The sequence below is a fragment of the Littorina saxatilis genome, linkage group LG12, assembly GCF_037325665.1.
Source record: "Littorina saxatilis isolate snail1 linkage group LG12, US_GU_Lsax_2.0, whole genome shotgun sequence".
NCBI classification, from domain to species: Eukaryota; Metazoa; Mollusca; class Gastropoda; order Littorinimorpha; family Littorinidae; genus Littorina; species Littorina saxatilis.
This window is the reverse complement of record NC_090256.1, coordinates 41,722,433-42,239,932: the sequence shown is the minus strand read 5'-3', so window position 1 is coordinate 42,239,932 and position 517,500 is coordinate 41,722,433. Positions and strand designations below refer to the sequence as shown.

The 517,500-nt window shown below is 44.2% G+C and overlaps 8 protein-coding genes and 2 non-coding genes across 27 annotated transcripts in view; 6 read left to right on the top strand and 4 right to left on the bottom strand.

The window, feature by feature from the left end:
• Nucleotides 1-73,292, bottom strand: part of LOC138981985 (uncharacterized) — an 83,871-nt gene extending 10,579 nt beyond the window's left edge. Inside the window, exons 1-2 of one of the 6 annotated variants that reach the window (XM_070355186.1) lie at nt 72,868-73,292; nt 12,734-12,898 (exon numbers count right to left, since the gene is read on the bottom strand). The gene's annotated coding sequence lies outside the window, so the exon portion shown is untranslated. Of the gene's footprint in view, nt 1-12,603; nt 12,899-51,657; nt 52,254-60,842; nt 60,943-72,867 lie in introns of those variants that run through there. The other 5 variants (XM_070355187.1, XM_070355183.1, XM_070355185.1 and 2 more) reach the window with 5 other exon arrangements.
• A 32,418-nt stretch (nt 73,293-105,710) lies between these two features.
• On the top strand, nt 105,711-381,455 carry LOC138981980 (uncharacterized). Of its 2 annotated transcripts, XM_070355180.1 has the most exons (184): nt 105,711-106,332; nt 127,935-128,048; nt 129,429-129,667; nt 130,773-130,911; nt 132,484-132,713; nt 133,199-133,291; nt 133,716-134,099; nt 140,112-140,188; nt 140,753-140,816; nt 141,101-141,295; nt 142,036-142,138; nt 142,778-142,880; nt 143,195-143,361; nt 144,407-144,516; nt 145,329-145,487; nt 150,843-151,014; nt 151,570-151,757; nt 152,183-152,398; nt 153,066-153,180; nt 153,848-154,114; nt 154,596-154,853; nt 155,756-155,997; nt 161,244-161,336; nt 162,815-162,949; nt 163,287-163,553; nt 164,030-164,106; nt 164,643-164,706; nt 164,928-165,140; nt 165,598-165,709; nt 168,078-168,186; nt 168,707-168,867; nt 172,323-172,441; nt 173,903-174,061; nt 175,396-175,582; nt 176,210-176,400; nt 177,712-177,939; nt 178,413-178,527; nt 179,273-179,536; nt 184,971-185,231; nt 185,956-186,230; nt 186,693-186,785; nt 187,051-187,455; nt 188,037-188,113; nt 188,435-188,498; nt 189,282-189,491; nt 189,621-189,720; nt 190,206-190,314; nt 191,158-191,327; nt 192,076-192,179; nt 193,105-193,260; nt 193,601-193,781; nt 194,330-194,520; nt 195,548-195,763; nt 197,836-197,950; nt 198,653-198,876; nt 199,441-199,533; nt 199,767-200,153; nt 200,572-200,712; nt 202,092-202,295; nt 203,377-203,476; nt 203,830-203,908; nt 204,514-204,686; nt 205,011-205,105; nt 206,146-206,301; nt 207,052-207,235; nt 207,704-207,891; nt 208,372-208,587; nt 209,446-209,560; nt 210,022-210,254; nt 210,816-210,911; nt 211,530-211,703; nt 212,260-212,469; nt 213,313-213,389; nt 219,583-219,646; nt 220,626-220,829; nt 221,873-221,972; nt 222,380-222,473; nt 223,906-224,066; nt 224,442-224,530; nt 224,868-225,026; nt 228,388-228,568; nt 230,450-230,640; nt 231,453-231,668; nt 232,819-232,933; nt 233,196-233,419; nt 240,492-240,590; nt 241,296-241,691; nt 242,149-242,225; nt 242,717-242,780; nt 244,643-244,852; nt 245,336-245,444; nt 245,891-245,999; nt 246,582-246,748; nt 247,451-247,557; nt 248,032-248,175; nt 249,999-250,179; nt 251,601-251,794; nt 253,242-253,448; nt 253,986-254,100; nt 254,696-255,346; nt 257,767-257,993; nt 258,858-258,947; nt 260,134-260,325; nt 260,620-260,820; nt 261,333-261,409; nt 262,376-262,439; nt 262,715-262,927; nt 263,299-263,413; nt 264,002-264,077; nt 264,408-264,586; nt 265,578-265,687; nt 266,123-266,284; nt 266,869-267,046; nt 268,993-269,183; nt 270,142-270,375; nt 270,755-270,869; nt 271,510-272,163; nt 272,685-272,920; nt 273,549-273,641; nt 274,497-274,975; nt 275,258-275,321; nt 276,048-276,257; nt 276,658-276,769; nt 277,160-277,256; nt 277,537-277,691; nt 279,456-279,559; nt 280,050-280,208; nt 281,858-282,038; nt 289,915-290,096; nt 290,944-291,138; nt 292,042-292,156; nt 306,506-306,737; nt 307,677-308,074; nt 308,273-308,487; nt 308,879-308,971; nt 309,201-309,593; nt 309,897-309,973; nt 310,227-310,290; nt 310,882-311,091; nt 311,567-311,681; nt 318,105-318,213; nt 318,823-319,142; nt 319,429-319,538; nt 319,801-319,944; nt 320,481-320,661; nt 328,445-328,635; nt 329,106-329,318; nt 329,748-329,859; nt 330,927-331,171; nt 332,191-332,581; nt 332,835-333,052; nt 333,747-333,839; nt 334,249-334,641; nt 335,273-335,349; nt 335,611-335,674; nt 335,857-336,078; nt 336,861-337,045; nt 337,429-337,598; nt 338,180-338,295; nt 339,006-339,164; nt 346,457-346,652; nt 348,784-348,971; nt 349,415-349,633; nt 350,081-350,189; nt 350,559-351,389; nt 351,726-351,875; nt 355,237-355,281; nt 355,923-356,164; nt 358,012-358,104; nt 359,881-360,276; nt 360,675-360,754; nt 361,385-361,448; nt 361,842-362,027; nt 362,424-362,547; nt 362,935-363,046; nt 363,486-363,631; nt 364,266-364,423; nt 365,086-365,241; nt 367,676-367,868; nt 368,331-368,524; nt 377,389-377,613; nt 378,546-378,657; nt 379,218-379,380; nt 380,356-381,455. In XM_070355180.1, the coding sequence occupies exons 1-184, from the start codon at nt 106,257-106,259 to the stop codon at nt 380,513-380,515; spliced, it is 32,217 nt and encodes a 10,738-aa protein (XP_070211281.1). In that variant the 5' UTR covers nt 105,711-106,256; the 3' UTR covers nt 380,516-381,455. The 2 variants fall into 2 exon arrangements, with proteins under 2 accessions (XP_070211281.1, XP_070211280.1); XM_070355179.1 differs by having other exon boundaries at nt 350,559-351,875.
• Nucleotides 369,933-370,051, top strand: LOC138983421 (5S ribosomal RNA). Its single transcript, XR_011461156.1, has one exon. It is a non-coding gene; the product is annotated as a 5S ribosomal RNA (ribosomal RNA).
• Nucleotides 381,456-391,557: 10,102 nt separating the features above from the next.
• Nucleotides 391,558-408,342, bottom strand: LOC138981976 (transmembrane protein 19-like). Of its 3 annotated transcripts, none has more exons than XM_070355174.1 (6): nt 408,267-408,342; nt 405,987-406,097; nt 404,840-404,977; nt 403,375-403,629; nt 401,867-402,082; nt 391,558-392,509 (listed from the first exon to the last, which is right to left on the bottom strand). In XM_070355174.1, exons 1-6 carry the CDS (start codon nt 408,316-408,318, stop codon nt 392,340-392,342), a joined length of 942 nt encoding a protein of 313 aa, XP_070211275.1. In that variant the 5' UTR covers nt 408,319-408,342; the 3' UTR covers nt 391,558-392,339. The 3 variants fall into 3 exon arrangements, with proteins under 3 accessions (XP_070211275.1, XP_070211274.1, XP_070211276.1); XM_070355173.1 differs by lacking the exon at nt 408,267-408,342 and adding an exon at nt 407,388-407,671; XM_070355175.1 differs by lacking the exon at nt 408,267-408,342 and adding an exon at nt 407,553-407,653.
• Nucleotides 408,071-452,475, top strand: LOC138981974 (progranulin-like). Of its 9 annotated transcripts, none has more exons than XM_070355163.1 (17): nt 408,071-408,221; nt 416,719-416,904; nt 419,174-419,281; nt 420,795-421,046; nt 421,896-422,042; nt 425,751-425,776; nt 426,440-426,545; nt 429,551-429,681; nt 430,460-430,568; nt 431,213-431,337; nt 434,124-434,229; nt 437,026-437,162; nt 438,496-438,601; nt 448,108-448,244; nt 448,823-448,925; nt 449,460-449,578; nt 449,903-452,475. In XM_070355163.1, the coding sequence occupies exons 1-17, from the start codon at nt 408,219-408,221 to the stop codon at nt 449,910-449,912; spliced, it is 1,911 nt and encodes a 636-aa protein (XP_070211264.1). In that variant the 5' UTR covers nt 408,071-408,218; the 3' UTR covers nt 449,913-452,475. The 9 variants fall into 9 exon arrangements, with proteins under 9 accessions (XP_070211264.1, XP_070211268.1, XP_070211269.1 ...); XM_070355164.1 differs by having other exon boundaries at nt 408,118-408,337; XM_070355165.1 differs by lacking the exon at nt 408,071-408,221 and adding an exon at nt 408,452-408,577.
• Nucleotides 439,755-439,873, top strand: LOC138983406 (5S ribosomal RNA). Its single transcript, XR_011461142.1, has one exon. It is a non-coding gene; the product is annotated as a 5S ribosomal RNA (ribosomal RNA).
• Nucleotides 452,476-453,581: 1,106 nt separating the features above from the next.
• On the bottom strand, nt 453,582-455,468 carry LOC138981978 (uncharacterized). The gene is made up of 3 exons (XM_070355178.1): nt 455,359-455,468; nt 454,561-454,879; nt 453,582-454,105 (listed from the first exon to the last, which is right to left on the bottom strand). Exons 2-3 carry the CDS (start codon nt 454,844-454,846, stop codon nt 453,789-453,791), a joined length of 603 nt encoding a protein of 200 aa, XP_070211279.1. The 5' UTR covers nt 454,847-454,879; nt 455,359-455,468; the 3' UTR covers nt 453,582-453,788.
• Nucleotides 455,430-462,692, top strand: LOC138981977 (uncharacterized). Of its 2 annotated transcripts, none has more exons than XM_070355176.1 (3): nt 455,430-455,499; nt 456,649-456,896; nt 461,907-462,692. In XM_070355176.1, exons 1-3 carry the CDS (start codon nt 455,483-455,485, stop codon nt 462,275-462,277), a joined length of 636 nt encoding a protein of 211 aa, XP_070211277.1. In that variant the 5' UTR covers nt 455,430-455,482; the 3' UTR covers nt 462,278-462,692. The 2 variants fall into 2 exon arrangements, with proteins under 2 accessions (XP_070211277.1, XP_070211278.1); XM_070355177.1 differs by lacking the exon at nt 461,907-462,692 and adding an exon at nt 457,441-460,644 and having other exon boundaries at nt 455,433-455,499.
• An 874-nt stretch (nt 462,693-463,566) lies between these two features.
• On the bottom strand, nt 463,567-494,430 carry LOC138981973 (MMS19 nucleotide excision repair protein homolog). The gene is made up of 26 exons (XM_070355162.1): nt 494,300-494,430; nt 491,639-491,687; nt 490,918-491,021; nt 490,403-490,488; nt 489,530-489,677; nt 488,864-488,989; nt 488,456-488,517; nt 487,610-487,771; nt 487,083-487,160; nt 486,582-486,659; nt 486,103-486,145; nt 485,590-485,744; nt 484,979-485,057; nt 482,519-482,732; nt 481,051-481,145; nt 480,074-480,214; nt 478,561-478,783; nt 478,093-478,183; nt 477,639-477,710; nt 477,112-477,235; nt 476,540-476,712; nt 475,407-475,593; nt 467,691-467,773; nt 466,685-466,852; nt 464,890-465,050; nt 463,567-464,494 (listed from the first exon to the last, which is right to left on the bottom strand). The coding sequence occupies exons 1-26, from the start codon at nt 494,376-494,378 to the stop codon at nt 464,482-464,484; spliced, it is 2,994 nt and encodes a 997-aa protein (XP_070211263.1). The 5' UTR covers nt 494,379-494,430; the 3' UTR covers nt 463,567-464,481.
• Nucleotides 494,431-496,166: 1,736 nt separating this feature from the next.
• LOC138981972 (secernin-2-like) lies at nt 496,167-512,683 on the top strand. Its single transcript, XM_070355161.1, has 6 exons — nt 496,167-496,667; nt 497,139-497,326; nt 506,445-506,650; nt 507,045-507,266; nt 508,356-508,648; nt 509,027-512,683. Exons 1-6 carry the CDS (start codon nt 496,491-496,493, stop codon nt 509,249-509,251), a joined length of 1,311 nt encoding a protein of 436 aa, XP_070211262.1. The 5' UTR covers nt 496,167-496,490; the 3' UTR covers nt 509,252-512,683.
• The last annotated feature ends 4,817 nt before the right edge of the window (nt 512,684-517,500 follow it).

The window sequence follows — 517,500 nt, the reverse complement described above, 5'->3', positions numbered from 1 at the left end:
GTAAAATTGAAATGAAGAATGCTGCAGTAAAACGGTGATGTTGTTTTACTGCAGAAAAACTGTTTACACTTTTTCTTCAGCATTTTGGCATTATTCAGTTATTCTGCAGAAAAACAGAAGTGCTGGAGAAAAACTGTCTTTTCTGCAGCATTTCTGCATAATTTCATCTTTCGCCGAAGCAACGGGTTTTTCTGGAGCAAAACATTTTACTGCAGTAAAATTGAAATCAAGAATGCTGCAGTAAAACGGTGCTGTTGTTTTACTGCAGAAAACCTGTTTACACTTTTTCTGCAGAATTTTGTACTGGCTCATTATAATGTTGGAGCACGCGAGCCCCCCTCTGTCGAGAGATGGACTCATCCAGAATTACCAATAGTTACAAACTATTATACTATCCCAGGGGGCGACGAATACAAACACTACTTTACAAGGTCGTTCGTTTTTCTCCAGAAAAAACTGTGACAGACTATTCTGCAGTAAAACAACATCACCGTTTTACTGCAGCATTCTTGATTTCAATTTTACTGCAGTAAAACTGTTTTACTGCAGAAAAAAAACGTTGCTCTCGCGAAAGATGACATTATGCAGAAATGCTGCAGAAAAGACAGTTTTTCTCCAGCATTTCGGTTTTTCTCTAGAATAACTGAATAATGTCATAATCCGCCAAGAGCCAGTACAAAATGCTGCAGAAAAAGTGTAAACAGGTTTTCTGCAGTAAAACAACAGCACCGTTTTACTGCAGCATTCTTGATTTCAATTTTACTGCAGTAAAATGTTTTGCTCCAGAAAAACCCGTTGCTTCGGCGAAAGATGACATTATGCAGAAATGCTGCAGAAAAGACAGTTTTTCTCCAGCATTTCTGTTTTTCTGCAGAATAACTGAATAATGCCAAAATGCTGAAGAAAAAGTGTAAACAGTTTTTCTCCAGTAAAACAACATCTCCGTTTTACTGCAGCATTCTTGATTTCAATTTTACTGCAGTAAAACTGTTTTACTGCAGAAAAAAAACCGTTGCTCTCGCGAAAGATGACATTATGCAGAAATGCTGCAGAAAAGAACGGTTTTTCTCCAGCATTTCTGTTTTTCTGCAGAATAACTGAATAATGTCATCATCCGCCAAGGATAGGTTTGCCGTTAAGTCGAGGTTCTTGTGATCATCCTGTTTCGTCCTGAATTAAACGTTCAAACAAATGTAACCTTTCTTGGTCTTTAATTGTCAATTTGGAACTTTAGGCAGTCTATCTGATTAGGATTTCCACAGCATGGGACACGGCGACATTCACAGCAACAGGACAAAACACATCTAGCGGACGACGAAGAGAAAACAAAAAACAAACGTAAGCTTCCAAGGCACCAGATGGAACATCCCATGATGGCGGGACTTACTCCACCTATTCTCTCTACACTCCCACCACCACACCCTGTTTCTGTCTCCATCCCAACCCAACTACTCCCCTTCCCCCTCCTACCCCCGCCTCTCCCATAACATCCGTCAAGCCAGCACGAGCTGCCTTCTATGCATACAGAAGCGCTTTTTATGGAAATGGTCTAATCACAGAGCGGCGTGGGAGGGGGGACAGATCAAATTGCAGCTCTGCGCGGACTTTGTGACGGCTTGTCTTAGGAACCTTGTCTTGGGTTCAAGTGCTAGTCTTTCGGATGAGACGAAAAACCGAGGTCCCTTCGTGTACACTACATTGGGGTGTGCACGTTAAAGATCCCACGATTGACAAAAGGGTCTTTCCTGGCAAAATTGTATAGACATAGATACAAAAAAATGTCCACCAAAATACCCGTGTGACTTGGAATAATAGGCCGTGAAAAGTAGGATATGCGCCGAAATGGCTGCGATCTGCTGGTCGATGTGAATCTCACACGGCATAAATAGATCCCTGCGCCTTGAGTCCGAGTCTGGAGATACGCGCGCAATATAAGACTTCATATAACATAACCCTCTTCCATCTCCTGTGGGCACGCAAGACAACGAGAACCCTTTCTCCCCCCCCCCCCCCCCTCTCCCTCCCGAGTGCGTAACCGCTTCTTCCTCCCATTGCGCAACCTGCGTGATGGCAACTCGCAGTGGAAGTGCCCCAGATCCGGCGTTTCCGTTTCGGCGTTCTTCTTCAATCTCCCATTCCCTATACACCCCCCAATGCCCCCCCCCCCTCCCTCTCACTCTTCTCTTCACCCTATTTTCTCCGACAGCTTTTTTTCTTCTGTGTCGTGTCCCATACGTTACCGGAACCGCTGTTTCGCCCCAAACTATTTTGAGATTGTTGTTGGCCCCATCCGTTGGTGTCTGCTCCATGCCTTCAGAATTGGTGTCTGCTCCACCCCCCACCTTCCCCTATCTTTGCCACAAGCATGAGCACAACTTTTGTCTTACCCCGACTGTGACCCCCTTATCCCTTGTCCTTCTTCTCCCTCCCCCACCCTCCTCCCCTCGTTTACCTCTTGTCCCTGCTCTCGCCGTCTCCGGCTTCTTACAAGACAAAATTACCAAGAGCCATTGTTTATGGCCTGCGGAAACTACCACTTCCTGGCCCTGTGCGCAATAATGGAGGCATTAGAGGGTTTCTGTCTCCCTGGCTGCAGGCTGATTCCAGGCATATTAGGCTAATTTAGGGCTTACAGACGAACCGGAGACGGGGAGACGGGACAAGAAGGAAAAAGAACGATGCAATGTCAGGACATTCTGCGCACAAGTCGTGTTGCTCATTCACTCCGGTGTAAAGATCGCATTTTGCGCCTGGGCATAACTTTTGCACTCGGTCTTGTTGATCCTTGTTGATCCCGTAAAAACTCCACGCCGAATCCCCCCCCCCCCCCCCCCCTCCCCACCTTCCTTCCAAAGTACTGATGGTCGAACTTTACCCTCATGAGGTCAAACTCGTTTTAAAAAAACCAGTATATTAACTTAGAAACTTACTTCAACGCAAAATCCTTCCCTTCTGAATTAAAGGGACGTAAACACTCAGTGCCCGTCTTCGAAGGAATCAACATTTGGGGTAAAGTATATCGGAGTTTTACCACGACTTTCCTTCACTTGCAAGAACTGACATGCTCTTCTCCCTGAAATGATCGAGTGTACCTCTTTAATTTGACGGGGAAACAACATTACAGTCTGGGGTACGTATATACCGAATGCGAAAGATAGGCCAAGGCGAAACATGAGATCGTTAACCGGCCACCACGCTGTCCATAAAAGCCTTTCTACGCGGATGGCGTCACTATTTCCTGCGTCTGTGTCGTCAGTTTGCTTTAATAACGATTAAATAGCGATTTAATAAACAAAGGGAAGTAAGCGCTCTAAATGCATACGACATGTGCAATAGAGTAAGTGAGAGTTATTCGGAACCAGTCTCCTGGCACCTGAGAGAATTACAAGCATTGGAATGAACAAGCGACTTTCATCCTCAAAATTTGACGGGGGAAGAAACATATCAGTCTAGGGTATACTTGATATATCGTGGGTTATATTTGATTAAATAGCGTTGACGTTTTTGCAACAGCATGACCCCTCTACCAGGAATCTGAGCCGACTCTGGGGAGTCGTCAGAAATACGTCTTCGCCATTTGACTTCCTCGATAGTACGGCACAGTATGTCTCGCGCATTGAAGACTCTGGAATTCTCACACGCAGACATAGTTCTGCTGGCAAAAGTAGCATACACAGACTAGTGTTCACTAGTTTTCAAATGAACACTTGTGAACACTATGTGTTTATTATGTGTGCCTCTTTTTGCTGGAACAGTTATGTACTATGTCACAGCAGTCTTCGAAACTTTGTACAGAAATGTGTTCAAAAGTTGAACACTTCTGTTTAGAGTGATTGTACAGCACGCGGCGCGTCTCGCGCATGGAGGACTCTGGAACGCCACACGTAATAATATGTCTTCCATGGAGAGCGCTCTGAGTACCAGCGAGACTGACATGAGGGACTCTACGCCAAGACGCCCAAGATGGACAGGAGCCGGTTTCCCACTGACAGTCAGACCGTTGATTCGTCACCCGACTGCGCACGACCGAACGCGGGGCTGGCAGAGGGCACACACACACACACACAAACACACACACACACACACACACGCGCGCGCACGCAAAGTCCCAAAAAAGTTGCAGCATCCCCCCATTAGTTTTAACACGCCTACGGAGATATGTGCGGAAAAAGTGCTGACTCAGCTGATGAGAGTGATCAATGGATTTAGATCGCTCGCGTTCAAGCACGTGTAATAACTGTAAAAAAAAAAAAAAAAGTGTGGCATGTAAAGACACATGAGGAAGAGGCATTTCGCTGCACTCTGTGTTAAAATAAATTGCTGGATGGTTGGTTTGTTTTTGTTTGTTAGCGTCCCTTCAACCAAAATATTGCTATCCGCGACCGATGCAAGTTAGTTTCCGTTCTTAGTTCACATGGCAAGCACCATGCATGCTTAAAACTATCTACATACATTCAGGTCTATCTCTGTTAAAAAAAATATATAATAATTAAAATAATTAAAAGAGGTTTCTAAAAAAGCTCATGCCTTTTCACATTTGTTGCTTCAAATTTTGACCTCCTTAAGAAAGTTAAAACGTGTCCGTGGAGACGCCCCGAATACAACCTTAAGAGTATCTGCACTGTAATGTTCGTCGCGAATCTCTTGGTTGGCCACAAAAGTGCTGGAAAAGGTCAATGAGAACCAAACAACTCAAGAGACTGCATGGGACGCAGTGACACAGCCCGATGTGAGTGTGGCCCAGAGGAACAAACACCTGATCACATTCTACAGACCTGCCCACACCTGGAGACAGCACACCAGCACTACTGGCCAGAAGACACCAGCCTGGGCACCAAGCTCTGGGGACCCGCTGCCGAACTGCAGAGGAATGCGGACTTCATGGCAGCCACCGACCTAAGGATATGGCGGCCAGGGATATCGAACGCTGAAGAAGTCAATGAACTACCAGACAAAACACAGACGGATCTGTCCCGAGGGTGTTGTGCAAGAGAAGCGGTACAGCCACGATGTTTCCCCATGAGTTCTTTCATGCCCACAGCTATATCTTTCAGAGTCAATCTCATAAATGTTACCAGAAACAACTTGATCCTTTCTAGTCATCCAACGCCATTTTCATCCTTTCATCCACAGCCGTTGTCGGTGAACTTCTCAGAATTAAAACATTACTGGAATGTTCAATTTATGACTAAAAAAACGCGTTACGTTCAAACATGTTCGACCCAGCGGTCTTTTAATTACACAGACAGACAAACACTTGCAATTTGTCTGACAACTTGTCTAGAAACTAGCTCAGCAGACACAAGCGAGACCATTTATTCTAAGATTATTGAAATTCTCAGTAAGGCATACTCAGGGTTAATGCCGGACATCTGTCATTAGTCAAAGACGTATTTATAGAATTTGAAATGACGTAGTGAGCCAGGAATATTGCCTAAAACTCTCTGTCTCTGTCTCTGTCTCTGTCTCTCTCTCTCTCTCTCTCTCTCTCTCTCTCTCTCTCTCTCTCTCTCTCCCCTTCCTCTCTCTGTCTCTGTTTCTCCCTCTGTTTCTGTCTCTCTCTCTCTCTCTCTCTCTCTCTCTCTCTCTCTCTCTCTCTCTCTCTCTCTCTCTCTCTCTCTCTCACACGTTCTGCTTCTCTCTCTCTCATGAATATTAGTAACTATATATGCACGAGCCTATGACTCGTATGTTTGCCGTATACGACACTTTGAAGCCTTTGGTGTGGAGTGTGTTTCGATAAGGCTTAAGCTGAAGAGAATTTCAACAATTCTTATTCATTTTACAACGCAAAATCCAGCCGAAAACGTTTCATGGAATGACAAATAAATGGTGATGATGGATGCATCTCGTTTCGAACATAAAGAACTCTTATCCAGGGTGGTTTTCAAGATTGATTTAATGGGAGAAATCCAGTAGGAAACGCTTCATGGAATGACAAATTGTTAGCGATGATGGATGCAGCTGGTTTCGAACATAAAGAAGAAATATCCAGGGTGATTTTAACATTGATTTTATAAAAGCCAATACAAAATGCAAAACATTACACTTGTGAAGTATGCTGGTGTCGGGAAGCACGTTATTCTCTTCTCCTGCTGTGGACTGATGTCCTGGCAGAATTATCATGAACCTATTGGTATGATTATCTCCTGCTGTGAACTGATGCCCTAGCAGAATTATAATGAACCTATTGGTATGATTATCTCCTGCTGTGAACTGATGCCCTAGCAGAATTATCATGAACCTATTGGTATGATTATCTCCTGCTGTGAACTGATGCCCTAGCAGAATTATAATGAACCTATTGGTATGATTATCTCCTGCTGTGGACTGATGCCCTGGCAGAATTATCATGAACCTATTGGTATGATTATCTCCTGCTGTGAACTGATGCCCTAGCAGAATTATAATGAACCTATTGGTATGATTATCTCCTGCTGTGGACTGATGCCCTGGCAGAATTATCATGAACCTATTGGTATGATTATCTCCTGCTGTGAACTGATGCCCTAGCAGAATTATCATGAACCTATTGGTATGATTATCCCCTGCTGTGGACTGATACCCTGGCAGAATTATCATGAACCTATTGGCACGATTATCTCTTGCTGCTGGACTGATGCCCTGGCATAATTATCATGAGTCTATTGGTATGATTGTCTTCTCTGTAATGATTCCTGTTTGTCCATCCCCAAAGACTGCCAGCACTGATTGGCAATCAGGGACAGGTTCGTGACTCCGTCATTATCATTATTTGCGCTCATCGACGCCGAACAGGCAGGGACTGATGAACTGATTGGGGCGTAATCTCTGTGTTTTGTCAGCACAGAGATTGGTGAGTGGGTGGCTTGGGTTCGTTGCGAGCACTGACAATAACTGTAGTTGTGTCTATACAACTAGATGTTTAGTCTATACTGAGGGAGTTAATTGCTGTGCGGTCGCTGAACGCGAACCAACTATGCATATGTATCCCTTGATCATTAATTAACAGAAGGTGCGCCTTTTGCCGTGAGCTCACAGACCAACAATTTGAAAATGATTTTGCCCGACAGAGTTGTCTATAGTTAGAGCGCTAAGATCTCTTTGTTTCTAAGATTTTGCCCGACGAAATAAAGCTTCACGTTGAGCATTCATTTTGTGTGTTCTTGACTTTACGAGTCAACGCATTTTGGTGGTGCTTTTCCGACCCCAAAAAAAGCTTAACAAAGGCAGTAGTAAACACATGTGTGTGTGTGTGTGTGTGTGTGTGTGTGTGTGTGGTGTGTGTGTGTGTGGTGTGTGTGTGTGTGTGTGGTGTGTGTGTGTGTGTGTGCGCGCGTCCGTCCGTCCGTCCGTGCGTGCGGCGTGCGTGCGTGCGTGTGTGCGTGTGTGCGTGTGTGTGTGTGTGTGTGTGTGTGTGTGCACGGTGTTTTTGTAAAGTGCAGTATATTATGTTACAGGCATAAAGTGAAACCAGCCATTACGCGTAATGCCTGAAATGTTCAGGCATTACGCGTAATGCCTATGACCACAAGGCATTACACGTAATGTCTAAAAATACCAGGCATTACACGTAATTGCACTATTGCACCGAACAGTTATCCATTACCTCTTGGATGACGGTGAGAACATTTTTTAAGTACAAAGTGTTGACAAAATGTCATGGTGTGAATATAGTAATGAGTGATGGTTCGCAATGCAAAATAATGTATTTTTGACATAGTGTTCACCACAGTTTGAATATCACGTAAGTGTGAGTGCATGTCACAATGCAAAGCCGAGGTCCAATATTTCCAGTCGAGTTTTCACCTGTTGCTTATTCGTCACCATTGAGGATAATGAAAAAAGGACAATTGTTTACTCGACGTTTGTTTGAACATTATGAAAAGGACGGCAGAAAGTTGCTCCCGAAAGCTGTGTACTTGAGAACAATCGAAGAAGTAAATGCTGCCTTCCAGAAAACGACAATGTCACGTCATGAGTATCATTCTCTTGGGAAAGTAAGTGATGTGTGGTGTTTGTCAAAAACAGATTTGAGTGTTGGTATTCAGCTCTACGTCTATTGTGAAACAATACTGAAACCGGGTTATCTCCAATGCTGTCTCTGATAGAGTAATTGACCTATAATTATAATGTCAAAGGGAGGTAACAAAAAAGGCTTAGTACACTGACTGTATCGTTCTTGCTGGAATAAAAACAGCTAATAAGAAAATTACGTTGTGTTATCTCACATACCGGACATACCGGGGCTGTTGAAAGCTACGATATCAAATTATTATTTATGTTCGCTTGAGAAACACTGTGTAAACGGTGTTTTTTTTTCTCATAAGGAAGATTTGTTATTATTATTCGACGTAAGTTGTTCACGATCTTTAATAGTTTGAATGTAGCGCTCGGGTACATTGACATCCGACATTATATCCGACTCGCTGCCGAGAGTTATGGTACATTGTTTATAACCTTGATAAACATGTCCTGTTATTGCCATTAAATAGATGTCATTTACTTTAATGTTCAGATTCGAGGTATTAAGATGCGGTGACATCGAAAGGCTTGTACAGAAAAGAACTGACACAGCTGAGGAATCCATTCTCTACTATACTACCCTTGAAGAAACATACGATATCGTCAAGAGTTGCACTAGAAATACGACAACATACCACGCCACGCGATAGAACTCTACAAATCTGTGTGCGCAGAGTGTCAGAAGAAGAAGAAACGAGCAAGAGTCAAAGGTGTTGTTGTTCGACCGATTCTATCAAACGATATTCTATCCCGGGCTCAGATCGATCTTATTGACATGCAGTCGCTGGCTGGCCGAGGTCATAAAATTAATGGATTTGTGTGTACCAAGACCATGTCAGCAAACTCTGCATTCTAAGACCAATGAGTACCAAAAGAGTTTCGGAAGTTGAATCTATTCTTCAGAGCGACAACGGAGCTGAATTCACAGCCAGTAAATTACCGAGGTCGCACAATTATGGCCCGATCTAAAAAAATAATGCATGGAAAACCGAGATATCCCCAGAGTCAAGGCTCTGTTGAAAGAGCAAATTCAGACATAAAGGATATGCTGGTAGCACGGATGAGCGAGAACAAGACTACGAACTGGACTGCTGGCATCAAATGTGTCCAGTTTAGAAAGAACACGAGTCACCACGCCGGTATAGGCAGATCGCCATTTAAAGCAATGTTTGGCACAGAAGCCAAGATCGGTCTGAGATCAACAACGTTGCCCGATGGGATCATAGACTTGATCGAAACGGAGGAAGAATTACAGAATTAGGCGGTCACAGGCATTACACGTAATGCCTGGTTTCACTTAATGCCTGTAACAGGTTTCAGGCATTACGTGTAATGCCTGACAATGATTTTCAGGCATTACAGGTAATGCCTGGTATTTTTAGGCATTACATGTAATGTCTAGTGGTCAAAGGCATTACGCGTAATGCCTGAACATTTCAGGCATTACGCGTAATGCCTGGTTTCACTTAATGCCTGTAACATATATAGTGATTTACCGTACATTATCAGTTTGCTAATATTCAACGCCCGTACCGTGTCGAATGTGAGTTAACAGTAGTCTTTTTTCTTCTTCTGCCGGCGTTCATGGGCTAAAACTCTCACGTACACTGGTGCTTTTTTCCGCACGAGTGGATTTCTACGTGTTTGACCGTTTTTACCACGCCATTTAGGCAGCTATACGCCGCCTTCGGGGGAAAATTTAGCTGTATATCTCGAGATATTCGTGTGGGCGGTCAGCTTTCAGACACACCGAGGGAGGTCCCATTGCTCATTGTTCCACAGAGTGATAGGGAACCCGGATGTCGCGTCTTCTCAGACAGCGCAGCTTTCACACCGTCTGGCTCCAACAAATTGTGCGAATTATTAAACAAAAAATCAATTTTAAAAACAAAATTATGCTAATGTTGGAAAATGTTTGTGTGCTTGAGAGAGAGAGAGTGAGCCTGGGTGGAGGCAGAGAGGATGGGAGAGAAACAGAGAGAGAACTCGAACTCGAACTCGAAAACTTTATTACCGAGGGATGATAGCATTAGGTCCATATGGTCCTTTCTTACAGCTAGTCCCTACTATAATACACACATGAAACGAAGAACAAGTATGAAGAATAAAAAAAGAAATCAAATAAAACACAATCATGTAGGGAAAAGTATAACAAACATTAGTGTGCTTGTGGAACCATATTATACATTTTATCTTTTACGCACCCTCACACACACTCGCACATATTGTACACCGACTTAGTCGTTAGAGAGGTGCTTTCGGAGCTGTCTTTTAAAAGAAGATAATGACAGACATGACCTAATATTTACAGGTAGTGAATTCCAAAGGAACGCACCAGAATAAGAACAAGAGGCGAAGCCATCAAGGCTCACGTAATAAATCGACAAACAGTAACACAAACTCAATCACACACACACACACACACACACACACACACACACACACACACACACACACACACACACACACACAGTAAGCATAGGTGAAACTGTGCAAGAAAGCGAGACCCTGGATCTGCCAACTAGTCTCGGCCCGCTCACAATAACAATGACCGAGACTTTCAGTAATTCCTTTGCGTGACGTCTAACCCTCTTACGTCATAATGTGACGTCTTCACTGAATAGTTTCTATCACACACGTCAAACACTTTTGACCGAGACGTAATCTTCTTATGCGAGCTTTATCCATAGACTCGGAAATGTTAGAGTTTCTACCACAGACATACACACACACGCACGCACGCACGCACGCACGCACGCACAGACAGACAAAGTTACGATCGCATAGGCTACACTTACGTGAGCCAAAAACTAGTTTTAAACAAATCGATGCGGGGCCTTGACAAGGCAAGGTTATTTCGAGTGTTTGAATAATATGACGGAGATGATTTGAAGAGTTGTATAAGATATGTTGGCGCGTCCTTATAGACGACTTTATACATAAATGAACATTTATTATACAAAAGCTGCTTCTTTAAGCTTAACATCCCAATACTTTTCATCTTTTCCTTTGTAGAAAGAGATGGACTGGGCAGAACTAGTTTAGCAGCTCTACGCTGGAGCGATTTCAGCTTCTTCAAGTGAACTTCACTACACCCGTCCCATACTATGGAAGCATAATCAATATGGGGTTTTATGGGGGCATTGTAAAATAGTTTTCTTGTGTCTAGATTAATAATGCTTTGTAACTTTGACAAAAGAAACAGGTTTTTAGCAATTTGTTTGCAGATTCCATTGATGTGAGTCTGCCATTTGAGATTATTATCAACAGTAAGTCCCAGTAAACGGTGCTCAGATACTTGCTCAATGGAGTGCTCATTTAGGGACAGACTCAGAGTCATTTCTGAAAGTTGATGTTTTTGGCGAGTGCTGATTATCATAGACTTTGTTTTATCTGGATTAATAAGCATACGATTTGCAGAACACCACTCCGAAACATCGTTTAGGCTCTGTTGCAATTTGTCTTGAATTTGTGCAGGGCTTTTCCCTGTTGCATGTAAGGTTTGTTTGTTTGTTTATTTGTTGCTTAACGTCCAGCCGACTACGCAGAGCCATATCAGGACGAGGAAGGGGGGGGGGATGAAGGGGGCCACTTGTCAAGCGATTCCTGTTTACAAATGCACTAACCCATTACTTGTGTCCCAGCAGGCTTTAGTAAAACTAAATTAATACCTACTGGAAGATTACCAGTTTCCAGTATGTTAAAATAGGCTTAACCTATCTACTGCTGGACTTACATCAGAACACTAACAGATTAAACTATACATGAATCGTTGCATGTAAGGTAGTATCATCTGCTAACATATGACACTCAACAGATTCAGACTGTAGGTACAGGGGCAAATCATTTATATACATGCAAAATAATACAGGTCCCAAAACAGACCCCTGTGGCACTCCACATTTCACAGTGCCCTGAGAAGAGTACGTATCGTGTACGTATACAGATTGTACCCTCTCTCTAAGATAAGAGTAAAAAAAAAAAAGCGACAGTGCTAGAATTTTTCAAATAACATTTTAATTTCTTTAGAAGAATCTCATGATCCACGAGGTCAAAAGCTTTTTTTAGGTCCAAGAAAATATCCCCAGAAATGTCTAACCTATTAATGGATGAGTACCATGAATCAGTTAATCTGGCAAGGGCAGTATTACATGAATGTTGAGAGCGAAAACCAGACTGAAGTTGATGCAAAAGGTTGTGGTCCTCCAAATAAGTAACCAGATGTTTTTGAACATGCCTTTCAAGAGGCTTAGATAATACAGACAACAAAGATATAGGTCTAAAATCATTGAAGTCTTGAGAACCTTTTTTCTTTGGTAAAGGTATAACTTTCGCTTTTTTAAATTCTTTTGGAAAAAAATGTTGTTGAATACATAAATTGTACAAAACTTGACTAAATGTAAAAAGGGAGAGAAAGGGGGGGGGGAGACGAAGACAGACAGACAGACTCTGAGAGAGAGAGAAAGATTGTCAGCTGGGCAGAAAAAGTCAGACAGAGAGAGAAAGAGAGATACAGAGAGAGAAAGAGAGATACAGACAAAGAGCAAAACAGACAGACAGAGAAACATTGCAGAGTCAGCGACGAAGACAGATTTCAACCTGTATGATGATAGAAGCCGATGGAGACGGAAGCGTATTTTGCGCTTGGCGGCTTGTTGACAACACGCGCGCCGCCATCTTTATTGAATCATGGCCCAGCTTAATCGCCTGGGCTTTGTCTTGCGCTGACCTTTTTCTTATCCCCCATAGCCGCTGTTAGGCCTCATTGTTTGATTGCATTCTGGCGGCCTGTCTTAGATTGCGCCCGCCATCTTGAAAGGTCTGGATGGTCGATAGCTGGTTTGATGTCATTGCGGGCCTGCCGTCTTCTGTTCAGGCCACGTGCGATGGTCTTCTGTGAAAAAAGTGGGCATTTCTGAGGATAAAAGCCGGTTGTCCATTTCAATGCTTGTTATTTTCTCCGATGCTAAGAGATTGGTTCCAAATAAGTCTCACTTACTCTTGTTGCACTGGCCGTATATTTTTAGAGCGCTTACGTCCCTTTTACGCCCCTCTCAGGCGCAGATCCATGGCCCCACGTGACCGACGGATGCCGACGACGTCCCTATTAGTTTTCCGGCACAGATGCGCAAAAAGCGTCCAGGCTGAAACTAGTTTAACCACGGGGTCGATCTGTCTTATTGTGCAGCCCAACATCATATTCTGACTTACATTTCACGATTTAGAGGTCTCATCTCATTGACTTGCAGGACTTGATGAAAGTAAGAGGTCTCTTTTCATTTCGCCAGCGTCCACATACGATGGTGGTGGTATTGGCTTATCTAATTCAATCTTGGTTTTCTAAGTTGTTTTGTACGCTATCGAGTTCTGAATATCTGACTTGATTATTGCGGGCACTTCGTCTATGTTCACAATGCTGCGGGTGTCGACCACGGTTGTCGTCGAAGGTGGCAAAACAGTACGATTGAATACCGCGTAATAGATAGCTGGCATGTTTGCTATGTGTGCATTTTAGGGGGTAAAATGATCGAATACTGAATACTAACTAACTGGCCCGATTACTGTGTATGCATCAAAAGTCAAATTAGTACGATTGAATACCGAGTTATAAATATCTGACGTGATTACTGTGTATGCATCAAAGGTCAAATTAGTACGATTGAACACCGAGTTCTAAATATCTGCCATGGCTACTATATGTATAGATCAAAGGTCAAAATATATATATATAAATACGGAGTTCAAAATAGTTGGCCTGATTACTGTGCATATATATCGAAGGTAAAAGTAGTACGATTGAATACAGAGTTCAAAATATCGGACATGGTAACTATGTATACATCAAAGGTCAAACTATATGATTGAATACAGAGCTCTAAATATCTGGCATGATTATTATATATGCATCAAAGGGGAACACATATTGAATACCGAGTTCTAAATATCTGGCATGAGTACTGTGTTTGCATCAAAGAATGTGTGTGTGTGTGTGTGTGTGTGTGTGTGTGTGTGTGTGTGTGTGTGTGTGTGTGTGTGTGTGTGTGTGTGTGTGTGTGTGTGTGTGTGTGTGTGTGTGTGTGCGCGCTCACGTGCGTGCGTGCGTGAGGGCGTGTGTGCGTGTGTTGGTGTGTGTGCGCAATGCAATGGCTCTTCCCGTTTATTTATTTTAAGCATCGAAGGTCAACATTGTAAGATATAATGTTTGTGCTTTTGTGCCTTACTTCTGTATAACCCTCCAAGCTCTGAATTACTTGACCTGCATCAGACGTCTTGTTCTAAATCACAAGGATCTGATGTTAAAAATAAAAATAAAAAAAATTTAAAAAAAAATTTTTTATTTGCTAGATTATCAAAATAAAAGTCGGTTGACCATTTCAAATGTTTGTTAGTCTTTCGGGTGCCAGAAAATTGCTTCCGCAGAATATACACTCTCGCTCTCTCTTGATGAAAAAGTCGTACGCATTCAGAGCGCTGACGTCCCTTTGTTTCTCATGTCTTTTGCTGAATAAGTTTTGCAACAGATAACTTAATTAGTCAATATTCGACATTTATCATTACACCCCCGGTATAGGGGTGTGTATAGGATTCGGTCGATGTGTTTGTTTGTTTGTGTGTTTGTGTTCGCATATAGATCTCAAGAATGAACGGACCGATCGTCACCAAACTTGGTGAACAGGTTCTATACATTCCTGAGACGGTCCTTACAAAAATTGGGACCAGTCAAACACACGGTTAGGGAGTTATTGGTGGATTAAGATTCTACAAGGACTTATAGAGGGACATATTAATGGTCAAAGGGAAATAACCTTCTCAGTTGGTGGCAGTGAGAATGGTAAGGACGGGGGTGTTTTTCCTACCTCGGAGGAATTTCTTGTTTTTATCAGTTTTAACGGGATGGAGTGTGCCTTAAAATACTGGCACCCAGACTGTTATCCGGCGAGCCCGCGTGCTTGACTGGCTTATCACACTTGATCGCCTTTATGCAAGCGACGAGCCAATACAATATAAATTTCACACACAAAAAGCGCATATTACAATATTACTTGAACATGCTCGCAACAGCAAAGAGCTAAAAGGTCGCTTGCTCCCCCCCCCCCCCCCCCCACCCCCACCCCCACCCCTGTTTTTTTTATTTTTTTTTATTGGAAGTGTGGGTTTCACGAAGCGAGAGAGATTTGTATTTGTATTTTTAAGCGAGGCCATTAGCTGATTGGGTGAAATGTCGTGGGTTGAAAGTCGTGTTTGACACCATCCAGTAAGGTGTCCGCTACATACTCCAGTAACACAGTTGGGGCCACAGGTGCAGGGTAGATGGGGGGTAGATGGGGGATGGGTGGGGGTGGAGTGGTAGCAGGGCTCTCCTCCGACCTTTTACTGATTTTGATGTAGTATAAAGCAGGATGCGATCTCCACTACTCTCCCCCCCCCCCCCCACCCCCGCCCGCCAATGTCATGTGCTTGTGTTAAGAGCACGTACAACCACGCTGCTAGCGAGCATCATCAATACACTTTACAGGGAGATTTGGGCAGTTTTTCTTCTTAATTAGACGAGTAGACTTGTACATTATACAACGGCACCAATGGTGGCACTGTTAAATATTTGTGTCTGCTATGTGATAAACACTGCCAGAAGTAGATCTAGGGAAGGGGGGGGGATGGTACACCGGGTCCTGGGTTCCGGAATCCCCCCCCCCTTTTTTTTTCTCAAAGAGAGACCCAAAATACATGTTCTAATGCTAAATGTCAACAGCATGTAATCCGGGGGGGGGGAGGGGGGCAAGGTACTCTAGACCACCGGCCTAGCCAGCCCCTGTACTCCTGACTCATGTTGGAAGCCCCTCCCTCTCACACACTAGGTCCAGCCCTGTATGCTCGTATCTTCTGATACTTTCCTTGTTACACACAAATTCCGCACTATTACATACTCAAGCTATCTGATGTTAAACTCATTCCAATATTGCACGTCCGAAGTACAGAGCTCAAGTCACAGCCTTTTGACAAGAAACACTTCATATTTGAAGCGGGAGCCAAGCCTCAACAACCATTCCACCCTTTACAAACAGTTCCTATGTTTGTACGCCAGATTTGATTAAATATATATATACCTTGGCTCTCATGTACAGGGTGACCCCAAAATGTGCAACCCACAGAAATACTAATAACTTCTTTATCTCTTGAACGAATCACTTCATATTTGGTGTACATTGAATTCAAATGATGCATGACCAGTCCACAAATTGCAAAGTTTATAGATTAAAAACCCGCACAGAACTCAATGTGCCCAAATAAAGCTTGAGCTTGTAAAATATTCCAACTACTAAACTTGCGTGCAAACAAGCCAACAACAACAAAATAGAAGAAAAAGGACAACAAGAAACAAACGAACAAACAAGTAAACAACCAAGCACAAAAACATCAATATCAACCAAAACAACGACAACATCATTGAATAGGAAAATAAGACAAAAGTGCAAGTGACACATGACCCAAAAAGAAAAAAGTGTACAAAGCTAGAAGCCGTTGAAAAATGTTTCAGAAATTCGCTTTGCAACCTTACAAACGCCATCAGAGCATGAAATTAGCAGAATACATTGCCCTTGACGTGTAGAAATAATGCGCGTGATATGAAAACATCATAAAAAATTCATTGCTCGGAAGAAAATCAGGGTGTCAGATTCTTTTTTTGTTTTGCACTTTTCAGGTTTCAACATGAAATTTCAGATATATATAGAAGAGGAGGGGGAGGGAGACAGAGGGGAAGGGGGGAGGGGAGGAGATAAGATGCATTATTGTTTCCGAGGGATATGGCATTAGCATATAATTATATTTGATTTGTTCATGCAGAACTCGCCGTGACTATTCGAAATACAATGAATGCATAAACGGCGAACGGGTGAGAGAGAGAGAGAGAGAGAGAGAGAGAGAGAGAGAGAGAGAGAGAGAGAGAGACGGACAGACGGACAGACCGACAGACAGACGACAGACGGACAGATAGACAGACAGACAGACAGACAGGGACAGACCAACAGACATTGAGAGAAAGATAGAAATAGAGAGAGAGAGAGAAACAGACAGGGGCAGACCAACAATGAGATAGAGACAGACAGACGACAGACAGACGACCAGACAGAGACCGACTTACAAACAGACAGGGGCAGACCAACAATGAGAGAGAGAGACAGACAGACAGACAAACAGAGAGTGCGAGAGAGAAAAAGAGAAAGAGAGAGAGAGACAAACAGACAGACAGACAGACCTGACATACCATTAGAGACAGACAGAGAAAGAGAGACAGCAACAGAGCAAGCCACACACACACACACACACGCGCACACGCACGCACGCACACGCACACACGCACACACACACACACATACACACACACACACAAACAAACAAACAAACAAACACGCAAATAAAAAGACATGCAAAAGCAGAAACAGAGACAGGGCCAGACATGCAGGCGGAGAGAGAGACAGAACACAGGGGCTCAATCGATTGTGTGCAGGTGCACAAGCAGTACGCCAAGACGTATATCAATCTAGAGAACCGACCAGCAGCAACCACGGCCAACAGCCACAAAGCTAAAATCAGCCCCAAACCATTCGTTTTCGTCTTTCTCTGTAGAGACGTTTTTTCCATCAAGAACAAGCTTACTTACGATTCAAACACTGGCGTAAAAAAGCCCAAACCGTTCTTCTTCGTCCTCTGTAAAGACGCTTTACCTCCAAGCACATACTTAGATGACGATTCAAACACAAAATGAGAAAACAGAAGGCGCGCACAACAAAAATAAAAGAAAAACTCGCCAATTCCGTTCGGCCTGACACTCCAGACAGAGCATGTTCACCGTTGGTTGAGATGTTACTACCAAGAGGTGTTACTTTAACACAGTTCAGCCCATATATAGAAGAGCCCGAAAGAGATAGCCTAGAAGAAGACAGAAATACACAGATCGAATCACGCCCCCTGAAGGCAACAATGGCCTTGTCTGATACACCCCAAGTGGCAGGTGTGTGTGTGTGTGTGTGTGTGCGTGTGTGTGTGTGTGTATGTGCGTGCTTGCTTGCATACTTGCTTGTTACCCCAAGTGGCACGTGTGTGTGTGTGTGTGTGTGTGTGTGAGTGCGTGTACATGTGTGTGTGTGTGTGTGTGTGTGTGTGTGTGTGTGTGTGTGTGTGTGCGTGTGTGTGCGTGTGTGTGTGTGTAAGTGCGTGCGTGCGTGCGTGCGTGCGTGCTTGCTTGCATACTTGCGATTTGCGTGTTACCCGAAGTGGCCCGTGTGTGTATGTGTGTGAGTGCGTGTACATGTGTGTATGTGTGTGTGTGTGTGTGTGTGTGCGTGTTTGTGCGTGCGTGCGTGTGTTTGTGTATGTGTGTGTGCTGTGTGTGCGTGCGTGCGTGCGTACGTGCTTGCTTGCGTTCGTGTGTGTGTGTGTGTGTCTGTGTCCGTGTGTCTGTGTTTGAGCGTGTGTCTGTGTGTTTCAAGCAGGGAATGAATCGGGGGCACCTGTTCTCCCCCAGGAATGAGCGTGAGAAAAGTATGTTGAGATCCTGTAGGAACAGTCACGGGGCCTCTCAAACAAACACAGAAACGTGAACACACACACTGACAGACAGACAACCCTAATTAGCCACATTTTGAGGTTGTGTACAACGCAGCAATTTCCACCTGGTTTGACCCTTTCATCTTCCCCTGAACAAATATACTTGAATTTATAGGTTTTGTTTTTTCATTGTCTGTTAGTTTTTCGCGAGCGGTCGTCTTTGCTGTTCGTTTCTTCTCTTGTACGATTTTGTTCAAGCTGTCAAACCTTCAATACAAGACATTACGCTAAAGAAAGGTAATGCAAGGAAACAAGAGGACGCCTCAGGGAGAGAAAAGTCCAGACATTACGGCGACCTAAATACCCACGAGAAGAATCTGACTCTTGTTCACTGGTTGAGTGCAGGATTGTCCTGACAAGTTTTAACCAAGTTTTTAAAAGATAAGAAGAAAAAATATATATTTGTCAATGACCTAGTGTTGATGCATTACGATAGAGAGACTAACAAAACTTGTAACCAATGTTCCTTTCTGCTTCTTGGCAGCGCAAATCCTTCACCATTTTTCAGAAATATTGTCACTTTGTATATTCTTAGCGATGGTGGAAGAGATAATACATTTTAAGAAGAAGAAGAAGAATGATTTCAGGACAGAAAATCAGCGCCTTCGGTAAGGCAAGGCAAGGCAAATTGTATTTTTTTTAAACCTGGCCTAGAGTTACATGAAATAAGTAAATTTCCACATCAAACAAAACATGACAATAATAACAAAACACAGCTGCTCACAGTTATCAAACATGAATAACGTAAATGATGTCACTCCCCTTAGCCAAAGCCTTTGGCTGTGGAGTGTTAAGTCCCTGCGTCTCTCAGTCATGGAATAATTCTAGTCACTGTTCCATGCTCAAAGATGTATACATTATCTTGAAGACAGAAGTCCCTTGTTCATTTGATGCTTGTTATTCTCTCCGGTGCCAGGACATTGGTTCTGCGTAACTCTCACCTGTAGTTTGTTACACAGTCATGTTGTATACAACGTACGTTCTTTTTTCACTAACTGGTTTCCCATTAGCTTCAACTTCAAATCGGCAGTGCTGCTGTTATTTCTAATGGATGTGAAATTGTTACTGAGTGCTTAAAAAACATGGTTCCTAATGGCTAAGACAGTTGTTTCGATTATTTCAATATGGCAGTACATTTTGCTACCCAAGCGAGTTTTAGCGTTGTTTTCTTCAGCAAAAACAAAACACAACATACACATTTTCTAGTGTCGGCTTTCATTGATATTTGAAATATACCTAAAGTCCCGATTGACACCGTCAAGCATGCGTCTTCAGCAAACAGTTTTGAAACGGGTGCGCTCAAAATCCATCGGGACAAACACCCAACAACTGCTGTAGAATTGTATTAATAGGAGTGCCCACGTCACCCCGAAGAATAAAAGAAAGGTGTTTTTTTGTGTGTTTTTTACGATGAAAAGCGTTTTGGAAGACGTCACAGGAAAGCCCACGGGACCGAGGCTCAGATCGCCAAACTGTCAAAGGGTGAAACATGGCCGACATTGTGGAGGAGTCAATTGAATCTCAGCCTGAGAGCAATGAAGAGAATGCCGTCCGCATTAAATAATACAACATACACAAATGTGGGGCAGGGTGGGTGAAAAGCAATAATAAAAGAAGAGGTTAAATAGGGGTGGGTGGGTGGAGCTGGACAAAGGATGCATATAAGGCGAAGACATTTAGGACTGGTTTGGAAGTTCGTGATTTGGCCGGTCGATCAGGATCGTCTCGCGAGATTTGGAGCTCCCTGCTAATCAATATGGCGGTCCTGATAATAGAATCAAGTCGCCGGCACACTCACGTAAGCGGCTCTTGGCCGTCCGAAGCGTGCATTGACCAACCCTATCTGATTGATTGGACACATATCGGTCATATTCGGCCAGCTGTATCACACATAGGCACGCGTAAAGGGTTATCTTAAACGGCACGCGTAAAGGGTTATCTTAAACGGCACGCGTAAAGGGTTATCTTAAACGGCACGCGTAAAGGGTTGTCTTAAACGGCACGCGTAAAGGGTTATCTTAAACGGCACGCGTAAAGGGTTATCTTAAACGGCACGCGTAAAGGGTTATCTTAAACGGCACGCGTAAAGGGTTATCTTAAACGGCACGCGTAAAGGGTTATCTTAAACGGCACGCGTAAAGGGTTATCTTAAACGGCACGCGTAAAGGGTTATCTTAAACGGCACGCGTAAAGGGTTATCTTAAACGGCACGCGTAAAGGGTTATCTTAAACGGCACGCGTAAAGGGTTATCTTAAACGGCACGCGTCAAGGGTTATCTTAAACGGCACGCGTAAAGGGTTATCTTAAACGGCACGCGTAAAGGGTTATCTTAAACGGCACGCGTCAAGGGTTATCTTAAACGGCACGCGTAAAGGGTTATCTTAAACGGCACGCGTCAAGGGTTTTCTTAAACGACGAACTCCGGAAATAACTATGTCGGGTTTGTACGGGTTGTGAACGAGTGAATAATCTCGCTTTAAGTGAGGCAAGCTTTGCACACGTGCTCCCAGTGACTGGCCTATAATGTCACGTGAAAGTTTGACACACCGTAAAAGCACGAGTATGCACCCGACAAAGTTATTTACGTACATTGTCTATTTAAAGCGATCGGTCCATTCACAGAGGAGGAGGCGACAAAAAGGTGTAATTGCCCAAAGCGCTCGTCGGCTCGAATCTGATCTTCTACTCGTGTAAATGAGCAAGAGGTTTGTTTGTTTGTTTGCTTGCTTAACGCCCAGCCGACCACGAAGGGCCATATCAGGGCGGGAGCAAGAGGTTGACTGATTGAAAAACAAATATACCTGAGTTAAACTTGTCGTTACGTGCGCATTCAATCAAATTATTCATGGGTGTGTGGCAGTGTCCTCCAACAAACACCCGGCGTACATGAGTCGGTCATCGGTTGATTCACATACATGTATTCACATTTTAAATGACGGATCGTCTAACTTGACAAACGTGCAGGTGGCCCGGCCCGCCTTGATATGCTTTGCAAAGGCATTTAAATAGCCCGACCAATTAATTATCACGATTTGATCCACTATTACGAATTGGTCATCCCGTTCGCCTTTGAATCTTGCCATTTTGAGATGGAAGAGACAACACTTAACTGAGCTAAGTTCTTTTTCTGTCATTAATGGATCATTATTTGAGAATGTTTTGTGTCCTTCTAAGACCCCAAGGTCGATGTCCCAGTGAATGTTTCGATACGTCCACGATTAAACGTTTCATTAACACTTAACTTTCTTGTTGTCGCTTTTTAATCACAAATGATCAAAAAGTAATAGGATACCTATTTTGCACCAAATTTGGCCCAAAGGCCTTTCCTGAATTGAGACCAAAATCGGCTTCGCGAAGGCTTTTTATCAAAAACTCAGTGCCAAGGCTTTTAGCAGCGAGCTTCGAGAAAGAGACATCGCGAAGTCGACTTCGCCCGATTAATATCAACAAACGTGCCGTTTGTGATCGAAACCTCTCCACATTGTGTGTGGGACAGGCGTAAGTCGCTGTGCACGAGACAGCTCAATGGCTCCACCAATTCTAGGTCCATGGTCGATCAGGGATGAATGTTGGCCGTGCCTATGGAACTGCCGTCACTCGCCGATTTGCTGCGCATGAAAAAACCTCTCTCTGTCTCTGTCTCTGTCTCTGTTTCTCTCTGTCTGTCTCTGTCTCTCTCTCTCTCTCTGATTGTCCAGTGTGTGTGTGTGTGTGTATGTGTGTGTGTGTGTGTGTGTGTGTGTGTGTGTGTGTGTGTGTGTGTGTGTGTGCGAGTTTTCCGGACCACTGTTGCTATAGTTCTCGTTGTCGTTGTTCTTGTTTTCATTTGTTTAAATATCGTGCATTTACAATATTGTCCGCCACATTACTCGTTTGTTTCTAAGAGCACATTTATAAGTTCATCTTGTTGTGCTCCCTTATTATAACATTCAATTTCGGCTTTGTATTTATGCAACTGAATAAAAAAAACTGTTTAAACCAAAACCCGAGTTCGATTAGTCCAGAAACTGAATGGGAATCATGTCGACTCAATCTTACCGAGCGGGGTCGTGTTTCCGCGATGCCTGACCTTTTTGCGTCCATTGTCGCTTTAAAGGTTAATTACATTAGAGTCTACTGATTGCTCTTCTGATAGCAACGTGCAGCATTTTTATTCTGTGGTCGTGCGATGTGTTTTGTTAACCGGTATCATTTTTAATCAGTACAAAAAGCTAACAGTAAAAACAAATTTTAAAAATGACAAACAGTTTTTAGTCACCCAGTACTTTATTTTTGTATTTTAAATCCTGTCGTAATCACTACCGATAGGACTGATATGTCCACTCTTTTCTGTCAAGTTGCTTGTTTGTTTGTTTGTTTGTTCGTTTGTTTAGTTTTTGTCAACTATTCTTTATAACATGTTTGTTTGCTGGTGACAAATGCAACGTGTCCAACTAACGCAGATTCTTTTACAAACTCTGTGTTTCGCTGAAGTGTTATAGCACAGTTATAATGCTTTTACTTCATCATACTGATATGGAACACAATGAGATGATATAGATGATGACACAAACAAGAAAACAAAGACGCCTGAGTGAACACACACACACACGCACCCACGCACGCACGCAAGCACACACACGTACACACACACATACACACACACATAAACACACACACAAACACACACACACACATACACACACACACACACACACACACACACACACGCACAGTATATCAAGCTCTGACATGCATTTGACCGGTGCGGAAAGAATTCTATTGATCTTGGCAAAGACAACCATTCGAGTTCGGAGGAACGGGATTGCAGTTTATATGAAAGGCAAACCAATGTCGCGAATTGCAGATTTGCTGCGTGAAAAAGAGTTTAAAGAAGACATTGGCCATCAATTTGTCTTTCATTGAAGGGAATTCAGGGGTAAAAATCCCGTTTCATTTCATCCTTTGGCCGAGGAGGTCCGTAATACCAGAAAAAAGAGTGAGGATGTCTTACGGGGTTATTCCGCTCTGTCTCTGTCTCTCTGTCTCTGTCTCTGTCTCTCTCTCTCTCTCTCTCTCTCTCTCTCTCTCTCTCTCTCTCTCTCTCTCTCTCTCTCTCTCTCTTTGATGAAAAAATTTACACAAAACGAAACTGATCCGATCAAATAACGGTTGGAATGCTGTTTCGCTCTTGCCTGCCTGGGTAACGGTCGGAAATAAACTGATTCTTGTTACACCCCCGGTATAGGGGTGTGTATAGTTACACCCCCGGTATAGGGGTGTGTATAGGATTCGGTCGATGTGTTTGTTTGTTTGTTTGTTTGTGTTCGCATATAGATCTCAAGAATGAACGGACCGATCGTCACCAAACTTGGTGAACAGGTTCTATACATTCCTGAGACGGTCCTTACAAAAATTGGGACCAGTCAAACACACGGTTAGGGAGTTATTGGTGGATTAAGATTCTACAAGGACTTATAGAGGGACATATTAATGGTCAAAGGGAAACAACCTTCTCAGTTGGTGGCAGTGAGAATGGTTATTTCCCTTTGAGCAACTGGGGTGTTTTTCCTACCTCGGAGGAATTTCTTGTTTTTTATCAGTGCCTGACCTGTATGCGAACACACACACACACACACACACACACACACACACACACACACACACACACACACACACACACACACACACACACACACGCACACAGGAAGTTGCGCAATCATATAGAAAATACAGGTCACAAACAGGGACTGGCGAAGTCAAGAATCGTGTAATCAATACAATACAGTGTCAAATGGCTCTGTTAATAGTAAAGAAACTAGCATTCTGTTTCTTGTATCAATCAAGTGGATGATATCGGATCGCACAGAGAAAAATAATGAAAAAGAAAAGAAACATTCAAAACAAGCCAGCCCATCATATTTGACGTGAAGACTTAAAAGCGACACACAAATAGAAGTCGTAATTGGCCATGTTCGGAAATAACTTGTGTCGTGAGTCTACTTTTATCAGGAAGAACTGCATTTCTGCAAGGTGAGGCAAGCTATATATATATATATCCTATGAGCTGCTTCTTTGTCTCTGTAATACCACTATGGGTATATATGTTGTATTTTTTCGGCTTCAATAAATACATAATGGGCTCAAAAAAATACATCATAGTACCGATTCCGGTTTGGCCGAGGAACTATAGTTCTGCCGACCCTTGACCCTGCACCGAACATGTTTCTATGGATTGAAGAGCATTGCTCACATGGCTGAACAACAGAAAACACAACATTCACAGAAGACAAAACCATGATACGTATCTGAGGTATGCGATTCAATAAACAAAGCGTTTATCTTTACACTTTGGGTGCAGGTCGAGTCAAAAAAGAACAAAAGCGAAGAATCAACTGATAGTGATAGTGACAGCAAACGAACCTCGCTGTTCTGATTGGAGGTAAAGCTAGAGTAACCTCCCTTCCACGAACACTGCACCACTGATCTAAAAATGCACACTGATCTAAAAATAATTAAAAAAATAAATGGCACGTTGCACTGACACAAGGTGAATCAATGAAACACTATGCAAGACTGAAAATGAAGTGGAAACAACTCTTAACTGCACAGCGGGTCGAGTTCTCCAAGCACAGTTTCATCTAACCTTACGAAACACAAAGTTCAGTTTGAACTGAAGCACGGTGATCGACAGACAAAACTATAACAATTACAAGATAAATTAGCTTTTCTTGTGTAGCGAGCAGCGTCTGCAGCTAAAACGCACTCACACAAATGTCAACAGCACTGATTCTAAATCTACATTGCAACCTTAGGTAAATTCAGCGACAATGATTGTACCATGTAAACAAACAACATGGTGCAAACATTCAGTCACAATTCACCCATCAATAGCAACAGCCTCAGTGCAGAACTCAAGAAGTCTGCAGCAAGCACTTCCATTCCTTTTTTCTTTAAAAGGCCCAATATCCAACTACAGCATCAACATCAATATCTTGCACGGGCATTGACATTGTCGGTGTTACCCAAAGGCAAAGGGGAAGAACCCTAGTAGTTTCGCCTTATTTGTCATGGGTTTGAGCAAAAACCTTTTAAATAGACTTTCAAAAAACGCACACACACATGTTTGACAACGTATGTAAATGATCGCCAAATTTACACACGAACAAAAAGACTGCAGTGGGTCGAAAAAGGAGCACTTGAGCTGACACCTAGTTTCAACACTCTAAAGGCGGTCCTTCATTGACCTCAAAGTCGACTTCGCGAAGTCTTTTTACCGAAAACTCAGTACTAAAGCTCCGTGCGGCCAACTTCGCGAAGTATACTTCGCGTAGTCGACTTAATTCGTCCAGTTAATTTAAGGCTTTACGAATATGATAATTTGTTACCCTTGTTGCTGTTTGTTGTTGTTGTTGTTGTTGTTGTTGGTGTTGTTGCCTATTATTTTTCTCCCCCCCCCCCTCCCCAACTCCACACCCTCTCCATCAGTAAGTCCGTTTCTTAATGGAACGAAAAGGAAGAAACCGTATCGCGTCGAGCGTCCAGTCCACAGGAGAAGCACCTTACAAACACGCGAATCCTACAAGTGCTTTCAACACTCGAATGGCCGACAGTTCTCTGCCTTTGGTAAGAGAAAAAAAATATAAAGACACTCAAACTTTGTTTTTAAAAAAAAGGAAGATGTGTGTATGACGAAGGAAGGAAAGACGCTCAGTTGCAAATGTAGTGGGCTTGATGTTATGCAACAAAGATATTTCCTTTTTGGCTCACGTAAGTGTAGCCTATGCGATGCTAACTTTTGTCTGTCTGTGCGTGCGTATGTATGTATGTGGTAGAAACTCTAACATTTGAAGACGTCACATTACATTGACGTCACATTATGACGTAAGAGGGTTTGACGTCACGCGAAGGAATTACTGAAAGTCTCGGTCATTGTTTTTTTGAGCGGGCCGAGACTAGTTGGCAGTCGTGTCCCTGTAAGTAGGCTACATGCAGACAGACAGATCTAGATCTAGTGTCTCGCTTTCTTGCACAGTTTCACCTATGCTCTTTCTGTGTGTGTGTGTGTGTGTGTGTGTGTGTGTGTGTGTGTGTGTGTGTGTGTGTGTGTGTGTGCAGGGGCGGACCTAGTTATGAATAAGGGGGGGGTTCCAAATTGGAGCTGGGGTCCAGGGGCCGCTTAGGCCCCGGTGGGGTCCAGGGGCAAAGCCCTGGTGGGGGGTCTGGGGGGTGAAGCCCCCCAGATGCTGAAGGAATTTTATTTTTTTAGGTCAATCGGAGGCCTCTCCTGGAAGATAACAAGGTATCTATTCAGTAAATATGCGTGTACAAATATGTGCACCTTTGACTTTGAGAAGGCAATGTGCTATTTTATATGAACTACTATTTCAATATAACTAATCATTTCAAAAATAATTCGGAGGGGGGTTAGCCTTTCAGTTTCTCGTCAGTTTCAAGCATGTTGCATTTGGAAGGAAGGAAAGCACAAGCGCTTTAACTTTAAAAAAAAAAAAAAAAACGGATGGGGGGGGGGGTTCCGGGCACCCAGGAACCCCCCCCCCCTAGGTCCGCCCCTGGTGTGTGTGTGTGTGTCAGTGTGTGTGTGTGTGTGTGTTTGTGTGTGTGTGTGTGTGTGTGTGTGTGTGTGTGTGTGTGTGTCATGTGTTTGTGTGTGTGACGGAGTGATTGAGTTTGTGTTACTGTTTGTCGATTTCTTACGTGAGCCTTGAAGGCTTCGCCTCTTGTTCTTTCTTTATCGGATAGGAGGGCAAACAGTCATTATAGATATGCATCTCTAGACAAAAACAGAATTCCCACAAGACGGTTTCTCTAAGCCAGGAAAAAAAACAAGCAACAAACAATGATACACTTTACAAAAGAACAAGAACAAGAACAAGGAGAAGAAGAAGAAGAAGAAGAAGAAGAAGAAGAAACAGACAAAGAAGATGAAAAAGAACAACAAGAACAAGAACTAGAAGAACAAGAACTAAAAGAACAAGAAGAAATACAAGAAGAACAAGAACTAGAAGAAGAGCAAGAAGAACAAGAACAAGAAGACAAAGCAGAACTAGAAGAACAAGAACAAGAAGGGATGGCGGAGTGACAGCAGCTCAGAAGGAAAAGTGAGAGAAGGAGAAAAGAGACAGACAGCCATGAAGGATATACATCCGTACACCAAACACGATTTCAACAATACAAACTCGACACGTCCAGAAAGTAGCAAATTAGCAACAAATAAATACATACAATAAAATAAACCAAAACAAATATATTGAAATAACGGCAAGGGAGCAGTGAGAAAACACAGTGACCAGCATGCTTGGCACTAAATCACGTTCTTTCTATACACACACAAATCAAGCTGTCGAGGTCTGGGACGCTTTCTCGTCTTAGCGGAAATGTCACAGAAAATATCGCTTACAAACACTTTGCGACAGATTAAACCCCTATGTTGCCACCGAACACCGTTGGGCGCCATTTTGGCCTAGAACAAGTTCAGTTTTTCCTTTGCGTTTTTTTACCGAGCTCTTGTTGAGAATTTTTGTCGGGGAGACGAAAACGCGACACCCTTCGTCGCAGCTACGCAAACGGATCAAAACTTGATTATCGACAGGCTTTGGCCTGATTCGTTAACGTCAAGGGGAGCTGCTGAACCGGATTATAGCCAAATGTAAGCACAGACTTAAACTGTATTACCCTGTATTTTGTACGAAGTGGTGGAAGCTGGGTGCGAAATCCAGCGTAATCAGGTGCACTGTTACGCCGTCAATCAGGGGCGGTCTAAGAGAGGGGGGTCCAGGGGTTCCGTCTGGGAGACTTCGCCCCCTGACAGGCAGCCCCTGGAACCTCGGCCATAATTTAGTTTCGTATATTTCCAACCACTCGAACGTATGCTATATATATGTATGAACAAAAATTTTAAATGTTCAATTCGGACCGGCCATTGTTTGTTTGTTTTTCTTTAACAAATTAAGTTAAATAACAAAATTTAAATCGCTCACAAGCAGAACGTACACATGCATAAGAATCACGTTCTAAGTTCTGGTTCAGAAAGCACAGTAAATTTAATTTTAAGAACGATCTTCTGGAATATACAGTGTTTCATATTCCTGTTGTGTCGGCCATACCATAAAATCAGCTTATGATAATTACAAAATCTGAGAAATTAATTATAATTATAAAATGTACAAAAGCTTTTCCTGTACAACGTGACCAAAAAAACATATAAAAATACAATGGTATATATCCATAATAATGCAGGTACTTTGCCCGCTTCTCTGTCGCCACCCGCACAGATTAAGAGTAATATTACTCATTACAGTATAAGATAAAAATTAAATCAAAAATAGTAACCCAAACTAATAATGAGTGATAGAAGTCTTATAAGGCCAACATCGGCGCGCGGCAGATGCAGCTCAAGTTTTTCGTGCTGACAACGCTGAATTTAGCTCTGTGGCCTTTCTATTTTAACTAGGCTTGGTCTCATGAAGACGGATGTTCGGCTTTAAACCCGAAAAGTACCACCGGTTGAGAACTGTAGCGGTTTGAAACGTGAAACAAAGTTGACACATGAGAGCCAGTCAAGCTGCGAATTGACAGTGCACGCGTATCACAAAGGAACAAGCAAGTTCTGAAACGAAAAGTCATTAAATTTATTAATGTACAAAGTTGTTGTTTTTATTACAAAGTTACAAGTTCTCTATTCTAGGCATTTTCCCAGAGCGATTTTGTTTCTGAGTTTCCCCGCACATGCGTCGCTGTGGGAAATGAATTAGAAAGGTCCAGAAAAGGCTTTTTACAGAACGTGTAACAGGGGCGGACGAGGAGGGGGGGCACAGGGGGCACGTGCCCCCCCCCCCCCGAAAAAAAAATTTGGAAAGCTGATTCTATGACCATTTCTAAGTTCAAATGGCACCAGATGGCACCATTTTGCTTCTTTGGGCCAAACATTTTTCCGGGGGGGGGGGGGCATGCCCCCGGACCCCTTAGCAAATTCGGGCGCTTCGCGCCCATCACATTCACTTTCGATTCAAAGTGCCCCCCCCCTTATAAAGCAACTGATCCGCCCCTGTGTAAGGTAACGTGTACGTGTAACGTCATCAAACCTAGCATTTACGTCACACGTTTGTCGAGTTATATACCTTGTGTTAGTCAACACGACGTGTACAATAGATTCCAGAGAGCGATTATACTAAAGACGAATGCGTTCGTTTGTAAATGTTCTCCTTCTGCACAATGTCAGCATAGTTAACTATCATGCAAAGGCGTTGGGTAAAAGCAATAACGGAAATGTATGTGCTTTTTCCAGAAAATAAAAGTGAGCGTGGGTGGATTTATTCGCAGCAAAGAGAGAAGTGATTTCTGCACACGTTTTAGTCAGATACAATTGTGCAATTTCACAAATAATAGTATTTCTAAGACAGTTTCCGACACATAATTTATGTGTTGAGTATACACAAAACACAGCAACAGGAAGTATTAGATGAAAGTTTTGACGTGGTTTCTTTCATTAAAAAGGACTGTCTGCCATTGGATCGTCTGCTATGCGTTGCAGTTCCCGGCGTGGTGAATCGAGACCAAGTTTCCAGTAAGACTGTAAGACTGATGTCATAGCTACATGTACAGATACACGTCTTGGTTTGTATAGACCTCTACTATTGCATTCATAACGTCGGAGCGTTCAGACAAGAAATGCGTATTTCATATAGACCTCTACTATTGCAATCATAACGTCGGAGCGTTCAGACAAGAAATGCGTATTTCATATAGACCTCTACTATTGCATTCATAATGTCGGAGCGTTCAGACAAGAAATGCGTATTTCATATAGACCTCTACTATTGCAATCATAACGTCGGAGCGTTCAGACAAGAAATGCGTATTTCATATAGACCTCTACTATTGCAATCATAACGTCGGAGCGTTCAGACAAGAAATGCGTATTTCATATAGACCTCTACTATTGCATTCATAACGTCGGAGCGTTCAGACAAGAAATGCGTATTTCATATAGACCTCTACTATTGCAATCATAACGTCGGAGCGTTCAGACAAGAAATGCGTATTTCATATAGACCTCTACTATTGCATTCATAACGTCGGAGCGTTCAGACAAGAAATGCGTATTTCATATAGACCTCTACTATTGCAATCATAACGTCGGAGCGTTCAGACAAGAAATGCGTATTTCATATAGACCTCTACTATTGCAATCATAACGTCGGAGCGTTCAGACAAGAAATGCGTATTTCATATAGACCTCTACTATTGCAATCATAACGTCGGAGCGTTCAGACAAGAAATGCGTATTTCATATAGACCTCTACTATTGCATTCATAACGTCGGAGCGTTCAGACAAGAAATGCGTATTTCATATAGACCTCTACTATTGCAATCATAACGTCGGAGCGTTCAGACAAGAAATGCGTATTTCATATAGACCTCTACTATTGCAATCATAACGTCGGAGCGTTCAGACAAGAAATGCGTATTTCATACACAGGAGACGCCAGATTTAGGTCGGGTTGCACCTGCCAGACATTAGAGAGATCTAGTTTCACGACGTGTAAGCAAGACGTGTACCGCGTACGTATAGCTATGACTTCACCTGTACACTGGACACGTGGTCTAGATTCTCCACACCTTGAACCGCACAACGCCTTTTGATGATAGTTTACGATGCTGAAAATGCGCAGATGGAGAAGGAAAAAAAACCACCAGATAACAAACAAAACACATTCGTCTTCAGCACGATCGCTCTCCAAAATCCATTTTACACGTCGAGTCGGTTGGTGCGACGTGTAGACGCGTGACATAAAATCTAGATTTGGTGACGTTACACGTATATGTTGGCGCTAAAAATCGCTAATCTACATAAAAACTGTCTTTTAAAGGCACAGTAAGCCTCCCGTAAACCATTAAAGATACTGTCAGGCTTTTACACCCAGTACAAACACCCTTTCATTTAAACACTCACCGATTGAGAACATCCTAGGTGCCCTCCGTAAAGAGCGAACAATTGTCAAAGAATTTATTTTTGCGTGGTTTATCTTACCCCTGAGCCATCGTGAACCCGTATGATCCAGTTTCCCTTTTTCACAATGTAGTCGTCAGTTAGTCATTTGAATGCGACTCGATGTGAGCTTATTTACAATAGCACGTTTTTATGCACGAAACAAACGGCTGTGGTTCACAAAACTTTAGCGATGGCTTTTGACTGTTGAGAGGAACGGCGATATGCATGAACCGTCGTCTGCTACGACCCTTGCGTGACCCTGCTTCCGGGATTTTCTTTTTTCAAACTTTCACAACTTCGAATTTTACTGATCTTGACTTGATGAAAAAAGAATTCTTTTATGATTAAAGAATGTTTGTGTAACAAGCTGTCAATTTATTATTTAGATTTTAAAAGTTAGGTCTAGCGCAAAAACGCACCACGGTCCAAAAACATTTTGATAATCATCGATCCACGGCTATCGCCAGTTTACATCGATAGAATGAGACCCGAAGGGAAGTAACTCATGTTTGACCTGAGTTCATTCTTTCTTTCTTTATTTGGTGTTTAACGTCGTTTTCAACCACGAAGGTTATATCGCGACGGACCTGAGTTCAGGATGGGTCCAAAAAGTGTTGGAGACAATCTGCAAAATTAATTCTTTAAAAATTGCTTGCTATTTACGTAGGGCACCTACGATGTTCCCGTTTGGTGAGCGTTCAAATGGAAGGGTGTTTGTACTGTGTGTAAAAGCCTGACAGTATCTGTGATGGTTTACGGGAGGCTTACTGTCCGGGCGTGATTTCCGGTATTGAATATTCATAACAGCCGTCCAGCACCAAAACGAGGCGCCATTGTTGTAGAGGAGCAAGTCCACGAAAATAAATTCTTTGAAAATTTCTCACGCTCGACAGAAAGCAGCCAGGATGTTCCCGTTCGGTGAGCGCTCAAATGGAAGTATGCTTGTACTGTATGTAGACGCTTGGGGAGCTCTGTGATGGTTTACGGGAGGCTTACTGTGCCTTTAAGGCACACAGACCTCTGAAAATATGCAGTGGTTATTCAGTGATCAGTGATTATTTAGTTGATCTGCGTCATCACGACATAAAGCGATCTGTTAACAAAGACCGTGTCGAAAAACGTCAGAAGTTTCTAGTCATTTGATTAATATGCTGTCATCTGATCTTTCAAGCTTGGGTCTGTATTCATTAAAGTGACAGGCACTGTTGTTATAAACAACAAGACCAAGACCAAGACAAGTCATTGACGTCAGAGAGTTCATTTCTAAGAGTTTTGATATTTTGATGGTATGTTGTGCTACTGAAAGCCTGACGATAAACATGACAGCATGTGTATTAGATCCTATATTTCTAAGTTTATTTTCTTCCTTAGAAGTAACTTCCTTGGTATAATACGGATAATGTAGCGGCCATATGCTTGGGTGTGTGTGGGGGGGGGTGAGAGAGGAACTCGAACTCGAACTCGGAAACGTTATTACATAAGGATTATAGCGTTAGGTCCATATGGTCCTTTCTTACAACTTGTCCTAACATTAGAGAGGGAGGGAGAGAGAGAAAGACGTTAATAGGCATTTTATTGAGCAAAACACAAGGTTTATTTCTTCTTCTTCTTTTTCTTCTGCGTTCCCAGGGTTCAATGGAATTGAGGGCTGGGGTGTTAGGGGGAGGGGATGATGATAATCAATAGAAACAGAAAGAGAGAGAGAGAGAGAGAGAGAGAGAGAGAGAGAGTTAGAGAGAGAGAGAGAGAGAGAGAGAGAGACGCTTTGACGCTTTGAGAATTTATTGTCCTCAGCTTTAAAAGCCCATTAGACAAGGGGATAGCGCCCTAGAATAAACATAACCATCTCTGCAAACACATCAACACACACACACAAACTCTCTCTCTCTCTCTCTCTCTCTCTCTCTCTCTCTCTCTCTCTCTCTCTCTCTCTCTCTCTCTCTCTCTCTCTCTCTCTCTCTCTCTCTCTCTCTCTCTCTCTCTCTCTCTCTCTCTCTCTCTCTCTCTCTCTCTCTCTCTCTCTCTCTCTCTCTCTCTCTCTCTCTCTCTCTCTCTCTCTCTCTCTCTGCCACACACACATGTAAACGTACGCTCGAGCTCACACACGAATTCTTCTTCCCAGTTGCATAATCATCATACAATAATGCATTAAAATTCGTTAAAAAGTCTAAAAGCATCAAACACATCATTAAAACTTAAATCAGTAAGAATGTTATGGGCACCCATCTGTTGTTTACTTAATACTCTACAATGTACATTCTGAGAGAGAGAGAGATGATGATGATGGAACTTTATTTTTCAAGGATAGAGGTTTAAGGCGACGCCTTTTCTTACAACCGGTCCTTATTTCTAATACAAATATCTAATAAATGATAAACAAGTAAAGCAACATGACAAATAAACAAAGTAAACGAACGAACCAGCAAACAATCGACAAGTAAGCAAACAAGCAAATAAACATAAACAATAAAATGGCAAAGTAAGCAACATACAAATCGAAAGCGAAACATGCAACATGTTAACAATTGTAAAGTGATCGACGGTAAAATTCAGAAAGAGAGAAAGACAGAGAGACAGAGAGAGAGACAGAGAGAGAGAGAGAGAGAGAGACACAGAGAGAGAGAGAGAGAGAGAGAGAGAGGGAGAGAGAGAGAGCCCATGTGTGGTTGTATGTGTTCGCAAGGGTGGTCACACCCTATTGGTGTATCACAAGAAAGAAACAACGGACAGGGAGTAGTGTTCTCGTGTATCTTGGAAGGCTCAAAAGCTCAAATCTTCAGTACTGCGTTTCTGAACTACATTTTTAACGCTACCTGCAAGTTCACAAAAGGCAAACAAATGTTTTAAATTCCTACTCTTACAGTATGCACTGTCTACATCACTATTCTTTCTTTTTTTCAATCAATAGAAACGGAACGCCTGTTAACCGCCTAAATAGGTTTTCTTGTTGTTGTTTTTTCTTCAACGGTCTTTTGCAACGACGCCAGTGTCATTATTGTTGGAAACGGAACTACCGCTATGCCATTAAAGTTTGTTGTTGTTGTTGTTGGTGTTGGTGTTGGTGTTGTTGTTGCTGTTGCTGCTGCTGTTGTTGTTGTTTTGTTTTTTTTGCTCGGTTGCTAAATAACCAGTTTAATCCGTTCCATTGCTAAAGTAATCCTTCGATTCGCCTTTCGACACAAAGGTCAACCGATGGCAAAAAAGAAGGCGTCCTTGGACAAGATGTACAGAGACGTGCGACTGAATGTCACGTGACAACGTGACAACCGGAAGTTGGTGTCGACAGGCTGTAATCTTGCGCACGCTCTCTTTGTCTCTTTGTCTCCGCGGAGGGACTAAGAAGGTGGTGATCCCTGGGCTTGGAGCCGAAAGATCCAGCGCACACTGCTGCCTGTCTGTGTCTGCCGGAAAAAGCCGATCAGCTGGCGGGTTGGCTGTGTATTACTGAGGCGTTAGTCCCCCAGGCCAGGAAAGTGGACAAGGGGATCCCCGCCTTGATCGGACGCGGCAGCTGGCACGTCTGGCTGCCAGACACAGAGGACATGACTGTGACCAACGTTCTGCGAGATGCTTCAGTCTGTCCTTAACTGGGCCAAGTCAACTACGTGAAATTTAAATGTGTGTGTGGTTGTTTTTTTTTAAACCCTATCTTTAAGCTGTTGATTTAAAAATGTAAGAAAAAAGAAAAAAGAAAGAGGGAGAAGGGAAAAACAAAAGAAAAAAAAGGAAACTGAGCTGAACATTAGGAATAAATTTATGTTATGATTATTTTTATTTATTTATTTATTTAAACATATTAGTTTACTGATAAAGTTTGTTGATTTAAAAATGTACACATTTGACAGAGAAAAGAAAAGACCTATGAAGATCTAGAAGGTTTGCTCCAAGCCACACACCGAAAAAAAAAAAAAAAAAAAAAAGGCAAAAAATAATTGTAGTAGCAAACCTGCATGCAACTGAGGTTAAAAAAAAAATTAAAAAAATAAAAAAATACGTGAAGTATACTTCGCGAAGCTGCCAGTACGAAGCTTTATCGGCACTGAGTTTTTGATACAAATGACTTCGCGAAGTCTTTGCGAAGTCGACTGCGGGCTCAATTGAGGACCCGCTTTACGCTTTGGCCAAAGCCCCGCATGAGCAGGAGGGGCTTCCAAAATGAGGCAGGGGTACAGGGGCTAGCTAAATAGGGTGTTCTTTTAAGGAAATAATGCTTTATTTAGCTAAATAATGCATAATTTTGTTTAGTAACACATTGTAACTGAATTACTTTAAAAACGGATTGCCATACATAGGGCCTATGGGTATTTTGGGTGTCTCCTTGATAGAAAAGGTAAATTGCCCGGGAAAGGGGGGGGACCCAAGACACTCCCCCCCTTCCCCCGCCCCCCATCTATCGTAAGAGGTAGTGACAAAGAAAGGCTGGCCAGTGTCGGGCAGGGAGAAAGGGAGGTGGGGTGGGGAGCCGATCATGTCTAGCTTATGATTATTCAAAGTCAGAGCCAATAAAAAAAAAAACTGCCTGGCATCGTTTTGGATTTAGAAGTCAAATGAGACTATAGAAAGAATAGGGCAGGGGGGAAAAACTGATCGATTCCTTGTGGGTGGTGATTATTCAAAGCAAAAAAACCCCAAAGTTATGCTGGCTGAATACCGTGTTGGAAACCGGACCGACTGCGAAGGACCGGAAACGTCTTTATTAGTTCAGGCTATAATGGGTCGAACTTTTTTAACGTCATGATTATTCCCCAAAAAATGCATTTGTGTGAATGAAGGCTGAGAGAGAGAGAGAGAGAGAGAGAGAGAGAGAGAGAGAGAGAGAGACAGAGACAGGGAGACACAGAGACAGAGAGAGACAGAGACAGAGAGACAGAGAGAGAGAGACAGAGAGAGAGAGAGGCAGACAGACAGACTGACACACACACACACACACACAAGCACAGGGACACAAAGAAAAAAAACAGACAACGCGAGAGTTGGACATACAGACACACACACACACACACACACACACACACACACACACACTGACATATAGACAGAACAACAGAGACAAAAAGAGAGAGAGAGAGAGTCGGATTGCAATCAACTGTGTAACGAGCGGATGTCACGTGAGACTCCATAGGGACATCAGCTTTAGATGTCGCAGCGTGAGAGCTTCTCGCACGTGACGCACAGCTCTTGTCAGAGTCAGCTCTTTGCTCGGAAGCCATGAAGATGGCGAGTACAGAGTGCCGCCACCACACTACACACACACACACACACACAAACACACACACACAAACGCGCGCTCCAATGTTCACACACACACTCACACTCACACACACACACATGCACACAAACACACACACACACATACACACACATAAACGCGCGCTCCCCCCCCCACACACACACACTTACACACACACTGTCTCCTGCGGCCAGACAATTAATTCTGTCTGTATTGCTCAGCGTATCGTCTTTCTGTGTCCGCAATCATCGCTAAAAGCTACATGTTTTGTCCTGTAAGGCTTCTTTGTCTGCGGGTCACTTGGGGAACTGCTTTCTGTCGTTACCAGCCCTGGAACTATAAGCTTTTAGTGGAGTTTATATTAAAGGGATACTTTTGATCTGACCGTTTGGGAAGAGTTTCTGGCGAATTTGACGAATCTGGGCGCACACGGCACGATTTGCTTGAAAATGCACCACAGGTAGCCTATGGTAATTCATCAAATCAAAGTGAGTGAATGCGCATCAGGGCGCTGCTTCTCTCCGGTGTTGGAAACAACAGGTAGTCCAGAAGCAATGGCCTGGCGACAATATGGCCCACCATCTATGACGCGGCAGCCTAGTATAACCGCTTTACGTGCACAAACAAGGGCAGTAGCTCAGTGTAAGTAACCCAAATAAAGAGTGCTCTTTTCTTGACTGTTTTACGATGTTTAATTAACTTTTAAGATACTTGCTTTTGCAAAGTGAAGGCAGTCCTCCTGCGCAGTCTCTCTCTCTCACTCACACTCTCTCTCTCTCTCTCTCTCTCTCTCTCTCTCTCTCTCTATCTCTCTCTCACACACTCTTTCTCTCTCTCTCGCACACACACACACACACACACACACACACACACACACACACACACACACACACACACACACGCGCGCGCGCGCGCGCAAATATCCCAGAGTCTTTGGAAACCCCACTTGGAACTAATGACGTCATTGCGGGACAAAACTCAATCGATTAAATTCATTTAGTTGTCGCAGAGCATTCGCAGAAGGCTGTTTGCTCGAGGGGCAGATCGAGGGAGAGGGGGGGGGGGGGTTGGTAGCGGGGGATTGTCGTTAAAGGCAAACCAGGTATAGCGTCGGAACACCAAGTCACCCCCATCACCACCCAAACTTGACACATACAGAAATCACACTCGATTTACAATAAATAAATATTTAAATAAGAAAAATAAATCTTCTTCTTCTTCTGCGTTCGTGGGCTGAAACTCCCACGTACACTCGTGTTTTTTGCACGAGTGGAATTTTACGTGTAGGACCGTTTTTTACCCCGCCATTTAGGCAGCCATACGCCGTTTTTGGAGGAAGCATGCTGGGTATTTTCGTGTTTCTATAACCCACCGAACTCTGACATGGATTACAGGATCTTTTTCGTGCGCACTTGGTCTTGTGCTTGCGTGTACACACGGGGGTGTTCGGACACCGAGGAGAGTCTGCACACAAAGTTGACTCTGAGAAATAAATCTCTCGCCGAAAAATAAATGAGGACAAATAGCATTTTTCCAGGTGGAGCAATGTTTAAATTAATTCCGCAAACAAACAAAACGTCTCTCACTCTGCAAGACCTACAGTGAGTTAGCCTGTTGATTTCTGGTATGTGTCCGAGTGAAATGATGCTTTTATCCAATGTAAAAGCCTGTCACAGATATGGATTGTTGTAGGTGTGAAAAAAAGTTGCCACTTTGCACACACTTTTTTTTAAATTATTATTTTTTTTTTTTTAAGATATCGTCCTCCCCGCGTGAACTATCGTGTACGGGCTTTTACATTTGATAAAGCATCCTTCCACTCGAACGCATACCAGAAATCAACAACCTAACTGGGTGGATTTATTCGTGGTTTTTTTCGGTTTTTTTTTTCTTTTAGAAATTAATGTCCTATCGTTGAGACGTTGAAGACGGCATCTTTCAAGGAAAAAGGCGATTTAAAGGCACACTCCTTCTCGTGTAAAGAGTTCGGTTCGCTGGCAGATCTGTCCTGACTTCAACATGGGATAAGATCATCCCTCCACTTGGACACGCACCGGAATAAAATCTGACTGCTTGCTATGGTCAATTGGAACTTTTTTTAAAAATTTTTTTTCTCAGAAAGCCAAATTATCACTGCGCACAGAGAGCACTTGGCTGTTCATTTTTGGTATGTGACCAAGTGGAGGGATGGTTCTACCCCATGTGAAAGCCTGGCCACATCTGAGACGGTCAGCCCAACACAAGAGTTTTCACGGGGAGGGGTGTACCTTTAATCGGGACGGACGGACAGACGGTCGGTCAAACAAGCAACGGGACAAGGATGCAAGCAGGCACTAGGGAGATTTAAAAGACAGCACGTTTCGTTTTGCAGCTCGTTTCGTTTGGTGAATGAGTCACCCCGCGAAAAGGGAACGTGAAACGAGACGGCATAGGCCGCAGACAAGATTTAGATGTATTCACGTTTCGTTTCGGAATGAAGGAAGGGCGATAAATCATCAACATAAAAAGGAGGGTCAGAAAACGGCGGGCATACGCAAATAAAAGGCGAGTCATGCGCAAATGAAAGGCCGGGCATGGCAGGATATGATCCGCTGACTGGGCATGGCATAATTTCAACTCCACGAGTCAATAAAGGATTGACATACTCGCATTGCACACACAAGAGCTTCACATTTTTCAATTCATGCACCTGCTCATCATCAATTGTATTTCACAAAAATTAGATCATTCATGTTGAATTCCAAGATTTACTCATTCGAACTCATTATTTTTTTATCCATTTCACGCATCTCAATTTTTACAACTGGTAACAGCCTATGGCAAAGAGCTCTACCGAACCATGTAGGCAATTATACCCTGAGTATTCCCCATTCTCAGAAAACGGCCCTGTGCACACGCCTGTGCCGATTTAGAAGCCTTTCCCCAACTAGGGGTTGTTTTGTACTTGTCACGTCTGTCCTCGATCAGAATGGAAAAAAAAACCCTAGGAGGTGGTCCAGAATCGGGCATACTTTGATTATTTTCAGTCCAAATAAATCACACAGACTTTGTTTATACAAAATCACATACGAAGCCAGAATAAAAATTCGATGCGATGACCAACTTCTGCTTCGCCATTTGTTTTCTCAGAAAGGCTTGATGAATCTAGCAATGCATAAAATAGCCAACAAATAAAACTGTTAGTGTGCAAAAATACTCACAAAAGTTGACGAAATATTGTTCGTTTTTTGGGGGTGGAAAACGTGACTGCGTTTTGACGTTCCACGTTCCGTTTCAGTTGACCTTCACCTTTCCAGCGAGAGACCCCCGAAATGATGACGTTTACCACAACTTCAAAACGAAACGTCCCGACGTTTCGTTTTTTAAATCTCCCTATTGAGGGGGATGAGGGGGGGGGAGGCAGGGGGCAACGGGACAAAGAAGGTGAGACGATCACAAGCGCAGACAGGTGTGTGAAAAGCGTGGCCTGTGTACCCCCAGCAAACAGGGCGAAAAAAAAAGACTGGCCGAAGAATGGCTGAGAAGATCGTGACAGGAAAATAAACACGGAACTGACGTAATAGCCCTCGTACAACCGTCGCAACAAACTCTCGTCATTTGTTCATTCGAGAGAAACAGACCGAATTTCTCGGCTCGGGCCAAGATCCTGTTTGCTGGGTTTAAAGGCACACTCTTTCTCGTGAAAACTGTTAGTTTAAACAAGGGTTTTTTCGGAAGATATAGGGTGGCATATTATAGCAGGCCTACAGTAGAAACACTTTGGACCACACAACACGCCAAGCTTCTACTAAGTGTGGTTACACATTTACATCCAGATAGGAATTCCTTTTTAATGTGCTGTCAAGGTCAAAAGATTGCTTATACCCTTGTTTGGATCACCGTCTCAGATCTGGCCAAGGTTCGACATGGGATTAGACAATCCATCCCATTGGTCACACATAAAAAAAAAAATTTAAATAACAACCTGGGTGCTCTCTGTACACAGTTAACGTTTTTGGCCAAATTCTTCTTCTTCTTCGTCGTTCGCCAAATTAATTGTGTAAATGCAGCCAGTGTATTTTTAAGGAAACAATTAATTAAAAAACAAACAATTAAAAATACAAAGCCTATCGTGAGATGGTGAGACGAACTGTTAACATGGGAAGGAGCACGTCTTTAAGCGTGTAGGGGTTAGGGCGAACTAGGTCAAGTGTTGTTATGCCGCGTGCATGATTTGACTGCGCACACGTTCACACGCACTTGCTAAGAAAGGCGGGTTCAAACACTCGGGTTTCTATCGCCTTCCCACCGATACCTCCCATTCCTTAAACACACACCTCAAACACACACACACACACACACACACACACACACACACACACACACACATATAATACACACACACACTCTCTCTCTCTCTCTCTCTCTCTCTCTCTCTCTCACACACACACACACACACACACATACACACACACACACACATTGTAGGTATTCATTGCTCAACTATTGGCTCACTAATTGCACAGGTCTACCTCGATGTTCCATGCACACAGCGTTATTCTCTTTTTGTCGTCAACCATCATTGTAGAAGCTTACCTTAGCTCACCATTGTCAAACACCGTTATTCCCCTTCTTTCGCCGTATTGAGCTTCAATATTACATTCTTTGCGCTGGCAAGGTTGAAACAAGCAAAAGAAACTTCCCCTCGCCCCCACCCCTGGCCGCCGTTTCTCCAAACATTTTTTTGCAACAAGTGTTGAACACTTTCTGAAATAATACATAGTTCTACTAGCAAAAGAGGCATACGTAATAAACACATCGTGTTCACAAGTGTTCATTTCAACAATAGTGAGCACTATGTGTGCTACTTTTGACAGTAGAACGATGTACTATGTCACACAGTGTTCACAACTTAATGCAGAACAGTGTTCTAAAGTGAAACCCTTTGGGAAATAGTACATGATAGTTCTACTGGCAAAGGTGGCACACAAGACAAACACATAGTTTTCGCAAGTGTTTATTTGAACACTTTAGTGAACACTATGTGTGCTACTTTTGTCAGTAGAACTCTGTACTATGACACGAAGTGTTCAAAACTTGATAAGATACGATAAGATAAGTTAAGAATACTTTAATGTCCATTTTCATTGTACATAAACATGAACATTTGTCTGTTGGCACCACATCGCATCACTCATAACACAAAGACAACACAAAGACAACACAAAGACAACAATCAAAGGCCTAATCGTACATAAATACACTTATAAGATCAACTTTTACATCAGAATTTAAATCATGAGCAACATGTATATATCACAGTAAGGCCTGGCGCTCACCTATGTAACTTTGCAGGACAGACGACGCACTGCAGATTGTCCCAGCCCGCTACACGTTGCGTGAAAGGAAAACAGGCCAAGTACTCGTCATAATCCCTATCGCAGCATCAATAATATGCAGTGTGTCGTCTGTGCCGCTGAAACTGCGCAGGTATAGTATATTCTGCCCTTAACTGACGCTTGTTGCAGAAATGTGTTCAAAACTAGACCACTAATGCCCGTTGCTCCATTTTCAGCGGACCCCGTGAGGCGGTTTGCACAAGCCGCGCGCCCTAAAGGCTGTTTGTCAGGGCACAGGGTGTGGAATCCGCGCGGCTTTTCGTCAGCCAATAAACCATCAAGGGAGGCAGGCAACTTGCTAAGCTGTCTCGCAAAGTGATGTGTTTAAAGCGGCTTTCAAACACAATTTGCTGTTGAGTTGGGCCAACAGAGGCTTCTGAAGGCAATGCAACTTGCTAAGCCTCCACTGCAATCTGTTATGGTTTGAAACTGTTGTCAAACACGATTTGCAGTTAAGTTCCAGACCGCAAACAGCCCTGAAGGCTATGCAACTTGTTAAGCCTTAGGAGGACAAGTTGGATGTTTGATGCCACTCTCGCTCGCAAGGTCATCGTGACTCAATCTTCCAACGACGTGACTTCAGCCTGGGTTTTGAAGCAGATATTGTTTTCTGTGCGTGTCAAAACTTGTTGTCACTGATCAAGCCACTTTAGTCAAACAACGCCATGATGTGAACGCCGTGCCTTGGCACACATCTTCTCTTGAGAGACAGAATTTAGAACTGATGCGATGAAGGAAATTTTCTTGTGAGACATAACTCCCGATGAGGGACATTTTCTTGTGATACAGAAATCAGAACGGATCCCATGAGATACATTTTCAAGTCAGAACAACAGAAGGTCGCCGCCAGGCTATATGCATGTATCGATGTCGGATCTCATTATAAGTAAGGTTCGTAAAACACAAGACAAAAAGAAAAAAATACACAAATCACAATATCACTGAACAAACCCTCGCACCAAATTCTTATAACCGAAACTTTTTTGTGGTGCTTTTTTCCATCAAAGTATAATTAAAATAAAAGTAACGAACAAACTAACAGCAGATAAACAACAGACAGCTCTGTTAAACGACTTGCAGCAATGATATTGGTGCAATTTCTTCAGTCTCAGCAGTTGTTGATGTCGTTTCTCGTTTCTGGAGACTAGCGCTAAGAATATGAAAATCAGCAATATTATCATTATAAGGGTGAAGGGTCTCCGATGCAAAGGGTAATAGACCGTGATTAAAATTATTGTTCGTCTCTCTGCCACTGTATCTACTCCAGGTCATACAAATATTAAATGTATGTCTTCTTTTCTTTTAAAATCTGGTTGTAACTTCTCAGGATCACAAGTTAAAAACATATACTGGGGTTACGGTTTTTCTTAAAATAATCATAATCTTTTCGTTAAAATAATAATAATAATCTTTATTCACAAGCTCTTCATAAGACATATGATTAACATGTACAAAAAACAAGTCGCGTAAGGCGAAAATACAATATTTAGTCAAGTAGCTGTCGAACTCACAGAATGAAACTGAACGCAACGCAACGCAGCAAGACCGTATACTCGTAGCATCGTCACTCCACCGCCCGTGGCAAAGGCAGTGCCCGTGGAATTGACAAGAAGAGCGGGGTATTCGTTGCGCTGAGAAGGATAGCACGCTTTTCTGTACCTCTCTTCGTTTTAACTTTCTGAGCGTGTTTTTAATCCAAACATATCATATCTATATATTTTTGGAATCAGGAACCGACAAGGAATAAGATGAAAGTGTTTTTAAATTGATTTCGAAAAAAAAATTTGATAATAATTTTTATATATTTAATTTTCAGAGCTTGTTTTTAATCCGAATATAACATATTTATATGTTTTTGGAATCAGCAAATGATGGAGAATAAGATAAACGTAAATTTGGATCGTTTTATAAATTTTTATTTTTTTTTACAATTTTCAGATTTTTAATGACCAAAGTCATTAATTAATTTTTAAGCCACCAAGCTGAAATGCAATACCGAACCCCGGGCTTTGTCGAAGATTACTTGACCAAAATTTCAACCAATTTGGTTGAAAAATGAGGGCGTGACAGTGCCGCCTAAACTTTCACGAAAAGCCGGATATGACGTCATCAAAGACATTTATCAAAAAAATGAAAAAAACGTTCGGGGATTTCATACCCAGGAACTCTCATGTCAAATTTCATAAAGATCGGTCCAGTAGTTTAGTCTGAATCGCTCTACACACACACACACACGCACGCACACACACACGCACGCACACACGCACATACACCACGACCCTCGTTTCGATTCCCCCTCGATGTTAAAATATTTAGTCAAAACTTGACTAAATATAAAAACAGACTTAAACAGACTTCAGATCAGGCCTGTACGTGTATACTACATCAGTCTCTCCTCTGCGAGTACCATTCATATGCAATATTGATTCTGTGCACAGTGTAGGCTATTTCTTGAGGGCACGCTACCGTTCAAAATAGAAACCCTCACCTTCGACACTTGGGAACTAGCACCCACTGCTTCCCCCCTTCACAAGCCTTCAGATATAATGAGAACGCGGTGGTATCACTTTGTTTGTCAAACTACTTGTCAGTGTGTTGGGGGGGGCGTGTGTGTGTGTGTGTGTGTGTGTGTGCGTGTGTGTGTGTGTATGTGTATGTCAGTGTGTGTGTGTGAGCGTGCAAGCGTGCGTGCGTGTGTGTGTGTGTGCGTGCAGGCGTGTGTGTATGTGTGTGTGTGCGTGTGTGTGTGTGTGTGTTTGGCTGGCTGGCTGGCTGTTTTGTGTGTGTGCTTGCGTCTGAGTTACTGTCCATCTGACTGTCAGTCCGACCGTCTGCCCATCTGCTTGTCTGCCTTTTACCCGCCTGTCCCACTGCGTTTCCTTGTGAGTTTTTTTTATACATGCGTATCTGAGTTTGTCTGTGCATGAGTCAGAAACCCTGGCCATAGAAACAGCCCTAATACGACAAATCGAGCATAACAATCACCGTGTTATCAATAAATCCTTCAGCGCCGCACGTGCGCTGGCTTTCTTTTTATCACGATCACTGCCAATAACCTTCAGGGCCGGTATGCAGGAGTCGAGCTTAGAGACTTTAGTCCGGAATAAACTGCCTTGAGAGTACAGTTTATCCCGGACTAGAGTCTCTAACATCGACTCTTGCATGTACCGACCCAGGATACAAACCACGAGTTCTGGTCGTGGATATGGCATTCTTGGGTTTGATCGCTGTTATGATGTTCCCATTTTGACACAATGTGACATACAGCGAGTCTGAATTCTTTAAGTCTGCCTGTCCTTTCGTATGTGCTTTATATCCAATGATACGTCTTTGCATTATTGCGGAGTGCTTGTTTCATGAATGTTAACGGCACAATCTTTCCCGTGAAAACAGTTTGGCTCGCCGTCTCAGATCTGGCCATGCGTTTACATGGGATGAGACCATCCCCTCCACTCGGTCACAAACCAAAAATAAACGCCCTGGCTTCTTGCTGGTGTGAGTTCGAATTGGTTTATAAATTAATTTCCTAAAAGGCCTCTACCCTGGCTTTTACAAAATAGTGTCATTAAACAAAATTCCAATGTGCACAGAGAGCACCCCGGCTGTTGATTTTTGGTATGTGACCAAGTGGAGGGGTGGCCTTATCCCCTGTAAGAGCCTGGCCTCATCTGAGATGGTGAGCCCAACGCTTTCCCGGGAAGAACTGTGCCTTTAACTGAAGGGACAAAGACAGTTGACATCCAGGCCTGCGCGTCATCCTGTTCTTGCTCCGCTTTCGGCCCGTTTTCGTCCTTTGCGTACGACTCTGGTCTTGACAGCAGTTTGGTAGAGAGGACATGAATATTAACTGGCATATGCAGGGCTGGATGAAGGTGGGGGGGGGAGTCCTTGGCTGCGGTGCACGAAGCGAAAGTGGGTGCCACCAATTAGGGTGGTATGCAGTCGCGCGATCGGATCGGTTGAAGTTGAGATTTGTTGTTATTTCAACCCATCGGACCCCGCGCGCTGTTTGTCCCCATCCAGTTGGGTGGCACCCACGTTTGCTTCGTGCACCTCAGCCCAGGGTACCGTTACCCGGCAAGTGTACCTGTTTGTTTGTTTATTTGTTGCTTAACGTCCAGCCGACTACACAGAGCCATATCAGGACGAGGAAGGGGGGGATGAAGGGGGCCACTTGTCAAGCGATTCCTGTTTACAAATGCACTAACCCATTACTTGTGTCCCAGCAGGCTTTAGTAAAACTAAATTAATACCTACTGGAAGATTACCAGTTTCCAGTATGTTAAAATAGGCTTAACCTATCTACTGCTGGACTTACATCAGAACACTAACAGATTAAACTATACATGAATCGCGAGACAAGCGGCAAGAGAAGAGATTTTTGGAAAAAATACAGGTGAATGAGCAAGAAGGCAGAAAAAAGAAAAGAATTCATGAAGAAAAAGAGAGCATGACAGGAAAGAGGAACCAAAAATCTACCTAACAGCAAACTAGAAAGCTCCTGCGGTTCCAAAAACAGGAGGGGCTTTTAATTTCATAACCGCAGTGCCCCACTGCGGGAGGCAAGTGTACCTTTTTAGCTCAAAGCGAGACCCAGAATACAATTTTTAAAGGCTGAATTTCAACAACATCTGGGGGCAAGGCTCCCTAGATCCCCCCCCTCCCCCCCCCCCCCCCCGGCCGGAGAGCCCCTGTACCCTTGCCTCATCTTGGAAGCCCCTCACTCTCCCACACTAGGTCCATGCCTGATATGTACCTGGCACTGACGGCAGTGGTAGAGGACATGAATATTAATAGGCACATTTCCAACCCTTTCTTCGGGCAGAAAGCCTAATTCTAGATCTGCCAACCGACCCCAAGTTGCCAAGTAAGACGATACAGATTTGATGTGGGGTTGAGAGTGCCAACATGTGTGGACCTACAATCAATACATTGTCAGCTGGACCAAGCAGATGACAACACAATGTTCGACGGGATTCCCACACTTTTAGAACCACCGCTGCCGAACTGCAGAAGACTGCGCACTTGATGGCAGCCACCGACCTGAAGATATGACGGCCATGCATATCGAACGCAGAAGAAGAAGAAGAAGAAAAAGAAACAAGTCGCGTAAGGCGATATTACTACATTTTGTCAAGCTGTGGAACTCACAGAATGAAACTGAACGCACTGCATTTTTTCACAATGACCGTAATCCGCCGCTCGTGCAAAAGGCAGTGAAATTAACGAGCCTGTTTAGCGCGGGGCTTTTCTGAACCTCTCTTCGTTTTAACTTTCTGAGCGTGTACGGTGTTTGTAATCCAAACATATCATATCTATATGTTTTTGGAATCAGGAACCGACAAGGAATACGATGAAATTGTTTTTAAATCGATTTCGGAAATTTTATTTTAATCATAATTTTTATATTTTTAATTTTCAGAGCTTGTTTTTAATCTGAATATAACATATGTATATGTTTTTGGAATCAGAAAAGGATAGAGAATAAGATGAACGTAATTTTGGATCGTTTTATAAAAACATAATTTTAATTACAATTTTCAGATTTGTAATGACCAAAGTCATTAATTAATTTTTAAGCCTCCAAGCTGAAATGCAATACCAAAGTCCGGCCTTTGTCGAAGATTGCTTGGCCAAAATTTCAATCAATTTTATTGAAAAATGAGGGTGTGACAGTGCCGCCTCAACTTTTACAAAAAGCCGGATATGACGTCATCAAAGACATTTATCCAAAAAATGAAAAAAACATCTGGGGATATCATACCCAGGAACTCTCATGTCAAATTTCATAAAGATCGGTCGAGTAGTTTACTCGGAATCGCTCTACAGATAGACAGACAGACAGACAGACAGACAGACAGACAGACACACACACACACACACACACACACACACACACACACACACACACACACACACACACACACACACACACACACACCACGACCCCCGTCTCGATTCCCCCTCTATGTTAAAACATTTAGTCAAAACTTGACTAAATGTAAAAACAAGTCGCGTAAGGCGAAAATACAACATTTAGTCAAGCTCAGTCGAACTCACAGAATGAAACTGAACGCATTGCATTTTTTTCGCAAGACCGTACACTCGTAGCATCGTCTGTCCACCGCTCGTGGCAAAGGCAGTGAAATTAACAATCCAGAAAAGCGCGGTAGCGGTTGCGCTGAGGAGGATAGCACGCTTTTCTATATCTCTATTCTTTTTAACTCTCTGAACGTGTTTTTAATCCAAACATATCATATCTATATGTTTTTGGAATCAGGAACGGACAAGGAATAAGATGAAATTGTTTTTAAATCGATTTCGGAAATTTAATTTTAATCATAATTGTTATATCTTTTAATTTTAAGAGCTTGTTTTTAATCCAAATATAACATATTTATATGTTGTTTTGATCAGAAAATTATGAAGAATACGATAAACGTAATTGTGGATCGTTTTATATAATTACAATTTTCAGATTTTTAATGACCAACGTCATCAATTAATTTTTAAGCCTCCAAGCTGAAATGCAATACCAAAGTCCGGCCTTCGTCGAAGATTGCTTGGCCAAAATTTCGATCAATTTGATTGAAAAATGAGGGTGTGACAGTGCCGCCTCAACTTTTACAAAATGCCGGATATGACGTCATCAAAGACATTCATCGAAAAAATGAAATAAGAGTCTGGGGATATCATACCCAGGAACTCTCATAAAAAATGTCATAAAGATCGGTCCAGTAGTTTACTCTGAATCGCTCTACACACACACACACACACACACACACACACACACAGAGACACACACACATATACATATACACACACACAAACACACACACACACACACACAAACACACACACACACACACATACACCACGACCCTCGTCTCGATTCCCCCCTCTATGTTAAAACATTTAGCCTCCAATCATAACCTGCTTGCAATGTAATTTGGTTAGCGAGTAAGCTTGTCGGGTTAGAATGTAGGCAGGAACATTGCGAAGAGCCGGACATGAACCCCCAGCAATCCTCTTCGTCAGAGAGTGAAGTAAAGAAACACTTGGTTATTTCGGGTCTAAGCACTTTACCGTCTTCACCTGCCGCCGACAAGTCGTGTCATCTCGACTATCATCCTGGTTCACAAGTACGCCTACTTTGTCTTCGCGTGATACACACCAACGAAAAGACTATTTACGAAAAGACTATTAAATTTTAAGAAAAGCACGAATTCAGGAAGTAACTCGGGTTGCCGACGTGTGGAGACACACTACTTGCTATAATTGCTAGTGATTGGCCTACAATGTCACGTGGGTGTGTTTGTCATAGTACATTTCCAAGGGTCAACTTGAGCAGCTCTGTCAAAACAAAATGGTGCACGTGCACCCAGTGTCCCCTCCCCCTCTCGACCACACCTGACGTGTGTAGTGGGCGCAGCTTAAAGATCATGGTAATTACACCAATGATGACTATTTTAAACCTAAACAACATATTTGCAGGGTGATAAGGCTTCCAAACCTACAGGACAGAGAAACAAATATGAATGAAATGAAGGTCATCAGCAGGTTTTTTTTGTGTGGCTTTTATTCGTTTATTTTCTTCTTTGAATATGTATGTGATGTTGAAATATGTGTGTTTCTGATACATACAGGAGTGAAGCGATACAATCAACTACATAATGAATTTATATCAAATATGCAGCAGCTGCGTTTTTTCTTTCCTACAAGCACGCAAGCTGCCAATAAGAGAATACGAAAAACTATCCCTCGCTGCAGAAAACTCTATTGGGACTCTGGGACCTTGCTCGGGAAGACTATAGCCATTTGTCTGAGTAGTCCCTCCAGGGGACGTAGCACAAAGGTAATTATTTGGGGGTCGATTTTTCTGATACCTAATACTTAGACATGCATTCATGTTCCTATATATAACCTCGACGTAGGCTTCTTGTCACGGGACTCGTAACAATGTAAAAAATACCTTTGCTACACAGATCATAAGGTATACCAAGCTCGTCTATTACGGCCGACCAAAGGACTGACGAAAAGAGGGCACTAAATCAGGTGGTCGCCATGGAAAGGTGAATCATATAGGGGAAAGACTCTTCCGGGATCCTTTGGGTTGGTCGTTGCAGGCAGGTGGTCGTAGTCGAGAGGTGGTCGCCAGGGCAGGTTCGACTATATCACTCACATACAGCGGTACACAGGGGTACATCAAAAGCTGGACATAAACTCTCTCTCACACACACACAAGTGTTACACACACAGGGGAACACCAAACACGAAGAACTGGAAATACCATAGACACCCGCGGTGGTACACATAGGTGTTCATCAAAAGCTTTGAACTGGAAATACACACACACACACACACACACACTGACGCTCGCACGCACACATACACATGCACACACACGCACTGACGCTCGCACACATACACACACACACACACACAAACACTGACGCTCGCACGCACACATACACAAGCACACATACGCACTGACGCTCGCACGCATACACACACATACACACACATACACACACACACACACACACACACACACACTGACGCTCGCACGCACACATACACAAGCACACACACGCACTGACGCTCGCACGCATACACGGTGGACTGGGTGGCCGAGTGGTAACGCACTTGCGCTCGGAAGCCGCGAGAGGTTGCGAGTTCGACCCTGGGTCAGGGCGTTAGCAATTTTCACCCCCTTTTCCTGGGTTCAAGTGCTAGTCTTTCGGATGAGACGAAAAACCGAGGTCCCTTCGTGTACACTACATTGGGGTGTGCACGTTAAAGATCCCACGATTGACAAAAGGGTCTTTCCTGGCAAAATTGTATAGGCTTCGATAAAAATGTCCACCTAAATACCCGTGTGACTTAGAATAATAGGCCGTGAAAAGTAGGATATGCGCCGAAATGGCTGCGATCTGCTGGCCGATGTGAATACGTGATGTATTGTGTAAAAAAAAAATCCATCTCACATGGCATAAATAAATCCCTGCGCCTTGAATATGTGCGCGATATTAATTGCATAAAATACAAATTAAAAAAATAAATTAAATAAATAAATAAATCCCTGCGCTTAGAACTGTATCCCCGGACAACGCGCGATATAAGCCTCATATTGATTGATTGATACACACACACACACACACACACACACACACACACACACACACACACACACACACACACACACACAAGCGTTACACACACAAGTGTTACCCATGGATACAAGGGAACACCAAACACGAACAACTGGAAATACCATAGATACACACAGTGCTACACATAGGGGTACACCAGAATGTCTCCTGAATCAAATTATGTTTAAACCAAAAGCGGAGGCAGAACTAGAAATACCACTCACATACACCGTGGTGCTCATACGTTTACATCAAAGGCGTAAAAGTGAAAATAAACACTCACGCTTACACTTTTGTGAGAAGCGAAGTAAAGGACGATAATTGAATCAGAAGGGTGACCAGCACACGGGCTGAAAAGAACACATGCACCGTAGATTCGTACAAAATCAACATTGCACAAGTTTGTTCTTTCAAATACTTGCGTACTCGATCTCCGCTTAGAATTGCAGCCTGGGGCCGAGGTGACTCAGTGATTACCCTTGACGACGCTTACTCGTTACAATAAAGGCACAGTCCTTCCCGTCAAAACAGTTATGCTCACTATATCATATCTACCCACGCTTTTTACGTGGAATAAGAATTTCGCTTGGACAAATACAAAAAATCAACATCCTGAGTGCTTACTTTACAGAGTTGACATTTTTAGATGAATTTACTTCACAAGTTGACACTGGTGGTTTTTGAGAAATCAATTCATAAACAATGTCCAACTCGGCAAAGAAAGCCAGGGTTTCGAGTTTTGGTATCAGTCTAAGTGGAGGGATGTTCTTATCCCATGTCAAAGCCTAGCAAGATCTGAGATGGTGAGCCACACTTTTTCACGAAAAGGAGTCATTCTGATAATCCTCGCTCCACGGCTATCGCCAGTTGTCTCTCTGACCGAACCAAAGACTTTAAAATTGGCAATCTAGTGGCTGCTCCGCCTGGCGTCTGGCATTATGGGGTTAGCGCTAGGACTGGTTGGTCCGGTGTCAGAATAATGTGACTGGGTGAGACATGAAGCCTGTGCTGCGACTTCTGTCTTGTGTGTGGCGCACGTTATATGTCAAAGCAGCACCGCCCTGATATGGCCCTTCGTGGTCGGCTGGGCGTTAAGCAAACAAACAAACAAACTCTCTGACCGAACGCGAAAGTCCTACGCGAATCTATCAAAAGAAGAATACAGAGTGATCTCCCATATGTTGTTCACGAGCAGTGTTCGCGAGACGAAAATGATTGCAGATTGGCCGACTTCGACAGTGATCTCCGTTCTGTTCTTCACAGTTATGATAAAAACATCGTTCTAAGGTCAAAATAAGTCAAAATTTTGGGACTGCTGCCGGAAGGAGACCGTAATATATGGTTGCATCACTGTAAAAAAAAATCGTCTGCTCCAGCGATGGCCGAAACCAAACGGTTGTGATTATCACGTGACACTTATGCCATATTTAGAGTTGTTAGCACAGTAAATACATCCGCGAAAAATAGCTCGCTTGAAACTGTCTAAAATAAAAATTCCTCTGTAATTTAAAAATTACAAAACACCATGAAAAATCATTATCGACGATCGCGAATCTGCTTGCATCCATAACACATCACAAAAAAGCTCTAATTAATATGTACAAAAATCGGTTTCCTTGCCAGACAAGGAAACTCAAGGCATCCTGTCAGGGAGAGAATGAGCCGAACTCATTTTGACCTGAGGTCAGGATGGAGAAGGAGTGTGCCTTTAACCGTGGCTGTGTCAAGGTGGCGGGTTGAAAGAGGTGTGAATCAACTAAAGCAACACATGATCATCAATTCGCCCTGTGCTCGCCGATTGCAGCCCCAGCCCCAAGCTAACCAAGCCGCACAGCAAAGGCAAACAGCTTTCAAGAGATGTCGACGGCTTGTTCAAGACTCTAAAACCCACTATAAATTGGGCGACGTCGACTTCGGGAAGCCTACTTTACGAAGCTCGGGCGCTTCACGAAGTTTTGCTACTGATTTTCGGTTAAAAAAAATCTCTGCGCGGTCTTCGCGAATTCATCTTCGGCTCAATTTTAAGGACACCCTTGAACGACTACCCTTCCCGCCCCCCCCCCCCCCCCCCCAACCCCGCTTCCTTTCCAACAATACGTCCTTCTTTGGGTCATATTTTCTTTCCCTCCATGTGTGTGTATATGCGTGCGTGCGTGCGTGTGTGTGTGTGTGCGTCTGTGTGTGTGCGTCAGTACGTGCGTGTGTGCGTGTGTTTCTGTCTGTATGTCTGAATGTCTGTACGCGCGCGATCCTGCCTGTCTGGCCCTCTGCCTGCCAGTCTGTGTGGTCAAGCACACAGGAACTTTTATCAAACGCCGTTCGATCATTATTTACTCCTTCATCCTTACTGTTGGCGCTTTGATAAAAGTTCCTGTGGTCATGCACGTGAGTCTTTGCCTTGCCCGTGTGGCTGGACCTCAATCAGACCTCACTGACCACCACTGACTGCCCGGAGGCACCTTCATCCTACCGCAGAGTTCGTCCATTCAATACTCGCTTCACACCCTGGGGGTCCACGGTGGCTCAGAGGAAATACAGTAATTATACGCGGCTAGTAAGTATAGTGCCTATTATATCTCTCCCACTTTATTATTATCATTGTTCTTATCTTATTTATATGTATTGCGTACATAAAAATTCCGTTGGTTTCGTTAACTTGCCGCTTTTTGTGTGTGTTTTTAGTTCTTATTTTAGATAGTGTATTAGAATTATATAAATACTGCCACGTCCAGACAGCCACTGCTCACACTTGCGCGAGCAGTAGTATTTAAGCATCAACGCACACAGACGGACACAGTTTCCAGGAGTAAACTGATATGGAAGTCGTTATTGATGGTCGGTCGGTATTCGGAAAACGGTGGGTATCGCTATTCGGAAGCTAGTTACAGTACAAACAAGAAAATTGGTTGATTAAAATCAACATGGCCGAAGCAATGTTTTCATAAAAGAAGCGGTATTGTACGGGCACATGTTGAATTTGGGTTACATGTGTTGCAGAGTATTTGAAAATCCGTAGGCATAAAAACATGCAAAGAAGAGTGATAGGTCCCTGTTGTGAATATAGTCAAGTGGATAAATTGATTACTTATGTTTCACACTAGTTTTGCTGTTACAGCAGTCCCTCTCATGAACAGACACCCTTGGGCCAGTGCAAACCTGTCCGTACATTGCAGGTGGCCGGTCACGGGAGAGACCCCTCCCCCCCCCCTCCCCCAATCACACACACTTATGCACACTGACAGACTGAGTGAGTCTTTGCTACTGGTGAACGAGCTCTACTTGTCCTAAAACAATAATGTCAAACTGCTACAACTTATAACTGAAAGGAAAAAAACTGTCCTGTAAAAATGACGTTAAATCAACGGTGTCAGAAAAAGAGAGATATAAAGAAATCCTCAAATTCCTGAGGATACAGGCACCCCATGAAAGCAGCCACGAACACTGTACTCACAGAGGCACACATGCTTGTACAGATACTTTGCAAAAATATGAATTGAAAACCTGCATATGTGGTAATTTTTTATGTTTTTGTGTGTGGCTTTATTGAATACTTCTGGCAGTGACTTTTCCCTGTCCAGTTTTCTCTTTCGTCTCTCTTACCCCTCGCTTACCCACCCCCTTACCCTCCACTCCCTTCCCCGACAGCACAAATTTGCAATCTGCAAGGCAGAGTTCACATTTTCTAAAAGGAGACTACTCCTCTTCAATTATATCCAGAGATCTTCCAGCTGTCTCCACCATAAGCTAGTGGTCGAGTCTTATACCCCCTTTCCACACAACCGTTTTAAGTCCCGTTCCCGTACCGACCAAGGAACGGTGCGGGCACGGGAGGGATCGGGACAGAACCGCAATGAACGTAACTGATCGTTAACGGAACTGCTTTGAACGGTAGGGTCGGTAGGGACGAATGAGTTTATACCCCCATTCCACTGAGCCGTTCTCGCTTACGTTCCCGTTACGATCAAGGAACGGCCGGGAAACGGTAAGGATCGGGAGGGATCGGAAAGAACGTAAGTGGAGCGCTAAGGAACGTTAATGGAACGCAAGGAACGGTAAGAACGGGTGAGTTTTTGAAACATGTTTCAAATTTTCGCCGTTTCCCTCCCGATCAAAATGAGCGGTAACGGAACCTAAACACATCGGTAACGGAACTTTCAGATCGTTAATGGAACGTAAAGGAGCGGTAACACAACGTTATCGCATCGCAAGTGACGTCACTAGCGTTCTCAGTGCGTCATCGTAGCGTTCTAGAACCGTTCGTACCGCTCCATACAGTTCCTATACCGATCCCGAAACGACCTGAGCTGATCCTAACGTTGTTGTTGCATTCCATTTACGTTCTAATACCGTGCAAACCATTCCATTAGAGCTCCTCCACCGATCTCCAGACGACGCGGGTAGGTCTGTATATAATAAGTCGTTGCATAATCCATATCACAGTCGGTGTGCCTCTCAATCAAGAAACAACCAAAGAAAGAAGAAACATGCCACCCAAAGGGAAGAAGAAGAAGATTACGCAGGTGGAATCTGCAGATAGCCCAACTGTTCAAGAGACCATTGCCACCAAAAAGCCGCGTTTTCGACCGAACCTCACAGAAGATGAAGAGGACTTGATGTTGGAGTTCCTCAGAGAAAACCAGTTTCTATATGACAAAAAGAAAAAACTTTATCACAACAAACACTTGAGAGAAAAAGCATGGAACGAGCAGGCAGCCAGGATGGACCGTGACAAGGCCGACTTAGAAGTCTGGTACGACTCCCTTCGTACCAGGTACGGAAAACTGCTGAAGGGCTCAAGAAAATCTGGATCGGGCGCCAGGGTAACCTCAGCGACCGTGACCGATGGATTAGCTCACAGATGAGCTTCCTGAAGCCCTTTATCGCCGACCGTCGCACAGCAAAACCCATGGTCTCGTTCAAACAGAAAACCTGCTCGCCCTCGGACATTCCCCCAGGTGAAGAAGAGCCAAGCACCAGCAAGGAATCTGTAACCCCGCCCTGTGATGTCAACTCTGAAGCTGGATCGTCGGTATGCAGCAAAAAAAAGAAAACCTGGAGGACAAGCTTCGCCAGACGGAAGCAGACCAAAACCAGCTGCTGCTCCTTACTAAGGAGTTCGTCCAGCGGAACCAAGGTGACCCGGTGAGGCGCAGCGAATGCGACTACTTTGCATCGGTGATATACACGCTGCCCCACGACGTCTACCGAAAGGTATCGTGTGAAATTCACGCGACTCTCAGGGCAGCCATCGACGAAACTGACCGCCGTAATGGGCAGCAGCACAACGTCCACCCGCAAAACGTCCAGCAGCAGGTTCCCCAGCATCATGTCACTCATCAGTACCAGCCTCAGGTATGCATTACTTATACTCGTGCATGTATCATGTTTGTGTGTGAGTGTATGTGGAGAGAGAGAGAGAGAGAGAGAGAGAGAGAGAGAGAGAGAGAGAGAGAGAGAGAGAGAGGAGAGAGAGAGAGAGAGAGAGAGAGATTTGTGTCATTTTTGCCGGTTTTAAGTAATTGTAGATTGTTGCTAAAGAATTGAAATATATTGCTTTCCAGTACCAGCAGTACACTACCCCCCAGCCTTTCCAGAGCTCTGAGCAGTACGTTTGCGCAGCGTTCCATTGTTGTGGCAGCATTCCTTGGTTGGTACGGGAACGGGACAAAGAACGGTTGTGTGGAATGGGGGAATAACTTTTGACACCGACAAACTGAAGAATGAACAGATCTATGAGGTAACCGTCTCAATGGTCCAGGCTCAGGAAACAAAGAGTATATATGGCCTGGGGCGATTTTAGCTTCCCTTCTTCGTGTCCGACAGACAAGGACAATAAATAGTAGAGAATAGTGCAATTTCATGTTGGCATCTTCTCCACTGAAAGCTATAACCCAAAGACTGAAGACCAAAGTGCTTTACCCCACTTCTGACCCGAATCACCCCCCTCCTGCTAGGTACACGTGCACTTAAGTTAACCTCTGCTTTGACCTGTGTGCCAGGAGTCGGATGAGAGAGAGAGAGAAAGCGAGAGCGAGAGAGAGACACACACACACATAGACAGAGACAGACATAGAAAGACAGAAGCGGAGAGACTCAGAGGGAGACACAAACAAAGACATACATACAGAGAGAGAGAGAGAGAGAGAGAGAGAGAGAGAGAGAGAGAGAGAGAGAGAGAGAGAGAGAGAGAGAGAGAGAGAGAGAGAGAAAACTGTAACTGATCTCGTGAAAACGGTAACAAAACGAGACATGTCACCTCTCCGAATGAATTCCAATAGATGACTGCTCCTGCGGCCATCAAAAACATCCGTGCCAAGACAATCTGTCGGAAAAACGGGATGGGGGCTGCCCGGGGGGGGGGGGGGGGGGGGGGGGGTGGCGTTCTTCAGAGGCATCGTAATGGAAGTTTTTACCGTGGTAATACCAACGGCCATTTTCAGTCCCGGCTAACTGGACACGACATTCGTCATCCCTGAGGGTGTCAGTGTCACTGCCTGTCTCTCGTGAATAATAAATAGATAACACATACATCTTCTCGGGGTCGATAGCCTTACGGATAACTGCCCGTAAGCGCCGCTGAGACCAAAGCAGATGACTGCTGACACTCTGCTGGCGAGCGGATATTGTCTTGCGCACTGGACATAAATTTGACGTAGCGCAGAGTTGGGTTTTATTACTCCCCTTTGTGTTGGCATACACTGGAACCTTTCTTATAAGGCCTCAAAAACATCGGAGAAAATCGGTAAAAAAAAAAAGGCGGGAGTCTTAAAATCAAGGTAAATTTGCAGAGGATATGAACAGAAAGACAGGGTCTAAAAAGGAAGGGAGACTTAAACTGGGTGCCTTAAAAAGGGGGTTCCACTGTATTTCGATTACATGGCTAAAAGAATTACATCCTTAAAGGCAATTTAGAAACGGTACGTTTAGGTGTAGTCAATTTTGAATGACTCAAAGGCGTCAATCTCGTTTCTGAGACCAACCGTTTGTTTCACTTTTGTGTATCTTTGTGTTTTTTGTGTGTATTTTTTTGTTGTTGCTATTTTGCTTGTTTGTTTTAAATCGTCCAACGTGTATCAACAGGTGTAGAATTAGTGTTTGACAAGCAGTACCAAATGCGAGAGTCTTCGCTTGAACTTCTAACACCAACCGAGTTGGGTTGCTTCTTCTACCAAGCAAAGTGTGGAGATAGACAGACAGACGTTATTACCGCCAGATCACGTGCTGTCAACAGCAAAAAACTGCCGCTACGTTCATAAGATCTTGTCGTGTTTCATTGTGAGTCGTTCGATACGAAAGCTGCAAGTACACCGTCGACCGAGAACTCCAAATCAAAGGAAAACATTGACTGAAGTGCTGTATCACACTGGTTTGACGAACGAGAAGAAAAATAAGAAGTACTACTAACAATTTTGTAGGCTATGAAAAGACCACATGAGCTTGTATCAAAGCGCAGTCGATCGACGTGTCGGAGGATATACTCTTTTTATGCTTTCTGTATTACATACCCTTTAACAACAAAAGTTAAGGACCGGTTAAAAATAAAAAAAAAGGTATGAGTTTCCACCTTGGAGGTATTTTGCTTCAGTGCATTATTTTGTCAGTGTGCATGTCAGCTTTGAAACACAATCTGGTGAGCACAGTTCGCGGCCAGGGCCCTGTTGTGGCACATGCATCACAAGTTTGTGCCTTGGCATATTTTGCACCGATTTCATGGGACTTTGAAAACCACCCTTTTCCCAACAAAATGCAGAATCTTTCCATCAGTTTAGCATGGCGCAGTAAAACTATCTGCCGAAGCTGTTCCTAGAGCAACAATCACAGTCTTGTTTTAACTCTGAAAAAGGCCATTTTCATTATTTAAATAATTGAACCACCAATTTTTCGCAACATTTTGAAGATAGCATTCATTTCCTTGACCGGTTCTGAACTTTTTTCGAAGAGTATACTACAGTAAGGATACATTAGTAGATTACTTCGTCGATCAACGTCGTACACAAGCAAAGTACAATACGAAATATTAAATTTACCCTGGAGTAAACGACGAAAATACAGTTTAACGACCTCTCTGCTTAGAGCAATTTGGGTCAAAGATATCAGAGCCGAAGCTCTACGATGTGTGCCTGGGTGAAGATGAGCAACAACAACAAAAACAAAAAAAAACAAAAAAACAAAAAAAACTTTTACTTTCCTTTCTCTTTCCGTAATGGAAATGCTGGAAGAACACCCTGGAGTAAAACATCTCGTTACGATATTTGTACTCGGCGTACAATTTTGTGGAGTAAAAATGTCGTTCCTTGAAGAATTCTTTGCTTGTACGACAGGTGCTCTCGGAGAAAAAAAAACGTTACGATAATTTTACTCCGGAGCAAGTCTTTCCTGGGGTACTTTGTTTTGTATTACACCGGCTATTTTCTACACGCTCCGGTACAAGAGACGTGTGGAACTTAGTGGGAGGGACGAGGTGTTTGTGTGTGTGTGAGAGTGTGTGGCGACTCTGGGTGGCGATCTAATCACGTCGCGTGTGAATGACAAGGCTCAATTAGGTTTGCGACCTGGACTGTGGTGAAACAGTATCGATAGTAATTTGCAAGCGTGCGTGTGTGTGTGTGTGTGTGTGTGTTTGTGTATGTGTGTGTACGTGTGTGTGTGTGTGTGTGTGTGTGTGTGTGTGTGTGCGTGTACGTACGTACGTGTGTATGTGTGTGTGTGTGTGTGTGCGTGTGTGTGTGTGTGTACGTGTGTACGTGTTTACGTGTGTGTGTGTACGTGTTTACGTGTGTACGTGTGTACGTGTTTACGTGTGTGTGTGTACGTGTTTACGTGTGTGTGTGTGTGTGTGCGTGCGTGCGTGCGTGCGTGCGTGCGTGTGTGTGTGTGTGTGTGTGTGTGTGTGTGTGTGTGTGTGTGTGTGTGCGTGTGTGCGTGTGACGAGAAAGGTGAACTTAGTTGTCTTCCAAAAATTAGTAACAATAGTTACTAACTATAGTACTACATAACGGTAAAATGCCACTCAGGAGTCACTGTTTTTCGCATGAGCAGCAAGAATGTCCGCCATCTTACTGGTACCAGTTTAACGTGGAATGATCCTCTCACTATCAGCCACAGACCCCTTACTCTCAGTAATTATACGTAAACAGAGATGTCACGTTTTCCACGAAGAACACACAACGAATACAGAGAATCATACTTGTGGTATTAAACAGTTGTTGATTTCATTTACCCGTTTTGTTCCATGTTACATCCGGTATCTATCTTTGCAAACTTGAAACTTAAACGTAACAACAGTAAGAATACAGCCGTGAACTCCGACTGGGCGAACGATTATGCGGTGTCGTCGTTTCTTCTTCGTTGAAAACGTAACTTGCCTAATATCATTCCGTTCTCAACCGCACGGTGGGTATACATTCGTGAAAAGCGAACGTCGTATATAGAAGAAAACACAAACAAACAAAGAGAATACTCGTGCTCACTTACCTCTAGTGTAATAGGTAGCAACGCGGACTATCCCTCAAAGAGAGTCCAACAATGTCAAAACGATAAGCTTTGCTGTACTGAATGGCTAAAAGGAAGTAAACATTAATACACACATAAAAACCAGGATATGTATAACCCGGGTAATGACTCAGCCCGCGCATTCATTCGTGAAGACAAAACAAAAATTGTTTTACGATAGCGTTACATAATGGGCTTTCCCAACGAACAAACTATTCAACTCGCTCCGAAGTGTTTGTAATTTTGCTGATCGGTTTGAAAATAGTATCGAAGCAGTATAGTTTTAAGACGATCAATGGCTTTGCCGTAGCCGCTAGGATCGGTGTAAATTACACCTCTTCGTATCAGTCTGCCTTGTAGGTGAGGACAGATGTCCAGAACAGCGCGGTGCAGTTTCCTTGAATGAGGGTGAAGTGTTCGGTTATCATAGAACTGAGGCGCACTGTAAACATTCCCCCCCTCCCTTCACCTCTCTCTCCTGCTAGCGAAAAAATCAATGACAGTCCCTAATAGGCATCGTACCTATGGGACAGGAACCATCATCAGACCTCTCTCGCCACCACCCGCCCTACCCTTGGTCTCATAACTAAGTAGGAAAACCCTGACTTTGTAGGCGTGGGTGTTCGGAACATATTCACAACAGTGAATGCATTGCAGTAGGCGAATAAAGACCCGAAATGCTGAAGGCTATGCTACAATGGTGCTCTGATTTAAAGGCCCACTCAGCCTCGTGAAAAAAAATTCGCCTCACCGTCTCACATCTGGTCAGGCTTTTACGTAGGATAAGACCATTCCTCCACTTGGTCACATACCCAAATTCAACACCCTGACAGCTTGCTGTGGTTAGTTGTGCCTTTTACATAATTAATCCCTCCCCCACCCCTACAAAATAAAACACACACTAGTGTGCACAGAGAGCACCCAAGCTGTTGATGTTTGGTAGGTGACCAAGTGGAGGGGTGGTCTTATCCAACGTTCAAGCCTGGCCACATCTGAGATGGTGAGGTGAATTGTTTTTCTCGAGGCGGAGTGGGCCTTGAAAGTAAGTGCCATAAATTATATATATATGCTTAGGCCTAAAAAAATAAATAGGTGTGGTTACGGTAACCCGACCTACCCTAATTTTAGGGGCCGACCCTATAACTTTTTATTACATTTGTAAAAAAAACAACCACAAAAACCAAGAAAACGAGTGCAGAAAACGCAATGAAAGCGAAAGCGCCCGAGTCGCACACTTATTTCCCTATCAAGTAGGTTTCATTTGTACACATTAGAAAAAAAAGTTTAAAAAAAAAGTGATTGCCTACCTTCCTACCCTATTTTTTGTTTTTACTATGTTACCGTAACCACACCTATTTTTTTTTTCCTTATTGAGCGCGTTTAAAGATACCGTCCTTCTTACTTACTTACTATTAGGGTTTAACGCCCTCTAAGACCATTTTGGCCTATATTGGGACAGGTATGGTATTCCGCTTAAGATATGGTGTGATACTTTGACTCGATCCAGCCCGCTGTGGCTGTCTCCTTTGACACACCAGCATTGGGTTTGTCTCGGCACAGTATCGAAATAGCTGTTTTCCAAGTCCTGGGACTTTCGCTGTGATTTTGGGATCTTTTTCGTGCGCGTGAGGGCACACGGGGGTGTTCGGACACCAAAGAGAGTCTGCACAAAGCTGACTCCGAGAAATAAATTTCTCACCGAACGTGGGGATCGAACCCACGATGATAGCGACCAACTGGCTACATTGCCAGCGAGCTACCAACTGAGCTACGTCCCCGCCACCTGTCCTTCTTACCGCCCTTCGTGGAGGACTGGGCGTTAAGCAAACGAACAAACAAACAAACCTGTCCTTCTTGCCGCCCTGATATCACCCTTCGTGGAGGACTGGGCGTTAAGCAAACGAACAAACAAACAAACCTGTCCTTCTTGCCGCCCTGATATCACCCTTCGTGGAGGACTGGGCGTTATGCAAACGAACAAACAAACAAACCTGTCCTTCTTGCCGCCCTGATATCACCCTTCGTGGAGGACTGGGCGTTAAGCAAACGAACAAACAAACAAACCTGTCCTTCTTACCGCCCTGATATCACCCTTCGTGGAGGACTGGGCGTTAAGCAAACGAACAAACAAACAAACCTGTCCTTCTTGCCGACGCCATCGTGTTCGCTGGCACAGATCTGAGAAACAAAGGAAGTAAGCGCTCTTCATGCATAATTGTGCAACTAGAGTAAGTGAGAGTTATGCGGAAACGATCTCCTGGCACCTGAGAGAACAACAAGCATTAAATAAACAAGCGACTTTCATCCTCTGGCATAGCAATGTGCAGGCCTTCACAGGGAATACAACTATCCTTTTCCTGGGGCACGACACGTCATATCACAAAAATCAACAACGAGAATGTTTAATGTGTTGATCTTTTACTTCTTTTTATTTCTTTTATTTGTGTGTGTGTGTGTGTGTGTGTGTGTGTGTGTGTGTGTGTGTGTGTGTGTGTGTGTGTGTGTGTGTGTGTGTGTGTGTGTGGTTTGTTTGTTTGTTTGTTTGTTTGTTTGTTTGTTTGTTTGTTTGTTTGTTGTTGTTGTTTGTTTGTTTTGCTTTTTGGGGCTGAATTAATTAAATTGAGCATATTGCCGTTGAAGCCAGTGACGAAATCAATCCAACAACAACAATTCACACTTAGCACAAGAAGCAGCCAGGATGCTGACATTTGACAAATGTTTTATCAGCTGAAAGACGCTCTCAAACCATGGGAAAGCTTGAGTACATCTGAAGCCATGAACAGGATCGTATACACAAGAAGAAGAAATATATCTGTCATTTACCTGTAATTGAACCCACAATACTATCTTATATTCCCCCCAAGACTTCAAAGGGCAGAGAGTGGTCCATAAACTGTGGACACATAAATCTAAAGGTCGTGTGTCCATGGATCGCCCGGAGAGCTGTTTTCTGCCGTTTTCAGCTTTGACCTTTAAAAAGAGTAGAAGCGGTATCTATCGTATACCCTACTTGTGACATATTCGCCTTAACTCTAACAGACACCGTCTCACAACTATTGGAATTAGTTTAACTCTGCTTCAAGATCTGACTGTGGTAAAGATAAATTGAAGGCACGCTCCTTCTTGTGGAAAAAGTTGGCTCACCGTCTCACAACTATTGGAATTAGTTTAAAGGCACAGTAAGCCTCCCGTAAACCATCACAGAGCTCCCCGAGCGTCCACATACAGTACAAGCATACTTCCATTTGAACGCTCACCGAACGGGAACATCCTGGCTGCTTTCTGTCGAGCGTGAGAAATTTTCAACGAATTTATTTTCGTGGACTCGGTCTTCTACAACAATGGCGCCTCGTTTTGGTGCTGGACGGCTGTTATGATACCGGAAATGACGCCCGGACAGTAAGCCTCCCGTAAACCATCACAGATACTGTCAGGCTTTTACACACAGTAAAAACACACTTCCATTTGAACACTCACCGAACGGGAACATCCTTGGTGCCCTACGTAAAGAGCGAGCAATTTTTAAAGAAATTGTTTTTCGGATTGTCTCCATCTCAATCGGACCCATCCTGAACTCAGGTCAAAAATGAGTTACTTCCCTTCAACTGGCGATAGCCGTGGAGCGATGATTATCAGAATGATTCGGACCGTGGTGCGTTTTGGCGCTAGACCTAACTTTTAAAATCTAAATAATAAATTCTCAGCTTGTTACACAAACATTCTTAAATCATAAAAGAATTATTTTTTCATCAAGACAAGATCAGTACAATTCGAAGTTTTGAAAGCTTGAAAAGCCCGAAAGCAGGGTCACGCAAGGTCGTGATTTTCGTAGCAGACGGCGGTTTATAGGCAGTCAAAAGCCATCGCTAGAGTTCTTATGAATCACATTCGTTTGTTTCGTGAAAAGTCAGAGGTACATAACGTGCTATTGCAGATAAGCTCACAGCGAGCCCCATTCAAATTACAAACTGACGACTGCATTGTGAAAAAGGGAAACTGGATCACACGGGTTCACGATGGCTCAGGGGTAAGATAAACCACGCAAAAATAAATTCTTTGAAAATTGCTCGCTCTTTACGTAGGGCACCTAGGATGTTTCCGTTTGGTGAGCGTTCAAATGGAAGGGTGTTTGTACTGTGTGTAAAAGCCTGACAGTATCTGTGGTGGTTTACGGGAGGCTTACTGTGCCTTTAACTCTGCTTCAAGATCTGACTGTGGTAAAGATAAATTGAAGGCACGCTCCTTCTCGTGGAAAAAGTTGGCTCACCGTCTCAGATCTGGCCAGGCTTGTACATGGAATAAGACCATCCTCAGGGCTCCCCACGGACGCCCCTCCTACAGGGCCCCGAGACCCCCACTTTCAATTTTTAGAGGGTCCATGAACCCCCACTGCAGAATTGTAGAGGGTTCCAAGGCTCCAAAAACCAAAAAGTCCCGGTGTACTTATAAAACATTGCGGTCTCGCATAGTGTGCTTTGCACAATAGCTTACGATTGCAGCCTGAAAAAAGTAATTACGGTACGCACGATAAAAGAAATTTAGAGCGTCCCAGGACCCGCTCTTTTCAAGTTTAGTGCGTCCCGGGACCCCCTCCATACATTTTCAGTACGTGTTTTCGGCTTCTAGTGCGTATAGGACGCAGGGACGCGCACTGTGGGGAGCCCTGATCCTTCCAGTCATATACCCAACCTAAACACCCTGACCTCTTGCTGTGGAGAGTTGGACTTTGTTGATGAATTAATTTCTTGAAGAGACACCAGTGGCTTTTACGAATTGAATTCATTAAAAAAAATCCCACAATGCACAGAGAGCACCCAGGCTGTTCAATTTTGGAATGTGTCCAAATGGAGGGATGTTCTTATCATATGTAAAAGCCTGGCAAGATCTGTGACAGCGAGCAGAACTGTTTTCACGAGAATGAGTGTGACTTTAAGTTAGTATACACAAAGACCGCTGAAAGACGTCTAGTCTCAGACCATGTCATGTATGCCTGCAGTAGAATAATGCAGTTATTTGTCGATATTCCGCCTGCTAACAGCACAGTAACTCTCACGTTCTATGCAAAAACCTTATTATCCAAACTCAATCACGAGGTAAGCAGTCAGTGCCAAAACACTGGAACCCAGAACGTCCTTCTCCTCCACGGCAAAACCAGTCTCCACAAAATAAGGACCGTAACTCAGTTCCTAGAAGTACAGAATGTTCCCGTTTATTCCTCACACACCCTTCACTACCTGTGAATTCTCTTAAAAAAAATGCTAAGAAGTTTCATTGCATCCAGGGCCTCGGACAAACTGTGAAATCAGAGCTCAAAGCTATCCCCAAAGAAGTCTATCTTAAGGCTATTTTTGATTGGCTCAGGAACTTGCGACGATGTAGGAGGAGAGTAGTTCTAATGGCTGTTGTCATCTGGATCAGATACGCCAAGCAGTCTTCGCAAAAATCACATTTGATCATTTTGTTGGGATCCTGCCTCGTAAACGGTACACTTATTCTGGATCATAAGCCGCCTTCAATTGCTCATCCAGCGATACAAAACATATTACTACTGAGCTACACCCCTCACACAAGAACAGCTGCACACGAAGTATGGAGAGAAAAGATACCGGCGATCGCGAGACTCGCTTTACAGCCAGACCTTCAGTTTCATCTTGACATTTGTTGGAGATCTATATTTTTGGCATCTTAAAATAACTTCTGGTGTCAACGCCAGTATGTCCTTTGACTTTTCTGTGGTAGTTTGGCCATGTTACGCTATGCATCACGGCCGTGTATAAATGTGTATAAATAAGTATCTTAAAAGGGGTACATGTAGTGTGTATACTTGCATACACTAAATGTGTCACAACACAATGTTTGGGACAGCCCTGGCTCGTGTCTGCTAGTTCCGCAAGGCTCAAGTACCATGTTTCAAGCGACCCCCCCCCCTCCCCCCCCTCCCCCCCACCCCACCCCACCCCACCCCTACCTTTAACTCCTACTGTTACTCAGCTTCTGACCTTGCCGCGTACCGAATCACCCCGAAATTGATTCAAAAAAATGTTCCCATCGTTATTCTGCTCCTTTAAGCGGCATTCTCTTTCCATCTTTACTCCACAGTCAGCACAGTTAGACAGACGCACTAACAAACTCTTTTTCGACGTTTGATGATACGCACATGACGGGGTTTACAACGAATCGAATCGAAACCGTACTGCGACTGAGACACATTGGTGACTAGAGTCACATATGCCCTGAAGTTACAGTGCGAAAACCACAGACTGCAGTGTTGTTATCCTAATTTAATCAATCAATCAATCAATGACGCTTATATCGCGCATATTCCGTGGGTACAGTTCTAGGCGCTCTGCAGTGATGCCGTGTGAGATGAAATTTTATACGGCCAGTAGATTGCAGCCATTTCGGCGCATATTTACCTTTCACGGCCTATTATTCCAAGTCACACGGGTATAGGTAGACAATTATTAACTGTGCCTAAGCAATTTTGCCAGGAAAGACCCTTTTGTCAATCGTGGGATCTTTAACGTGCACACCCAATGTAGAATACACGGGGGGAGGGTTCGGACACCGAAGAGAGTCTGCACACAAAGTTGACTCTGAAATAAATTTCCGCCGAACCTGGGATCGAACTCACGCTGACAGCGGCCAACTGAATACAAATCCAGCGCGCTACCAACTGAGCTATATCCCCGCCCCGAAGCTGACTTCGCAAAGACTTCGCGAAGTCTTTTTCATAAAAATTCAGTGCAAGAGCTTCGTGCAGCGAGCTTATAGTGAAGTCGACTTCGCCCAATTATTATCAGACTTTGAGTGAACATTTTCAATATTTTACCGGTTTTATATATATATATATATATATGAAAATCCCGAAAGTAACAAAATGGTGAACGGGTCAGTCCTGCAGATTTTGTTTGCATTTGATCCAAAAAAAATTTAAACAAACTATTGCAGTGTCTTCACGACTTAGTTTGAGAGGTTTTTGAGAGCAAGTTACCGGTATTTTTACGTCGTATTTTCTTGACCTTTGCTTTAAATATCGCATTACAAAACGCCTCGTGCGATCAGTTTCTCACAGACTGACTTTGCTCTCCAACCGAACACGACGCGTTCTCGTTTAGAGTAGCGTAACCATGACGATTTCAACATAATGTTTGTGTAATATCTTCTAGTCGTGACAAGGAAGACATTTAATCGAATTCATATTAATGGCCATACGAGGAAATAGTGCGCTCTGCGCTGAAAGAAGCAATAAAGTGGGTTTTTTTTCTCGACACATTAACGCGACTGAATAAGGAAGTTATGAGAATGAGAACCAGAAAAACTCTCACCCCGGTGACATTTAACGGCAAAAGACGAGAATGAAACCAGAGATAACAGCTTGGAAGCAACGCTCCTGATGTTGAATTGCTGTGACAACAAGACCATGCTGTGCGTAGCAGAAACAAGACGGTATAGAAACACATTATATATATAACAGACCCTGTTGTGTTTTGCACACACACACACAAAGGTCTGCGACTCGCGAATAAATCAACAGGTAAAAAGACCTTTTTTCGGCTTCTAAGCGCAGGTAGTTGACAAAAATCGATAAGATCCGTCGTACAATTTTAGTGAGAGACTGAGACGAAAAGACAGGCAGGCAGACAGAAAGATATACACACCAAGCGGACAGACTGACATGCAGACAGACAAACAGAAATTCAAACATACCAGGCAGATAGACACACAGACATTAATAAAGTCAAACGCACCAGACAGACAGACAGACAGACAACCCAACACCCCAGGCAGACAGACAGACAATCCAACACACCAGGCAGACAGACAGACAGGCAGAAAGTCAAACGCAACAGACAGGCAGACAGACAGACAGGCAGGCAGACAGACAGACAGGCAGGCAGGTAGACGGACAGACAGAAGTCAAACACACCAGGCAGACAGACAGAGAGACAGACATAAAGTCAAACACATCAGGCAGGCAGACAGACTGAGACAGATAGTCAGGCAGGTAGACGGACTGTGACAGACAGACAGTCAGGCAGGCAGACAGACTGAGACAGATAGTCAGGCAGGTAGACGGACAGACAGAAGTCAAACACACTAGGCAGGCAGACAGTCAGGCAGGCAGACAGACAGACAGACAGACAGTCAGGCAGGTAGACGGACAGACAGAAGTCAAACACACTAGACAGACAGACAGACAGAAAGTTAAACACAACAGACAGACAGACAGAAAGTTAAACACAACAGACAGACAGACAGAAAGTCTAACACCCCAGACAGACAGACAGACAGAAAGTCAAACACAACAGGCAGGCAGACAGACAGAAATTCAAACACAACAGGCAGGCAGACAGACAGAAATTCAAACACAACAGACAGACAGACAGACAGAAAGTCAAACACAACAGGCAGGCAGACAGACAGAAAGTCAAACACAACAGACAGGCAGACAGACAGAAATTCAAACACAACAGACAGACAGACAGACAGAAAGTCAAACACAACAGGCAGACAGACAGACAGAAAGTCAAACACAACAGGCAGACAGACAGACAGAAAGTCAAACACAACAGACAGGCAGACAGACAGAAATTCAAACACAACAGACAGACAGACAGACAGAAAGTCAAACACAACAGGCAGACAGACAGACAGAAAGTCAAACACAACAGGCAGACAGACAGACAGAAAGTCAAACACAACAGACAGGCAGACAGACAGAAAGTCAAACACAACAGACAGGCAGACAGACAGAAAGTCAAACACAACAGGCAGACAGACAGAAAGTCAAACACAACAGACAGACAGACAGACAAAAAGTCAAACACAACAGACAGACAGACAGACAGACAGAAAGTCAAACACAACAGACAGACAGACAGAAAGTCAAACACAACAGACAGGCAGACAGACAGAAAGTCAAACACAACAGACAGGCAGACAGAAAGTCAAACACAACAGACAGACAGACAGAAAGTCAAACACAACAGACAGGCAGACAGACAGAAAGTCAAACACAACAGACAGGCAGACAGACAGAAAGTCAAACACATCAGACAGACAGACAGAAAGTCAAACACAACAGACAGACAGACAGACAGAAAGTCAAACACAACAGACAGGCAGACAGACAGAAAGTCAAACACAACAGACAGACAGACAGACAGAAAGTCAAACACAACAGGCAGACAGACAGACAGAAAGTCAAACACAACAGACAGGCAGACAGACAGAAAGTCAAACACAACAGACAGACAGACAGAAAGTCAAACACCCCAGACAGACAGACAGACAGAAAGTCAAACACAACAGACAGACAGACAGAAAGTCAAACACCCCAGACAGACAGACAGACAGAAAGTCAAACACAACAGACAGACAGACAGACAGAAAGTCAAACACAACAGACAGACAGACAGAAAGTCAAACACATCAGACAGACAGACAGAAAGTCAAACACATCAGACAGACAGACAGAAAGTCAAACACATCAGACAGACAGACAGAAAGTCAAACACAACAGACAGACAGACAGAAAGTCAAACACAACAGACAGACAGACAGAAAGTCAAACACCCCAGACAGACAGACAGAAAGTCAAACACCCCAGACAGACAGACAGACAGAAAGTTAAACACATCAGACAGACAGACAGAAATTCAAACACAACAGACAGACAGACAGACAGAAAGTCAAACACAACAGACAGGCAGACAGACAGAAAGTCAAACACATCAGACAGACAGACAGAAAGTCAAACACAACAGACAGGCAGACAGACAGAAAGTCAAACACATCAGACAGACAGACAGAAATTCAAACACAACAGACAGGCAGACAGACAGAAAGTCAAACACAACAGACAGGCAGACAGACAGAAAGTCAAACACAACAGACAGACAGACAGACAGAAAGTCAAACACATCAGACAGACAGACAGAAAGTCAAACACAACAGACAGGCAGACAGACAGAAAGTCAAACACAACAGACAGGCAGACAGACAGAAAGTCAAACACAACAGACAGACAGACAGAAAGTCAAACACAACAGGCAGACAGACAGACAGAAAGTCAAACACAACAGACAGACAGAAAGTCAAACACAACAGACAGACAGACAGAAAGTCAAACACAACAGACAGACAGAAAGTCAAACACAACAGACAGACAGACAGAAAGTCAAACACAACAGACAGACAGACAGACAGAAAGTCAAACACAACAGACAGACAGACAGAAAGTCAAACACAACAGACAGGCAGACAGAAAGTCAAACACAACAGACAGGCAGACAGACAGAAAGTCAAACACCCCAGACAGACAGACAGACAGAAAGTTAAACACAACAGACAGACAGACAGAAAGTTAAACACAACAGACAGACAGACAGAAAGTTAAACACAACAGACAGACAGACAGAAAGTTAAACACAACAGACAGACAGACAGAAAGTCAAACACCCCAGACAGACAGACAGACAGAAAGTCAAACACAACAGACAGACAGACAGAAAGTCTAACACCCCAGACAGACAGACAGACAGAAAGTCAAACACAACAGACAGACAGACAGAAAGTCAAACACCCCAGACAGACAGACAGACAGAAAGTCAAACACAACAGACAGACAGACAGACAGAAAGTCTAACACAACAGACAGACAGGCAGACAGAAAGTCAAACACAACAGACAGACAGACAGAAAGTCAAACACAACAGACAGGCAGACAGACAGAAAGTCAAACACAACAGACAGACAGACAGAAAGTCAAACACCCCAGACAGACAGACAGAAAGTCAAACACAACAGACAGGCAGACAGACAGAAAGTCTAACACAACAGACAGGCAGACAGACAGAAAGTCAAACACCCCAGACAGACAGACAGACAGAAAGTCAAACACACTAGGCAGACAGACAGACAGAAAGTCAAACACAACAGGCAGACAGACAGACAGAAAGTCAAACACAACAGGCAGACAGACAGAAAGTCAAACACAACAGGCAGACAGACAGAAAGTCAAACACAACAGGCAGACAGACAGACAGAAAGTCAAACACACTAGGCAGACAGACAGACAGAAAGTCAAACACAACAGGCAGACAGACAGACAGAAAGTCAAACACACTAGGCAGACAGACAGACAGAAAGTCAAACACAACAGGCAGACAGACAGACAGAAAGTCAAACACAACAGGCAGACAGACAGACAGAAAGTCAAACACAACAGACAGGCAGACAGACAGAAATTCAAACACAACAGACAGACAGACAGACAGAAAGTCAAACACACTAGGCAGACAGACAGACAGAAAGTCAAACACAACAGGCAGACAGACAGACAGACAGAAAGTCAAACACACTAGGCAGACAGACAGACAGAAAGTCAAACACAACAGGCAGACAGACAGACAGACAGAAAGTCAAACACAACAGGCAGACACAGACAGACAGAAAGTCAAACACAACAGGCAGACAGACAGACAGACAGACAGAAAGTCTAACACCCCAGACAGACAGACAGAAAGTCTAACACCCCAGACAGACAGACAGACAGAAAGTCTAACACCCCAGACAGACAGACAGACAGAAAGTCTAACACCCCAGACAGACAGACAGACAGAAAGTCAAAAACAACAGCCAGACACATAGAGACTTAAAACGAAACAAAAACACAGACCTGTACGAAAAAAAGGACGGACAGACAGATAGACGGATGGTCACTGAGACAGACGGACGGAGCGAGCGAGAGAGAGAGAGAGAGAGAGAGAGAGAGAGAGAGAGACTGAGAGACTGAGAGAGAGAAAGGCGAGGAAAGTCGTAAGCTTACTGTACATACAAGCAAAACTATAAAAAGCTCCTCGGACAGGAATAAAAAAGGCTTTGTACAAAAACTGCACCCCAGGGCACAAAAGCAGTTTGATCAAGACACAAAACACAGCGACAGAACGAGATGTTCTGAGTCATTAGTCCCTTCATTAACGGACAATTACCGACGACTCACCTTTAAGAACGCCCACTGATTGACCCGAGGCAGTCGGAAAGCCCCGATTCCAGAGGATAACTTGTCGATAGCTGTTCGATCCGCACTGGCGCTCACCGCGCTATCGGTAGTGTGAATACCCTCCAACACGAACTGAGAACCGATACGTCTCACGCCGAGGACTGAGAAAGATAGTCACAGGGAGAGAGAAAGAGAGAGCACCTCACATACACTTTTTCCACTCGAACGGTGTGTCACTGTGTGCCTTCTTTTTGTCACTGCTAGCTTGGCTTTACGAATTTGACAGGCAGAGAAGAGGAAAAGTTTAGTGAAAGGGTTACACTAATAGCGTGTGCAGCGTGGATCAAGAAAAGGGCGCACACGGTTGTGGGAATGACTGAGACAGTGCAGTCCTAGCCCTAGCCCTCGCCCTATCCAGTCCGAGTCGTGAGGCCGACAGAAAGACAGGGAGACGGACACAGAGGGAGAGAGGTAGCTCGCTGCAGGCCAACGTGTGGCTTCCTTACACGGCTGTGGGGACGGATCGATAAGTTCCCCACGCCTCCACTCAATCTCTGCTGCCTGCCTTTCTGTTTGCCTGCCTGTCTGCCTGCCTGCCTGTTTGCTTGTCTGTTTGTCTGTCTGCCTACCGGCCTGTTTTCCTGCCTGCCAACCTGCCTGCCTGTTTGCCTGCTTGCCGGCCTGTTTTCCTGTCTGTCTGTGTGTCTGTTTGCCTCTCTGTCTGTCTGCCTGTCTGTCTGCCTGTTTGTCTGTTTGCCTGTTTGTCTGTTTGCCTGCCTGCCTGCCTGTCTGTCTGTCAGCCTGCCTGCCTGTCTGTCTGTCAGCCTGTCTGTCCATGTCTGTCTGTCTGCCTGGCTGCCTGTCTGTCTGTCCGTCTGTCTGTCTGTCTGTCTGTCCGTCTGCCTGTCTGTCTGTCTGTCTGTCAGCCTGCCTGTCTGTCTGCCTGCTAGTCTGTCTGTCAGCCTGCCTGCCTGTCTGTCTGTCTCAGTGTCAGCCTGTCTGTCTGTCTGCCTGCCTGTCTGTCTGTCAGCCTGCCTGCCTGTCTGCCTGCCTGTCTGTCTGTCAGCCTGTCTGTCTGCCTGTCTGTCTGTCAACCTGTCTGTCTGTCTGTCTGTCTGTCTGTCTGTCTCCCTAGCTGTCTGTCTGCCTGCCTGTCTGTCTGTCAGCCTGCCTGCCTGTCTGTCTGTCTGTTTGCCTGCCTGCCAATGTTCGCCCCCTGGCTCCCTGTACAGTGAAACCCCCTTATTAAGATTGCAAAAATCTGAGAAAATCTGGTCCTAAAATGAAGGAATCTTTAAACTCGACGTGCATTGTTAAAAAACAAAGGATTACTGTACTCAGCGACACAAAGACGACACAAGACGATAACGAATTTTTGCTTCTGGAAGCTTCATCAGGAAAAACAAGAACACAAAAGACAACAAGTCGCGCAAGGCAAAAATACAACATTTAGTCAAGCTGTCGAACTCACAGAATGAAACTGAACGCAATGCAATTTTTCAGCAAGACCGTATTCTCGTAGCATCGTCAGTCCATCGCTCGTGGCAAAGGCAGTGAAATTGACAAGAAGAGCGGGGTAGTAGTTGCGCTGAGAAGGATAGCACGCTTTTCTGTACCTCTCTTCGTTTTAACTTTCTGAGCGTGTTTGTAATCCAAACATATCATATCTATATGTTTTTGGAATCAGGAACCGACAAGGAATAAGATGAAAGTGTTTTTAAGTTGAGTTGGAAAATTTAATTTTGATCATAATTTTTATATTTTTAATTTTCAGAGCTTGTTTTTAATCCAATTATAACATATTTATATGTTTTTGGAATCAGAAAATGATCAAGAAGAAGATGAACGTAAATTTGGATCGTTTTTTAAAAAAAAATTTGTTTTTACAATTTTCAGATGACGGAATGTGAATGTAGAATGAACGAGAGAGATGATACATGACTGTTTAGGAAGAGGAGATGGTTTAAGAGAATGTTGTATTAAGACTTGGGTTAATTCTTTTGGAGTTTCCATGAGGAGTTTCCATGAGGAGTTTCCATGGAGTGTACGAGGGGCGGACCTCACACGGGAGAACGCAGAACGATGGTGGCGAAAGAGACCACATCGGCGCAGATGGCTAGACGGAGGAGTCTCCATCGTTACGGGTCGTAGAGACGACAGTTCTTTTCGCTAATGGCGAAAGTGTTTCTCGGGGAGAAACGTGAAAGGTGCATGTTGGCATCTATAAGGAGAGTTTCTGGGAAATCATCATCTACGTGGATTCAGCGGCACAAGGATGTGTAAATGACGCCATGCAGTGAGCCGTGATACGAACTCGTGAGTGTCTGTCAACACCTTACCTTGTTTTAACTAATCATAAAAAACACCTGTACCTTGATAAGTGTTTGTGACTCGAGAGAGAATCAATGGTTTGGGACAGAATTTAGATTTCTTGCAACATTACTGTTTATTGACTCAAAGCGACTATTCTGCAGAACATTCTGAATTAATACAAAAGAATAATTAAAGAAAGGCATAAATAAATAAATCAAATGAAATAGAAACACCTGTACTCTGATGAGCGATCGCTAGGGGGGGAGTCGATCGTTTGAAACCGCCATTAGATTTCACATAACTGCCGGGCGTTTATTCAAAGCGACGCTTAACAGGCGCGGCTCATCCGCGTGAAGTTGTTATCGATCAAAACAAGTGCAATAGCAACAAGTGGGTATTTTAAATTAATTTCGGTCGTTTGCCCGAAGCTTATTGATCGCTGTTTTGTTCGCACAGCCTAACCGCATGCTATTCCATCGCCTGCCGTATGTGCCGCAAGTATAAACCGCATTTTCTTTGTTTAATTTTTGTATTTTTTGCAGTTCAGTCAGCCAGATTGAAGACGCTTGTTTTGGAACCTCGATCTCTTCTGAGGCATCGTGCAATCTATTACGTCAAAGCAAATTAAAGGCACAGTAAGCCTCCCGTAAACCATCACAGATACTGTCAGGCTTTTACACACAGTACAAACACCCTTTCATTTAAACACTCACCGCTTGAGAACATTCTAGGTGCCTTCCGTAAAGAGCGAGCAATTTTCAAAGAATGTATTTTTGCGTGGTTTATCTTACCCCCTGAGCCAACGTGAACCCGTGTGATCCAGTTTCCTTTTTTTCACAATGTAGTCGTCAGTTTGTGATTTCCAATGCGACTCGCTGTAAGCTTATCTGCAATAGCACGTTATTATGTACCTCTGAATCTAAACGCACCAAACGGCTGTGATTCACACGAACTCTAGCGATGGCTTTTGACTGTTCAGAGGAACTGGCGATAGACATTACCGTCGTCTGCTACGAGAACCCCGACCTTGCGTGACCCTGCTTCCGGGCTTTTCTTTTTTCAAACTTTCGAAACTTCTAATTGTACTGATCTTGTCTTGATGAAAAAATAATTCTTTTATGATTTAAGAATGTTTGTGTAACAAGCTGTCAATTTATTATTTAGATTTTAAAACTTAGGTCTAGCGCCAAAACGCACCGTCCGATTTTGTTATCAGACAATCCGCAAAATTAATCCTTTGAAATATGCTCGCTCTTTACGTAGGGCACCTAGGATGTTTAAAAGCCATGAGTGTATAAATGAAAGGGTGTTTGTACTGCGTGTAAAAGCCTGACAATATCTGTGATGGTTTACGGGAGGCGTACTGTGCCTGTAAGAAACGTCACTCTGGAAAGTGTGACTCGACGTGTTAGTTCTAAACATTCCTGGAGGGGAATTAGCGAGCGCAAGTTTTGTTTCTTTAATGACGTTTGTCTCAGTGACCTTGGCATCATAAGCAGTAGAAAAACAGGTTCCTCACATATTTGCTTGACATGACCTCATTTACATGATGTACACACGTGTGATCTGAACGATTATTATCTCATGAGTATCTCTCTTACGTATGCAGGATAACGAAATGGGTTTGCATGTTGACCTCCACAGCCAGCATGCCACAGGAAGCTACCACCTTGTATGCTGGCCACTTGAGACCACAGATTTCTTTGACTTTCTCCTCTTTCCGATGATTGTAAGCGGAATTATTCAGACGTAGGGTTGTTCTTCTTGCTTTATATTTGTTTCTTTTTATTTTGCTGGGAAGACTGGTGAAAATAGGTAATGGGGGTGATGGGTTGGGGCCGGTGGGGGAGGGTCGGGACTACGATAAATGGCTTTTGGAGGTGGAAACTAAAATTGTAACTGAAGGGATGCTGGAAGGTGTGAGCGTGTGCGTGTGTGTGTGTGTATGTGTGTGTGTGTGTGTATGTACATGCGTGCGTGCGTGTGTGAATGTGTTATTGTGCGTGCGCACATGTGTGTGTGTGTGGGTGTGTGTGTGTGTGTTCCGGCCTTTTCGATTCAAAAGTCTTCAATTTGTTTGAAGGTGTCAAGGGAAGTAGCTCTGTAAAGCTTGGATACTCGCTAAGGAAACGTTATTACCTCCCTTTGTTTAGTTTTTTTTTTAGAGACCGTGATTTCGGAGTCGCAGACCTCTACTGTTGGCTTTGTATTTGATTGTTTGGTTTTGTTTGGTTTGGCTTTATGATTTCGAAAGATTGTCTTCGTTGTTTAAAAGCTTTAACTTGTAATACCTCGGTTTAAATGTCGAACACATTAAACAAAGTTTTATGCTGCGCGCCTGAAAGACATTACTTGCGTGTCCTGTCATCTGCAATTTAATGTCTTCAAGACCTACATTTGTTTTTTCAGCTCGATCTCTAATTTCAGCAAAACGACTATTCTAAGAAAAAAAATTTTCGTCGTCAACTATGTGGTATACCCTAAAAATAAACTAACTGACTGCACACAAAACACTTAAATTCCTGTGCACTGACCAGGCAACGAAGAGCTGAAAATAAAGCCCTTCAAGACGTGATGTTAATGACAAGGGTACATTCCATAACTTACACAGAAGTTGCAGTGAAGCATACTTTCAATCCTCACGAAAGTGCATGGTATAGTTTTTTAGTGACCCAAAAACAAGACAGATTGCTCAGGGCTCGATCCCCACGGACGCCCCTCCTAGTGCATCCCGGGACCCCCACTTTTAAATTGTAGAGGGTTCCAAGGGTCCAAAAGCCGAAAAGTCCCAGTGTACTTATAGAACATTGTGGCCACGTATAGTGTACTGCGAAGTGTCGATTGCATTCTGAAAATGGTATCTACGGTACGCACAATAAAGGAAATTTAGTGCGTATTAGGACACGCTCTTTTAAAATCTAGTGCGTCCAGGGACACCCTCCATATATTTCTACTACGTTTTTTCGGCTTCTAGTGCGTATAGGACGCAGGGGCGCGCGCTATGGGGAGCCCTGTTGCTAACGGTCCACAATCCAGAATAAAAACAAGAAATGTATGTTATTGGAACGTTTAATTTATGACAAAACAAAACATTGACAAGTACAGAGACCCTGTGGTCAAAGAAAATGTTGTAATATATGTACAATCACACTTACACACACGCACAACGCAAACAAACACACAAACACACAGACAAACACACACACACACACACATACACACACACACACGCACACACACACACACACACACACACACAATACAAAACAAACACACACACACACAATACAAAACAAACACACACACACACACATACACACACACATAGAACACAACCCCTCAAGACCCCTGAACCCACACCGTCTCCAAAACAGCACAACACACGCGCAAACATTAATCCAACAATCACTTGCTGATTTATTTCTTCAACAATACGTGAGAGACCACAGCAACAGGTCAGTCTCAGAATGACTGGACTGTCAAGAGAGTGCTATGTTTGGAGAAGAAACGATTCCTTGCTTTCAACTCGATGCTTGCTCACTCCCTCGCCAAATATTGATTCAATTGAGTCGTTGGCTACGGGTCTATCAGAACTGATTGGTAAGGGGGGAGGGGGGGGGGGCGGTGGCGATAAAGGCGTTTGACCTTGACTTCAGGGCTATATAATAAGTCACGGTTCGCTCTGCTGCCAGACTAATGCAGGACTGGAGCAATCTGTTGCATATTTTTTGCGTCACCATTTTTGACCTCCGTGAAACCAGAGGAGTAAAACTTTTCACGCACTGACTTATTTTCCGAGTCTTGCTCTTTACTGGTAAAAAAACCCAAAAAACAAGAAATGTTCATATTTGGATCGTTTAATCAGGACAAAACAAATTCAACGGAATCTTTTTAAGTTTTTTTCTTCTTTTTACATTTAGTCAAGTTTTGACTAAATGTTTTAACATAGAGGGGGAATCGAGACGAGGGTCGTGGTGTATGTGTGTGTGTGTGTGTGTGTGTGTGTGTGTGTGTGTGTGTGTGTGTCTGTGTGTGTGTAGAGCGATTCAGAGTAAACTACTGGACCGATCTTTATGAAATTTTACATGAGAGTTCCTGCATATGATATCCTCAGATGCTTTTTTTATTTTTTTGATAAACGTCTTTGATGACGTCAAATCCGGCTTTTTGTAAAAGTTGAGGCGGCACTGTCACACCCTCATTTCTCAATAATTGCAATCTTCAAATTGCAATCTTTGACGAAGGCCGGACTATGGTATTGCATTTCAGCTTGGAGGCTTAAAAATTAATTAATGGCTTTGGTCATTAAAAATCTGAAAATTGTAATTAAAATTATTTTTTTAAAGAATGATCCAAAATTACGTTCATCTTATTCTTCATCATTTTCTGATTCCAAAAACATATAAATATGTTATATTCGGATTAAAAACAAGCTCTGAAAATTAAAAATATAAAAATTATGACTAAACTAAAATTTCCGAAATCGATTTAAAAACAATTTCATCTTATTTCTTTTCGGTTCCTGATTCCAAAAACAGATAGATATATATATGTTTGAATTAAAAACACGCTCAGAAAATTAAAACGAAGAGGGGTACAGAAAAGCGTACTATGCAGCACAGCGCAACCACTACCGCGCTAATCAGGCTCGTTAATTTCACTGCCTTTTGCACGAGCGGCAGGCTAAGGTCATTGTGAAAAAATGCAATGCGTTCAGTTTCATTCTGTGAGTTCCACAGCTTGACTTAAATGTAGTAATTTCGCCTTACGCGACTTGTTTTTCTTTTCTGCTCAGGTGTTAAAGAAGACTGCCTAACAAGCATACACGAACTTTTGCAGCCATTTTTTCTTATCAATAACATATACCTTTTAATATACCGGTCCTTTTGAGAACGCATCTGTGTACACAGCCGTAACATGGTGTTTTGTAACGAAGTGGCATTTACCGACAAAAAATATCTGTACTCCATGTTAACCAGTTCAAATAATTTCTGTCGACAGTTCATGAATAAATAGTGAGAGAAGTAACGAACAGGTAATTTCCCCTTGCTCCAATACATTTACGACAAAAGAAGGCGTCTGTCAATTTACAAACGTATCTTACTCAACTATCTTACTCGAAAAGCGCTTAGAACTGTACCCACGGAATACGCGCTATATAAGCTTCCTATATTGATTGATTGATTTTAAACTTTAACTCTGCTGTACATATGCTTTGACTACTTTGTAACAGAGAGAGACAAAAAAAAAGAATTAAAAAACTATTCAATAGTCTGCCAACACACGTTCTGGACTGCAAAACACTCTTGTTTGGAAATACTGATTTAACTATATCTTTGAACACGAAAATATTCTCTGTTGTACAAGACTATGTTATGTTAACTAATCGCTTCGGCTGATATTATATTAACTGTGCAATTGATGTAGCCAGGCATTCTCTCCCTCCCTCTCTCTCCCTCTCCCTCTCTCTCTCTCTCTCTCTCTCTCTCTCTCTCTCTCTCTCTCTCTCTCTCGCTCTCTCTCTCTCTCTCTTTACCCTATTTGTATAAAATATAATTAAAGATTATCAAGATAAGTGTTGAAGCTATCACTTGTTCGCCATGTTTTGCTATCTGAATGTGTATTGATTATAAGTTCAAGAACGTGTCCATAAGCAATCTGCTTGTTAACGTTCTCAATGTTGTTATTGTTTGAAACGTGTGTATGAGAATTTGAATAAACACGCTTAAACCAAAAAAAAAAGAATGGGAGCGCTGGGAGAAAAAAAAAGGTCAGAAAGACAGACTTAAGCAACTGTCTCAACGCTTACAGCTTTTAAATTATTGCCCCTGAGACTTTTCGCTCTAATCCTTCCACATGGTAGGTTAGGGCCCTTGAACGCGTCGCTTTTTATTCTGCCCTCCCTTAACAAGCTGAGAGCTTCGACTTTTAAAAAACTAATCTTTAAGTCCCCCGTTGTAGTCGCAGAGCGGGCCACTGAGTGGCTTTGGTTGACCGAGGCCTTGACAATGGCAGGCAGGACCAGGGTAGCCGAGATTGGAACTGTTTGCCCATGGGGCGAGGCTGGGGCTGACTTGAACGATCACATTCACCTGGCTGCCCGTTAGCTAGCTTAAAGTGATTTTGTTCGCAGGGTTGTTTTTCACCATATAGACTGGAGGAATGGTCTTCACCTGATTGTCCGTACAGAGACGCTGGACGCGTGGTGCTAGTGAGTTATCATATCCAAACAAACCCCATCCCCGCTTCCCTTTTTTTTTTTTTTTTCTTTTTTTTTTTGAGGGGGGAGGCAAACGTTTAGGCAAAAGAAAAAATATATGTCTTAAAATACGAAGTCAAAAAACAGACTCTGACAGCAATCCATTGCCAGGGATCGGACCCAAAACATATTCAGAAAAGTTTCTGTCATTTATTTCATGTCTCATAATTATTTAATTGTCTGTTCAGTTTACAGACCATTGGGTCGATGAACTTGTGTTGTCTTTAATTGACCGTTCTTAATACTTACCTTTCTTGTGTCAGTATTTTGTTCAATCTGGATTTTCGAACTATAGCAGTCTATATCTATTTTCGGATTTTAAAAAAAATATGGATAATTTTAGGACGTTGTCAAAAAATCATTTGGGAAAATGTTATCTTTAAAAATAAAGAACAACAAGTTTATTGATCGTTTTATAATAGACAAAACGAAACCTTCACAACAAATTTCGACTTGTCGATCTTTAAAATGAACAAAGAAGACATCGTGTAACGGTAAAATGGTACTGTGACATTTACTGAAGTGACAACAACCCAGTTTAAAGGCACAATAAAGCATCACAGACACTGTCAGGCTTTTTATACACAGTACAAACATCCTTTCGTTTGAACACACCGCTTGAGAACATCCCAGGTGCCCTACGTAAAGAGCGAGCAATTTTCAAAGAATTTTGTTTTTGCGTGGCCGGCCGGATTGTCTGATCAGACGCTAGACCTAACTTTTAAAATCTAAATAATAAATTGACAGCTTGTTACCCAAACATTCTTAAATCATAAAAGAATTCTTTTTTTCATCAAGACAAGATCAGTACAACTCGAAGTTTTGAAAGTTTAAATAATAATAGCCCGGAAGTGTGTCCCGCAAAACGTGGTTCTCGTAGCAGACGAATGTTCTGCATGTCGCCAGATTTCTTTCAACGGCAACCGCCACCGCTCAGTTCGTGTGACTCGCAGCCGTTTGTTGCGTTTTAGATTCAGAGGTACACAATAACGTGCTATTGCATACAGCGAGTCGCATTGAAATCACAAACTGACTACTAAATTGTGAGAGAAGAAAAGAAAAGTGGATCACACGGGTTCACGATGGCTCAGGGGTTAGATAAACCACGAAAACAGGTGTGTTTGTTTACGCGAGCTAAATAGCCATTCAAACGAACTGTGTCATTAAATGCTATTAAATGCTATTGCAAGTGTCTTCGATAAGGTTAGAACTGCTTTTTTCATGAGATTTAAATCGTTCTGTAAACCATTTTAGACATACTGGGGCTATAAAGACCGATTAGTATAATTTGTGAATGTGTCGTTTTGTGTATAATTGAACGTTCCATAAACTCAACCTTTCTTGTTACTGATTCTTGATTTGTTAACGTTAGCAGTCAATATGTTTCAGATTTATAATCTTAATACGCAGAAGGTCTTCAGGTGTGGGTCCCGTTGTTCCATATACTGCGTGAATCGGAACTCGCCAGCATAAAAGAGTGCCATCAGAGATAGAGACTTGACATAGTACGGCAAATCCATGAGACGATATCAAAGCACTCTTATCTGAATTACCGCCGTGATCGATAGCGTCTTGTAATGTGATCGATGGCGAGGTTTACGTGTTTGAAGGGAGATGGATTGTGTCTGTTAGTATCACATGTGCTTGTGGAACATCTGCAACTGATTACAGTATTTTCAGCCTGTGTCGTGTGTTTCTTTGTTTATTTGTCTGTTTGTTTGCTGGTTGGTTGGTTGATTGTTTGGTTGGTTGCTTGCTTACTTGCTTGCTCGGTCGGTTGGTTGGTTGGTTGGTTGATTGGTTGGTCTTTTTCCAATGCTTCTCTGTCTCTCTCTCTCTATCGGTCTGTGAGTATTATTATTCTCTTCGGTTGTGAACGTATGAATTTATCTGCACGTGCAAACCAACATTTTAGAAAAAGCAAGCGTTGTCTCCAGGCAGCATCGGACAACCTCCGCCTTCCCGTCCAGTGTTGCGTGAACAGTCGTAATGATGTTAATGATGTAATTAACTAACGAAGGTCATTGCTACTCGTGGCAGATAGAAACTGCTTGCTTTTCAGATTCATGTACTTTATTTCAACAAAAAGAGAACACAACAGTCACCAGGTTTGGTACATTGTTAATCAATATTTCGACAGCTTGTCGCTGCCTTCTTCAGGATGGTAAAAAGTCAGGAATGACGGCGCGTCATCATGTAAGCCTACTTTTATTACTTTTTTCATGACTTAGCGCTACTTTTACGCAGCAACGGCCAGCTCAAGTGCACCCAATATTTCACCGTTCTAAGATAACACAGATATTATTGCAGGAGCTTCAACACAGACACACACGACAAACACAAAACTAAAGCGCAGAAAAGACTGTCTTGGAAGACGGACGAGTTGTGTTTGACATTAGCCAATATCTGTTCAAATAAGTCCTCACTTTCAAAGTGTACACACACTTGAAGACCTGTCAAGTCCTACCTATGTGTGTGGGCGTGACCCACCGTTTTGGACTCGAGTAGATTCAAGTATATCTGCGATTTTTCGGCCGCTAGAGACAGCTAGGTGTAGAGAGGTTTAAGCAGGTTTTAATGAGATACGATACCGATACATACACAGACCGGGGGTGACTTTACCTGTGTTTTTCCTCTTATAATATCACGAAGTCACCGAGATAAAAAAAAAAATTAAAAAAATTAAAAAAATAGAAACTAAATTTTTCTCATTTCGTCTGGAGACATACACAGGAGAAAAGACAACACTTTTACCTGACGAAATTATGACGTATTCTCGAACTTTGCTTTGCTTTTGACACAATGATTTTTCATTAGACGGGTGGATCAAAAAGAGAGGTCATGTTTTTTTTCAATCACTGTCATATCTCATAAAATTGATCAAGGACGCAAAGAGACGAAACCCACGAAGGTTCGCTTCAAATTGTACAAAGAGACCTCAAAAACACGCCTGTGAACTTCCAACATAATACGGTTCTCCGGCTTTTCTGTCCGAATGATATCACACAACACGAGAATATTGGTTTTGTAGATCTTGGTGTTTACTTAAAATAAAATATTTGCAATATTGGAGTGTTTTTTGGTGTGTTCGACCTCTCGTTTGTTGTGTTGAAAAAGTAAGAGTTGTCTAGAGTTTTTACAAGGCAACCTGAAATCCACGGGTACTCTGATCTTTCTTTCTTTATTTGGTGTTTAACGTCGTTTTCAACCACGAAGGTCATATCGCGACGAGGGAAAGGGGGGAGATGGGATAGGGGAAAGGGGGGGAGATGGGATAGAGCCACTTGTTAAGTGTTTCTTGTTCAAAAAAGCACTAATCAAAAAATTGCTCCAGGGGCTTGCAACGTAGTACAATATATGACCTTACTGGGAGAATGCAAGTTTCCAGTACAAAGGACTAAACATTTCTTACATACTGCTTGACTAAAATCTTTACAAACATTGACTATATTCTATACAAGAACCACTTAACAAGGGTAAAAGGAGAAACAGAATCCGTTAGTCGCCTCATACGACATGCGGGGTGCAGAGAAATAAGGATGTGGAAAAGAAGACTTTTGGTAAGTGAAATAAAGGTGATGGATCCAGTCAGGGGTACTCTGATGAAAACATTGACGGGTTTTGTGTTTGTTTGTTTGTTTGTTGTTTGTTGTTTTTGTACAAGGCACACTCCTTCCCGTGAAAACAGATTTAACGTCTCAGATCTGGCCTGGCTTCTGCATGGAATAAGACCGTCCCTTCATTTGAACACATACAAACAATCAAAACCCCAACTGCTTGCTGTTGTGAGTTGGATTTTTTGTGTTTGTGGTTGAATTAATTTTTAAAAAGGCAGAAATGCATTCACCAACCAATTTCACACGGTGCATAGAGAGCACCCAGGCTGTTCATTCATGGTATGTGACCAAGTGGAGGGATGGTCTTATCCCATGTAAAAGCCTGACCACATCTGACAGTGAGCCAAACTGTTTTCACGGGAAGGTGTGTGCATTTAATGTCCCTCGTATGCTATGATGCAAGGACAGAATTATCACTAGTTAGCTTATGAAGCCGCTCGTTTTGATATTTGTGATTATATTGACGACGACGACGAAGACAACTGTGGTAAACACATACAAAACAAAGAGACGTTATGTTCAAATACTCAATTTTGCTCGATCGCAGTTGATGGTAGTATTGCTACAATGGGTTATTCTTCAGAGGTGTGTACCCTTATGTGACATGAGTTTTCAGTCCTTTAAATGATTATAAAGTGTATTGAATGGCAGCTATAGTGTTATATTTACTTTTTTCAGTAATTCTCCAGTTAGATAATAATAATACAGACGTGGAAACAAATCCTTGCTTATATTTTTGTCTTCTTTTCTTAAAATAATTGTATAGTATTCAAATCCATGTCACAACCTTTGGTTTCCATGTTACGAAGTTGACGTACTTTGAGACCCTTGTCATTTACTGAACGTAGACGAACAAAAATGTGCTGGTATTTTTAATTCTTTATCTGCAGGCCAATAATACAATAGGAACCTTTTTTTTTCGATTTTTTTTTATTAGTGCTTTGTGAACAAGAAACAATTGACAAGTGGCTCTATCCCATATATACAATAGGAACCAGTTCTTATTAATAAAATCAATGTGTATGGTAAACATGTCTTAGGTAAGTAAAGAAATGTCAACTTCGCAACATGGTTTCCACTTGTAAACAGCTCTGAGGAATAACCTGTATGTAATAAACTAGGCGTGATATCACAGTCTTACATTGCCAAGGTCGTAATAACCAACTTCTAAATAATACCGAGGATTCTTTTAATGGCAAAAATCTGTGTCATTATTTCTTATGAAACCAGCTTCATAAAAGGCTTTCGTCGGCACCCGCCCTTGCGGTGCAAAATTTAATGACTGCGGCGCAGGAACGCATTAGATCGTCAATTCACACTTTCCACTCAACTGGAAAGAGTCGCAAATCATTTTCCGTATACTTCTTTTATTTTCCCATATAAATTCTAAGATGTCCCCGCATACTCCCTTTTCCGTATAGTCCTTTTTATGTTCATATATAGACTTCTTTAAGATTCTTCCCCTGACACGATGATGATAGACGCGACGCAATAGACAGTAAACAGACAAAGAACTCTGCGCCACTTGTGTACACGCGAATAGTGGGCGTGAGTGTAAAGAAAGAATGGAACCTGACATCAAAACGCAATATACTACACCAGTTGTGCAATATTGAATAAAACAGGACCGTACAAAAGCACGATCTTAAGAGATATAGATATTTCATAATGTATATATTGCTATTGTGAGTGGAGTCAATTTCGTGTTGATGTGCGCTACCGTTATTAAACACGGCAAATCAACAAGCATGGTATCGTACAAGGTGTGTAATATATTTAATAATGCATAGAACCAAGACGTTTTAAAATCACAGGCATGCATTAGTCGGATCGAAATGTTTCTAATGTATGTCCGCAAAATAAGACAATAGCGCTCACATCTAAGTTTACAGTTTGTTATTCAAACTCTTTTAGCCTGAGTGTCCAACATATGAGAGTGTTCTCATAAACTCTTGCACCAAAACAATGAAACCTCATTTCTTTTTCTCTGTTCCAACGTCTTACTCCAGTTCCACACCATGCATCCCTCTTCCATCTTTCTTTTATTTTCTTTATTTTTTCTTTCTTTCTTTCTGATTTGTTTTCTTTCTTTCTTTCTTTCTTTCTTTCTTTCTTCTTGTCAATCAATCAATCAATAGGAAGCTTATATGATAGCGCGTATTCCGTGGGTACAGTTCTAAGCGCTTGTCGAAGAGTTGTCAACACAGGACTAACAAAGAAACTAACATCTACAGACGGACACGAACCCTATCACACACTAGCAAACCCTGATAAACATACAACAAACAACTATTCAACAACGATGTACACATCAATAGCTAGGTCCAAACAAAATAATATTAAGCACAAAGAAAACACCTCTCACAGAGCACAGCACAAGAATGTCTTTTGGGGCACAACACATCACGTCGAACATGAAAGTCGCAGCCAGCTACGGGAAGAACTGAGTCTTCAACCTACTCTTGAACGCGTCAAGAGAGGGGCTCAGGCGGAGCTAAAGCGGCAGGGAGTTCCAGACGAAGGGGCCCGCGGAGGGAAATGCACGCTGACCAGCAGATGCGAGTTTCGAGCGAGGGATGTGAAGGCGGAGTGGGTCAGCAGCAGAACGAAGGGGACGGTCGGGGGGCTGGGAGGATTGAAGGTACTCGGGAGCAGAATCGTTGAGACACTTGTAGACCAGAGTGGACAGTTTGTAGGAGATTCGGGTGTTGACAGGGAGCCAGTGCAAGGAGCGAAGTAGGGGGGTGATGTGGTCTCGCTTCGTCTTCCTCAACGTCAGCCTGGCAGCAGCGTTCTGGACTCGTTATAGGCCATGAATGGATGAGGCGGGGAGGCCAGCCAGAAGGGAGTTGCAGTAGTCCAGACGACTGAAGATGCGTCGTAGGTGGGAAAAGCAGGTCTTGATGATGGAGATGTGTGTCTGAATGGAGAGAGTGGAGTCGAGAAAGACGCCAAGGCGTAAAGGGAATTACCAGGCAATGGTCGGGTAGCTGAGTTCAGAAAAGTGCAACATGCTAAACGTTGAGGGTTACAAGCATCCACCTGGTCTCAATGGAGAGTCTGGACGTGGAGTAGTGTAGTCTAGGTAGGTGGACATTCTGAATTTGGTTTGTTTGGCCGCCATGACACTTTTCAAAATGGCCGCCTGAAAATCTTATGCGGGCCATATCTCACGTGTTATATGGACTAAAGTGACAAACTAAAGGGCTATATATATGTATTTTGACATGAAGAATTCAAATATGCAAGAATAAACATGATCTAAGTTGGTGGACATTCTGATTTTGGTTTGTTTGGCCGCCATGACACTTTTCAAAATGGCCGCCTGAAAATCTCATGCGGGCCTTATCTCACGTGTTATATGGACTAAAGTGACACACTAAAGGGCTATATATATGTATTTTGACATGCAGAATTCAAATATGAAAGTATAAACATGATCTAAGTAGTGCATTGTATGATTACTTCAAAAAATATGTCAGATCGCAGATGATCAAGCAATGGAACACGTCAACAAAACTGGAAAAGTCGCTGGAGGACTTGTTGGCATTACAAAAACAGACACAGCCAGGGACAGGTGGTCTCTGACACTCAGCGCAAGGTCTCAGCTGGCTAAGGACACTCGCAGGCCATGTTTGGCCTGTCTAGTGCTGCTGATGAAGATGACGAGCACGACTGTGCACACAAGGACTTCGGGAAAAAGAGGTTGAAACAGGATCAAGATGATCTACAGAAACTCATCAACTTGTTTCAGACATTCAACCCCTTTGCTCACCCATCACCAGACCTGATTTCACTCACAACTTGTGACGTTGCCAGTGATGTTGTGAAACATGACTTGCTAACAGCAGAGGAAACAGGAAAGGAAGTCATCTCAGAGTTTGTGCAGAAAAGATTTGTCCTGAAAGAGACTCTTTTCCATGACAGAATCAAAACCAAGACACTCTGCACCTTGGAGAGCATGTACACACTTGAAGTCAACACTGGAAAGGAGAAAACTGTTGCCCTCAAATCGTCGCGATATAACCTTCGTGGTTGAAAACGACGTTAAACACCAAATAAAGTAAAGTAAAGTAAAGTTGGCCTCAAAGCCGACAGGGACTTGTTCAGACGTGTGATAACAGCTATGGAAGCAGGACGGGATGTTGACATCAACAAGATGTTGGAACAAGAGCTTTGTGGAGTGCCTCTCTCGCTAGCAACTGCTGACTGCAGATTGCGACTGCCAAGAAACAAAGCTGATCTGGCCAAAATACTTCAGCAAAATTTGCCACAGAATGCTGCTCCAGCTCCAAGCACAACCTGCACCATAGTTGATGGGATGGCGATGATACAAGTCTTGGGGAATCGGATGGGACCAAAGACTTTAGGAGAGTGGAGTGACAATGTTGCAGAACACGTTGACAAGTACTTCTCACACTCCTGCACCAGAGTTGACTTGGTCTTTGACAGGTACATCAAACAAACAATCAAATCGACGACTCGAGGCAAGAGAACGGACGGCAAGAAAGGGATAAGAAGGAATGTACTGTCACGCACTAGGCAAATGGGACAGATTCATACTACTGGAGGAGAACAAGGCCAGCTTGGCCAACTTCCTTTGCGAAGAGCTGGCAAAAAATTTCAGGAATGAGCCTGGAAAAGAGCTGGTGCTGAGCGGTGGCTTTTCTGATGCCGAAAAGGTCTGGTCGTCATCTGACAGAGATGTCACACATCTGTCATCTGCTGAGCATGAAGAGGCAGATACCAGAATGCTTCTTCATGCCAAAGAAGCAAGAGAACAAGGATATCCACAAGTAGTCATCGTCAGCCGTGACACTGATGTTCTTGTTCTACTTGTCGCTCACCAACCACAGCTCAGTATCTTTGTGTGGATGCAAACAGGAACACCCCGGAAGAAGCACTTTGTGCCTGTGCATCAAATTAACATCACTGACCAACAAAGAGAATCATTGCTGGCATTCTATGCAATCACAGGTTCTGACAGCACCAGCCAGTTTGCCGGCATTGGGAAGAAATCTGCATGGAATGTTTTCCTCGACAATCCCCATCTTCTCCAAAGACTTGGCATGGAAGACTTTCCTGATGAGGAAGTGCTCATGGATGCAGAATCATTTGTCTGCAAACTCTACAACCCGAACACCCAGCACACGTCCACACAGCCGCTGCGATGCGACGTTTTCCACAGCGTGAAGAAAACGCTTGAGAACTTCCCCCCCACACAAGATGCTTTGAACCTACACATCAAGAGATCTCACTACCAGGCACTTGTGTGGCGGCGGGATCTGGAAACTAAGCCACACCTACCGGCTGTTGTCAACAGTGGATGGAAGCTGGTCACGAAGGAGACTGGCGACGTGATTGAGCCCATCCTGCTGAGTCGTGCACCCACAACTGACACAAGACAACGTTTTCTCGAGCTCATAGATTGTGGCTGCACATCTTGTGCTACAAGACGCTGCAGATGTTGGTCCAGTGGACAGGGATGCACAAGAGCATGCCGATGCAAAGACTGCAGAAACCCACACACTTTGGCAGGGCTACGCAACTAAGCCTTGAAATACCACTTTGTGGCTGAGAAACTATTGTTCTGTTTCCATGGAGGCATGTAGCCTGTCATACTCAGTGATCCAGAAGCGACAAATCGTTTCTTATAATGTTACATACCCATTATTGTGCCATCATTACATGTTCATTGCTAAAAAGGGAAGACCTAACGAGTGAAATGCATAAACGTTTGTGCATCATGTTGTACTATGGTATTTGACATTGTTCTTGTGTATTGAAGAGTCAGAGTTGTTGTGTACTGAAAGTGCATAATTAGCATGATAATTATACATCAGAGCCACACCAGATTATCTCCAAATTTTGGGGTTTTGGTTTTTTTGCTTATTTTGTGTTTTTTCATGGTCTTACCAAGAATTCCAAACCTGGTGATGTAATGTTGCATAATTGCAGAGATACAGCCCAAAAACTGCCCTGGCATAAAACAAAATTACCTCCAGCTTGGGAGCCACATCTGAACAAATGGTTTTAACCACCTATGCCTCTCAGCAGGACAGAAGTCAAAAGAATGGGAGAGTTCAGAGCACTGCTGTACTCCTAGCTGATACTCTCCCCTCCCAAAAAAGAAGGGGACAGGAGGAAGGCAACAATTCCTGCCTTCCACCTAACACTGACCTCCTGGTCACCCCTGCCCTGTAGGAGGGAAGGAACTGGGATGGGCTGTGCTGTGTAAAAACCTAACACTGACCTCCTGGTCACCCCTGCCCTGTAGGAGGGAAGGAACTGGGATGGGCTGTACTGTGTGAAGACTGGGTCAGCTCTCTTTTGCACATTGGTGCCGGAAATGAAATGTATACAAAAGGCCACCTTGAGTGTAGTCAACAGAACATCTCTAGTCACTGTAGCAGAGTAAACTGCACCCTTGGCAGAATCTGACACTTGGTCTTTTCCCTCAAGACATTTGAGCAGTACACATCTTGCTGACTTTGGAGTTTCTCTGCCACTTCAGTTGTTTACCTTGGTGAGTTTTTAACATGTTATTGATTCACTATTATATATATATATATATATTATATTGACAGTCATATTATAATTATTTCCAATGTGCATACAGCATTGTGTTTTTTGTTATTTTTTGTTTTGTTCTTCGATTGATATATATATACAGTTTTATTAGTATTCTGCAGAATGTAACATGGTGATGATGATGATGATGTTTTGATTTGCATTGCTTGTGTATGAAACAAACAAACCAAAAAACACCCAACAGCAGAAACAAGACAAAAACACCTGAATATGTATGACTTTTTTTGCTACAAAATAGGATGATGGGTTCTTGTTCCACATAATGTATGCTTCCATGTTTATTTCAGAAACAATATGGCTGACAGTGATGCTCAGTGGTCTGACTGGGAGGAAGAGGAAATAAACGAGTTGCTACAGCGACTAGAGTCTGAAACAGACAATGGAAAATCTGCCGGTGAGATTTTTTCCCCTGGCATTTGTATCTTGATTTATCCATAATCTTACCATAATCAATTGAAATTTTGAGAAATTCAGAGCTTGTTGTTAAAATGGTGTCTTTCCTTTAATTCCATGTCTAAGAATTTCAACATAATCTTGAACATTGTAAATATTTATTTACAAAATTCATGAACATTAATGTGTGTGCTGGGCTTTTGTTTTATTTTGTTTCATTTTGTTTTGTCTGTCACTGAACATGTTGTCGAGTTCCCTTTTCATTCAGCAAGGTTTTAATACTTTACACAAACAAAAGTTTTACAGTTCTCGTTGATTATGTGTTTGTGTCTCTCTCTCTGTTTCAGAAAAGAGAGACAGTGAGCTGTCACAAGTGATGAGGAGGAGCAGCGAGACCGCAAACCTGCGCCAGCTCTCACTGAAAATCAACAACAAGCGCCTTGATTCAAGACTGCACGCCAACAGCATGGAGAGGGTGGAGGTACCTGCAGACGGGAATTGTTTTTTTCACGCTGCCTCACTGCACCTAGAGGAGGATGCTGAAGAACTGAGGAAGAACCTCTGCCATTTTATGACAGAGAATCTGGATGACTATATCCAGTTCTTCAGCATGGATCCCAGTCTCAGCTCAGAGGAGAGACTACATTTTGCCCGGGCCAAGATTGACAAGATCCGGCAACCTGGCCAGTTTAACACTGAGGCAAATGACATCATGCCTTTGGTCCTGGCCGAGTATTCTAAAAGAAGGGTGAAAATCTTCACTAGCAAGAGCAGGCATTCAGTAATCAATGTGAAACCCAGAGCACAGCACATGTCCAGCGTCTTTCAACCCATTTATCTCGCACACCTTGCTCCGCCGTTACAGGTTGGAATTGCAGAGCATTATGATGGGGCCATTGCTGTCAAACAGCACATTTACTCAATGTTCAATCCAGGATGGCCTTCGCCAGCAACACCCCAAACGCCCTCTCCACCACAACCATCAGCTCAGCCGCAAAAAGACCAGACGCTTCCACCACAGGCTGGGTCTCCATCACTGCGACCATCTCCACGACAACAAGAAATGTCACCACCACCCCAGCCACTATCTCCACGACAACAAGAAATGTCAACACCACCCCAGCCACCATCTACACGACAAAAAGAAATGTCACCATCACCCCAGCCACCATCTCCACGACAACAAGAAATGTCACCACCACCCCAGCCACCATCTCCACGACAACAAGAAATGTCACCACAACCCCAGCCACCATCTCCACGACAACAAGAAATGTCACCACCACCCCAGCCACCATCTCCACGACAACAAGAAATGTCACCACCACCCCAGCCACCACCTCATTTGGAATCACCGTGCCTTCAGTCTGCATCTGCTTCACCATCACTAGCAGAACAGCAGCCCCTTCCAGTATCCTCCCCGCCATCATCTTCAATGCCTCCACCACCCCCCTTACCTCAAACGCCCACACGGCATCAGTCTTTGACGTCTGCAGATCGAAGCACATTGTCCACAACAGCAAATACATCTCTCTACACAACACCACCAAAAAAGACACCTCCCAGGAAACGAAAAGCAGATCCAACAAAATGGAAAAGAAACGTCAGAAAACAGCTAAAATTAGAAGGCAAAGATTATGTTACAAGCAGAGGAAAACCAGTACAAGCCAAAGGGGTGCGGCAAGGAAACTGCAACTGTAAGCTCAAGTGCAATTCAAAGGTAACTGACACACAGCGCCAAGAATTATTTGACATGTTCTACAATTTGGGTTCTCCCGAAAGACAGAGAGATTTTGTGTGTAGGCATGTAGAACAAAAAGAGACTGTCACATACCTTGACCACAACAAAGATCTCGTCACAAAAACAAGGCAAGTCACCAGAAAGTTTTTTCTTTCTGTCCATGGAGACAAACTTCAAGTTTGTAAACGCTTTTTCCAAGGCACCCTTGACATTGGCCACGGATACATTGACACTACCATGAAAAACACAGAAAATGGCATGTACACAGGAAAAGAAAAGAGAGGCAAACATGTGCCTTCAAACAAGACATCAGAGGAGTCCAGAGATAGAGTAAGAAGACATATTGAAAGTTTCCCTGCTGTGGACTCACATTACTGTAGGCAGAGGAGTAAAAGAAAGTTTCTTGATTGCACTCTTAATGTTAACATAATGTATGGTTTCTACTGTGATTCTTGTAAAGCTGACGGAGTCAAACCAGTTTCCAGCAGTTTATATCGTGAGATTTTTAACACGGAATATAATCTTGATTTTCATAAGCCCAAAAAAGACTTATGTGTCATGTGCGCCACATACATGGAAGAAAAACGCACTGGAGAACTTACAGCACAGAAAGAAATGGAGTATCAAGAACACATCAAAAGAAAAATTGAAGCTAGAGAAGAAAAAGCCAAAGATAAGGAACTTTCAAAACAGAGTGATGATGTCCATTGTGTAACATTTGATTTGGAAGCTGTTTTAGCAACACCTTGTTCAAATGTTAGCCAGGTGCACTATAAGCGAAAGCTAGCTGTCTATAATCTCACAGTCTACTCTCTCGGTGACAAGGAGGCAACATGTTATATTTGGGATGAGACAGAAGGACGGAAAGGATCATGTGAGATTGGAACATGTCTCATCAGATACATTAAATCATTACCCCAAGATGTCAGACATCTCATTCTATATTCAGACACCTGTGGTGGTCAGAACCGTAACAAATTTGTGGCAGCAGCTTTGCATTATGTGGTTAGGCATTTTGACAACATAGAAGTCATTGATCAGAAATTTCTCGTAAGCGGACATTCCCATATGGAATGTGACTCTGTCCATTCTGCCATAGAAAAAGCCAAGAAAAAATTACAGATTTTCATCCCGGAAATGTGGTACCCTGTGATTCAAGGAGCAAGATCGTCATCAAATCCCTACACACTTGATGTTTTAGAGCATGGCGATTTTTATGACTTGAAGCAGGTGGCATTCTCAACCCTGAGAAATACAAAAGTAGATACAGAGGGAAAGCAGGTTAGCTGGCTCAAAATTGTGTGGATCAGGTATGTGAAATCTGAAGATGACACAATATTTTTCAAGTATAAAATGTCAGAAGATTTCAAACAGTTAAAAATAAAAGGAAATAGCAGACGAAAGAAATCAAGTGCTGAATTTCAAGAGTTACCAAAGTGCTATGAAGCCCGCCAAGCAATCTCAGAAGCAAAGAAGCGTGACCTGCTAGACTTATGTCACATGGGCATTGTGCCTAAGAAACATCATCACTATTACCAGACTATCCGATGCAGCAGCTCAGTTTCCGACAGACTGCCTGAACCAGATAGAACAGAAACCACGGATACTGATGATGAGTAACTTGTCTTTTTCTTCATGACACAGGGATCATAATCTTTCATCTGATTATAACACTTTTTTCTGATTCTCATGACCGAAGACATGTTTCATTTGTCAGTACAAAACCCTACATTTTTAATGAGACAGGAACGCCATTATGTGTGTTATTGTTTTGGTAGTTAACACACTGCCATGTGTTGTTTTTTCTTCTTTTTTTTTCTTTTTTTGAATGACACTGTGAGTACAAATATTATCTCATATTGAGGCAGTGGAATACATCGACAGTTTATTCATTCTAAACTGTGTTATAAACCATTGACTGTGTGAACAATACACTGTGTTAAAAACAACAAAGTGCTGTTCAGTCCTGAAATGACTGCTTAACTGCTAATCGTCTGGACTTTAAACAATAACCAAACAAAGTGCTGTACTTTAATGTGAATTATGAACAGGCCATTTCTGTGTAAAGTGATGATTGAGATGTGTGATTATACATGAAAGTGAGGATAGTGAACACTTCTGTGTTTCTGGATCAAAGTTTTTGGAAAATACAACGACTGTGAAAGGTGAGATGATGTCTTGTTTTCTGCATGTTTCGTTCCGTTTTCTTCAGAATTAATGTGTAACTCAGCAGGCTTCCTTCCTTTTCCAAGTTTTCTTCACAAAAGAAGAAACAGAAGAAAACTCACATCAACCAGATACCATTTGCTGCATTTGGTTATGCACACATCGCTACAGCAGACCAGGTTAAAAGAAACATGTTCAGTTGCACCCCAAGCCTTGATGCAGGAAGTTTCATGCCACAGTGGGTGTAGGGAGCGGTGGTCAGGCTGTGCCTCTAACGGGCTTAGCCAGAGATGGTGTAAACTGTGTGCCACAGCTGTTGGAAGGAAAGAAGGTCTGTCCTGGCTCTCACTGCTAAGCAGGAAGGTCAGATAAAGTGCATGCTATTGCAGGCTTCCTATAGAAAGACTGGTTTGCTCCAAAATATGAAGAGACTTAACAGGACAGTTTTCAAGCTAGGAATGAATACCTTTATAAAAAGCATGATTTTGTCTTTTCTGTGAGACGCGTTTTGATGCCGCTGATAGCACATGTACACTACTACCGAAACTTGATCTGCCATGAGTTTTGGCACTATAATTGCACTCCTGTGATTTCTACCCTCAGTTAAAAACTTCAAGTGAGCATTTCCCAAATCCGACATTTTGGAGATAAACTGGTGTGGCTCTAATGTAGCGAATATAGTATCATTGGTGTTTCAGAAGTATTACAATTTTCAGTTTATATCATCACCCAATGTTTGTATTTTCTTGTCATCATTGATTTCAATTTGTTGTTCTCCAAAGCAATATGGAGTAAACTCTTTGGACGCTGATATCCGTCGCGATATAACCTTGAACGGTTGAAAACGACGTTAAACACCAAATAAATAAAGAAAGAAAGAAAGACGCTGATATGGCATTGTCTAAGATAGCAAATTCAGAAAGATAATACTTACTAAATTCGTACATCGCACAGAGCTATTTTGTCAAATATTTAATTTTTGTAAGGAAATGTGAATGTTAGGGTTATTTTTTGTGCCACCATTGACTTTGTCATCATGCAAAACATAGGAATTGACTCCATGTTTTTGAGTTTATCCCAAATATAAGCTGAGATATGAAGAAAAATGTAGATTGTGGCGGCCATTTTGAAAAGTGTCATGGCGGCCATAATATCCAAATTCAGAATGTCCACCTACTTAGATCATGTTTATTCTTGCATATTTGAATTCTTCATGTCAAAATACATATATGTAGCCCTTTAGTTTGTCACGTTAGTCCATATAACACGTGAGATATGGCCCGCATAAGATTTTCAGGCGGCCATTTTGAAAAGTGTCATGGCGGCCAAACAAACCAAATTCAGAATGTCCACCTACCTAGACTACACTACTCCACGTCCAGACTCTCCATTGAGACCAGGTGGATGCTTGTAACCCTCAACGTTTAGCGTCCCATTTTTTTTGGCAAGCTACAGATTTCAGCTACCCGACTACAACACCCGTATTGCTCTTGCTTTCTTTCTGTCTTTCTTTTTACTTTAGTCAAGTTTTGACTAAATGTTTTACCATACATGTAGACGGGGAATCGAGACGAGGGTCGTGGTGTATGTGTGTGTGTAAGTTGTGTGTGTGTGTGTGTATGTATGTGCGTGTAGAGCGATTCAGAGAAAACTACTTGACCGATCTCCATGAAACTTAACATGAGAGTTCCTGGGTGTGATATCCTCAGATGGGTTTTTTTTCGATAAATATCTTCGATGACGTCATATTCGGCGTTTAATGAAAGTTGAGGCCGCACTGTCACGCCCTCATTTTTTAACCAAATGTATTGAAAATTTGGTCAAGCAATCTTCGACGACGTCCAGGCTATGGGATTGTATTTCAGCTTGGAAGCTTAAAAATTAGTTGATCAGTTTGCTTATTAAAGTTGTCATTAAAATCGAATTTGCAGAAACAGATTAAAAAACAAGTTGCGTAAGGCGCAATTACTACATTTAGTCAAGTTGTGAAACTCACAGAATGAAACTGAACGCACTGCATTTTTTCACAATGACCGTAGTCCGCCGCTCGTGCAAAAGGCAGTGAAATCGTCGAGCCTGTTTAGCGCGGTAGTGGTTGCGCGGTGCTGCATAGCACGCTTTTCTGTACCTCTCTTCGTTTTAACTTTCTGAGCGTGTTTTTAATCCAAACATATCATATCTATATGTTTTTGGAATCAGGAACCGACAAGGAATAAGATGAAATTGTTTTTAAATCGATTTCAGAAATTTAATTTTAATCATAATTTTTATATTTTTAATTTTCAGAGCTTATGATGGCGGCAGTTTGTGTGTGTGTGTGTGTGTGTGTGTGTGTGTGTGTGTGTGTGTGTGTGTGTGTGTGTGTGTGTGTGACGGTGTGTGACGGTGTGTGTGTGTGTGTGTGTGTGTGTGTGTATCAGCGCTGTACCAGTCTGTCTGCCGTCTGGTTGGCTGGCTGGCTGACTGCCTGTCTGTCTGTCTGTCTGTATAATATGCATGTGTCTGCAATGAGTTTGCTATTTGATAAATCCGGTTACGTGTATCAAATCTATGCATATGACCTTTTGGCCAATTATGCTTATGACGAACACAGTATATAATACATGTATACATGTATACAGTTTCATGTATACAATTTAGATCAGTGTGTATTGTGTACCCTAGCACCTAACTTCAGATGTACACTTCACATTGTGTGCGAGGGAATACTAGCCATGTTTGCCAAGTTTACAAAACGAAACGAGTCAAGTGTGTGCCGTTGCAGAAGAAACTCAGGTGGTGTATTTTGTGCTGGCCTCTCGGAAGAGGACTGCGTTTTTGGAACGTGCGACAGGAGTGGATCCTGTCAGAAGAAGCGGAGGAGCAGAAGAAGTCGTTGCACACACATAGCATAATAGCATATCAAGAATACTATCACTCCCCTATCCCCTCTTACCCTTCCCCCCCCCCCCCCCCAATGAAAATTGCAGAACTTTTAGCATGTAGCACATCGAGTATGCAATCACTTAATCACTTACCTATTCCGTCTTACCCCCCCCAACCCTCAAAAATGGCACCTGTTTGTTTGAAAGTACTTATAGCATAAAGCACATCTACTATGCAACCACTCCCCTATCCCCTCTTAACCCCCCCCCCCTAACCCCCCCTAACCCCCCCCCCCCCAAAATGCACCTGTTTGTTTGAAAGTACTTATAGCATAAAGCACATCTACAATGTAACCACTCCCCTTTTCCCCCTAACCCCCCCCCCAAAAAAAATGCACCTGTTTGTTTGAAGAAACCATTGTCCACTACAGCCACACCCTACTGTTGAAAAGGGTAGGGCTTTAGAGAAGAAGCCTTAAATCCCCAAGGCTGTCCTGTCCCCGTAGAGAGGGAGATTCTTATCGCACGACGGCACTGCAAGGCTCTTCTGTTTGCTCAGGTCATTGGAATCCTTTTTGTGGCGTCATGCTCCCCATCAGAATGTACTCGTATCATATTTAATCAATGTCAACAAGCCGTTTAACAAAACCAGATCCCACGTAACGGAGTGCACTTGATCTTTCAAGGCGATCACGTTCCTCCGACTTTCGATCCTTGATGGCATGGAGGCTTGGTAGATTACTAAAAGCAGACATTCATAGACATAAATATTCTACGTATTTATTCATAGAAGACTTTATTATCTCATTTGAGAAATTTGGTTGTGGTGTGTATGAAAATTGGAGTCTTGTGTCTTTGAGTCTTGAGTCTTGGACCGGGAACGCAGAAGAAGAAGAAGAAGAGTCTTGGGTGACACACAGGCTACACTTTGACATGGAACAACATAAAACAATAAAAACAGTATGCATGAACATAAGAATAGTTTCACTAAAAATGATTGTAAACTCTTGGCGCGACTCACACCCAAATTAACTCACAATTCATAATAATCATAACTTTCTGAAACATTCTCTTTCTCTTTTTAAGTATGAATATTCGCTGTTGCCTACGACAACACAGCCATCTTTGTATGTCTTACGTGCTGCTGTTTAAAGGTAGTGTAGTACAGAACCAGCTTGGAAAAGGTTTTTTGGCGATTCAACCTTTGGGAAGCACAAGGAACATTCCATGTGCTATAAATTCAGACACACGTTTAACTTTAAACTCGAAAATACTACGCAACTATGCACATTCATTCAAATAATGCAAATATGACAACTTTTTATGCAAGTTCGTCTGCGTTTGAATCCCGATCCTGTTCATCTGGTTCCCTGAAAGCGGCGTATGGCTGCCTGAATGGCAGGGTGAAAACGGGCATACATGTCAAAACCCACTCGTGCAAAAACATGAGTGAACGTGGGAGTTTCAGCCCATAAAGGAAGAAGAAGAAGAAGTTCATCGACTATTTTTTTCAGGGCTGGCAATCACCCGCAAGACTAGCAGACAATACCCGTGCGAATTAGATGTTCAATTCTTATCTAGAAAATGCGTACACGATTTACCACGAACAAAATAGGACAGAAACGAAAAATAAGACATTGCGTGAAATAAGAAATTACAGTCTGTAAAGATAACCTTAACACAGCGTTTAACGTGTAAATTATTGAACACTCATGTTGAGGTATTTCTGGTGTGTTATAAGGACAAAGGCCTAATAACAAACCCTTAACCGAGCTGTATAGCTTATGGGGCGATTAGAACCCGTCTTCCACCAGGAGTGTCCCTTAAACCGAACAGCGAGTTTTCTTGCTTTTAAACATGTTTCAGTTCATTTTCAACACTTAGCTACTTTCTTTTAACAATAATCCTCTTCTCGATACCTTAAAGAAATCTCCACCAAAAACGAGGCCAGGGGGGGGGGGGGCGGAAACATATAATGGGGGGAGGGGGGACACCACACCTGTGCGGACGTACCTTAAAGGTACTTACAAAAGAAAACGTTCTGGTAGTTTTTGGTGTCAAAATACTTTCTTTTTTTCTTGGGTGTGAAAACATTTGATGTCAGTTTCGGGGTGCTTCCTTAACACATCTTTTGGGGAGGAATAGCTACCATATACCAGACAATGTGATTTACCCGGCGGGCCATAGGTGCATAGTATGGCCAAAGACTGGTGTGGTAATTCATGGGGCAGATAATACAGCCGATAGGAGGACAATAGCGGGTCAGACGTGCGCCTGATACGCACAGAAGGTCTTGTCACCGCGGTGATGCAGGAATGCAGGGGACCCGCAACTCAGCCTGAAACTATGCCTCGTCTGTTGCACCACACTTTGAAGTAATCCCACACTTTGAAGAAAATTACTTCAAAGTGTGGGGATGTGCCGCCCCACACTTTTGAAGTAAACCCATTTTTTACTTCAAAGTGTGGGGGGATCTTCCCACACTTTGAAGTAAACTCAGTTTTTACTTCAAAGTGTGGGGGGATCTTGTTTTTGGTGGACTTTTGCATCGCCTGTTTGAGCCTCATGATTTTGTCCAAAAAAATGGCAAAGTCTTTTGGATGAGTGAACAGAAAAAGTGAGCGAGCCAAGAAACACAGTGATGTTTATTATCAACCCAAAGCAATGACCTATTGTTGAGTGTGACAAAAACACATGGTGACGATTTTAGAACATGTGGGGTCACGCGGAGACTATCTGAGAACACTCGGGCTCATTCGGCACGATTTTACAAGCATGGGCTTCCAGGAACATGTCCCCACTACGACAACTCCCCCACCAAATGTCCCCACTGTCGCAATTTCCCGCCAAATGTCTGCATCTGCTATAATTCTTCTCCAAATATACCAACTGCGATAATTCCCCGCCGAATATCCCAACTGCGACAATTCCCCGCGAAATGTTGCCACTCGCCCTGGAAAATGTCCCCACCACGACAGTTCCCCGCCAAATGCCCCCACTACGACAACTACCCGCTAAATGTCCCCCAATGCGACAATTCCCCACCAAGTGTCTCCCACTGTGACATTTCCCCGCCAAAATGTCCCCACTACGACAATTTCACACCAAGTGTCTCCCACTGCAACATTTCCCCGCCAAATGTTCCCACTACGACAATTCCCCGCCAAATGGCCTCCACTGCGACAATTCCCCGCCCAACGTCCCCACTACGACAATTCGTCTTCAAATGTTCCCAGTACGACAATTCCCCGCCAAATGTCCCCGCTACGACAATTCCCCGCAAAATATCCCCACTGCAACAACTCCCCACCAAGTGTCCTCCGCTGCGACAATTACCCGCCAAATGTCCCCACTACGACAGTTCGTCGCCAAACGGCCCCACTACGACCCCCCAATTTACTTCAAAGTGTGGGATTACTTCAAAGTGTGGTGCAACACTCGTCCTTTGCTGGACTTACGAAACCTTCTTCACTGAATCACGGCGTCCTGGCGAGAAGACATAGAGAGTGGCTGAAGGGTCTGAAAGAATGCACACGCACTCACACATGTATGCAAGCATGCACGTACGCTCGCCCACAAACATACACACACAACCAGCACATACACACTCACGCGCACACACCCACACGCACGCACGTAAGCACACACACACATACACACACACGCACGCACACACACACACACACACACACACACGGGCGCACCTGCACACACACACATACACACACACACACACAGACATACACACACACATACACACACACAAACACACTCTCACGCGCACTCACACACACTCACACGCACACTGACTCACACACACACTGACTCACTCACACACACACACGCGCACGCGCGCGCACACACACACACGCACACGTACACACATACACACACTCACACAATCATCATAAGCTTTCATAGTTAAGATTTCAATGGCCGAAGTCTTCATTAATAGCGCTATTGAAGGCAACAGAGTAGTTCAGTTTACACCGACCAGTCATTGACTCTTGCTCCTCACACGACCGGAGATGCCATTTCTTCAGTTATGTTTTCTATTGCTCCGCACTCCTTGCATTAGGCCTATAAGGATTTCAGTGACCGAAAGACTTGACAAAAGCTCAAGTGAATGCACCAGGGTAGGTTCATTCAAACTAACCACTAAACCAGTCACAATAACTTTCGTTCGTAAAGCTAGCGGAGGTACCACTTGTTCGGCTCTCTTTTCAGTCCTCCCGCACTCAGGTAGCGTCCCGCTGGTTTCGTCAATGCTTCTGCCAACAGTTATTCGGAGCGATTCTCAATGGTGTGTAGGTAAAAGCGCTTTTTGCGCTGTATGCAGCGAAGAGATGGGGTAAGCGAAACAAGCCGCGTAAAAGGAAATTAATACGTTTAGTCAATCTGTGATCTTTAACGGAAGAAATTGAACCCAGTAAAACAATTTTCTCCCCAAGACTAGTAAATCATAAAGTGGCCGAAACTGTGCGGCTGAGATAGCGCTGACACATTGTATTGGTAACACAAGCCATATATAAACCAAATTTGCGTGAAATACAACAACAAAAGATGTATAGGTTATTGGAACGTTTTCTTATTGACAAAACAAAACGTTAAATTTACAGTACGTCGACCCAGTGTTCTTTTAACTGTACCGACAGGCAAACACTTATGGTACAAACAACGAACTTATCTCAAAATCAAGTCGATGGATCTAGCTTATTTGACTAAATGTTAAAGTGGAGAATAGTCAGCTGATGTCCTGTATGTTAATTACATACGATACCGACACATGCACAGCCTGGCGGTGACCTTACGAGCAGTTTGTTTCTGCTGATATGACGAAGTTACCGAGTAGAACTACGTTCTTGAAATTCTGTATCAGTTCCAAGGTAGACATGCAGAAGTGACAGAATGTGAAAGTGACGTCACTATTCGCGCTATGACGTCTCCTCGAACTTTGTTTCGCTTTTGATGTCAGAAGTTTTCCTTCGGTTAAGAGTGTCAAGAAGAGACGTATTGGTTTGTTTTAAGTCGCTGTCGTTTCTCATTAAGCTGAAAAGCTCGCAAATTTGATTGCTTTTCAGCTTATTGAAAAACAATATCGACTTAAAAGAAACCAATACGTCTCTTCTTGAAACTCTTATCTCAAAGAAAAATTATGAGAAAAAGACGGAGAAAGATGGTTGTCCCAAAAAATAATCACTTCATACAATTTTTCAATCCATTGTTGTTTTTGTGCCTCTTACCATCAACTGGAAACTCGATCATGTGTGTCTATTCTAATTAGACTTTACCTTGCATGTTTAACCTTACTCATTGATCCTAAATTCCAGCGTAAAAGATCACATGATCAGTGAAGCAAGAAATTAAAAAGTGGTCCCGTACCTTTAAGATAAAACGCAGCAACACAAAAAAGATCATCGGGTTTCGCTTGTCACCATAGATTGTAAGAGTTTACATACATTATATATACAGTACATACGTTGGTGCTGGTGAGGGTTGACATTTACACGAATTGGCAGCGCTGGGTTCGGGTTTGTGGTTTCTTTGTGTACTTTATTTTGTATCGTCTTGCCCATCAGACCGTGGAATAAACAACTACTACAGACGTTTCACGCGCCACTGTGTCGATGAAATCATGCCTTCAAAGATTAACACTGGAGTTGCATAAAGTCCGGTCTTCTTCTTCTTCTTCTGCGTTCGTGGGCTGAAACTCCCACGTACACTCGTGGGTTTTTTTTTTTTGCACGAGTGGATTTTACGTGTATGACCGTTTTTTACCCCACCATTTAGGCAGCCATACGCTGTGTGTGTGTGCGTGTGTGTGTGTGTGTGTGTCTGTCTGTGCGTCGGATTGTCTGTGTGTCTGTGTGCGTGTTTGTGTGTGTTGTGTGTGTGTGTGTGTGTGTGTGTGTGTGTGTGTGTGTGTCTGTGTCTGTGTCTGCGTGTGTGTCTGTGTGTGTGCGTGTGTGTTTATGTGTGTGTGTGTGTTTGTGTGTGTGTGTGTCTCTGTCTCTGTCTCTGTGTGTCTGTGTCTATGTGTGTGTCTATGTCTGTGTCTGTGTCTATGTCTGTGTCTGTCTGTGTCTATGTGTGTGTCTGTGTCTGTCTGTGTCTGTGTCTGTGTGTGTGTGTGTGTGTGTGTGTTTGTGTGTGTGTGTGTGTGTGGTTGCGTTTGGAGGGGGGTGATACGAGAGGGGGTCTTGAATCTAGAGGGTCTCAAAGGGGGGGGGGGGGGGGGGTCCACTGTATATAACTAGGGTTTTGGGTCCCCCTGTGACTGGGGAGTACACAAGCCGGACGCACGCCCCCTTACAGCATACCGGTTTGTCTGACGCTTGCTACCCGGAACGACAGTTAACTCGGTACTCCTTCTCCTCGCTCCCTATGCCCTGTCTTTCTACACCCCCACCCCACCCCCCCTCCCACCCACCCACCCCACTCTTCTATACCCTTGTACTGCCTGTCGATTCGCTCCCCATACCTCTCTCTCTCTCTCTCTCTCTCTCTCTCTCTCTCTCTCTCTCTCTCTCTCTCTCTCTCTCTCTCTCTCTTTCTGTCAACCCCACCCCCCATCCGACCCCACTACCCTCGTTGATAGAAGGGAAAGCCGGGTGCCTTGCTTCCTATACCTGTCTCTCTTTCTGTCACCCCCCACCCCCCTACCCGACCTCTCTACACTTGTTGAAAGAAGGGAATGCTGGGTTCCTTGCTCCCTATGTCTCTCTCTTTCTGTCACCCCCCCCCCCCCCACCCGACCCCTGTACCCGTGTTGATAGAAAGGTAAAGCCGGTGTCCCGATGGGGCCAGACTCATGTGTGGGTGTGGGCCGTGGTTTATAAGGGTGGATTCCGATTTCAAGATCGCTTGCTTCAAGGGACTCCTGTCAAGCCCTCGGGAACTGCTGCAGCAGTGTTGCACACGCCCCACCCTGCGTGTACGTCAGTCTGATCTGAGCAGCTCTGTACTGCTATTTCAGGGGACAGCACCAGATTCCCGTCACTTTCTTCAGTCCTCGAGGGTCATCCCTAGTGTGCTGTTTTTAACAGGGGAGGACTGTGTCTCTATTGCAAGCAACAGAAACCACAAAATTGTGGAGTTTGGAAACATGGGGACTTGAGTAGATGCACACCTCAAAAAAACGTGTTACATAATTTCGGAGAAACAAAAAATTGTGACATGATTTCGTAACCATAGTATCACATTTTGTGCGGATTTTTTTCCGTTGTTCTTCAAGGGCTCCTGTTTTTGTGTGTGCAATTTCATCGTGAATGATTACGAAAAGTTAGAAAAACCGATCTGTGTTACTGTCTGAAAGTCTCGAGCAGGTGGATTTTTGTACCAAGATTTGTCAAGCCCCTTTTTGTGGACTGAAGCCAACCGAGACTAGAACAAGGAGGTGGTAGTCTCAGACTCAAAGAAGCTGTGTGCTGGAGGAGGGGCACGACATGATGATCGTGTGTGTCTGGGTCCTAGCCCTCGTGCTGGGAACCTCACTGCCTGCTGCTGATGGCCAAGGTCAAGGTAAGGGCTGATACAATGGAACCCCACTTTTAAGACCCTCCAATTAAACACACACACAAACACACAAACACACACACACACATATACACACTCACAAACATACAGAGTGACACACACACACACACACACACACACACACACACACACACACACACACACACACACACACATATACACATACACACACATACACACACACAAACATACAGAGTGACACACACCCACACACACACACACATACATCCATACACACACATACACACACACATACATACACACCCACACATACACACACACACACACAAACACACACATACACACACATACATGCACACATACACACACATACATACATAAATACACACACACACATAAACACACACACACATACACACAAACACACACACACACACACACAAACACACACACACTCACACACTCACACACTCTCTCTCTCTCTCTCCTCCTCTCTCACTTCGGTGTGTCTGGCTCCTGTGTTGGACTGAATGGTTAATCACGCTTCAGCGTTCTTGGTGGGTTTTTTTTTTCTTTCTCTCGTAATGTCAAGCTGAGATTGTTTATCGGAGTTATAATCAAAAACTGTTTCATGCTTGGCTGATTTTAGATAGAAACTCTCACAACCTTCTACATGTACCAGCGTTTTTGTAAAGAGAAATGTCAGTAACAATGTTAACTACCGCTGTTCAGGTCTTCTATCAAACAATATGAGCCACAAGCTTATCATAATGTTCTTGTGTACAAGTGTATTTACTGTTTGCTGCACCGCATTTTATGCGTGACACATAATGTACATGTCACATACGTATATTGCCTGCGGGAAAAAACCCACATGGCTAAAAACATTGTAGTTCTTAATGTTTCAACTAAAACATTCATACCCATACCATTTTATTCAAAATGACTATTCCCTAAAAGGCACTTGTTTTGAATGGTTGACACACTTAAAGAAAAATCATAAACAATATATCATACTCCGTGTCATTTTATTCAAACTTTCTGTGCCCTGAAAGGCACTTGTTTTGGACGGTTGACACACTTTTCAAAAACACAAATAGAAATCATAGCCTTTCAAGCATACAGATTCATAATTGCTGCAGGTTATGTTTAAATGTCATTTGGATACTATAAAATTTAAAAAAAAACGTTCATGTCCTGGTCACACAAACGGGAACGACAAATTATTGATGATTGCCCCGCCAGGGATGCCTAAGTCATGTGTGACAGCTGTCATCGTCGCTGTCGCGTGCCATCAATGTAACATTACACATTTGTATTTTGTTTTACCATGACTACCAAATTGTGATTTTACTCCAAAAAAACTTTATATGTTACTTGCAACAATTACATTTCTGTCTACAAGCAAAGTTCTGAACGTGTTGCACTAGATGCAATTCGACACTCTAATGATTCTTTTTATGAATTATGTGCGGAATGGTGCATAACTTCTGAACGAATGTTCAAATTACAATAATGTTGCTTGAAGTACCTCTAGTACATGTAAATGAACCCATGATATCCTGAATTTTTGCTTTGAAAGCTAAGCTTCGTTTTTGCATAGCGCCGGCGCTTTTTGTCGCGGAACCCCTCAAAACTGTCTCGGTTGGAATGGCGTAAAATGGAAAGCACACAAGAAGTTTTTCTTCTTGAACGCAAAAATTGCTGAATTTTGTCGCTTCTGATTTAAAAAAAAATTTGACTTTGGTATTTGTCTGGACAACTGTGAAGTACCGGCCCTCATGTATGGCCCCTGTATAAGAAAATACTCAATCTAAAAAGTATGTCAAACAGTAAAGACAAGCAGGGCATGGACAGTTTATTGTTTTTTCCTTCTTCTTCTTCTTCTTCTTCTTTTTTTAAGGGGAAATGGAATCAAGTTATGCTTTAAACCGCAGAATGTTTACAACGTTTTCTTCTACCCAAAAGGTCAGGATCGAGCCTTCTCGTTGTTTGCTCTGTGTCGCTGTGTATCTCTACCATATTTGAATGTACTTGTAAATCATGTCGCTCATCAAAACCCATGACCTACAAACTCAACGCTCCTTTCGAGTTGTGTAACCTTACAAAATAGAAGATAAGTTCAATAAAACGTGTCTTTGTCATAACTTTGAAGTGATTAGTTCTCTTTAGGTAGCAGTTACGCGTAGGAGTATACGAAAGAGGGGGGGGGGGATACTTCACAAGAGGATGCTTATCTCAAACAATTCGCTCATGAAAAACATGAGCTGCAATATCAACACTTGTCTCGATTGTGTGTGGCCTAACTAGAGAGAAGATAAGTCCAACGAAACTGTTGTTTATCATGAATCTGAAGTGATTAATTTCTTCACTTCAGGTAGCGGGTAGGAGTATAAGAAAGAGGCCGCTTATCTCAAACAATTCGCTCCAATGTCAACACTTCTTTCGATTTTTGTGGCCTCACAAAAGAGAAGACGAGTCTAACGAAACGTTTCTTTATCATAAGTTTGAGGTGATAATGGTATGCGTATGGGGGAGAAAATACTTTACAAGAGGATGTCTGTCTCAAAGGCGTAAAAACAACACAGGAGTGCTCGCACATACGCTGTCGCAATGCAGAGGACTTAAAATCGAGCCATTTATCATGTCAGGCAGTCCATAAAGTTGATGCCTGCTGCGGGCATATCCCCGACATCGTTATTCAATCAAGACCGCAATCACAGGCGTTGCATCCGACAGTGCATATTTAACAGCCATTACTCTGCCTGTCGTGAATTTCTACTTAGTGTATTGCAAACAGAAATAGAGTAGACCTACTGGGTAGTACATGTACTTGGAGCATGAATGGCTGGTTACGATCAATTTCACAGACGGTAAACTTCTCTTAATGGCCCGTGAAGGTGAAAAACTCGAGAGCTATGTAGCCTATAGGAGTGTCCAAAACGACTGTTTGGTTTGAGCATGTTTTATTCCTTTTTGGTTATGGACAATCGTTTCACAAAAATAAAATATAGAATCATAACACGAATTGTGCTTATAAACACGTTCTACAATAATCAACATACACAATTACGATTACAACAATGCAAGCATAGCAATACAATCAGCGGTTAACGTACATAAAACGTATTTTCATTTTTAACAAGAGGAGGGGGGGGAGATAGAGGAAGAGACAGAGAGAGAGAGACAAACAGACAGAAATAGACAGAGACACAGAGAGACAGACAGAGACAGACAGAGACAGAGAGAGAGTCAATTATGTGCATTCTTCCCGGGACGCTTTTCTCTATTTGTAGACACATTTGATGACGTCATATCTGGCTTTAAAAAAAATAGAGGCGGCATGGTGGCGGCCGCATTTTGCTATCAAATTGATTTAAATTTTGGTCAAACATTCTTTCTGTCATTTGAGCGTTTGAGGTGACAAGCAACTAACACGCTACGGGCGCATCTCACAACCATTAGTTGGGCAAACATTCTTGCACCCTGTCCGAACTATGGGATTGCTCTTCAGCTTGGAAGCTTCAAAAGTAAATAACTAATTTTTCAATTAAAATGTTGTTTTAAGTTTAAATTGCAAAAAGACACTCAACAATGATTGCATTGTACTCTTGATTATTTTCTGAATTCAATAATATATACATAATCTATTAGGTCCCCCGTGTACATTCGGCGCCATCTCAGTTAGCCGGCCATCTTGTTCAATTCAGTGTTGTTGTTTAGGCCGACAAGTTGACTATTTTTTTCATATCGCATTGCGCGACTTGTTTTTCTTTCGAAAGTACGAAAGGTCCGTTGGTTTATACGATCGATGTACTTTATAATTATATCTCTTGTCTGGGGCCAATGACTCCGCCAGCAATAGAGTCTGTGCTTGCTGATCCATTGAAGGTATTCTCAGACAGCCAGAACGTTCCGTGGCGTTTATTGATGGCCGCAGGAGCGGTCATCTATTGCAATGCATTCGGAGAGGTGACATATGTCTCGTTTTGTTACCGTTCTCACGAGATCAGTTACAGTTTTCTCTCTCTCTCTCTCTCTCTCTCTCTCTCTCTCTCTCTCTCTCTCTCTCTCTCTCTCTCTCTCTCTCTTTCTCTCTCTCTCTCTGTATGTATGTCTTTGTCTGTGTCTCCCTCTGAGTCTCCCCGCTTCTGTCTTTCTATGTCTGTTTCTGTCTATGTGTGTGTGTGTGTCTCGCTCTCGATCGCTCTCTCTCTCTCTCTCTCTCTCTCTCTCTCTCTCTCTCTCTCTCTCTCTCTCTCTCCCATCCGACTCCTGGCACACAGGTCAAAGCAGAGGTTAACTTGAGTGCACGTGTACCTAGCAGGAGGGGGGTGATTCGGGTCAGAAGTGGGGTAAAGCACTTTGGTCTTCAGTCTTTGGGTTATAGCTTTCAGTGGAAAAGATGCCAACATGAAATTGCACTATGTACTCTACTATTTATTGAGGGGTCGTGCTCAACCCCTCTTTCTTCAATTAGTTGAGGGCGGTGAACATGTGTCGTTGTTTGCCGTTCTCATGAGATCAGTTACTTTTGTTTTGTTTCGTTTTTTTTCCTCCTAATTTGTGCATTTTCACAACAGGCTCTTTCTGTTTCATCTATATATATATATATATATATACGACTTGTGTCTGTGTGTGTGTCTGTTCGCGATGCGCGGCCAAGGTTCTCGATGGATCTGTTTCAAATTTGGTGGCCATATCCAGGTACACCCGGGACACAACCTGGTCGATGAGATATTTCAACACGTGATCTCAGCGCGCAGCGCTGAACCGATTTTGTGTTTTTTGTCTGGATCCACTACCAGTAACTCTTCCTTATCTTCTCCACTGTTTTCAGCGTTTACCTCCCTTCCTTCGTATGGCGCGCGGATATTCCCATTCCGTTACTATTTTTAGAAGGTCACTGCACGTTACTATTTTTAGAAGGTCTCCAGTGTTTTGCGCGTTTATTTCCTTTCCTTCGTGCGCCGGCGAAGCCGGCGTACACCCGGCAAAGCCGGGTCCCAGGCGCAGCCTGGTATTTGGCTCTACTTCTTCCCGGCGAAACCGGTACCCGGCGAAGCGGGTAATCATCTAGTCTGTCATACATGGTGTCAATTGGAAAAAAACGGAACAAAACAGAAGTAACTTATTTGGTGAGAATGGTAGTGCACTAGGTTTGGAAAAAACACGACAGTAGCTTATCTCTTTCAACCCGTATGGGGCCCTTCAACATGTGACAGACAGACTGACAAATCCACCGAACCCATTTTGTTCTTCGAGAGAAGTTTTAACAATCTCAAACCGTAACAGCACAGCATATCGTCCATACCGGCAACCAATTATTACCAAGTCCCAAATAGCATTGTATCTCGTTGGTTAAGCACATCACAATCTTACAACCACCACAACGAAGACCAAACATCAAAAATAAAATTTACATTGTATTTGTAACACCCTCTTCATGACGCTTTCATCAAAAACGATCACAAGAACATGCACCATGCGCCTTGCTCTTAAAGTTGCATAACCTACAACCCATGACCGCCAAACCGTCTCCTCTCTGTAACAGCAAAACTAGTGTGAAACATAAGTAATCAATTTATCCACTTGACTATATTCTCAACAGGGACCTATCACTCTTCTTTTCATGTTTTTATGCCTACGGATTTTCAACTACTCTGCAACACATGTAACCCAAATTCAACATGTGCCCGTACAATACCGCTTCTTTTACGAAAACATTGCTTCGGCCATGTTGATTTTAATCAACCAATTTTCTTGGTGTATATTGTCATTAGTCTGAAAGCTGATACCTTTTTGCTTACTGTGTAAGGGCTTGACTGTCTGCCATGTTCTTCTTGTAAATGTGTTTGAAGACACCACCATAAGCCGTAGGCTGGTTGTTGTTTTCACCTTATGTCGATGTACATTTCCTGAACATGTAAAATATGAATAAACATTGTTTAAACCAAAGCTGATACCCATACCTCCTGCTTTACCTTTTACCTCGTACTCTCCTTACGTTTTTTTTGGTTTTTTTTTGCTTAACGCCCAGCCGACCAAAAAGGGCCATATCAGGGCGGTGCTGCTTTGACATATAACGTGCGCCACACACAAGACAGAAGTCGCAGCACAGGCTTCATGTCTCACCCAGTCACATTATTCTGACACCGGACCAACCAGTCCTAGCACTAACCCCATAATGCCAGACGCCAGGCGGAGCAGCCACTAGATTACCAATTTTAAAGTCTTAGGTATGACCCGGCCGGGGTTCGAACCCACGACCTCCCGATCACGGGGCGGACGCCTTACCACTAGGCCAACCGTGCCGGTCTCTCCTTACGTCTGGACGTGCAGTTTCTGCGTTGCGGGAAAAATGTCTGGTGACAGTATTTTTGTCCTTTGGGGGATATGCGATAGGGCCTGGAGTTACAGATTTTCGTTAACTGAGTCCGGAGTTGACTTCGCGAAGACTTCGCGAAGTCTTTTTACCAAAAATGCAGTACCAAAGCTTCGTGCAGTGAGCTCCGTGAAGTACACTTCGCCAAGTCTCCTTCGCCCAATGAATAAAAGTGAGGGTTGGGAAGTAGCTAAAGAGGGGTGTGTTGGTGGTCACGAAGATAAGATAGAAGGATATATAAGACCCACGACAAAGAAGGAAAAGTAAGCGATAGTCGAATGTAGGCCCTAAGCTGCGACAAAAAGGTCCTTGGGTTGGCACACGTATTGTGTGATAGACTCTATTATCCGGCGTGATATATGATATGCAAGGTATGTACCGGTCACGAGTTTATGTGGTTGGAGCGTTGGTGAGGGGACTGATAGTATGACAACGTCCCGTCTTGTTAGGTTTGGTGTGTTTGCTCACTTTTTCCATTTCTTTTCTTTTCACAATTCTCCTCCAGCGCATAACTGTACGGTCTTAAAACAGTGGGCGTTTTACGGTAACAAAATGTTCTCAAGATCTGATTTCTTGTCGCTCATATGCGCTTAGTTTTGTGAATGCATGCATTCCTCTATATTCAGTGGAATCACCATAAAGATCACTTCTGATTGCCTCCCTCTGAAATCTCACGCCTACTTTTGCCATTCTTGAAATCAGAGCACCATTTTGAAAGGGGTGTTTCTTTCAATTTAGACATGCGCAACGACGCTAACTGGCCATATCAGTTAACACAATTCCCTGTCAAGAACGCACGCGCACACGCATGCATGCACATAATCACTCACGCACGCCAGTACGCATGTACTCACGCACGTAACCGCCCTCCCCCTCCCTCTCCTAAAATAAAATTCAAAAAAAATTGTTCATTTAGTCAAACAAATTTTGATGAGTCGAATGACATGGTTTCCCACGCTTTCTGCTGACTTGAACGTCTTGACCTGTTAATTTCAACAAAACAGCAGATGTTGAAAAATATCGTGTTTCCAGTATACATATATAGGCCCCTACATATATCCACCCTTCGCTTTGTATTGTACGTGGCTTTTTGTGCGAGCGCAGCCAAGTGATGCCAACCTACACAACGAGAAGAATCAAAGGCAGCAGAGTTTGTGACGTCGCTTTTGCTTACATGGTCTATCCGAGTCAGTGGGGTGAGATGACAAGGGCTTGTGTTACATAGTTGATTATCTCGTTAGCACTCGACGGGGGAGCTATCCGGCGTTTAAAGAATTCGTCAGTACTTTCACGAAACGGAGCAAGTGCAAAGCTATCATCGACGTTGAGTGTTCTCCGCACAACTATGTTGATTAATAAGATGAGCAAGGAACTAACTTTGTTTCGTTGCCACTGATTTCGGTTAAGATACGCCACACTTTTTGAGTACGCGTCACTTCCGATTTTCAACAAACATGATTCTAACAAACTTGACACTTTTCCGCGTATTACATTCAAATTGGCGAAACATGATAATGCCTACTTTGTGTGTTTGCTATGTACTCTTTACGCGTCGTTTGTTCCTCAAATTGTGAGGTAAATTGGTGGACTGACATTCTGGAGCCAATTATGAGGTCGGATGAATGCTATCAGACAGGATTAAACTGGAAGAAAAACAGGATTGGCTCAGACTAAGATCGCTGGAAATCATGAAGTCTCCGTCTCCCTATTAATTGCGTTATTTAACCGGTTGATTCCAGCGTTGACTTGTTAGCTTTCGTCGTCTCGCTGTGGTGAATTAATGTTATTAGGGGTTTGTTTTGCTGCCTTCCTGCTTGTTAGCTTGGGGTGGGGAGGGGGATGGAGGGGTGGGGAGGGGGTGGGGGAAGGGCGGGGAAGTAGCTCAGTTGGTAGCTCGCTGATTTTGTATCCAGTTGGTCGCTATCAGCGTGAGTTCGAACCCCACGTTCGGCGAGAGATTTATTTCTCGGAGTCAACTTTCTGCAGACTCTTTTCGGTGTCCGAACACCCCCCGTATGCACACATGCGCACGAAAAAGATCCCAAGTTCACAGCGAAAGTCTCAGGGCTTGGAAAACACGAAGACACGCATGGTGGTGGTGATTCGGTTTCCTTTGAGTTCTGTTTGTCTGTCCGGCCACTTCCGTAGCCGCCTCATTTGTAGCGGCCAATGTATTCTTACGTTTGCTGGGGTAACTGACTAGTCAACTTTGACACCCAGGTCTAAATGGGCGGTGGTCAAGAGAAGTTAGAACACAGGTGCGTATTTCTCTTTTTACGCCGCCTTTATGTAATAAAGCGGCGTATAGGTTTCAATCTGTCCATAGACCAAACTGAGCCTGGACAGGATAACAAATCCAGCGCGCTACCGACTGAGCTACATCCCCGCCCGGTCAGCGCTCTTAATTTGCATGCACGTTCAGTTGAGGGTCACTTCCAATTCACTAACCCGGTGTTACTCTCTTATGTACACTTTCACAAGCTGTCAGTCGCCTGGGCACTTTTCTAGCCCACTTCAATCCTCCGCTAAAGTCATCTAAGTGAGTGTTGTTTTGCGGCCCTCCCTGGCCGCTCCCTGCACCGCTTGTTTGCACAGCAAAGCGTGACCGAAAAGCAGGGGTAGGGGACTTTTGAAAGAACCTTGACCGGTGGACTGGGTATGGGCCTGAATGGAGGGATTTGACCGGGGGGTTAACCGCAGGGGAATGCCGTTAGAGCTGTTCATTTGATCTTGTACTACTCAGGACTCCCCACAGACGCCCCTCCAAGAGGGTCCGGGGACCACCACTTTCAGTTTCTAGAGGGTCCATGGACCCCCATTGCAGAATTGTTGAGGGTTCCAAAAGTCCAAAAGCCGAAAAGTCCCGTTGTACTCATAAAACATTGTGGTCACGCATCGTTTACTGTGAAGTGTCTTTATCATTGACATATTCTAGGTGGACATGGCACACACACACACACACACACACACACACACACACACACACACACACACACACACACACACATATACTGTTGCATCGGTTTCAACCTCCTTTCCGATTTCCCTCGCGTGAAATTGACATCGGTGCTTGCAAAATCTGAAAGCTGTACCTCAAGTACGTAATAGCTGACGATTGCAGTCTGCAATAGTATCTACAGTACGCACGATAAAGGGAATTAAGGGCTTCCCAGGACCCCCTCATTGAAATTTTAGTGCGTCCTGGGACCCCCTCTACACATTTCTAGTACGTGTTTTCGGCTTCTAGTGCGTTTAGGACGCAGGGACGCGCTTAATGGGCCCTGCTACTGCTTGGCACCACCCTTTCATGCTTTTATAAAACACTGCCTCTATGAATAGAAACAAATACTTAGCTTCACCTTTCCTTTTTGTGTTTCCATAACCATACCCAGACATTCTTGCTTCCCCCTCCCTTTTCTGTTACAATAAATTCTCATATTCGAAAAAAGCCTGCATTTCCCATGACAGCAGACATTCAAAACGCCTTTGCATATGCCAGTTAATGAGTTTTCTCTACAAAATGATATTTTCTTGATACCGCGTCTCGAGTCCAAACCATTTCAATGTGAGATATTGTCTGTTGCATTCTTTCTGTCGACATTCACACCAGTCATGCGAAACGTCACTTGAAAAGAAAACATTTCAGTGAATAGAAGATTCTGACAGGTGCTTCAATAATGCTTTATCAATGTATGACCTTTTCATTCTTGTATGACTTTTTCTAATGGCTGTTATGCTATATGGCGAAATAAATTCTGGTTCTGGTTCTTGTTCTTGTACGCTAAGCCACCATTTTATTTATCACTCCTAGGCGATGATTTGTTCAATGGAGAAAATATGTGTCTGGAAAACACACACACACACACACGCACGCACGCACACACACACACACACACACACACACACCCCCACACACACACACACACACACACACACACACACACACACAAAAGCTAAGACATACATTCACTGGAGAGAGAGAAATGTGTGCCTCCTTTTTATTTGAACGTAGAGCCAGAACCTTTTTGCACACCATTGCATTGTAAACTGTACACACATCGCTTGTCTTACTTTTCTCTTACCAAACACTTACCATAGCACCGGTACGGGAGGGGGGAAGTAAAGCCGGGGGGCAGGGGGTTAGGGTGTCAAAATATGTGTTCCCGAAAGACAATTATAGACAACTGTATCAATAAAGAGAACCGGTTTTGATTAAAGAATCTCGATATTAACTTTCATGCTGTACTGTTATCGCGAGTTAGAGATTTGGGGGATATCCGTGCGGCAAATTTGAGTAACCCGTGGAGACTGTTGGTCAGTCAGGTCTTGAACTAACCAGCGGTGTTGAGCCAGCTGATTAAAGGTGTTGATCCGTTCTGAAGAATGGTATGCTATCACGCCTCCCCAGTCAAGGTCACGTTTCATAACTCGGGCTGTGCGCTAGGTGGTTTTTTTTGTGCTATGACAACGGCTTCTTTGACATTAGCGAAGAAATAGAACGATAAGAATTTGAAATGCTGCTCTGTCATCTGTGAATCAGTTTCCTAAAAGTGGGAAGAAGGGTAATTTGTGGAAAGTTTCACTCTTTTTTCCCAAGCATAAGCATAAGCCGTTACATATACTATTGAAGGTAAGACCCCCCCCCCCTTTCCCAACCAATTCTGTTCACACACACACACACACACACACACACACACACACACACACACACACACACACACGCACACACACACACACACACACACACACATATATCTATATAAACGCACACACACACACACACACACTCACACACACACGCACACACACACACACATCGACCACACAGCGTTCACGACGAATACTCTTTCACATGTTAAAGATCTATTAAGGGAAATACGCCCTTTTTAGGTCACAAACCCTTGATATACAGTAGAACCAGCACGACCCCCACCAACCCCCACCACCCTTAAGACCCTCCCCCCCCCCCCCCAAAATGTAAGACTTGATACCTTGATTGTTCACATCTTCTGTTTATAGCCTCTATCAATTTAACCTCTATTTTAAAACTAGCGGATTAAGAAACCCAATTTTCTCAGATATTTGGGAGGCTAAAAAGAAGGGTTCCATTGTATTATGTCAATATCTTGCACCTTTATTGTGCGCGTATCTAATATCTAAACCGCAAACGCCTCAATATATGAAAGCGTGACAATGGTGGGCAAAGTAAGGCTTCTCGTCTACCTTGCTCACGCCCACGGCTGCAATTATGATGTGCGGAGTGCCCCCACCCCCCACCCCACCTTTAAAGGCGCACTCCTTGCCATGTAAACGATGCGATTTACCACCCCAGATCTGTCCAGGCTTTTACATTCAATTAGACCACCCCTCAACTTGGACGCATACCAACAATCAACTGCCCAGCTTCTTTTTGTGCAAGGTGGGAGATGTGTTTTTGCATGAACTACTTATGTAAATCCTGTTTGAGGGGCCGGGGGAGGACGTTTTTTTTTATTATTTAAAAAATTCAAAACAGCTATAATATAGTGCGTAAGAAGAAGCTTTTTTCGGGACGATTAGTACGCTATTACCTTGTGTCTAAAAAGGTTAAATGCTACTCTACCCTTGTAAATTAAATCACGCGCAGAGGCATCCAGCTGGGAAAGCTGGACACAAGTCATTTTAACAAAAGATAGTACTAATCGTCCAGAAAAAAAGTTTCTTCCGAAGCACTGCTAAAACGTTGCTTTGATATTTTTTTAAAGCCAAAAACAAAGAGACTGCCAACGTTCCAAAATTCAGAATAAAAAACAAGAAAGGTAGGTTGTTGGAACGTTTGTTATTGACAACATAATGTTGTCAATAACAAACGTTCCAACAACCTACCTTTCTTGTTTTTTGATTTTGATATTTTTTAATTAATAAAAGAACTTGAAAAAACGTCCACCACCTGCCCCTCAGCCAGACTATAACTGACAATATTGTCAATCAGCGAAATGTATTCATCCAAAATTGTCCACTCCTCATTAGAAACAGTCAAGTTGTTGAACTCTGTTATGGGTTCAAGTGGAGGGATGTTCCTATCCCAGGAAAAAGCCTGGACAGTTCGACCCGAATCAGGCAAGGCAAGACAAAGATAAGGCAAGGCAAGACGACTTTTTTTTCTTTCTTTTTGTTTTTAAACATTTAAGGTTACATGAATTAGGTCAACAGCAACAACAAACCAAAAACCAACAAAACAATAACCAGACACAACTCTTTATTATCAAATATCATTAAGTTGATAAAGAATTGATATAAAAAATACTATCCACAAATGGGTAAAGAAGACAGACTTTTAGACATGGGAAAATAATCACAATTCTTTCTTAATGTGCTAGCAAAATACACTTAATTCAAGAACACTCGCGTATTTTGTTGATTCAAATAAAATGTTCAATTCCATTTCTTTTTCACGCGGAAAGGACAGTGTCTTTCAACAATGGTACCCGTTTCTGCCCGCTTTGCGTGGGCAGGGCGTGTCAATGCTCTCTATGTGCCAAAGTCTGGCGGCTGTACCTGTAAAGTAGACAGGTTGTAAAGAGACAGGTGATAAACTGTGTGGCAGGAGTGAAGTTGTGAAAGAGACCCTGATACTGATACCTACCTGTTTCATTCAAGTGATAATCCAGCAGTATTAATTGTGGTTTGCTTGCTATTTAGCCTTTGTCTGGCTCAAGACTTTAGCTCAGTCTCGGCCTCGGCGTGCACCTGAACGCGCACGTGTGTTTGTGTTTGTCAGTCTGTCCTTGCGAGTGTTTTATGCGTCATGTGTCTGGGATGGTATATGGCCAACATACTTAAAGGTGCATGCTGACACACACACATGGTCGCACGCACACACAACTGAACACACACAAACACACAGAAGCACGCACATCATACGCATTCACATACAAATACAAGCACGCACGCACACACGCACGCACGTACGCACGTACGCACGTACGCACGCACGCGCGCACACACAAACACACACACACACACACACTCACGCGCGAACACACACACACACACACACACATGAACACACACACAAACACACTCACACACACACGTGCGCGCGCGGACGCACACACACACACACACATGCACACACGCACTCACGCACGCACGCACACACACACACACACACACACACACACACACACACACACACACTCATACTATCACGGTCACGCACATTTCTGTTACACACTTGCAACTGCAATATCTGTGCATAAATTCAAGTTTTAAAGCATATAAATAATGTAATACATTTGATTTATGCGCTCCACCCAAGATGTAAAAAGATTTCAAGCATTAAATTCGCTGTGAAGACGACGTATTATCGCTTTCAAAATATATGCGCGCTATTTTTGTATCATCATAATGCTTTAAAAACAAAATCACTTTTATTGTGATAGGCGTTGATGAATTATCAAATTCGTAAAATAATCCAAATCCAAATTCAGATAGACTTCTAATGTTCTAAAATTCAGTATCAAAACACAAGAATGGTAGCCAGACAATCTTGAGATAAGTTCTTTATCTGTTTCATAAGTGTTTGTCTGTCTACTTCAAAGACGTTGGGTCGACGTACTAGTATGGCTGCTCCGCCTGGCGTCTGGCATTATGGGGTTAGTGCTAGGACTGGTTGGTCCGGTGTCAGAATAATGTGACTGGGTGAGACACGAAGCCTGTGCTGCGACTTCTGTCTTGTGTGTGGCGCACGTTAAATGTCAAAGCAGCACCGCCCTGATATGGCTCTTCGTGGTCGACTGGGCGTTAAGCAAACAAACAAAGACGTACTAGTAAATGTAACGTTTTGTTTTGTCAGTAATAAACGTTCTAATGACCTACCTTTCCTATGTGTTTTGATTTATCACTTTAGAAATCGCAGCAAAATTTGCTTATTTTGTTCAAAACCAAGACTTCTTGTATTCAAAAGTCAACCAGACTAATCTTCCATGGAGAAACGTTCAGAATGGGAGTTGTTCTCCCGAAATCAACCGCATGCAAAGATTTTCCGTCCCAGGAATAATCGTCCGCAGAACCAGCACCGTGTTTATTCGACGTGCCTCAGGATCCGCTTGAACTAAATATGTACACACATTATTGCAACAACTTCTGTACCCCCAACTGAAAGTACATTATGGATTCCCGTGTCATTTCATGCAAACTTTCTGTGCACTTAAAGGCACTTTACTTGGTTATCTGGCACACTTTTCGGATCAAAGATTTCTTTCACTGGGGTCACGTGACCGCCCCTCAAACAAGGGTACCCCCAAAATCGTCGTGCCAAAAACTTAAGATACCTATTCACTGAAAAAATCATTAATGGCATAGAAAGTTAGAATAAAATGACACGGGAGGGAATGTTTTAGTTGGGGTACGAAATGTGTGGCAATAATATTTTTGCTTCGTTTAAATACAATAAGAATAACCATTGATGCATCGATAAAGATCCAGTTTGAATTTTTTTTAAATAGATAGGTTGCCGTCGTAGGTCTTTAAAAAGGTTCGTACATACGACCTCAGAGCTGTCTTATGAAAAATGTTTATGAACATTTCTTTTATCCTGCCTGACCCAAGTTTCCAGGTGACTAATGATAGACATTAACAATAAAGTTTGAACTTAAATGTCCGCTGACAATAAGGTACTTGTCTGTGTCTCTACCCGGGTCATGGAACAATATACGACTGTTCGTATCTCTGTTATGAATCAGTAACGCTCTATCTTAAACAAACAGTGGGGTGAACAAAGTCTTGGGCACGCCTTAAAAAGTTTACTTTTTATCTTCTGATGTTATTTGATGTGCACCTTTTCTGCTGAACACCATTTGTCTTCGGTGACAAGGTTAACAGTTTGAAGTGCATGTTTCACTGCACAGATATAAATCTTCTTTCAGAGCAAATAAAATCCTCCCAAAATGTGGAGCCCAGTGTAACAATTCCATCGTAACTGAACACTGACAGATAACACCCACGCCATTTCGTTATTTACCGCCAATAAACTTCTGCACACACCTTATGTACGTCAATGAAGGAGATTGTTTGATGTAATTTTTTGTTGTCGAAAAGCAAATCTTGGGGAAAGCTTTTTTTAATTGTTACCGGCTCAACGTAATCGACCTCAAGATTTACAGATCAGCTAGATCGAAACAGCAATGGCTTTTTTGTCCTTCTCTTCAATGAGATATTAAATCAGCAAATGAACTCGAGGTATATGTGGGCCACTCCTTTGACCGTAACTAAACATGAATGTTTGATTCATTCCTCAGATGTACTTTCATCATTCCCAACGTTGAGTGTCGGGAAAAGGTGGGGTGGGTATTGGGGTGGGGAGATATTATTCGGTCGTGGATAGGCGAAAGCATTATAAGCCTCTAAGAAAAGTGCACAATAGTCTATAAATCAGAACACTTACCCTGGTTGTCTGAAATACGCGGAAGATCATATCTCTCCGAAGACACAACTCTGCAGAGGCTGAAGAGAAGTCCAAGTTCAAGATACATTTTGCCATTCTGCTTTACCTTGTCCTTGAACGTGCTTTTTTTTCGATCCAAAAGTCAGATTCTGTCATTTTCTTCCAGCAATTAAGAAGACTCTGGTGATGTAGCCTGGAGTTGTATAAGTGTCTTTAGGGGAGAGGTTGTTGTGAGCAGGGCCGGACTAGGCTAAGAGGAGGTGTTTTTTTTGCCAGTGGTGGTCCAGGGGGATGTTCCCCCTGGCGGGATCAAGGGGCAGATCGAGCCCCTTGTGGGGGTCAGGGGGCGAAGCCCCCTGAAGCTGATGGGTAGGTCATATTCTGAGATAGGAAAATGGTCGCTCCTTGCATGAAACGGCATAAAATAAACAATGATAAAAAATGTTTTAAATAAGTGAGGTACATGTTTAGGCTAGGGGGGGGTGCGCAACCCCCATAACCCCCATAACCCCCCCCCACCCCCCGGTAGTCCGGCCCTGGTGAGGGTGGTGGAAGAGGACAGTGCATTTGCGTGTGTATGTGTGTGTGTGTGTGTGTGTGTGTGTCTGGCTGGCTGCCTGGCTTGCTGGCAGGCCGGCTGGCTGTCTGGCTGTCTGGCTGGCTGTCTGCCTGTCTGTCTCTCCGTCTGTGTATATATATGCATGCTTGTTTGTGTGGGCGCTCGCGCACGCCAGTGTGTGTACGTGCACAATGAACCTCCCACAAACACAATGTTCGTTGCGGGCAATTCATTATCTGCACTAATGTCCATGCATTATATATATCCGACTTGTGTCTGTCTGTCTGTCTGTCTGTGTGTGTGTGTGTCCGCGATGCCAAGCCAAAGTTCTCGATCGATCTTTTTTCAAATTTGGAGGCCGTATTCAGCTACATCCCGGACACAACCTCATCGATGAGATATTTCAACACGTGCTCTCAGCGCGCAGCGCTGAACCGATTTTTAGGTTTTTCTCTGGATCCATTTCCAGTAACTCTTCCTTATCTTCTCCAGTGTTTTCAGCGTTTACCTCCCTTCCTTCGTGTGGCGTCAATCCATATTCCCGTTACTACGTTACTATTTTTAGAATGTCACTGCACTGTCCAGAACGCTTTCCTTGCACCCGTAAGTTGTCCTTAGTGTAAAAGTGAAAAGGTCGAATCAATTTATAGCCACGCGAAAAATACACTGTCATCTATCCCTATATATTTATAGATATAGATAAACATATATATATACGGCTTCTGTGTGTGTGTGTGTGTGTGTTTGTGAGTGTGTGTGGGCAACACCTGTGGGTTGTAGAGTTCTGTTTGTGATGTGGTCTGGCGGCTTTGGTGTTAATCTCATCCGGCACATCCGTATCATTTCTCTGGGTCCCCTCTCACGTAGGGGTCCGGGGAAATGAACTGGCGGATGTCGCTGCCAAAGAAGCGGCAGAATCTAGCCCAGCTAACACTAACATCGGCTACTCAGTAACCGAGTTCTACAGTAAAATCCGTAAACTCATTCGAAGTCAGTACGTAACATCTCTGTCCTATCAACCCATTGATATGAACGATCTACACCCCGATCTCCCAACAAACCTCCTCACTATCTTCAGACGCCTCCGTGCCGGCGGCTGCCGCTTCCATATCTTTAACAAGTCCTGCCATTGTGGAGAACCCTATTCATTTCAACACATTTTCGCTCCATGCGCTACAAATAGAATTACCTTTAAAACCTTATATGACCATATGCAGCTCCATGGTCTGAGTCCCCAGGATTATCTGCGCAGTAGCAGTTCTCTAGGCTGGTCACACAGCTTGCTGCTGTGCCGACTGGTCAGGGACTCGGACATGGGGCTGTGGGTATAACTAAGCCCAGATTATCACATCAGCGTGTTTCAGTTTGAGGTCGAGTGGCTCCCGCCATCCCTCCTGATTCCAGCGACTACCTTCTAGACAACATATCCTCACCCAAGGCCCACTAGTCGCCAAACTGTACATATTGTTTTTATTACCACGGCCTTCGTGGCTTACATCTTAATCCTTTTATTTGTAAAAAGTTTTGAGATTTATTGTTCGTGTTCCTCTTACTTGCTCATCTATTTGGTTTTATTGGTGATCCTGAAAGGTTCCACTTTTTAACTCGATTTGAAATTAAAAAAAATCATTTTACAAACCCGTTATTCAAGATATAGAATACAGACTTATAATTCTTACCAAGAAACATCTTAACTACTTTTCATTTTAACAAATTCCACAGAGCATTATCAACTCAACCCCACCCCCTGCCCTCCTCTCCTTATTTTTTGTTTCTTTCTTTCCTCTTTTTGAAAGCGGACAAACACTCAAGTCCTTAATGGCTCAAAACCGTAGGACTTTTAATATTAATTTTAACGTGTCTGTATGTTCAGGCCTTCCTTCGAAAAGCCATAACATTTATTCTCAATCCCGTTTGAGTGGACTTTGCCTTCAAAGGTGATTGTGGTGTTTCGGCACTCGGTTACATTTGGTGTCGTCGACTGCGATGGGACTCGACATGAAATGTTCAGGCCACTGAATCATTTTCGTGCTGTTCCCATTCCACCTGGGAGGGACCTAAGCTTGGCGGGTCCATAGTTTGGAACTTTGGGGACAAAGTTCATTCAAAGGGGGTCGAGTGTGACAGGGAGACTACCGTCGCCCTTCACAGCAGACTCTGCAGAGTTGTTCGCCTTAGAAGTTGCGGTCTTTCCTTGCATGTACCCGTAAGTTGTCCTCACTGTAAAAGTGCAAAGGTCGAATCTATTTATCGAAAAATCCACTGTCATCTATCTCTATATATTTATATATATATATAGATAGATAAGATATATACGGCTTCTGTGTGTGTGTGTCTGTGTGTGTGTGTGTGTGTGTGTGTGTGTGTGTGTGTGTGTATGTGTGGAGGCAACACCTGTGGATTGTAGAGTTCTGTTTGTGATGGGGTCTGGCGGCTTTTGTCTGTCTGTATGTTCTGGCATTTGAGAAGCCATAACAGATAATATAGGGCTTAGAAATAAGCTCTAAAAATTCTCAATCCCGTTTGAGAGGACTTCGCCTTCAAAGGTGATTGTGGTGAACCGCCACGCTGTCTGTCTCTGTCTCGCGATTCACCCCGGCGAAGCCGGGTATTCCTCCAGTACAAGTATATATAATCATGTTTTGCGATCTCGTCTAATGTCAATGTGAGTTAAAGGGGAGAGTGGGGCGAAGCGCATGCAGTTTGAGCAAACTAGATACATCTTTACTTCTGTTATTGTTTACTTTATCTAATTTTTTTATATCAGCCTTTTTCGTAATGTAAGAAGACTAGGACTACTCACTGCGCATTGAAACGCCACGGCGAGCAGTAAACAAGCATCGGAAATCCGAAACCGCAGATTAAAATGACTGACGAAAAGAGATTCAGCTCATAAAAAAAATAGATAGACTGATAAACGAAGACATGTCTGGATGTAAGGTAACGAAGTCGAGTATTCTGCGTGGGGGTTGGTGTCCGGGTAGAATGACACCTCAGGTGGTCGGGGGTGTGGCGCATCTAAACGGGTTCATGTATTTTACAAGCATGCAGCGCAGCCATGGTGTACACATCTTATGAACTTAAAGGCACAATCCGTCTGAGATCTGGCCCTCCCTTCTCTCCCCCTCCCCACTCTTCCTCTTCCTTTTTTTTTATTTTTTTTTTTTTTTTTTTTTTTTTTTTTTTGTATACATGCCGACTGCTTCTTGATTAGAGTTGGCTTTAAAAAAAATCTATTTTTATAATTGAAATAAACGCCATGTTTGCACAGAAAGCATCCAGGCCGTGTCGAGTTGTGGCATGTGTTTAAGTGAAAGGGTGGCCTTGTCTGATGTGAAAGCCTGCGCACGTCTCAATGAATGACCCGAACTGTTTTCACGAGGAACACTGTCTCTTTAACGTGTGTACGTTTCGATAAACGCGCAGAGAAAAAAACCTGCAGACCACACCTTTAATCGTGAGTGGAAAAAAATAGTTTGTGAACAGAAGCTTACCTGACCGTTAACCTTTGGTATTCGGCGAGGCGTGATTGAGAAAAACATGCCCATCCTAGTAGGGGACATGAGTGGTCTGTTTAACCGGCCTTGTTGACAACTCGCCCCCCCATCCACCCCACCCCCACCCCCTCACACATACACACACACACACACACAAATCTCACCTACATCGCGATACAGATGAACCCCTTTTTACGACCTCAATAAATCTGAGAAATCGGGTCTTAACAAAGGAGGGAAAACTACACTGGCTGTAAATTTGCAGAGGGTATGAACCAAAATTCTGAAGGAAAAAAAAGGTCTTGAAAGAGAGGAAGTCTTGAAGCGGAGGTACATTTACAGAGGTCATGAACGGAAATCTGCAAAAAGGTCTTAAAGGGAAGGAGTCTTAAACTGGGGGGGGGGGGGGGGGGTTCCACTGTAAATACTTTGAGCTATTACTGGCCGTGACGCTCTTCGTACCCCAAACTTCCGATGAATCTTTTCATTGCAATTTAATCTTTATAGTCACTTAGGCTAAGCAGGCATTCAGATGCGGACTTACATGCCTCGCTTGGTTATAGGGCATAGTACGTGTACATCGTTGTAGAAGCGAGCCTACGAACATAATATGACACGAAAACACTGTGTTTCTCTCTCTCTCTCTGTTTCTGTCTGAGTGCGTTTCTCTCTCTCTATGTTATTTCTATGTACCCTTTTTACAACTTTTTACTTTTTCTGATTTTTTTCTCTCTATTTTGTTTTCTTTTCTCTCATCTAAATACCTTTCCATTTGATTTCCTATGTCTTGTTTGTTGTCTGTTTCTTTGCTTGTTAGTCGTGTGTGCGGTTTTTTTGTGGTTTTTATTTTTCATTACCTCTCTTCTTTGTTGTGGTCTCTTTAACTTTCTCCGCATTAATTTTTGCTTTCATTTTATATTGGTTGCATTTAGCATTTTTCATCTATCAATTCGTTCCATTGGTCTGGTTCTTTAGTGGATATAATATGTTTAGTATTTGTTTAAGGACAGGTTGTTTGACGCGGCAATGTGCCTTAAACCTTTATCCTTGTAAAAACAAAGTTCGTTCGTTCGTTCTTTCGTTCGTTCGTTCGATCTTTCGTTCGCTCGTTCGTTCATTGGCTCTCTCTCTCTCTCTCACTCTCTCTCTCTCTCTCTCTCTCTCTCTCTCTCTCTCTCTCTCTCTCTCTCTCTCTCTCTCTCTCTCTTTGTCTCTCTCTCTCTCGTTTTCTCTCTTTCTCTCTCTCTCTCTTTCTCTCTCTCTCTCTCTCTCTCTCTCTCTCTCTCTCTCTCTCTCTCTCTCTCTCTCTCTCTTTGTCTGTCTCTTGTTTTTCCCTTTCCCAAACAGCGCGGCCCCACCCCTGTAAATACTAACCTTTTTGTATATATAAGAAGTATCATATACGCATTCAAATTGCTTTCAACTCTCTTTCAAAAGTAGCATGAATGACTTTGCATAGTTGCGGCGGCGGAAGAATTGCGCATGATTACATTATAATTAACGACACGAAGACTAATCTCTCGTGTCATGTACGTGATAAACAGGAAGAAAAGAGTTTTTTCATAACAGTGATTCATATGTAATAAACTGAAAACCGTTTTTGATTCAGCGCTCGGTGGGGATTTCTTGCTGACTTTTTCACGGGCGTACGTGAATAGCGAGACGAAAGGAGTTTAATAATAACAGTAATTTAGATGTAATAAACTTAAATCGTTTTTAATTCAGCGCTTAGTGGTAATGTTTTGCTGCCGTTTTCAGACTGCAGCTCACCTTTGGGCGTGGCCAATGGAACTGTCAGCTTGCAGCAATTGCAGGCATCGTCTACCGCCCAAGAACTGCAGCTTTCGTTCGCACGGTTCAACTGTTGCACGGGTGCGTATTACTGTTGTCGTTCTGTCTGTCTGTTCGTCTTTCTGTCTAGCTGACTGTCTATCTGTCCATCCATCCGTCCGTCCGCAAACCTGTCTGTTTATCTTCACATGCATTTCTCTCTGTTTGTATGTGTGTAAGTCTGTGTGTTTGTCAGTTCGTATTTCCCCTTCTTCTTTTTGAACCAATCCTCCCAGCCTCACTCACCTCCCTCATCCCCCTCACCCCCAACCCGCCCTCGCCCCTTAAGCCCGTCTTTGTTTTCTTGTATGTGATGTGTGTGTGTGTGTGTGTGTGTGTGTGCGTGTGTGTGTGTGTGTGTGTGTGTGTGTGTGTGTGTGTGGTCTGTCTGTCTGTCTGTCTGTCTGTCTGTCTGTCTGTCTGTGTCTGGGATAATTTGCTGAATACACTGTTCAGGAAACCTGATACTCGGGCGGGTATGTTTTCTCATTTCTGAGTGGGTGTTGCATGAAGAAAAAAAAGGTGTAACCTTGTTTTTAATCACAGCAGGAGGGCGTGATTTAAATTCCTTTTACTGCAAGCGATTAAGTTGCATATTCACAAGTACCGCTTACAATTCCGGGTGATTCTTTCACTGCATTTCTGTAGATGATGGCGTGAATGGAAGACTTAACCATGTCTGTACAAAAAGTAAATATCAAAAGAAACTGTATCTCCCTGTCTCTCGCAACCCATAACCTCCCCGACCCACCGAACTCTGTCCCAAACCCACCCCAATTCCTTTTTTAATACCCCCTGTCTTAAAACTTCTCGCTTAAAAGACCATGTTTTCTCATATTTTTCTTTCCTTTCATAACCTCTGTAAATTTACCTCCACTTTTGTAAGACTCCCTCCTTTTTCAGACCATATTATCTCAGATTTGTGGAGGCCTTAAAACACATGAGTACCGGTGTATGCATGTGTTTTCAGAAAAAATTTTCACAGATTTGTGGAGGCCATAAAAAAAAACAAGAGAATTAATATATACAAGTGTTTTCAGACCAGATTTCTTCAGATTTGTTGGAGACCTTAAAACACAGGATTACTAATATATGCATTATGTTTTAAGACCAGAGTTTTTATGATTTGTGGAGGCCATGTGTCTTGAGACCAGATTTTCTGAGACCTTAAAGATATACGATACCGATATATGCACAGCCTGACGGTGACCTTACGGTTACGTTTCTACTACTGATATGTTGAAGTCACCGAGACAAGTATCGTTCTCGATGTGTTCGGTTGTTGTTGTTTTTATTGATGTCGTTTGTCTTTAAAACACAAGAGTAGTCCTCACCGTATGCATGTGTTTTTAGACCAGATAACCTCGGCTTTGGTTGGAGGCCTTAAAACACATAGTTACCATTATATACATGTGTTTTCAGACCAGCTGATCGGTGCATGGTGCCCGGCAGTGGCCGCAGCGGGGGAATGGCTGGAGGTGCGACTGCCCCGTCCATCCAACGTCACCGCCCTGCTGTTGCAAGTGCCAGTGGTTCAGGACGGCGTGCTGGCTGACGGAGAAGACTCGCCCACCCTGGACACCTTCTCCGTCTTCCTGGAGCTCGCTGACTCCCCGCCTGGCCTTCTCACTCCCTACCGCGGCCCGGCCAACGATACAGATGTGAGTGTCACGACTGAAAAAATCATCGCATGTTTCTTTCATAATATGGTCGCTATTTTAGGGGCCTGGTACGTTGTAGCTCTCACTCAGTACCGCGGCCCAGCCAACGATACAGATGTGAATTTCACGACGGAAAACATTCAGTGCCTGCAAGCATGTACTCCTATCTTTCATATATGGTCATTTTTAGGATGGGGGGGTGAGGGGGGGGGCTGGTAGCTCTCACTCCGTAGCGGGGCCCTGCCAACGATACGGATGTGAGTTTCACGACAGAAAACACTCACTGACTCAGTGCCTGCAAGCATGTACTCGTATCTTTTATATATATGGTCGCTATTTTAGGGGCCTGGTAGCTCTCACTCAGTACCGCGGCCTGGCCAACGATACACATGTGAGTTTCACGATGAATAACACTCAGTACCTGCAAGCATGTATACACATTCTTGCTGATTATAGTCAGTTATAAGGAGCAAAGAACATGCAACTCAATATCAACAGTTTGAAAGCCTGAGGCGAGTAAAATCTTTATTTTATATTATTTTTGTATTTGAGCAATCCAAACATACTGCTCTTTATCAACGTCATCCGATAGGAATACTTACGGCACCACCCTGTATCTTTCATATAATTATGGTCATTGTTGAGGGGGGCTGGTGGCTTAGTTTGAAGAGAGCTGGACTTGTAACCCTCGGGTCCTTGCGTCGGTCATTCTGTCAGAAGTGTAGATGGCGGATTCCATCGTCGTTTTCTTCACAGTTTGGATGGTTGGACAGTTCAGTAAAAATTCAAGTTAGGTCTTTTAATGTTGTTCCTTTCACGTGTAAAGAATGTGATCATCCAAATGTAAAAATTCTTCCTGTAGCCATATGTGTAAATGAACAGTGAAGAACATGGAAAAAGCGAAGAAGTGAAAAAAGGAGGAAGGGCTAGGGCTGGGGTGGGGTGTTGCCGTTAGTAGCAACAGATACGGTGTTATAATGAACATCCCTTGAAAGAATTGTTTTAAACGTATTTGTCGGCCTACAAGGCGGTACAGCGCATTAGGCGCACCACCCGTATTTAGAGGAAAAAATTAAACTGTAACTTGCCGCTACCCTGTGTGCAGGAGTTCACGGCCAACTACACTGCGGGTGTCTACCAGCTGGACCTGGGTCAGGAGCTCACGGTGCGCAGGGTTCGAGTCCAAGTGGGCAACTTCACCACCAGGCCCTGCTTTCGCTTGGAACTTCTCGGCTGTAGCGCGCGTGAGTACAGCTATCAAGAATAAATGAATTAATTAAATAGTTTATACCAAAAAAATATCTAAACAACGAAGTGACTGTGGTAAGATGAACAAAGTTAAAAAACAACAAAGGAATACTGTACTCACCAATACAAGAACGAGACAAGACGAATTTTCGCTTATGGAAGCTTCATCAGGAAAAACAAGAACACAAAAGACAACAAAAAGCAGATTTAGTAATTCAATGTTTTACTTCCCCCAAACAGAATATTGCTGCCTAAATAGCGGGGGGTGTTGGAAGGGGGGGGGGGGGAACGGTACACGTAAAACTCCGCTTGTATAGAACGCGAGTGTACATGGGAATTACAGCTTATCTTCGCAGAAAAAGAAGACACGTTTTGTGACAAACAAACAACAAGTCGCGTAAGGCGAAAATACAATATTTAGTCAAGTAGCTGTCGAACTCACAGAATGAAACTGAACGCAATGCCATTTTTCAGCAAGACCGTATACTCGTAGCATCGTCAGTCCACCGCTCATGGCAAAGGCAGTGAAATTGACAAGAAGAGCGGGGTAGTAGTTGCGCTAAGAAGGATAGCACGCTTTTCTGTACCTCTCTTTGTTTTAACTTTCTGAGCGTGTTTTTAATCCAAACATATCATATCTATATGTTTTTGGAATCAGGAACCGACAAGGAATAAGGTGAAAGTGTTTTTAAATTGATTTGGACAATTTAATTTTGATAATAATTTTTATATATTTAATTTTCAGAGCTTGTTTTTAATCCGAATATAACATATTTATATGTTTTTGGAATCAGCAAATGATGGAGAATAAGATAAAAGTAAATTTGGATCGTTTTATAAATTTTTATTTTTTTTTACAATTTTCAGATTTTTAATAACCAAAGTCATTAATTAATTTTTAAGCCACCACGCTGAAATGCAATACCGAAGTCCGGGCTTTGTCGAAAATTACTTGACCAAAATTTCAACCAATTTGGTTGAAAAATGAGGGCGTGACAGTGCCGCCTCAACTTTCACGAAAAGCCGGATATGACGTCATCAAAGACATTTATCAAAAAAATGAAAAAAACGTATGGGGATTTCATACCCAGGAACTCTCATGTCAAATTTCATAAAGATCGGTCCAGTAGTTTAGTCTGAATCGCTCTACACACACACACAGACACACACACACACACGCACACACACACGCACGCACATACACCACGACCCTCGTTTCGATTCCCCCTCGATGTTAAAATATTTAGTCAAAACTTGACTAAATATAAAAAAGAAGATATTTAGGTCGACTGAATGATTTAATAGATGACACGTTTTTGGTTTACAACGTGTTTAGAACCAGCCATGAAGGGCCTTTCGTTTACATTCAGAGAAGGCTGACTTTGGACAATTTATCTTAACCTTTCGTAAATGTCACCTGTAGCTTGGCTCAGTGTTTCTACGGAAAAGCAAGAAAAAACAAGGGATAGCAAGTCTTCCACATCCCATAAAAACCCGACAGAGTTATTTCCGAAAATTATCGGATACTTCTGCTATCTATACACGTCTGAGAATTTGTTGAATTTCAGCTGAAGGCCTGGTGCCCGCAGCTATCGAACCCCCGTCCGTGAGTCTGACCTACAGATCTCTGGAGGACATGCAGCTGGTCTGTTCCCTAGGCAACGACCTGGCTTTCGGCATCCAGTACGAGGTCACGTGGTACATGGACGATGATAACGTGTCGGTCGTCCTGCTGTCCGACAGGGAGAACTCTGCTGTGTACCCTGTGACGTCAGACAGTTTCAGCAAAATGCAAACAGTAAGGTTGTTGGTCCATACTGACGCTCTGACAATGGCATGAGTTTTTGGTACAGTCGAACCAGTGTCTGTAGCGACCACCCAAGTGATTGACCAAATTTGTCCTCATAAACAAGTGGTCGCTATAAAAAGGTGCATTGTATTCAAAACAACTCGTTGGGGATCCTTTGATTGATCCATAGGGGCAGATGGTCATTTTCGAAAATGCTGGTTCGACTGTACTTGAGAAGTTTTGTTTTGGAGCAATCTGAGAAAACGAAGCATTTTGATGATCGTGAAATGACCATTTATTGTATTCTGGGTTTTGGTCGCGCTGGTACATGTACGTTAGTTTTGCAAAGATTGTGCGTTGTACGGAGATGGTAAAGTGGCTGTTTCTTAATCATTAGAGTTAACTAACCAGTGCATAAGATTATTTGAGCTTTTGTTTGATAAATGATCAACTGTTTTGGGCAGTGTGTTTTATTGTGTTCTGTGTTGCTGCAGTACCGCTGTGCGATCGCTGCCTGCTATCAACCTGACTGTGAAAACCATCTTGCTGAAGCGTTAAGCAGCAACGTCTACCGTCCAGAAATTTTGGTAAGTGAAAACAGCGTTCTGAAGAAACCATCTCATATTTTTCGGACAGCACGAGTGTCCTGTCATTTTTCTCACTGTCACATCCATGTAAATTCTGTACTCTGTTTGATTTGCATTGTTATCTTTGTTGTGAGAATAGGTTAACAAAATCAAAACAATCGGGCCTCAGCGATATCTCGTATTGGTGGTGGTGTTGTCGATGGTGGTGGTAGTGGTAATGACGACGATCGTGATGATGATGATGATGATGATGATGATGATGATGATGATGATGATGATGATGATGATGATGATGATGATGATGATGATGATGATGATGATGATGATGATGATGATGATGATGATGATGATGATGATGATGACGACGATGATAACGATAACGATAACGATGATGATAATCACATTTCTTACTTTCCTTCTCCAGCTCGAGAACTCAGGTCCAGTCAATCTGGAGGAAGGAGGAGCGAGCGCTCTCATCAACTTCACCAGCACCGCTCCCCCCTCCCTGTTCTGTGTGGCCGGCGGTCAAACTCCGGACTGTACGGTCACTGTCGTGGCCTTCGCTCAAGATGACCTACCCTTCAAGTGTGTCAATGCCAGGATTCTACCCCAGCTTTTGTTCCCCGACGGTGATCAGTCAAAACTGTGCTCCGTGTCATTGACCAATCAAAACTGGAGGAGTACCAGAAGTGTGACGGTGTCGGCCAATCAGGACGTCTGGTGGGACGGTACGACCAACAGCACGGTCACTCTGACCGTTAGTCTCGGGAACCAGAACTTCTACTCCGTTTCGGATAAGTCTTTGAGGGTAAGTGTTCTTTGGTTTAAATCATGTTTCATATCTGTTAAGATATTTGTAAATTTGACATTTTTAACTATGAACGCAACAAGCCTACGACTTATGTCGTCGGTTGTTTTCAAAGTACATGTATTCTTTTATGTTCTTTGATTATCTGCTATGGCTACGATGCACTCAGGGTACCCGGATTGTAATGGAACTGTCTTTGTGCAAAACATCCTCTGACAATAAATTGTTTCCGTATAATTAACTATTATTGAGAACTAATTTCAGGCAGCATTTGTTGCTCATGTTAATTGTCGGTGTCTGCTTGCAGTTGAACATCAAAAGGTCAGCAATAGTTTCGTATTATATAGCCAGTGTGCGTATATATATACCCTTGTATGCAACGTTCTTAAAGCTCAAAAATATGTGCATCCCTGCGTACATACGCTAATGACCTCAGACAGAAAGATATTCAAGGAGAGAGACAGAGATAGATAGAGAAGGACAAAAAAAGACAGAGAGTGGGAGGGGCAAACTTATTTACTTCCAACTGATATTTTGCAGTCAAACGTCCCTCCTACACATTCACTTATGCCCACTGTAATAGCACTTAGCCTTATTGCCACAGGTGAATCCGGGTTCATCGGGTACAAGCTGCGTGCTTCCGCATACATATTGCTTCTCCCAAATTCATTGATGATGTGTTCATTGCAAATAAAAATGTCATTCATTGAAGAAATATTCAACTGATTTTATGCCTCTCTTTCTTTCTCTCTCTTTCTTTCTGTCTGTCTTTCTGTTGTTTCGTCTGTCTGTCTGTCTGTTTGTCTGTATGTCTGTCTTTCTGTCTCTGTTGCTGTCTCTGTCTGTCTGTCTCTCTCTCCCGCTCTCGCTTTCTCTGCCTGTCTGCCTATCTAATGTCTGTCTGTCTGTCTGCCTGTCTGTCTGTCTGCCTGTCTGCCTGTCTGTCTGTCTGTCTGTCTGCCTGTCTGTCTGCCTGTCTCTCTCTCTCTCTCTCTCTCTCTCTCTCTCTCTCTCTCTCTCTGTAAATAAAGAATTTGTCATTGTCATTGTCATTGTCAATGTTGTCATTGTCTGTTCCACTATCAGTGAAGTATCGTGATTCAGGTTGATAAGAGCTGTGAATGTATGAAGTGAAACTGTCCATACACGGATGATGGGGCGATTAAGAGCATGATGCATGAAATGTTAATGCATGTTTTGTTGCTCTAACACCTTCTCCAGACACTCCCCTTCCTACTGTCGATGTTGGTTTACACACACAGTTTTATTTTGGAAGCTTTTCCTTTTTTTTCCCCTCGGTCCTTCATAACATAAATTAGGAAAACCGTTTTTGTCTTGTAAAGGGATATTTGCATAATTTATGGGTCAGAACTGACGTTTTTTTCTCGATTTGTGGGGGTAAAACATATAGTTTTGGGGAAACAATCATTTTCAAGAAGAAGATATGTGAAGTATGCTTTACTTCTCTTCAATTAGACTCCACAAGCAAAATAGAGCATTTTTCAATATCAATGAACAGATTTTGTTCTCGGGGTTGATATCATGGGCACATAGTACATTTCGGAAATTGGGCAAGTAATTGTACCCATTCCTCGGTTGTTCATGAAAAGTCTTTCTGTTATTGGATAGGGACATAATTCTGGGCATAACACAAGAAAAAGCAAGAAGATTGAACAATTAGTCTGGAAGATGAGTATTTCCCAATTACGGCACTGGTGTTCAATTAACGAATCTAATAAAACAGCGTCACGTCAAAAGTTTTCAAAATGATGTCAAATGTTAACTTATCGCTTTGATAATGATCACTTTATTTCAAGGAAAAGGATGACGGGGAAAAACATTAAAACGCACAATGATTCTGCGGTGCTCAAAGTACCTAAACATACTGAGAGAAAAATCACGTTTTGGGACAACATTTCCTGACACACCAATCACCACTGTGGAGAGAATTGATCGTTAGCTGAATAAAGTGTGGTGATAATTCGCCCAGACGCGGGTGTAACAACCCATCCTTATTGTCAAGGAGGCGACGGTACTGCTTCCACGATGACGCCATTGTATTGGCACCACATATTGCTGTAACCAAGGATAGTAATCCCACTACTTGCTGGTGTAGCTGAGGGCCTATTGGCCCTCTCAACTAGGCAATTATCACATAATGGTGTATCTAAGGGCCTAGTGGCCCTCTCAACCCTGTTACACATATTAATATCATGACGTACTGGTGTATCTAAGGGCCTAGAAGCCCTCTCAACCCTGTTAATATGATATACTGGTGTATCTAAGGGCATAGCACTCCGTCATAGCAGCCCTCTCAACTCTATTATAATATTGTACTGGTGTATCCAAGGGCAGATACGCGCTCTCAACCGTGTACCAATCACTGGTGTATCTGAGGGCTTAGTTACTGGCCCTCTCAACCAATTAACACAACTGTGTCTCATTCAGTCATTGTCTGTAACAGTCATCAATAAAACAAAGCATTTAAACACATATACCATGGCACATTCAGCGCTCTCAACCGTGTACTAATCACTGGTGTATCTAAGGGCTTAGTTACTGGCCCTCTCAACCAATTAACACAACTGTGTCTCATTCAGTCATTGTCTGTAACAGTCATCAATAAAACAAAGCATTTAGACACATATACCAAGGGACATTCAGCATCAACCTCCCACTACAACTGCCGTGCATTGCCAGTTCATCTGCACGTCCCTGAGGATTCGGTTTTCACATATAAATCATTCTGCACTCAGAGCTGCAACAGCTCGAATGACAACAGATCGGAAAACTTTGTACATTTTGTAGTAGCCCTCATCAGTCAAGTGCACGCCATCCCTGTAGTACTTGGACAGTGTAGCAAAACGCATTAGGTTTTCATGTTCAAAACGTGCAAAATCAAACTGTACAAAATGCATATAATCTATGTCTTTGATCAGGGTTTTCATCTCTGCATTGGCGAGAAAAGCCTTCCTGTCATACAATACCCATGATCGGTCGTTCGTACATCTAGGTAATAATAGTTGTGTCACACAAACTCGGGGAACGCCCAGCGCACGGTGGAAATAGGAGGCCGACGAACAGCTCTTCCACATCGCATGAATGCACACGATCGTTGTCGCCAATCATGACAACAAGAGTGTCTGGCTTCACCCGGCGCACTTTCCTAACAAAGGCGGGGCTTGTCAAATCCTTGACTCGTGCCCCACCCACGCCGTGGAAATGCACCGAGGCTCGCTCAACATTGAAACTCTCGCAGACACGCCTTCCGTTCCCCCCCACCACCACGCTGAACGAATTCCCCAAGCCTTCGTGCATGCGAGTGTCCGACAAACAAAACTGTAGCACGTTCAACCCTCTTGACAGAAGGAACCAATACCCACGCTTCCAAAGTAGGTCAGACCTGTTGCACTTGCTGAGTAGTACACGAAGCCTTTGCACACTATAACTACCACTCTCACGAAGTTTGTTTACTTCAATTGAAATCCCATGCGGTACGATATCAACACAGATCGAAAAGCTTAAAAAACAATGATACTCGCCGGGATTATTGTCGCTTTTCTCTCCTCAAAAGCTCAGCAAATATTTCGGCTGTCACTGTTTACAGTCAGGATGGTTGTGGGCTATATTTAGAATATACCCATCATCCTGTTTTACCCCACCCCGTGTCATCCGGGTTGCTCCAAAACAAAATCGTCTGCTTCAGGAGCAGACGGCAGAGAAATAGTGTACATCACGTACGGTCATGATCTGTTGCATAAATTCCCTTGATTTCAGTAACTCTACATTCACTTGAACTAATTTTACGGGAACCCTAACAAGATTCGTGCAAACCTATCCTTAGCGGATTATGACTTTATTTATGGAGAAAACCCGTTCTTTTCTGCAGCATTTCTGCATAATGACATCTTTCGCCGAAGCAGCGTTTTTTTCTGCAGCAAAACATTTTACTGCGCAGTAAAATTGAAATCAAGAATGCTGCAGTAAAACGGTGCTGTTGTTTTACTGCAGAAAACCTGTTTACATTTTTTTCTGCAGCATTTTGTACTGGCTCTTGGCGGATTATGACATTATTCAGTTATTCTGGAGAAAAACCGAAATGCTGGAGAAAAACTGTCTTTTCTGCAGCATTTCTGCATAATGTCATCTTTCGCCGAAGCAACGTTTTTTTCTGAAGCATAATGTTTACTTGGTTTTCTGCAGCATTATTGCGATTAACTTTTTCTTCAGAATAGTCTGTGACAGTTTTTCTGGAGAAAAACGAACGACCTTGTAAAGTAGCGTTTGTATTCGTCGCCCCCTGGGATAGTATAATAGTTTGTTCCGCAGTGTACCAATCAGAAGGCGTGTAGCATAAGGGCATTATATTCAACTTCACAATGGCGGCCGAACGTGAACAATTTCTGAAGCAAATCGAACACGAAGTGGACTACTGCGTTCGTCTGGGAAAATGTGACAATGTTGCTGACAGGTGCCATTGTTTAATTTGAAACTTTGAACTTCCGGCGGAAAGGAAGTCAGACAGACAAAATACATTCGTGTCACGCACAACTATTGGTAATTCTGGATGAGTCCATCTCTCGACAGAGGGGGGCTCGCGTGCTCCAACATTATAATGAGCCAGTACAAAATGCTGCAGAAAAAGTGTAAACAGGTTTTCTGCAGTAAAACAACAGCACCGTTTTACTGCAGCATTCTTGATTTCAATTTTACTGCAGTAAAATGTTTTGCTCCAGAAAAACCCGTTGCTTCGGCGAAAGATGACATTATGCAGAAATGCTGCAGAAAAGACAGTTTTTCTCCAGCATTTCTGTTTTTCTGCAGAATAACTGAATAATGCCAAAATGCTGAAGAAAAAGTGTAAACAGTTTTTCTCCAGTAAAACATCACCGTTTTACTGCAGCATTCTTGATTTCAATTTTACTGCAGTAAAACTGTTTTACTGCAGAAAAAAACGTTGCTCTCGCGAAAGATGACATTATGCAGAAATGCTGCAGAAACAAACAGTTTTTCTCCAGCATTTCTGTTTTTTCTGCAGAATAACTGAATAAAGTCATAATCCGCTGAGGATGCAAACCCTTCGATCAATTGTTTTGTTCAAAGTTGTCTCTTCCACTTCTGTTGGGGTAATCAAATCCTTCGTTGTGGGAACAGACGTGGCCAGCCACCACACCTGCTAGTGTCTTATCCCCCTTCGTGTGTACACACAAGCACAAGACCAAGTGCGCGCGGAAAAGATCCTGTAGGCCTAATCCATGTCCGAGTTCGGTGGGTTATAGAAAGAAGAAAATACCAAGCATGCATCCCCCGAAAGCGGCGTATGGCTGCCTCAATGTAAATACGGTCTTACACGCAAAAACCGTGGGAGTTTCAGCCCATGAACAAAGAAGGAAAGTCTCATTTAAGGATGGCATAAAGACTACTGCTTCCAATCCCTGATTCTGAATGTGTTTTGTTTGTGTAAATGACACCTCTTTGTAGCACTCCGCTACGTTAGTGAGGGCAAAGACGGGCGCTGTGGCGTGGTGGTAAGACGTCGGCCTCCAAAGCGGAAGGTCGAGGGTTCGAATCCCGGCCGCGGCCGCCTGGTGGGTTAAGTGTGGAGATTTTTCCGATCTCCCAGGTCAACTTATGTGCAGACCTGCTAGTGGCTTATCCCCCTTCGTGTGTACACGCAAGCACAAGACCAAGTGCGCACGAAAAAGATCCTGTAATCCATGTCAGAGTTCGGTGGGTTATAGAAACACAAAAATACCCAGCATGCTTCCTCCGAAAGCGGCGTATGACTGCCTAAATGGCGGGGTAAAAACGGTCATACACGTAAAATTCCACTCGTGCAAAAACACGAGTGTACGTGGGAGTTTCAGCCCACGAACGCAGAAGAAGAAGAAGAGTGAGGGCAAAAACCGGTTAGATATCTCAGAATAGTGCCATACATTTTACTTAGGAATGACGATGCAATGTTTACGGGAAAATTCATGTTGAGAAAAAGATTGGCGTTCTGTGTTGCAGGTTGAGGTCTCAGACAAAGATAGGAAAGGTTTCTGTTCGTCTCTCAGTGGAGCCCACCTTATCACTTTCGACGGAACGTAAGTGTAAGCGTAAAGCAATTAGTCTAGTGGAACTAGTTGTGTTGTTCTTAAAGTTGATCTTATTTTTTCATCTATTTCTTTGATCATTCGTGTGTTTATTCATGTGTTTTATTTACTTTTATAAAAAAAAAAAACACAATATGAATGTATTTTTTACGGCTTTATTTGTGAAACAGCGAACGTGTGTAAACGTTCAGCGAATACGAATACTTACTAAACATTTCAGGAATACATCTGGTACGTAAGGAGATAGTGATAGGACTGGTCCGGCTTTCTGAGGGAAAGGGTTTGTATCTGAATGGAATAAGAATAAAAGAGTAGGCTTAGGAGAGTGTACAACCTACACTGAACGTCAGACTAAAAAATAAACAACAAAAACAACAATACAACATTTTTAAAACATTTACACCGAGGTGAACAGATGATTAAAGGCTGTCAATAATGTCATTATGCACAGAGAACGGTAAGACGGACTGTGAACAATGACTGTGAAAAAAAAACTATTTGAAAGAAAAATAATCCTTTGTTTAAAGTGTTTATTTGTGTGTGTTGCCAACACAGGGCTTACAGCAACTTCAACAGCGGAGAATTTGTACTGTACCGTCACACAACTCTACCGTACGAGGTACGTGGTTTAAGTTATTATGTTCAGTATATTACAAGAAATATTTAGTGTGTGTGTGTGTGTGTGTGTGTGTGTGTGTGTGTGTGTGTGAGTGTGTGTGTGTGTGTGTGTGTGTGTATGTGAGTGCGTGCGTGCGTGCGTCTGTGCGTGCATGTGTGCGTGCGTGCGTGCCAGTGCGTGTGTGTGTCTGTGTCTGTATTTACGTTCTTGTTGAATGTGACCATAAAGCTTGAACTAATTCAAAATCTTGGTCTAACAAGTCATTTCTATGTCTTCACACACAGGTGCGAGTGTTCTACAAGCAGTGTGCTGGAGGTTCTCTGCGCTGTACCTGCGGCGCTGCGCTGCGTTCAGACGATGACGTCATCCTGTTCACAGCCTGCAGACCCGGGGAGGGCATCCGTGTACAGATGTTCACTAACGACGCTGTGCAGCAAGGGCTTGCCGTGCGAAGATACGACGACGGAGATGCCTACGAGGTCAGATACTTTTACAGTGCTGTTGAAATATACCTGTATTAGACATCAGAAAAGTCAGTGTTCGCGTTCAAAATGAACATAATTTATCGACAATGCTGGACGCCGACAGTGACACAAGGAAACCAAAAACCTAAAATGTTAATGGACATATTTGAAAGGCACTTTACTCAACTCTTCAGATACCATTTCAGGTAGTTGTGTTATTTATAATTAGTTCGCTATTCTTTGAGGGAAAGAGCCTGAAACAGAATAAGCATAATTCTGGACAATGAAGTTGGCTACCATGTGTCTATGGATGTGCCCAAACAGTTGTTGAAACGGTAAGCAATCGATGGAGTCGCGCTTCTGAAAGATAAATATTGCATCCACGGCGGTGAAGATAAAGAAAAGTTTTTTGTCAAGCGCGTTAAAAGAAAATAACTACGGACTATACGTGTTGCAAACATACTTTCTGAAAAAGCTTTGGCATCACTACTCCGTGTTACGGAGAATCTCTTAGAGTGTTTGCATTCAGCGAGGTGTTTGGTCAATACAAATCGTTTAAGTTAGTACACGTATGTTAATGTTAATGATGTTGTACTGTTTCGTTTGTCTTCGTGTTCATGCGCCATCTCTGTAATTTCTCAGGCTTGAGATAATAAAGTGAATTTGATTTGACCCCAGTAAAGATATGGTGTCTATGCAGCCATTTTGTCACCCTCAGGTTTGGTGTTCAATGGCGTCTTGCACAATGTCCACAGGTGACGCTACCGACTGGTGCTATATTAGTCGTGAAGGCATCCGGTGACAACCACCTCAATGTCATCCTCTACCCCTCTCCTCTGGATGCACGCAGCACTCTCGGTGAGATATATTAATTGTTGTTGTTGTTGTTGTTGTTGTTGTTCTTGATGTTGTGGTTGTTGTTGTTGTTGTTGTTGTTGTTGTTGTTGTTGTTGTTGTTGTTGTTGTTGTTGTTGTTGTTGCTCTTGTTTTGTTTTGTTTTTCTTGTAATTGTTGTTCTTGTTCTTTTTCTTGTTCTTGAACTTGTTCTTCTTGTTTTTCTCGTTCTTCTAGTTCACTTTACCGCTGAAGCGGCAACAAGTTAATGCTCTTCGCCAAGTGGCTTGCATAATAGCCCGACAACAGTGTAGAGAAACGAACTTTGTTGCGGAAAGGCGGGGGGGGGGGGGGGGGGGGGGGATGGGGGGAGGGGGTGCATCTTGATTCCTAAATGTTTTTGGCCCATCTAAGATTGTGTCTTTTCAATGTTTGTTTGTCTTCACTGTGGTGTGCCCTGGTTTTAGGAGTGAGTACAAATAGTAAACAGCGTTATATTGCGCATTATAAAAATATATGATTTGTAATTAAAGATCAAAGCTCTTCTAACGTTATTAGAATGAACAGGCTATGTGGTACACACTTAAAGTTCTTGTACACTGTGCTACACACAAGTCTTGCGGAAGATTTATTTATTGTACAATGTTTTGTGTTTCTTGACAGGTCTTTGCGGCTCATTCGATGGGAACAGCACCAATGACTTCCATGACAACCAAGGCGACATCTTGCAAACCAACGAGAAGAATGCTTTCCTGCAGGCTTGGAAGTACGTGTAAATCCGCAAAATACACTTCATTGTATGCACAAAGATCTTAATTACCAAGTATGAGCACCAGAACGGGTCAGGTCCTGCAACCCCCCCACAACCCCCCACCACCCCCCACCACCCATCCCCGCTCCACCTCCACCCACGTGTCTACAAGTGCGTGTTCGAGTCGCAGCCCACGAATACAACAAAGATGAAGAATGTCAGTCCCTTTTTCCAAAACAATTTAATGTGTCAAAAATTGGTCATTAACATGAGCTATACAGATATGTATGCTTCATTTTACTGCACATAACCGTTGGCCTTGTACGCAGGGTAAACGCTGCCTCCAGTTTATACAACGGCCTGTGTCCGGCGGATGCTACGTCACAAGAGGAGCCGATGACGCAAGAATATTCGCGATGCTTGTCACGTGACAACGCTGGCACCATCCCAGTTTCTAACCCTCTGCCCTGCCGGCTGGTGCCTGGATATGACACAGGTGAGTTTGACTCAACGTTTCAAATGTTATTTAACACATAAAAGTACGTTGACAATCTCTAGAATTAGACCCGCGTGGTGTTCGTCCTCCCCGTGCGTGAACAGTACAATGATTGTTCCTTCTTCTTTGAGGGTAAGATTTCACCTTATAACTGGAGAAAGCCAGCACCTTTAACATAGCTGCTTAGACTGTCAGCGACGTACTGAAGGTCTGCAATGCGGATGGCTCTTTTAACAGTACCGCAGATTCATACTGCTCGAATTGGTTTTTATTTCCGATTCTGTACGTTGTTTAGCTCATGTGAGAGAGAGAGAGAGACAGAGAGAGAGAGAGAGAGAGAGAGAGAGAGAGAGAGAGAGAGAGAGAGAGAGAGAGAGAGAGAGAGAGATTCAGATTCAGATTCAGATTCAAAACTTTAATACAAAGGGATAAAGGTTTTAGGCGATGCCTAATCTTCCAACCTGTCCCTTTTAGACATACATGACATTATACATTACAATTATATATTTATATAACATGTTTTAAACAGCCAAACGAATAACTAATTAACTAAGAATTTGTAATCAGGTTAAAACTAACAAAAACACTAGCTATAATAACGTGGTTCATGGATTAATATAATGATGAGAGAGAGAGAGAGAGAGAGAGAGAGAGAGAGAGACAGACAGACAGACAGACAGACAGACAGACAGAGAGTAAGACAGAGACCAAGAGACAGAGACAGACAGAGACAGAGAGTAAGACAGAGACCAAGAGACAGACAGACATAGACCGAGACAGAGAGAAAGACAGAGACCAAGAGAAAGGCAGAGACCAAAAGACCGAGACAGAGACAGACAGACAGACAGACAGACAGAAACAGAGGGAGAGGGAGAGAGAGAGAGAGAAAGAGCACACACGAATATTTATTATCGATACATAGAAACCCACCACGACACACACACAAAACGAATTTCATTTCATTTCTTACTTTGTTGAAAATGATTATTTTAGAACTACGTAGTATTAGAGCAGCAGTGATATCAGGCATTGCCCTTTTCTTCAGATTTTGACATCACGACCTTGCTGACAGAGCTATCAACCAGACCTGCCAACTGCCTGTCAGGCATTGAAGACATCAACCCTTTTGTCTTCAACAACACCCCCGTGCAACAGGTTATTCATAATAACAGACCAACACATATGAAACTTGATTTGTCTTTTGACCAAAGTATGACATTTGTATGTGTTAACGATTGAACACACACTCCCCCGAAATCGGGGCATGCTACCTGTATGGCGGTAAAAACGGTCATACACGTAAAAACCCACTCATGCAAAAACATGAGTGAACGTGGGAGTTTCAGCCCATGGACGAAGAAGAAGAAGAAGAAGAAGAAGAAGAACACACACAAACATGCACTCTTTTAAAGTCTCGGCCAGTTAAAGAAGGGAAATACAAAGTCCAATCGATATATTCCCTTGAGAATCAAAACTTTAACAAGAAAACTCAGGCTGTCTAATGTATCAACCAGTCCTGTTTGTAGTTGTTCGTTTAAATCTTATTAATTCTAATCAAGCGTTTTAACTCAGACATAGGGAGCTGAACCAAAAACAAGCACACCAAGAAACAAGAAGAAAAATTGGAGCGAGAAATTCCTCCGAAAACGGCGTATGGCTGCCTAAATGGCGGGGTAAAAAACGGTCATACACGTAAAATTCCACTCGTGCAAAAAACACGAGTGTACGTGGGAGTTTCAGCCCACGAACGCAGAAGAAGAAGAAGAATTGGAGCGAGAAAAAAAATTGCAAGCAAGAATCTTGTCTTACAAGAGCAAGGCTATTCGACATTGTTTAATACATGTTTGTATTCAACGTTTTTGTCAAATAACAACAGTTTTTGTTCTAGTAAGATAAAATTATCAAAAACATGAAAAACTGTCCTGAAATCAACCCTTTACCTCCTAACAAAAATAATTTCCACTCAGGATGACGGAAGCTGGCCCGCCGGATGGAACGAGACGTACGCACGACAGATCTGCAACGACACTGTGACGTCATCGTACGTCGCTGCTGCCTGCATGCAAGTCGTCACAGTGAATGACCTCATCCCCTTTGTCTTGGACAGCTGTGTGGAGAACATTCGGGTAAACACCATTTTTGCCTGGAAGTAGGTCAAGAGGATGATTACAATAGACGATGTTCGGAAATAATTCTGTCGGGTTTGTATTTGCTGTGAGAGAGTGGATACCCTTGCTTTTGTTGAGGCAACCAAGCCAGAGGCCAGTCACTAGCGAGAGGTGTGTCTGAAATAGGTGGACAAGGAGCACGTGTAGAAAGTTTGCCTCACTAAACGTAAAAGTATGCAACACACATTTCCGGAATTCGTCTATAGAGTATGAATATCACCGACTGAAATGGTGTCTAATCGTCTTCCTCTTTTAGTCGGGTAGCTGAAATCTGTAGCTTGCCAAAAAAATGGGACGCTAAACGTTGAGGGTTACAAGCATCCACCTGGTCTCAATGGAGAGTCTGGACGTGGAGTAGTGTAGTCTAGGTAGGTGGACATTCTGAATTTGGTTTGTTTGGCCGCCATGACACTTTTCAAAATGGCCGCCTGAAAATCTTATGCGGGCCATATCTTACGTGTTATATGGACTAAAGTGACAAACTAAAGGGCTACATATATGTATTTTGACATGAAGAATTCAAATATGCAAGAATAAACATGATCTAAGTAGGTGGACATTCTGAATTTGGATATTATGGCCGCCATGACACTTTTCAAAATGGCCGCCACAATCTACATTTTTCTTCATATCTCAGCTTATATTTGGGATAAACTCAAAAACATGGAGTCAATTCCTATGTTTTGCATGATGACAAAGTCAATGGTGGCACAAAAAATAACCCTAACATTCACATTTCCTTACAAAAATTAAATATTTGACAAAATAGCTCTGTGCGATGTACGAATTTAGTAAGTATTATCTTTCTGAATTTGCTATCTTAGACAATGCCATATCAGCGTCCAAAGAGTTTACTCCATATTGCTTTGGAGAACAACAAATTGAAATCAATGATGACAAGAAAATACAAACATTGGGTGATGATATAAACTGAAAATTGTAATACTTCTGAAACACCAATGATACTATATAGCATAATTATCATGCTAATTATGCACTTTCAGTACACAACAACTCTGACTCTTCAATACACAAGAACAATGTCAAATACCATAGTACAACATGATGCACAAACGTTTATGCATTACATTTACACTCGTTAGGTCTTCCTTTTTCAGCAATGAACATGTAATGATAGCACAATAATGGGTATGTAACATTATAAGAAACGATTTGTCGCTTCTGGATCACTGAGTATGACAGGCTACATGCCTCCATGGAAACAGAACAATAGTTTATCAGGCACAAAGTGGTATTTTAAGGCTTAGTTACGTAGCCCTGCCAAAGTGTGTGGGTTTCTGCAGTCTTTGCATCGGCATGCTCTTGTGCATCCTTGTCCACTGGACCAACATCTGCAGCGTCTTGTAGCACAAGATGTGCAGCCACAATCTATGAGCTCGAGAAAACGTTGTCTTGTGTCAGTTGTGGGTGCACGACTCAGCAGGATGGGCTCAATCACGTCGCCAGTCTCCTTCGTGACCAGCTTCCATCCACTGTTGACAACAGCCGGTAGGTGTGGCTTAGTTTCCAGAGCCCGCCTCCACACAAGTGCCTGGTAGTGAGATCTCTTGATGTGTAGGTTCAAAGCATCTTGTGTGTGGGGGAAGTTCTCAAGCGTTTTCTTCACGCTGTGAAAAACGTCGCATCGCAGCGGCTGTGTGGACGTCTGCTGGGTGTTCGGGTTGTAGAGTTTGCAGACAAATGATTCTGCATCCATGAGCACTTCCTCATCAGGAAAGTCTTCCATGCCAAGTCTTTGGAGAAGATGGGGATTGTCGAGGAAAACATTCCATGCAGATTCCTTCCCAATGCCAGCAAACTGGCTGGTGCTGTCAGAACCTGTGATTGCATGGAATGCCAGCAATGATTCTCTTTGTTGGTCAGTGATGTTAATTTGATGCACAGGCACAAAGTGCTTCTTCCATCCACACAAAGATTCTGAGCTGTGGTTGGTGAGCGACAAGTAGAACAAGAACATCAGTGTCACGGCTGACGATGACTACTTGTGGATATCCTTGTTCTCTTGCTTCTTTGGCATGAAGAAGCATTCTGGTATCTGCCTCTTCTTGCTCAGCAGATGACAGATGTGTGACATCTCTGTCAGATGACGACCAGACCTTTTCGGCATCAGAAAAGCCACCGCTCAGCACCAGCTCTTTTCCAGGCTCATTCCTGAAATTCTTTGCCAGCTCTTCGCAAAGGAAGTTGGCCAAGCTGGACTTGTTCTCCTCCAATAGTATGAATCTGTCCCATTTGTCTAGTGCTTGAGTGCGTGACAGTACATTCCTTCTTATCCCTTTCTTGCCGTCCGTTCTCTTGCCTCGAGTCGTCGATTTGATTGTTTGTTTGATGTACCTGTCAAAGACCAAGTCAACTCTGGTGCAGGAGTGTGAGAAGTACTTGTTAACGTGTTCTGCAACATTGTCACTCCACTCTCCTAAAGTCTGTGCTCCCATCCGATTTCCCAAGACTTGTATCATCGCCATCCCATCAACTATGGTGCAGGTTGTGCTTGGAGCTGGAGCAGCATTCTGTGGCAAATTTTGCTGAAGTATTTTGGCCAGATCAGCTTTGTTTCTTGGCAGTCGCAATCTGCAGTCAGCAGTTGCTAGCGAGAGAGGCACTCCACAAAGCTCTTGTTCCAACATCTTGTTGATGTCAGCATCCCGTCCTGCTTCCATAGCTGTTATCACACGTCTGAACAAGTCCCTGTCGGCTTTGAGGGCAACAGTTTTCTCCTTTCCAGTGTTGACTTCAAGTGTGTACATGCTCTCCAAGGTGCAGAGTTTCTTGGTTTTGATTCTGTCATGGAAAAGAGTCTCTTTCAGGACAAATCTTTTCTGCACAAACTCTGAGATGACTTTCTTTCCTGTTTCCTATGCTGTTAGCAAGTCATGTTTCACAACATCACTGGCAACGTCACAAGTTGTGAGTGAAATCAGGTCTGGTGATGGGTGAGCAAAGGGGTTGAATGTCTGAAACAAGTTGATGAGTTTCTGTAGATCATCTTGATCCTGTTTCAACCTCTTTTTCCCGAAGTCCTTGTGTGCACAGTCGTGCTCGTCATCTTCATCAGCAGCACTAGACAGGCCAAACATGGCCTGAGTGTCCTTTGCCAGCTGAGACCTTGCGCTGAGTGTCAGAGACCACCTGTCCCTGGCTGTGTCTGTTTTTGTAATGCCAACAAGTCCTCCAGCGACTTTTCCAGTTTTGTTGACGTGTTCCATCGCTTGATCATCTGCGATCTGGTTGAAAAGTTGTTTCGTTTCTTTGGTGACGAAATCGCCGGCCAAGAAACCCAGGTGCACCTCAGGCGCTGTCGTCGGAAGCATATTCATGTCCGCCAAAAAGACTGTCCTCCAACGGGTGTAATGATAGTGATCAAACGCTCCGAACCATGGGAGCATCTCAGCAAAAGATGATAGACATATCCCAGTCGCCATCACGGAGAGAGCGAGTAAATCTCAACAGAATGGAGACTAGCTTCATGTAGGTCCTCCAGTACTGGTAGGTTGCATTCTCCGAAGGGGAGTATTCGAACTCATCGAACAAGACTTTGACTTCCTCAATGGAGGACAACAGATCCTCCAGGGATGACTGGGTGTTATTGTCATCTTTGATGGCAAAGCCTTGAGCGACTCTTTTTGCTGAATTCTGGAGGTTTTCACTGACCGTCTTCTCGTTCTCTGTGGCCCATTCTTTGAAGCGCTCCCAAAGAATGGACCACAGAGCTTCGACTGTGAGTTTGTGCATGCGGATAGCTCTATTCCAACCTTTTCCGTCCATGATGTTCTCAGCTGTCCCCTCACCGAGGACGCCACTCTCTACCCAGATGTTTGCTATGCCTGATGAATTCATGTACTTGCCCACAACTTTGCAGAAGTTCATCGATGTGTGGAACCCTCCCCGCATGAGGACGATATCCTTACAGCTGTCCAGTTGGTCCCACTGTAACATCTTTGCTTTTGAGTACAACTGCTCGTCAAAAGTGATCACAGTGTATTTCTCCCCAAGCTTCTCAGTCATTGATTTGCAGTTCTGCATGACGGTCCATATTGTAGGGAATTCATGAGCTGGTGAGTTCAGGATTGGCATTGGACCAACTTCTGTCGGTGGCGGATCACAAGTGCTCACCTTCTGGTTGAAACCAATAAGCCGATTAATGCTCCGGTCAGATTGTCATTAAATGTTTGACTGAATCACCCTGAAAGAAACCCCATTGATTTAAATTGGCATTATATTGCTTCTATTAAAATGCAATCATGTACTGCTGGTAATTTGGCTGTTATTTTGAGCATGTACATGATTAGACACAACAATGACTGAAAAACGCGAGAATTTCACGCAGAATTGACATATTTTATCATACCATGCACTACTTAGATCATGTTTATTCTTGCATATTTGAATTCTTCATGTCAAAATACATATATATAGCCCTTTAGTTTGTCACTTTAGTCCATAAAACACGTGAGATAAGGCCCGCATAAGATTTTCAGGCGGCCATTTTGACAGGTGTCATGGCGGCCAAACAAACCAAATTCAGAATGTCCACCTACTTAGATCATGTTTATTCTTGCATATTTGAATTCTTCATGTCAAAATACATATATATAGCCCTTTAGTTTGACACTTTAGTCCATATAACACGTGATATATGACCCGCATAAGATTTCCAGGCGGCCATTTTGAAAAGTGTCATGGCGGCTAAACAAACCAAATTCAGAATGTCCACCTACCTAGACTACACTACTCCACGTCCAGACTCTCCATTGAGACCAGGTGGATGCTTGTAACCCTCAACGTTTAGCATGTTGCACTGTTCTGAACTCAGCTACCCGACTATTTGTCTCTCTGCCTGTCTCTCATTATGTCTGTCTGTCTGTCTGTATAATAAATCTCTCTCTCTCTCTCTCTTTCTCTCTCTCTCTCTTTCTCTCTCTCTCTCTCTCTCTACCTCTCTCTCTCTCTTTTTCTCTCTCTCTCTTTCTCTCTCTCTCTCTCTCTCACGCTTTACTTTTGTGTAACCAGCCCCCTTCCGAAAGGGGCTAAGGCCTTAAAGGAATAAAATCTTGTTCTTGTTGTTGTTGTTGTTCTCTCTCTCTCTCTCTCTCTCTCTCTCTCTCTCTCTCTCTCTCTCTCTCTCTCTCTCTCTCTCTCGCTCTCGCTCTCCCTCCGTATGCATGTGTAATCATTGATTATGCTATTTCCCCCTAGTTTTTTAAAGACCAATCGCTAAATGTTGGTTAGTGAAACTAAACACTTCTGTTTGCTTTGACTCTTCCGAAAGTGTAACTGTTCAATCTTTGACAGCTGAGCGGCAGTGCTTCCCTGGTGGCTGACGCAGTGCACGTGCTAGAAGAAGAGTGTCGGCACCAGGTGGAGGCCAACCAGATCCGTTGGCTGCCAGAGGGTCCCCCTGTCTCGGTGCTCAATACGCTCGGCTGTGGAGACAACTGCTCCATGCATGGACTGTGTCAGCAAGGTCTGTTGGGCATACTCCCGGCGGTTGACCGTTTCTCGTTTCTCCGTATCTCGTTTCTCCGTATCTCGTTTCTTCGTTTCCTATTATCGTATTCATTGACTGAAACGTACTAGTTGTGCCGTTTGAACGTGTAGAGTACACGCTCAGAGTCGTCATCGAAATCGTGGTCTGTTTTGCCTTCTTCACCTAATGTTGATGTAATATGGAACGACAGAATTAAAAAAAAAAAGAATTGTAGGTTATTGGAACGTTTAATTATTGACAAAACAAAACGTTACATTTGCTCCATGTATGGACTGTGTCAGCAAGGTCTGTTTTGCCTTCTCCTAATGTTGATGTTTTATGGGACGACAGAATCAAAAGACAAGAATTGTGTGTGTGTGTGTGTATGTGTGTGTGTGTGTGTATGTGTGTGTGTGTGTGTGTGTGTGTGTGTGTATGTGTGTGTGTGTGTGTGTATGAGTGCGTGAGTGCGTGCGTGTGTGAGTGCGTGCGTGCGTGCTTATGATTGTGTTTGTTTGATTGATTATTTCATAGTTATCATCTTGTTCTCAGGTGCTTGCGTATGTGACTCTGGCTGGGCGGGAGTAGACTGCAGTGTCAATGCCACTGTACCACCCACACTAACCGGTTTGACCAATAGTCTGTGTAACTCTTTGGTGCACGACTGCACATCTGTTGGAGTTTATGGTCTCACCTTCATCAACACCGAACGGCTGAAATGCCTAGCCAAGCCAGTAACGGTAAGTCTAGCTATTTTTATTTTATTTTATTACTTATTGATTATTTCACTTGGAGTTTTTCGTGCTGATGCATAGAAGTATTTTCAAGGTGCAGGTGGATGAAGTCAGTATTTTCTGAGCGCATTTTCAACCAAAGCAAAAAATGTATTGAGGAATAAGGTGTGGCGATGAAAACAAAACACAAAATCCGTATATATTCCCATATTGTTGATTAATTTTGCAACATTTTTGTATTTTTGACAACGTCATTCTTAGAAGCGGGGCTTAAATATCAATACAAGAAAGTCAACTTTGTCCGTGGTGAGAATAAACTCATGGTTCCAAAGTCGGTCTGTATATATCCAGGTGTGTGATAATGCAGAAAAACGGGGAAGAAGATTTTGTGTTGAAACATGCATTCAAACTTTGTATTGGACTCATCTCAGGTGAATGCAAGTGGTTACACGGAGACTGGCGAATGGAGTGGAATCACAGCTACCTACGTCAGCAACACCCGCGTGCAGTGTGCTCTGACGTCAGCAGGCAACTACGTCATCAGCGTGTCCAACCAAGACGGGTCACAAAGTAACGCCTTGCTCTACCTGACGTACAACCCTGCTTGTTTCAGCTGCGACGTTACCCAGGGCAACTGCTCGCAGAAGGTACGATGGATGTTATGGGCAGAATATACCTGCGCAGTTTCAGCGGCACAGACGACGTGCGCACGGCCTATTATTTATGCCGCGATAGGGATTATGACGAGTACTTGGCCTGTTTTTCTTTCATGCAACGTGTAGCGGGCTGGAATAATCTGCAGTGCGTCGTCGGTCCTGCTGAAGTGACATATGTGAGCGGAGCCCCTTACAATGTCGTTATAATCTGCATGCATGTTTATATTGTGATTTGTCCGAGGTTGACAAAAAGACGTGGTTGACTGAACAGCGGTTAGCTAAGCAATAAAACCACGCATGCACGTCTCTTCGCGGCACATACAAACGAACACACAAACACACATACACATGCAAACACACGCGCGCGCGCACTCAATTCAAGCACGCGTACATTATTCGCACGCACGCATATGGACATTATTGTCGTCGTCGTCGTCGTCGTCGTCATCATCATCATCATCGTCGTCGTCGTCGTCGTCATCATCATCATCATCATCATCATCATCATCTAAACATATAGATACGTGAACGTCCTCCTCCTCATCATCATCATCTAGACATATAGGTACGTGAACGTCCACCCCAAAGTCCCAAATCAAGGATTTGCGGGCATTTCTGTGTGTGCCCACATTTGACCTCCTTTGCTCTTGTCCCCCAGGCTGACACCTGTGTGATAGACAGCGAGTGTTACGCAGACGGCACGTACAACCCGGACAACCACACCCAGGTGTGTAACTCCACCCTGGACTCCGGCTCCTGGAGCCCCAGTAGCTGTGAGTACAGTGACTCATCACGTTCAGTGCCTTTTCCACGCTCATATCTAACCTCTACCCAATATCTTCTTTCTTTTCACCTCTCTCTCTATCAAAACCAACAAAAGCAAAACTCCACCAGCGCCACTACAAACAACAATAACAGCACCGCCAACACCACCACCACAACCACCTACAACAACGCGTCACGTCCAGTGGCTGGTCCACACTCATATCCAACCTCTACCCAGCCTCTTCTTTCTTTCCACCTCTCTCTCTATCAAAAACAACAAAAACTCCTCCACCACCACCAACAACAACAACACTAACAGCACAACCACAACCACCTACAACAACAACAACAACGCATCACGTCCAGTGGTTTTTCCACACTCATATCCAACCTCTACACCCAACCTCTTCTTTCTTTTCACCTCTCTCTTTATAAATTCTGCCGCTACTACCTTCACCACCACCACCACCACCACCTCCACCACCACCAACAACAACAACAACAACAACAACAAAACCACCAGCACCACAACCACCTAAAACAACAACAACACCAACAAAACCAACAAAAACACCGCCACCACAACCACATACAACAACAACTAACACCGCCACCACAACAACCACCAACAACAACACAAACAACGATCTACTCCCAGTAATGTTTGCTCCCCAGCCCCGTGCCGGGCTGGCGCCGTGAAGTGGACAGAGACCCTCGGCAAAGGTCTTGCCCTGCACAACCACCTCACACTGACCAACGTCACCAGCCTTGACCAGTGCAAGGCCGCCTGTCTCCAGGATCCCGACTTCCTGTGTCGCTCTGTGGACTACGACAGCGTCAAGAGTCTGTGTATGCTGTCCAAGTACCGCCTGTCCGACGCTCCGGACTACACCCTCTCCTTCGAGGGAAGCGTCTCGCACTACGACTGGACTTGCACTGATGGTAAGCTAGTACACATATACATACCGTCGAACCTTCCCTTGCGACCTGATCTCTCGATAACGACCGCATCTTGATAACGACCACCTATCTGAAACGACCGCCCGAAAGTATCCTGACGAGGTTTATCTGTAACATTCAGGCCTACCTTAGTGACCACTTGTCGATAAAGACCACTTTTGCTCAGTCCTTTGGATGGATGGTTGTTATAGACAGGTTGGACTGTAACTATTGATGTGTCTATTTAAGTACTACTGTATTCCGATACTCCGGACAGCAATCACCCGCCTTCGAAGGAAGCGTCTCTCTTTACGGCTGGTATCAATAGATGTCAAATTTCAAAAGTTTAAACAAAAAGTTAATGCTTGTACCTGTACTGATAAAGTGACGCGTTGATGCGTTGTTTTGTCATATTTGTTCTCGAAAGTTGTATCTGTCGATAACCTGGAAACTAACATTTTCAAATTAATGTACTATTTTGCAGACCGCTGTAACGATTCCTACGTGGAGTGGCGCAACTTCCAAAACTCGGCAACTGTAGGAAGCAATGACATCATACTGAATGACGTGTGGACTCAAGGACAGTGTGAAAGAAGCTGTCTCGCAAAGAGCACGTGCAATGCAATCAAACACAACCCTTCCCGTGGTCAGTGCATTCTGACGTCATCAACCAGAGACGACGTCAACGTGACTTTCGAACGAACACCGCAGTGGAACTATGCCCAGTTCACCTGCGTGACGAGTGAGTAGAGATTGGATTGAAATATGGTCCCTTGGTGTGAACATCTTACTTTTTTAATCGTTGACCTTCTTTGACCTTCCTTTGGTAGGTAGGCCTAGTATCCCATTCCTTTGGTCTAGATTAACTTCCTTCATTGTTGACATTCTTAAGTTGACTTCACTTTTCAGGTAGTAGGCCTATCACATTCCTCACAGGTGAAGCTAGAGATTGCTTACGACCTACTATAATGTTTGACTGATTTGGGTGAAACAGACACACATAAGCACACACATAAGCACACACGCACGCAAACGTACACACGCGCGCGCACACACACACACACACACACACACACACACACACACACGTACGTACACACACTGACACGCACGCACGCATACACACACACACACACACACACACACCAACACCCCCACCAACTTCCCGGCACCGGCCCACCCCATTCCAGGGCCGGACCAAATGAGTTGTAAGGGGGGGGTTCCTCCTTTTTTGGGGGGGCAAATCAGCAAAGTGGCGAAGCCACAAGCGCGCGCCTGCAAAGCAGGCGCGCGAATTAGGGGGGTCCGGGAGCATGCTCCCCCGGAAAATTTTTGAAAAACGGTTAAAATCTGTGCAATCTGGTGCATTCTGGGCCTTGTTTTGAGGGTTAAGAGCAGCATTGTGGGGGGGGGGGGGGGGGGTACCTTTTTCTCATCGGATTTCACATTGAATAAAATTTGTTAGAGACACACACAAAATTTATTTTTAAAAAAAACAAAAACAAAAAACACTCAAAGCAAGGTACATGCTTTTTCCAGGGGTGGGGTTCCGGAACCCCTGGAATCCCCCCATGGGTCCGGCCCTGCATTCACACTCACAAAATCACAGTAACAGTGGAACAACTATTTTCTGTCTCATCTAAGAATCGACCAGCAGTCGCTCAACACTGAGAGTAGAGCAGGTTAGCATCCAGGCGAGCTTCGCTGGTCCTGGCAACAACGACACTTTTCAGTGTGTCTTCCCGACACCCGCCGGCGATGATCTGCTGCTTACCGTTCTCTGGAACGTGGACGGCGCCTGGATAGACGAGAACGTTGCCCAGGACAACCAGCAGCTGCAGGAATTCCTGCCCCAGGAGAGAGCCTACATCAAAGATGGATCTTCGGTGAGTCTGCGTTGACCGTATGGCCCGTGTTGTTGTTGTTGTTGTTGTTGTTGTTGTTGTTGTCAGTTGTTGTTGTTGTTGTTTTTGTTTTGTTCTGTTCTTTTCTAGCGATAACTTGATGTTTGTCACCATCCCCAGTGTCTTTCCGTATCTCTTAGTCAGGCACCTCTCACTGATTCCTAATCATTTCCAATCAATGGCTGCAACTGACTAAAACTCTAAATCAAATCGTGAGGCAGAGCGCTACTTTTCAAGATCTGTGAAACAAAGGCCCGGAACGTATCTGTGAACTTGCGGCTGGTTCTTGTGTATGACTGTGTTATGTAAGTGCTAGCAGGGCCGGACTACCGGGGGGGTTATGGGGGTTGCGCAACCCCCCCCCCTAGCCTAAACATGTACCTTACTTATTTAATTTTTTTTTATTATTGCTTATTTTATGCCGTTTCATGCAAGGAGCGACCATTTTCCTATCTCAGAATATGACCTACCCGTCAGCTTCAGGGGGCTTCGCCCCCTGACCCCCACAACGAGGGGGGGGGGGTGGGGGTGGGTTCTAGGGTTTCCGGACCCCCCCCAGCCAAAAAATAAAAATATTGAATGAGGTATGCATTTCTTTATTTTACATTGAGTTTCAATTTTTGGGGTATTAATCAGTGACAAAATCTGCTGCCTGACACTGGTAATGATCATCCTCAGAATGCACCAGATTGCACCATTTTGCATCCTTTTTTTCAAAATTTTCCGGGGGGGCATGCCCCCGGACCCCCCTAGCAAGCTAGGCGCTTCGCGCCGTCGGCTCGGCGCTTTGCGCCTTCACACCCATATCTTCACAATATACTTTTGAAAAAAACCAGTCATAAAATGAACTGATCAGCCCCTGCCGCCAGGGGGGACATCCCCCTGGGCCACCACTGGCAACCCCCCCCCCTCCTCTTCGCCTAGTCCGGCCCTGGCTAGTTAGAGGAACATATAAGCTAGCGGCAGTCATTCTTTTTTGAGGTGCCGGGAGATTGGTTCCCATTGACTCTCACTTCAAGTACTGCATGACTCTTAAAGTTGGTTGCACATTTTTATAAGTTCTGTAACCTAGTAAAATCAGTCTCCACCGGAGTATGATCAGTTTGATGCGGCATCAGTGAAAGGGAAAGGGAACAGGCCCAATACATGTACCAGAAGTGTCACTGTCAGTGCATACTTTATTGCGGTGCGTCCAGCTAGCGCTACGTGTCATTTGTGCTACGTATCGTTTGCGCTATTTTCTGTAGTGCTATCGAAACAAATTGCCAAAAACAGTAGTGCTATCGGCACGTAGTGCTTTTGCCACACTTCACGCATGTCATTATCACTACGTCTCAATAGAACTACGTGTCGATATCACTATTTTTGAAAAACCAATGTACTGTAGCGCTACGTGTCGATAACGCTACGTGTCGATAGCACTATACTACATGTTCAAACGGCAGACACTTCCCTTTGTGTGTGCGTGTGAGTGTGTATATGTTACAGTAAATTCTCCAAACTAGGAAATTTGCGAAATCCCTGAACATTTCAGTGAATTTGTGAATTTCCTGTTTCACTCAGGGATTTCACAAATTTCCTAAAAATTCTAGGAAATTTGCGAATTTCCTGAAATGAGCATGCCATTTTTTCACAAATTTACTGAACAGTGAAAAACGTTTCGGTAAATGTGTAAAATTATTAAAAAAAAAAAAAAGAAAAAAGTCCGTTTTCTTTATTTTACATTTGTGATTTTGATAGATTTGCTGTTAGAAGAAAAGAAAAACAAAAGTTGATTTAAACCGAACATTTTCAATTTTTGGGTCCGACACACTACCAACCCGCCACGCCAGCCACATGAATGGAAAGTGAAAAGAAATCATAAGAAGTTTTTGGTGTTGGGATCACGAAAACTCATGTAAAAACAGATCACACCTGAACTACCAAGTCTGACAGACCATAAGCCTTTGCAGTTCAGTCCGCGTTTGGTTCATTTTGCTGATAGGCAGCCCAACAGGATGGCAGGCAATGCAGATGTTGAACTGAAGTTCACCACAGAACTGTTCAGACAACGTGAGGAAAATAAAACAGTGTGGTCATGTTGAAAAGCTCATTAAGAAGAGGAATTGTTCTGGAAAAAAACCTGTCTACTATGTCACCATCGAGGAAACTTTCGACGTCATCAAGCGCGCTCATAACCGAAGAAGATGTCTCTCTTGACAAGGCTGTGTCGTTGCGGTCAGCCGTGATAGAACAGTCAGCATCAGGCGGGCAAGGTTTTGTGAAATGCAGCTGTGCAGGGTCGAAACAATTTAAAACAAATCGATGCAAGTGCTACAAAGCACAAGTAATGTGAGTTCAAGATGTCACAGCAGCCATCCTGCACCAATAAATAAGACGCACCATGAAGACATTTTTAAGCGTCTTTTCATTGCCATATGTCCTGGTTTAAACACGGTTTTATTCAATTAAACATGAGACAATAATAAAACGAGAAATAATAGGGACACGAACTCAAGCGAATGCTTATATTACGTGCGTACATGCCCTGTGTGTTTTGTTTTTATCCTGTGTCATAATGGTATGTTAATATTTTCAAGCAAAAATGACAGAATAAGAGACATACAGAGAATGTACTCCTTTAGATTTTATGTTAACAATTCTATGAAACATGACAGTATAGCAGAGACATATGAGTGTCACAATGTACCTTTTAATGTACTCGTTCAGATTTTATGTTAAACATTTTAGGAAACATGACAGTATAAGAGAGAGAGAGAAGAGAGAGAGAGAAATATGAGTGTTTAACTTGCATTAATATAAGGAAACCAGAATCATTAAATGGTTCACAAGCAACCAACAAAGCACTTGTTTCCCTTCAAATGTGTTTCAGTAAATTTGCGAATTTCCTGCCCCTTGAAATCAGGAAATTCGCAAATTTCCTAGAATTTTTAGGAAATTTGTGAAATCCCTGAGTGAAACAGGAAATTCACAAATTTACTGAAATGTTCAGGGATTTCGCAAATTTCCTGGTTTTGAGAATTTACTGTAACATATATATAGGCCTATTGTCTGCATGGCTGGCTGTCGGATCTGTATGTCTGTCTGTCTCTGTCTCTCCCTCTGTGTCTTTGTCTCTCTCTCTCTCTGTCTCTGTCTCTGTCTCTCTCTGTGTCTTTGTCTCTCTCTCTCTGTCTCTTTCTGTCTGTCTGTCTGTCTCTCTCTCTCTCTCTCTCTCTCTCTCTCTCTCTCTCTCTCTTTTCACCACGTATTTATTTCAAGGTTGTTGTTGGTGTTTTTTACATTTAGTCAAGTTTTGACTAAATGTTTTAACGTAGAGGGGGGAATCGAGACGAGGGTCGTGGTGTATGTGCGTGTGTGTGTGTGTGTCTGTCTGTGTGTGTGTGTGTGTGTGTGTAGAGCGATTCAGACTAAACTACTGGACCGATCTTTATGAAATTTGACATGAGAGTTCCTGGGTATGAAATCCCCGAACGTTTTTTTCATTTTTTTGATAAATGTCTTTGATGACGTCATATCCGGCTTTTCGTGAAAGTTGAGGCGGCACTGTCACGCCCTCATTTTTCAACCAAATTGGTTGAAATTTTGGTCGGGTAATGTTCGACGAAGCCCGGACTTCGGTATTGCATTTCAGCGTGGTGGCTTAAAAATTAATTAATGACTTTGGTCATTAAAAATCTGAAAATTGTAAAAAAAAAAATGTTTTTTATAAAACGATCCAAATTTACGTTTATCTTATTCTCCATCATTTGCTGATTCCAAAAACATATAAATATGTTATATTCGGATTAAAAACAAGCTCTGAAAATTAAATATATAAAAATTATTATCAAAATTAAATTGTCGAAATCAATTTAAAAACACTTTCATCTTATTCCTTGTCGGTTCCTGATTCCAAAAACATATAGATATGATATGTTTGGATTAAAAACACGCTCAGAAAGTTAAAACGAAGAGAGGTACAGAAAAGCGTGCTATCCTTCCCAGCGCAACTACTACCCCGCTCTTCTTGTCAATTTCACTGCCTATGCCGTGAGCGGTGGACTGACGATGCTACGAGTATACGGTCTTGCTGCGTTGCATTGCGTTCAGTTTCATTCTGTGAGTTCGACAGCTACTTGACTAAATGTTGTATTTTTGCCTTACGCGACTTGTTTTACTTTGTTCTTCCCTCATCCCCCGTGGTTTTTATATGTACAGTATAATAAACCATTCTGAGTTATCTCTCTCTCTCTCTCTCTCTCTCTCTCTCTCTCTCTCTCTCTCTCTCTCTCTCTCTCTCTCTCTCTCTCTCTCTCTCTCTATCTGCACCTCTCAATCGCTCTCTCCTTGTCTCTCCCGATCCCCTCCCCCTCTCTCTCCCCATCTGTCTTTCTGTTTTCGATCGCTCTTTCTTTCTCGCTCGCTCTTTCCCCCTCCCCACTCTCTCCCCCCCCCCCCCCTCTCTCTCTCTCGAGTCTCTCTCTCTCTCTCGCATGATACCGTATATACATACACGCGGATGTTTTTCTGTGTGTGAGTTTGTGTGTACGATACCGTGTGTACGTATGCGTTTGTGCGTGTGTGTGTGTGTGTGTGTGTGTGAGTAATGAAGAGAGAGAGAGAGAGAGAGAGAGAGAGAGAGAGAGAGAGAGAGTGTTTTTTCGCAGCTCAACCTTGATCAGTAAATGCCATTAGTGTGTTCAGACTGATACGGCCCGTGGTGCACACACATGATGACCCTCACTGAATTACTGCATCAAATTAAACTACACTGGCTCCATGCCGTCCCCAATTATTCCTTGTGTCATTAAGAAAGCAAATATTCATTCCCAACCCCCCCTCCGCTCCCCTTCAACACTGACGGCCAGTATATTCGCACTCGCACCCCCGGCTTTGTTCAGTCCTTCTGATGCTGAAAAATGTATGAGACGGACGAAATGTTTACTTTTTCAGGGAGAGAAACCATTAACGTTTTCAATGGAAAATTTAGGGGAAAATGTAAAAAGGCTAAAATACAATACTGGCGGAGTGCGCAAATTTATTACTAAAACGTAGCCGATCAAAAAGAGTGGTGTCCCTTAGGTACTACCGGTTAATGGCGGCAGAAATGAACACTTTTAATAAGAACAATTCTTCGGAAAAGCTTACCATTGTTTTACTGCTGATAGTCTCACTTTTTCATCTTCAGCGTGTCTTCTCAACTTAAGAGAAGTATATTTGATGTGTGCACACTTTTGCTTGTGCAGATAACATGTGCTGTCAGTGTATGCCGGAATGGTACCTGCGAAGATACTCGAGGACCTTTGACAGTATCAGACACATTTACAGCACAGATTAAGGTTTGGTGATCTGGATTTGTTTTTGTTGAATTAGATGTCTATGCACATTTAAGTTAAAGCTCAATAGTTTACATTTGATCGAGAGATTTGGATGATGTACGTTGCAATGAAATTGAAAGGATCGAACTACATTGTATAACTATGAAGTATGATAATCGATATATAATTTATATATTTCTATTCATTAGATTTTGAACATTCATGTGTGCATGTCAAGTCACTTAATTGGGGGGTGTTGATGAGAATTATATGCCTCTGTATGTTGTGTTTCTTGTGGTTTTTGTCATTGACTGGTTTTGTTGTATTAACGTAATCGCAGTGGCTACACTTACGCCGCCCGTAACTTTTCCCTTCTTTGCTTTGATTACGCCACAAAGCATTTCCCCGCCAGGGCCGCGCTCTACTTCCGGTTTGATCCGGTTTGGGCGGCCATTTTAAAGCGTGGGTCGAGTGAGGACAGACGCGTTCAACAGTTCATTAGTGGTGGTTGTGCGTTTCCACCCGTATGCAGGCCGGTTTACTTTAGTCATGGATAGGCGGACTTCACAGCGAAGCAGTTTTGAGAGTAGGAAGTACGTTCAAGTCCGGCTTCGACAGGTTGCAAAAAGTTATCTCGGACTTTGAAACAAACGCGTTCGTCCAGCTATACGTTCGGTCGTCGCGAACCCTGCAGACGCTCTCCCACCTCCCTCTCACTCTTTCTCTCTTCCTTTATGGTGATCCATCCATCTCTCTCTCTCCCACCCCCCACCCCCCCCCCACCCAAGTGTTCAAAGGATGCATTATTGCACAAATCGTTATACAAATGATAACGTGGCATACCCTTCAAAACGGTCACGGGTTACAGTAGGCCTGCAGGCTACGACAGTAAAATGGCGTCATGCCGTAACTGCCGCATGTCCCTGTGGAGTGTAATGTGGGATCTCACCGCGCCGTAATCAAAGTCTGGCCGAGTGACTCTACGACTCGTGAAAAAGGTGTAACCAAAGCCTGCAGTGAGCGGGTTACGACAATAAAATGACGTCATGCTGTAACTATAGAATTTCTGAGTCGAATTACGACTTGAAAAAAGGCGTAACAGTAGCCTCTACCTAACGTAATAGTCTAATACTAATATATTTAATTAGAATGGCTTCCTAAGTTCCACTGTTCCAGTCTTCTTGGATTAAGGGCTTTTGCTATTTTTTTGTATTTTATAACAATTATTTACAGCAATGTTTATTGCACTTGCTGAAGTCAAGTTTCACCTATTATTCATATACTTTTGGTCATACATCAAATTACAGGTACAGTACACATGTATTTCTTTCTAAATTTATCAGTATTGCTTTATGTTATTGTTATACATGTACTTATAAGTTCATACTTGTAGGTGGTGCTGGAAAGAACTGAATGTGACCTCCTTCCTGTCTGAATGATTAGCAACCTGAAAAGTAACACTGTTAATGTTAGTCAAAATTGCTGTTAAATGTTTCCAGGTTGTAGGAGAGACCAGTCTGACACTGAAGGAAGGAAGAGATGGAGGAAGCTTCATGCTGCAGGCTTCAGCGCCACCCTACGTCCTGTGCAGAGACAAAATTTCTGCTTCGGATGAGTGTGAAATTCAACTACAGGTAAGAGCTAGTACACAAGTACAGTAAATCTTTGATCATTATTGCATTTATTGTAAGTAAAATTACAAGCTGTAATTTCCTAATCTAATGCAATGATTTTTTGATATTTTTGGACAGGGGTGCGGTTTTAACCCCTTCCCTGCATTCTTTGCAAATATTTCTGGCAGCCAAAAATATGGTGCAAATTTATTGTGACCTCAAATTTGAAGTTTAGTGGGCAAAACAATGTTAGGCCTTGTTTTTGTTTTTCTTGTGAAATGTTGGACACTAATAATGACAGACAATTGTGTGGTTATTAATTAATAAAATGATCGTGCTCTCTGTGTGTGTCCACTAGGTGGTGGTTAGCGATGTCAGAAGTGCAGTGGTCTGCCCCTCAGGGCTCCCCCTCAACCAGGTGGCAGTGCTGGTCACCAAGGGGCAGGAAAATGTGGCTGCCTGCGATATTCGCTTGACCAACGAGGCCTGGAATGACGAGGTCAGCATCACGGTCAAAGCCACCACTGACCAGCTGTACGATGGCGGCAACTCGGCCAATCTGACCATCCAGAGTCAGTACAAAACACAGAACGACACAGCAACGCAACAGCTGATTGCCAGCATGGTGCGTTTGATACTGAAAGTGTATTCAGGCAGTCTTTTGTGTATCTAAGGCAAACAGGAATGATATGTTACGATTGTTCGTTTCCAATGACAAGACCAACAAAATTAGGCTTGTTCTGTCAAATCAAATTTTGATATCTTTAATAAGATATATTTTTTGAAGGTTCAAGAAATTTTCTTGGATAGTGAGGGGAAAAAAGGGTCGGTCGAGTAATCAGAAACATTGCACTTTTTTTTTGTTGAGGGGGGATGTGTAAGAAATACACTTTGAGAAGGGTTCCTATGCTATTGGTGTGCACTCAACTTGTAGACTGATTGTACTCTGCTTTTGTTACTTTTTCATGACTTTTCATTCTTGCATTAGGAATATTTTGGTATAAATGCTATCAGTGATTGTTTTATTTGCATCAGGGCCGTACTACTAATGTGTGTTTAAAAGAGCAGCATGATCTCTAAGTTTCATTTGGTATGTTTCAGCTCACAATTGAAGATGGAGATACCAATGCCCTCTGTGTTTCAATCAATGATCCTCATGTGACAACTTTTGATGGACGGTATGCTTCCTCTGACCTTCTTATCTCTCTATCTGTCTCACTTCTTGACTCCTTCCTCCCCCCCTCTCTCTCTCTCTCTGAGTGTCTCTCTCTCTCTCTCTCTCTTTCTCTCTCTTTCTCTCTCTGAGTCTCTCTCTCTCTCTCTGAGTCTCTCTCTCTCTCTCTGAGTCTCTCTTTCTCTCTCTCTCTCTCTCTCTGAGTGTCTCTCTCTCTCTCTCTCTCTTTCTCTCTCTTTCTCTCTCTTTCTCTGTCAAAGATTAAGAAAGATGTACCTGTCCCATGTACAGACTGAGATCCATATTCGTAACTTTCAGTTTGAGTTGGTTGTGGCCGATGATTTCCGCCTCAGTCTGAATGTATGCGGGATTATTGTCTCTGACATTGTCTGTTTAGCATTTTTCTTCTTCTTCTTCTTCTTCTTCTTCTTCTTCTTCTTCTTCTTGTCGATTACACTTAATTGTCTTCCATTGTAATTTGATTGTGAAACTTTGTGTGTGTGTGTGTGTGTGTGTGTGTGTGTGTGTGTGTGTGTGCAGATACTACCACAACTACCTGGAAGGAGAGTTCATCATGTACCGCAATCCAACACTGAACCAAGAAGTGAGTGAAATTCTCTATCAAGGCTTCCTGTCTCTCCAATGTGTATGTGTGGTATGTGTGAGTGTGCGTCTGTGTGTGCGTGTCTGTCTGTGTGTGTTGTGTGTGCGTGTACGATTATGTTTGTCTGCAAGACTGTGTGCATTCGGCAACTTACAGTTAGATTCAACTGGAAACGTGACATATTGCTAACGAATCTTCCATGCCCTGCGTTCCATTTTCAGGTACGAGTGTTCTACCGCAAGTGTGGAAGCAGCGCTTCTTGTAACTGCGCTGTGGCTGCCAGAGCCGGAGACGATGTGTTCGTGGTGGACAAGTGCGGTCCGAATGCTGACAATGGGCTGGGATTCTACCCTCTCACTGTGCGCCTCTTCCGCAATGGTGTGCTCACCCCTGGCTTCAAGATCCTCAGCCAGTTCGAAGGCAGAGAGTACAAGGTACTTAGACAATCTGTGTTCAGTGTTGTCACATGGTTACATACAGCATTTTATTGTTATTCACCATTGCTGTTGATTTCTTTTTTAACCGGTAATTTATTTCGTTTGAGTAATATTTTGATTCTCGTGAGAGTATATAGGTTCAGTATTGTATTAACTTAGTGCCTTGAAGTGTGTGTGTTTTGCTAGTGAACATCGCTGTGAACTCCAGCGAGAAGGGGTGATTCATAAGTATGGATTATTATTCACTGTAAGTTTTGTGTGCATATTTGCTGCAATAGTGTTGGCGCTTTGGTTTGTGTGAGCAGTAAAGTAAAGGTCATTGATAATGAAAATAGTAGCAACTAAACTTTGGTCTTTTGTCATTTGCCGGATGAAATGATTGAAATAGAAAGTGGGATACATGTAGTTTTGTTCTTGGGGAACAAATTGTGAACATCTTGTGTTCTTCCACCAGATCATGTTCCCATCTGGAGCTCTGCTGTTTGTGCGACGTAGCGTCATCAAGGGATACAACTACCTCAACTTATGGATCAAACCAACTGCTGCAGACCTAAACCGAACAGAAGGTACCTTACCCTTCCATTTTTTCTTTAAGCATGGAATATATATATATATATATATATAATTATGCAAACATCATGTTTTTTGGTGTGTGTGTTTTTTTTAGCCCTGCATTGCGTGTGCAGTTTGGTAACATTCTGAATATAAAACTTTACGTAACTGAGCGTATTGTGCTGAGATTTTAAGCAAACTCTTCACTCTTTACTTCTTGATTTCTGTCTCGTTATTTTAATGATTCTACAATGGAACCCCACTTTCGAGACCCCCAGATTTCATACTTCCCCATTTAAAGAGCCTGCTTTTCTAGATTTTCTGTCCATAACATCTGTAAATTGACCCGGGCCATGTCAGGCTCACTCGTTAGACCTGATTTTCTGTCCATAACATCTGTAAATTGACCCGGGCCATGTCAGGCTCACTCGTTAGACCTGATTTTCTGTCCATAACATCTGTAAATTGACCCGGGCCATGTCAGGCTCACTCGTTAGACCTGATTTTCTGTCCATAACATCTGTAAATTGACCCGGGCCATGTCAGGCCCACTCGTTAGACCTGATTTTCTGTCCGTAACATCTGTAAATTGACCCGGGCCATGTCAGGCTCACTCGTTAGACCTGATTTTCTGTCCATAACATCTGTAAATTGACCCGGGCCATGTCAGGCTCACTCGTTAGACCTGATTTTCTGTCCATAACATCTGTAAATTGACCCGGGCCATGTCAGGCTCACTCGTTAGACCTGATTTTCTGTCCATAACATCTGTAAATTGACCCGGGCCATGTCAGGCTCACTCGTTAGACCTGATTTTCTGTCCATAACATCTGTAAATTGACCCGGGCCATGTCAGGCTCACTCGTTAGACCTGATTTTCTGTCCATAACATCTGTAAATTGACCCGGGCCATGTCAGGCTCACTGGTTAGACCTGATTTTCTGTCCATAACATCTGTAAATTGACCCGGGCCATGTCAGGCTCACTCGTTAGACCTGATTTTCTGTCCATAACATCTGTAAATTGACCCGGGCCATGTCAGGCTCACTCGTTAGACCTGATTTTCTGTCCATAACATCTGTAAATTGACCCGGGCCATGTCAGGCTCACTCGTTAGACCTGATTTTCTGTCCATAACATCTGTAAATTGACCCGGGCCATGTCAGGCTCACTCGTTAGACCTGATTTTCTCAGAACAAGATAACAGTGAAAATGAACTCACCAGAAACATGGACAATAAAAACACGTTTTTTTATTGTCCATATATCTGGTGAGTACATTTTCATTGTTATCTTGTTCATGCTTTTCTCACCTGCAGTCTCTTGTTCCTTTTCTGATTTTCTCAGGTTGATGGAGGTCTTAAAAGGTGTAGGGGAAGGGGGATGTTCACTGTATTCCTTCTTTTTACATTTAGTCAAGTTTTGACTAAATGTTTTAACATAGAGGGGGAATCGAGACGAGGGTCATGGTGTGTGTGTGTGTGTGCGTGTGTGTGTGTGTAGAGCGATTCAGAGTAAACTACTGGACCGATCTTTATGAAATTTGACATGAGAGTTCCTGGGTATGATATCCCCGGACGTTTTTTTCATTTTTTCGATAAATGTCTTTGATGACGTCATATCCGGCTTTTTGTAAAAGTTGAGGCGGCACTGTCACACCCTCATTTTTCAATCAAATTGATTGAAATTTTGGCCAAGCAATCTTCGACGAAGGCCGGACTTCGGTATTGCATTTCAGCTTGGTGGCTTAAAAATTAATTAATGACTTTGGTCATTAAAAATCTGAAAATTGTAATAAAAAAATTTGTTTATAAAACGCTCCAAATGTATGTTCATCTTATTCTTCATCATTTTCTGATTCCAAAAACATATAAATATGTTATATTTGGATTAAAAACAAGCTCTGAAAATTAAAAAAATTAAAAATTATGATCAAAATTAAATTTTCGAAATCAATTTAAAAACACTTTCATCTTATTCCTTATCGGTTCCTGATTCCAAAAACATATAGATATGATATGTTTGGATTAAAAACACGCTCAGAAAGTTAAAACGAAGAGAGGTACAGTAAAGCGTGCTATGAAGCACAGCGCAACCGCTACCGCGCCAAACAGGCTCGTCACTTTCACTGCCTTTTGCACTAGCGGCGGACTACGTTCAATTTCATTCTGTGAGTTCCACAGCTTGACTAAATGTAGTAATTTCGCCTTACGCGACTTGTTCTCATTTACTTTTCTCTAGATTTACCCCAATGGCAATGTCAGGCTCACTCGTTTGACCTGATTTTCTCAGGTTTATGGAGGTCTTGAACAGTGTAGGGGCGGGGGCACTGTATTCCTGCTTTTCTCTCTCTCTAACATGCATGTTTGTATTGTGTACCTAGGTCTGTGTGGAACATACGATGGGAATTCAACCAACGACCTGTTGTTGGCCAACGGAACACTCAGCATGGATCAGTCTGATCGCCCAGACACCTTCTCTTTGGCATGGAGGTGTGTTTAACAAAGAGAGTGACAAATCTAAGCATATTTAGACACACATGCCTTCGTGTGAGGGTACAGTGTGTCACACACATACACACACACTCATATGCCCGAGCATATATGCACACAAACACACACACACACTGGTGCAGACACACACAAAAGCGCATAGGCACACACACACACACAAAACTTGAAAAGTGCACGCACACACACACTCAAGTGCCTGAGCATACACGCACAGAAAAACACACACACAGATGCAGACACAAAAGCGCATATATGTGCACACACACAAAAGTGCGCATGCTCACTCACTTCACAAAAGAGTGCGCATATATGCACATGCAATGATGTATATTTTCACACTCACAAGCACATGCATAGTCTCTCGCACACACACATAATATGCATACACTAACTCATATGCACACGCAAACACACACACAAGTTCAACTGAACAACTGTAAAACCACATCTTTGTATGGATCTTTTCTGTCTATCATTGCTAACTTGTCATGTTGCCCAGGGTTGCTGTGGAGGACACATTATACACAGGGACGTGCAGTGACGGTTCGGACGAGACCCCAGCGACAACTCTCCCTCCATTCTGTGCCTGTCAGAGCTCAGCCTCCGGCCCTCAGTGCCTGGAGGGTGGCGACATTGCCATGTGCCCGTTCTTCACAAAACGTCAGTGGACATTCTATTTGGATACTGTTATTTATTTTATTTTTATTGCAGTTTTATTCACTGAATGATAATAATAATTATAATGAGGATACTTTTATATATATGGCGCAAATCTTAAAATAGTTCTAAGTGCCTCACAAAAACATTCATAAATAAATTATTCTGTACGCAGTTCCAAATCAAATTGTATAGGCAGATAGGGATGGAGTGGACACTGACCTCATAAAGTTTGCCCATGAGTACTTGAGATCTTAAACATCACGACACTCCCCTACAACCAAAATTGGTCATGGGGCTAGCTTAACCTTTATTTACCTTTAGTTTTCTTCGTGTTATTGTGGTTTTCTTCATAGTTATTCTTTACTCAAACCGGAGTTGAAGAATTTTACGGATGCAAAAAGTAAATCAAATGTATGATAAATATTCTTTGTCAGTTACTGAGTTAGGTATTGCCGAAAAAGACATTGGTAAACAATATATGTGTAAACTATATATCAATGTCGAATTTTGGCGTAACTCATTTTAAAGGCACACACAGCCTCCAGTAAACCATCCCTTTCTGATCACTGAGCTCCCCGAGTCTCTACATACAGTACAAACATACTTCCATTTGAACGCTCACTGAACGGGAACATCCTGGCTGCTTTCCGCCGAGAGTGAGACATTTTCAAAGAATTTATTTAGTGCAGTCAGAACGGACTGTCTGATACCGCAATCGGACGCCTTGTTTTGGGGCCAGAACTAACTTTTAAAATCTAAATAATAAATTGATAGCTTGTAACACAAACATTCTTAAATCATAAAAGATTTCTTTTTTTTATCAAGACAAGAACAGTACAACTCGAAGTTTTAAAAGTTTTAAAAAAGGGAGCCCGGTGCAGGTCACGCAACGTCGTGTTTCTCAAGCAGACAAACTTTCTGCATGTCGCTTCTTTCTTTGAAGTCTACCGAGGCCGATAAGTGCGTGTGACTCGCAGTCGTTTGTTACATTTTAGATTCAGAGGTACACAGTATTCAGTATTGTGCTATTGCAGATACAGCGAGTCCCATTCAAATCTCAAACTGACGACGAAATTGTGAAAAAAAGGAAAGTGTGTGACACGGGTTCACGATGGCTCATGGGTAAAATAAACAATGAAATCTGATGTGTGGTTTACGCAAGCTAAATAGCCATTCAAACGAACTGTGTCATTTAATGCTGTTAAATCAAATGCTATTGCAAGTGTGTGCCATAAGGTTAGAACTGCTTTTTTCGTGAATAGATTTAAATCGTTCTGTAAACCATTTGAGGCATACTGGGCCTTTAAACAGCTTCTCAGCAGAAGGCCAAAACTGATCACTGTTTATTATGAAACAGTGTTTATATTTGTACCTGGTATGGATAAAAAGATAAAAAAGAATGTTAAATCATGTATTGTCTATTGTATTTTAGCAAATATTTCTCATGGAGAATGATTTACTTAGTCTAAAGCACAAAAACAACAAAATCGCCAAGAATTGAGTTACGCCAAAATTCCAGGACGACGACGATGTTTGAGGTTGTAATGTTTGTGCGGGTGTTATAATGCAATATGTAGCCGTATGAGGGTTCCAGTGTGTGAGTTGTACATGGCCGGGTGCTAGAGTGCTGCATGAATGAGTAAGTGCATGTGGAGCTATATGGCTGGGTGAATTGTGGGTTGCGTACGTCCGAGGGGCACATGTAGCCTGTGTGTCTGAAGTAGTGGGTATGTTGCGTAAGGGTGTGCTGATATTGAACTTCAGTTGTGTTTTGTAAATGTCTATGTATCAGTGTATTATGTCTTGCCACACACATGCCAAATGTCCTTGTATTGATGAGGACAATAAAACTTCTTGTATCTTGTATATGTAAACAATATATTTTTTACAATACAGTGGAACCCCTCTCTAGCGACCTTGAAAATGTTGACAAAAATCGGTCCTTATGGAGGGGGGTCCTTACAGAGGGAGGGGGCAGGGCCACAAAGAAAGTCACCTCAGATTTTCTTAAAAAAAAGAAAACAGAGAAGTTTGAGTTGCTGACGACCGTTTCCTCAAGCAAACTGCTTCGATTTCATGTTTGACATTGTCGATGGTGTCCACCAGTTCTGGTGCATGTTTCAATGCAAAAAGAGTTAGTTTCTGAGCAAGCATTTCTTTACAGCAGTCCCTGCAATGATGAAGGCCCTCCGAGAAAGAGAGTGAAAAATCGGCCACCGTTCTCAGCATCGCGTATCTGTGTGTAACCTCTTTCATTGACAAGATACTCTTGTTTCCCTGCAGCCTTGACCAGTGAGTCGGTTACCTAATCTGTGAACCCTTCAGTTGTGTTGCTTTGTCAAAAGTTAGACACAGTCAACTAGTTTTGCTCTGAGTGAACAGTGCAGCTGGCCTCAATTAGCCGGTGACACCTCTCAGGCCACAGCACCAAACAGTACATGGCTGGGGGGAGAGAGAGAGAGGGGGGGGGGTAGCTGGCTAAACTCAGTGGGGTGTCCGGTGTCACTGAAGTCAGCAGGAAGAGCATTGGAGAGAAATAGAGAGGTGTACTCTTCCAAACAATTTCCAAGGATCAGTTGTCAGGGCTTAGGGTAGTCAGTGAGGGAGAGTGAGAGCGGTTTGTGTACAGTCCGACTGAAGAGTGAAAAGTCACTGCCACAAGATCGGCATGCAGTCAATAAAGCCAGACAAGAAGAATGATTATGACATGCGGCTCTATCTGCTGTTTTTTTTAATTCAAACTGGTTTTCAACGCTTATTCTCACAAAGCATCTGCACACCTGCCTCTGCCTCTGTGCTGTGTTTGTGTGGCTGCTTTCGTATGATGTCAGTGCATGGTGAGTGCGTTCACTGCCTTGTCACCACTTCCCCACCTTTTTCAGAATGTTTTCTTGGAGTTGGATAATTCTTTGAATTTGCGATTTTCCAACATCAAGACTTTTTGCAATCGCGATGGCAGTTTCTCCCTTTTTGTGTCTGTTCACAACATTCACTCGATTTTCGAGAGTTAAATATTTTCTTTTCTTTGTAGACGCCATGTCGATCTCCACTGCTCTTCTGTCCAAAGACTGTCTATTCTGACTGAATTGAACGGTGTGTGTTGGTCACGTGAGTTTGTTTTCTCGATGATTGGTTTGTGATGTTTACTCAGCCCACCCAACCATCACACCTCTCAGCGGTTAATTAGTGCCTTTGCTTACGCAAGACGGTTATAACTGGTTATAACCGGTTTGTCAGTGATGCGTTACGCTGACTGAGTCTTGGCTTTGTCTGACAAAGTCGTTACACAAGCTGTTAGGTCGGTCCTTAGACGTTAGAGCGGGGTGGTCGCTACACTGGTGACAACTATATAAGGAAACACATCGGTTAAAAAAAAAAGGGTCGTTGTGGCGGGGTAGTCCTTAGAGAGGGGGGTCGTTGTGAGGGGTTCCACTGTATTGACTTTTGAATTCCAGAGGATACCGACGTAACAGACACCGTGCTGCAAGACTCGCTGTACCCAGTCAAATGTAGCGTCCGTCAGACGGGATTTACCTATCCACTGTTTGAATACGACGCCCAGTACAACCCTGCGGTGAGTTTTGTGACAAACTCATCACATTAACTACTTTCACTGATTTTCTTGTTTTGTATGCAATTTTTTACTGTTGCAGGTCTGTGCAAACATTCTTTATACATTGATTGATTGATAGAGAGAATATGACAGTTTGTAGTTTGGTGTCTTCTTGTGTGGGCATGTAAATGAATGTCTCCAAAAAATATTGTGCAAGCATTGCTTATAAAGCAGAACCTCTCTTTTCAAAGTCTTTCAAAACTCTGAGTAAATCGGGTTTTAAATGGGGAGGAGTCTTCAAATAGAAGTAATGGACAAAAAAATCTGTGAAAGCAAGGTTTTTAAAGGAGGGGGGGGGGGGGGATCTTAAAAGGGGGTTCCACGGTATGTTGGTTAATTGATAGAGAGTATGATAGACTGTGGTGTGTCTCTTTGTATGTTGGGGGATTGATAGAGAGTATGATAGACTGTGGTGTGTCTCTTTGTATGTTGGGTGATTGATAGAGAGTATGATAGACTGTGGTGTGTCTCTTTGTATGTTGGTTAATTGATAGAGAGTATGATAGACTGTGGTGTGTCTCTTTGTATGTTGGTTGATTGATAGAGAGTATGATAGACTGAGGTGTGTCTCTTTGTATGTTGGTTGATTGATAGAGAGTATGATAGACTGTGGTGTGTCTCTTTGTATGTTGGTTGATTGATAGAGAGTATGATAGACTGAGGTGTGTCTCTTTGTATGTTGGTTGATTGATAGAGAGTATGATAGACTGTGGTGTGTCTCTTTGTATGTTGGTTGATTGATAGAGAGTATGATAGACTGAGGTGTGTCTCTTTGTATGTTGGTTGATTGATAGAGAGTATGATAGACTGAGGTGTGTCTCTTTGTATGTTGGTTGATTGATAGAGAGTATGATAGACTGTGGTGTGTCTCTTTGTATGTTGGTTGATTGATAGAGAGTATGATAGACTGAGGTGTGTCTCTTTGTATGTTGGTTGATTGATAGAGAGTATGATAGACTGTGGTGTGTCTCTTTGTATGTTGGTTGATTGATAGAGAGTATGATAGACTGTGGTGTGTCTCTTTGTATGTTGGTTGATTGATAGAGAGTTGGAATAATAGGCCGACTTGGAATAATAGGCCGTGAAAAGTAGGATATGCGCCGAAATGGCTGCGATCTGCTGGCCGATGTGAATGCGTGATGTATTGTGTAAAAAAATTCCATCTCACACAGCATTAATAAATCCCTGCGCCTTGAATATGTGCGCGATATAAATTGCATAAAATAAAAATTAAAATAAATAAATCCCTGCGCTTAGAACTGTACCCACGGAATACGCGCGATATAATTATAAGCCTCATATTGATTGATTGAGTATGATAGACTGTGGGCGCTTATGTGTGTGGGTGACTTAGTAAAATAATTTGTGTGTTGTTTGCTTGACCCAGTGCGACTTTATGACAAGAATTCACCATGTTCACAGGAGGTGGACTTGACGCGGCCAACTGACACAGGCTTCAGTCCCGATGAGGTGAGAAGCCTGTGCCAAGTGTTTGTGCTCAAGGATGCCGCTAAAGACTGCGCTAAGCTGGATGGTGTGGATGACGACAACAGCCTGGAGTCCTGCTTCCAGGATGTCATGGTAAGACAGCAGAGAACGGTTTGAATACTGTACTGTGGAGGTCTGCATTTTCATTACTCTATTATCTCATTGCTGGATAAATAGGGTCCACGGCTGTTCCTGGCTTGCATTTTAGTGCGAGTTAAAAATAGCCAAGGCAGAGGGAATCATCAGCTGCAGCCAGCACACTCTTAACCCTTACACTGGTGCAATTCTGTAACACATGTTACATAGCCACTGGTGAATTAGCAGAGAGAAAAATAAAGAAAAACGGTCATATAGGTTTTCGCATCCATGGGAGATAATCGGAACCGACCAAACCGACTGAGCCAGTAGTGCGACATATGTCATGACAACCAGGTGACAGTATACGTAAAGTAGCGCGACATATGTCGTGACAACCAGCCTGAGGGCTAACACTTTCTACCCCACCTATGTTGACCAAGGTTTTTTTAGCCGAGACCAGGTGTGCTGCAGCAGGTCACTCAGAATTGTAGTAACTGTGTAGTTACTGTGTATCAACACGCTGGAATGCAGGCGTTAGATGGACATTACAGGAAGCGACTGAAGCTAACAGTCTGAGCTGATATATCCGTACCTGGTCAAATAGAGCCATATGAGTGGCTTCGGATATATCCGAACCTGGGAGACAATGAGTTAAGCTCGCTTGCTTGTTATACCTAAATGCTTCTGCGCTACACTGAGTGAGACAGCACTGGGAGCAGCTGCTGTGGGGGAAAGGATGAGTGCTAAAAATAGCTCAGCCTGCCTGCAGCTTTGGAGGCAGAAATGAAGCCCTGGAACAGCCGTGGGTCGCTTCCTCTCAGTGGAACGCTAGCAGCAACAAGAGTCTCGCTACTCAGGTGTGTGCGTGGTTTTAGGTGTAATCAGCCACCCGCATTTCTGGCAGAATAACCAAGGTCATTTCCGTGCCACCAAGGGTGGGACTGTGATACTTTCTCTGAGTTATCACATGATAAAGTTGACCCGTGTCTGTCCCGGCCAGGTTCAAACCTGTTATCCGAAGATCACATGTCCTATGCTCTACCCACTGAGCTACTAGACCACCCTCAGCAACAGCTAAGGAGCACATAATAAAACACAAGAGAGTATGTCAACACAAAAAGATGAAAAATAACCCAGGAATAGCTCCTGATGGTATTGTGACAATAATCCTGTTACTGAAAGTTGTGTTGTATGATTCCAACTGGTCAAATTTAACTTTTTTCTTTCTGTTTTTAAGCTGAGGAGGAAGGAGAGTCTTTTTTGTCATTGAGCTGTTACTGAAAGTTAATTGTGTTGGTGGTTTTAAACTTGTTAAATCTAACCTTTTCTCCTTTTTTATCTCTTCACAGTTGACCGGTGACTTTGCGTGGACCAAGCCGGCCAAGGACAGTGTGCTGACCCAGTGTGAGATGCAGCTGAACCGTCAAGTGTCCGGCTGGGTGGTCAACCCCAACGCCACTTCACCCGGCCCTGACCAAACCTACACTGACCGCTTCTGCATCGCTGAGTGCGGTGGAGCAGGAACATGCGTTCAAGGTATCAGCCAGTTTTTCTGAAGGAGAATTTATATTCTTTAGTAGTGGTAGGATTGCTTAAGAAAGGGTGGGAAGTCCTGAGCGAAGTCTGTTGGTCAGGAAGAAACCGTTGAACTACACTCTTGGATACACAGGCACACACACACACACACGCACGCACGCACACACACACACACACACACACACACACACACACACACACACACACACACACACACACACACATATGCATAACAAACATACAAACACATAAAGCGCATATGCACACACACAGATACACATGCACACATACTTTCATTCACAAACACACACACACACACACACAACCACTCTATTGCACTCTCTCTCTCTCTTTCTCTCTCTCTCGTTCTCTCTCTCTCTTTCTCTCTCTCTCTTTCTCTCTTTCTCCCTTTCTCTCTCTCTCTCTTTTTTTCTCTCTCTCTATCTCTCTCTCTCTATCTATCTCTTTCTCTCTCTCTCTCTCTCTCTCTCTCTCTCTCTCTCTCTCTCTCTCTCTCTCTATCTCTCTCTCTCTCTCTATCTCCATTACAGAATTCATATCAAGAATGACCAAAATTATTGCCAAGAGCACGACTCTTCAGTCTTACCACAACATGATTTATTGCAGGAACTTGTGACTGCAACAAAGGGTTTGGGGGTCCCGACTGCTTCATGGATACGACCCTACCACCCAACCTGTTTTTCCTGGCGAACGAGGGTCTATGCGACACCAGCCGCGACCTGTGCAACACCATCACCGTCTACAACAACAACACTCTCAACGACCCCACTCTCTCCTGCTACTTCGAGCCCGTCATGGTAAGAGCATGGGCCCCTGACTGTCGCTCTTAATTAACTATTTTTGACTCACATGCGAAGCAAAAGTGAGTCTATGTACTCACCCGAGTCGTCCGTCCGTCCGTCCCGGCGTCCGTCCGTCCGTCCGGAAAACTTTAACGTTGGATATTTCTTGGACACTATTCAGTCTATCAGTACCAAATTTGGCAAGATGGTGTATGATGACAAGGCCCCAAAAAACATACATAGCATCTTGACCTTGCTTCAAGGTCAAGGTCGCAGGGGCCATAAATGTTGTCTAAAAAACAGCTATTTTTCACATTTTTCACATTTTCTCTGAAGTTTTTGAGATTTAATACCTCACCTATATATGATATATAGGGCAAAGTAAGCCCCATCTTTTGATACCAGTTTGGTTTACCTTGCTTCAAGGTCACAGGAGCTCTTCAAAGTTGGATTGTATACATATTTTGAAGTGACCTTGACCCTGAACTATGGAAGATAACTGTTTCAAACTTAAAAATTATGTGGGGCACATGTTATGCTTTCATCATGAGACACATTTGGTCACATATGATCAAGGTCAAGGTCACTTTGACCCTTATGAAATGTGACCAAAAGAACCACTAAAAGTGACCATATCTCATGGTAGAAAGAGCCAATAAGCACCATTGTACTTCCTATGTCTTGAATTAACAGCTTTGTGTTGCATGACCTTGGATGACCTTGACCTTGGGTCAAGGTCACATGTATTTTGGTAGGAAAAATGTGTAAAGCAGTTCTTAGTGTATGATGTCATTGCTAGGTTTAGCTGAAGGTCAAGGTCATGTAAAGGTCAAGGTCAAGCATGTGAGTCGTATGGGCTTTGCCCTTCTTGTTAAAACTTGAACTGTTTTTAAAACTTGAACTGTTTTTAAAACCTGAACTGTTCTTAAAACCTGAACTGTTCTTAAAACCTGCAAGTGTGGTGGCTAGGTTTCAATCTAAGGTTTTATTCTCGTTTTTGTGTGTGTGTTTTATCTGTTCACTGGCCTTATTCCATCCATTCTGCCCTGCATGTTATGTTGTGTTCATTTCTCATTTAGAGATAATAAAGTATTATTGTATTGTATTGTATTGTATTGTATTGTATTGTATTGTATTTTATGTCATTGAGAATTTGCAATTCTTTTCAGAGAAAACAGAAGTAATGTTTTTTGCTGCTGTATTTTATCTTTGGGAGGGGAAGAGAAACACTGTGTAGTCGTAACTGAACAATAGTTAGTGTATTTTTTATAACTGAATTTCTTTTTACTTCTCTATTATATATTTAATATTTCGTTACTGTTTCAGACCAATGAGACCGGGACCTTCAGGATGGATGAACCTGAAAAACGAACGTCGGCCGTTTTTCAAAGTGTGAACGAACTGGTGTGTCCCCTGCCTGAGGGTCAGAGTACCGGTAGCTACCTGATCAGGATCACCAACGACAACATCTTCTACAGCTCCGTGGCAACGCTCATCGTCTACGACTCTCGCTGCTTCAACTGCTCCGCTTCCAGTAGCGCTTGCACACTCAAGGTTGGTACAGGGGAACCCACTGTAAGACCTCAACAAATCTGAGAAAATCAGGTCATAAAAAGGAGGGAGTCTTAAAATGGGGGTAAATTTACAGGTGTTATGAACACAAAATCTGAAACATCTAGCTCTTAAAAAGGGAGAAATCTTAAATCAGGGGTAATTTGTTAAATAGAAAAATTAATAGAAAATCTAAACAACGAAGTGACTGTGGTAAGATGAACAAAGTTAAAAAAACAAAGGATTACTGTACTCACCAATACAAAGACGACTTTGTATTGTTGAGTACAGTAATCCTTTGTTTTTTAACTTTTTTTAATAGAAAATGTTTAAAAAGGAGAACAAAATAGAAAGAAAGAAATAAGAGTTTACTCAAAGAAAAAATACAAAGAAAGAAATTAGAGTTTACTCAAAGAAAAAATACAAAGAAAGAAATTTTAGTTCACTTGAGTGATCAGAATGTTTTTGGTTTGCAGTCGACAGGGTGCTTGATTGGTGGCGATTGCTATGAGGAAGGGGAGTTCAACCCTAGCAACACACGTCAGTTCTGCCACCCTGCCCTCAACACCACTGACTGGCAGCAGGCAAACGGTGAGAACGAACTGTGTGAATCGTCTTACATAGCGCAGTGTCTAACAGTGTTCCAGTCTGGGAAAGTTGGTTTATTTTACTGTATAAATTGGATTTTGTCATGTGTGTGTGTGAGTGTAGGTGTGTGTGTGTTTGTGTGTCCCTTTTGCTATTGTACATGGCCGTGAGCTCTGGTGAGAAGGGGTGATGAATAAGTGTTCATTATTTTTATAATTATTATTATTATTATTATTATTATTATTAACATACTGTGTGTGAATTGTCTTACATAGCGCAGCGTCTCATCTCTCACCTGCACTAAAAATACTCCTTCCAGGTTAAAGTCAGGTAAAACTGTATACTAACTTCTTTAGCTGAAGACCATATGACAACAACTCAAATCTGTTCTAATCTTCACTGTTGTGACTGAAGCATGTGGATCAAATTCTGACGTGATAAGATCAGTTATAGACTGAAGTCATAGTTATATAATTGTTGTTTTTGTTGGTTTTGCTGAGTTTTACACGCAGATGCATTTGAATGAAGGCAGAGGAGGTCAAGCAACTTAGACAGGCTTGCACAGATTGAACAGAGAGACAAAAATTCAATGTCAGTATGAGGAGACCCAAGAAATCCAAAACAGATAGACTGCCCAACTTTCAGTGTTTGATTCTGAGGAGAACCGAGTTCAACATGCACAACTGCAACAAAGAAATGTAGATTTACCATCCTCACATGTATTGACTTGAACTGTTTTCTCCCCCAGACTCGTGTCAAACTCTGGACCTAGTGTGGCTGCAGCAGCCCGGAGGCTTGTCGGCGATGAACGAAACCCAGCGTCTCACAAACAGCAACGTGTCGGGATGCCAGTCCACCTGCCTCAACTCCACCTCGCCCTCTGAGTGTTCAGCTTTTGTGTACTCTGAGGGCAGCGGGGAATGCAGTCTGTACGATCAGGACAGGAGACAGTCTCCGCTCAGCTTCTCGTCCGAAGAGTCGACCACGTATTACGAGTGGCAGTGCCAAAACAGTGAGTACAACAGTTAATGTATCGATGTAACTTTGGATTTTTGTTCTTTGAGTGATGTGATGTCACAGACAGACTAAAACTCATATTTTGGTCAAAAATATAAATAACGTATAGTATTTGATTGGTAAGGTTACTACATGTCAAAGTCTATTCAGCATCTTCTTGTAAGGGAAGGGAAATTGACTGCTCATTTTTTTGTAATGTACAAGGTGAAAGGTACAATTGTGGTTTATCTTTCAGAGATTTTTATTTTTATTCAGAAATGATCAGATGAGAATAGAATTTTGTGAAAACTGTGCAAATGTGATTTATGACTTTCTGGAAGAATGCGGCTTTTTGTTTTTAGGCGATACCTTTCATGAATTCAGTCAACATTATGAGTTGAGATGACCTAGTGCTTTTCAATTTTGGTAACTAAGTTTGCATGACTCTTCTCTGTAACAAACAACTATGTATCGATTGAACATTGGGATTGTACACAGATCTCAACAGTAATTGTTCACCTCAACAGCAAGCGCGTTTTCTCTGAGGCCTGTCTTACACTGTGCCGAATATCCTTGCGAATATGAACATGTTGTATTCGGCAAAAAAAGAGGCGAATGGACAGGAAAAAATATTGAAAATTCGAAGCCTTACCGATCATTGCGAATGCATACAAATCCATATACGAATGTCTTGCGGGTGTATTACGAACGTTGCGAGTGGCCTTGCGAGTGTTGCGAGTGCTTGCAAACATTTTACGAATAAAACAATTATGCAATTCGCATTGTTCGTAATACTGCTCTTACACTGTGCCGAATTTCCCTTGCGAATAGAATTCACCAATAATTCGTAATGATCGGGACATGGTCGCAAGACATTTGTAAATGTTCTTAACCATTCGCCACCATTCGTCTCTTGTTGCGAATATTAGCAACATGCTCCTAATATTCGCAAGGAATGCATATTCTTCAGTATTCGCAAGCCAATCGTAATCATCGTAAAGGTATTCGTAGCGCTCGCAAGGCATTTGCAATGATCGGTACGCATTCGCAAGCACTCGCAACTATTCGTAAGACATTCGCAAGAAATGTGTATATGAACATGTTGTATTTGGCAAAAAAAAGAGACTAATGGACAGGAAAAATATTGACCATTCGAAGCCTTACGAATCCTTGCGAATGTCTTACGAATGGTTGCGAGTGCTTGCGAATGTCTACTGATCATTGCGAATGCATACGAATCTATATTCGCAAGGATATTCGGCACAGTGTAAGACAGGCATAACGAATGTTTGCGAATGCCTTGCGAGCCTGACGAATACATTGCGATGATTGTGCTTTTGTGAACAAGAAACAATTGACAAGTGGCTCTATCCCATCTTCCCCCTTTCCCCGTCGCGATATAACCTTCGTGGTTGAAAACGACGTTAAACACCAAATAAAGTAAAGAAAGATTGCGATGATTACGAATGTTCGCAAGGATATTCAGCACAGTTTGAGACAGGCATAACGAATGGTTGCGAATGCCTTGCGAGCGTTACGAATACATTGCGATGATTACGAATGTCTTGCGAAATCTTACAAGAACGTTGCAAAAAAGTTAAGAATATGACTTCTTTGCGAATATTAAGAACATGTTGCTATGTTCAAAACAAGAGACGAATGGTGGCGAATGGTTAAGAACATTTACGAATGTCTTGCGACCATGTCCCGATCATTGTGAATTATTGGAAAATTCTATTCGCAAGGACAATTCGGCACAGTGTAAGAGTAGCATGAGGAACACTGACTGTCTTGATCTGTGCAAAATCTCAATTTTGGTCAAAAATACAAATAACATATAATCTTATAATATCTGAGACCCCTTTGACAAACAATGATCTCCTTTTATCAGACCCCTTTGACAACCAATTATCTCCTACTGTCTCAGACCCCTTTGACAAACAATTATCTCCTATTATCAGACCCCTTTGGCAAACAATTATCTCCTATTATCTCAGACCCCTTTGACAAACAATTATCTCCTATTATCTCAGGCCCCTTTGACAAACAATTATCTCCTACTGTCTCAGACCCCTTTGACAAACAATTATCTCCTATTATCTCAGACCCCTTTGACAAACAATTATCTCCTACTATCTCAGACCCCTTTGACAAACAATTATCTCCTTTTATCAGACCCCTTTAATAACCAATTATCTCCTACTGTCTCAGACCCCTTTGACAAACAATGATCTCCTATTATCAGACCCCTTTGACAACCAATTATCTCCTACTGTCTCAGACCCCTTTGACAAACAATTATCTGCTTTTATCAGATCCCTTTGACAACCAATTATCTCCTACTGTCTCAGACCCCTTTGACAAACAATTTAATCACATATTCTTACTCCAATTCTTATGAATGCATTGACTTTAGTCCCACATGCTAGATGTCGAAAAACCTCTCAAATTACCTGCCCTTAGTAGGGTGGTAACAGGGGTGATGTGATCGGGAGAGCCTCATTGGGGGGAGGGCTTTCGAGCCCCACCCCTCCCCTTCCCGAACGAGGGTTTCTTAGGATAAGGAGCACCCTTAGCTGGTGCGCCCTTATCTCCCTGTTCCTTAGGACGAGAGGCGTTGGGCGGCTTCTTGCTCCAGAAAGGCCTAGAAGAAGACTGAGATTTCTTTGGGATTTTAAACGAAATCCCAACGAGATGTCTGTCTTTAGCCTCCTGAACTTCCCGCTGCCTTGCATCCAGGGCTACTCTACCCAGGAGAGAGCCCTCAACAAAAGGCGAGGAACGAAGCGAGTCCACAGTGGACTGCTGGGAAAAACCTGCTTGAGAAAGCAGCAAATCACGCCGTGAAAAGACAGCATGAGCATACAGCCTCGCTGAAATGCTCATCCTCTCAGAATTCACCATCCCCAAAGCAGCAAGAAGTATGGAGATGTCACTGGCTGAGGCGTCTTCCCTGAGTCTAAATGGCTCCAAAGAGCCAGCAACAGCTCGAGTAAGAGCTCGGAGCAAAGACTCTGCCATAGAAGCCAATTCAAGATCAAGACGCCCAATCTCCTCCAGAGAGGAGAGAGAAGCGTCCGAGAACGAGACCCCTTCCTTAGCAGAAGGTTGCTTTGGCAACAAGGCAAGCAACTCCGGCGGAATTGGCAAAGTTGCCCTCGGCAAGGCAAAAGTCTGAACAAAGTTCCTTGACTTCACGTTCCAGTCCAGCTTTTTCTGCACTAACGGCGAAAAAGCAGTGGCCTGCGCGTTAGACGCTAGCCATGGATCGGCTGAAGCAGGCGCTGCATCATGAGCATGCAACAAAGGGAAAGGAGTTGGCGACAGACCGCTGCCCTGAGGGGCCGGTCGAGCCAAAAGTTGCGACATGTGATAAGCCACGGCAGGCGATTCCACAAAACGAAACGATTGTGAACTCTCCTGCGAAGGCCGAAAATCATTCGCCGCGGATGGTGGAAAAGAGACATCCTGTCCTGAATCCACCACCCCCTCCGGAAAGTAACGAGCTGCCACACAAGCCGCTCTTCTCATGGCTTGCCTAAAGCCAAAAGGCAAGGCTACAAACTCCTCATCTTCCACAGAAGAATCCGAATCCCCAGCCTCTACAGTATCACTGTACACAGGAGGGGACACAGGAGCAACAAAAGCGTGACCCGATCCCGCTTGCCACCCACCATCCCCCCCTTGCCCCACTGGGGTAGAAGGGTAGACAGTAGGCACAGAGGCCCGCCAAGAAGGCGGGGGGAGGGGGCCACCCGACAAAGCCGCGCCAGGCCCATTGTTGGTAGACCGATGACCGGGCGCTTGGCCCCAACAGTCAAAACCGGTCTGGCCAGTCTGAGCTACCCCGCCCGCTGCATGCGGTGGGAGTTGGCTCGTAGCTGCAGCAAGCGAACCCTGCGAGGGGTAAGACTGAGTGAGAGGCGAGACCGTGAAAGGCCGCCCCCACCCGTCAACCTGCTGTAGTCCCGTTGCCCCACCACCCCACCACCCCTGCTGGGGAGAGGGGCGGCTGCTAGCAGTGGACAATAGCGGCACTGACTGAGACGCCAGTCCAACAGCGGACACCCGATCATGCCCGGCGGGCGAGAAAGGGTGAGCCGCTACACCAGCCCCCACCCAGTCCCGCCCAGTGGGTGGGAAAGAGTGAGAAGCTGACACAGCCCCCTGCCCCCAGTGGGACAAGGTGGGACCAAACCCAGGCTGTGACTTACCATGCCCCCTCTCTCCCTCTCCCGCAAGGGGAGAGAGCTGACTTCCCACTGCAGTGTTGCTAAAAGCAAGCTGAGCGGGAAGAGAAAGAGAGGAAGCAGACCCCCTCTCCTTACGGAGAGAGTGTTCGAGCGCAACCGCAGCACTACCAGAGGCAGAGAGGGAAGGCCCGAACTGGTCAGGAGCACCAAGCAAGTGCGCAGAAGACATGGCCGCCCGGCCACCCCCCCCATCCGCAGGAGTCGCCATAGTCGACGACGACGACGACCCCAGCCGAGCCAGGGAGGAAGGATCCCCTACCGCCGGAGGCAGAGGAGGGACCCCAGAGCGAGACGCAAACTGTTGAGAAATAAAATCAAACAATTCGGACTTCAACGAGCCCAGGGCTGAAGGCCCCGGCTCCTCACCCCCATCAGGGGACGCGAGCTGTGAGCGAACGGAACCCGTCCCCGGAGGGATAGGAACATCAAACGAAGTGCTATTTGCCGGATCTTCTACCCGCATAATAGGCAAATCAACGCTCTTGGCTTTACCCTTAGCTTTAGCTTTCTTAACTGGGCTAAGAGCCTTGTCGCCTTCCAGTCTCGCACTCAGTTTAGCTTTGTTGTCGGCCATTTTAAGACCGGCGAAAACAGTCACCCAGAACAAAAATTATCTGCGTGCGTGTTCAGAACAAAGCTATCAACATTTACATTCCAAACGTAAAAAGGAAAGATCTCACCCAAAAGGTAGACGGACAGGTAGACCCCCAAGAACCGGCTAGTCTCACGGACGAGCAGGCATGTGAAGGCCAAAAGTGAGAGCGAAAATCGGACACGTCCACCGTGTGTTGTCGAAAGTCGAGAATGAACATTACGGATGCTGGCGCTCACGTGGTGCGCAGGGTGTTATGGGTAACCGAGCAAGGTCAGGCCATAGCAACGGCTATGGCGTCGCTTTTAGCTTGGTTACCACCCTACTAAGGGCAGGTAATTTGAGAGGTTTTTCGACATCTAGCATGTGGGACTAAAGTCAATGCATTCATAAGAATTGGGTAAGTATATTATATTAAATCAAAATTTAATTAAACATTTTTGATTATCTCCTATTATCAGACCCCTTTGGCAAACAATTATCTCCTATTATCTCAGACCCCTTTGACAAACAATTATCTCCTACTATCTCAGACCCCTTTGGCAAACAATTATCTCCTACTATCTCAGACCCCTTTGGCAAACAATTATCTCCTATTTTTTCAGACCCTTGTGGGAAGCGTGGCATCGTGTGGAGCACGCGGCCTGGCTTTTCCATCCTAGGGGCGGAGGAACGCACAGAGAGCGTGTCTACACGCACAGCCTGTCGAGACCTGTGTCTGCGAGAGACCGGCTTCCTGTGCCGCTCCTTTGCCTTCCTGACCGAGGCAGGTATGTGCTACCTGTACCCCACCTCCAGCGACAAGGCCGGCGCCAACTACGTCCGGCTGCCTGGATACGTCTTTGAGGAATGGACATGCACCACAGGTAAAGATTTTTGTTGTTGTTGCTGTTGTGCATTTCATTTACAGTTGAACCCTTCTTTTACGGTCTTCAAAAATTGGAAAAAATGGGAGGGAGTCTTAAAGTGTAGGTACATTTACAGAGGTTATGAACACAACATCTGAGAAAGGAGGAAATGCAGGAAGTCTTAAATTGGGGGGGGGAGGGGGGTGTGAAAAGGGGGTTCTACTGTATTATCCCATTGCTGTGAAATTCGGGTCGCTTCCCCCCCAGTGGAAAGCTAGCAGCAACAAGAGTGGTACTACCCAGGTGTGCGCATGTTTAGGTGTAATCAGCCACTCGCACTTATGGCAGAATGACCGAGGTCTTTTACATACAGTGGAATTTTGAAACCTAACAAAATCTGAACAAATCGGGTCTTCAAAAGGAGGGAGTCTTCAAATGGGGGCAAATTTACAGAGGTTATGAACAGGATATCTGAAAAAACAAGGTCTTGAAATGGAGGGAGTCTTAAATTTGGGGGGGGGGGTCTTAAAAGGGGGTTTCTACTGTACTACAGTTATTTAAAGTTCTTATCAGGTGCCATGCACAAGATGGTTGCTGTTTTGAATCCACTATGTGGCTTGGAAACATGATACACACATGCAGGAAAAAGACAGAAAGAAGTGGGTTGCGCCATACTGTATTAGTGCATGGCAGCTCACTTTCCCCGATGAGAAACCAGTACCAATACTATTTTCACCCACAGGCAATGACCTCCCTTTGCTGAGAGCGAACCCTGTGGTGAGCATAGCAGTGGACACAAGCGGGCGTGCCAAACGAGACACCAGCGCGGAACAAGACTTCACCCTCAAGTGTAGCTGGGACGCTGTGGAGAGCAATGACACCCTGGACTACACTGTGGAGTGGCTGGTGGACAGCCGGGTGGTGCTGATGGAGGTGGTGCCAGAACAGCTGGGTCAGAGCACCGTGGAGGTCTTCATGAACCGCTCCCTTCTCACCGCCTTGCCCTATGGCACCAAGGTCAGTACTGTTGTTGGTGTTGGTGTTGGTGTTGTTGGTGGTGGTGGTAGTGGTGGTGGTGGTGGTGGTGGTGTCAGAGCACCGTGCAGGTCTTCATGAACCGCTCCCTTCTCACCGCATTGCCCTATGTCACCAACTGTTACACTGTGGTTGTTGGTGTTGTTGGTGGTGCTGCTGCTGCTGCGGCTGCTTCTGCTGTTGTTCTTGTCGTCAGATCATATCTCATTTAATACTTGACAGAGTTATTTCTGGTGTTTGTCTATCGGGATGGCAAGAACTTAATTTTGTTGGTCCAAAGTTATCTCATTCGGTTCAAAGTTTGCTGTTGTTGCTGTTGTTTTATTTTCATCCAGGAAATCTGGGTAACCTTGAGTTTTGAAGATTGCTTGCATGTATCTTTTTTACAAATTTCTGAGTGTTTTATTTATACATGTGTATACAAATGTTTCTGTCCAATTTCAGTTGTCATGTGGAGTTAGTGTGTGTGATGTAAACACATGCAACGAAACCAGAGGAGCATTGCGCCAAAGTGTTCCCATACCCCTGGTTGTTGAGGTATGTTTTGCTTACTCTATTTGTAAGTTGGTGTGTGTGTGTGTTTGTGTCTGTATGCGTGTTTCTGTCTGTGTGTGTGTGTGTTTCTGTCTGTGTGTCTGTGTAATTCTCTGTATTTCTGTCTGTGTTAGCGTGTCTGTCTTAATATGTCTGTCTGTCTGTGTATGTGCATGCATCCATGTTTGTCTGTGTCAGTGTTAAATCTTGAATCAGATATTATGAAAAAATAGCAAATAGTTTCAAGTGTTTCTTTTCCCTTCTTCAGGTACTCAACTCCACCACACTGACTCTGGAGGAAGGAGACGGTCCACTGAACATCCAGCTCAAATCCAACATGCCTCCAAGCTTTTTGTGCGACTCGACTGCCACACCCGCAGACTGCTCCTTCGTCATCAACGCCCACATCCAGTCTGCCTCGGACGACTTGACTTGCGTGGGAGGAGGGGAGATCACTCAGGTGGTGCTGGGTTCTCTGGCTTCCTCCGCCACTGCGTTCTGTGGCCTGACCGTGACAGTGACCAACTGGCAGATGGTGCACGTCTTACCTGTGCAGGCCAAGAGGGACGGAGTGGTGGACGGTGACAAGGTGCGTCAGCTGGACATATCGGTCAACGTCACATCCGTCACTGGTCAGCTCACTGCAGCGTCTGCCAACATCGCTTCTCTTCAGGTGAGGTGTTCAAGTGTAGCTTTGGTTTCAACAAGATTTGATTCAAAGCAGGTATCATGAAATGATAAAAATGATAATAAACAAACAATGAATTTATCAAGTCAAAAAATGGTAAGGTATTGGAACGTTTCAAATTAAAAAAAAAAGATATTCGCAAGTACATCAATCCATGTACTTTATAGTGGACAAATGAATGAATGAAGTGGAAACTTTCAGCTTTCTGCTTTCATCAGCAACTACATTGATGTCTGTTACGGTACATTGAACATAAACAAGTCAGGAGGGTTATATCACAGACCTGCTGATCCTTCATGTTTTATGTCAGGTATACATGGAATTCATAGGCAAACATGTCGGTGAAGTGGATGTGGAGGTAAATCTCTCAAGAAAGTATTGTTGAATTTAATAGCATTTTACCCATTAGAAGGTTATGGTCATTTTACCCCTTAGAAGGTTATGGTCATTTTTGTGTGGAATGATTGGTCCAGTTTTATGTTCCTTCTTTAAGTAGCAATAAGGTTCTGTTGTCATTTCAACGTGCATTATATTTTATGTTCATTTGTTGAACTTGCATCTTTCAGCTGCAAGTCAAGGACAAAGATCGAACGGCTCGCTGCCTGTCTGTGAACGACCCTCACATCACAACTTTTGATGGAAGGTACAATGCATGTTGTTGAGTGTGTGTATGTGTGTGTGTGTGTGTGTGTTGTGTGTGTGTATAAATATGAGTAAGAGAGTATAATTGATTGTCTTCAATTAATTGTATTCAGCTAGTATTTGTGCATTTTTCTTCAACTCTATTTTGTGAAACCCTATTTGATTTGATCGTTATGAGTTTTGGTTGAGACAGAACACACACACTAATTATCATCAATCGTTTTTGTTAAAATTATGAATGTGCTGTTGACATCCCAGGTTTCTTGATATGGTGTCATGGCAATTTGTGGGAAACGTTAACTTTGTGTTGCTTTGTTTACAGATATTACAACAACTTCTACGAAGGGGAGTTTATCCTGTACAAGCATGACACAATGGCTACTGAGGTGAGGCATTTGATACAGTCAAACCTGTCTATAACCACCGATCAAAATTGGTTGTTAAAGGCAGGTGGTCGCTATGGAAAGGGGAATTATATGGAAGAAAAACCTTGATCTTTAGAATGGTGGTTGTGGGCAGGTGGTCGCTTTCAAGAGGTGGTCACTAGGGCAGGTTCTACAGTACAGTAATTGGCTTCATTCATTGTCAATAAAGTGGTATTTGTTGTTTTTTGGTTGTTTTTTTGTAAAGATGAACTTTTCTGATATGTATATTTGTATGTACAGCAGTACCTGCGATGTGTGGACTCTCCCATGAGAGGACACCTCCTTTAAAAGGACACCTTCTCTTGTCCTTTTTATATTATCTCTACCAAAGTATACCTGTCATGAAAGGCCACCTGCAATGTAGGGACACTTGGCTGGTCCCAAGGGTGTCCTTTCATGGCAGGTACCACTGTACTCAATCACATATTTTTTCCATGTCTGCATTCATTGCTGTACATGTACTAGAAAACATCTTTAAAATGTCTCAGATGATTTCAGCGTTAATAAATGCTTTGGCTAGATTGTCTTGTCATTGCTACGACCATCTTGGGAACATTCTGAGATGAGTCACAGAATCATTTATTTATTTTTGTCGGTTGTGTCTCATGTCTTTCCACTTTAAAGGCTGTTAGGTCGAGGTTCTTGTGAATGTAATTTGTTGTCCTGAATGAAATGTTGCAAAAATGTAACCTTTCTTTGGGTTTTTTCTCATTCTTTGGCTAATGTGTTGGAATTTTTTTTCAGATCCGAGCATTGTACAGAAAGTGCAATGGTGGTGTGGCATCGTGCAACACAGCGGTTCTGGTACGTGTCGACAATGACGTCCTGGTGATCGACAGGGGTGGTGCAAAGGCCGACACTCCGGATTCCACGCTCAGTCTCCGTCTATACAAGTCGGGTCAGGTGTCACCTGGTTTTGCCATCAGGCGTGTTGCTGGAGGACTTAAGTATGAGGTAGGTTCCTTGCCAGTCTGTCTCGCTTCATTGCTTCTTTTTGATTTGTTTGAAAATTAGTTTTTATGTATGTTATTGCAATCCACTTTTTTTGACCAAAGAAATAATACTGAAGTTCTTTCTGTTCAGGTGACGCTTCTAACAGGCACAGTGATGAAAGTGAGAGTGAAGAGAAAGTTCCTCAACGTCATGATAGTGCCGTCAGCTGCTGATTTCAATCACACAAAAGGTAAGCGGTTTTATCATCTCTTGTAACATTTTTTTTCTGATGTGTTATATCCTCTGCAGTATACACACCAGTTACATCCTTTAGTTTAGCTGGCTCGTGTATGTATAAGTATTAAATCATCATTATCCCTTGTACAGAAAGGCCCAAGCCCAACGCCGCCTGCTCAAGCTCACAAATACAGCCCTGCAACACCTGCCATACACAATGATACCTGTGACACATATCTGTTTTCATCTTTACTGGCTTCCTGCAATGTTTGAGTATTGATAACTTCTGAAAACTTGCAGTAGTTATTTTGCTGAAATCTCTTTTCAAGTTTGAAATTGACGGAGGGTGGGGGGGGGGGGGGGGGGGGTAAATGGGATATTTGTATTATTACTTTTGTATGCTGTTGATGTGACCACACCTGTGTGTTTGAATGCCTTCTCAGGCTGAGTATCAAACAAGAAAATATGCGCTGTATACATCTGTTTCTTTGTGTCAAGGGTTGTGTGGAACCTATGACGAGAACAGAGACAACGACCTCCTGCAGCAAGACGGGGAAGTGTACCAAGGCAGTGGCCTCCGACCAGACCCCTTCTCCCTCACCTGGAGGTAGGACTGGCTGAGATAAATACAAAGAAAGAGAGAATGCTTACTATCCTTCAGGCTAAATATTTCGCCTCTTAAGGACTAGATATGGGTTTTATGATAATTCGAGTTTTTACGGCCTCACAGCTTTTGATGAGATACACAAGTGTATGCGTGTTTAGGTGGTATCAGCCATCTGCACTTATGGCCGAATGACCGAGGTCTTTTACGTGCCATTGTGGTGACACGGGGGAGGGACATGGCTTCGTCTCTGGGTCTGCACATGAAGGTGACCCGTGTCCATCCCGGCCCTAAATAAATACATGTAAATCAAAGAACTTATATATGCTCCAGTTCTTTTATTGTGTGACAGGTTGTCGCAGTAGTCTCCCTTTCACAGCAGCTGCTCTGCACTGACAGAGTTGTCTGCTGGCCTTGAGCGTGAGCTTTTTATGGGTGCAGTGCATAAAGATTAGGGAAGGAACATAGACATGTTGTGGTTAATATTCACCAACACGCAAGCTAGAATGTTAAAGGGCATGTGATAAAGGCACACTCCTTCCTGTGAAAACATGTTCGGCTCACCATCTCAGATCTGGTCAGGTTTAAACATGGCCTCGCTAAACTTGGTTATATACCAAAAATGAACAGCTTTCTGTGAGCAGTGGGAATTTTTGTAATAATATTAATTCATACGAACATTCTGACTCAAAACAGCCAGCAGTCAACTTGTTGGTTTTTGGTATGTGACTAAGGCGAGGGATGACCTTATCCCATACCAAAACCTGGCAAGATCTGACATGGTGAGCCGAACTGTTTTGTCACGTGAAGGAGTGTGCTTTTAAATATTTGTATGTATGTTTCCAGAGTGGCAAAGAACGAGAGCCTTTACAACGGAGTGTGTGGAACTGGCGTGGATGCGATGACTGAGGTGGTCATTTTCTGCGACTGTCCAGCCACAGAGGGCAGCACCTGTGGTCAGAGGTTGGACCTCGTTCCTTGCTCTCTCTCCGACAGCAAGCGCAGCTTCTGGCAAGGTACATACGAAATCTACGATTCTGTTTTTCTTTTTGACGTACTTTATCTGGTTGTATAGACATAAAACTTGAGTTTTGTACCGTATCTGGGACGCCGGCTTCCAACGCGAAAGGTCGTGGGTTCGAATCCCGGCCGCGCCCTGGTGTGTTAAGTTGGAGATTTTTCCGATCTCCCAGGTCTACTTATGTGCAGACCTGCTTGTGCCTTATTCACCTTCGTGTGTACACGCAAGCACAAGACCAAGTGCGCACGGAAAAGATCCTGTAATCCATGTCAGAGTCCGGTGGGTTATAGAAACACGAAAATACCCAGCATGCTTCCTCCGAAAGTGGCCTATGGCTGCCTAAATGGCGGGGTAAAAACGGTCATACACGTAAAAATCCACTCGTGCAAAAACACGAGTGTACGTGGGAGTTTCAGCCCACGAACGCAGAAGAAGAAGAAGTACCTTATCTGGTTCACATTTTATAACAGTTGGAAAACGACTAAAAAAAATAAAATTTGCAATATTGGTCGCAACTGTGGCACATTTCTTTTTCCTCCTTTTGTAATATATTTGAACCCCCCTTTTACGACCTGCCATCCGTTACCTTTTGTTTTTATTTTTATTCTTTTACTTAAATGTTGACACAGTTGGAAACTCTTGCTGTCATTTAGTGAGATTTTGTCACCAATTAAATAACAATGCCCGAGGCTGAGGTACATTCCTTACTTTTCTTACACGAATACCTGTCTTTTTGTGTTCAGGTGAAGACATCACATCTGCCATGCTGAGCAGAGCGGAGACGGCACCTGCTTGCACCCCGGCCACTGCTCCAGCTTTCAGCTATGACGAAAACTATGTGTCTCAGGTGTGTTTATAGTTTAAGTCACTGCTCTGTTTAGTTAATGTCTCTGCAACATGTAAACCAGGGCTGATGTACACGAAGCGAAACTTGATGCCAACCAACTGTGTGGGAACAAGCCACAGGGTCTGATTGCTTGAAATCACAAAATATCTCAACTTCATCAATAGGAAGGTTTCCGCCAGTTATCTCTCTGAGGTTTTTTGTGCTTAGAGAGTACCGTGCCCCTTGCGGGGGCATAAAACATTGAGGTCACAAGCAGGGTCAAGGGGAAGGTCGGCTGGGCGGACAGGAGTATGACGGCTTACTAGTGCCAAAACCTGGTGTTACCCATTATCACGTGATAATTACTAATTAACGCTGTCAGTTACTGTTTTCATCTGTTAGTTACTAATTTTCACGGGAAAATTACTAATTTTTAGTTTTGGCACTAGCAATCCGTCAGGAAGTGAGCCAAAACTAAAAATTAGTAATTAACAGGTGAAAGTTATTAATTTTCCCGGGAAAATTAGTACTTAACACGTGAAAATGGTAATTATGAAGGGAAAATTACTAATTTTCCCTTGATAATTACAATTATGAGGTTTTGGCACTAGTAAGCCGTCATACAGGAGACTACAATAGGAAGGTTTCCGCCAGTTATCTCTCTTTGAGGTTTTGGGTGCTTAGAGAGTACCGTGCCCCTAGCGGGAGCATAAAACATCGAGGTCACAAGCAGGGTCAAGGGGAAGGTCGCTGGGCGGACAGGAGACTATTCAACCCCATGGCTGCATATACCGCCTATTTCGGTGGCACCCAGTATCGCTTTGTGCACCTCAGCCGAGGACTGTTGCATTGAGGAATGAAGAATGCTCATAGCTTGACTTTGATGTTTGTGCATGACTTGGTGATTTTATGAGTCAGATGTTTGCCTTCCTTATTTTCATGACAGGAGTTTGAATGGCCTACTGCCAGTGGTTTGAACGAAACAACAGCCACAGAGTACTGCACAAACTTCCTGCTGAGTGACCCCAGTACTGCCTATTGCCGCAATGTCACTGGAGATGCCTTTGACAATGTCGTTCGCTCCTGCGTGCTAGATATCCAGGTGAGCAAATAAAGTTTCAATAGTTTTAAAGTTTTTGCTTGTTAGGAAGAGTATCCTCAGTAGGTGTGTGGTTCTGATGCAGGTAGTATTTGTGGTATGTCATTCTCTGTGTGCGTGTGTGTCAGTGTGTGTGTGTGTGCTCGCGTGATTATTTGCATGGTTATTTGTGTATTTATGTGTGAGTGACAGCATTTGTCTGTGTGCACTCATGTGCCTGTATGTGTGTACATGTGTAATTCCATGTGTATAAGTGGGTCTGTGTGTTCATACAAGCTAATTACAAATAACTCGAAAAGTTTGCAATGAGAAGTGGTTTCACCGCCTGTGTTTCCCTGACCAGATGACAGACGACAGGGACTGGGCGGAGACGGCACTGAGCAGCCTGAAGGACCAGTGTGTGGAGGTCATTCTCAGAGACACCGCCCTCTTTGACAACTCCACCGGCATGCTCACCCCCAGCGTCACCCTGCTGCAACAGTTCTGCTTCACTGACTGCTCTGGACACGGCGCTTGTGTAAACGGTGAGACTTTCAATAATAATAATCATTCAGTTGAATCTGTCCATAACAACCACCTTAGGGACCGGCAGAAAGTGGTAGTTATAGACAGGTGTTCGTGATGGAAAGGTGAATTATATAGAAGAAAACCTGTATGGGATCCTAAAGATGGTCGTTGTAGGCAGGTGGTTGATTTGGAGAGGTGTTCACAATAGCAGGTTTGACTGTAATAATAATATGGATAATAATGATATTTCTATGGTACAAATCCTACTGCTGTTAAGTGCCCTACAATACGGAAAATAAAGTACGAAAGACATACACAAATAAACAATTCTGTACTGTCAAACTTTTGTGAAATTCCTGTGAAACGTTTGTTTGAATAATTGCTATAGTGGAAAAGAACTCCCAGAACAAGCAGTATGTGAATTTTCAAACGTATGTTGATCTTTTCCCTTTTTAAACTGATGTTAACAGTGTGAGAAGAAAGATGCATATTTTGAAGTTAAGCATATACATGGATATATTTATATGCCTACTAATGCAAAGTTTTGTATTCATCCTGTTTGCAGGTGAGTGTGAGTGTGAAGCAGACTACGGAGCTGCAGACTGCTCCATCCACCTGTCCCAGTCACCTGTGCTGTACCACCTGGACAACGCCGGTCTCTGTGATCTCGCAACATCTTCATGCAACGCTGTCGCTGTCGTCGGCGCCGTTTTTGCCGATTCCGACAGTCTCACCTGTCACCTTCAGGCTGTTCAGGTAAGTTTAGATGACATTGAAATCTTTCCTTCTTCTTCAGTTTAATAGACGAATTCCAGAAATAACTCTGTTGGGGTTTTATGTGCTGTGAAAGAGTGGATACTCTTGGGACGGGCGCAGTGGCGTGGTGGTAAGACGTCGGCCTCCTAATCGGGAGGTCGTGAGTTCGAATCCCGGTCGCTGCCGCCTGGTGGGTTAAGAGTGGAGATTTTTCCAATCTCCCAGGTCAACTTATGTGCAGACCTGCTAGTGACTTAACCCCCTTCGTGTGTACACGCAAGCACAAGACCAAGTGCGCACGGAAAAGATCCTGTAATCCATGTCAGAGTTCGGTGGGTTATGGAAACACGAAAATACTCAGCATGCCTACTCAACGAAAGCGGAGTGAGCTGACTATGCTCTCAGAGTATAGTGTGGGGAACCCAAATGGGCAAACAAGCTCACACGTAACCAGAAAATTCTGGAACGCTGAAGAAGAAGAAGAAGGATACTCTTGGGAAATGTGAGGCTGGCTTTTCCACGTGACATTATAGACCAGTCACTATCAAGGGAAGACCTTTCCTTGTCCATGTGTGGAGACCCACCCCTCACTAGTGATTGGCCTTTGATGTCGCATGGGAAAGCATTCCTCATATTTTTCAAGAGTATTCACTCTTTCACAACCTGTACAAACCTGACAGAGTTATATCCGAACATTGTCTACCGAGATTTGCCACAAAAATTGCAAACTCAAGTTACTTTAATCTTAGCTTTTTATTTTTGCAATCATGTTGATCCTTGTTTGTCATTAGTCTTAGATCTTAAGACTTTGAAATGCTCTCGACGGAAAGGTCGGTGGATTTTTTTGTATTTTGTTTATACTGCAGCTAGTTTTCAGAAGAGGAAAAACCCCATTGTAAATTGCGTAAATAAAAGCTTTTGAGTGAAATTCTTGGCTTAATTCTGGATGCTTCAGGCCAGCTGATACTCATCAGATGTCTCTTTTCTTGACGGGTTGTTATAGAATTTGTGTATATTTTGTGGACAGATTGGGGAAAACGACAATTACACAGCGATGGGTGAGGCAGTGACAGTGACAGGGGAATACTTTTCCTTCAATGAAGTGACCTGTCGACCTCCGGCAGTGGGCAGCTACCTGGTGTCCATTTCCAACAACGCGGTCAACACCAGCCAGCCCCTTGTCTTCACAGTCTACAGTTCTGTGTGCCAGGCCTGCTCTCAGACTGGTGTATGCACATTCCAGGTAACTGCCGTTCAGCAAACAACAGGGCTCCCCAAGCTGTTCGTCTCTATGTCCTATACGCACTAGAAGCCGAAAAAAAACCGTACTAGAAATTCTTGGAAGGGGTCCCGAGATGTACTTAACTTGAAAAGACCGGGTTCCAAGAACGAGACACACTAAATTGGCGTTATCATACATATCATCGGTACTGATATAATCGTCTGCTAGTTTCCATACAAAAGGAATAAGTTTGTACTATTGGCTGTATTTCTAAGATTTACACTGATGCAAATTTAACTGATATGACAAATAACACTTTGGTGGAGGTCTCACAGAACTTCCTGGGACCCCCTAAGAATTATTCCAGGACCGTCAAGGTAGAGTATCTGTGGGAAGCCCTGAAACGATTTTATTTTTGAACACATTTTGATTTTGCACGGATTTTGATGGGTGTTTGACTACATTGGCTTTCATGGTGTTTTTAGCAACTGAGTGATGTGATGACACAAAAAATCAAATGACGAAAAAAAAATTGCATTCCAACAATTCTTCTTCTTCTTTTCGATCGCCGATCACACTTGGAGTCCAGATCTTGAGATATAATTAGTGGTCCTCTGCAGCGCAGCCACTGGCCCGTACAGCTTGTTGTGCAGGGACTCCGGCATTGGCCAGATTTCCTCTCTCAGCACCTGGTGGTTCCTGCAGTCTCGTAGGATGTGGGCCGTGTCCTGCTCTGCTTCCCCACAAGAACACATGGGGGAGGGCACAACATGCAGCTTCTTGTGGAGATGCTGGTTAAGTCTGTTGTGTCCCGTTCTCAGGCGGAAGATGACCACCTGCTGTGGTCTGGATAGCAGGTGGTAGCTGTCCTGTGGCTGGGGCGTCCTGTGCAGAGACTTAATGATGGTCTTCATCTCTGTCAGGCTCACAGGGTTGTTCTCTTGCTCATCTTCTGCACCCAGCTTTGCCATCCTGTCCGCCTCTTCGTTTCCTTGTACACCACAGTGGGAGGGGATCCATTGCAGTACTGTCCTCAGGCTATTGATGTTGTGTAGAGCGTGTTCCAGCTGAGGCAGTTTGCTACTGGTCATTGCTTGTAGTACTGACAGAGCGTCAGTCAGGAAGACCACCTGGTTGTCATGGTTGACTCTGTCGTTGATGGTGTATGCTGCGTGGATCAGTGCCTGTACCTCAGCTCTGTAGTTTGTACAGTGGAGGCCTGTTGGTATAGCCTCTGCTTGCCTCTCTCCACTGGGGTACTGGACATACACCCCCGCTCCTCCATTTTTGACGGCCTCTGTGGCTGACCCATCAGTATACACCCGTATCCATGCTTCTTGGGGGTACCTTTCTTCAAGCATGGCAAGAGTCAGGGCTTTTTTCGTCACATTGCTCTGCTCGTCCTTTGTTGTGAGGTAGGGGACACTGGTCTGTATGTCCAGGTTTCCTTGTCTGTCTTCCCAGGGTGGGGCGTCAAGGGAGAAAGATGGTGGCTCCACTAGCTCTGGCATCTCTGTCTGATGTTTCTTCTGCAAAGCCCTTGCCTCAAGAGCGAAGCTTGATCTTTTCAGCCTGCCCGAGGACATCTTCTTGAGTCTGTCACTCATTGGATGGTCATGAGTGCACTGGTACTTGGTGGCTTGTACCATTGTTTTGCAGTCTCGCCTTTTGCTCAGTGGAGGAATGCCAGTCACCTGTTCCATCTTCTGTATGGGTGTTGATTTCATTGCGCCCGTGATGATTCTCAGCGCTTGGTTCTGTACTTTGTCTAGGGCCTGCTGGTGTGTCTTGGCTGCTGTTGCCCAAGAGCTTGATCCGTACTCAAGGTGCGGTCGTACAGTCCCCTGGTAGACTGATTTCAAGATCTTCTCGTTTGCGCATTCCAACAATGAAGGAAAGATGTAAAGAGAAAGCGAAGAGACAGGTTTTGTACTGCGTTCTGGCAGAGTTTCTGCTGTTAGAAGCACATACTGTCAACTTTCAATTTCTTATATTGTCATTATGAAGAAAAAGCTGTGTTTAATTCAGCTAAGCAATAACTATGGTTTGTGTTTTTGTTTGTTCATTTTTGATTTTTTTGCCTCCTCTGAAAGTCGGACACTTGCTTCATCAACAACACCTGCTACAGCTACGGGGATCTGAACCCGAGCAACGAGACTCTGGTGTGTGACGCCTTCGAGAACTACTACCAGTGGAGCATACTGAAAGGTGAGAAGACAAGGGTTACAATAACTTCGACAACAAAACACAAAATGAATCACAAGTATCAAGTCAAAAAATACTTACTCCGTTGGACACAGATAATGTGCATTTATCTATTTCTTCATAATCATGGTTATATTTTGTAAATGTTAGTGAGCATATGCTAGGTATGGATTCTTCCTCAGTCAACAAATTATCGTCATCTCAGTGTATAAGATAAAGAAAAAAATCGCGTTCTACTGAATTAGTCCAATGGAAGTGAGGTCACCTACTAAAAGAATAGCAAACATGGGATTCAGTCAGTGTGACAGTGAACCTCCCGCATTGGAATTTTGCAAAAGAAAAAAACAACAGTCGGCTTTATTCCATTATTAATATTGTAAAGCGCATTGAGCATATATATGATTATGCGCTATAGCAAATGTCCATTATTATTATTATTATTATTATTTGCATGGAAAATAATTCCGTCAATTTCAAACTTTTTAAAATTCATAGCAAAGTAAGTACTGCGAGTTTTCTGAAATTATAAATGCTCAAACATCACAGGAAGCCAGTAGAAATGTAAACAGATATGCGTCATAGGTAGCATTATGTACAGTGGGTATTTCAGGGATCTGCATGTGGGAGCTGGATCGGGCAATATTGGGCTCTCTGGGGGGAAAGGGTTGTTTCAGCTTGTAACACTGTCACTGCTTGTCTTTTCAGAGTACCCCTACGTCCAGGGAGAACCAGAGTTGTCCACTCGCTACAACGACAGCAGCATGGAGTTTTTCTTCACCTGTAATCACAGCACCGTTGCCCGGGACGACGTTACCTTCTTCATCACCTGGCTGCACGGTAACCAGTCTGTGGGCAGCATCAACGTCACTGGGTCTGGCATCGAGGAGCTCAACATTGAAGTCATCACAGACTTTGCCTACGCTTCAAAGGTATAACTGCTTTTCTGCATGCATTTTTACAGAGAAACCTCCCTTTTAATACCTAAAAAGATCTGAGAAAATCAGGTGTTAAAAAGGTGGTCTTAAAATGAGGGTAGTTTTACAGAGGCTATGAACAAAATCTGAAAAAGCAAGGTCTTAAATGGGAAAAGTCTTAAAGGAGGGCTGGGGGGGGGGGGTCTAATGTACAAAGACATACATGCAGAAAAGAATACATGCGTTCCAATGGGTCCAGCTGCATTGCAAATAATTAGAGGGATGTAAGTGTAGGGTATGGTTGCTGCTTGTCATCATGAGCAGTGGAAAGTTAGGTCCCTGCCAGATTGTAGTTTGACACGACCTCATTTACGTGATATACACACGTGTGAGTATAGGGTTAAGTTATGACATGGGTGGTCTGTCTCACGTATGTATGATAAACTGGAAGTTGGAGTGAGAGGGACAAAAGCTTGAGGTCAGTCATGCATAGCTGGTAAGCCTGATTGTATCATGATGTGAATTATGTACTGGGAATGTCAAACTCCCGGTGTAATGAAAAGACTGTGTTTGTATCAGGTGTCGTGTGCTCTGAGTGCCTGCTTCGCCACCAATTGCTCCAGTACCTCCAGCCCGCTGAAACCAAGCAACGTCTTTGTTGCTGAAGCAAAGGTAGGTTTGCATGTGTATTTATGCTTACGTCTTCTTTTTGTTATTCTGCATTCACTTGTGTTTATTTGCACAAGTGGGTTTTGACATCTTTTGCCGTTTTTTTTGCTGAAGAAGACATTAGTCCAAAACCGGTCCTTATTTTCCCATTTTCATGATTTTATCTGGTCAGTACATTTTCATTGTTATCTTGTTGATGTTTACCTATACAAACTCCTGTGACTGTTGGTTTTCAGGTGGAGACAAGCAGGATAGTAACAGAGGAAGGCGGTGAGCCAGGCTACCTGCAGGTGACTCTCACTGCCCCATCCAACTACATGTGCAGCATGGACGACCCCAGCTGTCTGGTCATGGTCTCCGTGGCAATCCCGCCAACTGACGACGATGTCATCTGCCCCTCGAGCGGTCAGCGACTGCCCCAGGTGGCTGTGGCACCCAGAATGGCGGAGGAGGAGTGCGGTGTGACCTTTGACTCGCTGGTGTGGCCGAGAGGAGTGATGGTGCCCCTGGGGGCGGTGGTGGACTCGCTTGTGGACGGTGATGTGACGCGTGACGTGCAGGTGTCGGTCACAGTGTCATGGAACACAACTGTGGAGTACACTGCTGTCATAGGAACCAGTCAGGTGAGTGAGACAGTTATGCTCTCACCTGTTGAGTTTATGTACTTTTAAGGTTCCTCCTTTCGCGTATATGCTATCATGTGTTGGTTGAGCACTGGATTTCCCTTCTTTGAGCCATGTGATGTCAGAGGCAGAATAAACTTCATAGTTAGGCGGCTGGCCTAGACTACAAAACAGTGCATCTTTGTGTGCTTTCAGGTGTAAACAAAAATGCACGAAATGATCCTGTTATCCATGTAAGATTTCGGTAGGTTATAGAAACATGAAAATATCCAGCATGCAGAAGAATAATGGAAAAGAGGATTGAGGCAGCCAAACAGCAGCCAAACAGCAGCCAGCCAAACAGCAGCCAAACGGTTGGAATAAAACATTAGTAAAGAGTTTATAAACAAGTTGTTGATGAGCCATGTTTGTTCAACAGGTAACAGCGGTGGACCATGACAGCACCGCCCTGTGTGGCTCTGTCAACGACCCCCACATGACCACGTTTGACGGGAGAAAATACAACAACTTCTACGAAGGAGAATTTGTACTGTACCAGTCTCACACATTCTCCACCCAGGTATGCAGTGTTTACTGGTTCAAAACGTTACAAATATGAGCAGCTTCCCTGTGATTTTGTAGAGTATAGTAAACACCATTTTTGTTAAAACCTATTATGACCTCCACAAATCTGAGAAAATCAGGTCTTAAAAAGAAGGGAGTCTTGAAATGCGGGTTAATTTACAGAGATTATGAATAGGAAGTCTGAAAAGTCAAGGTTTTAAAAAAGGAGAAGTCTATAATGGGGGGTGGGGGGGGGGGGGGGGGGGCGGAAAAGGGAGGTTCCACAGTTCAACAATCTCACTCAAACAGGCAACATCCACCCTCCATACTGTCAGTCATCATTACACATAGAAGCATGTACAGGGAAGTGATGGGGCATGATGTGACTGCTGGGACAGCAACGTGGAACAATAAAAAAAATAAAAATAAACAGATTACGCTTTTTTTTTTATTGACTCACATGCGAAGCAAAAGTGAGTCTATGTACTCACCCGAGTCGTCCGTCCGTCCGTCCGTCCGTCCGTCCGTCCGAAAAACTTTAACGTTGGATATTTCTTGGACACTATTCAGTCTATCAGTACCAAATTTGGCAAGATGGTGTATGATGACAAGGCCCCAAAAAACATACATAGCATCTTGACCTTGCTTCAAGGTCGCAGGGGCCATAAATGTTGTCTAAAAAACAGCTATTTTTCCCATTTTTCCCATTTTCTCTGAAGTTTTTGAGATTGAATACCTCACCTATATATGATATATAGGGCAAAGTAAGCCCCATCTTTTGATACCAGTTTGGTTTACCTTGCTTCAAGGTCAAGGTCACAGGAGCTCTTCAAAGTTGGATTGTATACATATTTTGAAGTGACCTTGACCCTGAACTATGGAAGATAACTGTTTCAAACTTAAAAATTATGTGGGGCACATGTTATGCTTTCATCATGAGACACATTTGGTCACATATGATCAAGGTCAAGGTCACTTTGACCCTTATGAAATGTGACCAAAATAAGGTAGTGAACCACTAAAAGTGACCATATCTCATGGTATAAAGAGCCAATAAGCACCATTGTACTTCCTATGTCTTGAATTAACAGCTTTGTGTTGCATGACCTTGGATGACCTTGACCTTGGGTCAAGGTCACATGTATTTTGGTAGGAAAAATGTGTAAAGCAGTTCTTAGTGTATGATGTCATTGCTAGGTTTAGTTATTTGACCTTGACCCTGAAGGTCAAGGTCATGTAAAGGTCAAGGTCAAGCATGTGAGTCGTATGGGCTTTGCCCTTCTTGTTGTTCTGTGTTGCTGTTTGGTTCTGATGAGTACATTTTCATCGTTATCTTGTCATGTTACAGATTTTTGTTCTGTCAGCTAAATCTGTATGTATATTGGGGGTGTCCAGGTTAACACATTCTACCGCAAGTGTAACCGCCATGCGTCCTGCAACTGTGCTGTGGCGGTCAAGTCTGGTGATGATGTCATCCTGATTGACCGCTGCGGACCCAAAGAGGGCAGGAGAACGCCGGTTGATGTGTCGGTGTTTGTCAACGGCGACCTAACCCCAGGAACTCACATCTACCGCTTCCTCGAGGGAAAGCGCTATGAGGTTTGACGCTTTCAATTATATCAACATTCAAAAGTGCGTTAAGCCTGATATCAATTGCGCAAAGTCAATTTTGTGAAGTCTTCTTCACATAGCTCACTGCACAAAGCTTTGGCACTGATTTTTCAGTAAAAAGTCTTTGCGAAATCAACTTTGGGCTCAATTAAGAGGTTGCTCTAATAACTTGGGCGACTATATTGTTTGGTATGTGTGGGGAAGTGGTTAAGAATCAATGAATCTGAAAGAAGAATTGGAGTGAGGGTGGGGCGAGAGTTATGCTTTGGTATTCTGATCTATATATGGATGGAGGAGCAATGCCAAGTTTTTGTTTTTGGGACACTGGTTGGAATACCACCTTGAGATTTTTTCTTGTGAGAAGATATTATATTTTGTAGGATGGCAAATTTGTAAGCATGGTTGCGGTGAGTCTGTGACTGACTTTTCTGCCGAGATTTAGATAATCAGGATAAGTTCATTGAAGTGGAATCATAAGTCTACGTAACTGATGTGCAAAGTGTTGTATAATTTCTGTATCATTCACCATGACCCAAAAAAGATGCAGTTAAAGTTTTCATGAAGTAAGCCGACAAGATAAGACTGAATGTTGAAACTAAAGGCTCACTCTGCCTCGTGAAAACTGTTCTCACTGTATTAGATCTGGCCAGGCGTCTACATAGGATAAGACCGTCCTTCCACTTGGTCACGAACCTAAAATGAACTTCCTCAGTGCTCTCTGTGCACACTGGTATTTTTTGCAAAATGTGACCCTCCACCACGAAATGAGTCGCATGTCACCTTTGCATGATTTTCATATTTTTACATTTTCCTAAAGAGTTTTTTATGCTCTATCCAGTGGTGAAAACCGTTTTTAGAAAAGAGCGAAAACTTTTCGAGTTATAAGCCCGTGACTAGGGTGACCCTCACACTGTTACCAGACACCCGCCGGACTAAAAAAAAAGCCTAGCGCAGAACCGCGCGAGGTGACATGCGATTCATTCCGTGGTGGAGGGTCACAAATGTATATGTGTGCTGAGGTATGCGTGCTCATTCAGCTGTGTAACTGGATTGTTGCCCTTTGTCTCAGGTCCACCTACCCCAAGGCACAGTGGTTAAAGTGTTGGTCACCAGGAAATTCCTCAACGTCTGGGTGCAAGCCTCAACTGCAGACTTCAACAACACACAAGGTAAAATACGACCCAGATTCTTACAGCAATTGCTGAATATGTCTTTGAATGTTGATTTCGTCAATTCTGGATTTTTGTTACTCAAGTATGCGGAAGCATTCCTTTCAGAAATTCTTGAATAAATCCTCCAATTCAATAGTGATTTGATTAGATTTGGGATTTGTGCTGGGTTTGTACAGTAGGTTTATGGTAGAATTATGTTTTTGCTCTTTTTTTTTGCTGTTTTTATGTGTGTTTTTTTGGGGGGGGAGGGGAGTAACAGTTGAATAAGTATGCATTTTGTTTGAAAATGAAAACTTGTACAATGCTATGTTATGAGTGACTTTCATGAAAGTTCATTTGTTTCTCCCCAGGTTTGTGCGGCAGCTGGGACGGCCAGTCGAGTAACGACCTGATGGGACAGGCGAAGAAAGACTTCTCTCTCATGTGGAGGTAGGCTCTTTTCTTTATCTGTTTGCCTACAGTTAGTGAGCGGTCATGAACATGAGGAACTTCTGTTTGCTTCTTGTCGATCTAACAAAGAAAGGGATGTAAACGCTCTAAATGCATACACTATGTGCAATAGAGTAAGTGAGAGTTATTCGGAACCAGTCTCCTGGCACCTGAGAGAAAAACAAGCATTGAAATGAACAAGCGACTTTCATCCTCTTGTTGATTTTGTACTGTGAAACTTTGGTGTGTAGCTATCAATGTGCAGTGGCTTTTGTTGATTGATAATTTCTGAAACCAGTTTTAAATAGCTTGTTTTGTCAGTGATATTGTCATTGCATTATGTATGGCTTCGACACTGGATTTCCTTTCTTTTATCCATGCGATGTCAGAGGCTGACAAAAACTCATATTTAGATGGCTTGCCAAGACTACAAAAGTGCATTGTTTGTGTGCATTGAGTCGTAAAAATTGAAAGGAGTTCTAAGTGAAATGTATCGACACATAAATGTTGTTTGCATTTTTGACCAAACTATGACATTTGACACAGATCTTGTGAGTCACTCTTGGCTGTATACACATAACGTATAATAATTGATGTGTTTGCAGGGTTTCTGTCAGTGAGACACTGTACCGTGGAGTGTGTCAGACAAACGCACCGGACGCTGTACAGCCGTCAGTGCTGTGCATGTGTGAATCCACCAACCAGACTACTTGCGGAGAGCGGGCTGCCATTGCTTCTTGCCCGCCCACCAGTTCCAACAAGGGCAGATACACAAGTGGTGGGTGGATTTTTTGTGGAGAAATATTTTGTACACATTGTTTTCTTTCTTGTATGTTTTGATCACCCACAAAGTTTGATTGTATCGCTCTTGTTCTCTTTTTTCTTTGCAAGTCTTTTTTTACTATGCTTGTGAAGACAAGAATGGTTAGTTTAAAGAACGTTTAATAATTGGAAAAAGTTATGTTTGCATTGAAGTTCTGTTTCACAAAAGTGATTTGTATGAGAAGACAAAAACATATTTCACAGTTGTTATCTTACCGTTTTCATGAAAGAGTACACCAAGTTCTTCATCCTCGTGCGACATTGTCTTTTGGTAATGCAGGTGAGGACTGGACTACATACTACATGACCAAGGCTCAGATTCCTACTTGCGTCCAACAAGAGATCTTTGAATACAACATCTCCTACGTCCCTCAGGTAACTCGATCTATTTTTTATGCACAGACCTTGAACATGAAATGCAATACAATAATACTTCGTGGGCGGGGATGTAGCTCAGTCGGTAGCGCGCTGGATTTGTATCCAGTTGGCCGCTGTCAGCGTGAGTTCGTCCCCACGTTTGGCGAGAGATTTATTTCTCAGAGTCAACTTTGTGTGCGGACTCTCCTCGGTGTCCGAACACCCTTCGTGTGTACACGCGCAAGCACAAGACCAAGTGCGCAACGAAAAAAATCCTGTAATCCATGTCAGAGTTCGGTGGGTTATGGAAACACGAAAATACCCAGCATGCTTCCTCCGAAAACGGCGTATGGCTGCCTAAATGGCGGGGTAAAAAACGGTCCTACACGTAAAATTCCACTCGTGCAAAAAACACGAGTGTACGTGGGAGTTTCAGCCCACGAACGCAGAAGAAGAAGAAGAAGAAGAATACTTCGTGGCGAATGAGGAAGAAGAATAGAAATCCACAAACAAATAGACTGCCAACATTTCAGAATTCAGAATCAAAATAAAAAAAGGTATGTTATTGGAATGTTTAATGACGGGCGCTGTGGCGGGGTGGTAAGACGTCGGCCTCTTAATCGGAAGGTCGAGGGTTCCTGGTGGGTTAAGTGTGGAGATGTTTCGATCTCCCAGGTCAACTTATGTGCAGACCTGCTTAGTGGCTTATCCCCCTTCGTGTGTACACGCAAGCACAAGACCAAGTGCACACGGAAAAGATCCTGTAATCCATGTCAGAGTTCGGTGGGTTATAGAAACACAAAAATACCCAGCATGCTTCCTCCGAAAGCGGCGTATGGCTGCCTTAATGGCGGGGTAAAAACGGTCATACACTTAAAATTCCACTCGTGCAAAAACACGAGTGTACGTGGGAGTTTCAGCCCACAAACGCAGAAGAAGAAGAAAAAGGAATGTTTAATTTGTGACAAAACAATGTTTTTTGGGGGGTCTAGAATTTGACGTTCCAATAACATACCTTTCTTGTTTTTGATTTTGTGTGTATTGTAATGTGTGAACAGGAATACAGCTGGCCGACCCCCTCAGGGTGGACAGAGCTCAACGCCACAGAATACTGCAGCAGCTACATCCTGGACACGGTGATCGGAGCGCAGTGCAGAGATCTACTGTTGCTGCAGTTCCAGTCGGTCGTCTTCTCCTGTGCTGAGGACATACAGGTCAGCTATTTTGTTTCTTCACATTGATTATTGTCATTATTTTCACCACTTTTTGTTGATATCAAGCTGGGTAACAAAAAACTATGTGACATATGTGACAATTCCAAGTAGTGGATGGGTTTGAGCATCAGGTGAAACGTGGATAAAAACCCTGGTCTAATAACAACCCACCAAACATCCTATAATTTCATCCATATTGATATACTCATGAATCATTGAATGGCAAGGTCTCTTCTATAGTTCCACTGAAATAAAATGAAAATATGGTCAAAGTAGAATTTGAAAACAAAATGAAAACTAATTTTCTTCTTCTACATACCCTGTATGCTCGTGTTTGAATTGAGATTTTATTCTCTGGGTCCGTATCTCTTTATCTGTCTCCCTATGTCTCTGTCTTTCTATTATTGTTTGTATCTGTCTGCCTGTCTTTCTGCCTGTCTCTCTGCCTTTCTCTTTATGAAACTGTTTAAATAAACCAGCATAGTTTTGCTGTAAATCAGAAGGGCACGGGTAAACAGGGGTTATATTTTAGCCATCAAATATTCTCCAAAATTGGCTAATTGATGCCTAAATGGCCTGGTAAAAAGTGTCGTAGATGTCAAAATCCACTCGTGCAAAAAACACAAGTGTATGTGGGAGTCTCAAGCCATGAATGCAAAAGAAGAAGAAGCCTTCATGTTGTATATACTTGGGAACTCGGAAGAAGAAGAAGAAGTATTTCACTTACACAATGTGTCTTCCAATGTGCAGATCACAGACGGCACAGAGTTTGCGGCCCAGGCATTGTCCAGCTTTGTAGAGCAATGTGTGAGCGTGTTGTTAGGCAACATGACTCTGTGGACAGCGGCGGACAATGGCACTCTGACCCCACCTTTCTCCTCCCTGGACACCCTCTGCCATGACCAGTGCAACCAGCAAGGCGCCTGTGAAAAGGGTATGCACAATGGACGTTTTTCCAAAATTACTCTGCCAGTTGTTTTTTTAACAATAACAATAATAACAATAACAACATTTTATTGAATACATTCAAATGGACATTTTTCTTAGACACACCCAACCTGCCTGTTAACGATTATAACCCACACATTAGTACATTCAGTAAGACAAAGACACATAGAATACATAGGTTCTCATATAAGTATATGCTGTGCAAGAGTTGTGTGTGGCTGGGTGCATGTGTGACTGTCACATGCGCGTTTCACATTAAATTGTCACTGTGGGTTTTTTTCATCGGTGACCTCAGAGGAACAGTTCTTTGTCGAATGTAACGTCTTACCCACACCATAGTGATTTCTGGGCCAGCCATCATACACACATCATACTGCCAACACACACACACACACACACACACTCACTTTCTAGCCGTTTCCACATACCTTTACTCTTTTTTGTTCCTTTCCAGGTGTGTGCAAGTGCAACGCTGGCTATGGAGGAGTTGACTGCTCAGTGGACCTGAACGTGCAGCCTGAATTGGAGGTGACGCCTGGCCTGACGTGTGACATGGACTCTTCACCTTGCGACACTATCATGATTGTTGGGGGACCCTTTGCCGACACAGACGACCTTGTCTGCATCTTCGAAGAAGCTGAGGTAAGTGAACTTACCTTTGAAATGCTTTTAGGCCCCCCCAAATAAAATATTTGTTCCTGATGACAAGGCCCACAAATTAAGGGTGCGTAGGTCAGTTATTCTTCCTTTTTTTGGGGAGGGGGTGTGTTAATGTATTGAAGTTTGTTTTTGATTTACACAGGCGCAAGTGTTGTTTTATTGGCCAGAAATCGTGCGAGCTGTGTCCTCTGGATGTCAGAGAAGACTAACTTTCCTTTTACTTTCAATTCCAGTGAATAATGTGGCAGAATCACTTCTTTTTTTATTCCAAGCTTGAAGAAATAACTGATATTTCAATTTTATTGAAGAATAGATGATGTCCCCAGCTCGGTCTCTAATTGAATCTTAATTATCTGATCCCCCCCCCTCTAGGCAAAAATGTCCGGAGCCATCGTAAAAGCTATTGGTGAACCACAAACTGTATTTGTTGCAACAACAACAACAAAAATGTATTTGTTGCAGTACCTGGGTGGAGTGACGTTCAACAGAACGGGTTCCACTGTGACGGTGGAAGCAGTGTTTGTGTCGTACGAACGCATCACGTGTCAGCTGCCAGGGCGAGGATCGTTCTACGTGTCGGTGACCAACAACCAGCAGTTTGCAGTCACCATATCCATCCTAGTGCAGGTGTACTCGGCCACCTGCTTCACCTGTACGCTGGACAGCTGCGCTCTCAAGGTACTGTGCCGTGGGTTTCAAATGGACATGGGTTTCTTTCTTAAGGGGTGATAGCTCAGTTGGTAGCAGCGCTGGCTTGAAACCAGTTGTGGGTTCGACCCCAACGTTCGTTGAGGGATTTATTTCCCAGAGTCAACTTTGGTGTCATATCACGCCCTTGTGCACGCATCCGCACGGTTAAGATCCCAAGTTCACAGTGAAAGACTCAGGGCTTGGAAGCATGAATACGTGCATACAGGAAAATGAGAACAAAATGGGTAGTGCTGTATTGTATGGCAGCTTGCTTTTCCCAGTGTGAAAGCAGCCCGAATCTCTATGAGGGTAACCCCACAGGACGATTTTACATCAATACCAATACCAATGTACTGCTGTTTTATATGTAAGCAAGGGTACGAAATAATTCAATAACGCTTGGAAGTATAGCCAGAGAATTAGGGGGGAGTTGGGGTTAAACTAATAGACTGTACAGGTGTTGAATTTGTGTACAATGTATTCCGAAATTGAAATTTGGGCGTAATGCTGGCACCCTGTTCAATCCATTTGTGACAGGGAAACTACTGCTTCATCCTTCACAGCAGACTCTGCAGTTGGCTGTTGATTTTATAGCTCAACGTATCTTGTACGTCGCTGACACTTGTGAATTGTAGAGTTGTGTTTGTGATAGGGTCTGGCTGCTGCTGTCTCCTTGTATGTTCTTGGGAACCTTTGAGTACCCATTACTGTTTTTATAGGGCTGTTAGCTCTAAAATTCACAACCCTGTTTGTCTGGCTTTGCCTCCAAAGGTAATTGATGTGCTTTTGGCACTCAGTTACACATACATGCTAGCGCCCTGTTCAATCCATGCATTGTGTGTGCAGGACGGGTTCTGCTACATCAACAACATGTGCTACAGCTTTGCTGAGAACAAGCCTGATGACCTGGACTTTGTGTGCGACCCAGCCAAGAACCTCACCACCTGGACAGACAGGAATGGTAACTTTCTCCTTCCTTCTTTTTTTGTTTGTTTGTGTCTTGATTGCTTGCTTGGTGGACATTTGGTTCAAGATTCATACTTTTCCTACATATTTTTGAAGCAGAGTATCTTACTTTAAATGAGATTTACTTTAAATGTTCCATTATTATTATTATTTTATTATTATTTGCTGAAAGAGAGGAGACAACAAGGACAAGAAAAAATACTTTATTGTCTGTCTTTAAAAAAAACACCTGAAATTAGCCTTTAGACAACACCTTTTGGACACAAAAATGAAACAAAAATAAGGAGATGACGAGAGGCAAAAATTTAGTATACAATACATGAAATTGTGAACAGCATAATTTTGTATGTTGAGAATATTTTAATTATGCTGGTTTTTTTTCTGCATCATTCTGGCATTCTGCCCAGTCTAAATTTAAAGTATTTTACTACATGTTGTAAAATGTTTCCCTTGCAGCATTCCCTCGCATTGAAGCGGAGCCAAAGTTGTCCACACGATACGATGTCAACAACACAGCGTTCTACCTCACATGTGACTGGTCTCCCTTTGAGGATCTGGACACCACACTCACGATCTTTGCGCAGTACTTCAAAGACGGAGAACTGTTTGCGGAACAACCCATGCCTCGCAACGTCACTGCTGATGAAACTCTGCTGTCCTCTGAGCTTGGAGTGACGTACGGATCAGAGGTACGTTAACTGGGTTACATGTACTTTCATTGTGCTTCCTGATGGGGAAGGTAGAATAATGCAGTCAACGACGATGTTCGGAAATAACTCTGTCGGGTTTGTATGGGTTGTAAAAGAGTTAATACTCTTGCTTTTAGTGAGTCAAGTATTCTACACGTGCTCCTTGTCCACGTGTTGCAGACACATCCCTTGCTAGTGACTGGCTTATAATGTCGCATGGGAAAGTTTGACTCACTAAAAGCAAGAGTATTCACTCTTTCATAACCCATACAAATCCGACAGAGTTATTTCGGAACATTGTCTGTTGTTTACTCTTCTTTAGTCATACGCAAGTTGCTACCGGACAATAGGGTGCAGGGGTCAAAGTTGAGGAAGAAAGTTGCACCTTTTAGTTCTGAAAATGTGGTGTTTGTTTTTTAATTTCTTAAGTGGAGTGCAAGTCCACTGTTATGCTTGATGAAGCTAACCAGCTTGCTTTGCATTACGTAAAGTGATCATAATTGTCAGTTTGTTTCCCATAGAAGATCTGTTTTAGGCTGACTGGTTTTCTTTCTGTTTCAGTTCTTCTGTGGTGTGGTTGCTTGTGTCACCAACAACTGCAACAACACTCGCAGCCCCATTACTGCCAGCAAGGAGAAATTCAAACTTCTGATAACTGTACGTTCCAAATTGGTGTGTGTGTGTGTTTCTGTGTGTGTTTCTGTGTGTGTGTGTGTTTCTGTGTGTGGTCTGTGTGTGTGTGTGTGTGTGAGTGTGTGTGTGTGTGAGTGTGTGTGTGTGTTTCTGTGTGTGTGTGTTTGTGTGTGTGTGTGTTTCTGTGTGTGTGTGTGTTTGTGTGTGTGTGTGTGTGTGTGTGTGTGTGTGTGTGTGTGTGTGTGTGTGTGTGTGTGTGTGTGTGTGTGTGCATTTGAATCTTTCTTGATCTTCTGTAACCTTTTACCTTGCTTTTTTCTCTTTCTTTCTTTCTTTCTGTCTTTTATGACTATTTTAGTTGTTGCAATTTTTAATTAAAATTTATCTTTTTATTTCTTTCTTTTTATATTAAATGAAACCTTTTTGGGAAATTACAAAACTGTTGACTACCTTTTGTTTTTCTGCATGTAATGATAATATTATTAATAATAAACACTTATATAGCGTGAATCACAGAATAATTCTGTGCTCTCCATGCTTTACAATATTAAGCTATGAATTACAATACACCATATCAACACATAAAACATTTACCTTGGTGACATGTTTTGGATCTACTTACACCTGCACACCTGTCCTCAGGTGGTTGGATTGACCTCGCTGACCCTGAAAGAAGGCGACCTGGGGCAAGTGGTGCGCATCAAGGCCAACTTCCCACCGGTCGCCATCTGCCCCAACAGCACCAACCCTGACCTCTGCTCTCTGAGCGTCACAGCGATCATCCCCCAGGTGGATTCCGACCTGTTCTGCCCTCAGGTATGAACACTTCCTCTTTTGAGAGGAAATTCCTCTCTTTTTTTCTTTCTTTTTTTTTACATTTCCTCTTTAAAAACTTGAAAGAAAATCTAAAAACCATTTTACTTTTTTGGATTTGAATGCTATATTTACAATTTTTTCTCATGTCGGGGACCCTCATAAAAGCTCACATGTACAACAGTACATTCAGGTTTCCGGTTAAGGTTGTTAAATCTAGAAATGCTCCATCCCTTTAGGCTACAGAGTGGGCTTTGTACCCTGTCTCCCTGCTAGAGACATTGCCCCTTGACCATACCTTGCCTCCTGCCTGTGTACCCCTCGCCCCCCCCCCTTTCCCCCCCCCCCCTCCCTCCCCTGTGCACTTCTCCTCTTTTGTGGTATTCATCTTGTCTTCTTTTTCTGCGTTAATGGGCTGGAACGCCCTCGTACACATGTTTTTTGCACAAGTGTTTTTTTTACGTCTTTGACCATTTTTACCCCGCCATTTAGGCAGCCATATGCTGCTTTTGGGGGATGGTATTCAATAATTCATCTGTGTTGACCCCTGTGTCCACAGCAGGGAGCGGTCATTCCCCAGGCCGTGCTGCAGTGGCTGACCGGTGAGCAGGGGTGCGGGCTGACACTGACCGGCAGCAACTGGCAGGTGGTGCACACTCTGCTGGTCAGGGCCACAGTGGACAGCAAGAAGGACGGTGACCAGCGGCGGGAGGTCTCTCTGTCTGTGGAGGTGTCATTCAACGTCACCTACATCATCAACACTGTGCAGGTGGGGTCATTACCAGTCACTTTGCTATTGCTTGTTATCATTGAAGAAACAGTGGGAAGTAAGCGCACTTATACATAACATGTGCAATAGACTATGGAGTAAGTGAGAGCTGTGCGGAACCAATCTCCTGACACCTGCGAGAGAATAACAAGCATTGAAATGAAAAAGCGACATTCATCTTTATTATCTTCAAAGCGGAATGTCTGCATGCTTGCTTCCATACAGAGGTACAACCCTTTTACAACTTCCCAACATCTTGAAAAATCAGGTCTAAAAGGGAGTGAGTCTTGACAAAAGGGTAAATTTACAGAGGTTATGAACAGCCAATCCGGGAAAACAGGGTCTTAAAAGGGAGGGGGTCTTCAATCGGGGGGGAGGGGGGGGGGTCTTATAAGGGGGGTTCCACTGTATGCACCTTTGAAGACAAATGTCTGTATGCTTGTTTGCATACAGTGACCCCCCCCCCCTCCTTTTACAATCCAAACACCTTTGAAAATCTGGTCTTACATCCAGAGACTGACACAGCGGACATCATGCATGGTCTCAGGAGATTTCACTCTGTCAATGAATGGTGTGTGTGTGGGTGCGTGAGTTTGTGTGCCTGTGTCTATTTATGTGTGAAGTGTGGGTGGGGGGGGTTGTGTGCCTGTATCTATTTATGCGTGAGTGTGTGTGTGTGGATGGGTGTGTGTGTGCCAGTATCTATTTATGCGTGTGTGTGTGTGTGAATCTTTGATGGTAATGATTGTACCCTTACTTAGTAAGTTACTAATAACAGTAATAATATTTGTTGTGAAACTGTGAATGACACCTGATGTATACACCACTGTATGTCATTTTCAGCTAACCATAGTTGACCGTGACCAAGTGGCAATCTGTCAGTCCATCAATGACCCTCACATGACAACCTTTGACAGAAAGTAAGTCCTCCCTGCATTTTTTGCCTGCATCAATGTCTGCCAATTGTAATACAATCGAACCTGCCTAAAACGACCACCCAAGGTACCAACCGAAAGAGGTCGTTGTAGAGAGGTGGTTGCTATGGAAAAGTGAATTAAATTACATCCTTTACCCAACTCACAAATAGCAATTAACTCTAGTTCAGTGCTGGTAACGCTGTACGCGTCCCCTTGGTAACAAGGAAGGCGCCTCTAAAAAAAGAGTGACAGAGACCCGTAAGGGTGTCAAAGCCAGCCCGGAAACGAGGCCCCTTCCGTATGCGTGCGCATAAGCCGCCAACTTATCATTCTCAACTCAGCGCCCAACAGGACTGGTCGCTTTACTGTACGCTCCGACTGTTTTCAGTCTTGTTGCTTGGTCTTCTGACTTTGGCTTCTACCCCTTGGTCTGCCGCCTAGCTGGGTCTGCATCCTTGCCGTTATTGGGTGAGAGATTTCTTGTTTTTGTAACTTTGGCGACATTTTGTCGCATGTTTGTGAACTTATGAAATTTTCTTGAAGAAATATTTTTTCGTGAGTTTGCTTTACCATGGCGGATAGCGTCAAGCCTAAGACTAGTTCGAGACAGGCTTCGGCTACTACTTCTCCTACTGCTAGTTTAGCTTCGTCTAAGTCTTCTTCTAGAAGGGAGAGTGCTGGAAAGGCCGCTTCTTCTTCTGGGTCGGGGATGGATAAATGTCCGAAAGTTGTTGACAAAACTTCGTCCGCCATTTTGTCCGTTGAAAAGGACAAGGTCACGCCTTGTGACAAAAATGTTTCGAATGTGGATAAACATGCTTTGTTGTCGGGGGCCCCTGGCGATTCAGGGTTTTTGCCCTCCGATATTGCGTCTTTGCTTCTGACTATTAGTTCACAGGTTTCGACTTTGGCCGCAGATTTGACGGCGACGAAAGCAGAGTTACGTTCTTCCGTTTCAGCTTCCTCTCTCGCAGGTGCAGCTGTGGCTGCTACTTCGGTGGTCCGGGCTGAGGTTCATGCGTCGCAGCAGGGCGATGGACGTCTTGTGCCCTCGTTGTCTGAGCATGGGCTCTTTGAAGGTATGTCCTCACCACATGGTGCCGGGTTCTCCGGTGCCAGTGGTGTGCGAAAACAGGAGCGAGTAGACCGTGTTCGCGGCGAAAGCACCGAAACCCCCGCCGTTAATCCGCATCGAGCGCTTTCGGTAGAGGCTAGGAGCCCTGTTGTTCGTAGGGATTTGTCATACCACTCTCACTCAGAGTCGGGTCGATCATTTCCCCTTCCGCCCTGGGGGCAGGAAGATGATGGTGTCTCCGGAGCTGACCAGGAGAGTCTCTCTGGGGTTCACCTGCCTGACTGCGATGGCGAGCAGGCTGAAGAGATGGATGAGGGTGCTTCCACGGCTGTGGATGACACCCAACTTAATGTGCCGTTTAAGCTGTCGAGCGCAGTGTCGTCGGCAGCTGAGACGGCTTTTAAGTACTTTCCGGAAGGGGTGGTGCGAAGCAAGCAGAGACTTCCACCACCGCTGTCCGCCTTTGACGATTTTCGGTCCTCCAAGAGTCCGAAGGATCAGTTCCGGTTTCGGGAGTCGTCATCGGTTGCTTATGTCTTGGCACATGTGTTCAAGGGAAGGAATACTCCTGCGGTGCCGTTGTTGGCTCAACACGGAGAGGCACCAGAGGATGTGTTGCCTTGGTTGGCTAAAGCGGGGGAGAGGGCTGTGTCTGGGATTCAGAAACTTAGGCTCACCCCTCGTCCTATCAGTTTGGTCGAGACGTTTGCTTTGCCCGCTACTGTGCTTCCGGTTTCTCCGGAATTGGCTTCTTTGAGGGAGGATGGCTACGGCAACAACAGGGTTGTCCCGTATTCCGAAGCCTCTCTTTTGGCTTTGGAGGAAGCAGGGAGAGCTCAGCTTGAGCTGGCCTCAGTGTCAGAATCGTTGCAGCGGGCCCTTTCTAGGTCTATTGCTTCGTCGTTGGACCCGTTTGAATTTCGTTTTGAAGCGTCTGCACTTGATGTGAGTACTCTTTTTGCCACGCTGGCGAAGGTCACTAGAGAACAGATGGTGATCTCCGCTAACCTTTATGCGCATGCCGTGCATTCAAGAAGGACAGCGTTCTTGACAGGTTCTAGGATTACCAACAAATCCACGATCGAGAGTTTAAAGGTTTCTCCTTTCTCGGAAGGGTCCCTGTTGGGTCAGGCATCTCTTGATGCGCTACAGAGGGAGACCCAGGACGCTAGGGACCTAGCTATAGCCCGTCTCGCTTCTCACGGGTTTTCGAAGCCCCAGAACAAACCACACACGCAATCACAGTCCTCTGCCAAGCCTCAGACTGCTTCGTCTGGTGGTGGCAAGACTCACAAACAATCCTTTGCTTCTTCGAGTAGGGGTCGCGGTGCTCCGTACCCGAAGAGGGGCCAATCTTTTGGTGCCTCTAGGGGGTCGGGGCGTAAGCCTCACCCCCAATGAAGCTCCCCCGAGCAGGCTATCCCGGTAGCCCCCGCACTGGTTGTAGCGGGCGGCCCGTCCAGGGCCCTCACTTCCTGGCTGCAGCTGGTGGACAGCAAGTGGGTTACTGGGATAGTTCGTTCGGGGTTCCGACTTCTCTGGTCAGGAGAAAAAGCACCTCTGACCAGGATAATCCCGCCATGCAAACCTCCAAGAGATCCAGAGGCGAGAGCCGCAGTTCAAGGAGAGGTTTCAGCTCTGCTCTTGAAAGGGGCGATAGAGGAGGTATTGGACCTTCGGTCCCCGGGGTTTTACGGCAGACTTTTCGTTGTGCCAAAAGCCTCGGGGGCTTGGAGACCGGTGCTGGATCTATCTACTCTGAACAAGTATCTCCGAACTGTGAAGTTCACTATGGAGACGCCGACCTCTGTGCGAGAGGCACTTCGCCCAGGCGATTGGGCGACCTCAGTGGACCTCACAGATGCATACTTTCATGTCTTGATGCATGTAACAGACAGAAAGTGGTTGCGCTTCCGCTGGGGCGAAAAGGCATATCAGTTCAGGGCTCTCCCGTTTGGCCTTTCTCTCGCACCATGGATCTTCACCATCGTGGTGCGACAACTTTGCTCTCTGCTGAGAAAGGAGGGCATTCGTCTGCGAGCCTACTTGGACGACTGGCTGATCCTCAATCAGGACAGGGATCTGTGCCATGTTCATACTTGCAAGGTCCTCAGGCAGGCCGCTCAGCTCGGATTCTCCGTAAACCTGGGCAAGTCGGAACTGATTCCATCACAGAATTTCACTTACTTAGGGATGGAGTTCGACACTCTCAGTTGGACTGTCCGCCCGTCTCAGAAGAGGGTGTCCAAGCTTCAAGACTTGCTTCGTGCGCTTCACGGAGAGAATCTGGCCAGTGTACGGGTTTTGACATCGGTACTTGGCCAGATGGAGTCTATGGCTACTCTTATCCCACTGGGCAGGGTGCACAAAAGGCCTTTTCAGGCTGCCCTTCAGTCTCGGTGGGATCAGTCTACCCAGGGTTGGGACACTCAGGTTTCGCTGGAGACCTGGTTTTTCGAGACCACGCAGGTCTGGCTCCTCCCCTGGGTTTTACAGGGAGTTCCGATAGTTTGCCCGTCTCCAGAGAACGAGCTCTTCACCGATGCTTCTCTGATGGGGTGGGGGGCTCACCTGGGGGAGCATGTGGCGTCGGGGGTGTGGGACTTGTCTCAACCTTCACGTCACATCAACGCGCTGGAGTTGGAGGCTGTTTCGTTGGCGCTCCAAGCTTTTCTGCCTTTCGTTCAGAACAGTCATGTCAGACTGCACACCGACAACATGACAGTTGCGGCTTATGTGAACAGGCAGGGCGGAACGAGATCCCGCAGTCTCTCAGACAGGGCGTGCCTCATCCTAAAGTGGTGCGTTTCGCATCACATTCTGCTGTCAGCCATCTTTCTGAAGGGAAGCTTGAACGTCCTGGCGGACGCACTGAGCAGGGGGGACAAGGTGGTCCATTCAGAGTGGACCCTGTCTCATCAGTCCCTGCACCGACTTTGGGTACAGATACAGAAGCCGCAAATCGACTTGTTTGCGACTCGTTATTCAGCGAGGCTTCCTCTGTTTGTTTCCCCCTTCCCGGATCCTCTGGCGTGGGGCGTGAACGCTCTGGAAATGGACTGGTCCAATCTGACAGCTTACGCCTTCCCTCCGTTTTGTCTGTTGGGCAAAGTTCTCAGGAAGGTCGACTTGGAGAGACCAGCGCTGGTTCTGGTTGCCCCATTTTGGCCAAGCCAGCACTGGTTCCCGGACTTGCTGCGACTGGCGGTTCGACCGCCTATCCCCATCGCAGTAAGAAAGGGAGAACTCTTGCAACCCAGGTCAGGCATTCATCACGAGAACCCTCAGGCGTTAAACCTTCACGGTTGGATACTGTCAGAAGCTCTTTGCTTAAGGCAGGGGCCTCTTCGGCCACGGTAGACTTTGTGAATCATGCTCATAGGAAATCGACCAGTTCGGTCTACTCGTCTCACTGGGCCTCCTGGGTTAAATGGTGTGAGCTGAACAGAGTTAAGCCCTTGGCACCTAGGTCTATGCAGGTAGCCAATCATTTGGCTTGGCTAGCAGGGCAGGGGGGGTCAGCATCTTCCCTTCGTGTGCGAAGGTCCGCTATTTCTTCAACGTTACGACAACTGGGTCATAAGATTTCTCTTGATGGGGTCATCTCCAGCGTTATTAAGGGTGCCTCTCTTAAGGCCGCGCGCGAGAAATCTCCTCTCCCTGCCTGGGATTTGTTACTTGTTTTGCGTTACTTGGCTTCTAACGAGTTCGAACCTATTCATTCAGCCAGTTTGGTTAATCTGACGCGCAAGGCAGTTTTTCTTACTTTGCTTGCTACATCTCGTAGAGGTAGTGAAGTTCATGCCTTTTCCGGCTTAGCTAAGGATATCTCAACCGAAAAAGATGGTTCTATTTCGCTCAAATTCAGGCCGGAGTTTTTAGCTAAAAATCAGAAACCGGGCCATATTTCGCCTGTCATTAACATTCCTGCCTTGAGCAACATTCTTGCTCCTGGAGACCCAGACATCGTTAACTGTCCGGTTAGAACGCTTAGCAGTTACCTGTCTCGAACTCAGTCCATTCGTTCTGAAAGTCAAAAATTGCTTTTCATTTCGCTTAATACGGCAAGGAGTAAAGACATCGCGAAAGTGACTTTAACCAAGTGGGTCTCCACTTTGATCAGGCATGCTTACGCCTGGTGGCATATTCAGTCTGGCGAAGTTAGGGCTGTTCTTCCCATGACTTCAGCAAGGACTCATGAGGCTAGGGCGTGGGCCTCCTCGGTGGCTGTGCTCCGTTCAGGCCGCTTGGCCGAAGTTTTGGAGGCAGCCTATTGGAGATCTGAGGATGTTTTCGTGAACTATTACCTCAGGGACATCTCCTCTCTGCGTCAGGATGGCAGTTTTGCGCTACCTGCCATGGTAGCCGCAGGGCAAGTCATTCTTCATTGAATTTTGGTAAGTCCCGCCACCTATAGTAGCAATCTGCTATTTGTGAGTTGGGTAAAGGATGTAATTTAATTTCAAATTTTAGAAATAAATTTTCATTTAATTAATACTTACCCAACTCACAACGTTTATTCCCTCCCACCTCCCCGCTGTGGTTGGTACTGGGGTCTAAAAAAGAGTGAGTTGGGCTTCGTTTCGAATGATAAGTTGGCGGCTTATGCGCACGCATACGGAAGGGGCCTCGTTTCCGGGCTGGCTTTGACACCCTTACGGGTCTCTGTCACTCTTTTTTTAGAGGCGCCTTCCTTGTTACCAAGGGGACGCGTACAGCGTTACCAGCACTGAACTAGAGTTAATTGCTATTTGTGAGTTGGGTAAGTATTAATTAAATGAAAATTTATTTCTAAAATTTGAAATTATATTGGACAAAAATCTCATTGGGGAGCATTTCAGTTGGTTGTAATGGGCAGTTGGTCATTACTGATATGTGGTTGCAATGGAAGGGTCAACTGTACCACGAATTCTTTCTGCATTTTATTTTCATGTTTTCTTTCACGAGTTTCAGGGTCGTCGTGAAGTCATGAAAAATAAAGAAAATGTGCTAGAAGTACCTGGTGACATCTTCTGTTGGGATAGAAAGACGATTCGAACTGATTATAATTACCATTAGTAGGCTTCTTATTGAAGATGAATAGCTTTGATTTCCTTTTTAAATCATTGAACCTTGTTTCAGGTACTACAACAATTTCAACGTTGGAGAGTTTGTGCTGTACCGCCACACCACCCTTCCCTATGAGGTGAGCTGCTCTCTATTTCTGTTGTGTGATGTTACTTCCTTTGATAAAAGCTATATTCAGTTTTGAGCAGGCCAGTGCAACGATAAGATATTTGTATATTAAAAATAAAGCGCACGAAGGTATACTATATTTGTATATTAAAAATAAAGCGCACTAAGGTATTTCTATATTAAAAATAAAGCGCACTAAGGTATTTCTATATTAAAAAGAAAGCGCACTAAGGTATTTCTATATTCAAAATAAAGCGCACTAAGGTATTTCTATATTAAAAATAAAGCGCACTAAGGTATTTCTATATTAAAAATAAAGCGCACTAAGGTATTTCTATATTAAAAATAAAGCGCATTAAGGTATTTCTATATCAAAATTAAAGTGCACTAAGGTATTTCTATATTCAAAATAAAGGGCATTAAGGTATTTCTATATTCAAAGTAAAGGGCACCAAGGCATATACATTTATAATTAGGCCTAAAAAAAAAAATAGGTGTGGTTACGGTAACCCGACCTACCCTAGATTTAGGGGCCAATCCTATAACTTTTTATTACATTTGTCAAAAAAAAAAAAAAAAAACGAGTGCAAAAAACGCAATGAAAGCGAAAGCGCCCGAGTCGCACACTTATTTCCCTGTCAAGTAGGTTTAATTTGTACACATTAGAAAAAAAAGTTAAAAAAAAAAGTGATTGCCTACCTACCTACCCTATTTTTTTTGGCTATGTTACCGTAACCACACCTATTTTTTTTTTTGGCCTTAAGGGCACTTTTTTTATTACTTTGATTTACGTTGCATTCTTCTTCTTCTTCTTCTGCGTTCCCGGTACGTTGCATTCAATTTGGAAGTAGTAACGCTAAAGTATTTCTATATAAAAGATAAAGAGTACTGCAATAATAAGGAATTTCTATGTTAAAATTAAAGCGCACTGCTTCAAATATTTGACGCATTGATGCTACTCTTAACACTTCATGCTTGTCTGCTTCCAGGTGCGAGCGTATTACCGCAAGTGTAACAACAGGGCCTCCTGCAACTGTGCAGCGGCTGTGCGTGTCGGGGATGATGTCATCGTGATTGACAAGTGCGGCCCGCAGAGAGAGAAAACCTCACCCCTCAAGCTGCAACTCTTCCTCAATGGAGAGCTTGAGGCCGGTACCCAGGTCGTGCAATACAACCGCGGCAAGAAGTATGAGGTAATGCTCGCTGTTGTTCTCACACTTGTGTGTGACGGACACAATGGCCTAGTGGTTAAGACACCGGCCTCCCAAACGGAAGGTTGTGGTTTCGAATCCCTGCCGCTCCTGAAGGGTTAATGGTGGAGATTTTTTGTACTGTTCTTCAGTGTTGTTCTCAGGCCTCGGTCCTCGGTCATTGTCGCAGTACAACCGGGGCAAGAAGTACGAGGTAATGCACGTTGTAGTTCTCACACTTGTGTGTGACGGGCACAATGGCCTAGTGGTTTAGACACCGGCCTCCCAAGCAGAAGGTTGTGGGTTCGAACCTAGGTTGTGCAGTACAACCGCGGCAAGAAGTATGAGGTAATGGTTGCCGTTGTTCTGACACTTGTGTGTCTGGTTGTCTTCATCTTCATTGTGCTGATGTTGACTGTCTGCGGTGATGATCCAGGAATGATGCTGAATGTCCGTGGTATGCGTTATCTCACACATCAGAATGTGCTCTTTGGTAGCATTTTATGTTGACATTTAAAGCTAGTGAAAATGAATAAATGAATAAAATGGTTAGGGTGTGTCTTTTGTTATGAGCATGAGCACACCTACAAACGTTTGTGTATAGAATAAAAACAAATGATGTCATATTTGAAATTGTTTAACAAATACATGCAGAAATTGTCTTGAAGACCTTGTAAGTTCTGCCATCATTCCAGTTAAACTACTTTTTACCATCATCCCTCATAAAGTCATAAGAGAGAAAAAAATCGTTTAAAAAAAACCACACTTTTCTTTAGAGGTGTTTTCAGTCTTTGGTCGTTGTCGCATACTTTTTTTGATTTGGCGCATTGTTCTCATCCCAGGCCGGTGGAATGTTTGATAGTTTTTACACAACAAATATTTCATGGCCAGGACATTTTGACCAATATAATTATATTTTAAATCCAGTTCCAAGCGACGTATTGTCCTCTGTGTCTAGGAACAACACTGGTTCTCAGTAAAATGTTAAATGTCATCAATTAAAGCTAATTAACTAACTTGATTAACAAAGTGTATTTGTTGTGCAGATCATCTTGCCGACTGGGGCCAAGGTTGTCATCAAACTGCAAGGCAAATTCCTCAACATCCTCATGCATGCTGCTGCTGCAGACTTTGGCAGCACTGAAGGTAATTGTGTTTAACAGTGCGTGTTGAAATTTGTTGTGGGATAATGATTTTCACAGGCCAGGTTTGGTCTGGAGGCAGGGAGATGCCAGACAAAAAAATGAGGAAGGGAGGTAATTGCTGCAAGGACGGAATGACTATGCATAGGGACAAATGTGAGGGAAGAAGCAGAGAGAGAGGAGGGAGGGAGTCAGGGAGTGAGAGGGGGAGGGAATGAGAGAGAGAGAGAGAGAAAGGTGGGGAGAGAGAGAGAGTGAGCTGAACAAGATTGGACATGCAAATGCTACATTTTTCGGGGGGAAAACAGAGTTGACAAAGTGATGAAATGAGATGAATTGCAGAGCTATTCCAAAGAGAAAGCTGAAGATTGATTAAGAGAGAAACATCCCGGAGTTTGCTTTATGTTTCAGGTCTGTGTGGATCATTTGACGGAGACAAGGTTAACGATTTGCAAGTTGACGGCACAGTTCCGAAAGACAAGGACTTGTTTTCTCTCTCCTGGAGGTCAGTTGACTACCTGTGAAGTACCTGTTCTCCTCTTTTTACATTTAGTCAAGTTTTGACTAAATGTTTTAACATAGAAGGGGGAATCGAGACGAGGGTCGTGGTCATTAAAAATCTGAAAATTGTAATTAAAATTATTTTTTTATAAAACGATCCAAAATTACGTTTATTGTATTCTTCATCATTTTCTGATTCCAAAAACATATACATCTATATATATATACGACTTGTGTCTGTGTGTGTGTGTGTGTGTGTGTGTGTCCGCGATGCACGGCCAAAGTTCTCGATGGATCTCTTTCAAATTTGGTGGCCATATTCAGGTACACCCCGGACACAACCTGGTCGATGAGATATTTCAACACGTGCTCTCAGTGCGCAGCGCTGAACCGATTTTGGTTTTTCTCTGGATCCATTCCCAGTAACTCTTCCTTATCTTCTCCAGTGTTTTCAGCGTTTATCTCCCTTCCTTCGTGTGGCGTCAATCCATATTCCTGTTTCTATTTTTAGAAGGTCACTGTCGACAACGCTCAATCCATATTCCCGTTATACTATTTTTAGAAAGTCACTGTCCTGGCAAAGCCGGGTATTACTCTTCTCCAGTGTTTTGCGCGTTTATCTCCCTTCCTTCGTGCGGTGCGCCGGCAAAGCCGGCGTACACCCGGCAAAGCCGGGTCCCCGGCACAGCCGGGTATTTGGCTCAACTTCTTCCCGGCGAAGCCGTACCCGGCGAAGCGGGTATTCATCTAGTATGTTATATTCGGATTAAAAACAAGCTCTAAAAATTAAAATATAAAAATTATGATTAAAATTAAATTTTTGAAATCGATTTAAAAACAATTTCATCTTATTCCTTGTCCATTCCTGATTCCAAAAACATATAGATATGATATGTTTGGATTAAAAACACGTTCAGAGAGTTAAAAAGAATAGAGATATAGAAAAGCGTGCTATCCTCCTCTGCGCAACTGCTCCCGCGCTTTTCTGGATTGTTAATTTCACTGCCTTTGCCACGAGTGTTCAGTTTCATTCTGTGAGTTCGACTGAGCTTGACTAAATGTTGTATTTTCGCCTTACGCGACTTGTTTTTATTTACGTTTGATCAAGTTTTGACTAAATTTATTCCAGTAGACTGGGAATCAAGATGAGGGTGATGGTGTGTGTGTTTGTTTTTGCGTAGCAGGTAATTCCAAGAAAACTACTGGACAGAATTTCATCAGGAAACTTTTTATGTAAATTCTTCCAGTTGGTATCCCAACAGTTTTGCATTACTATGCATATCTTTCATGAGGATGAAGATCGTTTATACATTTCAATGTTTCTTATTCGCTCAGGTGTCGGAGGAGAGGTTCCGCATAACTCTGTTGCTGTCTATGCTTAGAGTGCTTACTTCCCTTTGTTTCTTCCGTCCATTGATGTCTCACTGTTTGTGCAGAGTGGAGATGTCTCAGTCGCTGTATGGAGGATTCTGCGGCCAGGTGGAGGAACAGACAGAAACTGTGGGAATGTTCTGTAGCTGTGGCAGCTCTAACGGGTCGTGCAGCACCACCCAGTATCTGTCTACCTGCCAGGCAGCACTCACCAAACTGCGTCGTGGTAAGCAACACCCCTTGTAGATGTGTACATGAATTAGTTTTTAGATTCCCTGCCAATTGCTTGTTGTGGTCGCTGAAGCATGTGATTTTTCTAAAATGACTTAACCTAAGAAAGAAAAGGGTGTCATATTAATCGCACCCAGCATACTTATCAGACTTAGGTGTTCATTGCAAAGGCAGGTAAAAGCCAACCAACTGAGCCAGCACTTCCGCCTCGATCGCTGTCTGGGGCGCTATCTCTACCACACCGCTTGAAATCCTGACAGAGTTATTTCCGATAAGCATCTATTAATGGATTTGAGTAAGATCTTTTCATGTTGGAAATGAAAAAAAATTAGCATTTGTCAGGCACTGTACACCGTACTTTGTTTTGCAGGAGTTGACATCACCCAGAGACTGATCACTGACAGCGTGGCGCCATCTTGTGGTGGAGGATATGACTACGACTTGGATTATGTCCCACAGGTATTGCCTCTTTCTGTTTTCCCTGCACGGTATCTAAAAACATAATAAGGATAAGGTATCACGTAGTCTGTGAGGTTACCCTCATGGAAATTCAGGCAGTGTTTTCCCTGGGGGGAAAGTGAGCTGCCGTAAGAAAGCTGTAAGATCCCAGACAAAGGGACAGCTTAAATTGTCCTCCATTGGGAGATGTCCTTTCATCAGAGGGGCCTTACATGGCAGGTTTGACTGCACGAATGAATGGGAAAATGTGTATGTTTGTTGAACAGGTGCAATGGCCTAGTGGACAGGTTTCACTGTACTAATGAATGTGAAATGTGTGTGTGTGTTGTACCTACAGGTGTACACCTGGCCGACCCCGTCAGGCTGGACCCTGGTGAACGCCACAGAGTTCTGCCGCACCTACCTCCTGGCCAGTGGCTCCGGCGCAGCTTGCTTCAACCAGGTGGCAGAACTCAACATTGACGCCACCCTGCAAGGCTGTGTGGAAGACATTCAGGTCTGCTTTCTCTACTCTTTCCAACCTGACTTTTTTTGGTCAAATTACAATTTTCCTCAAATTTAGAAGACAACTGAAGGGTTTCAGGGCTTTTATTGCTGAAAATCAGCAATAAAAGGAAGATATTAACCACATCTTTGCTCAGTTATTAGTTTCGGTAATAATTGAGATTTCAGAATCCCCTGTTTGTCTTTATTCAGACAAAGATGCTGTCCATAGAAATAAAATTGCTGTGTTGATTCTATAGGAGATCAAGAAGATTTTGAAACAATGATGTTGCCTTTTTACCTTGTCATGGTACACAGACATCTTTTTACATTTAGTCAAGTTTTGACTAAATGTTTTAACATAAAGGGGGAATCGAGACGAGGGTCGTGGTGTATGTGTGTGTGTGTGTGTTTCTGTGTGTGTGTGTAGAGCGATTCAGACTAAACTACTGGGCCGATCTTTATGAAATTTGACATGAGAGTTCCTGGGTATGATATCCTCGGACGTTTTTTTCATTTTTTCGATAAATACCTTTGATGACGTCATATCCAGCTTTTTGTAAAAGTTGAGGCGGAACTGTCACACCCTCATTTTTCAATTGAATTGATTGAAATTTTGGCAAAGCAATCTTCGACGAAGGCCGGGGTTTGGTATTGCATTTCAGCTTGGTGGCTTAAAAACTAATGAGTGAGTTTGGTCATTGAAAATCGGAAACTTTTTTATTAAACGATCCAAAAACAATCTTATTCTTCATCATTTTCTGATTCCAAAAACATATACATATTTTATATTTGGATTAAAAACAATCTCTGAAAATTAAAAATATAAAAATTATGATCAAAATTAAATTTCCGAAATCGATTTAAAAACTATTTCATCTTATTCCTTGTCGGTTCCTGATTCCAAAAACATATAGATATGATATGTTTGGATTAAAAACACGCTCAGAAAGTTAAAACGAAGAGAGGTACAGTAAAGTGTGCTATGAAGCACAGCGCAACCGCTGCCGCGCCAAACAGGCTCGTCACTTTCACTGCCTTTTGCACTAGCGGCGGACTACGTTCAGTTTCATTCTGTGAGTTCCACAGCTTGACTAAATGTAGTAATTTCGCCTTACGCGACTTGTTTTTGAGTCACTTGAGAAAAAGTGACTCTATGTAATCGGTCAGTGTTAGTCTGTCCGGCCGGCCAGCCGGCCGTCCGGCCGGCCGTCCGGCCGGCCGGCCGTCCGTAGACACCACCTTAACGTTGGACTTTTCTCAGAAACTATCAAAGCGATCCGGCTCATATTTTGTTTAGTCGTGACCTCCAATGACCTCTACACTTTAACGATGGTTTCGTTGACCTTTGACCTTTTTCAAGGTCACAGGTCAGCGTCAAAGGAAAAATTAGACATTTTATATCTTTGACAAAGTTCATCGGATGTGATTGAAACTTTGTAGGATTATTCTTTACATCAAAGTATTTACATCTGTAGCCTTTTACGAACGTTATCAGAAAAACAAGGGAGATAACTAGCCTTTTCTGTTCGGCAACACACAACTTAACGTTGGGCTTTTCTCGGAAACTATAAAAGTGACCGGGCTCAAATTTTATGTGAACGTGACTCCCAGTGACCTCTACACTTTGACGTCTGCTTTGGTGACCTTTGACCTTTTTCAAGGTCACAGGTATGTCTTGAAGGAAAAAAATTGAAATATCATATCTCTGAAACTATTCATCGGATTTGATTCAAACTTTATAGGATTATTCTTTACATCAAATTGTTTACATCTGTATTGTGTTGTGAATAGCAATTTCTTCCTGTCCATCTGATGCCTCATATAATATTCAGAACTGCGAAAGTGACTCGATCGAGCGTTTGCTCTTCTTGTTTATTGGAAAGGTTTGTTCAGGTCTGCCTACCGTTACGGAATTTCCGTATTTGTCCCGGAAATCAATAAATTTTATCAAGTGTTCCGGAAAATACGGATGTTCGAAATGCGTCCCGGAAACTCAAAAAAATTCCAAACACGCTCACAACAGTGTGAGCGAGAGAGATTGCCTGGTGAATGACTTCCGGAAATTGCCGAAGTCACAGCTGAGAAATGACGTAGGCGGGTTCCGACTATTGCCGAGCAGCTTTTTGTAGCTAATACGCATGCGCGTCAACTTCTTGCAAGAAGAAAAGGTCGAAGAAAAGATGGCTTTAAAAAAGGAAAGAAAATCTCGCTGTGTGTGAAACCGATAATGACCCTGCGAAAAAAATGAAGCGTCCGCAGAAATACATCGAGAAATATTCGGAGACATACCCGTGTATCAAGCCAGGAAGTGTCGAAACGAAGGTTTTGAGCACGATTTGTGTTAGTGAATTCGGCTGTAAATCTGGCGGCATTGATGACATTCGACGACATGTGGAAGGCCCGAATCACATCAAGAATAAAGAAACACGCGAAAAGGCAAACACCAATACTAGTAAAAATCACTGCGAGAGGATTTTCTCGGTGGTCCGCAAGAACAAGACAGATTTTAGAGGCAGCATGGCAAAAGACACTCTCGAAGCACTTGTTGTCGCCAAGTCGAGACCCGGTGAAGCTCTGGATAGAGTTTACACCAACAAGGAACTCAAAGACATGAAGAGTGCCTATTACAGGTCCCTTCAGGCCAGCTCCAAATGAATGCAGTGACACCACCAAACCTTGTACAAAATGTAAATATTGTAAGTTTGAATTTCATTTTTTCAGTGACATTTACAGTGACAATGTTCAAGTTTGGCAAGATGATTTGAAGGCAATGTTAGGGTAAAATGACACCAGATTGCACCAATTGTGTCCTTTTGGCCAAAAATTTTTTTCGGGGGGGCATGCCCCCGGACCCCCCCTAGCCGGCAAAATCGACTTATTTTAATCTTCAACAGAACTTTGTCCCTGAAGCTTCACTTGGAGGGTAGGCAGACCTGTTTGTTGTGATACACATGTCTATATTTTAAATATGTTTTTTAATGTGATGTTTTTATGGGCTTTATTGAATGTGAGAGGGTCTGTGGTAAGTTCAACGTCATCTTTGTGGATGTATGAAAGAGCCGTTCTAGCAAAGTTCTTTTCATTCCATTTTAAGACTCCCTCCTTTTTAAGACCTGATTTTTTCAGGTCTTAAAAGGGAGGTTCCACTGTAACAGCATTGCATCTTTGTAGTTCACTTATGTTGTTTTCTTTTCTGTTATTCCAGTGTAATATGGTGTCAGAGTGCCTAATGATACGGAATTTCCTCATTTCATTTCATTTACTCTATTATCCCAATGCTCTGAAATATGTGTTGCTTCCTTCCCGTGGAAAGCTGATGGTTTTCTTTTGCCTAAAGTTTTTATAAGTCTTGTGACATTTTGACTTTTCAGATCTTTGATGGGCCGGTGTTTGCAGCAGCATCGCTGGACAACTTGGTTCTGCGCTGTAGCATTCACCTGGAAGTGAACATCACCTTCTGGATACAGGTAGACGGTCAGACCGTCATCCAGCCAGACATCGTGGACCTCATCTGCCCTGATGATTGCAATGGGCAAGGAAATTGTAGAAAAGGTAAGGCTGAACTTTTTTTCAGATTTGCAAAGGCCAAATAAATAGACGATTTTCAGATATTACTCCATCAGGTTTGTATTGGTTGTGGAAGAGTGACTTTTTCTTGGAAAACCTTGTACAAATATTAAAGGGGCCAATCACTAGAGAGGGGTGTCTTCTGCGTTCGTGGGCTGAAACTCCCACGTACACTCGTGTTTTTTTGCACGTGTATGACCGTTTTTTTACCCCGCCATTTAGGCAGCCATACGCCGTTTTCGGGGGAAGCATGCTGGGTATTTTTGTGTTTCTATAACCAACCGAACTCTGACAGGGATTACAGGATCTTTTTTGTGCGCACTTGGTCTTGTGCTTGCGTGTACACACGGGGGGTGTTCGGACACCGAGGAGAGTCTGCACACAAAGTTGACTCTGAGAAATAAATCTCTCGCCGAACGTGGGGACGAACTCACGCTGACAGCGGCCAACTGGATACAAATCCAGCGCGCTACCGACTGAGCTACATCCCCGCCCAGAGAGGGGTGTGAAAGAAACATGTGTGTGTTTCCATGTGATTCTGACAGACCCCTTGCTAGTGATTGCCCCCTCCAATATTTATACAAGATTTTGCAAGGAAAGGTCACTCTCCCACAACCCATACAAACCCGACGGAGTTATTTTCTATTGTAGCATAAGACTAAACTCTGCTGGTTGCATTTTTGACTCACATGCGAAGCAAAAGTGAGTCTATGTACTCACCCGAGTCGTCCGTCCGTCCGTCCCCCCCGTCCGTCCGGACATCCGTCCGTCCGGACGTCCGTCCAGAAAACTTTAACGTTGGATATTTCTTGGACACTATTCAGTCTATCAGTACCAAATTTGGCAAGATGGTGTATGATGACAAGGCCCCAAAAAACATACATAGCATCTTGACCTTGCTTCAAGGTCAAGGTCGCAGGGGCCATAAATGTTGTCTAAAAAACAGCTATTTTTCACATTTTTTCCATTTTCTCTGAAGTTTTTGAGATTGAATACCTCACCTATATATGATATATAGGGCAAAGTAAGCCCCATCTTTTGATACCAGTTTGGTTTACTTTGCTTCAAGGTCAAGGTCACAGGAGCTCTTCAAAGTTGGATTGTATACATATTTTGAAGTGACCTTGACCCTGAACTATGGAAGATAACTGTTTCAAACTTAAAAATTATGTGGGGCACATGTTATGCTTTCATCATGAGACACATTTGGTCACATATGATCAAGGTCAAGGTCACTTTGACCCTTATGAAATGTGACCAAAATAAGGTAGTGAACCACTAAAAGTGACCATATCTCATGGTAGAAAGAGCCAATAAGCACCATTGTACTTCCTATGTCTTGAATTAACAGCTTTATGTTGCATGACCTTGGATGACCTAGACCTTGGGTCAAGGTCACATGTATTTTGGTAGAAAAAATGTGTAAAGCAGTTCTTAGTGTATGATGTCATTGCTAGGTTTAGTTATTTGACCTTGACCCTGAAGGTCAAGGTCATGTCAAGGTCAAGCATGTGAGTCGTATGGGCTTTGCCCTTCTTGTTTTTTTTCAAATTTGGCAAGGGAATTGGAGCCAAAGTATGAATAAACTTTGCTGTCTTATTTCCTTTCTGATTTCATAGGTTTCAAAATGTGTTTTCTAGGTTTGCATTTATTTATGGGTTTTATATTTAATCAGACATTGTTAACTTTGAGAAGAAGTGTGTGTGAGTAAGTTAAGTAAGTTAATTTGATCAGATATTGCTGACTTTGAGAAGAAATGTGTGTGTGATCAAGTTAATTTGATAAGATATTGTTCATTTTGATAAAAAATGTGTGTGTGATTAAATTGATTAAATTGATGGACAGTTGAATGTTGTTGGTCTGCAGGTGTGTGTCAGTGCAACGATGGATTCGCTGGCGAGGATTGTTCCGTGGAGTTGAGGCGGCCGCCTGAAATCATTGAACGTCCCGACAGAGGCTTGTGCGACAGTAAAGACAACAACTGCCTGCTCGTTTACATCTTTGGTGCTAACTTTGTGGAAACTGGGGACCTCACATGCGTCTTCCAAAGCATCCAGGTATTGCATCTAATTCTCAAGAATTGTAATGATAATCAGGGGTCGTGGTTATTGCGGAATTTCATATACATTTTTTCACTTGCCTTACAAATGTTAGTCATATATCGCTGTGCAAAAAAATCTTGATTTACATCAACCTAGTCAAGTCACTCAAAGTCAGTGCAAACCGGTCTAATCTTTTATCTGAGAGAGACTACCATCAGTTATTGATATTGACATGTTTCGTTATAGCCAGCTTCTTTGCCGAAGATATACAGTGGAAAGCCCCTTTTAAGACCCTCCGATTGAAAATTCTCAGATTTTCTGCTCATAACCTCTGTACATTTACCTCCATTTTAAGACTCCCTCCTTTTTAAGACATGATTTTCTCAGGTCGGGAGGTTCCACTGTAACAGCATTGCATCTTGGTATTTCACTTATGTTGTTTTCTTTTCTGTTATTCCAGTGTAATATGTTGTCAGAGTGCCTAATGATACGGCATTTCCTCATTTCATTTCATTTACTCTATTATCCCAATGCTCGGAAATTCGTGTTGCTTCCTTCCAGTGGAAAGCTAGCAGCAACAAAGTCGCACTACCTAGGTGTGCGCGTGTTAAGGTGTAATCAGCCACCTGCACTTATGGCAGAATGACCGAGGTCTTTTACGTGCCACTGTTGTGACACAGGGATGGGACATGGATACCTTCTTCACTTAAAGGTTACCCAAGTCCTTCCCTGCCTGGATTTGAACCTGGGACCTTAGGATCACAAGTCTAGTGCTCTACCAACTGTGCTACAGGTGTGTCATCCATCTTGTTTCTTGTATTCTACAGATTACGACAGAAACACTGGAGGTAACCGAGACGACCATCTGGGGGACAGCCACCTTCGTCAACTACCAGACCATTCTGTGCACGGCTCCGATTCAAGGCAGCTACCGCATCGCAGTGTCCAACAACGGGGGCGTCAACACCAGCATGACCTTTGACTTCTTGAACTTTGACTCCACCTGTGTCTCCTGCACTGCTCCGGACCGTTGCACCATTCTGGTAGGTTCTTTTTATATTTAGTCAAGTTTTGACTAAATATTTTAACATCGAGGGGGAATCGAAACGAGGGTCGTGGTGTATGTGCGTGTGTGTGTCTGTCTGTCTGTCTGTGTGTGTGTGTAGAGCGATTCAGACTAAACTACTGGACCGATCTTTATGAAATTTGACATGAGAGTTCCTGGGTATGAAATCCCCGAACGTTTTTTTCCTTTTTTTGATAAATGTCTTTGATGACGTCATATCCGGCTTTTCGTGAAAGTTGAGGCGGCACTGTCACGCCCTCATTTTTCAACCAAATTGGTTGAAATTTTGGTCAAGTAATCTTCGACGAAGCCCGGACTTCGGTATTGCATTTCAGCTTGGTGGCTAAAAAATTGATTAATGACTTTGGTCATTAAAAATCTGAAAATTGTAAAAAAAAATAAAAATTTATAAAACGATCCAAATTTACGTTTATCTTATTCTCCATCATTTGCTGATTCCAAAAACATATAAATATGTTATATTCGGATTAAAAACAAGCTCTGAAAATTAAATATAAATTATTATCAAAATTAAATTGTCCAAATCAATTTAAAAACACTTTCATCTTATTCCTTGTCGGTTCCTGATTCCAAAAACATAGATATGATATGTTTGGATTAAAAACACGCTCAGAAAGTTAAAACAAAGAGAGGTACAGAAAAGCGTGCTATCCTTCTTAGCGCAACTACTACCCCGCTCTTCTTGTCAATTTCACTGCCTTTGCCATGAGCGGTGGACTGACGATGCTACGAGTATACGGTCTTGCTGAAAAATGGCAGCTACTTGACTAAATATTGTATTTTCGCCTTACGCGACTTGTTTGTTTTGATTTCAGTTGCATGCAGGCTACTTTCAACCCTTTCGTTTTGCATTTGTGATGTTTTTTCTTCTGTTTTTTTTATTTATTTATTTTTTTTAGGATGCAGAAACATAAGATCTGTTTACTTTGAAACAGTTTTCAACGGTAACATCCCTTTCAGCCAAGATATAGTCATGCTGTTAAAAAAAAGCGGACAAAAAAGAAGAAATGGGAGAAAGAGGTGGGATGAAAAAGGAAGGGGGTAGGGGAGTTAAGAGTGAACGTAGGATCAGTTTCCTTTCAAGGAGTTTTCACCTTTCCTTTCAGCCGGACACCTGTTTCATCGACTCCATGTGCTACGTGTTTGACCAGACGGATCCTAACAACAGCACTCAGGCCTGCCAGCCCGCACTCAGCCAGACTCAGTGGACTCCAAAATCAGGTCAGCAAGCACAATCTGTTTTTGGTGGTGTACAAATACTCGTAACCTGAGTTTTCTTTCTTCAGTCTTTAATTTTCAGTCAGCAGCTCAACAATCTGCCCAGACAAAGTGGCACTTGTTCTTTTTTGACGTTATACAGAAGTGTGCAAAGCATACTGGGTTGATGAATGCAACAGTGCGTCAGTCAAAGATAATAGTGCCAGTGGTTTTCAAAGGAATTGCTCAGTAATCTGAAATTAATGAAACTCTTTATGTCCTTCAGTGAACCCGACAGTGCGACAGCCAGAGATAACCACAGAGAGCATGGACGATGAACCGTACTTCACTGTGGTGTGCACTGCTGTGGAAATGGAGCTGGCCACAACACGCTACTTTGTCAGATGGCAGCTGGGTAACATGACCATGGACGTGGCTGAGCCGCTGGGTCAAGACGGCCGCACCACTCTCACCGTACAGGATGTCGTTGGACTGCAGATGGGTGACAAGGTATGCAGTCTTCTGTGTTCCACGCTGGGCAATTTTCCTCATCCAGACTGACTGACTGACTAATTGGTATTTTTGTCCCCAGTTTTAGTGACTATTTGGGACATGAGGTGTTGATTGGCTGAGAAAGGATAGGGATGGGAGGGGGACTGTAAATGTTAAAAGTTACGGTGATAAAACTTGTAAAAAGTTCATGGTCTCATACCATATTGCCTGTATTCCTCTGTGTTATAATTGGGGATGGGTTTGTAAAAAGTTCATGGTCTCATACCATATTGCCTGTATTCCTCTGTGTTATAATTGGGGATGGGTTTGCAGACCTGGGAACCCATACGATTTCGCCGTATTCTGTACACATGATTGTCGAGAATACGATCAGTACGGTCAGTGGGAAAAAAATACGACGAGAAAAATTCCTAGACTACTTTTATTCACAAGCCCATCTTGAAGCCGATCCAGTATTTTGACACATGATTACAGTTTTTGTCAGTAAAAATAGAAAAAAGGATTTGTTTTAAATGTACATGTACAGGTAAACTTAATTAACGATGTGGCGGACGCGTGTGAAGCATGTTTGAATCATGGATGTTCAAATGCTGTGGGGAGTACGCTCATTTTTCTGAAAATACACCAAGTTTGTTTGAGAATACTCTAAGTGCAAAACAGGGGTTCCCAGGTCTGGGTTTGTAAAAAGTTGCAAGGTTTTAATCATACAATCGTTTAAGAAAATTAGAAAATTAGAGCCACTTTTTATAAAAAAATATTCAAATGCATAAGCATCTGCACTGCCGCAGTAGATTAAAAGCAATTATTTACACTATGTACATGAAGTCGCTTAAGGTTGGCTTGCAATAATATAAAATCAATATGAATGTACTGGACAAGACATACAACACAGTTCATGCATTCCTTTCACACGTGTGACATTTAATCACATATTCTTACTCCAATTCTTATGAATGCATTGACTTTAGTCCCACATGCTAGATGTCGAAAAACCTCTCAAATTACCTGCCCTTAGTAGGGTGGTAACCAAGCTAAAAGCGACGCCATAGCCGTTGCTATGGCCTGACCTTGCTCGGTTACCCATAACACCCTGCGCACCACGTGAGCGCCAGCATCCGTAATAATCATTCTCGACTTTCGACAACACACGGTGGACGTGTCGATTTTTGTCACTCACTTTTGGCCTTGGCATGCCGGCTCGTCCGTGAGACTATAGCTGGTTCTTGTGGGTCTACCTGTCCATTTACCTTTTGGTGAGATCTTTCCTTTTTTCTTTGATGGTAGCTTTGTTTTGAACAGGCACGCAGAGGTTTTTCGTTCTGGGTGACTGTTTCGCCGGTCTTAAAATGGCCGACAACAAAGCTAAACTTGGCGCGAGACTGGAAGGTGACAAGACTCTTAGCCCGGTTAAGAAAACTAAACCTAAGAGTAAGCCTAAGAACGTTGATTTGCCTATTATGCGGGTCGTAGATCCGTCAAACAGCACGTCTTTTGATGTTCCTATCCCTCCGAGGGCGGGTTCAGTTCTTTCACAGCTCGCTTCCCCCGTTGGGGGGTAATCAGCCGGGGCCTTCGGCCTTTAGGCTCCTTATAGACTGAATTGTTGTGTAAGGGGAATCAGTCATTGTCCTCCTTTTGAGGGGGACGTAACGATGTTTTGTGTCTTTATTCTCAGCTGTTTCAGGCGTGATCGGCGGTTCCCGCCCTCTCGTTTTTCAGCTTCGCACTGTGGTCTAGTGCAAATGGCCGGTTTGGTTCAGCCTGTTTTTGCCTCTGGTGGCTATGGGCTGTTCACGAGCACCCTCTCCTTTTAGGAGGGGGGGCCTGCTCCCAGCCTGCGACTAACCACTCTGTTTACCGTCGGTACTTCTCAGTGTGTTACGCAGCCCCCCGCCAATGGGGGGGGATAGGGGGGGGCGCTCCTGCTTCGCACCGTGGTCTGGTGCAAATGGCCAGTTCGGTTCAGTCCTTTCTGCCTCTGGTAGACTGGGTTGTTCGCGAGCACTCTCTCCGTAGGGAGAGGGGGCCTGCTCCCCGCCTGCTTTGGCCGCTCGGCTTGCTTTCAGCACAGCTGGGTCGGTCATGCAGCCCCCTTACCGTGAGGAAGGGGGAGTGGGGGGGCACGGTAAGTCACGGCTTGGGCTTGTTCCCACTCTGCCTCTTTGCGGGCAGGGAGCTGTGTTAGCTTCCCACCCTTTCCCGCCCTCCGGGCGCGTTCGGGTGGAGGTGGTATCAGTGACTCACCCTTTCCCGCCCACCGGGCAGTATCGGGTGGGGGGGCTGGTGCAGCGTTCCACCCTTTCCCTCCCTCTGGGTTGGATTGGGTGGGCGCTGTTGGACTGTCTTCACAGTCTGTGCCTCTATTGTCCTGGCCCGACAATCGTTCTCCTCCCCTATCGGGGTGGGTGGGCGGTGGGCTATAGGACTACGGCAGGTGGACGGGTGGGGGTCGGCCGTTTTTTCGGTTCGTCTCTCTCCGTCTCCCTTACTGCTGTGACGAGCCACCCCTCTCCCCATCTGGGGCATGGCGTGGCTCAGGCCTTTCTACACAGTGGGGGGCTATGTACGGCCTTTCCAGGCTATGTTACATACTCCTTCTCTGCTCCATTTGGGGCAGGTGGCTGTGTTAGCTGCCCGCGCTTGTCGCGCGTAGCGGTCGGGGAACAATGAGCTTGACTCTCTTTTGTTCTCGGCAGGGTGTCTCGCACAGCGGTCGGGGAACAATGAGCTTTGCTCCGCTTTGTTCTCTGCACGGGCTGTGCCGGCTGTCTACCCCTCTATCCCCTTGGGGATGTGAGCGGTTGCTCTGGCAGGCGGAGACAGAACATACTCTTTCTCTCCAGTCTCCCATTCTTTGTGTTCACAATGGTTTGCGGGGACTCGGACTACAGTATCGCCTGGCCAGTGGTCATTGTCCTTAGCCAGCATAGGTCACCCCCCCCCCCCCCCCCCCCCCTCCTAGGGGTGGGTGAGTGATAGGGCTACTTGACTTCGGCAGGTGGACGAGTGAGGATCGGCCGTTTACGGCCGTTTCTCTATTTCAGTCTTTCCCCCCTCTAGGGGTTACGGCTTTGCTGGACCACCCCCCTCCCCGCTTGGGGTGAGTTGTGGTTCAAACCAGGTAGTCTTGTTCTTAGCACTGGGATGCTTCTCTCGCACAGCGGGTGGGGTAAGGCGCGCCGGGCTCGGCTTTGTCTTGTTCCCCCACTCTCTCTCCTTCTCGGCAGGGAGCTGTGCCAGTTATCAACCCCTCTTCCCCCCACCTCTTGTTCAGGTGGGCGGTTGGGGTTGGCAGTCAGAGACTGATCACGCTTTTCATTCTCACTCTTGGCGGTGTTATCGGCAGGAGTGTTTAGTGCGCGACCTCCCCTGTCTCCCCTCCTTTTGTGTTTTTACACAACTGCTGGGTGGGGATTCGGACTCCTTGTTTGAGGAGGGGGAGTGTGTAGGGTGGCCTTCTGGTTGTAGGCTTCCCATACAAAAAGCGGCTGCTGTTGCAGCTTACTTTTTCCCGGATAGGTTGGGGGTGTCTCTCTTCCTTCCTCTTCCGGGATGGCTTTGGGTTTACACAGGCTTTCTCGCAATTGTTTCGTTTGCGAGTCTCCGGTGATTGCCTACCACATGCCACAGTTTTTTGCTTGATCCGCACCTTAGGGTAGTGGTCTTCAGCCTACACCTTTCCCGCTGCTTCACACGCAGGGTACTGCTGGCTTCGGGGTTTCAGGCTGCTTCGTCCTCACTTTTAGTGCGGAAGAAGATAGCAGGGAATTTTCAGGCTCAGGGTCTGATCCGGACTTTTTTATTGCCAGGGGCTAGTTTCCTGGCTTCGCTTTCAGACCACAGGGAACGTGGGGTTTCATGATGTTACTCCTCCCTCTCCTCTCTGGAGGAGCTAGGATGGCATGGTTTAGAGTTTTCTGCTTTGGCTGAGACTCTCTTCTGTGCTCTCTTATAGGCAAACTTATCCTCCCTGAACGCTCTTTTGGGTTAGGGAGGATGCCTTGGATAAGGCCTTAGCCAGGCTGCTGGCAGCTTGGGCTAGGGTCGTCACCGGGCGGAGGAGTTTTTCGGTGACGTTTTAGGCCCACACTGTTTTTTACTTGGTGTGATCTCCTTCTTTTACAAGGGGTTTGATTTCACGCCGGTTACAGGAAGCAAGGGTCAGGCTTTTTCTGGGGTTGTTAAAACCTACTTAATAGCTGGAATCTTTCCCTTCCTTATTGGACCACTGGCAGCGCGTTTATGCGCTCCCGGTTACAAAGGGGTGTTTTGGTTCAGTGTCTCCTCCCTCTCCGGGGGAGGTGGGTCGGCATGGGCTAGAGCTTTCAGCTTTGGCTGAGATTTTCCTCGGTGCTCTCACATGAGCTTTCCTTTTGCGTTTCTGCACACAGGAAAGGGCTCGGTTTCTGGAGGGTGTTGGTCTCTGGACTATCTCGGGGGCTGGTTGAGCTTTTTCAAGGTCAATCAGCTTGTCAGCTGTACTTTCTTTTGGTGTTGAACCAGGCTTTTTGCCTGGTGCTCTCAGTAACCAGGCAAAATTCCGAGCTGTCCTTATCCCAGGTTTTTACCTGGGCATGCTGTTCGACTTTGTCTCTTGGAAGGTTTGTCCTTCACACAAGAGAGAATAGGGAGGCTTTAAGCTCTTTTCACTGCCAGACTGGCACGAGAGCAGGCCTCTGCGAGGTCTTTAGACCCGATCTTCGGTCGGACGGTATCGATAGCTATGCTGGCCCTCTAGTCTTTCCTCAAGTTTTTTGGGGGGCTCGGCCTCACAGGTCTGGGACATGAGGGTCCTCCTCCAGAGTGGGTTCCTCCACGCGGGAAGGTGGCTGGAATCCTTTTGGATCGCTCAGGGCGTTTTTCCCTAGCTTTGTTTCCCCCCGGACTTAGACCGCTTTAAAGATGCGTTTTCGTCTGGATGGGGCCTGCATTGACAATTGCAGTCTTGTGGCTGTTATGTAGACGCAACTCCTTGGGCTTCTCTTTTGCCAGGGGTTAAGAGGAGTAGCTCTCAGTCTACTAGCCTTTCTTTTTGGCTATTTACAGGCATGTCCTGTTGCATTCGGGCAATTCTTCTGTTGCTTCTTAGGTGAACTAGCTGGGAGGAGCAAGTTCTCACTCCCTGTCAAACAGAGTTTAAGGGATTCTGATTGGGTTTTCACACTAAATCATTTTCTCAGGGGAATATCTCCCCGGCCGGCTCTGCTATCTGGCCGACTCGCTCAACAGGTCCTCTCAGGGCTTGCACAGGGGTTGGGCCATCTGTTTACGGGTCTGGAGGTGTGCTGTTTGTGTTTTAGATCATGGGTTTTGACTCTGGTCTTTGGGCATGAAGCATATAGTTCCTCCACTTTATCTGTGTATGCTCCTTTTTGGCCTCTTTGGCCAATTGGGGGTATAGAGCGGGGGTGCAACTCCTTAGCGCCCCTCTCTCAAGCCATGTGGTTTTTCACCTCTGTTTCATTTTTCGGCTTTGGGCAGCTTGGCCTCTTCTTTGAGGTTCCGGCGTCTCGGCTTTCTCAGCTGTTTTGAAACAAATAGGCCTCTCTTCTGTTGTTCATGGCGCTCTTGTGGGCATGATCAAAGGACCTTGTTTTACGAGGTTTAGAGGCTCCCCCTTGTTTAGCGCGTTGGGCTTTGTTCTACTTACTCTGGGCCTCAGCCCTGTAGGGCAGTGAGGCGCATGCGTTTTGGGGGTTTGCCAGAGGATGTAGCCTTAGGGCTTTTGGTTCCGTTTGTTTACGGTTTTTGGCCAGGTTTTGGGGTTTCAGAAACCTGGTCAATCTCCTCTGGTGTTTGATTCCCTCCTCTCGGGAGGATTCTCGCTCCGCGAGATTCGGATTTTCTAACTGTCTGGTTAGACTTTTTAAATTCATTTTTGACTTTACAGTCATTTGGAACCACGAGCTTTAGCTCAGGTTCTTGTTTCTTTACACTGTGGGTGAAAGAGACATCTTTTATTTGTCTCTCTCTAGAGGCTCTGCTACTTTCATAGGACAGTCCTATGAGTGGTGCGTTTTGAACAGGGTGGGGGGGGCGTTCAGTCCTCCCTCTATTCCTTTTCAGGCGTTAGGGAGTCCAGAGTCTGGTGTTCTTCTCTGGCTGGTGGTGTTCCTCTCGCCTATGCGAAGTTTGCCAACAGCTCAGGAACAGACTTTGGGCTTCCTTTATTGCCGTGTTGCGTTCTGGTCGCCTAGGCGAAGTTTTGCAAACGGCTTACTGGAGATCAGACGATGTGTTCATCAGTTTCTATCTTCGGGATATCTCCTGCACGCGGCTAGTCGGCTCCAGTGCATTGCCGGCTTTAGTTGCTGCAGGGCAGGTCCTTACAAGGACATAAGTAGGTTCCCTCCACCTTTAGGAGGAATCTGCATTCATAAGAATTGGAGTAAGAATATGTAATTTAATGGAAAATTTTTAAGTAAATTTTCATTTGATTAATATACTTACCCAATTCTTATAGTTAATACCCTCCCATCCATCCCCGCTGTCTTATTATCCTTGGGGTGTCTTAATAGTCTCGAATGATTATTACGGATGCTGGCGCTCACGTGGTGCGCAGGGTGTTATGGGTAACTGAGCAAGGTCAGGCCATAGCAACGGCTATGGCGTCGCTTTTAGCTTGGTTACCACCCTACTAAGGGCAGGTAATTTGAGTGGTTTTTTCGACATCTAGCATGTGAGACTGAAGTCAATGCATTCATAAGAATTGGGTAAGTATATTATATTAAATCAAAATTTAATTAAAAATTTTCGATTTAATTACGACAATTTATAGGTAAGATAGAACGCGAAGCACACCAGCGCGTTAGAAAGTTTGATTGGTTTTCAGAGGAAGAAAAATATTCGTTGAGAACAAAAAATCTGATCAAATAAGGTTGAGGTCTAGGATTAATTACGTTTGCAGGCTGAGAGATGTTGAGTACTTGAGTTAAAGAACTTTTGTTCACAAGTGTTTGAAGGTTTTTGACAGTTTTGAATGTTACATTAGTTCTTATCAATGTTTTTTATCAGCTTTTTTTTCCCCAGATAAAACGCTAATTAAGGTTGTTGTTGGTCTTATTCTCAGGTTTCATGCTTTGTGCGAGCCTGCTACATTTCCAAGTGCGACCAAAACGACAGCTTCTCAGTGTGGAGAGAGAGCAAAGTTCTGGAAACCAGCATTCAGGTAAGCGGGCATGTCAGTATGGATTTTAATTACACCTGGGTTTTTGTTGCAGGTAAATGAGACGTTACATAGTATTGGATTTATCAGTGCATGTACTCCTCTGAGTGAGCAAAAGATTCTTTTTGAGCTTGAAAAGTGTCTACTCAAAAGAAGTAAATGGTCTGTTATCATTTTTGTGAGGTATTTATCTAAACTTTCACATTCAATTTTAAAACCCTTAATAACTATTTGACAAGTTATTGCATGGGATATATTTGTAATCTGTTCAGATTCAACTTCCAGAAGAGTCTGTTCTCTTGGCTCGACTTTGCGAGCGAACATCTATGAAGGTTTTTCTCATCTGGCGCAAGTACGCTAATTTTGGCTGTTAAGACCTGTGCAGGATTGGCAGGATCTGCCTCAATCTCTACAGGTCTTGGAAGGAGTTGATGGTGTTGTAGTGTTGCCATTTTTGTGGTTCTCTCTCGTTGTAGTGTTGCGATTTTTGTGGTGCTCTCTCGTTGTAGTGTTGCGATTTTTGTGGTTCTCTCTCATTGTAGTGTTGCGATTTTTGTGGTTCTCTCTCATTGTAGTGTTGCGATTTTTGTGGTGCTCTCTCTTTTCTTTCACGTTGGCTCTGCAGCTATACTCAAAGAGTGAGGTGGCTTTGGTGATTCCCTGAAATTCCAGAAGAGTAAAATGTATGAAATCAACATTCTGTTTCAGGTGAGAGAGACGGAGGTGAGGGTGGTGGAGGGGGAAGAGTTGAGCAACGTCCACCTGAGCTGCCCCTTCCCTCCCGGCTTCTTCACGTCCAACTACAGCCTGTGGTCCATTCCCTACGTCACAGTCGCCACTCACCTGGCCTTCGACAAGCAGCCCGCCTGTCAGGACCGGCCCCTGGCCCAGGCCTTGCTCAGCTACGGCTCCACCGCAGACAATGCAAGCACCTGTGGTGTCACCTTCACCAGCCTCAACTACAGGGAGGTGCAGCGTATCACTGTGCGCGCTGTGGTCGACTCGCCCTTGAAGGACGGGGATCAGACCGGAGAGCTCAAGCTGAACTCCACTTTTGTGCAGTCTGTCAATGACTCATACACTGTCCTGCTTCCCACTGTGCAGGTCAGCGGAATTTGTGTGATTTATGGTAAAAGATTCTGTAATAATGTGGAATTGGTTTATATGTTTTCAGGGCCTTGAATTTTCATTGTTGCCTGTTCACATTGATGGTTATGTTTACTTGCCTTTTGCTTTCAATTCAATTTAATTCATTACAACTTTGTTATCTGAATGTTGGACAAACAGAATTTTTCTATTACAAATGATTACCTCCGCCCCCCCTCCCCACTCTTTTGTAAGACGACAAACAAAAAGTCAGGGCAAAAAACGTGGCAAATTTACAGATGTAATGGGCAGAAAATGTGAACTACTTGGGTCTCAAAAGGGAGGAGGTCTTTGTAACAGGAGGGTTTTGTTTTGTTTAGACCTGCATGTTTTCGCTTCAGTTCCTGGTGCAAGTAACTGTGCCAATTGTGGTTGTTGTAGAGACATGAAGTTAATCCTTTGTTCCTCGTTACAGGTGCAAGTGATTGATGCTGACAAGGGAGGTCTGTGTCAGTCCATCAACGATCCTCACATCACCACCTTCGATGGCCGGTGAGTGAATGATGGTTACTACAGTTTCTGTGCTTCTTCTTGTCGATCGCCTTTTACATTCCGATTTCAGCTCTGGAGATAAAGCTGGTGGTCTCCTGTAGAGTCTCCACGGTTCAGCTTGTCTTGCAGGGGCGTCGACCTGGGCCAAGTCTCACTCCTTAGGGGCTGGAGGGTCCTGCAATCCTGTGGGATGTAGGATTTTCTGTGCTGATTGTATTATAATTGGATCTGTTCTTCAGTGCAATTGATATGTTATAAAATCATATTCATTGTCAATAACCATTCTTGATTTTGATGCATTATCTGTCTATTTGTTTCTGATTTCATTGTAATTGTCATTAGAAGATGAAGTCATTTGTCACATATGTTGGTTATAATGTAAGCTAATTTTATTGGCATGGCTTCCGATTTGGTATTAGTTTCTTTAAAGGCCGTGCGATTGTGTTCATCTTGAAGTGATTAAAGGAAATTTACTTTATTCTTTGTTACAGACGCTATGACAACTTCCTGCAAGGAGAATTCATTTTGTTCCGGCACACTACCCTCCCATATGAGGTAAGCTGAACAAGAATCTCTCTCTTTAATAGATTGTACATGTAATCTGGTTGTTTGTTTGAAAAAAAGTAAAGAAATGGTGCTGTAACTTACCTTAGAATGTCCCCAAGATGGTCGTAGTAATGACGGAAAGAGAGTTATGAAGAGTGATGTTTTTTATGGTTGACTTTGTGTGATTTATAGCAAAAAGGTTCTGTAATAATAATAATTTGGAAAGAAAGTTGTGAAGAGTTGTGTTTTCTATTGTTGGCTTTGTGTCCCTACAGGTGCCAGCTCTGTACAAGGAGTGTGTCAAGAGAGGAAAGTTATGAAGAGTGATGTTTTCTATGGTTGGCTTTGTGTCCCTACAGGTACACGCTCTGTACAAGGAGTGTGTCAAGAGAGGAAAGTTATGAAGAGTGATGTTTTCTATGGTTGGCTTTGTGTCCCTACAGGTACACGCTCTGTACAAGGAGTGTGTCAAGAGAGGAAAGTTATGAAGAGTGATGTTTTCTATGGTTGGCTTTGTGTCCCTACAGGTACACGCTCTGTACAAGGAGTGTGTCAAGAGAGGAAAGTTATGAAGAGTGATGTTTTCTATGGTTGGCTTTGTGTCCCTACAGGTACACGCTCTGTACAAGGAGTGTGTCAAGAGAGGAAAGTTATGAAGAGTGATGTTTTCTATGGTTGGCTTTGTGTCCCTACAGGTACACGCTCTGTACAAGGAGTGTGTCAAGAGAGGAAAGTTATGAAGAGTGATGTTTTCTATGGTTGGCTTTGTGTCCCTACAGGTACACGCTCTGTACAAGGAGTGTGTCAAGAGAGGAAAGTTATGAAGAGTGATGTTTTCTATGGTTGGCTTTGTGTCCCTACAGGTACACGCTCTGTACAAGGAGTGTGTCAAGAGAGGAAAGTTATGAAGAGTGATGTTTTCTATGGTTGGCTTTGTGTCCCTACAGGTACACGCTCTGTACAAGGAGTGTGTCAAGAGAGGAAAGTTATGAAGAGTGATGTTTTCTATGGTTGGCTTTGTGTCCCTACAGGTACACGCTCTGTACAAGGAGTGTGTCAAGAGAGGAAAGTTATGAAGAGTGATGTTTTCTATGGTTGGCTTTGTGTCCCTACAGGTACACGCTCTGTACAAGGAGTGTGTCAAGAGAGGAAAGTTATGAAGAGTGATGTTTTCTATGGTTGGCTTTGTGTCCCTACAGGTACACGCTCTGTACAAGGAGTGTGTCAAGAGAGGAAAGTTATGAAGAGTGATGTTTTCTATGGTTGGCTTTGTGTCCCTACAGGTACACGCTCTGTACAAGGAGTGTGTCAAGAGAGGAAAGTTATGAAGAGTGATGTTTTCTATGGTTGGCTTTGTGTCCCTACAGGTACACGCTCTGTACAAGGAGTGTGTCAAGAGAGGAAAGTTATGAAGAGTGATGTTTTCTATGGTTGGCTTTGTGTCCCTACAGGTACACGCTCTGTACAAGGAGTGTGTCAAGAGAGGAAAGTTATGAAGAGTGATGTTTTCTATGGTTGGCTTTGTGTCCCTACAGGTACACGCTCTGTACAAGGAGTGTGTCAAGAGAGGAAAGTTATGAAGAGTGATGTTTTCTATGGTTGGCTTTGTGTCCCTACAGGTACACGCTCTGTACAAGGAGTGTGTCAAGAGAGGAAAGTTATGAAGAGTGATGTTTTCTATGGTTGGCTTTGTGTCCCTACAGGTACACGCTCTGTACAAGGAGTGTGTCAAGAGAGGAAAGTTATGAAGAGTGATGTTTTCTATGGTTGGCTTTGTGTCCCTACAGGTACACGCTCTGTACAAGGAGTGTGGTAAGAGAGGAAAGTTATGAAGAGTGATGTTTTCTATGGTTGGCTTTGTGTCCCTACAGGTGCACGCTCTGTACAAGGAGTGTGGTAAGAGAGGAGCGTCGTGCAACTGTGCAGTGATGGTTCGTTCTGGGGATGACGTGGTGGTTGTTGACCGCTGCTCTGCCGCTGGTAGCAAAGACGGCCCCCCTCTGGACGTGCGCCTGTACCTCAACGGTCAGCTCACCCCTGGTACCACCATTCAGCGATTCGTGGATGGCAAGAAGTACAGGGTAGGTACCATTCATCATCACCTTGACCTTTACATGAATTCCTGAAATTGAAATAGAAAAATATTTTATTGTACTGTTGAATCTTCCCTTGCGACCACTTCTGGAAAGCAACCTCCTGCCCACAACGACCATCCCAACGATTCCAGATACATGTTTCTTCGATATAATTCACCTTTCCATAGCGAAAACCTGGCTATAACTACCACTTTTTGTCGGTCCCTTTCGTGGCCCTTGTAGACAGGTTTGACTGTATTGTATTTTATTGTATTGTATTGTATTGTATTGTACTACCCGTTCTAACTCCGAGAACGTGTAAAACAAAGAATGTGTTTTGAATCGTGTAAATAATGTGCTTGAAATCATGACTGGTTTTGTTCTTCTCAGAAAGCATACTCAGACTTGTATTATCATTGAAATTGCTTCACCTTTACATACATTTTACTTATCATTATTATCATCATTATTATCTATTTATCATTGCAGGTATACCTGCCGACTGGAATGTACGTGGATGCCAGCATAGGTTCCAAATCCTCTCCATTCCTCAACATCCGTATCCAGGCTTCAGTGACCGACATCGAAAAAACTGAAGGTATTGTTCTCTGTACGCTCTACTGTGTCACCATTTGTGTCTTTTCACAATATCATGTTGCAAGCTGTTGGTGTTGAAATATGGGAATTTTTCAAACGCCTTTTCTTTAAAATCTAAAAAAAATATTAAACAAAGGGAATTAAACACTCTGTTTAAACAACAACAGTAAATGAGAGTTATGTGAACACTCAAAGATAAGTCACAAAATTGATTAATCACTGTGTGTCTGTTGTGTATCTTGTTTGTCCATTTTAAATACAGTGGAACCCCCTTTTTAAGACCTTGAGTTTTCAGATGTTCTGTTTATATAACCTCTGTAAATTTACCTCCATTTTAAGATTACCTCCTTCATAAGACCTGATTTTCTCAGATTTCTGGAGGTCTTAAAAGGGGGGTTCCACTGTACCAAATATAACTTATGTCACTGTCCCTGGTAAACATTTCAGGATTGTGCGGTACACTTGATGACGATGAGAGCAACGAGCTGTTGACAAGCACCGGAGAAATATCAACAGAAAAAGGAAAGCGGCCAAATGCCTTCTCCAAGTCATGGAGGTTTGTCTCGCATTACTCTTGTCCTAATCTAACCATAAGCGATCATATTTTCTATGTTTCTATTGTTTTTGCTTTGTGTATGAGTCTCGACTTACTACTGTCAGAGTGACTGGCTTATACTGATATAAATGTATTGCTCCACATCGGGAACATACTTCACCTTTTGATAAAATATTTGGTTGACTCTGTTTTGTGGTTTTTGTTTTTTTGTGATAGATACTCACATGGTAAATGATATTGATAATTTATGCCTTAATAAAAACACTGGGAGCTGAAGAAAGAAAAAAAGGGATGTAAGCGCTCTCTGGATATAGACAACTGCAGTGAGTGGCAGTTAAATAAAAATAAATGAATGGAATAAAAACTAAAAGCTGGTTATCCCCCCAAATCAGTGTATTGCTGCCTATATGGCGTAGTTAAAAGAGATGGTCATCACGGAAAAAAAGACAGTTGTGAAAAGAAAAAAACACAAGCGTAGTTGGCAGTTTCAGCTCAAGAATGCAGAAGACGAAGAAAGCTGGTTATCTATGATGTTGCGATGATGTCACATGAGCAGAACGGCACCGTTTCTCTTTCTTTCAGGACGGAGGAGTCGTACCTGAACGGCTACTGCATGCAGAGTGGCGCAGCGCAGGAGACAGAGACGGAGCACGTGCAATACTGCAGCTGCAGGGAGGGGGCTGACCCAACCTGTTCCCATAACTACCGTGCTGCACCCTGCGGGGCACCTGGCAGCAGTCTCACTGACGGTAGAGTCTTTTTCATTATCCCCTTTTTTTAATTTTTTTTTTATTGAAATATGTTGATTATCCCCTTTGCTAATTGTTTGATTGAAATATGTTGATTATTTTCACTGCTAATGGTTGGATTTAAATATGTTGATTATCCCCTTTGCTAATTGTTCGATTGAAATATGTAGATTATTCCCATTGCTAATAGAGGATGTAAGGAAATAACTCTGTCAGGCTTGTATGGGCTGTGAAAGAGTGAATACCCTTGTTTTATTCAGTGAAACTTTCCTTGGTGACATTAATTATAGGCCAGTCACTAGCGAGGGGTGTGTCTAAAACATGTGGACAAAGATTACAAGTAGGAAGCTTGTATCACTAAAAGCAAGGGTATTCACTCTATCACAACCCATACAAACCCGGCTGAATTATTTCCCGAGTTCAACTATTGTTTGATTAAATTACTTTTGGGAAGTATTATTAACATTTGCGTGCCTTTTTGCAGTTGTGCTCTTTTTATACAAGTCGTGGAACAAGTCTGTGAAATTATATGCTTAGGCATTTGATGAATCATGCATGCATTTCTTTTTAGCCAATCTTTCAACCATTCAAATTACAGGCAGATTAAGTCACATATGATTTGCAGAGCTGAGTCTCATGAGTACTCTAGCTAACTAAAAAAAGAATAGTTCACATATCCATACTTTTCTGTTTATGTATCAGGAGAGGATGTGACACAGCTGTACCTGACCCTGGCCCAGCAGCCTGAGGGATGTGGTCACACTGCCGCACAGTTCGTCTACACCTTCAACATCTCCCACGTTCCTGGGGTGAGTCATGCCACCAGTCTAAGCTTCTCTGCATCACCCTTTTCCCCCAAAGAGAGCCCAATATCGCCCACTCCAGCTCCCATATGCAGATCCCTGAAACACCCGATGTACACAATGCTACCTATGACACATATCTGTTTACATTTCTACTGGCTTCCTGTGAAGGAGGGAGCCTTTAGATAGAGATAAATGTACATATGTTATCAACTGAAAATCTGACAAAGTAAGGCCTTTAAAGGGGGATAATTGATAGGTCTTAAAAGCAGGGTGGTGGGGATGGGGGGGGGGGGGGGGGGGGGGGGGGGGGGTCGTTGTCACAGTATTTGCAACTTTAACTATGAGTACATTCTTTCAAATTTAGGGGGTCTGCTTCTTCATTCAGGAATTTCTACTATTGCCATACCCTGCCTTTTAGTATTTAGACTCTGTGTCATTTCAAGCCATGTAAACTGAAATGTCTTACCTGTGTCACAGCCCCCCATGTTCAACGTGAGTGACGCAGAAGAGACGTGCAGAACAGCCCTGGTCTCCAGCCAGGTGTACGCTGAGTGCAGTGCGTCTCTGGGACTGGTGCTGGACATCGAAGCCAAAGTGGAGGCTTGTGTCACCGACCTGCAGGTACTCTTCTCTACTCTTTCTATGTGTCACGTTTCAATATATCACTTAAGGTGATTATGAAACGGTTAGTTACTACTAACCAACTAACCACACCACGATCCACTCTCGCAGTCATACAATTTAATAGAGACAACAAAAGTATAAGTTTCAGACGCCTGTTTATGTAAAAACTCGCCACCTCCCTCGAGACTTCACTCAAAATATGTTCTTTTACGTTCACAAAACGTAAAAACCAATGGTCACTGACAAAATGCCAGTTAGAATATAGAAAATTATAGTAACACGCTGATCCCGTGTAAAGATAAGAAAATACGACTGTTCTGCTCCAAAAGTGCTAGTTCATGCAGGTGTCACACACCCCACGTTGTCACTACTCGAAAATAATCACAGATAACATAAAAGACAACGGTGGTCAACGGGGTGCATAAGACATGGTGCACTTAGCTTTCTTTCGCCACTGGGTGGACGTCCTGTAATTAGTCTTTTAGCCTCCACAACTGCTCCGTCGAATGAAGTGCTGGTTAGCGTGGTGACGAAGCAGGGAACTGTGGAGGCATCAGGCGCCGCACCCAGTCGCTGGTTAGCTGGTTAGCCGGTTCGCTGGTTAGCTGGTTAGCCGGTTCGCTGGTTAGCCGGTGTGCTGGTTAGCGTGGTCCCCCAAAAGGCAGCCGAACAGAAGTTAGGAAAACGAAGGCTGCAAACAGAAAGCATCGGTGCACTAAACATGTCAGCTACCCCTCACCCTCCACCTTTAAACATGTCATCTTTACATATCTCATCGAGCACGTGGGCCTGCACAAAATTAATGGACTTTTCACAACAACAAAACAGCCGTCTTTTCGTCTTTCTCTCCCTATCTGCAAAAACCATATACAGATTAGTATTTTAGCGTCACAGAGAGCAAATTATGCGCTAACCTGGAGAGAACAACAGAGAGTATTTCATTCCACAAACACAGACTCGTCAACAGCGTTAAATACTGATTTATTACCTCAAACAGCCTATGAATGTAGCACTCTCATGGAAGCAAAACCCGCTTCCTCCCTGGAATGGCCTCTGTTCGTCAACAGTGACAACAACATCCAATAAACCCTTGCCGAATACTTATGCGAAGACCGTCGCACGGCGAAGGAAAGATTTGACGACTCGTCCTCAGCAAAACATGTGGCAGTGAGAAGGTGATAACTCGCTGAAGTTCCCCTAGAGTGCCGAATATTCTATTCGGTGAAATCCATCATACTCTAGAAACCGTCGTATTCGATCCTTCTTCTTCTGCCGCTGAGTGTCAAGTGCGCCGTCCTTGTGTCTCTCACAGACCACCTAGACAATAACACGTGACTGACCTTGTCACATAACAAGTTCAGCTATCGACAATTCTGCCTCGCCAAGCAAAATTATCCCCGAAAAAACCGTGCGGCACAAACCATCCGTGGTCGCGCTGTCAGCAAAACTCTGCTGCATAGCCCCGACTCACGCACAGGCGCTTTCAGTCGCAACTGACCAAGAGAAGGCACCCTACTGAGTGACACTTTCTTGGTCTATGTCACCAGATCGTGACACTATGCTATATGGAACTAATGCTAATATCCTTCTGTAATATAGTTTGAGTTCTCTATGCATGTATAGTTGTCAATAGACGTTAATCAGAAATAACACTGTCAGGATTTTCAAGCATTGTGGAAAAGATTCACCCCAGAATGTGACTCACAATAACAAGTGGTCAACTAGCAATCGCAACGAATAACTGACTCTGACGTGTATGTTATGCGGGTTGCTGGGTTGATAAAAAAAACAATAACCAACCAACCGCCCATGTTGTACAGGTGTCAGGTGAGAAGCATTGGACACTGACAGCAATTGACAGCCTGCAGTTCACCTGCCTGTATCACCTGATGACCAACGTCACCCTGTGGGTGGAGCTCAACGGTCAGCTGCGGCCAGACTTTGATCTGATCGCCACCCTCTGTCCGGCCAACTGCTCAGGCCAGGGCCAGTGTCAACAAGGTAATCCCCTCATCTGTCTCAATCCCCTCACCTGTTTCAATCCCCTCACCTGTCTGAACCCCCTCACCTGTCTCAACCCCCTCACCTGTCACAATCCCCTCACCTGTCTCAATCCCCTCACCTGTCTCAACCACCTCACCTGTCTCAACCCCCTCACCTGTCTCACCCCCTCACCTGTCTCAACCCCCTCACCTGTCTCAACCCCCTCACCTGTCACAATCCCCTCACCTGTCTCAATCCCCTCACCTGTCTCAATCCCCTCACCTGTCTCAATCCCCTCACCTGTCCCAATCCCCTCACCTGTCTCAATCCCCTCACCTGTCTCAACCCCCTCACCTGTCTCAATGCCCTCACCTGTCTCAATCCCCTCACCTGTCTCAATCCCCTCACCTGTCTCAACCCCCTCACCTGTCTCAATCCCCTCACCTGTCTCAATCCCCTCACCTGTCTCAATCCCCCCACCTGTCTCAATCCCCTCACCTGTCTCAATCCCCTCACCTGTCTCAATCCCCTCACCTGTCTCAATCCCCTCACCTGTCTCAATCCCTTCACCTGTCGCAATCCCTTCACCTGTCTCAATCCCCTCACCTGTCTCAATCCCCTCGCCTGTCTTAACCCCCTCACCTGTCTCAATCCCCTCACCTGTTTCAATCCCTTTACCTGTCTCATTCCCCTCATCTGTCTCATTCCCCTCACCTGTCTCAATCCCCTCGCCTGTCTTAACCCCCTCACCTGTCTCATTCCCCTCACCTGTCTCAATCCCCTCACCTGTCTCAATCCCTGTCTCAATCCCCTCACCTGTCTGAACCCCCTCACCTGTCTCAATCCCCTCACCTGTCTCAATCCCTGTCTCAATCCCCTCACCTGTCTGAACCCCCTCACCTGTCTCAATCCCCTCACCTGTCTCAATCCCTTCACCTGTCTCAATCCCTTCACCTGTCTCAATTCCCTCACCTGTCTCAATCCCCTCACCTGTCTCAATCCCCTCACCAGTTTCAACCTCCTCACCTGTCTCAACCCACTCACCTGTCTCAATGCCCTCACCTGTCTCAATGCCCTCATCTGTCTCAATCCCCTCATCAGTCTCATATCTAAGGCTAGCATCCCAACAGTATGGATGAGATTATCATCATTTAAATGTGGACAGTCTCTATGTATCGTCAAGACAGACACATATGCAAATCCTCCCCTCCCCCTCGCCCTCGCCCTCCCCTCTCTGTTTGTTTGTTTGTTTGCACTTAGATCTCTGGTGGTTTTTTTGGGTTGATTGAGCAGAAATTAGGAGTGAAGCTTGGAAGTGGGGGACACACCGTCTTAGCAAAAAATTAGGTTCCTACCTTTAACCGAAGAGGAGATATACCTAAACTAGACACGTTCTAGTTTATGTACATTTCCTCCATGATTGTATTGTAATTTGACAGGTACATGCCAGTGCGATGCGGGATTCACTGGAGCGGATTGTTCGGTCAGTCTGACCACGTCCCCAGTGCTGACCTACATCGTGGGTGACCCCATTTGTGACCTTCGCCAGGGGCCATGCCCCGACACTCTCGTCCTGGTGGGCACCGGTTTTGCCAACACCGCCAACCTTTCGTGCCACTTTACTCCTGTGCAGGTCAGTCTTAGCTATCATCTTAATCAAATGAAGCAGAGCGCTATTTTAAGATCTGAGAAACAATGGGACGTAAGTGTTTTAAATGCGTACAACATGTGCAATAAAAGTAAGTGTGTAACAATGTAGCGTAACAGGCAGCAAATGCGGTTGCTGGTGGAAGCAGAAAGCTACAATTTGGGCCTTGATTTCATGCCCTCATTGTTTGTTCACTACTGTATGTAAATGCTCTAGATGCATGCTACATGTGCAACAAGAGTAAGTGAGAGTTATGCGGAAACGATGTCCTGGCACCTGAGAGAATAACAAGCATATTAATGAACAAGCGACTTTCATCCTCTTAACAATGATGTCAAGCGTGTGGCTGGTTGTGTGTATTTATTTGGTGCATGACCCCAGTTGACCTTGTGTAGTTTGTCATGCTGTCATAGCTACTCTATCCTTGCACAGGTGAAGAAAGAAAGCAGATAAACCCAAGCATTAATGTATTTGCAATGGTGTACACTGCAATCTTGACAACCTTATTTAAAAATAGCCAAGAGATGTGTATTTTCACAATACAGTGGAGTCCAGCTATAACGAACCTGGGTATAACGAAATCCCGCTTTTAACGAACTGCCATTGATTTCCCGGCAGACAGCCTTCTATTTCTTACTTGTTACTTTCCGGCAACAACGAACCTTTTGAACTCATTTGCATAACGAACCCCTCTTATAACAAACAAGTTTTCATCGCCCCAGAGCCGTTTTGTCTCTGAAAGTCACAAGGCTACAACGAACTGATGTCAATAATTCTCTCCAAAGACAAAAATACACAAAAATATACAAACACAAGTAAAAGTATACCGGTAACAAACGGTCGAAGAATGAAAATGTGTGTGCGGCGAGATCAAAGGCAGGTCCATTGTGATGCCTTGACACTGACCTTCTTCCCAGGGGTCAATGACCCAGTTTTAGCTATGAGAGGTGGTTCCCCTATCATATCTGAGAGAGGAAACACTTCCTGCACCGGGGTCAGTGACCGAGTTTAACCTATGGGGCGGTCTCTTTGATGTCTTGAGAGGAAACATGACCAGGGTAGTACCTTGTAGCTGAAACATGCATTATCACAAGTTGTTTGACTGGTACTCAGGCGGTCTCTTTGTTTTTTTTCGTATTTTGATACACTCGAGGAGGACAGTAAAGTGAACATTTGAACTATGCCTCTCTATGGATTAAATTATGAAGCTGTTGAAAACGTGCAGAGATTGTACTCTCCAAGGAAAGATCGATGGGACGATCATTTGAAGGTGAGTGGGAAAACTTGTCTTGAGGCCATTTAGGGTTGAAAACTCTACAGCGAATTACTGATATAACGAACTAAAATGTATACCTTGAGATTCGTTGTACCCGGACTCCACTGTAACTGTGAGTGTAAAAAACCTTCATTTCACCGACTCTTGCTGTTGTAGGTCAATGCCGGCACCGATGTCCAGTCACAGAGCGTCATTGTGCCGGCCACGTTCCTGGGCTACAGCTCTGTGGCCTGCAGCCTGTCGGTCAACTACAGCGTGAACGTCAGCGTCAGTCTGAACGGCCTTGACACTGGAGCGGCCTTACAATACATCGTGCACGACAGTGGATGTGAGAGCTGCACAGACGTCACGTGCACCCCACGGGTCAGTACACAATGCTGAGAAATGCTGGTTGCTTTCAGTGTGATGTACAGTGTATCCCCCCTTTTAAGACCTCTAGAAAATCAGGTCTTAACACTAGACCTCAAGAAAGGAGACCTAGTGCAGCCCAGGACAGGCATTCCACACGACAACCCAGAGTCCCTCCGCCTACACGATTAAAAAGGAGTTTTTTTTTTTTTAATGGGGTAAATTCACAGAGGTTCTGAACAGAAAGTCTGGGAAAACAAGGTCTTAAAAGGGAGGGAGTCTTAAATGTGGGGTTCCACTGTATGTGTCTTTGTTTATTTATTTATTTATTTGTTTCTTTATTTGTTTCTTTGTTTGTTTGGACATTGCAGTGCTATAAACTGACCTTCATTGCTGAGGTGTGTAACAGAAAATGAAGCTTGCTTTTGAGACACAGAATTGTAATCACTTAAAAGTACCTCTCATGGAAGGACACTGACTTTTATATGGTCTTTTTTATGGCACCTTCTATTTTACACGTACCAATTACATCTGGTTGTGTGTGTTTGACAGGACAACCTGTGCAGAGTGAACGGTCAGTGCTACATGTGTCAGACGGTGTTTGCTGATGACCCGCGCTACTACTGCTCTCCGGACAACTCCACCACGCAGTGGTCACTCACTGAAGGTACGCTATTCTGTGGTTGATGGTACAAGACGTCTTCTTCTTATTTTGTAATAATGGGTTTCAACTCCCATGTACATTGGTGTTTTAGCCTAAGTGAGTGTTTATGTATGTGTATGGGCATTTTTTCCCACCATTTAGGCAGCCACACTCCATTTCTGGGGGATGCATGCTTGGTATTTGTGTGTTTCTATAACCTATAGACATGTACATTATGGTATTTTGCTTATTTAAGTTTGTATTAAACATTCTTCGGGTTACTTATGTGTATATATAGAACAGCACTGTAAAATAAGGGGAAATAACTTTTCGTCTCATAAACTACTATATTGGGAATGGAAGATGAATGACTACAGGAATACATGTATCATATTGACAAGGGTTTCTCTGTCCTTAATAAGTCATAGTTGTTTTCAGAACTGCACTTTGATATTAATAACACTACTTCAACATGCAATTTGTGGATAATGCTCACACAAATTACACTATTTCTGCAAAATACAAATTGTGGATAATGATCACATGAATTACACCATCTCTTCAAAACACACTTTGTGGACAAAGATCATAGCTATCTTCTTTCCTGGCATTGTTTCAGATGTGCTAGCCCTGCAGAGGCGCTTCCTGTTTGAGTCAATCAGCAAAGGACAAGTGGTGACCAACCTTGGCAACCAAGCCAGCCTGGTCGTGTCAGAAGGTGTAGGACTGGTCAACGGCAAGGGCGGGGCCAAGTTCGTGGGACTGGACGGAATCAACCAGACAGCCTCGCTGGACACGCAGAGCGGAAACACTGTTCTGCCCAACCCCGGTGACTGCAGCCTGGGTTTCACCTTGACCTTCACCGCCAAGGTGCAGTCGCTGTGCGAGGACATGTACATCGTGACCTCCGGCGGCGACCTTGAGGACCACAGCGGTGTGGCGGTCTACTACTACCGCGGCTGGACCTTCGTCTCGGTCAGCACCGCAGAACATCAGTGGACCGTACAGTTGGACAAGCCTGTGCTGGAACAGTTTGCTGATTATGAAATCAGCTGGGGACAGGACCTCGGCTTGCAGGTGTCTGTAGGAGAGAAGACGGTCCGCAGCCAGAGGTACACTCTTCGCAAGACGCTGGCCACTAAAACCACCAACCTGTACATCGGCGGCCCGGTACCGGGAACTCTAGGTTGTTACGCTCAGCTGCTCTTTGGAGCACTGCAGATCTTCACTGCACCCAAACCAGTGCTGAAAATCATCGGAGTCATCACAGGTCAGTGAGAAAACTTCGTTCATGATGGTTCTGATGAATGGTACAGACTTCTTTAAATTATGATACTGTGGCAGATTTGATTAAGACCGGGGAGAGTGTGCAGAATGTTTCTCTGTCTCTTTGATGTTGTTAGTGGCCTCGCGTTGTGTTTTGTATGTATGTGAGAATATTTTCTGTTTCCCCCCCTTTTCCCCGATGCAATCAGTGTCTTCCTTTCAAATAATGTGGCCCACACCGTGGCTGAACATTTCACAGAATCTTTATTTCATTAACAGCGTTCCGGTCGTTCTCACGCAATCATCACACCCCTTATGGTTACTGCTTCTCTTCCTTTCTGTCGCTCTCTTTCATCGTACGTCTTCGTCGGTCCTAGTCATCACTGTCCGCTACCTATCATTTCCCCTGGTTACTCATGGACACCGGTCAAACAGGTCGTCTGAATCTTTACTGGTAACTAACCCCACATTCTTGGACACCGATTAAACAGGTTGTCCGACACACTAATGAGTGAAAGGAAAAATAGCTTACGTTGAGAAAATGTAGGATTAACTACACTCCCGGTTGACAAGGAGTGATTAAAGTAAGATTCCCGATTAACAAGGAATCCTTGAGCGCGCGAATTTCGAAACGTTATATAGACCCCAAATCTTTGGACTATTTTGCATGCTCATGCGCTACGGTGAACTCTGACCCTGAATCACTAACTTCCGGCAAATAATCCGATTCTTTCTTGAATTACATAACCCTAACATAATTCCGCTAACCGTCGTTAAACAACTAAGTCCGTAAGTGACTATTGACATGAAGAGACTTATCATTTTATCAAACAACTCCCGCGCATCGATATTAACAAGTTAGCGACTGGTCGTCTGCGATCAAGTCACGTCTGCTCGAAGCGTCGGTTCTACGCCGTCATACTGACTAGCATCGTGCTTCATAAATTACGTCACATCAAAATCGTGTCAAGCTACGAAAGTGCACGCGTACCAATGATCGGTAGCGAAGTCACTCCAGCACACGCATGCATTCAAAACATTGTTACGTGGAGTCCAGCTATAACGAACCTGGGTATAACGAAATCCAGCTTTTAACGAACTGCCATTGATTTCCCGGCAGACAGCCTTCTATTTCTTACTTGTTACTTTCCGGCTACATCGAACCTTTTGAACTCATTTGCATAACGAACTCCTCTTATAACAAACACGTTTTCATCGCCCCAGAACCGTTTTGTCTCTAAAAGTCACAAGGCTACAACGAACTGATGTCAATAATTCTCTCCAAAGACAAAAATACACAAACACAAGTAAAAGTATACCGGTAACAAACGGTCGAAGAATGAAAATAAGCCGCACATCAAAGGAAGAATACAGAGTGGAAATATGTGTGCTCTGTGTGTGCGGCGAGATCAAAGGCAGGTCAATTGTGATGCCTTGACACTGACCTTCTTCCCAGGGGTCAATGGCCAGTTTTAGCTATGAGAGGTGGTTCCCCTGTCATATAGTCTGAGAGAGGAAACACTTCCTGCACCGGGGTCAGTGACCGAGTTTAACCTATGGGGCGGTCTCTTTGATGTCTTGAGAGGAAACATGGCCAGGGTAGTACCTAGTAGCTGAAACATGCATTATCACAAGTTGTTTGACTGGTACTCAGGCGGTCTCTTTGATTTTTTTCGTATTTTGATACACTCGAGGAGGAAAAAAGTCGCGCCTTATGACCCGGAAAATACGGTACATGCTTTTACACGACTTTTTAAATTTTACTTCTAAAATTACAGTAAAGTGAACATTTGAACTATGCCTCTCTATGGATTATATTATGAAGCTGTTGAAAACATGCAGAGATTGTACTCTCCAAGGAAAGATCGATGGGACGATCATTTGAAGGTGAGTGGGAAAACTTGTCTTGAGGCCATTTAGGGTTGAAAACTCTACAGCGAATTACTGATATAACGAACTAAAATGTATCTCCCTTGAGATTCGTTGTACCCGGACTCCACTGTACCTGAATTCCCTGATTTAACTATGTTTGCATAATGAATCTTAAGTTTCTGTCTGTCTCTCTCTCTCCCTCTCTTACATACACACACACTGATACACAGATACACACACACATACACACACACACACACACACACACATACACACACACACACACACACACGCACACACACACAAATTCACATGCACATACACCATCCACTCTCTCTCTCTCTGTCTCTGTCTCTGTCTCTCTCTCTCTCTCTCTCTCTCTCTCTCTCTCTCTCTCTCTCTCTCTCTCTCTCTCTCTCTCTCTCTCTCTCTCTCTCTCTCTCTCTCTCTAAGAAAAGGCATAGCCTTAAATCTTAAATCTTAATCCTTGTTAAATAAAGTTCAATAAAGTTCAATTCTCTCTCTCTCAACCTTTACTGTATCTGTGACCAGAGCTCCCAGCACTGACCAAGGAACCAGAAGTGGAAGCGCAAGTGAATGCCAACACCAGCCTGCCTTACTTCGAGTGCACCTGGGAGCGACTGCCGCGCGGCGACGTCCATTACACCGCGGCCTGGGCGGTGGATGGTGTCAGCGTACAGGGACCCACAGTTCTCGGCCTCACAGAGAGTGACACCCTGCCCTTCGAACTGTTGGAGAATGTTACGTACAACTCTGAGGTGAGACAGCTTGCAAAAGGAATTGTTTTAAAAGCTTAATTACTTGTCCTAGAATAGGCAAAAAAACAGCACTCTTTGTGATTGTTGGGTTACTTCCACTGAGTTACTTACCTTGTTTGTGTATGTGACGAAAGTTATGACGAAGGCATCATAGACGTTATGCCTGGTGGCGCTCCTTGACTACCTGTTGTTTCCATGACTCCAGAGAGGCAGCACCCTGATGTGTTTTGCCTCACTTTGATTTAACTACCGTAAACTACCTTGTATACGCCCACTCGCCACCCATGCACCAATTTTGCCCAAACGTTGGGGGTGGGTGTTTACTACGTACTATACCCTTTGCTAGAATAACGATATTTTGGTCACTTGGCATTGAAGAGTTCAAAGGATGCGTTCTTGCACAAAACTGACGTTCCTCTCTCTCATCTCATTCTCTCTCTCACACACACGCACACACACACACACACACACACACACACACACACACACACACACACACACACACACACACACACACACACACACACACACACACATGCACACATTTATAAAAAAAAAGATATCCGTTACTGTAATGATCGAAAATGGGGTGTGGGCGTTTATTAGGTACTGTATCCTGTGTGCAGAATTTGACCAAAAGTAGGGGGTGGGCGTTTACTCGATACTGGGCGTATACAAGGTAGTTTATGGTAATTACTATTCTTGTTGTGTGTTTTTGTGCCATGTGTGTCTAGACTAAGGTACAGTGGAATTTTCAGTCTTCAGATTTGTCAAATTTGCCAGAAATTCCCACAAACTGTCAGATCAATTGAATCCCTTTTATAACCCTAACCCAAGCTCAACAGTTGTTTGCTTGTGTTCCAGGTTTCCTGCTCAGTGACTGCATGCTATGTGTATGACTGCAATTCACTGAAGGGCCCCACCTTTACAACAACTCTCGTGATCACCATACAGGTTAGTATCACTTTATCATATGTTGCATGACCATTTTAGCAAATTGTCAAATACAAAATGATGGAATTGAAGTACATTTTGTTTGAAGATAACTGTGTTTCTTCAATAGATGATGTTTGGAAATAACTCTGTCGGGTTTGTATGGGTGGTGAAAGAGTAAATACCCTTGCTTTTGGTGAGACAAGCAAACCACACATGTTTCATAAACACCCCTTGGTAGTGACATGCCTGTGAATTCTTTGTCTCACTAAAAGCAAGAGGGCGGGGATGTAGCTCAGTCGGTAGCGTGCTGGATTTGTATCCAGTTGGCCGCTGTCAGCGTGAGTTCGTCCCCACGTTCGGCGAGAGATTTATTTCTCAGAGTCAACTTTGTGTGCAGACTCTCCTCGGTGTCCGAACACCCCCCCGTGTGTACACGCAAGCACAAGACCAAGTGCACACGAAAAAGATCCTGTAATCCATGTCAGAGTTCGGTGGGTTATAGAAACACGAAAATACCCAGCATGCTTCCTCCGAAAGCGGCGTATGGCTGCCTAAATGGCGGGGTAAAAAACGGTCATACACGTAAAAGCCGTGGGAGTTTCAGCCCATGAACGAACAAACAAACAAACAAACTAAAAGCAAGGATAATCACTCTTTCATAACCCATACAAACCTGACAGAGATATTTTCTGAATTTGTCTATTGTCAACAGTGTTGTAGCTTTAGAGAGTAGAACAAGTTGATAACAACTTTTCTACAGTGGTATCTGTAATGAAAAGACACTTTTGGGACGACCAAACAGTGTCCATGCTTTGCGGTTGGTCTTTTATGGCAGGTATATTTGGGTCAAGATAACAGTTGAGGTGACATACAGAAAGTGTTCTCTTTTAGGAGGTGTCCTCTCAGCAGAGGTACCACACATGGCAGGTACCTGTGTACTTTCATTGTTAATGTTAGGAATGTGTTTGCCAACAGCTTTCAAACAGTATCGCTGGTACATTGAAACCTGCCCTGGTGATCACCTCTCAACAATGACTCCCTGTCCAAAATGACCAGCGCAAAGAATCCCCAATGAGTTTTTTTCTTCTCTATAATTGACCTTTCCATAATGGTCCACCTGTCTATAACAACCACGTTTGGTGGAAGCTTTAGACAGGTACAACTGTACTTTCATTGTTAATGTTGTGAATGTGTTTGCCATTAGCTTTCCAGCAGCCAGATCACACTGACGGAGGGAGAAGGCAGCAACTCTGACCTGGTTGTACGTGCCAACGTCCCCCCCTACCTGCTGTGTCCCATCACTGCCAGGGACCTGAACGCCACGGTCACCACCTCCGCCTTGCTCGGGGGCTTCAGCGGCCCACAGATCTGTCCCAAAGGCAACGCACTGGTGCAGGTTGGTATTGCTTCCATGTTCTCTTCTATTTCTGTTGAATACATGAGTAGATACTTGATCTTAAGGCCTTTCTTTATTGAGCCAAAAGTTGACTTCATGAAGACTTTGCGAAGTCTTTTTACTGAAAGTGTAGTGCTAAAGCTTTGTGCAGTGAGCTTTGTGAAGTAGACTTTGCTTAGTCGACTTCACCCTTTTAATATTAGACTTTAGAACCGACATTATATGTAAGAACACAGCTGGCAGCATCTTTGCCAGAGAAGATGACTAACACTGACCGATGGTCTTGGTTTTCAGGCAGTGGTAGAGAGCTTGGACAAGGATGACCGGTGCGGAACACACGTGACCGGTGCTACCTGGGACATGCCGATGCCGGTCTTGCTGAGAGCGACAGTGGACAGCACTCAGGATGGAGACTCAACGGGAACGGTCAACATCACGGCCACCATTTCCTGTCAGGGCACGGTCACCAACTCCTGGAGTCTTGGCGTCGTAGATGTGAGTCGATTTGATGAACTCCAGTGAAGGAGCTTTTATCACAGCATATCATACCAAAGTTTACTGTTTTACAGTGGAACCCCCTTTTAAGACCTCCCAAAATCTAAGAAAATCAGGTCTTAAAAAAGGAGGGAGTTTTAAATTGGGGGGTCTAAATGAAAGTGGAGTTGCACTGTATCATATGATTCAGCTGTGAAGTAAGCCTTGTGCTGTCAAAGTGCACAGCCAACGTAGGTAATGACAACGGATGCTTAATTTCATGTATTTGTCTTTTATTTCTTGGTCAACAATGTGTAATGCACTGTTGATTGTGCTGAAATCAAATCAAATGTCAAGTTCATAACGCGTTCAGTAAAACAGAACGTCAATTTGATTTGCAAGTTTTCTAGCAAGATGCAGATGAAAAGATTGATGTTTGAACAGTGAGAAATGGAATTTTTTATTTGTTTGAAAGAAAGTGTTGGATGAATTACCATATTTTAAATGACAAATGCCTCGTCTTGCTGTTGCAGGTAACTGTGGTTGACAAGGACAAAGGCAAACAGTGTGTGTCGGTCAATGACCCTCACATCAAAACTTTCGATGGAAGGTTTGTTCACTATTTTACTTTTTCACACACAAAAATAGAAGTTTTTCTCCCATTTCTTGTCACCAGATGATGAAAATATACTAATGAACACTTATTAATAGCCCCTTCTTGTAAGATCTGATAAGCAAAGGGAAGTAAGCGCTCTAATAATAATCTATTAATACATGTAGCCCCGTCTTGTACGAGCTCATGGCAATATATATACAAAAATACAGGAATGTACAATTCTACAAATAGTGACAATTTCAGAAAGAACAAAAGTATATGTTATGTGAGAACTTGAACAGTTGCCTTTGTATCCTGTTACCTACCTGTCCCCCTTTCATCTCTTGTAGTTGCAGGGGCGGATCACATCATTTTTAGGGGGGGGTTTCCAATTATTTTGTTTTGGGTCAATTCGACGACGCGAAGCGATTAGTTGAGGGCGTGAAGCGTTCGAACTTCCTTGGGAGCTCCGGGGGCATGCCCCCCCCCCCCCCCCGAACATATTTGATACAAACAAGGAAAATGGAGCAAACTGGTGCAATCCGAGCCAAGAAATTTCCCCCAATACACCTTCCAAACATTAAATTCAAGAAGACAAATTTAGATCAAAACAAGGACAATTGACCGATCTAGCTGGTGTAACCTGAGCCAACAAATTACCCAACTACTTTCTGAAATCGCCACTTAGAAAAGAAAGGCCGGCTCCTAGGGAAGTACGGGGGCATGCCCCCCCGGAAAAAAATTGATAAAAATCAAGGAAAATGGAGCAATCTGGTGCAATCTGAGCTACAAGTTTTTCTTTATTTTTAACAAAAAAATCTTTTTTTTTCTTCTTTTTTTAACATTTTTTTTAGGGTAGGGGGGGTTTCAGGAAACCCCCCTGGATCCGCCCCTGAGTTGTATATTTGTTAAGCGCGTGACTGATTTGTGTCATTGACAACATTCTATGGTGGTATTTACGCCTGCCTTTCTACTTTTCAGCTACTATGACAACTTCTTGGAAGGAGAATTCATCTTGTACAGACACACAACGCTGAGCTATGAGGTAAGTTTATCCACTATACACTATATACATATCTAGTTTTAGAAACACGTGGTAGCTTTACATGTTTAGTCCAAATGATGGTTCTGTTACTACAGTTCTGTTCACTTTCAACAAGTTGCGTTTATTTTGTATTTCATCTGTGATGATGAGTATTGTTTGACGCCCTCACGGTAAAACCATTAGGGGCATGTTCCCGGGTTTGACCCCGACTTTCGATGGTAGTGTACTAAAGTGTGTGTGAGTCATGAGTTTTTATTTACCCCCTTTTTTTCCAGGTGCATACATTCTTACGAAAGTGTAACAAGAACGTTGCTTCTTGCAACTGTGCTGTGGCGGTGAAGGCCGATGATGATGTCATTCTCTTTGACCGCTGTGGAGCTTCAGCCGGTGGCGGTTTCAACAAGCCCATGACCATTCAGATTTTCAAGAACGGAGACTTACACCCAGGTCTCAGGATTCATCGATACCACAGTGGAACAAAGTACAAGGTCAGTGGTGGACGTTTTCGCTTTTGTTCCCCTTATGACTACAGTAGAATGCAGCCCTTTTATGACATCGATAAATCTCAGAAAAACTGGTCTTAAAAAGCAGGGAGTCTGTTTGTGTGTGTGTGTGTTCTTGCGTGTGTGTGTGTGTGTGTGTGTGTGTGTGTGTGCATGCGTGTGTGTGTGTGTTTGTGCATGCGTGGAAGCATACATGTGTGTGCGCGCGCCTGTGTGTGTGTGCGCACCTGTGTGTGTGTGTGTGTGCATGTGTGTGCCTGCACCTGTGCTTTTGTCTTTGTTTCTGATCATTGCAGATTTATTTTTATTTAGTAAATGTACATGTATAATCTTGACATGCTCATTCTTGTTCACAGGTGATTCTGCCAACAGGCACAGTGGTGACCGTTCAGTTTGAAAAGCGCAGACGCTTCCCTGAGTTTCTCAACGTGTGGGTGGCCGCTTCATCCTCTGACTTTGGACACACAGAAGGTACACTAGCATCATTTCTTGTCCTGCTTAGGACACATTTTGTACTGGTTTCTAAAAGCATGTGCTTGTGTGTGAAGGTGTTTGTTGCTAACAGACGATGTGGAGAAATAACTGTCATATCGAGTGTACACTGCATGATATCCACATCAGAGTTTGTCGTTCAACGCGATGGTGGGTCGCTTGCCTCACTGTGTGGGGTGCAGCTCTGACACAGCACTTTAAAATCCTGACAGAGTTATTTCAAAACATTTTCTGTTGTCAGTGGCGATTGTTAGGCTCACTGTTTCGTGGGGCACAGCTTTTCCACAGCAATACTTCTTCTTCTTCTTCTTTGTTCATGTGCTGAAACTCCCATGTTCACTCATGTTTTTGCATGAGTGGGTTTTTACGTGTATGACCGTTTTTACCCCGCACTTGGTCTAATTGTGCTTGCATGTACACACAAAGGGAGATAAAGCACAAGCAGGTCTGCACATTAGTTGACCTGGGAGATCGGAAAAATCTCCACCCTTAACCCACAGCAATACAAAACTAAGAGAATGATTTCTGCAATTTGTCTATTCTCATGCTCTTTCTGCTTGTCCTCAGGTCTGTGTGGCTCCTATGATGACACGGCCGACAACGATCTGGTCGGTGGGACCAAAACCTTCTCCAGAAGTTGGAGGTGAGGGCACACATAGAGACCACTTGAATGTTTACTGTCTGAATCATTATGAAATTCACTCTAAGGTAACCTGACTAAACACTGTGATCTGGTGAAGATGAAATTATTTGTGTGTGTGTGTGTGTGTGTGTGTGTGTGTGTGTGTGTGTGGTGTGTGTGTGTGTGTGTGTGTGTGTGTGTGTGTGTGTGTGTGTGTGTGTGTGGGGAAAAGCAAATAAAATAAGCACAACCCATAACAACCCAACAGAGTTACTGTATTTCCAAACATCATCTATTGACGAGGAAACGAAAATACAGAAAATCCTGACACAAGTATGATGTTTTTCACAGGGTGTCACAAAACGCATCCTTGTACAACGGCTACTGCCCGGAGGAAGACGCAGGACTAGCAGAGGCTGTGCAGTACTGCCCATGCAGCGAGGGAACTGACCTCACCTGCAGCTCTGATGCCTACATCCTTGACTGCTCCATCCCCAGCTCCAACGTACCTGGTGCAGCCATCAAGCGATGTAAGCAGTTTTGTCACTGGTTCAAAGTGAAGTAAGCTATAAATTAATTTAGACCACAAGAGTAAAGCCTGATTTAAGTTTGGCGAAGTTCAGACTTCGCAAAGTGGCATAGTAGTTCCTTTTTGAGTGTGTGTGTGTGTGTGTGTGTGTGTGTGTGTGTGTGTGTGTGTGTGTGTGTGTGTGTGTGTGTGTGTGTGTGTGTGTGAGTGTGTGTTCAAGGACAAATTGTAAGAAAATGCCATGCCTTAAATCTTTATCCTTGTTAAATTGTTAAATAACGTTCAGTTTCAGTTCAGTTCTGTCACAGTAGGTGTTCTGCAGAGTTGTATATCTTGAGCACTGAGCTATAAATATGGTTCAAGGGCAGAGATACACCTGTGTTTTAGACAGTTTTTTTTAGATGAGGTTGACATTTTGTAGGCTACTGTTGTCTTCTGATATGCTCTTGCCAACCTTTGTGCTTAGCAAAGTCTCTGCCTCCCGCGGGTTAGGGGGAGTCCCATATTGGTTGGGACGAGAAAGAATTTACCCGATGCTCCCCAGCATGTCGTAAGAGGCGACTAACGGATTCTGTTTCTCCTTTTACCCTTGTTAAGTGTTTCTTGTATAGAATATAGTCAATGTTTGTAAAGATTTTAGTCAAGCAGTATGTAAGAAATGTTAAGTCCTTTGTACTGGAAACTTGCATTCTCCCAGTAAGGTAATATAGTGTACTACGTTGCAAGCCCCTGGAGCAAATTTTTGATTAGTGCTTTTGTGAACAAGAAACAATTGACAAGTGGCTCTATCCCATCACCCCCCTTCCCTCCGTCGCGATATAACCTTGAACGGTTGAAAACGACGTTAAACACCAAATAAAGTAAAGCAAAGTCTCTAACCTCGACTCTTGCATACGGGCCCTGGCTATTGACTTTAGGCACAAACTTGACTGGCTTTGTCTCCAAGCATAATTTGAGAGTTTCAGTTGTGCATATGGTTACACGTGTTTCAGACGAGGATGTGACTGACCACTTCAATCAGCAGGCCGTGGAACCAGAGCAGTGCTTGGACAGCCTGGTCACTACCATCCAATTTGAGTTTGACATCGACTATGTTTCTCCTGTACGTATCTGCCCTGCATGTTGGTGTCCTATATTTCATTGATAGAAACACTCAAACAGATTGTATTTGAGTCTCAAGTTACAGTTTAACTGCTTGTGTGCCTGCTATTTTTTACTCTCCGGCATTCTCGTGTGCCAGGGAAAAATTGAGATCAACTTTATACATATATATTTGCCGTGAATTTTGGTGTCTCAATTTAAGGAATAGATACACTCAAACGGATTATATTACCTAAATGTCTGAAGTTATGTTTTTAAGCTTCTGAAATAGTGTTAACGATACAGATATTTTGTTCTTGATTAGATTGAAATCTGCAATCTGAGTCTGCATCTATAAGAATGAGAGTTTTTCAAATTTCTAAATGTGATCTATTGGGAAGTTGTCTTTCTTACGGAAAATGTTTTTTATGGTACTTTTTCTGTTCTTTCTTTTCAGACGCCGAGATGGCCGACTCCAAATGGTCTGACGGAGATTGAGGTCAGGAAGATCTGTCAAGCAGCTATTAACGCCTCGGCTTCCATCCAGTCTTGTATTGGCGAAGTGTCGGCTGCTCTCAGCATAACGCAAGACGTAAATTCTTGCGTAACAGACATCCAGGTAACTGCTAACAAACAACTTGTGTTGTAACTTCTTACTACCTGTAAGCTTTCTCAGGTTACCTAGCTCTGTCTTCTTACCGTTCCTCTTTGCTCTTCTTATTTATGCAACTGTATTGTTTTGCTTCTGTTGTTTGTTGGTGTTTTTTTGTTGTTGTTGAATGTGTAACCAACTTGGCTTCCAGTCATAGGTTTAAATTTGAGATGGGAACAGCATGATGGTGATCAGTGTCTGTGTTTGCCAGTCCTAGCCTGACACAAAGTCAAGTCTCATCCATGTTGGTTCGTGCCAAGCGTAATTAAAGTGTTTGCTCTACTTGCTTACTTATATATTCAGGTAGATGATTGATAGTTTTTGTTTAATAAAGGGAAATGACGGCACTTTTGGCGTGCAGTTTGTGCTGTGTGTGTGGGACCATACTCATTCCGTTACACTTCAAGAACAAGAACAAATACTTAAATGTCTGTCTTTAAAAAACAAAAACTTGCCTTTAGCCCTGCCTCACAGTTACCAAAACGATATTGCACAAAGACATATAATGATTAAACATCAAGCTAAACATCATGTATCATGGTTGTTTGCAGCTGACGGATGACACGTCATGGGCGACAACTCTCATCAACAACATCCAGGAGCAGTGTGTGACGCACGTGTCCTCGCAGATCACTCTGTGGTTCTCCATTAATGGAACGTACAAACAGCCTGAGGTCATCAACAACGCCTGCCCCGGAGACTGCAATGACCATGGAACTTGCATTGGTGGTAAATACTTTTCTTCTCTTTGAAATTCTGCCCACACGTGTTTTCTAGCTGGTCTGCGTGTGTTTTTATGTGTAGGTGGGGTTCTACCACCAGATGAGTGCAATCAAGCAACTGAAAGCATGTGGACAGTTATCGTGGTTTATTTCTATGTGTACTTACTACTTGTTCACATTAGCTTGGACATGTTTTTAAGTACAGTGGAACCCTTCTTTTTACGACCTTAAACAATCTGAGAAAATCAGGTCTTAAAAGAGAGGGTGTCTTAAAATGGAGGTAAATTTACAGAGGCTATCATCATGTAACCGAGTGCCGTAACACTACGATCACCTCGGGAGGCGAAGTGCAATCAAACAGGATTGAAAATGTTAGGGCTAATTTCTTAGCCTTATAAAAACTGTTATGCAAACCCGAAGGTTTCCATGAACATACAGACAATCGGAAACCACCAGACCCTATCACAAACAGAATTCCACAATCCACCGGTGTTGACTTAAAGGCCAACAACTCGGGTGCAGAGTCTCCTGTGAAAGGAGCGGTAGCCTCCCCTGTCACAATCAGAACATCTGAGAAAGGAGGGTCTTAAAAGAGAGGGAGTCTTAAAATGGAGGTAAATTTACAGAGGCTATCATCAGAACATCTGAGAAAGGAGGGTCTTATAAAAGGAGAATATCTGAAATGGGAGGGGGGGGAGAAAGGGGGGGGGGGGGGGGAGGGGGGGTTTCACGTTGTACATGCATTTGGCTGTTGTCATCTATATATATATACGACTTGTGTCTGTGTGTCTGTGTGTGTGTCTGTGTGTGAGTTCGCGATGCACGGCCAAAGTTCTCATGGATCTGCTTCAAATTTGGTGGGCATATTCAGGTAGACCCGGGACAGGACACAACCTGGTCGATATTTCAACACGTGCTCTCAGTGCGCAGCGCTGAACTGATTTTGTGCGCGCTGAACCGACTTTGGTTCCACCTCAGCTACCCGGGCCCCCATACCGACACACCGAAGCCAAAGTTCTTGGTGGATCTTTTTCAAATTTGGACACCGTATTCAGCTACACCCCGGACACAATATCATCGATGAGATATTTCAACACGTGCTCTCAGCGCGCAGCGCTGAACCGATTTTGGTTTTTGTGTTCATTTCACCATTATAAGTAACTCTTCCTTATCTTCTCCAGGTTTTCAGCGTTTACCTCCCTTCCTTCGTATGGTGTGGGGCATCTTCGGATATTCCCGGCGTTCTGTTACTATTTTTAGAAGGTCACCGCAGTGTCCAGAACGTAAATTGGACCCGTAAATTATCCTCACTGTAAAAGTGCAAAGGTCGAATCAATTTATAGCCACGCGAAAAATACACTGCCATCTATCTCTCTATATATACGGCTTCTCTGTGTTTGTGTGTGTGTGTGTGTGTGAGTGTCTCTCTCTCTATGTGGGCAACACCTGTGGTTTGTTCAGTTCTGTTTGTGATGTGGTCTGGCGGCTTTTGTGTATTTGTATGTACTGGCCTTCCTTTTAGAAGCCAGAACAGATCAAAAGGGCTTAGAGATAAGCTCTAAATTGCTCAATCCTGTTTGAGTGGACTTCGCCTCCAAAGGTGATTAACACGGTTACATTCGTCGACAAGGATGGGACTCGATATGGTCAGGAATGGCATTATGGCCACTGAATCATTTTCGTGCTGTTCCCATTCCACGAATCTGGGAGGGACCTAAGCTTGGCGGGTCCATTGTTCGGACCCGGCAAAGCCGGCGTACGGCTCTAAGTATTTCATCCCGGCGAAGCCGGCTACCCGGCGAAGCGGGTATTCCTCTAGTTTGTTATATAAAGCAAGAACGGAATATATGAGAAAAGAGGAGGGGAATCTTAAATTGAAAATTGAGTTCCAGTGTATACATACATCTGACTGTTGTGATTTGTCATGACATCAAGCAAGCAATGTTTCCCCAGGGTACTGCCTTTGCATGGGTGACTTCGGTGGAGACGACTGCTCCATTGACAAAACTCAGCCTCTCCTGATATACAGTCTGGCTGGCGGCAGTGTGTGTGACCGGCGTCTGGGAGACTGCTGTAACATCGTCGTCTTTGGCCGCGACTTCATCAGCAGCAACAATCTGACTTGTCACGTCCAGCGCATGGAGGTGAGCATGAGAATAGACGAACTAAGGAAATAACTCTGTTAGGGTTTGTATTGATTGTGAAAGAGTGACTACTCTTGCTTTTACTGAGGCAAACTTTCCACACATGCTTCTTGTCCACATGTTACAGACACACCCCTCCCCAGTGACTGTAATGCCACCTGGGAAAGTTTGCCTCAATAAAAACAAGTGGTAATTCACTCTTTCACAACCCATACAAACTCAACAATTATTTGTGAACAGCGTCTAATTGCATGGTTGTTCGAGAAGAAACTCTGTGGATTTTGTGCTTTGTTATTCTGCTGGGTTTGGCCAAATAACCAAGCTCTGCTTTTGGCTGCAGCAGAATTAGCTTTTCCTTTCAACTACAGTCAAGCCTGTCTAAAGAGACCGCCCAAGGGACTGAGCAAAAGTGGTCTCTTTATACAAGTGGTCTTTATGGACAGGTGATTTACATAGTTGTAAAAACCGTCGGGGATCCTTGAGGGTGGTCTTAATGGGCAGGTGGTCTATGGACAGGGGCAAGTTCGACTGTACAGGGATCTAAATTATACATGCACAAGTCAGATTGTAATCAGGCATGGGAATTGTCCGCCGAAAGGCAAATTTCCGCCGAATTTTTTTTTTGTTCCGCCGAAAAAGCAAAAGTGTCCGCCGAAAAAATAAATGGGGGAGGCAAAAATGGTTCTAAAAACTGAATTTAATGGCAAACTTGGAGCTTAGATGACACCAAATTGCACCATTTGGGTTCTTTGGAGAAAAAAAATTCCGGGGGGGCATACCCCCGAACCCCCCTAGCGAGGCTAGGCGCTTCGCGCCGTCGACTTTGCCATTACTTACAAATGTTGAGCCTTTTTTACTTTTTTCAATTCTCATGCCTGTGTAATATATCATAGATTTTGAACTTTTCGTTTCAGGTGTAGGTCAGTTTTTTTCATTCACAGAACTTTGATGATTGCAGGTGACAGAGGTTGGCTTCACTCCCAGTAGTGAGGAGGAGGTGAGATTGCAGGCCACTTTCATCAGCATCGAGTCAGTGGTTTGCCTGCTTCCTCAAGCCATGTGTGGCAGCAACGCTGTGGATGCTGTCAAGATCACCGTCACCAACAACCAGACCGCACAAGAGACGCGACTGCTGTCTGTCAACTTTGACTCCAACTGCTACGACTGCTCTGTTGCTGGGTGCACTCAGCGGGTGAGGGTCTTTTGTTGCTGCATTTTTAAAAATCTTAATTTGGCTATTAGTGAATTTTCTGTTCTTGTTGCAAAATTGCTGTGAGAGTCGTATGTTGCACAGCAGGATTTTTGTTATTGTTGGTTAATGTGAAGCACTATCTTGGTAAACATATACATTGTAGATCGTATTTGATCAGTGTGTGAAATGTGTCAGAAATACTATGCATACAAAAAATAAAAGAAACTCAAAATGAAAAGTTTCTTTCCATCAGCATTTGTGAAAACTAGCACAATGCTAGTGGTGTATGCCAACTTCATTATTGTTTCAATGTTTCCTTACCGGGCAGAGTAAGGAAGTCTTTACGTGAGTCTACATGAATTCATCCACTCTTTTTCAGAATGACGTGTGTGTGATTGGCAACAAGTGTTACGAGGCTGGTGCCACTAACCCAGCCAATGGCGGTGAGATCTGCCACCCTGACACTGACAAGGACAATTGGGTCACAGTGGCAGGTAAGACAATTTCATTTCATTTCAATTAATATACTTTATTATTCCATTGCTGTGAAATTCGGGTCACTTCCTCCCAGTAAAAAGCTAACAATTTCTAAGTGAAATGGATTAATACATAAATGTTGTTTGTATTTTTGACGAAAATATGACATTTGACACAGATTTTGACAGTCAGTGTTCACCTGGACCACAGGTGGGGCCTGGGAGAACAAAGACTGTCTCGATCTGTGTCAAATGTCATATTTTCAACAATAATACAAATAACATTATTTTATGTATCGATCCATTTCACTTAGAATTCCTTTTACTTTTTAGGAATGAAGACGCTCAATAATAACAAAACAGTAATAATAATAATGAGAGCTTATATAGCGCGAACCACAAAGAATCGTGCTCTCCGTTTTACAAATTAACAATTAATAAAATGCACAAGTTTAACATTGGATGCATGTAAACAATAACATAACTTATAGAACACAACACTTTCGACTTCTTCTTCAGCGTTCGATGATGGTTGTGTCTAAATTCGTTGGCCCGTGATGTTGACAAAGTAACACTTACGACAACACAACATGAACTTTGTAACAATATCGTCTACGCATATACTAACACAATAACATAATATTGTTTGTGGTTTCAGTGAAGACGGTGTATGAGGTGGTGTACCGCCTGCTGTTCCTGCTGATCCAGGGCGACACCGTCATCACCCAGACCTTCAACCTCACCGTCTTCGGAACTCCGACACTCATGCCCGGACCTCTGGGCGGCTTTGCCATCCTGCTCAACGGTCTCAACCAGTACTTCCAGCTGCCCAACACAGGCTCCTGTCTCCTCAACCCCGCCAACTGCAGCTTCGGCCTCAACTTCAAGTTCAACCTGAAGATCGTGGACTTCGAGAGAGACACATACATTGTGTCGTGCGGGGCTGAGGAGAAGGATGTGACGGGCGTGGCTATGTGGTGGCGCAGCGACAAACTCAACGTCCGTCTGCGCACGCCCGACAAGGAATGGAAGGTCAAGGCCAGGTACCCCAAAAGGGACGCTCGCTTCAAGGACTTTGTCAGCGTGGAGTTCTCGTGGAACGTGGAAGCCGGGCTTGACCTCTACATAGACGGTCAGCTGGCGGACTCGGACACCAAGTTCAAGAAGAAGAAGAAGGAGAATGCTCGGGTGCCCAGTTCCTGCCTGGTTGGCAAGCGGCGTGATCGAGATGCATTCTTCAACATCGTCATTGCTGATCTCTACATTGTCTATGCCCCGAGGAACCTGATCACTGACTTGCAGATTGAGACAGGTTGGTATTATCCCTTTGCTTTTTATAAGAAGGATATAAGTGGATCAGAGGCATGAAGGATTATCAGATTTTTAAGATGATGACCCACGCCATCCGAATTGGGATAAACACAGTCAAATGCCTTCTTTAATTCCATATGGGTCTCATCCACGACCCACAACATCCGGACTGTTCAAATGACTTCAATGTTTATGTGTTAGTTTACAAAGATAATCCTGTAAAAATTGGTCTAAATGAAGGTTCTATGGTGTTTCAGGATTACATGAAGTCTCGATCAAAAATTCCCAATAGTTTTAGAGATACAGACACTTTTGTAAGTCTCGGGGTCGTCCACGACCCAGGAAGCATGGTAAAGGCTGGAGGAGGCAAATCATCTTGCTGGAATTCAAAGGGAAAAATAAAGCCGTTGTTTGACCTTGTCGGAGTAGTAATATTTTGATTTTATTAGGTACGTATTTGATACATATTGTGGAAGTGAAGGGGTTAAAGCAGCAGTAAGTTTCAGGTGTATGTATTTGCAGAACTGCCGACCTTTGAAAAAGCGCCAGAGCTGGTGGTGAGCGTGGACAACGCCAGCAGTCAGGTGTCACTCACCTGTGTCAGTGAGGGTCTGCAACGCCAAAACCTGACCTACTTTGTGCACTGGTACTGGGGCGCTGCCAGTCTGATGGAACAGCCGGTCACTCTGCAGCAAGACGGACGATACGTCAGTGTGCTGTCCGAGCAAAACATCACCAGGCTGGCCTTTGAACAAGAGGTGAGGAGTTATGTTTCGTCAGTTTCATCATCATCATCATCATTATGGCTTTGCTTTGCAAACGAAGATCTATGAAAGGGTAGTTCCACGCCAATGTGGGACCGGCAGGCCCGGCCAATGCGGCCGCAGATGAAGGTCCTGGTCTTGGATTGACGCAGATCTTCACAGTCATTGTTCACCTCAACCGCTAGTGGGGTCCAGGTGAACAATGACTGCCTCGATCTGTGTCAAATTTCATATTTTCAACAAAAATACAAATGACATTCATGTATAAATCCATTGCACTTAAATTCCTTTTACTTTTTACAAATGAAGGCACACAATCACAAAAAAACAATAACATATTATAACATTGTTTGTGATTTCAGTGGACTGTCTCGATCTGTGGAAAATGTCATATTTTCAACAACAAACAACAATAACATATAACAGATGAAAGTCTGGTCTTGGTTTGACGCTGAGGCTTTGCAATTCTTCCTGCTTTCTTTTATCCTTGAGTAGAATTTCATTGAGAATTACTCTAACACTTCTTAGGTGAGGTGGAATATTGTGCGAAGAAAAATATCTTAAAATTTTTGTGGTGGTGGCAAGGGCAGGTTTGATCAATGAAATGTTTGTGTGTGGACAGGTGTACTGCGCAATCTCTGCCTGCGTGGAGACAAGCTGTGACACTTCACGAGGCCCGGCCAGACAGAGTCCACACATCACTGCAGGACTACAGGTGAGAAAATACCGCCTTTTCATATGGCAGGGGTGTATCTTAACTTTTGTAGACAATGGCCCAGTGGGGAAAAGTTCTGTGGCCGACCAATTTTGAGGTAACCAGCAGCAGGGTGGGTGAATTGGGAATTTGAATTCACCCGACATGATTTCAACCCACCTGGATGGGCGGATGGGTGGGTGTTAAGGTACACCCCTGTATGTTTTAGTTGTTGTATTCACAGTGATTGCCTTGAACTGAGGTGGTCATTCTTACTCATTCTCACTAAATCAATTAATGATACTACTGTAACACTGACAGGGTTGAGGTGCACAAAGCGAATCTGGGTGCCATCCAAACGGGTGGTACGCAGTCGCCTGGTTTGATTTGTTGAAATTGTGGTTTGTTGTGATTTCAACCAATCAGTCCCCCTGGCTTCTTCCAACACAGTTGCGTGGCACCCAGTTTCACTTGGTGCACCTCAGCCCTGGTACTCACATTTGTGACCCTCCACCACGGAATGAGTCGCATGTCACCTTTGCATGATTTTCATTTTTTTACAGTTTCCTAAAGGTTTTTTTTATGCGCTATCCAGTGGTGAAAACCGTTTTAGAAAAGAGCAAAAACTCTTTGAGTTATAAGCCTGTGACTAAGGTGACCCTCACACTGTTACCAGACACTTCCCGGACTTACATTAAGCCTAGCGCAGAACCGCACGAGGTGACATGCGACTCATTTCGTGGTGGAGGGTCACATTTTATTGGAGAACAGTTATAGCATGAGTGAAATCTTTCCAAGAACATCAGTTCCATCTGGAAAAGGAATATTCAAGCAGTGTAAATTGTAACAGACATGAAACATGTTTATTTGTGACAGCTGCTGACAAGCAAGCTAACGGTGTACGAGGGAGGCAGCAGAGCGTTCATCGAAGTCTCCTCCTTCCTGCCGCCACGTCTGTACTGTGAAGCTGTGGACCGTGACCGTGACTGCCACGTGTCCGTCACGCCCCACTTGCAGCGTGTCAGCAAAGAAGTTCAGTGTCCCGGAGACAACAGCGCCATCCCACAGCTGGCTTTCTACACCGACTCTGACCTCAGCGACGACACTCCCTGTGCTTACTCCCTGACCATGAGCAACTGGCAGACCGCTTTCCGCATCCCGCTGTCCGGCACCGTGGACGGCTTGAAGGACCGCAACCAGAAGCGTGTGGTGAGGGTGAAGGCCACCATCTTCGCCTCGGGTCTGGCCTTTGAGACCTTGAGCTTGGGACAAGTGGATGTGGAGGTCAAGGACAGAGACAAGCGAGCCCTCTGCTCCGCTGTGGGCGACCCCCACATGACCACCTTTGACGGAAAGTGAGTTGATGCACACACTTCTTTTCTTATCTTTTTTTTTTTATATCAGAACAAATCTTGACCAGTAGTAAGTCTTTCCTTTTTTCTCAGTGTTGTCTTTTTGGCAGGCAGGCCTTGGACCCTTGAGAGGGATGCCTCTGCTTCGCTTTGCTGTTTTGAATGTTGATAGTACTGCATATGCCAAGATGTTCTCCTTTTTCATTTTATTCCATTGTTCCTTGGTTACATTTTGTTTTGCCAAAAGTAGTTGGGATTTCTAAGACATTGTTTATTTCTGTGCAGGTACTACAACCACTTCAAAGAGGGAGAGTATGTGCTGTATCGCCACACAACTCTGCCATACGAGGTACGCAGTGCTGCTTGTGTTGCTTGTGTCATGAACAGGCCTATAGCATTGTCTCAAAACGAAAGTGATAAGAGTTGTCCTTCCCTACCATAGCCCGCAGCGCTGTCGGCGGGTAGTTCCGGTTGTTTTGTTTACGTCCAAAATGGCTGAACGAGAGAAGAAAATAAGTGGTGGAAGGAAACGTTACTGTGTCTGCTGTTCAAACTACGCGAGTAAAGAAGTTGAAGGGCGGATTGTCATGCGGTTCCATTTTGCAAACACAAACCGGAACTACCTGCCGTTCCAGGGGCGGAACTCTGTCCGACTATCGCTTTAGTTTCAAGACAGTGCTTTATTGTCACTCGCGTTATGGGGGCTAGTTATACAGACTGTGGATACAATTTACAAATTCTAAGAAGGTACAGTGGAACCCCCCTTTTAAGACCTAAAAAAATCTGAGAAAATCAGGTCTTAAAAGGAAGGGAGTCTTAAAATGGGTGTAAATTTACAGAGGTTATGAAAAAAAACCACGTACCGGGAACAGTAGTAGGGTGTTAAACAATTTGTATCATTTCTTGTACTTTTTGGGGGGGGGGTGAGTATATTTTCACTGTGATCTTGTTCTAGTTATTCTCACCTGCAGTCTCTTGGTCCTTATCTTAAACATGGCGCCTGAAACTGAACCTACAATATTATTGGAACTTCCTTTGAAGTTTCATTCACCACAAATCTTTTGCTGCCTTTCAGATCCGGTTGTTCACACGTAGCTGCAATGGAAAGGCAGCGTGCAACTGTGCAGTGGCGGTGAAATCCGGCGATGACGTCATCCTTGTCGACCGCTGCGGAGCCAAGCAAGCTCGGGCAGATGGACGACCCATCCAGCTGAGCATGATGGTCAACGGAGAACTGACCGCTGGCACTCGTGTTGTTCGTATGAATGGCGGAAAGGGATACCAGGTAGGTTTTAGCACAATAGGTCAGTTTGGAACTTTGCAGCGACGTTATTGTGTGGAAGTGTAGGGTGTTCAGATTTTGTTAATTGTTGGGATGAAGTTGACTTGATAGGCCTTCCCCATGCTGTCGGCTAGGCAGGATGGGAATGAACATTCTCTGATCTAAAAACAAAGCAAAAAAACTTTAAATAATAAAAAATATTTTTTAAAAATTAAAAATTGTTTATTGACATTTGTCTCAGTTGCTATACAGTGACTATGTTTATTCAGTTTTGAAAAGTGGTAAACTTGGAAAGGCAAGGGTTCTTTTCCTAATTCTGCCATATGACAAAATGATTTCTTTGAAGTTTGCTTGAATCGGCAGGGTTTTCCAGGGTTGAAGATGTGTATGTGTGTTTCATCAGATCCATCTGCCCACTGGTGGAGTGGTGACAGTGACAAATGGCCGCAGGGCTTCTAGAAAGTTCCTGCAAGTCTACTTCAAGGCTTCTGCTACTGACTTCATGCAGACAGAAGGTATGGTTAATCTTTAGTTTGTTTGGCTCTTGTTTCATTCCTGTACTGAAATGTGTAACACACTTTGGTTCTCTGTTTTAGTGTTAGTTTTGTTTTCATAAAGGTAGATTTTCCACAGCTGATAAACAGCTTTGAGCACAGCTGCAGTGTTATTCCCAGACACAGAGGATAGGACAATAGGTCAAGTTGGACCTGGATTCAAAATATACATTGGTCAAACTGTCCTAGCCAGAAAATATTGTTGTGGCAAAAGGGACAAAACTATCGGACATTTGATCAGCCTTGGGTCGGAAGAATGCCTAAGATAAAAAAAAAGTATACATAAATGATGGAAGACCGAGGCCTTGGAACAGCTTCTCAATGCATGTTATTTCTCTCTTTTCTAAACAGGTCTGTGTGGCAACTACGATGATGACAAGAGCAACGATTTCCTGACAGCTACAGGACAATTGGTCAGGAAGGAAAATGAGTTCATTCTCAGCTGGCGGTAAATGGATTCTATTTTTTATTTGGCTGATTCTGCTATACACTCTTGCATGGATGAGGAGTACTAGCTAGTTGCTGGAACGATTTCATTTCTTTGCACTGAAATGCGCAAGCTGGTTTACTATCAAACGAGTCTAACTCAATGTTTCTGTAACAAAGAACGACTAAACTATTCATTCATAATTGACGCATACTCCCACCTGTATTGTTGTGTGGATCTATGTAAAAGCTGAATTTGTCAAAGAAATTTCACTGAAAGAATTTGATTGTTCCAATTTCAGAGTGACACAGACAGAAAGTTTGTACAACGGCATTTGCCCAGAGGTTGAGCAGACAACCTTGACCTCTGTGTTGTCATGTGACTGCATGGAAGGTCACACTGCCATCTGCTCTGCCACTGCTGACCTTGTCAACTGCAATGCTGGTGATCGTGAAGGTGAGCGTAGAAAGGAGCCTCCTCCCCCACACTACAGTGGTACCTGTCATGCGAGGCCCCTCCCATCATACAACACATTCCTCCTTCTGTTGTTCTGTTGTCTAGTGTCTCTACAGTGGAACCCCCCTTTTAAGACCTGCACAAATCTGAGAAAACCAGGTCTTAGAAAGGAGGGAGTCTTAAAATGGGGGTACATTTTTGAGTTATGAACAAAAAGTCTAAAAAAACAAGGTCTTAAAAGGGAGGAAGTCTTAAATTGGGTGGTCTTAAAAGGGGGGTTCAACTGTACCAAAATGTACCTGTCATGACAGGCCACCTGCAATGTATAGGGACACTTTTGGCTAGTCCCAAGTAGGAGTGGCCTCTCAATGCAGGTACCACTGTTGTCTCAACGCAGCAGAATAATCGACAAGACGATTGTGGCCGCCAAACAGATGAGAATGAAATAAAAAATTGTTTGGAGGACCTATATATATGAACTGTATTTCTGTGTGAACAAAATGTTCTTTCTGTGTCTCACTTTTTTCTGGCTAAAGAAATAAATAAGTCGCGTAACGCGAAATTACTACATTAAGTCAAGCTGTCAAACTCACAGAATGAATCTGAACGCACTGCATTTCTTTTATTAAGAGAATACAGCTTTGTCAATCCCCGCGAGAAGGAAATCGCTCACTTTTCACGTGCAAAACGACGTGAAATTGACAAGCCAGAATAGCGCGATAGTGTATTGCTCTAAGCAGGAAAGTGCGCTTTTCTGTATTCTTTTTAACTTTCAGAGCTTGTTTTGAATACAGTGGAACCCCCCTTTTAAGACTCCCTCCATTTTAAGACCTTGTTTTCTCAGACTTTCTGTTCATAACCACTGTAAATTTACCTCCATTTTAAGACCCCCTCCTTTTTAAGACCTGATTTTCTCAGATTTCTGGAGGTCTTAAAAGGGGGGTTCCACTGTACAACATATCATATCTACATGGTTTTGAACTCAGGAAATGATAAAGAATAAGATGAAATCATTTTTGAATCGATTTCTTAAATTTTAATCGTAGTACTAATTAACCTATTTTCGTTAATTGTGATCACATTTTAAGAGTAAACATGACATATGTATATATATGTTTAGAATTTGATGAAAAATACTATGCAATCAATTTTAAATCTGTTAGTTAAAAATTGATTTTAATGACAACTTTAATGAGCAAACTAATTAATTAATTTTTAATCTGCAGAGCTCAAATTCAATCCCCTAGTCTGGACTTCGTCGAAGAATGCTTGACCAAAATTTCAACCAATTTGATTGAAAAATGAGGGCGTGACAGTGCGGCCTGAACTTTCACAAAAAGCCGGATATGACGTCATCAAAGACATTTATTGAAAAAATGACAAAATTGTCTAGGGATATCATACCCACGCACTCTCATGTGAAATTTCATGAAGATCGGTCCAGTACTTTTCTCTGAATCGCTCTACACACACACACACACACACACACACACACACACACACACACACACACACACACACACACACACACACACACACACACACACATACACATACACACACACACACACCCACACACACACCCACACACACACACACATACACACACACACACACACATACACCACGACCCTCGTCTCGATTCCCCGTCTATGTTAAAACATTTAGTCAAAACTAAATGTAAAAAAACAAGCTTCTAAAGTCAAGAAATAACGCTTAGCAAAAGATGCAGGATGTTGAAAGTTGATGTTGTTTACTGAACAGATGACATCACCTCTTTCCTGTTGACTTCTGCCACAAGACTGGAACCATGTGTCTTGGTACAGAACCCTGTCATCTGGGAATTCAATGCCACCTACGAGTTTCCAGTGAGTATAAAGAAGGCATTTTGTTATTTGTGAACTTGTATGTAGGCTGACTTGTTTTTTGCTGCCAAAATGAATACATGTACACAATACCTCTGTCGAGTGTTTGCACAGAATTGTTCTGAAAGAACCACTGATACGAGTAATGGACCCTTCCAATCTGATTATGTGAGTCATTCAAAGGCCAAATGTGACCCACCTGCAACCACACTCACCTCACTCACACTGTGGATATCAACATTTGAAATGTTTTCACAAACATTCACATAATATAGACATGCATTTCCACTATTTTACATTTTGTTCGCCTGGAGAGAATGGCAGATTCAGAATCAATGTTAAACAGAGAGAAAATGATGTAATAGCACATGTGACATAAAATAAGTGAAGAATCTTCGCTTGATTCTTCATTACTTTGACTGACGCAATTTGTTTAGCTTGGCATGCTGAAAGAGTGGATGGTGTCTAAGCAGAGCTGTCTATTTTACCTCAGGTCCCCAGCTGGCCGACACAAGGAGGCATAACACGCGAGAATGCAGAGCAGAGATGCAAGGCGGTGTTACAGCTGAGTGCCGCGTTCTCTGCCTGCTCTGCTCTGGTTGGTACCCTCACCCTGGACATGTCGCTCGAGTCCTGTCTCCTGGACATACAGGTCAGTTTACTTGTTTAATTTGTAACACAATGTGCAGGTTTAAATCTAAATCTAAAGCAGAACAATGGTGACTGCGTGAGAGAGTGAGAAATAAATCAATATTTAAATCTTATAAGTAAAGAAATGAATCATTTGTACACTTACACGAAACAGAACATGTAGGCCGGGTCAGTTGCAAAACTAGGGAACTGTTGAAGACCTGCACCGAACTTGCCAATTCATAAGGGGGGCCGTAGCTCAGGTGGTAGAGCACTGGACTTGGTTTCACTGTGAGGGCGTAATACAACAGGTATTGCCATTTCATAACCATGTCTGGCCTCAGGCTATGAGCAACACAACCGTCAAACGCTTAAGAAGAAGAAGATCTAAAGCCTGTCTTACACTGTGCCGAATATCCTTCCGAATATGAAAATGTTGTATTCGGCCAAAAAAGAGACGAATGGACAGGATAAAACAGAAGAAATATCAAAGGCTTACGAATCCTTGCGAATGTCATACGCATGGTTGCGACTGCTTGCGAATGTCTACCGATCATTCCGATTGTATACGAATCCATATACGGATCTATTACGAACGTTACGAGTGGCCTTGCGAGTGTTGCGAGTGCTTGCAAACATTTTACGAATAAAACGAGTATGAAATTCGCATTGTTCGTAATGTTGCTCTTACACTCTGGCGAATTGCCCTTGCGAAAAGAATTCGCCAATAACTCGTAATGATCGGGACATGGTCGCAAGACATTCGTAAATGTTCTTAACCATTCGCCACCATTCGTCTCCTGCTGCGAATATTAGCAACATGCTTCTAATATTCGCAAGGAAGTCATATTCGCAAGCCATTCGTAATCATCGTAAAGGTATTCGTAGCGCTCGCAAGGCATTCGCAATGATCGGTTCACATTCGCAAGCACTCCCAACCATTCGTAAGACATTCGCAAGAAATGTGTATATGAACATGTTGTATTCGTCAAAAAAGAGACGAATGGACAGGAAAAATATTGACCATTCGAAGTCTTGCGAAGCCTAGCGAATGTCTTACGAATGGTTGCGAGTGCTTGCGAATGTCTACCGATCATTGCGAATGCATACGAATCCATATTTGCAAGGATATTCGGCACAGTGTAAGACAGGCATAACGAATGGTTGCGAATGCCTTGCGAGCGTTACGAATACATTGCGATGATTACGAATGTTCTTGCGAATACTTACGAGTACGTTGCAAAAAAGGTAAAAATATGACATCCTTGTGTATATTAGGAGCATGTTGCTATGTTCAAAACAAGAGACGAATGGTGGCGAATGGTTAAGAACATTTACGAATGTCTTGCGACCATGTCCCGATCATTGTGAATTATTGGAAAATGCTATTCGCAAGGGCAATTCGGCACAGTGTAAGAGTAGCATAAACGACACATGTTAGCAGCTTCATTAGATGGGTATCTGCTCTGACTGGCTCAAGTTTGATAGTTTTTCTGATTGCACTCATTGAGATGAGACTCACTGATAGATCTATTACATTTGTTGTTGTTAGATGCCATTTTTGTCATATCAAAATTGCTATCATGGTGACAAGACCCAGTGGGAGAGTTTTGACACATGTTACTAGATGCCCATTTCAACAACATTATTTTAGTGGCATTTTTGTTCCAGATTATGGACGACTTAGAGTGGGCGGACAACATTGCGGAGGACATGGTGGTGACGTGTCGACAGGAAGTGACCATCAACGTAGAGCTGTGGGTCATCATCAACGGTCTGCCTGCACTGCCCACCGACGTCATCAACATGCTGTGTCCTGACCAGTGCAACAACCATGGCATTTGTGACACTGGTCAGTCTTCTCACCCTGTCATTAAATTACATATTCTTACCGCAATTCTCATAAATGCATTGACTTCAATCTCACATGCTAGATGTCGAAACACTACTCAAATCACCTGCCCTTGAAAGGGTGGTAACCAAGCTAAAAAAACAGACGCCATAGCCGTTGCTATGTCCTGAACCCACTTGGTTACCCATAACCCCCCGCGCACCACGTGAGTGCCGGCATCCGGAATAATCATTCTCGACTTTCGACGACACACGTCAGACATGCGGAATTCGACTGCTCACTTGGCTTTCCCTAGCCCTCGTCTTTGTGACGATACGGGCTTGGGGGGGCCTTTACCTGTTCGCCTTTCTTTTGGTGAGACCTGTCCTTTTTATTGAATTGAATTGTTGTTTGTTAGCTGCTTGTTTACAGCTGCTTCAGAAATTTACTTTTCTGGTGGACTACGATTTTCGGCCATTTACAAGATGGCCGATAGCAAGCAGTAACTTAGTGCGGGGCAGGAAGTGAATAAGGCTGCTAGCCCTATTTAGAAACCTCTGTGCGGGTCGTCGACCCTTCGAGTAGTACTTCTTTTGTAGTAGCTATTCGTGCGGATAAGGTTTCGTTTTTTCTTCCCAGCCCGCCTCTCCTCTTAAGGAGAACCAGTCAGTGTCTTCCACTTTCGGGGGACTTAACGATGAAATATGTGTTTATTTCTCAGCTGTTTCAGGCACGATTGGCCCGCCCACTGTGGCGGCGTCCTCCTTGGCAGCTTCACATCGTGGTCTGGTGCAAATGGCCAGTTCGGTTCAGCCCTTTTTTGCCTCTGGTGGCTCTGGGTTGTTCGCGTGCACCCTCTCCTTTCAGGAGGGGGGGGCCTGCTCCCTACCTGCCTCTGACCACTCTGATTACCTCCGGTATTTCTCAGTGCGTTGGGGGATGGGGGGGGGGGGGTGTTCCTGCTTCGCACCGTGGTCTTGTGCAAATGGCCAGTTCGGTTCAGCCCTTTCTGCCTCTGGTAGTACTGGGTTGTTCATGAGCACTCTCTCCGTAGGGAGAGGGGGCCTGCTCCCCGCCTGTCTCTGCCCGCTCTCCTTGCCTTTAGCACAGCTGAGTCAGGCAAGCAGCCCCCTTACCGTTTGGAAGGGGGAGTGGGGGGGCACGGTAAGTCACAGCCTGGGCTGGTTCCCACTCTGCCTCAATGGGGGCAGGGGGCTGTGTCAGTGGCCCATCCTTTCCCGCCCTCCGGGCAGGATCTGGTGGGGGCTGTGGCGGTGGCCCACCCTTTCCTGCCCTCTGGGCAGGATCGGGTGGGCGCTGTTGGACTGTCTTCTCAGTCTATGCCTCTATTGTCCACGCCCGGCAACCGCCCCCTCCCTCCTCGGGGGGGGGGGGGGGGGGGGGAGGGGGGGTAGTGGGCAGTGGGGTTACAGGACTCCAGCAGGTGGACGGGTGGGGGCGGCCGTGTTTGGTCTCGTCTCTCACTCCGTCTTACCCCTCTCGGAGGTCGTTTTTCTGCTGTGACGGGCCACCTCCCTCCCCACGGGGGTGGCAGGGTGGCTCAAACTAGTCAGACTGGTTTTGTTGACTGGGGCCAGCCTCCCGCACAGCGGTTGGGGGACAATGGGCCTGTCTCGGCTTTGTTTAGTGCCCCCGTCCACCCTCCTTCTCGGCAGGGTGCTGTGCCGGCTGTCTACTCCTCTTCCCCTTTGGGGCTGGGGAGTGGTGGTGGTTGGCAAGTGGGGCGGAGCACGCTTTTCATTCCCCAGTCTCCCCTCCTTTGTGCGGTGACACAATGGATGGTGGGGAGTGGTGGTGGTTGGCAAGTGGGGCGGAGCACGCTTTTCATTCCCCAGTCTCCCCTCCTTTGTGCGGTGACACAATGGATGGTGGGGAGTGGTGGTGGTTGGCAAGTGGGGCGGAGCACGCTTTTCATTCCCCAGTCTCCCCTCCTTTGTGCGGTGACACAATGGATGGTGGGGAGTGGTGGTGGTTGGCAAGTGGGGCGGAGCACGCTTTTCATTCCCCAGTCTCCCCTCCTTTGTGCGGTGACACAATGGATGGTGGGGACTCGGATTCTTCTGAGAAAGACGGGAAGAGTGTGTAGCTTTGCCTAATGAGTTTAGGCAGGCTATGAGGAAAGCGGCTTCTGTGGCAGCGGTTTATTTTCCGGAGGGGGTGGTGGATTCAGACCAAGGTGTCTCTTTCCCCCCTTCTGCTGCGGATGACTTTCGGCCTTAGCGGGTGGACTCACAATCTTTTCGATGTGTAGAGTCTCCCGCCGTGGCTTACCACATGTCACAACTTTTGGCTAGGCATGCTCCTCAGGGGAGCGGTCTTTCGCCTACTCCTTGCCGCTGTTGCAGCGCCTCCTTCTGCTAGCCCGTGGCTGGCTTCAAGTGCACAGACCACTTCTTTTTCTCCATTGGCGCAGAAGAAGGTGGACTGGAGCGTCAAGTCTAGGATTTTTATTCAGACTTTTGCTTTGCCAAGGGCAACGTTCCCGATTCTGTCGGAGTTTGTTGCCTTGTTGCCCAAACAACCCTCAGCAAAAGAGGGAGGTCGACTCTGATTCTTCTCTCCCGTCTCTGGAGGAGATGGGTAGGCTTGATCTGTCAGACCTCTTCTTTGCACTCGGACGCTTCTCTAACTAAAGGGAAAGCTCACAGTGGGCGGGCTTGGCTGTCCGCTCTCGGCTTTGTCTGGTATAACAAAGAAAAGCTCACAGCGGGCGGGCTTGACTGACCGGTCTCGGTTTTGTCTTGTATCCCCGTTCGCCCTCCTTCTCAGCAGGGCGCTGTACCAAATACCCACCCATCTCCCCCCTCGTGGCAGGTTAGCGGTGTGGTTTGTTGGGCAGACAAAGCTCGCTCACTCGCACTCTTGGCATGTATATCAATTGGAGTTTTAGTGCGCTGCCTCCCCCGTCTCCCCGCCTTGGTGTTTAGACGCAGCGGCGGGTGGGGATTAGGACTCCGTTGTGCAGGAGGAAGAGTGGTAGCGCTGCCTACTGCTGGTAGGCTCGCTATCCAAAAGCAGCTGTTGGGGCAGCTTAATATTTCCCGGAAGGGGTGGAGGATTCAGAGCATGGTGTCTCTCTTCCCCCCTCTGCCGCGGATGACCACATGTCACAACGCGGGCTGACTCGCAATCATTTTGATTTGTTGGGTCTCCTGTGATTGCCTACCTCATGTCGCAGCTTTTGGCTTGACCCGCACCTCAGGGTAGTGGTCTCCAGCCTATACCTTTCCCGCTGCTTCATGCGCATGGTCCCGCTCCTACTTCTGCTAGCCAGTGGCTGGTTTGTAGGTTTGGGATACTTCGTTCAAACTGTTAGTGCAGAAGAAGATAGTTGGAATGTCAAGTCTCGGAATCTAATCCAGACTTTTTCGTTGCCACGGGCTAGCTTTCTTGTTCCAGCGGAGCTAGTCTTGTTGCTTCACAAACAGACAACAGAGAGAGTAGGTGTTTGTCTTCACCTGGTGTGATCTTCTTTTGCAAGGGTTCGTTGTCACACCTGCTACAGGAAGGAAGGGACAGGCATTTTTCGGGTTTTTTGTTATACCCTACTCGGAAGCCTCAGTCTTACCCTTCTTTCAAGGTCAAGTAGCAGCGCATTAATGCTCTCCCGGTCACAAAGTGTGGTTTCGATTCAGTGACTCCTCCCTCTTCTCTCTGGAGGAGGTGGGACGGCATGGTTTGGAGTTTTCAGCTTTTGCTGAGATTTTCCTCTGTGCTCTCACTTGAGCCTTGCCTTATGCGTCCTGCAGACAGGAAGTGGCTCCGTTTCTGCTGGAGGCACCAGGTGTTTTCAGTTCAGGGCTCGGCCCTTCAGACTGTTGCTGTCTCCATGGATTTTTATCATGGTGGGCAGTCAGTTGGGTGTTCTGATCAGACAGAGAGGTATTATTCGTCTCTTGGCGTACCTTGGTGGCTGGTTGATCTTGTATCAGAGTCATCAGCTTGCCAGCTGCACATTCAGATCGTGTTGAACCAGGCTCTTTTCCTGGGGTTCTCAGTAAACCAGGCAAAATCCGAGCTGTCCCCATCCCAGAGTTTTTCTACCTGGGCATGTCGTTCGACACTTTCTCTTGGAAGGTTCGTCCTTCACAGGAGAGAATAGAGCGTCTTTAGGCTCTTATCACTGCCAGGCTGGCATGACAGCAGACCTCTGCGAGGCCTTAGCCTCGATCCTCTGGCAGATGGAATCGGTGGCCATGCTGTTCCCTCTAGGGCGTTACCCTAGCTTTGCCCCCTCCGGACTCAGACCACTTCATGGATGCATCTCTGTCCGGATGGGGAGCCTACATTGGCAATCACAGTCTTGGGGCTGTGGACGTAGACTCAACTCCTTTGGCATCTCAATTGCCTGGAGTTAGGAGCAGTAGCTCTCAGTCTACTAGCCTTTCTCTTTGGCTATATGCAGGCATGTCCGGTTGCATACGGACAATACTTCTGTTGCTGTCTATGTGGACAAGCGGGGAGGAGCAAGTTCTCGCTCCCTGTCAGACAGAGTTTATGGGATTCTGATTTGGTGCCTTTCACACCAAATCAATATCTCAGGGAAATATCTCCCCAGCCGTCTCTATAATCGGGCCGACTCGCTCAGCAGGTCCTCTCAGGGCTTGCACACGGGTTGGGCCTTCTGCATACAGGGCTGGAGTTTGTGCTGTTTGTGTTACAGATCGTGGGTTATGACTCTGGTCTGGGTGCTTGAAGCACATAGGTCCTCCACTTTCTCTGTGTATGCCCCTCATTGGCCTTCTTGGCCAATTGGTGTATAGAGCGGGGGTGCAACTCCTTAGCGCCCCGCTCTCAATCCAGGTGGTTCATCGCCTCTGTTTCTTATCGGCTCGGGACATCTTGGCCTCTTCTCTGAGGTTCAGGCGTCTCGGCTATCTCAGCTAATTTGAAACAAATAGGCCCCTCTATCAATGTTCATGGCGCTTTTGCGGGCATGATCAAAGGACCTTGTTTTAAGAGGTTTAGAGGCGTACCCCTGTTCCTTTTTGGGATTTGTTTCTAGTTTTGGAATGGTTGCGTTCTTTGGCATTTTGAGCCCTTACTCTCAGCTCTTTTGCTAGACTTAACGCGAAGGACTTTGTTCCTCTTACTCTGGCCTTCAGCCCCGAAGGGCAGTGAGACCCATGCGCTATTGGGGTTACCGGAGGATGTAGCCTTGGAACATAATAATTCCGTTTTTCACGGCTTTTCGGCCAGATTTCCTTGAATCAGAAACCTGGTCAATCTCCTCTCGGTAGGATTCTCGCTCCTGGCGATTTGGATTTTCTAACTGTCTGGTTAGAGCTTTAAAATCCTTTCTAACTTGTGCTAAGTCAATTGGAACTAAGAGCCATAAAGCTCATGTTCTTATCTCTTTACACTATAGGTGGACAGTCCTATGAGTGGTGTCCTGTCGAACACAGGGTGGGGGGGGGGGGGGGGGGGGGCGTTCAGTCCTCTCTCTGTCCTTTACAAGGGTTCAGGAGTCCAGAGCTGGGGGGCTTCTTCTCTCTGTGTGTGGCATTCCAGTCGCTTAGGCAAAGTTTTGCCATCTTCTCTTTGGAGGTCTGATGATGTGTTCATTAATTTTTACCTCCTGGACATCTCCTGCTCTTGACTTGACGAGGCCTTTTCTTTGCCCTCGTTAGTTTCTGCAGGACAGGTTCTTTCAGGGACATAATTAAGTCCCTCCTCCTTTAGGAGCAATCTGCATTTATGAGAATTGCGGTAAGAATATGTAATTTAATCGAAAATTTCAATAATAAATTTTCATTTGATTAATATATTTACCTAATTCTCATAGTTAATACCCTCCCATCCATCCCCGCTACTTAATTTCCTACGGGTTTTTGAGAAATCTCGAATGATTATTCCGGATGCCGGCGCTCACGTGGTGCGCTGGGGGTTATGGGTAACCAAGTGGGTTCAGGGCATAGCAACGGCTATGGCATCTGTTTTTTTAGCTTGGTTACCACCCTTTCAAGGGCAGGTAATTTGAGTAGTGTTTCGACATCTAGCATGTGAGATTGAAGTCAATGCATTTATGAGAATTGGGTAAGTATATTAATCAAATGAAAATTTATTATTGAAATTTTTGATTAGCATGCTCTGGTGTATTTTTGATGGCCCTGTTGAATGTTCCCCATGAACAACTGTGGGTTACTTATCTATTAAATGCTGGTGATGGTTGTGTCAGCCATCAAACAATATGTGAAAATAGGATAGACAGTAAAAGGGGGGATTAGTAATGCTTGGCGTTTGAGTAAATGTAAGAAGAGGATGGAAAGTATAAGTTGTAATTTTTACCGTTTAGGTAAATGTGAAAAGAGGATAGAAATTAAAAGTGGTAATAGTTCTTTCTTTCTTTCTTTATTTGGTGTTTAACGTCGTTTTCAACCACGAAGGTTATATCGCGACGGGGGAAGGGGGGAAGGGGGGAGATGGGATAGAGCCACTTGTCAATTGTTTCTTGTTAACAAAAGCACTAATCAAAAATTTGCTCCAGGGGCTTGCAACGTACTAGTACAATACAGTGGAGTCCAGCTATAACGAACCTGGGTATAACGAAATCCCGCTTTTAACGAACTGCCATTGATTTCCCGGCAGACAGCCTTCTATTTCTTACTTGTTACTTTCCGGCTACAACGAACCTTTTGAACTCATTTGCATAACAAACCCCTCTTATAACAAACACGTTTTCATCGCCCCAGAGCCATTTTGTCTCTAAAAGTCACAAGGCTACAACGAACTGATGTCAATAATTGTCTCCAAAGACAAAAATACACAAACACAAATGCACATCGCGTGATGAGCGAACTCTGAACAAACAGCGGGAGGTGTGGAATAAGCTGCTAAGCTATGACTGTGCTCTAAAAAGTCACAAGGCTACAACGATCTGCGTGTGAGGCGAGATCAAAGACAGGCCCATTGTGATAGCTGGGTGGCCTTCTTTATAGACACTGACCTTCTTCCCAGGGGTCATTGACCCAGTTTTAGCTATGAGAGGTGGTTCCCCTTTCATATGAGAGAGGAAACACTTCCTGCACCGGGTCGCACCCGGGTCAGTGACCGAGTTTAACCTATGGGGCGGTCTCTTTGATGTCTTGAGAGGAAACTTAGCCAGGGTAGTACATGCACCAGAACTGGTGGACACCATGAAATCGGAGATTGATCAGAATGTACATGTACATGCTTTTACACGGATTTTTAGATTTTATTTCTAAAATTGTGACAGTAAAGTGAACATTTGAACTATGCCTCTATGGATTATATTATGAAGCTGTTGAAAACATGCAGAGATTGTACTCTCCAAGGAAAGATCGATGGGACGATCATTTGAAGGTGAGTGGGAAAACTTGTCTTAAGGCCATTTAGGGTTGAAAACTGTACAGCGAATTACTGATATAACGAACTAAAATGTATCTCCCTTGAGATTCGTTGTACCCGGACTCCACTGTATATTACCTTACTGGGAGAATGCAAGTTTCCAATACAAAGAACTTAACATTTCTTACATACTGCTTGACTAAAATCTTTACAAAAATTGACTATATTCTATACAAGAAACACTTAACAAGGGTAAAAGGAGAAACAGAAATCGTTAGTCGCCTCTTACGACATGCTCGGGAGCATCGGGTAAATTCTTTCTTGTCCCAACCAATATGGGACTCCCCCTAACCCGCGGGGGGGTAGTGGTAATAGTAATTTTTACCATTTGGGTAAATGTGAAAAAAAGGGGTGATAGTAATGCTCAGCATTTGGGTAAATGTAAGAAGCAGGGTTGATATTTTTGGCTTTTACTGTTAGATTACTGTTTCTGTTAACTTCAGAATTTCTGTCCAGGTTTCATCTGGAAGTGTGATGTAAATAGTGTCTCATCACCGTACTGTTTCAGGTGTGTGCCGGTGTGAGCAGGGCTGGCTGGGTTTCTCCTGCGCGATACCAGAGCAGCAGCCTCCAACGCTGGTCTCCATCTCCCAACCGCTGTGTGACCGACGCCAGGTCGACTGCACCTCTCTCACTGTCTACGGTCAGGAGTTTGCCAACACCAACCTGCTGACCTGCCACTTCACACAGGTCAGTGCTGGTGATCAACACTGGACATTTCTTGTGGTGTTGTTGCTTTTGTTGGTTGCGTGAGGCAGTCTTTGTTAAGTGTTTCTCAAATTCCATGACGTTTTCCTCATTTTTTGTAGAATAACAAACAAGTTTTTAAAAATCACTTTCCATTCAAAATTTAAAGTCCACAATCTCAATCACTTGTTTTCAGTTATTTTGCATGCAAAAGTGAAACAGACAGCAAAACATTTCAAACAGAGAATTTGTACAAGCAACTCCTTTTGGATGCCGTGCAATATTCTAACCTTATTTTGACTTTTTGGCTCACGTAAGTGTAGCCTATGCGATGCTAACTTTTGTCTGTCTGTGCGTGCGTGCGTATGTATGTGTGTATGTCTGTGGTAGAAACTTTAACATTTGAAGACGTCATATTACATTGACGTCACATTATGACGTACGAGGGTTAGACGTCACGCGATGGAATTACTGAAAGTGTCGGTGATTGTTATTTTGAGCGGGCCGAGACTATTTGGCAGTCGTGTCCACGTAAGTAGGCTACATGCAGACAGACAGATCTAGATCTAGTGTCTCGCTTTCTTGCACAGTTTCACCTATGCTCTTTCTGTGTGTGTGTGTGTGTGTGTGTGTGTGTGTGTGTGTGTGTGTGTGTGTGTGTGTGTGTGTGTGTGTGTGTACTATGTGTACTGTGTGTGTGTATGTGTGACGGAGTGATTGAGTTTGTGTTACTGTTTGTCGATTTCTTACGTGAGCCTTGAAGGCTTCGCCTCTTGTTTCTTCTTCACAACATGACAACTCACTGAAACTTAACGAAGCAATTGATTTTTTGGTTGATTTTTTTTCTCAGGCAAACGGCACAGTGATGACCAGCAGGGCGGTGTTCGTTCTGTCGGAAGAAGTGCGATGTCCCGTGCCACACTGCAGCGGGGAAGTGGTGCAGGTTGCCATTAGCAACAATGGTGTCAACATGTCAACCCCCCTGCCTTACCTGTGCTTTGACTCTGTGTGTGACAATTGTACCATGGAGGGATGTACTGCCAGGGTAAGACATCGACGTTTACTGTCTGCATCAAAATACAATATTATTTGGACTACAAATTGCCATGCTAGACTAGGCACAAGTACCAGTTTTAACTTTACTTGCGGAAGAATTTTTTATTTTTTATTTTTTATTAAAAAAACACCTAACATACAAGCTATGAAAAGTAGGGGAGCTAGAGTACTGTCCTCTTGCCGCAATCGAAACTACCACACAATGTCCAGAGAGCAGCAAGTCAACCTCATCAGGCTGCGTACTGGCCACAACAGGCTCAATGCTCACATGAACCGAAATTTCAAGCTGGCGCCATATCACCAACCTGTGCCTGCGATCAAGAAGACCAAACAGCGGAACACATCTTACAGCGATGTCCCTTACTAGATGAGGAACGAAAAGAAGTGTGGCCGTCACCAACTCCCTTGCAGACCAAAACTATATGGCAGTCGACAGGAGTTGGAGAAAACGACAACATTTATCACCAGTGCTGGACTGATCGTGTAACCTCTGCGAACGCCAAGAAGAAGAAGAAGCTGCAATCGAAAGGGCAATGTACTGTACAGCAGTTCTATCCCTTGTCAGTGATTTGATTGTTTTATGATTCTAAAGTAACTTACCTGGTACGTTTTGTGGTAATGAAGGGGTTAAGAATGAGAAAATTCCACAGATTAGGCGCTTCCGGTGTACGAATTAGGCGCAACCAAAGAAAGGTACACATTAAAAATATATTTGTTCCCGGAACTGGGTCCCATCCCTGCTCTTATCAATCTCATGTGCTGTAGCAGTGTGCCCTTCATTGTCATTGGTGATAGTTCGTCAGTTGACAAAGATGTAGTTATTCTGCTTTGTTTAATGTGTGTTCAAGTCAATTTAGTGTGTTTACTCAGCTATGCTTTTTGTCCTTACCAGGCTGGCGTATGTCGCATTGGAGGAGTGTGCTATGCCGATGGCTTTGTCAATCAGAACAACCCTGAGGAAGCTTGTCGTCCACTGATATCAACCACTGCCTGGACTCTCATCAGAGGTAAGGTTGAGAGCACGTACTGTTAGATACCTTCAACATGTTTTCCTAGGACAAACCATATTTTAGAAGAGGGTTCTTGTGCGTTTTCACACAAAACTACGGTTTCAGAGGCTGCAAGGGGTTTAGATGATGTTGACATACATATATTCCTAAACATTTTCTCCCCCCCCCCTTCTTTTTACCTTTTTTTTTTATATATATACAAGGCCGTCTGACATGCGCCTAATGGTTTTGCTGTGAGGGCGTAAAGCTTAACATTTTCTTCATCTCTTTATCCTACATACGTGAGAGAGACACCCGTGAGATAATAATCGTTCAAATCACACGTGTGTATATCATGTAAATGAGGTCATGTCAAGCAAGTCTGGCAGGGACCTGTTTTTCCACTGCTTATGATGCCAAAGTCACCGAGACAAACGTCATTATAGAAACAAAAATTGCGCTCGCTAATTACCCTCGATGAATCTTTAGAACTAACACGTCACGCCACACTTTCAGAGTGATGTTTCTTTGCTTTGACGTAATAGATTGCACGAGGCTTTAGAAGAGATCGAGGTTCCAAAACAAGCGTCTTCAATTTAGCTGCCTCGTCTGCAAGACATTTTCAGTAAAATACAGGTAAGTACAGTATGTAGGATAAACAGAATACTACATGGCTTGCTGTGTCGTACCAGATTAAATTACATATCTTATCCCAACTCACATACAGCAATTTACTCCAGTTTAGTGCTAGGACGCTGAATAGCATCGCCTTGGTAACAAGGGGAGGTCACCCTAAAAAAGAGCTACCTTGACCCCTTAACATGACAAAGTCACGCGTGACTTCCTGACCTTGCCGCCATCTTTGAATCATTCACTCTCCAGCGATCTGTGTCTACAGACGTGTTTTGATTTTGCTCCGGCTTTCAGCCGGTTTGTCTGACTTCTGCCTTTGTCAGACCCTGCCTTGGTACTTGCACACGGTCCCTCTGCTCCTACTGTGTGTTTGGGTGAGCTTTTTTGTCGTTTGTTATCGTTTTGTGACTTAGGTTTGGTCGAATACTTAGCTTTGTTTACATTTTTTCCGTTCGCCATGTCGGATAAGGAAAGAATAAAAATGCTAAGTCGGTGGCCGAGCCTTCTTCCACAAAGAAGCCTTCTCGTAAGTCGTAGAGTTCGGCATGTTAACTCTCTTCATGCCACCGGCGGTAGCGTCCGCCAGCCTTTGTGTCTATACCACTGCACCACCGTCGGTAGCTACCGCCGAGAAAAATGTATGTCGTCAACTGTCGTAAACGGGCTCATTTGCATACCGACCTCTAGTACAACGCATGCGTACTGAATAAGAACGTTTTAACTTCCGCCATCTTCCTTCAAATTGCGGGAGCGTGCTTGTTTTCGATGTGAAAACTACAAAAGAAGATTCGTTTGTGGCGATTTGTGGTGTAGAGATGTAATGGGCGCTTTTTGGGCAGAGTTGTTAGGCAATAATGACAGCGACGACGATGCTTTTGAAGGATTTTCTTTGGAAGAGGTCGCCGAATCGATGAGGAAACTGCACATGCGATCCGAGTGTTGCAAGCACCAGAGCCAGAGTCTGATTCCGATGAAGAATACGACGAAGTGATCGGAGATTCGAAAATCAGTGTTTACGATTGTGACAGGTTACGAGTTCTGTGAGTTTCAACCTTTTTATTTTCGCTGTGTGACCGTGTCGTCTTCTGCTACCCAAGTTTGAGCATCAATGTCTTGTACATTCATTTTGTCATTCTCACAAAAAATTTCAGGGCAATGCAATGAAAACTTTTTTTTTAATGATTTTTTTAATTCGGTAGGTGGTTAAATTACCAATTTCCCCCAAAATGCTTGGTTTACAGGTATAGGAAGAGTGTAAAATTACATGGCGTGAGAAGAGTTAAGCTTTGATTAAAGTCACAGATCCTTGACTAAATCCTCGTTTGATGTGCGATAGACTTACCTAATTCTCCGGCTATGCCTAGTTTGCCTTCAGCTGCTTCACCGGTCTTGTCCGGTTCAGGCCCTGTTAGCGAGAATTTATTTATTTACTGCCTTTCACGCCTGGTGGCGTGTAGGGCAGCTGTTAGCGAGAAGCAGGATGTTTATGCTATTTTGCACTCCTTGAGTGCTTAGATATCCTCTCTTTCAGCCGAGTTTTCGTCTACCAAGGCTGAGATGTGTCTTTGCCTTCCGGTGTGGGAGGTGTGCGTTCCCTTGCCAGGGTGTGTGTTCCGCCTTCCTCCACTTTTACGTCCGCCGACGTTCACGCCTCGTTTGAGGGCAGCCGTGGTGTTTCCCTGCTGCGTTCCCAGGCCTCTTGGACTGACGACGATCAAGGTATTTATACTTCGCCAGTAACCGGGTTCTCCGGCCAAAACGAAGTGCGTGTTTGGAGAGAGTAGCCACACCGGTTCGTGTGCGCGAAAGCTTAGGCCCTAGGTCTACGTCGTTCCGATTGAGTGAACGTCTAGATCGAGGGAAAAGCCCAGACACGCGTTCGGTCTCTGACCGAACAGGGGAAGTGCGTCCTCCGACACTCCCTAGAGGAGCGGTTGGTGCGGCAGCACAGCTTTCACAGCTTTCCCCGCTTCCGCCTTTCAGGCAGGAAGCAGTCCCTAGGGACGTACCGCTTGGGTATAAAATCCCTCGTGGGCGTCTCTTCCGGGCGACACTTCGTCGGACTATGGTAGTCACGGCGGAAGTGTCTTGCCTGACTTCACGGAAGTGAGGGACTACGAGTCGGATTTTGGCACTTCCGTCCAGGGTGACGAAGATGTCAACTTCCGCATACCGACTAAGCTTCCGCAAGCTCTGGCTTTAGCGGAGGAAGTGGCTTCACGGTATTTTGAGGAGGGGGTGACATTCCCCGCTTCCGCCCTCTGGGCAGGAAAGCAGTCCCTAGGGACACACTGCTTGGGTATCGCATCCCTCGTGTGTCGTCTCTTCTGGGTGACGCTTCGCCTGACTATTGTAGTCAGGGCGGAAGGTCGTTGCCTTGTTGCACGGATGTGCGGGATTTTGAGTCGGATTTTGGTGCTTCTGTTCAGGTTGACAAAGATGCCAACTTCCGTGTACTGGTTGAACTTCCGCTAGCACTGGCTTTGGCGGCGGAAGTTACTTCAAGGTAGTTCGAGGAGGGTGCGGCAACACTTGTAGGCTTGTTGCCCAACCTCCTTCCGCTTTGGGGGATTCCCGTTCTGCGAAGGACTGGAAACAGCAGTTCCGCTTTCGGAAATTCCCGTTTTTGGAAATTCCCGTTGGTAGCGTTTGAGCTGTCTATGCTACTGACTACTGGGCAGTATGGCGATGCGTTTCACGCTGTGCCGTAGTTAACAGCTCATGGTCTGGCTCCTGATTCAGCGCAGACTTACCGTGCTTCTTTGTTTTTAGCCTCAGCTTTGCCTGCTGGTTTGGCTAAGAGGTTTACACTGCTGCATAATTCAGTCAATTTGATTGGCTCGTTTGCCTTGCCTCGTTCCACTTTTCCGGAACTTGCAGTCCTTAGGCAAGATGATACAGCAGAGACAGAGTAGTCCCGTTTTCGGAGAATTCTCTTTTGTCTTTGGAGTAACTGGCTTACGCTTGCTTGAGTTATCGTCTCTCTCTGAGACTTTGCAGAGATCTCTGTCGAGATTGATCGCGTCGTCATTAGACCCATTCAGGTTTCGTGACGATGCGGTAGAGAAAGTTGTCACTATTCTGGTAGGGAGGACGGCTACAGTAGAACAGTATGTTATACTGAGTCGTCTTTCTTATCTCCGGGGGAATAAGCACATGATCTTTTCAAGTTATCCTCTGTTTAGGAAACTTTGCAAGATTTTTTTATAGAGCTCTATCTTCTCTGCTCTTGTTAACTTCGAGTTTCGTCGTGACGCACGGGAGAAGGATGTCATGTCGCTTCTAGCTGCTTTGGCTAAAGTCTTTTGAACAGCGGAGCCTCCCAGCGCTTTTCTTGGCACATCGCTTGGCTCAGGTTGCAAACAAGAGGCGGATCTACTCCGCTCTTTGCTTTTTGTGGTTCATCTTCTGGGAGAAGCTGTGATCTGTGTCAGCTGGCCACGTTTGGCCTTTATTTAGGCAAGATACGGGGCTAAGCAAACACACATTGGGTTAAACCCTCTGCCTTAGGCAGCTTCGCGGTATGTACGCCCATCTTTGGTGCGGCATACCTCTTATTTTTCACCTTCTAGGGTGAAGTTGCTAAGGCCTCAATTTTTGTTTTTGCCTCTGTGGTGAAAAACAAGGCAAGCTGTTAAAACTTTCTCGGCTTACGGAATTGCGCTTTCTCATCAGGGTCATAAGCTTTGGTTTCTGACAAGTCGCCAGAACATGTCCAAATTATGGGCTCACATTCTGACTAAATTTTTAGGCTCACTGAGCCATTGCACGTAACCTCTCAGTCGGAACTTTTCCGGCTAAGCCTACCTCTTGAGGCAGTGGCTTCTGTCAGCGACTTTCGCTGCGCAGCACAAAGGACTCGCAGGAGGTCCTTAGTTTCAGCTTTTCTTTCTAGGAGGTTACGGAAAGAACTAAACACCATCATGTGGCTAAGCCTAGGTTTGGCACAGACGTTTTTAGTATGGGGGTTGTTTTTCTTCCACACGCAAAGACATACACCGTCGATTGGCGGGTACGCCCTTCACAGAGAGGGGTGGACAGGTTGCAAAGTCTGTTTTGTACTCTGTCCTTGATAAGGAGAGCGGCTGTACGTGTTCTGACCTCTCTTCTTGGCCAAATGGAATCGATGGCCACTCTTGTGCCCTTAGGCAGAGTCCACAAGCGGCCATTTCAGGCTGCCCTGAGTTCGCTGTGGAAGCCTTCTCTTCAGGGCTGGGAGACAGTAGTCTCTCTTGAAAGCTGGTTTCGGCACACAACGAGGCAGTGGCTGCTCCCTGGGTTTTCACAGGGAGTGCCAATCTCGTTTGCCCCCCCCCCGGACGAGTTTCTGTTCACAGACGCGTCTATGGAGGGCTGGGGTGCCCATCTTTCTGTTCACACTGCGTCAGGTCTGTGGAACGAGACGCAGAGTGGGGGGCACATTAATGCCCTAGAGTTAGAGGCTGTTTTCCTGGGACTCCAATCGTTTCTGTCTATGGTCAGGAACGAACAAATTGGGGTTCGCACAGACAACACGACCATGGCGGCCTATTTCAACAAACAGGGAGGCACTTTGTCTCTCGCTCTTTCTGTCAGGTCAGGTCAGATTCTTGCCTGGGGCAGCCAGCACCTTATTCTGTTGTCAGCGAAGTACGTCCCAGGCATACTCAACGTTCTTGCGGACTACTTCAGTCGCCCGTAGTGTACGATGCACACGGAGTAGACTCTGACTCATCAGGTCCTACAACGTCTGGGTGGCATTTCAGCAAGCCTACAGTCGATCTGTTTGTGACAAGATTCTCCTGCAGGCTTCAGGTCTTTATCTCCCCCTTTCCAGACCCAGAGGGGAGGGAAACAGACGCCCTCGAAGTAAACTGGTCGCGTCTGAGCCTATGCTTTCCCCCTGTTTCATCTCTTGGGAAAGGTTCTCAGGAAGGCGGAGCGGGGACAGCCTTGCTTGGTGTTGGTGGCCCCTTGGTGGCCCAGCCAACATTGGTTCCCCGTCCTCCTTCGCCTCGCAGACGGCCCTCCATTCTTTCTAGGTCGCTGCGCCGTTCTGGCTCCTCAGACGCTACTTTAGGCTTTGTCCAATAGGCCCACAGGGAATCGACCAGCACTGTTTATGCGTCACACTGGTCAGCTTGGACAAAGTGGTGCTCGGGGAATGGAGTTACTGCTACTTCACCTCGCTCTATGCATGTAGCAAATCATCTCTCGTGTTTGGCTGCTCAGGGCTTGGCTCCTTCTTTTTTGAGAGTCAGGCGCTCAGCCATTTCTTCTACTCTGAAGCAATTAGGGCATAGCATTAACCTGGGCGGTGTAATTGCTAGTGCTTTTAAGGGGGCAGCGATTGGTTTTACGAAGGCTAAGTCCCCTCTTCCCGCGGGGACTTATATTTTGGTACTCAAGTTTCTAGCCTCTTCGGATTTCGAACCTTTATCTTCAGCGAGCTTAGCTAACTTGACTCGTAAAGCCTTGTTCCTCGTTTTGTTAGCCTCTGCCCGTGGAGGCGGTGAGGTGCACGCTCTTTCAGGCCTGGCTAAGCATTTTTCTTTTGAGAGCTATGGCTCTTTTGTTTTAAGATTTCGGCCGGAGTTCCTTGCCAAAACCAAAAACAAGGTCTGTCCTCCTCTGTTATTCGCATTCCTCCTTTAAGTAGGATTCTTGCGTCTGGTGACCCTGCTATGGTCAATTGTCCTGTTCGTACTCTTACCAGCTACTTATCCCGTACCACGCCCATTAGGTCTAGGGACCAAAAACTGTTCTTCATCTCAGTTGACACTGAAAGGAGCAAGGACTTGTCGCGGGTCACTTTGGTAAGATGGGTCTCTACGCTTATTAAACAAGCGTATGCGTGGTGGCACAGACAAGTTGGGATTGGGCATTCTGTCCTTCCTGTGAAGTTGTCAAGAACTCATGAAGCCAGAGCCTGGGCTACTTCTCTGGCAGTCCTCCGCTCAGGCGTGCTGGCAGAGGTCTTAGACGCTGCCTACTGGAAATCGCAGGGCGTTTTCATCAACTTTTACCTGCGAGATGTGGCCAGCACTCGTCATGGTGGCAGTAGCTCCCTACCAGCCATTGTCGCGGCTGGACAAGTGGAATTTTGTTTTCCCACCTCCTTCATTAGCATTCTGCTGTATGTGAGTTGGGATAAGATATGTAATTTAATTGAAAATTTTTATCTAAATTTTAATTTGATTATATACTTACCCAACTCACATAGTGGATACCCGCCCTCCTGCCCCGCTTTTGGGGTTTTATGGGGTTTTTTTGTACCTAAAAAAGAGGGAAATTTTTCTATGTTCGCTTTCGATTGAATGATTCAAAGATGGCGGCAAGGTCAGGAAGTCACGCGTGACTTTGTCATGTTAAGGGGTCAAGGTAGCTCTTTTTTAGGGTGACCTCCCCTTGTTACCAAGGCGATGCTATTCAGCGTCCTAGCACTAAACTGGAGTAAATTGCTGTATGTGAGTTGGGTAAGTATATAATCAAATTAAAATTTAGATAAAAATTTTCAATTTACACTCGTTGCTTTTTGGCTCACGAAGTGTAGCCTATGCGATCGTAACTTTGTCTGTCTGTGCGTTTGTGCGTGTGTGTGTGTGCGTGTGTGTGTGTGTTTGTGCGTGTGTATGTCTGTGGTAGAAACTTTAACATTTCCGAGTCTATGTGTGAGTGGTTATCCAAGACTATGGATAAAGCTCGCATAAGATTATGTCACGGTCAAAAGTGTTTGACGTCAATTAAATTACATATTATTACCCAACTCACATATAGCAATTAACTCTAGTTCAGTGCTGGTAACGCTGTACGCGTTCCCCTTGGTAACAAGGGAGACCACCCTAAAAAAGAGTGATCCATCCCATAATATCAGACCGATGTCCGGTCCAACATCCGTATGCGTGCGCATACGCCGCCATTTGTATCTTTCTCTCTCAGCGGTTCAACTGGGAAGGACGCTCCTGATGTACGCTCCTGCTGTCTTCAGCATTTTGTCATAGTCTTTGGCTTTGGCATCTCCCCTTGGTCGTCGCCTAACTGTTCACCTTTACCTACGCTGTGTGGTGAGATCTTTCCGTTTTGTTATAACTTTAGCGACTTGTGAAATTTTTCTGAAATTGTTTTTCTTTGAAATTTTTCGTGAGTTCTTTCGCTATGGCGGAGGCTGCGCTTGTTGATAGCGTGAATAGGAAGCCTAGTTCGAGGCAGGTGCCTGACGATTCGCCTCCTAAACGTAGCTCGAGGAGAGAGAAGGGCGCAGGAAAATCCGCGTCTGTTTCTTCTGATTCAACTTCTGTTAAATCTCCCGTGTTAGCAGACGTCAGTTTAACTTCCGGTCAGGCTTGTTTACGTTCTGGCAAGAGTGGTGGTTCGCGCAAAAGAACTTCTTCTTCTGCTTCTGCTTCTGCTTCAACTTCAGATGGCTGCCCTGGGTTAGCGCCAGCTGAAGTTGCGTCTTTATTGTTGACTTTGAGCGCTCAAGTTTCGACACTTGCGTCGGAATTATCTTCCACTAGGGAGGAATTACGTGCGCTTCCGTCGGGTGTTTCTGATGTTCTCTCTTTAGCACAGTTACGGCAGTCTCCTGCAGTTCCGGCTTCGACTTCCGCTCAGCCTTCGGCGACTGTGACTCGGGCGGATGTCCATGCTTCGCAGGATGGGAGTACCAAGTTGGTGTCTCTTCTGAATGTGACACCAGTACAAGGTATGTCTACACCGCTTGCCGGTGTGCGAGCTCAGGGGGCTCTCTCTGGCGATGGATGTCGTGAGAGTTCTTATGAGCAGCGAAAGGACGAGCGCCTCCGTACGTCTCTTTATGAGAATATCGGGGACCGTTTTAGTCCTCTTCCGCCCAGGGGGCAGGAAGTGGTCGGTTCTGCCGACGATAAACAGTCTGATGTTCTGCCTCCTGGCTCCGAGCTTGATCTTGAGTCGGAGTGTAGGGCGGAAGACGGGGATGCCTCAGTGGTAGAGGATTCCCAACTGAATTTGCCCGCGAAGCTGTCAGCCGCAGTGGCGCTGGCGGCGGAAACGGCGTTCAGATACTTTCCGGAAGGGGTGGTGAAGGACAAGGCTCAGCTTCACCCACCTCGCTCTGCTTTTGACGATTTCCGGAGTGCACAGGAGCAACGGCCTCGCTTCCGCTTCCGGGAATCGTCAACTATTGCCTATGAGATGGCTAACGTCTTGTGTGGTAAACGCAAACCGGCGGTGCCGTTGTTGGTTCAGCACGGCGAGGCCCCGGAAGACGTCGTCTCTTGGCTGGCTCAGCCTGGGGCTCGGGCTGCTTCCGGTGTTCCGAAGTTCAAGCTTACCCCTTATCCTTTGGATCTGATGGACTCTTTTGCTCTGCCGTCAGGGGCACTTCCGGTGACGCCGGAACTTGCTGCTTTGAGAGAAGACGGGTACAGTAGGGATAGAGTTGTCCCATGTACTGACGGTTCTCTCGCGGCTGTGGAGGAAGTTGGAAGGTCTTTGCTGGAACTCACGTCAGTGTCGGAGTCTCTGCAAAGGTCTTTGTCCAGATCGATTGCCACATCTCTTGATCCTTTTGAATTTCGGTTCGATGCGTCGCCGACAGATGTTTCCACACTGCTGGCTACTCTGGGCAAGGTGACTAGAGAACAGGTTGCTTTGTCTGCCCGGCTGTATACTCACGCAGTTCTGTCAAGGAGGTCAGCCTTCTTGTCGGGGTCCAGATTTCGGGACACCGCGACTGTGGAGCGGCTGAAGGTCTCCCCTTTTGCTGAGGGGTCTCTCCTAGGGCAGGCGTCTTTCGATGCACTCCAGAAAGAGACGCAGGACGCGCGGGATGTAGCGATCGCGCGTTTGGCTTCACAGGGCTTCCAGAAGCCTCAGGGCAAGTCTCAGACTCAGGCGTTTTCTTCCGCTAAGCCTCAGACGTCTTCGTCAGGTGGTGGGAAGGCCCAGAAGCAGTCATTCTCCTCCAGGGGTAGGGGGCGTGGAGCTCCATACCCTAAGAGGGGTCAGTCTTTCGGGGGTTCCAGGGGGTTGGGGCGTAAGCCTCACCCCCAATGAAACTTCCCCTAACAACACATCCCGGTGGCCCCCGCGCTAGTTGTAGCGGGCGGCCCGTCCAGGGCCCTTTCTTCCTGGCTGCAACTGGTGGCCAGCAAGTGGGTCACGGGGATAGTGTGTTCGGGGTTCCGGCTTCTCTGGTCAGGGCAGAAGGCTCCCCTGGTCAGGATAATCCCGCCCTGCAGGGCGCCAAAGGATTTGGTGGCACGGAACGCAGTCCAGGAGGAGGTCTCGGCTCTGCTGCTCAAGGGAGCTATAGAGGAGGTCTTGGACGCGCGGTCCCCGGGGTTTTACGGCAGACTTTTCGTAGTGCCAAAAGCCTCGGGGGCGTGGAGGCCGGTGTTAGATCTTTCTCCTTTGAACAAGTTTCTGAGAGTAATCAAGTTTACCATGGAAACTCCAACCTCGGTTCGGGAGGCCTTACGGCCGGGAGATTGGGCAACGTCGATCGATCTTACAGACGCTTACTTTCACGTCCTCATACATGTCGCGGACAGGAAGTGGCTTCGCTTCCCTTGGGGCGGCAAAGCTTACCAGTTCAGGGCTCTGCCGTTCGGCCTGTCTTTAGCTCCGTGGATTTTCACGATTGTGGTCAGGCAGCTTTGCGCTCTTGTGAGACAGGAAGGCATCCGTCTCAGAGCATACCTGGACGATTGGTTAATCCTTCACCAGAACAGGGGGCTTTGCGAGGCTCATACGCACAGGGTGCTGAGTCGGGCGGCACAGCTGGGTTTCTCTGTCAACCTGACAAAATCCGAGTTGGAACCATCCCAGACGTTTACTTACCTGGGCATGGAATTCGACACACTTCGGTGGTCTGTCCGTCCGTCTCAAAGGCGGATCGACAAACTTCAGGGTCTGATTCGGTCTCTCTACGGAGAGAATCACGCCAGTGCAAGGGTTCTGACTTCGGTTCTGGGTCAGATGGAATCCATGGCTTCCCTCATTCCGTTGGGCAGGGTTCACAAGAGGCCTTTTCAGGCCTCCCTGCAGTCAAGGTGGGATCAGACATCCCAGGACTGGAGTGTTCCGATCGCACTGGGAACTTGGTTTCAGCAGACCACAGGCGTTTGGCTTCTTCCGGATTTGTTCCGGGGTGTTCCCATTGTTCGTCCACCGCCGGAGAGAGAGCTGTTTACGGACGCATCTCTGACGGGGTGGGGTGCTCATCTGGACGAGCACATGGTTTCGGGAGTTTGGGATTGCTCTCAGGCCTCCCTACATATCAATGTACTGGAGTTGGAGGCCGTTTCCCTGGCGCTTCTAGCGTTCAAGCCTTTCCTGGAGGGCAGTCATGTACGTCTTCACACCGACAACATGTCTGTGGCGTCGTATGTGAACAAGCAGGGGGGGACTCGGTCTCACAGTCTTTCCGACATTGCATGTCGCATTCTCAAGTGGTGTCACGCCCAGCACATTCTGTTGTCAGCAGTGTACTTGAAGGGCAGTCTGAACGTCCTTGCAGACACTTTGAGCAGAGGGGACAGGATTGTTCATTCAGAGTGGACTCTCACACACCAGTCTTTGCAGCGGCTTTGGTCGCAGATCGACAAGCCCAAGATAGATCTCTTTGCGACGAGGTTTTCGACGAGACTGCCTCTCTTTGTGTCCCCCTTCCCGGATCCTCTGGCCTGGAAGGTGAATGCTCTGGAAGTGGATTGGTCAGATCTTCCGGCGTATGCCTTCCCTCCGTTCTGCCTCTTAGGCAAAGTCCTCAGGAAAGTGGACTTGGAGAAACCAGCGCTGGTTCTGGTCGCTCCTCTGTGGCCAAGCCAGCACTGGTTTCCCGACCTACTGCGTCTAGCAGTTCGGCCCCCAATCCCTCTCGCCCTGAAAAGAGGAGATCTCGTGCAGCCTCGGTCAGGCGTTCAGCACGAGAACCCACAGATCCTGGCCCTTCACGCGTGGATTCTGTCCGAAGCGCTTTGCGTAGGGCAGGAGCCTCTTCCCCTACTCTGAGATTCGTTGGACATGCGCATAGAAAATCGACTTCTTCGGTTTACTCATCGCACTGGGCCTCTTGGTCTAGGTGGTGCGCGCTTAACGGGGTTAAACCTCTTTCTCCTAGGTCTATTCATGTAGCCAACCATCTGTCTTGGTTGGCTGATCAGGGGGCTTCTCCCTCTTCTATTAGGGTCCGGAGGTCGGCGATCTCTTCAACCCTCGCGCAATTAGGCCACAAAATTTCGCTCGGAGGGGTTATCGCTAGTGTTATTAAGGGGGCTGCCCTTTTAGCAGCTCGTTCAAAATCGCTTCTCCCTGCATGGGATTTGTTCCTGGTCTTACGTTTCTTAGCCTCGGATGAGTTCGAGCCTCTTTTGTCAGCCACTTTGGCCGATTTGACGCGTAAGACTGTGTTTTTAACGCTTCTCTCTACTTCTAGGAGAGGTAGTGAGGTGCATTCTTTGTCGGGTTTAGACAAGGATATTGCGTTCGAGAAGGATGGTTCCATTTCTCTCAAATTTGTTCCCGGCTTTCTCGCGAAAAACCAGAAACCTGGCCAGCTTTCTCCAATCTTGCGCATTCCACCCTTGAGCAAGATTTTGGCTCCTGGAGATCCCGATATTGCAAATTGTCCTGTGAGAGCTCTCCGATGTTACCTGTCTCGAACTCGGCCTGTTAGGTCAGAAAGTCAAAAGCTTCTTTTCATATCTTTAAACACGGCTAGGTGTAAGGATATAGCGAAGGTGACTCTGGCCAAATGGATCTCCACTCTGATCAAACGAGCATATGCGTGGTGGCTAGTGCAGTCGGGTGATGCTAGGGCAGTGTTGCCTCTCACCGCGGCTAGAACCCATGAGGCGAGAGCCTGGGCATCCTCAGTGGCAGTTCTTCGGTCCGGCAAGCTAGCCGAGGTACTGGAAGCTGCGTATTGGCGCTCTGAGGACGTTTTCGTCAACTTTTACCTCAGAGACGTCGCTTCTGTCAGACAGGATGGAAGCTCCGCGCTGCCTGCCATGGTAGCGGCGGGACAGGTCCTGCGTGCCTAGTTTTGGTAAGTACCCACCACCTATAGTAGCAATCTGCTATATGTGAGTTGGGTAATAATATGTAATTTAATCCAAAATTTTAATAATAAATTTTCATTTAATTAATATACTTACCCAACTCACATCGTTTAAACCCTCCCGCCTCCCCGCTGTGGTGGTATTGGGTTCTAAAAAAGTAGTGAGTTGGGCTTCGTTCGAATGATACAAATGGCGGCGTATGCGCACGCATACGGATGTTGGACCGGACATCGGTCTGATATTATGGGATGGATCACTCTTTTTTAGGGTGGTCTCCCTTGTTACCAAGGGGAACGCGTACAGCGTTACCAGCACTGAACTAGAGTTAATTGCTATGTGAGTTGGGTAAGTATATTAATTAAATGAAAATTTATTATTAAAATTTTGGATTAATGCATCATGACGGCATGCCTCCCTGTAGTCTTTCTCTCTCGCGTGGTGTGTGTGGTCTCGGTCATTGTTATTTTTAGCGGGCCGAGACTATTTGGCAGTCGTGTCCCTGTAAGTGGGCTACATGCAGACAGACAGATCTAGATCTAATGTCTTGCTTTCTTGCACAGTTTCACCTATGCTTACTGTGTGTGTGTGTGTGTGTATGTGTGACGGAGTGATTGAATTTGTGTTACTGTTTGTCGATTTCTTACGTGAGCCTTGAAGGCTTCGCCTCTTGTTCAAATAGTGAACAGCTCGCTTTCGCTCGCAGTTCAATATTTTAAAAAACAACTCGTGTAAATCTGGTATGACACAGCAAGCCATGTAGTATTCTCTATTTCTCCTTATTGTTTGCCTTTTTGACTCACATGCGAAGCAAAAGTGAGTCTATGTACTCACCCGAGTCGTCCGTCCGTCCGTCCGTCCGGACATCCGTCCGGACGTCCGGACGTCCGGAAAACTTTAACGTTGGATATTTCTTGGACACTATTCAGTCTATCAGTACCAAATTTGGCAAGATGGTGTATGATGACAAGGCCCCAAAAAACATACATAGCATCTTGACCTTGCTTCAAGGTCAAGGTCGCAGGGGCCATAAATGTTGTCTAAAAACAGCTATTTTTCACATTTTCCCCATTTTTTCTGAAGTTTGTGAGATTGAATACCTCACCTATATATGATATATAGGGCAAAGTAAGCCCCATCTTTTGATACCAGTTTGGTTTACCTTGCTTCAAGGTCAAGGTCACAGGAGCTCTTCAAAGTTGGATTGTATACATATTTTGAAGTGACCTTGACCCTGAACTATGGAAGATAACTGTTTCAAACTTAAAAATTATGTGGGGCACATGTTATGCTTTCATCATGAGACACATTTGGTCACATATGATCAAGGTCACTTTGACCCTTATGAAATGTGACCAAAATAAGGTAGTGAACCACTAAAAGTGACCATATCTCATGGTAGAAAGAGCCAGTAAGCACCATTGTACTTCCTATGTCTTGAATTAACAGCTTTGTGTTGCATGACCTTGGATGACCTTGACCTTGGGTCAAGGTCACATGTATTTTGGTAGGAAAAATGTGTAAAGCAGTTCTTAGTGTATGATGTCATTGCTAGGTTTAGTTATTTGACCTTGACCCTGAAGGTCAAGGTCATGTCAAGGTCAAGCATGTGAGTCGTATGGGCTTTGCCCTTCTTGTTTACTTTTTCAGATTCACTTTTCTGATAGTTACTGATCAAAAAGAAAGTGTACCGTTCATTGTTGTTTTACAGTGGACAAAGTGGAGGAAACTCGCCTGACATTCGTCAAAATCGTGGGCAACATCCTGATCACCATCAGCGGCAATCTGACCTTCACCGGTGACCTTCAGCTGACCACTGTGCGCGACCGCTTGGTTCTGACCTTTGACGGGAAGGGCACCTTGAGCCTGGGAGCGCTTACCTCCCCTTGTCTGCAGAACCCTGACCTCTGTCTCTTTGGCTTCACCATCACATTCAGCATCAGGTATGACGGTGGTTTCAAATCTAAGATAGGAACCTCTGTCTCTTTGGCTTCACCATCACATTCAGCATCAGGTATGGCGGTGGTTTCAAATCTAAGATAGGAACCTCTGTCTCTTTGGCTTCACCATCACATTCAGCATCAGGTATGGCGGTGGTTTCAAATCTAAGATAGGAACCTCTGTCTCTTTGGCTTCACCATCACATTCAGCATCAGGTATGGCGGTGGTTTCAAATCTAAGATAGGAACCTCTGTCTCTTTGGCTTCACCATCACATTCAGCATCAGGTATGGCGGTGGTTTCAAATCTAAGATAGGAACCTCTGTCTCTTTGGCTTCACCATCACATTCAGCATCAGGTATGGCGATGGTTTCAAATCTAAGATAGGAACCTCTGTCTCTTTGGCTTCACCATCACATTCGGCGTCAGGTATCCGTTGCTTTCGTCCTTTTGATACACTGGAACCCTCCTTTTAAGACCTACACAAATCTGAAAAAATGTCTGAAAATGGGGGTACATTTTCAGACGTTATGAACAGAAGATCTGAAAAAATGTAGTCTTGAAATGGGGGTACATTTTCAGACGTTGATTTGAAAAAATCTAGGTCTTATAAGGGGGAAGACTTACATTTTGGGGGTTGGGGTCATTAAGTTTCAACCCATACTATGTCACAGCTCATGCCTTGGTGACCTTAGCATTGAAAGGAAAATGGCTGCCATGGCAGATCTTGGTTTGATGATGTCTTGTGAAAACAACCTATTGGCTTGTGGGGATGACCATAGACTTAGCGTTAAAAAAACAATGACTAAAAATGAAGTTTTGAATGAGGAACCGATTAATAATGATTGTTTGGCAGTGACAAAATGTTTACTTTTGATTGTGGAAAAAAATGTAATGGATGGTAATACATGTACTGATAATCTGACCTCCATTGTGTTTCAGGTTCAACTCCCTTGCAGAGAACAGCCAGATCTTCACAAGTTGCGGCGATAAGACAGACGGCACAGGGGTGGCTGTGTACTACAGTCGCCAGCGTCTGTACGCCGTGGTGACCACACTGACCCAACGCTGGACGGTCTACACACGCAGAGTGGTCACCGACGAGTTTGTGACGTACTCAGTGTCCTTCAGCCAACAAGGCGGTCTGACCATGTACATCAACGGCGACCGAGACGGCAGGCAGGAGAAACCTGAGGCCAGAACACAGGCGTTGACTGACGCCTCGACATGTGAGCTGGTCGTCGGCCAGACAGGAGGAACGTTCTCTGTGTTTGTGTTGGAGCTGCTACAGATTGTCTACTTGCAGAAAGAAACCATCGACAAGATCGGTATCACAACAGGTCAGTCTTCTTTGTGTGTGTTGGTGTGTGTGTGTGTGTGTGTGTGTAGGCGCACATGATGGTGTTGGCGTTAATTTTTGTAATTTTGTTAAATTGCAAGTTGCTTTTTATCAGGTGCCTAACTTAAGTTTGACGCCTGAGACTTGTCACCATTTCTGAAAGTCTGTTATTTCTGTGACTTTGCTGTGTGTCTTGTAGGTTTCCCAGAAGTGCGTGAACCCAAGTTGAAGGTGAGCCTGGAGAAGGATGAGGTGTTGTTCCGCTGTGAGTTTGATCGCCTGGCAGACTTTGAGGTGCAGTATTCTGTCAGTTACCATGGTGACGACCAGGTGCTGTCAGTATACCAGCAAGTTGGAGCAGACGTGTCACCCTTGACAGAGATGGAGATGGAGGATGTGCAGTATGGAAGCAAGGTAATGCTCAGGTTCTCTGTCTGAAACAAATCCTGCTTGTCTCTGGTGTCAATGGGTATTAACTGTGTGTTGTTCGAAATGGAACTATTACCTGAAAGTTAAATGTGTAGAGTACCCCGGAGATGGAGTATGACTGACTGAATGGTGTGGGAAAAAACAGGCAATGCACGTAAAAGCCCACTCGTGCTTACAAGTAAACATGGGAGTCACAGCCCACGATTTCAGAAGAAGAAAAAAAAGAGAACTTGATTATTTTGTAATAGCTTTCCTCAGAATTTACATTTATTTTGAATGGCAGGGAAATCATTCACTGTGGTTTTGTAAGAACTAACAACTTTGTACTGGAAGTATTGGTGTTTGAGACCTGTGTCTGTTGCGTTTTGTTTTTCAGGTGTACTGCCAGGTAACTGCTTGCTACAGCAACAACTGTCCAGCAACAACTGGTGAACCTGTCCGCAGCAACGTCATTCACATTAAATTGGAAGTAAGGTTCAATTGGTTGTCTCTCTTCACTACTTAGACATTGTTAAGTTTTTCAGTGACCTAGACATATGGGCCATCTTTGTAAAGCGAAGAACTGCAGGATGTTCACTGAATTTCTTTTTTTTTTCCAAATAGTATTTAGTTGAGCAGATGCATGTAAAATATTGGAAAACTTCTTGAGCAGGCTGACAAGACAATTTTGAACACTTTGTGTTTATGCTTCATTTCAGTTGTTGACAGAAGTCCTGCTAGTTTTTGAAGGGGGATTACCAGGGCTGATCAACATCCAGAGTTTCGTGCCCCCATCACTGTTCTGTCCGTTCGACGAGCGTGACGGCTGCGAGGTGCGGCTGTATGCCAGCGTACGTGCGGCACGTGAAAACAAATGTCCTGACCAGCGCGTGATCACACAGGCTGTGGTGGAGTGGAGAGGAGAGGGGGGAGAAGCCTTCTGCGGCATCAGTCTGGACGCTCTGCGCTGGGATTCGACCCACATGATCGTGGTGAAGGGCGTGGTGGACGCACTGAAGGACGGAGACCAGCAGAGGACGGTGGAGGTGTGGGCCCAGGTCACCTCTGAGCGCATCACCACACAGATCACACACAGCCTTGGCAAGGTCAAGGTGAGAGTTGTACAACATTTCTCTTCGTTTGTTTATCAGGCTTGCAGTTTGTTTGTTTGTCAGGCTTGCCGTTTGTTTGTTTGTCAGGCTTGCCGTTTGTTTGTTTGTCAGACTTGCCGTTTGTTTGTTTGTCAGGCTTGCGGCTTGTTTTTTATTTGTTTGTCAGGCTTGCAGCTTGTTTTTTATTTGTCAATTAAACTCCAAACAGTAAATGAGTCCACAAGTTGATGTTGAAATAAACATGAACTCTTCGATTGAGATGAGGTGTCTTTGAACATGATGCAAACTGTGTTTTGTCATCAGCTGACGGTCAAGGACCGTGACGAAGCGGCCAAGTGTGTGTCAGTCAACGATCCTCACATCGAGACCTTTGATGGAACGTGAGTACAGGTCAACATCTATGTTGTTGGAGAATGCCGTCTGGTCTTGCTTGAGTACTGGCTGCCTTGATTTGATTGAAACCAGTCACAGCTAGTTGAATGAACATTGAATGTAAACTTTGTAGGACGTATTTGCTGAAAAATAGATAGTTTCTTGTTTTAGCTTTCTTTTTTGTGTGTCTGTGGCTTCAAGCGTTGCTTTGCTATTTTTCTTTCTCCAAAACTTCCAATGATGCCTTTATTCAACTTTCAGGACCTACGACAACTTCTACGAAGGAGAGTTTGTTCTGTATCGCCATCGTTCACTAAACTACCAGGTAGGATCATGTTTCAGAAATGTTTATTTTGATGTGTTTTTTGCGTTAAAAGTGTTTGTTCTACTGTGTCCTTTTCATTCATCTTTTGCCATCTATTGTGTAGTATTATTTCTATTTCTTTTGAGCGAAACATTACACCTTTGAATGAGCATGTCAGTAGCTGGTTCCTTTTTCTATGATCATATTTTTTAATGGAGATTTTTTCCTCTTCAGTAAACAATATCTGCTATCCATGCATTATTTTACTTATGCAGGGCTAACACCTTTCCGGTTCTTGCCGGTAATCTGGTTTTTGACAAAATTTAAAACCGGAAAGTCCGGTTTCTTGCAGAAAACCTTTTTTTAAACAAAATTGTTAGTTTGGATGGTTATAATTTATTAACATACATGTTCGTACCAGGAAAGGCTGTTCTTTGCCTCTACAAGAAAAGGAAAAAAACAAACAGTGGACTCTGGCCTTTCAGGTTTTTCCCTTTTTTTGTGTGTTAGCCCTGCTTATGTTTTATTCATTGTTTGTTAAAGGGACTTTGAATAGTGTGTGTGCTTTCTCATAATCATGACTGAGTCTTTATGTATTCTGGTTGTCAACAGGTGAACACGTTCTACCGGTCGTGCCGCGGGCGAGCGTCGTGTAACTGCGCGGTGGCGGTGCGTGTGGACGACGACGTGGTGGTGATCAACAAGTGTCCCCCCCAGCAGTCCGCTGACCAGCAATCCTTCCCCGTCTCCGTCACGCTGCTCAGGAACGGAGCTCTGGCCCCGGGATTCAGGGTCAACAAATACAATGAGGATAAATACGCTGTGAGTCGGGCGCTCCGATGGGGCGGGCATTCTTTGGCTTTGCTTGTTTTCTTCTCTGTCTCTCGCTTTCCCTCACTCACTCACTCACTCACTCTCTCTCTCTCTCTCTCTCTCTCTCTCTCTCTCTCTCTCTCTCTCTCTCTCTCTCTCTCTCTCTCTCTCTCTTAAAGTGTCTCTTAAAACCTCTAAAATCAATCATTCAACAATCTCTTTTTCTTTCTTTCTCTTTCTCTCAATCTCTCTCTCTCTTTCTCTCTTTTTTTTCTCCCTCCCTCCCTTCATCCCTCACTCTCACTGTTCTTTATTTGTCTTTGTCTTTGCAGGCAAGTCCTTGTTTTTCGATCTTATTCCTGCGGGTGTTCCTGCCAATCAAGGAAGTTTGTGTAAATGTTACCCCTTCCTGTGTTTGTGTAAATGTTACCCCTTCCTGTGTTTGTGTCATGGATTTCATTTCTCTGTGTGTGTGTGTGTACAGGTGTTCCTGCCCAACGGTGAGGTGGTGTACGCCCAGGTGGAAAAGCGCCGCCACTCCAGGGGCTTCATCAACGTGTGGATCGTGGCTTCAGGAAGCGCCTTCAACAACACAGAGGGTGAGCATGGACGATCGTTTCATATGTTCTTGAGCATGTGTGTGTGGCTCTTTGGCCAGCAGTTTTTGTACCATGAAGTATCCTTCCTTACCTGTTGTTCACCCACAGTACTTAATGTTTCTTATGTTCTTGAGCATGTGTGTGTGGCTCTGTGGCCAGCAGGTTTTGTACCATGAAGTATCCTTCCTTACCTTACCCACAGTACTTAACGTTTCTTTCCCACTTTCTGTTGCTTCTCGAGTCAGGGGTACAGTAGAACCCCCCTTTTAAGCCTCCCTCCTTTTTAAGACCTGATTTTCTCAGATTTATAGAGGGGTTTAAAGGGGGGTTCCATTGTACAATTTGCTTTGCTGCAGTCATTGTAATTGTATATGCTTACAAACAGATTTGTTTAACTCGATACCTACTTGTTGCTTATTGCTACGCGACAATCTTCTGGTCATCCCAGTCACATTCAAAGATAAGTCACAACATCGGTTAATTGTGTCTGTTGTGTATCTTGTTTGTTGACTTTAAAGGTTAATAGGTCAAAGTTCTTGTGAATGTTTGGTTTAGACCTGAATTATACGTTCCACTGTTTCAACCCTAATTCTTGTTTAAATTACATATTCTTACGCAACTCACATAGAAAGCATTAACTTCAGTTAAAGTGCTAGGACACTGAACTACGCTTCACCCCAAAGGGGAAGCAACCCCCTAAAAAAGAACGGCCTTGACCTCTAACCCAAGCTATACAAGAGTCGAGGTCATACCGTCACGTGACCTATCACGCGTGACTCAACCGCCGCCATGTTGAAACCACACTCCCACTTCAGCCACCAGATAGCTCGGACGCTTTTTACACTACGCTGCAGGCTTTTAGCCTACTGTCTTCTGGACAGTGTTTCACCCCGTCTACAGGTCCCTGCTTCTCATGCACAAGTTTGGGTGAGCTCGTTCTAATTTGTTTGCTTTTGCTTGCGTTTGTTTCTTTCTCCGTTGTTCGGTCTGGTTGTTGTTTATCAATATCATAACTCAGACTGGTTTTTTTGTCAGCAATGGCTGACAAGGAGAAATAGAAACCACAGACTAGTCAGTAGCTGCTGAGGTTTCTACTATTAAGTTTCGCATAAAGAGAAAGGCAAAGGCACTACCATTTCTGTTCTTGACCCAGCTTCTCTTACTACTACGTCTGTTAAATAACCTTGAATGGTTGAAAACGACGTTAAAGGCATATGTACGCGCTCCCGTGTTTACAAAGTGTAGTTTGCCCATAATCGATGTCAAACGCACCATAAGACCATGTAATGACGATATGTCGCCATGCGCGGACCATATACATGTATTACAGCTTGTTCTAGCCTCTGTAAGGTGAGGATGTCAACAAAGACGCGGAGGATTTCCCTTGCGTCAACGCTACCTCTGTTGGCAAATCTAGATAAATAGGACGATCTAGATCAAAATAAGAATTCAAATATCTCAACTTTTAAGAGGCCCTAGACCACAATATCTTGCAGGGAACTTAATTTAGCATGTCTCCAGCTGTGGGTAAAGCAATTAGCGTGTATAGTCATCGAGTACATATGGATTTAAACACCATATAAAGAAGAAAGAAAGAATGTCCGTTAATTTTCGGACTCTATGAGTCCAATCATGCCGGTGCTGAAGCAGGTTAAATTTAGGTTACTTCAGCCAAGGCAAACACAGTGGGAAAGAATACTTGTGTTAAAGATGGTTTTTCTTCCCTTTTTTGAGATGTTTTCGACCCAAATGTATAACATGTTGCCATTCGTCGATTTTGTGCTCGCTCCCGGCGGGAGTGGGCGACGCGGCTTGTTGTCACGCATCGAGGTTCCGCCTTCATGCACAGTCACTTCGGCTGACGTGCACGCAGAGGAGTGTGTTTACTTCATACGAGGAGCTTTCACGCTCTACAGGTTAGTCAAGTTCACCGGTAGCCAGGTTCTCTGGTGAAAGTGTTCAAGTTGGGCCGGAACTAGTAGCCCCCCCGCCACGGCCGGGGGGTGAAAGTACGACTCCCCGGAGGCTATCGCTCTTAGCAAGCGGAACTCGGGGGGTCGACACCGGACAACAAGTTGGGCCGGAACTAGTAGCCCCCCCGCCACGGCCGGGGGGTGAAAGTACGACTCCCCGGAGGCTATCGCTCTTAGCAAGCGGAACTCGGGGGGTCGACACCGGACAACAAGTTGGGCCGGAACTAGTAGCCCCCCCGCCACGGCCGGGGGGTGAAAGTTCGACTTTCCCAGAGGCTATCGCTCTTAGCAAGCGGAACTCACGGGGGGTCGACACCGGACAACGAGACAGTTGTACTCACAGGCAGACTGGTATGTCTCCGGTGAATGTAAACAAGTCTCAACTTCCTCCCTCTGGGCAGGAAGCTGCTTTCGGGCAGGCTTTGCACGGTCCTTCCGTTTTGCAATCAGCCTCGCCTGTGGTGGATCGTTTTAGTGACGCAGCTAGTCACAGTGACTTTCACGGTCCGGCCACAGCAGATTCGGAGTTCGACGATTCTCACTCAGTTTCTGAGGAGGAAGTTGATGTCAAGTTGTCACTCAGACTTAAACCAGCTATGGTTACTGCAGCTCAGGTGTCTGCCAAGTACTTCGCTGAAGGGGTGACAGCTATGACAAGCTCTGCGGCACCACCACCCTCAGTGGTGGGTGATTTCCGCCCTGCTTTAATGGAAGTTCAGGGATATCGTTTTAGCGAGTCTCCTTCTGTTGCTTACGAACTTTCCAGGGTGCTGGCTAGAACTTCGGGTTCTGAGAATAGCTTGCCTGTGGATACTGTGCCTTTACTGGCTGCACACGGTCAGGCTCCTGATGCTGCTCAGCCATGGCTTGCCTCAGACCAGTTACGGAAGTCGAGCACTTCGTTTCATTCACGCAAGTTTGCTCTCTCCCGTCGTCATCACAGTCTTATTGAGACTTACGCTTTGCCGAGTGCACCGCTTCCGGTCACTCCGGAGTCGGCTAATCTCAGAGAGGATGTCTATCGTTTGGACAAACATTGTGCTTACTCTGAAGGCGCATTACTTGGTTTGGATGAGACGGGAAGATACTCGTTGGAACTTGCGTCTCTTTCAGAGACACTTCTTCGATCTCTTTCGCGGTCGATCGCGGTGTCGTCGGATCCTTTCGTATTTCGAAACGACTCTAGCGTGAAAGACGTCCCCATACTCCTGGCCTCTTTGGCTAAGGTTTCAGCCGAACAAATGTCAGTCGTGGCACGGTTGTACGCACTTGCGGTTTACACACGCAGGGACGCTTTCTTGTCTGGCTCTAGAATTTTAACTTGGGGAAGTTTTCTCATATGATTCTCCTTTTCCACCACTTCCTTTGTGGGCAGCGATGCGGCGTTGCTTTCGCTTGCGTCACCCGCGCAAGTAACGCTTCACTCGCTGAGCGATATCCGTAGTCCTAGGTTACACCAAGCCTAAGAACTTAGTTTATTCTTTTCTTCGTACTACGGAACCGCTTCCGGTTGCACCGGACTTGTCGATCATACATCTTAACGTTCATAGCAAGGAGAAACTGTCTGTTTTCAAGAACAATGATCTCCTGGCTGTGGAAGATTGTGGCCGCTCTTCTTTCTATTATCCGCGTCTTGGTACAAGACTTTGATTCGTTCTTTCCCTTGTGCGGTTTCGTACTCACGGGATGCCTTTGTGTTCTGTCGGGACACATATACAAAGGGTTTAGCTTTGCTGTTCGTCTGGGAAAAGGCCTCGGCCGACAGTATTGTTCTGTCGGTGAGACTTAAATCTCTTCCTTGCTCGAGGGTCTTCTTTGCGAATCCTCTTATTTGCACACGGACTCTTCTCTAACAGAGAGAATCTCACAGCAAAAGGAAAAGCCCACGGCAGGCCTCGGCTTCTCTTATCAGAGAAAAGCGCTAAGCTGGCCGTTCTCAGCTTTGGTTTTTTATCTTCTTCTCGGCATGGCACGTTGCCAAATACCCGCCAACCACTTTATCTCCTCGAGGCGATTTAGCGGTAGGGTTCAGTGGGCAAACAATAGCATGCTTTCATGCATACTCTTGGCACTTGTCAACTGGAGTCTTAGCGTTCGGCTCCACTCTTCTCTCTGCCTCTGTGTTTTCCCACAGCGGCTGGAGGGGCGATTAGAACTTCCACTTTATTGAGGGAGGCACTGGGGCCCTTCCTGTTGGGTCACTTATATAGATCGTGCATATATTTAATTCAGATCTTCAGGGCTCTGGTTTCGTTTTCTAAGCAATCAAATGAAGAGCTGGAACATGTTAGTGTCTTTTCTTGACTGGTTCACAGACACAACCAATCTTTGGATTCTCACACCACTGCTCATGCAGGGCGTTCCCGTTGGTTCTCTCTCCACCAGCGAAGCAGTTCTGTCTCTTGCGGATTTCTTTCCTCTTGTCAGGGGAGAACATGTGTTGATTCAATCAGACAACACCACAGTGGTCTTTTATCTCAATAAGCAGGGGGTGGCATCTCGCCCCTTATCACTGCCACAGCGAGCATGCGAGGTTTTGATGTGGTTTTTTACCACCACGAGATCTTTTTAGCGGTGAAGTACCTTTCTGAGAGGCTCTATGTATTTATTGGCAGACTCTAGTCAGTCGGCCAAGAATGTCCACTCGGATTGGACCCTATCTCACTACGCGCTTCTACTCCTTCTGGTGAATTTGGAGAAGCCGCTGATAGAAGTTTTGCCTCTCGGTACTATCACCTTCTGCTAAATGTTCGTCTCCCTGTTCCCGGATAATACTCTCGATTTTACTTTGAGCGGCCTGTTGGTCGCACATTATGGGCCCATTCAATCTTGGTTGCCAGTCCTTTGGGCTGGCAAGAGGGCGCCGTTTTTACACTCGAGCCACACGGGTGTCTACTGTAAGGGAATCATTGAGACGCTCAGGGGCTTCTGCCCCAACTCTGGATTTGGTCTAGAGATTCCATAGGGGTTCAGCGTCTTCGTTTTGTGTCACTTTGACTGGCTTGGAACTAATGGCGTATATTAACGGAAAGAACTCCACTTCTCTCCGTTCAATGCGGGTGGCGAACCACCTATCCTGGCTTTCCGATTTTTCTCCCACGTCTCTGAATTAAGACTTTATGTGATTTCAGTTGCACTGACACAGCTAGGTCGCAAAATATTTTCACTTGGGTTCTTTGTAGCCAGCGTGATTAAAGGGAACCTCCCTTTGGTTGGCTGAAAGCAAATCTGATTTATCTCCAGTCCCGACTTGGGACTTGCTCCTAGTTTTGGAGTTTTTGAGTTCGGATTGTTTAATCCTTGACAAAATTAGCCTCTTCTAGAGGCAATGATTTAGTGAAGTCAACCTTAGCTAAATGGACTGCCACATTGTTTAGGCATGCCTACAGTGGTGGCAAGAAAAAGGGGGGGGGGGCAGTCAGTCCTCCCTTTTCAGGCAGCACGGGCTCAAGAGGTCAGAGTGTAGGCCTCTTCTTTACCTGTTCTCAAGTCTGAGAGACTTACATAAGTCATGAATGCAGCTCATTGAACGTTCAGGGACGTAGTCATGAGTTTCTATCGGCGGGGTATTTTAAGTACCCGCTATTTTAGCACACATCTACTAGACATCTTCTGCAGAAGATGTCTTTTTATGTTTTCCTGGGGACGTATCTGGTGCTCGGCAGAACAGAAATTTCGGTTTGCCAGCTATTGTAGCTACAGGCCAGATACTTGCAAGATGTTAACTGTGAGTTCATTTGCCCACCACCTAAATTAGCAATCTGCTTTCTATGTGAGTTGCGTAAGAATATGTAATTTAATATAAAATTTCAAAAATAAATTTTGATTTAATTAATATACTTACCAACTCACATATTGAATTCCCTCCCAGCCTGCCCCGCAAATTTTTTGAAGGGGGTATATGTTTTAATACGGGATGAGTTTCACCGGTATACATCCTGCGCAGGCGCAGTACACCGGTAGTGGAAATAACCTCTAAGGACCATGCCTTATATGGCATACGGTTTTTGTTTCAGAGTTATTTCCCCATGTTGCCATGCAAGAGTGCTTCAATGTCTTATCACAAAACGAAGTTATTGCTTAGGGTTTCCCTAAAAATGAACAGATCACTTCAGTGGGAGTGAGGTTTCAACATGGCGGCGGTTGAGTCACGCGTGATAGGTCACGTGACGGTATGACCTCGACTCTTGTATAGCTTGGGTTAGAGGTCAAGGCCGTTCTTTTTTAGGGGGTTGCTTCCCCTTTGGGGTGAAGCGTAGTTCAGTGTCCTAGCACTTTAACTGAAGTTAATGCTTTCTATGTGAGTTGGTAAGTATATTAATTAAATCAAAATTTATTTTTGAAATTTTATATTTGTGATTGTCTGTGAAGCTCAAGAAGGCACGTACCGCATGCTAAAGGATCTTTTCTATCATGTGGACCGTGATTGATGATTGTGTGTTTGTTCCAGGTCTCTGCGGCTCATTTGACAAGAACAGAGACAACGATCTTACCACTGCTGACGGCACACTTGTGCAAAAGACCAAGACCTTCGCCAATGCATTCAGCCTTTCGTGGAGGTACATACTATTGTTTTCTTGTATATTTTTGCGCTTGCGTCTTATGCTGGAGGTCAAGGGTGCGATACCAACACGGGGCGAGTACAGTTACATGATTTTTCTGAGTGTTTTTCCATCCAGTCAGCTGGAAATGGGTACCTGCACCTTATTTAGGGCCAGGTAAGGCAGAGGCAGCGAGGTAGAGGAGTGGGCACTGCCCTCATAAAGCTGAACCGAGAGTAGTTGAGATGTCTTAACATCTCGCCCCCCTACGACCGAAGATTGTTATGGGATCTCTTTTACCTATTCTTGCTCAGCATCAGCAGATTTCAGATCAATGGTCCCTTCATTAGTGTAGTAGTTGGCTTACTCCTAAATGTATTATCAGTGACAGAATCCATCTTAAGTTCTTAAGTAAGCAATTATACAGAAAGCTTACTAAACAGAGCTTAAGCTACATAATCATGCAGAGAGGGATCCCCTTTCAACCCTCCCTCCCTCCCCCCATTTTGAGAACCCCAACTCCCTCTTCATAACATCTGTAAGTTTAAGACCTGGTTTTCTGGTAGTTTTTTGAAATGTTAAATGGCGGGTTCCATTGCATTGATTGTGCAACCTGTCTGTGTGCAGAGTTCCAGAAGAGGACTCGCTGTTTGACGGGTACTGCCAGGCCACCGACTCGGACTCCACGGTGTTCTGTGACTGTGCCTACGGCAGCGTGGGTGTGTGCGGCCAGAGTCGCGACGTCTTCCAGTGCGGCAAGACGGACACGGCCCAGCGGCAGGAGGTGGAGGACGCCTGCAACCAAAGCAAGAAGAGTTGTGGCAACAGCAAGCGGAGCAAGGCTTCCAACAAGTCACACAGACATCACCGTGGCAGTGGGAGCGGCAGTCGCATCACCAGCCGGGAGCGAGACGACCTCAACACACAGACTGCAACCCTCAACAAAGGTGAGCCGGTGTCATTTGCTGCGAGGATAACAAATGAGTCTTTTTATACTTCTCCATGTTTTATGATCCTTTTTACAGTATTATGTCAGCACATCTGAGGAACAAGTTATAAACCGATATGATTGTCAGCTTGTAAGAAGAACAAGGTAAAGAAAATTGTTCACCTTGATAGTTGTACATGGTGTGTATCAGGTCTCAGAAATGATTTGTTTATTGATGCGTGACATGTTTATCTCTAGGAACAGTGATTCGTTGTTCTAACCACCCAATGTTTGTTTTTTCACAGGAGGTGACATCACCGACACTCTGATCCAGGCCTCTCCTGCTTCACCGCTCAAGTGTCGATCCACTGAACCACGTGTTGTGTTTGAGTACAACATCACATACGTGCACGTTGTAAGTTGACACTTTCATCTCTCTCTTTGTCTATGTCTCTCTCTCTCTCTCTCTTTCTCTTTGTCTCTCTCTCTCTTTCTCTTTGTCTCTCTCTCTCTTTCTCTTTGTCTCTCTCTCTCTCTCTTTCTCTCTCTCTCTCTCTCTGTCTCTTTCTCTTTGTCTGTCTCTATATCTCCCTCTCTCTCTCTCATTTTTTATTTTGACTTGAGCAAACTAAAATTTACAATCAGCATAATAATTTGGTTTTCACTGACGTGTGCAGCCAGTGGACATGGGCATCACGGTGGAGGTTGCCCAGCAGTACTGTGAGACTCAGATCAATGCCTCAGCCTCCTACACTGACTGTGCTGGTTTGCTGGGGGCACAGATAGACGTCTACACAGACTTCTGTGTCAGGGACTACATGGTAAGGCACCTCATCTTCTTTCATTTCCATGAAGCTTTGTTCCCAATGAGAACTTAAGAAACAGTGTTAATGAAATATCATGGTTTTTCATTGTGCTTAAAACTTTAAAACAACATTTTTTAAATGTCTGGAGAACTCTCCTCAGATCTGTGATTTTTCATGGAAAGGAACCGTCTTCCCCACACTGCACCTCCCAGAAAAAGAATGGGCCAAATATAAAAAAACAAAACTCAAAAAGTCTTTCCACATCCACTTGATTTTGTTGGCTATGGGTATTAGCTGGCAGGAGAGGACATCAGTTTGTCTTTACTATTGCTGAATTTTGTTTCTGACCTATTTAAGACTTCCCCCTTCTTATGACTTTTACTTTTCAGATCGTCTGTTCATAACGTCTGTAGATTTACCTCATTTTAAGACTCCCTCAATGGTAAGACCAGATTTTTCCAGATTTGTTGAGGCTTAAAAGGGGAGTTCCAGTGTATTTGATCAGATCACTGTACAGTTTAACAATGTTTGGCCACTGGTGCTGTCAACAGATGACTGGAGATGACAGCTGGGCGATGGTGGCGGTGGAGAACATCAAGCAGCAGTGTCTGGTCACTGTGGAGTTTGACATCACCTACTGGACACTGGACACCACCGGTGTTCCCGTCCTGCCCCCGGTGGTCAACACCGTCTGCCCTAACGACTGCACCAACAATGGAAAATGTGTACAGGGTAAGTTGACTTTTCTTGTGCATGTGTTTGTGTGTGAGTGTGTGTGTGTGTGTGTGTGTGTGTGTGTGTGTGTGTGTGTGTGTTGTTGGGTGTCTGTGTGTGTGTGTGTTGTTGGGTGTGTGTGTGTGTGCGTGTGGGTGGGTGTCTGTGTGGGTGTCTGTGTCCGTGGTCAGTGTTTGTGTTAACTAGATATTACTGGTGTTTTATTTTATTTTTTATTTTAGAGTATTGACATTTTAAATCAAAACAGGCAGTTGATTATTGTTCCGTTAGACATATTTTCCCTATTAAATACAGGTATCACTGTCATTTACACCTTTGACTACTTACCCTTACCAGAATGATGGTAATTGTCTTACAAAGGCAATGTAGGGCTACCTTCAGGAGTTTATTTAATTTGAGGTGAGTATATTGCTATTCTGATAGTCACTTTGGGGAGATTTAATCACATATTCTTACTCCAATTCTTATGAATGCATTGACTTTAGTCCCACATGCTAGATGTCGAAAAACCTCTCAAATTACCTGCCCTTAGTAGGGTGGTAACCAAGCTAAAAGCGACGCCATAGCCGTTGCTATGGCCTGACCTTGCTCGGTTACCCATAACACCCTGCGCACCACGTGAGCGCTAGCATCCGTAATGTTCATTCTCGACTTTCGACAACACACGGTGGACGTGTCCGAATTTCGCTCTCACTTTTGGCCTTCACATGCCTGCTCGTCCGTGGGACTAGCCGGTTCTTGGGGGTCTACCTGTCCGTCTACCTTTTGGGTGAGATCTTTCCTTTTTACGTTTGGAATGTAAATGTTGATAGCTTTGTTTTGAACACGCACGCAGATAATTTTGTTCTGGGTGACTGTTTTTCGCCGGTCTTAAAATGGCCGACAACAAAGCTAAACTGAGTGCGGGACTGGAAGGCGACAAGGTTCTTAGCCCAGTTAAGAAAGCTAAAGCTAAGGGTAAAGCCAAGAACGTCGATTTGCCTGTTATGCGGGTAGAAGATCCGGCAAATAGCACTTCGTTTGATGTTCCTATCCCTCCGAGGACGGGTTCCGTTCGTTCACAGCTCGCGTCCCCTGTTAGGGGGGAGGAGCCAGGGCCTTCAGCCCTGGGCTCGTTGAAGTCCGAATTGTTTGATTTTATTGCTCAACAGTTTGCGTCTCGCTCTGGGGTCCCTCCTCTGCCTCCGGCGGTAGGGGATCCTTCCTCCCTGGCCCGACTGCGGTCGTCGTCGTCGTCGACTCCGCCGTCTCCGGCGGATGGGGGGGGTGGCCGGGCGGCCATTTCTTCTGCGCACTTGCTTGGTGCACCTGACCAGTTCGGGCCTTCCCTCTCTGCCTCTGGTAGTGCGGCGGTTGCGCTCGAACACTCTCTCCGTAAGGAGAGGGGGTCTGCTTCCTCTCTTTCTCTTCCCGCTCAGCTTGCTTTTAGCAACACTGCAGTGGGAAGTCAGCTCTCTCCCCTTGTGGGAGAGGGAGAGAGGGGGCATGGTAAGTCACAGCCTGGGCTTGGTCCCACCTTGTCCCACTGGGGGCAGGGGGCTGTGTCAGCTTCTCACTCTTTCCCACCCACTGGGCGGGACTGGGTGGGGGCTGGTGTAGCGGCTCACTCTTTCTCGCCCGCAGGGCATGATCGGGTGTCCGCTATTGGACTGGCGTCTCAGCCAGTACCGGTATCGTCCATTGCGAGCAGCCGCCCCTCTCCCCAGCAGGGGTGGTGGGGTGGTGGGGCAACGGGACTACAGCAGGTTGACGGGTACGGGCGGCCTTTCACGGTCTCGCCTCTCACTCAGTCTTACCCCTCGCAGGGTTCACTTGCTGCAGCTACGAGCCAACTCCCACCGCATGCAGCGGGCGGGGCGGCTCAAACTGGCCATACTGGTTTGGACAGTTGGGGCCAAGCGCCCGGTCAGCGGTCTACCGACAATGGGCCTGGCGCGGCTTTGTTGGGTGGCCCCCTCCCCCCACCTGCTTGGCGGGCCTCTGTGCCTACTGTCTACCCTTCTACCCCAGTGGGGCAGGGGGGGGACGGGGGGTGGCAAGCGGGATCGGGTCACGCTTTTGTTGCTCCTGTCTCCCCTCCTGTGTACAGTGATACTGTAGAGGCTGGGGATTCGGATTCTTCTGTGGAAGATGAGGAGTGTGTGGCCTTGCCTTTTGGGTTTAGGCAAGCCATGAGAAGAGCGGCTTGTGTGGCAGCTCGTTACTTTCCGGAGGGGGTGGTGGATTCAGGACAGGGTGTCTCTTTTCCACCGTCTGCTGCGAATGATTTTCGGCCTTCGCAGGAGAGTTCACAATCGTTTCGGTTTGTGGAATCTCCTGCCGTGGCGTATCACATGTCGCAACTTTTGGCGCGACCGGCACCTCAGGGCAGCGGTCTGTCTCCAACTCCTTTCCCTTTGTTGCATGCTCATGATTCAGCGCCTGCTTCAGCCGATCCATGGCTAGCGTCAAACGCGCAGGCCACTTCTTTTTCGCCGTTAGTGCAGAAAAAGCTGGACTGGAATGTGAAGTCAAGGAACTTTGTTCAGACTTTTGCTTTGCCGAGAGCAACTTTGCCAATTCCGCCGGAGTTGCTTGCCTTGTTGCCAAAGCAACCTTCTGCTAAGGAGGGGGTCTCGTTCTCGGACGCTTCTCTCTCTTCTCTGGAGGAGATTGGGCGTCTTGATCTTGAATTGGCTTCTATGGCAGAGTCTTTGCTCCGAGCTCTTACTCGAGCTGTGGCTGGCTCTTTGGAGCCGTTTAGACTCAGGGAAGACGCCTCAGCCAGTGACATCTCCGTACTGCTTGCTGCTTTGGGGATGGTGAATTCTGAGAGGATGAGCATTTCAGCGAGGCTGTATGCTCATGCTGTCTTTTCACGGCGTGATCTGCTGCTTTCTCAAGCAGGTTTTTCCCAGCAGTCTACTGTGGACTCGCTTCGTTCCTCGCCTTTCGTTGAGGGCTCTCTCCTGGGTAGAGTAGCCCTGGATGCAAGGCAGCGGGAAGTTCAGGAGGCTAAAGACAGACATCTCGTTGGGATTTCGTTTAAAACCCCAAAGAAATCTCAGTCTTCTTCTAAGCCTGCCTGGAACAAGAAGCAGCACAACGCCTCTCGTCCTAAGGAACAGGGAGATAAGGGCGCACCAGCCAAGGGTGCTCCTTATCCTAAGAAACCCTCGTTCGGGAAGGGGAGGGGGGGGGCTCGAAAGCCCTCCCCCCAATGAGGCTCTCCCGATCACATCACCCCTGTTCCCCCCACTTTTGTGGTGGCGGGGGGCCCCACCAGGGCCATTTCCATGTGGCAGGCGTTAGTGCACAGCCAATGGATTTTGCGGGTGGTGCGATCGGGATTCCGCCTGTTGTGGGAGGGGGAAAAGGCTCCCTTGACCAGGGTTCCTCCTCCCTTTCGTTTTCCGGCCAGCCTAGAGGCCAGAGCGGCCATAGAGACAGAGATCAGGTCTCTTTTGGCCAAAGAGGCTATAGAGGAGATTGTGGATCACTCCTCGCCGGGGTTTTACGGACGCCTGTTTGTTGTGCCCAAGGCGTCGGGCCGCTGGAGGCCTGTTCTCGATCTTTCGGTCTTGAACAAGTTTCTGCGGAAGATCAAGTTTCGTATGGAAACGCCAGCTTCGGTCAGGGAGGCCCTGCGCCGGGGAGATTGGGTGACTTCGGTGGATTTGACGGACGCCTACTTTCATATCCTTATGTATCAAGTGGACAGAAAGTGGCTCCGGTTCCGCTGGGGTCATCGGATCTTTCAATTCAGGGCTCTGCCCTTCGGGCTGTCCCTGGCCCCGTGGGTTTTCACTTTGGTGATCAGACAGTTGGCCGCGCTGATCAGGCAAAGAGGTATTCGTCTACGGACGTACCTCGACGACTGGTTGATTCTGAGTCAGAGTCAATCAGTGTGCCTCTTGAACACTCAGGTAGTGTTGAACCGGGCTCTGAGCCTGGGGTTCTCTGTGAACCAAGCGAAGTCGGAATTGACTCCCTCGCAGAGGTTTGTTTACCTCGGTATGGCGTTCGACACTGTCGCTTGGACGGTCCGGCCTACGCAGGAGAGGATTCAGAAGCTTCATGCTCTCATTTCGGCCGTGGCTGGCAGCCAGCAGGCTTCGGTGAGGGTCCTTACCTCGATTCTGGGCCAAATGGAATCTATGGCAACTCTGGTTCCCTTAGGGAGGGTGTACAAGAGGCCTTTCCAGGCTGCGCTCAGCTCTCTCTGGGAGCCGGCTTCGCAAGATTGGGACAAAATCGTCTCCACGCAGGGATGGTTCAGTCACGCGACGGCTCGGTGGCTGGATCTAGACTGGATCTCTCAGGGGGTCCCCATCTCTCTGCCCCCTCCGGACATAGATCTGTTCACGGATGCGTCTATGGCTGGGTGGGGGGCCCACATCGGGGGCCAGGCGGCCTCCGGTCTTTGGACTCAGGCCCAGCGTCTTTGGCATATCAATCGCCTGGAGTTGGAGGCTGTTTCCCTCGGTTTGCTTGCGTTTCTCCCTCTGGTGGGCGGCAGACATGTCCGGTTGCACACGGACAATACCACTGTCGCTGCCTACATCAACAAGCAGGGAGGAGCTCGGTCGTTTTCCCTGTCAGACAGGGCATGCGAGGTTCTGGTGTGGTGCCACTCGCATCGGATCATGATTTCAGCAGAGTTCCTGCCGGGCAAGCTCAACGCTCTGGCGGATGCGCTCAGCAGGTCCTCTCAGGTGTTGCACACCGAATGGACGATCACTCACGGGGCGCTCCAACGCCTGTGGGCACAGGTGGAGAAGCCCATGATCGATCTATTTGCAACGAGATTTTCAAAGAGACTTCCCATTTTCGTGTCCCCCTTTCCGGACACGGAAGCCTGGGCAAGCAATGCGTTGGAGATCTCGTGGAGCGGCCTTCAGGCCTACGCATATCCTCCCTTTCCTCTACTCAGCAGAGTGGTGAGGAAGGCCGAGCTGGATCGTCCGGAGCTCCTGCTGCTGGTAGCCCCCTGGTGGCCTTCCCAGCAGTGGTTTCCAGATCTGCTGTTGCTGGCAAAAGGGGTTCCGATCCCTCTAAATCTGGTGCGGGGAGAGCTCGTTCAGCCAAGAACAGGCATTCCGCACAGAGACCCGCAGGCCCTGCGCCTACACGTTTGGAGACTGTGAGGTCGGAACTGCGGAAATCTGGCGCTTCAGACTCTACGCTGGATTTGGTTTTTAAGGCGCATAGGTCCTCGACTGCGTCTGTGTATGCTTGCCATTGGGCCGCCTGGGCCAAGTGGTGTAGGGAGACGGGGGTCAATGCCGTGGCCCCGCGCTCGTTACAGGTGGCAAATCATCTTTCTTTTTTGTCTGCTCAGGGCAGTTCGGCCTCTGCTTTGAGAGTCCGACGTTCTGCTATATCTGCTACTCTGAGGCAGATAGGCAGATTGATTAACGTTAACGGAGTGATTGCTAGTGTGATCAAAGGGGCCGCTCTCCAGGAAGCGCAGAGACGGACCTCTGTCCCGGCATGGGACTTATTTTTGGTTTTAGAATTTTTGCGGTCTGCGGCGTTTGAGCCTTTGCAGGCTGCTAGCCTGACTGATTTAACACGCAAGACGGTTTTTCTGCTTCTTCTGGCTACTGCTCGGCGAGGCAGTGAGATACATGCCTTGTCGGGTTTGTCGGAAGACATCGCGTTCGAGCGCGATGGTTCAATGTCGCTTCATTTCCGGCCTGGTTTTCTCGCGAAAAATCAAAAGCCAGGCCAATCCCCGCCCGTGGTCCGAGTCCCCCCGCTTGGGACTATCCTAGCTTCGCACGATCCGGACTTAGCTAACTGTCCAGTTAGGGCCTTGAAGTCTTACTTGGCTCGCACTCAGTTGGTTAGGGCCAAAAGCCAAAAACTTTTGTTCATTTCATTGAACACGAAATATGACAGGGACATATCGAAATTGACCCTTACAAGATGGGTGGCGACCCTCATTAGACGAGCTTATGAGTGGTGGCTCTCTCAGGAGAGGGGGGGCGTTCAGTCCTTCCTATGACATCAGCTCGAGTACATGAGGCCAGAGCCTGGGCGTCCTCTGTGGCCGTCTTACGTTCAGGGCGATTAAGCGATGTCTTGCAGACAGCTTACTGGAAGTCAGACGATGTCTTCATCAGCTTCTACCTTCGTGACATCTCTTGCACGCGACTGGATGGCTCCAGTGCTTTGCCGGCTTTGGTGGCTGCAGGGCAGGTGCTTGCAAGGACATAAGTAAGTTCCCTCCGCCTTTAGGAGGAATCTGCATTCATAAGAATTGGAGTAAGAATATGTGATTAAATCGAAAATTTTTAATTAAATTTTGATTTAATATAATATACTTACCCAATTCTTATAGTTAATACCCTCCCATCCGTCCCCGCTGGATTATGTCCTTGGGGGTTTGTTTGACTAATAGTCTCGAATGAACATTACGGATGCTAGCGCTCACGTGGTGCGCAGGGTGTTATGGGTAACCGAGCAAGGTCAGGCCATAGCAACGGCTATGGCGTCGCTTTTAGCTTGGTTACCACCCTACTAAGGGCAGGTAATTTGAGAGGTTTTTCGACATCTAGCATGTGGGACTAAAGTCAATGCATTCATAAGAATTGGGTAAGTATATTATATTAAATCAAAATTTAATTAAAAATTTTCGAATTTGGGATTTGGGATTGGATAATCTCACGCAGACCTATTTCTGATTTTTGGCGATCAGTCCCTACGGAAGTTGTGCAATAGGGTTTATATTTACAACAACAGACCCTATTGATAGGGAAGTTGTGCAATTGGGTTTATATTTACAGACTTACATGTGGTTCCGGTTTCATTGCCGTGGTTGAAGCACAAGCATACCCAATCTGCAATCAGGTTTGCTTCTGTGACTATCAAAAGTCTATACATTTTGCAACAAATTCTTTTTTACGGTACATGAAGTACATTCTGGGTAAAATCCAATTCTTGGACAGGCTACAAATTTAAACCCTGCAGCAGATGATTTTTCCAATGTTTGCACTGGGTCAGCAAACTCTCCTTTCCCAATAAAACATTCATTGTATGCAGTGTTGAAATGAAGATAGTTACCATAATATGCAACTTTCAGTCGTTGACTCCCTTCTCAAACATGATCCTTGTTCTCTCAGCATTTACAGATTCCCGGCAGTCACCATTTGCAAAAACGCTATCCGCAGCAAATGGAATGCCACGTATGAAAGCATGCTATATGACATCATAGGAAACCAGGCAAATTGAATGCTGCGTATGAAAGCATGCTATATGACGTCATACGAAACCAGGCAAATTGACTTAATACCAAGCATCTGGTTGTCTCGGCCTTCTCCGTGCATAGTTTTTTGAGCATTGTTTCAATGTTCAGTGATTTTCGTTAGTATGTGCACAAGGGGTATGCGCACTGAAACTTCATCTGCAACAGTCAGCATTGACCATTTGGGTGGTTGTTGCTGAAAAAACCAAACCAATACCTGTTTATATTCAGGTTATTTTACCTGTACTATGATTTAAATCACACTTGCTTTCTGTATCCACAGGTGTGTGCTACTGCTTCAGCAACAGGACAGGTGTAAATTGCTTGCTATGTGTGTGTTGACAGGTGTACATTTCCTGCTTTGTCTATGTCCACAGGTGTGTGCTACTGCATCAGGTGTAAATTGCTTGTTATGTCTATGTCAACAGGTGTGTGCTACTGCTTCGGCAACAGGACAGGTGTAAATTGTTTGTTATGTCTATGTCCACAGGTGTGTGCTACTGCTTCAGCAACAGGACAGGTGTAAATTGTTTGTTATGTCTATGTCCACAGGTGTGTGCTACTGCTTCAGCAACATGACAGGTGTGGACTGCTCGCTGTCAAGTGTGGAGCCGCCCAGCCTGACTTCACTCAGGGGAGGAGAGCTGTGTGACACCACGCTGACCGACTGTCTGTCTCTCGTCGTCTATGGCAACAACTTTGTCAACTACGTCAACCTCACCTGCCACTTGACTAAGATCACGGTGAGGCAGTGTTTTGTTTGTATGCATGTATGTATGTTTATTTGTGGTATTACAGGAAAGAGAAAAAAAACACCATACACACAAAAGCCCACTGGTTTATGTGGGAGACGCAGCCCAGAGACGCAGAAGAAGGAGAAGACATGAACGGATGGTGGAGTTAACAAGCTTACAGTGTTATCTGCCTTAAAATGTTACACAGAGTCTTCAATACATAGCATTTGTGTGTTGGAATGTTCTTTTTTAAGGTTTGCAGTAAGGGTGAAGCTTTTTTGCTTTTACTCTTTTTTTGCTTTCTTTTCCCAAAGCTATAAAGCATGATATTAATTTGTCGAAGTCTACTTCAGGAACCTCACAGCACAAAGCTTTGGTACTGAGTTTTCGCTAAAAAGACTTTGCAAGGTCTTCATGAAGTCGACTTGGGGCACAATTAAAAACGGCCTTAAACCACTAAAATTCTGCGACTGTTACAGAAAACCAGCACAGCCTTCACAGAGAGCAGTGAGCAGTTTGAAGTGAACGCTACGTACGTCAGCTCTCAGGAGATCCACTGCTCGCTGCCATCGTCAGACAGCTTCTACCTGCGTGTCAGTAACGACGGTGTCACCACCAGCACTCAGCGACTCCGTCGGATCCTCTACAGCTCACTCTGTGAAAAGTGCAACACCACCGCCTGCACTCGAAGGGTGAGAGATGTTGAACAATTCTAAAGATTTAGTTGTCACCTCTCTTTTGTAAATGTTCTATACTACCTGTCAGAAAAAAACTAGGCAGATATGTTTAAGTGCAGATCTTTGTGATGAGAGCATTTATTAAACTAGTTATATGACTGAAAAGGCATCCATTTTCCTACCATGTGCAACAAACTCATTGATTTAACATAATGAAGTGTCTGTACAGAGGAACCTACAGCACAGACACCCCCCCCCAAAAAAAAAAAAAAAAAAAAATCAAATCAAATTCACAAAAGCAAGGTTCTCACATTCAAATATACTGAACAAATCGACTGTTTTTTTCTTGTGCACCAACAAGGTGTGTTGGTATCATTTGGTGTGGGGGTGTGTACAGGAAAAGAAAAGACATCTCTGATTTTGATGTACTGTGTTTGATTTCAGTCTGACATCTGTGAGATTGACGGTATGTGCTACGAGGATGGAGATGTCAACCCACGCAACGCCAGCCAAGTTTGTCGGGTGGACACTCCAGGAACCTGGACCATTGTTACAGGTAAATCAGTTTTCTTACTTTATTTGTCCCCTAAGTTTTGAACAGACCGACCACAGGATATGACGGCCATAAACACTGAACGCAGAAGAAGAAGAAGAAGATGTCTCCATTATTTTCTTGTACTGTTTTTCCTGATATATTTTTGTAATCAAGATGTAACAAAAATGATAGTCTGGTTGCTGGTGATAATGATGGTGATGTTAATAGTCAATGAGATAGTAATTAGACTGGACCCCATGATTTGTAACAAATTCCTTCTATTGATGTGTCGAGCTTGGCTATATCAGATTTATTTTATTCAGTGTAGAAATAATTATCCTGGGCATCTCTGTCTTCTTCAAAATGACTTTTGTTCCTTTACACAAATCCCACTATCCTATTGACATGCATTATATATTCATTCGCCAAATCTGATCTTGTACTGTTTCTTAAGAGCATGTATATAAGCATAGCTTGTTGTGCTCCATTTATCCAGTTGATTGTCTGCCTATTATTACCTGTATTTTTTCAAATAACATTGTTTAACTCTTAACGTCCTGTACCGCGCGGTTCCGCTTGACGTCAATAATCCTGAACCGCGCGGTACCGCGCGTTCTCTGCTAGTGTCATTAAACAAGAGTTACCAGCCTTCCGATGCTCTCCTGCATTGGAAAACAGCTTTAGTCCTTCGATGCACATGGCATGGCTGCCGGTCGTTTTTTCTCAGGACTTTTGAATGTGATTTCGATTTTTGTGGACGGATTTTGTTCGGATTTTTTGTGTTAGCTTTCAAAATTCAACATGGAGACGAGTGATAGTGATAGTGACACGTCTTTTCACGGGTTTGAGGTAAGAAATGTGGAGAATGACTTCGATGGTGGTGATGATGATAGTGGACAGAGTGATCTATGGTAAAAAAAAATATCAAGTAAATCCATCCATAAACAATAAAAATATGATTTTTTTATTGAACACGCCCAAATTTTGTCTCTTTTTCCCAAATCCTTATAGGATTTGCACTGGGACATGCAAAAAACCTTACAGGACGTTAAGAGTTAAACTTGAAATTCACTGTATGTATGTTTCAGCCACTGACATCGTCATTCAGCGACTGACCTTCGTGAAGATCATCGGCACCTTACTGCAGACGCTGACCTTCAACTTCACGGTGGTGGGCGGCCCCAGCCTAGTGCCGGGTCCCCTGGGGGGTCTGGCTCTGCTGCTGAACGGAGTGGATCAGTACATGGACCTCGGAAACGCTGATGGCTGTCTCTGGGATCTCGAACGCTGTGACCTGGGTCTCACTGTGACCTTCAAGCTCAAGGTCACAGAGGTATGTTACAATACAGTACAATACAATACAATGCAATAATGCTTTATTATCTCAAAATAAGAAATTGCATAGAAGCTGACAATAAACACACAACACACAATGTGGACTGGGTGGCCGAGTGGTAACGCACTTGCGCTCGGAAGCGAGAGGTTGCGAGTTCGACCCTGGGTCAGGGCGTTAGCAATTTTTTCCCCCCTTTCCTAACCTAGGTGGTGGGTTCAAGTGCTAGTCTTTCGGATGAGACGAAAAACCGAGGTCCCTTCGTGTACACTACATTGGGGTGTGCACGTTAAAGATCCCACGATTGACAAAAGGGTCTTTCCTGGCAAAATTGTATAGGCATAGATAAAAATGTCCACCAAAATACCCGTGTGACTTGGAATAATAGGCCGTGAAAAGTAGGATATGCGCCGAAATGGCTGCGATCTGCTGGCCGATGTGAATGCGTGATGTATTGTGTAAAAAAATTCCATCTCACACGGCATAAATAAATCCCTGCACCTTGAATATGTGCGCGATATAAATTGCATTAAAAAAAATAATAAAATCCCTGCGCTTAGAACTGTACCCACGGAATACGCGCGATATAAGCCTCATATTGATTGATTGATTGAACAGCATTAAAAAAAATCAATATAAGCAACTAACACAAACACACACAAAATCAAAGTTTTTAGATGGCTTCTTTGATGTGTTTGGATGCTCTGTAAACTCTTGGTGATTTGAAGTGTCAAGTGCATGTTAGTCAGTTGCAATCTCATCTTGAAAGCTTTGTTTTGTTTATATTAACATGTTGAAATTTGCTGAGATGTTTGTGCACTGTGAATTTTCTTGATTGCATCCATTTGACAGAACGTTAAAAAGTTTGTTTTGTTTTTGTTTACATGTTGAACTTCACTAGGATGTACCTGTAATGCGATGTTTTCGTTACAATAATTTTACACAATGCGCGTAGAATTTAATTTTTATTATGCAGTAATTAATGTATTAGCATTCAATGATTTTGCTGTGTCTTTTAGCTGCGTGAAGGCTCAGTGATATTCACCAGTGGTGGCGACGTAGCGACATCGTACGGTCTGGCCATGTGGTATAGCGGTGGGCGCCTCTACCTGCGAGTCAGCACCCTCACCAGGGAATGGACCGTCTTCACCACCGACTTCCAGCTCAACGTCTTCGTCAACATCAAGTTCTCCTGGAGCGTGAAGACCGGCCTGGTTCTCTTCTTCAACGACAAGCTTGAAGTTTCCACACAGGAATTCATCAAACGTACGCGTCAGAACATCCAGAGAACAGCCATGTTCCTGATCGGTACGACCATCAACAAGGACAGGTTCACGCCCATGGAGGTGGAAGGATTTGAGATTGCTTACTGTCCTGTGGATACCCTGGAGCAACTTGCAATTGCCATTGGTAAGCCGACAGAGACACAGAGAGAGGATGTGTGTGCATCTGTCTGTCTGCCTGTCTGTCTGTCTGTCTGTCTGTGAGTGTGCGTGTGTAGTTGTAGAGGGGGAGGGGGTAGTAGTAATGTGTAATGTGTAAGTTATGGTAAGTATGCTTATTGAAATTCGTTTTAGAACAAAATCTCAGGCATGGTAAGTATGCTTATTAAAACTATAGATTTGGGAAATAATCTTAGTTTACCGTCTTTTTCCATGTGCAGTTGCATCTGACTTTGAAAAAGCGCCAGAAGTGAGAGTGATAGGTGACAGCAACATCACCCTGCAGTGCTCCTTTGACCTCCTGGACGGCGTGGACCTTCAGTATCACGTCACCTGGTTCCTCAACCAGGGCATCATCGTGGACGAGATGCTGAATCAGAATGTGTCCGTCAGCATTCTGCGGGAAGATCAGCTCTCCACCCTGTCTTACAATGACTCCGTAGGTTGCTTTTTTCGTAACTTTTTTTAAAATTTCTGATTTAAATATCTGATTTCACCTTGTCTTACAATGACTCCCTAGGTTGCAACTTTTTAAATTTCTGGTTTGTGGTGGAAATTATTTTACCAGGGTCTGAGAAACCAAGGGAAGTAAGTGCTCTTAACCCCTTCACTGCCCACCCCGTATGTAATACGTGGTCATTTTCTGTTTATCGTACGCCCATAACCGTATCTCATACGTGGGATTTGTGTCAACAACATTTCAGGACATTTCTGAAAACTAAATGGGAGGTAACCACTGTCCAAGGACTTGTAGGGGTTCTAAACACAGTTCTTTCCCATAGACCGTTCGGATAAGTTACTACCACTGTGGCAGTGAAGGGGTTAATGCATACAACATGTGCAATTGAGAGAGGAGGGTTTTGCTATCTTGTGGTCAAGTTGCATATATCACACAATTTTGAGAATGTTGCCTTATTTGAGAAAGGTCTCTGTGGAGCTTATTCAATATCTTTCTTTTTGTGAAAGATTTCAGTGGTAGTGTTTTGAATTTTTTTTCCGCCCTCTTTTGAATAGCTGAACGACTTAGTTACTTCATATTTTGGGAAAAATATTTCTTGTTAAAAAGAAGTGAACAAACCCAAAACTTTCCTGTTCATGTTTACATCAATTTTAAAATGCATGTTTGTGGGCAGATCTCATGTGGTGTGTCGGCCTGCTACCAGAGTAATTGCCAACAAACCACTGGAGCTGTACGACGCAGTAAAATCATCATCGCACAGATCACAGTGAGCATCCTAGTGCATTGTAACATGTCAGAATTATTCATATACAACTGTACAACAAATGACTGAATTATTAGCACTTCAGTGGGGAAGAAAGAAAAGGGCATTGATTCTGTGTGGCTGGTACACATAATGTTTATGCTGTCTCTTTGCCTGTGTGTGTGTTTGTGTGTGTGTGTGTGTGTGTGTGTGTGTGGTGTGTGTGTGTGTGTGTGCAGGCATACGTGCATGCATACTTGTTTGTGTGTAGTTATTTTCCTTAAGAAGATTCGGGTTTGCTATCCATGGAGAATGAAGTGCAGCGACAGAGTTGCTCTATACCCAGTCCTTATTGTTATGTTTTTGTCCTTGAAAATGGATGTGCAGAAGAAGAAGAAGCATATCTATTCACCTGTATGTGTGTCTGCTACAGGTGAAAGAAGACAGGCTGGTACTGACGGAAGGGGAAGACTCACACCACCTGACCATCACGTCCACACTACCGCCACGACTCTTGTGCAGCAGCCCTGCCGACTCCTGTAGCTGGAAGATCTCAACAGTCTTCTTGACGCCAGACAGGGACATCCGCTGTGCCGACGGCAGAGACGTGGCCCAGGCCGTGATTGGCTGGGCCGGGGAAGACCAGCAGGCGGCGTTCTGCGGGTCACTGCTGATGGACAACAACTGGAGGTCGGGAGCCAAGGTGGCCGTGCGGGCTGCGCTGGACGGGCTGAAGGATGGAACCCAGGAACGCACGCTGCGTGTGACTGCGCAGTGGATCGTCAACACGCAGACTGTCTCTGTGGTTTCCGTTGCTCATATTCATGTGAGTGCAGTGGCGTTTTTCTTTTGTTTTCAGTATAATGCTACAGTTAAAAAACAACCCAAAAAAACAAGAAATGAAAAGCCACTTTATCATTGTAAGAGCACATTTATAAGTTATCTTGTTGTGCTCCTTTCCTATATACTGTAATAAATTCCATGGCTTTGTAAACATGATTAAACCAAATAAAAAGGAAGTTGTTTTCCTTGTGCCTTGGTTCAGGGTTTTTTCTCCTTTAATCCCTCGGCTGTGAGACTGCCAAAGAGTTTGAGTTACGTATTACTTTTTTTCATACTGTGCTCTGCACATTGAAATGTTCTTAGAGTTTGCAAAATTCAGTTTTGTCAGGATTTTATTTAACCTGAAGTGTCTGATGAAAAGTAAACATTTACTGCATCTTGGCAATTGTGCTGGTGATGCGACTTACTTCTTCTTCTTCTTCTTCTTCTTGTCGATCACTCAGATGGAAACGCCGGTTCTCCGCGCAAATGTTGCCGTGCGCTGTAGGTCGTCCAAACTGCCATAGAGCTTCCCTTGCACCGTGGTCGCCTTTGCCCCTGCGACTTACAAAATGCTTGCTGATAGTATTCTGCTGTAAGTGCATGAAATGAATTGTTTGTTTTTGTCTCATCAGGTGGAGATTGAAGACAGAGACAAGACGTCAGAATGTGGTGTCTTTGGTGACCCACACTTGAAGACATTTGACAAAAAGTAAGTAATTCTTTTGGTTCATTCAAAAGTCAAAAGAACGTATCTGCGCTCTCCCCTGTAACTGCAGGGCATTTTACTTGTCTGTCAGAGAAAAGTCTGTGCATAAGAAATATCATGTACATACACTTTGTTGTATTTTTGTTGTGACAGTATTTGCAAAATATTCTTTTGCAAAATATTCTGATGTGTGTTTTGGTTCAAGACGGAACAAAATTCAACTATGTCAGAGTGTGCTATAAATTTGCATTTGGTTTGTTTCAGGCGCTACAACAATTTCTTAGAAGGAGAGTTTGTGTTTTACAAACATAAAACTGATCCCTATGAGGTGAGAACTTTCAACTCAATTCTATGTCTGGAAAATGTTAACTGAGAGAGTAAATTTGAAATCTAAAGTTTGCATAGAGTAAGTGTGCTGAATGGTCAGGATGTGAAAACATGTTAAATGAATCAACAATGATCCAAATTTTTCATGAATGATTTCGAAACGATAATTCTGTTTGTGTATAGGTGCGTACGTTCTTCCGACGGTGCAACGAGATCACAAAAGCTGCATCCTGTGTGTGCGCTGTGGCCGTCAAATCCGACGACGATGTGATAGTTTTTGACAAGTGTGGAGCTGGTCGAGGCGAAACCACTGCGAATCGACCCATCACCGTCTCCATGTACATCAACGGAGAACTGACACCTGGCACCAGCGTCCTGAGACTGCGAGGTGGCAAGAAATTCAGGGTAGGGTTTGTGTAGCCATTTACTCTGCAGAGGAATTGCCTTATCAGTATCATCATCATCGTCGTAGTCATCATGATGAATATCATTAACGTCATCATCATTGTAGTTAACAGCAGCAGCAGCGGCCGCGGAGTCGTCGTCGTCGTCGTCATCATTGTAGTCATCATCCACCCGATGCATTCACATAATATGGCTGCCCTGGAATACCTATCCTGAACGGCTTGTGCCTAAGGTAGAATGTGTATGCAGCAGGTGCATCATCATCATCATCATCATCATCATCTTCACCATCATCATGAGTCTCCTGACTGGGACAGCTGTCAGGGAGGGCAGAAGAGGCAGAAACCCTTCTTCAGGCTGTACTTCTATTGGGGACCGTCGACTGAGAGTCAGGAAAGCTCATCTGTGTCCATTTTTTTTAGTGTTATAGGACCAGCTCTTTCATTGTCTCCCACATCTGTGTCCTCCTTCCAAGATTTGAACAAAGCTGTTGTGTTGGCTGCTGCTTTGTTTCTTCTCTGAACGTAGTCTTAATTAGTTAGTATTTTCCTGCAGATTAATCATTACACAGTACAGGTTGGTCTTTTTCTGATGAAGATCTGTGTGATGCCTTCTTTTCTCTGTCTGAAAGAATGAACATTCTACATTATGTGTGTGTGTGTTGTCAGCTGTGAACTTTAATGGGAAGGAGCAATTAAAAATATTCATTATATGATGATGATGATGATGATGATGATGATGATCATGATGATGATGATGATGATGATGATTTTTATGAACAGGTATTGCTGCCCACGGGAGGCTATGTGACTGTGGAAACCGGCATACTGAAGGGTAAATACTTGAATGTGTACATGCGCGGCTCGCCGAGAGACCGGGGTATGACGGAAGGTCTGTGCGGATCAATGGACGGCGAAAGGGACAACGACGTCAACATGGAGTTGGATGCCTTCAACAAACACTGGAGGTTGGTCAATAATGAACACACTTACACACACACACACACACACACACACACACACACACACACACACACACACACACACACACACACACACACACACACACACACACACACCCATCCCACTGCCTCTCTCACTCCCACCATCCTCCCAAGTCCTCAACCCCAGCACACCCCCCACTCTTCCACCCTACCCACCTCTTGATAACCACCAACTGCCTATTACAACCACCTCAAATGATAACCCCGGACAAAGTTCTTTGTTATGTAATTCAATTAACGACTACCTGTTTGTAAGGTCCCGTTTTGATTGGTCCCTTGTGTGCTCGTTATGGACAGGTAAGACTATAGCCCTGCAAAGTGCTGACAACATTGTGTTTTACGTGCAGAGTGGAAGACAAAGACTCACTGTACACAGGATACTGTGCTGTAGCTGCTGAGAACGCTACAGTGGGGCAGGTGTGGTGCATGTGCACTGAAAGCAGAGAACTGTGTGGTACCAATGCACCCAGCCAGAGCTGCGCAAATGCACCCAGAAGAAGACGCTCACGCTCGCCAGGTAACTTATTTATATCACTGACTTTTCTTCTTCTTCTTCGTTCAAGGGCTGAAGCTCCCACGTTCACTCATGTTTTTGCACGAGTGGATTTTTATGTGCATGACCGTTTTTACCCCGCCATTCAGGCAGCCACACGCTGCTTTCGGGGGATATCATTGACAATGGAGGCCCTCAAATTGTTTCTGCCTTTGCCTTTATTCCTGCCTGAAGCTCCAAAGGAATGGATGTTTTAGCTAGGTTGGAGCAGTTTAATCATTACAATCATTGAACCACCTTGGTAAAAACAATAGAACTCCTCTTTTAAGAGCCCTCCAAATTTAAGAGCCCTCCAAATTTAAGAGCCCTCCAAATTTAAGAGCCCTCCAAATTTAAGACTTCCTCCATTGTCAGACCTTCCTTTTCAGATTTTCTGTTCATAACCTGTGTAAATCTATACCTCCATTTTAAGACTCCCTCCTCTTGAAGACCTGACTTTGTCAGATTTTTTTAAGTCTTAAAAGGGAGGTTCCACTGTACTCCTGAATTGTTAGGAATCATACTTCCTCTGATTTTGTGAGTAACGGAGGAGCGTTTGGTTGCAGGCAAGGACATCACCCAGGACCTTATCCAGACGTCATCCCAGAATCCACCTCAACGCTGTCTGACTCGCCAGCCCCCCACCGTGGTCTTTGAGTACGAGATCACCTATGTTGCTGAGGTACGTTGAGTATTTTCAAACCATCCACCCACCACACACACACACACACACACACACACACACACACACACACACAAACCCACACACACACACACAAACACACACCCACACACACACACACACACACCTACCCCCACCCCCACATCACCCACCCCCTTTCAACCCACACACACACACACACACACTCACCTCTAAGCTCTTCTATGCTTGCTACATTTTCTGGAATTTGTTTGATACTGTTGGTTTCCCCTTATTTTTAATCCATTTGCAGTGCTGCCATGTTTATTCTTGCAGGAATTTGCTGTGGATATGTATGTGCAAGGAGTTGTAAAGGTGCTAAAGAAGAGTTTTAAGTTATCTTGACTGAATTAGGCCAAGAAAAGAAAATCCAACCTACCCTAATTTTCCCTCCCAGGACTTTGTTTGACCTGTGGAGAAAAAAAAATCAATTAAAAGTGACAAAAATCAGTTTTGCAGACTTTACAAGGAAAGTTTTACTCTTTTCCGACATCCAGCGGATACAGCTCGCACAATTTCCATCCAATACAAATTCACATGCGTCAGTGTGAATACAAAAAAAGGAGGAAAAAAAGCAAACAACAACATTAACATACAAAAAAGTACCCAACCTTCTGACCCTAATTTTTTGTGACTTTTTGACAAACATTGTTTTTTGTGTGTGTGCCTTACCTTGTTTGTGTGTGGTGCAGATCCCAGCTTGGCCGACCACCGGCCTGACGTACGTGAAGGCAGCGACGGAGTGTCGCACACAGATAGAGGCTCAGCTCAACCTGGGCAAGTGCGGCGCCATCACAGCCGTTTCCGCACAACTCACCTCCGCCATTGACACCTGCATAGAGGATGTACAGGTGAGAAGGCATACAGTGGCACTCACCTTTTACAAACCGCTTTCAAGACCTCCCAATTTAAGACTCTCCTTTTTAAGACCAGTGCTTTTTACATTTAGTCAAGTTTTGACTAAATGTTTTAACATAGAGGGGGAATCGAGACGAGGGTCGTGGTGTGTGTGTGTGTGTGTCTGTCTGTCTGTGCGTGTGTGTGTGTAGAGCGATTCAGACCAAACTACTGGACCGATCTTTATGAAATTTGACATGAGAGTTCCTGGGAATGATATACCCGGACGTTTTTTTCATTTTTTTGATAAATACCTTTGATGACGTCGTATCCGGCTTTTTGTAAAAGTTGAGGCGGCACTGTCACTGTAAAGCAATCTTCGACGAAGGCCGGACTTCGGTATTGCATTTCAGCTTGGTGGCTTAAAAATTAATTTATGACTTTGGTCATTAAAAATCTGAAAATTGTAATAATTTTTTTTTTATATAAAACGATCCAAATTTATGTTCATCTTATTCTACATCATTTCCTGATTCCAAAAACATATAAATATGTTATATTTGGATTAAAAACAAGCTCTGAAAATTAAAAATATAAAAATTATGATTAAAATTAAATTTCCGAAATCGATTTAAAAACAATTTCATCTTATTCCTTGTCGGTTCCTGATTCCAAAAACATATAGATATGATATGTTTGGATTAAAAACACGCTCAGAAAGTTAAAACGAAGAGAGGTACAGAAAAGCGTGCTATGCAGCACAGCGAAACCACTACCGCGCTGAACAGGCTCGTCAGTTTCACTCCGTTTTGCACAAGCGGCGGACTACGGTCATTGTGAAAAAATGCAGTGCGTTCAGTTTCATTCTGTGAGTTCCACAGCTTGACTAAATGTAGTAATTTCGCCTTAAGCGACTTGTTCATATTTTCTCTTCAAAAGCTCTGTAAATTTATCTCCATTTTAAGAGTGACCCTCTTTTTTAAGACCTGATTTTCTCCGAGTTTTTGGAGGTCGAAAGAGGGGGGGGTGGGGGGGGTGTCCACTGTATCTGTTGACAGTCCCGGACGAAAGAATAAAAGAGATAGAGATAGGGAGAATGGGCAGTCGAGGTAAAAAAATAATGTCTTGACTCTATTTATTAGCAGGAAGATGAATGTGTGCATTTGAGAGTATTATTTGTTTTGGTTTTTTCCCTGTGTTAATTCCTGGAGTCAGATTGATTCTCCTCTTTCATTTTGTCAAAAAGTGCATTTAATATCATATTCTTACTCCGAATCACATTAGCATTGAGTCACCTGAGATGCTTATCACTGAAAAACGCTTACCCGGCTAAAGAATTTAAAGGGAAGCAACCCCATCACCAAAACGAAAGTGAAAGTAGCTTTGGTAATGGGCCAGTACACCGGGAGTTACCTCCCATACGGGTGTATGCCACGTCACTTCCTCTAGGAACACGTGCCTATTATCATACGTCTTTTTCACCTCGGAGAGGACGGTTCACTTTTTGACGCTCTGTGGCTGACCTTGTGTGTTTGAGTGACACCCGCCGGCCACGTTACCCAGCTTGTCTGCTCGCCTTGCCTACAGTTTGGTGAGCTCGTTCCCGTTTGTTGTTGGTTGTTTGCGCTGTTTCGTTACTGTACGTTGTCCGTTTTTTACGGACTTGTGTGTCAGTGACTTGCGTGTTTCGCCATTTTGTTGTGTGAGTTAGTTAGCTAACTCGTGTGACTTTGCTAGTAGCTCTGCGTGCCCTCTTTCTGTTTGGGCAAGTGTAGCTTTAGTATTTTGTTGACGCGTAAGCGTGTGTGTTTACTGTGTTTTCAGTCGTTTTGACTTACGTTTCAGTAAATCTTTTTACTTTGCCACGTGTTGTTGACGTTTGTGTCAGTGTCTTGCGTGTCGCCATTTTGTTGTGTGAGTTAGTTTTCTAGCTCGTGTGACTTTGTTTGTAGCTCTCCGTGCCTCTGCTTGTGGGGCAAGTTTAGCTATAGTATTTTGTTAACGCATTAGTGCGTGTGTTTACTGAATTTTCCAGTCGTTTAGACTTATGTTTCAGTAAATTTTTTTTTTTTCGCGTTGCCACGTGTTGTTGTCAACATGTCTGATTCAGACAAGCGCCGTGGCAAGTCGGACCCCAAGGGGAAAATTAAGGCTAAGTCTTCCTCTTCCAAAGCAACGTTACTTGTTACAGACCAAGAGCGTAACACTTTGTTGGCTGTACCAATTTCGGCGCCTAGCGCTGTTACTACTTCTGCTTCTTTTGCGGCGCCTAGCGCTACTGTTACTTCTGCACCTGTCTCTACATCGGAGACTTCGTCTTCTTTGTTAGCACCTGGACAAGGTGCGTTGGTTTCCTCTCTGTTAAAGTCACTGGTTCCAGAAATCCGCAGCTTGGTGCAGGCAGAATTTCAGCGTTCCGTCGCCAGCAGTTCGGCGTTTCCGGCATCTGGCAGTGACGTCCGGGCATTGGCTTCCGTGTCTTTGTCCTCCACTTCCGGCTTGGAGCAGCGTCCTCCCTCTTCAGCGTCGGTTGGTAAGCAGAGCTGGTCCGATAGCCCTCGTGAGGCGCCTGGACGTTCTCCTTCGGGGGACAGCTCTTTCGCATCGGGTCACGACCGATACCTTGCTGATCTTTCATTTCCGGCGATAACCTACGAGGCCCCGGACTTGTTCGAACAGCGGCGGCAGTCGGTTTCGACTGCCGCATTTCCGGCACTTGCCGGAAGTGATGATCCGTCCGCTCCGGCACGCTACGGCGGTCGCGGCAGGATGGAGTATTCACTGACTTCCGGTCCTTCCGGATCGCGAAGTCAACCAGTGCAGTCTTCACTTCCGCATTTTGCGGTTCCGTTGACTACACTTCCGGTTTCGGCCGGAAACGCTTCTTCCTCTTCTGGTGGTTCCTTCCGGATACCAGATAGTGGATTACAGCGTGCGCCTTCCGGCTTTCAAGCGCCTAGGCTTGAGCAGGCATCACTCCACTCAGTCGGGGGAGTGACGTCAGCTCATCCAGCTCCGGTTTTTGCGGATGGTCGTCCTGCTTACCCTTTACCTTCACAGGGTTTTGGGCGGCAGGATGACGTTAGTGCTCAGGCTTTTCCGGTTTCCGGTTTGCCAGGGCATGCTTCTGCTTCCGGAACTGGTGACTTCGGTCATGGTTCCACGTGTGACTATTCTGATGCTCCATCAGTGGTCAGCGAGGAGTCGCGGGGCGTGTTTCCGTCGAAGCTCAAGTCTGTTCTTGACGTCGCGGCGGAAGTAACGTCTCGTTATTTTCCTGAAGGGGTGGTGGCTGCGGACTCTTCCGCATCATTCGTTCCTTCTGCCATGGCGGACTTCTGGCCGGCACAGGAGGATGTTTCTTCCTTCCGGTTCGCCGAGTCTCCGTCAGTGGCTTACCAACTTTCGCATTAACTGGTTCGTCCAGCACATGCGGGGAGTGGTATTCGGCCAGTGCCTGTTCCGTTACTGCTTCCTTTTGGTCCAGTTCCGGAATCAGCTCAGCAGTGGGTGGCTTCAGCTGCCCAAGCCTCTTCCTTCGTGCCTACGGCCAATAGGAAGCTTGGCATGCCCAATCAGAGCCAGAATTGGCTGGCGTCTTTTGCACTCCCTAGGGCTACCCTTCCGGTTTCCCGGGAATTGCTGCCTCTTCTGACTAAACCGATCAAGCGTGATTCGGTTTTGCCGGTTTCCGAGGCTTCCCTCCTCTCTGCTGAGGAGGTTGGACGTCGGCAGATCGAACTGTCCTCCATTGCGGAGACTCTCGTTCGGGCTCTGTCTCGGGCATTGACCGATTCGCTAGTTCCTTTCACTCTCAGTGAAGAACAGAATGCGGACGATGTCTCTGCGCTTTTGACCGCATTGGCCAAGGTCAATGAGGAACAATTGCGTCTTTCCTCCCTGCAGTACACCCAAGCGGTACTCTGCAGGAGGGATCTCTTCCTCTCGCAGTCCCAATTCACGGAGCTGGCTACTAGGGAGACCTTGAGAGTCTCCCCGGTCTCAGAGGAGTCTCTCTTCTGTCCGCTGGCACTGGATGCCAGACAGAAGGAGATTCAGTCAAACAAGGACAGTCAGTTCCTTGACTACACTCTGAAGGGGGTGAAACAGTCTCAGCCTTCTAAACAGAAGCAGGCTCAGACATCGTCTAACCCCAAGCCAGCTCAGAAGCGGCAGGCTTCGCCGGCCGCTCGTGGTGGGAAGAAGAGGACGGCATCGGGGAGGGGGCGTGGCGGCTCTGGAAGTAAGCCACACCCCCAATGAAGCGCTCCCGATCTCACCTCCCTCCCGCCCTCCACCTTGGTGATGGCGGGAGGCCCCTCCCGGGCACTTTCTCGTTGGATGTCGGTACTAGACAGCCAATGGATTGTGGGAGTGGTGAGTTCGGGCTTCCGTCTACTCTGGCGGGAGGAAAAGGCGCCTCTTACCCGAGTGCCTCCGCGGTTCAAGCCCCCCTTCTCGCAGGAAGCACGTTCCGTCTTGCAGTCGGAAATTGCCTCCCTGGAGCAGAAGGGCGCGGTGGAGAGAGTTCGGGTCCACAGCTCCCTGGGATTTTACGGGCGTCTGGTCGCTGTTCCCAAAGCATCAGGAGGATGGCGTCCCGTGTCGGATTTATCTCTCCTCAATACTTTCTTGAGGGAGATAAAATTCAAGATGGAGACGCCAGCCTCTGTCCGAGACTCTCTCCGCCCAGGAGACTGGGTGACCTCGATCGATCTCACGGACGCATACTTTCACATTCTTATGCATCCGACCGACCGGAAATGGCTTCGTTTCCGGTGGGGAGATCAGATCTACCAGTTTCGCGCACTCCCTTTCGGGCTGTCTCTCGCACCGTGGATTTTCACCATGGTGGTGAGACAGGTCTGTGCACTGGTGAGGTCCCAGGGTATCCGTCTGCGGGCTTATCTGGACGACTGGCTCATCATGAACCAGTCCCAGAGCGGCTGTTCGCAGGATACCCTGACGGTTCTTCGAGAATCCAACTGGTTGGGGTTCTCGATCAACCGGGTAAAGTCGGAGCTGACCTCGTCACAGACATTCACTTATCTGGGGATGTCTTTCGACACGGTCGCTTGGACTGTCCAGCCTTCTCAGAGAAGGGTGGACAAGCTCCAAGCTCAGATTCGCTCCACTTTACCTCTCCTGATGGCTTCCATCCGCTCGCTCGCCTCCATCTTGGGGCAGATGGAGTCTATGGCTCTTCTGGTTTCACTGGGCCGGGTCCACAAATGTCCGCTTCAGTTCGCGCTGAAGCCGTTTGTGGACTCTCCTCTGGTGGACTGGGACGCCCTCATCCCTTTGCAGGGATGGTTCCAGTCTGCGACCCTTCCGTGGTTGCACACGGAGTGGGTCTGCAGAGGTGTTCCGATCGTCGTGCCCCTCCCCGACCTGGACCTCTTTACAGATGCGTCCAGGGAGGGTTGGGGGGCACATACAGATCTTCAGACTCCTCCCTTTCCGTTACTCAGCCGAGTAATCCGGAAAGCGGAGATGGAGGAGCCGGCCCTTCTTCTTCTGGTCGCTCCTCTGTGGCCGTCGCAGGTCTGGTTTCCAGATCTTCTTCGGCTTGCCCAAGGGCCCCCCATTCCTCTCGCACTCGTGCGAGGGGAACTAGTGCAGCCCCGAACAGGCATTCCACACGAGGAGCCCAGTCTTCTGAAGCTTCACGTGTGGAAGTTGTTCGGGACTCGCTGAAGCGCTCTGGGGCGTCGTCTTTGACTCTGGACTTGGTGGCTCGCTCGCATAGAGCATCCACCTCTTCAGTTTATGCTTCCCACTGGAAGGCATGGACTGCCTGGTGTTCAGCTAGAGGGGTGAGTTCGGTGGCTCCGCGCTCTATTCAGGTCGCTAACCACCTCTCTTTCATGTCTTCACAGGGCGCCTCAGTCTCCTCGTTGAGGGTCCGGCGCTCCGCTATCTCGGCGACTCTTCAGCAGATTGGTCGTTCTGTTCGAGTCGGGGGCGTTATAGCTGCAGTCATTAAAGGGGCTGCTCTTAAGGAAGCTAAAGCTCGTTTGCCCGCTCCCAAGTGGGACTTGTTTTTAATCCTGGAATTCCTTCGTTCTGCGGATTTTGAGCCTTTAAGCGAGGCCAGTCTGTTCAATGTCACTCGCAAAGCGCTGTTTCTCCTTTTGTTGGCTACGGCCCGACGGGGTAGCGAGGTCCACGCCCTGTCGGGTCAGCCTGGAGATATCTCCTTTGAGCCGGACGGTTCCGCATCTTTGCGTTTCCGGCCTGATTTCCTGGCCAAGAATCAGTCTCCGGGGCAGGCCTCTCCGCTGGTTAGAGTTAAGGCTCTGACCAGCGCGTTGGCCCCGGGTGACCCCGATTCGGTCAATTGCCCTGTGAGGGCACTTCGTCTGTACTTAGCCCGGACTCAGCCGATTCGGTCTAGTTCTCAGAAGTTGTTGTTTATCTCTCTCCTTACTAGGCGCGAGAAAGATTTGTCGAAGGTAACGTTGGCCCGGTGGGTGTCCTCGCTCATCAAGCAGGCTTATGAGTGGAGGCGCACAAAGAGGGGGGGGGTTATGCCCTCCTTGCCACTTGACTCGGCCCGAGCCCATGAGACGAGGGCGTGGGCATCCTCTCTGGCAGTTCTGCGCTCCAGACGTCTAGAGGAGGTGCTGACAACTGCGTATTGGCGTTCCGAAGATGTTTTCATAAACTTTTATCTTCGGGACGTCACAGCTCTTCGACAGGATGGCTCCAGAGGCCTTCCAGCGCTCATAGCAGCAGGCCAGTTCCTGTCCAGAACTTGATGGTGAGTTTTGATTCATTTCTAGCCCACCGCCTTGTTGATGTTATCTGCTAATGTGATTCGGAGTAAGAATATGATATTAAATGGAAAATTTCCTAAATAAATTATCATTTAATTAATATACTTACCCGAATCACATACTGTATTCCCTCCCACCTGCCCCGCTTATGGTTTTAAGATTTTTTAAAGCCGTATGATAATAGGCACGTGTTCCTAGAGGAAGTGACGTGGCATACACCCGTATGGGAGGTAACTCCCGGTGTACTGGCCCATTACCAAAGCTACTTTCACTTTCGTTTTGGTGATGGGGTTGCTTCCCTTTAAATTCTTTAGCCGGGTAAGCGTTTTTCAGTGATAAGCATCTCAGGTGACTCAATGCTAATGTGATTCGGGTAAGTATATTAATTAAATGATAATTTATTTAGGAAATTTTCCATTTACTTCATGGACAGTTTAAACGTATCTGGATGTTGCCTGATTTTGCAGGCAGTTGATGATTCCATGGCAGGTCCTGTGGGTCACACTTTTCTTATCTGCTGATTGCAGATCACAGGCCTGCTGTCGTGGGCAGAGTCAGCGTTGGGCAACCTGCTGCAGGTGTGTGTGACCAGTGTTGAGTTCAACATTGAGCTGTGGACCAGCATCACTGTGAACGGCAGCACTGTCGTTTCTCCACCGCTAGACGTCCTGGACAGCATACTGTGCGCCAACAACTGCAGCAACCACGGCCAGTGTGAAGAGGGTGGGTGTATGTTTGGTGAAATGTTAGTGTATATCAAGTTGGTTTTGTTTAGGCTTTGGAGCTCAAGAGCTCTGAGGATGTTGTGGTAAGAGAGTGTATGTGTGTGTGCAGGGTTCGTACAGGTCATGGAAAACCTGGAAAGTCATGGAATTTGATTTTTAATTTTCCAGGCCTGGAAAGTCATGGAATTTCAATTCAAGTCATGGAAAGTCATGGAATTTAACAAAAATAAGAAAGAAAAAAAAATTTAACTGTTGCCCAGCCATCCCCCCTTTGCCAGCCAGCAGCGATTTGCGTCGCCAGCACAAGGCTTGTTCGTATGACCAACTTCTCGTTCGTATAATTTGCATATGAGAATAACGGTATTTTTAACGGCACTTGAGCCAAAGCGAGGCTCACTTCCTTCCGTTATCTTGTCGTGTCGTCTGCGCTGTGTTTGAGTCGGTTTCGTCGAAGTTTTCTGCTTTTGTTTTTGCATTGATAAAGTACTTTAGCGCTTCGACAAGCAAGATGGAGGATGATGAGTTTTAAACTTTCTTTCGAGTTGTTTCTTGACAACAAAAAGTATGCGGAATTGAAACGAATTACCGAGGAAGATCTTCGCAATGAACTGTGTATCGCGGTGAAAAAAATGACAGTTCGTCAAGTCACAGCACAGGCGGAAGGTATCGTCCACTGGACTACTACTATCACAGAAAGAGTAGTCTTTCTGTGATAGTAGTAGTCCAGTGGACGATACCTTCCGCCTGTGGTCACAGTAAGTGCAGATGGATACAAACAGTGGCTGGTCCAGTTTAGTGAAATGACAGGACCAGCAAACATTATCAATCAATCAATCAATCAATATGAGGCTTATATCGCGCGTATTCCGTGGGTACAGTTCTAAGCGCGGGGATTTATGCAATTTATATCGCGCACATATTCAAGGCGCAGGGATTTATTTATGCCGTGTGAGATGGAATTTTTTTACACAATACATCACGCATTCACATCGGCCAGCAGATCGCAGCCATTTCGGCGCATATCCTACTTTTCACAGCCTATTATTCCAAGTCACACGGGTATTTTGGTGGACATTTTTATCTATGCCTATACAATTTTGCCAGGAAAGACCCTTTTGTCAATCGTGGGATCTTTAACGTGCACACCCCAATGTAGTGTACACGAAGGGACCTCGGTTTTTCGTCTCATCCGAAAGACTAGCACTTGAACCCACCACCTAGGTTAGGAAAGGGGGGAGAAAATTGCTAACGCCCTGACCCAGGGTCGAACTCGCTTCCGAGCGCAAGTGCGTTACCACTCGGCCACCCAGTCCTCTTGCCGATAATCTGACTGCGTAGCAAATGCTTGACTTGCTTGTCGAAGAGACACTGCGTAGAAACTGACTCAAATTCAGTGCAAAGCAAGCCAGTGTCAAAACTGGCAGTGACAAGACGTAAAAAGTTTGCGTGTTCGGAAATGGCGACCTGTGGATCTAGTCATGGAAAATGTTATTGAGGCTCATGGAAAGTCATGGAAAAGTCATGGAATTTTGTTTCTAAAAACCAGTGGGGACCCTGTGTGTGTGAGTGCATGTGTGTGTGTGGGTGTGAGTGAGAATGTATGTGTGTATGTGTGAGTGCATGCATGTGTGGGTGTGAGTGTATGTGTGTGTGTGTGAGTGCATGTGTGTATGTGAGTGTGAATGTTTGTGTGTGTGTGACCCATTGAATGTGATTTGAGAAAAGTGTAATTTAATTTTGCTTTGTAACTTCCATTCATGGTACGATTTTGTATAATGTTTTTTGACTGTAAGTATACATGACACCAGTTCGGTTCCAGAAAGACTGAAACCTTTGCCAGTTCTTCAGAATCTGAAAATGTTAATCAGCCTAACCAAAGGTTTTACAGAGGTTATGAACAGAAAGTCTGAGCAAACAAAGTCTTAAAAAGGAGGGAGTCTTAAATTGGGGGGGCTTAAAAGGGGGGTTCCACGTACTGTATTAACAAACAAGAGGGAATTGTCTGTCCGGTTGATTTTCAGGAACGTGTAAGTGTGACGATGGTTTCTCTGGTGATGACTGTATACAGTGACCACTTGAAATTTGTTATCGTTCTTAACAAAAGGGATGTCTGTCTGTTTGATTTACAGGAACGTGTAAGTGTGAGGAGAATTTCTCTGGTGACGACTGCAGTGACGATCTGACAATGGCACCTGTCATCATCCCCACACCCCGCGATGTGTGCGACACCAGAGAGTCACCGTGTCTACAGGTCACCGTCTACGGCTCCGGCTTTGTCACCTCCACTGACCTTGTCTGCTACGTTCAGCTCCTGGAGGTCAGTTGTTCTTCACGATCTGGGCTGAGGTGCACAAAACTAAACTGGGTGCCACCTAACTGGGTGGGAGAGAGAGAGAGAGAGAGAGAGAGAGAGAGAGAGAGAGAGAGAGAGAGAGAGCGTGCGTATGCTTGATAGATGTGATGTTTTATTGACTGTATCTTATTTAGGTTGACTAATAATGAAATCAGTTTTAATGTATTTATAATAAATAATGGACACATGAGTGCAAGTATGTGGGTATGTATGCGAGGGTGCGGGTATGGATGTGTGTGGTTCAGGACATGTGTGTGCAGATTCTATGTGTTTATTTATATGTTTTGAGAGTGATGTAATATCTGTGTATACGAGTCAAAAGAAAAATTTCTGTTTGTCTCACATTCAGATAAGAAAGTTGTATTGAATTGAATTGAATTGAATCATATCCCTTGAAATGCCTACAGATATCTGGCAGCGGCTTTGCTGTGAACAGCACAGAGCTGGCGGAGGTTCCCGCGGTGTTCATCACCGGCCAGGAGGTGGTGTGTCAGCTGACAGCGGTGGGTGTCTACAACGTCAGCGTCACCAATGTACACAGCACCACCATCAGGAGCACCGCCATCACACACATCGCCTACGACTCCTCCTGCTACGCCTGCACTGCCCAGGGCTGCACCACTAATGTGAGCTCATCACACATGAGATTTTTATGTCAATTATTTATTTCACTTCAATAGACGAACACTGGAAATAACTCCAACAACTGAAACTCAGACAACTTAGAGATCATCAACTGGTTAACTCTTTGATTGTGGGGTTCAGAAATGAAAACATAATATAGAAGCATTCGAGAAATAACTCGGTCTGGAGTTGACGGGTTGTGAAAGAGTGAATAGTCTTGCTTTTAGTGAGGCAAGCTTTCTACACATGCTCCCTGTCCCTGTGTTTCAGACACATCCCTCCCCTCAGTGACAGGTCTATAATGTCACGTGGAAAAGAGTATTAATTTTTTCACAACCCATACAAACATGACAGAGTTATTCCTGCTTGGACATCGTCTATTTCAAAGTTTCAGATGAACGAAATGCGAAACAGGTAGATTGTTCTAAAATCTTAAATTACTGTTACAGGCGGATGTTTGTGTGATTGACGGCCAGTGCTATGCAGATGGCTTCGTTGACCCCAACAACCCAGGTCAGCGTTGTGCCAATGGAGCTACACAGTGGACCATCATTGAAAGTAAGCATGCAAGATTGTCTGCTGTCTTTGGCTATCATAGGTAGGCGGGCATTCTGTTTCATAGCGATAAAAAGAATTTTAAAAGGACAAGAGATAGGAAAAAAGAGAGGCTTGTGTTACCCAAGTAACAATGTTTGTACTGTGGAACCCCCTTTTAAGACCCCCTGGTTTTAAGACCTCTCTTCTTTTTTCCATAAGACATAAAGATAATTAATGGAGTATGAAGTATTTTCTGCTTGTGTGTGTGCATGTGTGTGCGTGTGTGTATATGTGTGTGTGTGTGTGTGTGTGTGTGTGTGTGTGTGTGTGTGTGTGAAGTACATTGTGAGCAGAATCTTTAAATAGAACTTTTGAATTTTTTCTCCACAGAGACAGAAGTGGTGTCGACAACATACATCTTCATCCAGATCATCCAGAACATCCTGATCACAAGCAGCGCCAACCTGACAGTGGTGGGACAGCCGGCGCTGGTTGACGGTCCAACCGGCAAGGCCATCGAGCTGAACGGCGTGGACCAGTTCGTCAACCTGACTTCCACCACGGACGCCTGCATCTTCAGCCCGGCGTCATGCCGCCTGGGTCTGTCGGCCGCCTTCTCCCTGAAGGTGCTGGAGGTCAAGGAAGACATGTACGTCTTCACCAGCGGGGGGGACTCTGTGGAGGGCCAGGGCGTGGCCATGTACTACCGCCGCGGATCCTTCTTCCTCACCGTCAGCACCAAGGATCGCGAGTGGACTGTGTCCGTGACCCGGTCAGTGCTTAAGGTCAACATCTTCGTCTCCGTGGAGTTCTCGTGGAGCGTCCAGACCGGACTGCAGCTCTTGCTGGACGGTAAGGTGGTGGCTGAGACCAAGACGTACATCCGGCGTCGCGTGGTGACCGCGACCGCTTTCAACACCTTTTGTCTGGGCCGCTCCCTGGGTCTGCAAAGCACGGTGTTCTCCAGGATGGTCATCGAGGGGTGGACGCTGTCCCTCTGTACCAGACAGACGCGGGAAGCTGTGCTGCCCGAAGACACAACCACTGTTGCTACCACTACCGAGCTGCCCACCACTCAGACATTCAACACCACAGAAATGGACAACGCTACTGTCTCAGAGACAACCACAGTCACTCCAGACTTTAACACCACTGAAACAGATAACACCACAGATTCTGAAACAACAATGGTAACGCCGGTCTCCAACACAATGGAAACAGGTAACACCACAGAATTAAAAACAACAGCAGTTACTCCAGTTGCTAATTTTACTGATGCCACAAACACTACTGACTCTGAAACAACAATAGTTACTCCAGTATTTAACACAACTGACACAGATAACACAACAGACCTTGAAACAACTGTTACTCCAGTCTCCAATACAACTGACACAGATAATACTACAGACTTCGAGACAACTACATTTACTCCAGTGTCTAACGTGACGGAAACAGTTAACACAACAGACTTTGAAACAACTACTGTTACTCCAGTGTCCAATACAACTGAAACTGATAACACAACTGACTCTGAAACGACTACATTTACTCCAGTATTGAACACGACGGAAGCAGCGAATGCAACAACTGCAGTTACTCCCGTTCCCAACACAACCAAAACGGAGAATGCAACCAACACAACAACCTCAGCTACCCCCAGCTTCAACACCACTAAAATGGACAACACCAACGTGACAACGGAAGGTAAGCTTTTGCAGATATTGCTTGTTGTGCTGGCTTTTTAACTGCATTTATGGTATACTTTCTTCATGCCATATCACTTATTTTCAGTTTGTCAAACATTGGTCATGAATTACCGATTGTAAATGTTTACTTCGGTAAAATAAACAATAGGAAGTGACAGTCTTTCTGAGAATGGATTAATTAATTTATGATGAATTTCACCTTTAGAAAACCACTGTGTATGCAACAGTATACCATTGGGGAGATGAAATAGGGGTTAAGTAAGGTGCTTGACAAACAAAATAACTATTGTCTGTATGCATGAAATGCAATGTGTATTTTCTTTGTAAAGTTCTGTATGAAGAATGGATGCGTTTTCAGGTGTCAGAATGTTTTCCTTAGTATTCAACCAACTTACTTTGTTTTAAATTGCAAATAGCAATAGTGATGTGGGCTGCTTAAGACATTGGAAAAAAAAGAAATTGAAAAGGTCTCTGTAGTGCCTTCCATGATCCATTGTAGTTTATACTCATGGAGACGACAAAATGGGGTTTAGGTGTATTTAAACATCTGTTTGAGAAAGATGCATGCTTGTCAGATGTATAGTCGTAGCTGGCTAGCATTACAGTCACGGTCAGTCTGACAGAGAGGAAAGCAAAGACACAGTTTTACTTTGCGTTGCTTTACTTGACTTCCTGTAACAAAGTAACTAACACACAGTGTGTTTGTAGATATTTTAACCATCCTTACCTGAGGTTTGCTACTTTGCTTACTGCTAGCCCCCTGCCCCGCCCCCTTCATTGGTGTAAAATACCCACAGTTTGTTACCACTATAGTGCCTGCTTTAGCATTGATCATTAACTTGGAATCTGCATCGGTTTGTTAATTCTCTGGCTGAAGCTAATGTCATCTCAAAGCATACTGTCAACATAGAAACATGTCCCAGTAGCTGCAGTTTAGAGTTAAAGGCAAAGCCTATATACCTGATCATAGTTTGATTAACTCTTAGAGTGTGCTACAAACACCAGTTGCCATTTCAAGTTTATAACAGTAGCTTTAAGCAGGTGTTTTCTTGTAAAGATCCAGATGGCTCATAGCTGATGCTTTGATCTGTATCCATCTATTTGCTTTTAGGTATGCATGTGCTTCCCTACCAAGTATTTATGCTTTATTTTTTTCTGTAGACTAGATGTAACATACATTGCTTTTTATTTGCGTAGTGCTTCCCCGCAAAATATTTGTAATGTTGGCTTTTCCATGTAGATGTGCAATAGTACGTATGGTCCAGCTTGTGACATCATGCTTTTTGTGTTATAACTTTGTCAACGGTTTTCTCCTGTTCCATAGCAACAACTTATTCTACCACCAGTACCAATGAGACAAGTCCAACCACAACAGTAACACAAACAACAACCGTATCAGAAACTCAAACCACAACAACAGAGATAACTAACGCTACAGAAACACAAACAGTAGCAACCACTACAGACAATCCAACAAATGCAACAAAAACTACTACAGAAACTGCCACAACAACACCAACTACAACAGAAACCCTCACAACAATACCAACTACAACACAATCTACCACTGTAACACCAACTACAACAGAAACAACAACACCAAACACAACAGAAACCTCCACAACAATACTAGCTACAACAGAAACCACAACAACAACACCAACAACAACAGAAACTACAACAACATCACCAAACGAAACAGAAACCTCAACATCACCAACTACAACAGAAACTACAGCAACAACTGCAACGGAAACCACCACTACATCACCAATTACATCGCAAACCACAACATCACCAACCACAACAGAAACCTCCACAACAGAAACCTCCACAACAACACCAACCACAACAACAACAACACCAACCACAACAGAAACCTCCACAACAGAAACCTCCACAACAACACCAACCACAACAGAAACCTCCACAACAGAAACCTCCACAACAACACCAACCACAACAACAACACCAACCACAACAGAAACCTCCACAACAGAAACCTCCACAACAACACCAACCACAACAACAACACCAACCACAACAGAAACCTCCACAACAACACCAACCACAACAACAACACCAACCACAACAGAAACCTCCACAACAGAAACCTCCACAACAACACCAACCACAACAACAACACCAACCACAACAGAAACCTCCACAACAGAAACCTCCACAATAACACTAACCACAACAGAAACAACAACAACACCAACAGCATCTAGCAGCACAAGTGGAAGTACAACCAGCCTGATGACAGAGACTCCAACAACTGCAACTCAGACAACGACAAGATCATCAACTGGTTAGTTCCTTGAATGCGGAGTTCACAAATGAAAACAGAATAGAAGAATTTGGGAAATAACTCTGTTGGGTTTGTATGGGTTGTGATAGAGTGAATACTCTTCCTTATAGTGAGGCAAGCAGTCTACTCACGCTCTTTGTCCAAGTGTATCAGACACCCCCCTCCCTAGTGACTGGCCTATTGTGTCACGTAGGAACGTTTGACTCATTGAAAGCAATACAAATCCGACAGAGTTATATTTCCATGCATCGTCTATTTACTTCATGCGTACATGGTCAAGACTACGTACATGAATCATTTTAAAATGAGAGTTAAAGGAGCTGTTCTGGTAATTGTTTGTTTGCTTCTGTTGATGGAATGTGGTGATGGGATAATGTTAAATGCACATGTAGCTTAAATTGTTGTTTGTCAACCACTACCAAACATGTTGTATATATGTTGTTGCTGTTGCATATGCTGTCCTTTAGTAAAAAAAAAAAAAAGAATGTTGAAGCATATCAGTGTTATCCTCTGCATGATCCATTAATGCCTATTGGTGAAGGCCGCGCGCTCCGGAATACAAAAGCTTATTAATCGCATTCCCTGCTTTTGTCATGTTAGCCTGTTGGTCAAAAATGTATATCGTGTTCCCTGCATGCTACCCTCTTAAGTACTGGTGAAGAATGAATGTACATGCTACAGTCGAACCTGTCCTTGGGACCACCTCTCTAAAGCGACCTCCTGCCAACAATGACCACTCCGAAGGAAGCCTGAGGAGTTTTTCTTCTATATAATTCACCTTTCTACTGTGACTCTTTTGAACAGTCCTTTTGGTGGTTGTTAGAGACAGGTTATCCTGTACACTGTATTAATGACCTTACTCACTGCATGAGGCCTCAATGTCTACATGTAAAGAGTAGAAAATAGTTACTGTGCACTGCATGATTGCATGATTCAAAACCGAAACATGGGCCGGGTTTCACTTTTGAAAAAAAAGGAGTTATAGCTGCATGTATTTTTTCCTTGTGATTTCATATCTAATGTTAATTGTGCTTGACTTTGACCACAGAGACAACCTCTACCACCACCGCACCGCAGGCTACCACTTGTCTGGGTGAGTTAGGTTTTGTTTGGATCTGTGTTTCAGTATTTCTTTTCCTGATTGCAGCTTCACAGACCAATTTTAAGCTTTTCGTCCAACGCGGACGATTTCACCACCAACAAAACCCAAAGTGTATATTGATGAATAAATAAATAACTAAATTGATAACAGATCTGTGACAGTGTGACGCAGTAGTCCCCATTTCACAGGAGCTGCTCTGCATTGACAGAGTTGTCTCCCTGTCTAAGCTATTTACAGTAGCTCTATGTTTCTGGTACGTTAACTTGGTAGACAGCACACCTGTGAGATGTGGAGAGCTGTGTGTGATAGCGTCTGGCTGCTATTGTCACCTGGTATGCTCTTGCGAACCTTTGCGTTCATATGGCAGTTTTTACAGGGCTATTTATTTAGCCTAAAGTCACTCCTGTTTGACTGGCCTTGCCTCCAAATATAATTGTAGTGTTTTGCGGACTTGGTTACAGATACATCATTCAAAAACATTCGGAAAAGAAGTAGTGCCGATTGTCACAGTGAAGTACATGTATCTGGTTAGTTCTGTGATGACCAAGTCTGGGGAAAACATGATTCTTAGTGTCCTTTTCGATTGAGACTGTATTTGGGATGCTTTTACATTTTACCTCACACAATTTCAGGCACAGAAAACAGCTTCCCGGCCATCCCAGTCCCACCAACAGTGACGAACGCAGTGCTGTCGGGCGGTGTCAGGTTTGACTGTCAACTGCAAGCGGCAGAAGCTGGCAGCATTTACTACGTCACCTGGTCGTCTTCAGCCACTGTGCTGAAAAACGAGACGCTCACTGGCGGCGACCTGCTCGACTCGTTCGACACCACGGGGCTCCCTGAGTCGACCAGGAGATCCATCATAACCAGTGGGGTTAGTAGTTTTTCTTGGTCGGTGTACGAGACAGAATTACAAGTTGGTGTTTTTTGGGGGGCTCTCTTCTGTGGGCAGAAATTATTTCCAGGGTTGAGGTGAATGAGAAAGTTTCCAACCGGACAGGTGCCAGGCGCGGTGTTAGATTGGTTGGCATTGAGATTTGTTGTGATTTTAACGAATCAGACCCCGCGGTTTGTTCTCCCCCGTTTGTGTGGCACCCACTTTAGGTTTGTGTGGCACCCACTTTAGGTTTGTGTGGCGCCCACTTTAGGTTTGTGTGGCACCCACTTTAGGTTTGTGTGGCACCCACTTTAGGTTTGTGTTGCACCCACTATAGGTTTGTGTGGCGCCCACTTTAGGTTTGTGTGGCACCCACTTTAGGTTTGTGTGGCACCGACTTTACGTTTGTGTGGCGCCCACTTTAGGTTTGTGTGGCACCCACTTTAGGTTTGTGTGGCGCCCACTTTAGGTTTGTGTGGCGCCCACTTTAGGTTTGTGTGGCGCCCACTTTAGGTTTGTGTGGCGCCCACTTTAGGTTTGTGTGGCGCCCACTTTAGGTTTGTGTGGCGCCCACTTTAGGTTTGTGTGGCGCCCACTTTAGGTTTGTGTGGCGCCCACTTTAGGTTTGTGTGGCGCCCACTTTAGGTTTGTGTGGCGCCCACTTTAGGTTTGTGTGGCGCCCACTTTAGGTTTGTGTGGCACCCACTTTAGGTTTGTGTGGCGCCCACTTTAGGTTTGTGTGGCACCCACTTTAGGTTTGTGTGGCACCCACTTTACGTTTGTGTGGTGCCCACTTTAGGTTTGTGTGGCACCCACTTTAGGTTTGTGTGGCACCCACTTTAGGTTTGTGTCGCACCCACTTTAGGTTTGTGTGGCACCCACTTTAGGTTTGTGTCGCACCCACTTTAGGTTTGTGTCGCACCCACTTTAGGTTTGTGTGGCCCGTGTGGCACTCACTTTAGGTTTGTGTGGCACCCACTTTAGGTTTGTGTGGCACTCACTTTAGGTTTGTGTGGCACCCACTTTAGGTTTGTGTGGCACTCACTTTAGGTTTGTGTGGCACTCACTTTAGGTTTGTGTGGCACCCACTTTAGGTTTGTGTGGCACCCACTTTAGGTTTGTGTGGCGCCCACTTTAGGTTTGTGTGGCGCCCACTTTAGGTTTGTGTGGCGCCCACTTTAGGTTTGTGTGGCGCCCACTTTAGGTTTGTGTGGCGCCCACTTTAGGTTTGTGTGGCGCCCACTTTCGGTTTGTGTGGCATCCCACTTTCGGTTTGTGTGGCACCCACTTTCGGTTTGTGTGGCACCCACTTTCGGTTTGTTTGGCACTCACTTTAGGTTTGTGTGGCACCCACTTTAGGTTTGTGTGGCACAAACTTTAGGTTTGTGTAGCACTCATTTTAGGTTTGTGTGGCACCCACTTTAGGTTTGTGTGGCACCCACTTTAGGTTTGTGCACCTTGGCTCATGGCTCTGACAAAAATGTGTTGTCTCACTGTCGTTAAAAAGCAATATGTGTGTGTGTGTGCGTGCATGCATTTGTGTGTGTGTGCATGCATGCGTGTGTGCTCGCAAGTGTGCGTGTGAGCGTACATGTGTGGGCATGTGTTTATGTGTGTGCTTGGTCTTGGCAGCCAGTATGTAGATATTTGCTGTGCAGAAAAAATCAGGTAAAAGGTTTGACCAGCATTCTGTTCTCACTGATATCTGCATGTGTGACGTCCAGAATGGAAAATCAAGTCAGCTATGAAACTTACAGGTTCAGAGCTGTTGTCGAAGGAATGCACAATTTCATGTTTCTATTTCTTGACGTGCTTGAGTGTGACAAAGTAACTCTTTGTTCCAGGTGACGTGTTCCGTGCGAGCCAGCAATCCTGCACGTTGTGGTGATGGTGTGAGCCCTGCTGTCAGCACCACCTTGGATCTTACAAGACTGAGTGTAATGATCTCTTTCTCTCCTTACTTTTAACTTTGTGGATTTAAAAGCACATCCATATGTAAATCTGGTACTTATACACAGCAAACCTTAATTGTACTATTCTGTTTATCCTATATGCTGCACTTGCTCCAAATATTCCGTAGTCGAAGCGTCCAAATTGAAGACGCTTATTTTGGAACCTTCCTTCTCTTCCAAAGCCTCGTGCAATGTTTGACATCAAGGCAAAGAGACGTCACTCTAGAAAATAAAGCATGACGTGTTAGTTCTAAATATTATTTCAGAAAAAACTGCAAGCGCAAAAACTTCAAAACGTATTATACTCATAGTAAAACCACTCCCTTACACAATCATACACATCTCACTCAACACACACATCCAAATCCGCACACGTCCACACACACACATATGCATGCATGTCTTCTTCTTCATTCATCGACTGAAACTCTCATGTACACTCGTGTTTTTGCACAAGTGGTTTTTATATTTAGTCAAGTTTTGACTAAATATTTTAACATCGAGGGGGAATCGAAACGAGGGTCGTGGTGTATGCGCGTGCGTGTGTGTGTGCGTGTGTGTGTGGAGCGATTCAGACTAAACTACTGGACCGATCTTTATGAAATTTGACATGAGAGTTCCTGGGTATGAAATCCCCGAACGTTTTTTTCATTTTTTTGATAAATGTCTTTGATGACGTCATATCCAGCTTTTCGTGAAAGTTGAGGCGGCACTGTCACGCCCTCATTTTTCAACCAAATTGGTTCAAATTTTGGTCAAGTAATCTTTGACGAAGCCCGGGGTTCGGTATTGCATTTCAGCTTGGTGGCTTAAAAATTAATTAATGACTTTGGTCATTAAAAATCGGAAAATTTAAAAAAAAAAAAAAATTTATAAAACGATCCAAATTTACGTTTATCTTATTCTCCATCATTTGCTGATTCCAAAAACATATAAATATGTTATATTTGGATTAAAAACAAGCTCTGAAAATTAAATATATAAAAATTATTATCAAAATTAAATTGTCCAAATCAATTTAAAAACACTTTCATCTTATTCCTTGTCGGTTCCTGATTCCAAAAACATATAGATATGATATGTTTGGAGTAAAAACACGCTCAGAAAGTTAAAACAAAGAGAGGTACAGAAAAGCGTGCTATCCTTCTTAGCGCAACTACTACCCCGCTCTTCTTGTCAATTTCACTGCCTTTGCCATGAGCGGTGGACTGACGATGCTACGAGTAAAATGGCATTGCGTTCAGTTTCATTCTGTGAGTTCGACAGCTACTTGACTAAATATTGTATTTTCGCCTTACGCGACTTGTTTATGTGTATGACAGTTTTACTCCACCATTCAGGCAGTCATACGCTGATTTCGGGGGAACATACATGTTTTAATCTTATGTTTTCTTCTTCTTCTTCTTCTTCTTCTTCTTCAGCATTTGACGGTTGTGTAACTTATAGTCTTAGGCCTACTGATGTTATAATAATAATAATAATAATAATAATAATAATAATAATAACAATAAAACATTCATCTATAGCGCTGTTCGCCGCCAGATAACAGTCTCATGGCGCTTTACCAAAAACATTGGACTTTAAAATTCAACATTTTACATATAAAAAGTTTCCTCGTAAGAAATAACATACAAGCATTATTAGCTTACATTTCACAAACAACAACCACATACATAAGATAAACTGGCAAGTTCGGCACAGGTCTTCCACAGTTCCCCACAGTTTAGAATCTTATGTTTTAATCTTTCTCTTGTGCTCCAGGTGACACGGCCGACACAGTCGGTGCTGCAAGCGGCAACAGAGACCAGCCTGACGGTCAGCTTCAAGAACCAGGTGACGCCCGAGTTCTACTGCGCGCTGATGTACGGCCAGACCTGCGTGGTTCTCGTGGAGGTCCAGACCAGCCAGGAGACGCCCTGGAAGTGTATCGGCGGCGACCCCATTGAGGCGCTGTCGGTACGATCCCTCACCACCCCCACCAGCGATGCTGGCGATGTGTGCGGTACTCACCTGTCGTCGGTGTCATCACAGCAGGTGATGTTGAGGCCGTCGGTGGACAACATCGTACGCAGCGCGGTCAACGTGACGGTGGACGTCCGGCAGGTGGACGTGGTGGGTCAGCAGCGGGTCAACACCGAACTCCTCGACGTCATCACTGTGAGTGCGGTCCCGCCGTCGACAGATTTGTGTAGACACTAAATACAGTGGAACTCCAAACATCTGAGAAAATCAGGTCTTAAAAAAATTGGGGGGGTGGTCTTATGATTGGCGGTGTTAAAATGGTGATTTTACTGTAAACTTAATGTATATGACACTAAAGTCACATTCGGGAAACCCACCAACACAAATGGCTCACAGTTAACAATAACAAAACAAAGTAACAAGTTGAAACAAGTCTGAAATGGTGACTTCAGGCTTGAAGATTATGAGGAACTCCAAGAAGGCTTGGATCGAAGCAGTGAATCTAACTCTTTATGGAGGCTCAGATATTTAGCATGTTGGACTTGAAATATCACTGCATAAAGTCATTTAAAATCAATGTTTCTTTTTTTCAGTTGACTGTTGAAGGGTCCATGGAGACGGTGAGCTCCTGCCGGGTGTATGCTGATCCTCATGTTGTCACCTTTGATGGATTGTAAGTGCTCTCTCAATTAGTTATTTCTTGTCTTTAATAATCTTAACACTTTGTACCCCACCTATGTTGACCAACTTTTTTTTAGCCGAGACCAGCTGTGCTGCAGCAGGTCACTCAGAATTGTAGTAACTGTGTAGAAACTGTGTATCAACACGCTGGAATGCAGGCGTTAGATCGACATTACAGGAAGCGACTGAAGTGACTGTGTGTATGGATATATCCGTACCAGGTCAGATAGAGCAATATGAGTGGGTACGGATATATCCGTACCTGGGAGACAATGACTTAAACAAATGAACAGAGCGCTATATAAAGATCTGATAACAAAGGGAAGTAAGCGCTCTAAATGCATACGACAGAACATGTGTCTGTGTGTCCGTCCGACTGTCTGTCTGCGTGATCCCAGTGTAATATGTGCCCATTGCCCGCACCTCTCCCCAAAAGAAAGATTATTACAATCTCTTATCTGTACCTCATTCTGGAAAAAGAGTTTAATGTTTCCTTTTACAAAATAAAATAATATACAACAGTATTTTATATCACGGTTGTCTTGCTATATCAGTTAGAATAATGAGAATAGAAATGTAGCAATTGACTTTAGGTGTTGATGTTATTGCTGTATGTTTGCAGGACATACGACGTGATGCGTCCAGGACGATTCCTTGTCTACAAACACAAAGAGCTGGACCTTGAGGTAAAGGAAGACTTTTTGTGTGTGTAGCTCACAAGAAAAATTCATTAGCAATTTCTTTTGCACCACTGCACTACCTTGCCCTTTGGAGCATTTATTAGGGATTTCTTCACCTTTAAAATGAACATTCCAGGGTTGAAAAAGACATCTTTTCATAACTGCAAAGTGTAAACTTATTGTTTTATATAGCCCTCACTGAGATGTCTGTTTATGTGATGTTACCCTTCTTCTCTTCTCTAAACCCTCCTTTTGGTATTTTATTCACTGATGAAATGAACATCCCAGGGTTTAAAAGGCCATCTTTTCATAACTGCAACATGTAAACTTAATTATTGTATAGCCCTCACTGAGATTTTTGTTTGTTTGATTTACGTAACGCATCTTCTCTGTGTACAGGTGGAGGGCTACTTCTTCACGACGGGCAACGGGGCGTCAGCGTGTGGCTTCGGCATACGTTCAGGCGACGACGTGATCCGGGTGAGCCGGTGCGGGTCTCCCATGTCAACCAAGGTGTTCCTAGCGGGCGGCCAGCTGACCGCTCACACCAAGGTCTACCAGGAGGAGGAGGGCAACAAGATCAAGGTCAGCTGTGTGTCTGTGTCTCTGTGTCTGTGTGTGTGGGTCTGTGTGTGTGGGTGTGTCTGTCTCTGTGTGTGGGTGTGTGTGTGTCTGTGTCTCTGTGTGTGTGTCTCTGTGTGTGTGTCTGTGTGTGTGTCTGTGTCTCTGTGTGTGGGTGTGTGTGTCTTTGTGTGTGGGTGTGTTTTTGTCTGTGCGTGTTTGTGTGTGTGTGTTTGTCTGTGTCTGTCTGTCTGTTTGTCTGTCTGTCTGTGTGCGTGTGTGTCTGTCTGTGTTTCTGTTTGTCTGTCTGTCTGTATGTCTCTGTTTCTGTCTCTGTGTTTTTGCTACATGTATTGAACATTACTATGAACTCTAGCGAGAAGGGGTGATTCATTCATTTTGGTGTCTTTGTGTTTACAGGTGTTCCTTCCCACTGGGACAGTAGTTATTGTCACAGGCGATTACTCAGATATTGATACAGGTGACTCGGGTATGGTTCACTTGGAGATCAGACCGTCCGCTCTCGACTTCGGTCAGACTCAAGGTCAGTGCACACATTGTAGTTCTGTGTGTGTATGTGTGTGTGTGTGTGTATGTATGTGTGTATGTATGTGTGTGTGTGTGTATGTGTGTGTTTGTGTGTGTGTGTGTTTGTGTGTGTGTGTGTGTGTGTGTGTGTGCGTACATGTGTGCGTATGTGTGTGTGTGTGGTCTGTCTGTCTGTGTGAACATCTTGTCTGTTTGTCGATATGTCTCTGTCTGTGTTGACGTATGTTTGTCGCAAGCACACATTGACACAGGAAGTAGAAAGTTTGGTGCCTTGTTCCGTTGCAAATTGCCACAGGCTTTTAGTCTGCTGAAGGCTAGAATTCTGTACTGAATAGTTATTGCCTGGCTCACAGTGTCTTGTAAAAAAAATGTTTTGGTGCAGGTCTGTGTGGAACGTATGACGGCGATTCATCCAATGATCTGACTTCAAGGTTTGGACAGGTGTTCACCCTTAATCCTGACAAAGATCCGAACGACTTCACCGGCACTTGGGCGTGAGTCTTCCTTACATTCTTGCTTGTAAATTTGTATAAATTAAAACAACAAAGGGAATTTTCTAAACACTTCGGGTTGTCCAGGAAGTGTTCAACAGAGTTTTCTTATCTTTGCCTCACAAGTCGTTTCTCTTTTGAAGAGAAGATGATGGACTGTATCTAGCCAGTAAAGTATACGCACAGAAAATAGTGTATTTACCGGGTAGAAAGCCCAGTACATTTTTTTACACTCGTGCTCTTCTCAAGGTAGTAGCTGTACATGTCCCGTATTGCTGTACAGAGGTATGCAAATTGCTTGAAGTTGTCTGGGAACTTATCTAGCATGTTCTTGTCAGCTTTTAATCCTCTCATAATGCCGTGACTTGCCTGTGTAGTGTTACATGAAATTTTACTGCAGTTTCCTGTATAGCATTGTGAAATTGACTGGCTCTGTTTGCAGTGTGGCAGAGAGCGACTCACTGTTCGGCGGCTTCCAAGGCAGGGCCACCAGCAGCTTCACCGACACCTACTGCAGCTGTCAGCGAAACACCGCCCCGGTCTGTGCTGACTTCGGCTTTGTGGCCGAGTGCGGCGTCTCCTTCGCAGGTAAGCTGTTTGTGTGTGGGTCAGTCTTATCATAGCACAGCACAGAGTCTAACAGGAGGACAAACATTCAGTTTTAACCATTGTGAAAATAATGCTATATGCATTGCCTTTGATGTGTAATGGGTTGATCTACCAAAGAGGACAAAAGTTAAAGGACATTTGCAGTATATGTAGTCCGTTTCATCGGTCATTGATAAATACAGTCGATAACGATCACCCCAAGGACTGCCCAAAAGTGGTCGTTATTGACATGTGGTCGCTTTGGTAAGGTGAATTGTATGAAACAAAATCGTCAGATTCTTTGAAGTGGGCTGATTGGGCAGGTGGTCGTTATTGAGAGGTGGTGACTGGGGCAGATGCGACTGTGGTGACTATTCTCAAAGTGCACATGGCAGTGTCGGCAGATGGGAAATAATAGTGACTTTTATTTTGCTTGCGGCTTTATTAGGATGCTATTACCTTGCAGTACAGAAAAAACCCACTTTAAGACCTCCAACAATTGGGGTACATAAGGGGTACATCTTGGGTACATCTTGAATTAGAGGATCTTAAAGGGGAGGTTCCACTGTATTCTATCACATTCAAGTGTGCTGGTTGTCTAGACAAAAGCCATGAGTGTGACTTGGTTGTTCAGGTACGGACATCACACAGACGCTGGTTGAAGACTACCAGCTGAACCAAGGCTTGCAGCAGACACAGCAGACCCAAACCAACACCGCTCGACGCAGACGTCAGACCACCTCCAACACTAGAGAGGTCTTCACTTTCGACCCCAACTTCACTGATCCTGCCGTGAGTCAGCCTTTCTCTGCTCCTGACTTGAGTGTGATCATTTGAAAGTGTACAACTTTCAGTCCTAGCACCTGATGTTTATTTTACTGGATGGCTATAACGTTTTTGTCTGAAATCCCCTGTAGATGCAGGCAGAATACAGGTATATGCACACACAGAAACCACCCATGTCTTCATACACACAAGGTTTCACAAGGTTTGATTATATAGGTTTTAACACTTTCTACCCCACCTATGTTGACTAAGGTGGTTTTTTAGCCGAGACTAGCTGTGCTGCAGCAGGTCACTCAGAATTGTAGTAACTGTGTAGAACTGTGTATCAACTCACTGGAATGCAGGCGTTAGATCGACGTTACAGGAAGTGACTGAAGCTAACAGTCTGAGCGGATATATCCGTACCTGGTCAGATAGAGCCATATGAGTGGGTACAGATATATCCGTACTTGGGAGACAAGGAGTTAAACCTATAGCGCTTTGAAACTTATCAAACATCAACAACAAAGATTCACTCAAAATCACCAGGACAAATGCATGTACCAATGGATTTTATGCTACATATGGCGGATACATTCTTGTTCTTGTTCTTGTTCTTAATAGTAACAGAATGTCCAGACGTTGACATGCATGGCCTGTTTTGTTGATTGACACGGTGTGACTTTCAGAACGCCACCTGGCCTACAGCAAAGGGAATCACTGAGGGCCAAGCCAGACAGCGCTGCGAGAATGCCATCGTTACCTCTCCTGTGTACAGCACCTGCTCTCAATTCTCTGCCGACAACTTCACCACTGAAATCAACAGCTGTGTCAGGGACATACAGGTCAGTGTTGATGCTCACACCTTCTCTTTGCATACAGGCATGCACACACACACACACACACACACACACACACACACACACACACACACACACACACACACACACACACACACAACACACACACACACACACACACACACTGTGACACACACACACACACACACACACATACACAGAGGCATGCACACACACACACATACACAGAGGCATGCACACACACACACACACACACACACACACACACACACACATGCAGGCATGCACACGCACACACACACACACACAAGCACACAGGCGTACACACACACACACACACACACACACACACACACATACAAGCACATAGGCATGCACACACACACACACACATATGCATGCACACACACACACATGCCGGCATGCACACACCCACGAACGTGCGTACACACACACATTAATACACATAAACACATGCACAACCCCCTATACACAAACACACACCCCGTACACACACACACAGGCATGCACACACACACACACACACACACACACACACACACACACACACATACAAGCACATAGGCATGCACACACACATGCAGGCATGCACACACCCACAAACGTGCGTACACACACACATTAATACACATAAACACACATACGCAACCCCCCACCCCCTATACACAAACACACACCCCCTACACACACACACACACACACACACACACACACACACAGATATACACTACTCACAAAAAGTTAAGGATCACTATGAGAAAACAGGTGCTCAATAAAATCACAAAAAGTTAAGGATCACTATGAGAAAACAGGTGCTCAATAAAATCAGTTCGCTACTGTTATTTATTTCTCAGTCAAACCAAATTGTTATGAATTCTTGTTCAGCTGTAAGTGGGCGATGTTGTGTTAGTGGAAAAATTGCACGGGATTCTCTACTACTGAGCTTGGTAGCAAAAGAAAAAGCGGAAACTTGCGAAAAAGGACCTTGTTTTGGACTGTTCAGCCTGAACACATTGCACAAGCCACATGGAAAAACCATTATGCACATGCAAGCACTGCTGTCTATGTGTGAGATGCTGTCACTTGCTTGGCTTTTTGAGAAGACATACCACCAGTATTAGGCACTATCTGACAATGCCTCCATGACGAAAATTGAACGAGTTTGAGAAGGGACGAGCTGTTGCATGGTTCCAAGATGGTGTCCCCAAGCGAGAAGTGGCCAGGCGACTTCACGTGTCCATCTCGGTCATTGTCAGACTGATTCAACGTTTCACAGCCACTGGGAGGGTCCAGGAAAGACGCAGACCTGGGCGACCAAAGAAGACAACTCCACGTGAAGATCGTCTCATTGAACGACTAGCCTTGCAAACAAGAACAGCCTCTTCCAGCATTATTCGAAGGCAGCTGAGGGTGGCAACTAACACCAACATCAGCCAGCAGACCATACGGAATCGCCTTCATGGGTTTAACCTCCGTTCTCGTTGCCCAGCTGTACGGCCACGCTTAACTCCAGCCCATAGGGCAGCACACCGCGCCTTCTGCAGACATCACGTGAGGTGGACACGCCAGCAATGGTCCCAGGTGCTGTTCAGTGATGAATCACGCTTCAGCCTGAACCACAACAACGACCGACTGAGGGTCTGGAGGCGCCAAGGGGAACGCTACATTGACGCCACTGTCCAAGAAAAGGTGGCCGCCTTTGGTGGAGGTTCTGTAATGGTCTGGGGGGCCTTCAGCCTTCACCACAGAACACCCTTGTTTCATGTACAGGGTAACATGACTGGCCTCCGATACCAGGATGAGATCCTTCGACAGCTGGCTGTGCCTACACTGCAGCAGATGGGACCGCAGGCTGTCTATCAGGATGACAACGCTCGCCCCCACAGGGCAAGGGTGGTCAATGACTTCCTGCAGCAGTCTGGAGTCAACAGAATGGAGTGGCCAGCATGCAGTCCCGATCTCAACCCGATTGAGAACCTCTGGGATGAGTTGGATCGCAAAGTGAGGAGCAACCACCCCCCTCCCAGGGATGTCCAGCACCTCTACCAGATGCTGCAGGCTGAGTGGAAGGCGCTTCCACAGAGGATCTTCACCACCTTGGTCAACTCTATGAGGACTCGCTGCGTCGAGTGCCAGAACAGCCAGGGCGGTTACACGCATTACTGAACTTTTGGGAGCATCTGAATGCCATGTCTTGTGATTTCAACGACTTTGTGAAATTAAATTTCGATACGTACACACTTTGATAAAATGTACAGACCAAACGATTGCTCGAAATTGAAGGAAATGTTGTATCGTTATCACTAAAGCATTGAATTTAACGTTTGCCAAATACCAAAGCATTGGCTTTCTTATTTGGAAAGTTATGAATTTGTGTGCAAGTGATCCTTAACTTTTTGTGAGTAGCTTAATAACACAGTTCCTGATCTCTGCACAGTTGATGGACGACCTGGCGTGGGTGGACGCGGCGGTGCAGACGATACAGGAGAGATGCGGCACAGACATCGCCGTCAACTCCAGCTTGTGGCAGGATCCCAACCCTACGTCAGCCAGCGTCACCCCAACACTAGCCACCATCCTCCAGTCGCTCTGCCCCAACCAGTGCAGCGGCTTTGGAAGCTGCAATGATGGTGAGCATGGCTTTTTCTTTTTTGTTGAGCATGGCTTTTTGTTTTCTGTTGAGCATGGCCTTTTTTCCCTGTTGAGCTTTGCCTATGGCCGTTTATTTTCCTGTTGAGCATGGTCTGTTGTTTTTCTGTTGAGCATGGCCTTTTGTTTTTCTGTTGAGCCTGGTCTTTAGTTTTTCTGTTAAGCATGGCCTTTAGTTATAGGAAGGCTTTGGACAACCCGGTCTAGCTCAGCCTGACCTATCCTCTCCAGAGATTGTGTTGACCAGTAAATTCTGGTACATGTATAACCGGTAAAAATGTAAAAATACTGAAAATTAAATCAGCATCCGGTCATGCTATTTCCTTTAACCTTATCTGTGCTTCTTTGGTTGTGGACAACCCAGAGCCTCACAAGCATTGTTATTGTTCTTATTATGTTGATCATATTGATGGTGGTGACAAGCATGGTGTGTTTGATGGCAGGCACGTGTGACTGTATCCGTGGATACGGCGGGACGGACTGTTCCTTCAAGGTGTCGCTCGCCCCCACTGTGGCTTCCCAGGCAAGCCACGCTCTTTGTCAGTCCGACGTCGCCGCCTGTAACCGCACCTTTGTGCGCGGCGAACACTTCATGGAGAACGTGGGCGAGCTATCCTGCCATCTGACTCCCATTGAGGTGTGTTGTCACTCTGGTGTGTGTGTGTGTGTGTGTGTGTGTGTGTGATGTGTGTGTGTGGTGTGTGTTTGGGTGTGTGTGTGTGTCTGCGCGTGTGTGTACATGCATGCATGCGTAAAGAAACGGTGTGTGTATGTCTGCGTATGCGAGATGCATTCATGCATCCATACGTACAAATGTGTGTGTGTGTGCTTTTATGTGTGTCTGTGTGTGTGTTTTATCATGCATGTGTGTGCATGCATGTATGCATGTGTTCAAATGTGTGTGTATGTGCCTGCGTGTGTGCAAGCATGCATCCATGCGTACAAATGTGTGCGTGTGTGTGTTTACGTGTGTGTGTGTGTGTGCGTGTGTTTATGTGAGCATGCAAGCATGTCTGCAAGTTTGGGTGTGGGTTTGTGTGTGTTTGTTTCACCATTGTCATTTAAGCCCAGTTTGCTTTGGGTTTTCTCAGTTTATGGTTTGCTTTTGATTGTGGATTTTTGTTTGTTATACATTTCAATTGTAACGTTCTTGGCGCAAATTAATGGGACTCGCACTATAGAAAGTTATATATTGTCAATATAACACTTACCTCGACAGTACTATTCTTGCACATTATCTATTATAGGCCGAAAAAATTGGACAAAACGCTGAGTGGGTACAATTATCTCCCATAACCATGCGCCACCGTGGATCCCAAGCACTGTCCGAGTGCTTCCCCCTTACAGGATGTAGGTGGCGCGTCCTCTTTCTTTTTTCGCGCGTGTCAGACCGGCTGTGTTTCTGCTACGCTCCCGGATTATTTTGGACTAAGAGGCTTCTTTTCTGTGTGGACTATCACCTGTTGGATTATTGTGTGTTATTCCACTTCTGGCTTGAGGCTACGTTGTGTTTCCTTCAACTTGTGCCTCCGTTTTTGTGTGGCGGACTCGGCGTGCCTCCCGTCCTACTTCGTGATGACCGGTCGTCTGCTTCTCGTTTCGCCGCATTCACTTGAGTATTGACCTAAATTTTCTTTGAATTTTGTTAATTCTCGGTCTTTAAGGGTACGTACAGGGCGAGGTAGGATGTCTCGTCCTGTTTTGGGCTCTGGTTCTACGGAACCAGAATCTGCCGGGGGCAACCCTTCTCCGGGCGTCCAGCGTCATGTTTTGCGCACGGAGAAGGGGACCTTTCGGCGCTCCGACTCTCCCTCCCCAAACGCTTTGCGTTTGCGGCGAGGGAGGGCGAAGAAAGCCTGTTTGAGCAAGCTCAATGCGAGCTTGCTCAAACAGGCTGGGCTTGATCAGCTCCTCCCGGTTTCAAGCCTGGGGGGAAGGTTTTCTTCTCCTCCCTGGCTCGAATCCGGGGGCAGGTCGATTCCCAACCCTCTTTGGGGGTTGGTGAATCCGATCTAGGGGCTACTGGAGAGACTCAGGTTTTGACAGCCAACGGCCATGCCACGTTGTAAGCACCGGTTCTCGTCAGATCACCGTAGTTAAGCAACGTCGGGCCCGGTTAGTACTTGGATGGGTGACCGCCTGGGAACACCGGGTGCAGTTGGCATTAAAATCTTCCTTTTCCGGTGCCTCTCCTGTGCCCTCCTCGACTTCCACCGCTGTGGAAGCCAGGAGGGACACGGGTCCTCCTCTGAATTCCCTCGCTGGGTCGTCTGCTGCTGTTTCGACAGTAGTTTCGGCCTCCTGGGGGGGAGATCGGAGGAGATGACGGGGTCTCTGAATTCCCTCCCCGCTGGGGTTGGGATGCGAAGTGACCCCGTTCAGGGCGGTCCTGTGGGGGCAGGGGTTTCAGGCTTCGTGCCTACGACCACTGCTACTACGGTTCCCTCTGACGTCCGTGTGACTGGTGGCTGTCCCTCTTGAAACGCTCCGGCCGACTAGTTACTGGACGTGGAGGTGTTCGACAGAACGTGGTACTTCTGTCGAATGGTCAGGGCGACGGGAACATTGTTTCTGTTGCTCAGACCGACACCTCCGACCGGACCGTCTTGACCCCACGCCATTCCTTAGCGTCTGGTGTTCGGGTGACGGATGGTCCGGACCAAGGGTCCGGAACGTTCCAGGCTTACGGGTCGGGATCGAACCGGACCCACGGGTCCCGACTGGACTTGACCTCCGGGTTTGGTCCGGACGGGACCCATGGTACGGGACAGTACCTCTGGCCCTTGCCGGACCTACGGGTCCGGATGGTACGGTACCGGACCAGTGGTCCGGTCGGGACCGGACCACTCGACCACCTCTGTTGGTCCGGGTGGTCTGGCACCGAACCGTACCATGCCGGTCCACCGGACCTACGGGTCCGGATGGTACGGTATGTCCACGTCGGACCGAGCCACCCGAACACTTCTGTGGGTACGGATGGTTCGGTGCCGAACGGGACCTCCGGATGGTACGGGACCGGACCGAACCTATGGGTTCGGATGGTCCGGTACCGGACCAGTGGTCCGGTCCGAACCGGACCACCCGACCACCTCTGTTGGTCCGGATGGTCTGTCACCGAACCGGACCACCGGACCTACGGGTCCGGATGGTACGGTATGTCCATGTCCGGACCGAACCACCCGAACACTTCTGTGGGTACGGATGGTTCGGTGCCGTACGGGACCTCCGGATGGTACGGGACCGGACCGGACCACCGGACCGGAACACCGGACCACCCTACCGGATCGGTCCGGACCACCCGACCACCTCTGTTGGTCCGGATGGTCTGGCACCGAACCGGACCACCGGACCTACGGGTCCGGATGGTACGGTATGTCTACGTCCGGACCAAACCACCCGAACACTTCTGTGGGTACGGATGGTTCGGTGTCGAACGGGACCTCCGGATGGTACGGGACCGGACCGGACCTACGGGTCCGGATGGTCCGGTGCCGGACCGGTGGTCCGGTCCGGACCACCCGACCACCTCTGTTGGTCCGGATGGTCTCGAACCGAACCGGACCATACTGGACTTACGGGTCCCGATGGTGCGGTATGTCCACGTACGGACCGAACCACCCGAACACTTCTGTGGGTACGGATGGTTCGGTGCCGAACGGGACCTCCGGATGGTACGGGACCGGACCGGACCACCGGACCGGAACACCGGACCACCCTACCGGACTGGATCGGACCACCCGACCACCTCTGTTGGTCCGGATGGTCCGGCACCGAACCGGACCACCGGACTTACGGGTCCGGATGGTACGGTATGTCCACGCCCGGACCGAACCACCCGAACACTTCTGTGCGTACGGATGGTTCGGTGCCGAACAGGACCTCCGGATGGTACCGGACCTACGGGTCCGGATGGTCCGGTGCCGGACCACCCGACCACCTCTGTTGGTCTGGATGGTCTGGCACCGAACCGGACCATACCGGACCACCGGACCTACGGGTCCGGATGGTACGGTATGTCCACGTCCGGACCGAACCACCCGAACACTTCTGTGGGTACGGATGGTTCGGTGCCGAACGGGACCTCCGGATGGTACGGGACCGGACCGGAACCCCGGACCGGAACACCCTACCGGACCGGATCGGCACCCCCGACCGGACCGGACCATTTCTTTTCTGATCAGACCCGATGGGTTCCTGTTCAGTCTATAAATGGCGGGGGTTCGTTGGCTGGGCTGACCCAACAGTCGCAGGGTTTTTGTTTTTCTCCCCCTTCGGCTGCTGGAGACGTTTCGTCTTTGGGGCAGGGGTCTTCGCGGCCTCTTGCTTCTGTGGGCGTTTCTTCACAGCCTGTTTCATCGCTTTCGGCTCTTCCCCCTCAAGCTCCCTACACTCCTGCTTTGAGGAGTTGTCGGGAAGTGAAGAGGAGAGTGAGTCGGAGGACGATAGGGAGGAGGATCAGGGTCGCCCTGAGGTTAACACTGATCCTCTACCCTTGCCGGTTTCTGATGGAACTTCCGAAGCTATGCTTCGTACTTTCCAACAGTACATGACAGACATCACGCGGCGTCTTGACGCCACGGATGCCTCTCTTAAGCGTCTGTCGTCTAGTGTTGACACACAGGACGTGGACCCGGGGTCTGAGGACGAGAGGCAGGAGGCTCGCCCTCGCACAGCTAGAAGGACGTTTGAACAGTTTCAGGACGTCCTTCCCTCCGACGCCCTCTCGTCCTTTGAGTCCGCTTCGGCCCGGGCGCGGGAGGCACACGCCGCGTCTGCCGGCGGCTCGTTTTATGAACGATCCGGCCGCCGGCAATTCGCGTTCCACCCTAGTCTTAGTGCCACGGTGGAAGCGGCAGCACATCGCCTGAGGAGTACAGATTCACGTGCAAACGCGACCTATGTTCCTCGGGAGGACGCGGGTTCAGTGCCGTGCTTTCCTTCGGGAGGCGCACCTCCACTGTTTCCTCGTGTCCAATCTGTTTCGTCCCTCCCTTTTCCCTTTGACTCTCGAACTCTCCCTTTCCAGACTTCGAGTGTTTAGGGTGGGGCTGACGGTGATGTGTTCGTTGGGGAGGTGCCTTCGGTCAAGAAGGTGGAACTGAGCTCTGCTTCGTTCCACAATCTTGAGGCCACCGTTTCTTCCACAGTCGAGGCCCAATCACAGGCCTTAACAAGGATGAGCACGCTGTCCACACTGTTGGACCCTCCCGATCGGGCAGAGTCCGATTCCACTCGGGTCCTTGACACGGTTCGAGTGGATCGGGCTTTGCATGCCGTGCGATCGTGCGTGACGTCTGTGGCAGAATTGGCCATTGGAACACGGGTCCACTTTATTGGCCCTGTTCCGTGATCATTTTCTGGTTACTTCTATAGTGCCTCCGGATATGAGGAAGAGTCTGAGGAACACGTTTCCTCAGCCTTCTTCCCTCTTTCATCCGGACACTGTTCGTTCTGTGGTGGAGTCCACACGCCAGAGGAACACTGATTCTCTGATGGTTGGCCTCGCTGCTTCGGCGACGGCGGCGGGGAGTAAGAGAAGTGCTACAGTCACCTCCAGCTCCCAGCCTCAGAAGAAGAAGAAGAAGCCAGTTTCACTGCCTCCTTCTTCCTCCTCTTAGGCGCCTGTCGCGTTCCCAATCAAGACGAAGGGTGCTCAGACAGGTAAGGGGAAGCAGCACCACCAGGGGGGGTGGTCGCAAGCCTGCGCCTGCCCGCCAGCAGAATTTTCAGTGAGTCCCGGCCCTACGTTGACGCCCCCTCAAGTTGCCCCTCTTTCGTCCGTCGGTTCCCTTTTTCGGGCCCGCGACATGTGGGGCAGACTGGTCTCCAACCAGTTTATCTTGAGGGTGGTGGAGTCGGGGTTTTCTCTACCGCTGTCGTCACAACCTCCATTGTCCGCTCTACCATTGACGTTCCCCCCTCCTCGAGACCCTGCCAGATGGCAGGCTCTTCAGGACGAGGTGAACTTGTTGGTCGAGAAGGCGGTCTACCCCCTTTCTCAGCCTTCTCCGGGGTTCTGCTCCCGCCTGTTCACCGTCCCCAAAAAGGACGGCCGGTTCAGGCCGGTGTTGGACCTCTCCACCTTGAACTTGTACCTTCACAGGTGCAAGTTCAAGATGGAAACCCCTTCGTCGGTCCGGTTGGCCATCCGGCCAAACGATTGGGCCATGTCTGGGACCTCCAGGATGCTTACTTCCACATCCTGGTGGCCCCGGGGTACCGACATCTGCTCCGGTTCGTTTGGGAGGGCACAGTGTTCGAGTTTCGGGCCCTCCCATTCGTCCTGTCCTTGGCCCCTCTGATTTTCAACGGGGACAACAACACCACATGCTTAGCTTACCTTCGCCACCAGGGGGGCACCAATTCTCGGTCCCTCTCCCTGTTGGCGGAGGAGATTCTGCTCTGGTGCCAGACCAATCAGGTCCGGATGTCAGTCCAGTTCGTTCCGGGGAAACTGAACGCCCTGGCCGACATTCTCAGTCGGGGCTATCAGGTTCTCTCCACAGAATGGACCATCGCTCACAACGTTCTACAGCGTCTGTGGGCAAGGTGGGACCGTCCTCTGATCGATCTGTTCGCAACTCGATTCAGCGCTCGGCTTCCCAGGTACGTCAGCCCCTTTCGAGACACGAATGCGTTCCACTTGGACGCATTCACTCTCTTGTGGAGGCTCCTCGATGCTTACGCCTATCCCCCGACATCTCTGATTCCGAGGGTGCTGGCAAAATATCTGCAGGAACGACCAAGACTGATTTTGGTCGCGCCTTACTGGCCAACAGCTCCGTGGTTTCCAGATCTTCGCGGTCTCACCCACGTAGACCCTCTACCTCTGGATTTGGACGGGGGAAGTCTGCTCCAGCCTCGATCATGCCTCCCTCATCCACGTCCAGAGAGTCTGTGCTTGACCGCATGGCTCTTGTGCGCTCCAAACTGCTTGCACTAGGATTGCACAAGAGTTCAGTAGAGTTTTCCTTGAACGCTAAGAGGCGATCAACTAATCAGCTCTACGACTTACGCTGGAGAGCTTGGGCCACCTTCGCCTTGTCCAAGGGGATAAAGCCGCTTTATCCCTCAACACAGGACTTGGCCAACTTCCTGGTGGAAGTGTATCAAAAGAAGAGTCTTCCTTCTAAGACTCTTCTTGGATACAAATCTGCCATCACTTCCACGATTACGGCCGCTACTGGTCGCAGACCTGAACACTTGATCAGGTCCTCCCTCATCGCTAATGTCCTTTCGGGTAGTAGCAATGCAGCGGTGTCTAAACCTCGGGTTTCATTTCCCAAGGGGGATGTCTTCCTGGTCCTCAAACTCCTGCGTAGCAATGAGTTTGAACCCCTGCCAGGCATCAGTATCAAGTTGCTGATTTTTAAGACTAATTGTTCCTCATCGCTTTAGCCACTTGCCGTAGACTCAGTGGTATTCAAGCTTTGAGTGGCCTGGACTTTGACATTGAGTTCACCACACAGCAGTGGTTGCCAGCATGGTCACGTCAGTCTAAGGTATGTTTCTTGGGTATATTTTCTTTTACGGTAGTACTGTTCGAAAATTGCCTGGGTATCTTAATCCTTGGATTTAAGTGATTTTTGACTCACATGCGAAGCAAAAGTGAGTCTATGTACTCACCCGAGTCGTCCGTCCGTCCGTCCGTCCGGACGTCCGGACGTCCGGAAAACTTTAACGTTGGATATTTCTTGGACACTATTCAGTCTATCAGTACCAAATTTGGCAAGATGGTGTATGATGACAAGGCCCCAAAAAACATACATAGCATCTTGACCTTGCTTCAAGGTCAAGGTCGCAGGGGCCATAAATGTTGTCTAAAAAACAGCTATTTTTCCCATTTTTCCCATTTTCTCTGAAGTTTTTGAGATTGAATACCTCACCTATATATGATATATAGGGCAAAGTAAGCCCCATCTTTTGATACCAGTTTGGTTTACCTTGCTTCAAGGTCAAGGTCACAGGAGCTCTTCAAAGTTGGATTGTATACATATTTTGAAGTGACCTTGACCCTGAACTATGGAAGATAACTGTTTCAAACTTAAAAATTATGTGGGGCACATGTTATGCTTTCATCATGAGACACATTTGGTCACATATGATCAAGGTCAAGGTCACTTTGACCCTTATGAAATGTGACCAAAATAAGGTAGTGAACCACTAAAAGTGACCATATCTCATGGTAGAAAGAGCCAATAAGCACCATTGTACTTCCTATGTCTTGAATTAACAGCTTTGTGTTGCATGACCTTGGATGACCTTGACCTTGGGTCAAGGTCACATGTATTTTGGTAGGAAAAATGTGTAAAGCAGTTCTTAGTGTATGATGTCATTGCTAGGTTTAGTTATTTGACCTTGACTGAAGGTCAAGGTCATGTAAAGGTCAAGGTCAAGCATGTGAGTCGTATGGGCTTTGCCCTTCTTGTGATTAAGGAGTTTAATACTCTACATATCACCCTCACACCACTCTGGTATTCTGTGCAAGAATAGTACTGTCGAGGTAAGTGTTATATTGACTGTAAGGCTTCTTTTTAAGCCTACTGTCTATATGATACTTACCGAGACAGTACTATTAGAGTTTCCCTCCCGCCTCCCCTCTTGATATGTTATGGGCTTTTTGAGGGTCTGCAGCTCATAAAGAAAGAGGACGCGCCACCTACATCCTGTAAGGGGGAAGCACTCGGACAGTGCTTGGGATCCACGGTGGCGCATGGTTATGGGAGATAATTGTACCCACTCAGCGTTTTGTCCAATTTTTTCGGCCTATAATAGATAATGTGCAAGAATAGTACTGTCTCGGTAAGTATCATATAGACAGTAGGCTTAAAAAGAAGCCTTACAATTATGATTATTATTATGAGTATAAGAGCCTTGACGTTTGCTTGGAAATGAGAGGTGTAATTGATAAATAAATAGTACTGGTGTTCTGCACAGCGATGAAGGATTGTATGTTTCTGTGACTTAGTTTGCGCTGTACTCCTTCTTCCAGTTTTAATTGGGCAGAAATTGGAAGAAAAAAGACATGTATGACAAATGTACCCACCCCCCACCCCCCATACACCCCCTGTTCCCAGGCACCACCACTCCCAACCCCCCATGAATAAAAAAGAAAAGAAGAATGAACAAGGATACTTGAACACGAAATATAAAAGAGAGAAATAAAAGCTGAAAAAATTGTAAACACCATGTTTTGTAGGCAAGAATGGATAATGGATACTTTGTTCACATCTCTTTAGTTTTTTTCCCCTCCACGAACAGTGGATAACCATTTTGTTTTCTTCTGCTTGTATGGGCTGCAACTCCCACATACACTCATAGGCACGAGTGGGCTTTTACATGTTTGGCCGATTTCACCCCATCATTTAGGCAATCATACTCTGGGGTTTTTCACTGGTAAACACGGGTGGGCTTTTACATGGAGGCTGTTTTTACCCCGCCATTCAGGCAATCATACTCACTTTTGGGGGGAAAAAATCATTCTAAATGTACATGCAATAGGTGGGTGAGACTGGCATCACCAGCCGAGGAGCTACACTGTTGTCAGCCGCAACGTATCGCAGTCAGTACGAAGTGCTGTGCGCCTTGCCGGAACCCAGGAGTTACGCCATTAAGGTCAGCAACGACAAGCAGTCCACCAGCCTCCATGGGGCGCTGTTCGTCGTCTACAATCCCAAGTGCTTCGACTGTCAGCTAGACGCTTCCTCCCCAACCTGTACACCCAAGGTTGGTCATCTTTGTGTGTGTGGGTGGGTGGGTGTGTGTCTGTGTGGGGAGTGGGTCTGTGTGTGTGTGTGTTGGTCTGTGTGTGTGTGTTGGTGTGTGTGTTGTGTGTGTTGGTCTGTGTGTGTGTGTGTGTGTGTGGGTGGGTGCGTATGTGTGGGGGGTGGGTGTGTGTGTGTGGGTCTGTATGTGTGTGTCTGTGTTTTGATGTGTGTGTGTGTGTGTTGGTCTCTGTGTGTGTTGGTCTCTGTGTGTGTTGGTCTCTGTGTGTGTGTGGGTGGGTGGGTGTGTATGTGTGGGGGGTGGGTCTGTGTGTGTGTGTGGGTGGGTGTGTATGTGTGGGGGTGGGTCTGTGTGTGTGTGGGTGGGTGGGTGTGTATGTGTGTATGTGTGGGGGTGGGTCTGTGTGTGTGTGTGTGTGGGTCTGTATGTGTGTGTGTCTGTGTTTTGATGTGTGTGTGTGTGTGTTGGTCTGTGTGTGTGTGTGTGTTGGTCTGTGTGTGCGTATGTGAGAGGTGTTTGAGTTTGCGTAATGTTGGAGAAAAGCTGTTGTGATATTTGTTTGTGGAAATGAGCTGTATACTCAAACATTGAGCCGTTTCTCTAAGTTCAATAGCTTTGGTTCCCTGTTTGCCTAACAGTGCAGGCTGAGTTGTGCTAATACCTGATTTTCTGTTTCTTTACATGCATCCAATAGGCATTTTAGTGGAAATCAGTGTGTGTGACCAAGTGTATACTGAGGAGTCAGACCTTAATGTAAGCAGCTCACTTATAGTTATTGATAGCTGCTTTCTGCAGCTGTGACAAAGGTAAACTACTGCGTCACCTTGTCTCATCAGTATAATCATTTCCCACACAAGCAGAGGAGAAAAGGGCTGTGTTTGAAGAAAGAGAACTATTTTGTGAGGTAACTAACAGAAGTGATGATTGTGCAGAGTCTGACATGCCTGATTGACGGTCAGTGCTACAACAACGGAGAAACTGACCCCACGGACAGCTGCCGTGTGTGTTCCTTGGCTTCCTACGACTCCTGGTCAACTAACTCAGGTAATAACCCACTGTCATATCTTCTGTGTTTTCTCTGTGCATGTACATTCACAATGTAACAACGTGATAAGGTTACACAAAAAATGTTTGTTTCTGATATTAACAAGTCCCCCAAAATAAGGAAGGTGACTTTTTTCATGTAGTTTTTATTTTTTGTTAGTAGTTAAATGCTTTTTTTTAAACAATGGCTTTTCATTGGCTAAACCTCATGCCAGTTGTGTTCCGGAGATGTTGCTGTAGCTTCCCTTCTGTAGTCTGCAAATCAAAACATTTGTAGGGTGGGAGGAAAAATAAGGTTCATTAGGGAACCGTAAAATCTGAATTTTTGGTAACTATATACAGTTTGAAAGAGTCAAGTTTCAAAGGCTGTGTAAATAATGCTTTGCATTTTTCATTTCAGCCCTTTTTATCTTGTGTTTCATTGTTAAATATGTAAGACGAATAATTAGTTATCTGAGAATAATTTTTTTTACATAGCATTTTGAAGGGATGAGAAAAGCCGGTACAGTCTAACCTAAAGAAAAACTCACTTGCTCAAAACCTGTGTGTATGTTTTCCAGTGGCTGGATGTCAAAGCACAACACTGTCCACCACGACGACTGAAGGCCGTGGGAACGACCGTAGCTCACGTTTCAACGAAGAGACCACCATCATAGGAGCCTCCCTGGCCTCGGTCATCGTTGTGCTGGCAATCATCGGCATCACAGTCTACGTTATTCGCAGGTCAGTTACAGCATAGACCAAATAGCCTGGACCGCCAACTCGTCACGTGACCCTTCGAGGTTACGACTCTCGACTTTCAGGGGCGCGTCGCGTCCGGTTTGAAAGGCCAGCGATTTGAAGACAGTGAAAAGAAAGCACGCTCCAGTTATTTGTGACAATGGGAGGTGACAATGAACTGGATTTTCCAAAACTCCAAACTAAACTTAACAAAACTTATCGAAAAACATGTTCCATATGCACTTTTGCTGAGTTTATTTTAGCATTTTCAGAACTTACCTCGGCAACTTCGTCCATGCACAATCGACACCGGATATCACGTCCCCCTGATTTCTGAAAGGCTTGTAAGCGTAGGTTCCTAAATGCGAGAGGCCGCTACCTCGTAATAGAGAGAAAGAGCGGAGAGAGAGCTAGTTGGCGGTCCAGAATAAATGGTCAATGGTTACAGCTAGATATATATTCACAATACAGTGGAACCCCTCTTTGATGACCTTCAAACATCTGAGCTAATCAGGTCTTGAAAATGAGTCTTCAAATGGGGGTTAATTTAACAGAAAATCTGAGAAAATGGGGGTTAATCTAACAGAAAATCTGAGAAAATGGGGGTTAATCTAACAGAAAATCTGAGAAAATGGGGGTTAATCTAACAGAAAATCTGAGAAAACAGGATGTTGAAAGGGAGGCTGGGGAGTTTAAAAGGGGGTTCCTCTGTCCTGCACTTTAGGGTTTAATGACAAGGCGCCTTTGTGTTAGAGCACAGAGCACCTGTGAGAGCAACGGATGTGAAGGCTGTATGATCTGAGCATGCATGCGCTTTTCACTGAAACAACCTTTACCCAGCTGATGGTGTGGGTTTTTTAATTTTTTTTGTGGGGGGGCAGTTAACGTGTACTTATATCATTGTCCAAAATGACTTACTAAGTATGCTTTAGGCAGGGACACGTCAGTTTTGTAAAACATTTGTACATTGTGTTTCAGACGCCAGCGAAGACGCACTCAACGAGAACTGGTGTCGCGTTCCAGCGATCATTCCAGCTACGAAAGAAACTACGATGGTTCCTTCGGTGTGCGCACACAGAAATCATTAGCATTCAAAAATCCAACCCAGATGCACTATGAATCCACATTAGACCACTGAACATACCATTTCATGTGACGGCAAACCAGATAATCATGTGACGATAATCAGTGTTTTAAGATTTACTGTGTTTTTTTCTGAAAGTTAAATCACACTTTTATTTTATTTTGTATGATTATTTATTTTATTTTATTTGTTACTGGCTGTCTCTCAGAGTATCAAACTGATCTGTGACATTGTGTAATCTTACCTCCATGTTTGTTGTAGGTTTGTATTTCTATTTTGTGATATCTTGTTTTAGTTTTGTGTTCTCTCTTTTTTTACATTTTTAAATTTATTTTTTTTTAGTTTTGGTTTTGTTGCTTGTTTTCTTTTTTTTAATGTCAAACAGCTGGACTGTTGCTCATTGGCTCACGTAAGTGTAGCCTATTTGATCGTAACTTTGTCTGTCTGTGCGTGCGTGCGTGCGTGTGTGTGTGCGTGCGTGTGTATGTCTGTGGTAGAAACTTTAACATTTCGTCATTTGAAGACGTCACATTATGGCGTAAGAGGGTTAGACGTCACGCGAAGGAATTATTGAAAGTCTCGGTCATTGTTATTTTGAGCGGGCCGAGACTAGTTGGCAGTCCTGTCCCTGTAAGTAGGCTACATGCAGACAGACAGATCTAGATCTAGTGTCTCTCTTTCTTGCACAGTGTCACCTATGCTTACTGTGTGTGTGTGTGTATGTGTGACGGAGTGATTGAGTTTGTGTTACTGTTTGTCTATTTCTTACGTGAGCCTTGAAGGCTTCGCCTCTTGTTTTCTTTGTGCTTGTGCTCTTTTTAAAATGTATTTGTTACCATTACCATTTTTGTGGTTAGCTGTATTTTCATCTGTTGTAGATCTCTAATTCCATGAAGCTTTAAGATGATAAACTATGTTTGTTACTCGGTGCCTCAAATGTATATATATATATTTGTTACTTGCAATGACAATAAAGATGTTTCTGTTCTTTCAATGATTTGGGTTAGAAGATCCAAATGATTGTGTAATCTTTAATCCTCTACAGATAACCTGTTTGAAAGGCAGCACTACATTCAAAGCTGCACATATTGAACACACACAAGTGCACGAAACGCTTCTATAACATTTGGAGGCCAAGCTGGGACGGACAATGGCCCGAATGGGTCAACTTTATGTGTTGACTCGGAGACGGTATCCATGTTACCCCCTGTGTCACCACGATGGCACGTAAAAAAACCTCGGCCGTTCTGCCATTAGTGCAGGTGGCTGATTACACCTAAACACACACTCACACCTGGGTAGCACGACTCTTAGTGCTGCTAGCTTTCCACTAGGAGGAAGCGACCCGAATTTCCCATAAAGAAATGAAAATGAAGACAAGGAGGATAATTGTAACGAATTTTTAGTGTGGCAGTCAGCACGGTAATTCAGCCGAGTCTTCAAAACTTCAAATAGTCAACCGAGACGGTAAATCGTCATAAGCATAAGCTAATCGAGACAGTGAATCTCCAAAGATTCTTTAGATAGTAAGCCGAGACTGTATTCGTCATAGTGACGTCACACTGTAAATGTCGATGACGTAATTTTCGTAACCCTGTCTCTTGTCTAGGAAACACGAAGGTTTGGAAAGTATTTCTTATAAACATAATATTATTGCTAAGACCAGCGATAGTGGCATGAAGCGATGTCAATGTTTAGAATTGCTTCATGATTACTAACATTCTCGTCCATTCGAGAGCAATGTAACCTAGGTATCGCTTGACGACAGACAACAATCGTCGTAACGTAAAACCAACGATCAGTCCCAGTCTGTTCGTCAAGACCCGAAGAAGTCCTGTACGAAAGATTCTAGGCAGACACTGAATTCTCTTCACAGAGGATTGGACCAGCTGTTTTATTTGTATACCTATATCTACACTGAATTCGCTAACCTGTTCGTCGATGAAGAATATATAACCACTTGGTGTAACCTGCTGTACCTGTTGTCTACGTCGACCTGTTCGTCACTGGATCGTCGTCGTCCCAACATTTGCTGTTCGTCATCCTGTCTTCATTATTTCTTCGACCTCAAGCTAAGCGTCTAACACTATAACTCATCGTCATCATATATTCTAGAAACTGTGTTTTTTCACCAGAAACTTTTGAAGAAGAATGACTTGTGTTCTCCCATTGTGGGCATCTAGTTATTAATTAACCTGTGATAAATAGAGGATGTTGTACATTTTGAACAATATATAGTTAGCCACTTATAAACGAAATTGTTCAAACTAAATTAACGCTGTTGTGTATTCTTTGGGCAGTGTCAGCACTGAAAGAGATTGTGTGTATCTCAACCGAACGTTTATACCCTAGACCAATTGGTAAAATCGTCACAATAATTATGCTGTTGGTTAGGATATAAAGTGTTGGTCACAATTGAAGCTATGACAGCCAGAAATGCCATTAGTTTTGTTTTGTTTTGAAGTACATACCAAATGATATTACGTCGCTGTAATTCACAAACTCGTATCTCAATTTTTGCTGTTTTGAGAAAAACGAAAAAACTTTTGAAAAATCACCGCTTCAAATATAACTTCAATTCATGGGTTGATATTGTCTTTAAAACAGTGCAATACCATTCTAAATGTATTTTAATGTCAGTTATTAATGATATTCCATACAACTGAGAAAATATTGAGATATAGGAGATATGTGGCTGCTGTGTCGAATCCATGATTTCAGATTGAAAGTAAACTTACACTTGTTTGAATTTCACATTTCTGTTTGACTGTAATAAATGAAAATGTGCATGTTAAGTGGTGTTCATGAAGAGCCTGTTAGATGTGCATCCACACAAATTAACTGTTTTGGCACACACCGACCTGTTTACCCTAAATCCGAGGCAAGAGTACTTTCCCAAAAAGTTGAGTGTATTTTTCAAAAAGTTGGTGTACTTTGCAAGCAAAGCCATGGAAAAGGGGCTAGGGAAAATGTACATGTGGGTGCAAACGTGTTTGTGTAAGAATAGCATGTCTTGTGAACACCTTCAGAATTTAACTCCTTCCAATACAACAGGGATAAAACAATTTTATTTACCTGTCAGTTTATAGCATTATAACCAGTGTCTTCCAAACAGATTGATAATGAAAAGATGAAGTTCCTGAAATAACATCTGCGGTGGACAGTGGCAAGTTCATTTTTACAATCATCTCAGAAAACCTTGCTTCAGCTTGGACTACAGCCTTTTCTTCTGGCAGGATTTGCTTTGCGGGAATGAACTTCATAATTCCTTGGCAGCGTTCAGCGGATTTCTTTGCAGCAACCTTGTCCAGGTGAGTTTTGGAAATGCAGTGTCGTTCGATGTCATATTTCCCAGCATGGGCAACGGAGAAATCTGATTTACAATACTTGCAGTGCGCATGACTTTTTCCCATAGTAGACTCCACAATTCCTGGCTCTTTCTTATATTTCTTCAAGAAAACCTGCTGCTTCTGCTGTTTAGACTTGGTACAGTCATCCGAAACTGACACATTTTACCGCTTTATTTTGCCACGATTGTCCAGACGATCGCACGTGCCAACAACTGAACAAGGTTTCCACAGCTGAAGACTCGCTGTCATGGTTATCTCCCTTCGACCGAAACAGGCATCAGTTGTACCATCCCGTAATCAGCACACCAACACCGGAAAACGTATTCTAGACTTTTTCTTATGCGTATTTTGTGCGTGTGACGTGTATTTGCATACCGATAATAATTTGGCGTACAAAATACGCCCAAATCGTACTGGTAAACAGGTCTGCACACACATACGCACAGGCAAGTGTCCACACAAACTCGAAAAATTGGACAATTTAAAAAACATTTACCATCACTTATACAAGACACTCAAACATGAACAGCACATTGATTCAAATGAGAGAAAAAATCTTGCCACTAAAGTTGAGATTTGGCTAATGTCTGGTCATCAACCACTGACCAGTACAATTTTGGAATGACCGATCATGTTGATTGGGAGTCAGTCCAGTGAACCAAATTCTTTTGGTCACACTTAGTCAACATTGAGCAATGTAAAAAAAATAAAAAAAATAAATAAAAAAAGTATTTAGTTATAGGAACACTGACATTCTGTTCACAGATTGCAGTTGATAGGTACACATTTTTCAGTAGACGAATTCGGGAAATAACTCTTCCAGGATTTTTAAGCATTGTGGAAGAGTTGCGCCCCAGAACGTTAGTTAAACAATAACATGTGGTCCACGAGTTAAAACCATCAGTTGCAGCCAATAACTGACTCTGATTGTGCATGTTATATTCTAAGTGTCCCCATAGGACCCCATTTCTAAAATACACACATTTATAATTTGATGCCGCAATGACCGCTTGCCTCGATGATCAGGGACGTGTTTTGCATTAGGTCACGTGAATTTCTAACAGACACTACATAACATGCACAGCAGAGTTAGTTATTTGCTACGATTCCTGGTTTTAACTGGTCGACCATGTGTTATTGTTTGACTCACTACAGAGGGAAACAACTCTTGCATGCTTGAAAATCCTGTTATTCCCAAACATCGTCTGTTACAATGAAATGGGCATCCACGTAAGCTCGGACTCTCTCCATTGAATTTCTGATTCAGTCAAGAGTGACATACAGGCTGACGATGTGGTTTGGAAAACAATCCATAGGTTTTATGATGTGCTGATTCTGGCCTAACCTCTGCTCAGGCACTCAAAATAATGCACCCTTTCAGCTGTATATGGTTTGAGAGACAAAAGTTTCTTTTTCTCATTGTTTCAGATCTAAGTGCATGTACAAGGGTTGTTTGTCGATCTGCACTCTATATCATTATGTATCAATAGCTGACACAGTTATTACAACAGAAGTACTATTTGAGCACAAATTTGAAAATATCATTAAATGTACAATGTACAGAAATGGAAAATTTCTAAAGTAAATTTTCATTTCATTAATATACTTACCCGAATCACATATAGCAGTTGACACCGTCTGGTATGCTAAGGTACTGAAAGCGCTACCCATCTTTAAAGTAATTAAAGGGAAGCAACCCCACACCAAAAAAGCTGGAACTAGCATATGGTAGTGAGCTACCCCCTGGGAGTTACCTCCCATTAGCTACTTCCCATCCCACGCACGTGGCTACTTCATTCCGGCTCAGAGAAAAACCGAAACAAACAGCGGGGCAGGCGGGAGGGACTTCGATATGTGATTCGGGTAAGTATATTAATGAAATGAAAATTTACTTTAGAAATTTTCCATTAAATTACATATTCTTACTCCGAATCACATATAGCAGATAACATCAACATGGCGGTGGGCAAGAAATAAATCAAACTCACCATCACATTCTGGACAGGAACTGGCCGGCTGCTATAAGGGCAGGTAGACCGCGAGATCCATCCTGTCTGAGTGCAGCCACGTCTCGAAGATAGTAATTAATGAAAATATCTTCTGAGCGCCAGTAAGCCGTCGAGAGCACCTCGTCAAGCCGTTGCGAGCGAAGAACGGCCAAAGACGAAGACCACGCCCTAGTCTCATGGGCTCTGGCCGAGACCAGGGGAAAGGCAGGCTGAGCCCCCCCCCCACTTGTGTGACACCAACTGTAGGCTTGCCGAATAAGGGACGACACCCACCGGGCCAACGTAACTCTTGAAACGTCTTTCTCCCTTGAAGTGAGAAGAGAGATAAACAATAGCTTTTGTGAGGAGGAACGAACCGGCTGAGTCCGAGCCAAATACAGACGTAAGGCCCTAACTGGACAGTTGACCGAATCAGGGTCATCCGGAGCCAACGCGTTGGTCAAGGCCTTGACGCGAACCAACGGAGAGGCCTGCCCCGGAGCCTGATTCTTGGCCAGGAAGACGGGACGGAAACGAAGAGATACTGAGCCGTCCGACTCGAACAAAATGTCACCTGGCAGACCCGACAGAGCGTGGACCTCGCTACCCCGTCGGGCCGTAGCCAAAAGAACCAGAAAAAGAGTCTTGCGAGTGAGATTGTAGAGACTCGACTCGCTGAAAGGCTCAAATTCCGCGGACCGCAAGAACGCTAAAACAAGGAACAGGTCCCACTTAGGAGCGGGCAAACGAGACCGGACCTCCTTGAGAGCAGCGCCCTTAATGACAGCAGCGATCACCCCCCCCACTTGAACAGATCGGCCGATCTGCTTGAGAGTAGCAGAGATCGCAGAGCGCCGGACCCTCATAGAGGAGACAGAGGCACCCTGCGAAAACATAAACGAGAGGTGGTTGGCGACCTGCATAGAGCGAGGAGCCACTGCAACCACCCCTTTAGCGGAACACCAGGAGGCCCAGGCCCTCCAGTGCGAGGCGTATACGGACGAGGTGGAAGCCCTATGGGAGCTGCCCACCAAGTCCAGCGTCGGAGAAGACGCACCAGAGCGCCTCAGTGAGTCCCGAACAACATCCACACGTGAAGCTTCAGAAGACTGGGCTCCTCGTGTGGAATGCCTGTTCGGGGCTGCACTAATTCCCCTCTTCGCAGAGAGAGAGGAATGGGAGGACCTTGGGCGAGCCGAAGCAGGTCTGGGAACCAGTCCTGCGACGGCCAGAGGGGCGCGACCAGAAGTAGAAGGGCCGGCCCCTCCAGCTCCGCCTTTCGAATTACTCGGCCGAGTAATGGGAAAGGCGGAAAGGCGTACGCCTCCAGACCCGTCCAGGGAATGTCCAGAGCGTTCACTCGCCAAGCCTGAGGGTCCGGGAATGGCGAGACGAACACCGGGAGCCTCTTCGAGAACCTGGTGGCAAACAGGTCGACGAGAGGCTTTGGGACTTGGGTCCAAAGGCGAAGCAGTGCCCCGTGAGTGACTGTCCACTCGGACTGAAGCACCCTGCCGGAGCGACTGAGAGCGTCCGCCAGAGTGTTCAGCCTCCCTGGAAGGTACCTGGCGGAGATCGAGATGCGGTGTTGGTAACACCACCTCAAGACCTCGCAGGTCCTGTCCGAGAGAGACGGGGACCGCGAGCCTCCCTGCTTGTTGATATAAGCTGCCACTGTCGTGTTGTCTGTAAACAGACGAACATGCTTGGCCTGCAGGGAGGGCAGAAACCGGGTGAGAGCTAGAGCTACTGCTTCTAGTTCCAGCCGGTTGATATGCCACTGGCTCTGTTCCACCGACCACAGACCTGACACCGTGTGTAGGTCCGTGTGAGCCCCCCACCCCAGCAAGGACGCGTCCGTGAACAGGTCCAAGTCCGGGGGAGGCAAGGCAATCGGAACCCCTCTGCACACCCACTCCGTGTCCAACCACGGGAGGGTGGTAGACTGGAACCATCCCTGGAGAGGGACGAGGACGTTCCAATCCACCCGAGTCGAGCCCACAAACGGCTTCAGAGCTGCCTGAAAAGGACGCTTGTGTACCCGACCCAGAGGGACCAACAGAGCCATGGATTCCATCTGTCCCAAGATGGAGGCAAGAGAGCGAAGGGGTGCCTGCAGGAGGGGCAAAGTCGAGCGTATCTGAGCTTGGAGCTTGTCCACCCTCTTTTGAGAGGGGCGGACAGTCCAAGCGACCGTGTCGAAGGACATCCCCAAGTAGGTGAACGTCTGCGACGGGGTCAGCTCCGACTTTGACGCGTTGATCGAGAACCCCAACGAGTGGGCTTCCCGAAGAACCGTCTGGGTATGCTGCGTGCAGCCTGCCTGGGACTGGTTCAGAACGAGCCAGTCGTCCAGGTAAACCCGCAGGCGGATACCCTGAGACCTCACCAGAGCGCCCAGCTGTCGGACCACCATGGTAAAAATCCATGGTGCGAGCGACAAACCGAAAGAGAGGGCGCGGAACTGGTAGACCTGCTCGTCCCACCGGAAACGAAGCCATTTCCGGTCGGACGGATGCACCAGGATGTGAAAGTATGCATCTGTCAGGTCTATGGAGGTCGCCCAATCTCCTGGGCGGAGAGAGTCTCTGACCTTGGCGGGCGTCTCCATCTTGAACTTTATCTCTCTCAAGAAAGTATTGAGAAAAGATAAGTCCAAGACCGGACGCCACGCCCCTGAAGCTTTGGGCACGGCGAAAAGGCGCCCGTAAAATCCCAGGGAGCTTTGGTCCAGGACCCTCTCCACTTCTGCACCAGGGAGGCAACTTCCGTTTGCAGAACGGATCTTGCCTCCTGAGAGCAGGGGGGCTTGAAGCGTGGCGGATGTCGGGAAAGAGGAGCCTTCTCCTCCCGCCATAAGAGACGGAAGCCCGATCTCACAACTCCCACTATCCATTGGCTGTCTACTGAGACCATCCAATGGGTGAGTGCCCGGGAGAGGCCCCCCGCCATCACCAAAGTGGAGGGCGGGGGGGGGGTGAGACCGGGGGCGCTTCATTGGGGGTGAGGCTTGCTGCTAGAGCCGCCACGCCCCCTTCCCGACACTGTCTTCTTCTTGCCACCTCGAGAGCTCTGCTGAGCAGGCCTCTTTTGAGCAGGCTTGGGCTTGGAACTCGGCTGAGACTTCCCCTGCTGGGAAGGCTTAGCCTGCTTCGCGCCCTGTAGAGCCATGTCCAGGAACTGAGCGTCCTTGTTGGACTGAATCTCTGCCTGCCGAGCGACAAGCGCCATGTGGCCGAGCAGCGATCCCTCTACAACCGGAGACACACGTAGTGTGTCTCTGGTAGCCTGATCGGCAAACTGAGAGTTGGCAAGAAACAACTCCCTCCTTGTCAAGACCGCATGCGCGTATTGCAAAGAGGAGAGACGAGTCTGTTCCTCATTGACCTTCGCCAGGGCCGTAAGCAGGGAGGAGACATCATCCGCATTTTGCTCCTCACTGAGGGAAAAAGGGACAAGAGAGTCGGTCAACGACCGAGACAGTGCCCGCACCAGCGTCTCGGAGATGGAAGCCAGCTCCAAGAGCTGACGACCGATCTCCTCCAGGGAGATAAGAGTACCCTCCCGCACTGGCACAACCGAGTCAGACTTGACTGGTTTGACAAGCAAAGCCTGCAGCTCCTGCGTCACCGGTAAGATGGCACGCGGGAGAGCAAAGGAAGTGGTGAGGTTGCGGCTACGGACAGGGAAAGCAATCCTCTTCTGTGCAGAATGCACAAAGGAAGAGGACTGCCCTTCATCCGCAAGCCAACCACGAGCCCGTTCCGGAACTGGCCCAAAAGGTGCCAGAAGAGGGAACGGCTCAACCGGAATACCACTGCTCCGTTTGTTCGGGTGCACCAGAACTTGGGACAGGTGGTATGAGACAGACGGAGATTCCACAAACCGGAAGGAGGAAGCGTCATCCTTATCCGGCAGGAAGTCTGCCATAGCTGAAGGTGCCGCCGAAACGGAAGTAGCGGACGCCGCTACACCTTCTGCAAAATACCGCGAAGTCACCTCGGCTGCAGAGTCAAGAATGGACTTGAGCTGAGAGGAAAACACAGTACGGGTGTCTTCGCTGACCACTGACTGCAGTTCAGACTGATCCATCAGCGAAGAACGACCGTAGTCATCAACCACAGTGGCTGAAGGGTACTCTGGATGACCGGAAACCGGAAACCTGTACCCACGAACATCGTCCTGGTTTAAACCCTGCCCAGTAGGGAGAGGGTAAACCGGAACACCGTCCGAGAACGCCGGATGTGGTTGGGCGGAAGTCAAAACCTCAGCAGAGGAAAGAGACGACCGTCCGTGCTGAAGCACCGGAAGTGCAAAAGCATCACGCTGTTGTTCCCTCTCCGCCATCCAAGAGGAAGTGGACGGTAGAGGGACAGCGTGTCCGGCCGAAGCCGGAAATGCAGACACCATAACCGCCGGGGGCGGAAGCGGTGAATGCACGAACTGCGGCCGGAAGCCGTGAAGCCCGTAGGCCAGCTCATGATCCATCCCATCGCGGCTGGCATTGCGAGCAAGCGTGGGGGGACCTATGCTTCCGGCGGGAGCCGGAAGCGCAGTAACCGTAAACGGTCGCCGCTGCTGGCTAACAGAGTCCTGCTCTACAAGAGGAGGCCTGCCGCCAGCCGAAAGCAGGGAGTGACCCTGCGCACACGAACCGTTGCCCGCACGGGGCTGTCCAGGCGCTTCACGAGAGCAAGAGGACCGGTTCAACTTACTTGTAACGTCTCCACCCGAGACAGGAAGTTGAGGAGCGGAAACAGAAGAAACCTTCCCGGAAGAGAGGGACTGAGTGTCCCCCCCCGAAACCGGAACGGCAGCGCTAACTGGAGTAGACGAGCGCTGCATCTCTGTCTGTACCAGAGAGCGAATCTCCGGGATAAGAGTCTGCAAGAGAGAGGACACAAGCGTCCCCTGGTCCGACGCCGACAAAGCAGAGGGCGCAGAAACAACAGTAGAACTAGCACAAACGGGGGTGCTAGAAAGCGGAGGTGAAATAGGCACTGACAAAATTGTGTTGCGTGCAGCGTCTGACACCAATACAACAGGCTTAGAGCTAGAGGACTTGGGCTTAATCTTGCCCTTAATGTCTCCTTTACCCTTACGTTTATCCTGGTCTGCCATGCTGACCAACAACAAACAAGAAACAAGCGAAAAAATTTCACAGAAAAAGTTACTGAAAACGAAAGTCCTAACGGACAGCTAAGCAGTAACTACAGCAAAATAAAAACGAACCAAGCTTGCAACACACAATGCACAAGCGTCAGTGAACACGCCACAAAATACAAGCCAGCAAAGCTAACTGTAAACAAAATGGCGAAAGCACAACAGGTTACTGACGAACAATGTCCAAAGGACAACAGACAGCAACCAACGCACAAGTTCGAAAACAGAAAATACAGAACGAGCTCACCAAAACAGGCGCCCGCACGGGAGACAAGATGAGTTACGTGGCCGGCAGGTGAACGAAACAGCACAAGGCAGCCACAGTAGCGCACAGAAAATTCAATGACCTCTCACCAGGACAGCTGAAGTCGGAATGAAGTAGCCACGTGCGTGGGATGGGAAGTAGCTAATGGGAGGTAACTCCCAGGGGGTAGCTCACTACCATATGCTAGTTCCAGCTTTTTTGGTGTGGGGTTGCTTCCCTTTAATTACTTTAAAGATGGGTAGCGCTTTCAGTACCTTAGCATACCAGACGGTGTCAACTGCTATATGTGATTCGGAGTAAGAATATGTAATTTAATGTAAAAGTGAGGGTTCTGCTCAAGTACTTCCGGATACAAGGTTTGTAATTGTGCACATTCACAACTTCAAACTTTTTCATCACAAAATTCATACACAGTTTTTACATTTATACAGTGCACAGCTACACAGACATTTAAAAACAGACACTTAGTTACTCAGGAGTATTACTCAGCCCATGCAGACCTGGGAACTGCTGTTTTGCACTTGGAGTATTCTCAAACAAACTCGGTGTATTTTTAGAACAATGAGCGTACTTCACACAGCATTTGAACATCCATGATTGAAACATGCTAATTCACACGCGTCCGTCGCACCGTAAATTAAGTTAACCAATACATTTAAAACTTTTCAACTGTAATCATGTTTAAAAATAACGGATCAGCTTCGGGAGTGGGTTGTGAAGAAAAGTAGTCTAGAAATTTTTCTCATCATATTTTTTCCCCACAGACCGTACTGATCGTATTCTAGACAATCATGCGTACAAAATACAGCGAAATTGTATAGGTCCCAGGTCTGCCAGCCTGATGGCGTCATTAAGACAATCAACATAATCTCAGGGCTAACACACACAAAAAGTGGAAAACTTGAAAGGCCAGGGTTGCCCCCCAGAAGCTGAGGCTTTTTATTTTTTATCTTGTAGATGCAAAGAACAGCCTCTCCTGGTACGAAAATGTATGTTAATAGATTATAAAATAATACACATTTTGCCTCCATTAATCTTCCAAACTATTTATTTTTATTAAGTTTTACTTTAGAAACCGGCTCTGTCTCACGAGAAAGTGTGAACAGCAAGTACTAAACGAAAAGCGGCCAGACGATGGAAGCGGCGATGAAGGGCGTGACGAGAGCGGTGCAGAAAGCAGACAGTAGGTTGACGCTGTGGTTGTCAAGCAACGGTAGCCCACTGATGTGATCCACGCCAGGCCCAGGCTGCTCCACTATCTTCTCCTCTTTCTTGCTGTAGCCTGCACACAGACAATGCAGTACAGTGGAACCTGCCCAGGTGACCGCCTCTCAATAACGACCCCCGGTCCATAACAACCACTCCAGAGGATCCCTGATGGGTGTAACTCCAGTGGACGCCCCCTATTGAGACCCCAGATTAAAGACTGCCTACTTTTTAAAATCCTTTTTTTTCTCGATGTTTTGTTCTTTTCTTTCTTTCTTTCTTTATTTGGTGTTTAACGTCGTTTTCAACCGTTCAAGGTTATATCGCGACGGGGAAAGGGGGGGGAATGGGATAGAGCCACTTGTTAATTGTTTCTTGTTCACAAAAGCACTAATCAAAAAATTGCTCCAGGGGCTTGCAACGTAGTACAATTTATGACCTTACTGGGAGAATGCAAGTTTCCAGTACAAAGGACTTAAAGGCACAGTAAGCCTCCTGTAAACCACCACAGAGCTCCCCGAGCGTCTACATATAGTACAAGCATACTTCCATTTGAACGCTCACCGAACGGGAACATCCTGGCTGCTTTCTGTCGAGCGTGAGAAATTTTCAAAGAATTTATTTTCGTGGACTTGGTCCACAACAACAATGGCGCCTCATTTTGGTGCTGGACGGCTGTTATGAATACGGGAATTCACGCCCGGACAGTAAGCCTCCCGTAAACCATCACAGATACTGTCAGGCTTTTACACACAGTACAAACACCCTTCCATTTGAATGCTCACCAAACGGGAACATCCTAGGTGCCCTACGTAAAGAGCGAGCAATTTTTAAAGAATTAATTTTGCAGATTGTCTCGAACACTTTTTGGACCCATCCTGAACTCAGGTCAAACATGAGTTACTTCCCTTCGGGTCTCATTCTATCGATGTAAACTGGCGATAGCCGTGAATCGATGATTATCAAAATGTTTTTGGACTGTGGTGCGTTTTTGCGCTAGACCTAACTTTTAAAATCTAAATAATAAATTGACAGCTTCTTACACAAAGATTCTTTAATCATAAAAGAATTCTTTTTTCATCAAGACAAGATCAATACAATTCGAAGTTGTGAAAGTTTGAAAAAAGAAAAGCCCGGAAGCAGGGTCACGCAAGGGTCGTAGCAGACGACGGTTTATCAGTGCATATCGCCGTTCCTCTCAACAGTCAAAAGCCATCGCTAGAGTTCTTGTGAACCACAGCCGTTTGTTTCGTGCATAAAAACGTGCGATTGTAAATAAGCTCACATCGAGTCGCATTCAAATGACTAACTGACGACTACATTGTGAAAAAGGGAAACTGGATCACACGGGTTCACGGTAAGATAAACCACGCAAAAATAAATTCTTTGAAAATTGTTCGCTCTTTACGGAGGGCACCTAGGATGTTCTCAATCGGTGAGTGTTTAAATGAAAGGGTGTTTGTACTGTGTGTAAAAGCCTGACCGTATCTGTGATGGTTTACGGGAGGCTTACTGTGCCTTTAATATTTCTTACATACTGCTTGACTAAAATCTTTACAAACATTGACTATATTCTATACAAGAAACACTTAACAAGGGTAAAAGGAGAAACAGAATCCGTTAGTCGCCTCTTACGACATGCTGGGGAGCATCGGGTAAATTCTTCCCCCTAACCCGTGGGGGGAGATGTTTTGTTCATAGCTTCTGCAAAATGTATCTCAATTTAAAGACTCCCTCCTTTTTAAGACCAGATGTTCCACATTTTTGGGAGGTATAAAAAGGTGGGTTCCACTGAACAGTCAAACTTACCCTGGCGACAACCGCCTCTCAATAACGACCACCTGCCCATAACAACCACTTCAAAGAATCCCTGATCGATTTTACAATTTAATTCACCTTTCTATTGTGACCTGACCTGTCTAACGTGACTCCCAACTGATGGTTTCAACCTGTCTCAGACGACCACCCCAAAAAAGAGAGATTAATTATTTTTATTTGTCTTGTTCAAATCCAGGTGCACGGAGCCCCTAGGGCTTTTAGTCATACCTCAGTCAGCTATCCGTTTGAAGAAATACCAAGTTTCATTGACTTGCACCCAAAGAGTCAAGAACTGCGATTTTTTTACGAATTAATTTTGGACTGTGTCCCAGCTGGTCTTGCCCTACATTTTTAGATCTAAATGTAGATCTGGTAGATCACCACATGCACAAAAAGACACGTCACAAGCAAACTACGTCAGACGTCATCATGAGTTTGTCAGGGGTGGGACTCTCTTGTGATGAAAAAAGAGGAAATTCCTTTTCTCTAGGGGGGTTCGGGGGCATGCTCCCCACCGAAATATTTTTAAATGGTACATTAAAATCTGTGCAATCTGGTGCATTCTGAGACTAAAATTCAACTCGTTTGGATCAGGTGAATAAGACATTCTCCTCACTCCCCCCCCCCAAAAAAAAAACCCAAAAAAACACACCCAACCAAACAAAAAATGTATTTTTTACAAGTAAAATGACTATTTCTAAGAATACTCACCTCAATTTAACTAATAGGAGTTACCTTACTTACGAGTGCTAGACTGAGAAGCGTCCTATGTTACCAGTACTAGACTGTAAACAAGGTCGCTAACTCTAGATTTCCGTCGGTATACCATTTAGGGGAGTAGTCTCCCTTGTCTTTATCAATGTTGGGTTATGGTTATGACTTGCCATTATGCGCCTTGAGCGACCCAACTCCCCAGCAACGTAAAGTTCTGCAGGTGGATCAGGTGAACGACCTAAAAGATGAGGAATGGTCAGAGATAACAATTCCTCTAATACCTTGAACTTATCACCAAGGTGCGTCTCTGCGACTGATCCTCCATTTAAGGGAGATTGACAGAGTTTCCAGAGATCCTGTAGAATTCTGGTCTGAGGCACCACTTTCCATGGCAAACAATTGTGCCAGTCGCATGAATGAATATATATATCCTCTCTGAATTTACCTCTCTAATGAGGATGGTAGGCACAGATACCAGTGTAAATTCAGGCTGACTTAGCTGTTCCTCCTGCGTGACAGGAAGTAAGCGCAAGTGCGCTCAGCAGTACGGTCACTGTCTGCACCTTTCCTGTGCCTGTCTCAACGCATGTGGGGGCTATAAGCCTACCCTTAATGGTTAAAGGTACCATTTGTCCTAGAATAGCAAGTGAAAGACAGCCAGCTGTATTGCCTTTACCCAAGGGGAAAACCTGCTTCTTACTTTGAAATTCCACACTTATAGCGTGAGGGGGTCCCCAGTGACCATGGGCATCTCTGAGCCCTTATTGGCTGAATGACCGCTCTTGTCTTACTCAAGAGGGTGCCATGCCTGGCATGCAACTCACTGAGAGGTCCCATTTGTGATTTCAGCAGGACCGTTTTCTGGCTTGATCAGCCAGGTCCTTGATCTAGGTTTTCTGTAAACATGGTTGTAGGTGGCATCTGCTGGGTTGTCTGCCCAGCATAGGTTTTGTGGGTTCTGGGACACTCCAGATTTCTGTAGAGCTCACAAGTTCTTAGATGACTATGCAGTGATGTTCTCCGGCCTATGGCCGAAGGTGCACTATCTTGGGCTGATGCAAAGTTCTGCCCCCTGGTAGTTGAACTCACAAAGATGTCTTATGTTGTGATCTCAGTAGTACTTCTGCCTAGATCACCCAAGTCCATATCTGGATTTTCAGTAGGCGTGGCTGCGGGCGGCAAGTGTTGCATTGTCTGACCAGCATAGATTTGTGAGCTCTGGGGCACTTCAGCTGTTTGTGGAGCTGAGCTCTAGGGTGACTATGCAGAGTTGTTTTCAGGCCCCTGCCTGAGGCAGGAGGTGTACTCTCTTGGTCTGATGCATAGTTCTGACTTGACAAAGGTCTTAGTCAGCACCCGAGTTGCCACGTTTCTTGCCCAAAAAAACGACGCGTAGCCGTAGACTGGGAGTGAGTGAGATAGGCTGGTGTGGTATTCCTGGCTCCAGCTAGGATCTCACTGTGTCTCTACCTCAGGCTCTTCGAGCGAGGGAGAAAAGGCTGGTGTGGTATTCCTGGCTCCAGCTAGGATCTCACTGTGTCTCTACCTCAAGCTCTTAGAGTGACACAACTTATACTCACCCAATAACCTTGTGTCACCGTAGACTGGGAGCGAGGGAGATAGCCTTGTGTGGTATTCCTAGCTCCTGCTAGGATCTCACTGTGTCTCTTTCCTCCAGCTCCTTTAGCTTTTGAGTCCAGGCATCTGAGAGTCTACATATGGATGGGATGGACACATTCACCCACTGTCAAAGGTATTGCCGCACTCATTATGCCTTTCGGGGGAGGAATACCTCTAGGTCTTATCTCTGTGGTCCAGGGATCTTAGAGCGCCAGTTGTAAGAGGCAAACGAAGCTTGTCCAATTCAAGGTTCGGTTGGAAGGGGTGGCTGAGCCTTCCCAAATCCAAGTGTGTCTGTGGCCGTACCCAATACCCCTAAAGGTAGAGGAAGCTCTTCTTGTTCCAGGAAAATTTGACTCAATGATGGAGGGACGTATGGTTTACCCAGTCCAAGATGTCTGGCAGCACTAATCAATCCGCATGGGCTGAGAGGTCCTCCTTGATCTATGAAATCTGGCCCATGGATCTCATAGTGCGGATGGCTGGCCAGACCTCAGACTATCTCTCAGTGTCCTTCCTGGAAAGTCCATGGAAAAACGGGCGGAGTCACCTCGGGAGACATTCCCTCTTTAGTCAAGTCTGTCCGTCTCTGAAGCATGACGTAGGTTGAGTGCTGTCCCTGTTGAAGGGTTTTGCCTTGACTTGGTTTGTTTGTTTGCTTAACGCCCAGCCGACCACGAAGCGCCATATCAGGGCGGTTCTTGACTTGGTCCAAGGAAGATAACCATGAGGTTTTGTAGCCTAAGGACTGCCTGACCCTGGGGTAGGTTGTCTTCCAAAAGCTGCTGATCATCTCAGGGGCACCTGCCCAGTGATCTTAAACGGCCCATCCCTTCTCTAGGACGTCTACTGTCGTCTCTCCTGTTGATGCTTCTGCCAGAGTTGTTACCATTATCAGTCGAGATGTGACCTGTTACAGGTGTCGGACATCCTCTGTTGAGTGTCGACTGTACAATCTGACATTTCTATCATCATCCCCTGGCTGATGCGGGTGTCAGATGACATTCAGGAAGAAGGGGCAACTCTTACAAGTTGTTACGCTGGGTCCGTCCACAGGTCATGAAAGCAATCTGTACTTGACGTTCTCAGAGCACTTCTTCCCCCGTCTCTGCGTTATCTCCAACAGCTCCCCGCCTTGTGATGTAGCCTGAACATGCTCACCCGTGTTGCCCGACGCTTGTATGGCAAGATTCTTGGGCCTGTTACCCTGTTGAACAAGCTCCACTCCAAGTGTGAGTGATCTTCAGAGTCGTTTCCTCAGGCAAATGTCTTGAGACACTTTGATTCCTCTTATCTTGGTACGCAGTGTCTGTCTTGTAGCTGTGTATCCGAAGGAGACATCTAGAGACCTCAAGAGCTTGCAGTATGCATGGAAACTGATGTGACTACCATACCCTGTTCAGTTGTCCACCGCTGTTTGACTGGTGATCTGTATGCAGATTGCAGGTGCCATCTTGTTACTGGTAGGGCGGCTCCCCGGTGTGAAGGTTGTAGCCTCTAACCATTAGCTCTCCATTCCATGTGATGAAGATAACTAGGAGGCTCTAGGCATTCTCCTCACACTCCCAGACTTCTGTGTAGCCGGGCACTGCTGAATATGGTCAGGCGTGAAGTGTTGGTCTAGTTCCAAGAGCGTTAAACATTAGGTCTTCCTCAGTCCGTCAGGAGGTGGTAGACAGGCAATGGGGGGCGGGAGCTGTCCTTCCGGTGCTGAAGCATCGCTACAGGCAGTTTGCAGCACTGAATACTGGTAGTCAAAAAGCATGAAGCCACCATCATGATGGGGAACCCTGGCAAAGATAGTGGTGGGAGGGGCCCAGTCCTGTCAACAGCCGTGTTTCGGGGTCACCTCAAGGGAGAGGTTGCAGACGAGGCTGTAGCTACCTCAGGGAGATTCTACTCATGTTACGCCCAGTGGACGTCTTGCCTGACAGCTGGAGGGTCTGTCATAAGCTGTCGCAACGATCCTGGGAGTTATCAGGGCGAAAAGGAAGCCTGTCTCTTCCTGTGCTTACTGGAGGTATTCCCCCAGAGCGCCCGACATTGTCTGTTTGGTAATGTCTACGTATATATAAATACATGTCAATATGACTTAATTCCCCCTCGTACTGATAACGGCATGGTTGTGCCAAGAGTTTATCCAGTACCTTTCTCATGAGAGTAGCCGCTCTGTCTAGGAGGCATAGTTAATTGTGTGTTGTAACAACATCCGTTTAGCAAATATGTTATATTTTCCATAATATGAAATGATAAACATTGTATCCCTTGTATGAACCTGACTAGAGCCAGTGTTATTTAAGGGCGGCCTCTTATTGTTAGGTCCTGTTGTCTACTTCTGAGAACCTAGTCATAGGATTAGGTGACAACAGTAGAGATGTTGCCTTGTTAAAGGTCAGAGGCTTAGGTTTTGCCTACGAACCAGGAATAAGTAGAGGCATGACAACATTATAGGAAGCTCACCTGTGAGTATTATTCAGAGCCTTGCTCGATCTTGCATGTTGTGAAAACTCAGCTGAGTGTAATACTCATGTGTTAACAACCAAGTTTATTCATGCCCCTAAGGCATGGTTTCAACTGTATATTATTCATAACATGTCATTCAAGTGTAATGTACATCAATTGTGCACTGGAACAGAACATAAGTATATATGTGTGCCTGTTCTAATTGAATTTGAAGAGCTGTCTCCTGGCACTGTGGTATCAACAGATTTTAGCTGAGTGTAAATCTCAAAGTGTAAACACTTGAGTTTAACCATAAGTTAAATCTTTTACCACTCAGATAGCTGATTTAAACACTCCATGAAAATGGAATTTGTAACATCAACTGACTTCTTTGATACCCTTTGCCAAGAAAAAAGGATTATATCCCAATAAAGATGTCCCATCTGTGTTTGCATACACTTTAATTCTTCCTTGTCAATTTAAAAAAAAATTTTTATTTTTTTTTTTTTTAAATATATATTTACTGTATATATATATAATGTGTATGTATGCACGCATACAAGTTTACAAGTTAATCAAGTTAAGTTGGCAAGGAAAGTATTCTTTATCCAATTTGAAGAAGTACCACCACGTGGTCTCTGTGAGTCCACCATGATCATCTGATAAAAATACCAAAACCATAATCTGCCAACCGCAGAAAACATCGTTTCCCAGAAACATAGGAGAGAGAATTACTTGCCTTTCTCTGAGAGTAAAGGAAGTTCCCTCCGTAATATTCCCGGAGGCGCATGTCTCAATCTCAGTGTTTGGTTTTCTTTCCAAGCGGGCGAGGTTTGTTGTTATTCTTCGATACAACCCGCTTTCAGTTCTATCAGCGTTCAAGCGTACTGCGGTCCGTATCTACGCTGCCCGCAAAAATCATCGCAGTTTGTAATGACCGAAGTATTCATACGCCGTATGTAACATTCGCGGGCGCTCTGTGCCTTCAGTTCAATCAGCGTTCAAGCGTACTGCGTTCCGTATCTACGCTGCCCGCAAGAGTCATCGCAGTTTGTAATGACAGAAGTATTCATACGCCGCATGTAACCTTCGCGGGCGCTCGGTACTTTGTACGCCTAAAAATTCGGATCAGAAATGCGCTTCCGGTCGGGATAACGCACCTGGTAAACCTCGCTGTAGTCGATAAAAAGCTGTTAAAACGCAAAAAACTTCGGGGTAATTTCGAAGTTGAAGGTCTTGTTCGTATTCCTACATTGATGTGTAGGGTGACCTGCCGTTGCTTTCCATTGAAAGCGGCAAGGTAAGTTATCGTTCGCGGAGTTCTATTGCGCCAATGAAACCGGTCCAACCGCTGTAAATATCTGTTCGACATTCGTAACGACTGAGTAAAGAATAGTTGTCGTTCAATTGCATGTTCACTAGTTTTAAAAGACAAGTAACGGAGCCTGTTAGGCTCTGTGTGTCAACAAGGTATCATTGATGATTGAAGTACCTTCTACTTATGACCAAGTAACTTTGTTACATTTTTAAGCCGTTTCACTTTCATTTTCACGGTTCGTTACGTTGTTCAACGTGATGAATCATTGAATGTATACGGGCGTAGTAATCGCCCTTAAAAAGGAAAGCCCAAACCGTGATTGAAGGTGAAAGTTGTAGTTCCTGTGAAGGAAGTCTTCTTAGACGGGAAAGGTCTAAATACACGTCTAGCTCCCCGTAGCAAGAAATTGAAACTGGGGATTATGGGCATTGGCACATGCGCAGAGAGGTACTACCGACAAAGGGAGACTACTCCCCTAAATGGTATACCGACGGAAATCTAGAGTTAGCGACCTTGTTTACAGTCTAGTACTGGTAACATAGGACGCTTCTCAGTCTAGCACTCGTAAGTAAGGTAACTCCTATTAGTTAAATTGAGGTGATGTAGACCCAAAAAAACACACCCAACCAAACAAAAAACACACTTTCACACAACAATGGTAACATTGTACTGGTGCATACTTACTCCATTACTGGCAATAGTATGATCCAAGTGACGCCCCAATGCATTGAAGCTCAAAATGACTATTAGTTATCAGGAGTTTTCAGTCAGCACAATTTAACTCTCAAGCCTCCAGTGTTCTGTTCCATCTTCACTTCTCTCCATATCATTCAGTCAACAAGTTATAGATACTGTGATGAAATGGGACGCGGAAAAATAGATTACTCCAGCGGAAAACGTAAGTTGTGTCCGCGGAAATCCGCGGATTCGCGGAAAAGTCCCACCCCTGGTTTGTGTAAAACAAAAGGGAGGCCGGGATCACTCAGTTGAATCGAACTCCGACCAAAGTCAAAAGAAGAAACTAAAACGCAATGATTCCCCGCCAACTACACCGTTTTCAACAAGGCAAAGAAGAGTTATGGCTTTCGATTGTCATGCATTTTGCATGCAATAAATTTGTAGCAGGTAATTTTGTTTTTCTAGAAGAGCTCTGTTCACTGTTTTTAACTTTCATTCCTCAATACCCCCCCCCCCCCCACCCCTTCAGATTTTTGGAGGTGGTTAAAGGGGGGTTTCATTGAACATTCATTTTACATACCATAACATGGGTAAAACAAAACACTACAGCATAACTTACCAGAGAACTTAAATACTGTACAGTAATTATTACAGTGGTACCTGCGATGAAAGGACACCTATGGACCACTTAAAAGTGTCCCTACACTGCAGGTGGCCTGTCATGACAGGTATATTTTGGTCAAGATAATAGAAAAAGGGACTCCAAAAGTTGTCCTTTCATTGGAGTTGTCCACTCATTAGAGGGGCCTCACATCGCAGGTACCATGGTACAGCATAACTTACCAGAGAACTGAAACAGTGCACCCAGGAGGGAGTCGATGACGGAGCCCACCATCCCAGCCACAAGACCGACCGCCATCACCGGCCACTGAGGGGGGTTCTTGTGCACAGGCACAATGTCTACCATCACACGCAGGACCAGGTAGTAGGCCACGCCCACCAGCAAGCCTCCAATACCACTGGCTATTGTGCCTGCCAAAGACACGCCCCCATTGGTACCTGAAGCACAGATGGGTATTGGATCAAGACTTTGCTGTCCTTATAAAAATAAGAACATTTGCCTTGCAGTGCCAGGTGGTTTAAAATACACAAAACATCACATTGACTAGGAATTAAGAACATGAAATTAGACGGAAATAAGTATGACCCCTCTCCCTGAAACATGTGTTTGAAAAAACAACTACAAACATGTACAATCTGGGGATCACAACAAAAATCTCTGGAGCCTTGAAAATACCCCAATCTTCCAAATGGAGCAAAATCTCTACCTTAGACAAAGAATGCCTGCTGAGTTAATTCAACGCATTAAGGCCTGACATGTTGGGCAGCAAGGACGGAACACACAATGAAAATACTGTGACGTTCCTGCTGAACCCATAACTAATACACATGCATGCATGTCATGTTCGGTTTTGCTAAATGAGTTGTGAAAAGGAAACAGCTGTAACAAAAGAACAGTGATGTTCTCAGGCCTTGATCTTCGGTCATTGACACATACAGTACTTTTTTTATCAGACGCATTGTTCTGACCCCTAGTCCTATTGACTGTTCGATAGTTTGACATAATTATATAGGAGGTCCTTATGACAGATTTTTTTTCTTTTTCGTAGGACATTTGAACTGCACAGGGCGGGGATGTAGCTCAGTCGGTAGCGCGCTGGATTTGTATCCAGTTGGCCGCTGTCAGCGTGAGCTCGTCCCCACGTTCGGCGAGAGATTTATTTCTCAGTCAACTTTGTGTGCAGACTCTCCTCGGTGTCCGAACACCCCCGTGTGTACACGCGCAAGCACAAGACCAAGTGCGCACGAAAAAGATCCTGTAATCCATGTCAGAGTTCGGTGGGTTATAGAAACACGAAAATACCCAGCATGCTTCCTCCGAAAACGGCGTATGGCTGCCTAAATGGCGGGGTAAAAAACGGTCATACACGTAAACTTCCACTCGTGCAAAAAACACGAGTGTACGTGGGAGTTTCAGCCCACGAACGCAGAAGAAGAAGAAGAAGAAGAACTGCACATATTTCAGTCCAGGTCCGACTGACAGATTTTTCTCTTAGTCTGGGCACAACACTGAAAGAAAACAGTGGACCTAACAGTGGACCCAAACAAATCTGAGAAAATCATGTCTTAAAAAACAGAGAGTCTTAAATTTACAGAGGTTATGAACAGAAAGTCTGAGAAAACAAGGTCTTTAAATGAAGGGAGTCTTTAATTGGGGGGGGGGGGGGGGGTCTTAAAAGGGGGGGTCTTAAAAGGGGGGTTCTACTGTAGCTAAATTGTGCACAACGTACCGCGTGGCACAACTCGGAATGTAGTGATGAGCCTGGGACTCTGGCTGTTCCACACCGAGCCGATCTCCGAGGCGAAGGTATCCCCGCAGCAGCACGCCAGTGACCCTAGGATAGCCATGGCCAACCACGACGGCTCGTAGTGACGCGAGAAGTTGATTGGTCGTTCTCCGCAGCCTGTCTCCATCATGTACATGATGGCCAGCCACGCACCCACTCCCCCGTTGCACACCACCTGCTTCCAGTCTCTCTGCCCTCCTAAACAACAAACACTTCTTCGCTGTAAACATTTACCTTTCAAATACACTTCGTTTACTTGACTTGTTTCGGTTCCTTCCAGCTGCTCATGATAACAAGCGTCTCTCTGATTTAGGTAGGTTTATTTTTTTTATTTTTTTATGAATGTTTTTGTGCTTTCTGTAGCTGTTTTTTCTGTAGCTATTTTTCCCAGCTCTGTTCAAGCTGTTGTTTAATGTATGTTGTTGGTTTTTGTTGATGATTTATTTGATGTGGCTCCTGCCATCCCCTGCACAAATCCATACATGTATGTACTATGTGTGTTTGCGTGCACGCACGCATGTGTGTGTGTGTTTATGAGAGAGAGAGAGAGAGAGAGAGAGAGAGAGAGAGAGAGAGAGAGAGAGAGAGAGAGAGAGAGAGAGAGAGAGAGAGAGAGAGAGAGAGAGAGAGAGAGAGAGTGTGCGTGTGTGAGACTGAGAAAGGTGTTTCGTCATGTTAAATATGTGTCAGTTGTAATGGGTCTGCATGTTGGCCCATACAATACTTTCTGAGTTCTGCACACACAAAAACACAATTGCTACATGTAACCGAGAGCATGAAGCACAACAATCACCTTTGGAGGCAAAGCCAGAGCATGAAGCACAACAATCACCTTTGGAGGCAAAGCCAGAGCATGAAGCACAACAATCACCTTTGGAGGCAAAGCCAGAGCATGAAGCACAACAATCACCTTTGGAGGCAAAGCCAGAGCATGAAGCACAACAATCACCTTTGGAGGCAAAGCCAGAGCATGAAGCACAACAATCACCTTTGGAGGCAAAGCCAGAGCATGAAGCACAACAATCACCTTTGGAGGCAAAGCCAGTCAAACAGGGTTGAGATGTTAGAGCTAAGTGAACAGCCCTATAAAAACTGCCATGAGTACGCAAATGTTCCCAGGAGCATACAAGGTGACAACAGCAGCCAAGACCCCATCACAAACAGCTACTCCACATCTCACTGGTGTGCTGTCTTCCAACGTACCGAAAACGTTGAGCTACCATAAATAGCTCACGCTTTGGCAGGGAGATAACTCCATCAATGCCGAGCAACTGCCTGTGACACCTGTGTCACATACAGTCAAAATTTATAAAACAGATATATGCAGGGTTTTATTCCCAGGCCTGATTCTTACCCCATTCAGTCCTCACACTAACACTAACACTTCTGACAGAATGATATAACTCACCTTCCTTAAAGTTGTCTTCCAGCCTTCGCTTCATGTTGCCTTTGTACTTCGTGGCCTTTGAGCCACAGATGAAAAACGCCAGCAGAGCAGCGAAAAAACACAAGTTGCTCAGCGTGAGAAAGAATCCAACCATCAAACCTGAAATCAAATAATATGTTGACAATTCAGGTCTGAAATTAACATCACACAATGTTGACAATTCAGGTCTGAAATTAACATCACATAATGTTGACAATTAAGGTCTGAAATTAACATCACACAATGTTGACAATTCAGGTCTGAAATTAACATTTCACCATGTTGACAACTCAGGTCTGAAATTAACATCACACAATATTGATAATTCAAACAGTCAACAATGAAATAAACACTTCTAACCTTAACCCCCCCCCCCCCCTTTTCCATTGCTTTCACATGAGACATGCTTTTTCAATGCTTTATGTCATTGAATGATTGAGTGGTGTGTGAGTGTGTGCGTGCGCATGTGTTCAGACCAAAACACTTATCACTATCAGTATCAGCAATGGCTTCTTGTTATTCATACGTCCCGCTGAAGTTGTAAATCATGCAGTATGGTATCTATTAATGAAAAAATGCAACCAACAAACTTTCCGTTTTGTTCATTTTGGAATGTGCATTAGATCATCCATTTCCTTAACTGTATCTGGCATTCAGAATGAAACCTCATTTAGCTTTCAGATGGGCGCAATGGCGTAGTGGATAAGACGCCAGCCTTCTGTGCAGAAGGTTGCATGTTAGAATCCCAGTGGTGCCTGGTGGGCTAAGAGTGGAGATTTTTCCAATCTCCCAAGTCAACTTATGTGCACACTTGCTAGTGCCTTATCCCCCTTCATGTGTACACGCAAGCACAAGACCAAGTGCATATATATGGAAAAAATCTTTTTATCCATGTCAGAGTACAGTGGAGTGGGATATAGAAACACGAAAATACCCAGCATGCCTCCCCCGAAAGCGGCATATGGCTGCCTAAATGGCGGGATAAAAACGGTCCTACATGTAAAAACCCACTCGTGCAAAAAACACAAATGTCCGTGGGAGTTTAGCCCATGAGCGCAGAAGAAGAAGAAGAAGATTTAGCTTTCCTCAAATAGCCAACCCTCACTGCACTCTACTCAAAACCACTTGCCTGCCAGAGCGCCTGACGGACACAGGCTCTTCTTACGTAGGCCATAAGCAGCAATGAAGAACGGCGCCATTACAGCAAAAAGGCAGCGCCATGGCTCTGGAGACTGGTAACCTGAAATTAAACATGAAAAAAGATTTTTAATGATCATGTGACAAGTTCTTTGATCATTGAATAGATGAATTCCAAAAATAACTCTGTCGTGTTTGTATGGGTTGGAAAGAGTGAATGCCCTTGATTTTCACTAAGACAAAACTTGGAGGGGCCATACAATCACTAGCAAAGGGTGTACGTGTCAGAAACACATGGACAGGAGCATGTGTGAAATTATTTGTCAGAGAGAAAGCAAAGGTGTTTACTCTTTCACAACTCATATAAACCCGACGAAGTTATTTAAAAAAATCGTCTATTGACACTCACGGACAACCTTAATCATACCAATATAGAATGCAGCAATGACTATTGATTTGACTATGAGCAATAAAAACCTACAGAATAACTTGGAAAGTGTGGGTAAACAACCTCATTGTTTTCTTTAGCTGGTACAGTATTATTAACCTGCACAAGCTTATCTGCTGTAATATCCAGATTTATAGCCCTGTGTAAGCTTTGTCGTCAAACCAAATGAATCTCAAAATTTAACTTTTTTTCTTCCGTATGTGACGTCACCTATAAAGGGCTATATCTGGAGGATACATACCAGCTTATCCGATACCTATATCTTTTAGATCAGTTCTAAAGAACGCAACTTCAACTTAACATCAACATGCCATGTAAAGCCCCCAGATACACTACCAGCTTATCTGATTCTTAAATTTTGTTTGTTTGTTTATTTGTTGCTTAACGTCCAGCCGACTACGCAGAGCCATATCAGGACGAGGAAGGGGGGAATGAAGGGGGCCACTTGTCAAGCGATTCCTGTTTACAAATGCACTAACCCATTACTTGTGTCCCAGCAGGCTTTAGTAAAACTAAATTAATACCTACTGGAAGATTACCAGTTTCCAGTATGTTAAAATAGGCTTAACCTATCTACTGCTGGACTTACATCAGAACACTAACAGATTAAACTATACATGAATCGCGAGACAAGCGGCAAGAGAAGAGATTTTTGGAAAAAATACAGGTGAATGAGCAAGAAGGCAGAAAAAAGAAAAGAATTCATGAAGAAAAAGAGAGCATGACAGGAAAGAGGAACCAAAAATCTACCTAACAGCAAACTAGAAAGCTCCTGCGGTTCCAAAAACAGGAGGGGCTTTTAATTTCATAACCGCAGTGCCCCACTGCGGGATGATTCTTAAATATTTAGATCAGTTGTAAAGAACGAACTGAACAACAACATGTCATGTAAATCCCCCCCTCCACACACACACAGAGTTACTGTAACAACAACATTATAGTCACCACGACTGCTAGAATGCTGCAGCCAGCTAAGAAGCCATAAGACAGACGTAGCCGGGATCAGCAAAACCAAACCGATTGCAAGCATTTTGATTCAGTTCCTTCAAGTACTTAAAATTTTCACATAACTATGTTGCATTCATTAGCACTTCTAACGCGTGTTATTACTTCATGGAATAGACAGAAGAGTCAACAAAGCACTTGAAAAACGAAGGAAGGAAATTTAGACTGTAATAATCCTATCAGGCCATGCTTCAGTCTTGAATGAAGAACAAGAAATCGAAAGGAGCGGTCTGCACAGACGTGAACGGTTTGAAGATATGCAAAATAAGGATACGAGTTTCTTGCCTTTTTGTAATTATGTTGTGGGAGGATATTCTCCCACACTCTCCCTTTCGTGATTGAAAATAATCAACTGAAATTTCTTGTCAAAGTTGTACTAAAAAAAGTTTTTACGTTTATGTCTAGGCGATATTCCTAAGCTGTATGATTTCGTTCACTTTACACTAAAAACCACCAAAAATGAAAAATAAAATGTTAAAAGCTTCACGACTCATACATTATCTGTCTAAAATTACATACAATTGAAACTGATACAATTTTCTTTTTACCTTTGCAAATTTGACGAACCAGATTTACGGTTTTATTGATGAAAAGCAATGTTTACGACTTCTCTGAATCTATTTGTGAAGATATGTCTCTTTAGTCAAAGTTGTATCACATGAAACCGGGTCACATGATCCTGAGGAAAAGGGGGAAGATAACAGGAGAGGCAGCTGACATCCAAAACTTTGAAAGACCAGGAAGGACTGAATTCAGCAGGCTATCAAATTCATGGTAATTCAGGTGTCATTATTGCTCTGTTTGGGTAGGATTTCTTACCTTCAACTCGTTCCGTAATTGTGTTTGAAGCCTTGTCATTTCTTACCTGCATTTGCGTTCCTGACAACTCGGTGAGTGTGAGTGTGACACAGCGAGTCTTGTCATACGGTCATTGTCATCTGACTTTTGTTGTTGCAGCAGTCACGTTCTGTCGTTCATTTTGCTTCCGTGTATGCTTTTTAAAAGGCTAGGGATAATTGTGTGAACGTTTCTTTCGTTTCAATACTATTTGTAAATTGTATGGACATTTAATTGATGGTGTCTTGAAGTTGAAGTGTAAATAACTTTGGCTTTGTTTGCGTTATAATACGGTGAGTGAAGTAATAATTGGTAATGTTAAAAATTGTTATGTAATGCTTCCAATTTTGGCTCATGATAACATTAACAGGTGAGGAAGCATAGATGTGGGATATATTTTTACCTTCGTTACTGGGGAATATAGTGGAATTGCAAAACATAGTAAATCATTTGCACTGTCTATTGAGGTCTAACGAATGACGTCTCACAACGTGCGTGGTCGTCCTTGGCGGTCAAGAAAGCCGCCGCGATCATTGCGCAGACGACACTTCTAGACCGCCAATATTTTTTGTGCGCATCACGTGCTCCACATAAATCGGCCGGAAACGAAGCAATTGGGAAACCTGGATACACATTCGGAGTGTATACAGGGGTCAGAATCATGTATACACTCCGGCTTTAACTTCCGGTCGCGAAGCGAATTTGCCATTCGACATCACTTAGCGATAGGAATGCGCAGAGCAGTTGATTATAACTATGACTATGAGTTCAAAGAAACGAAAACAATCTGATGCTGCACGGCCTTTGTTGTAACGTAGATTACATTTTCGACAGTGAACCGCATCAACACTCGGAGCGTCACTCGACGCCATTTTGCGAAGGTACGCTTCACTTTCGATTAATGGTATCAAAGTACGCTGGGAACAAACACAGACAAAAACAAACATACACACGAAACTGATGCTTCATGGCAGTTTATTGTTGGAGTTTGGAACATACTTGGAGTGTATCATCGACCTAGAAAGGGTTGTGTACTATGTGAATATACATTATTTGCCAACCCCCAACACTCCGAAAAAGAGATCTACAGCGGAAGTCCATACGTTTGACTGATTTTTCATTGGCTACTTCCTAATGACCTGTTAGGAGGCATTTCATTGGCTACAAATTTGTAAGAGTTTTTCATTGCTGGAGTGTATACAGACTCATCAATCCTGTATACACTCTGAGAGCGTATAGCTTTTGCCTTATAATCATTAATGGTTATGAAGATTGGCCAGTGCCTTTTTGTTATAAATTTATAAGATTTTATCACTGTAGACCTTACAAAATACTTGTAAGTTGTATTTTGTATTAATTATAGTTTTATACTGATAAAAAAAATTGCATCAGTATTTTTTGGTTTTTGTGGGTCACATTGTGGCTCTTTTGTATGAAACTCGATCAGTGGAAGCACAGTTTGGTAGGTTTGTCTGTACAACTACAATTACAAAACTAGGCAGGTTCCATGATGCTGAAGTAAGGTTTAAATTGCAAAAGCTGTACTGTAGGCATTTGTGTCTATCTCTCGATCTGCAACTGTCATTGTGTCAGCAACAACTAGCTCTGTCTCTAATCCTGTCTTTGTATTTGTAACACAGATCGATGTCGGCTCAGCCAAAGGAAAACAGAAGACGACTATGTTGGGAAACCAAGAGAATACTCACTTATTGATTAACTAATTAAATGCATTCCACATAACATGACAATGCTTATTACCCATAATTGTTCATATAATGCGCAACGACAATAATTATATTTATAATCTGAATACAATTCCTTACATTACAGTACACAGAATCAGAATGACAATAGTTATTCAAACATCTTTGTCTTACAGATGTCTAAAAGCTTCAAAACAATCCATCAGGTCATTTAATTGTGAAATACAGCACTTTTTTGTCCAAGTACCCCACAGAATTAAAACAAAACCCTCCTGTTTTCAAACGCTCAAGAGTCATGCGATAGACACTTGCATTATGTAGTAGGAATGGCGTAACAGTTTTGTTAACATAAGAAATTCGCAAGATCATCCATATAAAATCTCTTGTGGGTAAATAATTGTCAAAGTTGCCTAGTGAAAGGATAGTTTTGTCTGAATAAAAAATAAAAAAGTTTTTTGGGGGGTCAATTTTTGGGGTACAGTAAAACCTGTCTCTAAAGGACACCCTTGGGGTATGGTAATGGTGTCCCTGTTAGACAGGTGTCCTTTCTTCACAGGTGGAGGGGCCGGGGCAATATTTTACAAAGAGCACGTAAAATGTACAAGACACTTTTTGTCAATTCTGGAGTATGTATTTATTTTTCAACACAAAACACAAGGTAAAAACTTAAATAAAATTACTTAAATAAAATAAACTTAAATAAAATTACCAGATCATTGTACAAGGCACAGATTGAGGGCGGTGACAGGAATAGATAGAGAGAGAGAGTATTGAACTATTGAATACAACAGCCCCTTTCAATGGATTGAACATGAGACTCACTGAAAATGTGAGTAAACAAATGATACATGTAGCAAACAACAACAACATCCGCCCCCCCCCCCCCACCCCGTTCGCTACACACACTGTGCATTCAAACTTACGCAAGTCGGACGTCACAAAGCTAAAAATAGCTGACTCTTCATCGGTGGTTCAACGGGAAATTCCAATTTTTTCAAGGCAGCGACACGCTGCTCTAAAGTCAACGCTTTTCTTTTTCCTGCTGGAGATTCCTTTTTCATACACAGTACTGTTGCTTTTGGTTGTGACTGTATCCAAAATGCGGAAAAGCGAAAGTGAGCGAAGCGAAAGTGAGCGAAGCGAAAGTGAGCGAAGCGAAAGTGAGTCTCCATCTAAACAAGCCACTGATTGGTCAGAGAAGGGACAGGACAACCAATCAACAACCATTTGTGCTACGGCTGCCGAGCACTGACTTGAATAACAGTCGAGTTTTCGAAGTTGCGTTTTCATGTACGTAGTGTCCGTTTGTGACAGTGTTTACACTTCCTACGGTCCGAAAAATCGTGTCCGCGTCCGTAAGTGGCAGGTGTACGTCCGTTAAAGGTTAGTTATTGTTGAAATCGTGTTCGTTCCATGATAAACTGTCCGTATGTAGCAGGTGGCCGTTACAACAAGGGTCCGTTTGACTCAGGTTTTACTGTACCTCATTTTAGCAGTCACGTGAACCCTGTGACTGAAAGAAATTTTTGATAAAAAAAAGCGTGCCAGATAGCCAAGTTGAATGCCTGTAACTGCATTGAACGTTTGAATGAAATGACATGCGCATGATTTTTTTGGTTGGGGTTCATGTGTATTTCTGAAGTGATTTTTTATTGTTGACACACAACTTGATGGCATGCAAACAAGAACAAGCAAACGTTTTTGACCACTCGTTTCAACAGTAATAAAATCTGATTTGATTTTTGTCTCCACTTTTGTATGTTCTGTGAATGTGATAATGTATCCATCGACTTTCCCCTTCATTCAGATCGATAATTGCTGTGTTTATGAGAGAAGACTCAAGCATTTTACTGTCCATATAAAAAAACGATGGAAAATTGCCTCGCAGTGTCAGGCGGTTTAAGACACAAAATACATCTTATTTATTAACAGTTCAGAATTGCACTAGAAACATCCAAGATGTTCTAAGCGATCACTCACGGAAACAGACATACACACTCATGCACACAAGGACTCTTTCTCTCTCTGTTCTCTCTTGTTTCCCTTTTCCGTAATTAAACTTAAAATTAGTTTATGCAGTGTCATTGCAAAGTAGGAAGCATGAAATAGAATATTGGATTTTCCAAGTTGGGATTGTTGAACAAAGGAAAGAGGAAAAAGAACTTCCCTGTCTTGCAAAATGTCAGGAAAGTGACATGAGCTGCATAAGTATTGTTTTCCTCCTTGAGAAACCTTTTGTAGCCTGGAATCCTCACTGTTTTGTATTCATTACAAGCTACACCTTCTTGAAAACCAGGAAAGGTGAAAAAAATCTTTAGATTTGATTTTCCTCATTGTTATGATAATAATAATAACTGGACATTTTTAAGTGCCTAACCTATGGCTCTAGGCCCTTTACAAAAGAACATGTATATACAGAACTAGATGAATACCCGCTTCGCCGGGAAGAAGTAGAGCCGAATACCCGGCTTCGCCAGGTGAGTGGCGCACCGTACGCCGGCTTCGCCGGGTACCCGGCTTTTTCGGGTGAGTGGCGCACTGTACACGATTGACACCACACGAAGGAAAACTTCTAAAAATAGTAACGGGAATATGGATTGAGCGTTGTGGACAGTGACCTTCTAAAAATAGTAACGGGAATATTGATTGACGCCACACGAAGGAAGGGAGATAAACGCAAAACACTGGAGAAGATAAGGAAGAGTTACTGGGAATGGATCTGGGAAGATGAACAGAAAAACCAAAATCGGTTCAGCGCTGCGCGCTGAGAGCACGTGTTGAAAATTCTCATCGACCAGGTTGTGTCCGGGGTCTACCTGAATATGCCCACCAAATTTGAAGCAGATCCATCGAGAACTTTGGCCGTGCATCGCGAACACACACACACACACACACAGACAGACACAAGTCGTATATATATATATACTAGATGATTACCCGCTTCGCCGGGTACCGGCTTCACCGGGAAGAAGTAGAGCTGAATACCAGGCTGCGCCTGGGACCCGGCATTGCCACACGGAGGAAGGGAGATAATCGCGGCTAGAGGATCGCGAGACAGAGACAGACAGCGTGGCGGTTCATCACAATCACCTTTGAAGGCGAAGTCCTGTCAAACGGGATTGAGAATATTAGAGCTTATTTCTTAGCCCTATATTATCTGTTGTGGCTTCTCAAATGCCAGAACATACAGACAAAAGCCGCTAGACCACATCACAAACGGAACTCTACAATACACAGGTTTTTGCCCACACACACAAACACACACACACATAGAGAAGCCGTATATATATATATGTATATCTATATCTATAAATATATAGAGATAGGTGAGAGTGTATTTTTCGCGTGGCTATAAATTGATTCGACCTTTTCACTTTGACAGTAAGAACAACTTACGGGTGCAAGGGAAGCGTTCTGGACAGCGCAGTGACATTCTAAAAATAGTAACTTAGAAACGGGAATATGGATTGAAGCCACACGAAGGAAGGGAGATAAACGCAAAACACTGGAGAAGATAAGGAAGAGTTACTTGTAATGGTGAAATGAACACAAAAACCAAAATCGGTTCAGCGCTGCGCGCTGAGAGCACGTGTTGAAATATCTCATCGATGATATTGTGTCCGGGGTGTAGCTGAATACGGTGTCCAAATTTGAAAAAGATCCACCGAGAACTTTGGCTTTGGTGTGTCGGTATGGGGGCCCGGGTAGCTGAGGTGGAACCAAAATCGGTTCAGCGCTGCGCGCTGAGAGCACGTATTGAAATATCTCATCGACCAGATTTTGTTTCGGGTGTATCTGAATATGGACACCAAATTTGAAGCAGATCCATCGAGAACTTTGGCCGTGCATGGTGATCAAACACACACACACACAGACACAAGTCGTATATATATATAGATAGATAAAACAATTAAAAGTACAACCTACATAAATCTAATTAATCATAGACACAAATCACCACACGTACTGTTCACACAATAATCATATATATGCAATACACACTATATATACACAAAGAAAAAAGCCAAGCACCCCCCTTCAATTTCGCAATGACTGATTTTTAAAGTTCTGGTATGGAAACAGTAAGTTCAGGAGCTCGGTTTGACAAATGTTATCGACAAGAGCAACTCTTTGGAAATAACATCACACAAGAAAACTCCAGTTTTGATTGGTTTTAATCGTGATTTGGTACCTTGCCAAAAAGTGACGTTTTAACCCTAAAACAGTACCCCTGATAAGTATGGAGCTGCAAGCTGAAAAAGACAGGTTTAGGTAAATGTGTCATGAAAAAAATGTAATTGAGAGTGCTCAGATGGCATACGCGATTCAAAAGTTCAATATCGAGTGAAACCCCCGCGTGCCCGGATGACGGCGTCAACCCTGCGTCTCATCCCTCCAGTCAAACGTCGGATCTGTTCACGGGTCACTTGCAACCACTCACGATACAAAGCTGCCTCCAATTCACGTAATGTCTGCACAGGAGGCTGCAGAGCTTGTATACGACGCCCAAGGATGTCCCAAACATGCTCCAGCGGATTAAGATCTGGACTCATTGCCGGCCATGGGAGTGTTGTTACAGCGTTGTTCTGGAGGTAGTCCACTACTGCCCTGGATCGATGAGGCCTGGCGTTATCATCCATGTACACGGGTCTTGTGGCAAGTGGGTGGTTGTCAAAATGAGTAACGACAACAGGTTCCATGACATGTCGCAAAAACTGATCACCCGTGAGGTTGCCACGTATGGTGACAAGGTCTAGCTTGCAGTCATGGGAAATGCAACCCCAAACCATGACTGACCCGCCACCGAATGGAACAGTTTGTCTGATGTTCCTGGGTGTATAGGCCGTGTTCCTGTGCCTCCATACCCTCAGTCGGCCGTCAGTGACATGGAGAAGGAATCTGCTTTCGTCCGACCAGTGGATCCTCTTCCACGTTCTCAGGTTCCATCTTTACCGTGCCAGACACCATGCCAAGCGTCTTCTCTTGTGGTCATCTGTCAGTCGGGGACGCTTAATGACTTCGGGCTGCCATTCCTGCAGCTTTCAAGCGGTTTCGTACGGTCCTGGTTGACAGATGTCGATTTGGAAGCCATGCTCGTTTCAGGACGGTACTCGTTGAAAATGGCTCACGCCGAATTATTCGGAGAAGTGCTCGGTCTTCACGTTCTGACGTCACACGGGGTCGCCCTGACTGTGGACGGTCCTTCACAGCACCAGTCTGACGATGTTTGCGTACCAAACGGCTGATGACGGTGTAGTGGTAGCCAAGTTGACGACCAATCGCTTTGAAGGATGCTCCTGTAGCATGCATTCCTATAATCTGCCATCGGATCGCCTCTAATAATCGTCTTCTCGCCATGTTCACAGAGAATGTTTGCAAATTGTCGTCGCCCAGTGTTAAATACAGAAATTTGCAGCGTGAGCATACTGCCTTTTTTAGCATTCATGGGTTGCATGCTGCACGTGCTTCTCACAGGCCGTGGCGACCCAATCTTGACGCGTGAACTTCCCAACCTTATTATGGAAACCCATGTATGTCATTACGAAGAAAAAAAATGGTAAAACAAATTTGACTCAATTATTATCACAAATTCATTCGGGGGGTGCTTGGCTTTTTTCTTTGTGTATATAATACAAACATACACAGCTAACACTCAACAATCATAACAACTTTATGGGAGAGGAGTATGTGCAGAAATGGAATGAAGAAGACATTAGGCCAGGTTGGTATAATATTCTGTGAAAAGGGAAGTTTTCAACTGTTGTTTAAAAGAGCTGAGAGAGGTGCAGTGTCTGACAGAAGGGAAGAGAGTTCCAGAGTGGTGGTGCAGCACAACAGAAGCTTCTTGCTCCGTGCTGCTTCCTGTTGAAGCGCTCAACTTTCAGTAGCCTGGTGTCGGCGGATGATCTGAGCGTGCGTGATGGGGTGTATATGTACAGGAGTTCAGAAAGGTACTGAGGGGCACTTCCTGAGAAGACCTTGTTAATGGGGAGAGTTCACAGGAATCAGTCGCACTTTCACTGTGGCTCAATATTATTTCTTGAGTATTTAAGTTCAATTACAAGGAAAAATTGCAATTTAAGTTTCACTTTCAGCATGATTGACAATGTGTTCACAATCTTGCAGATGAAACCAAAGTCACTGGTGACATAACCATAGATTTGTTTGTTTGTTTGTTTGCTTAACGCCCAGCCGACCACGAAGGGCCATATCAGGGCGGTGCTGCTTTGACATATAACGAGCGCCACACACAAGACAGAAGTCGCAGCACAGGCTTCATGTCTCACCCAGTCACATTATTCTGACGCCGGACCAACCAGTCCTAGCACTAACCCCATAATGCCAGACGCCAGGCGGAGCAGCCACTAGATTGCTAATTTTAAAGTCTTAGGTATGACCCGGCCGGGGTTCGAACCCACGACCTCCCGATCACGGGGCGGACGCCTTACCACTAGGCCAGCCGTGCCGGTATAATAACCATAGGTATTTTTCCTACATTACTTCAGCACATAGAACAGAATTGATTTAAATGACTCAGTATTTGACTAGACAATGCGTTTTTCCATTTACATGTATTTATATACATTTCTTTAATGGCGTCATATGCGTTTTGTCATGAAAGTTGAGGCTGCACTGTGGTGACCTCATTTATCCATCAAATTGATTACAATTTTGGTCAAGCAATACATGTTTTGATATCGCTTCTCACGACTTGTTTGATTTTGTTGCAGACAATGGAGCGTGCGATGTGTACATGGTTGATGCTGGCATGCTGTGCCGTGCTGGTGGTGACAGCGTCACAAGACAACGTCCTGCGTTTCGTCAGCCAGAAAGAAATGTCCCAGAAACCCCAGGAAAAGGGGGATGATATTATTATTGTCAGTGCTGACAAACAGAAGGAACAGCCTATGCAGAAGGTGAGTGTTGTTACTAAATAAAAAGAGCCTCTTACCTTTTGGCCACATGACATGTGCCTTTAAGGCCCACTCCGCCTGTGAAAACTGTTCGCCTCACTGTCTCAGATGTGGCCAGGTTTTTCCATGGGATAAGACCATCCCTCCACTTGGTCACTTACCAAACATGAACAGCCTGGGTGTTACATGGGATGAGGCCACCCCTCCACTTGGTCACATACCAAACATGAACAGCCTGGGTGTTACATGGGATGAGGCCACCCCTCCACTTGGTCACATACCAAACATGAACAGCCTGGGTGCTACATGGGATAAGACCAGCCCTCCACTTGGTCACATACCAAACATGAACAGTCTGGGTGCTACATGGGATAAGACCAGCCCTCCACTTGGTCACATACCAAACATGAACAGCCTGGGTGCTCTCTGTGCACAGTGGTGTTTTTCGTGGCACCTGCGATATGTGGCCCCTCCAATGAGAAGACGCCTCCCTTAAGTAGAAAGATGGTCTAATCCCATGTTACAAGCCTGGCCGGATCTGAGACAGTGAGGCGGAGTGGGCCTCATCCGCTTTTTGTGTGTGTGGCAGAGTCTGCTCGAATATTTGCTACTCAGTACTACATACTGAGTCTGTACAAGTTACTGTATGCCTGTAACCATCATACTCTGCCTTAGTCAAGAAAGACAACCCTTGCTGCTTCTTACATTTCTTTGTTTTTCTGAGTCTTTGAATACTTCTAGCATAAGCTTGTTGTTGTTTTGGTGTTTGATTTTCTCTTAATTTTGGACATGTTGCTCTCTAATTCAGGTGTCCAGTGGGTTGTATTTGGTAAGCTGCATGGAGTCGGTGTCAGACCCACTTTACCGTCTTTGTGAAAAATCTTTGATATTTGTTACTTTTGAGAGATTCTACGATCAGTGTATGTTTTTTTAGACCTTGTGTGACCTGATTTCTTTTGCTTTTTCTAAGGTAGAGTTTCTGATGTGCATCATGTTAACCAAGACTTTTTTCCTCCATATTTTTAGTTAAAATTGAAAATATCTGAGGTGAATCATGCAACTCGTCTGTACATCTTTCTTTTGACAGATTTTCTCCCTATGAATTTGGCATAACAAATGTGTTGCTTTGATCGTTTTTGTTTGTTTGTGTAGAGACGTTTGTATCTGTACCATTAAGAAGGGTCGGAGCCACCCAAGGAAGAGAGGTCAAAAACTGGTGTAACCTTTGTTGACTTGAAAAGAGACTGTAGAGGGTATTCAGTCTTGTTTCTTTGTCCAGAAGGATATTGATGACTCCTGAGTACTCCATTCTCATCTGTCTGTATAATTTCACTCCTTTGTCTTGGTTTTCATTAGTTTTCTGTACTTTTCACTCTAAATTGAACTGGCACGGTTGGCCTAGTGGTAAGGCGTCCGCCCCGTGATCGGGAGGTCGTGGGTTCGAACCCCGCCCAGGTCATACCTAAGACTTTAAAATTGGCAATCTAGTGGCTGCTCCGCCTGGCGTCTGGCATTATGGGGTTAGTGCTAGGACTGGTTGGTCCGGTGTCAGAATAATGTGACTGGGTGAGACATGAAGCCTGTGCTGCGACTTCTGTCTTGTGTGTGGCGCACGTTATATGTCAAAGCAGCACCGCCCTGATATGGCCCTTCGTGGTCGGCTGGGCGTAAAGCAAACAAACAAACAAACAAACTCTAAATTGAACCCAAGGAAGATACTTATTCATTGATATAGTATGCACAACAATGAACACTGTACCCAGTTGATTCTACTGAAGAGTTCAGTGTTTGTGAATCTAAAGGTGACATATGTTTGCCCAGGGCAAATCTGTTGTTTTCAGCGCATCAACATTCTAATGTTTCCATTCATTCATATGGTGCACATTCATATTGATGGAGTCATTCTCCTTCCCAGTGCCCACAATGATGAAGCACCAAGCTTACTCAGTTCAGCTGTAATCTTCTACATTGCATTGCCTCGGCGGCATATATTTGAAATCATCGAGCTACAGGGGAATGATAAAACTGCTTTGTTAAACATTAAGCAGATGTTTTGGTACGCTCATGGTTGAGCTTACACTCCCCTTCGTTGTTGTGTTGTGTCGGGTTTTTAATTTACAGATAACCTAATCGTACAAGGTAAATAAACACAGCGGTTGAAAGACTGACAAAAGATGCTGTCGATGGAGTCTTGTTTTTGGGTTTAAATTATTATTAAGTATCATAAGGCTTGGCAAGTTGTTGGTATGGAAATATCTCACATATTTTGCAGTTTCGAGCGCAGAATATTTTGTGTCCAAATGGGGAAACCCAGTGTTCGGGGGCCACCACTTGTTGTCCACTGCACAATGGTCAATACGGCTGCTGTGATGGGCTCAATGTAAGTCTCCATATTTCTCTGTCAGACTTTAAACAGTTCTTCAGTAAGTTCTTTTAGGCATAGGTTTTGCTGTTGGTAGTTGCCAGCTGGTTAGTGTAAGGAAGCATTACAAAACTCTACAAACAACATCAGAGACCTACATGTAATAACAACAAATATGGTGATGTAACATATATTTTCATCAACGTTTTCTGAAGAGGGAAAGCATTCTTGAAGAGCTGTTTGTATTTAAATATCCATACTCTGTACAGTGGAGTAATGCCTTGGAGTTTGACTGCAGTGCATGTATAACATTATTATGTGCCACTTTTGAGGCCACCAAACATCTGAGAAAATTGAGAGGGACTCAGGGAGTCATAAGATGGAGCATAGACCAAATAGCCCGGACCGCCAACTCGTCACGTGACCCTTCGAGGTTACGACTCTCGACTTTCAGGGGCGCGTCGTGTCCGGTTTGAAAGGCTAGTGATTCGAGGACGGTGAAAAGAAAGCACGCTCCAGTTATTTGTGACAATGGGAGGTGACAATGAACTGGATTTTCCAAAACTCCAAACTAAACTTAACAAAACTCATCGAAAAACATGTTCCATATGCACTTTTGCTGAGTTTATTTCAGCATTTTCAGAACTTACCTCGGCAACCTCGTCCATGTTTACAATCGACACCGGATATCACATCCCCCTGATTTCTGAAAGGCTTGTAAGCGTAGGTTCCTAAATGCGAGAGGCCGCTACCTCGTAATAGAGAGAAAGAGCGGAGAGAGAGCTAGTTGGCGGTCCAGGATAAATGGTCTATGGATGGAGGTAGATTTACAGACATTATGATTAGGCCACACAAAAAAAAGTCTGTTTACGGTAACATTATAGGCACAAAAAAATAGGGTCGGTAGGTCGGGATTTTGTTTGTTTGTTTTTTTTCCCAAAAAACCCCATATTTTTAAGTTATTTTGCCAAAAAACAGACCCCCCATGCAAAAAAAAAGTCTACAGTTGCGCGAAAAAATAGGGTCGGTCGGGATACAGTAAACAGACTTTTTAAGAGAGCTCCCACTGTACGGGATACGGAAACAATATAAGCAAGGTAAGCTTGCATGGTGTTGCTGCATTATACACTGACACTGTTAATGAGACAGGTGTGGTTGACTTGGTCCCTGTATGTGTCCTGTAATAATGGAACACCCATTTTAAGAGAAAATTAGGTCTGAGACAGGGGGAAGTCTTAACATGGGGGTAAATTTACAGAGGTTTTGAACAGAAAATCTGGGTCTCAAAAAGGAGGGTGTCTTCAACTTAAAGGGGGGGGGGGAGGGTGGGTTCTCCTGTAGTGTAACACATGGACACAGTTTATGATACAAGCGGGGTTAACTCATCCCTGTAGGCTGTGTGCTGTAAAAAAACATTGGGGTTCCACTGTATGGAATAAAAAAAACCACATGTATAAGCAGAGTAGGTTTGATGCTGAATTGAACACGGACGCAGTTATTAAGACAGGCGTGGTTGACTGGGTCCCTGTAGGCTGCATGCTGTGCAGACGGCGTCCACTGTTGCCCTCAGGGCTACACCTGTGACGAGCAGCACGGTCAGTGTAAGTCCACTGCGCTCGGCATCTCGTTCACCTGGGTGGACAAAAAGGTGGTGCATGCACACCCCGTGCTCAAGGCCACGCTCAACGTGACCTGCAAAGACAAAACAACGTGTGAGGCGACCGACACTTGCTGCAATGCTACAGGGGCTCCTGGAAAAATGGGGTGCTGCCCCTTGCTTCATGTGTGTATTGACGTTTTGACACCGCATGTTTTAACGCCTAGCTGCAGCTTTTGCTATTAAGTGAAGAAAAAATAACAGTTTGTAGAATGCGGAGCGAAAGTTCAAGTCTGAGTTAAGGTCAAGTATTATGTCTATTTCTGTTAGGCAGGATTCCCATGGTCTTATTGGAAATGTTTTGCACTGTTACTACCTTTTTTATCTGTTGCTTTGCGTAACAGAAAAAAGATGTTTGTTTCCTAAACAGAATACAAATTCAGTATGTTAAATCTTAGCTATGTATGCCTTTGAGTTTGACAGTAAAATAAAAGACATCGGTGGGCATTGGGAATCCTTTTAAACATTTAAAAAAAAAGGATTAGACAGCAAATGCAGTTTCAGAAACAGGAAAATGGTGTATCAAATGATAAAATGAACACCTCTGGTTCATACATTACTCTCAGGGTGGGTTCAGCAGGTGAATGTTGTAGTTGAGGTAGGGAAAACAGTGTTGATTAAAGGCACATTCCTTCTCGGGGAAACAGTTCAGTTCACCGTCTCAGATCTGGCCGGGCTTGTACATGAATAAGACCATTCCTCCACTTGGTTATATACCAAAAATCAACAGCTTGACTGCTTGCTGTGGTGAGTTAATTTCTTGGAAAGACACTTGTGGCTGTTACGAAAATAATTGATAAAGAATTCCCCCTGTGCACAGAGAGTACCCATGAGGTAGTTCATAGATTGTACTATGTGACCAAGTGGAGAGATGGTCTTGTCCCAAGTAAAAGCCTGGTCAGATCTGAAATGGTAAGCCCATGGTGTTTTCAAGAGGAGTGTGCCTTTAACTTAGTGGTCAACTGTTTGTGTCAGGCTGTATGCTGTGCCGACAAAGCCCACTGCTGCCCCGCTGGCACCAAGTGTGACACAGTTCACAGACGCTGCTTCAGTGCAGATGGAAACTGGGAACAGCCCTGGGTGGAGAGGAGAGGACCAGCAGTGCAGGAGACAGAACTCAAAGTAAGCGTCCCTTCTGCTAGGATGAAGACAGTGCAGAAGCCAGAACCCAAAGTAAGCGTCTCTTCTGCTAGGGTGGTGGCAAGACTCAGGGGCGTCACTTGCTCTGATGGTCAGATGTGTTCCGATGGTCAGACGTGTTGTCAGATGGCGGATGGATCGTACGGCTGTTGTTCGTTCGCTGACGTGAGTGGTCGTTTGACCCTCCCGCTTACCCCTCCTTTGTTCTCACCCGTATCTGCTTTTTTTCCCGCTCCAGTGCACTCATTCATCTTCCTTAATAGTTTCTTGAATTTATTGCTGCAAGGGCTTCTGGGTGTTATGTATATGAACTCTTCCATAGATAATGGTACATCCTTAAATACACTTTTTAACTGTTTTTTTATGGTTTCTGTTCATGATTTTAGTTAATGCTATTTTTCAAGCTGTATCTATAGAAGTCAGGAGCAGCTGCATGTGCCAAGAATCTCACAGCGCATGTCATGTGTCTAGAGCTAAGATTCAGCCTAGTTGCTTTAGACTCATAATTATGTTGTACATGTTGAAAAGAGTTGAAGGTGTTGAGTGTCTTCCAATCTGAGAAAGCTTGGGTTCATTTTCGTGTCATTGCCATTCTTCTAAGCTTGAATATGCTGCACGCTCAAGTTGATTTACTTATTGGATCAGTTCAGTTACTTAAATATAGCCTTGAGACCACTGATACTCGTTTACCCTTACATATGAATATGGTTCCCATTCATGTTTGACTGCACTTCCTCCTGCATCAAGATTCGGCACTGCCCTCACAGCTGGTATGAAACACACTTGATAGTGTCAAAGGCAGGTCTGTTTTTCGATTGACATGGATTGTTTTTTTCCCGAGGGTTTGCCTGTCTCATTAAGAGACTAGTCGCAGTTCAGACTGACATTATATACTCTTACTTTCACTTGTTGATCTACCGAGGCAAGGAAACCTGAGAATTACCTCAGAAAACAGCTAGGAAGTGAATTGCAACAGTTAGAAGGTACCAGTATCCTATTTAGAGCAAGCTGAAATTTGACACTGATAAAGTATGGTCTGTGGTAAGCCTCATACATTTTCTTTTCTCATGAAGTGATCCTTTTATAATTGTGACGCCACTTGTGTGTCATATGCAGACCTCGCACCTTAAAAGTTAATGCAGATTAATTTTCAGGATGTCCAGAGACATAAGTTCTGTAAATACTAAACTTAATTACAGTCGAACCTGCCCTGGCGACCACCTTTCGATTACGACAACCTTCCCATTACAACAACCCCAAAGAATCCCTGACAAGGTTTTTTTCTGTACGAGTTCTTCTTTCCATTTTGACCACCTGTCTGTGACAACCACTTTTGGTTGGTCCCTTGGTTGGTTGTTGCAGACAGGTTTGACTGTACAACACCCAGTGACATTGTTTACCTTCTTTTAGAATCACAACAGCAATTCTGCTGCTGTTTCAAACTCAAATAATGACCATCTCTTTTTGAGTCTTGGTTTGTAGCCTACCCCCCGCGGGTTAGGGGGAGTCCCATATTGGTTGGGACTAGAAAGAATTTACCCGATGCTACCCAGCATGTCGTAAGAGGCGACTAACGGTTCTGTTTCTTCTCTTCTTTTGTCTTATTTCTGCCTTACCAGTCCTTTCACCTATATTTCCTTCCAAGAAAACTCTCCCTACTATTCCCTGCAGTTTTCCAATTCTTTTCTTGTTGTCTTATTTCTACCTGACTGGATCCATCACCTTTATTTCACTTACCAAAAGTCTTCTTTTCCACATCCTTATTTCTCTGCACCCCGCATGTCGTATGAGGCGACTAACGGATTCTGTTTCTCCTTTAACCCTTGTTAAGTGGTTCTTGTATAGAATATAGTCAATGTTTGTAAAGATTTTAGTCAAGCAGTATGTAAGAAATGATTAGTCCTTTGTACTGGAAACTTGCATTCTCCCAGTAAGGTCATATATTGTACTACGTTGCAAGCCCCTGGAACAATTTTTTGATTAGTGCTTTTGTGAACAAGAAACACTTAACAAGTGGCTCTATCCCATCTCCCCCCTTTCCCCTATCCCATCTCCCCCTTTCCCTCGTCGCGATATAACCTTCGTGGTTGAAAACGACGTTAAACACCAAAGAAAGAAAGAAAGAAAGAAAGAAAGGTTTGTAGCCTTTCTCCGCTGTGCTTCACTCTGTCTTGTTGGTAGTATGTATATTCTATCCTAGTGTGTTCTTTACACTCAACCTTGATGACTGGAAGAAAAATGAACATTGGTTTTGACCTTAGCACACTTCATCCTGCTGTGTCCATTCACTCAGTCTTGGTTTTTCTCATTTCAAGTCTTGGTGTGCTCATTTCAAATCATCTAAGTGTGTTGTGCATTGACCAACAAACCATGTCCCGGTGTGTTGGCTTTACCTATTCCAAGTGTGACAGCTCATACGTCATCCCATTACTCCAGCACACCCTATGAGTATGGTGTGTCGGCTTACCTATTCCTGGTATGTCAGCTCGCACGTCATCCTGTTATTCCAGAACACCCTATGAGCCTGGTGTGTCGTCTTACCTATTCCTAGTGTGACAGCTCATACGTCATCCCTTTAATCCAGTACACCCTGTGAGCCTGGTGTGTTGGCTTACCTATTCCTGGTATGACAGCTCATACGTCATCCCGTTACTCCAGCACACGCTTTTAGCCTGGTGTGTTGGCTTACCTATTCCTGGTATGACAGCTCATACGTCATCCCGTTACTCCAGCACACGCTTTTAGCCTGGTGTGTCGGCTTACCTATTCCTGGTGTGACAGCATCCCGCACACTTAAGTCTGGTGTGTTGCTGTCATTTCAACATGGCATTTAATGTCAGTCGGGTGAAGTTAGTGGCATGTTCTGATGTCAACAGGCTATTTGCTGTTCCGATCACGTGCACTGCTGTCCCCACGGGTGCACGTGCAACTATACCAAACATGGCTGTGTTGGCAGCTGGGTTGTGCAGGAATGGTGCAAAATCAGGCACACAGGTGAACTAAAGGCGCGTTCTCTTCTTTTCTTGTTGTCTGTTGCTAGTTCTGTTGTATGTGTGCTTTGTGTGTGATCGCACAGAGCCTGTGAATGTTTCAACTTATTCTTTTTCTTGCGTGTTCTCTTTGATTTGCAGAGTGGATCGTTTAAGTTCTTATAATTTAGCTTGGTTTTCGAATTACATGTAATATTTTGTGTTATTGATCGTTACACAGTGTTACTCCCAGCCTCAAAAGGCCAGGGAGCGGGATCGAAAATATATAGGTCCACATGTCCTGGCCCTGTCCTCTTGGTTATAGGAAATTGACCACCAGAAGACGTCCAACAGGTCAAAACTGTCCGACAGCTGACAGCCCAGGGGTCTGACCAATGTGTCAGATCAAAAAAGTATGCGTCAGTGACAGAAGAATGAGCTCTGGGAACAACACTGTATTGTTCTGGATGTTTTATTGCTTATTGTTAGTGTTACAGCATTAACCAAGGGCTGATTCCTGGAGCTACCTGCTTGGTCAACTAAAATGACACCTTCAGTTTCAGGTGTACAGAATAATTTAAAGGACTCTGATTCCAACAAACATGTCTATTTCTTGAAATGACTTTCTCTTGGTTAGTGGTGGCACATGGTAAAACCATATACTGATCTACAAGTAATGTTGTGTAACTTTTTTTTACTCTGTATTCTTTTTGTATTTCAGGTTGACACATCTTCAGCTGTGACAAGGTACAGTAGGACTTTATCAGTCTTTTTTAGTGCATGTGTTTTAAATGCCTGGTTTTTTGTCACTGAAACAAGGCAACTACTTTCACAGTGATTGAGGAAATAGTTAAATTTGAATGAGCTGGCAAGTGAAATTAAGGAAATCAGTTAATATAATGCTGCTATTATTTAATCTGCTTTTGTCAGGTATTTGGTGAACATTTGTGTTTAGGGCATCATGCAGTATGTATAGAGATTATTGTAAAAATGGGTTTGGGTTTGCTTGGGTTCAGTTTCAAGTTCCTGTGTACTGCAAAAATAGTAACTATGACAACTGCATAACAATATATTTGCAATGTCAGTAGTAACAGCACCAGGAGCATTGCAAAAACAAGCATACATGACAAATTCCAAAAATAAAGTTTTTCAGGGTTGTGAAAGTGTTATACACTTGCTTTCAGTGAGGCAAGTTTTCTATTTGTCCTCTCTGTTCACATATTTCAGACACACCCCTTGCTAATGACTAGCCTTTAATGTCACGTGGGAAAGTTTGACTCGTACAAGAGTATTCACTCGTTCACAACCTTTACATACCCAACAGAGTTATTGCAGAGTTATTTGGGGAATTCGTCTAGTGTAACAATAAATAAGTAAGAGAAGTGATGAGTGGCAGTGGTGTGTGTGCAGCCCCGTGAAGAAGGTGGTTTGTCCTGGGGGTGGGTCGGAGTGTCCTGACGGCAACACCTGCTGTGAACTGGCTTCTGGGAACTGGGGGTGCTGCCCCAAACCTAATGTAAGTGTGGACTTCTTCTACTTCTTGGTTCATGGGCTGAAAATCCCACGGCTTTTATGTGTATGATCGTTTTTACCCCGCAATTTAGGCAGCCATACGCTGCATGCTTGGTATTTCCGTGTTTCTATAACCCGCTGAACTCTGACATGGATTACAGGATTTTTTTCAGTGCGCTCTTGATCTTGTGCTTGCGTGTACACACGAAGGGGGATAAGGCACTGGCAGGTCTGCACATAAGTTGACCTGGGAGATTGGAAAAATCTCCACCCTTAACCCACCAGGCGCGGCCGGGATTCGAACCCACAAGCTTCCGCTGAGGAGGCTGATGTCTTATCCACTAGGCCATTGCGCCCGTCATAAGTGTGGACATGTAGGGTAGTGGGTACATATTTATATTTATATATTTGAAGACAGCAAGATGGCTGGCTGTAGTTGTGCTGGCTTTAAAACCGTTTTGTCGCTATTGGCATGCCATTGGTTTAGATCGTGGGTTCGGCGAGGGATTTATTTCTCAAGTCAACTTTTTGCAGACTTTCCTCGGTGTCCGAACACACCTGTGTGTACGCATGGGCATGATACAGATCCCAATTTTACTGTGAAAGTTAAAGGGATTGCAAAACACGAACGCACACATGCAGGAAAAAGAAGAAAAAATGGGTAGCGCCACTTCATCATGGAGAGAGTGATCCGAAATTTCATGAGGGAAATATCACAGGACTAAACAGATCACCTTACCTGACTTTTTTGTTCTTGTTTATTGACATTAATCCAAAAACAAAGAGACTGCCAACGTTCCAAAATTCAGAATCTAAAAACAAGAAAGGTAGGTTGTTGGAACGTTTGTTATTGACAAAACAATACATTCACAGATATTTTGACCCAATTCATTCGCTCGGCTTCCTGACGAGTGGGCAAAAACTGATTCTATCAAGATAAGTTTTGTGTGAATATTTGTTTGTCTGTTCACTTAAAAGACCGTTGGGTCAAAATGTTTGAATGTATTGTTTTGTCAATATATAACAAACGTTCCAACAACCTACCTTTCTTGGTTTTTTGATTCTGTTTATTAGCGTGTTAATTGTTTAAATGTTAATTGATGTTTTCCTGTTGTTGCTTTCAGTTTGTACAATCAAAAGATAAAGTGTATTTCAAATTTCAGTTTTTCTATACGGGTGAAAAACTGAGATGGTATCATTAATAGCAAGTTTCTGTTTCCATGTCCCATTGTGGGGTTCAAGTATAGTTTGGGTATACACAAGTGTATCAACATGTATTTCATTCTGTCCACCTTATCACCAGTGCCATGCAAACGTTATTTAAACAGCTTTAAGCAACACTTCTATAACTTCTAAATGCATTGATCCTAAAAAAATGTTGTCAACCCATATTACAATTAAAATCAAAATTGAAATGAAAGAGAAAGAAATCAGCTGTGTTCTAATGTGTATGTCAAAAGTTCATCAGTGCAAGCGTGTTAGACAGGGAAATGAAAGATTATTTTGCTAAGCTGGTTTTGGCCTATTAAGTATTGGAGAAGATTTACCCTTTGCTTAAGTGCAGTCTAATCTGGGTCGTTAGGTTTCATATTAGAATTAATTAGCCGTTTCACTTTGGGCAGGTAAGTTAGACTTAAAGGTCCTTGATTTGCTTCTTTTCATATCATGGAGTATCTTGTCAGTGGTACATGTGTGTGTGTGTGTGTGTGTGTGTGTGTGTGTGTGTGTGTGTGTGTGTGTGTGTGTGTGTGTGTGTGTGTGTTTGAGAGAGAGATCGAGATACTACTTGTAGCTGTTTGTTTGAGCACAAAAATAAATTTTTTCTATCTAGCATTTATTTGAGAGAAGCTTGATGCATTGGGCAGTTATAGTCTTGAAGAATTTGTTGCTCTGGGTCTTACTAAAAGTAATAGCAGGTACATTTAAAACATGTTTTTGTGTTCCTGGAAAGCAGTAGGTGGGTTGTTGGCAAAAGTAAAGCTCAGAATTCCAAACTCAAAATCTAGTACAGTGGAACTCTTTTAATTTAAGACCTTCACAAATCAGGTCTTAAGAAGGCAGGAGTCTTAAGATGGAGGCAGGTTTACAGACGCTATATGAACACTCAGAACAGACAATCTGAAAAAGTAAGGTCTTAAAAGGGGGGGGACGTCCTACATTTGGGGGGGGGGGGGGGGGGGGGTATTCATTTTTATAAGGGGGTTTTCACTGTATAGGTATCAGTATCAGTATGTTTGTTGTATTTTGTATGCCACAGTAACCTGATGTCCATCTACAAAGTGGATGCAACTTTCATTCATGTGCTCTCAATCAGAGACACTGAGTGACAGTGACCGACTTCGAGCAGTGTGAAAAGTATTAAGAAAGTGCAAGCTGCAGATGATCTCTTAAGCTGCCTCCCCCCTCCCTGTCTGTCCAGGCTCAGAGCAGATTTGACTGGTTCATGGTCTAGTTCATGTGTACTTTTGTCACCACACTTATAAATGGCCCAGTTTAACTGTCAATATCCCAGATAGTGAGACGTGGTGGACAACAACTTGCTTAACTTAATGGGGTGTATACTGGAAACAATTTACTATTGCTGTGCATCACTGCAGGAAGAAGTAAAGTTTTGTAATAGTTCACTTTAATGAATTTTGATTTTGTGTGTGATCATTTTGATTTTGTTTAATGGTAATCTTTTTGTGTGTGTGTGTCTAGTCTATGAACTTTTCTTCTCTTCCTTTTTGTTTCTTTTTTCACTCTCTCTATCGCCACTCAAATTTCCTCTCATTTCTCTGTAATTTTCCATTTGTGAGTGCAAGTAACATCATGTGTATCACTCAGTTTTAGTGTCGGCGACACATAGCAACAGCGCCTTTGACTGTTTCATCATAATGCAGTATGGCTGTATTCTTTCTGATACGTTTTTCACTTTGATGAAAAGCGGTAATAGGATACTGATGTTTACACACTGATACGTTCACATTTTGAGGACAAGTGGTAAGAGAATACTGATGTGTTACACAGGCGGTGTGCTGCAGCGACAAAATCCACTGCTGCCCGACATCCTACACCTGTGACGAGACGAGTGGTTCGTGTAAACCTCCTCAGGGGGAACTCTTCATTCCCTGGGCAGAGAAGAAGCCGGCAACTCCAAGGTTGGTGTATTAACTTCTTTCATGTGCAGGTATTTACTGGAGTCAGTTGTTTTCAACTTGTGGCTGTTAAGATTCAGCAGCTTCAATTTACACGGGTGGGATTCGCATTTGTATTGTTCAGATTTCTCTATCAGAATGTTTTTTTAATATTTTTTATATATATTTTTTACATATGTGATCTGGATCCGATTTTTATATTTTTAGTTCAGTGTTGGAGCAAATGTGGACTCCCTGGCATGCATTTCACTGCTATTTTGTGTGGTGCATATTTTTCATTGGTGATTCAAATGTGAAGTATTGCCCAAACCACTGTGTGAATGCAATCTAAGATTGTGCAAATGTTTTGTCAAAGTTGTCAGAGTTTGTCTCAGAGACTTCAACATATCAGCAGTAGAAAATTCATCGCAAAGTCACCGCCAGGCTTTGCATGTATCGTGTATCATTAAAAGCGGGGTTCCACTGTATCAATATTTAAAGTGGGGTTCTTCTTCTTCTTGTCGTTCGCTGTTAGATCGTCAGTCCGGACTGCAGGGCGAAACGTGCTGTCCTCTCCAAGTCCTCTCTGGGGCCGTATAGCTTCTTTTGTAGCGCTGTCTCCTCTGGCCAGGTGGTGTCCCTCAGAGCACTGTGGTATGGACAAGCCTGCAGGATGTGCTCTGCTGTCTGATTCTTGCCACACAGACAAAGGGGCGAGGGAACTAGCTTCAGCTTTGTGGCCATATGATGGTTTAGTCTGTGGGGTTCTACTGTAAGGCTAAATGGTTTGCATTGTGGTCAGGGTGTCTGGCGGCTCAGTGACGTGTCCCGACGGCAAGACGCAGTGCGCCGATGGACAGACGTGCTGTCAGGAGGCCAGTGGACAGTATGGCTGCTGCCCTTTTCCTCAGGTGCGTACAAGTTGTGCTTGTAAAGCTCTGTCCTTCTGTTACATTTTGAACTATGTTTTTCAGTGTGTTTACATGTGTTAAGTATTTTTATTAATTTCCAAAAACAGATAGACTACTAACGTTCCAACATTCAAAATAAAAAATATTTATGGACAAATAATTATAAATTAAATGTTCCAATAGTGTTCTTGTTGTAAGGCCAAAAAAGAGAGTGTGTGTTGGTGAGTGAATTAGCTTGCATGCTGGTTGGTTGTGTGGATTTTTCTCACAAGTTATATTAGCAGTGCATATTTGGGGTGACATGGTTTTCATCTAAAGTGATGCTAATTTTGAATTACTGTTGTACTTTACTTATTTGGATAAAACAATTTTATTCACACAGTTTTGTTTCTCCTAGTTATGCAACATGTGTGATGGTTGTCCAACATTTTTCACAGTAAAACATCTCTTTGAGACACTGACTAATGCTCCTTCTGTCTACTGTAGACTTACTTGGATACTCTATGTGTGTGACTTACTGGGATACTCGATGTGTGTGACTTACTGGGATACTCGATGTGTGTGACTTACTGGGATACTCGATGTGTGTGACTTACTGGGATACTCTATGTGTGTGACTTACTGGGATACTCTGTGTGTGACAGGCTGTATGCTGCAGCGATCATAGCCACTGCTGCCCCAGCGGTTTCTCATGCAACCTGAAGGCCAAGAAGTGCGAGCGCGGACAGGAGTCGGTGTCATGGAATGCCAAGCAGCCTGCTGTGCCCAGGTCAGGCTTGGAACATGCATGGTGTTTATTAACACAAAATATGTACAGTGGAACCCCCCCGCCCCCCCCCTTTTAAAACCTCCACAAATCAGAGAAAATCAGGTCTTAAATAAATGTTGCGCTTACACAAAAGCTTTTATGATGGCATGGGACTATTGTTATTTTTGCCTAGAGGGGGGATGGGATAATTATGGGAACAGAGTACTGGGTGGCCGAGTAGTAACGCACTTGCGAGAGGTTGCGAGTTCGACCCTGGGTCAGGGCGTTAGCAATTTTCTCCCCCCTTTCCTAACCTAGGTGGTGGGTTCAAGTGCTAGTCTTTCGGATGAGACGATAAACCGAGGTCCCTTCGTGTACACTACATTGGGGTATGCACGTTAAAGATCCCACGATTGACAAAAGGGTCTTTCCTGGCAAAATTGTATAGGCGTAGATAAAAATGTCCACCAAAATACCCGTGTGACCGTATAATAGGAATAATAGGCCGTGAAAGGTGGATGCAGCTCCTAAAGGCAGTCGATCTACTGGCCGATGTGAATGCGTGATATATTGTGTAAAAAATTCCATCTCACACGGCATTAATAGGTAACATGCGCCTTGAGTCGCCTTGTGTGGTGAAATACGTGCGCGATATAAATCCTCGTAAATAAAATAAAATAAAAAACGCTCACGCTGGACCCAAGTACTCTTCAGACTGGCTCGCTCCCCCAGTATGAAAGTTTTTGTCTTGTGCACGTGGATTTAAAAAAAAAAAAAAAAAAAAATTATTCATTTATAAAACATTAAAACGTTCATAATAAACAATAGTAAACAAGAATTTAAAAAAAAAAAATAGACCGCTCATGCCGAGAATCGAACCCATCACTTTGGCCATAGGCGGACGTGCTTTCCACCAAGCCACCAACTCTGACAATTTTGCCAGTGAACTCAAATGCCTAGGGTGCTAACTTTGCTCGTTCAGGTCGCGTAGCACCCGAACTGTGAGTGGCACACGCACGCAAAGTCGCTGGCTGTTCTATTAGCCGAACAGCAGTTCTATCCCACCGCGAATTGCGCCCACCGCTAAGAGTCGTTTTTGTGGATTATTTCGCATTTAGGTCCCAGGTAACATTATGAAGTTTTAATACGATCAATCGGACCTATTATCAAGTTAGTGTATCAACTTTTGAACTAACTGCGCCCAGTAGTTTTCCAGCAATAAGCTGTTAAGTCGAGACGGACAGATACACAATTAAAGTCTGTTGGACCCTAGTACTGCGTACTCGGGGATAAAATAAATAAATAAATAAAAAGTACAGTTCAGGTCACTCGCTAGACAATGCTTGACGGCGAAACGCCAACATTTTCACTCTGCTAGCCTGCTGTGCCATGGTCAGGCTTGGAACCTTGTGTTTATTTGTGCAAAATATATACAGTGGAACCCCCCTTTTAAAATCTGCGAAAATCATGTCTTACAAAGGAAGGGGTCTTAAAAGGGGGAAAACTAAGAGGCAATATGAACAGAAAGTCAGAAAACAGTCTTAAAAGGGAGGGAGTCTTAAATTGGGGGGTCTTAAAGTGAGGGTTCCTCTGTACAGCACAAGACCACCTGAGAAAATCATGCAGGTAATAATTAAAAGGGAGGGAAGTATTAAGATAGAGGGAACTCTGAGAATGGAGGTAAGAATGGAGGCAATTTAACACATTAATTTTATTCGCAGATGATCAAGGAAAGTAGGGTGTTTTTTAAATTGGGGGAAATCTTAAATGTAGGGATCTTATATATTGAGGGAGTTGTTTTTTGTGTTTTTAGTGTGGTTTCTTTTTCATGATATTTGTGTGATGTTCTTGTGAGAAAATGATTTACTATATTAAAGTTTGGTTGATGATTTTGTTGTTGTTAAAGATCAGAGCGATACTGAGCCAATTTGACCGAAGCCTATTTAATTTAGCTGTACAGTAGCATCTGAAGTTTGATCAGTGCTTTTGTGAACAAGAAACAATTAGCAAGTGGCTCTGTCCCATCTCCCCCCCTTTCCCCGTCGCGATATAACCTTCGTGGTTGAAAACGACGTTAAACACCAAATAAAGAAAGAAAGCATCTGAAGTGTTTTTGGGCTGTATGTTATGGAGATGGTGATATTTTCTTTGACCACCCTACCAGCATTAAGTGTCGTAGCTCATGTGTCTTCTGGGGGGAGAGGGAGTATATTCTACTCCAATACTTATCTTTTGGGGGGAGTGATAAGTACGATAAAGTTGAGTGTTTTGTTCTTATCTCGACGTCTTGTGTGAAAAGATGTTACTACTGAACTTTTTAAAGATCGGTACAGTAGAACCCCCTTAAATGCTTGTTAATCTTTTAACAAAGAACATGCACCAGCAGTTGTAACGTGTGATGACCGCTAGGACTCTTGACCATGACTGGGGGGGCTGGGCTAGCTCAGTTGGTAGAGTATTGGACTTTTGATCTTAGGGTCACAGGTTCGAATTCCAGCAGGGACTGACACAGGTCAACTTTATGTGCAGACCCAGAGACGGCATCCATGCACCCCCCCCCCCCCCCCCCCCATCTCCATGTCACCACAGTGGCTCGTAAAAGACCTTGGTCATTCTGCCATAAGTGCAGATGGCTGATTACACCTAAACACGCACACACCTGGGTAGCACCACTCTTGTTGCTGCTAGCTTTCCACTGGGAGGAAGCAACCCGAATTTCCCAGCTTTGTGATAATAGAGTAAATGGAATGAAAAAAGAAATGTGATGACCAGTTGGACTGTTAACCATGACTGTGTGATGTGTGCAGAATGCCCAGCACCGTCGTGTGTCCTGGTGGCCAGTCCCAGTGTCCTGACGGTCAGACGTGCTGTCAGAATGACCAAGGACAATACGCCTGCTGTCCTTCTCCCAATGTGAGTCCTCTCTCACCCAACAGCTCTTAAAATTCAATTCAATTCAATTCAATTCAATACAACTTTATTATCTGAATGTGAGACAAAGAGACATTTTTGTTTTGGCTTGTATACACAGATATTATATCACTCTCAAAACATATAAATAAGCACATAAATTCATCTGCACACACATATCCTAAACCACATACACCCATACCCACGCCCTCACATACATATCCACATACATGCACTCATGTGTCCATTATTAATTATAAATACATTAAATTACATATTCTTACCCCAATTCTCATAAATGCATTGACTTCAATCTCACATGCTAGATGTCGAAAAACTACTCAAATTACCTGCCTAACAAACAATTCAATTCAATAAAAAACAAGAAGGGCAAAGCCCATATGTCTCACATGCTTGACCTTGACCTTTACTTGACCTTCAGGGTCAAGGTCAAATAACTAAACCTAGCAATGACATCATACACTAAGAACTGCTTTACACATTTTTCCTACCAAAATACATGTGACCTTGACCCAAGGTCAAGGTCATCCAAGGTCATGCAACACAAAGCTGTTAATTCAAGACATAGGAAGTACAATGGTGCTTATTGGCTCTTTCTACCATGAGATATGGTCACTTTTAGTGGTTCACTACCTTATTTTGGTCACATTTCATAAGGGTCAAAGTGACCTTGACCTTGATCATATGTGACCAAATGTGTCTCATGATGAAAGCATAACATGTGCCCCACATAATTTTTTAAGTTTGAAACAGTTATCTTCCATAGTTCAGGGTCAAGGTCACTTCAAAATATGTATACAATCCAACTTTGAAGAGCTCCTGTGACCTTGACCTTGAAGCAAGGTAAACCAAACTGGTATCAAAAGATGGGGCTTACTTTGCCCTATATATCATATATAGGTGAGGTATTCAATCTCAAAAACTTCAGAGAAAATGGGAAAAATGGGAAAAATAGCTGTTTTTTAGACAACATTTATGGCCCCTGCGACCTTGACGCAAGGTCAAGATGCTATGTATGTTTTTTGGGGCCTTATCATACACCATCTTGCCAAATTTGGTACTGATAGACTGAATAGTGTCCAAGAAATATCCAACTTTTCCGGACGGACGCCGGGACGGACGGACGGACGGACGGACGACTCGGGTGAGTACATAGACTCACTTTTGCTTCGCATGCGAGTCAAAAAGGGCAGGTCTCACCAAAAGAAAGGCGAACAGGTAAAGGCCCCCCCAAGCCCATAACGTCACAAAGACAAGGGCTAGGGAAAGCCAAGTGAGCAGACGAATTCCGCACGTCTGACGTGTGTCGTCGAAAGTCGAGAATGATTATTCCGGATGCCGGCGCTCACGTGGTGCGCGGTGGGTTATGGGTAACCAGGTGGGACAGGGCATAGCAACGGCTATGGCGTCTGTTTTTAGCTTGGTTACCACCCTTGCAAGGGCAGGTAATTTGAGTAGTTTTTCGACATCTAGCATGTGAGATTGAAGTCAATGCATTTATGAGAATTGGGTAAGTATATTAATCAAATGAAAATGTACTATTGAAATTTTCCATTAAAATTGATTTCACAATTAGTTAACCTAAATAGGCCTATAAGAGGATATGAAAATGTCTTCATTAAAATCTAAGCGTGTTGTAAGCAGTAATCACTTCGTACTGTAAGAGATAGTCAAACAAAAACTCCTCAATTTTAGGCATAAAAAACTTCTGACCAATTTTACATGGAATATACAAAGACAGAAATCCGAAAAATATGGGTTTTTTCAATTAAAGCAAGTATGGTTACATTTTTGGAACGTTTAATTCAGGACAAAACAAAACATTCAGTCAGGGCTTTCTTGACAGACTTCATGCAAGCTTTCAGTCGTAAATCGTGGCCTACTTCTGTAAGTTTGAGCAAAGGTATTCATTTTGCTTTGTGCGACTTGTTTTTACATTCAGTGAAGTTTTGACTAAATGTTTTAACATAGAGGGGGAATCGAGACGAGGGTCGTGTGTCTGTGAGTGTGTGTCTGTGCGTGTGTGTGTGTAGAGCGATTCAGAGTAAACTACTGGACCGATCTTTATGAAATTTTACATGAGAGTTCCTGGGTATGATATCCCCAGACGTTTTTTTCATTTTTTTCGATAAATGTCTTTTATGACGTCATATCCGGCTTTTTGTAAAAGTTGAGGCGGCACTGTCACACCTTCATTAATTGATTGAAATTTTGGCCAAGCAATCTTCGACGAAGGCCGGACTTCGGTATTGCATTTCAGCATGGAGGCTTAAAAAATAATTAATGACTTTGGTAATTAAAATTATTTTTTTTATAAAACGATCCAAAATTACTTTTATTTTATTCTTCATCATGTTCTGATTCCAAAAACATAAGTATGTTATATTCGGATTAAAAGCAAGCTCTGAAAATTAAAAATATAAAAATTATGATCACAATTAAATTTCCGAAATCGTTTTAAAAACAATATCATCTTATTCCTTGTCGGTTCCTGATTCCAAAAACATATAGATATGATATGTTTGGATTAAAAACACGCTCAGAAAGTTAAAACGAAGAGAGGTACAGTAAAGCGTGCTATGCAGCACAGCGCAACCGCTACCGCGCTAAACAGGCTCGTCACTTTCACTGCCTTTTGCACTAGCGGCGGACTACGGTCATTGTGAAAAAATGCAGTGCGTTCAGTTTCATTCTGTGAGTTCCACAGCTTGACTAAATGTACTAATTTCGCCTCACGCGACTTGTTTCTTCTTCTGATTGATGCTGTGCTGCTTTCAGGCGACCTGCTGCAGCGATCATGTTCACTGCTGCCCTCAGGGCTACAAGTGTGACCTGGCCACCAAGACTTGTGACCACAGCCTTTCCCAGCGCTTCCCCTCAGTCCCCATGCTGACAAAGGAACCAGCAATTGTCAAGTAAGGAACTCGTCTCTGTGGCGTCTTGTCTTTGTGGCGTCTTGTTCATGGCATGGAGTTGTACGGTGGAACCCCCCTTTTTACCCCCAGGACTTCTAGCGATTTAACACTTCTCCCCTTTTAAGACTGTTTTTTACATTTAGGCAAGTTTTGACTAAATTTTTTTAACATAGACTGGGAATTAAGACGAGGGTGGTGGTGTATGTGTGTGCGTATCTGTGTGCGTGTAGAATGATTCCAAGAAAACTACTGGACCGATCTTCATGAAACTTTACATGAGAGTTCCTTGGTATTATATCCCCTCACTTGTTTTTCATTTTTTTCGATAACTATCTTGATGGCATCATATTCTGCTTTTAGTGAAAGTTGAGGCCGCACTGTCACGCCCTCATTTTTCAACCAAATTGATGACAATTTGGTCAAGCAATCTTCGACAAAGGCCTGGAATATGGGATTGCATTTCAGCTTGGAAGCTTAAAAATTAGTTTATTAGTTTGCTCATTAAAGTTGTCATTAAAATCACATTGTATTCTCCATCTTCTCCTGAATTCAAAAATATATAGATATGTCATGTTTTCTCTAAACATGTTCTCAGAATGGAAGGAAATAGGTGCAGTAAGTACAACGATCGCATGCTTCACGGAGACGAGCGTGACCCGCTTTGGTCCTTGAGTTAGCTAAGACTATCTGCATGTAGTCTCGGCGATGACTGTATTTTTAATTTTTATTGATCTTTATAGTTTGATAACGACTGACTAAATGTTTTTATATTGCTTCATGCGACTTGTTTTTGTTTCCAGATGTTCTGTTAAAATCCTTTATTACCTCGGTTCAAGACTGGCTACTTTTTAAGATCTGATTTTCTTGGGGGGGGGGGGGGAGGAAGGGGGGGGGGGGGGGGGTAGAAGGGTAGAGGGATTGGGAATTAGTGTCTATTCTACTCCAATAGTTATCTTGTTGGGGGAGTGATAAGTATGATGTTAAGTGTTGTGTTCTTATCTCTTCACATGCTGAAAGATATTACTACTGCATTTTTCCAAGATAAGAACATAATGATTATAGTAATAATAATAATAAGTCACTTTTCCATAGCGCAAGTCCCGATTCACGGCTCCAAGCACTATACAATTTCAATAAACACACAAGCACGCACGCATACACACACACATACAAACACACACACACACACACACACACACACACACACACACTCACACAAACAACACACACACACAAATAATGGTTGTTTATCTTTGAACAAAGAACATGCACCAGCCATTGTAACATGTGATGACCGGTTGGACTCTTGACCATGACTTTGTGATGTGTGCAGAATGCCCAGCAGCGTCATGTGTCCGGATGGCAAGTCCCAGTGTCCTGACGGTCAGACGTGCTGTCAGAATGACCAAGGAAAATATGCCTGCTGTCCTTCTCCAAATGTGAGTCCTCTCTCACCAACATCTTTTTAAAACGAAAGTTTTAGGCATTCAAAAGTCCTAACCAATTTTACATGTAATTTACAAAGACAGAAATCTGAGAAAGATAGACGGCTAACATTCCAAATCAAGATTCAAACAAGTCGCGTAAGGCGAAAATACAACAGTCAATATAACACTTACCTCGACAGTACTATTCTTGCACATTATCTATTATAGGCCGAAAAAATTGGACAAAACGCTGAGTGGGTACAATTATCTCCCATAACCATGCGCCACCGTGGATCCCAAGCACTGTCCGAGTGCTTCCCCCTTACAGGATGTAGGTGGCGCGTCCTCTTTCTTTTTTCGCGCGTGTCAGACCGGCTGTGTTTCTGCTACGCTCCCGGATTATTTTGGACTAAGAGGCTCCTTTTCTGTGTGGACTATCACCTGTTGGATTATTGTGTGTTTTTCCACTTCTGGCTTGAGGCTACGTTGTGTTTCCTTCAACTTGTGCCTCCGTTTTTGTGTGGCGGACTCGGCGTGCCTCCCGTCCTACTTCGTGGTGACCGGTCGTCTGCTTCTCGTTTCGCCGCATTCACTTGAGTATTGACCTAAATTTTCTTTGAATTTTGTTAATTCTCGGTCTTTAAGGGTACGTACAGGGCGAGGTAGGATGTCTCGTCCTGTTTTGGGCTCTGGTTCTACGGAACCAGAGTCTGCCGGGGGCAACCCTTCTCCGGGCGCCCAGCGTCATGTTTTACGCACGGAGAAGGGGATCTTTCGGCGCTCCGACTCTCCCTCCCCAAACGCTTTGCGTTTGCGGCGAGGGAGGGCGGAGAAAGCCTGTTTGAGCAAGCTCAATGCGAGCTTGCTCAAACAGGCTGGGCTTGAGCCTGGGACTTCGGGCGGGGCTGCGCCGTCGAAGGTTCGGGGAAGGTCGAGGGGAAAGAAAAAGCTTCTTTCTCCTTCTCCTTCAGTGGAACAGGCTTCCCCCCCTTCGACGCCGTTGTCCGGCCCTCAGTCTCAGGCTTCAGCTCCTCCCGGTTTCAAGCCTGGGGGGAAGGTTTCCTTCTCCCCCCTGGCTCGAATCCGGGGGCAGGTCGATTCCCAACCCTCTTTGGGGGTTGGTGAATCCGATCTAGGGGCTACTGGAGAGACTCAGGTTTTGACAGCCAACGGCCATACCACGTTGAAAACACCGGTTCTCGTCCGACCACCGAAGTTAAGCAACGTCGGGCCCGGTTAGTACTTGGATGGGTGACCGCCTGGGAACACCGGGTGCAGTTGGCATTAAAATCTTCCTTTTCCGGTGCCTCTCCTGTGCCCTCCTCGGTTTCCACCGCTGTGGAAGCCAGGAGGGACACGGGTCCTCCTCTGAACTCCCTCGCTGGGTCGTCTGCTGCTGTTTTGACAGTAGTTTCGGCCTCCTGGGGGGGGAGATCGGAGGAGATGACGGGGTCTCTGAATTCCCTCCCCGCTGGGGTTGGGATGCGAATTGACCCCGTTCAGGGCGGTCCTGTGGGGGCAGGGGTTTCAGGCTTCGTGCCTACGACCACTGCTACTACGGTTCCCTCTGACGTCCGTGTGACTGGTGGCTGTCCCTCTTGAAACGCTCCGGCCGACTAGTTACTGGACGTGGAGGTGTTCGACAGAACGTGGTACTTCTGTCGAATGGTCAGGGCGACGGGAACATTGTTTCTGTTGCTCAGACCGACACCTCCGACCGGACCGTCTTGACCCCACGCCATTCCTTAGCGTCTGGTGTTCGGGTGACGGATGGTCCGGACCAAGGGTCCGGAACGTTCCAGGCTTACGGGTCGGGATCGAACCGGACCCACGGGTCCCGACTGGACTTGACCTCCGGGTTTGGTCCGGACGGGACCCATGGTACGGGACCGTACCGGACCTTAGGGTCCGGTGCGGGACAGTACCTCTGGCCCTTGCCGGACCCCCCGGACCTACGGGTCCGGATGGTACGGTACGGGACCAGTGGTTCGGTCGGGACCGGACCACCCGACCACCTCTGTTGGTCTGGGTGGTCTGGCACCGAACCGGAACACACCGGACCTACGGGTCCGGAGGGTACGGTACCGGACCAGTGGTCCGGTCGGGGCCGGACCACTCGACCACCTCTGTTGGTCCGGGTGGTCTGGCACCGAACCGGACCATGCCGGACCTACGGGTCCGGATGGTACGGTATGTCCACGTCCGGACCGAGCCACCCGAACACTTCTGTGGGTACGGATGGTTCGGTACCGAACGGGACCTCCGGATGGTACGGGACCGGACCGAATCTACGGGTTCGGATGGTCCGGTACCGGACCACCCGACCACCTCTGTTGGTCCGGATGGTCTGTCACCGAACCGGACCATACCGGACCACCGGACCTACGGGTCCGGATGGTACGGTAGGTCCACGTCCGGACCGAACACTTCAGTGGGTACGGATGGTTCGGTGCCGTACGGGACCTCCGGATGGTATGGGACCGGACCACAGGACCGGAACACCGGACCACCCTACCGGATCGGTCCGGACCACCCGACCACCTCTGTTGGTCCGGATGGTCTGGCACCGAACCGGACCTACGGGTCCGGATGGTACGGTATGTCCACGTCCGGACCGAGCCACCCGAACACTTCTGTGGGTACGGGTGGTTCGGTGCCGAACGGGACCTCCGGATGGTGCGGGACCGGACCGGACCTACGGGTCCGGATGGTCCGGTGCTGGACCGGTGGTCCGGTCCGGACCGGACCACCCGACCACCTCTGTTGGTCCGGATGGTCTGGCACCGAACCGGACCATACCGGACTTACGGGTCCGGATGGTACGGTGTGTCCACGTCCGGACCGAGCCACCCGAACACTTCTGTGGGTACGGATGGTTCGGTACCGAACGGGACCTCCGGATGGTACGGGACCGGACCGGAACACCGGACCGGAACACCGGACCACCCTACCGGACCGGTCCGGACCACCCGACCACCTCTGTTGGTCCGGATGGTCTGGCACCGAACCGGACCTACGGGTCCGGATGGTACGGTACGTCCACGCCCGGACCGAACCACCCGAACACTTCTGTGCGTACGGATGGTTCGGTGCCGAACAGGACCTCCGGATGGTACCGGACCTACGGGTCCGGACCTACGGGTCCGGATGGTCCGGTGCGGGACCACCCGACCACCTCTGTTGGTCTGGATGGTCTGGCACCGAACCGGACCATACCGGACCACCGGACCTACGGGTCCGGATGGTACGGTGTGTCCACGTCCGGACCTAACCACCCGAACACTTCTGTGGGTACGATGGTTCGGTGCTGAACGGGACCTCCGGATGGTACGGCACCGGACCGGACCACCCTACCGGACCGGATCGGCACCCCCGACCGGACCGGACCATTTCTTTTCTGATCAGACCCGATGGGTTCCTGTTCAGTCTATAAATGGCGGGGGTTCGTTGGCTGGGCTGACCCAACAGTCGCAGGGTTGTTGTTTTTCTCCCCCTTCGGCTGCTGGAGACGTTTCGTCTTTGGGGCAGGGGTCTTCGCGGCCTCTTGCTTCTGTGGGCGTTTCTTCACAGCCTGCTTCATCGCTTTCGGCTCTTCCCCCTCAAGCTCCCTACACTCCTGCTTTTGAGGAGTTGTCGGGAAGTGAAGAGGAGAGTGAGTCGGAGGACGATAGGGAGGAGGATCAGGGTCGCCCTGAGGTTAACACTGAACCTCTACCCTTGCCGGTTTCTGATGGAACTTCCGAAGCTATGCTTCGTACTTTCCAACAGTACATGACAGACATCACGCGGCGTCTTGACGTCACGGATGCCTCTCTTAAGCGTCTGTTGTCTAGTGTTGACACACAGGACGTGGACCCGGGGTCTGAGGACGAGAGGCAGGAGGCTCGTCCTCGCACAGCTAGAAGGACGTTTGAACAGTTTCAGGACGTCCTTCCCTGAGACGCCCTCTCGTCCTTTGAGTCCGCTTCGGCCCGGGCGCGGGAGGCTCACGCCGCGTCTGCCGGCGGCTCGTTTTATGAACGATCCGGCCGCCGGCAATTCGCGTTCCACCCTAGTCTAAGTGCCACGGTGGAAGCGGCAGCACATCGCCTGAGGAGTACAGATTCACGTGCAAACGCGACCTATGTTCCTCGGGAGGACGCGGGTTCAGTGCCATGCTTTCCTTCGGGAGGCGCACCTCCACTGTTTCCTCGTGTCCAATCTGTTTCGTCCCTCCCTTTTCCCTTTGACTCTCGAACTCTCCCTTTCCAGACTTCGAGTGTTTAGGGTGGGGCTGACGGTGATGTGTTCGTTGGGGAGGTGCCTTCGGTCAAGAAGGTGGAACTGAGCTCTGCTTCGTTCCACAATCTTGAGGCCACCGTTTCTTCCACAGTCGAGGCCCAATCACAGGCCTTGACATGGATGAGCACGCTGTCCACACTGTTGGACCCTCCCGATCGGGCAGAGTCCGATTCCACTCGGGTCCTTGACACGGTTCGAGTGGATCGGGCTTTGCATGCCGTGCGATCGTGCGTGACGTCTGCGGCAGAATTGGCCATTGGAACACGGGTCCACTTTATTGGCCCTGTTCCGTGATCATTTTCTGCCTACTTCTATAGTGCCTCCGGATATGAGGAAGAGTCTGAGGAACACGTTTCCTCAGCCTTCTTCCCTCTTTCATCCGGACACTGTTCGTTCTGTGGTGGAGTCCACACGCCAGAGGAACACTGATTCTCTGATGGTTGGCCTCGCTGCTTCGGCGACGGCGGCGGGGAGTAAGAGAAGTGCTACAGTCACCTCCAGCTCCCAGCCTCAGAAGAAGAAGAAGAAGCCAGTTTCACTGCCTCCTTCTTCCTCCTCTTAGGCGCCTGTTGCGTTCCCAAGCAAGACGAAGGGTGCTCAGACAGGTAAGGGGAAGCAGCACCACCAGGGGGGGTGGTCGCAAGCCTGCGCCTGCCCGCCAGCAGAATTTTCAGTGAGTCCCGGCCCTACGTTGACGCCCCCTCAAGTTGCCCCTCTTTCGTCCGTCGGTTCCCTTTTTTCGGGCCCGCGGCATGTGGGGCAGACTGGTCTCCAACCAGTTTTTCTTGAGGGTGGTGTGGTCGGGGTTTTCTCTACCGCTGTCGTCACAACCTCCATTGTCCGCTCTACCTTGGACGTTCCCCCCTCCTCGAGAGCCTGCCAGATGGCAGGCTCTTCAGGACGAGGTGAACTCGTTGGTCGAGAAGAAGGCGGTCTACCCCCTTTCTCAGCCTTCTCTGGGGTTCTGCTCCCGCCTGTTCACCGTCCCCAAAAAGGACGGCCGGTTCAGGCCGGTGTTGGACCTCTCCACCTTGAACTTGTACCTTCACAGGTGCAAGTTCAAGATGGAAACCCCTTCGTCGGTCCGGTTGGCCATCCGGCCAAATGATTGGGCCATGTCTGGGACCTCCAGGATGCTTACTTCCACATCCTGGTGGCCCCGGGGTACCGACATCTGCTCCGGTTCGTTTGGGAGGGCACGGTGTTCGAGTTTCGGGCCCTCCCATTCGGCCTGTCCTTGGCCCCTCTGATTTTCAACGGGGACAACAACACCACATGCTTAGCTTACCTTCGCCACCAGGGGGGCACCAATTCTCGGTCCCTCTCCCTGTTGGCGGAGGAGATTCTGCTCTGGTGCCAGACCAATCAGGTCCGGATGTCAGTCCAGTTCGTTCCGGGGAAACTGAACGCCCTGGCCGACATTCTCAGTCGGGGCGATCAGGTTCTCTCCACAGAATGGACCATCGCTCACAACGTTCTACAGCGTCTGTGGGCAAGGTGGGACCGTCCTCTGATCGATCTGTTCGTAACTCGATTCAGCGCTCGGCTTCCCAGGTACGTCAGCCCCTTTCGAGACATGAATGCGTTCCACTTGGACGCATTCACTCTCTTGTGGAGGCTCCTCGATGCTTACGCCTATCCCCCGACATCTCTGATTCCGAGGGTGCTGGCAAAATATCTGCAGGAACGACCAAGACTGATTTTGGTCGCGCCTTACTGGCCAACAGCTCCGTGGTTTCCAGATCTTCGCGGTCTCACCCACGTAGACCCTCTACCTCTGGATCTGGACGGGGGAGGTCTGCTCCAGCCTCGATCATGCCTCCCTCATCCACGTCCAGAGAGTCTGTGCTTGACCGCATGGCTCTTGTGCGCTCCAAACTGCTTGCACTAGGATTGCACAAGAGTTCAGTAGAGTTTTCCTTGAACGCTAAGAGGCGATCAACTAATCAGCTCTACGACTTACGCTGGAGAGCTTGGGCCACCTTCGCCTTGTCCAAGGGGATAAAGCCGCTTTATCCCTCAACACAGGACTTGGCCAACTTCCTGGTGGAAGTGTATCAAAAGAAGAGTCTTTCTTCTAAGACTCTTCTTGGATACAGATCTGCCATCGCTTCCACGATTGCGGCCGCTACTGGTCGCAGAACTGAACACTTGATCAGGTCCTCCCTCATCGCTAATGTCCTTTCGGGTATTAGCAATGCAGCGGTGTCTAAACCTCGGGTTTCATTTCCCAAGGGGGATGTCTTTCTGGTCCTCAAACTCCTGCGTAGCAATGAGTTTGAACCCCTGGCAGGCATCAGTATCAAGTTGCTGATTTCAAGACTAATTGTTCCTCGTCGCTTTAGCCACTTGCCGTAGACTCAGTGGTATTCAAGCTTTGAGTGGCCTGGACTTTGACATTGAGTTCACCACACAGCAGTGGTTGCTAGCATGGTCACGTCAGTCTAAGGTATGTTTCTTGGGTATATTTTCTTTTACGGTAGTACTGTTCGAAAATTGCCTGGGTATCTTAATCCTTGGATTTAAGTGATTTTGATTAAGGAGTTTAATACTCTACATATCACCCTCACACCACTCTGGTATTCTGTGCAAGAATAGTACTGTCGAGGTAAGTGTTATATTGACTGTAAGGCTTCTTTTTAAGCCTACTGTCTATATGATACTTACCGAGACAGTACTATTAGAGTTTCCCTCCCGCCTCCCCTCTTGATATGTTATGGGCTTTTTGAGGGTCTGCAGCTCATAAAGAAAGAGGACGCGCCACCTACATCCTGTAAGGGGGAAGCACTCGGACAGTGCTTGGGATCCACGGTGGCGCATGGTTATGGGAGATAATTGTACCCACTCAGCGTTTTGTCCAATTTTTTCGGCCTATAATAGATAATGTGCAAGAATAGTACTGTCTCGGTAAGTATCATATAGACAGTAGGCTTAAAAAGAAGCCTTACATTAAGTCAAGCTGTCGAACTCGCAGAATGAAACTGAACACACTGCAATTTTTCACCAAGACAAGACAGGTTCGTCAATCCACGCGAGAAGGAAATCGTTAACTTTTAATGTGCAAAACGAAGTGAAATTGACAAGCCAGAATAGCGCGGTAGCGTATTGCACAAAGCAGGAAAGCGCACTTTTCTGTATTCTTTTGAACTTTGTGAGCTTGTTTTGAATACAACATATCAAATATATATGTTATTGAAATCAGGAAATCATAAAGAAAAGATGAAATCATTTTTGGATTGATTTCTTACATTTTAATCGTAGTACCAATTAACCTATTTTTGTTAATTGTGATCACATTTTAAGAGTAAACATGACATGTATATATATTTTCTGATTCAGAATTTGATGAAGAATACAATGCAATTTTCTTCTTCTTCTGCGTTCGTGGGCTGAAACTCCCACGTACACTCGTGTTTTTGCACGAGTGGAATTTTACGTGTATGACCGTTTTTACCCCGCCATTTAGGCAGCCATACGCCGCTTTCGGAGGAAGCATGCTGGGTATTTTCGTGTTTCTATAACCCACCGAATGACATGGATTACAGGATCTTTTTCGTGCGCACTTGGTCTTGTGCTTGCGTGTACACACGAAGGGGGATAAGCCACTAGCAGGTCTGCACATAAGTTGACCTGGGAGATCGGAAAAATCTCCACTCTTAACCCACCAGGCGGCAGCCACCGGGATTCGAACTCACGACCTCCCAATTAGGAGGCCGACGTCTTACCACCACGCGGCACTGCGCCCGTCACAATGCAATCAATTTTGAATGTCTTTGCGAAAATTTGATTTTAATGACATCTGTAATGAGCAAACTCATCATTTAATATTTAAGCTTCCAAGCTGAAATGCAATACCAAAGTCTGGCCTTTTTCGAAGATTGCTTGACCAAAATGTCAACAAAATTGGTTGGAAAATGAGAGCGTGACAGTGCTGCCTCAACTTTCACAAAAAGCTGAATATGACGTCATGAAAGACATTTATATCAAAACTGAAAAAACAGGTGGGGATATCATACTCAGAAACTCTCATGTAAAGTTTCATAAAGATCGATCCGGTAGTTATCTCTGAATTGCTGTACACACACACACACACACACACACACACACACACACACACACACACATAATCCACGATCCTCGCCTGGATTCCCCGTCCGTCGAAAATATATAGATATGTCGTGTTTACTCTAAAAATGAGCTCAGAATGAAAGGAAATAGATTCAGTAAGTACATGTACTACGCGGTCGCATGCTTCGCGGAGACAAGCGTGACCCCGGTTTGTCGTTTAGTTTGATACCGACTGACTAAATGTTTTTAGATCGCTTCACGTGTCTTTTTACATTTAGTCAAGTTTTGACTAAATGTTTTAACGTAGAGGGGGGAATCGAGACGAGGGTCGTGGTGTATGTGCGTGTGTGTGTCTGTCTGTGTGTGTGTGTGTGTGTGTGGAGCGATTCAGACTAAACTACTGGACCGATCTTTATGAAATTTGACATGAGAGTTCCTGGTTATGAAATCCCCATACGTTTTTTTCATTTTTTTGATAAATGTCTTTGATGACGTCATATCCGGCTTTTCGTGAAAGTTGAGGCGGCACTGTCACGCCCTCATTTTTCAACCAAATTGGTTGAAATTTTGGTCAAGTAATCTTCGACAAAACCCGGACTTTGGTATTGCATTTTAGCGTGGTGGCTTAAAAATTAATTAATGACTTTGGTCGTTAAAAATCTGAAAATTGTAAAAAAAAATTGTTTTTTATCAAACGATCCAAATTTACGTTTATCTTATTCTCCATCATTTGCTGATTCCAAAAACATATAAATATGTTATATTTGGATTAAAAACAAGCTCTGAAAATTAAATATATAAAAATTATTATCAAAATTAAGTTTTCCAAATCAAATTAAAAACACTTTCGTCTTATTCCTTGTCGGTTCCTGATTCCAAAAACATATAGATATGATATGTTTGGATTAAAAACACGCTCAGGAAGTTAAAACAAAGAGAGGTACAGAAAAGCGTGCTATCCTTCTCAGCGCAAATGCTACCCCGCTCTTCTTGTCAATTTCACTGCCTATGCCGTGAGCGGTGGACTGACGATGCTACGAGTATACGGTCTTGCTGCGTTGCATTGCGTTCAGTTTCATTCTGTAAGTTCGACAGCTACTTGACTAAATGTTGTATTTTCGCCTTACGCGACTTGTTTCTATTTCTGATTGACGCTGTGCTGCTTTCAGGCGACCTGCTGCAGCGATCATGTTCACTGCTGCCCTCAGGGTTACAAGTGTGACCTGGCCGCCAAGACTTGTGACCACAGCCTTTCCCAGCACTTCCCCTCAGTCCCCATGCTGACAAAGGAACCAGCAATTGTCAAGTAAGGAACTCGTCTCTGTGGCGTCTTGTCTTTGTGGTGTCTTGTTCATGGCATGGAGTTGTACGGTGGAACCCCCCTTTTTACCCCCAGGACTTCTAGCGATTTAAGACTTCTCCCCTTTTAAGACTGTTTTTTACATTTAGGCAAGTTTTGACTGAATGTTTTAACATAGACTGGGAATCGAGACGAGGGTGGTGGTGTATGTGTGTGTGTATGTGTTCTGACGGTAGTTGCGGCGATGACTGTTTGTTTGGTTATTGATTTTTATAGTTTGACGACGACTGACTAAATGTTTTTATATCGCTTCACGCGACTTGTTTTTGTTTTCAGAGGTTCTGTTAAAAACCTTTATTACCTCAGTTCAAGACTAGCTACTTTTGAAGGCCTCATTTTCTTAGATTTGTGAAGGGTAAAAAAGCAGTGTTCCAACGTATTATTATTTTAGTGTTGACAAGGGTTTTTTAAGTAAAAGCTGACGGATCCCTTTTACCTTTAGAAATCATGTTTTTACTCGTTGGTCAGGGTATGCTTTCTCATTGTTTCACATGAATTTTTGATATGTTTTATTTGTGTTACAGAGTGAACAAAGTCATTTGTCCAGATCAAAAGTCGGAGTGTGGTGATGGTCAAACCTGCTGTAAGATGAGCACTGGCCAGTATGGATGCTGTCCAAAGCCAAATGTAAGTTGACCAGAGTGATTCACTGTCTAGTTTATGTGAGCATCGAGTCGTTTCTCTTATGTTGTATCATGTCAGTGATTGAGCCAACTTTGCTTGGGTATTTTTCTGGTTATAATGTTGGATATATTATGACAGTAAGCGTAGAGTGCTGCCCTGTCACGTAGTCTCAAACCAAATTGGAAATCCATAGCATCATCATTATAATCATCCTCATCTCATTAATCATCCAAAATTATAAATTGTCCTTACCCAACCCCCTTCAACTGTTAACTTAATCGAGGTTATGACTTGTTTTCTATTTGTTACTTCGATTTAACAGTGTTTGTTGCGGGATTTTTTTCCGGTATAGAATTCTGATTTTAAAAAAACCTCTTTGTATCAGAAGTGTATTGGAAGTTTGAACCATGGATAAGGAGCTTGTGTAGAAAGCTTGCCTCACTAAAAGCAAGAGTATTTACTCTTTTACAACCCATACAAACCGGAGTTATTTGCGAACATTGTCTATTATGAGAGCAATTGTGTTGTGTTTGCCAGGCGGTGTGCTGTGCGGACCATCTTCACTGCTGCCCTCAGGGCTACACGTGCGACACTGGCGAAGGTCGCTGCAACAAGGGACTCCACTCTCTGCCATGGGACCAAAAGCAGCAAGCCAGGTAATGCAAGTACAGTGGAACCCCCCTTTTAAGACCTCAAAGAATGGGAAAAAATCAGGTCTGAAAAAATGGGGAGTCTTATAATGTGTGTATTTTTAACAGAGGTCGTGATGAGAAAATCTGAGAAAATTGAGTCTTAAAAGGGAAGGAATCTGAAAACAATCTGGGGGTCTTTAAAGGGGGGTTCCACTGTATTTCACATACCTCTGTGTCTTCTTTGTGAGCAGTGTGCATGTATTTTTTATACCCAACAAACAGTATTTAGTAGTGACTCATGGTGTATTTACGATTTTGTTAATATTTTGTTTTTCTTCTGTTGTGCAGCCTACACTGAGACAGGAATGAGTTCCACAAGAGGGTGATGACATCGTTACATGGTGGAGAATCTCTGTTTGGCCTTCCTGCTGAGCTTCCTGTGGCTTTTCTGTACTTTTTTTTAATTGTTTTAATTGTTTTACATTTGTGAGCCTTTCCGTCTTCTTTGATTTATCATTTTGTATGCCTGATGTTATCGTGGCAAATTTCACTACTGATGCACCTTTTGTCACTGCTTGCACAAGTGAAAATCAGCAGAATGCTTGCAGATGTGTCTAGTTTGGAATTATATAAGCAGGAGTTGTTTTGCTCTTCTTTTTTTTTCATGTGTTATCTTATGTCAGAAAGTCTTCATATGTGTGTTCAGTCTGACTGTAGAGTGCATAATTACACACAGAGTTAATACAGTCACTGAATTGTGAGCAGACATTCCAGTTGTGATAGATTGTAATCAATGATTGTGATTGTTTTTTTTCTGAATGAAGCCAATGATTGAATTTCGACTTTTGCCAAATGCAGAAAGAAAATATTCTGCGCGCGGAACGTGCTTGCTGGAAATATCTTTTTGATAACTAATTGAACACATCTACTATTTTGATTTGTTCTTGTTATTGTAATCTGATTTGTGTTTGGTGATGACCTCTTATAACCTTCGTGGTTGAAAACGACGTTAAACACCCCCCCCCCCCCCCCCCCCTACTGGCCAATTCCTTTCTTCTCAGTTTCTGAACTTTAAAGGAAATGATTGGTGTTACGTATTGAAAAATGCTGTCAATAGACAAATTCAGGAAATAATTCTTGTCAGGATTTTCTGGATTCTGGAAGAGTTGCTTTCCCTTGTTTGTTGCTTTTCCATAGAAACACTGAAGCATGCTACACGTGACATTGTAGGCTTACCTTGGTGTTTCTATGGAAACAAGGGAAAGCAACTCTTCCTTAACTCATTCAAGGTGCGTCTAAATTTCCCCTGTGTTCCCTGCCAGCGCTCGATTTAGAGCCATTTTGAAAAATTTATAAAAAATCAACAACACAAGATAACTTTACATACCTTTATGTTTTTTTGCAAAGTTTGGAACTTACTCTTTTAGAAAATATATAAAACATTTGAAAGTACATACCTTTTGTTGTCTTCATATCCAGGCAAAATATCCAATTTGAAGCACACAAAAAAACACTTTTGTTCTTGAATGAAACACCAGTAACTCACTGTTGCAGTACTTTTTCTCACAAAATCAAGCTGATATGCACTGTTTCAAATGTCAAGAGTGTTGCTGGTGAATCAGAGTGTTGCAGGTGAATCAGAAACAAAAATTACTGTTAAATAGACTTGAACTGGTGAGTGTCAAGCATTATCGAGGCGTGTCTAAATTGTTAAATTGTCCCTGTGTTCCCTCAAGTCGCACGATTTTGACCCATTTTTTAAAAAAAATAATAAAAATCAACACAAAATAACCTTACTTACCTTACATTTTTGCAAAGTTTGAAACTTGCTCTTTTAGAAAATATATGAAACATTTGAAAGAACATACCTTTTGTTGTCTTCACATCCGGTCAAACTACCTCTTTGAAGCAAAAAACAAACAACTTTCTACGTCATGGGTTCATCATACATAATGTCGTGATCGACACTTGCATTGCCCGAATCATCGCCCAAATGATCGTCCATTGGCACAAACTCGTCACCAGAATCTAAAATATCATCTCCACTATCATCATCACTATGGTCAAGATCAGAATCGTACTGAATAACAAGTTCTAGCACTCTTTTCAAGTTACTACGTCTTGTCAGCAGAACGATCTGCCATCTTGGAAAAGTCAAAACACGTGGGTCGCACACCGTCAACAAAATCAAATTAATCCCAACAATTGAAGGGAAGGAACTGTTTACAGTGAATGGTTCCACTGTAGACAGATAGAAGTTCATTGCAGGGGTTGTTTCCCTTGATCAGCAGGACCGTTTACACCGTTAAAAATTCGTGATATCCGTCGGAACTCAAGTACAGGCACGCGGCCAACGCTAAACACAGGTGTCAGAATTCCAGTTCCGACACGCAGCGAATGAGTTAACCCAGAAAAACTTAACAGAATTATTTCCAAACATCTTTTTCCAGACTCTTTTAAATACTGAGCCAAGTAAAATTGAAGCATTTTTTTTATTATGAGTACAGCAGGGTAACCTGTCAATCTTTTTTTATCCAAATGTTGTGTGGCTCAAGAGATTTTCATTGTTTTTTTACAACATAGAAAATGAATTATTCATGATGCTAAGGTATTTTGAATTACATCAGCAGTTACAGGTAAAAGATTGGCTTGTAAACTGCACAGCCATCTAAAATTCAGCAATGTTTTGTAAGTGTGTTTACTGTCATATCATTGGTGTTCAAGCTGTGCAGTGCATTAGTAAACTTGTAGAAGATGAAGCTTTATACAACTTCTTTTGTAGTTGGGTGTGTGCATGTGAATATGAGTGGTAGAAGTGCATTCAGTAACACTAAATCTGATGTGCACACTGTATGTTGATGCTCTCTTTTCTGGAGGATGTTTGTGTTTTTCACAGGAAAGAATTAAAAAACACTATTTTGCTTTTGTGTCCCTGTGTTTAAAGTTGAATGTGAATGTTGTTTGTGGATTGTTGTTCTCATTGTAGAGAAAATGAGATTTGTCCAGAAGTAAATGACTGCCAACAACTTGATATTGTGCAAACTAGTAGTAGAATTCTCAGTGCTGTGACAGTGTGAGTACTGTATGTGTAAGACAGTAACCTGATATCAAGTGAAGTACATGCATCACTTCACAATGCAATTTTAGCACAATGGTTCCATAAAACACCAATCTTTTTTTTGCCAAACTTGTTTTAATTATGCCAAGAGTTAACATACTTTTGGAGTAGCATTCATCTTCAAATTGCAATGTTCAAGTATAGATATTTTTCTTTAAAAAATATTCACGAAAAATTGAAGGATACATTTTGAATTTTGGTACTTAATACTGATTTGCACAGATGCTGAATATATATACACTGACCAAACGCAATACATATAGTGTTTGGTTGCACCAGTATTGTATTTACACAAGTGTTTACTTAGGATTGTACAAATATGTATTTACATGAAGCAGTAAATGCTGACAAAGTATGGTTTTATATGTTCAAACAGATAATGCTGACAACAAAAATCATGTTAGACACCAAGAGCTCCACAAATATCACAAAGAGTTGTCAACTGACCTGATATAATAACTCATGGGGTTTCAACTGTTCAGCCAACTGCAGCGTTCTGTGTAGCACCCATCTATGTGGTTTGGTGTATAACTATAAGTTGCATTTAGTAAAATATAGTGATTGTTTACCCAGGCTCTAGCTGTTTTGACACTTACAGAAATCATCTGTCCGTGTCAACAACAACAAAAAAGTTTCCAGATATGATTTGATAATCTACACATACCAAAATTAAAAATTGGCAAATAGTGATGGTCACAGAAACTCAAGTCCTGGTGTTTTTAAGATCATTCATCTTTGTTCTTTTCTTTTGTGTTGCTTTCCCTTTCAAGCAACATCAACAGAGAAACGAAATGGCTGAGTTTTGGGAAAAGGCTACAAAAACGCTGACACGATCGAAGATCGATCGTTTCACTTGGAAACTTAAGTACTGAACAGATTTGTCTTGCAAAAACAACAAACACTCACACAGACATATGATAATTTAATTTCATCCACAAGCAAACTTCTAGCTAACGGGTCTCACGTGGCGTCTTTGTAAGGAGCCAATGAAACACTGCTCTTGTGGAGTTTGATGCAGTCTAGCTTTTTTTTTCCATACTTGAACTTTATCCAGTCCTTTTTGTTGAAAGAGCAGTCCGATACAGACATACGATTAATTTCGTCCCCAAGTCAAGTTCAAAAGATGGTTTTATTAGGCGCTAACGGAACACTGCTCTTGTGGAGCTTGATGCAGTCTAGTCTGGGTTTTTGAGACATGTACTTGAACTTGGCCCAGTCCTCTTCGTTGTAGAATCGGTACGAGCCGTCAGGAATGCCTGGCCCCTCCTGCCCGTTGACCCACGAGTTGCGCGGCTCGTGCACCCAGGTGTCTTCAGGGGGATAGAAGTAGCCTGCTCCGTCCCACTTGCGGATCCACGCCTTGGTCCTGAAGGGCAGAAGCTGTGGAAGGGGGTTGCGTCTGAACAGGTCAGGGTAGCCAGAAACGGAGATTCCTGTCAAAAGTCAGAAATCCATGAGTTACATCATTCAGTTCTTTGCTCACAAAAGCACAGCCTTCATACCAAGTTGACTAGAATTAAGCAAAATGAATTCACACCAAAAAAAATTGTGTATGCTGATAAACTATTTTATAAATTATAGATTGTCTGTGGGACTATATATTTCAGTGAAATACAAATAGCCAAAGTGAATGACTGACTGACTGTCTGTCTCTCTTATTATTTTCTCCCCCCTTGTACATACACATTGTGTTTGTTGCAATAAGCCTTCGCTCGCCCTCTCTCTCTCTTTCTCTCTCTCTCTGTCTTTCTCTCTCTCTCACACACACACACACACACACAAACAAACAAACAAACAAACACACACACACACACACAAACACACACACACACACACACACTCTCTCTCTCTCTCTCCAAAGAAACCAACCTGCAAACAAAACACTCACCGCTTGGCTGATGAACGCTATCACGCTTGGCCTGGAATTCACGCCACTGGTCCTCAGACTCCATCAGAATGGCGTCCCTTCGAGACTCCCGCGGCAAGGAGTGATACTCAGCATACGATATCCATGACCGCTCTGACGGCACGTAGTACGCTGGTCCGTAGTACACGTGAGACTTTCCATCACCGCTGAGGTAGTTATGGATGGGTACATGGTTGAAATTTCCCCGGCGATTCAAATAAACACCTTTGCTGGTGCCGTAACGTGAGCCAAAGCGTGGTCCTGACATCCTGCTGGCTGATGGTAATTCGGGTTGTAGGCACTGTTTCGCAAACAGAGTGCAGTGACATATGAAAGCATATATATACAAATGAAGGAAATGTAAGTGTGCGTCTTCATCTTACATGTAACACTGATAATTATTTTGATGGTTTTAATGTATTACTAGAATGTATAAAGTGAATGTGTTCTCGTGTTCTCTCTCTCTCTCTCTCTCTATCTCTCTCTCTCTCTCTCTCTCTCTCTCTCTCTCTCTCTCTCTCTCTCTCTCTCTCTGTAACAACAAGCGGGTTTATTGTACTAACCACACTCCACAGTCATCGAACAGTATTGACATTTTCATGCCAGAATGATCATCCTCAAGATCGTGGGCATTACCGGAAAGAAGAAGAAATTTCGGATGAACATGTTCACCTGTTTTCAGAAAAGACAGCTTTCAATTTGTATCAGCATTAATAACCGCGTTTCACCAGTCCTAGAACATGACAAATGAACAGAAAAACGAAACTGATAATCACTAACCTCAACGCAAAACGTGAACTGCCAAAACAACTCTGGCCAGCAAATGTTGCAGAAGACAACTTCCTGTCTTCAGTTGACGTGTCTCCTAGCAACGTCACAGTACGGCGACCTCTACTGGAACAAAATGCAGGCAGCACAACGGTGGGTGTTTAAACTTCTAAATAGCTTAGAAAAACTGTGTGCTAAATGTATTTTTCTCGTTTGTTGATTCATTTTCTTTGCAGAACTTGATAGATTACAAAAAGAAAGCTTGACAACTTCAAGATCAACGCAGAATCTTATTTTCGTGATGTTTTTGAGCGGATCAAGGGCACGTCACTCTTCAAAAGTTGTTGGTTTGTCGCTACTTACGGAACAAAAAGTAAAATGAATACTTACTGTTCGCGCAGAAACGAGTGTAAAATAGCCCCCCAAAATGTAACGACAGCCATGTTCCATCAGTTTATGTCATTATGAATTGTATGAGTCTATTTCAAATCGAGGAAAGCTTGTTTATGATGCTCAGTTTGCGCATCAAGGGGGATAACTACTCGAATACTTAGTCAATGTCAGACGTAGAGACTAGTTAATTTAAACTTTCGGCGCTTGCCTGTGTGTTTTAGCTCTAATTACAACGATGAGTTGAAAATACACTAATATCATTAACAGCTTTGCCTGTTAGCGTTATAGGGGTGTGATTATGAGTACATTGTAGTCATTTACCCCTGTGCATTGCAAGTCAATTGAGCTATCAAATTTTATTTTTATAATCAAAATGATATATAACACTGCACTCTTATTTAGCTTTTCAATGTACGATTCTTCTTATTTTGTTAATTCAAAAAAGGATGTTTTGTAAGTACATATCTAATTGTCAGCAGCAATCTGAAGTTTTCAATTCTTTTTGATTTTGATTCTGGTAAAAATCATAAATTTAAAAATCATGATTTAGGTATTATAATTTAAATCACTTATCAAAAGTAACAAACATCTGAAACACAGTGTAAATTGTCTCTTGTTCTAAAAAGGAAAAATAAGAGACTGAAGTTGAGAAGAACTAGAACAAGATAACAATGAAAATGTACTCACCAGAACAAAACGTACAACTACAAGGAACAATAAAAAGTACCGGTTTTGGTGGAAGTCTTCATCAGCAACCAAAATAGTAAACTGAAGTGAAATTACTGATGAAGACTTCAGTCGAAACTGGTATTTTTTATTTTTTATTGTACTTTTTTTTGGGGGGGCGAGTACGTAAATTGTTACCTTCTTTATTTCTGAAGTTGAAGGATTTAATTGTTTTCATTTCAGAACATCCTGCTCCCGCTTTACAGCGGAGCTGCCTGCACCCCACCACTCCACTCCCACCAACAACTACTTCTCCGGGGATGGCAAGTCCTACGTCTGGGGGGATGCTTCGTACTATGTTCCATCTGAGCGCTCTTGGATCAGGTATCCAGACTACCGTTCCCTCCCCAGGGAATCTCGTAGAGACGCCAAGGACTTCCAGTCAGAGGACGAATGGGTGAATTTCATGCGCAACCGTGATCAACCAACAGGTATGTACAGAAATGTACCTGTATGTTTGCTGTGTGCATGTACCCACCTGATTAATCTTGGTGCAAAGGTTTGCATGTCATTCTGAATCAATTTAAACTTTTTGTTTGTTTGGCTTCTTCCCTTTTCTTGCTTGCTTGTCTTGTGAATGGTGTTACCAGTGACATATTTATTAACCAGTTTCAACACTGCCTACTCATGCTATTTTCTCATTGACGATGGCAAAAAGCGTACAGCTGCATGTAGGGATGCAAGAAAATACTGTTAAATGAACCTTCACAAGTTTCTCACTGCACACTGCTTGATAGAACCCTCCTGCACTCTTCATACCCCGCCCCCTCCCCCCAATGCCCACAAATATATGTCTGCCTGCAAGCTGGAAATTGGGGGGGGGGGGAAGCTTCTTTTATTTTGTAGGTGAAGTTTATAATCAGATACATGTCACATTTCGTGGAGTAAAATTAATCAAATTGGCCCATGAGAAGAATTAAAATGACATTTCTGTTGAAGCTGGTACATATAATGTGTCCTGTGTTCCAATCCAAGGTTATTACCACTCTCGAGTTGGTATTCGGGGCAGCGGTGTGCCTGCGCTGAGACTCAATGGATTCACACGTGCACTGCCTTCAATGCCTGGCCGTGAGCTGTTTCTGCAGCCCTGGCCAAAGAGCGATGCCTGGGTGCCTCCGGTGCGCAGAGGCCGAGGAGAATACTACGGCTACTACCACGAGCGAATTGAGAACGAGCGCGTCCGACGAAACCACGAGTTGCCCCTCAGTCAGCGCATTGAGCCTGGACACCTGCCCATGGTCGCCTATAACAGTCGATGCGGGTTCCAGCAGCCTTAATCAGACACTGAAATGACTCTCTGCTTTTCCCTCCACTTGCTTTGCTGTGTTTACATCCCGCGAACATTCCACTGGTTGTGTGTTAAATGTAAACATGTGTAGTGCTACCCTCATGATTCTGAGCTATGCACTGTGCCACATTTAGTTGCATTTAGAACAATGGCTAAAGTGTTTTGTGGAGATAATACCTGTGTTTGAACAAAAGCTTCAATCATTTGGTTTGTTTCTCACACTTGAGCTTTGTTCAGTTAGTGGAAAACTTCGTGGCACAGTCTGCTTTCATGGGTATGCCGTTGAACTATGGAAATTAAATGGTTGTATATTTTGTAATGTACGAATTATAGACACTTTATGAAAAAAAGAAGTAATAGTTTGTCAGTAGGAATAAGTAACCTGGTTTACAAAGATTTCAACTTTTGCCAACAACAAAAACAAAGCGAACCTGTGATACATGTTCTTTTGCCTTTCATTGAGTTCCACATATTTAGGTTATACTTTTAACATACTTTTTTAAATTTCTTTTTAATTTTGGTTTTAAACAGATGTTTTGACCTTGTCCTTATTCTGCATAATTGTATATGCAAACAATGATGTGTTTAATAATGTGTGTCCATGTTTATATGTTGCTTCATGAAATACAGAAGATGCAACTTAGATACATTTACATTAGCAATGACAATTGTAATGTTTTTGTTTCGTTCAGGATTGAGCAAGCACAGAGTTGTACACAACTTAATTATAAGGGTGCTGTCTAATCAGTATTAATACATTATAATGCAGTATCTTGTCTCATTGTTTGCATCTACTTCAGAAAGGATTATAAAGCTACTATATGTGTATTCTAAATTGTTTTCTGTACATTAAGAAAAAACACAAAAACAGAAACACCTTACTGGTTGCATAAACTAAGAATGGGTATTAAAAAGGTATTCCAGAATGAAAGTTCATGTATATATTCTTGAAAATACAGTCTGAATCGTAATACTTCAAACAGACATAAACAGTTAATTCAAATGTATCACTTTGGTATGTATATATTGCTTGTGTGAATGGACAGAATGCAAGATGGCTGCGATTTACTATTTACTATATAAATCTCTTCTATTTTAGCCTTATTTTTTTAATTTAATTTCTTCTGTTTTTTCTTCCGTTTTGATTTTTGTGTCTCTTTGTTTGCTTGTGTGATTTTTGTGTCTCTTTGTTTGCTTGTGTGATTTTTGTTTCTCTTTGTTTGCTTGTGTGATTTTTGTTTCTCTTTGTTTGCTTGTGTGATTTTTGTTTCTCTTTGTTTGCTTGTGTGAATTTTGTGTCTCTTTGTTTGTTTGTGTGATTTTTGTGTCGTTTTGTTTGCTTGTGTGATTTTTGTTTCTCTTTGTTTGCTTGTGTGAATTTTGTGTCTCTTTGTTTGTTTGTGTGATTTTTGTGTCTTTTTGTTTGCTTGTGTGATTTTTGTGTCTTTTTGTTTGCTTGTGTGATTTTTGTTTCTCTTTGTTTGCTTGTGTGATTTTTGTTTCTCTTTGTTTGCTTGTGTGATTTTTGTTTCTCTTTGTTTGCTTGTGTGATTTTTGTGTCTTTTTGTTTGCTTGTGTGATTTTTGTGTCTTTTTGTTTGCTTGTGTGATTTTTGTGTCTTTTTGTTTGCTTGTGTGATTTTTGTGTCTTTTTGTTTGCTTGTGTGATTTTTGTTTCTCTTTGTTTGCTTGTGTGATTTTTGTGTCTCTTTGTTTGCTTGTGTGATTTTTGTTTCTCTTTGTTTGCTTGTGTGATTTTTGTTTCTCTTTGTTTGCTTGTGTGAATTTTGTGTCTCTTTGTTTGCTTGTGTGATTTTTGTTTCTCTTTGTTTGCTTGTGTGATTTTTGTTTCTCTTTGTTTGCTTGTGTGATTTTTGTGTCTTTTTGTTTGCTTGTGTGATTTTTGTTTCTCTTTGTTTGCTTGTGTGATTTTTGTTTCTCTTTGTTTGCTTGTGTGATTTTTGTGTCTTTTTGTTTGCTTGTGTGATTTTTGTGTCTTTTTGTTTGCTTGTGTGATTTTTGTTTCTTTTTGTTTGCTTGTGTGATTTTTGTTTCTTTGTTTGCTTGTGTGATTTTTTGCCACATGGTGCAACCCATTAGAAAAATACGAATCCAATTATTACAATCTTTTAGTCGCTGAACACAACATATCTCTTATGAGAAGAATATTGCATGTGAAATGTACTTAATCATGCTTGTTCCTCTTTCGATAGAACATTTATTGCTTTTTTTGTCATGATCTTGAAAAAACGGCTGATTCATGTTCTAACCGTTTATATAAATTACAAGCATGATGAGAGCACATTATAGCTAACGAGTGCACAATTGTGATCAAATGGATCATCCTTGTAACTATTGGTTTGGGAAGCAGCAAGCATATTTAGTTTAGTGGTCAAGAAAGATTTTTGACTGCTAGAAATCCGACCCAAACTCTTGATATTACCAATAGGATGAAGGTGGCTGAAACTTTTTTGTTTAAATTGCACAAAAAGCATCAGTGAATCAATGTGTGCCTGAGCTGTAACTGACGGTTCTTAGTTATGAGATAACCCTCCACTCTGTCTTCTGTCTATTTGTCTGTTCAACTTGGCTTTCTTTCCTTCCTTCTCATTTTGTTTATTTACTTATATATTTATTCTTGAAGTTGAACACCTTTTTCATGGCTGCTTTGATTTCCCCCCTGACAGATCAGCAACAATGCATTATATTCACCCAACGTTAACCTTCCCACCCATATTCCATGGAGACAAGCATTCCAGTGCTTTGTACACTTTTTCAGCAAAATGCACAGATGTACAGCAATGTGTTATTCCATGGTTTTGATCCTGTTACCTTATTGGAGCTGTTCACCCACTACACTCTGGTGATTAAAATAAAGTCTTTCATCCTTTAGGTGTTGGTGTGTTTTTGTCTGTCACTAATGCTTTACCTTCCATTAAACACTTCTTGTTAACATGCATATGCAACCGTAACATATCAAATATGTTTAATGGAGCATATGAAATTGGAAATGAGGCACATTCTCAAGCCACCACCCCCAAAACCACACACACACACACACACACACACACACAATGGTCCTGGGACAATGGTCTTGCCAGACACAACAGATCTATTTGATTGTGGTTAATTGTTATTTCATTTATTTTAATTATTTGTTATTGTTCTGTTGATAGATTCAATTTTCTCAGCAAAAACAAACAAACAAACAAAAACAACTATGGGGACCTTTATGTTGCACAAAAAATGAATAAGAAAAAAAGTCATAGTCGTCATATGGCATGTCACATGTATGGATTCCCTGCAGGCTTTAGATACCATCAAAACCAGACAAGATCTTCGAATGTTGAAATACACAAAGAATGATGTGCCTCACCTCATGTTATCTTGAACAAGCAATTGTTAGATACATGTATTAATTTATATGTATCTTGGAAAAAAAAATTATTCAGGAGAATTAGTATGATTCATTCACTTGGATGATGAAGAATCATCATACGCTATTAGTTTTGTACAATTGGATTGGCGTAGCTCAAGAAAAAAAATAGTTTCTGTTTCCGTCCATTACATGTGCTGTTTCTGGACTCCTGCGAGCAGGAAGAATTCAAGAATACTATAATTTATGATCAAACAAAAACCGATTTAAACGTCAAATTTGCTTTTTCTCAATGTATTTCAGTCTTTATTTTATAAGAAATGGGAGGATCCAGATTGACTGTGTTGATGGGTTAGGGGTGAGGGCAGACAGCATATTTCTGATGGCAAAAGGAAGTGAAATGTAAGCAAACAAATCAGTTAAAGTGTCAGTATCCTCATATGCTGATGATGATAGCTTATTATAGCACAAACCACAGAGTTACGTGCTCTACACGTTTTACATTATACATGTATGATTATGAATAAAACACACCAGGTCAAAATTGAATGCATATAAATCCTAACTTAATAATAAAACAAAAAATTACAAAACACATTCCCTTTGTAACAATACAAATGTACCATCTATGCAGACACACATAATTGCCATAAATGTACAATCAAAATGCGATTATTTTTTTTAATCACACATACTCACACACACACACTCACACACACACACACACACACACACACACATCCTCATATGCTGACAGTGTGCTGTGTTCCACTCCTAGGTTGCTACTTCCCGAACCGTGGCATGGTAATGTCCAGAGACTCTGGCCTGGTTGTCAACGCGTATGCACGGGTCGACCCAGCCCCTCCTGGTCTGGTGCTGTTTCGGCCTCCCAAGCCTCACTATAAAGCCTTCGTTGCACCCATTCGCAAGAACGAGGGAGATTATCACACTTTCTATCGTGCTCGCATGGAGAAGAAGAATGATATCCGGCAGCCAGAGCGACCCAAGTATCCATTCAAAGAGCTGGATGCAAGAAACGATCAAAGTCGATACCTACGACACCGGGAGTTACCCATGACCACGCGCATCGACCCCAGCAACCTGGAAAAGAACTCCTACAACAGTCGCTGGGGATTTGATCAGCCTTGACCTACCGTTGGAATTGCAGAGTCTGGCATGTGTGTTTGGTTCTCTTTGCCGCCATTAATTTTTCTGCAGAAAGACTGTCTGCTTCTACTACTACTTCTTATCTGCACTTTATTTCGCAAAAAAACAGCAATGATTTCTTTATGGTGCAGTAAAAGGTGCTTGGCCATAGTTTAGTTCCACTGGCGACAGTAGCTGAACGCTGTTTTAAGGGAGACAATGTCTGGGATACTTGATGTACATTGTCCCTGCCCCTTGCATGTAAGCTATGTCCAGCTGGTGGAAGATTTTGTGGTATATGCCCTCCTTGCCTCTGTGTTACAATAAAACTTGCAATATTTTTTTTTTTAGGCTATACACTGTACAAGTATTTGTTTTTTGCAAACAGCAATTAAACTGATATAAAATTAAAAGAGAATGTCCATGTGAAGTTATTTGACATGGCATGTGGTTTTTAGGCCTGCTTCACTCTTTTTGTCATTTTTCAAATCAATAGATGTAAAAAAAAAAAACCACCACATTTTGTTTTGGTGACTGTACTGTTTTTGTCTCTGACCATGAAGTAGACATCTTGTCTTGAATCTGAAAGGGCTCCGCATGTATTGTGGTCAGTTTCCAGTGGTTAAGGATGAGAGACATGGAAACATATGTAGACCGCGGAAGTAATCTGATTACACCAGGTAGAGTACAAGCTCAGGCAGGACTGTGCCCAGGCTTTTGCTTGGGATTAGACCATCCCTCAACTTGAAGACATACCCCAAACAAACTGCCTGGCTGCTGTCTCTGTGGGGTGGATTTGTTAATATTATATTATTTGTAATAAATTAATTTTGCCGATTGACACAACTCACTTAAAAATTAATTAATAAAAAATGCCCACCCTGCATTGACCGCAACCCGGAAGTTGATTTATGGTATGTGTCAAAGTGGAGGGATCATCGATATTATCCCATGTAAAAGTCTTGACAGATCTGAGATGGTGAGCCGAATCATCTTCACGGGGAGGACTGTGCCTTCAAAGCTATTCTGAGATCTTCATGTGAAGCACATATTGTACGCAGCCTACAATCCACTGTCTTCTACCCCTACTCTTTTAACAAGCACATTACTTTTCTCAAGGAGCATTTTACTGTGCAGCCATGTACATTTGCTATCTCTTCGTCTCTCTCTCTCTTTCACACACACGCACGCACGCACGCACACACACACACACACACACACACACACACACACACACACACACACACACACACACACACACACACACACACACACACACAAGTCCATATCAGTCACATATTTACAGATTTATTCATCTGTACTAAAACCGCATGACTATGATTTTACAACAGTTGAACACAACGCATTTACCAGAGGTAAACTATACATTTTGATGCATTGCAGATAACTGCAACAATCTCTAGAAAAATGCCGTCAGAATTATTTTCAGCATTATGATTCTATGTGCATACACATGGGTATACATGTATTCATCATACAAACTGAAGTTTCTAAACCAATAATAAAAAGAAAGGTAACAAAAAAACATGCAGAAAAAATTGTACGTTTTTTAACATGCAAGCACTTAGGATACATGAAGACAGAGTGAGAAAGAAAAATGGAACGTCAAAATTCAGCATCACAGTCGTCAAAAACCCAATTGGAAGAAGCAGAAGCAAACGTTTGACAGTTCCCGAGTCATGATGTTTCACTTTCACACATGCATACAAACCAATTTCATACACAATGCCACAAGCCACTTTTCAAACCAATCTCTCTACAGCACAGGTGGGAATTCTGGCTCACACAGAAATCGTTGCTGTGTTACACCAACCAGTCAAACCAAGTTTAAAACGCAGTGATTATACATTCTATTTGTCAGCAAGATTAACCAGCCATGCAAAATATCAACCTGTAAATATGAACGGTTGCCAATTTCATTTCCAGTACATATTTTGAAATTTGTACTAGTTTCTTCTTCTGCGTTCGTGGGCTGAAACTCCCATGTACACTCGTGTTTTTTGCACGAGTGGAATTTTACATGTATGACCGTTTTTTACCCCGCCATTTTGGCAGCCATACGCCGTTTTCGGAGGACATTTGTACTAGTAAAATACTGGATTTTTTCTGGTTAATGCCATCCCTGCATACAGCACCATCTGTCTCTTGATCACCTTGATCATCCTTCAGCACCACACCTCCTTCTCTTACAAGAGACACCTGCAAGATGTAACAACATTGATGATGATAATTTCGAAAGTGGAACCCCATTTTTTAAGACACCCAATTTTGCGATCACAATGATCGCAATAAAGGCATACATTACAACATTACATGAATCTTTACAAAGTGAATTTCAGGGAAGTTTTAGTAAATGCCAGCATTTTATTTTTAATTTTTAATTTACATAAACAAGCACACCCACACAACCATACACACACACACACACACAATTGCTTTGTTGATCTTTTGTTTTGGGATTTCTAAGATTATAACTACACATCTTCTACTGTTGTTTGAAAGATACACAATCTTAGTTCAAGACAGCATCACAATCCCCCAAAACAGCTGGTTACATCCATACCATCCACAGAAGAAAAAAGTGTATTACTCACCATACATTTCGCGCCTGTGCCGCTTCCTTGCGTACGAGTCGTTTGCGGTCATCTATGGCGGCCTTCAGCTTGTTGACCACCTGGGTTTTGTGGGGCTGGAGGTTCTTGCTGGGCAGGTGGATCATCGCCCCAACACACTGCACTGCTAGGATTCGAACACGCTACACACAAAAAAGAAGAAGATTAATTTACATTTTACACATGAAGACAAGGTGAAAGAAACCTATTTTGTTTTATACCAGAATGGACCATCCAAAAGTGCAGCAGGTGGCCTTTTATGATTAGAAAGAAAGAAGACCATCTTTTTATGAAACTTTCAACATAGAAAAAGCAATTTTCCATGAAAGTTTTTCAAGCAAGCAACCATTCAGACAGAGAAATAAACTTGATCATGAATAGGAAAAAAACCAAGAAACTTTCAAATGCTGGCTGACCAACTTTCCATGAAACTTTGAACAAACAAAACCTAATTTGCCATGAACTTTTTACAAGCAACAAACCAACCAAATAGACATAAACTTGATAATAACTAATACACTAAGACCCCCTAATTTAAGTGCCTGTTTTCTCACAATTTTTTTTCATAACCTCTGTAAATGTACCCCCATTTTAAGACTCCCTCCTTTTTACATTTAGTCAAGTTTTGACTAAATGTTTTAACATAGACGGGAGAATCGAGACAAGGGTGTGGTATATGTGCGTCTGTGTGTCTGTGTGTATCTGTAGAGCGATTTAGAGAAAACTACTGGACCTATCTTCATGAAACTTTACATGAGAGTTCCTGAGTATGATATCCCCACCCGTTTTTTTCATTTTTTGGATAAATGTCTTTGATGACGTCATATCCGGCTTTATGTGAAAGTTGAGGCGGCACTGTCACACCCTCATTTTTCAACCAAATTGATTGAAATTTTGGTCAAGCAATCTTCGACGAAGTCCGGACTATGGGATTGCATTTCAGCTTGGAAGCTTAAAAATAAGTTTATTGGTTTTCTCATTAAAGTTGTCATTAAAATCGAATTTTCAGAAGCAGATTAAAAAATTGCATTGTATTCCTCATCTTCTCCTGAATTAAAAAATATATAGATATGTCATGTTAACTCTAAAATGTGCTCAGACTAAAAGAAAATAGGTTCAGTGAGTACTATGGACGCGTGCTTCACGGAGGCGAGCGTGACCCGTCTCGGTCTTCGGTATGCTTAGCCGAAACTATCTGAATGTAGTCTCGGCGATGACTAGTTTGTGGTGTTGATCTTGACTAAATGTTTTTATATCGCTTCACGTGACTTGTTAAGACCTGATTTTCTCAGATTTGGGGAGATGGGGGTTCCACTATAACATTTAAAAAAGTCACATGAAGCGATATAAAAACATTTAGACTGTCGGTATGAAACTAGATCCACACCACAAACCAGTCATCGCTGAGACTTCAATCAGATAGCCATACTCAAAGACCCAGACGGGTCACGCTCGTCTCCGCGAAGCATGCAACCGTAGTACACCTACTGAACCTATTTTCTTTCACTCTGAGTACATTTTTAGAGTAAACATGACATATCTATATATATTTGAATTCAGGAGAAGATGAGGAATACAATGCAATTTTTTAATCTGCTTCTCACACACACACACACACACACACACACACACACACACACACACACACCACCACCACCACAACCACCCTCGTTTCGATTCCCAGTCTATGTTAAAACATTTAGTCAAAACTTGAGTAAATGTAAGACACACACAAAAAATCCATAAAAACCACCATTCAAATGGTGGCTATACTGACCATGTTGGCGGCCTGAGTGGCCAGCATGAGGCAGTCAGGGAGGATGTCGGAGAGATAGTAGGTCATCAGCTCGGGCATGTTCCTGATGCCTGCGGTCAGTGTGGCCAAGGCCTGGACGTGCAGGCTGGAGTTGCTGCCCTTCAGTGAGGACACCAGCACTGGCATCAACTGGTCACAACACAGAATCCAAAAACAAGAATGTTTAATTAATGGAATGTTTGACAAAATAAACCATTCACGAGAACATCAACACAATGTTCTCTGTAGTGGACAGATAAACCAACATTTACTATGAGATGAACAAAATGTATTTGATGTCTTTCGTAGGATCTCTGGCAAGGCGGTGCTGTCGCCGAATGGAATGTATGTATTTTTTTTCACAAAACAAAATTACATACAGTGCAATTTTTCAAATGCAACAGCGGTGCACTCATACACACAGATGCATGTGCACACATTTTCGCTCTCTTTCTCTCTCTGTTTTGTTTTTGTTTTAGTATATAATTATACTTGTAATGAGTTAGATGGCCCTGCACAAATGACAATATTCGGGAATAACTCTGTTCGGTTTGTATGGGTCGTGAAAGAGTGAATACTCTTGGTTTTATTGAGGCAAACTTCTCCTTGTGACATTATAGGCCAGTCACTAGCTAGTGGTGTGTCTGAAACAGGCCGACAAGAAGCATGTGTAGAAAGTTTGCCTCACTAAAAGCAAGAGTATTCACTCTTTCACAGCTCATACAAACCCGACAGTTATTTCTTGAGTAAGTCTATTATAACTTGTGAGCCTGAGTCTCTATCTCTCTTTTGCAGCATTTTGTGAGTCAGTTTCAGGGCATAAGCGTAACCATATTTTAAAAAAAAAAAAAAAAAAATTACTGACACAAATGAGCTTAGTGTTATTTTGTGCATGGTGTTTAGTGACCTGTCAGGTGCATACTGTCCACATCTTACCTCCATCTTCAATAGGTGTAAACATGCAAGTAAACAAAGCACTTGGACTGACCTTTGGTAGTTCAGCAACAAGCACTTGTTGTGGGACGTTGGTCAACATTCCTGCCACAGCCAGCAAGTAGTTCTCTTTCACTTCTGTGACACGAAAAACAAATATTTTCATCTTAAAGTATGTGTTAACTTTTAGCGCAGATGTCAGACAGACAGAGAGAGGATGACACAAACCAGCATACTGGGCCCGTATGCATGAACTAGAAGTAAGAAACACTGGAAGTAGAGGCCTCTTTTCGAAGTGGGAACTCCCGAAGTCAACTTTCTAACTGTTCACAATGCATGAACTGACTTGAACGCCAAAGTAGTGACAGCGAGAGTATTAAGGTCAAGGTCGGGGAAATTGGGGGAATCCCTACTAATACGCATGCGCACGTTTCTATCAACATTTCAGTCAACGAAAATGGCAAGGCACGTGTGCCGCTCAAAAAGAAAGTAGACACAGAGGGGCGTTCTGCGCCTTTTTCAGATGGTGAAATTGCTGTACTCTTGACAGAAGTGTTTTACGAAAGAACGGTTATTCTGTCCAAATTTCAGAACAGTCTAACTGTTAAACATAAAGACGCTGTCTGGTCCAAAATTGCCAAAGAAGTGTCGCTCTCTCTCTCTCTCTCTCTCTTACGACACACGCACACACAGACAAACGTACACTCATGCACATACTGACACTATGACACAAGTGACACTGACGGCACACATAAACACACACACACACCACACACTGCACACGTGACACACACACACGCGCGCGCTCGCGCGCACACATATACACACACACACGCACCCATACACGCACGCACACAGTGTGACAAACAAATAACCACACACTCACTCTCTCTCACTTTCTCTCATTCTCTCTCAATCTACACTCATACACACACTGAAACTATGATGACACAAGTGACACGTCACACACACACACACACCCACACATACACATACACACACACACACACAACACACACACACACACACACACACACACATACTCACCGTAGTGACACACATATACACACGCGCGTACAGTTGAAAGTCAAGACATGATATGATTTTTTCAAAGCATAGGAAGGTTTCTTTTGCAAATGAATAAAATTAACACAGAGGCAAAACCCGGTTTTTGCAGCCGGAATGCAATTGCGGAGGCTTATAAAGGAAAAGATTAATAAAAAATATATAGCTCCCGGCGGAACTTGAACCCGGAGCAAATGAACGAGAGTCCGGAACCGTTACCACTGCACTATGTTACTCGTGTAGAATAGAGGCATGATGAAAAAAGGCATTCTGAGTTATTCAGTCGTGCTGGTTTGAAAGCTCGCCACCTTCGCCGAATGACTCGAGCACGTTTTTTTCGGTCAGTAACTGATCGAACTGTCGCTTTTGAGTCACTCTGTTTTAAGCATTTCACCTAAATTAAACAAGAATGTCACAGTCCGTGTCTATGGTGCAAGGTAGGAGACCGTCTCATTGTAGCCAAGTTACGACAGTTGCTCGATTGACGCATTTCACGTCTTCGATATTGTGTCTGAGATAATTTCCCAATGAGCTGCCTTTAAAAACGGAATGTCCTGCAATTGTAGTATGCGCTGGAGGTTTCTTTTGGATGGGTAAGGACCCTTGAGATGCGATATCGTCGTATAATTATGTCAAGCGAGAGGCCCTTGACATTGGAAGTGGGAACTTCGAAAGCAAAGTTGCCAGCTACTCGGTATGCACGAGCTAAATTGAACGCCGAAGTAGTGGCTTCGAGAGTTCTGAGGTCAAGGTCGAGAAAATTGGGGGAATCCCAATTAGTGCGCATGCGTTTGTAAACGGTAGGCTTGGTGACCAGAAGAAACAAATCTCATCGCGAGTTCGTAAATGGGCAAACGTTGATCGCGCTGTAGCTTTTACTATAATTGTTGTTTTTAACTGGTTGAACGAAAGCTGTGATAATTGTCCTTAAATAGAATGACTGTCTATAATAATGATTTCGTTGACCAGAATGTTGGGGACAATAAAAAAAGGTTGTTTATGTGGTAGCGAAGTCGGTTAACTTAAAACTCTTTTTGTAGTGTTTTTTTTAATGATTGTGTATCGGTAAAACTGCTGGACAAAAATAGTTTGGTCAGAGCGAATGTTTGTGTTACTGGTAAATTTAAAAAGGCAGAACTCCATTTTTTGGGAATCAAGATATAAGGTGTAGTGAAAAGAAGATAAGTTCAGCGAATTTCATATTATTTGAGAAAATGTGTGTCCGAATTTTTAAAACAGAAAAATTGTTGTACTTAGGTGTTTGTAAATTACGTTTGTCCTCGTTAATTGTGAAGAGGACTGTATGTTTATATAAAGTTCAAAGTCAAGATTGGATTTTTGTAGCCTACGTGCGTGTGTGCATGTGTATTAGACATAATACATAGACATAGAACACTTTATTATCTCAATTACGATAAACTCGGGTGTGGTGAATCACAATAAACAGCATAAAACGTAAGAACATGAATAAAATATCAAGGCGCAAATATAGTCAGCTCATCATAGTGTGGGGAGTGGGTACACACACACACACACACACACACAGATACACACACACACACACCGTCGAACACACACATAACGTCGAACACACACACACACACACACACCGTCGAACACACACACACACCGTCGAACACACACATAACATCGAAAACACACACACACACACACAAACACACACACACAAACACACACACACAAACACACACACAAACACACACACACACACACACACGGCACGCGCGAACACGCAAACAAACGTATGAAGGAACAGACGCACAATTATACCCGCACGCACGCACACACAGGCAGACAGGCACTCGCACAAATACACACACACACACACACACACACACACACACACACACACACACACACACACAGATAAAGCAATGACAAAAAAAATAGCAGAAACTTACACTTCAACACTCGAACACACACACACGCACACAAACACACACACACGCACACACACACACGCACGCACGCACACAAACACACACACACACACACACATGCACACAACGACGCCCATTTTCATAGAAACACAGTAACCCCCTCGTATAAGCGGGAATGAAAGAGTGGTGGCCAATGACCCAGAACAAACAAAAGTCAAAGCTGGCAACTCAGGTTTGTATTCAGGGAAATTTGCACGAAATGCATGCAGAAGATACGACTTTTCCCTCTATTTTCTCTCTTTGGGAGCGTCAGCTCGGTTTGACATGAAAAACTGAAGAAAAGCCCTGCCTTTTTGCACTGAGAAACTGTGGAAGTAGCGTGTTTACTACTGGGTCTGGCTGTAGTACATTTACCCTCATTTACTTCCTCGTTAGCTTCCAAAGTAAACTCTTTTTTCGTCCCATGCATGCGAAAGTGAGGATGTACTTCCGATGTCACTCAAAACTTTAGAAGTAGTCGCAAAATACCCTGAGTTACTTCCTCGCTTTGCTTCGAGGTAAACCCTTTTTCCGGCCCATGCATACGAAAGTGAGGCAAGTACTTCCGATGTCACTCAAAACTTCGGGAGTTGTCGCGAACTTCCCCCATAAGCATACGGGCCCTGGTGACTCACCTGGGCCCGTATGCATGAACTAGAAGTAAGAAACACTGGAAGTAGAGGCCTCTTTTCGAAGTGGGAACTCCCGAAGTCAACTTTCTAACTGTTCACAATGCATGAACTGACTTGAACGCCAAAGTAGTGACAGCGAGAGTATTAAGGTCAAGGTCGGGGAAATTGGGGGAATCCCTACTAATACGCATGCGCACGTTTCTATCAACATTTCAGTCAACGAAAATGGCAAGGCACGTGTGCCGCTCAAAAAGAAAGTAGACACAGAGGGGCGTTCTGCGCCTTTTTCAGATGGTGAAATTGCTGTACTCTTGACAGAAGTGTTTTACGAAAGAACGGTTATTCTGTCCAAATTTCAGAACAGTCTAACTGTTAAACATAAAGACGCTGTCTGGTCCAAAATTGCCAAAGAAGTGTCGCTCTCTCTCTCTCTCTCTCTCTCTCTCTCTCTCTCTCTCTCTCTCTCTCTCTCTCTCTCTTACGACACACGCACACACAGACAAACGTACACTCATGCAAATACTGACACTATGACACAAGTGACACTGACGGCACACATAAACACACACACACACCACACACTGCACACACACACACACGCGCGCGCTCGCGCGCACACATATACACACACACCACGCACGCACACAGTCACAAACAAATAACCACACACTCACTCTCTCTCACTTTCTCTCATTCTCTCTCAATCTACACTCATACACACACTGAAACTATGATGACACAAGTGACACGTCACACACACACACACACACACACACACACACACACACACACACACACAACATACATACACACACACACACACACATACTCACCGTAGTGACACACATATACACACGCGCGTACAGTTGAAAGTCAAGACATGATATGATTTTTTCAAAGCATAGGAAGGTTTCTTTTGCAAATGAATAAAATTAACACAGAGGCAAAACCCGGTTTTTGCAGCCGGAATGCAATTGCGGAGGCTTAAAAAGGAAAAGATTAATAAAAAATATATAGCTCCCGGCGGAACTTGAACCCGGAGCTAATGAACGAGAGTCCGGAACCGTTACCACTGCACTATGTTATTCGTGTGGAATAGAGGCATGATGAAAAAAGGCATTCTGAGTTATTCAGTCGTGCTGGTTTGAAAGCTCGCCACCTTCGCCGAATGACTCGAGCACGTTTTTTTCGGTCAGTAACTGATCGAACTGTCGCTTTTGAGTCACTCTGTTTTAAGCATTTCACCTAAATTAAACAAGAATGTCACAGTCCGTGTCTATGGTGCAAGGTAGGAGACCGTCTCATTGTAGCCAAGTTACGACAGTTGCTCGATTGACGCATTTCACGTCTTCGATATTGTGTCTGAGATAATTTCCCAATGAGCTGCCTTTAAAAACGGAATGTCCTGCAATTGTAGTATGCGCTGGAGGTTTCTTTTGGATGGGTAAGGACCCTTGAGATGCGATATCGTCGTATAATTATGTCAAGCGAGAGGCCCTTGACATTGGAAGTGGGAACTTCGAAAGCAAAGTTGCCAGCTACTCGGTATGCACGAGCTAAATTGAACGCCGAAGTAGTGGCTTCGAGAGTTCTGAGGTCAAGGTCGAGAAAATTGGGGGAATCCCAATTAGTGCGCATGCGTTTGTAAACGGTAGGCTTGGTGACCAGAAGAAACAAATCTCATCGCGAGTTCGTAAATGGGCAAACGTTGATCGCGCTGTAGCTTTTACTATAATTGTTGTTTTTAACTGGTTGAACGAAAGCTGTGATAATTGTCCTTAAATAGAATGACTGTCTATAATAATGATTTCGTTGACCAGAATGTTGGGGACAATAAAAAAAGGTTGTTTATGTGGTAGCGAAGTCGGTTAACTTAAAACTCTTTTTGTAGTGTTTTTTTTAATGATTGTGTATCGGTAAAACTGCTGGACAAAAATAGTTTGGTCAGAGCGAATGTTTGTGTTACTGGTAAATTTAAAAAGGCAGAACTCCATTTTTTGGGAATCAAGATATAAGGTGTAGTGAAAAGAAGATAAGTTCAGCGAATTTCATATTATTTGAGAAAATGTGTGTCCGAATTTTTAAAACAGAAAAATTGTTGTACTTAGGTGTTTGTAAATTACGTTTGTCCTCGTTAATTGTGAAGAGGATGTATGTTTATATAAAGTTCAAAGTCAAGATTGGATTTTTGTAGCCTACGTGCGTGTGTGCATGTGTATTAGACATAATACATAGACATAGAACACTTTATTATCTCAATTACGATAAACTCGGGTGTGGTGAATCACAATAAACAGCATAAAACGTAAGAACATGAATAAAATATCAAGGCGCAAATATAGTCAGCTCATCATAGTGTGGGGAGTGGGTACACACACACACACACACACATACACACACACACACACACACACACCACACCGTCGAACACACACATAACGTCGAACACACACACACACACACACACACACACACACACACACACACACACCGTCGAACACACACACCGTCGAACACACACACACCGTCGAACACACACACACCGTCGAACACACACATAACATCGAAAACACACACACACACACACACACACACACACACACAAACACACACACAAACACACAAACACACACAAACAAACACACACACACAAACACACACACACACGGCACGCGCGAACACGCAAACAAACGTATGAAGGAACAGACGCACAATTATACCCGCACGCACGCACACACAGGCAGACAGGCACTCGCACAAATACATACACACACACACACACACACACACACACACACACACACACACACACACACACACAGATAAAGCAATGACAAAAAAAATAGCAGAAACTTACACTTAAACACTCGAACACACACACACACACACACACACGCACACGCACACAAACACACGCACGCACGCACACAAACACACACACACACACACACACACACACACTCACACATGCACACAACGACGCCCATTTTCATAGAAACACAGTAACCCCCTCGTATAAGCGGGAATGAAAGAGTGGTGGCCAATGACCCAGAACAAACAAAAGTCAAAGCTGGCAACTCAGGTTTGTATTCAGGGAAATTTGCACGAAATGCATGCAGAAGATACGACTTTTCCCTCTATTTTCTCTCTTTGGGAGCGTCAGCTCGGTTTGACATGAAAAACTGAAGAAAAGCCCTGCCTTTTTGCACTGAGAAACTGTGGAAGTAGCGTGTTTACTACTGGGTCTGGCTGTAGTACATTTACCCTCATTTACTTCCTCGTTAGCTTCCAAAGTAAACTCTTTTTTCGTCCCATGCATGCGAAAGTGAGGATGTACTTCCGATGTCACTCAAAACTTTAGAAGTAGTCGCAAAATACCCTGAGTTACTTCCTCGCTTTGCTTCGAGGTAAACCCTTTTTCCGGCCCATGCATACGAAAGTGAGGCAAGTACTTCCGATGTCACTCAAAACTTCGGGAGTTGTCGCGAACTTCCCCCATAAGCATACGGGCCCTGGTGAGCATATGTGACCCTCCACCACAAAATGAGTCGTATGTCACCTCGCGCGGTTCTGCGCTAGGCTTAATATAAGTCCGGGGAGTGTCTGGTAACAGTGTGAGGGTCACCTTAGTCACAGGCTTATAACTCAAACAGTTTTCGCTCTTTTCTAAAACGGTTTTCACCACTGGATAGAGCATAAAAAACTCTTTAGGAAAATGTAAAAATATGAAAATCATGCAAAGGTGACATGTGACTCATTCCGTGGTGGAGGGTCACATATATGCATATTAATCATATGTTCCATGTCAACTTGTTAACAAAGACAAAAATGTGAGCAATATAATGTACCAAGGTTCTGAGCATGTTGCTGTGTGGCATATAACACACACACACACACACACACACACACACACACACACACACACACACACACACACACACACACACACACACACACAACACACACTCACTCCGTCCCTCACTCACATAAGAGACATGTCTTCATTCGGCAACATTATATTCATAACGCCAGTACTTGACACCTTTCATTCAGAAGATAACTTTGTCTCTCTTTTGCATTCTTATGACCAACAATAAGTCTCTACAATATTAACAGAGGGAAACTCTCTCTCACCAGACTGAGCGTTCTGGAAGCCATCCAGTAAGTGCGCAAGGTTCTGTATCAAGAATCGTTGCTGGAATGTTGGTGTGATGTTTGCATTCACTTCCGCACACAACACTTCAGGAAAAGGTGCCAGAATCATGCAGAACCCCTCCGCTGCTTTGGGACCTAACCTTTGGTCAGACAGGAAGCCTGTAAGCTGCACACAGACAGATTGCCACTAGCTGTTGTGCATATTGTACTACACAATTTAAGACCCATCAAAAATAAAATAAAATAATAAAGTCTCAAAATGTAAAAGGATTATAACTTAAGGTGGATTTTAAGGATTTTAGGATTATAGGATTTGATATAGTCCTGTGAGATTGCCCCTATGGAATTTCGGATTTTCTGACTAGGGAAAGCGAGCTGCCATTCAGTACGGTGCTACCCAATATTTTTGTCTTTTTCCTGCATAAGCGTATTTAAGTTTTCAAGCCCTGACACTTTTGGCTGTGAGCTTGGGATCTTTATCCTGCACATGCGTGCACACGTGGTTGTTCGGGCGTTGAGGAAAGTTTGCACAAAGTTTACTCTGGAAAATAAATCACATACCGAACATTGAGATCACACCTACGCTGATAAAGACAACTGGTCTGGAAACCAGTACCGCCACCGACTGAACAATATCTGAGATAAATCTGTAGCTGTTATGAAAAGAAAATCTAACACACAAAAAAAGGATCTGAAAGGAGGGGGGAGGGGAGAAGTATGTGTATGTTCTTACATTTAAAAAAATGTTGACTGTATATGTATACAGTGCTTATCTTCTCCCCTCTCTATGGCAAGTTAATGAACTTCAAATTCAATTTCTATTCTGTTGGGGAGTGGGGACAAACAGAGCAGGAATATCAGATTGAGATGGCAAAGAAGATGCACCAAGCAATAAGTCTCACTGATAAGAAAATAAGCAACAGACTACACTTTAACAATGACAGTGAATTACAGGAGTTGTTAGACTGATACTTTGATCCAGAGTGAGCAGACCGATTAGCTCAAGGTGATGCATTCAGTTCCAGATTAAAAAAAAAAAGTTAATGTGTCTGTGTTCTACTTTCTACAAAAGTCTGACAAAATACTTTCAACAAAATAGCAAGGGCTCTTACCTGGCCTGTTAGCTCGGATGACAGTTTATGACCTCTGACCACCACAGCCTTGACCAGCCAGGTCAAGAGGTTCAAGGTCCTATGCTGAAGGTCAAGGTCTGCATGAGGTCGCTTGGTGAGTGTAGGGGTCAAGGTGGTGCACAGTCCTCTCACAGTGCTGTCCAGCCACTCGCCTGCCCACAGGTAAGACAACATTTTAAAAAGAGAAACTATATCATATATTCAGTGTGTTGTACAACAGAGTGAAATAAATACCAAAAGTTTTCAAGTTAAGCACACACAAAAATATACAAAATCAGGGCTGAAGTTTGGTGTCGGCAGTTGGCAGAACCCCAAACCGTCATTCAAATTGTCGAAAAATGATCCTTCATTGCAGCAGATCTAGCACCTTTTTCTCCAAGAAAGAAAAGTAGGTGCCAAAAACCGCTTTAAACTTTGAAAAATTTACCAAAAAACATGGCCATGGCCTTTCATGGCCATTTTAGGAAATTCGAAACAAAAACAAATCCTGACAAAATCCCTGTAAAACACAAGCAGGTGAAAGCCAGTAATCAGAGGTACATGCCACACACCTGCTGGCATTCTGTTGACGAGTGCGGCCAGACAGCGACATGCCTGTTGGTGTGTGTGGGTGTCTTCAGTCTGCAGCGCCAAGTCTGGTAGCTGGGACACCAACTGCTCCCACACATCATCTTTCTGCAATGGGAAGACACAACCTCCTTTTACATCATTCATTCACTTTGTACACACTAGCTTATCTTATTCTTTCTGTCTTAATTGTCTTCATTTTGTCTTTTTGAATTTTTGTTATCGACTTTAAAATAAGCACAATATTTTTTGTCTTCTTCTTAAAACCAAAGGAAGCAAGCATTCTAAATAGAGAGAAGAGAAAGTGAGAGTTATGCAGAACCAGGCTCCTGGGCTGAGGGGCTTGAAATGAAACTGGGTTCCACTCAACTGGGTGGGAACCATCTGCGGGGTCTGATTGGTTGAAATCACAACAAAACTAAAACCCAGTTGGATGGAACCCAGTTTCGCTTCGTGCACCTCAACCCTGGGTGAAGAAAGCAAAATGATTAAATGAAATGTTCACGCCCACCTTGACATCTAAGCGTGGTATGACAGCCAGCAAGAGCTGAACTAGTCGTGACAGTTGCCATGGTGAGGTTGCCTGCAACACAAGACAACGCCTGATAACAATGAACCTGAAATTTGTTGGGTAACGCAACAACACTAAAATAAAGAGTTGTATGTTCAAATGTCACACACACACACACACATTGCTTCACAGTTGTATGCTTAACATGTTAAAATTCACACACAAAAAATGATATTAACAAAAAGTTCTTTTTTCTTCAACACAGCTATGCATGCACACACACGCACACACACACACACACACAAGCAGACACAGACAGAGAAATATATGCACACATATGCACACACACACACACACACACACACACACACACACACACACATACACACAAACCTGAATTGACCATTCAGTCAAACTAAACAATCTGAATCAAAACATGCGGCAGTCATTATACCTTGAGAGGAGATGCGTCTGCATGGTCACCCCCAGAGTTGTTCCCCTTTATAACGACACTGCAGATCATACCCACCACAGACTGGGAGGCCCTATAACGAGAAGGAGACAAGGTAAGACACAGAGGATACATGAGCATTCTGACAGGCAAAAATGAGTTTAGTGTTATATCTGGCAAGTTCTATCTCTCTCTCATACATACACAGGCACAAACACACACGCACGCATGCTCACACACACGCACAATTCTAACAATCCATTACAGTGACCCCCCCCCCCCCTTCCCCTCCCCTGCTCCCTCCCTAAAACCTTCTTTCTGAGACAATCTGTTCATAACATCAGTAAATTTATCTCAATTCTTAAGACTCCCTCCTCTGGTATGACCTGATTTTCTCAGATTATAGGCGGTCTTAAAAGAAGTAGGGGGAGGAAGGGGGATCACTGTAACAACACAAATAACCCAACTCACTGTGAGTCCAGTAGCAAGACAAGACAGCGCAGACCACGGACAAGAGTGGACAGCACTGTGACGTGAACGTGTTGCTTGTCAGCTGACCAGGACCTGCACCCTGACCACAGGAAGCCCAGGACGCCAGACAGAGCAGTGGACACCAGGAACTGAGGGGGAAGATGACCGCGCACCAAAACACTGGCCAGGCTGTTGGACACAGGTACCATGCACTCTTCATAGCCTGGAAACAACAGAGTGATCCTCACTGTAAGCATGTTTACACATCATACATGAGGGGGTATCAAAACAGGAACAAGTACAGTGGAACCCCCCATTTAAGACCTCCCCAAATCTCATAAAAAATCAGGTCTTAACTCTCTTCATGCCACCGGCGGTAGCGTCCGCCAGCCTTTGTGTCTATACCACTGCACCACCGTCGGTAGCTACCGCCGAGAAAATGTATGTCGTGAACTGGCTCATTTGCATACTGACCTCTAGTACAACGCATGCGTACTGAATAAAAACTTTTTAACTTCCGCCCTCTTCATTCAAATTGCAGGAGCGTGCTTGTTTTCGGGTGAAAACTACAAAAGAAGATTCGTTTGTGGCGATTTGTGGTCTGGAGACGTAATGGGCGCTTTTTGGGCAGAGTTGTTAGGCAATAATGACAGCGACGACGATGCTTTTGAAGGATTTTCTTTGGAAGAGGTCGCCGAATCGATGAGGAAACTGCACATGTATGCGATCAGAGTGTTGCAAGAGTCTGATTCCGATGAAGAAGACGACGAAGTGATCGGAGATCCGAAAATCAGTGCTTACGATTGTGACAGGTTACGAGTTCTGTGAGTTTCAACCTTTTTATTTTTGCTGTGTCACCGTGTCGTCTTCTGCTACCCAAGTTTGAGCATCAATGTCTTGTACATTCATTTTGTCATTCTCACAAAAAATTTCAGGGCAATGCAATGAAAACTTTTTTTTTAATGATTTTTTAATTCGGTAGGTGGTTAAATTACCAATTTCCCCAAAAACGCTTGGTTTACAGGTACAGGTACGTGAGGAAGAGTGTAAAATTACATGGCGTGAGGAGAGTTAAAAAGTAGGGAGTCTTAAATTAGGGTGTCTTAAAAGGGGGGTTCAACTGTAAGAGTGTCAGGGTCTTTATGTGCTGTGGAAGAGTTGTAGTCCTTAAAAGGTGCGGCAAGATCTAAACATGACAATAGTGTCAACTTTGTGCAGACCTGCTCGTGCTTTACCCCCCTTTATATATACACACAAGCACAATACCAAGTACCGACAAAAAAAGATCCAGTAATCCATTTCATGACTGCCTAGATGATGGGGTAAAAATGGTCATACACATCATATCTGATATCTGATACCAACTCGTGCAAACAACAAGAGTGTATTTGGGAGTTTCTGCCCATGAACGCAGATGAAAAAGCAGAAGATATCTAGCACACAGTACTGTAAAAAGGTAGTGTCCGCTCTATTACACACAAAAAGTGATCACACAAAACAAAGCAATGGATACCTGTTTGAAAAGCTTGGAGTAAGCGGAGAAGGGCCTGGCAAACTTTCACCCCTGTCACATCATCCACCGCTACAGCAGCCAGGAGAGCGGCACTGTTGTCAAACATCTTGCGGCTCTCACAGGCGTCGTATAGTGCTAGGTCTGTCCACACAGCAATCAAGTTGGTACATAAATAAAACTGTTCAGAATGCATGCCCAGGTTAAACTGTTCGCTGCCAGGAAATACAGTCAAACTTGTCCATAATGACCACCCAAGGGATCGATCAAAAGTGGTTGTTTCAGGCCGGTGGTCGCTATGGGAAGGTGAATTATATCGAGAAAAAAACCTTGTCGGGGATCATTTGGGGTGGTCGTTGTGGGCAGATGGTCGCTTCCGTGGTCGTAAGGGCAAGTTCGACTATATATACAAAAGCATTACCTGTGTTTATCTGAGTTGACAACTTACAGTGTGCCTTTGATGTATAAATGAATACACTACACATTATTTGTTTGTTGTTTTTCTTCTCCTTCTGCAGTTGTCTATTTAATGGTTTGTTGCCTGTTAAAGTAAGTAACTCAAGACGTCAATTATGTCTTGCAGGTACATGTAGCAAAAAGGTTAAAGGTAAAACATAAAAAGTTACCTTCCTTAGCTGTAAATAGGATCAGGTACCCATTTGCAGTTAGGTTGACTGGAGAGCGCTTGAACAAATAATGGTGGCATATGTATATGCCCTGTGTGAGGGTTGAACCCAGCCTCCTGGCATCAGAGGCACACATTTTAACCCCTATTCCAATCTGGCTATTTGCAAGCCCAGCAGAGTGCAATTTTCAGAACCCAAATCAATCCCATTTTCTTGGTTGCACCTAGGTACATTGGCTAAGCTCATTCTTAAGAAAAAGCGTTCATAAACGTATTTGTCTCATTAGAGCCTAACAGTTTAACATAGGATGAAACACTACAGGAAGTAAAGCAAAGTTTAGAGACAAGAACTTACTGTTTTGTAACACCTGGCTGAGGTGAGAAATGATGCCATCACACAGCTGTGCTTGCTGCCTTGCCACCTTGCTCAGAGCTTTCACACCCTCTTCCCTGAAACACAGAACAATGATGAACACCAATATTTTGCAACAAAAGCTTCACAGTAAAATGTTAGAATGTGAAGTTGGTTTGAAAACTGAGCACAGAAACAAAGTTAAGCAACCAAGTGTACCACCGCGGATTGAGCATTTTATACAGTGGAACCCCCCCTTGTAGGACCTCCAAGAATCTGAAAAAAAATCAGGTCTTAAAATGAAGGTAAATCTACAGACATAATGAACAGAAAATCTGAAAAAGCAAGTTCTTAAAACGAAGTTTTAAACTGGAGGGTCTTAAAAGGGGGGTTCTTCGAAAAAATAGCAGAATCCCTGACTAAGTTGACGAACAGATTTGCCCAATACCAAGACCGCCGCATTTTTACGTTACAGTCTGCTGCATCTTAATTTAATGCACACACAGACTTCACCTTCACAACCAGGTTGACTTCAAGGTCAACTTCAATGTCATACTTTGCTGTGGGCAACGCAGCGAGCTGTTGTGATGTGTACAATTTAAAATAACCTCAGCATTTAAGTATAGTCAGGCCTGGGAATGAGGAAAAGTGGTTTGGGCGTACTGACGGGAATATTTTGCGTTTTAAGCATATCTAAGGGCACACGGAGGCTCTTTTCTTACACAATAAGAAAAGGACTTTGTCGTATTTACGACGAAAGGTGTATCATTCCCAGGCCTGATAGTGGAACCCCACTTTTAAGACCTCCAAAATCCTGAGAAAATAAGGTCTTAAAAAGGAGGGAGTCTTAATATTACAGAATACAGAATACAGAATACAGAATACAGTATTTATTGAGCCAAGTGACATTAAAAAACATTTAAAGCACAAGGAATTTCGCGTAGTGTTGGTAAAATCACGCACACACACACACACTGACACACACACCCACACATACACTGACATACACACCAACACACACATGCCCACACTACAGCAGTCACGACCACACCATCACACGCAGGGCAGACATGAGGTAAAACAAATGGCAATCATCTATCAAAAGAAAATGTACAAAGAGTGGTCTAAGATGCTGGTGGAAGGGTCTACACAGAATACAATTTTATAATCTAATGCATAGTTAGAACTAGCCCATCCCCTCCACCCACCCACTCATGAATAACTAAAATAATGCAGCTAAAAAAAATGTTGAACATTTGGAAATCAGGAATCACACATCAAAGTCCCACTCAACCCCCCCCTCCCCACCACCACCACCACCACTACCTAACACTGAGTCACATATGGGAGTATTGTAGAGGTTATGAACAGAAAGTCTGAGAAAACGGGGTCTTAAAATCTAGGGAAGTCTAAATTGGGGGTTTTACTGTAGCGCAGTGTCTCCTGACATCCCACCATTGTTAATCCTCACCTCAGATCATCAGTGTCAGCCGTCAACGCCCTGGTCATCATTTTCTCTGCGGTGCAAGAAATCTCGTCGGCAGTGAAGACAGCGCCCCACGCAGACAAGGCACATAACCCTCTCATGCCCAAGACCTGAAGCTGGGAGTCTTTGCTAGCCAGCAGTCTGTCACAGACCTCTTGAAGCTTCCCACGAAAGTCTTGTAGAAGGCTCCAGTCAAGGGCTAAAATGATCCAGGATAAGGTGATAGGGCATGAAACACCATATAGAACCTAACGATATATCATACAGTAGTCTGCCATGCAATGCCATGAAATACATCACCACACAGCATACCAAACCATACCCCTATTCACTCCAATTCAATCCTACTACCTGGAATGTTATTCATTTGTCCCATCCACATCATTTGTATATTTATCCAGACGGGCGCAGTGGCGCGGTGGTAAGACGTCGGCATCCTAATCGCTGCCGCCTGGTGGGTTAAGAGTGGAGATTATTCCCATCTCCCAGGTCAACTTATGTGCAGACCTCCTAGTGACTTAACCCCCTTCGTGTGTACACGCAAGCACAAGACCTTGCGCACGGAAAAGATCCTGTAATCCATGTCAGAGTTCGGTGGGTTATAGAAACACAAAAATACCCAGCATGCCTCCCCCGAAATCGGCGTATGCTGCCTAAATGGCGGGGTAAAAACGGTCATAAACGTAAAAATCCACTCGTGCTAAAAACATGAGTGAACGTGGGAGTCTAAGCCCATGTACGAAGAAGAAGAAGTATATTTATCGACAGCCTTGCGCATTTAACAATGAAATTCAGCAGTCCCTTTAACCCCAACAAGGCACAGAAAGTCAAGCTTCCACTACATAAAAAAACAAGTCGCGTAAGGCGAAATTACTACATTTAGTCAAGCTGTGGAACTCACAGAATGAAACTGAACGCACTGCATTTTTTTTACAATGACCGTAGTCCGCCGCTTGTGCAAAACGGAGTGAAACTGACGAGCCTGTTTAGCGCGGTAGTGGCAGGGATCGCGTTTACCGGTAATTTCCGGTATTTTACCGATTGAGATTTGCCAATACCGATAATAAAATGGGTGCTCGGTCGGACGTACCGATTGTTAATTGGTTTGACCGGGGAAAAAAAAAGAGTGGGAAAAATCATCCTTTATAAAGAATCCATGGTCTGTACGAGAGAGAGAGAGAGAGAGAGAGAGAGAGAGAGAGAGAGAGAGAGAGAGAGAGAGAGAGAGAGAGAGAGAGAGAGAGAGAGAGAGAGAGAGAGAGAGAGGTGCATGGCTTGTTGTGACAGGTGTCATGTTGATAGAATGTTGCCATTATCTCATGGAAAACAAATTGATGAGGCTTGGTGTCGCAAGGTCGTGTTAACGAAATGTAAAAAATGACGTCAAAATAACAGCAGAATGCTAAAGCCGGCATGCGATCATACTGGAAAATCACGTACGCACACCAGCTCCGCTCTCTCATTCTCTCTCTCTCTCAGCGACAGATGTGTTGTGCGGCAGTCGCTTTGAAATGGGGGGGTAACCCGAATTTATTCCACAGAAAACGTCTGCGTGTCAATAGCATTGATAAACATTGATTTAGTCATTGTTTTCCTTTGACATTGCCTTGGCAGATTGACCGATTTTCGTGAGAGCATTGTGGTCAGCTTATGATGTCATACCGGTTTGAAAAATATCTAGCGCGATCACTGTAGTGGTTTCGCTGTGCTGCATAGCACGCTTTTCTGTGCCTCTCTTCGTTTTAACTTTCTGAGCGTGTTTTTAATCCAAACATATCATATCTATATGTTTTTTGAATCAGGAACCGACAAGGAATAAGATGAAAGTGTTTTTAAATTGATTTTGAAAATTTAATTTTGATCATAATTTTTATATTTTTAATTTTCAGAGCTTGTTTTTAATCCAAATATAACATATTTATATGTTTTTGGAATCAGGAAATAATGAAGAATGAGATGAATGTAAATTTGGATCGTTTTATACATTATTTTTTTGTTTACAATTTTCAGATTTTAATGACCAAAGTCATTCATTAATTTTTAAGCCACCAAGCTGAAATGCAATACCGAAGTCCGGCCTGTGTCGAAGATTGCTTGGCCAAAATTTCAATCAATTTGATTGAAAAATGAAGGTGTGACAGTGCCGCCTCAACTTTTACAAAAAGCCGGATATGACGTCATCAAAGACATTTATCAAAAAAATGGAGAAAAAAACCCCGTCCGGGGATATCATCGCCAGGAACTCTCATGTCAAATTTCATAAAGATCGGTCCAGTAGTTTAGTCAGAATCGCTCTACACACACACACACACACACACCACGACCCTCGTCTCGATTCCCCCTCTATGTTAAAACATTTAGTCAAAACTTGACTAAATGTAAAAAGACTGCAGACACAGTGACACAAACTCACAAATTTCACAGAAAATCACAGCAGGTGCTTACCAGTTTTAGAGCTCTGAGCGTCTGCTATGTGTTGCAAAAGAGACGACACTTCTGTGAAGAAAGCAGTATGTTGCTCCAGCTGGAAGTCAAGTAAGAAAGAACAATAAACAACACGGGAATTCAGAGGCTTAAGTCAAGTAAGTCAAATAACACATTCTGCACATATGCAGTTGAAGAAGCCCAAGAAGATGCATATCCACTCTGAACTGTATTCACTATTGTGGTGTTAAACTCAAACAAAAGCAAGTGCATACACAAACACACACGTACTCAATATTCAAAATTGATTTACTGTCTAGAAACTCGTGCTATGAGGAACACATGCCATTTGTGCTCTATGTAATTCAACACCCCCCAGCTCTCACTCTCATTCTCATAACATACAACAAGAAAGTAAATAAATGAGTAAAGTTCTGATAGAATAAAATTCAGCAGAATAATATAAACATGACTAGAATCACAAACTAAAGATCAGGAGAAAATATTTGCTGTAAGCTGTAGGCTTGTTGTTTTTATACTTATACATTTATGTAAATTTTATGAATATATAAACAGAAATAATCAAAACATGGTTTAAACAGGAGATACCATAAAACTACAAAATACCATACCTGTGATAATTTTTGGCAAACACTGCAGACAACAGGCACGAGACGTGAAGCAACCGCATGGCACACGAGCGGACTGGCAGACGCCATAGTACACAGTATGCGTGTCGAGGACATTCTTGCTGCAAGGTTTTCTGATTCAACTTGTCGCACCAAATCTAGTGAGCAACAGAAAGCAATGACACCAATGAATATGTTCAAACTGACTGAATGAAATTCTTGCAACCATTTACTGTGACAAAGTGATGGGAAAAGTTGCACAATAAACAAATGCACCAAAACTATCATATCTAGTCTGAGAAAATGGAATCAACAAAGAACACACACACGCATGCATGCACACACTCACACATCCACGCACGCACACCGACACACATGTGTTCTGAGGTCTTGCTGCAGAAAACATAGATTTGTTTTAATTTGAATACAATGCCAACCCATTTTGTTACAAGAAACCATCTGCTTTTACTAGTTTTAGCATCTACATCTGTGAAGTGATTAAGTTTGAAATCTTACTTGCTCCAGTTTCTGCCATGAACTCGCCAAGCTGCTGAGGTACCTGTCACAAGAACAATGTTTTCAGTAAATAATGTGATCCCACCATAGTAGATAAGTAATAATGACAAAATGGAACTAAATTAGTCTTTGTCTGCCTTAAACTTTTATACTGATTTTCATGTTAAGCTAAACGAACACCAGTATGACTTAACTGCAAGTCAGAGTGGCAAGCACGCTACAGTGGAACTCCCCCCTATTAAAACCCTCAACTTAAAACTTCCTCCTTTATAAGACTTTGCAGATCTTCTGTTCATTATGTCTGTCAATGTACCCCCATTTTAAGACTTTTTCCGTGTTAGACCCGATTTTCTCAGATTCTTTGAGGTCTCAAAAGATGGATTTCACTGAATTTCTGATACTTCTGTATGCAGAGAAAGTTGCCATTTTCTATTGTTTGAACCCATATTTAATGTCCATTCAATAGGTACAACAGTTACCTGTGACACCTGTGCAGCAATAGCAGTCAGAGCGTGTAAGGATGCCTCCACCACATCCTCTGGTGACCCTGCTCTCACCTACAGCACCAAAACAAAACTCTACATCACCTAATGATTCAAAAACATAACAAATGCAGTTTAAAAAAAATTAGGTCACCACAGTGCGGCCTCAACTTTTGCAAAATTCGAATATGACATCATCAAAGACGATGAAAAAAACTCTGGAGGAACTCACATGCAAAGTTTCATAAACAACTGTTGGGTAGTTTTCTAGGAATTGCTGTGCACACATATACACACATACATACAAACACCACCACACTCATCTCAATTCCCAGTCTATTTAAAAACATTCAGTCAAGACTGCCTTGTCTAAATGTAAAAAGAAACATGAGCACTAAGAATACAAAATGAGAATCAAGGATTAAATCACGTCTGTAACGCGGACAGACAAAAAGAAGAAAAGAAGAACAACCCTACAACAATTAATAAGAAACTCACCTCTCTCATAACCTGCGTTGTCAAGGACCCAAGATACTCTTGAAGATGTCTTGTTCCATAGATAGGCAAGCAGGCACACTGAAAATTAGTTAAGCAAAATAAGAGTGACTCTGTTAGCTCCATCTTGTCCGTAGAAACATGTCTACAATCATAGTGTGAGAGCAAACTAATTCAGACACAGTGGTACCTGTGATATGAAGCCCCTCCAATGAGAGGACATCTCCAACATAACAGCTATCTTCGGTTGTCCTTGGTCTACTACTTTGATCAAAATATACTTGTCATAACAGACCACCTGCAATTCAGGGACATGTTTGGCTGGTCCCAAAGAGAGCAACAACAAGAAGGTTACAACCATTCAATACAGACAAACACTGAAGAAAAAATAAACACAAAAATACACAAAGAGTAAGCACAGCCCAATCCCATTCCCTCCCCAAATCTCTTTTCCTGGCTCTGCCGTCTGTACCAAAAAAATGCTTACAAATAAAAATTAAAAATATTTAAAAAAAAAAAAGACCACCCACCAGTGTCTTGAGGGAATCAAGTTTAGCAGACGTCACATCTGAGGTAAGTTTTTCCATCAGCAGAGGATAGCAGTACTGTGCAAAGGCAGGGGTGGCGGACATTACACCGCACAGTGTCTCAGACAGATCCCCACGTGTTATACCATGGGGGTCATTTGGTGGCTGAAATAAGCGCAGAAAAAAACACATTTGGATATGATCAAACAAAGAAAAAAGAAAAAAAATAGGTTGGGTGCAAGCCAAGAAACACGAGCATGTTTGTTTGTTTGTTTGTTTGCTTAACGCCCAGCCGACCACGAAGGGCCATATCAGGGCGGTGCTGCTTTGACATATAACGTGCGCCACACACAAGACAGAAGTCGCAGCACAGGCTTCATGTCTCACCCAGTCACATTATTCTGACACCGGATCAACCAGTCCTAGCACTAACCCCATAATGCCAGACGCCAGGCGGAGCAGCCACTAGATTGCCAATTTTAAAGTCTTAGGTATGACCCGGCCGGGGTTCGAACCCACGACCTCCCGATCACGGGGCGGACGCCTTACCACTAGGCCAACCGTGCCGGTCACGAGCATGTGTGCACACACACACACACACACACTCTAACCTAAAAAGAAAGACCCAGGAAAACTTTGTTAATCTACAAGTAACATGAAGCTGGTAGCATGCAGTTTTAACCTTTCTACTATAGACAATCTTCGGAAACAAACTCTGTCAGGTTTGTATGGGATGTGAAAGAGTGAACACTCAGTAAAAGCAAGAGTATTCACTCTTTCACTGCGTTCTTTCCGGAGTTTGTCTATTTGTAATTTTGTGTGAAAAAGATATGTGTAAGATTAGCTTACTGGCACAAAGTCGATTGGAAAATAACAGGAGTTGACTTCAAACATATCTTCCTCCATGGGACCTAAACAACAAAGAAAAACAAATTAATCAGTAACGATATCATCAATGTTTATAAAGAGAGAGAGGATACATCTCACAAACGTAAAAGCAAAAGTGCAAAGCTGTAGCAAACCACCACTTTAAATATGCAGACAATGAGACCATGGCTGCATTATAATATTTTCCTAAATCAAATAATTCCATTTTTTTGTACGGAAAACATACCGGCATATAAAATGGTGCATGAGTGTGGTACTGTGTGTGTATCACAGACAATTGGTGTTTAGGCCTAAACAAAAAACAACCACACAGAAATCAGTTTTTGGCCTTCTCATCGGAAACAAATATTTTATTTTGTTTAGTCTTACCCAGACTAAAATGTTGGCAGATAATGGTGGAGCAACGAAAAGCCAAAATCAGGTTCCTTGGGTCTTTTTCTCCGTCCATCTGTTGAACGTAGCCACACACAAAGGTGTCTCCCAGTGCCTGGAGGTCTGTTGCAAAGAGGTTCAAAATTATATGCTACTAATATTGTTGATCAAAATATGACATTTTTCACAGATCGACACAGTCATTGTTCTCCGAGACTGTGTTTCTGTCGAGATCTGTGTCAAATGTCATGTTTTTTGTCAAAAATACAGATAACATTATTTATCGATCCATTCTAGTAAACATTCCTTTAAATGTTATGATTGAACACACACAAACAAGCAATCTTTTATAGTCTTGGCCAACCGCCTAAATTTGAGTTTTAGTTGGCCTCTGACATAACATGTGTCAAAGAAGGGAAATCCATTGTTCAATTCAACATGCGTAAAAGAGGAGGCTAAGGATTGTCTTAACTTCTGAAAATTACCAACACTTTTGTGGCCATTTCAGCAAAAGTGGCAAAGAAAATAAATCCTAGCAATCCCTGCACATACACCTCCAGTCAGCACACACATATCAGCAAAATTAGCTAAGCATGCCCCTCATAGTGAGGGCCTAAGCGATCATGCTACTAATAAGCAGGTGATTGCTATGCCACTCGTTACCAGGTAAGTGTGAAGTCAGCAGATTGAGAAAGATGGTGTAGGTGGCTCGGCGGTCTGCCTGTGAGAGGCTTTGGTTCTGCACCTCCTTAAAGATTTCGCTGCAGACACGGCGACTTTCATCTCCGTCAGAAAACGCTGAATAGCCGGTCTGCAAAATGACACATTGCAGAATAACTACAGAGGAATTCCCTTTTTACGACCTTCAAAAATCTAAGAAAGTCAGGTCTTAAAAGGGAGGGAATCTTAAAATGGGGGTCAATTTACAGACGCTATGAACACAACATCTGAGAAAGGAGTGTCTTAAAAGGAGGAAGTCTTAAATTTTCATAAACTTTAGTCTTCAAAATAAGACAATGCAGGACAGGTGAAGTGACGTAGTGGTAAGACATCGGCCTCCTAATCGGAAGGTCGTGAGTTTGAATCCTGATTGCGTCCGCCTGGCGGGATTTTTCCGATCTCCCAGGTCAACTTATGTGCAGACCTGCTAGAGCCTTATCCCCCTTCATGTGTTCACGCAAGCACAAGACCAAATGGCAGTGTGCACGGAAAAGATCCTGTAATCCATGTCAGAGTTCGGTGGGTTATAGAAACACGAAAACACCCAGCATGCTTCCCCCGAAATCGGCGTATGCTGACTGAATGGCCGGGTAAAAACGGTCATACCCGTAAAAACGCACTCATGCAAACACATGAGTGAACGTGGGAATGTCAGCCCATGAACAAAGAAGAAGAAGAAGAAATGATAAGTCTGCAAAACAATATAATGTAGAATAACTTGTTTGCAAAATAAAACAATGCAAAACAAAACTTTACCCGTCTCTCTGCCCATATCTTTTTTTCACGTGAACTACGTATTTCTTTGCTAGTACTGACCGCAGCAGCAAGACCATGTAAGGCAAGTGGCTGGATGGAGTGGTGGTCACTCAGCTTGGACACAAGAAAGGCTGTCACATGACCCACTGCAGTAAAAACAAAGAAATTGATTATAGAAACAAAGAAAATACAAATAACTTGTTGAGCACTTCACGTGCAATTCACTTTTATTTTTTTTCATGATTCATCTCACTTATGTTATGACTATGTTGAATTATTAATATACAGTGTTTTTTCATAACCAGAAATGTATATTTCAGCGGTTTGTACGAGTAAACACCAGGAAAACAAATTGCCAACCAGTCAGTTTTTTGCATCCGAAAGTTGAAATTGTTTCAATCAAAACAAAAGCCATCTATAGCTTTGTCATTACAGTGTTACACTTTAGTTTGACTGGTTGCTATTTTTCAGCAACTGTTTTTTGTGTGGGATGTCTTCTTCATTCCTTTGAGGTACAGTCAAACCCCCTTTCTTTTGCCCTCAGCAAAAAATATATAATTGAACCTACAGCATACCTTCTTTTTCTACCAAAAAGTCTGAAGGCAGCTTCTGCAATATGCTTGCCATGAGCTGAGTTCCTCTCCGTCGTTGCTCCACGACTGGACTGGTCAGAAATTGCCTAAAAGAATGTGTGAAGACTCAGTCATGTCATGAAAACAAGTATGAGATGTTCATAAATGTGATACTCACAATCACGCATTATATTAAGTACAGTGGAACCCCCCTTTTAAGGCAACCAAAAATCTGAGAAAATCGCATCTTAAAAAGGATTGAGGGAGTCTAGAATTGGGGGGTCTTAAAAGGGGGGGGTGACACTGTACCCACTTTAATTTTTAAGTGTTACAGAAACTTACACTAAAATAACATTTCTGTTTCACACTAGAAAAATACAAGCACAATGTGGAGACTGTGGTAGCCATGACTACAGGCACACATACTCTTGACCTGTCCGGCCCTTTTACAGTGGAACCCTCCTTTTAAGACCCCCAAAAAGCTGAGAAAATCAAGTCTCAGAATTTTAATAGAAAGGAGAGAGTCTTGAAATGGAGGTAAATTTGGAGGATTTATGAACAGCAACTCCGAAGAAACAATTAAGGTCTTAAAAAGGAGGAAGTCTTAAATTCGGGGTTCTTAAAAGGGGGGGTTCCAATGTATTTTAGTTTAGTTTGTGGGGACAAATGCAGTAAACAAAAAAATGATGGCAAGGTCAATGCTGTAGAAAGGTAACTGTCTTACCCCAGAGACTCCACCACCTGAACCAGAGTGACATCTCTCTTGTAGAGATCTGCAACGTACGACAAGGTCAAGGACTCTGTAGTGTTAGTGTTAGTCTCTAGAGATGAAACTCTCAGGTAGATATTAATTTTTCCAAAGGTCTCCCATTCAAAATCAGGCTCAATTTAAGGCTTAATTTACAGTGTTCTTGTCTGGTTCAGTACGACAGTAGTTGACCATAATATTAATAGTAGTTATTAAATGATTCAAAGCTGAGGTCAGGCACAATACTGAGCAAAAAGTACAAAATGAATGGTAGCCACTTTCTGGATTTTTGTGTGCAAAGAACTGTTTTCTTCTGGTTGTTAATGTTGTTGTATTGTGATTAAAGAGAGAATAAAGAATTAATATCATTTTACAGATTATTTTTTCTGTTGATGGTTATTTTGTTTTTGATTATTTTCCATTGAAAATGCAACTTAAAATGGCCACTGAAACCTGACAAAAATGAGTGATCTTGTTTGAGAAAGCACAATGGTAAGTGAAGCAGTTTGTAGTGTCATGTTTGTATTTATTTTGGTCAAACTAAGTGTATTTAACAATTAGATATGCTCATTTTCTTTCTTTACCGTATAATGTGTCGTTAGCGTGGACGAAAAAATTGCATTCTGTAAGTAATGCTTCGTGTCTCACTTCACACGCTGATCTAAGTCCATACCATCATCATATCTTTCACATGCAACTTGATATTTCCACTGATAATTGGAAGTTACTGAATAAAATGACACAATCTAGCACAAATAAAAGCAATCAGAAGACCTAGGGTTGTGAAAGAATGTGTGAAAGGCAATATCCGACGTTTTGCGTCACTGCGTTACTTACGTTTTTGCACTTCCAAAATCTAACGCGAAGTCGACACAGGCACACGAACGAATGTCAATCGACTCAATGCACTGCGGAAATTTCCACAGATTACGAATAAATGGCCTTCACCTTTACCACAATGCATTGAGAGGAGGTATTTTGACCTGGAAGTTGTTCGTGTCTTTGGCGTTTCGCGCAAACTTACGACATCTCAAGAGTTTTTCAGACAGACGAACTTCAAGAATCATCGATCCCTAATTGATTTTGCTGAGTTACCCAACAGGCAACTACTTTTGTTCCTGTTTTATCCAAAATCACCAGCATTTGTTTAAATTGATGCTGAACTTAGTGGATTTCGTTCGTCATTCTCGCCACTCTGCCGACATTTCTTGGTGTCTTTCAATACGAACGTCAGGAAAATTTAATCTTTTCTTGAACCAAAGTTGATATTTTTGTGATTGACTTAAAGTTTCTTCGAGTTTGTATAAAGAAAGCTCTGAAGAGGAAATTTTAGTTACATTTTCCTGCATTTTAATAGTGTGGCTTGTTTTAGATTACGTTCGTATTTCTGACACCATTTTCGTTTCGTGTCACTCGAACCAACGCAATCAGCAATTCAGTTCATCGTGGTAGATGGCAGATACAATGTAAATCAAAACATGTTTACGTATGTTATCTTCTACAGAAAACAGAAAAAGAAAACAAGCGAATAAGAAAAATAATCAGTTGTGAAACGATGATAATTGATGATGTTGGTAATGTTGGACACAACAATTCAGGTGTCAAAAATAACTTACGTAATAATGTTCAGACTTTGCCTGTAACTGTGAATATTTGCCATTGTTGAATATTCAAGTATGATTTGATCATTTCAAACTGTATCAGGAACCTCTTACACACCAGACTAGATTTCAAGAGTACTAGAATTCAAGCATAACAGACTTCACAATTTTGGTGTCTTCATAACTTACGCTTGGTGTCTTCATAACTTACGCTACATCTGATTCACTTGCCATATTATTTTCAGGCCTTCACTTTTGTTTTCAGTTGTGTTGCATGGTCTACCAGAAAGGTGATCAATTAAATCAGCAGCATTACAATGCTGCCTAATCTTATGCTTGTAAAAAAGTGATGGACTTGCCAAATGATGTAAGTAATGGTGTCTTCACAACAACTATTTCTTGCTCAATTGATTTACACAAAATGTAGGTGCTGTCTGGCTGGATTTTATGGATAAAATGTAACTCAAACACTAGACAAAATCAAAGATTCCAAAAGTTTTAACTTGATAGAAATATCTTGCAGTTGGTGTCCACCAAGTACTTACATCATTGTCCATGCATACCTATGATTGACGATCAATAAAGGAAAGAGACATGAAGGCAATTATGTTTTGACTTTTATTTCCGGTAAAGCTGTGTTTTAGCTCCCATTACAATCATAGACTTTTCCATCTGAGCATTTTTTATTTTTGATGCTCATGTCAGCATTTCGTTGCTCAGTATTGTGCCTGTCCTCAGCTATGAACTGAAAACACACACACACACACACACACACACACACACACACACACACACACACACAGACCATGCACACACACACTTGTAAGCCTCCGTCTCCTTTCCGTTTCTGTCTGTCTGTCTAGTTTAAACCATTTGTCAATTTTCAGAGCACTGTGCTGTTCTGCAACTGACTTTTAATGTTACACAACTTGTGTTTCAGTCGGAGCTACCACTCAACACTGACCCGGAATCGGTAACTAGAAGAACTTATCTGAATAAACAATGCTAAAGTTCAATATTGCTGTGGAATGTATACCTCTTGCAATATCTGCAGCTTTGGAATCATCTTGTTTCAGAACATAGTCCGAAATGTGACTGGCCATGGTGGCTGCCATGATGCACAGTAGTCAACTTCCGGTTTCCCACGCTTCATCAATCCTTTTTAGAATAAAATATGGAATCACTTTATAATGCTTCAAGATTTCTTTAATAACGTGAGAGTATAAAACATGTTTAAATGTAGACATATTTACTGTCTGAATGTCAACCATTAAACAGCGACCAAAACATATACCTATCTTTAAAAGTTTTATTTCCTTAAATGGATTTGCATGTCTTCATAATTCATGAAAATAGGAATCGACCGTCTGCTACTGCCGGTGCGTGAGTGTTTTGATGTGCTGCGTAATAATTAATGATTTTTGTTACATTGCAAATTTACTGATCACATACCTTACATGGAGACAAATTCAGCTTACATCGGGCTACCGCAAGCAAATAACGGCCCTAAATTCCTGGTCTGCGCAGGGACTTGGGAAAATACCAGTCACTAACTTCTGGTGTCTGTGCATTTTCTGCCACTATTTTGTGTGTGTTTAACGTTTGTGTGTTGTTGTGGAGCTTACTCAGTTGAATTGAAGCAGTTTACTGTGCATTATCTTCAGTGATGCATATATAGGAAATATTGAATAGCTATACAAAAGGATTCAGCAGCTATTGTAAGGTTCTAGTGCACACACATGTAGTAATTTGTAGTAGTATATATGTTAGGCGCGTTTGATCAATCTGCGCGATCGCACGATCGCGCGATCGCGCTGCGCGTTTGGTGGATCGATCAAACGCGCACACATAGAATACAAGAATACAAGAATCGTTAAAACGCGCAGCTCTTATATACTTGCGCATTTGGACGATCCGTCTCACAAATCACCATACTACGCACACACACGTATGCTGGCAATGACCGGAAGTTATGACCGGAAGTAGGCCTAGCTATAAGTGTCTAAACAACAATCTGTAGGACATTTAAAAAAAGAAGAAAAAATGGGATTATATTGTACCAAACACTTAGACTACCTCAAAGACATCACATCACAGGTATATATGCGTCGAGGTTGCACCTGATCATCCATTTCACATGTATTAGCTCATTGAGTGTTTAATTGTCCTGTAATAGCAAATGATTTAAAAGTTCAGCTGTTTTCATGAGATGTCAGAGGGATGGACAGAGATGAGGAAGGAGGGATTGGGGGGAGAGACTGAGAGAGAGAGAGAGAGAGAGAGAGAGAGAGAGAGAGAGAGAGAGAGAAGAGAGACTGAGAGACTAAGAGAGAGACAGAGAGAGAGAGACGGAGAGAGACTGAGAGAGACTAAGAGGAGAGAGAGAGACTGAGAGACTAAGAGAGAGAGAGAGAGAGAGAGAGAGAGAGAGAGAGAGAGAGACTGTTTGAAAGATTGAGAGGCCTGACAACAAACAAATCAAAAACGTTGTTGGGGTATATTTCGGAACATTCCTGTATTTGAAACTTTTCACTTCCGGCGTGCGATGTGTGTGTGTGGTAGGGACTTACTTTGTGACAGATCGTCCAAATGCGCAAGTATAAGAGCTGCGCGTTTTAACGATTCTTGTATTCTTTGTAGCCTATTCTTTGCATCGATCAAATGCGCACACATCGATCGATGTGTGCGCGTTTGATTGATCCACCAAACGCGCAGCGCGATCACGCGATCGCGCAGATCGATCAAACGCGCCTAACATATACACACACACTGATCTCTCTCTCTCTCTCTCTCTCTCTCTCTCTCTCTCTCTCTCTCTCTCTCTCTCTTGTCACATACACATACATACACACACACGCACACACACACACTCACATGCACACACACACTCACGCACTCACCCACTTGCATACCAAGATATGTACACAGATGTTTGCTGCATAAATATAAATATATACATGTCCTGAAAGTGAGGATGAAAGTCGCTTGTTCATTTCAATGCTTGTTATTCTCTCAGGTGCCAGGAGAAAGGTTCCGTACAACTCTCGCTTACTCCATTACACATGTCTTATGCATAAAGAGCAATTACTTCCCTTTGGTTATTTGATACATGTCCTTGTATAGAATTATAATGTCTACAGCAGGGATGTTAATTTTCTTATTTTGTTTTTACAGACAGATTTAAAATATATAGGCTAAAGTGAGACACATCACAAAATCAGTGAACCATGACTTCAGAGGGAGCCATCAAAATGCCAAGTTCTTGTGACACATTTGTAGCTCTACCCCCAGCAACAGCGAAAGGCTGTGTCATTTTTGGGAAAAATTCAGACCGCCCAGGTTCAGAAGTGCAAGAAGTGAACCTTGTACCTGCAGCTGATCACCCTAAGGGAAGTAAAGTCCAGGTAAGTACACCAGAAATATGAACTTTTATTTCCGTTTATATTTTATTATCCATGTGCTGGGAAATTTGAGCCTCTTCGATCTTTTAAAATTGCAGTGGAAATTAAGCCAGCTACAATAATTAGAGTCGCTCTACCTAGGTGTGTGCAAGGTGTTAACAGTCCCCTTTGTATGTTTCTATAAATTCACCAGTGTCATAGGAGCTCTTCTACATTATGTGCATGCAAGAACTCTAGCAGAAACTCCATAGGAAAATTGAACTTTGAAATTCTACCTGATTCTGGCTAATCCTTGACAAATTTCAGCTTCTAGCAGATGAGAAATAAGAAGTTCAGTAGTCCTGATATGTATCATATGTGTGTGTATGCATAGGTGCAATTTGTAGAGTCTGAACTAATTGTTGCGCAGACAGATTTGAAAATCTCTTTTGAATAATCGTTAACTTCATATGAATTGACACTCTGTGTTGACAGTGTACGTACATAGAGCTGGATCAAGTGGGCCACACCCATGCGGTGATTCTCAGCAAGCCAGCGTGGATGTGGGGAGCTGAGATGGGAGCCAATGAGCAGGGGGTGTGCGTGGGCAACGAAGCTGTCTGGACCAAAGTCAACGGACCCTCCGACTTGGAGGAGAAGTTGCTGGGCATGGACATGGTCAGGTGAGTGGAGGCGTACAGTGGAACCCCCCCTAAGACCTTCACAAATCTGAGAAAATCAGGTCTTAAAAATGAGTGGGTCTTAAAATGGGGGTACCGTACTTTCCGGGTCATAAGGCGCGACTTTTTTCCTCGAGTTTGACCCCTGCGTCTTGTATAACGAAGCACCTAATCCGTGTATGAAATACGAAAAAAATCAAAGAGACCGCCTGAGTACCAGTCAAACAACTTGTGATAATGCATGTTTCAGCTACTAGGTACTACCCTGGCCAAGTTTCCTCTCAAGACATCAAAGAAGACCGCCCCATAGGTTAAACTCACTGACCCCGGTGCAGGAAGTGTTTCCTCTCTCAGATCTATGACAGGGGAACCACCTCTCATAGCAAAAACTGGGTCATTGACCCCTGGGAAGAAGGTCAGTGTCTAAACAAGGCAACCCAGCTATCACAATGGACCTGCCTTTGATCTCGCCACACACACAGAGCACACATATTTCCACTGTATTCTTCCTTTGATGTGCGGCTTATTTTCATTCTTCGACCGTTTGTTACCGGTATACTTTTTAAATTTTGGTGCGCCCTATCGGCCCCCTGCGCCCAATGGGTGACTGGATTACAATTTTGTTTAAAAAGAAGGGGGTGCGCCTTATGCGCTGTAGCGCCTTGTAACCCGGAAAATACGGTAAATTTATAGAGGTTCTGAACAGAAAGTCTGAAAAAACAAGGTGCTAAAAGGGAGGGAGTCATAAAAGGGGGGTTCCACTGTATCTTCTTCTTCTTTTGTGCTCATGGGCTGAATCTCCCAAATACACCCATGACGTTTTTGCACGAGTGGGTTTCTCTATGTATGGCCGTTTTTACCTGGCTATTTAGGCAGAGTGGTGTATTTAGGATTGAGGTGTGGGAGGACTGTTGAATATTTTCATCCCAAGAAATGTAAGTTGACATCAATTGATATATATATTATATATACAGAAAATATGATAATTCACTATATTTTTTGTAGAAAGTTGAAAATACATTTTTCTTGACAATAAAGAATAAAGGAAAGTAAGTGCTCAGAACACAACACAAGGCAGTTTTTAGTGAGTTATATCCATTATCAATGTCATGGCATCATGGTTGGCCTAGTGGTAAGGCGTCCGCCCCGTGATCGGGAGGTCGTGGGTTCGAACCCCGGCCGGGTCATACCTAAGACTTTAAAATTGGCAATCTGGTGGCTGCTCTGCCTGGCGTCTGGCATTATGGGGTTAGTGCTAGGACTGGTTGGTCCGGTGTCAGAATAATGTGACTGGGTGAGACATGAAGCCTGTGCTGCGACTTGTGTCTTGTGTGTGGCGCACGTTATATGTCAAAGCAGCACCGCCCTGATATGGCCCTTTGTGGTCGGCTGGGCGTTAAGCAAAAAAAAAGCAAAAGCATGGCATCATGAACAGTAACAAGAAATAAACCACTTTCATTCTCAAATTGCTTACACAGATTGCTTTTTTTTTTTTTTTAGACATTCAGCAAGGATGAGAGAATCTTCCGCCTTTTGGAGGAATATTGTTCCTTTTGAACCTCTCTGGGTGTTCATGTCTGATTTGGAAACCAACACATTATATTGATTTTGAAGCTTATAAGCAACACTCCTCACTCAACACTCCTTAGGAAATCATTTCCCCTCTTGCTCCTACATCAGGGTTAAGGAAAACTGATAACATTTTCTGAATTTTGTGTTAGGCCTAAAAAAAAAATAGGGGCCGACCCTATAACTTTTTATTGAGTCACTTGAGAAAAAGTGACTCTATGTAATCGGTCAGTGTTAGTCTGTCCGGCCGGCCGGCCGGCCAACCGGCCGGCTGGCCAGCCGGCCGGCCGGCTGGCCATCCGGCCGGCCGGCCGTAGACACCACCTTAACGTTGGACTTTTCTCGGAAACTATCAAAGCGATCGGGCTCATATTTTGTTTAGTCGTGACCTCCAATGACCTCTACACTTTAACGATGGTTTCGTTGACCTTTGACCTTTTTCAAGGTCACAGGTCAGCGTCAAAGGAAAAATTAGACATTTTATATCTTTGACAAAGTTCATCGGATGTGATTGAAACTTTGTAGGATTATTCTTTACATCAAAGTATTTACATCTGTAGCCTTTTACGAACATTATGACCATACAAAACAGACACTTCCACACATAACAATACCGTGACTGAAACAGCCAAGCTTCACAAGGAGAATTAGGTTCTTCATTATTTATTTACAACAATTTCAGTTATGGCATGTATCTTGTAGTACGGGCACTGGTTGGGAAGTAAGGCATGGTTAGGTGAAGATGACACCAATCAGACAAAATATCAATTTTTTCCCGACCCCCCCAGTCTGCCAGCTAAGCGTGACCAGAAACCTTTATTATGGTGGCTTTACTTTGACTGTGAACAGAATCCACTGCTCACACCGCGGTACCCACAGTATCTTACTGCCCTCGCGGCTGTCCTACCACCCAGGCCTCCATCCGTCACTCACTGCTTTACATCTACTGACAAACTGGAGGCACTGGACCACTGAACCAGGCCACTTTTGTGGTTTGTATTGGGCTCAACCATGGTCCAGGGGGCTAGACAAGCTTAATAAGCTCCAAAATTTACAAAATATAACTACAAATAAAAATGTTCCCCATTGGGAACCACATCTTCACCATAACCATGCCTAACTTCAGCCAACTGTACCAAAAACAAAGCAACAACAACAAAGAAAAAATACATATGCGCCGGTTAGAATTAAGCTGAATGATGGGCAAAATTGCAAGTTATATATACAAACATATATACACAAGTTAGGATAGAGCTGAATGATAGACTAGAAATTCTGATCGAAACATACACACACCAGGTAGAACCAGAAGTAAGCGTAATCATGGACAAGGGACTCCGATGGAATTGACTCAATAAAAAATGAAGTGATGAAATGACCATACTGCAAAGAACATCCTAGACAATTCTAGTTCTCCCACAAGTGAAGGATAACTGGTGACCACTAAAATTCCGTTAAGTGAACAAGCTGCCCGGATGTCAAGCCTAGCGGAAGCAGGAAGGGGATGGTGGGTGGAAAAACTAAACAAACTTACTGGGCCAAATAAAGGTGGGTAGCGAACCTGCATAGCCTATGCTTAGAAATAATTCACAAGATTTTCAAAACATGATGAATAGAACCAAGTTGACCAAATGTCAAGTCGGCAAGGCAGGATGCGAACATTTTAGATCAAACAATCGCCAACTAAACTTCAGGCTTCCCCAGGCCTCGTAAACAATTGCTCAGAGTCTAATTACCACATATTCAAAATTAGAACAATGCAAAACCCAAACCGTTCAGAAGAAAGGACTTGTTTCTTGAAAACGCTGAGGATACTTGGAAAGTGACTTGCTGCTAGCGATGATAGCCTGGCGTCTGATACGGGTCTTAAGATGCCAGACTCAACCAAATAAGAATCGGACTGGATGAGGCACAACAATTAGTCTTGGAGTGACCGTTGTTACTTGAACATCCGGGCTACTTAGACACACTGGCGAGAGGCTAAACCAAATAAAGATTGACCCATATATGGAGCACTAATCGTCTGCTCGAGAATCGCCTCCACTCTACTCGAGACAACTGTGTCTGCCTTGAAGTTCATAACAGCATTTAAGCAGAAGCTGAAATGTTTTTATGACCATACAAAACAGACACTTCCACACATAACAATACCGTGACTGAAACAGCCAAGCTTCACAAGGAGAATTAGGTTCTTCATTATTTATTTACAACAATTTCAGTTATGGCATGTATCTTGTAGTACGGGCACTGGTTGGGAAGTAAGGCATGGTTAGGTGAAGATGACACCAATCAGACAAAATATCAATTTTTTCCCGACCCCCCCAGTCTGCCAGCTAAGCGTGACCAGAAACCTTTATTATGGTGGCTTTACTTTGACTGTGAACAGAATCCACTGCTCACACCGCGGTACCCACAGTATCTTACTGCCCTCGCGGCTGTCCTACCACCCAGGCCTCCATCCGTCACTCACTGCTTTACATCTACTGACAAACTGGAGGCACTGGACCACTGAACCAGGCCACTTTTGTGGTTTGTATTGGGCTCAACCATGGTCCAGGGGGCTAGACAAGCTTAATAAGCTCCAAAATTTACAAAATATAACTACAAATAAAAATGTTCCCCATTGGGAACCACATCTTCACCATAACCATGCCTAACTTCAGCCACAAACCAGCTGGCCTACCAGCAGGTTCCCCAAACCGGTGACCCCAAAATTATATTCGTAAGGCTCTCTTCCAAACTCCTCACCAACAGACAGGTGCCCCAGCTGCTGAGGTGTACACCATCAGCAGCCAGACACGCGTCGTCAGCAACAATGCGGGGGTGTTTAATAAACCACCCCCGTTCCCCTGCCACCAGGTGCCTGGCCCTGCCCCTGCCGCGCTTTCTGCCCCTGCCGCGCTTTCTGCCCCTGCTGGGTCTACTGAATAGCGCCAGGCGCGCCGCGGCAGCATGTCTGACCAGACGACCCGAGTGGTGGGGTACCTAGCCCCGATATATGTGAGCCACAACTGGAACTCCTGGGCCCATTCAATCGTGTTGATCCTACCTATGTCGTTGGCTCCTACATGCTGAACCAGGTAGGCTGGGGGTGGTCCTTCAATTGCACACTCCAACAGCGTGCGCAGGCCGGAGAATTGTAGGCCCGACTGGCCGGCGAAGCGCGCCGGCAGGGGAAGTCGCAGCGTGCGTCCCCACTGCACCAGGTCCCGCTCCAGTCTACGCACAATGCTGGACCCCAGGATTAAGACCTCTGTAATATATAAACCCACCATTAGTGTCAAGAAAATGATTAAAATGAGTAAGCTAAGGCTATACAACATATACAAGCTTGAAATCTCCTACCGGTTGAGGCGCACACCATCAACCGCTGCAGTCTGTACACTTGCATCCAAAGAAAAAGAAAATTTTAATCAAATGAAACATGATTTAACTCCACCCCAGCTGTTGAGGTGCACACCATCATCAGCGGGACCAACACACGTACCCCCACTCCCTTACGAACTAGGACATCGCACGTATGATTTAACAACTGCAGATCTCCAGCGGCCTAGCCTCGTAGTTGTAGCCCCAATCCGAAAGGAATGGGAGGTGAATTTATCCGCTGACCAACCCAGGGTATTTGTTCCTTTTTTCAGGACAGCCTGAAACTGGTAACTGGACAGGGGCTTACCATTAAAATGTAAGAACAGTGCGCCTGTGACTGCGGGACGGACTAACAAGTAAGCCCGCAGATTGGCTGGCCACTGGGCAAACCTCAGGGGGGCTCAGTACTTACTTGATTTTTACGACGCCACCTCAGGTAACTGGAATTAAAGTGGTTAACACAACCCGGCTGTCGGTGCTCAGGCAACTGGAATTAAAGTGTTTAACACAACGAGGCTGTTGGTGCTCAGGCAACTGGAATTAAAGTGGTTAACACGCCAGGCTGTTGGTGCTCAGGCAACTGGAATAAAAGTGGTTAACACGACCAGGCTGTTGGTGCTCAGGCAACTGGAATTAAACTGGTTAACCCAACCCGGCTGCACGGTTGGTCTAGTGTTAAGGCGTCCGCCCCATGATCGGGAGGTCGTGGGTTCGAACCCCGGCCGGGTCATACCTAAGACTTTAAAATTGGCAATCTGGTGGCTGCTCCGCCTGGCGTCTGGCATTATGGGGTTAGTGCTAGGACTGGTTGGTCCGGTGTCAGAATAATGTGACTGGGTGAGACATGAAGCCTGTGCTGCGACTTCTGTCTTGTGTGTGGCGCACGTTATATGTCAAAGCAGCACCGCCCTGATATGGCCCTTCGTGGTCGGCTGGGTGTTAAGCAAACAAACAAACAAACCCAACCCGGCTGTTGGTGCTCAGGCAACTGAAATAAAAGTGGTTAAAACTGATTTTCATGCAGAAAAACGTGTGGCAGAGTTTCAAGCACATAAAAATTGTGGCTGTGTTTCAAGCGCACATAAACTGGCTGTGTATCAAGCGCAGCAAACTGGTGGCTGTGTTTCAAGCGCCCACCAAAAACGATTGGCGCAGTGGCTGCTGGTGCTCAGGCAACTGGAATTAAACTGGTTAACACAACCAAGTTGTTGGTGCTCAGGCAACTGGAATTAAACTGGTTAACCCAACCCTGCTGTTGGTGTTCAGGCAACTGAAATAAAAGTGGTTAAAACTGATTTTCATGCAGAAAAACGTGTGGCTGTGTTTCAAGCACATAAAAACTGTGGCTGTGTTTCAAGCGCACCTAAACTGGCTGTGTTTCAAGTGCAGCAAACTGGTGGCTGTGTTTCAAGCGCACACAAAACAAAACGATTGGAGCTGTGGCTGCTGGTGCCCAGGCAACTGGAATTAAAGTGGTTAACACCATGAGACTATTGGTGCTCCGGCAACTGAAATAACTGGTTAACTGAGTTTCCTGCAGAAAAACGTGTGACTGTGTTTCAAACGCACCCAAAATGGCTGTGTTTCAAGCAGCTACAAATTGTGGCTGTGTTTCAAGCGCACATAAACTGGCTGTGTTTCAAGCCAGAAAAGTTGTGGCTGTGTCTCAAGCGCATGCTAAATGGCTGTGTTTCAAGCACGTAAAAATTGTGGTTGTGTTTCAAGCGCACGTAACTGGCTGTGTTTCAAGCGCAGAAAAGTTGTGGCTGTGTCTCAAGCGCACGCAAAATGGCTGTTTCAAGCACATAACAATTGTGGCTGTGTTTCAAGCACGTACAAATTGTGGCTGTGTTTCAAGCGCACATAAACTGGCTGAGTTTCACGCAGCAAACTGGTGGCTGTGTTTCAAGCGCACCAAAACACGATTGTTGAAGCAAATGTGTTTAAAGCAATAGGCCACTGTGGCTGTGTTTCACGCGCACAACAACAACAAACGAGTGTAACTGCAAGTGTGTTTTGAGCCATGGAAGAACCCCTTGGCTGTGGTTCAAGCTCAGAAAACGTGTGGCTGTGTATCCAGCGCACCAACAAACATTTAGAGAAAAGCATCATAATTATGCATGTCCCCCAACGTATAACTCGATTAGATTGCACACTGTCATAAACAGCAGTTATTCATTCTACTTTCTGGTGCAAAGGCGGTAAGGCTTGCTTCATTTATTCTGCTTGCTGTACTTAGCATGCTTGTTGCATCTAAAACAGAACTGTATCATGTCTGTAGTAAAAGTGTGTATGACTATGATGACAAACTTCTGTGCGAACACTTTCACAACACACCAAAGCACGTCAATCAGTTACTACTGATAAATAATTCTTACCAAATTCAAATGGGATTACAATTGCATTGAGTGGTATCTGCAGAAATCGATCTAGTCATGTGTCAAATTTCAAGAGAAAATTGCAACCAAACGGCTGAGCTATCATTAAATAAAGTTGTAAGAGTATTACAGCTACGGTCAGGCAGGCCAGTTTGTTGCTGGCACTGACCCTCCGCTGACTGGCTGGCTCGCTGTATGCAGCTGGCTGGGCTATTTATAGATGGCTGCTCTAGATAACCGAATTCCCAGTGCTGGGAAGGTATGCCTGCCAAACTGACAAACCTTGGCTGTGTTTCAAGCGCAGAAACTTGTGGCTGTATTTCCAACGCACACAAAAACAAACGAATGTGGCTGTGTTTTGAGCCAGAGCAAAAACAACATGAGTATGCGTGTCCACCCATAATTATAGATCATCAGATTGCACCCTAGGTCACGCTGTCCGCGCGTCTTGTACATGTTTGTTGTACGGTACTCTTGCTCGCTGCACGCAGGGCTGCCTGCCAAGCCAGCCTTAATTAGCAGCGCCGGTGGCCTGCTTCCCCCCGTGCGTCGGGCCGAAAATAGGTCAACCACGTTCTACTATGGGCCGCAAAATAGGTCACCCACGCTCTCGTCGGCCCCCATTCAAAAAACTAAACAAACTTACTGGGCCAAATAAAGGTGGGTAGCGAACCTGCATAGCCTATGCTTAGAAATAATTCACAAGATTTTCAAAACATGATGAATAGAACCAAGTTGACCAAATGTCAAGTCGGCAAGGCAGGATGCGAACATTTTAGATCAAACAATCGCCAACTAAACTTCAGGCTTCCCCAGGCCTCGTAAACAATTGCTCAGAGTCTAATTACCACATATTCAAAATTAGAACAGTGCAAAACCCAAACCGTTCAGAAGAAAGGACTTGTTTCTTGAAAACGCTGAGGATACTTGGAAAGTGACTTGCTGCTAGCGATGATAGCCTGGCGTCTGATACGGGTCTTAAGATGCCAGACTCAACCAAATAAGAATCGGACTGGATGAGGCACAACAATTAGTCTTGGAGTGACCGTTGTTACTTGAACATCCGGGCTACTTAGACACACTGGCGAGAGGCTAAACCAAATAAAGATTGACCCATATATGGAGCACTAATCGTCTGCTCGAGAATCGCCTCCACTCTACTCGAGACAACTGTGTCTGCCTTGAAGTTCATAACAGCATTTAAGCAGAAGCTGAAATGTTTTTATCAGAAAAACAAGGGAGATAACTAGCCTTTTCTGTTCGGCAACACACAACTTAACGTTGGGCTTTTCTCGGAAACTATAAAAGTGACCGGGCTCAAATTTTATGTGAACGTGACTCATTGTGTTGTGAATAGCAATTTCTTCCTGTCCATCTGATGCCTCATATAATATTCAGAACTGCGAAAGTGACTCGATCGAGCGTTTGCTCTTCTTGTTACATTTGTAAAAAAACAAAATAAAAAAAATAAAAAAAACCTGGTGCAGAAAACGCAATGAAAGCGACAGCGCTCGAGCCGCACACTTATTTCCCTGTCAAGTAGGTTTAATTTGTACACATTAGAAAAAAAAGTTTAAAAAAAAAAAAGTGATTGCCTACTTTCCTACCCTATTTTTTTGTGGCTATGTTACCTTAACCACGCCTATTTTTTTTTGGCCTTATATAAGATTTGGCAAACCTTATTTCCTCCTTTTTGACAATGTTTTATTCTCATGTCTGATTCAGAGAGGTTATATATTATTCTGAATAAATGCAGAAACAAAATAGCTTATGGTTCTTAACATTGCCCCATCTTTTCTCTCTCACAGATTGGCTCTGGAACGAGCCTCCTCCGCTGCGGAAGCTGTGGAAGTCATCGGTCAGTTGCTGACCAGCCCTGGTCAAGGAGGTCCCTGCAGCGAGGAGCCTGGTCAGCAGGCGTGGAGCTACCACAACAGCTTCCTCATCGCTGACCCTACAACCGCCTGGGTGCTGGAGACTGCTGGACCTTACTGGGCAGCTGAACATATCACAGGTCAGTGGTTACTGGTGTAACCCAGTTTTAGTCTGAAAAAAGACAGATTTAATTTCACGTCATTTACTTTATTTTCCCATTGCTGGGAAAGTTGGGTTGCTATCTCCCAGTAGAAAGCTAGCAGCAATGAGAATCGCGCTTCCCAGGTGTGTGCGCTTTTAGGTGTGATCAGCCAGCTGCACTCATGGCAGAATGACTAAGGTCTTTTACATGCCACTGTGGTGACACAAGGGTGGGATATGGATACCGTCACTGAGTCTGCACATAAAGTTGACCCGTATCCGTCACTGTCTGTATTCGGACCTGTGACCCTAGGATCACAAGTCCAGTGCTCTACCAACTGAGCTACCAGGCTGTCTGTGCATACTGATATGATGGTTTGTGTGACTTGCAGAGGGTGTGCGTAACATCTCCAACGAGCTGAGCATCGGAACCAAGATTGACCGCAGTTCCCCAAACCTTGCGGCCGAGGCCAAGAAGCTTGGACTCTACCAGGACGACATGGGGCCCTTCAACTTCACCCACGTCTTTTCCGAGGGCGGAAAGTGCTTCACCTCGCAGATGTCCTTCCGCTATCGCCATGGGCTGAAGATGTTAAAAGAATTATCTGCATCTGGTAAAATCCATTTTCTTTCAGGCTCTCTCATCATTTGTAGCCTGAAAATGTAGGCAATTATATTTATTTTACATACGTGAGTGAGACCACTCATGAGATAACAATATCTTTCAAACCACACGTGTGTAAATCATGTAAATCGGGTCACATCAACTTGTTTGGCAGGGATATGCTTTTCAACTGCTTATGATGCCAGAGTAACGGAGACATTTATATGGAAACCCTTTTACGCTATATGCTATTTCTCCTGGTAGAAGTTTTAGAACTTTCACGTCACGCTACACTTTCTGGAGTGACTTGTCTTTGCTTTGACGTCAAAGATTGCACAAGGCTTTTGAATAGATGAGGTTCCAAACGAAGCATCTTCAATTTAGACGCCTCCACTGCTGGACATTTTGAGAAAAATACACATAAGTACTGTATGTAGGATAAACAGAATACTGCATGGCTTGCTGTAATCTACCAGATTTACACTCGTTGCTTTTTCAAATAGTGAACAGCTCGCTTTCGCTCGCAGTTCAATATTTAAAAAAAAAACGTTTGTAAATCTGGTATGACACAGCAAGCCATGTAGTATTCTCTATTTCTCTTTGTTGAAACAGTGTCTTGTGTTTCGCTTGCTAATGAAATCAAAGCAAACAATATTTGGTATAATCTTTCCCGACATGATCCTACCAGGACTATGATACAGTGGAACCCCCCTTTGAAGACCTCAAAATATCTGAGAAAATCTGGTCTTAAAAAGGAGGGAGTCTTAAAAATGGGGTTAAATGTACAGAGGTCATGAACAGAGAAAATAGTTCTATTTGTTGCATGTGAGATTAGGTTTATGTCATTTGTTTGCAGAAATGATCTTATCACAGTTCTATCTTTTCTATTTTCAAGTCATGTAAACAGGCTTGGCAAGAATATTTAATAAGAGTTACTCAATGACAACAGGTTTATGTCATTTTTGTTGAATATTTTGTGTGAAGAAATTATAACAGTTCTATCTTTTGCATGTGCCAACAGGTTTATGTCATTGTTTTGTTTGAGTATTTTGTGCGGGAACAAAATGATGACAATTCTGTCTTTTGTGTGTGACAACAGGGAAGTTTGGGGTGCGGGACATGCTGAAGATCTTGCGTGACGAAGAGAGCGGCATTTGCATGACGGACGGTAGTTTTGTGTCAACCGGCAGTCAGGTCTCTGTGCTGGTCCCCCCTTCCTCCTCCGCCTGCCCCACCCCCTCCTGCCATTGGTTCACCGGCACCCCCAATCCCCTCACCTCCATCTACAAGCCCTTCATCTTTGCCCCTGGGGCTGCTATCGGCAAAGCAACGGTGTCACCGCAGTTTGGAGATGACGATCCCGCGAAGAAAAAGCCACGCTTTCAAAATGAGGTAACTGAGAGATCAAGATCTGTAACATGAGAACCCTGTGCTTAGAGGAGAGTATGTGACTAAGGACATGTTCAAATCTTGGATCACAAAGTTACGTAGAATTAGTGCAGTTGTACTACCACTACAGTACCTCCCTTTTAGATTAAAACAAAAAATGGGAGAAAATCATGTCCTAAATTGAAGGTACATTTACAGATGTTAATTTGTTATAAAAAGAAAATCTGAAAAAATAGGGTTGTAAAATGGGTGAGTTCTTAAAACAGTGGGTCGTGAAAGGGTACCGTGGGTTAACTGTATATGGACGTTTTCACTCTTGTAGCTCACTTCCAGTAGGTCTACTTTGCTGAAATGACCACCTGGTTTTACTGTTGATGTCAGGTTGACCGTCGGCACGCACTGTTCAAAGGCCATGAGACGCTGCGCGAGATGCTGGGCCGAGAGGACTCCAAGGGGATCGAGTTGCTAAGCAACCTGCGGGAACTGGAAGACAAGTGCGTGGAAGACATGGAAGAGCTTCTGGGGAACTTTGAGGAATCAGCCTACGCCAAGGTCGCCTGCATATTCAAACACATGTCTGAAATTGAGCTCAATTTCTACAAGTAATGATGCCTTGGATAACGAATCAAAAGCGAGAAAGGTTTGTTTATTGGAATGTCTGATCATAGACAACTTTCACTACAGTGGAACCCCCCTTTTAAGACCTCCAAAAATCTGAGAAAATCAGGTCTTAAAATGGAGGGAGTCTTAAGAGGACCAACTGAGAAGTACCGGGCTCGACCAGGAAGGAATTGACTTAGACATTTAAAACAAATGGCATGAATTGAGAAAGGTTCTTATGAAGACTTCATGCAAAATAATATGTATTTTCACCGGTTAGTTTGTGTGCCTTGGTTTCTCAAAGTACCATACCCCACATTCTAGAAAACTAACAAAACTCAATAATCCAATATTTGCAAAGAAAAATATTTAGTTACCTGGAAATTCATAATAACCTGACGCAGGTGCGTAACATTGTAGCCTATATTTTCCTGGCCTTAAAAGGGGGGTTCCATTGTATCTTACTAACATTGCTTGAGTGTGATGAAAAGCATTCCAGTATTATGTTTAATTCTGCTGCCTTTAGATGTTTTTCACTGTAATAGATGTATGAAGGGTCGACACAAATAGAAGATTGTAGCGTGCAATGTATTTCAGGTAGCTGGAATTTACTGTTCATGCATTTGTGACAATATTTATAAGCTACATGTACTTTTGTTTAGGTAATCTTCCGTCTTTTTAGTACATATGTAACTAGTTTTCAAGTTGATTGACATGGCAATGCATTTGTTTAGGAGATTGGTGTACAATGGGCGGTTCTGGTGAGGTTATGCCCCCTCTTTCTTTTGGCTGGTAACTGGCGCCACCTCGCGGCAAGATCACACGAGAAAGGAAAAAAAACTTGCATTGGTCCCAAATAGCATATCGGTTTGGTAACAGTTCGTGTGTAAGTCGTGCATTTTATACGGTAAACAGACAATGGTCGGTTCTGGTGAGGTTATGCCCCTTCTTTCTTTCGGCTGGTAACTGGCGCCACCTCGCGGCAAGATCACAGGAGTTGTCTCGCGTTATCACCCCAGAAGCGCTCATTGAGTAATGCATAGCAGTATCAACTTATCATGATTTGCTTTTTAAAGACTACTGTGATTTATGTAATGTGGACATCATTTGATAGTGTACTGACGCAGAACAATAGCAGTTTAATATTGGTTGAAGAATGGCTGTTTCATTTGGTAACACATTCTGGTGTGTGTGTGTTGTGTGTGCTTGCATGTGAGGGTGTGCAAGCATTTGCATGTGTTCGCATGTGTGCGTGTCTGTGATTATGTTCTGAATCACATTGTGAACATAGGGGAAAAAATAATACCAATAACCAGGATTTTTCATCTAATTTTTATGTGAGATTTCGTTATATAACTGTGAATTTATGATTGGTATGAATGTTTAGCTGTATTTCTCTTTCTGTCTGTTTGTCTGTCTGTCTGCATTATTGATTGGTTGGTTGATTGATTTCGAGAATATTTATGTAGCTTTATTTATGATTTATTTATTTATTCATTTATTCCATCAATTTAATGTGTTTTTGTCTGTTTATGTTATTGTACTGAATTTTTTTTCCCCAATTATAGATTTGGAGGAGCTATGGATGTTCTGCAAAGTAAACATCTTATCTTATTTAAAGTGCCTAGTCAGCAAACTGATTGGATTTGCCTTAATGTGGCATTAATTAGTGTTCCTTTCTTTGAAGATGTACACCATAATAGTGGCTGATTTGGTCAAATTCAATGAAATAGCCATTTAATTTCACTTGAATGGTTGTTGCAAAGCACCTTTTCTTCACAGCAGGATTGAGACGCTAACTTTGATAATTACATGATTATTTGCAACTTCACCATTAAAATGACTGGATTGATGAATTTCATGGGAAATGTTTTATGTGAGGCAAATTTGCGCAAACGTTTTTTTCTTTGACTGAAATCAGAAAATAGTGCCTAAAAAGTAATTATCACCAACAGGTATATCAGTTGGCATCTGCAGTCGGTAAAACACAGACACTTCTGTCAAATCATCAAATACTTTTCGATGAGTTTGGCGCAATTGCTCAACTTTTTTCACAGTAGGGTAAAGGTTATGCCAAGGATAGCTGTAAACACAAACATTTGCGAAACTCTCATTGTCATTTTGGCAAATTTTTGGATGAAAATAAATCCTAACATTACCCCTCTACCAATGCAACCGTCTTCTGTTATGAAAGGAGGGTTCTTTACATCACCCAGCATGGGAAAGCCTTTTGGGGTATCATCCTTTTCAGGTTCATGTGGCTTGAATTTGTCACTGTCCATCTCTTTTATCCTAACAGGAAGATTATTGGACAAACTCGGGAAATAACTCTGTCAAGGTTGAATGAGTTGTGAAAGAGTGAATGCTCTTGCTTTCCGTGAGGCAAACTTTCTACATGTGCTCCTTGTCCACGTGTTTCAGACACACCTCTCACTGGTGACTGGCTTATTTTTTTAATCATTTTCAAGAATTTTCATTCATAACCAGCTTGGGAATATATAACGCTGTTCTCCATGTAACACATCGAGGTGGTGAATGGGTTTGAGCTTTCAGGCGAAACATGGATTGTCAAAGTAAAAGCCAATCAGGCTGATTGTTTGATGTGTGTAACCATCCCAGCTTTGGATTTGTGTTTTCGAGGACGACGATTGAAAGCATTCACTCTCAAAGACCCAATCAATGTTGATAATTACCGCGGCAACTCATGGTCAATTTGCAACTTATCTCTGTTATCGCAGAATGCATAACGAAAAGTCATGAAACACTTAAAAGAAAAGGAATATGCCAAAAACTTACGCAACTCGCAAACATGATGGCAGCTCTGTACATTTTTAGACTGGAAGAAAAGCGACGAAGAAGTTACCTTTGACGTCACAGACAAGTATGACATGTTATCTCGAACTACTGTGACGCGTTTTGAGGCCCGAAATTGCATTCTAAAAATTACGTTTATTGTGCGTACTTTTGCTCATCCAAAGTAATGACAAAAACGATGTTTGGGGGCTTGTTGTCAGACCAGCATTTTGTGTTGGCCCTTTGGGGAGCATATCACCTTTGGTTTTCATATTTATTAACTTCGGCCTTAGTCAATAAATATGAAACTGAAGACGATAGTCGATATGCCCCCGAGGACCAACAAAAAAAAGCCTGTCTGTCAACAAGCCACCAAGCATCTTATAATGTCTCGTGGGTAAGTTTGACTCAATAAAAGCCAGAGTGTTAACTCTTTCACAATTAACCCATACAGACCAAACAGAGTTATTTCCGAACATTGTCTGGTTAAATGTCACTGTCCATCTCTTTTGTCCTAGCAGGAAGATCAATTGCCCTATGCTGAATTTATACATTTGTTTGTTTGCTTTTCGGAATTGTGCAATACCATTGAAGTGTATGTTTTTACATACTGATTTTCAAGAAATAAACAGAGCCTAAGTTTCATTTTGTACCGTTGCTGTATTCTTCACTGATTTCACGAAAAGTGTTTATACCTCATGTCATATGATGTCCTTCAGCCACTACAGTGGTACCCCTCATTTAAGACCTCGAAAAATCTGAGAAAATCAGGTCTTAAAAAGGAGGGTGTCTTCAGATTGAGGTACATCCACTATTACATAGTTTATGAAGTAGAAATGTCAAAATGCAAGGTTTTGAAAAGAGGGTACTCTTAAATTGGGGGGTCTTAAAAGGGGGACACCTCTCTAGTTCTCACAGGTCATTCAGGAATGTTCCAAGTCCATAACCTATCATGGGATTAGGGCTCGCCAAACTGTGCGTCCCTGCGTCCTAGAAGCCGAAAACACGTACTAGAAATGTATGGAGGGGGTCCCTGGACACACTAAACCTAAATAATAAAAAAAACGCGGGTCCAGGGACGCATGAAATTAACGTTATCGGGCATTCCCTTGGTACCTTTTCAGACTGTTGTCATCAGCTAAGACTACTGCAAGCACAAATGCCAGTTTCACGCTGGAGTAACACCAGAAAGGACACACATACACACACACATCCACACGCACACAATCACACACACTCTCTCCCCCTCTCTCTCAGAGGCTCACTGACAAGCTTTGAATTTGGGACCCCTGTAGTTTTGGACTCACAAACTCCGCTGAGGGGGTCCTTGGACCCTCTAAACTTTCAAAGTGGGGGTCCGTGGACCCTCTAGGAGAGGTGTCCGTGGGGAGCCCTGGGATTTGAACGCATATCCACACTAAATACATGTTTTTCCTGTCATTTTGAACGTATTGAATAGCTTATGTTTGTTGTCCAAATTAAAGAAATTTTTAGGTTTCAAGGTACCCCCTCCAGATTAATTCAACGTCTAAGAACAGACACGCATGCACGCACACAAGCAGACACGCACATACGCACACACACACGAACACACACACATACACACACACACACACACTCACACATACATACATACACATGCACACACACACGAACACACACACACACACACACACACATGGCATCACATTTATGAGATTACACGGAAAACTTTTAACATGAGGTTGACAGGGAGGAATTAAATCTTTAATCCAGCAGAAGTACGTACAGACGATCTTGATGTCTCCGAACCCTATTCAGAAGTTTAAAAGAAAATACTTGGTTATTTCGGCATAAATGTTAATACTCCATTTCTTTGTTAAACTTATAACTTGCTTACAATTGTTTAAATGACCAAAACGGCAAGTTGACTAATTTAGTTGATTTTTAGTTCACCCCTCGTCAGACAAGTACAGGGGACCTCCCCCTTCTCTTTTTAGATTGTTCCCTTTTTACAGACCCCAGTCTTTCATATTTTCTGTTCATAATTCTTTAAAATGTATATTTCCCTTTGAAGACTTAAAGCCTGTAAACTTACCGACCCACCAAGACTCCTTCCTGTTTGTGACCTGGTTTTCTAAAAAAAGAAAAGAAAAGGGAAGGTCTTAAAAGACTGTATAGTTTGTTTCCTGTAGTAAAGATACCCCATAAGAACGGGAGGAGAAAACCTCTACCCACCCCCCCCCCCCCTCTTCGATCCTCACTGCGGGGGCGAGGGATGGCAAATACCAGACAAAAAGACAAAGTGCTGGGTTTTTGGATGAACCCACTTTTAGGAGGATACCATTAAGAAGCTATAGGTCTGCGTGCCGATATTATGAATAAGTTAATAATGTAGACTAAGAGCAAGTCACGATCGAGGTCTTACCTTTTGCGCGTGTCGAATTCCTTCTATACATTTTTTCGTGGAACTCATTAGCGTTGCTGTGGTTCCATTAATTGCGCAGCGTAGCCTGGTTGTATGATTTAAGCTGTGTTTCCATATAGCGACGCGACGGCGGCACGATGGTTGCGGCGAGGTGGCGGCAGCGTCAAAACCGATCGCAACAGTAGTTACAAAGAACGCGTGTTTCCATATGTGCGACGCGACAGCGGCGCGACGGCGACGTACCGCGCGACGGTTTGGCGTCAAGATTTTGTTCCCTCAATTGCTGCCGCGCGATATTCGCGTCCAAAGTGGGCGTGGTCTAAGTCTTGCCATACATTCGAGGACCCCCTACAACCAGGTTTAAAGTCTATATTGACTTTTATTTTCGTCAGAAACATGTATTCCCTGAGCTGAACATAGTCCAGCAAGAATTTCTTCAAAGGTTGTAAAAGGCACCGTGTTCGTTCCGGCAGGTTTCATGGTATTAGGCCATTTTGATAGTCTCAGATTTGCTTAGTCTTTTAAATCCATATCTGTGAGAATCTGCTGTATTTGTTGTATTAACATGCAAACTAGTTGTTGTTTAAATACTTTTTTGAAAATAAAAGTTGAAATTTTTGATAATGTGTTTATTTATGTGCGTGTGAATGGTGGCGATCGTCAAAATACGGACGGATGAATTTACTTTTGCCACAGCATCACTAAACAAAGAACTAAATTCCAACACACACATGCACAAGTATCAATGCTGTGGTGGTTGAGAGTGCCAGAACACATTGAAATGATTGTTTTTCAACAACAATCGATATCCATAACACAAATTCTAACTTATACTAGCTCCGCAAAAAAAATGTATGGGGATTCGGATCTGTCCGTCCGCATAGCGATATCAAGAGCATCGAAACTAATTGTGATTTCACAGGACAAAAACACAAGTTTACCTAATTTTGTATACTGTAAATACAAGTTTGTGCACCCTTGAAGTGAGTTATAATGTTGCCGAGGTCAATTTGCCCTTGATCGACGCACGGTGACCCGAGTTTCAAAGTTGCGATCCAGTCCGTCTAAACAATGTAACGATCGCCACATTTTTCTTTTCATTCAAAAACTAACCGTTTGGGGAGGAAGTGACCTCACGTTGTTTTACGTTGACGCTCGCGCTCGACAGAAAAAGACCGCAACAGTTTTTCAGTTAAAAAAATCGCAAAGTAATTACATTTTCTGAGGTTTTCTAGTGTCCGTCTAGTAACAATCGCCACTCTAGCGATCGCCACTGAGTGTTGAAGTCACATTTAACTCCATTTTCGACTGTTTTAAGAAACTATTTTGACGCTCAATCGTCACGTTTCAGTGTCGAAACACGTAGGCCTACTGTGCATTTGCAATCAGCCGGTGTGTCCAAACTGAAATGCGAGTGATGCCTCGATTTGTGGCGATCGCTCACGTGGTTGACGGACAGAAATACCTTCTTAGGGGGGTAGGGGAACAGTTACTCCTCCATACAATAATGGTGTTTACAAATGATTGCAAACTTGTCTCTTTATAAACTGTTCAGACATGTCTTCTCTTCAATAATTTTCAGTTTTGCTCGGTTTGTTAATCAGGAGCACCCTGCAGTAAATGTTTCATCTGTGACAATGCTCGAAATGTTGACGTAATTCCAATGCCCATATCCTTCTCTAGTTACCTCATCTAGCCAAAACCATTGAAGATAGAAAGACATTTATTGAACAAACTAGATGCACAACACCAGTCTTAACACGTTTTGGTCTTACATGTATGTAGAGGTTACATGCCGAGTCTCAGTGATTATTAAAAATAATGGTCGAAGTTAGCGGATCATGAAAAATGCGAGCTTCAGCGAGCTTTTTCATGACCGCGAACTGAGACCATTATTTTTAATAATCACTGAGACGAGGTGTGTAACCTTTTTATTCCTCCTTTCTTCAGTTATTCAAAGAAAACAGGAGTATTTGTGCGAAAGTTTCATCGAATCCGACTCACTCAACTAGTCAACCTGCGCAGGCGATCGATTGATGCGCGGTTGTATAGTTCCGTGCAAATCATTCCATTCTGTTAACACTTCTTGTCAGTTTCCTTGTTTTGGACTAAAATCAAGTACACAGATATGCTGTTATTCTGCTGTGGCGGTAAAGGCAGGTATTGTGTGTTCTGTTTATGTTTTAGTATCGCTTAAGATAATGTTCTTTCGTCAAATGGGACTAGCAGACGAACTTTTGCACCCGTGTTCCGACGTTAATTACTGTATGAAGTTCAGTTTTCTGGGGAAAATAGTGTATGAAACCGCTTTATGTTGTTTAAATTGATGAGATGTGTGCATTTGGTTGCGTGTGATCTGTTTATAAAATGAAATATTGTTGAAAACTGACCGTCGGATTGCAGTCAGTGTTGTCGAAGAAACTGAGTTAAAAGAAGGGGAACTACTCTTGTCGCTAGAGTATGAGTTACTTGCCTTGGGAATTTGCTTGTGATGAACGGTTTGTGCACAGCAGATCTAGATTCAGAAAACAACAGAACTCATGGATCTTATATGGATATTCATGTGTTCAGGCCTGTAGTTGTTAATTTAAATGCAGTATGTTTGTATTGTTTGCTCCAGAGATGTATACTTCGTACGTATAGAGCGTTCGGAACTTTTCAGTCGCAAAAGTAGTACCGAAACAGAACAGCTTCTCAACCCATTGCACTATCGAGGATTCAGGCTGTTGCTGGCTCGTTATTTGTTTGGTTGCTGGGTCATTATCGAAAAATAACTAGCTCTACAAGTTTACAGAGGTAAAGAAGCAGAGGGGGGAATAAATGAAAATATTGATGGCCATGGAAGGGTTTGAAAAAAAGACGGTTTTTTCCTTCAAAACGGTCTAGGTCTGCCGGAAGTCGTATTTTTTCAAACCATTCATTTGAGAATCAATATTTTGATATACATACAAGAACAAAACTTGTTAAGAATGATGTGGGGCATATTTTTTGTTCAATAAATGTCTTTCTATCTTCAACGGTTTTGGCTACATGAGCTATATGCATGCATAGGATG

Excerpts from the sequence above, each read along its gene's own strand:
- LOC138981980 (XM_070355179.1), top strand. The coding sequence starts at position 106,257 with ATGATGATCGTGTGTGTCTGGGTCCTAGCCCTCGTGCTGGGAACCTCA. Across the intron at positions 164,107-164,642 it reads GTGACAACTTTTGATGGACG|ATACTACCACAACTACCTGG; the intron begins GTATGCTTCCTC and ends GTGTGTGTGCAG. Across the intron at positions 276,770-277,159 it reads TGACTTCATGCAGACAGAAG|GTCTGTGTGGCAACTACGAT; the intron begins GTATGGTTAATC and ends TTTTCTAAACAG.
- LOC138981976 (XM_070355173.1), bottom strand. The coding sequence starts at position 407,472 with ATGCTTGCAATCGGTTTGGTTTTGCTGATCCCGGCTACGTCTGTCTTA. Across the intron at positions 404,978-405,986 it reads TCCGTCAGGCGCTCTGGCAG|GTTTGATGGTTGGATTCTTT; the intron begins GCAAGTGGTTTT and ends ATTTGATTTCAG. Across the intron at positions 403,630-404,839 it reads GGAAGACAACTTTAAGGAAG|GAGGGCAGAGAGACTGGAAG; the intron begins GTGAGTTATATC and ends TTTGTTGTTTAG.
- LOC138981974 (XM_070355163.1), top strand. Across the intron at positions 431,338-434,123 it reads AAGCAGCCTGCTGTGCCCAG|AATGCCCAGCACCGTCGTGT; the intron begins GTCAGGCTTGGA and ends TGATGTGTGCAG. Across the intron at positions 434,230-437,025 it reads CCTGCTGTCCTTCTCCCAAT|GCGACCTGCTGCAGCGATCA; the intron begins GTGAGTCCTCTC and ends TGCTGCTTTCAG.
- LOC138981978 (XM_070355178.1), bottom strand. The coding sequence starts at position 454,846 with ATGTCAGGACCACGCTTTGGCTCACGTTACGGCACCAGCAAAGGTGTT. Across the intron at positions 454,106-454,560 it reads TAGCGTTCATCAGCCAAGCG|GAATCTCCGTTTCTGGCTAC; the intron begins GTGAGTGTTTTG and ends GACTTTTGACAG.
- LOC138981977 (XM_070355176.1), top strand. Across the intron at positions 456,897-461,906 it reads CAACCGTGATCAACCAACAG|GTTGCTACTTCCCGAACCGT; the intron begins GTATGTACAGAA and ends TTCCACTCCTAG.
- LOC138981973 (XM_070355162.1), bottom strand. The coding sequence starts at position 494,378 with ATGGCAGCCACCATGGCCAGTCACATTTCGGACTATGTTCTGAAACAA. Across the intron at positions 482,733-484,978 it reads CGCTCAGAGCTCTAAAACTG|CCCTTGACTGGAGCCTTCTA; the intron begins GTAAGCACCTGC and ends GGATCATTTTAG. Across the intron at positions 477,236-477,638 it reads TACCACGCTTAGATGTCAAG|AAAGATGATGTGTGGGAGCA; the intron begins GTGGGCGTGAAC and ends TTCCCATTGCAG.
- LOC138981972 (XM_070355161.1), top strand. The coding sequence starts at position 496,491 with ATGACTTCAGAGGGAGCCATCAAAATGCCAAGTTCTTGTGACACATTT. Across the intron at positions 506,651-507,044 it reads GGCAGCTGAACATATCACAG|AGGGTGTGCGTAACATCTCC; the intron begins GTCAGTGGTTAC and ends TGTGACTTGCAG. Across the intron at positions 508,649-509,026 it reads AGCCACGCTTTCAAAATGAG|GTTGACCGTCGGCACGCACT; the intron begins GTAACTGAGAGA and ends TGTTGATGTCAG.